The 576,716-nt window shown below is 41.2% G+C and overlaps 5 protein-coding genes and 1 long non-coding RNA gene across 14 annotated transcripts; 5 read left to right on the top strand and 1 right to left on the bottom strand.

Moving 5' to 3' along the window:
• Nucleotides 1-79,222: 79,222 nt before the first annotated feature.
• Nucleotides 79,223-80,032, bottom strand: LOC134297674 (uncharacterized). 2 transcript variants are annotated; one of them, XR_010004500.1, is made up of 2 exons: nt 79,764-80,032; nt 79,223-79,430 (listed from the first exon to the last, which is right to left on the bottom strand). It is a non-coding gene; the product is annotated as an uncharacterized LOC134297674 (long non-coding RNA). The 2 variants fall into 2 exon arrangements; XR_010004501.1 differs by lacking the exon at nt 79,764-80,032 and adding an exon at nt 79,540-79,745.
• Nucleotides 80,033-100,853: 20,821 nt separating this feature from the next.
• On the top strand, nt 100,854-107,138 carry LOC103279637 (homeobox protein Hox-D3). The gene is made up of 2 exons (XM_062975857.1): nt 100,854-104,439; nt 106,092-107,138. Exons 1-2 carry the CDS (start codon nt 104,347-104,349, stop codon nt 106,917-106,919), a joined length of 921 nt encoding a protein of 306 aa, XP_062831927.1. The 5' UTR covers nt 100,854-104,346; the 3' UTR covers nt 106,920-107,138.
• A 9,616-nt stretch (nt 107,139-116,754) lies between these two features.
• Nucleotides 116,755-124,642, top strand: LOC103281653 (transmembrane protein 254-like). 3 transcript variants are annotated; one of them, XR_010004499.1, is made up of 5 exons: nt 116,755-117,205; nt 122,157-122,260; nt 123,272-123,331; nt 123,810-123,969; nt 124,053-124,186. XR_010004499.1 is itself a non-coding variant. In XM_008123663.3 (4 exons), the coding sequence occupies exons 1-4, from the start codon at nt 117,095-117,097 to the stop codon at nt 124,168-124,170; spliced, it is 393 nt and encodes a 130-aa protein (XP_008121870.1). In that variant the 5' UTR covers nt 116,768-117,094; the 3' UTR covers nt 124,171-124,642. The 3 variants fall into 3 exon arrangements, 1 of the variants encoding a protein (XP_008121870.1); XR_010004498.1 differs by having other exon boundaries at nt 123,807-123,969; XM_008123663.3 differs by lacking the exon at nt 123,810-123,969 and having other exon boundaries at nt 116,768-117,205; nt 124,053-124,642.
• Nucleotides 124,643-132,858: 8,216 nt separating this feature from the next.
• LOC103281652 (transmembrane protein 254) lies at nt 132,859-145,802 on the top strand. Of its 2 annotated transcripts, none has more exons than XM_062975855.1 (4): nt 132,859-132,997; nt 139,052-139,155; nt 141,734-141,793; nt 144,177-145,802. In XM_062975855.1, exons 1-4 carry the CDS (start codon nt 132,899-132,901, stop codon nt 144,316-144,318), a joined length of 405 nt encoding a protein of 134 aa, XP_062831925.1. In that variant the 5' UTR covers nt 132,859-132,898; the 3' UTR covers nt 144,319-145,802. The 2 variants fall into 2 exon arrangements, with proteins under 2 accessions (XP_062831925.1, XP_062831926.1); XM_062975856.1 differs by having other exon boundaries at nt 141,734-141,768; nt 144,177-144,305.
• An 11,144-nt stretch (nt 145,803-156,946) lies between these two features.
• On the top strand, nt 156,947-196,149 carry bms1 (BMS1 ribosome biogenesis factor). Its single transcript, XM_062975854.1, has 23 exons — nt 156,947-157,050; nt 159,553-159,779; nt 160,903-161,093; nt 162,702-162,781; nt 170,475-170,663; nt 171,213-171,355; nt 173,679-173,800; nt 174,639-174,835; nt 176,426-176,565; nt 177,504-178,279; nt 178,398-178,499; nt 179,507-179,658; nt 181,360-181,441; nt 182,254-182,330; nt 182,989-183,174; nt 184,720-184,908; nt 185,664-185,844; nt 187,069-187,127; nt 189,276-189,398; nt 190,605-190,752; nt 193,593-193,768; nt 194,802-194,963; nt 195,570-196,149. Exons 2-23 carry the CDS (start codon nt 159,604-159,606, stop codon nt 195,798-195,800), a joined length of 3,882 nt encoding a protein of 1,293 aa, XP_062831924.1. The 5' UTR covers nt 156,947-157,050; nt 159,553-159,603; the 3' UTR covers nt 195,801-196,149.
• A 61,724-nt stretch (nt 196,150-257,873) lies between these two features.
• On the top strand, nt 257,874-515,887 carry LOC103279643 (heparan-alpha-glucosaminide N-acetyltransferase). 5 transcript variants are annotated; one of them, XM_062975851.1, is made up of 17 exons: nt 257,874-257,990; nt 270,510-270,579; nt 272,449-272,500; nt 274,860-274,916; nt 292,839-292,921; nt 365,527-365,602; nt 372,967-373,043; nt 375,233-375,263; nt 381,665-381,825; nt 404,681-404,793; nt 410,213-410,337; nt 430,548-430,674; nt 442,270-442,356; nt 469,539-469,616; nt 504,795-504,865; nt 508,279-508,391; nt 511,354-515,887. In XM_062975851.1, the coding sequence occupies exons 7-17, from the start codon at nt 372,983-372,985 to the stop codon at nt 511,533-511,535; spliced, it is 1,149 nt and encodes a 382-aa protein (XP_062831921.1). In that variant the 5' UTR covers nt 257,874-257,990; nt 270,510-270,579; nt 272,449-272,500; nt 274,860-274,916; nt 292,839-292,921; nt 365,527-365,602; nt 372,967-372,982; the 3' UTR covers nt 511,536-515,887. The 5 variants fall into 5 exon arrangements, with proteins under 5 accessions (XP_062831921.1, XP_062831922.1, XP_062831923.1 ...); XM_062975852.1 differs by lacking the exon at nt 365,527-365,602 and adding an exon at nt 294,269-294,333; XM_062975853.1 differs by lacking the exons at nt 274,860-274,916; nt 365,527-365,602 and adding an exon at nt 294,269-294,333.
• The last annotated feature ends 60,829 nt before the right edge of the window (nt 515,888-576,716 follow it).

The following is a 576,716-nucleotide window of genomic DNA, read 5'->3' as shown; positions in this document are numbered from 1 at the left end:
TGCATTTGATCCTACGAGATTTCTGGTGGCCCAAGATCCGTAAGGATGTGGAGAAATATGTCAATACCTGCCCGGTATGCCAGCGTTCCAAGACAAGAAGGGAGAAGCCCACAGGGCTACTGCATCCCCTTCCCACTCCATCTCGCCCATGGGAGATAATTTCTGCGGATTTTATCACTGACCTACCACCCTCCCTTGGATTCACCACGATCCTAGTGGTGGTGGACCTTTTTACCAAGTTGGCCCATTTCATTCCCTGCGATGGCCTCCCCACGGCCAAAGAAACTGCAGATTTATTTCTTCAGCATGTTTTCAGACTACATGGATTGCCCAAGAGTTTAGTCACAGACCATGGATCTCAATTCACCTCTCGTTTCTGGAAGGCACTACAAAAACTATTGGGCATAGACTCTTGTTTATCTTCAGCTCACCATCCCCAAACGGATGGGCAAACTGAGCGCACCAATGCCACTTTGGAACAATACCTTCGCTGTTATGTAAACTACCAGCAGGACAACTGGGCTTCCCTGTTACCTCTGTCAGAGTTTGCCTACAACAACGGTGTCCAGGCTTCAACCAAAGAAACCCTGTTCTTTGCAAACTACGGATTCCATCCACATTTCTTTCCTTCTGTCACTGAAACCTCAGAAGTCCCCACAGCGGAGGACTGGCTGCAAGAACTCACAGCGGTGCAACAACTATTGCTCCAGCAACTGGACCAAGCCAAGGAGGACTATAAACGCCACGCTGACCACCATCGCCAGCCGGGCCCCGAAATCAAGGTAGGAGATCGGGTTCTTCTGTCCACTCGCTTTTTGCCCTCCCACCGTCCCTGCCGGAAGCTAGATGCCCGTTTTATTGGTCCCTACCCAGTGGTGGCGCAACTTAACCCCGTGACTTTCAAACTCCAACTTCCGTGCTCTATGCGCATTCATCCAGTGTTTCATCGCTCCTTGCTCCTTCCGGCGGATGGTGTGCGCCCTGATGCAGACCGGCCGGCCCCCACTCCTGTTTTGGTGGATGGGGAGGAGGAATTCGAGGTTCAGGACATTTTGGATTCGCGCTTCCACCGCCGCCGCCTTCAGTATCTCATTGACTGGGTGGGTTTTGGCCCCGAAGAACGCTCGTGGGTAGACGCTTCCACAGTCCATGCCCCCGACTTAGTCCGCCGCTTCCATCAGGCCTACCTGGCCAAGCCGCGACCCCGCGACTTGGGGAGAGCGGCCATGTTTGAGGGGGGCCTTGAGGGCGGGGATAGTGTGATGTCTCATGGGCCATGTAGTCCTGTTCCTAGTATTATTGTGACAGATGAAGAGGAAAACTTGGGTTTCCCACCGTTTCAGCCAGAATTGGAGCCCTTGCACCTGCAGGATATTTGCCCTCCAGAAGTCAGCCAAACAAGCCTTGAGCAGAAATCTCCCCCATTTTCTCACCGAGATTATTATAAACAACAAAGAGGCGCTCAATAGGCGACTCGCCGGAGCGCTAGGATAGCTGCCAAGCAATTAGCTGATTAAGTCTGTTTCCCTTGGGAAACTTTAGGGAGTCATGCAGCTGGACACAGAATGGCTTTCGGTTCTGGTTCCCCAGAGAAGTGTTCTTTGGCGGGAAAACGAGATCCTATTTAGGTGTTTGCCCTCGTAGGAACCTTGCGGAGTCAATTCGTCAGCTCGTGGAGCGAGATCGTGTGTGGACTTCGTACTCCAGTTCCCAGCTCCTGAATCAAGTTCCCAGCCCTGCCTTGTTCCACGGATTTCTATGGACTCATTTCTTGTTCCTCGTTTGCCTTGTTTCAAGTTGGACCTTGTTAAGTCTCAAGTCTTGCCTTGCCTTGCGCTTTAAACCACGGACCTTGCCTTTCGGATTCAAGCCTTGTTTTCTATTCCTTCGGATTTACCTTAAGCCTCAAAGTCTATGGACAGTTCCCCACACTATTGCTTGCCAAATAGTGTGTGTTTCGGTGAAGTGGATTATAACTTTGGACCTTAATATCTTATATTGGACATTGTTTTCCTGGACTATATTTGACCTTTCCTGAAAGGTCTATTTCTGAACTATATTCTACACTTGTTTTTATTGACTTTATATATTCCCTTAATAAAGATATTAGATAGATTCTGGCCTCTGCGCGTGGTTATTGGTGCTCTGCAGCCTGGGTCCTGACAGGATCAGACGTCAATATTCTCTTCCCTATTTTCCATATCAGAATGGCATTGCAGAAAGAACAGAAGTTTGATTAAAATGGCAAAATCCATGATTTATCATGCAGGATTACCACGTAGAATGTGGGGAGAGGCCATAAATATGGCTTGCTACTTGCAAAACAGAATGCCCAATGCAAAAAGGCATGTAACCCCATATGAACTGTGGTTTGGTCATTCCCCTAGTGTAAAGCATCTGTGAGTGTTTGGATCTAAGGCTTTTGTGTACATCCCAAGCGAAGTGGAAAGTTTGATTGCAGTTCTAAAGAATGTATACGGATGGGTTATTCAGACGAACAAAAAGCTTACCAGAAAATAATATAGTTTTTGTAGGAAAGACGGTTTACATAGATGAAAGAGTTGGGAAAAATCTACATCCTACATTGTAGCATTCTGTTGATAAGCCTTTGTTAAGAAATGACTCTGGTGACTTAACATGAGGTCTGTAGAGTGGAGATGAGCCAATTGCGCCATCTGCTGGAAAAGTCCTGCTATTGCTGGTCAGAAGGTCGGATCAAAGAAATGAGCCAATGCCACCTAGTGGAGAGACCCCGACATCTGAGGTTGAAGGACCTGATGAAAGGTTCGACCCACATAGCGGCATGGCAGAGGAACATCAATGGCACCCTCAAGGACCAGATGAAAGTGCAGAGACACCCGATAGACAAAATGAGCAGTTACCACACAGATCTCAAAGGACAAATCGTGGGGTCCCTCCCCAGAGATTTGTTTATCTAACCAGTGAAATTGAACTAAAGAAACCATCATTCTGGAATCAGATGCTGAAGCTTCCAGAGGATGAAAAAGAAAAATGGCTTATTGCTGCATCAGATGAAATAGAGTCATTACATAAAAACAAGACATGGACACTTGTACCACCACCAGAAATAGGAATATAGTTGGCTGTAAATGGATTTTCAAACTGAAACGTGATGAAAATGAACAGATACAGCGATACAAAGCCAAACTTGTAGCTAATGGCTACTCACAACAATATGGAGAGGATTATGATGAAGTTTTTGATCAAAGGCTTCTCTTGCTCGCCCGGTGTAAGTAACTGTTGCATTTGAAAGCTTTGCTTTTGCTACTCTGCTGATTTTGGTGGAATCTCCCCCAGAGAGGGTTAAATTGAGTCTAACTGCTCAGAGATTACCACAACAGAAATGACTCAGGAGGACTATGGTTCAAATCCTCATAATGCTTGTAAAACAATCAATGGAATTGTTTCTGATCTTTCTGATCATATTAATGCTCTATAATTCGAAGTTTGACTTCCCTGCTCATCTGGCCAATGTACATTAATGAGTAGAGACATGTGGTCGCAGAAATTACTGCTTCAGTGGCATTGCCTGCAAAGTGGAATATCTTATATTGATCTTTAGTGTGCTGATTCTTAAAAAACCTTTGCCTGTATTGTTGGGAATCTAGGAGCAGTTAAGCTCAAATGGCCCTCTTTGTGAGGTAAATTCCCAGGAAAATAGCAGAGTGTCACGCTTACTTCAAACGACCAGCATGAACACAGACCAAAGGTAGCTGCTATCAAAACCAATCTTTATTGAAGAACACACGACTTGGAAAAGTCGAGAATGACATAATGTTTACATACAATCATTTTTATTACCTTTGCTACAACGTCACACCACACGTAAATATCATCACCCAAACCCCACCCCAGGTATCATATGACTATCACTACAACACAAACTACTCATTTAAATTGTTTTGATTCTCACTCCAGAATTTCCCATGCTTGGCTGCCAGGTGTCCGTAGGAGCTATCGAGGAGTGCGTATTGTTATGGCTCCGATTCAAGAGCTTGCAGACTCAGCTCTTGGAATCGGCCCCATGACATGGTGCTTCCCCTGTCGCCGATCTCTTCTTCTGTACCTCGATCGCCATGACTCTGAAACAGAACAAACATGAACACTATGCATCCATTTTATCCAAAGTACCCATATACTTTTTTAACAAGCTGCGATGGAACACAGGATGTATTTTCCCTAGACTTTTTGGCAAGTGTAATTGGAAAGTCACTTCGTTTATGATTTCCTGTATCCTGAAGGGTCCGATGAATTTGGGGCTTAACTTTTTTGAGGGCAGACCTAGTTTTATGTTTTTTGTGCTTAGCCATACTAAGTCCCCCTTTTCCAACTTATCGCCCTCAATTCTTTTTCGATCTGCGAAGGTTTTATACTTTTTGTGCGCTTCCTTTAAGGATGCAGTCACTTGGCTCCAACATTCTTGCATCTGAGTTTTCCATTTCCCCACCCCTGTTTCTCCATTCTCTGGCCACTTTGGCAATTGGGGTAAAGGCTGGATTTCATGCCCATAAATTATTTCAAATGGAGTTTTATTAGTTGCGGAATGGATTGTAGAATTAAAGGCTAGTTCAGCAAATGCTAGCCACCTAGACCAATCGTTTTGTCTCTTATTCGAGTAGATGCGAAGGAACTGCCCAAGTGTCTGTTGGATACGTTCTACTGCACCGTTTGTCATTGGGTGGAAAGCGGAACTCATGCTCCTTTCTGCCCCTAATATTTCTAAGAATTTCCCCCAAAATTTTGCCGTGAATTGGACACCCCTGTCACTGACCACCCTGCTAGGACATCCGTGCAGCTTGTAAATATGATTTATGTATAAGTCGGCCAGTTTCTCTGCTGATGGTAGCTTTGCAAGCGCTATAAAGTGAGCTTGTTTGGAAAACAAGTCTAATACAGTCCATATATAACGATGCCCCTTGCTGACAGGTAATTCCCCCACAAAGTCCATAGCCACACATTCCCAAGGTCTGGTAGGTTCTGCCACAGGCTGCAATAGTCCCATTGGTCTCCCTCCCCGCGATTTATTCATGGCACAATCGTCACATTGGGTAACATAATTTTTTATGTCCTTTCTCATCCCTGGCCACCAACAATGTCTTGCTACGGATTTCGTCGTTTTTGTAATTCCCATGTGTCCTGCGCTCTGGTTATCATGGAAACGATGCAAAATTTTAGCCCTCAACATTGCAGGAATGTACAATTTCCTTTTCACAAACCATAGTCCCCCCTTTTGTTCCCCTTTTTCTGCGTTGGATAAAATCCATTGGTCCCCTCCGTATGATTGCGCCAGTTCCTTTTCCCAAATGCCTCCTTCGTTAATTTTGACCGCTGCTGAGTTCTCTCTTTCTGTCTGTGCCCTCGTGCTGACTGCTAACCCCCATTGTTTTTCGGAAAATACAGTTCCTTCCTTTGCTGCGGCTATATTCTCATGTTGAGGCATGCGTGAAAGGGCATCGGCCAGAATGTTTTGTTTCCCTTGGAAAAACTTCAATTGGAAATTAAACCTGCTGAAGTACTGTGCCCATCTAATTTGTTTGGGGGATAATTTTCGTGGGGACTTTAAGTACTGGAGATTTCTATGATCAGACCAGACATCAAATGGGATTTTGCTTCCTTCAAGGAAGTGCCGCCAGCATTCCAATGCCTTCAGTATAGCTAACGCTTCTTTTTCCCATATGGGCCAACATTTTTCAGTTTCGCTAAACTTCCGTGATAAATATCCACATGGTTTCAAATTCCCATTTTGATCCTTTTGCAATAATACTGCCCCATATGCACAGTCCGAAGCATCACAATGTATTATGAAAGGACTCTGCATGTCTGGGTGCTTTAGGACGGGCTCTTCCGTAAAGCGTCCTTTTAGAGTCTCAAAAGCTTTTTGGCATTCTGGCGTCCAACTCAGCTTGGCGCCAGGGGCTTTCACTTTTGCCGTCTCCCCTTTCCCCTTCGTTTTCAAAAGTTCTGTAAGGGGTGCAGCCAGTTGAGCAAAGCCCTTTATGAACGACCTATAGAAATTTGCGAATCCTAGGAACGATTGCAATTGTCTCCTTGTTTGAGGGACTCCCCATTCCCTTACGTCCGATACTTTGGATGGGTCCATAGCTAATCCATCCGAAGATATCCGATACCCCAAAAAGTCAATTTGTGTCTTGTTGAATTCACATTTGGAAAATTTTGCATACAGTTTTGCTTCCCTTAGCTTTTGCAAAACTTCCCGGACCAATTCAATGTGCTGCTTTCTGTCCTCGCTCACGATAAGGATATCATCTAAAAATACAAATACTCCTCGGTATAACAGTGGGCGTAAGATCTCGTTTATGAGCTGCATGAAGCAGGAGCCGCCGTTTTTTAATCCGAAAGGCAAAACTAAATATTCAAAAAGTCCGAAAGCGCAGGAAAATGCAGTTTTCCAAGTATCCTCGGGTTTGATTCTTAACTTATGATAAGCTTCGATCAAATCAAGCTTGGTAAATATGCTCCCTTTCTTCAACACAGTAATCAGGTCCTTTACTAAGGGCATAGGGTATTTGTTATCCTTCGTAATTGCATTCAAATTTCGATAGTCAATGCACAGTCTTAAAGAATTGTCTTTCTTTCTCCTAAATAACACGGGGGCTCCCAAAGGGGAGCTGGAGGGCTTAATGAACCCCCGCGCCAGATTTTTATCAATATATTTCCTCAATTCCTCTTTTTCCTGAACAGACATGGGGTAAACTTTAGGTTTTGGTAAGTTTGCCCCTGGGGTTATTTCGATTCCCACTTCTAGATTCCTTTTGGGAGGTAATTTGCTTGCTTCCTTCTGATTGAACACATCCACAAAGTCCCTGTATTCCGGGGGCAATAGTTCTTGGCTTATTTCTTCCGACTCATCTCCCTCACTCTCTTCCTCTGCTATCTTGCCTATCTCCCATTCCGTTTGTTGTTCTTTAAAAGACATGCTCTTTCCCCTCCAATCTACCTCGGGGTTTACCTGCTCCAGCCACGGGATCCCTAGTATGACATTATACGTGGCGATAGGGGCTATTACAAAGGATATTCTTCCCTCCCATTTGCCTATTTTACATGGGATCCCCTGTATTTCTTTCGTGGATACTTCCCCAGCAGCAACCGATCCGTCCAATTGCGAGAACGCAATCGGAACTTTAAGTGCAGTTTGCTGGCATTTTAGCGCCTCCGCTAATTCTGGAGTTACAATGTTCCTAGAGCAACCGCAATCCACGAATGCTCTACAGGTGGCTCGATTCTCTAGTCCCGATAAGCAGATTGGCACTACCATCATGCGTTTGTCTTGACTCACCAGCTGCTCCGGAGGCTCTGGGGCTTGCACCTCCTCCTCCGCTCGTCTCCCGGCTGCTGGCATGGGTTTTGTGGCTTTGGGCGGTTCTCCCTTCCGGGCCCAACATTCTGCCGCCCGATGGCCCGTCTTCCCACACACAAAGCATCCTGGCTTGGGTCTGTTGTCGTCTCCTTTGGAGGGGATCCCGGGCCGCCCTCCGGGTCGCTCTTGCTTCCTCGTTTCTCCACGACCCCTCGCTGCCGGTCGCTGCTGGGCACCGCCGCTCTGGAAGCACTTTACTTGGGACAGGGTAGATTCGACGCGCCCTGCTAGTTGAATCCAACCCTGTAACGTCTCTGGATCATCCCTGTGCGCCGCCCAGCTGAATATCTCAGGGCGCAGTCCTTCTTTAAATATTTCTACTTTGGTCACTTCGGACCACTCTGGTACCCTTTCCGCGAGATGGAGGAATTCTTCTGCATACTCGGGTACTGTCTTGTCCCTTTGTTTTATGACTTTTAATTGATCGCGAGCTCTTAATTGCTCCAGCGGGTCTCTAAAATGGTTCTCCAGTGCGGCCAGGAATTGGGGCACTGATCTCAAGCACGGGTCGTGCCTGGCGTGTAATTGTACATACCAGCTGGCTGCCCCCCTTTTTAGGGTATTTCCGATGGCCCGAACCATGCTTCCTTCGGAGGGGAATGTATGCGCATTATCCTCCATGTACCCTCTGATGCCAATGAGGAAAAAGTTTAATTCGGAGGATTCCCCTCCGTATTCCAGTTTAAGCTCCTCTCTCCTAGGCATCCATTCTGCGGTACGTTGCCTTTGAATGGGTGGCCTGGGGAGGGGTTGCATGAGGTTCCCCTGAACCGACCCTTTGACCACGCCGCGCCCCAGCCCGGCGGTCGCCCCCTGTGGTCCTCGGAATTCCGCCGCTGCCGTCGGCCCTTCCATCCACCTAAACGTAGGTCTCGCTGTAGCCCCTTCGTCCCGTCGTCCGTCGTCGGATGGCGCATCTCCTCCGTCCCCGTGGATCTCCGGTTCCTCTCCGCCCTCCTCCACCAACCCACTAGACCCGATCCCGGGTCCTAGCGGTATTTCGACCCCGATACCAATTCGGGGGGTTGGGATCCTGGTTGGGGTTGGCGGCCTCAGAGTTCCCAAGGTTCGCTGGCGATCCACCTCCCGAGCCATCCTCTCTCGGAACTCCAGCTCCTGCCAATACTCCTCGTCTCCCTCACCGCCTGCTGCCGTTGGGCTCTGCGTTGACGCGCGCTGGCCCCTCTGGCTCCAGGCTTCATCCTTGCCCGGTCCTCTTTCGGTGCCGTACTGGGTGGGCTCCCTCTGGAGATTCTCTTCCAACAACGGCACCAATCTTCCCACGGTTTCCGACAGCCGTGACAAGTTGGTCTCCAAGATGGACAACCGTAGCGCCACGGTCTCCGGCATGCTCCCCCCGGATCCCCAACTGGTCTCCGCAGCCGCCGAGACTCTTCTCCCTCCTCTGGGGATCCTCTGGGTCACTCCATTCAGCCTAGGGTAGCCGGTGGAGGAAGCGATGGCCTGTAGCGTTTCCTCTCCCAGCGGCCGGACATCTGGTAAGGGGCCCTCTGCCCCCCTCGGGCTCCGATCGCCCCCTCCACTCATTTTCACTTCACTGCGGCTCCGCAGGAGGGTGAGAACGGGATTCTCGACTTAATGTCACGCTTACTTCAAACGACCAGCATGAACACAGACCAAAGGTAGCTGCTATCAAAACCAATCTTTATTGAAGAACACACGACTTGGAAAAGTCGAGAATGACATAATGTTTACATACAATCATTTTTATTACCTTTGCTACAACGTCACACCACACGTAAATATCATCACCCAAACCCCACCCCAGGTATCATATGACTATCACTACAACACAAACTACTCATTAAAATTGTTTTGATTCTCACTCCAGAATTTCCCATGCTTGGCTGCCAGGTGTCCGTAGGAGCTATCGAGGAGTATTGTTATGGCTCCGATTCAAGAGCTTGCAGACTCAGCTCTTGGAATCGGCCCCATGACAGCAGAGTGTGTGGAAGTATCACTTCCAAAACAGCAGCTGAGTGAGTTTAGGAAAGCCTTTGTCTTCTGGATGGCAAAGGATCACAAAGTCAGCTTAAAAGTTTAAAAGCATTTATTGAGGTAAAAGAAATCCATTGATTGATAGAAAACGTTTGGAGCTAACTAGCTTACCTAATCTGGTCTAAGACAGGTTGCTGCTGCTGCTCAGTCATTTAGTCATCTCCGACTCTTCGTGACCTCATGGACCAGTCCACGCCAGAGCTCCCTGTCAGCTGTCACTGCCCCCAGTTCCTTCAAGGTCAAGCCAGTCACTTCAAGGATACCATCTTGCCCTTGGTCGGCCTCTCTTCCTTTTTCCTTCCATTTTCCCCAGCATCGTGATCTTTTCCAAGCTTTCCTGTCTCCTCATGATGTGGCCAAAATACTCCAGCTTTGCCTCTAATATCCTTCCCTCCAGTGAACAGTCGGGCATTATTTCCTGGACTATGGACTGGTTGGATCTTCTTGCGGTCCAAGGCATTCTCAGGATTTTCCTCCAGCCCCAGATTTCAAAAGCGTCTATCTTCCTTCGCTCAGCCTTCCTTACGGTCCAGCTCTCGAATCCATAGGTTACTTTGGGGAATACCATTGCTTTGACTATGCGGACCTTCGTTGCCAGTGTGATGTCTCTGCTCTTTACTATTTTTTCAAGGTCGGCCATTGCTCTCCTCCCAAGAAGTAAACGTCTTCTGATTTAGGCGGATGAAAATAATAAAAAAATCTAGACAGCTACATTTTGCCTGCGAGAATAGGCAAAATGCATCCTCTCGGTGAAACAAAAGGAGGAAGGATTCTTCAAAATGGCGACCACCGCATGGGATGTGCCTTTTTTCTCTAGGGCCATAAAAATTCCGAACTGAATTGAGGAAGTTACATCAATCCCTAGGAGAGATCACATTTCTAAGTCAACAAGTGAATGGGTGGGTCTAAACAGAACAGGAAGAAGGAAATAACAGTAAAGCCTATTTGGCATGCATGGGACTATAGGGAGGTGTCCCTCACTCTGTTCTAGGCTTGCTATCTAATGATAGAGACTTGAGCAGTATAGGATGACATCTCTAACATGTACAAATTGTGGGCATGTAGAGCAATGGTGGCACGGAAAATTACCCATTAAATTGGGTTTAATAGTGTGTTACTTGGAACCTATATCTGAATGTATCAACCTATTTCTAATGTTTTGTGTTCTCCTGTGAGGGCCCTTCCAGACAGGCCCCACATCCCAGGATCTGATCCCAGGTTTTCTGTTTATGCCAGATTATAATCCAGTTTATAGCAGAAAACCTGGGATCAGATCCTGGTATATAAGGCTTGTCTGGAAGCGCCCTGCGTGATGGGAGTGGGATTCTCACATCCAGGTATGTCACTCACCAAGTTCTAGTATTTTTTCACTGTTTTTATTGTATGTTTGGACAAGTTAGTTCATGTCAAGGGCCACACCAATCTATTATCCTTGGGTTTAATCCTGTTCTCCAATAAAGTGATTCTGGATATTTTGGATACTTTGGCCCTGGCCTTGTGAATCAAATGTTTCAGATAACCCTTATTTCTAAATTTGTTTCTTCACTATTTTCATGTTATGTTCAAAAGCTTGTGGTAGGGTGCAGTTGAGTTTCATTCTTAGCAACTGTGCATAAGGTAAGTTGTTTTCTAAGGGTAAACTGTGATAGCTGCTGTAATGTACAAATGCATTTCTATCTGTGGATTTGAAGGCACCTAGCAGCCCAAAGTGGGGATATGAGAGAAGCCTCCCTCAAGGATGGTAAAAACTGTTGTGGTAATCTCTGAGCGGTTAGACTCAATTTAACCCTCTCTGGGGGAGATTCCACCAAAATCAGCAGAGTAGCAAAAGCAAAGGTTTTAAATGCAACAGTTACTTACACGGGGTGAGCAAGAGAAGCCTTTGATCATTTAGGATTGCAAAAGGACTGCAGAGTCTCAATAAAAGTTCAAAAAGTATTTATTCAGGTAAAAAGAACTCCATTGTAGATAGAAAGGCTTGAGAGCTGTCTAGTCTACTCTAGACTGGTTTCTAAGGAAAAATAAGAAAGGAAAAATAACAAACATCTAAATAGTTACATCTTGCCAGGAGAGACAGCAAGATGCTTTTTGTTAGCTAGAAGGACAAAGGGAGAAGAAGGCTTAGAGAGGGGTGATTGACCACATGGTCGTGCCTTTTATTGGGGCAATAAACATTCCAATGGATAGGAAGTTAGTATCCCTAAAGAGTCACATTTCTACTAACTTCAAAGTAAGGGATGTGACGTAAACAGGATATAGTGAAACACAGTAAAGCCTGTCTAGGCATGCTTTGGAAACAGGGAAAGGATTCCCTCAATCTGACTATCATCTATCTAACTACTAGGCTTGATCGATCCACGAAAAATTTGATTCTAAACTGGTTTCAAAACTAGAGGGGGGCAGCTTTTCGTTTCTGATGGTATTTCCGAATTTGGCCCCCCAAAAAATTCGAAATTAACGAAAATTTGTTATTTTCTAAATTAATTCGTTAATGGTGCACGCGCATGCGCAATTCCCAAAAACAGCACAGAGGGAGAGGACTTTACAGGACTCTCCCACCCTCATTTTTTGAGTGATCTTCTTCCAACTTGGTACAGTGGTAGAACACATTTAACACTGATAGCTCACCAAAATTTGGAACGTTTCCCTTATCCTCTGATTTTTGGCGAATTTTCATAGCTTTTATAATAAACCATTTTTTAATAATTGCAGAAATCTGTTCCTGGTTTGAAAGTCTTATTTCCTGTTAAATTGGGTTGTCTTTACTGTGAAAGTCATTGTTCTACTTCAGAAACTTTGTTTTTGTGGCTGAAACTTTGTTAAATTGGTGTGTGTGTGATATATACTGTGTATATAGTCCCTGCATAATGTGTGTGTGTGTGTGTGTGTGTGTGTGTGTGTGTATATAGGTAAAGGTAAAGGTATCCCTTGACGTTAAGTTCAGTCATGTCTGACTCTGGGGGTTGGTGCTCATCTCCATTTCTAAGCCCAAGAGCCAGTGTTGTCCATAGACACCTCCAAGGTCATGTGGCCGGCATGACTACATGGAGTGCCATTACCTTCCCGACAGAGCGGTACCTATTGATCTACTCACATTGGCATGTTTTCAAGCTGCTAGGTTGGCAGAAGCTGGAGCTAACAGCGGGCACTCACTCTGCTCCCGGGATTTGAACCTGGGACCTTTTGGTCTGCAAGTTCAGCAGCTCAGTGCTTTAACACACTTCGCCATCGGGGCTCATGTATATATAATATACATACACATACACACAATGTGGAGAATATGTGGAAAGGTAGATAGATAAGTTGGGAGCCACAGCGAAGGCACCTTCCTGGGAGCAAGGTCTAATAATAATAATAATAATAATAATAATAATAATAATAATAATAATAATAATAATAAAAAAATCCCTTACAATATCCAAGATGGCTCACTGCTACAGAATCTTGGGAGGTTTAGTTTGATATGGTACCATTATTGGCAGAGAAAGCTAAGCTGTAGGAGTTGAAATCCAATCATTTATCCTCCCTATAGAATCAATTTTATATGCATTTTTAGCTACAGAAAAGCTAAAATCAGGACAGTAAAAGAACAACACCCAGAAAATGGGAATTCCAGACAGGAAACAATCAGGGCCAGCTAATACCTCCCAACAAAGGATTCCCCCAGGTAGGAAGCAGCCAGGCTTTGAAGCTGCAAGGCTATTCAATGCTAATCAAGGTGACCAATTGCAACATTCACACTTGCCTCCCACAGACAAGAGTTCTTTCTCCCACCCTGGACCTTCCACAGATATATAAACCCCACTTGCCTAGCTTCGCACAGACGTCAAAACCTCACCGCCGGGCCCCTCTCTGTCTCTCTCGGTCTCTCCATTCCCGGCTCCATCCGCCGCCTTCCCGCCTCACAGAGAGACACCAGGCCTGAGCTGAGGCGAGGCGGCGGCGGCGGCCATTTCCCCCCTCCGTCTTCCTCCTCCTCCTCGGCCTCCTTCCCCCTCGCCCCCTCCCATTGGCTGAGCCCGTGACGCCCCTTTTGCTGAGGGGCAAAAGGAAAGGGCCTGAATGGTGGGAGTTTGGGTGATTTGCAAAAGCTTTTTTTTCCTAACGAAAAAAACGACGACATAACGAAAAACGGCCTCTCGCGATTCGAAACCGCGATATCCAGACGTGTGGACAACCAATGCTTCAAAATTGCTTCAAAACAAACGAAAATAACGAATTAATAACGGTTAACGGGGAAAACGAATTATTTGAGCAAGCCTACTAACTACATTTAGACTTGAGTAGTCCAGGATGATTCCCAACAATCCCCTTCTTCAGCCTGGGCTGCTCATGTCTATCAGGTTCAACATCTTCTTCAGCTTCTCATGAGCATGTCTAGGCAGGGGTTTTTGTCAGGATGTCGGCAATCATGTCTTCAGATCTGCAAAACTCCAACCTCATACATCCTTCTTCATGTGCATTCTTCACGATGTGGTACTGATCTTCTCTGTTTGAGTATACTTCAGACAACCTTGATTGTCTTCAAAAAGTTGTATTGGTGTTGGCTCGGCGATCCCAAAATCAAATAACATCATATGTAGCCATTTCAATTGTTTCCATGCTTCTGATGCGGAAACATGTTCTGCTTCTGTCAAAGATGAAGATACTACTTTTTGTTTCTGTGTTATCCAGTCTATCAGTGCATCTTCGTAGAAGAAAAGATAGCCGCTGGTAGACTTGCGATCTGTAATATCATTGGCCCAGTCAGCATCCACATATCCTGTCAGTGTAGGGTTGCTGGTGGCTTGTAGTCTCAACTTGAAGTTCAGTGTGCCTTTTAAGTATCTAGCAACTCTTTTGATTGCAATTAAGTCATATTTGGTTGGTTTACTAGTCTTCCTGCATAGCATGCCAACCGCTGCTGAAATATCTGGTCTTGTGATTCGAGAGATGTACAACATTTTCCTAATTGCCTCTCGATACAAGGTGTTGTCACTCAATGGTTCACTTTCCGAAGTGTTTTTCCAGTAGTTCACTTCCATGGGTGTAGTGACTGGATTTGCATCTAAGAGTCCAAGATGTTTTAGCAAGTCAAGAATCTTTTGTCTCTGATTCAGGAGAAAGCTCCCCTCTTCTCTTTCAACTTGTATTCCCAAATAATGACTCAAATTCCCAAGTTGTTTGATTTCAACGGTACGGCTCAAATGTTGTACAAGTTCATCAAAGTCAGATTTCTGTTGAAAGCAACACACTATGTCATCTACATAGGCTAGAACATATGTCCATCTGTTGTTCTTGACTCTAGAATAGAGGCAAGGGTCGGCTTTCCCTTGTGCAAACCCCTTCTCAATTAACATTTGATTTAATTTCTGATTACAGCATTTTGCGGCTTGACGCAAACCATAAAGAGAACGTTGCAATTTGCATACATATCTTTTGTGTGCCTTGTCTTCAAATCCAGGTGGTTGATGCATAAAAATTTCTTCTTCCAATTCGCTATGAAGAAAAGCTGTAGCAACATCAAGGTGTTCAACATTCATTTTTCTAGAAGCTGCAATTGCTAGCAATGTCCTCAAGGTGGTGTGTTTTACAACAGGTGGAAAAACTTCATCATAATCCTCTCCATACTGTTGTGAGTAGCCCTTAGCTAGAAGTCTGGCTTTGTATCCCTGTATCTGTCCATTTTCATCACGTTTCAATTTGAAAATGTATTTACATCCAACTATATTCCTATTTCTGGTGGTGGTACAAGTGTCCATGTCTTGTTTTTATGTAATGACTCTATTTCATCTGATGCAGCAGTAAGCCATTTTTCTTTTTCATCCTCTGGAAGCTTCAGCATCTGATTCCAGGATGATGGTTCCTTTAGTTCAATTTCACTGGTAAGATAAGCAAATCTCTGGGGAGGGACCCCACGATTTGTCCTTTGAGATCTGTGTGGTAACTGCTCATATTGTCCATCAGGTGTCTCCGCACTTTCATCTGGTCCTTGAGGGTGCCATTGATGTTCCTCTGCCATGCCACTATGTGGGTCGAACCTTTCATCAGGTCCTTCGACCTCAGATGTCGGGGTCTCTCCACTAGGTGGCGGTGGCTCATTTTTTTTTATCCGACCTTCTGACCAGCAATAGCAGGACTTTTCCAGCAGATGGCGCAATTGGCTCATCTCCACTCTGCAGACCCCATGTTAAGTCATCAGAATCATTTCTTAACAAAGGCTTATCAACAGAATGCTACAATGTTGGACGTAGATTTTTCCCAACTCTTTCATCTATGTAAACCGTCTTTCCTACAAAAACTATATTATTTTCTGGATCATAAAGGTGGTAAGCTTTGTGTTCGTCTGAATAACCCACCCGTATACATTCTTTAGAACTGCAATCAAACTTTCCACTTCGCTTGGGATGTACACAAAAGCCATAGATCCATACACTCGCAGATGCTTTACACCTGGGGAATGACCAAACCACAGTTCATATGGGGTTACATGCCTTTTTGCATTGGGCATTCTGTTTTGCAAGCAGCAAGCCGTATTTATGGCCTCTCCCCACATTCTACGTGGTAATCCTGCATGATAAATCATGGATTTTGCCATTTTAATCAAACTTCTGTTCTTCCTTTCTGCAATGCCATTCTGATGTGGAAAATAGGGAAGAGAATATTGACGTCTGATCCCATATTTTCTCAACAGGTCATCCACAGCTCTATTGTGAAATTCTCCTCCATTATATGTCCTCAGAATTTCTGGCATCCTTTGAAATTGATTCTCAACCATGGCCAAATATTCCATTAATTTGCCACAAAGTTCATTTTTGTGCTTCATGAGATAAATTTTTAATATATCCAGAATATGAATCTTTGAAAACCACAAAGTACAAAGATCCTCCCAATGATGTTGGCCACATACATCGCTGGATATGATCTGCAGGGGGCATTGCGCTTCAAACTCTTTGTCTTTTGGGACATTCGGAGCACATGCCTTTGCCTTTATACAGGTTTCGCATACCTCTCTACAACATGAATTTACTTCCATATCTCTACACACTTATTTTGCATTCCAGACATATTTCTCATTGGCATGACCAAATCTCTCATGCCATAGACAGCTACAATTTCATTTTTCACATTCTGGTAAGGCTAATCCTGAAAACTTTGGCTCAGAATTATCTTTGAATATTCCATGATATTCCTCAGCCTTTAAAACAAGTCTCCCATCCTTCAGCACTTTACATTGTCCATCCTCAAAAACAATTTTACATCCATGATGCATCAGCTTTGCCACAGAAATCAAATTAGTTCCCATGTCTTTACTGTAGTAAACATTACTGAGAGTAAGATTGATCCCAGAGCCTACACAGGCAAGATTCACTTTCCCAAGTCCTGTACAATTAACTTTATGAGTACCAATTCCATTAACCATGGACTTTTCTTTGTCAATTTCAATAAAATAATTCAGGTAGCAGAAATAATGATCCGTGACACCACTATCAAGTAAGATATCTTTTTCATTAACAAGTCTATTGGTCACATGTAATGCTAGGTTTTCAAAATAATCATTAATCTGTTCTGATCCAGTAGACTGGCTAGGTATTGCCAAATTTGCATGCCTTGCAGAGGTGTGCTGACGTAATCTCTCATTTGTATTTTCACTGCCAGAGGACTGGATTTGTCTCCTGGGCTGGGTATTGAAAGCTCTGGGCTTTGATCCTTGACTCCTGCTGTGAGAAGCTGTAGAACCAGCTCCACCGTCTTTAGAAAATCAGCAGTCTCTTTGTAAATGTCCTGGTTTTCGGCAGAGATTACAAATCACTTTATTTTTGAATTGGAATCTGTGCCCAGCTTTCAGAGCCATGCTTTTTGGCTGAGATTCAGACTGCATCTGATTTTTGGGTCCAGATCCGTTCCTCTCCAAAAATTCAGCTTTCCACTCAGCTGTTACTGATTTAAGGGTCAGGGTTTCATTTTCAAGTCTGTGTGTATTCCTTAAAATTTTAATAATACTTTTATAAGATGGATGGATCCCACATGCAACTAATCCTATGCACATTCTCTCAATAATAGGTTCTCCACTAGATCTCAATTGATCTACTAGAGATCTTATCTGTTGCAGATAATCATTCAAATCTTCTTCTGAATGCATTTTTGAATTAAAAAGTTTTTGATATGCAAAATATACTATCTGCCTCCGACCCTTTACTGTAATTAGTCTGCAGATAGTCCATTAACTCTTTTGCATTAGAAGCATCTCTCACAAATTGAAATACTCTCTCCGATAGGGAATTTGTTATTATGCATCTCACCGTACGGTCATCTTCCCGCCACATCTGGATAGCCTGCTCCCCGGCTCCCTCCGGCGGCATGCCTTCCTGCAGTACCTTTAGTTGTGCTGGCTTGAGCGAGATTTCCAGCCTTCGCTTCCAGTTCAAAAAATTCTCTCCGTTATCCTGCAGCTTGGGTAGGCTCCAAGAAGTGTTTTTGTTTTGGTCCATTCTTTCAGCTTTCAAAAAGTTTAAAAATCTCCAAAATCAAAATATTTGGAATAATCTAGAAAAAATAAAATCTTGAAAAATAAGTCTCAAATCTTTTTGAGAATTTTCCTCTGCTCCTTATTTCAATCCAATCCTTTTTTAAAAAACAGGCTATTTCCCTTTTCCTCAGCTCACACGTGTCTGGGCCCGTAAACCCTTTGTTGTGGTAATCTCTGAGCGGTTAGACTCAATTTAACCCTCTCTGGGGGAGAAAATAATAATAATAACTTTATTTTTATACCCCGCCCCATCTCCCCGAAGGGACTCGGGGCGGCTTACATGGGGCCTGGCCCGATAAAACAGTAACAAAGCAATAAAACAATTATCCTAGTAAAAAACATCAACATCAATAAAAACAATCATTAAAATCAACAAGCAGGATACAGTATTAAAAACAGGAGATTCCCTCAAAATCAGCAGAGTAGAAAAAGCAAAGCTTTCAAATGCAACAGTTACTTACACGGGGTGAGCAAGAGAAGCCTTTGATCATTTAGGATTGCAATGGACTGCAGAGTTTCAATAAAAGCTCAAAAGTATTTATTCAGGTATAAAGAACTCCATTGTAGATAGAAAGGCTTGGGAGCTGTCTAGTCTACTCTAGACTGGTTTCTAAGGAAAAATAAGAAAGGAAAAATAATTAACATCTAAATAGTTACATCTTGCTAGGAGAGATGGCGAGATGTTTCTTGTTAGTTAGAAGAACAAAGGGAGAAAAAGACTTAGAGAGGGGCGACTGACTGCATGGTTGTGCCTTTTATCGGGGCAGTAAATATTCCAATGGATAGGAAGTTAGTATCCCTAAAGAGGCACATTTCTACTAACTTTAAAGTAAGGGATGTGACATAAACAGGATAGAGTGAAACACAGTAAAGCCTGTCTAGGCATGCTTTGGAAACAGGAAAAGGATTCCGTCAATATAACTCTATCATCTATCTAACTACATCTAGACTTGAGTAGTCCAGGATGATTCCCAACAAAACTATCAAAACATCCGGGTGTCCCCTGGGCAACGTCCTTGCAGACAGCCAATTCCCTCACATCAGAAGCAGCTTGCAGTTTCTCAAGTTGCTCCTGACATGGAAAAAAAGTAGCCCAGAGCACCCTGAGAAGATGTGAAACCAAGCCTCCAGCTTGCTTCCTGCCTGTGTCCCCAGGCCCTTTCTAGGCCTGGGCAGGAGCTCCCCCATCCTCCTTCAAAGGGGCCCCAGAAGGAGATGCCAAGGAAAATGAAACCTCTCCCCCCATTTATCCCCATAGGAACTAATAGGCAAATGCTCTCAGGCAATCTAAGAGGGAATCTTGAATAGGTATTTCTGAGTCTTCTTTTAAAAGCATTGAAAAAATGTCCATCTGGTTTGGTGAGGTCTTTCTAAGGAAGATTCTGGTGCCTGGAAAACAGGGAAAGAAGTCGGAAAACGGGGAAAGAAAGGAAAAGGGAAAACGGAAAGAAAGAAAGAGGGAAACAGGAAAAGAGAGGTGGAAAGAGATGAGGCCAAAACTCCTGCTCCAACTCACCAGTTTAAAAGCTTAATAACAACCGCAAAAAACAACCAACTTGGGTAGTATTGCATCTTGTATGTAGTATTACATGTTCAGATTTGGGATAAGAAAAGCCTGTCTCTATTTTTGAGGCCAAGAGTTCTTAAAGTTCAATGTTTGGGTGCTACAACTCACGCGTTCAATGGTAAGTTTTCGTCTGTTTTAACCAAGTATTATATATAATACTAGCTGTGCCCGGCCACGCATTGCTGTGGCGAAGTATGGTGGTATGGGAAATAAAGTATTGAGGAATTGGTGGTAGTTAAAGTAAAGGGTAAAGGTTTTCCTCTGACTCTGGGGGATGGTGCTCATCTCCATTTCTAAGCCGAAGAGCTGGCGTTGTCTGTAGACTCCTCCAAGGTCATGTGGGATGACTGCATGGAGCAGCGTTACCTTCCCACCGGAGCAGTACCTATTGATGCACTCACATTTGTATGTTTTTGAACTTCTGGGTTGGCAGAAGCTGGGGCTAACAGTGGGGGCTCTCTCTGCTCCCCCAATTCAAACCTGCAGCCTTTCAGTCCAGAAGTTCAGCAGCTCAGCGCTTTAGCACACTGCGCCATCAGGGGATATTATTTCTGAAAGGTTGTGAATATACAATATTTCTGATTGGTTTTCTTTGTCTGTTGGAGGCAAGTATGAATGCTGCAATTAGGAAAAATGATTAGGATGTAATGGCCTTGCAGCTTTAAAGCCTGGCTGTTTCCTCCCTGAGTGAAGTTTTTGTTGGAAGGTGTTAGCTGGCCCTGATTGTTTCCTGTCTGGAATTCCCTTGTTTTCAGAGTGGTGTTCTTTGCGATATTTTATGTGCTTCTACTGTCTGTGGCCCTGAGAAAACAGAGGATTTGCCAGACTTTGATGATGGGAATACTTTGTTGGGAGGCGTTAGCTGGCCCTAATTGTTTCCTGTGTGGAATTCCCCTATTTTCAGAGTGTTGTTCTTTATTTAGTGTTCTGATTTTAGAGATTGTATTGTTCTGTTTTATTATACCACATTAATTTTTATATATTCTGATTTTAGTGTTTTTGAATACTTGGAGCCAGATTGTATTCATTTTCACGGTTGACTGCAACACAACAACAACAATAATAATGATGATAATAATAGCAATGATAGTAATAATAATGACTTTGGTAATACACAGTGCTTCACTCCCTTCTCAGCTTCCTTTCTGGAAGAATCCTTTCTTGGGAGGTGTTAGCTGGCCCTGATTGTTTCCTTTGTGGAATTTCCAATTTCCCTGCTTTCAGACTGTTGTTCTTTATGTACTGTCCTGGTTTTAGAGATTATATTGTTCTGCATTATTCTATCCCAGTAATTATTTCATATTAAAGTAGAATCTCACTTATCCAACATTTGCTTATACAATGTTCTGGATTATCCAACGCAGTCTGCCTTTTCATAATCAATGTTTTTGTAGTCAGTGTTTTAAATTCATTGTGATATTTTAGTGGTAAATTTGTAAATACAATACAGTAGAGTCTCACTTATCCAATATAAACAGACAATATAACATTATAAATATACAGTACACTCTCACTTATCCAACATAAACAGGCCGGCAGAACGTTGGATAAGTGAATATGTTGGATAATAAGGAGGCATTAAGGAAAAGCCTATTAAACATCAAATTAGGTTATGATTTTACAAATGAAGCACCAAAACATCATGTTAGACAACAAATTTGACAGAAAAAATAGTTCAATACGCAGTAATGCTATGTAGTAATTACTGTATTTATGAATTTAGCACCAAAATATCATGATATATTGAAAACATTGTCTACAAAAATGTGTTGGATAATCCAGAACGTTGGATAAGTGAGACTCTACTGTAATTACTACATAGCATTACTGCGCATGGAACTCCTTTTTCTGTCAAATTTGTTGTATAATATGATGTTTTGGTGCTTAATTTGTATGATCATTACCTAATTTGATGTTTAATCGGCTTTTCCTGAATCCCTTCTTATTATCCAACATATTCACATATCCTGCCGGCCTGTTTATGCTGGATAAGTGAGACTCTACTGTATATTTATAATCTTATATTATCTGCTTAGAACTGGATTATATGAGGCCCCTTCTTCACAGCTGTATAAAATGCACACTGAAGTGGATTATATGGTAGTGTGGAGTCAAGATAATCCAGTGCAAAGCAGATAATATAAGATTATAAATGGGTTATATAGCTGTGTGGAAGGGCCTTGAGTCTACACTGCCATATAATCCAGTGCAAATTAGATAATCTGTGGAAGAAGCCTAAGTGAGGCCTAAATCTGCCTGTCCCCTAGCTGAACCCTGGCTGTCCCTTGGCTGAGTTGGTTGCTAGGAGACGAAGTGGGCAGAGATTAGCCCTCTAAACTGGCAGCAATTGGATAAAAACAATTATTGCTCTCCCTCTAATTAGGACTTTATTTTTCTTTGCTTTTTGTTGTATCAACCTAGAGGCATGGATGATGGGTTGTGTTGTCAAATTTCGAGGTTGGGGGGCCTGTAGTTTTGTTGTTTTGTCTGGTGCCCTGATTCCATCACTCTTTTATATATATAGAATAGATATCTTATAATTTGTATCATATCTTAAAGCAGTTAACTATCTTTAAACCTACTTTGACTGACATATCAAGGCATACACTGTATAATCTATGAATGTGAATATAAATTCTGTGATAGGTTGGTCTTCTGTGCCATAAGCCCGAAACGAATTAAAGGCAATGAACAACAACAGTGTATATACTTTAACAACCACCGTGTCAGACTACACAGAGAAGACACTGAAATCCAAATGCATGAGGACAATTTTAACAGAAAAGAGGAAACCATGAACAAAATCTGACTTCAAGCATTAAAATACTCTAAAATCCGGTCAGTAAATAAAGAGCAACACTCAAAAACACGGGAATTCCAGACAGGAAACAACCAGGGCCAGCTAACACCTCCCCACAAAGGATTCCTCCAGGCAGGAAGCAGCCAGGAAGCTGCAAGGCCATTCAATGCTAATCAAGGTGGCCAACTGCAACATTCTCACTTGCCTCCCACAGACAAGAGTTCTTTCTCCCACCCTGGACATTATTCCACAATCCGCTTCTCGGATTCGAACCTGCAACCGTTTTGGTCCACAAGTTCAGTAGCTCAGCGCTTTAACTTACTGTGTCACCGAAGGGCCCATGTACACACACACACACACACTTATACATGTATCTGTCTATCTGTCTGTCTGTCTACCTACGTACTGGTATAGTGGTATAGTGGCTTCAGTGTTGGACCATGACGCTAAAATCCCTGTTCAATCGGAGAAACCCAGTGGGTGCCACTCTCACAGCCTCAGAGGAAGGCAAAGGCGAATCCCCCCTGAACAAATCTTGTCCGAAGTCAGAAACCACCCCAAGGGACATGGCAACAGCATTTCCAAATATATTGGCAGGAGGCAACTTCGTCACTTTTCCGAGGCAAAGTCAGGAGGGTTTTCTTGGCTAAGCTCGTAGAGGGGGAGGGGTGCCCCCGCTTTCCCAAGGAACTCACTTCTGCCAGACCCTCCGCCCCAAAACGGGTCAGGAAGTCGGTTTGTTTTCCCGTGAAAAGGAAAGGAAAGGGAAGGCGGGCTGCTCTCCGGAGTCCTGAAAGGGGGGGGGGGGCTTTCCCTGTGTGGCCTCCCTCCCATCTAGTTCTGTTTCTCCCCTCCAGCATTCCTTAGTTATTTTCCTTCCTCTTCCTGCATTTGTGTTACAAACACTCTCACCCAGACCCCAGAAGAAGCAGCTTTGATTTTTAAGGAGTGACAGGGAGGGAGCAGAAGGTCCTGGTTTCTACAGAAGTTAGAAATAGACATGTTTCTAGGGGTCGTGCTGCCTGAGAGACCTTGTTTTCAAGGAGTGTGTGGGGACCCAGGTAGAGGACAGAAGTGGATAATCTTTCTTGGTCATTCATTTATAATTTCATATGTTCCTGATTAATGACTTTTTCAGACCAAACTCAAGTCAAGAGGAAGAGGAAGAAGGGTCAGAAAGGGAAAACGGGTGGAAGACATCAGAAAGGAAGGGATCCAGCAGCACCTTTTTGAGACTAACCAGTTCATTCGTGTGGGCAGAAATCCAGCACTGCAAATAAGAGTTAGAGGCTGTAATCAAACACCCCCGTTGAAGGAGAAGAGGTGTCAGGTTCAAATCCCGGGAGCGGAGTGAGCGCCCGCGGTTGCTCCAGCTTCTGCCAACCTAGCAGTTCGAAAACATGCCAATGTGAGTAGATCAATAGGTACCGCTCCGGCGGGAAGGTAACGGCGCTCCATGCAGTCATGCCGGCCACATGACCTTGGAGGAGTCTACGGACAACGCCAGCTCCTTGGCTTAGAAATGGAGATGAGCACCAACCCCCAGAGTCAGCCATGACTGGACTTAACGTCAGGGGAAACCTTTACCTTTACCTTTACCATATATATATATATTAGGCTTGCTCAAATAATTCGATTTCCCCGTTACCCGTTATTAATTCGTTATTTTCGTTTGTTTTGAAGCAATTTACGACCTTGATTGTCCACACGTCTGGATATTGCGGTTTCGAATCGCGAGAGGCCGTTTTTCATTATGTCGTCGTTTTTTTCGTTAGGAAAAAACAGCTTTTGCAAATCACCCAAACTCCCACCATTCAGGCCCTTTCCTTTTGCCCCTCAGCAAAAGGGGCGTCACGGGCTCAGCCAATGGGAGGGGGCGAGGGGGAAGGAGGCCGAGGAGGAGGAGGAAGACGGAGGGGGGAAATGGCCGCCGCCGCCGCCGCCGCCTCGCCTCAGCTCAGGCCTGGTGTCTCTCTGTGAGGCGGGAAGGCGGCGGATGGAGCCGGGAATGGAGAGACCAAGAGAGACAGAGAGGGGCCCGGCGGTGAGGTTTTGACGTCTGTGCGAAGCTAGGCAAGTGGGGTTTATATATCTGTGGAAGGTCCAGGGTGGGAGAAAGAACTCTTGTCTGTGGGAGGCAAGTGTGAATGTTGCAATTGGTCACCTTAATTAGCATTGAATAGCCTTGCAGCTTCAAAGCCTGGCTGCTTCCTACCTGGGGGAATCCTTTGTTGGGAGGTATTAGCTGGCCCTGTTTGTTTCCTGTCTGGAATTCCCATTTTCTGGGTGTTGTTCTTTTACTGTCCTGATTTTAGCTTTTCTGTAGCTAAAAATGCATATAAAATTGATTCTATAGGGAGGATAAATGATTGGATTTCAACTTCTACAGCTTGGCTTTCTCTGCCAATAATGGTACCCATCTTGGATATTGTAAGGGATTTATTATTATTATTATTATTATTATTATTATTATTATTATTAGACCTTGCTCCCAGGAAGGTGCCTTCGCTGTGGCTCCCAACTTATCTATCTATCTACCTTTCCACATATTCTCCACATTGTGTTTATGTGTATGTATATTATATATACATGAGCCCCGATGGCGAAGTGTGTTAAAGCACTGAGCTGCTGAACTTGCAGACCGAAAGGTCCCAGGTTCAAATCCCGGGAGCAGAGTGAGTGCCCGCTGTTAGCTCCAGCTTCTGCCAACCTAGCAGCTTGAAAACATGCCAATGTGAGTAGATCAATAGGTACCGCTCTGTCGGGAAGGTAATGGCACTCCATGTAGTCATGCCGGCCACATGACCTTGGAGGTGTCTATGGACAACACTGGCTCTTGGGCTTAGAAATGGAGATGAGCACCAACCCCCAGAGTCAGACATGACTGAACTTAACGTCAAGGGATACCTTTACCTTTACCTATACACACACACACACACACACACACACACACACATATGCAGGGACTATATATATATATATATATATATATATATATATATACAGTATATATCACACACACACCAATTTAACAAAGTTTCAGCCACAAAAACAAAGTTTCTGAAGTAGAACAATGACTTTCACAGTAAAGACAACCCAATTTAACAGGAAATAAGACTTTCAAACCAGGAACAGATTTCTGCAATTATTAAAAAATGGTTTATTATAAAAGCTATGAAAATTCGCCAAAAATCAGAGGATAAGGGAAACGTTCCAAATTTTGGTGAGCTATCAGTGTTAAATGTGTTCTACCACTGTACCAAGTTGGAAGAAGATCACTCAAAAATGAGGGTGGGAGAGTCCTGTAAAGTCCTCTCCCTCTGTGCTGTTTTTGGGAATTGCGCATGCGCGTCCGCCATTAACGAATTAATTTAGAAAATAACGAATTTTCGTTAATTTCGAAATTTTTTGGGGGCAAAATTTGGAAATACCTTCAAAAACGAAACGCTGCCCCCCTCTACTTTTGCAACGAGTTTAGAATCAAATTTTTCGTGGATCGATCAAGCCTAATATATATATATATACACACACACACACACACACACACATACACACAAGTGTGTGTGTGTGTGTGTGCAAATAAAATCTTAGAAAGGAAGAGAATAGTCTGAATCCTCATGTGATCCTGATAAAATAACCTCACTGCTTTGCTGTACAAGAACCTAATCATGTAGAAACAGGCATTAATAATAATTATTATTTAATAATAATTTTGGAGACTATAATAATAATAATAATAATAGTTTATATCTCACCGTCTTTATAATTATCCAAAAAACAAACAATTCATAAGGTTAAAACATTTAACTTTATTAAAATATGATATGGAACATAAACAAAAAACACAGGCTGCCCTCTTAGTATTTAATTCTTGTATGGAAAGTTTGACAGGAACGCCTTGTCTTGTCTTGTGGTGGTATTTTGAGGGGGTGGGCTTACTTTTGCAATAGATCAGGCACCATGCTTTCCCTCTCTGTTTCTGTCCAGCACTTAATCATTTTGCTCCATTTTCTGGCTTGTTTTATCAGGGGGTTAACTTGTTCGGGGGGGGGGGGGGGTGAGCCAGAGCCTCCAAGATCTCAGCAGTGGGATTTTATTTTCCTGGCAGGTCTTGTGTGAATGGGATCCTCCAGATGGGAAGAATTCTGGGCAAGTACAGAGTGCCTCCAACTCCTCACTATTGGACTTAAAGGTCCCACAGAGCCCTGTTATTTTAAACAATTTATTGGATCCCCCTTGTACCCTTCCTCCTTCAAATGGGATTATTTTCCAGAAAGGAACGGGATCCTGGGCTGAGGGGCCACCACAGATCTAGAGAGTATATTGGGGGGGAGGGGGCCATAGTGAAAGGCAACCTCCCTGGCTCACTTGGGCATTTACAAATGCTTCCAATCTACAAACAATAAAATGTGTTAATCCACCTGAAGCAAGCCCTCCTGAGTTTTTTCACTCTTAACCTATTGTCTGGGGGAACATATTTTGCATTTGAAAAGAGTCTGAGTTTACAATCCATTGCCAGCTAATTTCTTCTTCCCAACCTGCAATCAACACTGGGAGTCATTGTTGCAAGAGCCAAGAAGGAAGAGCCATCCATGCAAAGCTAGCAGGCTGCTTTTGGATCCTGATGCCCATCTTCCTGTTTACATAAAACAACACAAGCTAATTAATCCCGGCAAATAAGGAATTTTTTTGGGGGGGGGGGAGGTTGTTCCTGAACCCCAAATCTATTTTTAAATATCCCAGATGGCATGTTGCTGCAAACTTTCAATTTAAGATAAAAAAAATTCTACCCTTTGAAAATCTGTGTGTGGACCCCAACTGACAAGGATAGGTCAAGGGGTGCCTTCTGCACCCCCAAATAAAACACAATCCACCTGGATTCATGTACTTCTCTATCCAGAAGAAGGGTCTCTGTGACACTCTCTGGCCTCTGCATTCGAAAAATTAAAAGACCTTTTCCCCTGAGCCAGGTCACATAGAAGGTGAGCAAAAGAAAGGAAGTCAGTCACTCTCAGTCTACAAGTTACCAAGTTGCCACTTTTCATTAGTGACTTGTCTTAGAATTCACCCTTTATTTCCATTCATTGGTCTCTTTTCAACTCAATTTTCAGCTTTGGCAGCTGTATCCAAAGTCCCAGAATAATTACAAATACATTCCTGCCAATACCCAAATATTTGTGGTTCCATTTAAGTTGTGATAAAGGCTCAGTGAGTGGTTTGTGCAAATGTTTCATGGTCCCTTCAATGTTTAGTTGCCTTGAAAATGATACTGGAAAAAGCAGACATTCTCACAACTTTATTTTTTGAAACTGTAAAGCAGATTGTTGGAAATTGAGACCGCGAAATGTGTTCCAAAATGGATTTTGAAATATGTTGATGAAAACTAAACAAATGTTCCCTTTGCTTCACCCCCCCCCCCTCTGCTGACCAACCTCACAGGGTTGTTGCTGAAAGAAAGGCCAAGTGGAGAAAGTTGCAGACATTGCCTTGACTTCAACAGAGGGAAGCTAGGATAAAAACATAAATAAGGCACTCCATGTTCTCTTTGAGAAAATAATAGGTGGGACCCCTAAATATACTGGTGACACCATATGAAGAATATTGATAAGGGCAACTCTAGGTCAGAGCACTGAAAAGGCAGGAGGGTATTGGGCTACAACTCCCAGAATCCAGCCAGTGATCATGTTAGTTCAGCCCAGGACAAAGTCCCAGACATATTGCAAAGGATCCCGTTAGGTTTCCATTGGAACAAGGGCAGTTTGGGGGACAGCTCTAAAGAATTTTGCTGGGGGAACTTCTGTTTTGAAAACAGAATAGGAAGAATGTGATCAGATGATAAGAGAGGGTGGCAGGGTACACAGGTTTTAAATCTTGTGCTGTATTTTAAAAATCTATGCCATCTTGGTTGTTTTTATCGTTTACACCTTGGACTTTGACTTTACTCCTTCCAGGACACCTGGAGCAGTTGAAGGACTCCTCCAGGATCCACAAAGACCCTTGAGGACTGAGACTGACTTGGAAATGTTGGTGTTTGGGGGAGAGGGCAGGGCTTTCTGTGCTGAGGAGGGCCTGCAACTGGGGATCTAGGCTGATCCCAAAATGGATGTCAACAGAAAGGGGAAGATCACAGGAGTCTAAAAATAACAGCAGTGGTTTGCTGTTTGCTATGGAACCATGTATTGCGGTTGCCACTTGAATGCAAATAAAAGACATTCCAAAAATACAATGTGGCCCCTGAAACCTATATTTTGACTATACTTGGGCCAGAACTATAGAGTGACATTGGAGGACCTAGAGAAGGTGTGTATTTTGGAGTGTGTGTTAGTGAAAACATGGATAATGAATCTGTAGATGGAGGGGTCATACTGTATACATGTTTTAACTGATATCTTACCATCAGCTGAATGTTAAACCACTAGAACAGATTGGATTCTTGTTGTAAGGAAAGTGCAGATATAACATGTTATGTAGTCCCCTTCATCTTATAGCTCTATTACTTTGATTTGGTAAGAACTAATTCTGTCTGAATTTTGTCAGTCTGTGAGGCCAGAGAGATACTGGGAAGACTCAGATCCCACACAATTGAATGAGTGGCTTTAGGCCAGGACATTTCTCACATCCTGACCCTCTTCTCATTCCATCGTTCTTATCAAACAGGTGATAGAGACCTGTGTCTGCCACCATGAACTCCTTGAGGAAAGAAGGGATATAAATGCACTAGTTCATACTTGTACATTGTGGTGTCATGCAGCCAGATCCCAGGGCTGAATTTCCAAGCCCTGAATCTGACTTCATAACATAAACATGCGAGCACCTGGCGGGAGAAGATAAAATGAGCCTGGGAACTCAGGGGTGAAAGTATAAACAATTATAATTGCTGTAGTGTGGGGGGGATAGAAACCTTGGTGGAAATGTGATCCAGAAGGTGGGGTTTGATGATGATATTTGCGTGTGATGTTACGTTGCATCAGAAGTGATAAAATTAGATGTATGTAAACATTAGGTCATTCTCGACTTTTCCAAAGTCATGTATTCTTCAATAAAGATTGTGTTTGAGAGCAGCTGTCTTTGATCTGCGTTCAGACTGGTCCTTTGAAGTAAGCCTGACATTAAAGTCGAGAATGACCTAATGTTTACATACATCTAATTTTATCACTTCTGATGCAACGTAACATCACACGCAAATATCATCATCAAACCCCACCTTCTGGATCACATTTCCACCAAGGTTTCTATCCCCCCCACACTACAGCAATGGAACTACAACGCACACACGTTTCCCTCCGAAGCAAGCAGGGTTCGAGCCATCGGCAACACACTAAAGCGAGGAGCAGCCAGCTGGTATGTGCAATTACATGCCAGACGCGACCCATGCCTGAGGTCAGTGCCCCGCTTCCTCGCCGCACTGGAGAACCGGTTCAGAGACCGGCTAGAGCAATTGAGGGCTCGAGACCAGCTGAAAGGAATAAAACAGAGAGACAAAACGGTGCCCGAGTACGCAGAGGAATTCCTCCACCTCGCGGAAAGGGTACCGGAGTGGTCTGAAGTAACCAAAGTGGAACTATTTATAGAGGGACTACGCCCCGAGATTTTCAGCTGGGCAGCGCACAGAGACGACCCCGAGACGCTCCAGGGATGGATTCAACTAGCGGGGCGCGTCGAATCCACCCTGGCACAAGTAAAGCGCTTCAGGAGCAGCAGCGGCCAGCAAAGACCGGTGGCGAGAGGTCGAGGAGAAACGAGGAAGCAAGAAAGACCCGGAGGGAGGCCGGGGATTCCCTCCAGAGGAGACGACAACAAACCTAAACCGGGATGCTTTGTATGTGGGAAGACGGGCCACCGAGCAGCGGAATGCTGGGCCCGGAAGGGGGAGCCGCCAAAAGCCCCAAAGCCCAAGCCAGCAACCGGGAGGCGTGCGGAGGAGGAGGTGCAGGCCCCAGAATCTTCGGAAAGATTGGTGAGTCGGGACAAACGCATGATAGTAGTACCAATTTGCCTCTCGGGGCTAGAAAATCGGGCCACCTGCAAGGCGTTTGTAGACTGCGGGTGTTCTAGGAACATTATAACCCCAGAATTAGCAGAAGCGCTGAAATGCCAGCAGATGGCACTTGACTCCCCAATTGCATTTTCGCAGCTAGATGGATCAGTCGCTGCTGGGGAAGTATCTACAAAGGAATTACGGGGAGTTCCATGCAAAATAGGCAAATGGGGAGGAAGAATATCCTTTGTGATAGCCCCTATTGCCACATACCATGTAATATTGGGGATACCATGGCTCGAACAAGCAAATCCTGAAGTAGATTGGAGAGGAAAAAGCTTAGCATTTAAAGAACAGCAGATGCAATGGGAGATAAGCAAAATTGCAGAAGAGGAGGACGAGGAAGACGAAGCAGGGGAAATAGACCCACAGCTATTGCCACCTGAATACAGAGACTTTGCGGATGTTTTCAATCAGAAAGAGGCCAGTAAATTGCCTCCCAAAAGAAATATAGAAGTAGGGATTGAAATAACCCCAGGAGCAGACTTACCAAAACCAAAAGTGTATCCCATGTCTGTGCAAGAGAAGGAGGAATTGAGAAAATACATTGATAAAAACCTGGCTCGAGGCTTCATTAAGCCATCTAATTCTCCTCTCGGGGCTCCAGTGTTATTTAGGAGAAAGAAAGACAATTCCCTAAGATTGTGCATTGATTATCGAAATTTAAACGCAATTACCAAGGACAATAAATACCCTATGCCCTTAGTCAAGGATTTAATTACCGTATTGAAGAAAGGGAGCATATTTACTAAACTAGATTTAATTGAAGCGTATCATAAATTAAGGATCAAACCGGAGGATACTTGGAAAACCGCATTTTCCTGCGCATTCGGCCATTTTGAATACGAAATTTTGCCTTTCGGGTTAAAAAATGGAAGCGGCTGCTTTATGCAGCTTATAAATGAAATACTACACCCGTTATTGTACAGAGGGGTGTTCATATTCCTTGATGATATCTTGATCATTTCTGAAGATAAGGAAAAGCACGTAAAATTGGTCCGGGAAGTTTTGCAGAGACTAAGAGAAGCAAAGCTGTACGCAAAACTGTCCAAATGTGAATTTAATAAAACTCAAATTGACTTTCTGGGATATCGGATGTCTCCAGAAGGGTTAGCTATGGATCCAGCTAAAGTAGCAGATGTGAAAGAATGGGGAGTGCCTCAAACAAGGAGGCAATTACAATCATTTCTGGGGTTTGCAAATTTTTACAGACCCTTCATAAAAGGCTTTGCACAAATAACCGCACCCCTTACAGAACTTTTAAAAACAAAAGGGAAAGGGGAGACAGCAAAAGTGAAAGCTCCCGGCGCCAAACTGAGTTGGACGCCAGAATGCCAAAAGGCATTCGAGACCTTAAAAGAATGCTTCACTGAAGGACCCATCCTAAAACACCCTGATATCAGGAGCCCTTTCATAATCCATTGCGATGCCTCAGACTGTGCGTACGGGGCAGTGCTATTGCAAAAGGATCAAAATGGGAACTTAAAACCCTGTGGATATTTGTCACGGAAGTTCAGCGAAACTGAAAAAAGTTGGCCAATATGGGAAAAAGAGGCATTAGCCATATTAAAAGCCTTAGAATGCTGGCGACACTTCCTCGAAGGAAGCGGAATCCCATTCGAAATTTGGTCTGACCATAAGAATCTCCAGTATTTAAAGTCTCCTAGAAAATTGTCCCCCAAACAAATCAGATGGGCGCAATACTTCAGCAGATTCGATTTCCAATTAAAGTTTTTTCAAGGGAAACAGAATGTCTTGGCAGATGCTCTTTCACGCATGCCTCAACACGAAGGCCTAACCACAGCAAAGGAGGGGACAATATTCTCTGACAAACAATGGGGCTTAGCTGTCAGGACAAGAGCACAAACCCAAAAGGAGGACACGGCTTTTGTCGAACTCGGCGGGGAAGATAACTGGGGAAATGAACTAAAACAGTCTTATGAAGGAGATCAATGGATCGCGTCCAACGCAGAAAAGGGGGACCAGAAGGGGGGATTTTGGTTTGTAAACAAGAAACTGTATATCCCAGCAATATTAAGGATTAAGATTCTGCATCGTTTTCACAACAACCAGAGCGCTGGTCATACAGGAATTACCAAAACAACAAAGGCAATAGCAAAACATTGTTGGTGGCCAGGAATGAGGAAGGACATAAAGAATCATGTTGTCCAATGTGATGATTGTGCCAGAAATAAATCGGGAGGAGGGAAGCCTATGGGATTGTTACAGACAGTAGCGGAACCTACCAGGCCTTGGGAATGTGTAGCTATGGACTTTGTGGGAGAACTGCCAGTCAGCAAAGGACATCGTTATATTTGGACAGTATTAGACCTGTTTTCTAAACAGGCCCACTTTATAGCACTGACGAAGCTACCATCGGCTGAGAAACTAGCTGAATTGTACATAAACCATATTTACAAATTACATGGATGTCCAAGTAGAGTAGTCAGTGACAGAGGAGTACAATTCACAGCAAAATTTTGGGAAAAATTCTTGGAAATGCTAGGAGCAGAAAGGAGTTTAAGTTCTGCTTTTCACCCCATGACAAACGGGGCGGTAGAACGTACTCAGCAAACGCTTGGGCAGTTCCTTCGAATGTACTCTAACATGAGACAAAATGACTGGTCTAGGTGGTTGGCGTTTGCGGAACTAGCCTTTAATTCAACTATACATTCAGCAACAAACAAAACCCCCTTTGAAGTAGTTTACGGGTATGAAATACAACCTTTACCCCAATTGCCGAGGTGGACAGAAAATGAAGGAACAGAGGCAGGGAAATGGAAAACGCAAATGATGGAATGTTGGAATCAAGTGACTGCTTCGTTAAAAGAAGCACACAAAAAGTATAAAACGTTCGCAGACAGAAAGAGGGTGGAAGGCGATAAATTAGATAAAGGAGATCTAGTGTGGTTAAGTACCCAAAACATCAAATTGGGGTTACCTTCAAGAAAACTGGGCCCCAAATATATTGGACCATTCAGAATACAGGGTGTTATCAATGAAGTGACTTTCCAATTGGCATTGCCAAAAAGTTTAGGGAAAATACACCCAGTCTTCCATCGCAGCTTGCTGAAAAAATATATGGGGACTTTAGACAAAATGGACCCATAGAGTTATTGTTTGATTTGTTTCAGGACTATGGTGAAAGAAGAACCGAAGAGGAGGACGAAGAAAACGGGGGCGCCATGTCATGCAGCCAGATCCCAGGGCTGAATTTCCAAGCCCTGAATCTGACTTCATAACATAAACATGCGAGCACCTGGCGGGAGAAGATAAAATGAGCCTGGGAACTCAGGGGTGAAAGTATAAACAATTATAATTGCTGTAGTGTGGGGGGGATAGAAACCTTGGTGGAAATGTGATCCAGAAGGTGGGGTTTGATGATGATATTTGCGTGTGATGTTACGTTGCATCAGAAGTGATAAAATTAGATGTATGTAAACATTAGGTCATTCTCGACTTTTCCAAAGTCATGTATTCTTCAATAAAGATTGTGTTTGAGAGCAGCTGTCTTTGATCTGCGTTCAGACTGGTCCTTTGAAGTAAGCCTGACATTGTGGTAGTGTGCTTTTAAGCCATTTCTGAGTTATGGGGATCCTAAGATGAATCATTCATGGGGTTTACATGGTAAGATTTCATCTGAAGGTGGTTGCCTTTCTAATTCTCTGGGGATGAGAGAATGTGACTTCCCATGGTGACCCAGTGTGATTCCTTGACTGAGCAGAGATCCAGACCCTGGTCTCCTTGAGTCCTAGCCCAAAGCACAGGCCACTACACCATGGATCAGGGGTACTGGAAGAGGAAGCCCTTTGGATGATGTTTGATGAGGACCTCCTCACTGCCACCAAATAGGAAGAGTACAAAATGAGGAGTAAGAAAGTTGCCTGAATTCTCCAGAGGAGAGGCACAGAAGATGTACATGTAACCAAGAGATGGCTCTAAGCCCCAAGTTTTCCTATCCTTATGACTGAAATGTTCCTTTACTGCTTCCCATAAATGTATTGCTATAGTTCATTAAGAATGGTTCTATCTGAATTCTGAAGCTTGGGCTCAAGTTCCACTTCCCTTCACAGGCAAGACAAAAATTGGCTGAGATCGGGCCTCTTCGTAATCTGCTTGACCTTCCTCATGGATTTGGTGCAAGGATAAAGTGGAGGAGAGAAGAGCTAAGAACTATTTACACCACTTGGAGCACATGGGAAGAAAGGGGCACCTTATGCCTTCTCGAATTTAAGAAAGGAAGAAAAGGGAAAACTCCATTTCTTGTCAGTTGTTCAAACTGCTATTTTTTTAAAGACTAAAAATCAAACATTACTTCTTTAATCTAAATCCTGGCTCACATTTATTCTCTCACCTGCCTTCTATTTTAGAGTAAGGTCCCTTCACCCCAACTGTAAACCTTAGTAATAAATGAGCTTGCAACTGTCCGCTTGAACTCCAAAGGAAAGTTTGAACACTCAACTTTCATACACAAAGACTCAGAGGAAAGAGACATTCTCAGTCAGCGCTTAATGCGGTGGTTCTCAACCTGTGGTTCCCCAGGTGTTTTGGCCTACAACTCCCAGAAATCCCAGTCAGTTTGCCAGCTGTTAGGATTTCTGAGAGTTGAAGCCCAAAATTTCTGGGGACCCACAGTTTGAGAACCACGGCCTTAATGAATCCTTTCCACCATCCCAAGGGTTGGAGACACCACCTTTGTCCAATGAGATATAAGGTTTTCACCTATAATTCAAATGGCTCTCCATACTTTAATACCTTTTGAGTGATTTTCTGACCTAGGTTGCACTTGAAAACGTGCTTGAACATAGTTTCCAATGGGCCACATGGGACTTGGGAGTGGGAGGGTGAAATACCCCATTCTCCTAAAAGGGTCCAGTGTCTATATAAAGTCTTCCAACTAACAAGTGGGTAGGAGATAATTGGAGTCCTGGATTTTCAGGGGTCCTGGGTCAATCTTTCTCTCTCTTTCATATAGCAACAACAACAAATCAAACTTTATGCACCTGGGCAACACTTCTCACCCAAGGAATCTAAGGTCAACTGTCAGAATCCTCTCAGCTACATAGTTGCCAGGCAACCTTATAAAAACAATGAAGGAAACTGTCATCCTTACATCAGGGATACATGTCCTTGTCCCCCACTTTGAATGGGTGATTTCCTCCGGAGCCATTTTTCTGGCTGCTTGCTCTAGGATCAAAGGGAGAGAAAGTGAGAAGGTAAGGATTGCTGTACATCTTCTGATAAAGGGCTTCCTGGGAAATGTCTCCACCTGACCTCAAATGTACAATCCCGGCCAATATGTATGTAACTATGTATGTAAGTAAGCATGCATGTGTTACCTTTATACCCCACCATTCCCCCATGAGCTAAAGTTGTACACAGTTCTGCCTTCTCCCTACTACAACTATATGAGACATATCACCTTAGTTTGAGGGAATGTTCTAAATTACTCATCTAGCTTCTTGGGTCAGTGGACATTGTTCTCAGATTTCACTAAACTATATCTCTAGCTCTGTAATGACTACATCACTTTGCCCTGGATTGACAACAGTTGTACACCACCCCAACACTAAATATAATAATATAGGCTATTAACGAGAACCAATATGTGTTGGATTGTGACTCTGGAGATTACGATTCAAATTCCTGCTTAGCCATGAAAACCCAATGGGTGACCCTGGGCTAATAACACACCCAGAAAACCCTGTGATAGGGTCATCATATGTTGGCACACAGCAACAAATGCTATTAATAATTACCTGATTTGAATTATTGATATTACTGTAATCATAGGAGGAATGTATGGCACAATCAGCCAGAGATTATCTCAAACACAACACAATCGTACCCATCTTTGAGCCTTCTGATGTCATCCTAGTCAGCAAATTAAATAAAATTGCATCATCCATCCAAGGGGTTGCTTTGTTGACAGAGAGCTTGGAATCACTGTCCAAACTACTGCATTTGAATAGGTAAGCCTTGCTAGCACTGATAGAGGATGTCTAACAGCTGTCCCTTTGAAATGGAATTTACATTAACTGCCCAAAGACTCTGATCCAACCCTGACATAGATTGCAACACCTACTTATTTATTTGCTTCACAAAAGGAATAGTAAACAGAAAGACAACTCTGTCCTCAACATAACTGTAATGGAGAAAACTGGTGGGAGAAGGGAGCTTGATTAGGATTTTTGTGCAGAAGAATGGGAAGCCTATTCCATTCTGGAACACAAATTTCGAAACAGAGAATATGCACACCTTTGTGAAGCCTCACATGGATCTATTGCAGAAAGACTTTTGCTTTGTGCCTTGTTTTTCTTGGTTGAAGAAAGACATTGTCACAGGATCTGCTTTGCCTTGTGCCAAGTGCTTGCAGGAACATGTCTCAGAGATACTCCGGACTTTGCTGGCATTCCTGGGCCAGATGGGCACATGATTTACCGGGAGAAGTCCTCCTTCCTGTCAGTTGTTGCTTAAACCCCACTGTAATATCACTAATTAAGATAGAAAGTGGTTATCAGACACCTTGGCCCTCTGTTTTCGCCTGGGGCCTGGAAAAATGCCTTCCAGCCTCCTGTGACTTGGATGCCAACCACCTCAAGGCCTTTCTTTATCAAGAAGCAAAGCAAGTCAGGAGATGGCCTCAGACTCCCCCCCCACCCCCACCCCCAAGCCTCTGCTTTCCTTCTCTCTTTCAAGTCAGGTTAAAGGTTAACAGCACAGTTCTATTGTCTTACCATGCCTTTTTCCCTACTGGCTCTACATGCCCATGTTACAGCATCCTGAGATATGTAGTTTGTTTACACACCAGAACTCTATGTCGTGGAGGCTAAAGACCTTATAATACTATACTCTCATGAATCCATAGTATTGAACCTTGGCAATTAAAGTGGTATCAAACTGCATTCATTCTACACAATGCATACATTTACCCTCCATGTGTTCAATACAGCTTGCACTGAGCAAAGTGCATCTATGGCATAGATGGCAGACACTTGTTATTACACTTGAATAGCAATAGGCATAACCACGTAACACACTTCTAACTGACAATGCCCAGAGAGCTAAAGCCTGAACAACAACAGAGAAGTGTCTTGGTGGTCCAAGTTTTCCAAATCATTTTGGGAAGACGCAGCCCTAGTCCCGCATTGTTGATTTTGCTCTTCTTTCTCCTTTGATGTTTAGAAGCCTTCTTGGGTTGAAAATGACTTCAGTATCTTGTAAGGCAAGTTCTCAATCTCCACTGCACAAAGATCTGAATCCTACATTCTGCTGTTGAAGGCTTTCATGGCAGGAATCACAGAGTTGTTGTGTGTCTTCTGGGCTGTATGGCCATGTTCCAGAAACATTCTCTCCTGACATTTCACCCACGTCTATGGTAGGCATCCTCAGAGGTTGTGAGATATATATTGACCTCACAACCTCTGAGGATGCCTGCCATAGATGTGGGTGAAATATCAGGAGAGAATGCTTCTGTAACATGGCCATACAGCCCAGAAAACACATAACAACCCTGCTGTTTCAGAAGCCCAGTTCACCATTTCCTCCCTCTCCTCTGTACCCCTCCACCCCTTTCTAGCATATCCACCAAAAACTGCCATCCCTCCAGGTATATAAGGTGGCAGTTTGAAAAACCACAGCCTACATCCATATTCTATCCATTTCTAGATGCCAACTCCTAACCCCAGGGTCAGGATTTCAGGAGCTACTGAAAGAAAGGGCAAACTGGAAATTCTATTCTATTATTATGAACCATGAGCTATTCCTAGAAAGGGAATTAACTTCAAAGCCAAATATTCCCCCCCCCCCAATACTCATTGACTTTATTTACCTTCTAGTGGTTTGTAAATTTTGGACCTTCAGGTGTTTTGGACTTCAGCTCCCAGATTGTTGGCCAATCTGGTTGGGGTGTTTGACATCCCAAACACCTGGAGGACCACAGGTTGGCCACCACTTTAAGAAGAAAACAGTAGCAATTGTGTGTAACACCTTTTTCTTCGGAATTAACTATTGATAATGAAAAAAAAATAGTTATTTAAAGTAATCCTACTCTTAATCTGAGCCTCCGGTGGCTCAGTGTGTTAAAGCACTGAGCTGCTGAACTTGCAGACCGAAAGATCCTAGGTTCAAATCTGGGGAGCGGAGTGAGCGCCCGCTGTTAGCTCCAGCTTCTGCCAACCTAGCAGTTCGAAAACATGCAAATGTGAGTAGATCAATAGGTACCGCTCCAGAGAGAAGGTAACGGCGTTCGGCGTTACGTGCAGTCATGCCGGCCACATGACCTTGGAAGTGTCTACGGATAACGCTGGCTCTTTGGCTTAGAAATGGAGATGGGCACCAACCCCCAGAGTCGGACACGACTGGACTTAACATCAGGGGAAACCTTTACCTTTACTTTACTCTTAATCTATTTCACTTTGAAATCAGTGCCATCGAAATAAATAATATTTCTACTGATGTTTTGATTGAAATGTTTAGGAGGGAAAATCAACAACAAACACTGATTTGCTTGAAGAAAGTTTCATTTCTTTACTTTTTCTGACTTGCAGTTGGCCTAATTATGTTTCAGAAGCAAGCCATTAAGTTAATGACTTTCCCTGTTAGTAGTCATTCACAGTTTAACTGCCCAAATTGGCCCTGTAATGGACCTATTCTTCATTAATTATTCCAAAGTCTTCCCTTTTAAAGTTATCAAAGATGGTTCCCAACACCCCCTCTTGTGATGATGAATGCCATAAATCAATTCAGCAGATAGAGAATGCCTCATTTTCCCTGTTCTGCATCTACAGGCCTTCAGTCCATCTAGAGCCCACTGGTTGGCCCTAAGTGTAAATATTGCAGGATAGAAGGATTTTCTTCCCCATTCTTGTAAGTAATGCTTATAAATTTCAGGCATAGCTCTTTTTCTGTTTTAATTGCAAACATTGCTTTACACTTGGAAGGTGCTCAAACTTCTTATTCATTTCACACTGCAATCTTATCCATGTTTATCAACTAAGATCCATTGAAGACTCCACCCCTTTCAGATATGTTTTCAAAACTCATGAGTCAGATACCTGCAATCTCCTAAACAAGACAAGCAGAAGATAAAGGGACTCTTCCAGAACTAAGAAAGAGAGATCAATGAGTAAGACAGCAGTTTAATCTCAGTTGTTTGTCTATTGACAGAGAGAAGTTGAGATCTCCATCATTCAGTACACCATTCAGGGCTTTATTGGCCATCTCAGCAAAACCACTCAAGAGCCAAGAGATAGTTTGAAAAGAGCCCCTTGGAGACAAGGGGCTCTTTTCCCCAGGAAATCCCAGCTTTAGTCCAGAAGTTTGATTTGGGAGATGCCAGTAATTTCTCAAATATTTAAGAAGAGCAATGTGGTGGATATGATACCATTTACTAGAATGCTCTCATTGAAAGGTACTTCTCTGATCAAGACTATCTTGACAGTTGAAGAAACCCTAAACCCCATCCTCAGCACTCAGTCAGGATAATAGCTGGTTGCTTCCCTGCAACTCTGCTTCTTCAAGTGGTCATCTGTGAACTCACAGATATGGTGTTTCTGTGCCAGGAGAGTCCAGCTTTGGAAACACCCAGAAACAAATAGTCTTTTGGCAAAAGGTATGCTCTCCTTGATTCCTCCTGAAATCTCAGTTCATGTTCACCCAGTCTGAACTGGCCCATGATCTATGTTCAAGAAAAAGGAAATTCACTTTGTGTGGGGGAAGGTTGTCACATCCACCACATACTTTATTAATATGCATGGGGCTGTGGATAGCCAAATGGGAGGACAAAAAACCCAACATGAGATGTGTTCCAGTATGAAGAAACATCACATCTGTCTGATTGAAATGTAGAGATACACATCCTCTAAGTCATTAATTTATTTATATTCCATTTTTCTCCCTGAATGACTTAAAGTATCCAAAGTGTTGGCTTAGAATTGGGTGAAGATCTCCATCACATTTGCGGGGTGGGATTGTCAGAAAACCTACTTACGCATAATTGCTCCTTTATCCAAGCTGAAGGGGTTGGTTGAAAGGGAAGATATAGAAGGTAATGATATGACCTCTAGCAGTATTCTCAAGCATCAAACAATCCATTGTTATGTTGCCCTGTTGGTGGGAAAAACAGGACATGATGGTTCCCAAAGGGTTGTGGTGGGTTATGGTGATAATGGGTCTGACAATTAGAAGTTTGCTTTCGCTTGTAGGAATACTGGAATTTACAGGATACTTGGGATCACTTTGAAGTAGAGGGACCTTGAGAGGGCCTCTTCTGAGATCTGGAGCATTAGCATCATGACTCACCCAAGTATGCATGTGCTTCTGCTGATAAGGATGGCTTTTGTAGTCCATACCTATTTGAGTGGTATCTTCTGGGTGTGCTACAGCTTGACTTCTATTTGTTATTAAAGCGGTCCTCTTCATGAAAGGAGAAGTTCTCAAGAACAAGCTTTGCTTTGAGACTGATAAATTACTTCAGGCATAACATCTAGTTTCATTGAGACTTATGTGATACACTGCTCCAGGCTCTTCTCTTGTGGTACAGTTTTGTTGCAGAGATCAAGGAGAACATTTATGATTGCTCAGTGGAAGGTGCAGTTACCAATCAGGCTTTTTAAATGGCATTGCCAAAATTGCCCCTTGTCTCAAAACAAGAAGTGAGCAAACCTTCATGTGTTCTAGCAGGAAATTACCTAGTTGCTATGATTCCATTTAAGCAGTGTTTCTGAAACTCTGTTCCTCTGTGTGCTTTGGACTTCAGCACTCAGAAAACTCAGCCAGTTTATCAGCTGTTAGGAATTGTGGGAGCTGAAGTCCAAAACATTTGGAGGAGCAGATTTTTGAGAAACACTACATTAGAGGTCTTCGAGGATAATTCTGAATGGTGGGCCCTTCTGCTAGCAAAACTATGATATTTTACCATGTAAACTTTACAGACATTTTCCAGAGGCATGGAACCAATTTATAAGAAAAGAGCAATAAAGGCATTCAGAATTGTCAACCAATTCATTTATTGGATATTAGCCGTACCAGTGCATCTACATGGGAGAATTAATGATGTTTGATACCACTTTAATTTCATAGAATTATGGGAGTTGTAGTTTGGTGAGGTGCCAGCACTTTTGGGCAAAGAAGGCTAAAGATCTTGCAAAACCATGGCTTAGGACAAACCACACAAAACTAAAAAATGATTACTTAAAAAAAAACTTCTAAGCATGGTCTCCCTAAGCTTTAGATGAACAATAGAAGAATAGTGGCAGGGCTAAACTATTTCAAGGTTATGAACTGCTGAAACACTTCCAACAGATTTTTATTTTTTTTAAAAAACATAGCTGAAGTTTAAAACAAATGTGGGGCAGAATATTGTTTCAATCTTGATTGTTTTCCATTGGTGTCATCTGCTGAACTTAAACCATGTAAGAGCACAGTATTTACAAATGCTTCTCCTTACTGCATTTAGAGAACTACATTCCCATACTTTCTGTTTGGCTGATATAGAAATATTCTGAGAAATTTAAAGTTCTGGGTATGTGTCATGAGAGAAGTAGAGGACATTTCACATTATTTCCTCTGTTGTCAATACAGTATTATCAAAACCCAGATAAGATATTCTTGAGAGAGTTTCTTGCTTTCTGGCTGCTAATAGATTGTATGTTGTCCATTTGTTGCTAAGGCTGCTAAAAGTATCAATGTTCTTTATTAGAAGGTTATTGCTGGAGACTGTGCAGAGGATTCATTAATCAGATGGGTTGTACTTCTGCTGGATTTGTGCCTCCTGATGTGAATGCTCTAAATGGGTAAGATAACATCTCTCCAGTGCTGACCAACTAAACCATTGAGGGGGATACTGGCTCTCCGTGAAGGCAGAGGGAATAAGTAGATCCTTATTCAGGGGCAGAGAAGGCTCTTTGGCCTCTCTGCCCTCCTCAAGGTTCTTTCTCCTTGCATTTCAGGAACCTTGGCCTGTTATGTTTACTTCATCTTCCCTTTCTGTGTATGTGCCTAAAGGTTGCTTACCAATTTAGGGAGACCCTATGGATTCCATGCGGTTTTCTTAAGCAAGGAATCCTCAATGGGTAGTTTGGTGAGATCCTTCCTTTAAAGCAGTGCGAGGGGCTGCAGGTCATGTGACCATTTAGAATGTGTTCAGTTTTCAAAAGATGACAGAAATGTCAGTTGAGCCTTGAGCCTGTTAGAAGTCAGTTGAGCCTTGAGTGAGCTTGAGTATAGAGATTCTGTTAGAGTGCAGAAAGCAGTATTAAGAGATGGTAAACTGTTGAGGCTTGTGTTCTTTAGAAGAAGACTGTTATTACAGAAAGCTGTATAGATCAATATAGTTTAAGAAGAAACTGTTAAAGCTTATAAGTTTAAGATACAAACTCTCTAAACGTTTTGAAGTGTAACTTCAAATGAAATGTTCCTTGTTATTTAGTAACGGAATCTCAAGGCAACCAAATGAAAATAACTGACTGGACTATGCTTAAAGAATATATGACAAAGAATCAAATCAATCTGATAATGTTGAGCAGTATTTCTCAACCTGTGGGTCCCCTGGTGTTTTGGCCTACAACTCCCAGAAATCCCAGCCAGTCTACCAGCTGTTTGGATTTCTGGGAGTTGAAGGCCAGAACATCTGGGGACCCACAGGTTGAGAACCACTGGTTTAGAGGAAAACTGAATGACTTCAAGAAGAAATAAGGAGGAGGGCCAAAGTAGAATAAATATTTTTAAAGGACATTGATAAACCACAATGAAGATGATTGAAGAACAATACTTTTTTTCACAACCCCCTCTTCCCCAACCCACTTCCTTTATCCCAGACCTTTTCCACTCCCCCCTCCCTTTTATCCTTCCTTCTTTTATACTTCCCAATTATTACCTTAATAAAAATTATAAAATAATTATTACAAAAATTATTACAAAAAAGAAGAAACATGCCTGTATCTTTAAATTCATGAAGTTATCAGTAAACAAACGTGTTATCTCTAAAAGAAGGGTTTCATCCCTGGACTGCACAAGTCTCTTGTGTCCTCAGGTTTTTAGACCTCAATGAGTCATTGGGGTCAGGCTGTGGCGCAGGCTGGTGAGCAGCCAACTGCAATGAATCACTCTGACCAAGAGGTCATGAGTTCGAGGCCAGCCTGTGACGGGGTGAGCACCCCACAATAAAAAATAAAAAATAGCCCCTGCTTGTTGCTGACCTAGCAACCCGAAAGATAGTTGCATCTATCAAGTAGGAAATGAAGGTATCACTTATAAAGTGGGGAGGCTAATTTAACTAATTTACAACTCCATAAAAATCACCCAGCCGCCGTTGGAATGAGGAAGTGCTGTCGCAGTGGATGATGAAGCAGCTGCTCTCCCTGTGGCCAGAATCGAACATCCCCTCAGGAGAAGGTTAAATTGCCTCTGCGTCTGTCTCTGTCTTTGTTCCATGTGATCCGCCCTGAGTCCGCTTTGGGGTGAGAAGGGCAGAATATAAATATTGTAAATAAATAATAACAGTCTAGAGATAGGATTAGGCAGAGGGATTCCTCCCCCACATTCCTATGCCTGTTTTCCCAGAAAGGGCTTTGTCTCCCCTTCCTCCTACCAGCCACTGTCTCCTCCCCTTTGTTGTTGGAGCAATGGAATTCTGTGAGGGAACTTCCTTTTTAAATTTTATTGCCCTGGGCTGGCCATGTAGTCATTCCCCATTTTCTAGTCTCTTTTATCTTTTTTTCCCCTTTCAAGTAAGGATGCATTTTGCCTCTCTCTAGGCAAAATATAGTTGCACGGACCTTTTCTGACTGTTTAGCTTTTACCTTTCTTAGAAGATGAGTTTTAGTACGCTAGTTAGCTCCAAGACCTTTTATATCAAGAATGTATTTCTTTTACTTCAATAAATACCTTTGAACCTAAAGTTTTGACTCTGCAGTCCTGTGTCATCCTATGGAGTAAAAGCTTATCCTAGTTCACCACACATAGTTTCTGCTGGTTATGAAGTTTACTTCTGCTATATTATGGTGGAATCATCCCAATTTAGGGTTATTTTGAGCCTAACAGCTCAGATTCCCCAACAAGTAGTCTGCTTGCATGTTGTCTGCTGAAAACATCAAACTGAAACAAAATATCTACCTGCCAAGGGATCATCCATTACCAAATAAACTTTGCTACCCCATTAGGTAGTGATCCTAACAGGTCATAATCCACCCAATTCTCAATACTGGCAGTTGTGAGCAGTCTCCATCCAACCAGGGTCTGAGTGGCTCTCAAGGCAAGACATCCAAAGGCGCTATTGCAAAGCTGAATGGTCTGGGATCTTTGAGGGCCGCTCAGCTTCATTTGATGGACATAAAACAATCTTCCCTCTGTCATCAAACATCCAATCTCTGCCCCTCCCCAGCCATGATCGTTTTGTGGGTCTCCCTGGAGCAGCATTTCTCAACTTGGGGGTTGGGATTCTTGGCCGGGGGGAAGGGGGGGGTTGCAAGGGAGTGTCAGAGAGGTCACCAAAGACCATCAGGAAACACATATTAATTCACAGTGCTTTTTTGGAGGTAGGTGAACTAGGTCTCCCCTAAATCGCTGTCAGTTCCTCCCAGATCCCTCCAATATTTTCTGTTGTTCATGGGGGTTCTGTATGGGAAGTGTGGTCCAATTCTATCATGGTGGAGTTCAAGGGGTTCTTTGATTATAGGTAAACTATAAATCCCAGCAAGTACAACTCCCAAATGTCAAGCTCTATTTCCCCTAAACTCCACCAGTATTCACTTTTGGTCATATTGAGTATTTGTGCCAACTTTGGTCACAGTCCATCAGTGTTTGAGTCCACAGTGCTCTCTGGATGTAGGTGAACTACATCTCCAAAATTCAAGATTAATGCTCACCAAATCCTTCCAGTATTTTCTGTTGGTAATTGGGAGTTCTGTGGTTCAATTCCATTGTTGATAGAGTTCAGAATGCTCTTTAATTGTAGGTTAACTATAGATCCCAGAAACTACAACTCCCAAATGACAAAATCAAACCTACCAGTATTCAAATTTGGGCATATGAGGTATTTGTGCCAAATTTGGCAAAAGAATGAAAATACATCCTGCATATCAGATATTTACATTATGATTCATAACAATAACAAAATGACAGTTATGAAGTAGCAACAAAATAATTTTCTGGTTAAGAGTCACCACTACCTGAGGAACTGTATTAAGGGGTCTGGGCATTAGGAAGGTTGAAAACCACTACCCTGGAGCCAAGGAGGTGGGGAGCGGGATTGGGCTCAATGGGGGCAGGAGAAGGCGACGTCAGGGGATTTTTCCTCAATCACAGAAACAGAGAGCAGCTTGGTTGGGTCTGGCCCCCCACCTGTTTAGTCTTGCATCCGCGAAATCCCTCTTAGGAAACACAAAAGAGGGGGGCTGCTTTGAGTTACTCTTTTTAGAGCGAAAATTTGGGGCATTATTATTATTATTATTATTATTATTATTATTAATTTTACAACTTCCAACAAAAGCCCCAGGACTGTATGACCATCTTCCAGAAGCATTATCTCCCGACGTTTCACCCACATCTATGGCAGGCATCCTCAGAGGTTGGGAGGTCTGTTGGAAAACTGGGCAAGTGGGGTTTATATATCTGTGGAATAATGTCCAGGGTGGGAGAAAGACCTCTTGTCTGTTTGAGGCAAGTGGGAATGTTGCCATTGTCCAGCTTGATTACCATGGCATAGCCTTGGAGCTTCAAAGCCTGGCTGCTTCCTGTCTGGGGGATCCATTGTTGGGAGGTGATTGTTTTCTGTCTGGAATTCCCCTGTTTCTGAATGTTGTTCTTTGTTTAATGTCCTGGTTTTAGAATTTTTTAATACCAGTATTAAATTAATGATTGTGAACATTTTCATGGTTTCCTCCTTTCTGTCAAAATTGTCCTCCTGCTTCTTGTGGATTTCAGTGGCTTCTCTGTGTAGTCTGACATGGTGGGTGTTAGAGTGATCCAGCATTTCTGTGTTAGCAGGCCCTGATTGATTCATGTCTGGAATTCCCCTGTCTTCAGGGTGTTTTACTTTATTTACTGTCCTGATTTTAGAGTTTTTAAATACTGGCAGCCAGATTGTGTTCATTTTCATGGTTTCCTCCTTTCTGTTGAAATTGTCCACATGCTTCTTGTGGATTTCAATGGCTTCTCTATGTAGTCTGACATGGTGGGTGTTAGAGTGGTCCAGCATTTCTGTGTTCTCAAATACTGGCTGTTAGGAATTGTGGAAGTGGAAATCCAAAACACCTGGAGGGCCAAAGTTTGCCCATGTCTGATTTAGATCAATTTCAAAAAAGCGTATATTCACCAAGCCCTTTGGGCACGGCGTTGGAAATATCTGGCTTTAGTGCAAAATGTTCTCAAGTATTGGGTTTTGAAAGTTGTACAAGATGGCTTTAAAGCAATTTCTGTCCCCTCAGCCAAAACATATACTGTACTACCAAATTCAGTAAGCTGGAAATAATGTCTTAATCATGTATCCAGCTCAATAGCAGATTGTGATGGGAAAGATCTGGAAAGTGCAGTATAGAACAGGCATGGGCAAACGTCAGCCCCCCAGGTATTTTATAACAAAAACAACTACAACTACTACAACAATTTATTTCTAACCCACCCTCTCTCCCTGAAAGGTCTCAGGGCGGCTTCCAAATGCAAAGACAAATATTCCATGCCATATACAATCATAAAAACACAACGCAATAAAATAACAAATAAATTATAGTTAAGAGTGTGTATAAATAGACTCTATGGGGAGGATAAATGATTGAATTTCAACTCCTACAATTTAGCTTTCTTTGCCAAAGAATGATGGTACCATACCAAATTCCAGCTCCCAAGATTCTGTAGCAGTGAGACACCTTGGATATTGGAGGGATACATTACAAAATCTTGGATATTGCAATAGATACATTAAGAAGGCCATTTTGGATAATAGGAAAGGGCAGCTGTCTTGGATATTGCGAGAGGAAAGGAGGAGTGGGAGAGCATCTTGAAAGACATTCTTTTTGAAGTCTCTTTTTTTATCCTGTTATAAATGGATCCCAATATTTCTAAAGTTATTGTTGATACCATGCTGTTTTTGTTGACCCTTTTTTTCTCCTTACAGACCTAGTTTGCTGTTTTTCTTTGAAATACGGCAAATTTTCAAAAACATTTAAACTACAGATGCCTCAATTAATGTAATTTTATTGGTATCTACTTTTATTTTGAAATTACCAGTAGCTGCTACATTTCCCACTCTCGGCTTATACTGGAGTCAACAAGTTTTCCCTTTTTTTGTTGTAAAATTAGATGCCTCGGCTTATATTCAGGTCAGTTTATACTTGAGTATATACGGTAGTAATAATTATAATAATAATATCTTTATTTATATCCTGCTTTTCTCCCACGAAGGGACACATAGCGGCTTCCAGCATGTTAAAAATACAATACAAAATCAGCAGAATCAAACCACAAATATAGAACATTATAAGCAATCACTAAAACATAAACATAATATTACAGTGTCTTGTCAAATAGAATCTAATTGCACTTTATACTACCCAAGGGATATTAACTAAAAAGAGGCATCTAAGATTTCAACCGAAATGGTTCAGCAGATTTCTCTGTTTAGCCTACTTATTTTATGTACAAGGTGCACTCTGTAAGTATGGTGTGTGTCCTGATATAATCTGTCATCATGATAAAGCCTTTGACCATATTTAGATTCCTTGTGAACATAATATGAGGACCTTCAGATTCTTTATCAAGCACATTACTAGACTGAGATCCATCACTGTTGTTTTTACCTGCAGCAATTTTATTGTTTTTCATCAGGGAGCACTGTGAAGTTGTGATGTTTTTGTTGACTGCTTATTATATTATGTCATTGTTTTTCAATTTTTTGTATTTTGCATATTGCACATTGAGTGCTTTGTAAGTTGCTGGGAGTCCCTCTGGGAGGTGGTGGCAGGGTATAAATAAAGATTATTATTATTATTATTATTATTATTATTATTATTATTATTATTATTATTATTATGAAAATAAGAAGAAAGCAGAGGAAAACACAAAAAAAACCTTCTGCCAGTTGTGGAAACTATTGTCCTCTGTGGTGGACAAGAACTGACTTAAGGAGGGAGCAGTGATTCAGGACCTATTACCTGTGAAGAACCTTTTGCATAAGCTGGGCTGGTCTCCACTCACACTGGGGGATTGGGGGAGAAAGTCTTTTGTAAAGGTAATTGTTATTCAACAAAAAACACTCAAACCTGTGAGCACCCTGTAACCACCCTGCTAGACAAAGATGACCTTGATAAACCAGATGCTTACCCATTGACATCAGCATTAGCCTTTTATTACAGGGGGTGGGGATATGAACCATGATATGAAGTTGCCTGGTTGGATTTTAACCAATTGAGCCTGACAATGATTGAGTGACACCCCTGACCATGTCTCTTTTAAGAGATGGGAGCAACAAACCTACAAACAACCCAAATTTAAAGAAATCATCACAGACCCATTCCACTTACAGCAGTAACCACGCTTCTTCCTTATCTATTGCACCCCAGTTGGGAACCCTGCCAGAGCTGGGCAGTCCCTTTCATTGCTATGCCTGTCCCTACACCTTGCCACAGCAATTAATAATACTGTCTCTCAATGAACCCCTTAATCTGGTATCAGCTCTCGCACATCCCAGGGCCCTTCCACACAGCCATATCACCCAGAATATCAAGGCAGAAAATCCCACAATGTCTGCTTTGAACTGGGTTATCTGAGTCCACACTGCCATATATTTCGGTTCAAAACAGAAAATATGGAATTTTATTCAACTGTGGATTTTATTCAACTGCCCCACTTATTTTTCATTTCTCTAGTGGTGGGGTTTGGTTTCTTCATCTCAAACAGACTTAATTACTATATATAGCCACTAGCTATGCCCGGCCACGCGTTGCTGTGGCGAAGTATGGTGGTATGGGAAAGAAAGTATTGAGGAATTGGTGGTAGTTAAGGTAAAGGGTAAAGGTTTTCCCCTGACATTAAGTTCAGTCATGTCTGACTTTGGGGGTTGGTGGTCATGTCCATTTCTAACCCGAAGAGCTGGTGTTGTCCGTAGACTCCTCCAGGGTCATGTGGCATGACTGCATGGAGCGCCATTACCTTCCCAACGGAGCAGTACCTATTCATATACTCTCATTTGCATGTTTTTGAAGTATAGGGTTGGCAGAAGCTGGGGCTAACAGTGGGGGCTCTCTCCACTCCTCCAATTCAAACCTGCGACCTTTCAGCAGCTCAGCGCTTTAACACGCTGTGCCATCAGGGGATATTATTTCCTAAAGGTTGTGAATATACAATATTTTTGATTTTTTTTGTCTGTTGGAGGCAAGTATGAATGCTGCAATTAGGGGAAATGATTAGCATGTAATGGCCTAGCAGCTTTAAATCCTGGCTGTTTCCTCCCTGAGTGAATTTTTTGTTGGGAAGTGTTAGCTGGCCCTGATTGTTTCCTGTCTGGAATTGCCTTTTTTTCAGAGTGGTGTTGTTTGTGATATTTTATGTGCTTCTACTGTCTGTGGCCTTCAGAAAACAGAGGATTTGCCAGACTTTGGTGATGGGAATACTTTGTTGGGAGGTGTTAGCTGGCCCTGATTGTTTCCTGTGTGGAATTCCCCTGTTTTCAGAGTGTTGTTCTTTATTTAGTGTTCTGATTTTAGAGATTGTATTGTTCTGTTTTATTATACCACAGTAATTTGTATATATTCTGTTTTTAGTTTTTTTGAATACTTGGAGCCAGATTGTATTCATTTTCACGGTTCACAGCAAAATAATAATAATAATAATAATAATAATAATAATAATAATAATGATAGTAACAATAATGACTTTGGTAATACACACTGCTTCACTCCCTTCTCAGCTTCCTTTCTGGAAGAATCCTTTCTTGGGAGGTGTTAGCTGGCCCTGATTGTTTCCTTTGTGGAATTCCCAATTTCCCTGCTTTCAGACTGTTGCTCTTTATTTACTGTCCTGGTTTTAGAGATTATATTGTTCTGTTTTATTCTACCACCGTAATTATTTCATATTACAGTAGAATCTCACTTATCGAACATTCGCTTATCCAATGTTCTGGATTATCCAACGCACTATGCCCTTTAGTAGTCAGTGTTTTTGTAGTCAGTGTTTTAAATTCATTGTGATATTTTGGTGGTAAATTTGTAAATATAGTAATTACTACATAGCATTACTGCACATGGAACTACTTTTTCTGTCAAATTTGTTGTATAACATGATGTTTTGGTGCTTAATTTGTATAATGATTACCTAATTTGATGTTTAATCGGCTTTTCCTGAATCCCTTCTTATTATCCAACATATTCACTTATCCAACATTCTGCCGGCCTGTTTATGTTGGATAAGTGAGACTCTACTGTATTTTTTATAATGTTATATTGTCTGCTTAGAACTGGATTATATGAGGCCCCTTCTACACAGCTGGATAACATGCACACTGAAGTGGATTATATGGCAGTGTGGAGTCAAGAAAATTCAGTTCAAAGTAGATAATATAAGATTATAAATGGGTTATATAGCTGTGTGGAAGGGCCTTGAGTCTACACTGCCATATAATTAAGTTCAAATCTGATAATCTGTATTTTATAGGCAGTGTGTAAGAGGCCTAAGTGAGGCCTAACTCTGCCTGTCCCCTGGGCTGAATGGGTTGCTAGGAGACCAAGTGGGTGGAGCTTAGCCTTCTAACTGGCAGCAATTGGATAAAAACAATTATTCCTCTCCCTCTAATTAGGACTTTATTTTTCTTTTCTTTTTGTTGTATCAACCTAGAGGCATAGATGAGGGGTTGTACTGTCAATTTTCGAGGTTGTGGGGTGTTTAGTTTTGTTGTTTTGTCCGCTGCCATGATTCCATCACTCTTTTATATATAAATAAATAATGTGTGTGTGTGTGTGTGTGTGTGTGTGTGTGTGTATAAGATAAGAAGTATAGACATTTTAGTAAAAAAAAATGAATTCTAAACCCATGGGTTGACTTATCTAAGGAAAAAAATCTGTATTGTATAGTGATCCATTTTGGTCAGGAAGTAAAGGAGATTGGGGTATGTTTTATCCTGCTATTTAAAAGCAATTAGTATTGCCTTAATGAGAGCAAAAGCAAAGTTCACTAATATTTTGAGATGCAGGGAGCAGAGCTCAGAAATGTTCCTTTGAAAAATAGTTAACTACAGATAAAGTTTATGGCCCCTTCCACACAGCTGAATAAAATCCCACATTTTCTGCTTTGAACCTGAATATATGTCAGTGTGTACTCAGATAACCCAGTACAAAACAAATATTGTGGGATTTTCTGCCTTGATATTCTGGGTTAAATGGCTGTGTGGAAGGGCCCCAAAAGTCAAAGTAAGTGCTATACCTTATCCCCTTCTCTGAGGGCCCTTCTAGAAAGGTCCTATATCCCAGGATCTGATCCCAGGCAGAAAATCCCACAATATCTGCTTTGGTTATCTGAGTACACACTGCCATATATTCCAGTTCAAAGCAGAAAATGTGGGATTTTATTTTGCTGTGTGGAAGGGGCCTCAAATTAAGGCAGAAAACACCCAGGCTTTGAAGCTGCAAAGCTTTTCAATGCTAATCAACATGACCAATTGCAACATTCACACTTGCCTCAAACAGACAAAGTTTTTTCTCCTACCCTGGACATTATTCCAGAGATATATAAACCCCATTTGTCTAGTTTCCAACAGATCTCACAACCTCTGAGGATGCCTGCCATAGATGTGGCTAAAGGTCAGGAGAGAATGCTTCTGGAACATGGCCATACAGCTGGGCAAACTCACAGCAACCCAGTGATTCCAGCCATGAAACTCTTCGACAATGCACCTCAAATTAAGTTAGGAGATACTACAGAAGAGATCTGGGGCCAAAAGAAGATGCCAAATCAAATCTCCTCAATAAGAGTTGGAATATAGGAGGAGACACACAGAAGAGACCACAAGGCCTTTCAAGTAGAATGAGCTAGATTATATTCTTGAATGCTTAGCACAGGACTTTGTCAAAGCGGGTATTCAAGAAAAGAGAATTCCAACAGCACTAACTTACTAACAAACACATGTGACTAACAATTTGCTAAGATTAGTTTGGTAGTAAACATGACTAAACAATAGCTTTTTTAAAAAAGGAACAAGTTAGCTGGAACAACCAAGAAGAACTTTTAGGAAAAGAAGAAAAGACAAGCAACTTGAAACAAGATCAAATATAAAGAAAATGATTAAGGAAGACAGGACTATTAAGTTTAAAAATAATGGACAATAAGACCCCTCTTTTATATAGAAAATACATCAACTTTTGGGGGGAATTAAACATTTTAGTAGTTTAAGCAACTAATGTTAGGGTAACCGATTAAAAACTGGATGTGATACATGCCACTATCCTCTCTCTTGACGATTTATTACACATTTGTTAAAATTTACTAACACTGATCTCAACATTCCTACCCCTCCCTGCATCCCTACCATACCCTTTGGAAAAATAGTAATGAAAAGAAATCTTCCCAAAAAAGAAATGTCGGGCATGCTGTGTGGGAACCAGATCTGGAGGTGTGGGTGTCTGATATTGAGTTGCAATACTGGTTTCTTTGTTTTTTGAGACTACATATTGCTACTCTGGAGGTTTTTATGATCAATTCAGGAGGTGCTGTGGTTTTAAACTTTGAAAACGTTTTGATGGTTTTTAACTGTGAATTTTTAAAGTCTAATTAAAGTTTAATGTTCTCATATTTGTATATTTTAAATTGTATGCTAATGCTTTTATGTTAAGGTGCTCTGAGGGCCCTTCCAGACAGGCCCTCTATCCCAGGATCTCATCCCAGGTTTTCTGTTTGTCCCAGATTATCTAGCAGTGCGGACTCATATAATCCAGTTTAAAGCAGAAAACCTGGCATCTGTTCCTGGAATATAGGGCCTGTCTGGAAGGGATCTGAGTCTCCTTCAGGAGAGATAAAGGGGGAATAATAATAATAATAATAATAATAATAATAATAATAATAATAATAATAGTGCTAATTGGCAGCTTGATAGTGCCCTGCATGTCCAAACACCTTGTTCTGTGTGGCATCTGACAGAGACCATTCCTTTGAATGGAAATGTGTGTGTTTCCAGGTGGATTGTGGCTTATTTGGGGACACAGAAGGCACCCCCTTGACCTATCCTTGTCAGTTGGGATCTTCACACATCCCTCAATGTTTCCAAAAAGGCTGTATGTTGGAAGCATCTGTTCTGAAAGGTTTTTTTTAAATCTTCAGAGTGAGAGTTTGCAGACTATGGCAACATGCCATCTGCGGTATTTCACACCTGTATTTGGGGTTCAGGAACAACCCCCCTCCCCCAAGTCCTTATTCACAGGGGAATAATTCGCTTTGTGAGGTTTTCTGTAAATAGAGATTTGGGAGTCAGGAACCAAACCCGGCCTGCCAGAAGCGAGCAAACCCGGCGCGACGCCTCTTGCAACACGTGACTCCCAGAGTTGATTCCAGATTGAGGAACAGCACCAACTGGCAATGGATTGCGAACTCAAACTCTATTCAAATGCAAAACATCAGATTAAGGGCGAAGGAACTCGGGAGCGCTTCACGTGTTTGTTGTTTGTAGATTGTAAGCATGTTCCTCCATTTTGTAAATGCCTACGTGCCCCAGAGGGGTTGCATTCCCTATGTCCCCCTCCCCCCCAATAGACTCTCTAGATCTATGATGGTCCATCCGCCAAAGGGAACATTATCTTCATGTTCAATGTGTTGTCGAAGGCTTTCGTGGCCGGAATCACTGGATTGCTGTGTAGTACATATACAGTAGAGTCTCACTTATGCAACATAAACGGCCGGCAGAACGTTGGATAAGTGAATATGTTGGATAATAAAGTGGGATTAAGGAAAAGCCTATTAAACATCAAATTAGGTTATGATTTTGCAAATTAAGCACCAAAACATCATGTTATACAACAAATTTGACAGAAAAAGTAGTTCAATACGCAGTAATGCTATGTAGTAATTACTGTATGGGAGCCCCGGTGGCAAAGTGTGTTAAAGCACTGAGCTGCTGAACTTGCAGACCAAAAGGTCCCAGGTTCAAATCCCAGGAGCGGAGTGAGCACCCGCTGTTAGCTCCAGCTTCTGCCAACTTAGTAGTTTGAAAACATGCAAATGTGAGTAGATCAATAGGTACCGCTCCAGTGGGAAGGTAACGATGGCCACATGACCTTGGAGGTGTCTACGGACAACGGCGGCTCTTCGCCTTAGAAATGGAGATGAGCACCAACCCCCAGAGTCAGACATGACTGGACTTAACGTCAGGGGAAACCTTTACCTTTACTAATTACTGTATTTACGAATTTAGCACCAAAATATCATGACGTTTTGAAAACATTAACTACAAAAATGCGTTGGATAATCCAGAACGTTGGATAAGTGAGTCATGGCCAGAATCACTGGGTTGCTGTGGACACAAGCGGAACTGGACAACTTGGACAGAAAAACAAGAAAACTCATGACCATTCATCATTCACTGCACCCTCGCAGTGATGTTGACCGGTTATATCTGCCTACAAGATCAGGGGGCAGAGGACTCTTACAAGTAAAACAAGCAGTCAAAGAAGAAGAAGAACATGCCCTGGCAGAATATGTAAAGCAAAGTGAAGAACCTGCTTTGATTGAAGTCAAAAATCAGAAACTCCTCTAATAATAATAAGATCTCAGCTGGCATTTGGAAACAATAGACATTGACAAAATTACGATCTGCCAACTGCAAAAGGCCACCCTACTGGGATCTGCGGGCATCATCCGAAAATACATCACACAGTCCTAGACACTTGGGAAGTGTTCGACTTGTGATTTTGTGATATGAAATCCAGCATATCTATCTTGTTTGCTGTGTCATAAAATAATAATGATGATGATGATGATAATTGTCTTTTGGATAACAGTATTAAGATGCTGGGATATAATAAACTATTATTATTAATAATAATAATATTTCTAAATAATTTCCTCCCTGATTCGGTTCTTACAGCAAAGCAGTGAGGCCATTTTATCAGACTCACAGGAGGATTCAGGGTGCTCTTTTTCTTTCTACGATTTTGTTTGCGTATAGATTATGAAGATTTGTAAGTAATTTTCAATATTGTTTTCTCCTTAATCTCCTTACATTCATCTGCCCTGCTGGATTTCTGCCCACACACATGAACCGGTCAGTCTTCAAAAGGTGCTGCTGGATCCCTTCCTTTCTGGTGTCTAAGTTCTACCCGTTTTTCCTTTCCGACCCCTCTTTCCATTTGACTTAAGTTTGGTCTGGATAATATCTTAGTATCTGAAAAACGTTATTAATCAGAAACATATGAAATAATAAATGAATGACCAAGAAAGATGATCTCCTTCTGTCCACTACCTCGAAACCACTCTAGTTACCCCCATTTTCACATTCCTTTCTAAAAGGAGCCACAACAGCTCTTTCCACAACAAGCAGGTAGTGGACAGAAGGAGATCATCTTTCTTGGTCATTCATTTATTATATATATATATATATATATATATATATATATATATATATATATATATATATAGTAAAGGTAAAGGTTTCCCCTGACGTTAAGTCCAGTCATGTCTGACTCTGGGGGTTTAAACAGTCAAATGTCATTAAAAACGTAAAGATATCTAACATTTTATAGGAAAAACTGAAAACCAAAGGGGAAGCGCAAAATAAAGAAGGAAAGATCTCTGAGGCATAGACTTTTCTTGAAGGAATGAAGGTGAGGAGAGAGAAGAGAGTCACCCATAGAAAGATCCCCAGCCAGACTGGCCACTCTCCGTTGAGTTCTTGTATTTCTTCCAGTTCATGCAGAACTGGAGTTTGAAAAAGAAATATAATAATCAGAGGGAATTTGGTCTTAGATTTAATTTTTATGTTGACGTGATCAATGTCTTCCTTTTCATTTCTTTTTGAAAAACGTTTCTATCCCTTTTGGAAAAGTTGTCCCCCCCCCCCCGCCCCCGCACTACACACTTCAGATTGTTAAATAAAACGTAATACAACAGCCAAGAAGATTTCAAACAGTATAGGAAACATCTCGAAAAACACACAAAACAAGAGGGGAAAGACCAGTACAGATTTATTATTATATATTTATTTACAGTATTTATATTCCGCCCTTCTCACTCCGAAGGGGACTCAGGGAGGATCACAATGTACACATACATGGCAAACATTCAATGCCATATGAAGAGATACAAAGACAGAGACAGATTGCAGTATATAGATCTCAGTGTGTCTACATTGTTGTTGTTCTTTACCCTGAAGTCGTTTTTGGCTTTTGGGGGCCGGAAGGCAAACCTATCGCGGGGTTTATATCCATGTGCATATATTATATAGTAAATGTTCTGATATAAGTCAGTCAAAGTGAAGTTTATAGCTAGTTAACTACTGAAAATGTGATACAAACCATACGGTATATGTACTATACTTGGTTCAATTACAGGGAAATAAAAGTTCCTTTTGAAAACCCGCCTCTGAACATGCCGGTTGTAGCACCAGACACCTAATTTGAAGGACTCTTGGCCTCAACAACTGAGGCAGGCTATTCTTACCCCTGAAGAGTAATGCTGTTGTTGTTGTTATTTTATTATGCCACAGCAAACAAGATAGATATGCTGGATTTCGTATCACAAAATCAGGTCGAATGGTGGTGGTGTGTGTGGCGGGGGGGGGGGGGGGAGGCTTAACCATTCCAAGGAGGCTGAGAGCTATGCTGGCAGTAGTGTAACTACTGGCAGATCCAACCAAGCCAGAGAGGTCTTAGCTGAGGAATGGAATCAAGAGCACCCAACCCATTAGCATTATGGAGAATCAAACCAGTTGGCTCGGTTGTCCTCACCCAGGATAAAAAGGACCACGGTGGATGCTGCTGATTCTGGACATCCATCGACATGTGGGCTACGGAATCAAAATACAAATGAGGCAGAAATATACAAGGCCAGAAAACCGCACAGTTGTTGTTATTATTATTATTTTTGTTGTTACTATGGTTTTAAACTTGTGAGTTGGAGCAGGCGTTTTTGGTCTTGGTCTTCCCACCTCTCATTCCCTGTTTTCTTTCTTTCTTTCTTTCTTTCTTTCTTTCTTTCTTTCTTTCTCTTTCTTTCTTTCTTTCTTTCTTTCTTTCTTTCTTTCTTTCTTTCTTTCTTTCTTTCCTTCCTTCCTTCCTTCCTTCCTTCCTTCCTTCCTTCCTTCCTTCCTTCTTTCCTCCCTTCCTTTCTCTCTCTCTTTCTCTCTTTCCTTGTCTTCCAGCTGCCTTCCTAGATTCCCTTCTGCCCAGTTCTGCCCAGGCCAGTTGCCAACAGGACTCTTTATTAGAAAGCCCTCACCAAACCATTCTTTCAATTGTTTTAAAAGAAGACTCATAATGATCTATTCAGGATTCCCTCTTAGGTCGCCTGTTTGTTCCTATGGGGATAAATAGGGGGAGAGGGGGTTTCCTTTTCCTTGGCACCTCCTTCTGGGGCCCCTTTGGAGGAGGACGAGGGAAGAGGGGCACAGGCAGGACCAGGAACCAAACCGGAGGCGCCCCGTTTCTCCTCTTCTGGGGGTGCTTTTGCCTGCTGGGTGCCCTCAAATCTTCCCCGAGCGATAGCGACCTGAAGTGACACCCATCCCGGGAATTCCTGGCTGGGATATGTTTCCCTTTGCCTCCCTCTGAGGCTGAGAGAGTGAGACCAGCCCAAGGTTAACCCAGGACCAACGCAAGGTTAACCCAGCAGGGCGACTTACCAAACGACCAAAGCAACAAAACACACATTCCCAAGTTTTGGTTCTGTGTGGCCTTGTATGGTAGTAATTTTTATGATGAAGGCGATGCCACCAAGAAGAGAAAAGCAAGAACTGCAGACAGACCTCCAAAGAGAGGGAGGGCCCTTTCCTTGTTCCAGGACCCTCTTCCTCAGGGAAGCCCCCCTCCCTGCTTGCCTTCCCAGGGTTCCCTCCAGTGCAGAATGGATGCGGCTTGGCACCGCTTTGCCTGCAATGGTTCGATGCCTAGGGCTCCCGGGAGAGGTAGCTTTCCAAGGCCTTGAGCCTTTCCTGCCCCAAAGCACTTATCCCTCGCCATGCTGCGAATCTCACGTTTCCTTAAAGTTGAGCCATTGCAGTCAAACTGGTGTCAAACGGCATTAATTCTACAACAGCAAAGCACCAGGGGCGCCTTCTTTCGGGAACTGAGGCCGGTTCCACACTGAGCCTGTGATGCGGTGTAGAACCAGCCTCTATCCGCACCTGAAATTGATCTGCTCTCCTTCTCGCGTCCCCCCCCTTCATTTTTAAAATAATTCTTTTATTAAAGTTTTCCAATAGAATATAGTAAAAGGAAAAAAGAGGGAGAAAGGAAAAAAGGGGGAAATAGGGGAAAGGGTGAGGGTATTGCTTGGGTGTAGGAAGGGGTGGATGGATAACATTAAAAGAAGCCAGACAGAGGGGTGGTCGAAGGGTAAGGATGGGGATGAGAAATGGGGGGATTTCTTGACTTCCAATCTCTTTCCTCGAGGTTAACTGTCTTTATTTGTAGTCTAGTCTTCTTTATCTCCCAACGCCCATTCCTTTTTATTTTCCTATAGATGAATTATTATTTTCCTTTTTTCTTGTTTCGTGTATTCTTTGACTAATGTCCAATCTGTTGTTTTTCTTGGGACCCCTTGGTTATTTTTAAGTTATGTTAAATTGTCCATATTCATCACGTCTAATATTTTTAGTAGCCAATCTTCCACTGATGGAGTTTCTTTCCATTTCCAATTTTTGCATACACTGATTTTGCTGCTGTTGTCAGGTAGTTAAACAATTTGTCTTTATTTAGATCTAATTCAAAGTCGATCATTCCTAAAAGGAAGTACTCCGGTTTCATTCGCATTTTTATTTTCAGTATTTCCTTGATATTTTCGTGATTTTTTCCAAATAATTATTTGCTTTCTTTTTTAAAATATATTTTTATTGAGGATAAAAAGAGGAAAAAGGGGGGGAGGGGAAAAGAAAAAGAAAAGGGGAAAGGGGGAAGGGTTTGGTTTTTTTTCTATTACAAGTAAAGTGTGAGAACAATAAAATAACAGAATACTAGGAAGCCTATAAATAAGAGTAAAGAGAAGAGAGAAAACGATTTGTGCAAAAGAAAAGAAAAAACAAAAACAAAAAAGGCTGGTTGTGACTTCCATCTAGTCTTGCGGCTTTGTGTTTTGTCTCTCCATAAATGTTCTTTGTTGATGGTAAAGTTTCTTAGCCTAAGCGAAAAATAAATCGGCTCTTCTTGTCTCTCGATTGATTAAAAAAGATGAAAAAATTACATCCTTTAATATGTCATTTATTTTGCCATTCTTTCATCTTGGACCAGTCTGTATATTTAATTGCGTTTCCAGAATTTTTCTTTAATAAAAAGGATAGTTTGTCCATATCTTTAATTTCTTTCACTTTCTGTATCCATTCCTCTATATTTGGTGTTTCCTTTTGCTTCGCATAACCAATACTAGTGGCTGTGATCAGACATGTAAGCAAAATATTATCATTAGAATCTAAGTGTCTGTTATACCTGATAAAATACTCTGGTTTCATGGGGAACTTAATCTTAAGAATATGTTGGCATGCTGCATGTATTTTCTTCCAGAATTTTCTTACTTCTTTACAAGTCCACCACATATGAAAAAGCTACCCTCTTAATCCCTACATTTCCAACAATTTTTGGTGTATTTTTGTACATTAGGCTTAGTTTCCTCGGTGTAATGTACCAGCGGTGGAACATCTTTAACCAGTTCTCCTTCAAGTCCATAGCATATGTGTATTTTATTTTATTTTATTCCAAATTGATTCCCATTCTGAGAGGGCTATTGTTCTTCTCAAATTTTCTGCCCATTTAATCGTGCAGACTTTCACTGTTTCCCCAATTATTTGCTTTCTTACATGACCACATGTGGAAAAATGAACCCTCCTGGGTCTCACATTCCCAACATTTTTCCTCTAAATTTTTATAACATCTAGCCCATTTTGAGGGGTGATATACCATGAGTACCTCATTTTGTACCAGTTCTCTTTTATGTCATATGCATATATTTCAGTCTTTTATTCCAACTGCTTTCCCAATCTTCCCTTTTAATTGAGTGACCTATGGCAGAGGCCCATCTTGTCATGCAGTTTATATATCTTGGTAATTATTTTCTTTCCTAATTGGATAATTGTATGCCACATTGATTCTTTTCCCATAAACCCCGTTGCCTTATCCTTCTTGGAATATTCTTTAAGTTGTATGTATTGAAATCAAGACACATCTTTACAAGTTTTATTTATTTCTTCTTGGGTTTGTAGAAGGCAGCCTCCATTTTGTTTCCTTGGAATTTCTTTCTATATTTTATATTTTTCTCCTTCGTTTTGTACAGCTCTTGTTAAGATCCTGGTCAATTTTGAGAGAACGCGAAAAAAGATCCACAAGAAAACACATTTCCCCCCCAATTCCCAGACAAAGAAACAAACCAATAAATAAATACAAACACGAACCACCCTGGATCCCACTTTTTTTCAATCCCTGAAGCTCTTTACTAAAGCCAACCAACGGTCAAAATCCTTCCCTTAAAGCAGGGGTCCTCAAACTTTTTAAGCCGAGGGCCGGTCCACAATCCTTCAGACTGTTGAGAGGCCGGATTATCATTTGAAAAAAAAATACAAATTCCGATGCACACTGAATATGTCTTATTTGTAGTGCAAAAACAACAACAACAAGAACAAGAACAATTAAAGAACAATACAATATTTAAAAATAAAAACAATTTTAACCAACATACATTTATCAGGATTTCAATGGGAAGTGTGGTCCTGCTTCTGGCCAATGAGATAGTCAAGTTAATTAGGGTTGTTGTTGTTGTTGTGTGCCTTCAAGTCATTTCAGACTTTGGGTGAGCCTAAGTCTAAAATTTATTTATTTATTTATTATTTTCTGCATTTATTTACTACATTTATTTCCCACCCTTCTCACCCCAAAGGGGACTCAGAGTGGCTTACAAATTATATGTACACACAATATATTATATTATTAACATAGCACAATATTAGCATTATATATTACTATATTGAACTATACCACTATACTGTAATATTGTTAGTAATATTATATGTAATATAGAATATATAATTAATATTATTATATGGTATTATTATTAGTGTTATATTGTATTACATTATAATATTATCAATATTATATGTATATACAATATATTATATTAGAAAACTGAGGGCGGGGGCCAGGTAAATGACCTCGGAGGGCCGCATCCGGCCCCCGGCCTTAGTTTGGGGACCCCTGCCTTAAAGGAACTTGTTTTGAATGCCCCCTCCCCCACAATGGCAATGGGCTGGACTCTGGAGGCAACGAGGTGCCAAGCGGACCGTTGGGTTGAGCTCCAATGGGGGAAATGGGAGGAAGAGGAAGAGGAAGGCCAAGGGAGGGGGCAGGGCTATAAAGGCCGGGGTCCTGCCAGGGTCCCCCACAGTCCTGATCCCAGAGACCCCAGAGCAGCACTTTCTCCAGAATGAACAACTACGACAGAGAGTTCCAGGAAGGAGGCCGCCCAGGTGAGACGGGAATGGGAGCGGCTCCTCAGGACAGCGTCCTCAGGATTAACGCTCAATTGAAAGAACATATTGGGTTTATCTATGTGTGTGTAGAGATACCCGAAGCCTTGGCTGGGGCGCCCCTTGGGTTGCTCTCTATCTAAGGCGCGGGTCCTCCTTCCATTTCCAGCCCTGAAAGAGAGGCGTCCAAGGCGTGGGGGGTGGGGGGGTGGGGTGGGGGGGTGGGGGGGGGGGTCCCTTCGTGGGCCTCTCTGAAGAAGGCGGGGCGGGAGGGAGAGCCAAGCGCCGGCTGCGAGGGTGACCCTTCTCCTTTCTCCCTCCCTCCCTCGGCCCGTTTCCCTTTGGCAGGAAGCGCCGTGGCTTCAGGCGGCGAAAAGCCGAGGGGCGTTAAGCGGCGGCGGGAGCGGACCCAGTTCAGTGTTGAGCAGGTGAAGGCCTTGGAGGCCTCCTTCAACCTGCAACGCTACCCGGACTACGAGCGGCGCAAGAAACTCGGCGAGGACATCCACGTTGACGAGGGACGCGTCGCGGTAAGAGAGGGAGAGAGGAAGACTCGGAGAGAGGCGGGGAGGGGGTCTGTCGGGCAGGCGTGAAGAAAACTAGCAAGGCAGGCATCAAATGCAGGAGCTGCTCTGAATCCCCTTCGGGGTGAGAACAGCGGGATATAAATGTAGCAAATAAAGGAATCAATAAATTTTCTTCCTCAAGAGGGGAAATGAGCACAGAAAGATGCTTTCATGTCTGCAATCGCTGGGTTGCTGTGAATTTTCCGGGCTGTATGGACTTGTTCCAGAAGCATTCTCTCCTGACTTTTTGCCCACATCTATGGCAGGCATCCTCAGAGAGTTTGAGATCTGTTGGAAACTTGTCAAGTAGGTTTATATATCTGTGTATATATCCAGAGTGGGAAAAAGGGGGTAGATTTCAATGGCTTCTCCATGCAGCTGTGGACAAGTCTACATAGAGACCACCAAACACAGCATTGCCCAAACATGCATTAAGGAGCATGAAAAGCAATGCAGACTAATGCATCCAGAGGAGTCAGCCATAGCAATGCTCTTGATGAACCAACATGGACACAGCATATTATTTGAGAACACAAATGCTGGACAACTCTAACAACCACTATGTCAGACTACATAGAGAAGCCATTGAAATCCACAAGCATGTGGACAATTTCAACAGAAAGGAAGAAACCATGAAAATGAACAAATTCTGGCTACCAGTACAGTAGAGTCTCACTTATCCAAAACTCGCTTATCCAACATTCTGGATTATCCAACACATTTTTGTAGTCAATGTTTTCAATATATCGTGATATTTTGGTGCTAAATTCATAAATACAGTAATTACTACATAGCATTACTGCATATTGAACTACTTTTTCTGCCAATTTTTTGTCTAACATGATGTTTTGGTGCTTCATTTGTAAAATCATAACCTAATTTGATGTTTAATAGGCTTTTCCTTAATGCCTCCTTATTATCCAACATTTTCGCTTATCCAACGTTCTGCTGGCCTGTTTACATTGGATAAGTGAGACTCTACTGTATTGAAAAAACTCTAAAATCAGGATAGTAAATAAAGAGCAACACTCAGAAAACAGTGGGATTCCAGACAAGAATCAACCAGGGCCAGCTAACACCTCCGAAGAAAGGATCCCCCCAGTCAAGAAATAACCAGGCTTTGAAGCTATAAGGCCATTAAATGCTAAGCAAGGTGGCCAATTACAACATTCACTTGTGCATCAAGCACACATCACTGACCTAGTTCCCAACAGACCCCATCAAACTCTGAGGATGTCTGTCATAGATAGGGGCAAAATGTTAGGAGAGAATGCTTCTAGAACATGGCCAGACAGCCTGGAAAACTCACAGCAACACAGGGAGGATGCAATGGAAACTAGATCCCATGTCATGCCAGCTACATTACACATTCACCCTCCAAAAGTAGTTTTCACAGAGGAAAAGGTAAGAGGAGAAATTAGTAATCCTAAAAACTAGGTAGGCTCTCTCCTGGGCTCCAGTGCTCCTGAGAGGCAAGTCTTTGATGTGATTCTGTGCCAAGAAGTATGTATTCACTTTCTGGAAATAATAAAGAACCGATTATCCTCTTTTAGGTCTGGTTTCAGAACAGAAGAGCCAGGCACTTAAATACTGGGAAAGAAGATTCGGAGAAGAAGGCAAAGCAAACCCGGCATGCCAAGAGGGTGGCCCCCCAGAGCCAGGCAGGGGCCCTCCCTCCCCCCACACGAGCGGCAACAGAGAGGTCGGCAAGTCATCCCATCTGGACTGGACACCTGGGGCCTCATCCTCAGTTAGTACAGACCTGGACAAGCCAGAATCATCTCTGCACACAAGGATATGAGTGTGGGAGCAGCCAGTTTGGGAGACAACAGGCCACTGCTTTCAGCCCCGGTTTTCATTGGAGCCCCAGTGTCCAAAATTTCCCTTTTTATTTTGGCACTGGGGTTCAAAATTGCTCCCAGCAGAGCCAGCCAGACTATGCTCCTTGGAACTCAGGTGGTCTTTCAGGTTCCTGCATTGACAGCCAAGTTTATCCATTTAAAACCCAACAGCAGGGAGGGCAGGCTTCAATTGTCCAGGACTCTATCAGAAATACAGAGAAAAATAGACAAATAATGAACATTATCAAGTTTTTAAAAGAGGATGATGGCTGTGCAGTGCCCTCTACACCTGGGAGCAGCCCAGCCCTCCCTGGAGATATGGCCTGCGTGGAGCAAGAACACAATCGCTTGGGCACTTCCTGCACTCACCAGCCACGTTTCCCATCCACTGCACAGTGGCCTCCGTATGTGCAGTGGGGGGCCTTGCCAGGGCAGGACAATCCTTCTCATTGACAAAGCTACCAGGGTCCCTTCCAAATGGCACTTGGCAACATCAACTACACACAGCAAAATAATTTCCTTTAACAGTTATAAGTTTGTAGTATTTTATTAACTAATTCTGATTGAAATTTGTCATATTATTTTACAATAAAGTTATTGCTTAAAGTTGGACTGTCTCTGATTTTTCTGTAATTTTCATCCAGCCCTTTGCTTCTTTCCTGGGCTGAAGAGTAGAATAGGCTGCAATTGTCATCAAGGGTTGAGTAGTATTCTCCTCAGTTTAAGGGCCCTTCCAGACAGGCCCTATATCCCAGGATCTAATCCCAGGTTTCCCTTTATCCCAAATTATCTGTTAGTGCACATTGCAAGGCAATAATGTGTCATTCTCCAGTTTGCAGAAACACTTAAGTAATGAAGGGTAAGGGGTCAGTAAATGAAGACCTGGGAAGTTAAAGTTAAGCACATGCTTATCAGTCTTCCAAATGAATCAGCAGGAGGTAAAAGTGAACACAGACAGGCACTAATAAAAAGATTACTGGCTAATTCTGTAATCATTTCTGATGTTGAAACGGTCTGTGGCTGCCACAATCTTTTTGCTTGTAATCACTTCTTCTCTTACAACCATTATTATTATTACATTATTATTATTATTATTATTATTATTATTGTTATTATTATTATTATTATTAACATTGAGGCTGGATGGCCATATGTCAGGGATGCTTTGCTTGTGCTTTTGGTACACAGAGGCAGATGGGGGTTGGACTAAATGGACCAAGGGGTCTCTTCCAACCCTCTTTATTATTATTTTATTATGACACAGCAAACAAAATAGATATGCTGGATTTCATATCACAAAATCACAAGTCGAACACTTCCTAAGTGTCTAGGACTGTGTGATGTATTTTCAGATGATGCAAGCAGATCCCAGTAGGGTGGCCTTTTGCAGTTGGCAAATCGTAATTTTGTCAATGCCTATTGTTTCCAAATGCCGGCTGAGATCTTTTGGCACTGCACCCAGTGTGCCCATCACCACAGGGACCACCTGCACTGGTTTCTGCCAGAGTCTTTGAAGTTCAATCTTATTATTATTATTATTATTATTATTATTACTACTACTACTACTACTACTATTAACATTGAGGTTGCATCAGGGGTGCTTTGCTTGTGCTTTCGGTGCACAAAGGCAGAAGGGGATTCGACTCAATGGCCCAAAGGGTCTCTTCCAAACCTCTTTTTTATTATTATTGTTATTGTTATTATTATTATTTATTGCTCAGTGGCCAACTATAGTCTGGCCCTCCAACAGTCCGAAGGATCGTGAACTGGCCCTCTGTTTAAAAAGTTTGGGGACCCCTGGTCTAGGCCTATTTTCACTGTCTCTCATAATTAGACAAAGGCCACATTGAATCAACTGCACTAGCATAGTTATTGAATTACTACGTCTCAACTATTTTACCAAGTCAGTTGTAGTTGAGGTTTTTCATCTAGAACAGGGAAGGAAATTATGCAGTAATATGTGATTCGTAGACATCTAAAGGACAGCACAATTCCCACTTCTGGTTTAGTGTTAAAACCAGTGTAGAGAACCAGAAGCTATTTGCCTGGCTTTTATTTATTTATCTATTTAATATTTTCCTATTGTCCCAGGACTGGCCCTGAGTTAGCCCACAACAAGAATTTAAATGTACTTACTTACTTACTTACTTAGGCGATCCCTCGTAGTTCGAGGATGATGGTCCTCTGTTTCTGTTGACTTGGGGATGGATCCGTGGATGGCTGAAGAGACCTATTCTCGATCTGCATGTTTTCCCGCAGTTAGGACATCGGTTTCCAGGTGGAAGGCGGTCCTGGTCAGGGTTGGCTTGATGGGCCTTCCTCTTGGAACTTTTCTGCCTTAAGCCCTCCATTTGTGCCTCTTTGAACTCCGCAGCACTGCTGGACACAGCTGACCTCCAATTAGAGCGCTCAAGGGGCAGGGCTTCCCAGTTCTCAGGATCTATGCCACAGTTTTTAAGGTTGGCGTTAAGCCCATCTTTAAATCTCTTTTCCTGCCCACCAACATTACGTTTCCCGTTCTTGAATTGGGAATAGAGTAGCTGCTTTGGGAGACAGTGATCGGGCATTTGGACAACGTGGCCAGTCCAGTGGAGTTGATGGCGTAGGAGCATCGCTTCAATGCTGGTGGTCTTTGCTTCCTCGAGCACGCTGACATTTGTCCACCTGTGTTCCCAAGAAATTTGCAGGATTTTTCTGAGACAGCGCTGATGGAAACGCTTTAAATGTAAAGCACATACAGTTAAAATGCATTTTAAAAAGCTTTTAAAAACCCTCAAACATATCAGACAGTCTCACTGGAATTTTGTTACAGCCATAATGCTCACCAAATATGTTTATTGCAAGGTCTCTTACTGTTGTTGAAAAACAGTTCTTTGTGAATGTTGCTCTGCTCATGTCAGGTGAGATTTCTGTGTAAGGAAACACTCTCCCTGGTTTGCTGAACTGAACAACTGTCAAATTACCTGAAAATTGTGTGCTTTTCAAGATTTTGGTAAACTTTAATATTTCCTCAATAAAAGCAGAGGCATTTGAATCTAACTGCTTTTCTCTCTCTTGAAAAGCAAAAAGATTAAAATACTCAGACTAATGCTTCACACTGTCTCTCCTGCCCATTAACTATGCTATGGGATCAAGTCCATTCATTTCAAGTGTCAGTGGGCAACCTGTGGCCATTCAGATGTTGCTGGATTTGAACTGTCATCTTCACTCACCATTGGCTCTGGTCATTCATAGATCTTCAAACAGAGATTGAATGTCTAGTTGTTGGGCAAGGAGATGGGATAGGTCATGCTTGGGGAAACTTTGGCCCTCCAGGTGTTTTGGACTACAAATCCCATGGTTGTTAGGAAAAGTCTGTCAATACCACAAAGGTGGTTGGCCCTTTGTGATGTCACTAGATTGGCTGTTGCCTTCTGTGATGTCATTGAGAAAAAAAGGATACAGGGTTTTTTTTTAACTACTTAACGTAGCTTTGTTTTGTGTAGTTTTGAACTCAGCACAATGAGATACATAAAAATAAACACAGACAAGTGTAAACAAAACAGGCAGCTTTGTGTTGTAGGGATGGGATAGTCATTCTTTGGCTAAGCCACCAAATCATCTCCCCACCCCAATCTCCTTTACCAGTCTCCCTGCCTCAAGAAAGATTTCACTTACACAATAACACACACACACAAAAGATTAGGTCATTGGATATCCAGCCAGGTTACTCAGGAAGGAAAGTGCAGATAAAATTGCTCCTGTGACTGCAGTTTAGCAAGCAACTAAATGTCTCATAGAGGCCTTGACTCCTCTATCTTATCAGTGTCACTTGGACTTGATAGAAATGTGGCATGGGGTGCAGAAAAAAAAAACAGTAGCATGTCCCCACCACCATAGGGAGAATACTAATGTAATGTGGGTAACTTGGGGCCCATCAGAAATCCTAGGCTCATAGAATTTCAAGGACCATCTATCCCAGGCATGGGTAAACTCTCCCCTCCAGGTATTTTGGACGTCAACTCCCATTATTATATATGTAAATTGCTGGATTTCTTCAGGCCCTCTTTCTGATTGATTTCAGTTACATTCTAGTAATTCTCAACCTGTGATCCTAAAGGTTTTTGGACTTCAGCTCCCAGAATTCCAATATCCTAAAGAAGAGACAAGCAGAAGAAAATAAAGGGACTCCTATAGAACTAAGCAAGAGACATCCATGAGTAAGATAGCAGTTTAATCTCAGTAAGTTTGTTCATTGTGTGAGAGAAATTGGGATCTCCATCATCCAGTACTACATTTGGGTTTTTTTTTTTTGGCCATCTCAGCCGAACTACTCAAGAGCCAAGAGATGGTCAGTATGAAAAGAGCCCCTTGGAACCAGGTCTCTTCTCCACATGGAAATTTCAGCTATAGTGTGAATCTTCAGGTCACAGATAACTGAATTTATTCGGCCTATTGCCCCTGTTCAGTAAAAAAAAAAAAAGAAATCTATTTTCTTAAAGAAAACAAACAGAAAGATCCAGTGACAAATTTGCATTCTTTTATGTATCTATATTACTGCCTACATTCTTCAACAAGATAAAAAGATGTTGTTGTAAATAAGACACCTTGTATTTTGAAATTATTTATTAAAACCAATCATAGTCAAATTTGCACTGCACACAGAACATTAAGGCAACAAGGGATATTAAAATAAACATTTCAAAGAACATTAAAACACTGCTATCAATTTGTTAATGTTCAGTTGTATTTTTGTCAGTAACATAAATGTAAGGTTTTAAACACTTGTGATACTTGCACTATTATTAACTGCTTGTCACACAATTCAGAAATAATCAAAATGAGATTTTACACATTTCATGTATTTATAGTATTGTATAAAAGTCATTACAGGCATATATTCCTGCAAATGCAAGCTGGACTTCCCGACAATGCACAAAGAACTCTCCCTCTAGCTTGTTAAGATCTGTCATCGTGAAATCACTAATTATTACAATTTTAAATCTATGCTACACAACAGATGAAACATGGATGAAATTTTCTCTGCTTCTTTCTCTATGTTTCCACTGCCCTCTTATTTGTATCCAGTCTCCCTGGCTACAGCTTCTAGAGCCAAGTGGTCTTTTGGCAATAGCTCTCCCCTTCCCACTGCCCATGCTCTGCTTGATTCCTACTCAAATCTCAGTTCCCATTCAACTTATCTGAACTGGCCAATTGTCTAGGTGCAGGAGGATAAAAAGACTTCCACAAATGTCATGTACTTTGCAAATATATATATGGGGTTGTAGAGAGGCCAAATCAGAGGATGCAATCCAGTATGAGATGTGTTCTAATCCACAGCATGTGGACAATTTCAACAGAAAGGAGGAAACTATGAAAATGAACAAAATCTGGCTACCAGTACAGTAGAGTCTCGCTTATCCAACGTAAACGGGACGGCAGAACGTTGGATAAGCAAATATGTTGGATAATAAGGAGGGATTAAGGAAAACCCTATTAAACATCAAATTAGGTTATGATTTTACAAATTAAGCACCAAAACATGTTAGACAACAAATTTGACAGAAAATGTAGTTCAGTACACAGTAATGCTACATAGTAATTACTGTATTTACAAATTTAGCACCAAAATATCACGATGTATTGAAAACATTGACTACAAAAATGCGATGGATAATCCAGAACGTTGGATAAGCGAGTGTTGGATAAGTGAGACTCTACTGTACTTAAAAAAAACTCTAAAATCAGGATAAAGAGCAACACTCAGAAAACAGTGGAATTCCAGACAAGAATCAATCAGGGCCAGCTAACACCTCCGAAGAAAGGATTTCCCCAGTCAGGAAACAGCCAGGCTTTGAAGCTGTAAGGCCATTAAATGCTAAGCAAGGTGGCCAATTACAACATTCACTTGTGCATCAAGCACACATCACTGACCTAGTTCCCAACAGACCCCATCAAACTCTGAGGATGCCTGTCATTGATATTGGCAAAACATTAGGAGAGAATGCTTCTGGAACATGACCAGACAGCCTGGAAAACTCACAGCAACACAGGAAGGATGCAATGGAAACTAGTTCCCATGTCATGCCAGCTACACTACACATTCACCCTCCAAAAGTAGTTTTCACAGAGGAAAAGGTAAGAGGAGAAATTAGTAATCCTAAAAACTAGGTAGGCTCTCTCCTGGGCTCCAGTGCTCCTGAGAGGCAAGTCTTTGATGTGATTCTTTGACAAGAAGTATGTATTCACTTTCTGGAAATAATAAACAACCAATTCTCCTCTTTGAGGTCTGGTTCAAGAACAGAAGAACCAGGCACTTAAATACTGGGGAAGGAGATCCAGGGAAGAAGGCAAAGCCCCCCAGAGCTAGGCAGGGGCCCTCCCTCCCCGCACAGGAGTGGCAACAGAGAGGTCATCAAGTCATCCCAGCTAGACTGGACACCTGGGGCCTCATCCTCAGCTAGTACAGACCTGGACAAGCCAGAATCATCTCTGCACACAAGGATATGAGTGTGGGAGCAGCCAGTTTGGGAGATGACAGGCCACTGCTTTCAGCCCCGGTTTTCATTGGAGCCCCAGTGTCCAAAATTTTCCCTTTTATTTTGGCACTGGGGTTCAAAATTGCTCCCAGCAGAGGCAGCCGGACTATGCTCCTTGGGACTCAGGTTGTCTTTCAGGTTCCTACATTGACAACAGCCAAGTTTATTCATTTAAAACCCAACAGCAGGGAGGGCAGGCTTCAATTGTCCAGGACTCTATCAGAAATACAGAGAAAAATAGACAAATAACGAACATTATCAAGTTTTTAAAAGAGGATGATGGCTGTGAAGTGCCCTCTACACCTGGGAGCAGCCCAGCCCTCCCTGGAGATATGGCCTGCGTGGAGCAAGAGCACAATCGCTTGGGCACTTCCTGCACTCACCAGCCATGTCTCCCATCCGCTGCACAGTGGCCTCTGTATGCACAATGGGGGGCCTTGCCAGGGCAGAACAACCCTTCCCATTGGCAAAGCTACCAGGGTCCCTTCCAAATGGCACTTGGTAACATCACCCACACTTCCAGCACTAACCATCCATATTTACCATCAGCTGCACAGTGGTTTCCATATCCACAGTGGGGGGCCTTGCCAGGGTAGAACAACCCTTCCCATTGGCAAAGCTACCAGGGTCCCTTCCAAATGGCACTTGGTAACATCACCCACACTTCCAGCACTAACCATCCATATTTACCATCAGCTGCACAGTGGTCTCCATATCCACAGTGGGGGGCCTTGCCAGGGCAGAACAACCCTTCCCATTGGCAAAGCTACCAGGGTCCCTTCCAAATGGCACTTGGTAACATCACCCACACTTCCAGCACTAACCATCCATATTTACCATCAGCTGCACAGTGGTCTCCATATCCACAGTGGGGGCCCTTGCCAGGGCAGAACAACCCTTCCCATTGGCAAAGCTACCAGGGTCCCTTCCAAATGGCACTTGGTAATATCACCCACACTTCCAGCACTAACCATCCATATTTACCATCAGCTGCAGAGTGGTCTCCATATCCACAGTGGGGGGCCTTGCCAGGGCAGAATAACCCTTCAAATTGGCAAAGTTAGTACAGACCTGGACAAGCCAGAATCATCTCTGCACACAAGGATATGAGTGTGGGAGCAGCCAGTTTGGGAAATGACAGGCCTTCTTTCAGCCCCGGTTTTCATTGGAGCCCCAGTGTCCAAAATTTTCCCTTTTATTTTGGCACTGGGATTCAAAATTGCTCCCAGCAGAGGCAGCCGGACTATGCTCCTTGGGACTCAGGTTGTCTTTCAGGTTCCTACATTGACAACAGCCAAGTTTATTAATTTAAAACCCAACAGCAGGGAGGGCAGGCTTCAATTGTCCAGGACTCTATCAGAAATACAGAGAAAAATAGACAAATAACGAACATTATCAAGTTTTTAAAAGAGGATGATGGCTGTGCAGTGCCCTCTACACCTGGGAGCAGCCCAGCCCTCCCTGGAGATATGGCCTGCGTGGAGCAAGAGCACAATCGCTTGGGCACTTCCTGCACTCACCAGCCATGTCTCCCATCTGCTGCACAGTGGCCTCTGTATGCACAATGGGGGGCCTTGCCAGGGCAGAACAACCCTTCCCATTGGCAAAGCTACCAGGGTCCCTTCCAAATGGCACTTGGTAACATCACCCACACTTCCAGCACTAACCATCCATATTTACCATCAGCTGCACAGTGGTCTCCATATCCACAGTGGGGGGCCTTGCCAGGGTAGAACAACCCTTCCCATTGGCAAAGCTACCAGGGTCCCTTCCAAATGGCACTTGGTAACATCACCCACACTTCCAGCACTAACCATCCATATTTACCATCAGCTGCACAGTGGTTTCCATATCCACAGTGGGGGGCCTTGCCAGGGCAGAACAACCCTTCCCATTGGCAAAGCTACCAGGGTCCCTTCCAAATGGCACTTGGTAACATCACCCACACTTCCAGCACTAACCATCCATATTTACCATCAGCTGCACAGTGGTCTCCATATCCACAGTGGGGGGCCTTGCCAGGGCAATACAACCCTTCCCATTGGCAAAGCTACCAGGGTCCCTTCCAAATGGCACTTGGTAACATCACCCACACTTCCAGCACTAACCATCCATATTTACCATCCGCTGCACAGCAGCCACCATATCCACAGTGGGGGGCCTTGCCAGGGCAGAACAACCCTTCCCATTGGCAAAGCTACCAGGGTCCCTTCCAAATGGCACTTGGTAACATCACCCACACTTCCAGCACTAACCAGCCATATTTATAATCAGCTGCACAGTGGTCTCCATATCCACAGTGGGGGGCCTTGCCAGGGCAGAACAACCCTTCCCAGTGCTCCTGAGAGGCAAGTCTTTGATGTGATTGTTTGACAAGTAGTATGTATTCACTTTCTGGAAATAATAAAACAACCAATTCTCCTCTTTGAGGTCTGGTTCAAGAACAGAAGAACCAGGCACTTAAATACTGGGGAAGGAGATCCAGGGAAGAAGGCAAAGCCCCCCAGAGCCAGGCAGGGGCCCTCCCTCCCCGCACAGGAGCGGCAACAGAGAGGTCAGCAAGTCATCCCAGCTGGACTGGACACCTGGGGCCTCATCCTCAGTTAGTACAGACCTGGACAAGCCAGAATCATCTCTGCACACAAGGATATGAGTGTGGGAGCAGCCAGTTTGGGAGATGACAGGCCTTCTTTCAGCCCCGGTTTTCATTGGAGCCCCAGTGTCCAAAATTTTCCCTTTTATTTTGGCACTGGGATTCAAAATTGCTCCCAGCAGAGGCAGCCGGACTATGCTCCTTGGGACTCAGGTTGTCTTTCAGGTTCCTACATTGACAACAGCCAAGTTTATTCATTTAAAACCCAACAGCAGGGAGGGCAGGCTTCAATTGTCCAGGACTCTATCAGAAATACAGAGAAAAATAGACAAATAACGAACATTATCAAGTTTTTAAAAGAGGATGATGGCTGTGCAGTGCCCTCTACACCTGGGAGCAGCCCAGCCCTCCCTGGAGATATGGCCTGCGTGGAGCAAGAGCACAATCGCTTGGGCACTTCCTGCACTCACCAGCCATGTCTCCCATCTGCTGCACAGTGGCCTCTGTTTGCACAATGGGGGGCCTTGCCAGGGCAGAACAACCCTTCCCATTGGCAAAGCTACCAAGGTCCCTTCCAAATGGCACTTGGTAACATCACCCACACTTCCAGCACTAACCATCCATATTTACCATCAGCTGCACAGTGGTCTCCATATCCACAGTGGGGGGCCTTGCCAGGGTAGAACAACCCTTCCCATTGGCAAAGCTACCAGGGTCCCTTCCAAATGGCACTTGGTAACATCACCCACACTTCCAGCACTAACCATCCATATTTACCATCAGCTGCACAGTGGTTTCCATATCCACAGTGGGGGGCCTTGCCAGGGCAGAACAACCCTTCCCATTGGCAAAGCTACCAGGGTCCCTTCCAAATGGCACTTGGTAACATCACCCACACTTCCAGCACTAACCATCCATATTTACCATCAGCTGCACAGTGGTCTCCATATCCACAGTGGGGGGCCTTGCCAGGGCAATACAACCCTTCCCATTGGCAAAGCTACCAGGGTCCCTTCCAAATGGCACTTGGTAACATCACCCACACTTCCAGCACTAACCATCCATATTTACCATCCGCTGCACAGCAGCCACCATATCCACAGTGGGGGGCCTTGCCAGAGCAGGACACTCCTTTTCACTAGCAAAGCTATCAGGCTTCCTTGCAATAAGCACTTGGCAACATCACCCACAGACTGCATAAAAATCATCTTAGCTGGTGAAAACTACATCTGTAATACCAACATGTTTTTATTGTTGGCTTCTGGCCGCCCTGCTGTTCATGGAGTCAACACAACCTGGGCTGTGGCGCAGGCGGGAGAGCAAGCCAGCTGCAATTAACTGCAATGAATCACTCTGACCAGGAGGTCATGAGTTTGAGGCCCGCTCGGAGCCTATGTTTGTTTGTCTTTGTTCTATGTTAAAAGGCATTGAATGTTTGCCTATATGTGTAATGTGATCCGCCCTGAGTCCCCTTCGGGGTGAGAAGGGCAGAATATAAATGCTGTAAATAAATAAATAAATAAATAATAGTTGGGTGGCATGGCTTGCTGGGTCTAACTGCTAGTCTTGCTCATATATAAGTTTCTGAAATAATTAAGAGTTTGCAGTAATTCATGGAATTTTTTTTACTGAATTTTGTCATAACATTTTTGTAATAAAGATTTCTCTTGAGGTTGTATTGTCTGTGATTTTCATCCAGCCCTTTATTTCTTTCTCCCATAACTTCCAGAGAAAATCATGACAGTCACTGGATTACCTCTGTGCCATCCATTAGCTAAAGAAAGAGCTTCGACATCATGCTGGAATACAGTCATTGAAGGTAAGGGCTTAATTTTCCCTGTCATTTAAATTTAAAAATTGAGTCATTTACATTAACATAGTTACTGAATCTGAAAAGATTCAAGAAGTCAGTAGTGGTTGTGACTTTTTTCATTTAGATCAGGGATGTGAATTATACAGCGAGTTGTGATCCAGAAATGTGTAAAGCCAGAAAAATAAAGAACCGAAAGTTACCAAGTCCATGGTAGGCAGAAAGCAGAAAGCAAAGAATGGGGCCAAACAAGACAGATACACAGTAAAGCAGTATCACAATTGCTGGTGCCTCAGTTAGGCTCACCAAACAGAAAGCTGTTCTCTGCCAGAAAGTGCAGCACTGTGGACAGCAGCAGCAGGCACAGCAACCTCAGCACCAAGGCCAGATGTTATGAATGAAAGGCAGACTGCACTAGAGGCTACAACAACTACTCAGCAATATGAGCTCCAGCAACACCATCGTCAGGAGCAGATGCAGCCAGATACCAGCAACACCAGGCACACTACTAACAGGATCAGCCCCTGCAGAGCAGTGCCAGGTGGAACTGCAAATCCCAGTTGTATCAACCACAGAAACAGCAATGCCCTCACCCACACGGCAGCCACGATGCCCCCCAGGTTTCCTTTCTTATAACCCAAACAGGCAGCAGAACAAGCCCTTTCCCTGGATAGTGCAGTACTCAGACTCCTTCCAGAAGAGCTCATAGGGAGGGTCTGCTGACATTCTCCCATAAGACCAGCTCCCATAAGACCTGTTCTTAACATTATATCATTTATTGACAACAAGGATCAGGGTCAACAAGCATTAAGAGTCAAACCACCTGGCTAGCATTGAGCAATCTACAGCCAGGGTGGAGTAGCTGTTAATGTACAAAAGAAGCACAAGCTTCTCTGGTGATATGGGTGTTGTTGGCGATGTTGTTGCTGTGTGCTGTTGGAGATGAAGATGCAAAGAAACTGAAGGACTGGTGAAGGAAATCAGAGAGCCTTTTACCAAGAAGAATGTCTCAACTGAATGTATCAGGACGAAGGGCTGGAGAAGAGACAAGATCTTCTGCTATATAGATGTAAATATTTCAGTATAAAGTTTTCTACTGACAAGCCAAGTTGTATTTGTCTGCTCCTTAATCGGAGGGGGAGTGCTTCCACTATAGAAGGGGATTGTTTTGTTGCTACACACAGAAACCCCAAATTTTTGCTGCAACAGGTCATGCCCAGGACGTGCAAAAGCAAACTTGCTCTGACAGCTTCCAAAAGGCTACAGAAAATGGAAAATCAACTAAGACCTATTTGAAGTTCAGTTGCACTGAGACAAATGGCTGTGGAAAATGGCTGTTGAGGAGACACACACTAACTTTATTCCAACATCTATATGGTCTTTTATTCCTATCTCCATTTTTATGTTTTTCCTTTTCCTTGTGAGCTGACAAAAGGAGTGTGGATTTCTATTTGTTTGATAACTACCAGTGGAAACAAGACAGAAGGACTAAGTGGACCAACTGGATTTTCAACTACATTGAAAGATGTACAGACACTGAAGATGTGAATTATACCACAGACCTTTAAGTGAAAAATAATGAAATAGTCCTTTGTAGACTAAGGTTGGATGAAGCTGTAATTGCTTTCTGTTGTTTAGAGGCCAATAATTTTAAAATAAAGAAGGAAGCTTGACAACAAACCATATTCATAGTGATGACTTGGAGTGCTTACAAACATTTGGCCTTACCCCACAGTCTGCATGGCAGACAATTTCTGAGCAAAGTACAAAGTGTTGCTTGTAACCGCTAAAGCCCTACATGCTTTGAGTCCAGGTTACCCACAGGATTGCCTTCTCCTGTGTAATCCTCCCCATACATTTAAGTCCTCTGAATGATGCTTACTTCAGCCTGCCAGAACCCGACTGGCAACTGTTACCCTGAAGGGATTTCATCAGAGGCCCTAGGACTGTGGTGTGACCCAACCGTTCATGATGTATCAGAATCTAAAACACAATTAAGGACCAGTCACTTTCCAACCTTGCCTCTGACATAAACTCATCAGGAAGAGATAGATATAATAGTGATGTTGGTGGGGTTGCATGATTGCAAAGCACAACACTTCACATTCCTCTTTCCTCCACTCATTAACATTGTCATTCTCGACATTCATTTGTCCATTCCCAATATCAGAGCATATAAAACCACAAAACATTTTTCAATCTCAATTAAAAAACAAGTACACTAAGTATGCATGGCTTCCCATTTCAAACACTCTTAAGTATCTCACTTTCCTAGCTAGAGAACTGGAAAGGTTTTCACTTCCATGCCAAAACGTATACCCAGTACTCTGGGAATCAGGACCCCTTTGTTTCTAATAGAAAATGACAGCACAGTGCAAATGTTAGAATAATAAAATGAATACCTGTCCTTACGTGGATACCCAGGAAAGCATCCAGAGAACAAAAGGGGTTTTTGGAAATAAGTGGAAAATAAGGTTAAAGAATCAGAGCAGACTCCACCTTTCAGTCCCTGGTGGCAAGGACTCATTGCTGTCTTCTGAACACAGTTCAACAATGGTCCCTTTGTACTGCTGCATTATCTGTATTGGCCTATTAGGTCTTTATAGGTAAAGGTAAAGGTTTCCCTTGACGTTAAGTCCAGTCTGACTCTGGGGGTTGGTGCTCATCACCATTTCTAAGCCGAAGAGCTGGCATTGTCCGTAGATTCCTCCAAGGTCACGTGGCCGGCGTGTCAGCATGGAGCGCCATTACCTTCTCGCCAGAGCAGTGCCTATTGATCTACTCACATTTGCATGTTTTCGAATTGCTAGGTTGGCAGAAGCTGGAGCTAACAGCAGGCGCTCACTCCGCTCCCTGGATTTGAAACTGTGACCTTTCGATCTGCAAGTTCAGCAGCTCAGTGCTTTAACACACTTTGCCACCGGGGCTCTTAGGTCTTGATAGGAGACAACATTGGCTTCGATCATCAGGAAAGACTATTCTAATGGAAGTCTGGTCCTTGTTGGTTCTTCTGGATTTCTTGTCAGGCTTGCATGCCATCAACTATGCCATCTGTTTTTGTGATAAGGCTTGTTTGTTTGTGTGTGACTTTGGTAGTTCTTGGAGTTCCAAAGGTGGTGATAGGGAATCGCTCACCTGGAGGCTCCCAAGAATATCCTCTTGTCCAGTCATGCTGCTTAAGAGAAACCCATTTCAACGCAAAGAAAAGGTTTCAATTCTAACCCAAAGAATTGAAATCCTGGAAAATGACAAACAAACAAAAATTCCAAATAAAAAAGATGCTTGTGATCACATAAAACCAAAACAAGTTGCAGATGGGTTACTGAAGACAGTTCTGAATTCAACACTGAAACACTGAAAGACATCAACCCAGTTTCAGTGAACTTACAGATAGATTTCTAGGAAGGTCTCACCTGGCTATGCCATTGTCCTATCATGCTTGGAGTTCTGTAATGCACAATGTGGAGCTGTATTCACAAAGGATTGAAAAGCTTTAGCTTGTCCAAATGGCACAGCTAGATTAGGGCCATTTCCAGAGAAAAAATAATTGTATTATTTCAAGTCCATTGGCTTCCAACAAAATAATGTTCAACTCTGAATCGCGAATTCATCTTAAAAAGAAGGCAAACACACAATAATGCAACTTATTATGGAAAGAAAGCCAGCATTTGATGAGAAAGGTTCTTTCAGAGGCGGCAGAGGAAAAAAAATTGTGTCCAACAACAGCGCCGGTGGAGTATGCCAAACCTACAGCCTGGGGAAGGAGCTGGAGAAAGAATCCCCAAACATAGGGCAGGAGCTGAAGAGTGAAGATGCATCCCCGGCGACTTCCTGTTGGCTGCCTCTGCCTTTGAAAAAAAGTGAAAGGAGGCAGAGGAAACAAATGTGTGTCCAACAAGGTTGTGATCTAGAGAGATGATGGTGGAGTAATTTAGTGGTGGAGTAATTTATTTCCAGTTCCTCCAAGTGGATGGCCCAAAGCACTTCTTTCCAGTCCACAAATTTTGACCACACCTTTTCTCAAGGCTAACAAGGAAACTACGACTGTAGAACATTCTGGAATGGGACATTCAAACTCCAAAACAGGTACATGAAATTGAGAATGCCGTAGAAAAAAAAATTCCTCAGTTGAGCCTGAAACAAAGCATCACATTTGATTAAAACTACTAAATGCTCTCCTTATCTTTGAAAAACAGCATACACAAAACAAGGCTAACAGAGTAATAACACTAACATATCTTACCAGCTCTTTCAAACACGTCTTCCCAGTCCCACAGACAGACTTCTGTAGTCACAGTGTAACAATCCTGAGCATTATCCCTATATATATACAAAGCAGCTGCTCCAGCTTTAAAGGCACATTGCACTATAATTTACTCACCACACAAATCACTTTTCTCACCAGAACCTATGGGCATAAAAGAATGCAAAGTAAGAACCCAACAGCAATTTTAAAGTTAAAATCACCTGTAGGTGTTGCTTCTTTTACATGGAAGCATCCTGGACTCTTCAGTGATTATTACAATTGGGAACATGTTCCACTTCATAGACTCATCCTTCTTGGAGATGTTTAAACCATTGCGGAAAAATCTGCTTCTGCTTTTTCTGACCACACAGAGTATCCCCTACAAGCGGACAATTGAGATGTAAGAAAAGTAGAGCATATACAGCTTGGTGCAGTAGTTATTTACGCATGTAAGTGTCTCATTCCTCACTTTGGTTATTTTTTAATGAAATATTTTCCACTGTCTTTTTCTATCAGGAGAATAGGATGAAGCCATGGCTTCTGATCAGACCTCACTGCACACCATTTTAGTTGTAAATTATTGCAAAACCATCTCTTACATAGATAAATTGAACATCCCTTTGAATAAGGTTATGGGCAACTTCACTCGTGGCCTTAGTAGTTCTTGCATACAATTCAAAGAGAAAATGTATACATGTGAAAGATAGATGTTTTAGATTGCAACATATATCAAATTGTAACAGCATTATGTCAGTTGTAGTCATGGTGTTCCTGTTATTTGTTGTCAGGAGTAAAACCATTCCACCTTTGAAGAATGATAGGAGAAGCCCTTTAGATGTTCTCCATAATTCTTTTAGAATTTTTTTTTCATGTCAGGAGCAACTTGAGTCGCTTCTGGAGTGAGAATTGGCCATCTGCAAGGACGCTGCCCAGGGGACGCCCAGATGTTTTGATGTTTTTACCATCCTTGTGGGAGGCTTCTCTCATTTCCCCGCATGGAGCTGGAGCTGATAGAGGGAGCTCATCCGCGCTCTCCCTGGGTGGGATTTGAACCTGGCAGCCTTCAGGTCAGCAACCCAACTTTCAAGTCACAAGGCTTTAGTCTATTACGCCACCAAGGGCTCCTTCTTTTAGAATTGTGATTAAGGATGGGATCAATGGTCCCTAAAATGTGATCCCCCAGGTAATTTAAACTGGCTTTCAGAGTTGCCAACTGTTGGCTAACCTGGTCCTAAATATCTAAAAGACCAAAGTCAGGGAACCACTGAATTGGTGTAGATTTGTATGCTATGTGTTTTATATTGTAATGTGTCTTTAAAATCGCAGCTGCTGTTCTGTGTCTATGGACTTAATGTGTTTGCTTGCTTGCTATTATATAGCAGCTGAGTTGTGTTTGTGGAAGGAGTAAAGACAGTTGGGGTGATTATCATCTTCTGTAAACTTGGTCTTGGAAGGAGGGTTTGTCTGCTTTAATTAAATCTGGTATTCTATTACAGGTGATGTTGGGAAGAAATTATTCCCTGGTACTGTCAGTGGTATGACTACTTGCATTGGAGTTTACTAGAGCCAGCTCACACTGTAGCACATTTCTGTCTCTGCCTTTGTCCTTCTCAGGATATTCTGAAAACTGATTTCTATTCTTTGTGAGATTGGGGAAAGATGTTGCTTGGCTAAAAAGTATGATGGGATAATAGGTATCAAGTGATGGGATTTGTGAATTTCTCTATAGTCCCTTCATGTTTACTCCTTTCCCATTTGGATATCATTTTCGGAAAACATGTGGATGCACTGCTACAGCTAATATCCAATAAATGAATTGGTCAATAATTCTGAGTGTTTTTATTGCTATTTTCTTATGAATTGGTTCCATGCCTCTGGAAAATGTATGTGGAGTTTATATGGTAAGATATCATAGTTTTGCTAGCAGAAAAGTCCACCATTCAGAATTGTTCTTGAAGACCTCTAATGCAGTGTTTCTCAAACTCTGCTCCTCCAGATATTTTGGAGTTCAGTTCCCATAATTCCTAACAGCTGGCAAACTGTCTGGGTTTTGTGAGAGCTGAAGTCCAAAATACCTGGAGGAGCAGAGTTCGAGAATCACTGTTTTAATGGAATCAGAGCAGCTACGTAATTTGCTGCTACAACACATGTAAGTTTGCTCACCCTTCTTCTTGAACATAGACCATGGGCCAGTTCAGACTGGATGAACAGGAAGTGAAATTTGAGGAGAAATGAAGGAGAGTATAGACAGTGGGAAGAGGAAAGCTATTGCAAAACAACTATTTTTCTCTAGATGTTTCCAAAGATGGAGTCTCCTGGCACAGAAAAACCGTATCTCTGAGTTCACAGATGGCCACTTGAAGAAGCAGAGTCACAGAGAAGCAACCAGCTATTGTCCTGACTGAGTGCTGAGGATGGGATTCAGGGGTTCCTTCAGCTATCAAGACAGTCTTGATCAGAGAAGTACCTTTCAATGAGAGCATTCTAATAAATGGTATCCCACCAACCACATTGCTCTTCTTCAACATTTGAGAAATTACTGGCAACTCCCAAATCAGACTTTGTGACCTTTTTAGGGACCAAAGCTGGATTTTCCCTGGGGAAAAAGAGCCCCTTGACTCCAAGGGGCTCTTTTTAAACTATCTCTTGGCTCTTGAGTGGTTTTGTTGAGATGGTCAATAAATCCCCAAATGTTGTACTGAATGATGGAGATCTCAACTTCTCTCAGTCAATAGACAAACAACTGAGATTAAATTGCTGTCTTACTCATGGATCTCTCTTGCTTAGTTCTGAGAAGTCCCTTTGTCTTCTGTCTCCAGTTTAGGAGATTGCAGATATATTGCTCATGAGTTAAAAGGGGTGGCGTGTTCAGTGGGTCTTAGTGGATAAACATGGATGAGATTAGAGTGTGAAATGAATAAGAAGTTTGAGCACCTTCCAAGAGTAAAATGGTGTTTGCAATCACAACAGAAAAAGAACTATGACTGAATTTATAAGCATTATTTATAAGATTGGGGAAGGAAATCCTCTCCTACAATATTTACACTTAGGGCCAATCAGTGGGCTCTAGATGGACTCTGAAGGCCTGTAGATGCAGAACAGGGAAAATGAGGCATTCTCTTTCTGCTTAATTGGAGGGGGTGTTTGATAGCTTTAAAAGGAAAGGTTTTGGAATAATTAACGAAGAATAGGTTCATTACACGGCCAATTTGGGCAGTTTAACTGTGACTGACTGTAGCAAGGAAAGTGAATGAATGGCTTGCTGCTGAGGCAACTTGCAGTAAAAAAAAAACAAAACCTGATACTTTCTTCAAGCAAATCAGTTTTGGAAAAGGATTTTCCTTCCTAAACATCTCAATCAAAACATTAGTAGAAATATTATGTATTTCAATGGCAATGATTTCAAAGTAATATAGATTATAGGAGTAGGATCACTTCAAATACCTGCTTTTACATTATCACTAGTTAATTTCAAAGAACAAGGTGCTACAATTGCCACTCTTTCCTTCTTATAGTGGTGGCCAACCTTTGGTCCTCCAGTTGTTTGGGACTAAATCCCCAGATTGGCCAACTGTCAGGAATTCTGGGAGCTGAAGTCCAAAATACCTGGAGGCCCAAAGGTTGGGCACCATAAAAAAGTGAAATCAAGTAATAAAAGGCATGGGGAAATCTGATAATGCACAAGAAACAGATAGCTTTTCAATGATAATTCCAATCCTATGCCTGTCACAGGTGAGGCCACCAAACAGGGAAATTAAAGAGAAATTAAAGTTGCTGTCATTCTACTGGCTAAAATCTCATGGGATTTTAAGTAATTTATGTTTTTAAAGAAAGGACTTTTCACAGGGTGCAATACTGTCTATACTAATTGTATGGTTTTAAAATTGCTTTTTGTGATTATTAAATAATATATTTTTAAATGGTGTTGTTTACATTTTAATGTTAGTTATTGGTATGTTTTAACTCTGTTTTATTGGTTTTAATTTGTATGCTACTCTGAGTCCCAGTTTTCTGGGGGAAAGGGGCATTCAAAGCAACATAAAAATTACATCCCATGTTAATATATCTCAGCAGGTTTCAGAGTTCCTGACCCCAATATTCAGAAGCCAAAATTATAAAAAGTGAGAATTTAAAAAATCCCATGAAACATGAAACTGTAGAATATATTTAATCTGAAAGAACTGGCAGCTAGTTGACTTTCAGTCTGAATTCAAGATGCTGGTGATAAAATTCAGCACCTTAAATGTCTTGAGACCTTGAGGCTTTAAGGAACCCTCTCCATTCCCAAGGGTTGCCCGAGATCTGCTGTCCCATCACTGCAGGGAGGATATGGGGCAGAGACATCTCCCTTGGGGAATGCCCTCCCCTTGGGAAAGCCCAACAGTGGTACATATGTTGTCATTTCTCTGGCACCAAGTCAAAATGTTATTTTTATTGAATACATTGCAACCTTACATTAACATGGTTTTAACTGTGAACGGAGGGTTGGTGACATATCAACCAAGTACAACTTTCCAGTTTTCCTTACAAACAAAATCTTATCAAAATGGATAATTGTCCTTCCTGGTTAAATATATCTGCTGCAGATGCCTATAAATGGCTGAAAAATAGATTTCTGAAAAATGTTTAAAGCAGTCCACCAAGTAGTAAATGTGCAGGTACTGATCCTGCAAACACAGAGAAGCATGCTTTTAAGGAAAGATTCTGTATCTTTGTGTTCCCATATTATATTGTACCAATATGCTGAGATAAATACTGAGGTCATTTAAATATCTGATCGGCTCTCTTTTGATCAGTATCTTTTAAAAAGGCTTTATTTCCATCTAATGTACACATGTTAAATCAGTTAGGGATACATTATGTAATGGCTGCAATGACTTCTGCTAAAATCAAGAAAGGTTAGGAAGAAGCAGGAGCTGTTATAGAAGCAGAAGATTTTGGCTTCCAACTTTGGTTATTATTGTGGTGTGTCTTTAGGTTTTTTCTGACTTATGGAAATCCTAAGGTGAACCTGTCATGGAGGATTCTTGGCAACGTTTGTTGTGTGTGTGTGTGTGGGGGGGGGGGGGGGGTTACCTCCCTTTTTAGGATGAGAGTGTGTGACTTGCCAAAAGTCGTCAGGGGGCCTCTATGGCCAAGTAGGTTCAGATGCTGGTCCCTCTTCGAGTCCTACTCCAAAACTCAAACCATTATCCTACGCTGGCTCCCTCCAGTTCCGGCACTGAAAGCACATTCTCAGGGTGAACAAGGGTTGAGGGGGTTCTGCATCTATGTGCCTTTCCCTTTTACTTAGGTGGCTCTATTAGGAAAGAAAGTATAATTTAAAAGTTTACTAACAGCTGAAGAAATAAATTGTTGACTGATTGGATTTATTTATTAGTTGCCTTTATTTACTTAATTTATATCCTGCTCTTCTTCCATGAATGAGACTCAATGTATCCGATTGGAAGGAAACTCACAATGAGAATCTTTTGAAAATACCTCTCCAAGCAGTGCACCTCCTCCCCTTTCCAACTCAGGATAAGTTATCATTGGTTTCCAGACAGTAAGTCTGGAGTTTCTCTCACTTCAGGTGTGTTGTTCTCTCTGCTAAAATGGGAGAAGTTAATACAAGTCTCTGTTTGCCTCCAGCATGAGTCAGGAGAAAAATCAACATTGCCCCTGTTACGAAATTGATTTGAAAGATACAGTTGGCCCTCCTTATGGACAAATTCTGTATCTATGGATGCCACCATCCACAACTGATTTTTTTAAAATCCAAAAATTAAAGATTGATTTTGCAGTTTATATAAGGGATGCCATTTTATTTCAACACTGTATGCAGCTAGACATCGGTATCCAGGAGGGACACGCAACCAAACCACAGAGAATGGATGCCAAGGAAAAATGAAACAAAATACTGATTAAAATACTACAAAAATTTGAAATGTATAATTTTAATGTTTTGAAGTTGAGAAGAAATATCACTAACTCTGAAATGAGATCCAAATTAGAAAAAAATATCATGGCTTTCTTAAAACTTTTGAAGGAGAAAAAGTCCCTTTTTTCCTGAAAAAAGTGCAAATGAGTTGACCAGGACTTTAAAATAAAACAGCTATTTTTCCAGGCAGAAGGTGCTATTGCATCATTACTTGGGTGACTACAATGCTTGGGACACACGGTGGGAGAAGGGCACTTTCACATTACACTGTTATATCATTGTACAATATTCAGCTTTAACTATCATGGCAATATTCTCTGGAATCCTGGAATTTGCAGTTTGAGGAGGGAATTTGCAAATCTCATTCACAAACATCTTTTAGTGTTACTAAACGACATTTGTGTTTTTAACTGAATGTTGTGTATGGCTAGAGTTGTATAGATAGTCTAAGATTATATCAATCTTAGCTTTCTGTATGTTTTTAGGTTTTTTATTGGTATCCCTTTAGAGTCTGTAAATTGTTATGGGCACGATTTGGAGAAAAGTCAAGGTATAAAGTGATTGATATAAAGTTTATAGCTGAGGCAGAGACCCCAGGACATGTTTCCATTTACAAATAGAGTACATTCAGAGAATTTGTGCACATTTAACATGCTATTTACCCAGCTGATGATCCTTGCACTCTTAATGTCTGAAGCATTTGCAAGAAGCCTGTTAGATCTATTAACATATAGATAACATGTGGAGATATTTCCCAAAAGTCAATCAAATCTGGAGAGAGGAGTCCCAAACTGGGGGGAAATGTGGGTCTGTTTTACAAAATGACAACAATTTCTACAACACAGAAGTAAATATTTGGCATTTGGTGAAAAAAAATCACATTCTCTCTCGCTTGGGACTTAGCCTCTAGCCCACAAAATATTTAAGTGTTTCTAAAGAAACTTATCAAATGAATATCTTCAAATATCTTTTACCTTACAGCTGGGGGACATATAATATATTAACATTTAAGTTACTGTTAATAAACATTATGTGATATGTTCCTTTGTTTACATTGTACTTTGTGTAAGTACAAAGCTGCCTCTCAAGAACAACATAGGCTACACAAAGCATTCTTCATTCTTCTTAACAATCAACAGGCAATATATAATAGCAAGGGCACACAACTTACAACTGGGGGCCATACCTGACCCATGAATGTAAGTTGTGTGTCCACATGACTAGCATCTTCTCAGGCCTGACGTCTCCTAGTGCCTCCTCCATGCTTCTAACAACAATACAAAATAGTAATAATAATGCCAGTCCAGATAGATAAAAGCAGAAAGTGTGTACAGAGTCAATTTCAGATCCTTGCTCCTGTGATGGATCTGTATTTTGATGAAAGATCTTTCTAGAATGGTAATCTTCAGGTAGCCCACTCTGCTGTCACACCCAAGCTGCTGTTAAGGTAACTTTGTCTATACTTTCTGTCAGTTGGGGGATGCTGGATGCCTTCTTTAAGAATAAGGCACCTCAAAGAATTAATGTCCACGCTGTTGCTTTTAAGGAAACGATAACGATGTATTAACAGGACTTGGGTTTAACTCCACCCAGACACTAACTTGGTTTCCCCACAACAAAGTTCATATTCAAAACTTGAAAGATAACTCAATGATTCTGAAGCTGCCAGACGTGGATGATTCTGAGGAGACTGGATGACTGTTTCCCTGAGGAGAAAAGATGACAGTTTTCCTTGCTCTCAGACTCTGGTATAGATAGGGGCTTCTAAAACGCCCTATGCCCAAGGCGTTAATCAGTTGCTGTTTAACTGTTGGTTGATGAAAGGTAGTATTGACTAGTTGCAAATAGACTGGTTGAAACAACTGGTTGAAGTAACTAGACTGGTGGTATACTGGTTGTTAAGTAACTGGTCATCAGTAGCTAGTTGAAATAGTGGTTAGGCAGACTGCTTATAAAGTAGTTATAGTACTACTTTAACCAGTAAAAGTACTAGTTAAAGTAGTAAACTGGTGTAGAGAAACTAGTTGAGGTATTGACTTGAGATGACTTGTCAAAGCCTGGAATTCTGGGATTGACTGAAGACATGTCCTGCCTCTAGAATTCCCTGGTGGTCTATGATCTGCGCCGACTCTTTCACCTCAGGAAAAAGGGAGCGTGGCCCACTAACTGACACAAAATGGCTTCCCTTTCCTCAGACAAAAGAGCAAACATAATGGCTGACACAAAACAAAAGGGGTTCCCTAAACCCCACCCTGACATAAAAGTAACTGCTCTAAAACTATGGGCAAGGAAATCCAACAAAGGGAAATTGGTACTCATGCCATTTCAGCACACATACCAATAACTAACATTAAAATGTAAACAATACAATTTTAAAATAATTATTTCATAGTCACAAAAAGCAATTTTCAAACCATACAATTGGTATAGACAATGTTGTACCCTGTGAAAAACCCTTTCATTAAATACATAAATTACTTCAAATCCCATGAGAGTTTTTAAAAAGCATTTCATAGCCAGACAGTCACTTTATTTTCTTTCTAAAAGGGAAAGGCCATGGGTGGCCTCACCCATGACAGGCACAGGACTGGGAGAATTATTATTAAAAGCTATCTGTTTCTTGTCCATTATCAGATTTCTCCATGTCCTTTTGCTGGTTAACTTCACTTACCTTTTAGTGGTTCCCAAGCTTCCTTTGCCTCAGGCAGAAGGGGACGTGGCCAGCTAAGCGGCACAAAATGGCTCCCTTTTCCTCAGACAAAAGGGCAAACAAAATGGCCGACACAAAACAAGAAGGGTTTTCCTAAACTCCACCCTTATAAACTAACATAAAAGTAACTGCTTTAAAACTATGGACAAGGAAGCCAAACAAAGGGAAACTGCAACCCATGTGGTTCCAGCACACCCACTTGGCAGTTTGCAAAAGACATTTTGTGTGGCTTTCTCTAGTGGCCAAACCACCCTGTGCTGCCCAGTGATAAAGATAGTTTCATCACATTTCAGGATAACAGCTGTGCAGTAAAATTGCAGGTAGAGAGAAACTTGAAAAAATGATACCTATATGAATTGCAACGGTTGGATCTTTGCAGACAGCAAGTGGAATCAAGTTATGCATCACATTGTATATATTATACCTCAACAATAAAATAACATTATCCTTCTCTTTGACTCATATATATTTCAGTGGTGTTGAGGACAGATTTGTTTTTCTGTTTAATATTGCTTTTGTGAAGCAAATAAACAAATAGGTGTTGCAATGTATGTCAGGGTTCGATCAGAGACCAGTTAATGTAAACTCCATTTCAAAGGGACAGCTGTTAGACATCCCCTATCAGTGCTAACAAGGCTTACCTATTCAAATGCAGTTTGGACAGTGTCAACAAAGCAACCCCTTGGATGGATGACGCAATGTTATTTAATTTGCTAACTAGGATGACATCAGAAGGCTAAAAGATGTGCATAATTTTGTTGTGTTTCATATAATATCTGACTCATTGTGCTTTACATTCTTCTATTGATTACAGTAATAATTCAAATCTCATAGTTATTAATAGCATTGTTGTGTGCCAACATATGGTGACCCTATCACAGGGTTTTCTGGGTCTGACGTTCTGTTCTTGGCCCAGTGTCACCCATTGGGTTTTTATGGCCAAGCAGGGATTTGAACCCTGGTTTCCAGAGTCACAACCCAACACTCAAACACACATTGGCTCTCACTAATAGCCTACTGTAGTAAAATATAGTTGTTCCTATATTGTTGTGGTGGGTGGTGTGCAACTGTTGTGACTCCAGGGCAGTGTTATGTAGTAGTTACAGGGCTAGAGATATAGTTTAGAAACCTGATAACAAATTCCACTGACCCAAGAAGTTGTCTGAGTAATTTTGAACAGTCCTTCAAACTAAGGTGATGTGTCTCACAGAGTTGTAGTAGGGAGAAGGCAGAACTGTGTATGGCTTTAGCTCATGGGGTAATAGTAAAGGTAAAGGTTTTCCCTGACGTTAAGTCCAGTCATGTCTGACTCTGGGGGTTGGTGCTCATCTCCATTTCTAAGCCAAAGAGCCGGCGTTGTCTGTAGACACCTCCAAGGTCATGTGGCCAGCATGACTGCATGGAGCGCCATTACCTTCCCGCTGGAGGGGTACCTATTGATCTACTCACATTGGCATGTTTTCGAACTGCTAATAATAGGGTAATCGAGGGGTATAAATGTAACACATACATGCTACTTACATACATATTTACATACATATTGGCCAAGGTTGTACATTTCAGGGCAGGTTGGTGACATTTCCCAGGAAATCCTATATCAGAATATGTACCTATATCAGTCCTTACCTTCTCGCTTCCTCTCCCTTTGATCCTGGAGCAAGCAGCCAGAAAAATGGCTCTGAAGGAAATCATTCATTCAAAGTGGGGGACACAGACATGTATCCCTGATGTAGGAATGGCAGTTTCCCTCTTTGTTTTTATAAGGTTGCCTGGCAACTGTGGAGCTGGGAGGATTCTGACAGTTGACTTTAGATTCCTCAGGTGAGAAGTGTTGCCCAGGGGCATAAAGCTTGATTTGGTGTAGTTGTTGTGTGTATGAGAGAGAAAGATTGAAAAACCAGAATCCCAATCAGCCCACCCCCCTTCACTTTTCTACTCACTTGTTAGTTGGAGGACTTGAATACTGGACCATTTTAGGGGAATGGGGCATTTCACTCTCCCACTCCCAGGTCTCATGCGGCCCATTGGGAAATGTGTTCAAGAACGTGTACAAACGCAACGTGTCAGAAAATCACTCAAAAAGGCATTAAAGTGTGGGGCCCATTTGAATTATTGGTGAACACCTTTTATCTCATTGGACAAAGGAGGTTGTCTCCAATCCTTGGGATGGTGGAAAGGACTAATTTAGGGCTGACTCAGAATATCCCTTTCCTCTGAATCTTTGTGGATGAAGGCTAAGTGTTCAAACCTTCCTTTGGGATTCAAGCGGGCAGTTATACGCTCATTAATTACTAAGGCCTTCAGTTGGGGTGAAGGGACCTCACCCTAGAAACGGAGGCAAGTGAGCGAATAAGTGTGAGTCAGGATTTAGATTAAAGAAATAATGTTTGATTTTAGACTTTTAAAAATACTGATTTGAACAACTGACAAGAAATAGAGTTGTCCCTTTCTTTTTTAAAATTCAAGATGGCATAAGGTACCCATTTCTTCCCATGTGCTCCAAGTGGTGTAAATAGCTCTTAGCTCTTCTCTGTTCCATGTTATCCTTGCACCAAATCCATGACAAAGGGCAAGCAGATTGTGAAGAGGCCCGACCTCAACTAGTTTGTGTCTTGCCCATGAAGGGAGGAGGAACATGAGCTCAAGCTTCTGAATTCAGATAGAACTACTTAATGAACTATAGCCATTATTTATTTATTTATTTATTTACAGTATTTATATTCCGCCCTTCAATGCCCATACATTTATGGGAAGCAGTGGAGGAACATTTCAGTCATTAGGATAGGAAAACTGGGGGCTTAGAGCAATCTCTTGGTTACATGTATATCTTGCACTCCTCTCCTCTGGAGAGTTCAGAAAACTTTCTTACTCCCCATTTTGTACTCTCCCTTTTTGGTGGAGATGTTGGCATCTCATCAAATATCATCCAAAAAGCTTCGTCTTCCAATACCCATGATCCATGATGTAGAACTGGGACTCAAGGAGACCAGGGTCTGGATCTCTGTTCAGTCAAGGAATCACACTGGGTCACCGTGGGAGAGTCACACTCTCTCAGCCCCAGAGAACTAGAAAGGCAACCACCCTCTGACAAAATCTTACCAATAAAACTCCATGATTGATTCTTCTTAAGGCCCTCCTGCTTTTTCATTGCTCTGACCTGGAGTTGCCCACATCAATACACTACATATGGTGTCACCAGTGTATTTAGGGGTTCTGCTTATTATTCTCTCAAAGAGGACAGGGAGTGCTTTATTTATGTTTTTGCCCTATATTTCCTCTGAAGTCAAGGCAATGCCTGCAGCTCTCTCAGTCTGCTCTTTAAGGCAGAAAGAGGGGGAACAAAGCAAATCCATCCTCTGAATTTCATGGCTCTGCCCAATTTTTTCCTGAATCTTCCAAGTTTTATTCTAACCTTCTAACTATGTGGTTAGTTTTTATCGAATACACGTCTTTCAAAATCCACTTTGGAACACATTTAGGGGTCTCCATTCCCAACAATCTGCTTTACAGTTTCACAAATCATATTGTGAGAATGTCTGTTTTCTCATTATCATTTTCAAGGCAACTTAACATTGAACGGATCATTAAACCTCTGAACAAATCATTCACTGGGCCTTTATCACAACTTCAATGTGACCGCCAATGTTTGGGTATTGGTAGGACTGTAATTGTAATGATTCTGGAACTTTGGGTACAGCTGGCAAAGCAAGAGGCCTTAAGTTGAAAAGAGACCAATGATTGGAAGTAAAGGGTGAATTCTTAGACAAGTTGCTAATGAAAAGTGGAGTGAGAGTGACTGTGGAGTAACTTGTGAAGTGAGAGTGACTGGCTTCCTTTCTTTAGCTCACCTTATATGTGATCTGGCTCAGGGGAAAATGTCTTTTAATTTCTCAAAAGCAGTTGCAAGGAGGAGCCAGTCCTGCCTTCTCTCTGCTCTGCATTTCTGCAAGTCCATTGTGGAGTGGTCAGATGGGAAGGGTCTTTCGATGTCCTTCCTAGAAGAAGAGCCCAGGCACAGGTGTCTTCTCCTCCACTCACCTCTTGTTGGTGAGCAAGACATCAGTCAGATGAAATGTTGAGGTGAAATGGCTGGCTGCCCAGACGGGGGTCCCTGTGTGTGAAGGACTGGGAACAGCATTTGTGGCTGCTCAGAGGGAAAATGTACCTCTGGAGGAGGGCAGGGGGCACAAAACCTAAATTTAAATGCTAGCCATGCTGTGGGAACCCAATCTGGAGGTGTTGGCTGTATGATATATGCTTATTTTTTTTTACTAGTTTGGGTACCCGGCGATGCCCGGGTTATTTGAAAAAGTCAGTGTTTTAATTGTACAAAATGCATGAAGTTGTGGATGAACTACAACTGACATCATGCCAGGATAACCCCGAAAAAATCTATCAGTGCTTCAAGTTTATTATGTGGGCAATTTTGCTGTAGATGCATCATTGGTGGGGTTCATTGGTAGGATAAACTACAACTCCCACTATGGTGAGACAGTCCCCTCAAACCCCTGGAGTAGGTTAAGTTAGTCATGGGGGTTCTGTGTGCCAAGTTTGATCCAAGTCCATCATCGGTGGAGGTCACAGTTTCCCTGGTTGTGAGTGAACTAAAACTCCCAGAAAGGAAGGTCAGTTCCCCGTAAACCCCTCCAGTAATGACATTTTGGAATATTTGTACCAAGTTTGGTCCAGATCCATCAGTGTTTGAGTTCACAGTGCTCTCTAGATGTAGGTGAACTCCAAATCCCCCAATCAAGATGAAATTTCCCCAATGATCTCCAGTATTTTTTGCTGGTCATGGCTCTGCATGCCAGATTTGGTCCAATTCCATCGTTGGTGGAATTCAGAATGCTCATTGATTGCAGGTGAACTTTAATTTCCAGTACCTACAACTCCAAAACGCCCATGCCAATTCCGCTCAAAACCCACCAGTATTCAAAGTTGGGCATATTAGCTGTGCATACGAAGTTTGGTCCAGATCCATCATTGTTCGGGTTCATAATGCACTCTGGATGTAGGTGAACTACAACTCCTCTAAATTCTTCTAAAGTCCTCCAAGTATTTTTTTTGTTGGTCATGGGGGATCTGTGTGCCAAGTTAGTTCCAGGTCCATCGTTGGTGGAGTTCAGAGTGCTCTTAGATTGCAGGTGAACTATACATTCCAGTACATGCAACTCCTATAAAACATGGTGAATTCACCACAAACCTCTCTAGTATGTTCAGTTGCTGATCAATTCCTCTGTTTGCTGTGTGCCATGGAAAAGAATAGGAAAGGGTTATGGGGGAGGCAGTGGGAGTGGTCATGCAAATTCCACACCAAAGGAGAGAGTAAGAAACATTGGGATGTCTGTGGTAGATGAGAAACAGAAAATTTAGGATGAAATTGTCATGGTATGAAAGATTTCACTGGGTGGTATGGTGTTTGTGGAGGACATTGGCAGGGCTCTTGGACATGTTCACAGCGGTGCTCACTATAATCTGCAATGTCATTGGAGGAAGGGTCATTGGGGTCTCCTGAGTAGTGGGAGCTATAGCTGTTTTTGGAGACAGGAGGTTGTCTGTGTAAGTGGACATCCCAGCCACATGCACACATGCACATTTTCCCTTTTATTTGGCGTATTAGATTAGATTACTGTCGATGACCAGCACCAAAATGGCTGTATGATGTGAGGGGATATTCTGGGGGATGGGGCAAAGCTTGTTTCCTTGTTTTCAACTCTGGATAGTGCTATTTGGCAGCGTGACAGTGTCCTGCACGTCCAAACACCCTGATCTGCAGCATCTCACAGGGGCCCTTCTTTTGGATAGAAAACTGCATGAATCCAGATGGATTGTGTCTTATTTGGGGGTGCAGAAGGCACCCCTTGACCTATCCTTGTCAGTTGGGGTCCACACACAGATTTTCAAAAGGTGGAATTCATTTATCTTGAAAGGAAAGTTTGCAGACTATAGCAACATGCCATCTGGAGTATTTAAAAACTGGGTTTTGGGTTCAGGAACGACCCCCCCCCCCCCCAAAGTCGTTACTCACTGGAATAATTAGCTTTTCTGGCGTTTTATGTAAACGGGAAGATGGGCATCAGGACCCAAAGGCAGCCTGCTAGCTTTGCATGAATGGCTGTTTTTCTTTGGCTCTTGCAACGCTGATTCCCAGTGTTGATTGCAGGTTGGGAGAAGAAATAAACCGACAATGGATTGTAAACTCAGACTCTTTTCAAATGCAAAACATGTTCCCCAGACAATAGGTGAAGAGTGAAAAAACTCAGGAGCGCTTGCTTCAGGTGAATTAACACATTTTTATTGTTTGTAGGTTGGAAGCATTTGTAAATGTAAGAGTGAATGTTAATTTGTAAGTGATCCTGGGCGGTTGCCTTTCACTATGGCCCCCTGCCCCCCAAATACTCTCTAGATCAGGAATCCCCAAACTAAGGCCCGGGGGCCGGATGTGGCCCTCCAAGGTCATTTACCTGGCCCCTGCCCTCAGTTTTATAATATACTATTTTAGTTTTAATAATATAATATATTGTATATACATATACAGTAGAGTCTCACTTATCCAACATTCTGGATTATCCAACGTATTTTTGTAGTAAATGTTTTAAATGCATTGTGATATTTTGGAGCTAAATTCATTAATACAGTAATTACTACATAGCATTAATGTGTAATGAAGTACTTTTTCTGTCAAATTTGTTGTATAACATGATGTTTTGGTGCTTAATTTGTAAAATCATAACCTATTTTGATGTTTAATAGGCTTTTTCTTAATCTCTCCTTATTATCCAACATATTTGCTTATCCAAGGTTCTGCCGGCCAGTTTATGTTGGATAAGTCAGACTCTACTGTAATATTGATAATAGTATTATCATGTTATACAATATAATACTAATAATACCATATAATAATATTAAATATATGTTATATATTACATATAATATTACAGTATAGTGGTATAGTTCAATATGATGATATATAATGCTAATATTGTGCTATGCTAATAATATAATATATTGTATGTACATACAGCTGCTCCCCTTCGGGGTGAGAAGGGTGGGATATAAATGTAGTAAATGAATAAATAAATAATTTTTGACTTAGGCTCGCCCAAAGTCTGATATGACTTGAAGGCACACAACAACAACAACAACAATCCTAATTAACTTGACTATCTCATTGGCTAGAAGCAGGCCCACACTTCCCATTGAAATCCTGATAGGCTTATGTTGGTTAAAATTGTTTTCATTTTTAAATATGGTATTGTTCTTTCATTGTTGTTGTTGTTGTTTTGCATTACAAATAAGACATGTGCAGTGTGCATAGGAATTTGTTGGATTTTTAAAAAAATGATAATTCGGCCCCTCAACAGTCTGAAGGATTGTGGACCGGCCCTCTGCTTTAAACGTTTGAGGACCCCTGCTCTAGATCTGTGTTTGTCCCTCAGCCCATAATCCCCCTGATCAGGGTTGTTGTATGAGGATGCCTGCCATAGATGTGGGTGAAATGTCAGGAGAGAATACTTCTGGAACATGGCCATACAGCCCGGAATACATACAACAACCCTGTGATCCCGGCCATGACAACACATCCCCCTGATCCTTTCTGGAAAAGGATCCCATTTGTAGGAGGAAGGGTACAAGAGGGATCCAAGAAACGGTTTCAAATAGTAGGGCTCTGTGAGACCTTCAAGTCCAATAGTGAGGAGTTGGAGGTACTCTGTACATGCCCAGAATTCTTCCCATCCCATTCACACAAGACCTGGCAGGAAAATCAAATCCCACCCTGGGATCTTGGGGGTTCTGGTTCACACCCCGAACAAGACAACCCCCTGATAAAACAAGCCAGAAAATGGAGAAGGAAAGCATGGTGCCTGATCCATTGCAAATCTAAGCCCCCTCCCCTTTCAAAATACAGTAGAGTCTCACTTATCCAACACTCGCTTATCCAACGTTCTGGATTATCCAACGCATTTTTTATGTCAATGTTTTCAATATATCGTGATATTTTGGTGCTAAATTCATAAATACAGTAATTACTACATAACATTAATGCGTATTGAACTACTTTTTCTGCTGTCTAACATGATGTTTTGGTGCTTAATTCGTAAAATCATAACCTAATTTGATGTTTAATAGGCTTTTTCTTAATGCCTCCTTATTATCCAACATATTTGCTTATCCAACATTCCGCCGGCCCGTTTATGTTGGATAAGTGAGACTCTACTGTACCACCACTAGAGAAGACAAGCTGTTGCTGTCAACCTTTCCATACAAGGATGAAACACTCATAGGGCAGGCTGTGTTTCATAGAATCTTAGAACAGTAGAGTTGGAAGAGACCTCATGGGCCATCCAGTCCAACCTCCTGCCAAGAAGCAGGAAATCGCATTCAAAGGACGTTTTTTGTTTGCTTGTTTTATGTTCCATACCATAATATAATACAGTTGAATGTTTTAACCTTATGAATTGTTTGGCTTTTTTTGGATAACAGTATAAGGATGCTGGGATATAAACTATTATTAATTATTAGTAGTAATTATTATTAATAATAGTTTATTGCCTCCAAAATTATTATTATATTATCAGTCATTATTATAATTAATGCCTGTTTCTACTTGATTAGGTTTTTGTGCAGCAAAGCAGTGACAGTATTTTATCAGGAGAGGAAGGAAAGTAAGTAACGAATGCTGTGGGCACCCCTCCCCCTCCACGAGCTTAGCCAAGAAAACCCTCCTGACTTTGCCCTCCTGGCAGCCGATTGGACTCCTCTGAGGCTGAGAGAGAGTGACGACTCGCCTCACTTCTCCCCTGGGTTCCTCCAGCTGGGATCCCCCCTCGCCTTCCCTCCCGAGGCTGAAGGAAAGGGGGGTCTTCTTCCCACAGAAACACTCCCGGGTTGAGGGGCCCCCAAGTCTCCATTTCCTCACACTTTAGCTGGGAAGAAACGTCACCCTTTCGCCAAAATACCGCATTGATCCAACCTGGAGATCTGTGAGGAAACTGCCCAGCTCCCTCCTTCCCCTTCCTTCCAGATTCGGCGCCTTCAGAGGAATCACCGCCAGGAAAGAAACGCATTTTTTCCTCTTCATCTCTCTTTGGAAACTTTTGTGCCGCCTTTCAGAAACATTTCCCCAAGGCACTGCACGCTGTGGAAACTATTTAAACATTCATATTTAAACTGGTGGTGGCGCAGTGTGTTAAAGCGCTGAGCTGCTGAACTTGCAGACCGAAAGGTCCCAGATTCAAATCCCAGGAGCGGAGTGAGCGCCCGCTGTTAGCTCCAGCTCTTGCCAACCTAGCAGTTCGAAAACATGCAAATGTGAGTGGATCAATAGGTACCGCTCCGGCGGGAAGGTAACGGCGCTTCATGCAGTCATGCCGGCCACATGACCTTGGAGGTGTCTACGGACAACGGCGGCTGTTCGGCTTAGAAATGGAGATGAGCACCAACCCCCAGTGTCGGTCAAGACTGGACTTAACGTCAGGGGAAAACCTTTACCTTTACTTTTATGTCATTAAAAATATAAAGGCATCGAACATTTCATAGGAAACACGCTGAAAACTGAAGGGGAGGCAAAAAAAAAAAAAAAACAGAGAGGGAAAGATCCCTGCAGCATTGAAGGAATGAATGTGAGAGAAGAGAAGAGAATCATTCACAGAACGAGACTCAGCCCGACTGCACATGGAGATAGTCCTTAATAAATGTCTGTTTGATTCATATATTTCTTCCAGATCATACAGAACAGGGTTAAAAAAGGATGAGAAGAGAATTAGGTTTTAGACTTAATGTTTAAGTTGACATCTTTCTTTCTCGTTAGAAACGAACTTTATATCTTCTTTGGAAAGGATGTACTCACACATAACACACTAAATATTTGTAAATAAAATGCAGTACGACAGCCAATGAGATCTAAAACAGGATTGGAAACCCCTTGAAAGAGGGGCCGCCTCAAACCCGGGGGAAAGAGCCCTGTGCCTGCGGGAGAGAGAAATGGGGCAGAAGGGCCTCCAGGGAAGGACTCGAGGGTTTCTTCCCTCCTGAGTCCTGTTTTTCAATCCTGAAGGATTTTGCAGGATGGAAAAATCCATGTGTGACACTGTAAACAAGGCAATGCTTCATTTCAAATATTTCAGAGTTTTTAAAGGCAATTGAGGAGCGAATGGTGAATCTAGATACTGTTTTAACGGGCAGTTGATGCAATGGGAGAACTGGTTGTGGTTCCCGTATGAATGCGGTATTTCCTTGGTTCCATCCCTCCACTTTTGGGGACACCTCCAGGTTGAAATAGCAGGTCATTGAAAAGGAGCCCCGGATGGCGCAGCGGATTAAACCGCTGAGCTGCTGAACATGCTGACCCGAAAAGTTGGCGGTTGGGATCCGTGGAGCAGAGTGAGCTCCCGCTGTTAGCCCCAGCTTCTGCCAACCTAGAAGTTCGAAAACATACAAATATGAGTAGATCAATAGGTACCACTTCTGCGGGAAGGTAACGGGGCTCCATGCAGTCTTGCTGGCCACATGGCCTCGAAGGCGTCTAGGGACAACTCGGCTTAGAAATGGAGATGAGCACCAACCCCCGGAGTCAGACAAGACTAGACTTAATGTCAGGGGGAAACCTTTACCTTTTACCTTAAAAAGCAAAGGAGAGCTTCCATTCTACTAAACGAATAATAGCAGAGAAAGGAAAATGACACAGAACTGGGAGAAAAAATGTGACACAGAAGCACAGAACAACAGTCCTTGTCTAAAATTATCTGATTTGTGAACGTGGGGGAAATTCCCTGTATACACGGTGTTTGAAAAAGAACTCACTAGTTTTAATGTGATTTACATTAAAACTAGGGAGTTCTTTTTCAGACACCCTGTATATTATCCAATATACATTCCACGGTTGTGTTGTGTATACATTACACTGTGCCACGCAGTCTCTGTGCGTATGCATATATTTAACATTGTGTCTGTATTGTTGTGTAGTACATATATTACGGCATATACATTGGGTTACTGTGAGTTTTCCAGAAGCATTCTCTCCTCACGTTTCACCCACATCTATGCCAAGCATCAGAGGTTGTGAGATCTGTTGGAAACTTGAAAGTGGGTTTTATACATCTGTGGAATAATATCCAGGGTGGGAGAAAGAATTCTTGTCTGATTGAGGCAAGTGTGAATGTTGCAATTGGCCACCTTGATTAGCATTGAATGGCCTTGCAGCTTTAAAGCCTGGTTGCTTCCTGCCTGGAGGAATCCTTTGTTGGGAGATGTTAGCTGGCGCTGTTTCCTGTCTGGAATTCCCCTGTTTTTGAGTGTTACTGTCTGGATTTTAGAGTGTTTTAATACTGGCAGCCAGATTTCATGGTTTCCTCCTTTCCGTTGAAATTGTCCACGTGTTTGTGGATTTGGGTGGCTTCCCTGTGTAGTCTGACCTGGTGGTTGTTAGAGTATATACATTGTTGTTGTTATTTGCCTTTAATTCGTTTCGGGCTTACTGCGACCCCGAAGACCAACCTTTCACGGGTTTATGTCCACATTCATATATTATATAGTGTATGCCTTGATATGTCAGTCAAAGGGAAATGTAAAGGTAGTTAACTGTTTTAAAATGTGATAGAAAGCATACGATACACATACAATACTGGGTTCAAGTATTGGTTCAAGCACAAGTGTCCTTTTTGAAACCTACCATTGAACGTGGGAGTTGTAGCACCTAAACATTGAACTTTAAGAACTCTTGGCCTCAAAAATAGTGGCAGGCTTTTCTTACCCCAAATCTGAAGATGTAATACTACCCAAGATGGTTGTTGTTGCTATTGTTATTAAGCCTTTAAACTGGTGAGTTTCATGTGGCGTTTTGCTCTTGTCTCTTTCCACCTCTCTTTCTCTGTTTTCCCTCTTTCTTCCTTTCTTTCCCTGTTTTCCAACTGTCTTTGTAAATTCCCTCTGCCCAGTTCTGCCCCAGGCCAGTTGCCAACAAGGATTTTTATTAGAAAGACCTCACCAAACCAGAGGGACATTCTTTCAATGCTTTTAAAAGATCTATTCGGGATTGCCTCCTGGATCGCCTGAGTGCATTTGCCTATTAGTTCCTATGGGGATAAATGGGCGGAGGGGGCAGAGGTTTCCTTTTCCTTGGCACCTCTTTCTGGGGCCCCTTTCAAGGAGGATGAGGGAGCTCCTGCCCAGGCCTGAAAGAAGGGCCCTGGGGCCACAGGCAGGAAACAAGCTTTTCACATGTTCTCAGGGTGCTTTGGGCTGCTGGGTGCCTTCAAATCCACAGATAGAAATGCATTTTTACATTACAGCAGCTATCAGAGTTTACCATTAGAAAACAACTCACCTTATGCACAGGTGCTAAGAATTAACTGTAACTACACCCTACCACAAGACTTTGAACATAACATGAAAATAGTGAAAAAAGGGCTATCAGGAACATTTGATTCACAAGGCCAGGGCCAAAGTATCTAATGTCTCTAGAATCACTTTATTGGAGGACAGGATGAAACCCAGGGATAATAGATTGGTGTGGCCCCTGGCATTAACTAGTTTATCCAAACATGTAATAATAGCAGTGAAAAAATACTGGAACTTGGTGAGTGACATACTTGGATGTGGGAATCCCCCTTCTCATCCCTCAGGACCCTTCCAGACAAGCCTTATATCCCAGGATCTGATCCCAGGTTTTCTGCTTTAAACTGGATTATATGAAAACCTGGGATCAGATCCTGGGATATAAGGCTTGTCTGGAAGGGCCCTCACAGGAGAACACAACACATGAGAGTTAGGTTGATACAGTCAGATATAGATTCCAAGTAACACACTATTAAACCCAATTTAATGGGTTATTTGGAATGCTACCATTGCTCTACATGCTCACAATTTGTACATGAAAGTTTTTTTAAGAACCAGCACACTAAAGTTTAATCTAAGATATACTACTTTGCTAGCTGTGCCACTGAAGGAGCAATTTGTGCAATCACATGTCCCTGCTCATTCACGTACATTGGCCAGACCAGCAAGGAAGTCAAATTTTGAATTATAGAGCATAAAAATAAGATCAGAAATCATTCTATTGATTCTATTTTTTACAAGTATTTTGAGGATTTGAACCATAGTCCTGAGTCATTTCGAGTCCAGATTTTAGAAGTCCTCATACCTCCTTAAGGGCATTGATTTCCAGACTAAACTCTTCCTAAGTGAAACATTTTGGATTTTCACTCTCCAGAGAGAATATCTGAAAGAGTTGAACAATATAACTCATATGATTGCTTTTGTAAATCTTTGGAAGTAGCCCTTTAAATGCTATCCATCAATAATAGTTACATAGTTACATAGCAACACCTGGTCGTTTTAGGCTTGCTATATGAACATTCCTGTCAATCAATCGATTTTATACTCACAGTGGAATACAACTTTGAGCAGAGTATCACAGATGAGGATATAGAACTGTTTGTGAGTACATTTCTCATATTATCTTTGTATACTGCATGTTCGTTATTGATGTTCTATTCAATTGATGTTCAGTTTAAATCCATGGAGCTACTTTTAGTTACTACATGTCTTCCCTCCAGGTTCCACACTACTCTAGAAAAACAACAAAGATGATTACATTCCTCAATTACTGAACTTAACATTAAGAACCCAACCACCAGACAAAGACTCAGTTGTGGAGTCCAAATCTGTTATGGATTGCGGATTATGAGTCCCTGCATCTTTAACAAGAATTAAGAACATTCTTTATTTGTGAACATAACAGCCCGATGTGAAAAGGAGTCCATGTTGGGCGAGTGGGCTTATTAACAAAATACCTATAGCAGAGTAACTCATTAGCCAGCGTGAAGGACCACAAGGTTTCCACAACACAATAGCTGTACACACAGCAGCCTTCTCACTGGAGCTTTACACACACACACACACACAAGAGGCCTTCTCACAGAGGCTTCTCTAGGGTGAGGCTAGATTATTTAATCCTTTCAGGGCTCGACTCACATTATTGTAATTAAAAATACCTAGTGAATTTTTAATATTTAAAGAGTCCATTCATCTTTAAAGAGAGAAAGGAGAAAAATAATTGTACTGTGAATGCGACAGTCTTCTGTTTTACTGCATATACAATAAGTTTGATTATGTAACTAGTTTTTGAATTCACAATTATCCATTAAAACCATTCTGTTTATTCCCATTCACAACTTCGTTATAGTGGACGAGATATGTTTCCCTTTGCCTCCCTCTGACCTGACCAAGGTTATCCCTCGAGATTCAGCGGGTCGACTTACTAAACAAGCAAACCAACAAAACACACGTTCTGAAATGCTGGTTCTGTGTGGTCTTGCATGGTAGTATTTTTGTATTATGAAAGCGAGAAAAGCCCTTTCCTTGCTCCAGGGACCCTCTTCCTGTGGGATGCCTGCCTGCCCCGGGTTCCCCTCCCCTGCACAAGAGAGGCAGCTTGGCACCGCTTTGCCTGCAATGGCTCCATGCTAAAGGATCCTGGGAGAGGGCGTTTTCCAGGGCCACGAGCCTCCCCTGCCCCAATGTACTGATTCCTTGCCGTGCTACGAATCCCACAATTGCATAAAATTGGGCCATCGTGTTTAAACGGATTTAATTCCACAACAGACGGAGCCTTCATAGCCCCGCAAAGCATCACTTGTGTCTTTTTTCGGGAACCGAGGCCGGTTCTCCACTGACCCGATGATGCAGAGTAGGACCAGCCTCAGTCCCCGCTTGGAATTGATCTGCTCTCCTTCCCGGGTTTTTTCCCTTCTTCTTCTTCCTCGTGTCCAGCTCTTTTTAAGGTTCTGCTCAATTGGACAGAAAAAGAAAAAGAACGACAGGAAAACACATTTCCCCCCAATTCCCAGACAAACAAACAAACTCACGCACCACCCTGGACCCCCCTCCTTTCTTTTTTGAAAATGCAAAAACAATTCCCGAAGCCCTGCACTAAAGCCAACCAACGGCCAAAATCTTTCCCTCAAGGGAAGGCCCCTCCCCCTCCCCCACAATGGCAATGGGCCGGAATGGCCGCCCTGCTTATCTCCCTGGAGGCAACGAGGTGCCAAGCGAGCCTTTGGGTTGAGCTCAAATGGGGGAAGTGGGGGTGGAGCCAAGGGCTATAAAGGCGGGGGTCCTGCCAGGGTCCCCTCAGTCTTGTGCCCAGAGACCCCAAAGCAGCAGCAGCACCTTTTCCAGCATGAGCACCCCCAACGGAGACTTGAGGGAAGGAGGCCGCCCAGGTGAGGCCGGGAGCCAGGCCGGGGGGGGGGGGGGAGGTTGAGAGATCTCTGCGGGTGTCCCTTCCTTTCCCTTCCCTGGGTCTGCACTGCCAAGCAATGCATGAACGGAGGCCAGTCCCGTTGGGTTCAAGGGGTCTTCTGCCCAGGCTCGAAGGCTCACCCTGGCTTCCTTTCCCGGGAACAAGCGAGACGGGACCGGGCCTGGACTTGGGATCTCTAGTTCTCCTCCGGCAGCGAAGAAGGGGCCCGAACGGAGCTCAAGGGGTCCGAGAGGAGAAGAGGGCAGGAGAGGCTGGAGCCAGATTGGCATATAATGCAGTTTGACGGGGTCGCTGTGGATCCACATCAGGCAGCCCAGTCCCGTTCAAACCGCATTACAGGAGTCTCCTCGGACCATATCATGCATTTCATTTGGCAGTGTGGATTCAGCTTTAGGCCCCATCTACATTGTCCTATAACCAATTTCAGGATGCAGATTAATCGCATTGAGCTGTATTATGTCATTTGCCGCCGGTATAGATTCTTATATTCCAGTTTGATGTAGGTTCTCAACCTGTGGGTCCCCAGATGTTTTGGCCTCCCAACTCCCAGAAATTCTAACAGCTGGTAAACTGGCTGGGAGTTGTAGGCCAAAACACCCGGGGACCCACAGGCTGAGAAGCACTGGTGTAGTTCACCTGCCTTCTGAACCTGCATTCTAGGGCAGTGGGGATGGGTCCCCTCTCCTTCACTGGGGAAACAGCGGGTCCAGGAATCTGGGGGTCTCTGAAGAAGGCGGGGCGGGAGGAGGCCAAGCTCCAGCTGCGAGGGTGACCCTTCTCCTTTCTTTCTCCCTTCTGACTTGGCCTATTCCTACGGCAGGAAGCGCCGCGGCTTCAGGCGGCGAAGGACCGGAGGCCCCTAAGCGGCGTCGGCAGCGGACCCAGTTCAGTCAGACCCAGGTGGATAACATGAAGGCCTCCTTCCAACTGGACGCCTATCCGGACCACCCGCGGCGGGAGAAACTCGCGGAGAAGATCGGCGTCGAGGAAGGACGCGTTGCCGTAAGAGAGGGAGGGAGGCGGGGATGTGGGTCTGCTGGGCAGGAGCCTTGTCCCTCTTCTGCCTGCCCGCCCAAGGCCATTGGGGCCTCTGCTGGGAACCGACGGTCAGGCTACTTCTTTTTCAGTAGGTGCTGCCTCTGCAAGGGCCGCTTCTTCTGCCCTTCTTTGCAGGGACATTTGCAACCTGCTCCCGTTTTTTTGAGCCACTTGCAGACTTGAAGGTCTCCGAAGGAGCTGCAGGCCTTAAGCCTCGCCCTGGTTTGTTCTCCCTTCTCTAAAGGAAAGGGAGAGCTGAGTCCACAGTGGAAGGCTTGCCATTCTTCGGCTTTACTTTTGATAATATCCTTTCCTTACCGTGAGAAGTTTGGGCTGTGGAACTAGAAGCATATGTTACAAGTAAATCCTTGTGTAGGTCTTTCCTTTTGTGGTTTGCTTTGCATTTTTCGGGTGGTGGTTTTGAGGCAGGAAGGAGGCTGCTCACTGGACTCACTCAAGTGCTCTCTGTTTCCCTGCTGGCTTTGCTGGTTATTTCTCCAGAGGCTGAACAAGCCTCATGTTTTTAAAACTTAATCGATGCTGAAATCTCGGCTGCTGTGAGTTTTCCGGGCTGTATTGCCATGTTCCGGAAGCATTTTCTCCTGAAGTTTCACCCACATCTATGGCAGGCATCCTCGGAGGTTGTGAGGTCTCTTGAAAATTAGGCAAGGGAAGTTTATATATCTGGAATAATGTCCAGGGTGGGAGAAAGAACTCCTGCCTGATTGAGGCAAGTGTGAATCTTGCAATTGGTCACCTTGATTAGCATTGAATGGCCTTGCAGCTTCAAAGCCTGGCTGCTTCCTGCCTGGGGGAATCCTTTGTTGGGAGGTGTTAGCTAAACCTGATTGTCACCTGTAAGGAATTCCCCTGTTATTTCCGTGTTCCTCTTTGTTGTCCTGATTGTCCTGAAAAAGCAGGAGAGTTGTTTTGTTTTGCTGGCCTGCAGCGCCCTCTGCTGGCCCTCCTTTGGCTGGAGAGGAGGCTGGAAAGAGGAAGAAGGCCTTGGGACAGGGGATGTTTTAAATACATTATAAATCTGCCCTCAATTTGCATCTGACACGATAAATAAACAAACCTAAGCCCTAATAGAGGCCCCTTCTACACTGCCCTATATCCCAGGATCTGATTCCAGAGTATCTGCTTATCCCTCATTATCTGGTAGTGGAGACTCCTATATTCCAGTTCAAAGCAGATAACCTGGGATCAAACCCTGGGATAGAAGAACAGTGTAGAAGGGGCCTGTGTATCAGCAAACTATAGGAGGGACAAGTAATGGGCGAGAGGGGGTGGCCACACTGAAAAGTCACACAGGGAAGTGTGGAGAAAACAAGCAAGGCAGGCATCAGACCTAGTACCATGCAAATGTCCTCCAGGAGAGAGGCAATGAACACAGAAAGGAATGAAAACTAGCCCCATGTCATGCCAGCTACACTGCACATTCACCCTCCAAAATTAGTTTTCACAGAGGGAAAGGGAGGAAAGAGTAATCCTAAAAACTAGGTAGGATCTTTCTCCTGGGTTCCAGTGCTCCTGAGAGGCTTTGATGTGTTTCTGTGCCAAGAAGTATGTATTCATTGTCTGGAAATAATAATCAACAGATTCTCCTGTTTTAGGTCTGGTTCCAGAACAGAAGAGCCAGGTACTTAAAGGATGAGAAAGGAAAGGGGAAGAAAGCGAAGCAAACCCGGAGTGCCAGGAGGGTTGCCCCCCAGAGTCGGGCAAGAGCCCTCCCATCTCCCATAGAAGTAGCAACAGAGAGGGCGGCAAGTCAGTCCAGCTGGGCTGGACACCTGGGGACTCATCCTCAGTTGGGACAAACCTGGCCAAGGCCGAACTATCTCTTCCCACAAAACTATGCGTGTGGAAACAGCCAGTTTGGTAGAGGACAGGCCACAGCCTTCAGCCACAGTTCCCACAGGAGCCCCTGTGTCCAGAATTCTCCCTGTTGCTTTGGTGCTGGTGCTCAAGATGCCTCCTGGAGACCGCAACAGCAGAGCCAGCCGGACTATGCCGCTTGGGACACAGGTTTTCATTTAGGGCCCTTCTGTGACCAAGGCCAAGGTTTTCCTGTTGAAGCCCAGCAGCTGGGAGAACAGCTTTCGGTTGTCCAGGATTCTACAATGAATATAGGACACTTCATGGACAATATCAGGCCTTTCGAAGAGGATGGCGGCTGTGTAGTGCCTTCTACCCCTGGGAGCAGCCCGGCCCTCCCTGGAGATGTGGCCTCCATGAGGCAAGAGCTCAGTCCCTTAGGCTCTTCAAGCTCTAACCAGCCTCCATATCCAGTGCCTCCATATCCACAGTGGGGGGCTTTGCCAGAACAGGAGATTCATTCCCATTGGCAAAGCTATGAAGGGCCCTTCCAAATGACATTTGGCAGCATCAACACAATGGACTTAGGTGGGTGGGATGGCTTGATGGGATTTCCGAATCAGTAAACTGTTAGTCTTGCTTATCAATAATTTTCTATAATAATTAAGAATGTGTGGTAATTATTGAATATTGATGAATGAAATGTGTCACTAACATTTTGTAATAAAGTTTTTTCTTGAAATTTGACTGTATGATTTTCCTGAAATTTTCATCCAGCCCTTTCCTTCTTTCCTGGGCCAAAAAAGGAGAAATCGGCTGCAGGGATGAGTTTTCTTCCCAGTACATAAGGCAATAAAAGCTTTAATGCATCTAGGGTAGTTTTTCCTCTCCTTTTAAAAAAGAATGGGCTCTGCCTCCATGAGGCAACAACCCTGAGTTAATTAGGATAAATGTAAAGATGCACATATTAGAAGGCAATAATGTGTCCTTTTCAAGTTTGCAAAAACACTTAGGGAATGAAAGGTAAGGGGTCAGTAGAATGAAGACCTGGGAAGTTAAAGTTAAGCACATGCTTATCGCCTTCAGTGGGTGGTAAAAGCTTTGCCTTGCCTTTGGTCTTCCCTATATCTCAGTCTACAAACACAGACAGGTACTAATAAAAAGATTATGGGCTAATTCTGTAATCGTAGCTGATGTTGAAAGATCTGTGGCTGTCACAACCTTTTAACTGTTAATTTCAAGTTCAAATCTAGATCTATCTCTGACCAAAATGTTCAGAATGTAACTAGGGAGGCTACCAAAGCCAGACAAAAGTACTTTAGGGACCTGGAATTCCTTCCACATATCAAGTCCCACAATGCAGTTTTCGGATGTCTAAAATGGTATGTTTGTATGTATGTATATCCCTCATTTAATCTGGCCCATAGTCTTAATGCAGCCCTCTACAAAATACCTAAACACAATAAATAAATACCATATGCTCCAACATTTTACTACAAGAAACATCAGAGAGTCCTTTAAAATGGCAAAAGTGATCAGTGACACATCTGATGTCTTTTCTCTCACTGCCTTTTCAGTTCTGGCTGCAGTCACAGGAGCACTCTTACCTGCACTTTCCTTCCTGAGTAATCTGGCTAGAGATCCAAGGAGATGATCTTTGCTTTTGTGCTATTGTTTAAGTGAAATCTTGGAGACAAGGAGACATAAAAGAAAGGGGTGGGTGAGCCTTAGCTTCCCTGTTTCTCAGAGGTGAGCCTTAGCTTAGCAGCCTAACAGAAGGACTGTGTATCCCATCCCTAGAACACAATGCTGCCAGTTGGTTTGGATGAAGTAGGCTAAACAATACGGGATGCCCTTGCAACCTCCTTTAAATTATGAACTTGAAATTATGAAGATTCTTAGTAGGCGGGAGTTCGCCTCTCTTTTTCTGTCCAGAGTGGGGCTGTCCAGTGAACAGCTGTAGAATGCAACAAAAATGGAATCATTATTGACTCTAAATAGGACTTTTGCATACAATGAAATTTTCCATCTGTCCCAAATTTCTACCATCGCAGTACCAGACCTGTAGCATGATGTGGTTCCTCGGAGACACAGGTCTACTGCCTCACCTGCTGCTTGTGAGGTCTGGCCTCGGAAACCACACTCAACCTCTTTTACAAGACATTCTGATCTATCTGTCTCTATCATATACACTTATATATAAAACATGCCAGCATTATCATAGACATTGGATATTAAACATATTAATACACTTAAATTCATTCTTTGTTTTCTCCTGGCCACCAGAGTTTTGGGGAAATATCCAGACTCGGTGACAATTTTTTGAACAGTATGATTTTTTTTTGCATAATTTGTTGTTTTGCTGTTTTTTTTTTTTTAAAAAAATTATATATTTTGTATATTTCTTAGGGAACTTCTTTGCTATTTACTCCTTTTTAGTAACATGCCTAGACACCATATAGGATCTTGTCTGATTTTGCATGGTAAACAGCTTCACCCTGGTTAGTACTCGAATGGGAGACCACCACGGTATACTGTGCTGTAAACTATGGTGGCACAGCAGGTTAAACCACTGAACTGCTGGACTTGCTGACTGAAAAGATGGTGGTTAGAATCCGGGAAGCAGGGTGAGCTCCTGCTGTTAGCCCCAGCTTCTGCCAACCAAGCAGTTCAAAAACATGCAAATGTTTATACATGCAAATGTTTAATGTCTATACTATTAAATGTTTAACTCAACTGATTTAAAAGACAATAAACTTCCTCTTAGCCTTAAGTTTCAGAATGAAAAGACATTTTTCAAATTGGGAAAATCAAATTAGCCTACTTCATCCAAACCAACTGGCAGCATTGTGTTGTAGGGATGCTCTTCTAACATTGGACTTTCCATTATCAATGACTCTTTGGCCTTCTATACCATCTAATCATTTGATATTGTTAATATTGTGCGGTTAAATGAAAAAAAGTTCCTCTTTGGTACTTATGGGATAAAATTTATTTCAAAATAAGATAGGTTTCTACAGATGATGTTGGAAAGCGATTACCTCATACTGTATGGGTGCTCTTTTTTCCAGAAAAAGTGGGGGAAAAGACTGAAAAATCACTGCAAGTCGAGGGAATTGGGGTAGTGGGGGCACAGGAGGTAGGAGCAGAGTTTGTGAACTCTGTTCATTATTTCCTTTGCATGCTTTTATAGTTTAAATGTGTGTGCAGTATATAGCTATACTGTTGTTGTTTGTCTCTCAAATCATAGCAACACTAGAACAAACTTTTTACACAGTTTTCTTGGCAAGATTTGTTTAGTCCTGGGGTGCCTTTGCCTTCTTTTGGGGCTGAGAGAGTGTGACATGCCTGAGGTAACCCCGTAGATTTCCATGGATGGGGAGAAATTTGAATCCCTGGTCTCCACTATACCACACTGGCTCATACAAACACACACACACATATATAGACTTAAATGAGCAACGTGAAGCAAGTAGTGAAGAGGCTGAGGTGTTGAATTACAACTCTGGAAAACCAGAATTTGAATTCTTGCTCAATCATGAAAACCCACTGGGTGACTGTGGCTGAAAAGTCTCTTATCCAAACACAGGGGCAATGGCAAGCCTACTCTGAAGAAATCTTGTCAAGAATAGGTTTGCCTCTAACTTGCTGAAGTTGCAGAGGAGAAATAATATATAGTGTACAGTACTTTACTGTGTGTGTTCTGCTGTACAATGCCACAAAGAAGCAATTTGCACTCTCTCAGGCCAACCAGCTGCTGGATAGAAAGCCTGGATCACCAGTGGACTGCCTGAAACAATTTATTCATTTCATTCCTTAATTTTTATGTATCTGCTCTATACATAAAAAAGTGGGGAAGAGTGGGAGCTTTCTGCAGATATATGCTCTACACAGAGCATATATCTGCAGAAAGCTCTCACTCTTCCCCACCAATATATGAAACTTTTCCAAGGCACCAACCACTTTAACCATCTTAGGGATATATACCAGCATCACACTTAACTCACACACATACAAGTATCTCTCTTTGGCTTAGAAATGTAGATGAGCACCAACTCCTAGAGTTGGACACAACTAGACTTAATGACAGGGGAAAACCTTTCCCTTTCCAAACAGCATGGGAGTTAGTCTCACATTACTCTGGGATTCATCTACACTGTAAAGTTAATGCAGTTTTAAACTATGTTTACTGACTTGGTTCCATGCTATGGATTCATGGGAGTTTTAGTTTTGCAAGTGCTGGTGCCCCACCAAATTGCAAACCCCAGGATTCCAGAGCATTGGGCCATGGCAGTTACAGTGGGGTCAAACTACATTAATTCTCCAGTCAGCCTGAGAATACGTTTGCTAGAACCAAACCGTGCCATTAATCTTTAACTTGTCTTAAGGGAGATAATGAAACAAGGATTGCCTAAGGCCACCTCTCAAGTTCTTTGACTACTAGATAAAGGGAAGCCCTGAGGCCATTGGCACCCAAATCACAGGCAGCTGGAGAGCAAAAACAGAGGGCAGAAGCATTTGGCAACCATTTCTATCTTAATCTGTGATATGATGGTGAACAGTTGTCTGATAGAAGCCAACATCTAATAAGATCGGAAGGACGGCTTCTGGCCCAGGTTCTGACCAGCAAAGCCTGGAGCATCTCTAAAGCAGATGATTAGAAGCATAAGCTTGTCATAAGACAAAGCCTATATTGTGGAAATAGTATCTTTCTCTAGGCAGGCAAAACAAGACACAAAACAAAATGAAACACCAGATCTCTTGTTCCAAACAATAGCACTGCCAAACATTCAGTCCTGTCATGACAATGCAAGAGCTTTGTCAGGCTCTCATAAAGGTGTGCATAGCCTAAATGTAGGAATTTGTGCACCAGAATAGAATAGGATTCACCTTCCTTCTTTGCACAAATTCAAACCCAGCCACCCTCATTTACCAGTTTCCCCCATTTCAGTTGCATTAGGACAAGAGTTATTTGTTATTCTACTTACTATTGCTCTTGTGAAGCAAACAAATACATAGGTGTTGCAATCTATGTCAAGATTGGCTTGAAATCTTTGGGCAGTTAATGTAAACTCCATTTCAAAGATACTCTTAGGTATCCTTATCAGTTTTAACACGGGTTTAACTATTCAAATTGTCAGTGATTTCAAGTGCTCTGTCAACACAGCAACCATTTGGATGGATGACACAATACTTGCTGGCTTGGATGACACCAGAAAGCTAAAATACATACACAATAAGGTTGTGTTTTAGATAACCTCTGACTGATTATGCTTTACTTTCTTCCTACGATTACAGTAATAACACTAATTCAAGTCTGGCAGTTATTAATAGTATAGTTGCTGTGGGACTTGAGTCATTCCAACCTATGGCAACTCTATCACAGGTTTTTCTGGGGATGGCAGTGTGTGACCTGTCCAGGGTGGCCCAGTGGATTTGGATGGCCAAGCAGAGATTCAAACTCTAGTCTCCAGAATCATAGTCCTACACTCAAACTACTATGCTGCATGGGCTCTTATTTATGGCATACTGTGGTGAAATATGGGTTCAAGCAATCATATTCATGGAGATTTCTCACCTAACTGCTAGATTTTGACATCATTTTAGCAATATACTTAGAACACAGATATCTATAATGGAGATACAAGAGATAGTATGTTGTTGTTATATTTGAAACATCCAATATGTTATCATGCAACTGTTTTTTTTTTTACTTATATACACAACATAAAGGTACAAATCATATCTCTAACATAAATAAATGTCAGTATCCCATCTGAAATGTATGTGAATACTGACACTTATTTACAATAGAGATAAGATTTGTACCTTTATGCTGTGTATATAAGTAAAAAAAAGGTTGCATGCTAACATATTGGATGTTTCAAATATAACAACAACATACAATCTCTTGTATATTATTTTAACAATGTCATTGTATTTATTGTGAAATTATTAGAGTTATTAAATAATTTGCTATTATATTGGGGTTCTGAGGGTTGTGTATAACCTTAGTGACTTCATGACAGTGTGATGTGGTGCTTGAGTCTCCTTGTGGAGAGAAAAATTAGGGTATTATTATTATTATTATTAATATTAATAATAATAATACAGTATTGGAGGCATCATAGTTTAGGCAAATCCAAGTACAATTTCCATTGAGATGTGAGAATAACTGAATAATTTAGGAAGTCAACCTCCATCAGTCCAAAGTGACCTAGCTCATAGGACAGGCATGGGCAAATTTCAGCCTTCCAGTTTAAACCCTTCAGCTTAAGTGGCCAAGGGGGAAAAGGAAAGTGCCTGAGGCTGTTAGGAATTGTGGGAGTTGAAGTCCAAAACACCTGGATGGCCAAAGTTTGCCCATGCCTGTCATAGGGTGTTGGTGGGGGGGGGGGGAGGGAGAACTGGGTATCACTTTAGCTCCCTAAAATGCTAAAATCTGTGCACAATTGTCTTGTGTTTTAGATAACCTCTGACTGATTGGGCTTCACATTTTTCTTTTGATTACAACAATAGCACAGATTAAAATCAGATAATTATTAACTACATAGTGTAGTAAACATGGAATCAAGCAATCATATTTATAATGGAAACCTCTCACCAAAGTGCCATATTTTCAAAATTGTAATTATATTAATTGCATATTCAATAGAAAGAGCTTTAAAAAGGAATTGTTACTTTTTGGGGATGGTTGGAAGATTGGGTTACAAGCTTTGAGACTCCAGAGCAGTGTGATGTGATGGAGACAGAGTTTGGAGAAATCCAAATTCACAACCCATTTAACAAGGATTTATAACAATCCTTGTCTTCTGGCTTCCTCTCTGATTCTTGAGCAAGAAGCCAGAAAAATGGCTCAGGAGGAAATCATTCATTCAAAGCAGGGGACAAAGATATGAGCCCTTGATGTAAGAATGACAGTTTCCAGCATTGTTTTCATGAGGTTGCCTGGCAACCAGGTAGCTGAGAGGATGATGACAGTTGAGCTTCCTCAGGTGAGAAATGTTGCCCAGGTGAGTAAAGTGTGATCTGGTGTTGTGTGGGTGTGTAAGGCTGGATCTAGACTGCCCTTTATATGAGGAAACTGCCCAAGTCAGTTCAGTTCATATGTTTCTTCCAGTTCATCCCAGCTCACAAAGAACTGGAGTCTTCAAAGAAATAATCACCAAGAAAGAAATTTGTTATATCATTATTATTTATTAATATTATTAATAAACTATCTTGGGTACCTGGAGTTGCCCAGGTTATTTGAAAAAGTCTATTTTAAAATTTTATTTTTTTATTGTATTATGATATTTTTATTGTATTATGATATACTGGTAGTGATCCTGCCAGTTGTGTAAGCCGCTCTGAGTCCCCTCGGGGAGAAGGGTGGGGTAGAAATATCGGAAATAAATAAATAAATAATAAAACATTGTACAAAATGCATAATGTTGTGAATTAACTACAACTGATATCATGCCAGGTGAACCCCAAAAAACTCCACCAGTACTTAAAGTTTGTTATGTTGGGCAAATTTGCTCTGGATGTATCTTTGGTGGGGTTCAGTGTGCTCTCTGGCTGTAGGTTAAACTACACATGACACCATGATGAGTCAGACCCCTCAAACCCTTCCAGGAAGTTGAGTTAGTGGTGGGGGTTCTGTGTGTCAAGTTTGGTCCAGGTCCATCATCAGTGGAGGTCACAGTTTCCCTGGTTGTGGGTGAACCACAACTCCCAGAAAGGAAGGTCAACCCCCCCCCCCCCCCCCCAGTAATCAAATTTTGACACATCAAGTATGTGTGCCAAGTTTATTCAAGATCCATCGGTGTTTCGGTTCACAGTGCTCTCTGGATGTAGGTGAACTACAGCTCCCCTAAATCAAGGTGAATTTCCCTCAAAGACCGCCAGTGTATTTTTGCTGGTCATGGAGGTTCTGTGAGCCAAGTTTGGTCCAATTCCAACTTTGATGGAGTTCAGAGTGCTCACTGATTGCAGTTGAACTATACATCCCAGGACCTACAACTCCAAAATGTCAAGGCCAATTCCCCTCAAAACCCACCAGTATTCAAATTTGGGCATATCAGGAATTTGCATGACCCCACCCACTGCCTCTTCCCATTACCCTTTCCTATTCTTTTCTATGGCACACAGCAAACAGAGGAGTTGATCAGCAACTGAACATACTTGAGAGGCCTGGGGAAAATTAACCATAATTTATAGGAGTTGCAGGTACTGGTATGTATAGTTCACTTGCAGTCTAAGAGCACTCTGGACTCCACCAACAATGGATCTGCAACTAACTTGCAGGCCTTTGAAGGGATTTATAGGAGTTGTAGTCCAGAGTGCGCTATGAACTCAAACAATGATGGATCTAGCGCACTCTGGACTACAACTCCTATAAATCCCTTCAAAGGCCTGCAAGTTAGTTGCAGATCCATTGTTGGTGGAGTCCAGAGTGGAGGAAACACATAAAATCTAGGAGAAAATTGTCCCCACATGAAAACCTTCACTTGCGTGGTAGGCAGTGTGGTTTTTTGGAAGACACTAGCAGGGATCTTAGACATATTCACAGCATTCACTATAATCTGCAATGTCATTGGAGGGAAGGCCATTGGTGTCTCTTAAGTACAGTAGTGGGAGCTCTAGATATCTGTGGAAGTGAGAACCTGTGTGTGGAAGAGGACACTCCAGCCACACACACACACACATCTTTTATTTTTATTATGTGTATAGATAAATATCTTGCCGTTTAAAAGAGACTCAGAGTGGCCAACAATATTAAAAATAAAATCAAAATGTACAATTTAAAGCCAAAAACTTATCAACATTAAAGTATAATTTAGCATAAGAGTATTACAATGCCCCTTCCACACAGCTGAATAAAATCCCACATTATCTGCTTTGAACTGGAATAGATGGAAGTGTGGACTCAGATAGATAAAGATTGCTGGAAACTACATTTACCTACATTGCAGGTTTTCTTAGGCCCCTTTCACACAGCTGTATAAAATCCACATTGAACTGGATTATATGGCCATGTGGACTCAGACAATTCAGTTCAAAGCAGATATTGTGGGATTCTCTGCCTTGACATTCTGGGTTATATGGCTGTGTAGAAGGGCCCTAATTCTACACTGCTAGATAATCTGGGATACACAGATAACAACAACAACAACAACAACAACAACTTTATTTATATCCCGCCACCATCTTCCAGAGGGACTCAGGGCAGCTCACAGAACACTCAAGGTGTGACATACAAAATACAACAAAAACATTAAAATACAGCAATTGCTGTCGATAAAACAGCAACATTCGATCTCAGAATTGTAAAGTGCAAATAAAGAATTGAAAGGTCCTCATATGAGGTCAGATCCTCGGATATAGGGCAGTGTAGATCCAGCCTAAATATGCAAGGTGGAGTCATAGAATCATAGAATCATAAAATAGTAGAGTTGGAAGAGACCTCATGGGCCATCCAGTCCAACCCCCTGCTAAGAAGCAGGAAATCGCATTCAAAGCACCCCCGACAGATGGCCATCCAGCCTCTGCTTAAAAGCCTCCAAAGAAGGAGCCTCCACCACGGCCTGGGGGAGAGAGTTCCACTGCCGAACAGCCCTCACAGTGAGGAAGTTCTTCCTAATGTTCAGGTGGAACCTCCTTTCCTGTAGTTTGAAGCCATTGTTCCGTGTCCTAGTCTGCAGGGCAGCAGAAAATAAGCTTGCTCCCTCCTCCCTATGACTTCCCTTCACGTATTTGTACATGGCTATCATGCCTCCTCTCAGCCTTCTCTTCTCCAGGCTAAACATGCCCAGCTCTTTAAGCCGCTCCTCATAGGGCTTGTTCACCAGACCCTTAATCATTTTAGTCGCCCTCCTCTGGACGCTTTCCAGCTTGTCAACATCTCCCTTCAACTGCGGTGCCCAAAATTGGACACAGTATTCCAGGTGTGGTCTGACCAAGGCAGAATAGAGGGGGAGCATGACTTCCCTGGATCTAGACGCTATTCCCCTATTGATGCAGGCCAGAATCCCATTGGCTTTTTTAGCAGCCACATCACATTGTTGGCTCATGTTTGTATTGAAAAGATGACTTTTCATTTAGCCAGGGGGACACCTGCCTCGACAGCAGTACCTGTGGAAAAGATCTTGGAGTCCTGGTGGACAACAAGTTAAACATGAGCCAACAATGTCATGCGGTGGCTAAAAAAGCCAATGGGATTTTGGCCTGCATTAATAGGAGTCTAGTGACTAAATCCAGGGACGTTATAGTACCCCTCTATTCTACCTTGGTCAGACTACACCTGGAATTACACAGTGTCCAATTCTGGGCACCACAATTGAAGGGAGATGTTGACAAGCTGAAAGGTGTCCACAGGAGGGCGACTATGAGGAGTGGTTTAAAGAACTGAGCATGTTTAGCACGCAGAAGAGAAGGCTGAGAGGAGACACGATGAGGGCCATGTATAAATAATGTGAGGGGAAATCATAGGGAGAAGGGAGCAAGTTTGCTGTTAGGAATTGTGGGAGCTGAAATCCAAAACACCTGGAGGGCACAAGTTTGCCCATGCCTGTCCTACAGCATTGAGGCCCGACTGTTAGTGTGTGAGCTCTCCTTCTATGGAGAGGAGGAGGAGGTCTTCCCCGGTGGAAGGCGCGCAGGCGTGCCCCATTCCTTCCCTCTCCCCGAAAGGAGAAGCACCTCCAGGGGCAAACACCCCGGAAAGGCCACGGGTGACTCCCCTCGCGTGGGCGGCCGGGGATAAGAGCAGGATGTGCCGAAAGAAGACGCAGGAAGAAGGGAGACGCCACGGTGAAGGATGGCTCCGGTTCCCGCAGCGCGACAGGGGACCCCCAACCCCGCCACGTACTTCAGGCGAACCCCGCTCATCCTGATGCTGATGATCGGGGGCACCAATGCCTTCCACGCCGTGAGTGAACCTTTGCGGGAGAAGGGAGTCCCACCGAAGGGAGAAACAGAGCCATTGAGGGATGCAATGCATGGCAAAGCGACCTCGGAGTTCACAGAGATGAGGCGAGAGAGGCAATGTGGCAGGTTTCCGAGACTGAGGATGCATCTACACCTGTGATCCCCAACCCCGAGCCTCCCAGACGGTTTGGACTTCAGTTCCCAGAAGCCTCGGGTGCTCTGGCCAATGAGCAGGGAGTTTGGGAAGTGAAGTCCAAACCCCCCGGAAGAGCAAAGTCTGGCAAAGAGTGCTCTGCAGTGTGGAATTAATGCAGTTGGACACCCTGGCAGTGGATACTATGAATCCTGGGAGTTGTCTGCAAGACATTAGCCTTTTCTGCCAAAGAGTGCTGGTGCCTCGCCAAACTACAAGTCCCAAGAATCCATAGCATTGAACCAGGGTGGTTAAAGTGGGGTCAAACTGTATTGATTCTGTTGTTTCATGACTGGCATCACTGGGCTGCTGTGAGTTCTCCAGGCTGTATGGCCATGTTCCAGAAGCATTCTCTCCTGACGTTTCGCACACATCTATAGCAGGCATCCTCAGAGGTTTTGAGGTCTGTTGGAAACCAGGCAAGTGGGGTTTATATATCTGTGGAAGGTCCAGGGTGGGAGAAAGAACTCTTGTCTGTTTGAGGCAAATGTGAATGTTGAAATTGGCTACTTTGATTAGCATTGAATGGCCTTGCAGCTTCAAAGCCTGGCTGCTTCCTGCCTGGAATAGAAACACACCCTACAAACTATCTACACACCCACTAAGAAAATTCAATCGATGCTGCACTCAGCAAAGGACAAGAGGAAGTCTCTCACCTCTGCAGGAGTCTGCAGCTGTGGACAGGTCTACCAAACACAGCATTGCCCAGACATGAATCAACCCAAAAAATCAACCCAGACACAGCAACTCAAAAAAAGTTCCCTTATAAAAACAAACAAATATATAATTAGTTATTTTATAGCAGCAATGTTGGAGCTCCCGGTGGTGCAGTGGGTTAAACCTCTGAGTCAATGAACTTGCTGACCAAAAGGTTGATGGTTCGAATCTGGGGAGTGGGGTGAGCTACCGCTGTTAGCCCCAGCTTCTGCCAATCTAGCAGTTTGAAAACATACAAATGTAACAGCACTCTATGCAGTCATTCCGGTCACATGGCCTTGGAGGTGCCTCTGGACAACACCGGCTCTGTGGCTTAGAAATGGAGATGAGCACCATGTTTGAAAACATGCAATATGAGTAGATCAATAGGTACTGCTTCGGCAGGAAGGTAATGGCGCTCAATGCAGTCATGCTGGCCACATGACTTTGGAGGTGTCTCTGGACAACACCGGTTCTTTGGCTTAGAAATGGAGATGAGCACCAACCCTCAGAATCGGACACAACTAGACTTAATGTCCGGGGAAAACCTTTACCTTTACTAGCAGAAGTATTGGGAATTGTAGTTTGGTGAGACACCAAAGATCATGTAAAACTACGGTTCACATGATTCCATAGCATTGAGTCATAGCAGTTAAAGTGTCAAACTGCATTGATTATACAGTGTAGGTCCGTTATGGGAAAACTTTTTTGCCTTGGGTCCACATTGTAGGCCCAGATGGGAGAGCGGGGCCAGGAGGGAGGGGGGCAGGGAACAAGACATCTTGTCCTCCCAGCGTAAGGACGGGCTGCTCTCTCATCCCATCCTTATGCTGGGAGGAAGGCAGAATTTGCAGTGACTGCCTTAGTCCTCTTTCCCATCCTCCTCCCCACAATCCTCTAGCTGTCCTTTTGGTAGAATGCTGGGAGGAGGGTAAGACAAGACAGTGGCTGAGTGCGCTTTGGGGGGCTCTCAGTCGCAGCATGCCTTCCTCGAGCTGTCCTCCCAGCATAAGGATGGGATCGCCCTCACCATCCTTATGCCAAGAGGAGGGTGAAACACATAGTGGCTGAAAGTGCTCCAGGGGGCTCGGCGAACCACTGTGTCCTTATGCCAAGAGTACAGGGAAAATGAGGACCTGAGATAAGCGCCCAGAGGGCAGCAACCAGTCCCTGGGCCTTAGTGGTGTAGATGAACTCTGAGGCATTCATTCTCAGTTTGTGAATGGGAGGGATACAGTAGGATAAGTACTGAACTTAGCTCTTCCATAGGCAGGTGGAGATGGAAAACAGGGCTTCCTTATGGAGTCTTCCTCCAAATTGACTTACCAACCTGGTGTGTGAGTGAGCTGCTTCTTGGTAGGGGGTTGGACTGAATGGCCCATGAGATCTCTTCCAACTCTATTATTCTGTGTAACTGTGTTCCATCTAAAAACAGGTCTCTCCCTCGGTGGGAAGGAAGCATCATCTTTCATTGCAGACAAGTGCCTATGACTATACATAGGATAGGGATGATGAAATCTAAAGCCTTTCCACATAGCCATATAATCCACAATATCTGCTTGGAACTGGGTTATTTGAGTCTGCACTGCCTTATTATCCAGGTCAATATGACTTTTATACAGCTGTGTGAAAGGGACCCCAGTAGTGCTTCAGAGACATACCTATACCTTCCCTTTGTCTGTTCTCTCTCCTCCCAAATGTTTTTAATTACACCCTGAGGATGGCAAATTAGTTGTGTGGGAGCTATTCTTGTTCTTGGAGCAAACTGCAATTATCCTAAAGGAGTAAGGCCGTTCTCTGTTGGGAGAGATTTTTATGTTTAGTGTTGCTGTTTCGCTCAATACAAGCTGATCCATGTCTGCTTACTCACATAAAAGGTGCTGATTGTCTGCATTGACTGACTCAACATACTCATAATAACAACAACCCAGGATGCCCTTTAAGAATAATATGCATCCTCAATTTGGTGTGTTTTTATTACAAGTGGCATAACATTAGCAGAGGGCTGGACAACCTCAGTACCATCATGCCAATATATTTTGCAACCACAAGCAGGAAGCTTGAGCATGTATATTTGATATTCCATATATCACACCAGAGCTGTAATCAAATGAGTGAGACACTGGCTGTGTAGGCCTGTTTAGCAGGTTTCTGGTTTAATTCTGTTCCTTCAGACTTGTGTGTAGGTGGTGTGTAGAGAAACACTTCATTCCTCTCAGCTGCATTTGGTTGTAGAGATTTACATGATAAATGGTCTCTCCAGATTTTACCCTGGCATCAGTTCTTAGAGAGTCCTTGTTTGTTTGTTTATCATGTCAGAAGTGAATTGAGGGTACAGTTATAATGTATTTAAAAGAACACAAAGTTAAAAACTTGGCATTATACTATTTCCTCTGACCAGAGGTTGTCCACTTGGAGTGCCTCTGATGTTGCTGTGACAAAGTCCTCCGTTGTGCATGTGGCAAGGCTCGGACTGCATTGTAATACGTGGTCTGTGGTTTGCTCTCTCCACACCCTCATGTCGTGGACTCCACTTTGTAGCCTCATGATACTATTGTAGGGACATGAGAGAAGCCTCCCTGCATGATAGTAACGCATCCAGGCGTCCCCTGGCCAACATCTTTGTAGATGACTGATTCTCTCACACCAGAAGCGACTTGCAGCATGCAAACAACCAAACAAACCAACGGACCTTTTCAGAACCAACTATGGCAATAATCTCAGTCAACACAGAAAACAACCATATTGTATTTAACAATGAGCAGATCCAAACTGGGACAATGCGAGGAAAATTTGATCTAGCTGTCTGACTGTTTTGGACTACAAGATCCTTCATCCCTTACCATTAGCCATGCTGCTTTAGATGTCTTAGGAGTAAGAGACAAAAACACTTAAAGAGCCAACATTTCTACAAGCCTCGTCCTACTGTTTCCCTTAACTATAAAAGCTACAACACTAATAACTGGGATCATTTTAGAATCATGGGTTAAGATTATAGAATTTATTAATCTTCAAATGTTTATCTTGCTATTTCATTCACCCTCCTGGTTGGGACCCAAGTGCAAGGTTATAGTAAGTGACATATTTTGAATCCTAAAGGATCCAGATTCAGTTCTTGACATCTCCACATAAATCACATAAGGCTTTGGCATCCTAAAGCCCAGCAGGTCAGATTGCAGGGTTAAGAGATCTACATATTGAATCCCACAATGCTCCAACTAGTGCTTGGGACTAAAAAAAATCTAGCTTTAACAACAACAGCAGCAGCAACAAACTTTATTTGTAACTCACCCTCTCTCCCCAAGAGAACTTGAAAAAGGTCAGAAAGAACTCCCAATTCTACCACACAAGATTTTGCTGATCTTCTGTAAATTTTCCAGAGATCAAGTTTTTGATCCTCATTTGCCTTCTGTCTACTCGTTAGTAGCTCTACAGAGTTTTTTCTCTCTCCTCTTAAAAACTATACAAAAGTACTCTTATCTAGAGCTTGGAAAAGTTATTTTCCAGACAACCAACTCCAGGCTTTGAAGGTAGTCAGTCAACATCACATTTTTGGGAGATTCACAGGGGGATCTTGAACTATACATTTGAACAGTAAAGAGAAAGCACGGGAAGACTAAAAACGAAAGACACAATTTAATCCTCAACTTCATTAAACAAGGCATGCTGAGATCATAGCATAATTGTCTACAAATGTTGAGTCACTGCACAAAAGAAAATGAAGAACAACTTCCCCCACCTTAATATTTCACATGGAAATGTCTTTGGACAGGATGATAGGAAATCATAGAGTTGGAAGAAACCATGAGCCCCAACCCCTTTCCATTCAGGAATAAGCGATTAAGACACTCTCGACCGATGACCATCTAGCCTCTGTTTCTAAACCTCCAGAGAAGGAGACTCTACCACACTCCAAGGCAACATATTTCACTGTTTCTTTTATCAGGTGGAATCTCTTTTCCTATTGTGTGATGTGAATTCGGCAGGTAATGTACTGTGATATAGTGTACTACAATAATGCACAATTAATAAAATGTGTGCCTTTTTCCTCTTCTCACCACAGTGGACATTCTTCGCACCTCAAACCATCCCCTATGACAAGCTGGGACCACTGGGCACTTTAACCAAGTATCTTCTGGAACATTATAACACTCCTTTGAGAATATGGTAAGCTACAGTCAGGAACCAAGAATGTTTTCCTTGTTCTGCGTTGCATTTGTGTGTAACTCTTGAATTTTGGGCTGGGAAAATCAAATGCTTTGAAATCAGCGATATAAAAGCAAATTGTATAGTCCAATAAATGATAAATGTAGTCATGAGGAGGGATTTCGGTAACAATAGGAGTAAGCCACTGTGATCAGATCAATATAGAGAAGTTTTTTAAGGCATGACAAACACCAAGTTGCCAAATAAGATTCCTTTCTATAAGGTTGAGTACTGTCAACAAGCTGTCTGTGGGGATTTTACATTCTGATTACTTCCTCCACAACAAATGCATATAAAGTTAGATGTATGCATTACACACTAACCCTGAATAATCATTACTCTATGAAGCATTTGAGTGTTGGTCTTCCTCCTTGACCTCAGATACAAGGTATTGTGGTCTGAGGGTCCTTCCACACAGCCCTATATCCCAGAATATCAAGGCAGAAAATCCCACAATATCTGCTTTGAACTGAGTTATCTGAATACATTGCCATATAACCCATTTCAAAGCAGATGCCAGATTTTATTCAGCTGTGTGGAAAGGGCCAGAGAGTTGGGTTACGTTTCTGGGAAGCTAGGGTTCAAATGCCCACTGAAGCATTGCAACCCACTGGTTGACCTTAAGTCACACCTCTTGGTTTACCATGCTAAGACCTCTTCTACACTGCCATATAATGCAGATTATCAAAGCAGATAATTCACATTATCTGCTTTAACTGGATTATATGAGTCTACACTGCCACATAATCCAGTTTAAAGTAGATAATCTGGATTTTATATGTCAATGTAAAAGGGGCCTAAGGAAAGGCGAGTTGATTTAAACCACGTAGCACTTGTGTCCCACGGAAAGGAGCATGTCTATAGACTGATAAGGTGTTAGGGGTTATGCCATTGGTCTCTTTTTCAGGCCTCAATGTTATTGTGTACGATCTGAACTAGTATTTCATTATTGCCTTCTTTTTTTACTCACAGGTTTGTGACAATCTGGATACTTCATACTCTGTTCGCATTTATTGTTCTCAAGCTTTGCAAGTAAGCTATTTCAATTTATTCCTCTTTGGTTTTTGGTCTCTTTTTACTTCTTGCAGTTCTCATAAACTTGGCTGAAATACTTCCTTCTTTATACAGTAGAGCCTCACTTATCCAACATAAACGGGCCGGCAGAATGTTGGATAAGTGAAAATGTTGGATAATAAGGAGGGATTATGGAAAAGCCTATTAAACGTCAAATAACGTTATGATTTTACAAATTAAGCACAAAAATATCACGTTTTTCAACATAAAAAGCAGTTCAATACATGATAATGTTATGTAACAATTACTGTATGAATTTAGCACCCAAACTTCTCAATGTATTGAAAATTGACTACTAAAAGGCAAACTGTGTCGGATAATACAGAACATTGGATAAGCGAAGGTTGGATAAGCGAGACTCTACAAATATTTTATATGTGCTTTCATGGGGGAGATGATTCCTCATGCAATCTAAAATTGTTTTTCTAAAAAGCAGGTTAGTAGCTGTAGCCAATTTGTCTGTGGAAAGAAAGTGGTGAGCGCTGTTAATCCCAAGGAAAAGTATACCAGGGAAATGACTTGAAAGCACAGAACAACAACAACAATGTTGATATGAGCAGAAAGAAGCAAGTGTGATTGGCCTACTTGGGAGGAAGGTAGAGAGTCCCAAAGATCTTTCTCACCTAGATTTTCATTCTGTAACTCACCAGTGTCACATTTGTCTCTTTCTTCTCTGCAGGGAGAAAGGCATCACTGATCGCATGACCCAGGTTCGATGGTTTGCTCAAACTGTTACATATGGATTAAATTCTCTGTTCTTCTTGTGGATTTACAAACCACCAATGAAAAGCAAATGAAGGATTCAAGCAGAAGACAACATAGAAACACATAGTCGGGCATTTTGGTTGTGTTCTCAGCTTGAAAATAGCTGGGTCCCTCAATAATCAATACATTAAAGGTATAGGGGTTGTTAAAAAAACTACACTAAAGTCTACTCTAGAACTTTAAATGGTCCTTAAAATGATCCCTTATAGCCTGATAGCAGGCATTGTCTCACTTCTCTACTAGAGCAAAAGGCCTGGTCACAAGCTGTGCCACACAGACTGAAAGTGTGGTGACACAGTGAGATTATGCTCAGCCACCTGGCCCTAGACACACTTAAAGGGTAAAGGTAAAGGTTTTTTCCCTGACATTAAGTCCAGTTGTGTCTGACTCTGGGGGTTGGTGCTCATCTCAATTTCTAAGCCGAAGAGCCAGCATTGACCATAGACACCTCCAAGGTGATGTGGCCGGCATGACTGCATGGAGCACTGTTACCTTCCTGCCAGAGCAGTACCTGTTGATCTACTCACATTTGCAATTTTTTGAACTGCTAGGTTGGCAGAAACTGGGGCTAACAGCGGGCGCTCACTCATGATGTGGCCAAAATACTTCAACTTTGCCTCCAATATCCTTCCCTCCAGTGATCAGTTGGGCATTATTTCCTGGACTATGGACTGGTTGGGGGGAGAGTTCCACTGCCGAATAGCTCTCACAGTCAGGAAGTTCTTCCTGATGTTCAAGTGGAATCTCCTTTCCTGTAGTTTGAAGCCATTTTTCTGCGTCCTAGTCTGCAGGGCAGCAGAAAACAAGCTTGCTCCCTCCTCCCTATGACTTCCCCTCACATATTTGTATATGGCTATCATGTCTCCTCTTAGCCTTCTCTTCTGCAGGCTAAACATGCCCAGTTCTTTAAGCCTCTCCTCGTAGGGCTTGTTCTCCAGACCTTTTATCATTTTAGTTGCCCTCCTTTGAATGCGATTTCCTGCTTCTTGGCAGGGGGTTGGACTGGATGGCCCATGAGGTCTCTTCCAACTCTACTATTCTATGATTCTATGATTCTATGGACGCTTTCCAGCTTGTCAACATCTCCCTTCAACTGCGGTGCCCAGAATTGGACACAGTATTCCAGTTGTGGTCTGACCAAGGCAGAATAGAGGGATAGCATGACTTCCCTGGATCTAGACGCTATACCCCTATTGATGCAGGCCAAAATCCCGTTGGCTTTCTTAGCAGCCGCATCACATTGCTGGCTCATGTTTAACTTGTTGTCCACTAGGACTCCAAGATCTTTTTCATGCATACTGCTGTCGAGCCAGGTGCCCCCCATTCTGTATCTTTGCATTCAATTTTTTCTGCCGAAGTGAAGTATCTTGCATTTGTCCCTGTTGAACTTCATTTTGTTAGTTTCAGCCCATCTCTCTAGTCTGTCAAGATCGTTTTGAATTCTGCTCCTGTCTTCTGGAGTGTTGGCTATCCCTCCCAGTTTGGTGTCATCTGCAAAGTTGATATCGTGCCTTCTAAACCTTCATCTAAGTCATTAATAAAGATGTTAAACAGAATCGGGCCCAGGACGGAAGCCTGCGGCACTCCACTCGTGACTTTTTTCCAAGATGAAGACGACGCATTGGTAAGAACCCTTTGGGTTCGTTCGCTTAGCCAATTACAGATCCACCTAACTGTAGTTTTGTCTAGCCCACATTTTACTAGTTTGTTTGCCAGAAGGTCGTGGGGGACTTTGTCAAAGGCTTTACTGAAATCTAGGTACGCTACATCCACGGCATTCCCTGTATCGACCCAACTCGTAACTCTATCGAAAAAAGAGATCAGATTAGTCTGGCATGACTTGTTTTTGGTAAATCCGTGTTGACTATTAGCAATAACTGCATCTGTTTCTAAGTGTTCGCAGACCACTTCCTTAATGATCTTTTCCAGAATTTTGCCTGGTATTGATGTGAGGCTGACCGGACGGTAATTGTTTGGGTCGTTCTTTTTTCCCTTCTTGAAGATAGGGACCACATTCGCCCTCCTCCAATCTTCTGGGACTTCTCCTGTTCTCCAAGAACTCTCGAAGATAATTGTCAGTGGCTCTGAAATAACCTCAGCTAGTTCCTTCAATACTCTTGGATGTAGCTGATCTGGCCCTGGGGCTTGAATTCGTTTAGAGCGGCCAGGTGTTCCTGGACAACTTGTCTCCCTATTTGGGGTTGGATTTCCCCAAATCCTTCGTCCATTTCATGTTGCTGAGGTTGAAGATGGCTTTCTTTTTGTGAGAAGACCGAGGCAAAGAAGGCATTAAGCAGTTCTGCCTTTTCCCTGTCCCCTGTCGCCATCACCCCATCTTCTCCTCGCAGTGGCCCTATCGCCTCCTCCTTTTTCTACCAACTTAAGCAAAAAAGCCTTTTTTGTTGTTTTTAATGTCCCTGGCAAGCCTGAGCTCATTTTGCGCTTTAGCCTTGCGAACATTTTCCCTACAGGAGTTGGCTATACGTTTGAATTTTTCTTTGGTGATTTCTCCCCTTTTCCACTTCTTGTGCATGTCTCTTTTGAGTCTTAGCCCGGTTAGAAGTTCTTTGGACATCCATTCTGGCTTCTTTGCACTTGTCATATTTTTTTCTTTGTTGGCACTGTTTGCATTTGCGCCTTGAGTATTTCACTTTTTAAAAACTCCCATCCATCCTTAAGTTCCTTGTCTTTTAATATTGGCGTCCATAGAATGCCGCTCAGTATTTCCTTCATTTTTTGGAAGTCAGCTCTCTTAAAGTCAATAGATGTAGTTGCCATGATCTTGGTTTTCTTGATGTTTAACTGCAACCCAGCTTTTGCACTTTCTTCTTTCACCTTGGTGATAAGGCTCCTCAGCTCTTCCTCACTTTCAGCCATCAGAGTGGTATCATCTGCACACCTATTGTTTTTAATGTTTCTTCCAGCAATTTTAACTCCGGCCTTGGAATTGCCAAGCCCCGCATGTCGCATGATGTGTTCTGCATACAAGTTGAATAGGGAGGGTGAAAGTATGCAGTCCTGCCGTACTCCTTTCCCAATCTGGAACCACTCTGTTGTTCCATGATCTGTTCTTGCTGTGGCTACTTGGTCTTTATACAGATTTCTCAGGAGAAAGACAAGATGACTTGGTATCCCCATACCACCAAGAACATGCCATAGTTTATTATGATAATCAAAGGCTTTAGAATAGTCAATAAAGCAGAAGTAGATGTTTTTCTGAAACTCCCTGGCTTCCTCCATTATCCAGCGGATATTAGCAATTTGGTCTCTTGTTCCTCTGCCTTTTCTGAACCCAGCTTGGACATCTGGCAACTCTCGCTCCATGTATTGCTGGAGTCTGCCTTGCAGGATCTTGAGCATTACCTTACTGGCAAGGGAAATATGTGCCACTGTACGGAAGTTTGAGCATTCTTTAGCGTTTCCCTTTTTTGGTATGGGGATATAAATTGATTTTTTCCAATCTGATGGCCAATCTTGTGTTTTCCATATTTTCTGGCATATGGCATGCATCACCTTGACAGCATCACCTTCCAAAATTTTAAACAACTCAGCTGGGATCCCGTCGTCTCCTGCTGCCTTGTTATTAGCAATGCTTCTTAAGGCCCATTCAACCTCACTCCTCAGGATGTCTGGTTTTAATTCATTCACCACACTGTCAAAGCTATTCTCTATATTATTATCCTTCCTATACAGATCTTCTGTATATTCTCGCCACCTTTTCTTGATCTCTTCAGCTTCTGTTAGGTCCCTGCCATCTTTGTTTTTGATCATGCCCATTTTTGCCTGAAATTTGCACCTGATGTTTCTGATTTTCTGGAAGAGGTCTCTTGTCCTTCCTATCCTATTGTCTTCTACTTCCATGCATTGCTTGTTCAAAAATAGTTCCTTGTCTCTATCGCTGTTTCCTTTTGCCTTCCTTCTTTCTTGGGCTACTTCCAGTGTCTCAGCAGACAACCATCTTGCCTTCTTGGTTTTCTTTTTCTTTGGGGCGTACTTTGTTGCTGCCTCCTGAACAATGTTGTGAACTTCTGTCCATAGTTCTTCTGGGACTCTATTTATTAAATCTAGTCTCTGAAATCTATTCTTCACCTCCACTGCATATTCACTAGGAATATTTGTGAGATCATATCTAATTGGTCTGTGTATTTCCCCCATTCTCTTTAGTTTGATTCTAAATTTTGCAATAAGAAGTTCGTGATCTGAACTACAGTCAGCTCCAGGTCTTGTTTTCACCGACTGGATGGATGTCCGCCACCTTTGGCTGCAAAGGATGTATTCAATCTGATTTCGGTGTTGACCATCTGGTGAAGTCCATGTGTAAAGCCGTCTTTTAGGTTGTTGGAAGAGAGTGTTTGTTATGCACAGTGAGTTTTCCTGGCAAAATTATATCAGCCTACGTCCTGCTTCATTTTGTTGTCCCAGACCATGCTTGCATGTGATCCCGGTTATCATTTGACTGCCCACCTTAGCATTCCAATCTCCTGTAAAGAGAATAATGTCTTTTTTTGGTGTGTTATCCAGTAAGTGCTGCAGATCCTCGTAGAACTTACCTAATTCTGCTTCTTCAGCAGCTGTGGTTGGGGCATATATTTGGATCACTGTGATGTTAAATGGCTTGCCTTGAACTCGAATTGAGATCATTCTATCATTTTTTGGGTTGTATCCAATCATTGCTTTTGCAACTTTATTATTAACTATGAAGGCTATAATAAGAAAACAAGCAGTTAAAAACAGATTTAAAACAATACAAAATACTTGAGCCATTCATCCACAGAACCTTGTACATAAACCTTAGTCCAAACCAAGGCAAAGCCAACAAAACTTATTCTTTGCTCGCATAGTCAGGTCTTCACTTTCTTTCAAAAACTGAAAAGGGATGGAGCCTGCTGGATGTCATCACAGTCATTATAGTAGGTAGGTTTGCTCTTCTCTACACTCTCATGTTGTGGACTCCACTTTGTAGCCCCATTTCTTAAGATTGGCTCTGCATCTCATGGTCCAAGAGCGCAGTCTGTTCAGTGCCTTCCAATTCACCCAATATTTGTGTGAATTGATAAAAAGGATACTTTAATTATTATTATTATTATTATTATTTTTATTATTATTAATAATAATAATAATAACAACAACAACAACTTTATTTTTGTATCCTGCCTCCATCTCCCCGAAGGGACTCAGGGCGGCACACATGGGGACATGCCTGGTCAAACATGGGTTAAAAACACAATCAACAATTTAAAACATCATATCAACATAAAATAAATATAAAACAACATAACCAACAACAGCAGCAATTTAGAGCCTGGGTAATAATTATTACTGGACATTCAGAGGGTTAGAGTTGTGCATAAAACTCTGGGTAGGGCTAATTGATGGTGTCAGACAGTCATACGTGCGGTGTAGAGCCATGTCAGTAATAACACTAAAAACCTATGGAACAGGGACTATAATAAAGTGCAGTGGCTGAAGGTGGAGTATGGTTGGGCCGAACATCTTGTGGGACCACTTACTCAAGGGCACACTGGAACATCCACGTTTTTAGGTCCTTACGAAAGGTGGACAGAGTGGCTGCCAGTCTAATCTCCGTGGGAAGGGAGTTCCAGAGCCGAGGGAGCGAGAGGAGGGCCTCCCCAGCAGATCTTAGAGCCCGTGTAGGTACGTAGGGGAGAATGCTATCGTGGAGTATATATAATACTCCATAATAGGTCTGTGAAGTGGGTTTGGGCTAAACAAGGAAAGTTTGCAATTACATGTATCTAAGGGCGAACATGGTGGTGTATTTGGATTGTGGAACAACAACAACAAAACTTTATTTATATCTCGCCCCCTCTCTCCAAGGGGACTCAAATTCTGAGAGACCAGACCTAGTCATGACTGAGTCATGAAAACCCACTGAGTGACCTAAAGTAAATCACATTCTCTCAGACTAAAAGGGCAAGAGTGAATCAATTTTGAATACATCTTGCCAACAAAACTGTAGGACAGGGTCACCATATGTCCGAATCGACATGAAGACACATACTGTCAAATCTAAAACAAAGAAAAACTGGGGGGTGCTGAATATGTAAGGGGTGTTCCATGTAATAGATTCCACCGCACTAAGTCTCCAGCTCTGAATGACTGCTGAATGGGTAGTATGGGAGTACTACCAAGTTGATCTCCAGATGTCTGAAAAAGTAGATGGTTTATAGGGAAATGTGAATTTCTAAGGCAACCACACCCTAAATTGCTCACATCAAAATCTTAAATTTGGTCCAGTAGCAACAAGCAGCAATGCTGTTATTGCTGATTGTAGTCTACTTCATTCAGAAACCTACCTGAAGCAGCTGTAGTTCTCAGAACTGTCTTAAGAGCGGCTCTACATATGGCATAATGTGACAGTCAAGCCTTTAGGTTATAACTACTTGAATCACTACAGACAGCCTATACCTGTCCAAGTAATGGGTTGCAGCTGTCATGGCAGCCTAAGGCCCCTTCCACACTGCCCCTATATCCCAAGATCTAATCCCATATTATCTACTTATCCCAGATTATTTGGCAGTGGAGACTTGAGGGCCCTTCCACACAGTCATATATAAAGGCAGATAATCCACAGTACGTATTTGCATTGATATGGGTTATCTGAGTCCACACTGCCATATAATCCAATTCAATGTGGATTTTATACAGCTATGTGCAAGGAGCCTCAGGCCCCTTCTACAATGCCATATAATCCAGATTATCAAATCAGATAATCTGGATTTTATATGGTAGTGTAGAAGGGCCTCAATCCAGTTTAGAGCAGATAATCTAGAATCAGATCCTGGGGTATAGGGAGCAATGTAGGAGGGGCCCAAATTGATAAAAGCCATTCCAAGCCATTACAGTCAGTGGGATCATCATTGCCAAAAATCATGGAATATCCTCAGGTTGCCAAGCTGATCCACAGAGGGCAACTCCAACTTATTAAAACTTTTTTTTTTGTGTAAGAAGCAACTAATTAAAACTAGTAGCCTGTATACTATAGGAACAAATATGCCTGTTTGTCATCTTGTCAGGATCCAGCATCTGTTTATTGGCTTTCATGCTGCCCGTAGCTGCATTGAGCCACTGATCCAGAATTTGCACAGCCATACCCAAAATGCCTTGAAAGTGCAATCTCCCACTTTTCCCCAAGTTGTCTGGGTGCCTTTGCTGATGTTAATGAAGACACCTGGTGATGGCCACAAGCTCTCTGTGGCCAGCTGCCCTGGCAGCAACCAACAGTAAAGATAAGTTCCATCACCTTTTATCTGCTTCATAGAGCAGAAGGAAAAGGGGATGATGGCACTGGCCCTGGCCCATGTGGAGAACTGGTCCAGCTGTCCACAGCAACCTTGAGGTGGGGGGCTGCAGTTTCAGTTTTACCATCCCCAACTTCTGCTATACATTAAGCATCTACTCTGCTCCAGTTTGGGGTTTCTAGTTAGTGTTGGGGAGCCCCCTGTGGCGCAGCGTGTTAAAGCACTGAGCTGCTGAACTTGCAGACTGAAAGGTCACAGGTTCGAATCTGGAAGCGGAGTGAGTGCCCGCTGTTAGCCCCAGCTTCTGCTAACCTAGCAGTTCAAAAACATGCAAATATGAGTAGATCAATAGGTACCACTCCGGCGGGAAGGTAACGGCGCTCCATGCAGTCATTCCGGCCACATGACCTTGGAGGTGTCTACTCTTGTCCTTTGCTGAATGTAGCATTTGTTGGATTTTCTTATTCGGTCTGTAGATTGTATGTTGTGCTTCTTCATCGCCTTCCCTATGCAGGCAGTGGTTCCCTTGATGTTTTTTTCTCTGGGTGGATCTTTGTCTTTCCTTTCATGACTTGTTCTTGGCCTTGCAGCTCTTCTGATGTCTGTGGTGGCCTGTACAGCCCAGTTTAGGTGGTTCAGTTCCCCTTGGAGGAGGTGAGCTTCACAGATTCTTTGTGCACAGTCTGTCAGTGCTTTTATTGTGCTTCATTTTTTGACTTGGGTGATGGTTGGAGTTTTTATGACAGTATCTATTTGTGTGTTGTTTTTCTGTAAACTGTGACCTAATCATTGATTGGGTTTGCAGATGAATAAGACATCTAGAAATGGCAGTTTTCCTTCATTTTCTTTTTACATGGTGAATTGGATATTTGGGTGGATGCTGTTGAGGTGGTCCAGGAACTTTTTTTGTTCTTCTTCTCCATGGCTCCAAATGTTGAAGGTGTTAGAAAAGTGGGATAAAAGTGCTGTAAATAAACAAATAAACAATAGCAACATTCACACTGGCCTCCAACAGACAAGAGTTCTTTCTCCCACCCTTGACCTTCCACAGATATATAAACCCTCCTTGCTTAGTTTTTCCAATATACGTCACAACCTCTGAGGATGCCTGCCACAGATGTAGGCAAAACGTCAAGAGAGAATACTTCTGGAACACACCTCTCCACAATTCCCAAACATTGCCGGAGGAAAGAAAAGTCAGAAGGCAACATTCACCTCTTTTTCTCGCTTCCTTTCAAAGCAGCTTCGGGGAAGAGAAAGGGATGGGAGGGGGGAAATAAGGCTCAGGTTGCGAGTGCGCATGCTCAGAACTCCCCCTTATTCTTCCGCCTCAGGACACCTTTACCGTTTCAGCGGTTTGCGAGTCAAACAATACATAGAACGCCGGATAGCTCCTCCCCTCCCCAACGCCATGCGCTTCCTGATTGGCGGAGATCGCGAGAGCGGACGCGTATAAAAGCGGGAGAGTGCTACCGAGGACAGCAGTTGAGCTTGGACGATGACACTGACATTGACATCGCGGGACCCCAGCACATACTTCCGGCGCCCTAAAGGCTACGTGATGCTCCTGATCGCAGCCGTCATGAGCTGCTACAGCGTAAGTTCGCCCCAAAGAGGAATCTCAGATCTTGCTGTCAGTGTGAATGTGCCCTTTCTCCATCAGAAGGTGCATTTGCACTGGACACGATTGGTCCTTTCCATCCCTTTTGAGTGCCATGGCCCATCTTCATCAGGGCTGGGATGTAGTCAGTTAATTTGGTGACAGACCTGGAACTTTGCTGGAGAGCTGTAGTAGCCCTCCCTCTCAGTGATACAGCTCCAAATATCCTTGGTATGCCTTCTGCATCAGAGAGAAACTGATTTCACCCTCACTTCTGTTCATTTATTACAGTTAGCATCTTGCCAGACAAGATTCTTGCCCTTGGGTCTTCTAGAAATTCAGTTGCAGAATGAGAGATATGGAGCAGATCTAGCTTAACTGTGGCAGATCAAGAATAATAATTCAGGACAGTTCATCTTCTATATTGTTATATTAATATGATTACTATTAATGTAATTTATTGTTTTTATTTATGCTCATGTTTTTGACTGTTGTACCCTGCCTCGAGCCATTGGGAGAAGTGGGTAATAAATACTATAAATATATAAAAGTTAAGGTTTTCCCCTGACATTAAGTCTAGTCATGTCTGACTCTGGGGGTTGGTGCCCATTTCCATTTCTAAGCCAAAGAGCCGGCGTTGCCCATAGACACCTCCTAGGTCACAGCGCCAGCATGACTGCATGGAGTGCCATTACCTTCCTGCAGAAGCTGTACCTATTGATTTACTAACATTTGTATGTTTTCCAACTGTTAGCTTGGCAGAAGCTGCAACTACTAATAGCGGGAGTTCACCCTGCTCCCTGGATTCAAACCTCCGACCTTTCAGTCAGAAAGTTCAGCAGCTCAGCAGTTTAACCCGCTGCGCCAGCAGGAGCAGCAGGTTAAAATTACATACATATACATACATATACATATATACATACATACACACACACACACACACAATACTGCATTTATATCCTGCCCTTCTCACCCCAAAGGGGACAGAGTGGCTCACGACAAAGGCACAATTCAATGCCTTGGATACATAAATAAAATAAAACAACATATACTTAAAATCACATAATAAAAACATGTCAAACTTACAACAATTACTTAAAATCACACCATCCAGAAGCATATTCAAGGGGCCATTCCGATTGTCTCAAACAGTGCTCCGTGGAGCCTTTGGGAGATAGTGAAGTTCGCATCTGATCTAAATGACAGCTTCCATTTATATTTCTCTCATCCACCCTGCTTTCTTGCCAGACCTTATAGGTATGAATGGGCAGGTGTTGTTTGAACAGCAACAGAACTACATAACATGAGTTTTGTACGATGTGGCAAGTTCCTTTTTAATAGTCTTTTCCCTCCATCACCATACAAGTTTTGGCACTTCACATACATCTGATGAAATAGACTTATGCTCACAAAAGCTTACGCTAACCATGTATTTCTCTCCATGTCAAAAGTGCTACAAGACCCAGACTAACATGGCTAGGTCTTTGAATTCTACCATAATGCACAGGTAGAAGCACAGTTCATATAATAGATGAATCAAGTAATTTAGCAGTATTCAACCATCAAAACAGTAAAAAAAAATTAAAATCAGCTCTCTGTCCTCCAAATTTATGAATGACTATAACCTTTGCAAAAGACCAGCTGTGTTTCTTTACACTGCCATAACCAGGCTATTGATATAGGGATAGGGATATATATATATATATAAATAAGTATAAAGAGACAGGTAGAAGAGACAAAGATAGATGGTTAGGAAGATAGATAGACAGATAGGAAGACAGATAAATAGGTTGATAGATGAACAGACAGGAAGGTAGATAGATAGATAGATAGATAGATAGATAGATAGATAGATAGATAGACAGATAGATGAAAGAATTGTGATAGTGGATAGAGATGAGGGAAATAGGATAGATAGGAAGATAGATAGATAGATAGATAGATAGATAGATAGATAGATAGATAGATAGTGTATTCAGGGTGAAAGTAATAGACAGTTATTGTAGATATCATAGAATCATAGAATCATAGAATCATAGAATAGTAGAGTTGGAAGAGACCACATGGGCCATCCAGTCCAACCCCCTGCTAAGAAGCAGGAAATCGCATTCAAAGCACCCCCGACAGATGGCCATCCAGCCTCTGCTTAAAAGCCTCCAAAGAAGGAGCCTCCACCACGGCCCCGGGGAGAGAGTTCCACTGTCGAACAGCCCTCACAGTGAGGAAGTTCTTCCTGATGTTCAGGTGGAATCTCCTTTCCTGTAGTTTGAAGCCATTGTTCCGTGTCCTAGTCTGCAGGGCAGCAGAAAACAAGCTTGCTCCCTCCTCCCTATGACTTCCCTTCACGTATTTGTACATGGCTATCATGTCTCCTCTCAGCCTTCTCTTCTGCAGGCTAAACATGCCCAGCTCTTTAAGCCGCTCCTCATAGGGCTTGTTCTCCAGACCCTTAATCATTTTAGTCGCCCTCCTCTGGACGTTTTCCAGCTTGTCAACATCTCCCTTCAACTGTGGTGCCCAAAATTGGACACAGTATTCCAGGTGTGGTCTGACCAAGGCAGAATAGAGGGGTACCATGACTTCCCTGGATCTAGACGCTATTCCCCTATTGATGCAGGCCAGAATCCCATTGGCTTTTTTAGCAGCCGCATCACATTGTTGGCTCATGTTTAACTTGTTGTCCACAAGGACTCCAAGGTCTTTTTCGCACACATTGCTGTCAAGCCAGGTGTCCCCCATTCTGTATCTTTGATTTCCATTTTTTCTGCCGAAGTGAAGTATCTTGCATTTGTCCCTGTTGAACTTCATTTTGTTAGTTTCGGCCCATCTCTCTAGTCTGTCAAGATCGTTTTGAATTCTGCTCCTGTCTTCTGGAGTGTTAGCTATCCCTCCCAGTTTTGTGTCGTCTGCAAACTTGATGATCGTGCCTTCTAACCCTTCGTCTAAGTCGTTAATAAAGATGTTGAACAGAACCGGGCCCAGGACAGAGCCCTGCGGCACTCCACTTGTCACTTCTTTCCATGATGAAGACGACGCATTGGTGAGCACCCTTTGGGTTCGTTCGCTTAGCCAATTACAGATCCACCTAACCGTAGTTTTGTCTAGCCCACATTTTACTAGTTTATTTGCCAGAAGGTCGTGGGGGACTTTGTCGAAGGCCTTACTGAAATCCAGGTACGCTACATCCACAGCATTCCCTGTATCGACCCAACTCGTAACTCTATCGAAAAAAGAGATCAGATTAGTCTGGCATGACTTGTTTTTGGTAAATCCGTGTTGACTATTAGCAATGACCGCATTTGTTTCTAAGTGTTCGCAGACCACTTCCTTAATGATCTTTTCCAGAATTTTGCCTGGTATTGATGTGAGGCTGACCGGACGGTAATTGTTTGGGTCGTTCTTTTTTCCCTTCTTGAAGATAGGGACCACATTCGCCCTCCTCCAATCTGCTGGGACTTCTCCCGTTCTCCAAGAACTCTCGAAGATAATTGCCAGTGGTTCTGACTACACCACTGACTATATCACTACACCAACAATTGTACTGCTCTAGTTCTTTTGTTAATATTTTCTTGGTCAGAATAAGAAGCAGCAGGATAAAGCATTGATGGACTTTTTGATCATAGCCACCAGGATAGAAATGGCAAAAAAAAACAGGAGAAGCCTGCTAGAAGCCTGGTGGCACATGGTCTGAGATGCCTTACTAATTGAAAAAATTAGTAGATTATTCATGAGCCTCATGCCAGCCTCTTGAACAAAACCCCATTATTGAAAAATACATTAATGGGAGCACTCAGCATGTTCCACCCACCACTTAAACCTCTGGTAATACATTGCATCTGATTCCTCTTTATTGTATGTTTTAGGCTTGTGCAATGTTTTAATACTCATTATGAATACTCATTCATACTCATTAATGCTCATTATAAAATTAAGAGCTGGGGGAGAAATTGTTTCTAAAGTGTTTCCGAAATTGGATGAGGTCCGTATCGTGATTATAATGAGTTAACTAATTTTTTTGTTACTTTTTGTTACTTACTTACTTAGGCAATCCCTCGTAGTTCGAGGATGATTGTCTTCCATCTTGGGGATGTGTCTGTAGATGGCTGAAGAGACCTATTCTTGATTTGCATGTTCTCCCGCAGTGAGGACATCGGTTTCCAGGTGGAAGGCGGTCCCGGTCAGGGTTGGCTTGACGCTCCTTCCTTTTGGCACGTTTCTCCCTTAAGTCCTCCATTCGTGCCTCTTCGAACTCTGCAGCACTGCTGGTCACAGCTGACCTCCAATTAGAGCGCTCAACGGCCAGGGCTTCCCAGTTCTCAGTGTCTATGCCACAGTTTTTAAGGTTGGCTTTAAGCCTATCTTTAAATCTCTTTTCCTGCCCACCAACATTACGTTTCCCGTTCCTCCCAACCCTACGCCTGCGAAACGTGGACGGTTTACAGACGTCACACTCAACTCCTGGAGCGTTTCCATCAGCGTTGTCTCAGAAAAATCCTGCAAATCTCTTGGGAAGACAGGCGGACAAATGTCAGCATGCTTGAGGAAGCCAAGACCACCAGCATTGAAGCAATGCTCCTACACCATAAACTCTGCTGGACTGGCCACGTTGTCCGAATGCCCTATCACCGTCTCCCAAAGCAGTTGCTCTACTTTTCGTTAAGTAATTGTGCCAATGGGGAAACGTCAGGGTCCCTTTCTCCCTCATTGTTAGGGCTATTGGCATGAAAGTTGCTAGGATTATATAACACATTTACCACGGTTAGCCCATTAAGTTTCAGAATGTTTCATGCCTTCACGGATTTTTGGGAAATTTTTCAAATATTTTACAAACAACCTTTTAAAAAAAACCTACAAGAGCTATCTTCTTTATTTTCTATATAATGACACAAAATTATGGGGGATCATACCCCCCAAGTTTCAAAAATATTCATACATCTACTAATTTTTGGGATTTTTTTAAAGTTTTGACAAAAACTTTTTTAAAGCTACAAAAACTATCTTTTTGAATATCTTTAACCAATAGAATGTCAATGTGTGGTTTTCTTCCCTTCCCAGCACAGACTGAAGTATCAGTCAGTCCTCTTTGCAGAATTGTAAACTGTGAGTCTGGCTGGCTGTTGCTATGGAGGGAAAATAGCTCTTCCCTATCTCATTGGGGTTTTCTGATGCTGAGGAGAATTCTGGGAAACGTAGTTTAGGGCAAGGCCTTTTGAATTCTCTGGCATAGAGCTCCTCACCTTCCCAAACTATATTTCCCAGAATTCTGTGCTCTCTCCGTCTCTTTCCCAGCTCACACAGCTCGTCCCGACCTGCTGCTTTCCTATCCAGCTGCTTTCCTCCCTCTCATAGGGTGAGTTTTGATTCTTAAGTTTTTGTGTGGGCACTCCCACCTCACTTACAAATTAAGTTACAACTTATGATTTAAAAATGAAGATTTGCACACCCCTAGTATGTTTGCTAAATATTTCTTACAACTGCTTTCTATTATCTTCATTACTCTAATATTCATATTAGTTTTGATTTTGTTTGTATTGTATTTTATAAAACCAAGGAAAAAACCAAGAAAATAATTCACAATGTCTTTCATCACCATTGTCTGCTGCAATTCTGTCAGGAATAAACAAGTTAAAGGACACTAGCCAACAGTTTTGAATCTTACTAGCAACTCTGGGAAAATAGTAAATTTGTTTCCATGATAGTTTCTAAAATAATTCAGTACATGAAGCAGTTTCTTTGTATTAAATGTGTTATCTGCAATAGTTGAAAAACTGGAAAACAAAATTCGGGGTTGGGTATGACTATACCTCCATGTTTTGCATATATAAACCTGGTGTGTTGGGGAAGTCTGAATTTCTTTCCATTAAATATAAGAGAATTAGTCATGGCTAATGTTTAAATGTGAGACAGGTGACGCTAATGACAGTACTCAGTATAAGAAGAATAATTTCGGTGTTGTGAACTTGTAAGCTTGGAAGACAATGTATTGTGTTGATAGGTCTAATGCCTACTTAACAACATGTATTTCTTCTGTGTTTCTCTCATTTCTTACAGTGGGCTGTCTTTGCACCTGCATCAATCCCCCACGACAGTCTGGGACCCCTAGGCATTTTCACAAAATTTCTGGTGGAAAAGAACAATGTTCTTTTAAAAATAGGGTAAGCAGAACGTAGAAACCTTCTTTGTTCTTCACACCCTGCGTGTGCACGTACACATGCAGTCATGCACATGTGAGGAAATAGGTATGGGTGAATGAGTGTAACAGTCAAATGTTTCAAAATTGATGTTATTTACAGTCATGCGTCCTATAAATGATGATGAGCATTAGGGGAGGACTGAAGGAGCAGGGTTGTTGTATGCAGAACAGTGCAATGATGTTTCTCATGGCATGAAAACTAACCTTAGGCGTTAAAATCATTGCCTTCAAAATCATGTGGAATGACAGAACATTGCTGCTTTGTGCAACTTCACAATGGTGGTGATGGCTTTGCCAGAATTACCATGGGGCTATCAGGAGCCCAGTTACAATGGATATATGAATGGTGGAAAACCCTCTTTTAAAAAACTTTTTAAAGTCTCATTAATTTAGAAAGCAGCAGGAAAAGGTAGTGCAAGGTTTGACTATAAAGTCAGTTGTGTGTATTACACAGAGGCGGTCCACCGGCGAGGCCAATTAGGCGCTCACCTGTGGTGCATTATTACAGGGGGCGCCATCGAGGCGCCCTCGCGTGCGCATGGAATCCCAGCCCGCCTAGGCTGCTCTGCGCGGCGCCAGGCCGAAGCAATCGCTCTGCGCGGCGCCAGGCAATCGACCGTGCGGGCAAGTGGGCCTTCCGTGTCCGTGCGGTCGATTGGAAGACCTGCGCATGTGCACAGACCCATCGACCATGCTTTTTGGGCGATGGGCCTGTGCGCGTGTGCAGGCCTTCCAAGCGATTACTTCCTTCTCGGCAGGAAGGCGTTTCTCGGTGCTTTGCAGACCAGAGAAGCTGCGCCCGCTTCTTTGGTCTGCAAAGTACCGAGGAACACCTTCCTTCTTGTTCCTCGGCGCTTTACAGACCCCTCCCCTCCCTGCTGCTCAGCCCCCCCCCCACCGGTTTGGGGCGCGCCAAAATTTGGGGGGGGGGCAAAATTCAGATTGCCTACTATAAAAAAATTACCTAAGGACAGCACTGGTATTACACAATATGCTAAAATTCCAATTCTCCTGAGAAACACTTCAGTTTGACCCTTGTGATCTGCTTCTAAAATGGCCATGAGGTCACTGTAGGTTAATCTCTTTCATCACCTAGCAAACTTCTTGTGGCTTCATTCAAAGGCTGTACAGTTTATAAGATAGGTTTGAAGCCTATGTGTATAGCTTTTGGGGGAAAGGGGGAAGGACTGCATATATGGCTGAGTTCTGTGGTAGTGTAGAGAAAAGAGTATGGGGAATGGTTCTGGAAACAGAATGTGGGTTTCATTTCTTCTGTTTTTAGCTGAAAATCATATTTCTAGTCTTTATGGCTGTGAAGGTATGATTGACATTATTTGAGTAATAGATAAAGGTAAAGGTTTTCCCCTGGTGTTAAGTCCAGTTGTAACCAACTCTGAGGGTTGGTGCTCATCTCCATTTCTAAGCCGAAGAGTCAGCGTTGTCCGTAGACACCACCAAGGTCATGTGGCTGGCATGACTGCATGGAGTGCCGTTACCTTCCTGCCGGAGCGGTACCTATTGATCTACTCACCTTTGCATGTTTTCGAACTGCTAGGTTGGCAGGAGCTGGGGCTAACACTGTAGTGTAAATATTCTAAAGGCACCAGATCCTGGCCTGATCCTCAAGGTAAGAAATGTCAGATCTGGGTAGTACTTGGATGGGAGTTCATCTATGAATACCAGGTGCTGTAATAGGCTGTATTTCAGATGAAGGAACTATCAAACCAACTTTGAATTATCCTTTCCTATTAAAACCTTATGGAAATTAATGGGGTAGCCATAAGTTGATAGATGATTTGAAGCCGTGAACACACACTTGAGAAATATATGCTCAGATCTTTGCGACGAAAGTGGGAAATGAAAAATAATAGTTCCAGAGTTCCATGTAATGTCTACTTAGTGGAGTGGCTCTGCAAATGTTGGACTGCAGTTCCCAGCATCTGTAACTAGGAAAGCAAACGGGATGGGAATAACAGTCCAACAACATCTAGATGGGCATACTTGCCTATCTCAGTGATTAAGCATGTAGCTTAATGTCACCCCCTCTGTGCAAAATTATGGAATTTTGGGTAGTTATATCTTAAAAGCACCAGCTCTTGTTCGATCCTGGAAGGTATGCAGGGTCAGTTCTGGATAGTACTTGCATTGGAGACAGCCGGTGAATACCAGGTGCTGTCGCTGAACTGAGCAAATGATTTAGAAGTGCAAACATATACAATGAACGCAAGTTTGTATTGGTAATCTGCTCCTTTTCAGGCAGAAATCATATGATTATCTGTAGTCTCAACATCTAAAAGGCTGCATGGTCTTTTATAAAGGTACAGAGGACAACATTTCTGTATGTGATGTACTCAGGTCTACGGTATTAATCAAAACCATGGAGCAACTGTGCCCCATTAAAATGAACCAGTTGCATACAAGAAAATATTAGGTGTTTCTGGAAGATAACTGATTTGAGTCTTTCCCTCTGGCCCCAACAATATTCTCCCTGGCTTCAAAAAATGTCACTTAATTAACCACTCATTTTTTTTAATTTACAGGTATTTCATCCACTGGACAATTCACCTTGGGGAAGGTATTTATGCTTTGAAGCTATGCACGTAAGCTATTTTAATTTCTTTTCCTTTTTCATCTTTTATCTGGTCTCACTCTTCTCAGTTCTTAGTTCGCATGTGCTGGAGCAGGCCTATGTTAGGCTAAAATACTGTTTCGTTTGAATACAGATGTGTGCATTTATGAGAAAACAATCAGTTCCATAGTGTAAAGTGATACAGTAATGCCAAAGCCTGGAAAAATAATTTGTTGGACTATATTTCCAGCATTACCCCAGCCAGCATTGCAATTAAGCTCTGGAAACAACACTCAGATTTATCATTTCATCTGTTAGTGAAAATTAAGCTTGAATGAAGTTCTTTTAAAGATCCACTTTGATGCTGACATTGGGCTTGGTGTTTTCCAGAGTTGAGATAGAGAACTACATAAATTCCAAATACAGTAGAGTCTCGCTTATCCAACATAAATGGGCAGGCAGAATGTTGGATAAGCGAATATGTTGGATAATAAGGAGAGGTTAAGGAAAAGCCTATTAAACATCAAATTAGGTTATGATTTTACAAATTAAACACCAAAACATCATGTTATACAACAAATTTGACAGATAAAGTAGTTCAATACACATTAATGCTATGTAGTAATTACTGTATGCATGAATTTAGCACCAAAATATCACGATATTGAAAACATTGACTACAAAAATGCGTTGGATAATCCAGAACGTTGGGTAAGCGAGTGTTGGATAAGTGAGACTCTACTGTACATCCTATAGACAAAAGGCATGTGGATGTGTGTTTGAAAGAGAGAATTTGCCTGGGAAGGTGGGATTCTACATATCTGGAAACTGTCTGAAAGCACAGGATCTCGTCTCATAACTGTCACTCACCTGCATGACTTTTCTTTCCTCTGTTAAAAAATAATTCACTCTTCAAATGCCTTGTTTGTGATTTATTTTGGTTAGAAATCACCAGTCAAGCACAAGTGGAGTAATACATGGTTATCTCCATAGGTTGGTCAGTGATTTAATAGGAGAGTGTGGAGATTTCACCATGCGTATATCCTGTCACTGGGAATAACTGTATGTAGGGTTTCCACCCTTTATGTAGAACTTCCATCCTTTGTCCCACTGCTACCTACACCATATGTGGGGCTTTCCACTCAGTCATTCTATAGTTTTTCAATGAATATCTCATAGAGTCCCAATCAATTCAGCATAATTTGTGGCAGCCACAAAAACAAAGTTTCTGGAGTAAAACAACCACTCTCAAAGTAAGTATCGTACAATTAAACAGGAAACAACATTTTCAAACCAGAAACATATTTGAAGATAAAACATTTAATAAAAAACCTCCAATATTCACCAACTCCCCCTCCATATCTCCTCAAACATTTCACCAACCAGCATCCACTTCAACACTACGCTTTCTCCCCCCTCCCAACAGCTCCTGACTTCATGCTCGCACAATAAATCAAGCCATATAAATCTACATGCATATGTATACGAACACAAACATACACACACACACACACACACACACACACATATATATACACACATATACACACACATATGCACATAAATGACACAGGGCACCACAGAGAGGATTTGTAATCTTAATGTTTTGATAGTCCCTGGACCTATTCAGAGTGTTTTTATGCAACACTGAATCACTACATCCTTTCTGCCTTTGCACTTCCAATTCCAAAATTAGGTCTGCGGTGGCAGAGTACAGGCTTGTCATGCAGGGCTCCATGATCCCAAAGTCTGTCTGTGGCAACTTCAGTTACAATGATCAGATATGTAACAAGCACATGCTTTGCTCAGCTCATCTTATTGTAATTGTATAATTAAAATGGGAGTGGAGGAAACCATTATTTCTTGCATGCCCTACTAACCTATGAGCCTAGCCAGGGGGATTTTACATAGCATGACCTTTTCTGTAATCAGTCTAAATCCCCTTTTCTCCTTGTGGAATCTCCTTGCAAAGGAAATCAGATTGGTTCTTATGCCTTCTATATTTCTAACAGGCACCTGTGCTCTTTTAAATAAAATGTTTGAGTGGGGGTTTTATTCATGTATTTAATGTTTTAATTGTTATTAGGACCTTTTATCTGTTTGTTGGTGGCACTAGTGGCCCAGAGTCCTTACTGATCTCCCTCTGAGCTGCTTTTTAGAAGGTTGCAATGGAGAGGGATGTCAAAAGAGAGGAACACTTCCTTTCCTTGCGGTTCCTTCAAATAACTTAAATACCAAGCTGATTCAAGCAATTTCCAGTTTATTTTTATATCTGCTGAGGCATGAATGTGAGTGACTGTTTTGAGATTTCTATCTTTTGCCAAGATGTTAAAGAGGCACATTCGTCTCTTAGTCTTGTTTTTGGTTCTATTTTGTGTCAATGTCAGCTCCATTTGTCTCTTTCTTCTCCCTAGGAACAAAGGCATCACAGACAGCATAACTCAGCTTTTGTGGTTTGTTCAGACAGTTGCATTTGGAATATTTTCTCTTAACCATTTGACGACTTACAAACCTCGAAGGAAAGCCAGTGACGGATACAAACAGAAGACAAAGTAGAAACTGTAGTCTGGCACTTTGGCATCGTTTTGAAATTGAAGATGATGGAAAACCTAAATGTTTAATGTGTTCAAAATATATTATGTTTTAACAGGAAAAGCATGTGTATGCTTTACTCCATCTACTATGGATTTTGCAGATGTGGGGGAAGTGAAGGAATTCACTATTAATTTTTTTCTTGAATTCGATAATAGGGGAGAAAGCCTGGACAACTGGATCAGGGAAAGCTAGTTTTAACTAATTGAGACAAAAAACAAAAACAAAACCCTACCAGTAATGTTTGACATCTAGAACAAGGAGTCAGTTTTAGCCTGAAATGTGCACATTGTAGGCGTAGGTCTCTGTCCCAATCAAAGGATTTTTGAGAATTTGGAGGAGCATGTGGCTGACATTCGAGTGAACAAATGATTTCCAAGGAGCTTGAAGAAGAGGGAGAAATGTGGGTCAACATGTTCAAGAGTATTGTTTCTAGAAAAATTGCTTACACACACACCCCAGTATTGTTCATTGAATGAAACGTTCCTGCTTTGTTCAAATGAAGAGATTTGGTAAAATGTCAAGCACTAAAATTAAATAGGATAGAAAGAGATTAAGAATGAACTACATGATCTTTATCAAGGGATTTATTTTTAACCTAGTATAAAAGCACAGATCACACCTGATGTTCAGAGCTCTGGAAATGTTTCAGAATAACAAGAATCCACTGAGCAGAATGACAACCAAAAGCCAGCTTTAAACAGCCAGGGGGGTAATTATTAGCTGGGTGTTTTCCCATCAGGAAAGTGAACAGTAAGGCTTGAAAACTCCTCTTCAGTGCCAATCAGGTAGCATTTGTGTCCTGGTGATTGATACTACATCAAATATCAGTTTCTTGATCACTGGGTGTTAAGATTTTGCAAGAGTTCAGTGTTGTAAGGCTGCAGCTTGATGATACTTGTTACAGAAACCTGACTTAATTATATGGAATTAGACTTCTGCTGGAACAATCTGTTTGTTCTTAAAAGAACTTAGAAGTCCTGTCATGAGAAAAAAAAACATAATTATGACTGAAAGCCAGAGAGAGAGTTTTGAGAAGCAATTAAAATTTACTGGACATTAATGTTTACATGTTCAGGATTGCCAACCAGAATGGGCTAATGCTGAAGAAATCTTTCTTTCAATATGTAAGGAGAGAACTATCAGAATGTCTGACTGATGTACTGTATTGGGATATAAGGCATGTTCCTTCAAGTGTGAAATGTTTCCTATTCGAAAAAAATTCAACTAGGCCTTTTAACTCAGGAAAATCAAAAGAGTCTTGCTAGGTTTTACCAAAGGCCTATTTAGTCCAGCACCCTTTCTTCCTTTCACCCTTTCTCCCCCAACATCAGCCAACCAAGGTGCCAATGAGAAAAAAATGGGAGACGATGGCACAGTAACAGTTGGAACATCCCAGAATGAGAGTTGCTGTATTATATGAGATAATTAAATCTAAGTTGGGTTCAGATGATTTTTCTTCATTAATGATGGTGGTTGTCATTTTATTTATATTATACCATTAAGATATGTTTCTCATATGAGAGCACACAAACCAATATTTATGGTAACTTAAGAAATAATGGAAGGAAATGAAGACACAATCACCATAATGCAAAATAATAATAATAGTAATAATAATAATAATAATAATAATAATAATAATAATAAGTAACTACCGGCAGGTCCAACCAAGCCAGAGAGGCCTCAGCTGAGGAGCAGAACCAAGAGCACCTAACCCATTAGCATTATGGAGAATCAAACCCAAACGAAGTCTATACTGGCTCGGTCGTCGCCCAGGATAAAAAGGACCGCGGTGGATGCTGCTGATTCTGGACATCCATCGACAAGTGGGCTACGGAATCATCAAAACCCAAATGAACAGTCACAGAAGCGGCAGAAATGCACAATGCCAGAAAACCGCACAATTGTGAAATGCTACTACAAATCTGAACCTCAAAGGCATGGCTACCAAAAAAGGATGCATCAACTGTGGAAACAAGAGTACCCTGACTCACAGATAACAGAACCCCGACTGGCTGATCAACGAAGATTCATAATCAGAAACAAAGTGTTCAGTGAAGTTGAACTCGAAGAAATCCAGAAAATTTGCAAAGTAAATTACCATCAGACCACAGCACAGACAGCAGCAGAGACTCCAGCAACACTTGGAATGGTGGAACAGATTGAACCAGAAGAAAGAGTGGAGCTTTTGCAAGAATTTGAAAACCAGCACTTGAAACATCTGCTGAACCACCAGGAACCTTGACAGCAAGACAACAAGAGCTCAAGGATAAGATCATGGCTCATGCTGCAGCAAATGCAATAAGAAAGCGGCTCCCAACTCTAAAAACAGTGCCCAAGAGACACCTCTCATGAAAGATGTGAATACAGTACTCTCCACTGTCCAAATAACATCAATTGAACAAACAAACCAGTATGCCTACAGTGCAGCAGTGATAGTAACAGAAGAGCTTGGGCTCCTACAACCAAGGCAGCCCCAAAGAAAATCAACTGAAAAACCAAAGTGGAAGGTCAGGTTAGAGTTGAAAATCAAAAAGCTTAGATCAGATGCAAGTAACCTGAAAAATATGAAAGAGAAGAAACTGAAGAATGACAAAATCAAGCAATACCTGATCTGAAAGTACTGGCTGAACACCAGAAAAATTGAAGAAGCTTTGGAAATCGTGAAAGAACAAATTACAGCAACAGCCAGAAAAATTGAAAGGTATGAAGCCAGAATCATCCAGTACAGACAAAATCAACTGTTTCAATCAGACCAAAGACGGTTCTACCAGAGTCTGAACCAAACAACAGACACAATAACCATAAAGCCAGAGAAAACTGCAACAACGAAGTTCTGGAAAGAACTTTGGGAAAATAATAAAAACTACAACAAAAACGCTGGGTGGATAAAGGAGTTCGAAGGAAAATTCTCACAGAACAAAATGGAGCAGATGGAAATAACAACTGAAATGATCAGCAAACGAGTGCAAAAAGTCAAGAACTGGACATCGCCTGGTAGTGATCAACTTCATGGATTTTGGCTCAAACATCTGATTAGTTTACATGGAAAAATGGCCCAACAATTCAATGAGATGCTGCAGAAAGGAAGTATCAGTGAATGGCTAACAACTGGAAGAACATACCTCATACAAAAGGATCCAGCAAAAGGAGCAGCACCAGGAAACTACAGGCCAATAACGTGTCTGCCCACTATGTTTAAACTACTGACTGGCATCATAGTTGACAGAATTCAAGACTATCTTGAAGAAAAAAACATCTTGCCAGATGAACAGAAAGGCAACAAACGGAAAAGCCGGGGCACAAAAGACCAGTTATTGATTGACAAAATGATTCTGGAGAACTGTAAGAGAAGAAAAGCTAATCTTCACATGACGTGGATTGACTACAAAAAGGCCTTTGACTCACCCCACACAGCTGGATCATCAAGTGCCTGGACGCCATCGGGATTAGTAAAAACGTTGGCACCTTCATTGAAAACATGATGGAGCACTGGAAAACTGAACTGTTTGTTGGAAATGAAAGCTATGGACTTGTCAACATCAGAAGAGGAATTTTCCAGGGAGATTCATTGTCCCCTCTGCTTTTCATTATTGCCATGATCCCTCTGTCAACAATCTTACAAAAAACAAATCTCGGCTACCAAACATCTAAGAATTCTCACAAAATTTCACATTTGATGTACATGGATGACCTGAAGCTATATGGGAAAACGGAAACTGAAATCCAATCTCTGACCAACACTGTCCGAATTTTTAGCACTGATATCAACATGGAGTTTGGTTTGGACAAATGTTCGACAGTGGCATTGAAGAAGGGTAAAATCATTGAAAGTGAGGGCATCAATATGCCCAATGGCCAAACAATAAGGTGTCACCAGCCAGAGGCCTATAAATATCTGGGCATATTACAGCTGGACAACATCAAGCATGAACATGTGAAAACTGTGGTCAGCAAAGAATACACACAAAGGGTCAGAAAAATTCTCAAAAGCAAGCTCAATGGAGGCAACACCATCAAGGCCATAAACACCTGGGCCATACCTGTCATAAGATATACTGCTGGCATTATAAATTGGACACAGGCGGAACTGGACAATTTGGACAGAAAAACAAGAAAACTCATGACCATTCATTATTCACTGTACCCTCGCAGTGATGTTGACCGGCTATATCTGCCTAGAAGATCAGGGGGCAGAGGACTCCTACAAGTAAAACAAGCAGTCAAAGAAGAAGAACATGCCCTGGTAGAATATGTAAAGCAAAGTGAAGAACCTGCTTTGATTGAAGTCAAAAATCAGAAACTCCTCAAAGCGCAGCAGACAAAAAACCAGTACAAGAAAACCGCACAACAAACTAGAGCTGACAGCTGGCACAACAAAACACTGCATGGAAAGTTCCTTGACAAAATTGAAGGAAAAGCTGACAAGGAGAAGACCTGGCTCTGGCTCACAAATGGGACCCTGAAAGGAGACAGAAGGCCTGATCCTTGCAGCCCAGGAGCAAGCCATCAGAACAAATGCAATCAAGGCCAAGATCGAAAAATCAGCCGATGACCCAAAATGCAGACTGTGCAAGGAAACCGATGAAACCATTGATCATATCCTCAGCTGCTGTAAGAAAATTGCACAGACAGACTACAAACAGAGGCACAACTATGTGGCCCAAATGATTCATTGGAACTTATGCCTCAAGTACCACCTCCCTGCAGTAAAGAACTGGTGGGATCACAAACCTGCAAAGGTTGTGGAAAATGAACACGCAAAGATACTGTGGGACTTCCGAATCCAGACTGACAAAGTTCTGGAACACAACACACCAGACATCACAGTTGTGGAAAAGAACAAGGTTTGGATCATTGATGTTGCCATCCCAGGTGACAGTGGCTTTGATGAAAAACAACAGGAAAAAATCAGCCGCTATCAGGACCTCAAGATTGAACTTCAAAGACTCTGGCAGAAACCAGTGCAGGTGGTCCCGGTGGTAATGGGCACACTGGGTGCCGTGCCAAAAGAGCTCAGCCGGCATTTGGAAACAATAGACATTGACAAAATTACGATCTGCCAACTGCAAAAGGCCACCTTACTGGGATCTGCACACATCATCCAAAAATACATCACACAGTCCTAGACACTTGGGAAGTGTTCGACTTGTGATTTTGTGAAACGAAATCCAGCATACCTATCTTGTTTGCTGTGTCATACAACGTCGTTGTGTCAATAATAATAATAATAATAATAATAATAATAATAATAATAATAATAATAGTTTCGTTGGTTTCCTTGCAGAGTCTGCATTTTGGATTATCAGCTGATTTTCGATCTTGGCCTTAATTGCATTTGGCCTGATGGCTTGCTCCTGGGCTGCAAGGATCAGGCCTTCTGTCTCCTTCTTCAGGGTCCCATTCATGAGCCATAGCCAGGTCTTTTCCTTATCAGCTTTTCCTTCAATTTTGTCAAGGAACCTTCCATGCAATGTTTTGTTGTGCCAGCTGTCAGCTCTAGTTTGTAGTGTGGTTTTCTTGTAGTTTTTTTTTCTGCTGTGCTTTGAGGGGTTTCTGATTTTTGACTTCAATCAAAGCAGGTTCTTCACTTTGCTTTACATATTCTGCCAGGGCATGTTTTATTTGTAAGAGTCCTCTTCCCCCTGATCTTCTAGGCAGATATAGCCGGTCAATATTACTGCGGGGATGCAGTGAATGATGAATGGTCATGAGTTTTCTTGTTTTTCTATCCAAATTGTCCAGTTCCATCTGTGTCCAGTTTATAATGCCAGCAGTATATCTTATGACAGGTATGGCCCAGGTGTTTATGGCCTTGATGGTGTTGCCTCCATTGAGTTTGCTTTTGAGAATTTTTCTGACCCTGTGTGTGTATTCTTTACTGACCACAGTCTTCACATGTTCATGCTTGATGCTGTCTAGCTGTAATATGCCCAGATATTTATAGGCCTCTGGCTGGTGACACTTTATTGTTTGGCCATTAGGCATATTTATGCCCTCACTTTCAATGATTTTTCCCTTCTTCAATGCCACTGTCGAACATTTGTCCACGCCAAACTCCATGCTGATATCAGTGCTAAAAATTCGGGCAGTGTTAGTCAGAGACTGGATTTCAGTTTCCCTTTTCCCATACAGCTTCAGGTCATCCATGTACATCAGATGCGAAATTTTGTGAGATTTTTTAGATGTTTGATAGCCGAGATTTGTTTTTTGTAAGATTGTTGACAGAGGGATCATGGCAATAATGAAAAGCAGAGGGGACAATGAGTCTCCCTGGAAAATTCCTCTTCTGATGTTGACAAGTCCATAGCTTTCATTTCCAACAAACAGTTCAGTTTTCCAGTGCTCCATCATGTTTTCAATAAAGGTGCCAACATTTTTACCAATCCCGATGGCGTCCAGGCACTTGATGATCCAGCTATGTGGGAGTGAGTCAAAGGCCTTTTTGTAGTCAATCCACGGCATGTGAAGATTAGCTTTTCGGCTTTTATAGTTATTTATTTATTTATTTATTTATTTACATCACTTTTACCCTGCCTTTCTCTCCGAGGATACTCAAAGCGGCTTACAGTAAACAGGCAAAAATTCAATGCCTAAAAACAATGTAAAAACAACAATTCATATAAAACAATCTACAAAACACAGTTCATATAAAACAAGTACCATTACAAAATAAAATCACATTACATAAAATTTTAAGAATGTCCAAGATTAAAATCCATTCATCCAGAATCCTCAAGTCTTCGTACAGGTCATGTAAAGTCCATGTTCTTATTCATTAAAAGCTTGTGTGCACAGCCATGTCTTTAAGGCTTTCCTGAAGCCTAGGAGAGTTGGTATCTGCCGTATGTTGCTGGGGAGGGTGTTCCACAGCCGAGGAGCCACCACCGAGAAGGCCCTGTCCCTCGTTCCCACCAGCCTTACTTGCGAGGCTGGTGGGACCAAGAGCAGGGCCTCCCCCGATGATCTAAGAGTTCTAGAAGGCTCATAGGGGGAAATACGTTCGGACAGGTAAGATGGGCCAGAACCATTTAGGGCTTTGTAGGTCAAAACCAGCACTTTGAATTGGGCTCGGTAGCATATCGGCAGCCAGTGGAGCTGGCTCAGCATGGGAGTAGTATGCTCCCTGTAAGCCGCTCTTGTTATTCGTCTGGCTGCCGCCCGTTGTACTAGTTGGAGCTTCCGAGCCGTCTTCAAAGGCAGCCCCACGTAGAGCGCGTTGCAGTAGTCCAAACGAGCTGTAACCAGAGCGTGGACCACCGTGGCCAAGTCAGACCTCCCAAGGAACGGGCGCAGCTGGCGCACAAGGCGGAGTTGTGCAAAGGCTCCCCTGGCCACCGCCGAGACCTGGGGCTCCAGGCTCAGCGATGAGTCCAGGAGAACCCCCAGACTGCGAACCTGTGTCTTCAAGGGGAGTGCGACCCCATCCAACACAGGCTGTAACCCTATTCCCTGTTCAGCCCTGCGACTGACCAGGAGGACCTCTGTCTTGTCTGGATTAAGTTTCAATTTGTTCGCCCTCATCCAGTCCGACACAGCGGCCAGACACCGGTTCAGGACCTGAACAGCCTCCTTAGTGACAGGTGGGAAGGAGTGACAGAGCTGGACATCATCTGCATACAGATGACACCTCACCCCGAAACTCCGGATGATCTCTCCCAGCGGCTTTATGTATATGTTAAACAACATGGGGGACAGTATTGACCCCTGCGGGACCCCACAAGTCAATGGTTGTGGGGCCGAGCAGGTGTCCCCCAATGACACCATCTGGGAACGACCCTCCAGGAAGGACCGGAGCCACTGAAGAACAGTACCCCCGAGACCCATCCCGGCAAGGCGCCCCAGAAGGATACCGTGATCGACGGTATCGAAGGCCGCTGAGAGGTCCAGCAGAACCAGCAGGGACACACTCCCCCTGTCCAGTTCCCGGCGTAGATCATCGACTAAGGCGACCAAGGCTGTCTCGGTACCATGTCCCGGCCTGAAGCCAGACTGCGCTGGATCCAGAAAATCAGTATCTACCAAGAATGCCTGGAGTTGTGCAGCCACCACACGTTCCACGACCTTGCCCAAAAAGGGGAGATTGGAAATAGGCCGATAGTTCTCCAACTGAGTGGGGTCCAGTGATGGCTTCTTCAACAGCGGTTTGATCACAGCCAATTTAAGGCTCGCTGGAACAATGCCTTCCCGAAGGGAGGCATTCACCACCACCTTCACCCACTCGGCCAATCCCCCTCTGGCTTCTCTCACCAGCCAGGATGGGCAGGGGTCTAGGATGCATGTGGTTGCCCTCAACTCTCCAAGCACCTTGTCCACGTCCTCAGGCTGAACCAATAGAAACAAATCCATCAAAATAGGACAAGCAGGTGCACTTGTTACATCCTCGGAGACTGCCGTTAATATGGTGTCAAATCCAGAGCGGATCAAAGCGACTTTGTCCGCAAAGAACTGAGCAAATGCTTCACAGCGGGCTGCTGAGTTGTCAGGAATCCCCTCTTGAGGGACGGGATATAACAAACCTTTGACAACTCGGAACAGCTCCGCCGGACGGTTCTGTGCGGACGCAATATTAGCTGCAAAGAAAGAGTTCTTTGTAGCGTCTATTGCCGCAGCATAAGCCTTAAGATAAGAGCCCAGCCGTGTTCGGTTTGACTTGTTCGGATTTGAACGCCACACGCGCTCTAGTCCCCTCTTCTTTCGCTTCATCGCTGCCAACTCCTCAGTAAACCAAGGAGATGGTTTAGCTCGGGTACTCGAGAGGGGACGTTCCGGAGCGATTGTGTCTATTGCCCTAGTCATCTCCCGATTCCAGAGAGCGACAAGGGCATCGACAGAATCACCAGCCGAGGTGGCGGGAAACTCCCCAAGAGCCATCAGGAAACCGTCCATGAGCCTCCTGGGGCGGACCATTTTAATGGGTCCTCCACCCCTGCGGAGGTTAGGGGGCGCAGCAAGTCTAAACCTGATCAGGTGATGGTCGGTCCATGGCAACGGAGCGATGGTAAGCTCCTCCATACCTCCATTTTCCTCCCATTCCTGACATAAAACCAAGTCAAGCGTGTGCCCAGCTCTGTGGGTGGGACCAGATACTCGTTGGGACAGCCCCATGGTTGCCATGGAGGCCATGAAGTCCTGAGCCACGCCTGAAAGGTTGGTCTCGGCATGGACATTGAAGTCCTCCAGCACAATGAGCTGTTGAGACTCCAATGCCAGGCCAGAGACCACCCCTGCTAGCTCAGGCAGGGAGACTGTAGAGACGGTGGTCGGTACACTAGCAGAATCCCCAGTCTGTCCCGGTCACCTACCCTCAGGTGGACACATTCGAACAAGGTTGACTGTGGGATGGGGCACCTGGTCGGGGGATGGACTCCTTATAGATTACTGCGACAACACCTTCCCTCCCTCCAGATCTTGGTTGGTGCTGCACGGTGTAACCTGGTGGACAAAGCTGGGTGAGGTTGACACCTCCAGCCTCATCCAGCCAGGTCTCCATTATGCACGCCAGGTCTGCCTGTTCATCCAGGATAAGATCCTGGATGATAGCAGTTTTTCCATTGACAGACCTGGCGTTCAACAGCACCACCTTTAACCTGGAGAGAACCTAGTTCTCCAGAATCATTTTGTCAATTAATAACTGGTCTTTTGTGCCCCTGCTTTTCCGTTTGTTGCCTTTCTGTTCATCTGGCAAGATGTTTTTTTCTTCAAGATAGATGAAATCATTGATCATATCCTCAGCTACTGTAAGAAAATCGCACAGACAGACTACAAACAGAGGCACAACTATGTGGCCCAAATGATTCATTGGAACTTATGCCTCAAGTACCACCTCCCAGCAACAAAGAACTGGTGGGTTCACAAACCTGCAAAAGTATTGGAAAATGAACATGCAAAGATACTGTGGGACTTTCAAATCCAGACTGACAAAGTTCTGGAACACAACACACCAGACATCACAGTTGTGGAAAAGAAAAAGGTTTGGATCATTGATGTCGCCATCCCAGGTGACAGTCGCATTGACGAAAACCAACAGGAAAAACTGCTGAGCTCTGGTTTGAATACCTGGAGCAGGGTGAGCTCCCACTGTTAGCCCCAGCTTTTGCCAACCTAGCTGTTCAAATACATACAAATGTGGGTAGATCAATAGGTACTGCTCCGGCAGAAAGGTAACCGTACTCCATGCTGCAGCCATGCTGGCCACATGAGCTAGGAGGCGTCTACAGACAACGCCGGCTCTTTGGGTTAGAAATGGAGATGAGTACAAACCCCCAGAGTCAGACATTACTAGACTTAATGTCAAAGGGAAACCTTTAGCTTTTAGCAGCCTTAAAAAATTCCACTGAACATTTAGAAATCCAGTCTAGGCATTCAAAGAAAAAGGGACAGGCATCCAAAGAAAGGTTTTCAGGGGAATGTGATACAGCGTTTGAGGAAGCAATGATTTTTTCACTCTTCAGTGCTATGAATTTGAAGAGTGATGGGAAATTTCATTGGGAGGGCAAAATTCTTGTGAAGGGCAATGCTCTCATTTTGCCATATCCCACAACTAAAGCTGTGTTTCACATGCCTGTAAGGCTACATCTCACTCTAACTGCCGACTGGAAATCTCTTTTATCAGGAGACAAACCAGTTCTAAGTGTTTACCTTCTGTTTTCTCCTCAGCACACCTCTAATCCAGGCAGAATCATTTATGTACACATGTATGCAAAAATATAAAATGCTGCACCCTTCTGGAGGCTTTTCTGACAGTCTCCTCCTTCCAATGATGCTGAAATTTTATCTATTGTATTGCTTCGCAGGCTAATTGATTGGGGGGGGGGGGTGCAATTGTTGCCTTCTTCTGTGCCAGGGAATGTCAGCAAATGAGTGCCTACATGGTACCATGGTTAATTCCCCGGGAACTTGCCTTGGAAGGGCAGCTAGTGATGCAGGGATCAGAACCACTGCTTTGAGTATCTCCGTGCTACGCCTGCTGGACTTTGTGCTTTTGTAGTTGCTTTAAATTTTCGAACCTAGCAGTTCGAAAATATGCAAATGTGATTAGATTGATAGATACCGTTCTGGCGGGAAGTTAACCGTGCTCCTTGCAGTCATGCTGGCCACGTGACCTTGCCGGCCACATGAGCTTGGAGTTGTCTACGGACAACGCCTGCTCTTCGTCTTAGAAATGGAGATAAGCACCAACCCTCAGTCAGACATGATTAGGTTTAATGTCAAGGGGAAACCTAATAGAAATATATATCCATAACCTGTCAAGATTATGATACCAATATGGTTAGATACTGCAGAGCAGTAAAAATGCAGAAGACTAGGGGTTTATGTGAGCAGAAGTAAAAAGGAAATAAACAATAAGACAAAATAGCCAGCCTCCCTTTTCCTTTAAAAAGTCATGCACATAAAATAAACATCAGAGACAGCAAAATAAAATAGCAAAATATGTTTACTCACAATCTTGTATGATGATGGTCATACAGGTAAAAACATCTTAGTTCCAAAAGAAAAAACAGTTCAGGATACTACATATCTCTTAACAAACAGGAACATCAGCATGGCATGGCATGGTCAGGCAGGAGTGAAGAGAAAGAGACAGGAAGAGGCATAGGTACATCACTTCCTGTGTGTCCCCAGAAAGGATACTCCTATTTCCCACATCAAATGCAAAAACCTTAAATGGTGCCATCAACTCTGGAATGCAGGTTACTAAGCAACAAACATAACTAACTACATAAACCATCCCACATTGAAAATGCATGCATGATTGCTTAGATAACCCAACAAAACCTTTACTTTACTTTAAGCTATGTTTCATATGAAGGAACTGGCTAAACCATGTCTAAGTATTTCTTGCCTTAAGGAAACCCTATGAAATTAATGGGATTACCAAAACTCAGGGCCCCTTCAACACTGCCATATAATATCCAGATTATCTGCTTTGAACTGAATTATATGGCAGAATAGATTTATATAATCCAGTTCAAAGCAGATATTGTGGGATTTTCTGCTTTGATATTCTGGGCTATATGCCCGTGTGGAAGGGCCCTGGGTTATCTGAGTCCACACTGTCATATATTCCAGTTCAAAGGAGAAAATGTGGGATTTTATTTATCTCTGTGGAAGGGGACCGAGGGCTCTTCCACACAGACCTATATCCCATAATATCAAGGCAGAAAATCCCACAATATCTGAGTGTAGACTCAGATAACCCAATTCAAAACAGATATTGTGGGATTTTCTACCTTGATATTCTGGGATATAGGGCTGTGTGGAAGGGCCCCGAGTTTCCCGTTTCCCTTCCGCCTTTCCTCCTCAGAACAAATCATCCCAGGCTGTTTCTTTCCGGGGGAAAGAAGCTGCAAACAGACCGCACCTTGCCTTACAGTTTCCCTTGGGTGCCCTACATGCAGTATTCTCTGCTCTGGCTACGAAACAAAGATAAACATTCGGTTGCCATGGTTCCCCCTCAGCGCCCAAGTAGCGTCTTTCTTCTTCTCCGGAAGGAAGCGGGTGGATAAAAAGCTTAGCGCCCGGTTGCTATGGTTTCTTTTCGGTGTAGCAAGCATTGCCTTCCCCCGCAGGCGGAACAAAATGTTTCGAGTTTCTGTTTCCGGGAGGGCGGAAGTGGAAGGCCGGACGCCCAGACACGCTGCTTGCCTGGTCTGTCTCTGCCGATGGAGGCGAAGGGCTCGGCGAGGACAGGTATGTTCAGGGAGGCCGAGCGTTCAGGGAATGCGGAGCGAGGCTGGTGGGGTATGACGAGGACCAGGATCTGTCGCAGGGCTCCTCCAGGCAGGCCCTGTAGCCCAGGATTTGATCCCAGGTTTTCTGCTTTGAACTGGATTATATTAGTCTCCACTACAATATAATTTGGAATAAGAAAATAATCTGGGATCAGATCCTGGGCTATAAGGACAGTGTAGAAGGGACCTTAAGCCCCTCTCTATACTGCCATATAAAATACAGATTGTCTGCTTTACAATGGATTATTTGGCAGTGTAGACTCATTTAATCCAGTTCAAAGCAGATCATGTGGATTATTGCCTTATAACCTGGATTACAGTATATGGTAGGGTAGAAGGGGCCCGATGCCCCTTCCACACAGATATATAAATGCCACATTGAAGTGGATTATATGGCAGTACAGACTCAGGGCCCTTCCACACAGCCATAGAACCCAGCATATCAAGGTAGAATTACCCACAATGTCATCTTTGAACTGGGATATCTGAGTCCACAATGCCATATATCTCAGCTCAAAGCAGATAATGTGGGATTTTATTCAGCTGTGTGGAAGGGGCCTCAGATAACCCAGGACCCTTCCAGACAGACCTCATATCCCAGGATCTGGTCCCAGGATCTGATCCCAGATTTTCTGCTTTAAACTGGATTATATGAGTTCCCACTGCCAGATAATCTGGGATAAACAGAAAACCCGGGATCAGAGCCTGAGATATAGGACCTGTCTGGAAGGGCCCTCAGTTCAAAGCAGATATTTTATTATTTGTCTTGATATTCTGGGTTAAATGGCCATGTTTCTTTTCTCTTTCCAGTCATTGCGGTTCTAGGCCCCCAGACCATCTACCTGGGATTAAGCATTTCTTCTTTTTAGTCGGTGATAAGGTATCATCCCCTCATTTCACCTCAATCTGGAAACAGATCCTTTAAGGCCCTTCCACACAGCCATATAATCCTGATTATCAAGGCAGCTAATCCACATTATCTGCTTTGAACTGGATTATGTAAGTCTACACTGCCATATTATCAAATTCAAAGCAGATAATCTGGATTTTATATGGCAGTGTAGAAGGGGCCCCAGAATATCAAGGCAGATGATCCACAATATCTGGATTATCTGAGTCCACCCTGCCATATAATCAAGTTCTATGTGGATTTTATACAGCTGTGTGGAAGGGCCTTAGTTAAGATTTAGGGTTTAATTTCCACAATAGAAAATATGTTTATTCTCCTCCCACTTCGCTTGAATGATAAATTGGGAGCTGATTCAATTGCCACCTAATGATGTCACAAGGGGGCATCTCTAGATTTTGGCCCATAAACATCTTGACCAGTGATGATCTTGAATTGGGAATCCTAGTTGGTAACCTGCCCATGTTTGTGTGCCAAGATCTAGACTACACCATGTTTCCCATCTCTGATCTAGTCCGTTGTAAAAATATTTGTACAGGTGTATGTATCTATGTGTGTGTGTGTATAAGTGACATACAGAATGCAAAAGAAAACAGAAAATAAATAAAATATATGTAATACAAATACAGTAGAGTCTCACTTATCCAACATAAACGGGCCGGCAGAACGTTGGATAAGCGAATATGTTGGATAATAAGGAGAGATTAAGAAAAAGCCTATTAATCATCAAAATAGGTTATGATTTTACAAATTAAGCACCAAAACATCACGTTATACAACAAATTTGACAGAAAAAGTAGTTCAATATGCAGTAATGCTATGCAGTAATTACTGTATTTACGAATTTAGCACCAAAATATCACAATGCATTGAAAACATTGACTACAAAAATGCGTTGGATAATCCAGAACGTTGGATAAGTGAGTGTTGGATAAGTGAGACTCTACTGTATGTCATTCCAGTAACCCCCTCACCCTTGAACCACCACTCATGACTTCTGACACCACTCAGTGTGAAACTAATATGTCATAAAAACCTACTCTTATAATTGTATTAATTAATTCCTTTTGCGTCTACTTTAAAGTCTACTTTTGTCTTCCTTTCTAAATATTTAAATGCAAGCTTCCAGTTCCTAGCGAAATCTTTGTTGTTTCCTCCCAGAATACCATATTCTCACACAGTATTCAGCATGTGCACACTATAAACACGCACACAAAAATTGTTAATTTGTACATTTTTGTTTGCATGCCAATGATTACACTTGTATTCATCAAGAATTTCTAAGTGATAGCTTCCGCCCTGACTACAGAACAGAAATGACATGAAATGACCAGTAGTTTCCTGCTAGGTTGCTTCTCGAATAGGGAAACTAGTGTCCAACACCAAGTACTCAGGGCTAACATAGAACAAAGTGTTGGTAGTGACCATAAGGGCCAATCAGTGCAACCTCCTGAATATGTTGGTGTTAATAGTTGTGAATAGGGTTTGACTTCTCACCCATGTGAAAATAACAGGCTATATAAAATACATTTTTGTTTATTTGGTATTGGGAAGGACATTGATTTTACTGTTGCCTGTGGAGATACCTGACCACTGAGAAGAAGCATGGAGGAAAATAACAAGAAACAGCATCGCAAGAGGCACAGTGGACCAAAGGCTGGGAAGAAACAGAAGCGTCACTTGAAAGACTTAGGACTTGAAGATGAGGAAGATGCCCGGAAAAGAAACCCAAAGGCTTTTGCAGTCCAATCTGCAGTGCGCATGGCCAGAACATTCCATAGGTATATTGCAACTGGATTTTGTTATGCTCACAGTAATCCTACCACTGTTCTGGTAACATTTCGGAAAATTGGACACTTAATAATTGCACATATGGCATTCAGAGCTTCAGGAATTCTTCTGCAGTTGGAATGACTAACTGTAAAATATTTAAACAGTTGAGCTTTCTATACACATATTTCTAAAGAGCATTATTCTCTTTCTGTTATGGTTCATGCACACATTTTAATTATATTTTAATCCTACTCTTTAGGGAGATCAGAGCATTATTTAGCCTTGTAGTAATCTTGTGTGAACTTCATACTGAATGACTAGTTGAAAGTCATGCAGAGAGTTGGGTCCCATCATCCAAGTTGGCAGTATAGTCATTGTGACACAGTGCTTCTTATAGTGCTTTGTAGGATTCCCGTGTAATTTCTGTGTAATATATGATTTGATGAAGAGCTGAATGTAACTGATATTCAGTTAGAATTTGGGCTCTTATGGCATTTTTAGGTTATATGAAACATAAATGAATTTGTGTTTAGACTTGGTTTCTATCTCCAAGATATTTCATTATGAAAATGCTAGTATTTCAAAATCAGAAAAAAAACTGAAATTAGGAAAAATTCTCAGCCCAAGTCTTTCTGATAAGAGATACTCAATCTGTATTATTTTATGGACAACTAAAATGTAGAAGCAGAATTTAATGCCTAAGTTTGAAGCAGGGATGAGTAGCTTAAGGCTTTCAAGATGTTGCCAGACTGCAGCTCTTCGCAATACCCAACACCAGATTTGCTGTGAACTGTGATTCAACATCTGGGGGGAACCAGGTTTATAAGGTGTATATAAAAATGCTTTATAAAAGGAATGTCATGTTTTGACTTGGGTCCTATTTCAAGATATCGCATATTGTACGTGTATGCAAATACAAGTATTCCAAAATTTGAAACAAATCCAAAATACTTCTGTTTTCAAGTTTTTCAGAGAAAGAATGCTTAATTTGAATTTCACTTCTATAACACAGCTGCAATGCCATTTAGTCTTTCCTGCAAACCAAATTTAAAATACTGGCTTTGACTTTAAAAACTCTTAAGTGACTTATTAATAGCAGCTATTTTAAAAAAATCCTTTTTTAAAAAACAGGACCCAGGATTTGAAGACAAAAAAGCACCATATCCCTGTGGTTGATCGTGCTCCACTAGAACCTCCCCCAGTGGTGGTGGTGGTGGTTGGCCCTCCAAAGGTTGGAAAGAGTACCCTGATCAAATGTCTCATTAGGAATTTCACAAGGCAGAAGTTAGTTGAAATTCGGGGTCCTGTAACAATTGTCTCAGGTAAGAATAGACGTTCACATACAAGTTTGCATTTTGCATTTATTGTTGACTTCTATTGCACAAAAGCATACGTAATACTAACTGGAGTTTGTAAGCTTAATCATCATTATTTAAACTTCTGAATGTACAACAGTCAAGCAGGGTTTCTGACCGATTGTTTGCTTTTCTTTTGTAAGTTTATTCTTGTCTCTGTAGTCCTATTGCTTCAGGAGCTCAAATTAGTTGTAGCTTGTTTTGTCCTCTCAGAGATCACACTGAGGTGTAATTAGTACAAACTGTAAATTGCAAATTCATTTACAAACTATGCCTCCTGATTCTATCTTACTGGCTTAATTACAGTAGAGTCTCACTTATCCAAGCTAAACGGGCCAGCAGAAGCTTGGATAAGCGAATATCTTGGATAATAAGGAGGGATTAAGGAAAAGCCTATTGAACATCAAATTAGATTATGATTTTACAAATTAAGCACCAAAACATCATGTTAGACAACAAATTTGACAGAAAAAGCAGTAATGTTATGTTGTAATTACTGTATTTACGAATTTAGCACCAAAATATCACGATATATTGAAAACATTGACTACAAAAATGGCTTGGATAATCCAGAGGCTTGGATAAGCGAGGCTTGGATAAGTGAGACTCTACTGTATATGGTTTGTCAACCATCATGATAAACCATAATTCAGCTTTCTTAATAATAATTTGGTGTAATTTATTAATTGGGCCATTGTAAATAGCTATTACTCCCACCAATGTAAGCTGGGAGGCTCCATCCACTGAGATGCTATTTTATTAAGAGTTGTGGAAGCTAGAGTTCATTCTAACCTTATGGAATCAAAGAGGGAAATAAACAATATTAGAAGTGAAAGAAAGGTGCCCATAATAAACGAAAATAAGAGAATATATTGCATTTTCCAAACTAATATTATTCAGCCCAACAAAAATAAACTCTTGGCATTTTGGTTTTTAAGGCCTGTTTCTAGTGTTATTTGATGCACTGATTCAGAAAATTGCATTGGATAGATCACACCAGCTCTAGTTTCTTAGATATTATTATCATGTTTCTTTATGGGAGAACAGATGGAGACTGGTATGTTACATTTATTCTGTATCTCAAAAACTACAGTTGACAGAGGAAAACTAGTGCTGTTTTTGTAATCAGCAAGTCAAATAAACCTAGAAACAGATCAAATATTTGAGGTAACAAAATATGTGTTTGCCAGAGTAGACTCATTGAATCAATGGGATTTACAGAAGATTTTGATTACTTCATCCAACAATGTGTGTACTATCGTTTAATTTCCCAATAGGGCTATAGGCAAAATCCAACCAATATAGTTGTCTTCTCATTGAGTGTGGATGCTATACATAACCATATGAACTATACAATAATAAAATAAGCCAGATCTATTTGGTTTTCTTTCTGATAATTAGAGTTTAACAGGAAACGGTTATTTCATGTCCATATGGTTTTACTGCTTTGAAAAATGTCAGTGACAGCCTTAAATATAGGGCTATTATCTCTATATTTTGACCACTGGAAAGGGTCTTTATTCTATATATAGTATTAGACGATACCATTTTGTGCTCATTCCCTTTTCTTTACAGGTAAAAAACGTAGGCTAACCATAATTGAATGTGGATGCGATATTAATACAATGATTGACCTAGCTAAAATCGCTGATCTGGTAAGTTAGTACATTTTTGGATGAACAGGTTTCTACTTCACTTCACTTTATTTCTTAATTAGTCGCTCTCCACCAGAGTGCTCCGAGCGACTTATAATTTAAAATATCATTCCACAATATAAAAACATTCAACCTAAAAACATTCAACAGTGACTATTTGGCAAATTAGATCTGATTTACTTAAATGCACAACCAAAGAGCCAAGTCTTGAGCGCTTTTATAAAAGGTCGCAACTCCGACATTGTTCTAACATATGGAGGCAATGAGTTCCACTGAATTGGAACATAGGTCGAAAAGGCTCTACACCTTGTAGCTTCCAGGTGTACCTCCCTAGGGCCCAGTATGTATAGGAGATTTTCCTGGGAGGATCGAGGTGACCGCTGATGGAAAAAAGGAATGAGGCGGTCCCTAAGATATAATGGTCCTTGGCCATTTCAAGCTCTAAATGTCAGGATCAGTATCTTGTAAGAGATCCGATGTTCTATTGGTAGCCAATGCAGTTGTTTCAGAATCGGTGTAATATGGGATCTTATAGATGATCCAGCTAGCAGCCTGGCCGCCGCATTTTGGATCATTCGGATCTTCTTTTTGTCTTTGGAAGGCCGGCGTATAAGGCGTTACAATAATCCAACCTTGTGGTGACTATTGCATGGATTACCATTGCCAATGCTTCTGTCGAAAAGTAGGATGCCAATTTCCTTGCCTGGTGAAGATGAAAAAAGGCCTGCTTACTTATGGCAGTGATCTGGGCCTCCATCATCAGCGATGAGTCCAACACAACCCCAAGGCTTTTAACAGTAGCAGACAGAACCAGAACTTCCCCATCAAGATCAGGCAGTGACTGGATTAACTCTGGTGGCTGGCCGGGCCAGAGTATCTCAGTTTTTGCAGGATTCACTTTTAGTCTACTCGCTCGCAGCCAATTCATCACTGCTTCCAAACACAGCTTAAAGTTCTTAGGAATCGTGGTTGTCCCAGGTTTGAGACGCAAGAGTAGCTGGGTATCATCTGCATACTGGTAGCACTCTATGCCAAAGCTCTGCACTAGTCCAGCAAGTGGTCGGACATATATGTTAAATAACAGGGGCGAAAGGATAGCACCCTTGGGAACTCCACAGCAAAGGCAGGAGCTCTCAGAGCTTTGGCCTAACCACTCCACTGTCAGGCTCACTTCAAAGGATCAGTCTGAACGCAGATCAAAGATAGCTGCTCTCAAATTCAATCTTTATTGAAGAATACATGACTTTGGAAAAGTCGAGAATGACCTAATGTTTACATACATCTAATTTTATCACTTCTGATGCAACGTAATATCACACGCAAATATCATCATCAAGCCCCACCTTCTGGATTACATTTCTACCATGATTTCTATTCCCACACACTACAGCAATTATAATTGTTTATACTTTCAACTCTGAGTTCCCAGGCTCATTTTATCTTCTCCCGCCAGGTGCTTGCAGGGTTGTTTTATGTTATGAAGTCAGATTCAGGGCTTGGAAATTCAGCCCTGGGATCTGGCTCCATGACATGGCGCCCTCGTTCTCTTCGTCCTCCTCTTCGGTTCTCCTTTCATCATAGTTCTGAAACAAATCAAACAATAACTCTATGTATCCATTTTGTCCAAAGTCCCCATATACTTTTTCAGTAAGCTGCGATGGAATACTGGGTGTATTTTCCCTAAACTTTTTGGCAATGCCAACTGGAAAGTCACTTCATTGATAACACCCTGTATTCTGAATGGTCCAATATATTTGGGGCCCAGTTTTCTTGAAGGTAGCCCCAATTTGATGTTTTGGGTACTTAACCACACTAGATCTCCTTTATTTAATTTATCGCCTTCCACCCTCTTTCTGTCTGCGAACGCTTTATACTTTTTGTGTGCTTCCTTTAAGGATGCAGTCACTTGACTCCAGCATTCTAGCATTTGCGTTTTCCACTTCCCTGCCTCTGTTTCCTCATTTTCTGTCCACCTTGGCAACTGGGGCAAAGGCTGTATTTCATATCCGTAAACTACTTCAAAGGGGGTTTTATTTGTTGCTGAATGTATAGTTGAATTAAAGGCTAGTTCCGCAAAAGCCAACCACCTAGACCAGTCATTTTGTCTCAAGTTAGAGTACATTCGAAGGAACTGCCCAAGCGTTTGCTGAGTACGTTCTACCGCCCCGTTTGTCATGGGGTGAAAAGCAGAACTTAGACTCCTTTCTGCTCCTAGCATTTCCAAGAATTTTTCCCAAAATTTTGCTGTGAACTGTACTCCTCTGTCACTGACTACTCTACTGGGACATCCATGTAGTTTGTAAATATGATTTATGTACAATTCAGCTAGTTTCTCAGCCGATGGTAGTTTCGTCAGCGCTATAAAGTGAGCCTGTTTAGAAAACAGGTCTAATACTGTCCAAATATAACGATGTCCTTTGCTCACCGGCAGTTCTCCCACAAAGTCCATAGCTACACATTCCCAAGGTCTGGTAGGTTCCGCTACTGTTTGTAACAATCCCATAGGCTTCCCTCCTCCCGATTTATTTCTGGCACAATCATCACATTGAACAACATGATTCTTTATGTCCTTCCTCATTCCTGGCCACCAACAATGTTTTACTATTGCCTTTGTTGTTTTTGTAATTCCTGTATGACCAGCGCTCTGGTTGTTGTGAAAACGATGCAGAATCTTAATCCTTAATATTGCTGGGATATACAGTTTCTTGTTTACAAACCAAAATCCCCCCTTCTGTTCCCCCTTTTCTGCGTTGGACGCGATCCATTGATCTCCTTCATAAGACTGTTTAAGTTCATTTCCCCAGTTTCCTTCCCCGCCGAGTTCAACAAAAGCCATGTCCTCCTTTTGGGTTTGTGCTCTTGTCCTGACAGCTAAGCCCCATTGTTTGTCAGAGAATATTGTCCCCTCTTTTGCTGTGGTTATGCCTTCGTGTTGAGGCATGCGTGAAAGAGCATCTGCCAAGACGTTCTGCTTCCCTTGAAAAAACTTTAATTGGAAATCGAACCTGCTGAAGTATTGCGCCCATCTAATTTGTTTGGGGGACAATTTTCTAGGAGACTTTAAATACTGTAGGTTCTTATGGTCAGACCAAATTTCAAATGGGATTCCGCTTCCTTCGAGGAAGTGTCGCCAGCATTCTAAGGCTTTTAATATGGCTAATGCCTCCTTTTCCCATATTGGCCAACTTTTTTCAGTTTCGCTGAACTTCCGTGACAAATATCCACAGGGTTTTAAGTTCCCATTTTGATCTTTTTGCAATAGTACTGCCCCATACGCACAGTCTGAGGCATCGCAATGGATTATGAAAGGGCTCCTGATATCGGGGTGTTTTAGGATGGGTCCTTCAGTGAAGCATTCTTTTAAGGTTTCGAATGCCTTTTGGCATTCTGGCGTCCAACTCAGTTTGGCGCCAGGAGCTTTCACTTTTGCTGTCTCCCCTTTCCCTTTTGTTTTTAAAAGTTCTGTAAGGGGTGCGGTTATTTGCGCGAAACCTTTTATGAAGGGTCTGTAAAAATTTGCAAACCCCAGAAATGATTGTAATTGCCTCCTTGTTTGAGGCACTCCCCATTCTTTCACATCTGCTACTTTAGCTGGATCCATAGCTAACCCTTCTGGAGATATCCGATACCCCAGAAAGTCAATTTGAGTTTTATTGAATTCACATTTGGACAGTTTTGCGTACAGCTTTGCTTCTCTTAGTCTCTGCAAAACTTCCCGGACCAATTTTACGTGCTTTTCCTTATCTTCAGTTACAATCAAGATATCATCAAGGAATATGAATACCCCTCTGTACAATAACGGGTGTAGTATTTCATTTATAAGCTGCATAAAGCATCCGCCTCCGTTTTTTAACCCGAAAGGCAAAATTTCGTATTCAAAATGGCCGAATGCGCAGGAAAATGCAGTTTTCCAAGTATCCTCCGGTTTGATCCTTAATTTATGATACGCTTCAATTAAATCCAGTTTAGTAAATATGCTCCCTTTCTTCAATACGGTAATTAAATCCTTGACTAAGGGCATAGGGTATTTATTGTCCTTAGTAATTGCGTTTAAATTTCGATAATCAATGCACAATCTTAGGGAGTTGTCTTTCTTTCTCCTAAATAACACTGGGGCCCCGAGAGGAGAATTGGATGGCTTAATGAAGCCTCGCGCCAGGTTTTTATCAATGTATTTCCTTAATTCCTCCTTCTCCTGCACAGACATGGGATACACTTTTGGTTTGGGTAAGTTTGCTCCTGGGGTTATTTCAATTTCTACTTCTATATTCCTTTTGGGAGGCAATTTACTGGCCTCTTTCTGATTGAAAACATCCACAAAGTCCCTGTATTCAGGTGGCAATAGCTGTGGGTCTATTTCCCCTGCTTCATCTTCCTCGTCCTCCTCTTCTGCAATTTTGCTTATCTCCCATTGCATCTGCTGTTCTTTGAATGCTAGGCTTTTTCCTCTCCAATCTACTTCAGGATTTGCCTGTTCGAGCCATGGTATCCCTAATATTACGTGGTATGTGGCAATAGGGGCTATCACAAAGGATATTCTTCCTTCCCATTTGCCTATTTTACATGGGATTCCTCGTATTTCCTTTGTAGATACTTCCCCAGCAGCGACTGATCCATCTAGCTGCGAAAATGCAATTGGGGAGTCAAGCGCCATCTGCTGGCATTTCAGCGCTCCTGCTAACTCCGGGGTTATAATATTTCTAGAACACCCACAATCCACAAATGCCTTGCAGGTGGCCCGATTTTCTAGCCCTGAGAGGCAGATGGGCACTACTATCATGCGGTTGTCCCGACTCACCAGTTTTTCTGAAGATTCTGGGGCCTGCACCTCCTCTTCCGCGCGCCTCCCGGTTGCTGGCTTGGGCTTTGGGGCTTTTGGCGGTTCCCCCTTCCGGGCCCAGCATTCTGCTGCTCGATGGCCCGTCTTCCCACATACAAAGCATCCCGGTTTAGGTTTGTTGTCGTCTCCTCTGGAGGGAATCCCCGGCCTCCCTCCGGGTCTTTCCTGCTTCCTCGTTTCTCCTCGACCCCTCGCCACCGGTCTTTGCTGGCCGCTGCCGCTCCTGAAGCGCTTTACTTGGGCCAGGGTGGATTCGACGCGCCCCGCTAGTTGAATCCATCCCTGGAGCGTTTCGGGGTCGTCTCTGTGCGCTGCCCAGCTGAAAATCTCGGGGCGCAGTCCCTCTTTAAATAACTCCACTTTGGTCACTTCAGACCATTCTGGTACCCTTTCCGCGAGGTGAAGGAATTCCTCTGCGTACTCGGGCACTGTTTTGTCCCTCTGCTTTATTCCTTTCAGCTGGTCTCGAGCCCTCAATTGCTCTAGCCGGTCTCTGAACCGGTTTTCCAGTGCGGCGAGGAAGCGGGGCACTGACCTCAGGCATGGGTCGCGTCTGGCATGAAGCTGCACATACCAGCTGGCTGCTCCTCGCTTTAGTGTGTTGCCGATGGCTCGAACCCTGCTTGCCTCGGAGGGGAATGTGTGTGCATTGTCTTCCATGTATCCTCTGATGCTAATTAGAAAAAAGTTCAGTTCATCTGATTCCCCTCCGTATTCTAGTTTGAGATCTTCCCTTCTAGGCATCCATTCTGCAGCCCGTTGATGCTGTCTGGGAGGCATGGGGAAGGGTTGCATCAGGTTTCCTCGGGCGGCTCCTTGGAACACGCCGCGCCCCACTCCGGTGGTCATTCTGCGCGGTTCCCGAAAGTCTGCCGCCGCTGTCGGCTCTTCCGCCCATCCGCATACTGGCCTTGCTGTAGCCCCCTCATCTCGCCTTTCCTCGTCGTACGGCACATCCTCCTCCTCTTCCTGGATCCCCCGCTCCTCTCCGCCTTCGTCTGCCAATCCACTGGACCCGATCCCTGGCCCCAGTGGCCTTTCCACCCCGACGCCCATTCGGGGGGTTGGGAGCTCTGTTGGAGATGGCGGCCTCAGAGTTCCCAGGGCTCGCTGACGCTCCACTTCTCGCGCCATTCTGTCCCGGAACTCCAGCTCCCGCCAGTATTCCTCATCTCCCTCGTCCCTCGCCGCCACGGGACTCTGCGTTGACGCTCGCTGGCCCCTCTGGCTCCAATCTCCTTCTTTACTTGGTTCTCTCTCGGCGCCATATCGGCTGGGCTCCTTTTGGAGATTCTCTTCCAATAATGGCACCAATCTCCCCACGGTTTCCGACAGCCTGGATAAATTAGTTTCCAGGATGGATAACCGCAGGGCCACGGTCTCCGGCATACTTCCTCCAGATCCCCAACTGGTTTCTGCAGCCGCAGAGACGCCTCTTCCTCCCCTGGGAATTCTCTGGGTCACGCCGTTCGGCCTGGGGTATCCCGTAGAGGAAGCTATGGCTTGCAGCGTTTCTTCTCTCCTCGGCCGGGCCCCTTGCAAAGGCCTCTCTGCCCCATTTGGGCTTTGATCTCCTTCTTCACTCATTATCACTTCACTGCGAATTCCGCAGGAGGGTGAGAAATGGTTTCTCGACTTTAATGTCAGGCTCACTTCAAAGGATCAGTCTGAACGCAGATCAAAGATAGCTGCTCTCAAATTCAATCTTTATTGAAGAATACATGACTTTGGAAAAGTCGAGAATGACCTAATGTTTACATACATCTAATTTTATCACTTCTGATGCAACGTAATATCACACGCAAATATCATCATCAAGCCCCACCTTCTGGATTACATTTCTACCATGATTTCTATTCCCACACACTACAGCAATTATAATTGTTTATACTTTCAACTCTGAGTTCCCAGGCTCATTTTATCTTCTCCCGCCAGGTGCTTGCAGGGTTGTTTTATGTTATGAAGTCAGATTCAGGGCTTGGAAATTCAGCCCTGGGATCTGGCTCCATGACACTCCACCCTCTGTCTCCAGTCCCGAAGAAACAAATTGAACCATTTAAGAGCTAAACCTCGTACACCAGACATAGCCAATCGATGGATCAGCAAGTCATGGTCCACGGTGTCGAATGCAGCTGTAAGGTCCAAGAGTACCAATAGCGCTGATCCGCCTTGGTCTAGCTGACGACGAATTTCGTCAGTAATAGCTACCAAGACAGTCTCTGTCCCATGACCTGAACAAAGCCTGATTGAAAGGGGTCTAAGCCCGCAATCTCATCTAAGAATTGCTGTAGCTGTCCCGCCACTGTCCGTTTTCTTGCTGTAAACTGCATTGGGAAAAAAGTATGCTAATACCTAGATGTGTGTGATTGCAGTTCACATTGTAGTGTTGGTCTCTGTCCATAAGAGCTATGTTGTGTGGTCTCAAACAATTACTCAGAAGGAAGTCTTATTAACTTAATTGGACTTGCTTTGTGTAACACAGCAAATTGCTTCATTGCATGCATTTCATGGGTTATAAGCTTTTGAAAACTGCAGGTCATGCAAGGAGTTGTAAACTTATTAAAGAAATGATTGGAGAGGGGATTATAATAAGTGCAGGAAAAAGGAACTGAAATGTGTGAATGTGGAGAACTGACTATATGTTTTATTTGAAAAGAAAGAAAGGGCTATTGGTTATATTTTTATTTGATTTACTTGTTTCCTTTTATTTAAATAATTATATAATTTTTCCCTTCATAATTTTCTGCAAAATCCTACTTTCTGAAAACCCAGTTGGGAATTAGTTCCTTACACTGAGAATTTGTTACAGGCCATTTGTTTTTTGGTTGATTTTTTTTGCCATTTCTCTCTCAGGTTTTGATGCTGATTGATGCTAGTTTTGGATTTGAAATGGAAACATTTGAATTTCTGAACATTTGCCAGGTACATGGCTTTCCCAAAATAATGGGCATTCTTACACACTTGGATACCTTTAAAAATAACAAGCAACTTAAGAAGACGAAAAAGAGACTAAAGCACAGATTCTGGACTGAAGTGTATCAGGTATGATATTACAGGAGTATTGTATATGCAAATGGAATCAAAAGAGAAGGAGAAGAACAACGTCCCACATTATTTGAATGAGCTTTGGAGTTGCCTTTAGAATTATAGATCACAATGCTAATAGAGATTAATTCCTTTAGGTAAATTAAAATTTTCTTGAGATAGGTTGTATTCCACAACAAGCCAAGGAACTGGAGGAAGCATGACTTTTTATGTTATAAGCATTATGCTGCTTCATGCTGCCTTCTCGTAGCAGGTGACAAAATAAATATGCGATGTGGCTGTATTGCTAAATATGACAGTTGAGAATCAGGACTTGACATGGGGATGCTGGGTTTTGGTAGCAATGCTTTTGTGATCTGTTCTTCTCCCTGTACTTTTCAGGGAAACTCAGTTCCATATGCAATATCATAATTTGTGCTACTATTATTCTGGCATAAAATTAAAGCATACACATGACCAGCTTTGAAAATCCCAGCTTTGCTGGAAAAACAACTGAGCAATGCATTTCTGCAATGGTATTGAGATTTTTTTTATTTGTGAATTTAGGGTGCCAAATTATTCTATCTCTCTGGAATGGTACATGGAGAGTATCAAAAACAGGAAATCCACAATCTGGGACGCTTTATCTCAGTTATGAAATTTCGTCCCCTTACATGGCAGACATCTCATCCATATGTTTTAGCAGACAGGTAATTTCTATTTGCAATATTTCTGATTGTGTGCATCCAATGTGAAATTGCTTTGGATTTTTTTATCATTATAGAGGCAGCCAAGTTTGTTTTGAGACTTTAAAAATGAATCATGTTGGCCAAGTAACTAGTGCAGAAATTTCAGATCTCTGGGTCAGCCTAAATGTTGTGTTGCATAAAGTTTTTGCATGTATGTGAGCTGTCTAAAGAACTATATTGCCTGTAAGCTGGGAAGATGTGAATTTTAACTGCCAATAGCTATTATCTCAAGAGCTGTAAAAGTAACCCTACAGATGATAAAAGGTTGAGCTGCATAAATTACACTGTGTAACACAATTTTTAAAATTTTCTGTTCCTGGTTTGAGTGTTATTTCCTGTTTAACTGTGCGGTACTTACTTTGAAAGTAGTTGTTATACTTCAGAAACTTTGGCTTTGTGGCTGCCACAAACTGTGTTGAATTGGTTGAGACTCTGAGATATTCATTGAAAAACTATAGCAAAATGTGTTGTCGAAGGCTTTCATGGCCAGAATCACAGGGTTGTTGTATGTCTTTCGGGCTGTGTGGCCATGTTCCAGAAGCATTCTCTCCTGACGTTTCGCCCACATCTATGGCAGGCATCCTCAGAGGTTGTGAGGTATCCTCACAACCTCTGAGGATGCCTGCCATAGATGTGGGCGAAACGTCAGGAGAGAATGCTTCTGGAACATGGCCACACAGCCCGAAAGACATACAACAACCCTATAGCAAAATGAACTGCAGGATGTACCTCAAAAACAAAGTTTTTCCAGCTTAATAAATCTTTTATATGTTTTTATAATAGAACCAATTAGGAAATGACATTTATAACCCAGGAACAAAAATCGTGTTACATGGTGTTAACAGCTCACATGCTACTATGGAGAAAGATCTGAACATAACCTGCTTGATATAATGAGTTTGAATAAGTAGTGGGAATCATGTTATTCTCCAGATGTTGTTGAATGGCAACCCTCATAATTTTTAATCAGCATCCAGTGGTGAGGAAGCCTAGAAGCTGAAGTCTAACATGTGAAGGGCTACAGGATTCTCATATTTGGCCATAGTTTAAAGTCATACTAATGTCAATAATAATAATAATAATAAAACTTTATTTACACCCCGCCACCATCTCCCTGCGGGGACTCGGGGCGGCTTACAATGTTACAAAAGAACAACACACATACATTAACACAATATGCATAGGTTAAAACACAATGTGGTAATAAAATCAAAAGTTAAAATAAAAGTTAATACAACAGTAATAGTATCAAACAACCACCAATACAATTCAGTCAAATTCATAGGTTGGGGGACTGTAGCAGCAATATAAATATAAAAATAGAATCATTAGATTAAAATACCCAAATAAGAGGGACCTAGTAGAATTCAGAATAGAATTATAGTGAGGCTGGTCATCCAATGGCTGTCTCTCCAAAAGCCAACCTAAACATCCAAGCTTTTAGTTCAGGATGGTAGGGAGGGCGCCAACCTAATCTCCCTAGGGAGGGAGTTCCAGAGCCGGGGGGCCACGGTTGAGAAGGCCTTCTCTCTCGTCCCCAAGAGGAGAGCCTCCCCGGAAGATCTCAGAGATCACGTAGGTTCATAAGGGACGATGCGGTCACGAAGATAGGCAGGTCCCGAATTGTTTAGAGCTTTATAGGTAATAACCTATAAAGGCCAAACCAATGATTAGATGATTAGTTTCCATCATTGATGTTTTAATTACAATTATTTAAATGTTTAAGAGGAGGGCCGAGAAATGGAAAACACAGTGAAACAGAGGGTACCATAGTATATCAGATCTTTTGTAATATGAGATAAAATAAGATAAAAATGACATAATTCCCCATCTCTTTGTAAAATCTGAAAGAGCATCAAATCCAATGCTGCAGGAGAGAGTTTACTGTGATTTCTTTGTTTTAATATGCAGAAAAATAATGTGGAAGATAACTTCCCTGGTAATTATCTATCTCTTGCCATCTGTTGCCCCAGTGCCTAAAACCGTGGAATCCCCAGATGTTTTTGGCCTACAACTCCCACAAATCCCAGCCAGTTTAGGTTTTCTGGGAGTTGAAGGCCAAAAACATCTGGGGACCCCAGGTTGAGAATCACTGTGCTTAAAATTACATTTCATGTGCCAAAATTTAGATTCATGCTGTAGATAAGACACTATTGTAAATTAGGAGCTATTGGAAGTGAGGGTTATCTGTGGTATTAGATTATAGGATGCCAAATTTTTCCTACTTTGTTCTTTCTGAAAAACTAAGAAGTTCAGCACTAAATTATATTCTTCTATCCCATAGAATGGAAGATCTGACAAACCCAGAAAATATCAGAGTTAATCCAAAATGTGACAGAAAGATTTCACTTTATGGCTACTTGAGAGGAGCCCACTTGAAAAACAGAAGCCAAATACACATGCCAGGTTGGATATAATAATTTTATCATATTTTACTGTGTTTTATTATTCTCAAAAGACATTCTAGGCTGTATGGCCATGTAGCCCAGAAAGTGAAGAAAAACAATAGGAGAAAACAAAAAAAAAATCTCCATGGGCCAGGTCCTAACAACACCAGCCTACTGTAAGAAGTACAGTGTTCCTTCGCTAATCTGCGGTTTGGTTTCTGCGGATTCGCTGTATCGCGGATTTTTCCGTCTGGCCCGCCCTCCCTTTGCAGGCACAAAGGGGCCCAGTTTGAGTCATGTGACCCGGACCACGCTTCCTCCTCAGCCGCCTGCAGGCACCGCCAGTAGGCCCTGCCTGCACCTCATTGTCCCAGGAACAACAAGGAAAACAGAACAGTATGTTTAAAGAGGAAAAGAGGGAGGGAGGCTATATTTATTGAAATAAATATAGTGCCGCTATTTCGCGGTTTTCCACTTTTCGCGGGCAGGCCTGGAACCTAACCCCTGCGAAAAGTGAGGGGACACTGTACAGAGTAGTTTTAGTCATCCTCAAAAGTCTATTGATATCTAATTAATTATGTTCATTTAAATCAAGAAGAGCCCTTTTAACCCACTATAACTTTGTATCTCAAAATAATGTTTTCTTTCCCAACTGGCAAATTGCACTCCCAGAAGCCTTTTCAGTACAGTATATGCAATCTGACATTCAAATGTAGTTTTGATCATCAGGCTTGGATAAGGCCAGAAAATCTAGTCAATATCATGCTTCACTGGTGTGAAATTACTGCTGTAGTAATTTTGATACATAAATGGTTACTTTTAATAGCAATTTTTCACTTGCATATTTTTCTTATCAGGTGTAGGGGATTTCAGTATAAGTGACGTCAGTTTTTTGCCAGATCCTTGTGCGCTTCCTGAGCACCAAAAGAAACGTTCCTTAAATGAGAAGGAAAAACTGATCTATGCCCCTCTGTCAGGCGTTGGAGGCTTAGTATATGACAAAGATGCCATCTATATTGACCTTGGAGGAAGTCATGCTCATCAAGTGGAGGAGGTAAAGATTTTAGACTTTTGACTTAATTCATTATCTGGTAATCCAGTATTCTTAAAGAAATCAGTTCTAACCACTCTTGGGGTTTAAACTATTTTAGTCAGGGGTTCTTTTTGCATGTAACTAATTGTTTTGGAGAAAGTCTCCCATATTCTATAATATTTTGCACCGAGAATGAATGAAGCTATACTCATCAGCAAGCCTTTGATTATACTGGGGCAAAGCCATTGCCTAGAAAGAAGATTTTCAAATACGAAGACTCTCTGGATGTGTGTCCCAGTCGAGCTAAATTCCACAGTGAAATCACTTTAAAATCATCCAAATAAACCACTATATATTTTATGAATTTAACATGTGGCTTTTTATATACTACAGCATTTTATTAACAGCTGCATGTCATGACCCTTTTTGAAGTGGACTGTGGCATGACATTCTGCAATACTTGCTGAATTGAACACTATTTGTGTCTTAATATTTGCACTAAAATGTGCGATGCAAGGCCAGAAAGTTATTTTTGTTCTTTACAATATGTTCTGTCTACTTGATCTTTATGAAACAAATAGATTGACAGAAGGAATATTCTTTGGATAAACTGGAATGGTGGAAATGGTTTTAGCTTGTCAAGTGTTAAAAGGAGTGACCTGAAACTGTTTCTCAAACTGTCTGACCGGCATTTTTCCTCCCAAAATGCCAGGCACCCTATAGTTGTTTTAGAGGTCTGAAACACATGGCCCATGAGGAGCAGCTTAAAGAGCTGGGCATGTTTAACTTGCAGAAGAGAAGGTTGAGAGGAGACATGATTGCCATGTATAAATATTTGAAAGGTTATAGGGAAGAGGAAGCAGGCTTATTTTCTGATGCCCTGGAAACTAGGACTCGGAACAGTGGGTTCAAATTATAGGAAAGGAGATTCCACCTGAACATTAGGAAGAACTTCCTGACTGTGAGAAGAGCTGTTCAGCAGTTGAATTCTCTGCCTTAGAATGTGGTGGAAGCTCCTTCCTTGGAGGCTTTTAAACAGAGGTTGGATGGCCATCTGTCAGGGGTGCTTTGATTGTGCTTTTCCTACCTGGAAGGGGATTGGACTGGATGGCCCTTGTCGTCTCTTCCAACTCTATTATTCTGTGATTCTGGAAGTTCTTCAGGAACTCGCACAGATTGCTGTGGAACCAGCACAGGTCCATAGACCACCCTTTTTGTGTAGTACTTAGCTAGAGTACGTTCTGAAGATTAATCTTTCTCTGTGTGGAGTGTAATACTTCTCTAATCACTCTCTCAGGAAAAACAAGGCAGAACATTGTCCTATTGAGGTGGTTTTGCGCTCCATGCTTTAAAAAAACCTGGGAATATCATAATTAGAAGCAGTACATTACATTTTACGCTTTTACTATTTATAATTGTAAGTGGAATCAATCATAGTTTGAAAAGGACTGCAATTTTTTAAAAAACATTCAAATGCATTTTAAAAAATTGTCTGAAGGACAAATAACCTCTTTCCTTCCACCCAGCTTTTTTGTATCTAGGGTAATGTAATTAAATTACTGTTAATCAGATCATTAGAAAATAGTTTTTGAAACAATTTTGTATTTTCAGGATGATGTAAAACCGAATCATGAATTAGTCCAGAGCCTCATTTCTACCCACTCAACCATTGATGCCAAAATGGCCTCAAGCAAAGTATCTCTCTTTATGGATTCCACACCATTAGAGGCTGGAGATATTGAAAACCAAGAGTAAGTTACAGGCTCCTGATCAATTGAAGGCAATATTTCTTGATTACAGGCAGAAGCATTTCAACTTACTATTTTTAAAAATATTTAATCCTTCCAGAAAATGCAGTCTTAAAGCAGCTGGGTGCAACCATGTCAGAACTGCAGTTCTGTGGGGCAACACCAGAACATCAGAACTTTGAAAATTCCAGTATTATCTTTAATAGGGGCACACACCCCTCATATTAGAAAGCCAACAATATTTAGTGGGTTGACAAGGACCCTGGGAATCCAGGGTTTGAATACCCATTAAGCTGTGGAAAGCAATGGGGTGATCTTGGGCAAGTCTCTCAGCCTCAAAAGAAGGCAGTCCTTCCTGAAAAAAATTGTGCCAAGGCTATCTTATTATAGAATTGCCAGGAGCGCCCGTGGTGCAGTGGGTTAAACCTTTGTGCTGGCAGGACTGCTGACCGAAAGGTCAGAGGTTTGAATCTGGGGAGAGTGGGTGAGCTCCCTCTGTCAGCTCCAGCTCCCCATGCAGGGGCATGAGAGAAGCCTCCCACAAGGATAGTAAAACATCAAGCATCCATGCATTCCCTGGGCAGCGCCCTTGCAGACAGTCAATTCTTTCACAGAAGCGGCTTGCAATTTCTCAAGTTGCTCCTGACATGAAAAAAAATAGAATTGCCATGCTTGACTCGAAGGCACATAACAACAATAAAGTCTGTAAAGTATAAAGAGGGTTTTGGAGTGGATTTGACTGAAAGGTAATACATTAGTTCACATATACAATCTTCATTATTTCAGTGGTAGGACTGGTTTATTTTTCTAAACCTGTAGATAGATTAAAAAGCTACTTATGTAATGTCACTCCAGTGAAGTAAACTTTTAACATCTTCATTAATGAATAGTTTGTGAAACCTGACTTGTCGTTTGTTTCTGCTTGTTTCTGCTTATTTTAGAAGGATTTTTCCAATGCCTGAAGAAGAAAAAAAACTTGACCCACATTCTGGGAGGGTGCGGAGGAGAGCTATGTTCAAAGATGAAAAAAATGAGGATGAGGGGAGTGATGAGGACGATGAAGAAATGTCTGAGGATGAGGATGAGAATGAAGATGGGAGTGACGGAGACAATGACAATGAGGGAGGAGAACATAATGATGAAGATTTGTCAGATCAACATTTGATTTTGTCATCTGCCAGACATCTTAAAGAAGAAACCAAAGAAGCAACTCTAACAGAATTGCCAGCCTTTGCTGATAGTGATGACAATCTTGAGATGAGTTCAAGTGAAGAGGAAGGAGGAAAGGAGGAGGGCCTTGCTGGTGAGAGAGGAGAAACAGATGGAAGAGAACCAGAATGTGTCAAAGAGGAGATGATGGATTTTGAAACTGCATCCAGAAATACATATTTACTTAATAAACCAATGCGTTGCAACAAAAAAGACAGAGAATTAAAAAATAATAAAACCCTTGGTAAAACAGTAGCTTCTACTACTGATTCTGGAAATGAGACTACTGAAGAAGCATCAGCATCTGAATCGGAAGATTCTTCCTTGGAAGAGGAAGAAGAATCAATGGGCGATTCTGACAACGAGGAATCTGATAGTGGTGACTTCCAAACTGAAAGTGCTGAAGGACTTGAATCTGGGGCTGTAAATTATAATGATGATGTTGAAGAGCTCTTGAAAGAGGATGAGGAATACAAAGAAGCACTTGACCTTTCTGCAGACACAGATGGTACATACCCATGTCTTCATTTGTATGTCTGATACTGTATTTACATGTAGTTGCCTGCTTTCCTTAATTATTTAATAATTCTAATACAGATAAGGAAAAAAATATTTTCTTCTTCCAGGCGCCCTTAAATGGAAAGAAGACCTTACTCGAAAGGCTGCTGAAGCTTTTCTGAGGCAGCAACAGACAACTCCCAATCTCCGTAAACTTGTTTATGGCACAGGTAAAAGTACTCTTCTTTATATTTGCCAGAGAAGACAAATGAGCTAACAGGATGGTCTGGGAAAGAAGAGAGAAAAAGAGCAGGCAAAATTCTGAGCTTACTACTAATGCTTTTGCTAGTCAGAATGCTATTCTGTTCAACCCCTTGCCAAGAAGCAGGGAAATCACATTCAAAGCACTCCCGATAGATGGCCATCCACCTGTCCATTTAAATGCTAGTTCGTATATGGACAACTTGAAAGAAAAGAGAACAATTTGTTTACAGCATAGGAAAGTTGCTCTGACTGATCCCATGGATTCTTATTGTCACAGTTAAAAATGCTGATGGCTACTACATACAAAATAGGCTTGTCTCCTGAAAGGCACCCTTTCTAGCCTCTTATACAAGACTTGGAAAAGTTACTTTTGGGACTGCAGCTCCTAGACTCTCTTGTGTGATGGCCATGATGGCTGGATAATCTTTTCAGCTCTAGTACTAGTTTTGTGGATGATTTTGTGGATCATGGTTTCTTATGCATAGTAAGGTAAAGGTAAAGGTTTCCCCTAACGTTAAGTCCAGTCATGTCTGATTCTGGGAGTTGGTGCTCATCTCCATTTCTAAGCCAAAGAGCCAGCATTGTCCGTAGACACCTCCAAGGTCATGACTGCATGGAGCACCGTTACCTTCCTGCCGGAGTAGTACCTATTGATCTACTCACACTGGCATGTTTTCGAACTGCTAGGTTGGCAGGAACTGGAGCTAACAGCGGGTGCTCACTCCACTCCCGGGATTTGAACCTGGGACCTTTCGGTCTGGTAGTTCAGCAGCTCAGTGCTTTAACACACTTTGCCACCGGGGCTCCGCATACACCTATTATAGCTTTAGGTGTTTCAGGCATGGGATTTATTTATTTCATGTCAAAAGCATTGCATAAGGCTTGGGATAACAGACAGCAATGTGTAACTGTCTCAGAAAAAACTTAAGCACATAAAACTTTATATGAACCAAAATATCTTATTCTTATTCAGTGGCTGAAGATGAGGGGAAGGAAGAAGAAAATGAAGAACTTGGAGGATTGTTCCATGTTAGCCGCCCCAACACAGAATCAAAGCGAAAAGCAGATGCCCTCGACTGCTCCAAATTTCATGTTGAAGCTCCACAAGATTGGGACTTAGATGAGGTGCTTCACTAAAAATATTGTTTACTGTGCTCCTAGAATGATGAACTATAGGGGTAGTCCTCTTGTGAGCCAACTGAGTTTAAGCAAATAAATAAAGGGATATTTACATCAAGCTGTTCCAGGATGTAAGTGCTCTGGGATTGCTATTCAAACGTCAAACTGTGACGTTCCTGGAAGCAGTGAAGGCTGGGAACAGAGGGATGGTTACAGACAACAAATGTATTAATTTCTGATCTCCAGGAATTATTGAATTTGCTGGTGGAGAGTCATGGTTGGGGTTTGGAAAGGGAAGAGAAGTAACGGATGGTACATCAGAATTAGAGGGGATATTTATTTATTTATTTACAGTATTTATATTCCACCCTTCTCACCTTGAAGGGGACTCAGGGCGGATCACATTGTATACATATAAGGCAAACATTCAGTGCCATACACATAGAACAAAGACAGAGACAGACGCAGAAGCAATTTAATCTCCTGAGGGGATGTTCGATTCTGGCCACAGGGGGAGCAGCTGCTTCATCATCCACTGCGCTGGCACTTCCTCATTCCAACGGCGGCTGGATGATTTTTATGGAGTCGTAAATTAGTTAAATTAGCCTTCCCACTTTATACCTGGTGATGCTTATCAAGGAAAAAGTGCAGGTGATTGGGCATATTGTAAGAGAAGAGCAGTTGTAATGAACTATACTCAGGTAGGTTGGAGGCATTTCAGACAAAGATTGCCTTTTTGTAAAGAAATAATAATAATAATAATAATAATAATAATAATATTTATTTGTATTTTGCCCTATCCCCCTAAGGGGATTCAGGGCGGATTCCAGCATACACAAACACAAACACAGACATTCAATGCCTAGAAACAATGAAACAGATAAAGGTTAAGGCTTCCCCTTCCAACTCGTAGGGGTAATGCTCATCTCCATTTCTAAGCCAATACCACATTGAGAAAAGAAGACAATACCACATTGAGGCACGAGATGATACGTTAATAAAGCCCTCACTTAGGTGTTGAGCTAAGCCAATCTTACCAAACCTGTAAACCCTTCGTCATTGGAAAAAAAATAAGCTGCAGCTAAATTTTTGTTTTTGCTTCTTTCAAAAAGTTATAAATTGGCTGCAGCACATGATTTTGGAAGTACAGGAGAGTCTCGCTTATCCAATATAAATGGGCCCGCAGAACATTGGATAAGCGAAAATGTTGGATAATTAGGAGGGGTTAAGGAAAAGCCCATTAAACATCAAATTACATTATGATTTTACAAATTAAGCACCAAAACATCATGTTTTACAACAAGTCTGCCACTTGTTTGGGAGCGTGGCTGCACTTGTGTTGTTGGGCGTGTCATCCAGCTGCATGTTGATGTCTAGAGAAACAGCTGTGGATCCAGGCGGGAGGCAGACTGTGTTGGATAATACAGAATGTTGGATGAGTGAAGGTTGGATAGTGAGGCTCTACTGTAGTTGGGATGTGTAGTGTGGGTCAGCTGAGATTTTTGTAACTTGCCACCTCTAGTATGAATCTACACCATGCATAATGTATGTATAGGTTCACACACAATATAATATATTAATATGTATGTTTATATATAAAATATGCATTTTATACTTTAAAATATAATTCAATTTGTTTTAGAGGTGCCCCCCACCACTCTCTTTTTTTCTTTTTATCTAAAAAGTTGATACTCTATCCTTTGGCAGGTTATGAACAGTATCAGAGACTGTTTTGTGACTGGAAATTGGGAAGCTGATAAAGATGCAGCAAAACTACTGAAAGAAGATGGTAAATTATACATTTTTTGTTGCTGGTTTGCTGGTTTGCTCTGATAGCTGCAGTTAAAGTTCTTGTTTTGTAATATTGTAACTGAGTCTTTATTTAGCTGCAAAGCTGCTTTGAAGAAAAGAACAGAAATACAGTGAGCTGGAAACAGCCAATGAATTTTATGTAGAAAGGAGAAACAGTGTTTTAGGATGTATAAAAGAAGATTGAAAATCCTGAAATTGCTTTGAGTATATCATAAATGAAGTAAAGGCTCATGGAAATATAAGTTAAGAAAAAAGGAAGAGATCCATTCTTCATTTAGAAACAGTTGCGGGAGTGATAGGGGTGATTTGTTCAAGGCTGCCTTTTTGGGAGAGAAGCAGTAGGTAGGAAAAGAGTTTTGATAAAACTTGTTTCTAGTTAAGAAGGTATAGGTTCTTGGGTAACTGATTCTTTTGCTGGCAGATTTGAGTGACAATGTATTCCTCTCCTTGTTTTTATGAGGGATGGGGATTTAGAGATGTTTGGGGAAAAGGTTTCATGTAACCTCTGTTCAGTAATGGGCAATAGACAATTTTTAATGGTGTTGTTTCTAATTTTTATAATACCATAACCCACTCTTAGCCTAAACATACTGCTTTCTAATAGGGTTTCCTTCCTTATGAAGAGATCCAAAATAGAGACACATAGGGAAGATCGGCGTTAAGGCTCAAAAGAGAATGCACTAATAAGCATGCATGATTCAGAGCTTTTGTGGTGATATATCAGATGACTTTATAAGGAAGGCTTAAGTTGAAAAATATTGATGATGTTCCTTTTTCTACTTTTTACAGAAGAGTTATATGGTGATTTTGAAGATCTTGAAACTGGAACGATACACAAAGGAAAACCAGCAAATCAAGGAGATGAGGTCTGTGGAAAATACACATATGATTGTCAGGGCTTGATCTTTTGACAAAGATTTAAAGATGCACGTATGGAATATGATGTAATTTATATGTGCTTTTTTTCAATACAGTAGAGTCTCGCTTATCCAAGCCTCTGGATAATCCAAGCCATTTTTGTTGTCAATGTTTTCAATATATTGTGATATTTTGGTGTTAAAGTCATAAATACAGTAATTACAACATAACATTACTGCGTATTGAACTACTTTTTCTGTCAAATTTGTTGTATAACATGATGTTTTGGTGCATAACCTAATTTGATGTTTAATAGGGTTTTCCTTAATCCTTATTATCCAAGATATTCGCTTATCCAAGCTTCTACTGGCCCGTTTAGCTTGGATAAGTGAGACTCTACTGTACCTTCAATTCATTCTCTGTTTCTAAACATACAACTTCATTTCTGTCTATGCCTATCCCCTTTTGGGGGAACTGCCTTTCATTGGATAAAGACATTACAGAAATTTCACCAACACCATGCAGAACCATCACACAAACCATAGTTTGTCATTTCTTAACTTATAAAATCCTCACTTTCAGGGTATGTTCTTACATTAACTACTAAGTACTTGAACCATTTTAGACAGAAAGTCAGAGATAAGAAAACTCTTCTCCTTCCCTCAGGAAGAAAATGCAGAAGAAAAAGAAGACAATGCCAAAGACGATGCCCAAACTGTTGAGGAAGAAGAGGAAAAGAAAAAGCGCATGGATAAGAAACGTAAACTGAAAGCAATGTTTGATGCTGAATATGATGATGGGGATGCCACCTACTTCGATGATCTGAAAGGGGAGATGCAGAAACAGGCTCAGGTATAAACATCAAATTTGATAGAGTACTATTGAATCTCTAGTTTGAATATCATTTTTCTTCCTTTTTTATTAAAGGCTAACTACTGTGTCTCATCCTCAACAGCCATTATATCGTGGTTTGAAATCTCTTTGAGAGAAGAATGTGAACTTTTCCTTCTTGTGATTTAATATGTCTTAGGAGAAACATAAAGCAAGTGTACATTATTTTCACAACATTTTGAAATGCTTGTGGAGGATAAATAATGGTGGGACTTTGCTGGGGAAAAATCTGGGTAGGTGATAGTGAAAACCAAAGAAAACCAAAGTGACATTGTGGTGATGCAGCAGTAAAGACACAATGTTGGGTTTCTTTCTTGGATTTTACGTACTGTAGCACAGCTGGCTAGTAACCAGCTGCAAAAATCACTACTGACCGAGAGGTCATGAGTTCGAAGCTTGGGTCGGGTTAAGCCCCCGACCATTAAATAGCCCGGCTTGCTGTTTACCTAAGAAGCCCGAAAGACAGTTGCATCTGTCAATTAGGAAATTTAGATATGCTTTATGCGAGAGGCTAATTTAACTAATTTACAACACCATAAAACTGCCAGCAGCACGTGGAAAGGAATGAGGAAATACAGCACTCGGTGTCACTCGTGGATGATAGAGCAACAGCTCCCCCTGTGGCCGGAATCTAACATAACCTCATGAAGCTGGAAATGTTAAAATTGTCTCTGTGTGTCTATACTGTATGTTGTTTGTCTGATGGCGTTGAATGTTTGCCATATATCAAATGATGTCAGCTCACTATAACTGCTCCCAAATGAAGACACGAGACTCGTTCTGTGATCACTGGAAACTTTTACTACAGGAAACATTGACATGTAAAAAGCCAAGAGTGCCAGGCGTCGGTTCGCGCTCCCTTATATACCCTCCCCCTTATTCAAAGACACAATTCCCACCAGATAAAACCCCCGCGAACCCCTCCCCCCCCCACCAAATTCTGTAGCTGTTTCCTTTCAGGGTCAGGCGTAACAGGTGTCTTATCAGTTTGGAATGTCAGCAACCCGGATTTCTGGTGCCATAATACAGGCCCTGAAGACTGGGTTCTGACATATGTTCATTGTAATCCGCCCTGAATCCCTTTCGGGGTGAGAAGGGCGGAATATAAATACTGCAAATAAATAAATAAATACTTTGTGCATGTTGAAGAGAGATCCAATGAGTATAAGGCTTGTCCTCCCACCATTAAATCAAAAAGTTGAAGGAAATCTGAAGCTTCTTGTTAGCAGTTCTTCTACTATGTTGTGTTTGCTTGACTATGAATATGGAATTACTGCTTGGCCAGATGCTGCAAAAATTATCTAGGCGCTAAGCTCTGTTGGCATGTCGAATGAACTTCTTTTAATATGACATATGTCCAGGATCATTGGCAAAAGGGAGAGGAGTCCCATTATTCTTGCCATTACCTTGATCTCTGCAACATGACTGGGGGACAATTGGTTCACCTCTTTGTTCTTAACCCCCCGCCCCTCTTGTCTGTCTGTCTGAACAATTTCTGTCATCCAGCTTAATAGGGCTGAATTTGAAGATCAAGATGATGAAACCAGAGTTCAGTATGAGGGCTTTCGGCCAGGGATGTATATCCGGATAGAACTTGAAAATGTCCCTTGTGAACTGGTCCTGAATTTTGACCCACATTATCCACTTATCCTGGGGGGCTTGGGAAATACGGAAGGAAATGTGGGGTATGTTCAGGTATGTAGACCTTGCTGTTTGTAAAAAATATGGCATAAGTTTTCCTGTGCATAACTTTTCCACATGTGCAAATTCCCTGTCCTTACTGTGTAATTGATTTTGAAGTCCTCAAATGAATTATATGTGACTTCCCTTGACTAAATATGATCCGTACAAACGTTCGGTGGAATATACCTATTAAAGTATCATTCAAATACTTAGCTCATTCTTATGTGAGATTTTGCACAACAGTAGGCTGGATATCATTACTAGTACCTACTAAACTAGATCCATTGATTTAGTGGAATTTATTCAAGCATTGATTGATTCTTCAGTAGTTGAATCAATTGATTTATTCTAATCAGGTTTAAATAGATTCACACCTATTGGGAGCTGTTCTTTTCACTTACTGCTGTGGGAGGGGGCAACGCTTTGAGCATCTGTTTGGGATGAACACTGTTTAACATTTTCTGTATTTCTTTGATCCCTGAGACTTATTATTATTATTATTATTATTATTATTATTATTATTATTATTTTATTCATTACCTGCTTCTTCTTTTAGCTTGACTCAACCTATTTCCAATTTCCTGTTTAGCGGTTCATAGTAATATTGCAAGTTACATTATTAATTTTGAGCCAGTGGCTAGCTAACCTCCAATATTTCATGGATACATTTATATCCTGCAAGTATAAGGATTGCTATACTGACTGTTGTTAATTGTGAGGTTTACTTTTGCTGGGATAAAGACACACGGATTCTTGGTTTTCCTCAGATGCGCCTGAAGAAGCATCGTTGGCATAAGAAAATACTCAAGACTCGTGATCCCCTGATATTCTCATTAGGCTGGAGGCGATTTCAGACCATCCCTATGTATTACATAGAAGACCATAATGGCCGTCACAGACTACTTAAGTATACACCACAACATATGCATTGTGGGACCATCTTTTGGGGTAAGAGCAAATGCCTGCCATTTTATTGCTTCAAGAAAAGCATCAGGAATCTCTTGTGAAATTATCCGTAAGCAGGACTGGAGAACCCTTTTCCTCAGTTATTTTGAATTTCAACTTACATAACTTCCAGCCATAGCCTATAGTGAAGGATTATGGAAGTTCCAGTCCAGTCCAGTCTAGAGCTTTTAATCTATGTTAATTTTATCAATATTTGTATGTATATATTTTTATCCTTTACAATTTTATCTTGTAAATCGCCTAGAACATCTTGGATGGAGGGCGATCAATAAGTAATTAAATGAGGATGATGATGATGATGATGATAATATGTGAAAATTAAGAGGTCCTCATTCCCATCATTGAATAGTCATGGGAGTACTATGTAAAATGTATAGGTCTTGGTACAAATTCCAGGACTGGGAAATATCTGAAAGCTGGCAAGATTCTTCTGTCACCAAGCATTTATTGACAGGCTGGTTTATATTATTGATTTGTTATCTTCGGGCTGCTACAATGCAACAAACATTTTTTGTGTTCAAGATGAAAGTTAGATTGCTTGCTGGTAAGTGTTTAGAGCAAGACAATAACAATCAGAGCTGCTGCACTGCCCCCCCCCCCCCCCATGATAATTCTATGATACTGAATAAAAATACAGTACTGGCACATATTTTTAAAAAGAGGTGCCATGCAAACTATATACATATGAGATCTCCTCTTCCCTTTAAGTTATATAATGGATACAGCATGAGGTTTTTTGGACGAACGGATCTGATCAAATGTTTTAAATTTATATATTGTAATTTTATATTGTATTTAATAGTCTTAATTGATTTTATGTATTGTTTGATATTGTTTTTATGTGGGCATTGAATTGTTGCATTTGTTGTAAGCCACCCTGAGTCCCTTCAGGTGAGAAAGGCGGGATACAAAGGTTGGAAATAAATAAATTAATAAATAAAGGCACCCCCTCCCCATTTCACAACAAGGACCAACATTAATTTTAGGAAAAGAGTTGCCTGAGCTTGTAATATGTTGACAGTCTCATTGAAGAAGATTGTGTATTTTTACACCTTGAATTATATCCCCTTTGATGCTTATTTATGCAACTATTTGATAAATGCTTTATATTGGATTTAAAAGGAGAATGCTATACTTTCTACATTCTTTTCAACAAACTGTAAGCTATATCCTGATGACTTTAACCAACCTTTTGCTCTTTTGCAGGACCTATTACCCCACAAGGAACAGGATGTTTGGCAATCCAGTCAGTGAGTGGTACAACAGTAAGTATTTTACTGTAGACAGTTTTCCTCAACCTGATGTCTTTCAGGTATTTTAAATACTGGCCCCCATCACTTTATTCAGAGAAGAAGAAATGGGGAGGGATTTCTGACTATGTTTCTTAGTGTTCAACCAGTAAAAACACTGAAAAATATTCTCAACTTCTGCATACTAAAAGTTGTCTTTGAAAAAGGACTGGAAACTTCAGTTTATCTAAAACATAGCAGCTACACCCCTGACTACATCTAAAACCTGCGCATGCAGATTCAATTCCAGGGCAAAGGATACATGTACCTTGTAAGTTTGAGGTTTCAAGGGGAGCGTAATCACATAGACCACAGGTGGAATTCCTGTTCCCAGATCTGCCTTGCAATTGACCAAGATCACTTTTGTCTTTTCTAGATTAAAGTTTCAATTTTCAGTTTATCCTCATCCAATCAATTAGAGTATAGAAGGAGAGATACAACTGGGTGTCCTCAGTGTACCGATGACAGTCCTAAAACTCTGTTTGATATAAACATTAATCATTATGAGGGACAAAATCAGACCTGAGAGACATCACATTCCACTGACCAAAGTGTCGAAACCGGCTTCTCTTGGCACCACCTTCTGATTTCACCCCTCCAATAAGAATAGAAATCTAGAACCCCAAATCCCATCCCAGAGAGGTAGTCCAGCAGGATACCATGGTACTGAAAGCTGCTGAGAAATAATAATAATAATAATAATAATAATAATAATAATAATAATAATAATAATAATAATATCATCACACAGTCCTAAATGCTTGGGAAGTGTTCGACTTGTGATTTTGTGATACAAAATCCAGCATATCTATCTTGTTTGCTGTGTCATAAAATGGATAATAATAATAATAAACTTTATTTATTTATTTATTTATTTCCAGAATTTATACCCCGCCCTTCTCACCCGGGGGGACTCAGGGCGGCTTACACAGTTGGCAACATTCAATGCCAAGAACACAACAATAAAACAAAAACAGTACACACAATTAAAACTATAAAAATACATCATTAAAATACATTATAAAAATTAAAACATATGTAAATTTTTCACTTTTTCTCTGTGGGTATATGAGGAGGCTAACAATCCACACTTAAGTTTCAAAAGCACAGTACAGAAGTTAAAAAACAATTAAATGGTAACTGTGTGGTAAAAACAGACTAAAATACAATAAATACATTTAAAATGGTTTTTAAAATTCACAGCCACCCCACTTCCCAATCCCACTCACACATTTCCAAAACCTACCCCTTATCCTTCCTCAGCAGATCCATTAGGGATACACTCCCCCTTTCTAATTTCAATTGTCTGCAAAGGAACCCAAAGCTGTCTCTGACCCATAGTCAGGTTTAAAGGTAGATTGAAATTGATCTGGATTATCCATTTCACTCAGGACCCCTGAATCTAGGAGACCACCACACAGTAGAACCTTGTTACTGAAAAGGGTTTTGGAGACTGGCTGATAGCGTCCCAGTATGGCTGAATCCAGGGAGGATTGTCAAATAATGGCAGCCTCTTTTAGGCAAAATGGAACTCTGCCATGAATGGTTCACTTCCTTTGGCAGTTCTTCAGAGCCAAGGAGAGATGGGTTCAGGACGCGGTGGCTCTTACATCTCCACCACTATGCATGTGGCAGCTCTCACGTCTTTTCATTCTTTGCAACCCATTTTATTTTGATATTATAGTCTGCTGCCTTTAGTCATCATTTTATTTTACTGTTGTGATTTATATTTTAGCATTTTGTACTCTGCACAGAAAACTGTGGTTGGGGTATAATTTATAAGTGGACCAATAGACTAAAGAAAAAGCTGGTATCCAACTTTTTAGCTCCTTGATGTCCTTACCAATATGGCCAGTAGTAAGAGGTTGTAAGAGTTGCATTACAACAACTTCTGTGGACCCACAGGTTGAAAACCGTTTCTTTAAAGCACAGTATGAATCCCTGCCCAAGTACACACAAAGCCAAAACTTGTAAACTCCTGACCCTAGCCTGACTCAGCTGAAAGTAAAAGATACACTTTATATGTAAGATTTTCAGATTTTGCATAGTTTCAAATAGTTTGTATAATATTTATATATATATGTACACGCTCACACAGTAAACTTGTACTTTTATGTATTTCAGTCTGATTTTCGAATAGCTGCCACTGGAGTTGTGCTTGACTTAGATAAATCTATTAAAGTTGTGAAGAAATTAAAGTTAACAGGCTTCCCATTCAAAATTTACAAGAATACAGCATTTATCAAGGTTTGTGTTTGAGAAGTAATGTTTGTGTAGATGCATGGTTTGTAATCTGTGTGATTATTTCATTTTGGGGGGAAATACTTCTTAGATGTTACAGTTCTTAGTGAGATATTGGCAATATGCCACAATGTTTGTGAAAGGCTTTGAAATTAGCATATCTGTTCAAAGTATTCAGCATTTAGCTGCTGTTCTTTCTCATTGAACTTCAAATTTTCTGGGTTTGGTACTGAGGATTTTGCAAAAGTTCATATATTTGAATGCCTAGGTTAATGTGTCAAGGAATCTCTACCAAAGTTTATAATTCTGTAGAACCATAAATTTAACCATGCTTAGTATGGGAATAATAATCTTGGCCTGCTTTACAAAGCTATTGTAAGGTATATTATTCCATAGAACATTAAAACAAAGTGAGCTGATAATTATTCCAGCACCCCATGTTCAAGAAGTGAAACAAAATATTATATGTTTGTGGAAAGTAAAACAAAAAAAAGTATTGATAGTTTCAGTTTGGTTGTTGACTTGACTTGTATAACCAAAATGTGAATCCATAATTCACTATTGACTTGGATTATTTTATGTATTTTTTGTTTGTTTGACTGAAACTGCCAAACCTTTTCACTAATTGTATTGACACCCATTCATTATTATCAATGAATTTTAGGAGTGTGTGTGTATGTAAATAAATGAAAAATCTTATACATAGTGATTTTAACTTATAGTTATGTTATTGTTTGATATTATGATTTGGTTTTCACATGTACTGTATGTTTGGCATTGAATTTTGCCATTAATATGTTGTAAACCTCTTTGAGTCCCCTAGGAATGAGAAAAGCGGTATATAAATACAGTAAATGAAAATAAATAAATAAAATATAAGCAGTGGATGGCTGGCCACATCACTGCTGTCCAGTGTTTGATGAGCAAGTATTCACAAATGCATTCAAATTCTATTCAGACAGGAAAGTCTTGGGTGTATGTTTCTTTAAACAGACATGTCTCTGAAACAGATAAAATTTGACTGACTATGACTCTGCAAATCTAAGATTGTTCCTTGGATCTTGACCAGCATCTATAGTGCTAGGAATTTTTGAAGACTTCATGGTGATCGTTATCTGTATTTTGATAAACCAATTTAGAAATAGGTTATGAAGATATATGAGAAATGAAAATTCCTTAATTGTTCCTTTGTTTTTGTTGTGTAATACACAGGGGATGTTTAACTCTGTACTGGAAGTGGCAAAGTTTGAAGGAGCAGCAATTCGTACTGTGAGTGGTATCCGAGGGCAGATTAAAAAGGCTGTGCGGACACCAGAGGGTGCATTCAGAGCGACATTTGAAGATAAGCTGCTAATGAGTGGTAAGTTGCATCTACTGCTTGTGCATAGCATAGTTAATGGATTATTGATTCATGTGACTTCTTTCAGGCCGATTTGTACTCTTGGAACAGTATTAATTGGATTGATATCTCACTGTTTTCTGAGAGAAGCTGTAGTTCATATAGAGCAGAGCTTTCCAAACTCTTGTGTCGTGACACATTAGTGTGTCAGCTGCAGTGCGTAGATGTGTCACGCGGATGTAATGAGAAATGACAAATATCTTGAAAGTGTATGTTACTAACTTTTAAATCATATTTTAAATATACATGTATAAAATAAAAGTTTTTATGAGATATGTTGTGATTCCATACATTTTTATTACCATTTATGGATGTGTCCATATCTTTTATATAAAGTTGGCTTAACCTCTGGTTTGCTAGTAAAAATGAATTACTGTGTCACAGAATGATGCATGTCTGAAAAGTGTGTCAATGTTTGTAAAGCTCTGATGATGAGATGTAAACTGTCCTCTTGTGGAAATCAGTGATGACTAACATGGATGATAGCTAGTTTTTATCCAAAAGTTAGAATGTCAAAAGTCAGACGCCAATTAGAGAGCAAAATACAGTTTATTAAAGCAGCAGTCCAAAAAATAGCTCAACAAACTAAAAAGACTTAAAACACTTAACTTTCAGTGTTATTAAGTAGAACAAGCAGGTAAAACTCCAAAAAACAAGAACTGGCAAATAATCCAGATTAGCCAGAGATATAATCCGGGTTAAACTTAAAGTTCTAGAACTTGACCCAAAAGTTCACAATGGGCTGAAAAACGGAGGCATGAACTAAAGCAAGTAGTATTGAAGCCCACAAACCTTTCCCAAAACTCAAAAGTACAAATAGGAGTTCAAAACAAACGCCCAAATTGAGCTAGGGAACTCCCAGTTGAGAGCAGCAAAGCCAGCGAAAGAGCGAGATGCTGGTGAGTTCGCAGCAACCGCTGCTGGAACATACACCAAACCAAGAGTTAAAGGAGCAGAGCGGGAAAGCGTTGTCAAGCCGGTCTGAAGTTGGGATAAACCAGCAGCGCCAAGCTGCTGCAGAAGCAAACGCCAAGCCAGGAGTTAAAGGAGCAGAGCGGGAGAACGTCGTCAAGCCGGTCCGAAGTCAGGATAAGCAGACAGCGTCGGTATCAGGAGTGAAGGTAGTAGTCAGCAACAGCAGACAGCCATGGAATAGAGAATGATGCCAAGCCACGGATTGAGAGCGAAGAGCAAAGCCGAGTCAAGTTCCAAGTCCAGGGTCCAAGGTCAGAGAGGTTGAAGTCATCCAAGAAGGTCACAATACGAAATGGCACAGAGAGCCAAAGCAACGAGAGCGAACAGCAGCTAATACAAAATAGTAATAACAGTGCAGTCCAGGAAAACCCACACAATTCCAGCCTTCCGTTACAGAATAACCCAGATTAAATTTACATCCGTTGCAAAGTCCCAGTCCAGTTTTCAGTAACACACACAGGAAACCCAATGGCGCCCAGCACCACCTTGCCACACGCAAGGTATAATGGCCAAACAACCCCAATATATCCAGGTCTCCCTGGGCTTCCAAACTACCCACGCCCAAAGAGCAGGTGTCTCAACTTCTTAATCTGAATCAGAACTCCACACAGCCAATGCCCTTGGGTCAGGTTTTCCGAATTCCTCATCAGAGTCCCAATCCTCCTGCCCATGCCCATACCTGTGGACCCCCTCTCACTCCTCCAAGCAGACCAAGTGGGATCTGCTTCTGAAGACACCCAAACTTCCCCAGCATCAGCAGTATCCATGGGCCCCGATTTGTCCCCAAGCATCTCCGGTGCCCATGCCCAGTCCGTGCCCAATTCCTCCGTTAACACCTGTTCCCCAGCATCCATTTCCACCTCAGGATCCCCACATGAATCCTCCTCAGAAGACTCCCCATCAGTCTCCCTGACCCTTTTCCTAAACAAATCCTCCAACGAGCCCTCCTCGTGAGGGTTTTTCCTTCCTCTCCTGATCCCACCACTATCATTCACAGTCTCTGAAGGCGCATTCACAACACAGAAAGGGATTCATGTTGTGATTTCAGTATATATTTCTTTCTAGGCAGCAGCGAATTGCGGAGGTAGTTGAAATATGCAGCATATGTATAAGGCTACAGTAGTGTTGATGAATTTATTATATACTTTGTGAGAGCTAGGCCTGTTAATCTGTTACATTTATAACCCACCATTTATTCATTGACTTCAAGGCAGCTCTCCTGGTTCCCCACCTTATCCTCACATCAATTCACGGAGGTAGGTCAGGCTGAGGGAGAGGACCTGACTCAAAGTTACACCATAAACTTAATGGTGCAACAGATATTTCATTCTGGATCCCTCAAATTTCAGTTTTACCACTTCAAGATGAAGGTTTTGTTTGCTTTTTAATTTCTATAGCTAAGCCATTCCAGGATTCTACCAACTCATTCTGTACAAGTGTAGTTACAGTCTAGAAGGAAGATTTTAAGAGGGCACAAAATTCACACATACGGATTGTAGTTCTCATATTAAGCTATTTAGTCTCTTAAATTTTACCTTTTGTATTTCTGTGTGCTTTTTCTAGTCAATACCTGCTCAAAGCCATTCATATAACAAAATACAGTGATATTTTGACTTATGAGATTAATTCATTTTGTGACCAAGCTCTTAATTCAATTTGCTCTTATGTCAAATCAAATCTCCCCATCGAAATTAATTCAAATGCTATTAATCCATTCTAGTCCCCGAAAAACATTTTTGTTATGTGTTTTTAAATAAGAAAAATGTACTTTACAAATAAAAAAAGTCTTTAAAAATTTCCAGTCTAACTTTTCCTTCTCTTTTCAGATATTGTCTTCCTGAGAACCTGGTACCCTGTATCCACTCCAGCATTCTATAATCCAGTGACTTCTTTACTAAAACCTGTGGGGGAAAAAGACTCTTGGTCAGGAATGAAGACCACAGGCCAGTTAAGGCATGAGAAGGGCATCAGACTGAAACAAAGCAAGGACTCCCTGTATAAGGTATGCTTGTCTGTGGGGATCCGAGTCCTGTTTTTGTGTTAAGGTTGTGTAACATTGATATTTAGCTCAGCAGCACTCAACATCAGCAAAAGAGGGAATGTCAACATTGATTTTGTTGTGAAGTGGTAGCTAATAGAACATTTCATTTTATAAAGAATTTTTTAGGTAACATAATATTTAAAACAACCCACATTGCCCACCTAGATTGTTTGGAAAACAATTGTTTCACACTCTTCTATCTAGCCACTTTTTCTAATATCCTGTTTTCCATAGTAAGGAAATGCAAATGCCAAGCAATGCTAATGGTTTTGCAGGAGTGGGGAATCTTTGACTCTGCAGATGATATTGAACTACAAATTACATTATTCCAAGGATTTGACCATGTTGTTTGGGGCTCATGAGGGTTGTAGTCCTGGAAGGATACAGGTGATCCACTCCTACTCTATTATGTATAATAATCTTCCTCCATACTTACTCTGAGAGTTGGCTGCATATTTGAATAGTGAGTGTTTTAACTAAACTGGTAAAGAGCCTTGCATGAGTTTATGCAATGGGGGGTGAGACAACAGGAAGTGCCCCTAGGAAGGAAAATTCACTCGGAAAAGAGCTATCATGGGGGGAAAAGGATCTCCACTGAAGCTTTATCACCAATTCTTGTTTCCACAAAAAGCAATTTTTTTCAAAATCCCAACTATCACAGGATAGAAAGTGAGGTGAAACCTTCTGAACAGGGGTATAGACAACCAAACAAACACCACAGGCGCGTTTATCCTTCCCTGTGCTATTTAAAGCTTGCATATATATATATATATATATATCTCGATCGTGTGTGTGTATGTGTGTGTGTGTATCATGTGTGTGTGTGTATATAACACACACACACACACACACAATGTACCTGTTCCCACTTACATAAAAATTCAACTTAAGAACAAACTTACAGAACTTGTCTTGTTTGTAGTTTGGGGACTGCCTGTGTTTGTGTGGAAAGCAAAAGAAAAATGGCTGTTCAATTTCCATTCTTTTTTTCTAGCATATTGTGCGGGAGAAGAAACATTTCAATAAGCTGCATATCCCCAAAGCTCTTCAAAAGGCCTTGCCATTTAAGAGCAAACCTAAGATGCAAGAAGGAAAAAGAAAAGTTACAAGGGACAAGTGGAGACCAGCTATTATCAGGGAACCTCATGAGAAGAAGGTAAGGTGTTTTCTATATGCTATGTCCTATTAAAACAACACTTATGAGTTCATTCCTGACACTATTCAATTGCATTTTTGCATGTTAGCTTGTAGTTTAGCATTTACTATATATTTCTTTTAAACATCAGTTGAACTGAAATGATTTTAAGGATTGTGATTCACTGAAATGTTGATTATATCACACACTGGTACATTTCTGTTACACCTACATATTTTAGTCTCGGTATTAAAGACTGAGTAATTGGTGCTTTAGTAATACTTTTTTTGTTCTCTGTGTGTTTATAATCTCAATTGTGTCCTAATGTTGGTATAGCAAGCATCACATAAAACCAAGATTGGAAAGATAGCTTTATGGATTCCAACTCCTAAACTCCTGGCCATTCTGGCTGGAGAATTCTGCAAATTGTAGGCCAAATTATTATTTATTTTTTTCATTCTCTGTATACCCCATTCTAGTGGTATATGTTGAAGCCATGTATAACAGTTTAGATTGATTCAACTTGCATTGAAGTACCTAATTCCTAGATCCTGACCATTTTATTATATTTGTCAGTTTTATCACTTTGTAGGTATATCACTCTCACACAACATTTTTTTTGTTTAGATTGCAGCACTTCTGTCTGCATTGAGTACAGTACACAATGACAAGTTGAAAAAAGCCAAGCTAAAACACCGACAGGATCTTAATGAACGCCTGAAAGTGAAACAGAAAGAGGAGGAGGAGAAGATTAAGAGGCAGAAGGAAGCAAAGAAGAAACTGTTTCGCATAATTGGACAGAAGGATAGGAAGAGGCAAAAGTCAAGTCTGAAGGGGAATGCGGAACAAGAGAAGTGAGCGTCTTCCTACCGTCCTCAAGAAATGGGAAACCTTTATTTTGTGACGTATTTCTTGAGAAGTTCCTGCCACCAAAAATACTGCAACGAAGTTCTGAACTCCATAGAACTTGCCTTAGACGAAATGGAAGGAATAATAATAATAACAATAACTTTATTCTTATACCCCACCCCATCTCCCCCAAGGGACTCGGGCCGGCTTACATGGGGGAAGCCAAGATGACATTTCAAAACAAATATGAGATGTACATTATTATTTGCAGTGTTCACCACAATATACGGAGAGGAATTCAAGTTCAAACATTGGGCACAGCACAGTGTTTGATTATTCATTAAAGTATTTTACATTATATTGTCAAATGGGATTTATTTATGCTTTAGTGTTGGAACAAATTTACTAGCCAGCACTGAACAAGAAATATATTTGTATATGTTGCGTGTATGTGGCTTTAATGCTGACATATGAATGACTCAGTCCCTTGAAAGCTTCAAGAATATTTCCTGGATTAAATTGAGTTTATTCTTCCTTTATATAATATGGTGTGAGGGTGCTCTTCTTATTGCTGATTGTACTCCATAATAATTAGAGAGGACCACAGAGCTTACTTCTGATATAGTTCAACCAGCTCAGTTTCTTTGTGTCGTTATTCGGTTACTTTCTTGTCCCCAGCAATAGCGGCTAGTTGTAGAAGAGATTAAAGAGTCTGGCCTTTAGTTCTTACAAAATACGATTCTATCCTTAGTACTGGTTTCCTTAGCTAAGAGGAGTGACAAGTTAACAGCTGAGATCTAAAGTCCAAGTTCCTGATTGTTTATCTCATATAAAAAGAAAAAAAAACTAATTGTATATGACCTTTGATCATTAACGTACTGAAATCTATAGAGGTTTACTGGTAACAGTCTTCAGAAGGAAATGGAACTAAAAGCAAATGTTGTCTTTTTGCTCCTCATGGGAATGAATTTTGTGCAAAGCAACAGAGCAGGTAAGAGAACATATGCAGTTTCTGGAACTCGGTATATAGGCAAGAGTGGAACCAAACTCAGGGCAGCCACACCACTAGGGCACAACAGTCTTGGCACGTCCCTCATACTTGGTAGATAGCATAGCACATTTTAATATATGGTATGGGGCTTTCTCTGTAACAGCACCCTGACTGGAATTCCCTATCTAAGAAGGCTAGTCTAACCCCATCTCCCATCTGATGGGCAGTCAGGATACTGCTTTCCTGCATGTCATTCAATGTTCAAAAATGCTTGATTCTAACTGTTTTGATTTTTTACTTTTTAAAAATAGATTTTGATGTGTTTTTCAGAACTGCTTTTAAATCTGCATTGATGAGAGGTGGTAGAGAAATATATATTTTACTCCATCCTCATGGACGATATTGCTTAAATTTACTAAAATTGAGAAGAGAATTACACAGTTTGAATATGAGACGTTTCTTGTTATCATCTAACACTTGTTACAAATACCTGGAAAGTTAACTATTTTGTGAAAGCAAAATATAAAACAAAATAAAAAATTGATAAGCTTTTCTCACCCTGAAGGAGCCCCCAGTGATGCAGAAAGTTAAACTGCTGACCTGTTGAACTTGCTGACCAAAAGGTCAGTGGTTCAAATCTGGAGAGCAGGGTGAGCTCCTGCTTTTAGCCTCAGCTTTTGCCAACCTAGCAGTTTGAAAACATGCAAATATGAGTAGATCAGTAGGTACTGCTCTGATGGGAAAGTAACAGTGCTCCATGCAGTCATGCCGGCCACATGACCTTGGAGGTGTCTTCGGCTTAGAAATGGAGATGAGCACCAACCCCCAGAGTCAGACACAACTAGACTTAATGTCAGGGGAAAACTTTTACCTTTACCTTCTCACCCTGATCTTGAGCAAATATACATCCTACTAGGTGAATGGAGGGCAGGGCTGTTGTATGTGCAATGATTAAGAGAGCCTGACAAAGAAAGATGTAGCATGAAGTCATGTCTGGTGTAACTATGCAGCATCTCCCTCACTCCCCAAACCCACCTTTCAGCTAATGCATACCTTACCCTCAATAAGGCTGTGCGGGGCTGACAAGAAGCCTCCAGTTGTATTCCTGAAGCTGGATGTGCAGTACTTATGGCCTCTCTCAGTGATGTGTGTCCAACTATGGGAACATAGCTGGATACTTCTCTATCCCTATCCTCCCATTCTCCACTGACCAATAAATGGATGTGTTGAGGATGAGGCAGCACCTGAAAGGTGAGTTGAGAGTGTGAGGGAGGAGAGGTTGCAGGACTTTCCTTTGCCATAATATATTTATTATTGGACTTGTATTCAGCCTGGCAGTCATAGTGATGCCAGTAATAGCTGCATCTCCCAAACACCCAGTTTATGGGTATATGTGAGAGTGGGTTTTGTTTACATGGTAAAATATTAGTGAACCCTAGTGCAACTTGTCTCTATCTTGAAACAGAGGATCCAGAAAGGCTTGTGTGAGAGAATATGATGACGTGGCAGTAACAGGCAACTGAGATTCATTTATTGGATATACTTGTGTGCTGCCTTCCTTCCAACAAGCTCAAACCAGGCTGTATAGTTTTTCTCCTGTGCACATGATCTCAGAACAACCCTCTCTATAGGCAGGTTAGATTGAGTGTCCCCAAGTAATCTATTGAGTTTCATGACCAAGTGTACAGCAGAAGCTGGATCTTCCAAATATCAGTCAAATTTATTAGTCCTCATATGATATTGTGGATCTATCACTAGAAATGAAAAGTTGAAGGATAGAGATATTAAGAATGTAACAAGCATTATGTCTGATGGCCTACATGAGATGAGATATTGTTTCAGACAGAGTGTTGTTTGATTTAGGATATCTTCTGCTTCATCAGGGTGCTGTGGAGGTCTAATAATAATAATAATAATAATAATAATAATAATAATAATAATAATAATAATAATAATAATAAACTAGAGCTGACAGCTGGCACAACAAAACACTGCATGGAAAGTTCCTTGACAAAATTGAAGGAAAAGCTGATAAGGAGAAGACCTGGCTCTGGCTCACGAATGGGACCCTGAAGAAGGAGACAGAAGGCCTGATCCTTGCAGCCCAGGAGCAAGCCATCAGAACAAATGCAATTAAGGCCAAGATTGAAAAATCAGCTGATGACCCAAAATGCAGACTGTGCAAGGAAACCGACGAAACCATTGATCATATCCTCAGCTGCTGTAAGAAAATCGCAAGACAGACTACAAACAGAGGCACAACTATGTGGCCCAAATGATTCATTGGAACTTATGCCTCAAGTACCACCTCCCAGCAGCAAAGAACTGGTGGGATCACAAACCTGCAAAAGTATTGGAAAATGAACATGCAAAGATACTGTGGGACTTCCGAATCCAGACTGACAAAGTTCTGGAACACAACACACCAGACATCACAGTTGTGGAAAAGAACAAGGTTTGGATCATTGATGTTGCCATCCCAGGTGACAGTCGCATAGATGAAAAACAACAGGAAAAACTCAGCCGCTATCAGGACCTCAAGATTGAACTTCAAAGACTCTGGCAGAAACCAGTACAGGTGGTCCCGGTGGTGATGGGCACACTGGGTGCTGTGCCAAAAGATCTCAGCCGGCATTTGGAAACAATAGACATTGACAAAATCACCATCTGCCAACTGCAAAAGGCCACCCTACTGGGATCTGCACACATCATCAGAAAATACATCACACAGTCCTAGACACTTGGGAAGTGTTCGACTTGTGGTTTTGCGAAACGAAATCCAGCATATCTATCTTGTTTGCTGTGCCATACAACGTCGTTGTGTTGATAATAATAATAATAATAATAATAATGAGATCTGTGCACACCATCCGAAAATACATCACACAGTCCTAGACTTGTGATTTTGTGATACGAAATCCAGCAGATCTATCTTGTTTGCTGTGTCATAAAATATAATAATAATAATAATAATAATAATAATAATAATAATAATAATAATAACTTTACAACATTGTTAAAATACACAATCAAATCACATCATCATTTAAAATACTCTGTAAAATACACATATTAAAACATTTACATACTCATTCAAAGGGGTTGGCATAAGTGGAAGCCAACTTAACAGCAATTGATCATAATATATATGACTATCCTCCCTCAAGGTAGAGACTCAATCTTCTGCTCTGAGACTCTCATTGGCTGTCCAATCACACTGGTCATCACTTGAGTTTTAGTAAGTGTCTAGCTAAGATGTGACAAAGAGGGACACAATTGAATTTCTAGAAATACCCCATTTGCCACAAAGGGAATCCAAATTCAAAATCAAGTTCTTAAAGGGCTCTCTTTGTGAGTATAGCAAATGATTAAAAGAATTGCCACCCAACAATATATGGAGGTTACCCTTTTGACTCTTCTAGTTGCTTTCACTATGGATTTGTTTTCATGTGCCTTCAAGTCATCTGTGCCCAATCGTAGAGTTTTCCTGGCATGATTTATTTTATTTGGGGGGCGGGAGGGGCTTGGCATCACTTTCCTGTAAGGTTGAGCGAGTACCTCCTAGTAAACAAGTGATGTCCAGTAGGCTTCCATGTTTAAGTGGGGATTCAAACCAAATAGAACCTCCCAGAGTTCTATTCCAACACTTTCAACTGCTCTTCCATGATGGTGCCCTCACTACAAATTATATTTCTACACTTCTGTTCTTCTATTGACTCTCCTCCTTACTTTGTCATTGGAATAAAATATGAGGTAAGCCCAACAAAGAGTAGCCCAAGATCACCCATAAATTTCAAGATTCAATTAGGACTTAAACCTGGTCTTTCATGTCCCAGGCCACCAATGCAATCCTTGCAATACACAGGCTCTGTCGGTTGTCTTGAAGAAGGAACTGGTTAGCAGTAGGGATAATGTGTCAAAAATAAATGTTTGTAAATGCTTTCTTTTCCTTTTGTGCAATTAGAAAATGAATTGAAGCTTGACCAAGCCCTGCTTACTGTCAGCAATTATCTTCCTGAAAGAATTGTTGCTTTCTCTGAATCTGATGGCTGTTACCGAGTAAGTAAGCTGGATTTCACTCTGTTTCAAAAGTAACCAATGTGCTTTTTGTAATGTGTGAAAAAATCCCTGCCTTTGGACAAATTGAGAACTGAGGGCTATGTGAATTTGGTGTGGGTTTAGGGAGCTGAATTGTGCTTCTGTGTCTACAGCAGTGGTTCTCAAAGTGTGCTCCGGGGAGCCCTTGGGGCCCCACGAAGCATACTGAGGGGCTCCACGCTTCCTTCTTTCCTCCTCCTTCTCCAAGCTTTCCCTCCTCCTTCCTGCTCCTCCCGCTCCCTCTCTTCCCTTGCCCCCAAAAGTATTTTTTCCTTGCCTTCCTTACCGCTCAGATCCTTTCCTCCTCGCCTTCTTTGCTTCCAAAATCCTATTTCCCTCCCACCACTCAGGGGATGCTTTGATTATGTTTTTACTGCATAGCAGAAGGGGGTTGGACTGGATGGCTCCTTAGGTTTCTGCTATTATTATTATTATTATTATTATTATTATTATTATTATTATTATTATTATTATTGGTGGATGGTCATCTGTTGGGAGTGCTTTCCTGCATGGCAGAAGGGGATTGCATGGGATGGCCCCTGGGGTCTTCCACTGAAATACTGTTAAGTTTATTTGGTCTAAACGTTTGTTCATGCATGATATATGTATATCTCAAACTTTTATTAGAGCTCCACGAGAAAAAAAATCTTCAAAAAGTCCTGTATGGCTGAAAAAGTTTGAGAACCTCTGATCTAAAGCAATAACAATCACTGCAGATTTGTTGAAGATCTGAGAAATAAAATGCAAAATATACCAAGGGAGCATCTAGTTCAGAATATGGAAAAGTTAATTTTGTGGACTAGTAAGTACCTGAATCAAGGAACTTTTTTCCAGTTGTTTTCTAAAATACACATATATTTTCCCAAGTACTCCAACACGATATTTCCAGTAATGACCAACCAACTATTTCCTCGAAGCCTACTCTTGGGGCATTACAACTACATGCATCTTCATAATTTGTCCCCAGTTTGAAGTATTTTATTTTGTCAGCTGACTCTTCTCACTGATTGGCCTCACATATGAGGCAAAGAAGAACACACACTTTTTCTGCCTGTCATTTCTCACTGTTCCCCATCTCATCTCATCTCATCTCATCTCATCTTCCTCTCTCTAGATTTATCTTTCTCATAGACCTATGGTCTGGTCTATCATTTTGCATGTCTTGAATGCAGGATGTTGAAGGAGCTCTAGAAAAACAGATTTTTGTACTGGGTTGCAGTAATGCATCTGCTATAAACCATGCAATAAATGTTAAATTGTGAAAGAATGAGATTCTCCTCTACGTGATATTACTGTATCTGGGACCCCTTCTACACTGCCGTATAATCCAGATTATCAAAGCAGACAATCCACATTATCTGCTTTCAACTCGATTATATGAGTCTACATATATATAATCCAGTCCAAAGTAGATAATCTGGATTTTATATGGCACTGTAGAAGGTTCCTAGGTTTATTTGCCTACAACAGGCAAGTTAAACAGCAGCCGCACTTTACTGATCATATGTAATGAGCAAAACAGAATGAAAAGGTTAGAGAAGATTAGCTTTTGTGACTAGCTCTACCTCTGGCATGTTAAAGAAGCACAGATCAAAACTGTAATCATAGGAAAAATGGAGGCTGGTGAAATAAAGAAAATATCCTGGCTGTATTCTGGAATAAGCTCTTTAGAAAGTTCAAAATGTTTTCATTTATGTATATAAGGTTTATCTGATTTTTTAAAAGTTTCATTACACTTCTACTTAACTATACCTGTATTTATTTCTTATACCCCCCGGTTCTTTGCCTTTTCTGATTTCTGGCTCTTGTTTTCTAGATCCATCTTCCTACACCTCTTTAAAAGCATCTCTACCCACCTTAACTAACTAACACTAACACTAGCTACAGACTATTAGGGTCAAAATGGTTGAGTTACTTGTGGTCAGATACACCTTTCTGCCTGCTAGTAAAGGTAAAGGTTCCCCCTTGACATTAAGTCTAGTCAAGTTTGACTCTGTGGAGTGGTGCTAATCTCAATTTCTAAGCTGAAGAGCCAGTGTAGTTTGCAGACGCTTCCTAGGTCATGTGGCCAGCATGACTGCATGGAATGCCATTACCTTCCTGCCAAAGTTGTACCTATTGATCTACTCGTATTTGCATGTTTTCTAACTGCTAAATTAGCAGAAGCTGGGGTTAATAGCGAGAGCTCACCCCGTTCTGCAGATTCAAAGCACCAACTTTACGGTCAGCAAGTTCTGCTGCTTAGCGGTTTAACCTGCTGCACCACTGCGGCCCCTTTCTGCCTGCTAAAACCTCCAAAACAGAGCAAAATCATTGAAGAGAGGGAGAAAGAGCGAGAGAGTAATAAAGAGATATAAAAATAATATTAGCCCAGTTTTCCACTAGCTGATAGAACTGCTGTAAATTCATAACTTCCTAATTTAACTATGCTGCCTTATTACTATTATGATGGAATAAAACAAGCATTTTGTCTGTGGTCTGAAAAGATTAAGTGCAATGCTGTAGTTCTCAAGCAATGAAACTTTGGCTCAATATCTTGCTTTCTTTGCAAAGTCTTCTAGGGGTTAATGAACATTTATCACCTTAGAAGATGTCTCCCATTTTTTCAGTTTGAACCTACTGAATATTGATCCAATGTCCACATCTCTTCCACCTAATGGAATTTCTGGGCAAAGTAATTGTTTTCTTTCCTTTCATCTCACTAAATCAGGTCAATAGCAAGGACAGAAACAAGGGAGCTTTAAGTGTTCTTGGCATTGAAGCTGGCAACACAGTTGGATTTTGAAAGCACAAAACTGTTTTTTATAAACTACAGGAAGGCTTTCCAAGAATTCTAAATATCATTGAAACAGTTGCATATAAAACATTAGGGTTGGAGGATGCCGACTATGGTTTGGTCACACTTTTTTAGGAATTAAGAGAAAGAACGGTGGGCTTTTAATTTATTTTCTGCTTTTTAAAAATCTCTCACCGCCTTCAGATGAAAATTATCAAACTCAAGTCTGCCAGGGCTTATGGAATATTAGATCTTTTGTATTTTTAGCACAGTGGGGAAACATTCAAGGGAAAGGAAAGCAACCTTTTGTACACTACTTCTCTTTACAAGTCAGAAAGAGATCTCTAAGGCCCTTCCACACGACTATATAAAATCCACATAGAATTGGATTTCATATGCAGTTTGGACTCGGATAACCCAGTTCAAAGCAGATATTGTGGATTATCTGCCTTGATATTCTGGGTTATATATATGGCTGTGTGGAAAGTCCCTAGGATAACTGCAGCCATGATGAGAAACATTTCTTTTAGATCTGATGACTCACCATGCCATTTTTGTTATTCGGATCACGAAATTGTTCTTAAGATCCAGCTCCTCTGATCCATATTGTCTCTATTTCACAGTGTAAACTATTGTTTTCTTTCCACCCTTAGTGTTTGCCACAGCCTCTCCTTGTGGTCCCACCAGCATCCACCAGAGTGCCTTCTAACATCAGTGTGGCTGTTAGCTCTCACTTTGATCTCACAATCAAAGTATTTACGGCAGCGAATGCCATTGACCCAGTTTGCAGGTACTGTACATGGTGTTCAAAATGTTGAAAATGTTTTCAAAGCAGAACTGGTGTGGTGAAGGAGATCCAAGTGGGCTAGTCTCTTGAACAGTTTGTGCATTGAGAAAACAAACATACCATATGAAAGAAAGATTGCAGTGGGTCATAGAATTACTATCATGCCAGTTGCTAAATTTAGGGTGATGGAATGGAAATATCTGAGGCATTGGTGGTCTGGTCAGCCTCCTTTGTTGGCTGATCCAGTATTAAGTCACAAAATGTCTGAGACCAGTTCTGAATGTAATTCAGATGAATGTATAAACTGGATAAGGGAAAGGTTTTCCCCTGATAGTAAGTCTAGTCATGTTTGACTCTGGGTGTTGGTGCTCATTTCCATTTCTAAGCTGAAGAGCCAAACCCGCAGCCAGGATTTTGATTCTTTGGGGGGGGGGGGGGGGTGAGTCGGAGTGAGAGAAGATCTAGCCTAGCAAACCTTTGGTATCATTATCCCAATACCCCCATGCATATGGGATATATTGAGCATGGTGATCAGATCATGATACGAATAAACATAGCAGTTTAAATAATAAATGTAAGGCCTACTCGCGGATCACCCTGAGAATTTCCGGGGGGGGGGGGGGGGGGGGTTAAGCCCCTGAAGCCCCCCCCCCCCCCCCGGCTACATGCCTGTGAAGAGCCAGTGTTATCTGTAGACACCTCCAAGGTCATGTGGCTGACATGACTGCATGGAGCACCGTTACCTTCCCGCCAGAGCAGTATCTATGGATCTACTCACATTTGCATGTTTTCGAACTGCTAGGTTGGCAGAAGCTGGGCCTAACAGCGGGACCTCACTCCACTCCCCAGATTCAAACCGCCAACCTTTCGGTCAGCAAGTTCAGCAGCTCAGCAGTTTAATCCACTGCGTCACCGGGGCTCCTTCTATAAACTGGATGTAGCATAAGAATTTTAAGCCTTTATTTCAGGGTAGCTCCCTGGAAGACCTTGGGGAGTGACCACCCCCTCCAATGCAAACACTTTTTGTTCACAGATAACCTTTTTTGCCCCCAAATGGCTTCTAAGGGTAAAATTTTAGTCCCAAGAGAGGTCCTTTTTAACCATAGGAAGTGTGCAGAAGTCACTTTAGCCCTATTAGAGGGCATTTGAGTGCAATTCATACTTAAGAGGGGTCTTCTTATGTTTTAGACCAGTGGCTCCCAACCTGTGGGTTCCCAGGCGTTTTGGCCTACAACTCCCAGAAATCTCAGCCAGTTTACCAGCAGTTAGGATTTCTGGAAGTTGAAGACCAAAGCATCTGGGGACCCACAGGTTGAGAACCACTGCTTGGGCCCCCTCCCTCCCACAAGTTGCACAGAGAACTTTGCTGACATCATCAAAGGCGCCTGGCAACGGAGGTCCAGAGGAGCTCTCTGGAGTTCCATAACTATTGCTACAGTGATAAACAACAGAAAAGATGAAGACTGTTGAGCAGGGCTGAGCTGATGTGGCTTTTATGGTTCTTAGCCTACTGTCCATGAAAGCTTCTGCTACCAACTTCATTTTCTCAGTTGATCGCCTTGGTGCTACAAGATCCCTTTGTATACTGTTTCTCCGTACTAAGACAGCAATGTCTTTGAACTTTACTGTCAGAACAGGTTAGTATGAAGGACCTGAGCTAGAAGGAGGAGTGAGTTTGGCTTCACTTGACATTGTCAAAAGGAGACAGATTGGTGTTGGGCCATGGCTCTGCTCTTTAGTGAGAAGGTTTGGAGAAGAAGGCTGAGAGGACAATTGTGTAAAATGGTCAGAGGTTAGCAGACATGAAAAATGGATGTCATACACCTTCTGGTGAATGCATCGGTCACTACATTTCTGTGGGAGCCCAAAATCTCACTGGGGCTTAAGGTGCTTATTATTAAAAAGCTTTCTCCATCCTTCACGGTGATCACTGCCTTTTTCAAATTCAGATAGGAACCTTTCCTGTCTGTTAGCTTATGGTGTAACAGAGATAGGATATCTTAGAGGTCCTATACCTGTTCTTGCTAGTTCTTGGCAGGTTCTGATCCACTTCTCTGGGTAAGGAAGACTGAGAGCTTGCTGTCCATATGAGAGGCTCCAGGTTATGATAAAGGGAGCTCCTCGCTCTTGTCCCTTTTATGGTTGTGTAGAAGGAATTTCAGGTAGTTTTGCTTGTGTTACTTTCTTTCATCACAACTCATGCTAAAATTCCCTCCTCTGCACAACCATTTATCTAACAGGAGCCCTCTCTATCACACTGCCTACTTGGAGGAGCGTGTTTATTTGCTAAGTGTTGTGATCCACTGTGAAGTCATTGCAAAGATGGAGAACAGCAGCAACTGGCACAGAGTGTTTTTACACATCATCTGGTGAATACTCCACAGGCAGCTGGGCTCTGCGAGTTATGTTGAGGAATCTGATTGTGTTTTAAAAGCACAACTGTGAAGAAAATGAGCCAAACAATTACAGTTTTGAGGCAGAAGATATAGATGGCTGTATATCTCCAAAAAAAAAAAAAAAAGGAATACAACAAAGTAAACTATTTGAGAAATATGGACTGAAAAAAAACAGTTCATATTTTGTGGGGGGAAATAGGTTAGAAATACATAAGAAAGGGAAAGGCTTGTAGAAATCTAGATATGTGAATGCATTTCATAGGTTGGACCTACATTGCCCTATATCCCAGGATCTGATCCCAGATTATCTGTTTATCCTAGATTATCTGGCAGTGTAAATTTATACAATCCGGTTCAAAGCAGATAATCTGGGATCAGATCCTGGGGTGTAGGGCAGGTAGATCCGGTCTCATTTATAAAGAAGTCTGTACTGTGTTCATTCTCTTTCTAATTTGTTTTTGCACACTTTCCTTTAGATGGAGAGCAATTTATGGAGAACAAGGTCGGTTTTTGCTATCTGTTGAACCTGATTCCGCTGGAACAAATACAACAAATGTCTCTTGCACTTTAAGTGTGGAGAAGGACCCTGTAAATGGTTATATTCGTAAGTACTTACATTGCTAAATCATTACATGAAGGGAAGGAATTGATATCTCAGAAAGATATTGACCAAACTGAGTTTGTTTGAATGTGGATTTCAATGAAAAATTTCACAAATGGGTTTTATTTATTTAAGCCTACATCCAGCTGTTAGTCCTCAAACAGGTGAACTGCATTCATCATTAAATGTTAAAACATTGCTATTTAGGATTGGCAATTTGATTTAGGATTTCAATTTTTAATTCTAAACATTTTTATATCCTGCTTGAATATTTGTGGTTTAGAATTTGACATGAAAATAACAAAAGCAGTATCAACTCTTTTTCATCAGGTATTTATTGGATTTAAATGTTGGTTATTTATTGGCATGTTGATTGGTTTGTGAGTAGACTATATTAACTAGTCTGTAGTATTATTTTATAGTAGTGGGTTGCTGTGAGTTTTTCTGGATGTATGGCCATGTTCCAATAGATTTCTCTCCTGACATTTCCCCTGCCTCTGTGGCTGGCATCTTCAGAGGTTCTGTTTCCAATGAAATATAGTATGCTATTAAGAGAATAGTTAGATCTCTAATTCCTGAACTTTCTTGGTGGTCATGGAGGTGAATAAAGCCTGTGTTGTGACTGCGCCTTCGGGGATTATGGTTGATGGTGATGGAATTCGAAGAGGAAGAAAAAACCCTCGTGATGAGGGTTCACTGGAGGAGTTGCGCAGGAAGCAACTTAGAGAGCTATATGGGGGATCTTCTGAGGAAGATTCAGATGGGGAGATGGATGCTGAGGAACAGGTGGTGGCTGGGGAAGCGGGCACTGAATGGGCACAGCCACCGGAGATGTCTGGGGATTTGGGGCTTATGGATACTTCTACTATGGATTGCTAGGTACTCCAGATCCACGAGCTCTAGCTGTGTGGAGTTCAGACTCTGAGTAGATTTGGGACACCTGGTGTTTGGGTGTGAGTGTTTGGTCACCCAGGAGAAAGGGGAATAAAATGGGAATGTTTGGCCACTGCACTTTGTGTGTGGCAAGGTGTTGCTGAGGCGCCATTGGGATCTCTGTGTTTCCATGAAGACTGGACTTGGACTATGATTTGAATCTGCTGATATCATCTAGCTTGGCTCTCGCTGTGTCTTATCGTGGACCTGTTTTGGATGACTGCACCCTCTTCGGACTTTGGATTGAATTTGACCTGGCTTCTGTCTACGCCGTCTGACTGACGGCTACTCCCGGCTTCTGACTATTGGTTTGTCTTTCGGAATTTCTGCTGCCTCCTGACCTGACCTTGGATTCTTCTGACGACGGCTATTCCTTTGAGGCTCTCGGCTTATCTGCACCGTGGAAGCAGCTTTACTGCTTTTCTAGTTTGTTTATTTTCCAGCAATTAACTCTATTTGTTTTCCAAAGCTGAATTGAAGCGTTATTTAGTTTTTTATTGAATGCCAGCATGGGAAATTAGCGTGGCTCGTTTTTGAGTTATTATTGTCCAATCTACTCTCGAAACACTGAAAAGTGAAGTGTTTCAAGGATATTTCCTGTGTTTATGTTATTTTTTGGCTTATCTTCGGAATAAACTCTGTTTTGTATGTTAACTGGCGTCTGACTCTTGACAGCATGACAGATCAAACTGTCTTTAAACTTGTTTAGATCTATAATCCAGACAAGGTCATATCATATTTGTATATATATATAAAATGTTATACCTATAAACCCATTAATGTCACTTGGTAAGGTAAAGTTTTCCCCCTGACATTAAGTCCAGTTGTGTCCGACTCTGGTGCTCATCTTCATTTCTAAGCCAAAGAGCCGGCATTGTCTGTAGATACCTCCATGGTCATGTGGCCGGCATGACTGCATGGAGCGCCATTACTTTCCTGGCGGAGCGGTACCTATTGATCTACTCACATTTGCATGTTTTCGAACTGCTAGGTTGGCAGAAGCTGGGGCTAACAGTGGGTGCTCACTCCACTCTCCGGATTCAAATCTGCGACCTTTCAGTCAGCAAGTTCAGCAACTCAGGACTTTAACATGCTGCACCATTGGGGGCCCTATGTCACTTATGTGGTATCAAATACAGAAGAGAAGTTTCTATAATTTCTATTTTACTTCTCCATTATAGGCTATAATGTAAAACTTGCGTAAAAACACTCCTAGAATAAAACAATCTTTCGCTGACCTTGGGTTCCCAGATACTGTTGGACTCTAGCTCCATTTGTCCCCAGTTAACATGATCAGTGGTCAGGCTGGGTAAATGTGAATTTGCTTTGTTGGCAAGTTTAATCCTGCCAAATCTAGAAAGCTGGAAAGTTCTATTATAGAGGCCAGAAGGGTAATAATGCAGGATTCAGGAGTAATACATAGAAATAGCTGAGTGTTCATTATATCTGATTTCTCCTCCATCTAGTGAGTTATATATACAGGTTGTTTTCACATTAGTGCCATTTGGTGCTGCTGAGGCATTGTTTTTCTACAATCACTTGGAAACAGAATTGCAACAGAGCACATTAACGGGCTGTTGTCTGCCAAAACCCATCCTTAAGGCTAAGAGTCTTGTGTAATGGTCACTTAGAAGAAGTCTCCCACATTGTTAACTTTCTTGTAGATGCTGCCTTCATTTGCTCTCTGTTCAGTGTGAAAATGGCATTGCTGATCAACTTTTTTATTCCTATCTAATTTATTCCTATATTTTTTTTAGATTAAAAAAAACTAGTCAGTGTGTTGTCAAAGGCTTTCGTGGGTGGAATCACTGGATTGCTGTGAGTTTTCCGGGCTATATGGCCATGTTCCAGAAGCATTCCCTCCTGACCTTTCGCCTGCATCTATGGCAGGCATCCTCAGAGGTTGTGAGGTCTGTTGGAAACTAGGCAAGTGGGGTTTATATATGTATGGAATGTCCAGGGTGAGAGAAAGAACCCTAGTCTGTTTGAAGCAAGTGTGAATGTTGCAATTGGCCAGCTTGATTGACATTGAACAGCATTGCAATTTCAAGGCCTGAGTGCTTCCTGCCTGGGGGAATCCTTTGTTGGGAGATGTTAGCTGGCCCTGATTGTTTCCTGTCTGGAATTTCCCTATCTTCTGAGCGTCGTTCTTTATTTACTTTCCCAAATTTCAAGATTTTTAAATACTGGTAGCCAGATTTTGTTCATTTTTATAGTTTCCTCCTTTTTGTTGAAATTGTCCACATGCTTGTGGATTTCAATGGCTTCTCTGTGTCGTCTGACATGGTGGTTCTTAGAGTGGTCCAGCATTTCTGTATTCTCAAATAATATGCTGTGTCCAGGTTGGTTCATCACATGCTCTACTATGGCTGACTTCTCTGGTTGAATTAGTCTGCAGTGCCTTCCATGTTCCTTGATGCGTGTTCGGGCAATGCTGCATTTGGGTCAACACCCCTGTGACATTTGTTATGCTGTCTGTGCTCCATTCAGAAGATTTCATCTCACTTTCTGTCCCTGTGACAATTGGATTTTGAAAATGTTGGATTGTTGTGGAAACAAGGATTGATGATACACTTCAGTGGAGACATCTTTTCCCCATGCAAACTCTTCCAAGTGTGATTTTCCCTTCTTAGGGATAGATTTCGCTCACTTCCTGCTGTCTCACCTCTGTTCCTAACAGTGAGTCATTTGTAAGTCAATGTTTGTAACTTGGGACTGTCTGTCCACGGCAAGAAAACAGGGTTGTTGTTTTTTTAGTTTAAAGTGTTTATTATTAATAATAATACAGCAAAACCCACTGGCTATCACCAGCCTTCCCACCATTACCTTTTCCCATCCTCATTGATGTATATTGTGTTATTGCTTTCTAGAGATGCCAACTTTTACACAAAGTTGTGACTTGAGGTGGTTAAAGAGTGTATATACATCCCTTATGTTTGGAGGGAGGTACATAATGTCATTGTAACTAGTATTGACTCTACAACATATAATTCAGACACACATGCGAGTGTCATAAACAAACAACATAAATATACAATGTCCGAAAGACAGGGAAAGGAAAAACAGAAGAGAGGATGAGAAACAGAGAAGGTGACTTCCAGTTCACATTTTTGTACACAGATTTAGGATCCATCAGCCAAATCTCAAAGGGGAAGATGTGTTTTTGTTTTCAAAATGAAGAATCGTAATGCCATTCACTGCTTTCAGCAAGCCTAGGGGCCATTCAATCTGAGAGCCTACAGACCCTTCCTTCCATTACATCCAACATGCAGACTATACCATTTACATGCCTGCTTTTTATGACCTCTTGCCTGAAAAAAAGAATTTTGAGATCTTGAAAGATCGCCCTGGTTGCGAAGTGTGTTAAAGCACTGAGCTGCTGAACTTGCAGACCGAAAGGTCGCAGGTTCGAGTCCTGGGAGCGGAGCGCCCGCTGTTAGCTCCAGCTTCTGCCAATCTAGCAGTTCAAAAACATGCCAATGTGAGTAGATCAATAGGTACCGCTCTGGTGGGAAGGTAACGGTGCTCCATTCAGTCATGCCGGCCACATGACCTTGGAGGTGTCTACGGACAACGCCGGCTCTTCGACTTAGAAATAGATATAAGCACCAACCCCCAGAGTCAGACATGACTGGACTTAACATCAGGGGAAACCTTTACCTTTACTAATACAGATTTTGTTACTTTTAGGTTGGTCTAGTAAAGGTATTACCATGATATGGATTTAGGAACATGCAGTTAAACTATCTGCCACATGAGGGAGGTACACACAAATCCAGCAGCTCTTAGCCATATAGGCTAAACTGAGAAGTCAGTGGACCCAAATCACCAGGAGTGAGAAAGGCATCATTTACACACATTCACAAAAGTATTTTTAAACCCCCTAGTCTTTGCTTCTCATGCAGATCAGAAACATCCATATGCATGCCAAGCACAAATGGTGGAATTAATAGAACATTAGAAATAGGGCAGTGTGTCACATTTCTTTTTGTTTTTGTAATAAGGAGGTTTGTTTCCTCAGCCTCTTCATCATCTTTTGAAACAGAACTGTTCCCTTCCTTTAAAAAAAGAAAAGAAAAAGAAAGTTCAGAAGCTGGAGGATCCCACAGTGGAAAACTGAAAATGTGCATGAATTGCACACAGCATTTTATTCATTTATTCATTTTTGCTTATGTGTGTGAGTTGCAGCCAAAAAGTGGTTTTGGAAACTCCACTTTCCTGTTGCTTCTCAGTCCAAATAATGCTGCTTCCACATTTTGAAGTAACTTTTAATTCCATATTCTGATCACATGGATTTCCACAGAGACAGAAAGGAGAGATCATAATCAGGCCAATCCTAAGAAACAGCAAAAAGGAGAAGGAAGTAGTTGGCTAGAAATTGACAAATGACCCACACTTCCAGAAGTAATAGAAGGCAGACAAAATCATGCAGAACTGGGATGGAGATGGGGGAAAAGAAGAAGCATTTATCTTCTGTTCTTAATCTCATGATACTTTTCATCTGAAAAAGTCAACAACACACATCTCCATATCACATCTTTGTTACTGTTGTTGTTGTGTGTCTTCAGGTTGGTTCTGACTCACGTTGGCCCTAAGGGGATCCTATTGTGGGATTTCCTGGGACCATGTGTCTTGCCTAAAGTGACACAGTGGGTTTTTCAAGTCGGGAATTGAGCCCTAGTCTCCAGAGTCTACACCATGCTGGTTCTGATCTCATGTCCAGTTTGTGCTAATTAAACAAAGGCAGTTCCCTGGGTAGTATCTTTCTTTCTCCCAAACACATGTGCAGTGTATCAGACACATCCTCTGTAGGAACCAGAATCTCTGAAACTAAATGGATGGTGGGAGACATAGGGATATCTCAAGTGGATGCTGCCATCCCTCCAGTTCAGTGCCAAGCATGAGATTTTTTTATCGTGACAGAAGCGAATTGAGAGTATACTGCAAGTTGCTTCTAGTGTGAGAGAATTGGCCATCAACAAAGACGTTACCCAGGGGATGCCAGGATGTGTTACCATCCTGTGGGAGGCTTCTCTCATGTTTCTGCCCTTTTGTGCATGCCAGAGGGCTCAGTGGTTGATCTTAGTGCCCAGCAGAGAGACCTGCTTCTTTCAGATGTAACAATTCATAAAGAAAGCATGGAGTGAAGGGTCTGCCTTACATCTAACAAGTGCATTTTAAAAATTCTGTGGTAGTAGCTGTCCAAATGATGATGGAGTATGATATATCTCCTGTGAGCCCCATATGGTCTAATCAGATATCAGATATGATGGGTTTTTTAGGCCCACCACATTTGGAAGGTCACAACAAGTTCCCCATGTGCCATCGCGCCTGGGGCTATAATTCTTAGCAAAAGAGGCATGGATGTGATATCTTTCCCCCAGGGGATTGCTTCTTGTCCTCCTTTAGGAAAGCTGGAACTCCCAAGGATCAAAACACTGTAGATAACTCAAAACTGGTTTTATTGTTTACAAAGGGTTATCCCTTCAAGGCAATAAGCTGGCAGTTTCAAAGGGGTAAAGGAAAATATACAGTCTCTGGTTGTCTTGGGTCCAAGGAGGTTTGCAGCTGAGAAGCTTTTCCAGGTCCCTCTTTCTCAATGGCTGTGAATGCCGAAGCAATCCTCAACCTCAGTCCAAATGGCCTATGTTTGAAGACACAGAGCGTTCCTCTGGTGCCAAAGAACTGATTTGAAGGCGCTTGAGATTTCTCAACGTTGTCCAGGTTGGTCTGAACATGAAGCATAAGTCTCAAGGGTAAGAACCTCAGAATTGGTGCTGAGAGGTAACTTAATCAAGGGCTTTTAGAGCCAAGTCTCTTTCTCTCTTTTCGCAAGGCTAAAGCACAAAATGAGCTCAGGCTTGCCAGGGACATAAAAAACAACAAAAAAGGCTTTTTTGCTTACGTTGGTAGAAAGAGGAAGAACAAGGAGGCGATAGGGCCTCTGCGAGGAGAAGATGGGGTGATGGTAACAAGGGACAGGGAAAAGGCAGAACTACTTAATGCCTTCTTTGCCTTGTCTTCTCACAAAAAGAAAGCCATCTTCAACCTCAGCAACATGGAATGGACGAAGGAGTAGGGGAAATCCAACCCCAAATAGGGAAATAAGTTGTCCAGGAACACCTGGCCTCTCTAAACGAATTCAAGTCCCTAGGGCCAGATCAGCTACATCCAAGAGTATTGAAGGAACTAGCGAAAGTTATTTCAGAACCGCTGGCAATTATCTTCGAGAGTTCTTGGAGAACGGGAGAAGTCCCAGCAGATTGGAGGAGGGTGAATGTGGTCCCTATCTTCAAGAAGGGAAAAAAGAACGACCCAAACAATTACCATCCGGTAACCAGCCTCACGTTGATACCAGGCAGGATTCTGGAAAAGATCACTAAGGAAGTGGTCTGCGAACACTTTGAAACAAATGCGGTCATTGCTAATAGTCAACACGGATTTACCAAAAACAAATCATGCCAGACTAATCGGATCTCTTTTTTCGATAGAGTTACAAGTTGGGTCGATAAAGGGAATGCTGTGGATGTAGCGTACCTGGATTTCATTAAGGCCTTCGACAAAGTCCCCCACGACCTTCTGGCAAACAAACTAGTAAAATGTGGGCTAGACAAAACTACGGTTAGCTGGATCTGTAATTGGCTAAGCGAACGAACCCAAAGCGTGCTCACCAATGCGTCTTCTTCATCTTGGAAAGAAGTCATGAGTGGAGTGCCGCAGGGTTCTGCCCTTGGCCCGGTTTTGTTCAACATCTTTATTAACGACTTAGATGAAGGGTTAGAAGGCACGATCATCAAGTTTGCAGATGACACCAAATTGGGAGGGATAGCTAACTCTCCAGAAGACAGGAGCAGAATTCAAAATTATCTTGGCAGACTAGAGAAATGGGCCGAAACTAACAAATGAAGTTCAACAGGGACAAATGCAAGATATTTCACTTCGGCAGAAAAAATGGAATGCAAAGATACAGAATGGGGGACGCCTGGCTCGACAGCAGTACGCGTGAAAAAGACCTTGGAATCCTCGTGGACAACAAGTTAAACATGAGCCTACAATGTGATGCAGCTGCCTGGCCTGCATAAATAGGGGTATAGCATCTAGATCCAGGGAAGTCATGCCACCCCTCTATTCTGCCTTGGTCAGACCACACCTGGAATACTGTGTCCAATTCTAGGCACCTCAATTGAAGGGAGATGTTGACAAGCTGGAAAGCGTCCAGAGGAGGGCAACTAAAATGATCAAAGGTCTGGAGAACAAGCCCTATGAGGAGTGGCTTAAAGATCTGGGCATGTTTAGCCTGCAGAAGAGAAGGCTGAGAGGAGACATGATAGCCATGTACAAATATGTGAGGGGAAGTCATAGGCAGGAGGGATCAAGCTTGTTTTCTGCTGCCCTGCAGACTAGGACGCAGAACAATGGCTTCAAACTACAGGAAAGGAGATTTCACCTGAACTTCCTGTGAGAGCTGTTCGGCAGTGGAACTCTCTGCCCCGGACTGTGGTGGAGGCTCCTTCTTTGGAGGCTTTTAAGCAGAGGCTGAATGGCAATCTGTCGGGGGTGCTTTGAACGCGATTTCCCGCTACTTGGCAGGGGATTGGACTGGATGGCCCATGGGGTCTCTTCCAACTCTACTATTCTGTGATTCTGTGATTCTATGATTCACGTCCATCTGATAGAAAGCTTGATGGAGGAATGAAAAAGGAAACACAGTCCTAATCCAGGAAGAGGTGGAGCCAAACAATTGAGCTGAGGGAGCAGTATAACTGCTGCAAACAACATTGATTGACCGCTATAAATAACCAATCAATCCAACTACATTTACAGGGTAAAAAGGCAAAATCAGGCATGATACAATAATTCAAATCTTGCAACTTACAGTTCCACCTATAGATGGCGCCACTCGCACCGTCACACCCGTTTTCATGTGTGGTGGTAACACTGGCCTAACTGTACGTTAAAGTGCTGTTGGGAGGATTGCTGCTACATGCAGAGAGCTTTCAGTCTTTTAAAAGACTATATCACTGTCACATAATACCGTAGGAACACAAAGAAACATGAATGTGAAGTGGGTTGAGACAAATGCAGATCATGTGGCAGCAACAATCAGAATTAAGTGCAAGTTGTTTCTCCTTTGTTGTGATCGAGGAGGGTGCCATTGTCTTTGTAAGCTGAATGTTCTTTAACATTTTGGGGAAGAGACTCATTTCCACTTTAATCTAAATAAGTAGACACCATTGCTGCTATCTATGCATTCAAATTGCCTGTCGACGTATGGCGACCTCTTTAATTGTATAGGGTTTTCTTTGGCAAGGAATATGCAGGGGTAGTTTTGACAGTTCCTTCTTTCAAAATAGACATGTAAAAACAACACTTGTGAAAAATCTGATGTGTTTTGTATATGGAGATTTGCATTATGTTTGGAAATGACGGAATACATATTTTCATCTTTGTGGGAATGTAAACATATCATAAAGACATGAAGAACCTTTCTACTCTGACAACCATAACAGGCAGGGGGATCTCAGGCCATTTTCTTTGTGAGCAAGATTACATGTCATAAAGCTGTCATGAGCTAGCCCTAATTTGACAGTCTGTTGGCTCTAGAGGCCACAAGATGATATATATGTTAGAGGTGGGAATATTTCAGGCACTGACAAAGGCCAAGTGAATTTTATGGGCAACTGAAATTGTCTTCATGAAGAAAAAAAAAGTAATTTTCAGTGCTGTGTGGAAAGATATCACCCAGTACACTGTGTATCTTGGTGTATTCTTGATTTTGCATTGCCTGTAATCTGTACTTGTGCACATTAGACCTGTTCATGTAGCTAGCGTACGCACTTTACCATTTTGCAAATGGTAACATGAATACTCTCATGTAAAAAACACAGCTTGCAATTTTCCCAATATAGTTGATGTCTCTTCCCTAGCCCCTGAGAATCTAGCTTCCTGAGATGAGATAAATTTATCATTGTGCCTTCAAGTTGCCTGTCAATTTTTGATGATTACATTAATCTCATTGTGTTTTCTTAGACAATGAATACTGAGAGGTGGTTTTGCAAGTACTTTCCTCTGAAATATAGAATACAATGCCTAGTATTGGCAATCTCCCATTGAAAAACTAATGAGATCTGACCTTGCTTAGCTTCCAAGATTAGACTGGATCTCTTGCCTTTAGGGTAGGTAGGTAAACGAGATTTGGAATTAGCTTTTGCAGAATACTTTGTGCTGAGCAGCTGGGAGATGTGAAGGGTCTCTGTTTGGATTGGGGCTGCTACCACCAACAAAAATCACTTCTAGCTACTAAGGAAAAAGGTAGCAGTTTCAAGTGGAAGAAGAAAGGAATTCACATCAGGGAAATAGTACAGAAGCAAGTGTTAGCCCACGTCTCCCCAAGTTTTGCAGTTTCAGTACAAATCATTAGGTATGTGGTTGCTTTAAGTTGTCTGAAGACCAGACCAGAAACTTTATACATCACATGTAGTTTGCACTGACATTGGGTGCATTGGTTAACTATCTATAACAGTTTCCTATGTTATTTTATTTTCATAGCTCAGTCACAAGATTTTATTATGATTCATATCCTGCTCTTTCTCACAGGGCCAAAAGTAATTTATAGTAGTTTTAAAATGGCACAGCATTAAGCAAGATCGGTATTGTTTGGAAGAAAAATGAAATTTTAAGCAAAATATTAATTTTTATTGCCAAATTCTTCCAACTAGAAAAGACCACAGCTTACTTCGTCTTTGAAGATGTTATTTTTATATTAGTCTGTTTTCATAATTATTTTGAATTTTTATTGGACAGTGTTAATCCAAAATATTTAACTTTAATCTCAATTTGGAAACCAGATATCTCCACTAATTTTATTTTATCCTCTTTTAAAAAAAATTCTGTCAACATCTTTGTCTTTTGTTCGTCAATTTTCAATCCTGCAACCTTTCCGTATTGCCTTAATTTTTTTTACTAATGGTCACATACTTTTCAAAGGTTTGCCCAACATTATCATGAATTCATTGACATATATCTATCTTTCCCTTTCCCTTTCTCTCCCTCTCTCTCTCTCCCCCCCCCCCCCTCCCTGTCTTTCAGGATGTTAACAAAGAGACAGTTCTAGCACTTTGTTAATATTATTGTTAAAATATGATTTTAAAAACTAGCTTTGGTACCCAGCGTTGCCCGGGTTATTTGAAAAAGTCAATTTTAATTGTACAAAATCAACTACAACTGGCATCATGCCAGGCTAACCTTGAGAAACTCCATCAGTACTTAAAGTTTGTTATGTTGGGCAAGTTTGCTCTAGATCAGGCATGGGCAAACTAAGGCCCAGGGGCCAGATGCGGCCCCCTGGGAACCTATCTCAGGTCCTTTTAGCATAAGGATGCCTGCCACATCCTTATGCAGAAAGGATGGGGAAGGAAGGCACACAGCAGCTGAGAGACCTTTGGAGTGCTTTGAGCCACTGCATGTCTTGCCCTCTTTCTGGCATAAGGGCTTATGCCGGGAGGACGGCTCAAGAAATGCACGCAGCAGTTGAGAGCTCTCTGGAGTGCTCTTGGATGTTGCCTGTCTCTCCCTTCACCCAGCATAATGCCAAAGATTGAGGGAGGAGTATTGAGGAGGGGGATTGGGGCAATTGCTGCATAAGGATGGGGGGAGGCATCCCTGTCCTTATGCCAAGAGGACAACCAGAAGATGACCTGGGCCCTGCCCAACCCCCTCTTAGTCCCACTTTCTCCCAGGTCTTTCCCCCAAAGATCTCCAGTATTTTTGGTGCTCATGGGGGGGGGGGGGGCTGTGTGCCAAGACTGGTCCAATTCCATCTTTGGTGGGTTCAGCATGTTCATTGATTGCAGGTGGACTATACATCCCAGTACTTACAACTCTAAAATGTCTAAGCCAATTCTCCTCAAACCCCACCGGTATTCAAATTTGGGCATATCAGGTATTCATGCCAAGTTTGGTCCAAATCCATCATTCTTTGGGTTCATAGTGTGCTCTGGATGTAGGTGAATTATAACTCCTATAAATCCTTCCAAAGACCAGTATTTTTGTTGGTTATTTGTGTGCCAAATTAGTTCTGGGTCCATCATTGGTGGAGTTCAGAGTGCTCTTAGATTGCAGATGAACTATACATCCCAGTACCTACAACTCCTATAAATAATGGTGAATTCTCTCCAAACCTTTCTAGTATGTTCAGTTGCTGATCAGTTCCTCTGTTTGCTAAGTCACATACCATAGAAAAGAATAGGAAAGGGTTCTGAGAGTCGCAGTGGGCAGGGTCATGCAAATTCCACACCAATGAAGTGCTCTCTGTAACCTGCAATGTCATTGAGTGGTAGTAGAAACTATAACAATTTGTGGAAGTGGGTGCTTGTCTGTGTAAGTGGACACCCAAGCCACACACATACATACATATTTTCACTTTTATTATGTATATGGATAATATTATTTTAACAATAATATTATTATTCTTTTAACAATAATATTATTTTTAACCATGTGCTAGAATTGTCTCTTTGTTAGTATCTTGTTTGTTAGCTTCTCATATTTACTAGTTAACTTAGCTGTCCTCTCTTTTCTAAGAACATTGTAACCCTTTTCTATGTAGGTTAACACAGGCATCTATAGGGGGAGTGTACTCATTTATTTAATTATACTTAATCCATGTGATGCTACTGGGGTAGAGCAAGTTCATGGCCTTTCATTGTATGGGAGTTCATTTTGTTCTCACAACAAGTTTATACTATTAAACTGGCACATCCGGTCAATATCTAATTTAGCACAGCAGGCAAAGCTCACTGACAACCCTGATGACAAATGCGTTCCTTGCAGGCAAGTAGCAAAAGAGGCAAACAGAGACAAAAGGCAACAGGATTGCCAAAGGATTAACTGTTGCTCTCACCTATTTGTTCAGCTGGTTGAACTGAAAGAGAAGTCAATGTTAAGATCATCCCTTGATGATCAAAATATTTGATCTCCACCTGTTACTATGAGTTTGACTTATCCAGTGACATCTTTACAATCTAAATTGATAACAAGGAAGCAAAATGCCTTACTTAAAGATCTCTCCATAAAAATCAGCCAACGCCAAATGGCAGTCCTGGCCAGACAGACAGGGTGCTTCCCACAAAGCAGCATAAAATTCCACCAAAAATATAGAATTGTTATCCCAGCTGACTTCAGCCTGAAGACATAGTAATACACAGATATTCTCTTTTCAGACTAATGCTTTATGAAAATTGTCACTTTTCATCATAATGTATTTCACGCAGAGCTCAAATGGTAAATTGTTAAAGAACCAAAATTAATTTGCCAATTTTAACCAAAATTAAATTAAAAATCAATTAGTTAAAATATTATATATAAAAATATTTTAAATTCCAAAAAAATCTCAGACAGCCACATTACCTTAAAAAGAGAAAGTAATCACAAATGGTATTACAATGCTAGTAAAATATTGTTAATATTTTAACAATGTTAAAGTAGCATTTTGAAATAAATTTCATGTTAACAAATTAATTCCACGACAAGGACATGGGTGGGGGGAATAACAGGAAAATAGGGGGAAATGGTTTTCCTCCTTCAACCCACCCTCCACCCACATAAATGGGAAAATCCTTCTCTCTCTAGATCCCTCGGTGGCCTCTGCCAGGATAATAGAATAGTACCTTCGTTTATTGAATTATGCTAGGTTCTGTTTTTAAACATACATATTTAGAGGGAATGGCTAACTAGCATAATGCAGGAGTGGAAATCATAGGGCCGTGGTGGCATAGTGGGTTAAACTGCTAAGCTGCAGAACATGCTGACTGGAAGATCAGCGGTTTGAATCCATGGACGGGTGAGCTTCCACTGTTAGCCCCAGCTTCTACCAACCTAGCAATTCAAAAACATGCAAATGTGAGTAGATCAATAGGTACCGCTCCCACGGGAATGTAATGGTGCTCCACGCAGTCATGCGGCCACATGACCTTGGAAGTGTCTATGGACAACGGCGGTTCTTCGGCTTAGAAATTGAGATGAGCACCCCCCCCCCCCAAGTCGGACTCCACTAGACTTAATGTCAAGGGGGAACCTTTACCTTTAGGAGTGGAAAATCTGAACCAAAGAAGTTCTCCATTTACAATCCCACTCTGAAGAAACTGTGGGATTTAGGAAAGTGCTTTAATGATAAAGCACACTTTGGTTTTTGGTTTGATAAGAAACTTGCTACTTCTCAAATATTTGGCATAAAATAATTTGGAATGTGAATCTTTGATATCTGTTATGAGTCCTAGACTTCTGTATAGTGGATGAAACTTGTCAACCTTATCTTTTGAAAATGTGAGCTGCTGCTCACACAGAAGCCTACCAAAGTCTGTAAGTTAACTTTTATCTAAAAAACTACAATCTTAAGTCATGGTTTCTTGGTGCATGGGAAATAGCTATGAGTAAGCCTTTCTACTACCATGACTTTCCACAATCCTTATACAAACACAAAATGACTAAGCTTTTGCTTAGCACCTTTTGAGCCATTTATCGGATCTCCATTTATTCGGGCATATTGCCTTGATATAATTTGTTTTTGTTTTGTGAACCGGGTTTTGGGAAGGCAAGATTGTGTGACTCATTCAAGGTCATCCAATGGGTTTCAATGGCTGATCAGGAAATCAAACCTTGGTCTCCAGGATCATAGCCCAACACTGATATTACTACATCATAATGACTCTTTTTGATATAATACAGGGCACTACAGACATCTGTTGCTTTTGAATTGCTGTGCTATCATATTCCACATTACTGTATAGCTGTGCTTCCCAGGTCTCAAAGCCTACACCACCTTTTCTGGTTTTCAGGATGAGAGTGAAGAATTTCAGGTTAAGAATGCTGCCTTGAACAATTTAGGTAGACACATATCTCATCTGGTTGACTCAGGGCACATCTACACTGACACTAGACTGCAGTGTCAAAATGATTTGAAACTTCAGTGGCCACATAACACACACCACCAGTGTCCACTGCATTGAAGATTTAAGAATATACAGCACACTAAAGAACGTAGCAAGAAAGTCCGAATTAAGACCTTTAATGCACTGCAGCAGATCTCAGTATATCCCAGATCTCAGGATGAAATTGGTTCTGTACAATCCAGAGCACATTTTAGACACTTGCCTTTGCTGAAATGTTTGTAGGATTTAGATTGAGAGGGTGAGGGGCTACCAAAATGCCCAAGTGCACGACTGGTTAGTAGCAGGCTGATTGACCCCTTGGGAAAGGTAACTGATTGCCTCAACTCCTAACTATCACTTTCCCTCTCCCTGCCCCCCACCTCCTATGCTTCATGAGCACTGATGTGTACCTCTCCTGGAAATGGAAAAAAAATCACTGGATTTGGGGCCACTTTCCATGGCTAACATAACCACCAGTTCAAGATCTATCTAATCACTCATGCAATGAAACCAGTGTCTCCCAAACCAGTTCCAAGATGAATTATAGTGTCAGGGTAGGTGGGGGCCTTGGTGTGTTTAATCTGAATGACAAATTCTGTTGAATTGTGGAACACATCATCAGGGGCTCCCCCATAGTGTTACAAGGCCCACTCATTTGACATCAAAATGGGTCATCTCTAGGCCTCTTGTGTTAGTTATAAAATCTCTGGACTTGGAACAATCCAGACCTAGCAACTCTACTGACAGTACAGTTGTTATTTTTTTAAAAAAATATTACATAGTACCTGCATGGGAGGAAAGAGTAGATTAGGAAGTGGGAAAAGTATTGATCCCTTCCTATCAGCTGTAGTCCCAATGACTCCCTTCTCACCAGTTGGTGCCCTAGGAAGCTACTCTCCCAGATATTGATACCTCAAAGCATCTATCTATCCCAGGGCTAAGAATGGCTGGATGGGTATTGCTGTGAGATGGAGGAGGGTTTTAAAACTGGTATGGGAAAAGCAAATGAAGATGGATTCCATGCAATATAGTTTCACTCTCTAGCTGTTGGTTCCTGACCCTGAAGCTTTTAGCACCACTTGAACTTTATTCTCAGAATTGAAGCTGACAATACTTGAATTTAATTTTTTTGAAAAAAGGCACAAACTGCTCTTTTTTTGCTTAAATTTTAATAAAGCCATACACACAATAGATAAGTGGTTCTCAACTTGTGGGTCCCCAGATGTTTTGGCCTTCAACTCCCAGAAATCCTAATAGCTGGTAAACTGGCTGAGATTTCTGGGAGTTGTAGTGTGGTCGAACCAAGGCAACCACCTGCGTTTAGCCTGATTTGACCTGCAGCCGTGAGTTCCGCAGGTTTAGAAGGAACCATGCTGAAATTAATCCGGCCGTACACACATGCCCCAACAGCAGTTTAAAAATGTATCTTCTGCTCTCCCTTTCTCTCTCCGTGTGTCTTTCTAAGCTCCAGACCTTGTAATCGATTCAAAAAAGTAACTTTGTATCCTCTATTGCAGGGGTCCCCAAACTTTTTAAGCAGAGGGCCGGTCCACAATCCTTCAGACTGTTGAGGGGCCGAATTATCATTTGGAAAAAAAATACAAACAAATTCCTATGCACACTGCACATGTCTTATTTGTAGTGCAACAACAACAACAATGAAAGAATACAATATTTAAAAATGAAAACAATTTTAACCAACATAAATCTATTAGGATTTCAATGAAAAGTGTGGGTCTGCTTCTGGCCAATGAGATAGTCAAGTTAATTAGGATTGTTGTTGTTGTTTTGTGCCTTCAAGTCATGTCAGACTTTGGCCGAGCCTAAGTCTAAAATTAATTATTTATTTACTGCATTTATTTACTAAATCTATATCCCACCCTTCTCACCCCGAAGGGGACTCAGAGCAGCTGTATGTACATACAATATATTATATTATTAGCATAGCACAATATTAGCATTATATATTACTATATTGAACTATACCACTATACTATTATATAATATGTAATATATACCATATAATTAATTATATGGTATTACTATTAGTATTATATTGCAAGATAATAATAAGATTATTATCAATATTATATGTATATACAATATATTATATTATTAAAACTGATATAAAATATTATATTATAAAACTGAGAGCAGGGGCCAGGTAAATGACCTTGGAGGGCCGCATCCGGCCCCCGGGCCTTAGTTTGGGGACCCCTGCTCTATTGCATGAAAGCCTGGATTCCCCCTCGCAGCTCAGCCCTCCCTTCTTTTTCCTCCCTCGCTGGGTGAGCCGCAGAGCAACCGGCTATCCCCAGCCCCCATTTCTGTCCGTATCTCCTCTGTTCTGGCCCCCAGCATGCCCATTTTTCATATCTCTGCCTGAAAACGCCTCATTGTCAAAAGGAGACCACCCGCTCCAAAATTGATAGAGTTTTCGGAACCGGATCAGCTGATTGTCAGAGCTGTCAAAAATGTCAAAAACGGAGCTCCCTTGCATTGCAAAGCGATTTTCTCTGCAGGGACAGGCTTGCTGAGGTTCGGACTACATGCTGGGGCTACCCAGAGCCCCTGCCCCCATCCATGAACTACCCTCCCGCTGACCTTTTGACCTAGTGATGTTGCTTCACCCAGAGAGCCACAGATTCGACTCCTGTGGACTTTTATAATATTTCATGAATTCCACACCATAAAAGGCTTGGGAAATGAAGGGAAAATATTGTTCCTATGTATGAATTATGTACCCTACCTGTTCCTTTTTCTTATTCTTGTGAAAAATGTCTTATATTAAAGAATGACCGAGACCTGACCTAGGAATTAAATGGACAAGTTGCAACACACCCCAGAGGGAGATAATTCCTCACACCAGGAAACTGTCAGATTCCCCTTGCATGGACAATAGATTAGTTTTTTTTCCCATTAAGACATCGGAGCAGGGCCATCTTTTGGGAAATCAGCCGTCCGGATTCCGGGACAATCCACAATCACCTCGGCTGTCAACATGGACATGACACCTTTCAAAAACAAATGCAGCCCATCTGGCTCACCATGGTCTGGCAGAGGCTGCCAGACAAAAATGTATATTTACACCCCAAGAAGCAGTCTAGAAACCCCTTCTGGACATTTACTCAATGACTCAATCATAATTCCTCGTTAATCCCCCGTAAGTTCATTGTTCCTAGATAAGCCCGCCTCCTCATCCCTGATTGGTGGGGGACCCCGAGGCGTAGGGAGCCCTCTGATTGGACGAGGGTTCCCGCCGCCATTTTAAGGACCAATCGGCACATAAGAAGGCGGGGAAAGGTGTAGCGCGAAATTCAATCCGCGCCTCCCATATTTTTGTTATAAAAGTGGTTGATCTGTAAATGTATGTCATGACTCTTGACGAACGATTGTAGATGTCATCCTTTTTCAGCTGAAACTGAATAAAACAATTCCGTCTTCTTTCTTCTCGTCTGAACAGTGAGATATTTCTGGCTAAACCTTGATTTATAGTGGCTCCCCCCGCTTGCCAGGATCTTCAGACCTGTGGGACAAGAAAGGAGCAAGGATTTCCCCTTAAAAGGAAATCCCTAATCGAAATCTAGCTCGATATCAGTAGGCCAAAAACATCTGGGGACTCACAGGTTGAGAACCACTGCAATAGACCTCCTTGTTATCTGTCTTATTTTGATTATCTGGATTTTAAGCTAGAATTTAGGCTATAACAATCAGAGCAGTTTTGGGGACATAATCCTTAAAATGTTATATCCGCAGTCTGTAATAATTGCTGATTATGAAATACAAACCTGCTTTTAAAGATAGAATCATCAAAGCCTTAAAAATTAAGGCAAATAAAGTTTATTAAACTTGCTTCAGGACATTCTTGTCAAACATGTCTGTTTGTGAACAAATTGGAAGATCTCACAGCAATAAAACAACAAATGCATGCAACCGCAGTGGCGCAGAGGGTTAAACCATTGAACTGTTGAATCTGCTGACCTAATGGTTGACTGTTCGAAGCCTTGGATCTGAGTGAGCTCCCACTATCAGCCCTAACTCCTGCCAACTTAGCAGTTTTAAAACATGCAAATCTAAGTAGATCAATAGGTACCACTTTAGTGAGAAGGTAATAAAAGCACCCATGCAGCCATGTTGGCAACACAACCAGGAGGTGTCTACAGATAACAGGTCTCTCAGCTTGAAAATGGAACAAGAGCACCTCCTCATGGCCAGAGTTGAGCATTACCTCCAGAAAGTTGGAGGTGAAAAGGGAAGCCTTTACTTTGTTCTATGTATTTGTATGTCATTGTTATTCCACTGTATTAAGGCACTGATTGTATGAGTCCCCTCGAGGAGAGAGAGTGGAATATGAATAAAATGTGTTGTTGTTGTTGTTGTTGTTGTTGTTGTTGCCCTCAGACTTTACTGTTTTCCTATGTTGCAGCACCTTCTTCTTCTTTACTTGTTCAGTCGTTTTCGACTCTTCGTGACCTCATGAACCAGTCTATGCCAGAGCTCCCTGTCGGCTGTCGCTGCCCCCAGTTCCTTCAAGGTCAGGCCAGTCACTTCATGGATACTGTCCATCTATCTCGCCCTTGGTCGGCCTCACTTCCCTTTTCCTTCCATTTTCCCCAGCATCATGATCATGATCATGACCATGTTGCAGCAACATGCAGCTCCAAATCACAGAGTAAACATGTTTCATCCTGACAGCTGAACACATGGAGAAACATAGCTTTGAAATGTTCCTAGAAAAAAATGCTTTATTGTGTGATACCAAGAATATTCTAATGGAACTAATCCAGTGGGCAATGACAGTGGTTTTGAAGCAGGGAAAGGGTAACATTTTGGAAAAGACACCACATTAGATGGAGAGCATCTTTTTTTTCTAGGATTTTAGGTGATGTGTCTGGAATCATTCCAAATGGCAAAAAAGTCCAACACTCTTTTTAATGAAAGAGATACCATCATAAATCAGTTCAAGGAGACAGTTTTTAAAAACAACTTTCTGTCATCTGTCACAAAAGGCACCCAGAATAATTTGGAGTCACCTTCTTCTAAATTCGTATCAACAGTACAAATATACATTGTCTCTATAGGTGTTGATGCTATTTTGAGCATTTATTTATCGTGTCAGAAGCGAATCAAGGGTACAAGTTGTACTGTATTTGTGAACACAAAGTTTTTTTTTAAAAAACTTGGCATTATACAACAACAACTCTTTATTGATTAGTCAATTTTGACCATATCAAAACATGTGAAACATACAAAACGTACACACTTACCCATACATACAGTAAAACCATGTACAAAGTATCCTGGCCTACAGGCCTACCAACCCACTCCTAGGTAGTTGTGCAAATACAGAATAAAAAGATTAAAATTCATTATTCCCTTAAGGTAAGGTTTGAGCAGGGGCAAGGGTAAGTGAAACTAGTGGCTTGTCCATAGTAAATTTTAAATTTGGATTTTGTTAATGGCATTAATGTCTCAGCTCTCAGCTTCCATCTTCTCGCGGATGATCAGCGCTTTTTGAGTAAAAAGGGTCAGTTTTAAAATAGAGTTTTTATCTGAACCCTGTAGAAGGATGTGCAATTTCTCCTTATTCTCTAAATGAGGATGGTTCTCCAGCAGAGGCTCTAAATAGAAATATCGAATCCTGTTGTAATAGGGGCATTTTAAGAAAAAGTGTTCTGAGTCCTCCACTTCTGCATCTATCTCATGGCGCCCACAGGTTCTCTTCGTATAGGGGATATTCTGATGTCTACCTAGCTTAGACTTAATGTCGAGTTGCTCAAATCTGGCCCAGGTAAAAAGTTTTCTAATATATAGTGGAAGTGTAAAAAAGAGATAGGTTTCCATGCCCACGTTGCATTTATATTTAGCCAGGTATGGAGTGGCTCTAGCTTGCGCTATGATCATAAGATCATTTTGTGCAGCAATGTCAAGGGCTCTTTGGTAAACAATTGAGCACACTTTAGCCCCAAAATTTATTAGCTCAAGAGGGGCAAAACCTAAATTACTGACAGTGTGACCGAGTCTGCTTGGCCATGATGACCATTCTTTGTGGTTTTCTTGCTCTAATAGGCATATGGCTAGGAGTCTATGTGGTTGCATTTGTCTTATTTTGTACCACCAATTGATCTGCCTCTTCAGGATTGCTGTGGAAATTGGCGGTACTCCCATCTCTGCTCTCACTGCAGCTGACAGGGATGATCTCTCCACACCTAAGCCAATTTTCAAGTGGCTTGGCATTATACTTGCCCTTAGACCAGTAGTTGGCAACTTGGAGTGCCTCTGGTGTTGCTATAAGAAGGCCATCCATTGTGCATATGGTAGGGCTCATACTGCATTGTAGTAGGTGGTCTGTGGTTTGTTGAGGTGTTTCTGTGAGTATTTCTGTAGATCTTAGAGAACTATTTCTTGATTTAAGGCATTGGCGTAGTGGCTGATATCCAAACAGGGGATGGGCCAGAGATGTCAATGTCTTGGTCTTTTCATTGCTGGCTGCTACGTCTTGGAGGATGTCAGGTGGTGCAATGTTGGCGAAACAGTATAATTTCTCCAGTGGTGTGAGGTGTAGACATCCTGTGATTATGCGGCATGTCTCATTAAGAGCCACATTGACTCTTTTAATGTGGTGAGATGTATTCCACACTGGGGATGCATATTCAGCAGCAGAATAGCAAAGCGCAAGGGCAGATGTCTTCATTGTGTCTGGTTGTGATCCCCAGATTGTGCCAGGTGACTTTCGTATGATGTTATTTCTAGCAACCACTTTTTGCTTGATAGTCAAGCTGTGCTTCTTTTAAGCATGGTCCAGGGTAATTCCCAAGTATTTTGGTGTGCTGCAATGCTCCAGTGGGATTCCTTCCCAGATAATCCTCAGAGCTCGATATGCTTGTCTGTTCTTAAAGTGAAAAGCACACACCTGCATTTTAGATGGATTAGGGATCAACTGGTTTTCCATGTAATAGACAGGAGGAGCACCTAAAGCTTCTGAGAGCTTCTGTTCAACCATTTCAAAGCTCCCTGCTTGGGTGGTGATGGCACAATTGTCAGCATAGATGAAACTCTCTTCTGGTTGTGGCTGATCATTTGTGTAAATGTTAAACAATGATGGAGCATGCACGCTCCTCTGAAGCAGGCCGTTCTTCAGTTTTCACCATCTGCTTCTCTGGCCCTGGAATTCAATACAAAAGCTTCTGTTTTGTAGCAGATTTTCTATGAAGCAGATGAGGTGGTAGTCCTTTGTGATATTATAAGTTTTTCTCAGGAGAAGGCGATGATTTACAGTGTCATAAGTTGTCTTATAGACATAACATGTCTATGAAGACATGTCTATGAAGACAGCTCCTGCAATCTGCTGCCATATATGATTCCACAGTCATAAAGAGAGGCTGACCAAGGGCAAGATGGATGGATGATATCCTTGAAGTGATTGGCTTGAACTTGAAGGAACTGGGAGTGGTGACGGCTGACAAGGAGCTCTGGCGTGGGCTGGTCCATGAGGTCATGAAGACTCGGAAGCGACTGAACAAATAAACAACAACAAAATGATTCCACAGCAAGTTGGTTACAGAAAAAGCAAAAGCTGCACATCACAAGTGTTGAATTTGACACAGCACATAGAAGATGAGTTTAAAGGCTATTTTGAGTGAAACTGGGGAAACAAACCATCATATGATCTTGTGACTATATATACAAGTATGGTACTTGTTATTTAGAATTGAGCAAATGCACCCATTCTTCTTGGGTTTCCTGGATATAAGAACATGCTTTATATGGTATAAGACAATGGCCCACTTACCTAGTACAATTTATGTTGATCAGACATGAATCGATAGTGCACTGTTGATGCTAGATCTGAGTGCACTGAAAGAAATAAGTCACATAGGCTGTCCTAATCTGGCTGATCTTTTTCCCCATATGTTAGTAAGCTCATTTCTCTCCCTGATCCCATTCCACTCTTGCTGTTTTACTCTTCCTTTTTCCATGAGCTTACAAGGTGCTTGGAAGGTTGGTTGTTCCTTCTCTTCCTCCGCACCTTTGATGCTTTGGCTGCTCTGTTATTGCTCCTTAAACTGCATAAACTTAGTGTTGCAAGGGGAAATAAATTACTTATTGCTTGCTTGCTTGCTTGCTTGCTTGCTTGCTTGCTTGCTTGCTTGCTTGCTTGCTTGCTTGCCTGCCTGCCTGCCTGCCTGCCTGCCTGCCTGCCTGCCTGCCTGCCTGCCTGCCTGCCTGCCTGCCTGCCTTCCTTCCTTCCTTCCTTCCTTCTTTCTTTCTTTCTTTCTTTCTTTCTTTCTTTCTTTCTTTCTTTCTTTCTTTCTTTCTTTCTTTCTTTCTTTCTTTCTTTCTTTCTTTCTTTCTTTCTTTAACTTGCCTCACACCCCACAGCAGACTGTTAACTGGTCAGGGGGTCCATCTTCCTTTCCCTGGAATATGTCAGGATATAGGCACTTGTGTGAGAGAGTCATGTGGGGATATAGGTGTGAGGCAGCCAGGTTAAGCTTCTCACTATTCTCTTGTGTCATCTAGCAATTAAGTAAGTGACCCAGGGCCTGACAATACCTCGCACTTTAAATCTACAGATTTCTGGTCATGATCTGCAAGGTTTCCAGGAGAGAATGAAGGTTGTCTCATGAACCTTTAAAGGTTTGAGTCATCCAGGTTCAGGATGTTCTTTTTCTTGTGTTATTAATCCCCTTTTCCGTTTACATGTGTTTCTGTTTACTTTTACAGAGGTGCTTTACGTATTTTGAAGGACAGCTTCCTATATCTTACACAAAACACATTGCAGTCTTTTCTGTGACCTTTTCCAAAGGCATATGAAAAGCAGAATCTTTCTACTTAAGAGCAGGGCAAATCTGCATGCTCTGTGATGTGGTTGAGATAAATGATTCCATTTAATGGAAAGTACTGCTCAGAGCTGTTAATTTAGCTTTTGGCAGAGTTGCATACAATGATCCTATGCTGCAGTAGATATTAAACTGAAAAAGTACTTCATGTGGCATGACTATGGTGCATAAGCAGGGTAAATCTTGGCAGCTGATTGCAAGACCACTATTGTATGAAAGTCTGGGCAGTTTGTGCAATTATTGAACTGCTGTAAGTTAGATGTACCTGTTGAATCCTTAATGCCAAATGACACAACTCTTCCCATTTCTGCAAGCATCTATCTTTATGGGTTTGTTCAACACATGCAAATTGTTTTTAAGTCTTAAGTGTTTGGAATCAGAAATTTTATTTATCCTGTCAGAAGCGAACCAAGGGTTCAGTTGTAACATATTTGAAAACACGAAGTTAAAAACTTGGCATTATACTAAATGTCCTTTGACCAGTAACTGGCTACTTGGAGTGTCTCTGGTGTTGCTATAAGAAGGTCCTCCATAGTGCATGTGGCAGGGCTCAGACTACATTGTAGTAGGTAGTCTGTGGTTTGCGCTTCTCCACACTGGCATGTGGTGGACTCCACTTTGTAGCCCGATTTCTTAAAGTTAGCTCTGCATTTCGTGGTGCCAGAGCGCAGTCTGTTCAGGGCCTTCCAAGTCGCTCAGTAGTCTGTGTGCCCAGGAGGATTCAGCAATGGACTGTCTTCAGTGACCAGAAGAAAGTTCATTAGAGAAATACATATTAAGCAGATGGGGGCAGGGGGAAATGAGGTCTGTTACCACTTGTTACGTGGCTTAAAATAGGAAGAGGTGTAAAAGCATATGTGAAACCACACCTGAGAACTTTAGTTTGTAAAGTGGGAAGCCATGCAATTGGCAGGACAAAGGAGGTCCTTTAGGGAACCCAGTTAGTAGTCTCTACCTTTGTTGTATCTAGTTGGCACATGACTATTTGTGTAAGTTTGTTTGTGCATATCTCTACTCCCATCATTGCAGGGCAGTTTTTGAAAGGCTCTGTGATTTCTTGGTATAATTGAGGTTCATTCCTCTAGTCATATTTAAACAACACACACACACACGCACACACAAAAGCTAGGAATTGTCCTCCTACACACCGTTCCAAGATCTTACAATTTTGTGATTTTTGTAAAATATTCATCTTTTCAATTTGAATCACTGCACTCTACTCATAACTTTTTGAATAATTTATGCAGGTATCATTTCTTTGTTTTCGTTGAAAGAAAGAGGAATTATTGAACAGATAAAATGGACAAATCATAAAAAGGAGGAAGGGAGGGGAAAGGGGGAAAGGGATAAATGTAGTAGTACCTTTAAGGCTAAATTGTTTTTTATTTTTAACACAGTCTTTTGTGGATACAAACTCACTTCTTCAGATGCAGTACCAGGTGATATCCAGGCTTCCAGATATAAAGCGTATTTACATAATTGTGGCAGTGGGGTGGAATGTAATAAGACAGAATGTAATAAATCATGATAATTAAAAAAATAAATTCTTTAAGACAGTGTTTTTCAAACTGTGCTCCTCCAGATATTTTGGACTTCAGCTCCTAGAAATCCCAGCCAGCTTACCAGCTGTTGGGAACTGTGGGAGCTGAAGCCTAAAACATCTGGAGGAGCACAGTTTAAGAAACACTGCTTTAAAGTATTGATACATCCCTTCTTTTTCCTTGCCTCCTCCTTCCTTCATCCTTTTTTATGCTGCAAAAGATTAAGGTAGCTACTTATTTGAAAACTGGACATATCATATTGTCTTATACGGGCAGTTACAAACATCTAACTTACCAACGACTTACAGTTAAGAACAGGGGTGAGAGTAATTTACCCATAGGAAGGGAAATTTACTCCTGAAAATAATCATGGGGAAAAGGTGTCTCCAGTGAATGATGATGATGATAATGATGATAATTACCTTTGTTTGTATCCCACCCCATCTTCCTGAGGGGACTTGGAGTGCATGGATTTATAGTGCTGGAATATGGCAACCCTAATTGGAATATGCTGAGGGGTTCTGGATAAACAGGGTTCATGTAAATTATAGAGGGACCTATGTGAACCCATTTTTTCAGTAACTTTGCATGCAAGCTGTCACTCTATAGAAAATAATAAGCCGTTTAGGTACTTAGTTTTCAAGATAATTAGAGATTTAGTTCCAAAACTCCATTCTAAATTCATTGCGAGTTGGTAGCCAAAAACAAACCACATCGATCTCTTGAAGAGTATGAGGCTATTTTAAATGGGGATTTTCTCCTTGTGCTAAGTACATGCAGGAAAGTACAATTACAGTGGAATACATATGACAAATGTGTGCATTGTTGCCAATTAGAATAATAGAATCATAGAATCGCAGAGTTGGAAGAGACCTCACGGGCCATCCAGTCCAACCCCCTGCAAGAAGCAGGAAAATCTCATTCAAAGCACCCCCGACAGATGGCCATCCAGCCTCTGCTTAAAAGCCTCCAAAGAAGGAGCCTCCACCACACTCCGGGGCATAGAGTTACACTGCCGAAGAGGTCTCACAGTGAGGAAGTTCTTCCTGATGTTCAGGTGGAATCTCCTTTCCTGTAGTTTGAAGCCATTGTTCCGCGTCCTAGTCTCCAGGGCAGCAGAAAACAAGCTTGCTCCCTCCTCCCTATGACTTCCCCTCATATATTTGTATATGGCTATCATGTCTCCTCTCAGCCTGCTCTTCTGCAGGCTAAACATACCCAGCTCTTTAAGCCGCTCCTCATAGGGTTTGTTCTCCAGACCCTTGATCATTTTAGTCGCCCTCCTCTGGACACTTTCCAGCTTGTCAACATCTCCCTTCAATTGAGGTGCCCAGAATTGGACACAGAATTGGACACAGTATTCCAGGCAGAATAGAGGGGTAGCATGACTTCCCTGGATCTAGATGCTATACCCCTATTGATGCAGACCAGAATCCCGTTGGCTTTTTTCACTGCCGCATCACATTGTAGGCTCATGTTTAACTTGTTGTCCACGAGGACTCCAAGATCTTTTTCACACGTACTGCTATTGAGCCGGGTGTCCCCCATTCTGTATCTTTGCATTCCATTTTTTCTGCCAAAGTGAAGTATCTTGCATTTGTCCCTGTTGAACTTCATTTTGTATGTTTCGGCCCATCTCTCTAATCTGTTAAGATGGTTTTGAATTCTGCTTCTGTCTTCTGGAGTGTTAGCTATCCCTCCCAGTTTGGTGTCATCTGCAAACTTGATGATCGTGCCTTCTAACCCTTCGTCTAAGTCGTTAATAAAGATGTTGAACAGAACCGGGCCCAGGATGGAGCCCTGCAGCACTCCACTCGTGACTTCTTTCCAAGATGAAGAAGACGAATTGGTGAGAACCTTTTGGGTTCATTCGCTTAACCAATTACAGATCCACCTAACCGTAGTTTTGCCTAGCCCACATTTGACTAATTTGTTTGCGAGAAGGTCATGGGGACCTTGTCGAAGGCCTTACTGAAATCCAGATACGCTACATCCACGGCATTCCCCGCAGCTTGTAACTTTATCAAAAAAAGAGATCATATTAGTCTGGCATGATTTGTTTTTGGTAAATCCGTGTTGACTATTAGCAATGACCGTATTTGTTTCTAAGTGTTTGCAGACCACTTCCTTAATTATCTTTTCCAGAATTTTGCCTGGTATCAACGAGAGGCTAACCGGACGGTAATTGCTTGGGTCATCCTTTTTTCCCTTCTTGAAGATAGGGCCCACATTCGCCCTCCTCCAATCTGCTGGGACTTCTCCCGTTCTCCAAGAACTCTCAAAAATGATTGCTAGTGGTTCCGAAATAACTTCCGCTAGTTCCTTCAATACTCTTGGATGTAGCTGATCTGGCCCTGGGGACTTGAATTCGTTTAGAGTGGCCAGGTGTTCCTGGACAACTTGTTTCCCTATTTGGGGTTGGATTTCCCCCAATCCTTCGTCCATTCCATGTTGCTGAGGTTGAAGATGGCTTTCTTTTTGTGAGAAGACAAGGCAAAGAAGGCATTAAGTAGTTCTGCCTTTTCCCTGTCCCTTGTTACCATCACCCCATCTTCTCCTCGCAGAGGCCCTATCGCCTCCTTGTTCTTCCTTTTCCTACTGACGTAAGCAAAGAAGCCATTTTTTTTGTTTTTAATGTCTCTGTCCTGAGCTCGTTTTGCGCTTTAGCCTTGTGAACCTTTTCCCTACAGGAGTTGGCTATACGTTTGAATTCTTCTTTGGTGATTTCTCCCTTTTTACACTTCTTGTGCATGTCTTTTTTGAGTCTTAGACCAGTTAGAAGTTCTTTGGACATCCATTCTGTCTTCTTTGCACTTGTTTTTATTCTTTGTTGGCAGTGTTTTCATTTGCGCCTTGAGTATTTCACTTTTGAAAAACTCCCATCCCCTTGTCTTTTAGTATTGGCGTCCAAGGAATGCTGCTCAATATTTTCTTCATTTTTTGGAAGTCAGCTCTCCTAAAGTCCAGAATGCAGGTTTGACTTTTTTTCGTTTCGGCCTTCCTTTGTATTGCAAACTGCAGGAGCACATGGTCGCTTGCCCTTAAGGATCCGACCACTTCAACTGTCTTGATCAGGTCCTCCGTGTTTGTGAGGATGAGGTCAAGAGTAGCTGATCCCCTTGTTGCTTGAGATCATCTCACATCAAGATACACTCACACTGCATGCTCTCTTGCAGGAAAAATATCTGATTCTAACACCTGTATCTGTTGACATCTGATGTGCTTGTCCAGATTGTTGTGGTATGACTGTCCCAAGCTTCTTTTGGATATTGCTAGGACAATTAACTATCTCTTTCAGACCTTTAAAAAGGTATAGTCAACCCTTAACATTTGCAGTTTTAACTTTTGCGGATTTGATTACAGCAGTGTTTCTCAAGTTGGGGGTTGGGACCCTGGGGGGGGGGATCACGGTGGGGAGGGGGAGTCAGAGGGGTCACCAAAGATCAAGGCTGACTATCTCTTCACTTGTCCTTCTCTTCCTTTTTGTAAACAGATGGCAAATCCTCCCACCAAAAGCACAATTTGCCCAATTCTAGAAGTGGTGGGTTTCAAGGGACTCTTTGATTGCAGGTGAACTATTAATCCCAACAACTGCAACTCCCAAATGTCAAGGTCTGTTTTCCACCAGTGTTCACATTTGGGCATATTGAGTATTTGTGCCAAGTTTGGTCCCAATACATAATTGTTTGTGTCCACAGTGCTCTCTGGATGTAGGTGAACTACAACTCCAAAACTCAAGGTCAATGCTCACCAAACCCTTCCAGTATTTTCTATTGGTCATGGGAGTTCTGTGTGCCATGTTTGGTTCAATTCCATCGTTGGTGGAGTTCAGAATGCTCTTTGATTGTAAGTTAACTATAAATCCTGGCAACTACAACTCCCAAATGACAAAATCAATCCTCCCAACCCCATCGGTATTCAAATTTGGGTGTATTGGGTATTTGTGCCAAATTTGGTCGAGTGTCATTACATTTCGATTCATAACAGTAGCAAAATTACAGTTATGAAGTAGCAACAATGATTTTATGGTTGGGGGTCACCACAACATGAGGAACTGTATTAAGGGGTTAATGCATTAGGAAGGTTGAGAACAGTATGTAACAAACTTTACAGTATTAAAGTATACAGTATTAAAGGTTGATTACAGTATGTAACAAACTGAAAAAAATCTGTTCCTGGTTTGGAAGTGTTATTTCCTGTTTAATTGTGCAATACTTAATTTGAAAGTACTTGTTATACTCCAGAAACTTTGTTTTGGGGCTATGTTGAATTGGTTGAGATTCTATGAGAAATTCATTGAAAAACTATAGCAAAATATGCAGCAGTATGTCCCACAAAAACAACCTTTCCCATGTTTTTATGGTAAAACCAATCAAGAAATGACATTTATAATCCTTGAACAAAAATCGTGTTACATAATGTTATTCATGGATTTGATTAAAATATTCCCTCTAAAGTGTTGTCTCCACATTTCATGGAGATGACTAGATTGGCAGTCAAATTGCATTTCAGGCAATGGGACATCTAGCAGAAGCAGTTTGACCATTAAGGAGAGTGAAATGTCTCCCTCAGGCAGTAATTTTGAGTGATCTAAAAACAGTTGCTCTGAGCCAGTTGTTATAATAGTTATTACAATTATTGGGGTATAGCCCTGGAGACAAGGATTCAAATCTCTGCTCAGTCATGGAAACCTGCTGGGTAACCTTGGGCAAGCCATACTATCTCAGACTCAAAGGAAGACAAAGAAAAAAACAACCTTTGAACAAATTTTGCCAAGAAAATCCTAGGACCCCTTTTCCACTGCCATACAATCCAGATTATCAAAGGAGATAATCCACACTATCTACTTTGAACTGGATTATATGAGTCAACACTGCCATATAATCCAGTTCAAAACAGATAATCTGGATTTTATATGGCAGTGTAGAAGGGGTGTAGAATGGATTCAAGCTCCAGGAATCTGCTTCTTGGCGCAAATAGATTGGTCCTAAGAAGGAAATGAAAGGTAAAACATAACATAAAATATGATGATAGAACATTGAGCAAGCCTTCTGTTCAATTTCAAGCAGTCTTCTTTGTGAGTCAGTGCTTTCAGGGTACATTAATTCTCAACATAATTGAATCCTATCATCTTTATGCCATTCCACTGGATGAGCCTAGTCTGAAAATGGGAGAGTGCTTAGTTTATAGACTTGGAGAGAAAGGGCACTTGCTTTTTATTACAGTCAAAACTAACAATCCTTCTTTTCAACAAATATGAGCAAGTCAATGGAGAATAGATGAAATATTTTTATTTTATGTGCTGCTCACTAGATTCTCCTGCAATGGGAAGAAGCTAGTTAACTCTGAACTGTTTCATACTGGAGTCAACCATTTTAATATGCTGAAAGAGATGTTCATTTTTCCTGAAAGCCACTGGCAGATGGTGGCTGTCATGCTAGTGGGGCAATAAAAACCCTATAGGTTTAAATCAGAATTTTAATGGCGCTATCCCAAATGCTGAACCTATGTTGAGACAGGGTTCAACATTTCAACCAAAAACAGATTCAAAACCAAAAACAACAAGGCTGACACCAGGGCATGCCATCAGAGAAGAAAAAAACAGAACTGGCAGGACTGGATCTCTCAAAAATTTGTAAGTTGAGCTAACAAGGCAGGTCTTACACAATACATTATACTATAACAAATTGTCCAAATTGCCTTTTGCATGCCTTGCTGCAAAGTGTGTAGTTTTCAAAAGCACTGGGATTTCGGACTTTGAAGTCAATTATTTTGAGGATCCTTTATTGAACCCCTGCCAATAGGACATGCATAATTATATTCTTCTGAAGTGTTCTTCTGGTCACATCTACTCTACAGATTGAATATAGTTTATTATTATTTTCCTCTCCGGTCAGAAATGTACATAATTAGTGCTGTATGTAGGAATGGGCCAAGACTTACATGCTTTCCTCTCCCAGTTGGTTTTATAGTTTTCCAATACATTTAGATGATCCTTTATTTATCCAGATAAAGAACAGATGACCTCTCCTGAAAGGTTTTGGCAATTCACATTTCAAATCGGTTGTAATCCCACTCATCCCATGAACTATGCAATATCTATATCTATATCTATATCTATATATTCAAAACCACAAGCACACATTTAGCTTTTTGAAAGGTGGAGGCTATGGTTTAGTGTTTTGACTGCTAGATGGCAACTTTGGGAGATTAGAATTCACATTCCCAATCAGCCTAGGAAACCCAAAATAGGTGGGTACCATTGAACAAGTCACATTCTCTCAGCCTCAAAGGAAAGCCACGGCAAACCTGCTCTAAATCCCCTTGATATTTTCACCTCAGTGTCATCATAATCCCTTGAAGTGTTGTTGAGAATAGGAAACTGACGGGAAAGAAACAGGATTACACATCTCTCTATGTTAATTGAAGGCACCCCCAGCCCACAGAGAGACTCTATAGAGTTATTTTGAGATTCAGTGTAGTTAAATAGAGAGCTCTAGGAGTAAGGGTAGGAAATTCATTACTTGGAAAAAGCTAACTGAAAGATTCTGGAAACGGTGGTGTAAAATGTTTTCAAATCTCTAGACAAAACAATATTTTGAGACTTGAAATCCCTAAAACAGAATTCTCAGCACTTTCAAGGAGCTATATTTTCCCCAAATCACTGGGAGACAGTTTTAGTAGTGCCAGTAGTGGAAGTATGAGCAATATAACTCCTCTGAAGCCCCTCTTATACTGTCCTTATATCCCAAGATCTGATCCCAGATTATCTGCTTATCCTAGATTATATGGCAGTGGGGACTCATATAATCCAGTTCAAAGCAGATAACCTGGGATCAGATCCTGAGATATAAGGACAGTGTAGAAGGGGCCTAAAGGCATGCTCTGGAGTTAACATTTTCCAGCTTACCATGTGAAAAACTTGTGAAGTATGGACTGATTTTTTTCTAGTCAAAAATGTACAGTTATCTGAAGGCCCTTTTGCAATAGCAAAAACAAAAGCCCAGTTGTTCATTAACTAGAACAATTAAAATATTTATAATTGTGATTAACTTTACCCTGTATTGACAACTAAGAATTTTTGTTTTGGCAGATGAATAGGTTCAGAAATCTACCTAGGCCAATGTTGGTCTCGGTGTTGGTTAAGCATTTTAGTACTTTGGAAGTGTAACATGTCCCCCCTCCCAAATATTGGCTAGGCTCCTGTGCTATTCCAACACACTATAAATAAATACAGTATATGTCAGCATAGTGATGCTATATTTTGCAGGCAGTGCAGCCAATGGCTCAGTGAGATTCGCAGCCTTTTCAACAAGGTTAAAGACATTAATTTAATTATCATGGCAGTTATTTGCTGTTTTCTGAGAATTACAGTTCAGTATTTTCAGTACATATCTCACCTATCTACTGTGATCCAGGCTACAGTCATCTCAAGACTGGACTACTGTAATTCCCTCTACATTGGCCTTCCTTTGTCGGTGATCTGAAAGCTCAAGTTGGTACAAAATGCAGCTGCTCGACTTTTTACGGGAGTCCCGATGACATGTCATATAACTCCAATCTTACTGCAGCTGCACTGGTTACCAATTGAGCACCGGATCACTTTCAAAGTGATGGTGCTTACCTTTAAGGCCTTACATGGTCGAGCTTTTACAGCAGTGGCGCCATCACTCTGGAACACTCTGCCACCCGAAGTTCGTGCCTTCCGCAGGGCATGTAAGACACACCTGTTTCAGTAGGCTTTTGATCTCCATTATTGCTGTTTTTAAATTGCTTAGATTTTAGCTTGTTTTGTAAGCCACCCCGAGCCCTGGGGGAGTGTTTTAAAGATGTTTTTAAAGATGTTTTAAAGATGTTTTTAAATTGTTAGATTTTAGCCTGCTCTTGTAAGTCGCCCCGAGCCCTAGGGGAGTGGCGGCATATAAGCCTGAATAATAAATAAATAAATAAATAAATAAATAACTCTCCACAAGATCAGGGTCTAAGAACCTTTTTGCATCTAAACCACTGCTCTTATTTGCTTCTCCATTATTTTGTGGAAATTACTGGTTATGTAACTTCATAGGCATCGACCAGAATATCATGACTATTCCATGGCCTTCAACGCACCCGTCACCAATCCTAAATGACTATTCCTTTCCTAGAATTTCTTTTTTAATGTCAGGAGGGACTTGAGAAACTGCAAGTAGCTTCTGGTGTGAGAGAATTGGCCATCTGCAAGGATGTTGCCTAGGGGACACCCAGATGTTTTTGATGTTTTTACCATCTTTGTGGGAGGCTTCTGTCATGTCCCCACATGGAGCTGGAGCTGATAGAGGGAGCTCATCCACACTCTTCCCCGGTTGGATTTGAACTGGCATCCTTCAGGTCAGCAACCCAGCCTTCAAGCCACCAGTCCTGCTGGCACAAGAGTTTAACCCACTGAGTCACTGGGGCTCTGCCTTTCTTAGATGTGTTTCCCACAAATCCTGAGAATTTAATCAACTAGAATTGAATCTCGGTCTTGATTGATATTTATGAGTGTGCAGTGCTATTAAATATCTTACATTTGTGCACACATACACACATACATTTAAAGCATTAAATCTGTTCTAAAAATCACAAAGCAAACATTTTTGCAAGAAAAACATGAATTGGGAATGCTGGATGACAGTTATATGTTCAGAAATTCCTGTATTCTCATGGTAATCCTAAGAATTAACTTGCTTAGCGACTGCAGCCATATTTTCTAATTGCTTGCACTGCTTAATTTTGCAAAGTGGGAAATTTCAACAGGTTATAATTAAAACAACCCTCAGGATCAGCCAGGACATTTTTATAGCATAGCCTGTGTACTGCTACTCTTTGTGGTAACCTTCTTAGGCTTGTAGAACAGAGGGAAGAAGGACAGTTTTTCTCCCCAGAGAAAGCTTGGCTTAGAACTTGAAAAAAGTTACATTTTTGGACTATAGATTCCAAAACTTCCCACCAACATAGCTACCCATGGGATTATGGGTTAAAAAAAGTAATTTTTTCCAAACTCAGACATGTAATCCCATTTGCCCTTCCTTCATGGACGTATCCCTTGCATGCTGATTTTAGCAGCACGCCTACTGCTTTGTAAAATAGATCCAAGCCCTGAAAGCACTTGGAACATAGTCAAATTTGATTTCTTTTGAAGATCTAATCAAGATTAAATAATGCATGGCACATAAAATTTACTAGCTTGTTTAAGGCAGTACAAGTTAATTAAGCTAACAACAATCTAAGAGCAGCCAAGATGCAGTGCAATGAGTAATGTAATTTAAATATATATATATATACACACACACACACACATACATGTATTCTCCCATTGGTGGTATTTTGAGTGTACCGGCTGATTTACAGACCTTTACATATTTGTCATAATTTGTCCTTGGGTGGGTGTTGCTTTGGTGTTTCAGAACTGAATGCATGCAAAGAAATTGGATACTTTGGGGACCGGGAAATACTATAAAAGTGGAATCAGGTGGGAGTGATCTCTGTTGATAGAATTATGCTTTCTCTGTGTTTACGATGGATGAAGGTCAGTCTCTGAGTCACACTTCTACATCCTGCCAAATAGATTGGGGTCATTCCCAGTTCATGTTCAAAGTCATACACACCTATGATCGCCCTCAATCTAACACCTTCACCTGACATCTTTTATGTACCGTGTTATGCATGTAGAATTCTAGTGTTCAGTCTTAAACAAATACAATCTGTATAATCATAATTATTCCATATAAGAAGATTACTTAAGCAAACAATTAACCAAATTGTTCATTAGAACAAGAAGGGCATAACTAAAGTTCACTCAAGTGTTGCTGACACTCTCCCCAGAAATGCATCATTCTGATTTAGTAGGGTTTGCACAGGATTGAAGGTTTCTAGCTGCCAATTTGAGTACATGATGGGATCTGTGCACTCTAGAGCTTTTCCTAGTTATTGCTTTTTAGTCATGCATTCTAACACTCTCAGCAAACATCCTGTTAAGACCACGGTAATTTGGAAACAACATGAAGGCACATGACAATAAAACTATGTTATCTTTCTTCCTGTGCTATCTTTGCTCTTTCAAATGTTTACTAGGTACAATACAAAATTAGCTCCCTAAGGGCCCTTCTACACAGCCATATAACCAGGGCCGTAGCCAGAAAAAAAATTCGGTGTGTGTGTGTGTGTGTGTGTGTGTGTGTGTGAACATTTCGGGGGGGGGGGGGGTTAACCCCTAGCACACACCCTTCCCCGCTACAAACCCGTCAATATCTGCTTGAGATAGTGCCTGGAGGGGCTCTTAATGTTTTGTGTCTCATAGACTTAGCATGGGAATTTGGCTAACCAGTTAAAATTCATGAGTAAACCAGGGTTTTTTTATAACCTGAAAAATTTCGGGGGGGGGGGGTTGAACCCCTAAAACCGCCCCCTTGCTACAGGCCTGCATATAACCCAGAATATCAAGACAGAATAACCCACAATAGCTGCTTTGAACTGGAATATCTGACTCCACACTGCCATATATCCCAGTTCAAAGCAGATAATGTGGGATTTTATTCAGCTGTTTGGAAGGGGAATCCCTTCTCTGTATTGGAAGGGGCCCAAGTCAGTTTATTTTAACCCAGCATAAAACTCAGAAAATCTGAGATTTTGCACAATTTCATACCAAGAGCTTGCTCCTTCTTCCTTATGACATCCTTTGACATATTTATACATGGCTATCATGTCTCCTCCCAATCTTCTCTTCTGTAGACTAAACATACCCAGCTCTTTAAGTCACTCCTCATAGTGTATGGTCTCCAGACTTCTGATCATTTTAGTTGCCCTCCTCTGGACACCAGCTTGTCAATATCTCCCTTGAATTGTGGTGCCCAGAATTGGACACAGTGTTCCAGGTTAAGTCTGACCAAAGCAGAATAGACAGACAGCATTACTCTCCTTGATCTAGACACTATACTGATTTTGATGCAGCCCAATATCCCACTGGCTTTTTTAGCTGCTGCATCACATTGTTGGCCCATGTTTAACATATTGTCCACTAAGACTCCAAGATCTTTTTCACATGTACTATTGCCGAGCCAGGCATCACCTATCCTGTATCTTTGCATTTCATTTTTTTTTCTGCCTAAGTGTAGTGTCTTATATTTGTCCTTGTTGAGATTGATTTTGTTAGTTTTGGCCCATCTCTATAATCTGTTAAGGTTGTTTTGAATTCTGATCTTGTCCTCAGAAGTATTAGCTAGCCCTCCTAATTTGGTGTCATCTGCAAACTTGATTAGCATGCCCTCCTTCATCCAAGTCATTAAAAAGTTGTTGAACAGAATTGGACCCAAGACCAAACTCAGTGGCACTCCACTAGTCACTTCAGGATGAAGAGGAACCATTGGTGAGCGCCCTTTGGGTTCAGTTGCTCCACCAATTACAAATCCACCTAACAGTAGTATTGTCTAGCCTACATTTTGGTAGTTTGTTTGAAAGAAGATCATGGGAAAGCTTGTTGAAGGTTAAACAAGTTAAACATGAGCCAACAATGTGATGCGGCTGCTAAGAAAGCCAATGGGATTCTGGCCTGCATAAGTAGGGGTATAGCATCTAGATCCAGGGAAGTCATGCTCCCCCTCTATTCTGCCTTGGTCAGACCACACCTGGAATACTGTGTCCAATTCTGGGCACCGCAGTTGAAGGGAGATGTTGACAAGCTGGAATGTGTCCAGAGGAGGGCAACTAAAATGATAAAAGGTCTGGAGAACAAACCCTATGAGGAGAGGCTTAAAGAACTGGGCATGTTTAGCCTGCAGAAGAGAAGGCTAAGAGGAGACATGATAGCCATGTACAAATATGTGAGGGGAAGTCATAGGGAGGAGGGAGCAAGCTTGTTTTCTGCTGCCCTGCGGACTAGGACGCGGAACAATGGCTCCAAACTACAGGAAAGGAGATTCCACCTGAACATCAGGAAGAACTTCCTCACAGTGAGGGCTGTTCGGCAGTGGAACTCTCTGCCCCAGACTGTGGTGGAGGCTCCTTCTTTGGAAGCTTTTAAGCAGAGGCTGGATGGCCATCTGTCGGGGGTGCTTTGAATGCGATTTCCTGCTTCTTGGCAGGGGGTTGGACTGGATGGCCCATGAGGTCTCTTCCAACTCTACTATTCTATGATTCTATGAAGGTCTTACTGAAATCCTGATATGCTATATCCACAACATTTCCTGCATCTACCAAGCCTGTAACTCTATTGAAAAAAGAGATAAGATTATTCTGACATGGCTTGTTTTGGAGAAATCCATGTTGACTTTTAGTAATCACAGCACTCCTTTCTAAATGATTACATACTACCTCCTTAATGATTTGCTCTGGGGGACATAGAAAGAGCCTCCTTGAAGACTGAGTGAATCCAGTCAGGCATCCCCCGGGCAACGTTTCTTCTAAACGGCTAATCTTTCCAACTCAAAAGGATTGCATTTAATATTTTAAATGCGTTTTACCTCTCCACAAATGGATGAATACCAAAGGTATATCAAGACCGTTGCTAACAATTATATCTATCAATATAGAAGGTTTGTCACTTGCTAAGGAAGAGCTACTAGCCAAAATGTCTGAGGACATTTTGTGTGACATCTTATGTATACAGGAAACACACAGAGACATCACAATGAGAAGACCAAAAATTCTTGGAATGCAACTGGCAGTGGAATGACCTCACAGACAAATTTTGTACGATCTGGTGTAGCAATCTCTGCAACTTTCCTCACAGAAGTGAACAACATTGAAATCTTATCTGTGGAATTTGATAGTTGCATCGTATCATCACTATAAACCACCTGGGTCTGATTTCTATTTTACGCCCCCAACCAATCACTACAATCATGAAGCCCATTTTATTGTGGGAGATTTCAATAGCCATAGCTGTGTCTGGGGCTATGACGAAGATGATAGAAATGGAGAAGCAGTTCTAACGTGGGCCGATAATAGTAGAATGTGCCTCCTTCATGACAGTAAATTACCACCATAATTTAATAGCAGCTGATGGAAGCGTGGTTATAACCCTGATCTGATTTTTGTAAATGAAAGCATAATCCACCAATGCATCAAAAGGGTATTAAACCTGATACCTAACACACAACACAGCATATGCAGCTGTCAGACCAAAAAGTGTCCCATTCCACAGAAGATATAATTTTAATAAAGCTAACTGGACAAAGTTTACAGAGACCTTGGAAGCTGCTATTTCTGAAATAGAACCTTCTATAAAAAATTATGACCTGTTTGCAGAAGCTGTGAAAAGATCCTCAAGGCTCTTAATCCCTAGAGACTGTTGCACAAGCTACCTACCAGGCCTAAATGAAGAATCGCTAAATCAGCTACAAGAATATCTCAGACTATTTCAAGAGAATCCATACAGTGATGGGACTATAGCAGCAGGCCAAAAATTATCTACAGCCTTAGCTAATGCTAAGAAAGACCGCTGGATAGAGCTGTTTGAGAATCTTGATATGTCCAAGAGCAGCCGAAGAGACTGGCAATTGCTGAGACGCCTGGATAGTGACCCTCTGGTCAACCATGGACATGCAAATGTAACACCAGACTTAGCTCACCAGCTAATTCAGAATGGGAAAACCAACTGCAGTAGAGTAAAGCTGAAATTCAACAGGGTGCAAGAACTTGAAACCCACCAGTTGTCTTCTCCTCTAAAACTGAAAGAACTCAGAGAAGCCATCAAGCGATGTAAAACTGGTAAAGCACCTGGCCTAGATGACTTAATAATCAAACAATTGGGGCCCAAAGCTGAAAACTGGCTTTTGAAATTCTACAATCAATGCTTGACACAGAAACAGATTCCCAGAGTATGGAGGAAAACTGAGATCATTATCATTTTAAAACCCGGCAAAGATGCCTCCAATGCCAGGAACTACTGACCAATCTCTCTCTTATGTCATCTATATAAAGTATATGAGAGGATGCTATTAAATCGATTAGGACTTGTTATTGAACCCAAGCTTATTCCACAACAAGCAGGTTTCAGACCAGGGAAAAACTGTACAGGCCAAATTCTTCATCTGACTGAGCATATCGAGGAAGGTTATGAGAAAGGCTGCATTGCGGGAACAGTTTTTGTGGATCTTACAGCAGCCTATGACACGATGCAACATAGAAAAATGCTGCATAAAGTCTACCATATCACCCGGGACTTTGACTTTACAAAAACTGTCCAGACCCTGCTGGAAAACCGCAGCTTCTATGTGGAGTTTCAGGGCCAGAAAAGTAGATGGAGGAGGCAAAAGAATGGTTTACCCCAAGGCAGCGTTCTTGCACCGACCTTATTTAACATCTCCACGAACGATCAGCCACAACCACCACTCACAAAGAGTGATGCTGATGACCTTGGCCTAACAACACAAGCAAAAGATTTTGAAACAGTTGAAAAGCAACTCACTAATGCCTTGAAAGATCTCTCCAGCTACTACAAAGAGAACCACCTGAAGCCTAACCCTGCCAAGACACAAGTGTGTGCTTTCCACCTACGTAACCGCGAAGCCAACAGGAAACTGAAAGTTACTTGGGAAGGCCAAGAGCTCGAACACTGTTTCCATCCTAAATACCTTGGTGTCAGCTTAGACCGAACACTAACATATAGGAAACACTGCATGAACACCAAGCACAAAGTAGCTGCACGCAACAACATCCTGCGGAAACTGACTGGCAGCGCATGGGGAGCAGACCCACAAGTAATAAGAACATCAGCCCTGGCCTTGTCTTTCTCAACTGCAGAGTATGCCTGTCCTGTTTGGCACAAGTCTGCCCATGCAAAGCAGGTGGACATAGCACTGAATGAAACATGCAGAATCATCACGGGATGCCTTAAACCTACACCTGTTGATAAACTCTACAAGTTAGCTGGCATTGCCCCTCCTGACGTGCGACGGGAAGTTGCTGCTAACGGTGAGAGAAATAAGGTTGAACATTGTGAAAGCCACCCACTGCATGACTATCAGCCTCCTCCCACCAGACTCAAATCAAGGAAGGGCTTCATGAGAACCACCACTCCTCTTGATGTTCCTCCAGCAACAGCAAGAGTATCCCTTTGGGCAGCTAAACCAGGCAATTCTAACTGGATGGCCCCCCATGAGGGTCTTCCTCCAGGAGCAAAGCAAGAATGGGCAACTTGGAAGTCCCTAAACAGACTCAGAAGCGGAATGGGCAGATCAAAAGACAACCTGGCGAGGTGGCACTACCTGGAGGAACCCTTCACCTTGTGTGACTGTGAAGCAGAACAAACAACTCTGCATATGTATGCTTGCCCACAATGTCCTGCCTCATGTACGGAGGAGGAGTTGTTTAAAGCTAGGGACAATGCGGTCGCTGTTGTCCGCTTTTGGTCTAAAACTATTTAGCTGCTTGTGATTTCCTTTATTTCCTCACTTTTTAAATTTATTTATTATGCAATGCTTTTGACACGAAATAAATAAATAAATAAATAAATAAATAAATAGCTCTAAAATCTTTCCTGGTATTGATGTCAGGCTGACTGGATGGCAATTGTTTGGGTCCTTTTTTTTGCTTCTTGAAGATACGGACAACATTTGCCCTCTTCCAGTCTGCTGGGACTTCTCCTGTTCTTCAAGAATTCACAAAGATTATTGCCAGTGGTTCTGAAATTACTTCTGCTAGTTCCTTCAATATTCTTGGATGTAATTCATCTAGCTATGGAGACTTAAATTCATTTAGAGCAGCCAGGTAGTCCTTAGCTACTTTTAAAACCTATTTTGGATGGGTTTTTGCCCCAGGGAGACAGCATCCTTCTCAATACATCTTATTACATTTGCAAATCACCGTTTCTGTTCCCCTCAGGAGGGAGTTCCTTACAGGTTCACTTTTTTGTAAGGTGCTTTGTAGGTCTCCTGAGACCTGATCCTGTTGTTCTTGTTCCTCTTCATTTTCAACTAGTTTATGTTGCTCTAAACTACCCCAGAATAGTTTAGACTACCTCCTTAGAGACATCCTCCCTGCATTAATCAAGAATAATTCAGTCAGATATGTCCAAGACCCACCCATCTTCCCCAGCGTGTTCTTGTTCTGCATCATCTATGATTGGGGAAAGAGCCTCTACTTCATTCTGTAACTCTCAATTCTGTATTTATAAACTGTCCTCCTCCCCAGAGACACCCTATATATATTCATCAAGGGCAGCTCACTTAGTTGTATCTAAGGTCCCTTCCACACTATCATATAATCCAGATTATCAAATCAGATAATTCACATCTGTTTTGAACTGAATCTACACTGACATATAATCCAGTTCAAAGCAGATAATCTGGATTTTATATGTCAGTGTAGATGGGGCCCAAGAAGCTCTCCTTCCTCACAATGTGTTCTACTTCTTCTTCATCTGTTTCTGGGTAGAGAATCAATTGTGTAACTCGAGACTCACAAAACGATTCCGGGTCCTCCTACTCTTTCTAAGTATGACATTCCTCCAAGTATCAGCATTCTCCACATTTGAAGTGACCTCCTCATAACCAAACCCTGCATGTTCATTCAATGTGCATTGTGCATGTAGTACGGTCTGCTAGGCTGCGTCCAAGAAGGTCTCTAATGTCCTTGAATGTAGCAAATCAGGCCTGATTATCTGGATTATATGGCAGTTGCTGGATCTTCTCTTCCATTGAAGTAACCTGTTTGTACTTGCTCCAGATGTAGCTCACTAGGTGTTCTGCAAAAGAAGATGAACATCCCACAGCCCTTGCATGTGAGTGCATCATCTTCTGCTTGCTCCATATCCTGGTGACTAAGGCCCCTTCTACACTGCCATATAATCCAGATGATCAAATCAGATAGTCCACATTATCTGTTTTGGACCGGATTATATGAATCTATACTGCCATATAATTCAATTCAAAGCAGATAATCTGGATTTATATGTCGGTGTAGAAGGGGCCTTAGTTATCAAGCAGAACTTTGGTCTCTCTTCTCAAAACAGTAGGTGTACCTACTGTCAGAGACAGAACGCCAGCAAGTAAAACAAAACTCAGTTTATTGAGGTTACAGAACTAAAAATGCCCGTAGGAAACAAAGAACAGGGCAAACACTTGACTTCAGTGTGATAAGTAACAAAAAACAGCTCAGTTTGAGCTTAAATAGTTCAAATGGATAAACCGGGTTAAACAGAAGTATAATCCGGATTAAATCAAAAGTGCTTACTTCAGCCTGGCAAACAAAGCAAACAAAAGAGAATCAGCAGGAGTGAGAATGTAAACAACAGACTGGTGGCAGATTCCTCTCTGCTATTCAGAAACAGCAGGGGAATAAACCAGGCTTGTTTATTCCTTCCTGCAGCGAACGAAAAGCGTGGTCGTAGTCAGGGTAACGGCAGTCAGCAGGGTCCCAATCCGGTCCAGAGGTCTTTAGCCAAGCGTAGTCGTCAAGGAATCCAAAGGTCTCACCGATAGCCAGCAGAAGGGATAATCCAGAATCGAAGTCAGTCAGTCCAGCGTCAATCCAGTGTGAGTAGGTATTGCCCGTCAAAAAGACGACGGAGGTCCAAGCTATCGAGATTAAACACAAGTTGCACAGAGAAAAACCCCGCACAGTTCCTCCTGCCGTCGATGCCCAGTGTCCTTGGTAAACTTATGTATCCAGTAACGAAGCACACCCGTCTTCAGGAAGTTCCCCAACAAAAGCCCAAGCGTCCGTCCAGATTACCTTGCCCAACGCAATTAAACATTGATCCCAAACCCCATTTTATCCCAGTTCAAGCTCATCATCACTGTCAGCTGCCATCCCAATTCCAGGCGCCCCAACATCATCATCCTCATCAGAGCTTAAGCACCTTTGACTACGCCCCACAGCATCCCCAGCTGTGGATCCCGCTCCATCCCTCCAGCCAGTCCATGGATCTGATCCTGCAACCCGCCAATCACCTCCCATGTTTTCATTGCCTGTTTCCCCAACACCCAAATCCTCCCTCACACGAGTCCATTCCATGTCGTCCTCCTCCGAGCTGGCCATCTCTTCCACCAAACCCTCAGAAAAACCCTCAAATGAGTCCTCATCTGTCGGTTCTGCAAACAAATCCCGGAGCCGCTTTCTTTCACGCTCCTCGAAGGAGTCTGACTCTCGAGGAGTCTTACGACCCCTTCTTCTATTACCGGAGCCCGAAGGCTCAACCATAACACCTACAGTGTGAATACATGTTCTGTGTCATATCTGAACAACACAGTGTATGCATTGAATGAAATGTGTCATCCCTTGATGTTTGGGCTCAGTATATTTGGATTAAGATCATGCTGGTAGATGGAAAGTTAGACACTATGTAACACAGTAATTAAAGTACTATACAATATCATGAGCATCAGTCTGTTTTCCAAATCAATAAAGGCATCAGACAGCCAAATAGCTGGAAGTTACAATTCCCCAAACTCTTGTGCAGTGCTGTTATGCGAAACCTTTATAATTAATCAGTTGCCTATCATCTGTGGAATGACTCCATGGTAAGACATGGAGAGTACATCCCTCTTCTTCCTGGGAAAAACTCAATTTGGCGATAATAAAAAAATCCCATTATCTTGGTAGATGCATGGAAAGGACAAACTGAAGGTGAGATTGATATTTACCAAATGGAATGTCTCATGTTCTCCACCTCCCAACCAATCAATGAAGCTGAGCCATCTATTTCATTACTGGAAATGACCCAAGTCCTCATGCTGTATGCACCTTTGTCTATTATTTTTATACATTTAAAATTAATGGCCAAATACAAGTACACTCGAAGAAAGAAATGGAATTCATTCTTTGGCTTCAACTATTTGATGGGGATTTCTGAAATAAGGTCCCTTCTGCACTGTCATATAAAATCCGGATTATCTACTTTGACAGATAATGTGGATTATCTGATTTGATAATCTGAATTATATGTAGTTAAGGGGCGTGGGGCAAGATGAATTGACCCTACCACTAAGCAGAGCGAGACAGCTGATGCTAAAAGCTATGTGAAACAGCAGTGACAATCTCCCTATCTTTTTTCATAATTAACTCCACAATCATTCTTCTGTGTTGAAGGACAGAAATCTGTATCATGCAAACTGACCTTATTACCCAGTATGCTCTCAGAACATTCATTTACACAGAACTCTCGATTTTTATTGGACAATATACACAATAAAATACACACTATACGAAATGGGGCCATGATAGTGCAGCAAGTTAAACCGCTAAGCTACAGAACCTGCCAATTGGAAGATTGGCAGTTTGAATCCGTGGACAGGTGAGCTCCCATTGTTAGCCCCAGCTTCTGCCAACTAGCAGTTCGAAAACATGCAAATGTGAGTAGATCAATAGGTACTGCTTCGGTGGGAAGGTAACAGCGCTGCATGCAGTTATGCCAGCCACATGACCTAGAAGATATCTACACTGGCTCTTCAGCTTTGAAATGGAGATGAACACCATCCCCGAGAGCAAATATGCCTAGACTTAATGTTAAGGGGAAACCTTTACTATACACAATAGTAGCATTGGAAATAGCAAATTACTTAATTAATTGCAAAATATTGGAAAGGAGAAATGAAAATACAAATTAATGAATGGTATAAAGAAGTTTGGCGAATGGCACTGAATGACAAGCTAACATCAAATTTAAAAGTAAAGAAGGGATTATGGAAAAAAAATGATTTTGAAAGTATTTGGAGAAAATTTCTAGAAAAATTATTGGAAAAAGAAGATGGGAATTTACCTCCAAATGAAGAATTGAACTTTTGGTGGGACTACAGAAGAAGAGATGGCTCTGGGGAAGGGGAGCACAGGGGTGAATGTAAATAAAAGAGGGGGAAATGTATAGAATATGTTTATATAATTGTAACTTTTTCTCAATAATAACAATAAAAAATATTTTTAAAAAAAGGATATAGCAAATTACACAAATTACAAAATAGCACGCAAAATAGTAAACTTGCAATTTGTGTGGGTTTCGAATTAAAAGCAGTTTGAAGCTATAGAAGTTGCCAAGAGAAAGGAATGAAGTAAAAAGGTTTAAAAGTAAGGATGATATAATATTTTTTCATAATTCATGCATGCATGCACACACACAGATACAGATACACACATAGAAAGAGGGCACAATTTAAGGGAGCTGCGATGTGTGTACTAGAAAACTATTGCCCAAAAGATAGATTTAAGAAATGAGAAACTTCTTCTCCTTGGTGTCGTTGTGACTAGGAAGAAGCTAGGGTGCTTTTGGGTTCAGGAAAGGAAGAGGCATTAAGGATCAAATTGCCAACAACTGTTAGATAATGGAATTTCAAAAGAAAACCAGCCTTGGCCAGAGAGTCTAAAAGTGGTTCAACTTTTGAGCATACAACCTAAAGAAAGCATTTGAGCATTTCAACTAGCATCTAGGTTGCTTCAGTCAATACATTCATCCCTTATTTCTTTTCCTGTTTATCTTGAGTAATCAGCTATAACAATCTGGAATTTTATTTCATTGCTACTTAGATCTATTTGCAATTTTATAGTTAATAGCAATATTGACTGTTTTTAATGCATACAAAAATGGGGGAAAGGAACAAAAATCATACAGGAAAAGGAAGCAAATCAAAAGTGTAAGACTCTATCTGAAGTTACAGACCCCCTCCCATGTGAGGTGCACCTGACCACTTCTCTGTTCTTCTTCTTCTACTGGCAGACAAAAATATTTTTTAAGGACTTTGGCTCTATAAAATTCTATCGGATTTTATGGATGAAGTGATATCTGAATTATCACCTTTTAGTTTTAGCAATACCGTAATATCAATAATTTTAAAGTTTATTTTATAGGTTTATCTTTGTAGGTTCCTCATTGCAGTATGGTGGATTGGAATTATAATGCCATTTGTGTGGGTTGTGAAGATTTTTGGAATTCTGCCAGTTTCCTCCTTTAGTTTTTGTCCTATGCTTTACCACCACAACTTTTTGAAATGTGGTCATCTATCTTCCAAAATCAAGTTTGTCTATTTAAAATTGGGGGAAAACTCATATTTATGTGAGAGGTTATTTCAATTTCATTTCTTCTTCTGTCAGTAGTAGATCAGTTGTGAATTTCCAATTATAGTTGGAGCTTGTTGATTTACCTTGGGCTGAGAGAACTCAAATAATGCAGTATGAACTCAGCGACAAGAGGCAGGTACAATAAAAATCAGTTCAGAAAGAGTAGAGAAGTTGAGATCATAGTTAGACTCAGGTATACATTTATTTCACGTCAGATAAACCTGTCACACTACCTTCTGCTGATGTGCTGGAGACTAAACCTCTCTACTTTCTAGACAGTCTGTGTATATCTTACATAAGAGAACTATCTTAGATTTTTCAGGGTTCTTTGTTTGTTTACATCTTGACCAACAAATGTGTTAGCATATATGGAAGCTGAAGTTTGGAATCATCAGCCAAAGATCGACCTTAGTGAAGGAAAAAACGTTCATTAGAGAACTGGCTACATGGCCAAAAAAGAAAAGGCAGTGGCATCATGGAGTGGGGAGAGTGGACCACACGTGTGGCACCATCAGAGAGTGAGATACTGAAGTAATTGTCTATGAAATCTTTGTGTAATGTTTTTGCCTAGACTGTGGTATAGTCTGGTATAGGATGAGGTCCATGAGGGGTGGGTGATGCCAGGATACCCCACTGGGTGACAGCTCTAGTGCAGAAGAGGCAAAGTCAAGCCAAGTATTAGTTTATAAGTGGTGATGCAACACAGGAGACAAGACAAGACAAATTGCTCACATATTAGACAAACATAACTACATCTTTCTACTTCTGTTGCTACATTTCCACTTGTCCAAGTGCAGCTGCATATTTCTCCTCTTTCCAACAAAATGCAGTACCCTATTCACACATTACTTTTCTTATTTTTACAGCTATAATGTTCAGTGTGAATTTTCAAACAGTGTTTTGAAAACGAATGTCATATAGGTATACTCAGGGTAGTAGGTTTTTCTGTAGCATTTCAACAAAATCACGGTCCATTTCACATTTTTGTGTGTGTGTGTCAGGAGCAACTTGGAAACTGCAAGTCGCTTCTGGTGTGAGAGAATTGGCGGTCTGCAAGGATGTTGCCCAGGGGACGCCCGGATGTTTTTGATGTTTTTATCATCCTTGTGGGAGGCTTCTCTCATGTCCCCGCATGGAGCTGGAGCTGACAGAGAGAGCTCATCCACGCTGTCCCGGAGTGGGATTCGAACCTGGCAGCTTTCAGATCAGCAACCCAACCTTCAAGTCACAAGGCTTTAATTCACTACGCCATCGGGGGCTCCTATTTCACGAATGAATGTGGCTGATTTCAAAAAGGAGCAAAACTAAACCTGTATCAAGACTGCAGGATTGGTAAAGGGCCCTCTTTTCTAACAGCAGAGGGAGTCACCCTAAGTCTGAAATGATTTGAAGGCACACAACAACAACAACAACAACAACAACAACAACAACAACAACCCTAATTAACTTGACTATCCCATTAGCCAAAAGCAGGCCCACACTTCCCATTGAAATACTGGTAAGTTCATATTGGTTAAAATCGTTCTTCATTTTAAATATTGCATTGTTCTACCATTTTTGCACTACAAATAAGATATGTGCAGTGTGCATAGGAACTTCTTGTTCATACATACAAAGGTTTCTATGAACAGCAAATTGGAGGTAGGTTATGGAAACAAAGTTCTATGGAACCAGCCAATTAATCAGTTGAAGAGCACATATGCCATTTGGAGAACTGGGGTTCAAATATTTTCATTGGCATTAAGTAAAAACTTTTTTTCACATGGATTTGAATTGCTAGATGTAGTGGAAGGTATTACTTCATCTGCTTTGTGAAAACAAATGCATATCAAGCCACAATGGAATTTGTCCTTCAAAAGTTTTTGCTCTGCTTTTAAAAAGTGCTTATCAGCAGGATTATGGAGAGTACATTGTATGACAGAAAATTACATGAGAAATAAACCTGGTAGTACACTCTTTCCAGTGTATGGACTCAGCAAATGTTAATGTTTCAGCATTGAGATTGTGTGCAAGGGCAATTGATATGAAAATAGCTTGTGAAGCCTTAATTCAATTAGTTTTTGGACACTTCATGCATGTGTGTGGCTGCAGTGGTTATTCAAGGTCAACTCAGCAGCATTGAGGCAAAAGTAAGTCTGTCCAAGGCAATATTTATGAATGGGCTTCCATCTCACGATAATTAAAATTAGCACTGACTCATCCTTTTTCCAGTAACTTTGCAAGGAGACAAATTTAACTTGACAGAGGGACAAAAGGTCTGAACTCAAGCTCTCCAAAAGAGAGAACAAAATGTGGCCAAGATCGTAAATTACACCCTGAAATTATAATGCTTATGCTAATTGGTATCAAGTTCCTATACTACTATGAGGAAAAAAAGGGTATCTTAGTATTTTGTTGGAGAAAGACAAAGCTCAAAGCTGAATGAGAGATCTTCTGTGAGGCTATCATTGGTTTAGAAGCTTTTGAAGCATTGTGTGCCTATTCTCCATCTTTTTCATGATGAACAGGTTAGCCATGATATCTTAATGACACCTCTGTTTTTAGAGGCAGCATACCTTTGAATATCACACTATCCTGAACACACCTGTTTTGGAAGGTTGGACTTGGAGGCCACCAGGGAAATACTAGGTAGAGTTTGAAAATAATCCTAGAAAGCTTCTCTCATGGCTGATTAGAACTCAAAATTTGGGGTCACTCTAAGATACCTTTCTATATTCATATGAGTCCTGGAAATAAATAACAGAAATAAGGCCATTGTCTTCATACCTTGCCAGAGATTTGAAAGGTTATGGTTTGAATAACGGCTATCAGAATTGTGATTCATTTTTTTCTAATCTGTGTACCTTAATAGCAAACTTCTCAGAGACATCTGACATTGGCTGAAAATAGAATGCAGTATGAAATGGAACTTTGGAATGATCCCTCCTCCTCCTCCTCTTCCTTTTGTTAGTTGAAAGTTGAATTGTCAGTATTTTCTCCTAGAGGCCCAGTATGTAATAGCCCTCTGACCACTTGGAACAGCTCAGCTGGGCAGTTTCTTGCAGAATGCAGATGCAATGATGGCAGAAATAAACAATTTCTCTGTTGCCGCCATTTCCATGGAGTAGGCTTTCAAATACTAGCTTCAAGTTTTCTGCCAATGTTGCTCTAGTTTCCATTTCACTTGCTTCATCACCACTAGCTCCTTGGGGCTGGTTTCGCTCTGCTTTCTGAGAGGGGATGTTCAGGAGCAATTGTGTCCACTGCCCTGGCCATTTTCCCATTCCAGAGGTCAGCCAGAGCTTCAACAGAATTGCCTGCCAATTCTGATGGGAAAATCCCCAAGAGCTGTGAGCAATCTATTTGGATCTATAAGCCTCCATCTTAATCAGTCCCCCACCCCTGTAGAGTCCCAGTGAGTCTAAAGCTGACCAGGTACTGTGTCAATGGAGCTGTGACAAGTTCCTCCATACCACAATCACCATCATCTCACCTGGCACAAAAAAATAAGGTACAAAGTGTGGCCAGCAGCGTGGGTAGGATCAGACACGACTACCCAAGGTAGTCATGGAGGCCATGAAGTCCTGAGCCACTTCTGATAGGCAGTCATGGATGTTGAAGTCTCCCACCCTAGTAGCCACTGAGACTCCAATGCCAACCTTGAGATCATTCCAGTTAGCTCAGGAAGAGAGACTGTCAAGCAACGAGGTGGGTGGTACACCAAGAGAATCTGTATTCTGTCCTGGCTATCCACTTTTCGGTAAACAAACTTGAAAGCTGGTGACTGTGGGATGAGTAAATTAGTCAGGGGGATGGAATCACAATAGACCACTGCAACTCCCTCTAAACTCTAGACTTAGGGTCACGCTAAGTTGAAACGACTTGAAGGCACGCAATAATAACTGACTAATTAAGCTAACTATCCAACCAGCCAAATGCAGGCTTACACTTCCTACAGAAATACTGGTAAGTTTACATTGGTTTAAACTGTTCTTCATTATAAATATTGTATTGTTATTTCATGTGGGAGTTGCACTATAAATAAAATATGAGCAGTGAGCATAGGAATTTGTGTTTTTTTCAAACTATAGTATGGTCCCACAACAGTCTGAGGGACCATGAACAAGCTCTTGGCTTAAAAAGTTTGAGGTCCCCTGGTATAGAGGGAGGGCAATGTGTATTCCAGCCTACATGTAACCAAGCAATTGACTCTACGTGTGGCTAAGGAATGTGTCACAATAGCCACCCTCAGGACTTAACACAGTGGGCATGCCAGCATTAGTCAGTCCATCTATACAGCCATCATGTGACAGCCTCTAGGTAAGTTTTGTTTCTTCAATATCCAAAATAGTTGGTGGATCAGGCCCAAAATCTCATTACAAACAGCTTTTGATTTGATCTCAATCTTCAGTACATTGGCATTGGTGATTCTGATCCAGCATGTGGGTTTGTATAGCATTACAGATAGGCAGATGATTCAAATTATAGTAAATGTATTTATGTTTTTTGAAATTAGCTTGAACTGACAGGACTGTTATCAAATGCTGTATCAGCAAGTCAGGAGCAAACTAGTAACAGTAAAAAGTAATTACTCACCCATTGCCAAATTGCCATCTTGTTTCCAGATTTAAAATGACATAACAGCAGTTTCAAGGGCTCTCGTGGTGGGCCAATCTGTTACTGATTTTGTTATACCTGTGGAAGTATTCCCTGGTCTTTCTTTGGTTTCCTGTTGTGAAATGGCTTCCGCATGACTTCAGAGACCAGCCTGATGTCTGGGAGCTCTACCAACAATCCCATCAACAGTGATACATAACAGACACACTACACTAACTTCATCCGCACTTTGACCATTGACTTGTTCAACTCATTGTTTTCTGAGCAGCAAAACATAAGTTAACCATGGACCATGAAGTTTAGCATCCTAAGTGAGCCATGACAAAGTGAGACTATGGCCTTGCCAAAACTGTTGAACAATTGCTCTCATGTGGTGAGAAACTGCCTGTTCTAACAGGCTTTGCTCCAAAAGCAATGTACTCCAAACATGCTTTGGAAACTGATTGGTTTCAAGGGGATTATTATGGACTACTGAGCTAAGAATTCCAACTTAAACTATGGCAAACTGAGAGGTAAGCATCACATTGGAATCTATTCTTATCAGGCAAAATCATTTCAAGATGTTCAGTTGTGGAAAAATTATTAATTGCACTCCCCTCTCCTCAAAAAAGGAATAAGCAAAAGATAGCTGATTATTCTAGCAGTTGGGCAATTCTTTAATTCTGTAGCCATTTATTAAAAAATAAACTCTCTTAGTCCAGACATATTGCTGAAATGTTGAAATTTAAGCATGTTCAACCACTTCATTTATGGCCTAAGAAAAACAGAGCGAACAGTCCTCAAATCCCTGAGTCAAATTAAACTGCTCAATTTTCTCTGTTAGATGTACAGTTTCCATCTCACTAAAAAGCCATTTGGAAGTATTGAATACAGTATGATCCTTTTATCTGTCAGACAGCCAACATTTACTTACTCATGCTCCAAAATATATTATTTCCCTTTCCCAAGTGTTTGAGTCATCTAGGTCATCCAGTGCTATTTTTTCATATGTTTTGAACTACATATCATCAAAATATAAGTTCACCCTTCTCCGTTGTTTTAGGAATGCATAAGTGTGGTGTCTTGGAACATATCCCCCATGGACACTGGGGTTATGGTGTGGTTGGTGTAGCGAAGATGAGTGTGGAAAACCTAAGGAAGTGCCCTACACCTTGAAGTTAGATAAGGCTTTAGCTGTGGTCCATAGTATAATTCATGGCTATTTCATTAAGGACTCATTGAGATAATTTTGCTTTATTGTTCATCAGCAACTAACAAGACCATATTGTCCTCTAGAAAACTAAAGCTACCTTTCACTTCAGGCAGTTACCATGGTGGCATTCTCTACCACTTTGGTTTGATGGGGTCGCACTCCCCCTGAAGGCGCAGGTCCGCAGGTTGGGGGTCCTCCTGGACTCATCACTGACACTTGAAGCTCAGGTGTCGGCGGTGGCCGGGAGGGCCTTTGCACAATTAAAACTTGTGCGCCAGCTGCGACCATACGTCATGAAGTCTGACTTGGCCACGGTGGTCCACGTCTTAGTTACCTCTAGATTGGACTATTGCAATGCGCTCTACATGGGGCTGCCTTTGAAGACGGCCCGGAAACTTCAATTAGTCCAACTCTTGGCAGCCTTGGTTCTGATTGGAGCCCAATACAGGGAGCGGTCAACCCTCCTGTTTAAGGAGCTCCACTGGCTGCCGTTCATTTTCCGGACCCAATTCAAAGTGCAGGTGATTACCTATAAAGCCCTGAACAGTTTGGGACCCATCTACCTTTGGAATCATCTCTCCCCCTATGAAGCGTGGTTGGTGGGGACGAGGGAGAGGGCCTTCTCTATAGTGGCCCCCCGGCCCTGGAACTCGCTGCCTAGGGAGATCAGGCAAGCCCCCACCTTGATGGTGTTTCGGAAGAGCCTGAAAACTTGGCTTTTCACCCAGGCCTTTGGTTAAGATCGCCCATCTCCATCATAATTACAATTATACTCCTTGACCTTTTGTATTGGTCTCACTTCTCCTGATTATTTGACATTAATTCAGGGCTCCTCCCAACCCAATGTGACCTTAAATGAATCTGTTGCACTTTATCTATTTCTGAATTTGCAACTCATAATGTGCACTTTGCTTATCCACTATTGCAACCTCATTGTTTTTAATTCGATGTTTTAATACTGTGTTTCTGTTTTTTCGGTTATTGTGTATATATTATTATCGGTTTTTGTTATTGTATTTTGATATTTCATATTTTGTTATTGTTTTGTATCTGATTTTGCTGTAAGCCACCCTGAGTCCCCTTCAGGGGAGATGGAGGTGGGATATTAATAAACTTCTTCTCCTTCTCCTTCTCCTTCTCCTTCTCCTTCTTCAAGGGGAACATAGGTTCTGAGAGTAGGTTTGCATTTTTAATGCTTGTCTTTGAAAATACCAATGCTGTTATCATTTTTTTCTTTTTTCTTTTTTGTGTGGATCTAATGATGTGATCCATAACAATGTGGCTAGAAGGAAGGCAGTGGGGTGCAAAACCGTAGGCCCTGTGTACATTACGACCAGGGCATGGTGGGCAGAGTGAGGAGATGAATGAACTCTTTTCAATACCCAGTCTAACAACCTCATCACATGGAGGTCCAGAAGTTGGGGGAGAGCAGGGGAAACCATGGGGCAGCATTCCACTTCATCCCCTTACTGTTGTGGGCTGCCATCCCATGATGTTTCCCTGCTGTCCCCGGCTACCTTCCCTGCTGTCCCTACTTTCTTCTATGAGGAATTGGGTAGTCATCCAACTCCTTGGGGTTCCGGCACACTGCTGCCTTGCTGCCGGCACACTGCTAGCACGAAAACCTGCCAGAAGTAATCCTGCGTCATTTGATGGGCTCTGGCAGATTCAGTCCCAGCAGAGTGCCAGCAGCGCACAGAGATGGGAAAAACCACCCATCTGAAGAGGCCTAAATACATCTAGGTATTTGTCTTGGATACTTTGACTGTAACTATTTAGAAACTGGATGGAAACGATACTGCTATCACCAGGGTTTTAGGAAATATTTGACTCAATATATGTTAGGTAAAGGTAAGGGTTTTCTCTGACATTAAGTCTAGTCATGTCCAACTCTGGAGGTTGATGCTCATCTCCATTTCTAAGCCAAAGAGCCAGTGTTGTCCAGAGACACCTCCAAAGTCATGTGGCCAGCATGACTGCATTGAGCGCAGTTACCTTCCTGCCGAAGCAGTACCTATTGATCTACTCATATTGCATGTTTTCAAACTGCTAGGTTGGCAGAAGCTGGGTCTAACAGCGGGAGCTCACCCCGCTCCCTGGATTCAAACCGCTGACCTAACGGTCAGCAAGTTCAGCAATATCTGTTAAGGCCAGGATTCATAAGTCCTTGTTACTCTGCTGGGCGAAATTCTGAGGGATCATGTAGCAGGTGGATTTGTATCCCTCTTAACACAAGTTCACTAATATTGAAGAAAGGAGAAACCTCCAAGCATATGCTTGGTCATAGTAATCTGGTATCTCAATTCCAGTCTCTTTATTATAATTTTAATTTTGACTTTCTCTTTCTCTGTATATATTGTATGATGCATAAGAGATAGACAATAATGTATTTTCACCACTTGGAGGTGCTACTTCATAAAAATATAAAATGAAATGGAATTGACAGTGGTATCAATTCCTAGGAAATTTTTCGAGCCATTTAAGTCTGTCTTGTTTAACTTTCTCACTACCTTCTCTTGCAACTGCTGTCATTTGTTTTGTTTCTTGTTTTTGTTTCATCCAAAATGCAAAATTTTAAATCTAATTTTAATATACTCAGGCTGAAGTCTTATGTACTCTTGTGCAGAAATAAAGCTCATTAAAATTGTTGGGATGTGCTAGTGGAAGAATATGCCTATAGAGCTGTGCTAATGGTGTAGGGTGTGCATTACACCATATTTGGCATTTGTGAACATTGAGAGGCCTTGTTTCACAATATGAAAAAAATGACTTGGTGAGCCATATGATGCGTGCAGTCATAGACAATTATAACACTACAATCTGCTTTACTTGCCACGGTTCCATTGTGTGGGATCCTGGGGTTTGTCATTTAGGAAGATGTTAGAGCTCTCAGGCTGAGAATTCTTAATATTTCTTCCTAAAGTGGCCTAAATACCCTAACGGCACCATATCTCATCTGATCTTGGAAGTTATGCAGGGTCTGCTTAATACATGAATGGGAGACCACAAACAAAAACAGATGTTTTAGGTTATATTTCAGAGGAAGGAACTGGCAAGGAAGGAACCACCTTTGAGTAGTTCTTGTCTAAGAAATTCCTATTAAATTCATGGGGCCACCATAGGTTGACAGGTGACCTACAGATTTCCATCACATAATGGAAGTACAGTAGAGTCTCACTTATCCAAGCCTCGCTTATCCAAGCCTCTGGATTATCCAAGCCATTTTTGTAGTCAATGTTTTCAATATATCGTGATATTTTGGTGCTAAGTTCATAAATACAGCAATTACAACATAACATTACTGCGCATTGAACTACTTTTTCTGTCAAATTTGTTGTATAACATGATGTTTTGGTGCTTAATTTGTAAAATCACAACCTAATTTGATGTTTAATAGGCTTTTCCTTAATCCCTCCTTATTATCCAAGATATTCGCTTATCCAAGCTTCTGCCGGCCCGTTTAGCTTGGATAAGTGAGACTCTACTGTACTATAATTTTGTAGTGTGACAGAGCCCAAAGAATACTCATGCCCCCCAATGGCGTAGTGGACTAAGTGACTTTAAGGTTGGATTGCTGACCTGAAAGCTGCCAGGTTCAAATCCCACCCGGGAGAGTGCGGATGAGCTCCCTCTATCAGCTCCAGCTCCATGCGGGGACATGAGAGAAGCCTCCCACAAGGATGGTAAAAACATCAAAACATCCGGGCGTCCCCTGGGCAACGTCCTTGCAGACGGCCAATTCTCTCACTCCAGAAACAACTCCGGTTGCTCCTGACATGAAAAAAAAAACTCATGCTAGTTAATTTACAGCAAAAAGCAATAGTCCTCTGGCACCTTAAAGACTAACAAATTTACTTGGATATAATGTAGACTGCTTGACTAAATACAGAGACAATTAGTGTACATTCTGTTTTATATTTTATTGTTAGGGGGCCATTTGCATGTCTTGTGACTTCTTTATTTGAGGCTGTATGAATGGAATCTCAAAGGAAAATAGTTGCACCTCTACATGTCAAATAATGTCAAAATTAACTTCTTTTATGGTTTGCTGCATTTTTAGTAGTGGTGTGTAAAAGAAGTCGTGGTCTTAGGGTCTTGAAAGCTCCAGCCCAGTCAACCTGAATCTCAAGATTCCCATCAGGAGGCCAAATCTGTAGTTTAAGTTGCCATATTTTCAGTATTTCCAGCTTTTACCCAGATTCTAGGCATGCCACCCAATGCTAATGGGGACCATCATCTGGTCTAAATTCAAAAATTTCATTTAAAAAAATGTAAGTCTCTCAGTGTTCTAGGAGCCAAGTTTTGAAGTAAAATGTGGAGGCAGTCTTCTGTGAAATTATTTTGCTTCAAAACAAAACATTTTGCTCCATTGCCTTGCAGGTATGAGAAAAGAGAGAGTAAGCAGTGAGAATGACATTTAATAAGGAAATAGGAAGAAAGGCAAACTGTCCTAGTCCAGCCTGTGATTGTGTCTGATGTGTCTGATGTCAATGAGGTTTTTGGGAATGTGTCTGATTGCAATGGGGATTATGGTAGTGACAGGCTTGCCTTAGAGTCAGAGGTTTCTTCAGAACAGAGGCTGGAGGCTCAAGGCCACAGTCCTGCAAGGGGCCAGTTTTCTGAGAAGGATTTGTCAGATGCAGATGCAGATGGAGAGGTTAATGATACTCAGAATACTCAGAATAAGATACACTCACAACCAAATTAAAGAAATTGATTTGATAAAAAAGGGTTAGGAAAAAGCAACAACTGTTTACATCTAGAACCTACTTAGTGAAATATAATAAAACAGGCAAAAACAATAAAGGTATAGCTAAGCTAACTATGTGTACCAAGGCGAATTCTTTACATAAGATCGAGCACCACAGAAACAATGCACATGTTGACAGTACAGCATGATCCCTATATCCTTGGATGATATTCTCCAAGATCTCCGTGAATACCTCAAACTGTGGATAAAAACAATCCCTATATTTTTACTATACTTGCACACTTGAAGATCTAGAAAGCTCACATACACTTCTAGGGAAAAATATTTATTGGAGCATGTGTTTGTAAAACCATAGGTATAGAATCCATGGATAATAAAAAATATCTATTTTTTGTTATTCCTGGCATATAAAATCAGCTACAACATTTAACTCCCATCTAAGTTTTTTTAATGCCGAGGTTCATCAGTAAAAAAAAGTTTCCTTTTCATTTCTCCTTTTCTATTATTGTTAGTGTTGTTGTTGTTGTTGTTGTTGTTGTTGTTGTTGTAAGTTTTAGTATTATAGGATGAAGTATCTTAGTGAAATTGTACATTTGCACTATCACGTATAGCTCTTAGGATTTTCTTTTAAAACTTAGGGCCGCTCCACACCCACCATATAACCCAGAATATCCAGGCAGCTAGTCCACAATATCTGCTTTGAACTGGATTATCTAAGTCCACATTGCCAGATAGTCCAGTTCAATGTGGATTTTATACAACTGTGTGGAAGGGGCCTAAGACAAGAATATTTGCTCTGCAAACACTAGCACCACCTTTTAAAAACCATGCCCTGGGTTTTTTTTTTTTAAAAAAAATTAAACCCAATAAAATTTATGGAATACTTGAATGCATCTAGAAATCACTTCACACACACGCATACACACACACACACACAATGAGAACAATGGCTAAACCTGATGGGTTATTGTGAGAACTTGTGTTTCTTTAACCCAGTCTAGAAGAGGCCAAAATTGTGTTACAAAACGGAAATTGATAAGTATGAGGTGAGAGATACTTCTATATATGCAGCCCACAACAATCTCAAACCTATGGTTCCAATTAATCAGCTAGAAGGCTAGAAAACCAGAATTTTCTAGTTCTTTAAGATTATATGTTAGTGCCCATGGGAAGCCTTCTTTGAAGAAATGTTCCCAGTTGGTGAATCTGATTATGACCCTGATTCAACCAAAACAAGGCTTTGCAGGTGTGGATGATAATGAGGCCTGAACCTTCAGGCTGGGAACTGAAGGCTGTTAAACAATATGCAGAAAATGATGTTTCCATCACAATGTGTTTCAGCTCTAAACAGAATCGTTGTTGATTTAGCAAACCTTAAAAACATTGAGAACTTTCTCTCACACTCCTAAACCTCTGCAAATCCCAGAAATTATGCCTTTAAACACTCAGAAACATCCACATACTCTTGGGGAAATTTGACGATGATTATTGGATCTGAACACTGAGTTGTATCTATTTTAAAACATGACTAATTTGATGAATTTGTTGTCTCTCAAAATATTTTATCAAGCAGAACAGACTCTGATGCCGGGTGGGCCATCTGCCCAAGAAAAGGCATTCAGATGGGGAACTTGGCTTCTAGAAGACTGTTGCTGCTGTAATGATACTAGCAGAAAGGAAGAAGGTTCAGAGAGTTGCCAGAGAAAGGCTGCACTGCCTGGTAGTATCCTCTAAGCCTAATTGGGTGATTTGCTCATTTGTTGTCTGTCTTCAAGTCATTTCTGACTTATGGTGACATGAGGTTTTCTTGGGAAGGCCTTCAGAGGGGATTTGTCATTACGTTCCGTAGAGGCTGACTTCCTCAAGGGTTTGCTCAAATGCCTAGTGATTGGATTAGATAGCACCCAAATCCATTCTTCCTTTTTGTTCTGCCACTCATTAACCTACATAGATTTTCCTTAATATTACCAACCACCTAGCCATGCTGTATGTAAGCTAACTGAATCCTATGGTGCTCTTGAGCTAGAACAGTGGTTCTCAACCTGTGGGTCCCTTGGTGTTTTGACCTACAACTCCCAGAAATCCCAGAAATCCCAGCCAATTTTCAATTTCTGGGAGTTGAAGGCCAAAACATCTGAGGACCCACAGGTTGAGAACCACTGGGCTAGAAGTCCTTTTTTAAATAGGGTTCACTGTTTTCACTGGTTTTACACTAGACTACACCAGAGCATTAAATGATCACAGTGCAACTTGGTTGGCATGCATGTTTAAGATTTTTTTGTTGGAAGACTAAGCATGAACTTCATCAATGTTCCTAATGTTAACAGAAAGAAAAAGCAAAATACAACACCCTGAAAAAAATCAGAATTGAAATGTAGAGTCTAATGCATGGGATGAGAAGTGGACACTTTTTGAGGTGGCTTATTGAGGCTTTTTCCTGTCTGATGGGGTAGAGGGAAGCCGGGACAGTGTGGGGCACAGGATGACAGGTCCTCATGCCCCCTGGGCGCGCTTATGGTCCCAGAGGTTACTCTAAATGTGAAAGAGCCATCTCCCTGATTCTGCTCACTGCCTTGCAAAAACACACCACTTGCAAATAAAGGCATTAGAAACTAGGAATGGCAGCTGACCTTCCAATGCCTATGCATATGAATGCTTGGCTGCTTCTGTTTGGAGAAGCATGGATCCGACTTGCACTTCCTTTGGGTGTCACTGTCTGAAGGCGGTGGGGGTCCAGAGCATAGCACGTGATACAGGGGAGACCCCTCCCCTCAGTTGGGAGCCTCAAACAAAGCAGGGGCAAGCCATTCACTGCAAATCACATTATTGGGTTCATGTCTACTGCAAATGAAGCTCCTTAGAAATTGCTTCTGATGTAATAAATGTCTTTACTTTTGGTAAGCACTGTTATGTCATCTTCCTGGGTAAAAGGTTGACCTATCAATGACCAATCAAGAAATTTCATAGTCATATGACAACCTGTAAAAAATGTTCAATGGTATGTACAGAATAAAGAATATTGCCCCCATCCATTTCTGGGGTTCTGGCCTGCCTGTTATATGCATGCCTCCCCCCAGAAATGGAGGTGGCAATATTATTTGCTGTCCAACAACAGAAATAACAACATCATACAAAGATATGGAATGAAATAATGGCAACTATATTAATTGTTTTTTCGTGATGAGCAAAAGCTCATCACGAAAAAACAATTAATATAGTTGCCATTATTTCATTCCATATCTTTGTATGATGTTGTTATTTCTGTTGTTGGACAGCAAATAATATTGCCACCTCCATTTCTGGGGTTCAGGCCTGCCTATTTGTATAAGATATTCATATACTGTAGTTGCTCATATGTAAAGGATCCTTTCCTGATGTCCACACTCTGAGGGTGGGAATGGGTCAGCAGCCAGACTTTCTCCTTGTTCTTGTTCTATATATAGATAATCTTCGCTCATGTTGGAGCCTCCGGTGGCGTAGTGGACTAAAGCCTCGTGACTTGAAGGTTGGGTTGCTGACCTGAAAGCTGCCAGGTTTGAATCCCACCCGGGGAGAGTGCGGATGAGATTCCTCTATCAGCTCCAGCTCCATGCGGGGACATGAGAAGCCTACCACAAGGATGGTAAAAACATCAAAACATCCGAGCGTCCCCTGGGCAACGTCCTTGCAGACGGCCAATTCTCTCACTCCAGAAGTGACTCAAGTTGCTCCTGACATGAAAAAAAAATCTTCACTCATGTAATGTATGGAAGGAACTATTGAGTGCCCGAGAACAAGTGGTGTTGGTAGCATTAACACTGAACACAATATAAATGAGTTAGGAGTTTACAAATATACAAGAGAAAATCCCAAAGAACTGGAGCATTGTATAAAGGGCATCTGTAAAATCCAATTTAATTAATCCACTACATGCTGTATTGTTCTTGTCTAATAATGCAAATCAGGCAATCAGAAAGTAAACAAAAAACAAACAAAAAGAAAAGGAAAAAGGTAAAAGGAAATAAAGATGCTAAAGAAGGGACCATAGTGTGAATATAATACCAGGTAGTTGCATTAGGATGCAAGATGCAAACAAATAAATGTATTTCAGTACCACACTATTTTAAGAATGTTCATTATGTATGAAAATGCATTATAGTTGTTGGATGAATGAATATTTAAGAATCTAAATCTATGGAAAGTAATTCTGGAATGAGGCATCTTATCCTTAGACATTCCGGCTAACAAAACGTACGATTTGTATTATTAACTCTGCTGGAAATAGTCCAGTAGCATTATATTTGATTGGACTTGTATCCTCCATTGTACGCTTGAGGAATAGATATTGCTTGCTGGCAGAATTATAAATATAGTCAGACTTGTCATCAGTTATCAGATAACAGGACAGTTACACACGATTTTAAAGAACAAGGGGGAAATAGGATCTTCTACGTTTTTTTAAAAAATAAATGCCAATGGTAGGGCTTTCTCATCTTAGATAAACTGCTTGTCATGTACTTAAACTGCTTCGAGACTGTATCACTTTGCTAGAGGCATGGAGGTAAAGACCACTCAACTTTGACACACAGGATAGGCTTATCCTTTGCCAAAAATCTTAGTTTTCTATGTGTGGTTCTATATGGATTCTGTTTCATGACTGAATCCAATTATTTCCCCTATGTGTAGCCTGAAATGGTGCAATGTGGTAACAATTTAATATTATCTATGTGCAGAGCCAGCCCTAGGTATTTTTCAAGTGTAGGTGAACAGAATTTTGGCGCCCCCTCCCCCAAACCAATCACTGAAAAATAAAAGCGTTGGATAAGCGAAAATGTTGGATAATAAGGAGGGATTAAGGAAAAGCCTATTAAACATCAAATTACATTAAGATTTTACAAATTAAGCACCAAAACATCATGTTTTACAAGAAATCAACAGAAAAAGTAGTCTCGACTGCGCCCCCCGTATATTTTGCGCCCGAAGCGACCGTTTAATTTGCCTCATTGTTGGACCGGCCCTGTCTACATGCCAAAATGGGGCCTAAAACCCATTCCAGATATACATGTGGTGTGTAGGAGTCACAACCGGGCATTGTAAGGCTCAAGAGAAGATTTTACATGCTAACATTTAAAATCACAAGGGATTTTGGTAGGGTTCAGTCCACTAAAAACAACTTCTAGCTTATCTTTCTTGCGATTGTTATATTGACTTTGCAAAGCGCACCTACACATGCCTGCTTGGTTGCCCTTTGAGTGATCCTAGCCATTAGGTATTACATACTCAAAAGATATTATGGTACTGTGCACCCCATCAAGTTTACTATGTCATTCTGTCCTTTTGTGAGTGATAGACTGTCCTGGCCAATAGATAAAAATATCACATGTGCATAAAAGAGTCCAGATCAAACCCTAATCATCATCATCATCATCATCATCATTAGACATCCCATGAGAAAGGTGAAGTAGAAACTTAACAAACAAACAAAAAACTTTAGTTTGGGCTCCAAAGATACATGCTCACATGCTTCCAGTATGTACTGTAGTTTTGATCATTTCTTCTTCTAGTGTTTACTCTTTGCATTACATTAAATGGTGCTATACTGGAGGATTTCTGATATTTGGCTATAGGTTTTCAGGGCCATGGAATGATACAGGATGAAGGCAGGAGCAGGGAACAGCAGTTCTAGGATATGTGTGGAATATTTATTAATTCTTTTCAAGTTTACTCTTCTGCTATATTTCCAATAAGTCCATGGTAGTTTCTTGAACTATCTATAGAGTGCTGTTTTAAGTAAAAGTGTGATTGTTTAGCAGTAATTCCCAAACTCTGGTCCTCCAGGTGTTTTGGACTTCAGCTTCCAGAAGCCTTGGCTAATGTTCAGGGATTCTGGGAGTTGAAGTCCAAAACACCTGGAACACTAGAGTTTGGGAAACATACGGAAGTTGATTCAGAAGGGATAACAACCATCAGATAGAGAGTGGAAACTTTGCGGGTTTTTATAGTTGTTTGTTGTAATAAATAGTATTGTAATTGTTTTGGTAGTTTTATAGACCCAAAATGTATTTTCTGTGTGTTTTATTTTGTGATGATTTTGAATAAAAACACTTTAAAAAGAAAGAATTATTATAGTCTTTTTCTTTTCTTTTTAAGAACAACACAAGGTTGACCATATTTTTGCCATTTTTCCATGTCTTCAATTGGCTATGTGGAATCATTTCCAGAATAAAATTGAACCTTTCTTGAAGAGTACACTTTACAAGGTTTTTTTTACTTGTGTAGGTTGTTGTGGAGCAAGGACCAGGATCTTGAACGACAAGTAACTGCTGTGTTTTCTCCTCAGCTTTGCTGGTTGGTTTTGCCATCTTGACTTCTGCAGCCCTTCTGGGTTATCTTGTACCCTATTTATCCAAGTAAGTGTGTGCATCTTTTAACCTCATTACATGGGTTTTTCCCCCATCCTAAGGACACTGTCAAGACACAGTCAGGACGGAGCCTGCTAGAGCCCACATGACGCAGGGCTACTTCTAATGGGGCTCTGCCCTGGCTGCATCTTGGTAGTGTGTTCAGAGGCTGCCCTGAGAATATGTGTGACAACCCGTTTAATCATTGACTAAGCTGGGGATAGCATGGAACAAAGCCAGGGACAGATGGAAAAAGCCATGTGATGGTAAGGAGGCAATGCAGGGCACTGTCCAACAGTTTTCCTCACTCTCCCAAGGATTCCTCCACTGCTTATGAAACTGTTTGATGAGGTCCTTGCTTTAAATAACTCATCTCTCATATTGCTTTGTTAAGTTATTTTTTTCTCCTGTTAGAAATTACTTGAAAAACTGTAAGTTGCTTCTGGTGTGAGAGAATTGGCCATCTGCAAGGATGTGGTCCAGGGAATGCCCGAATGTTTGATGTTTTACCATCCTGTGGGAGGCTTCTCTCATGTCCCCACATGGGGAAGTAGAGCTGACAGATAGGAACTCAACCCACTCCCTGAATTCGAACTGCCAAATTTCTGGTCAGCAGTCCTGCTGGCACAAAGTTTAACCCACTGTGTTAAGTGATCTTAAGTGAATGTTGGAATTGTGCTTCCCAGTAATCTTGGAAACAAGAATGCAAACAATTGAAAAACAAAACCCAGCCATTAAAATTATTACAGAGTTAGTAGATTACATTAAAGAAATTCTGCAATGAGATGGGGAATCTTTGCAAAATTGGTTTCAGTTTTATAAATTTGGCCAAAATAAACATCTTTAGTGTTTCCTCTAAATACGAATATATGGAGTGTTAGAATTGGGGACAGAAGAGTCATTTATAAATTCCAGATGAGGTATTTACCTGTGCAGGCACCTTGCTCCTGAATGGTATTTTAACTTTATGTGTATATCTGTCTCAATGCCATTGACTTCTATTTGTAACCCTCTCACGTTTTTCCATTGCTTATTCTACCTTTTTTTAAACCACAAAATCCATTAAGAAGGGAATAACTTCATGATGCCTTTGATAGACCTACAGCCTGTCCTTGAGGAAGTATACTAAGTACATATGGTTATATGGAAGAAGACAGTGGAAGGACAGATTTATTGAAATCTGATCTTTGTTTATTTGCTTGAAAAGAGGCACATATTCACAATGCAATCTGTGCATTTCATCTGATATTTATTAATAGGATCCTATTATTTGAATATTTATCTTTAGTTGTTAATCTCTGTTCTTGCATTCCTATATTCCGGTTTCTCCACGTTTATAATGATGGCCCTTTAACAGAGTTTGTGTAGCTAGGATTGCTGTTGTCAAGCAAGATCATGCACGGCAGCATCATTTCACATACTAATTCAAATACATATATGAATATTCATTACAGTTTGCATCGCAGTGCTCTTTTTAACCAGTTCACTTAAATGTCAAAGGTATTTAAAAACTAGGGCCTTGAGTTGTTTAGCAGTAAGAATGCCTATGATTACACTGGAGTTGACCACTTGAGTAACTGAAAGATTAGTTATATGCTTCTTCAGAATCTATTGTGTGACAAATCTTCACATTTTTGGTAAGACTTTCACTGCAATCAGTGGAGGAAACTACCAGGATACAATTTGGTTTTCACTAAATCCACTAGCACAACAACATTGCTAACAATTCTTGTATGTAAACTTTGACTTGTTTCTTTAACTGAGTAAGAATCCACAGCATAACCTTAAAGAAACTTTTGGCAATACATGTTTTCTAACTACTTTTTCCCTACTTTAGTAAAACTGAGAAGAGTAATGGTACCCTTTTCATTCTTGCAGTCTTCACTGTACACGAGAATACTGCAATTGGCTTCAGAAATCTGTCTCGTTGGTATGTATTTGCGAATGTCTACATATTTAAACATTTAATTTTGAAGTATTTGTGTTCAGAATAGTAAGTAAACTTTTATTATGGTCAATGACCAGCTCATAACTGTTCAGTATGCATACAGTTGGCTCTCCAAATCCATGGATTATGTATCCACAGATTCAACCATCCATGGCCTGAAAATATCCTCCTCTCCCCATTCTCTATATATACTGTATATGAGTGTGTTTACGTGGGTATTCATACCAAAGAGCAAACCTGAATTTTGTCATTTTATATAAGGGACATCATTTTACTATGCCACTGTATATAATGGGACTTGAGCATTCATGGATTTGGGTATCCACAGGAGTCCTGGAAGCAACTACAGAGAAGAACCTGCTATTCCCCCACCCCAGCCCCAAATAAACAGTTTCCTTGGGAAGCTCAGGGCCTAGGCAAGCTCATATGGGGAGTAGGGCTGTGAAAAACTTTATTTATAATTTGTTTGTCGGTATCTATTGTGTAAGATTCATACATACAAAGTGATATTAAAAATGGGAAAGGTGACCACACAAAGAACTTAATATTCAAAACACTGACCTATGACTTTTGGAAGAATTACGTAAGTCTCATAAATGGCTCTAGGTCTCCATCATGGGTGCCAGTTCTCCCCCAAAAGGACTGGGTTTGGTTCCCCCAAAGGGCCCTGAGGAGGATGGTGAGGCTGTAGTGGAGGGAGAAGCCCTGCATTTCTTCCAAAGGAGTGGTGGTGGGGGGGGGGGCAGGGCAAGTGGGAGGGGTGGCTGGCTGGCTGGATAGCTGGGCAAGGAAGAAATCTCTCTGGCACATGGCTAACCCAGAGAGAGACAGGCAGAGACCACACTTACATTGAGGCTTTAATGCAGGAAGTGAGCAGAATTCTGGGAAGCATAGTTTAGGATGGGGCCTTTTGAATTCTCTGACACAGGGGTCTTCGCCTTCCAAAACTACATTTCCCAGAATTCTGCTTACCACCTTGTGCCTCCTCCTCCTCCTCCTTGAACGTTTTGGTGGGAGAAAACCCATGTTCATCCTCTAAAGGGATCTCAAGATAAAAGGGGATTGTTGGGAGTTGAATCAACCCCCATGAGGTAGGAAAAGTTGAGAGGCAGTAACTTAAAAGTTTACGTAGTAGGCTTCTTCTTCTTCTTCTTCTTCTTCTTCTTCTTCTTCTTCTTCTTCTTCTTCTTTTAAAGGCTGGGTGGGCATCTGTTGGGGTGTTTTGACTATGCTTTTCCTACTTGGAAGAAGGGGGTAGGACTGGATGGTCTTTTAGTGAAATAGTACTGTTAAGGTTATGTCGATTAAAATTCCCTAAAAATCAGTGGATGTGCAAATCATTCTGAAACTTGGGGGAATGATGCCCTGTTTATGTTGTATCATTGAAAATAGAAATTCAAAGAGATATCTGTTGTAGTTTTTTTAAACGCTGTCCATAAAAACTTTTTAAAATTCCCAAAAATCAGTGGATGTGTGAAACGTTCTGAAACTTGGAAGGGGGAGAGGTAACAGTGGTAAATGTGTTCTACCAGTGTTTTATCCCAATAGCTCTAAAAATGAGAGAGAAAGGAGCCCTGGAATCTCCCTCCCTTGTGCAATTACATAACGAAAAAGTAACCAAAAATTGTTATATCATTATAGTTACAATATGGACCCCTTATAATATTTTAGAAACACTTTAGAAATGATTCACACCCTCCCCCCAGTTTAGTAATAAGTATTGAAACTTTTTTTCATTGATCACACAGGTCTAATGGGGAGATATGGTGTTTCAGGTAGCTTGAGCTTAAACTGTATAGTGTTTTATTGACCATAACTAGCACTTTGAATTGTACTAGATAAGGACTAGCAATCAGTGAACTATTGCAAGTTGCAAGCTCCCAGCAACCAGCCCTAGTTAATAATCTGGCTGTAGCTCTTTGTACCAGTTGCTATTCAAAGGGATCCCTATGTAGAGTGCATATAGTTATCTAAACAATGCAAACCCATTAGTTTGGACTCCTTAACAGCAGATATGTTCCTAGTTGTTATTTCAAAAGGCGTCTTTCCCAATCAGAATGTAACTCAAGAGTCTGAAGGTGAAAGCCTTTCACACCTTCATACAAGAATCAGTGACATTCATTTTGTGATGTAACAGATCTTAGGTTTCATAAGTTGCCTGAAGGAGATGTTCCTTCCTTCTTCTGAAGACTGTCTGTTCCATTAAAGTTTAGTTACCGGATGACAGCAATCATATAATTTCACTGAATGCTGTGGGGATCTTATTTGTGTTCTTGTCTTTCTCAATAGCATAAGCTGTCAGATAAGATGGAGGTTGATTTTCTTTTTTGTTTTGTGGCAGGTAGCTTGACAGTAATGAGAGAATGTCACTTCTGGGATAGATCTGAGGTGTGTCAAGGTCAGCAGAGTAGATGATAGCTTTTAAAAATATATGTAGCAGGTTAGTAGAAAAGCTTGAGATGTTATTATTCTACAAAAAAATCTCAAGCTGTGTGTGTGTACATGGATATATGTCCACCTAAGCTCAACTTCAAGTATTGTATTATGATCAGGATTATCTGTTCAGAGAAGGCCAAATATATGACCTCATCAGATGGGCCGCTGGACTCACCATGTATCATGGCAAATCTGGTGGTGACCAGCATGGGGCATGGGGAACCTGTTCCCCAACTCATCCCACCAGGGGAAATAAGTGCTGCCTGGCTTCCCCTCATTGATTCAAATGTAGCACGGGAAGCCTCCAGTGTGGCCGCAGGTTTATGATGGAGCCTCGCCTGACGTAGTTCAATGTTGTGAGGTGGGAGCCAGTGGGCTCCATTGTAAAACTATAGAAGATCTGTTGAAAGTAACCCCATTTGATGAGGTCCTTAGACATTAATGGGAATGTGTACTATGAATACATATATGATTAAACTGTTCTCCAATAGCAGGATTTGTTCAGTGACACATGTCACAGCACTCACAGATTAAGGCCATGTTTACTTTTCAATGACTTGATCAGATTTGCCCCTGGACTTGATGGAATACAGTGGGCCCTGTATTCCATCATGTCCACTGAGGTTTGGTTCCCGGACCACCTATGGACACCAATCTCCATGGAAGCTCAAGACACATTATATGCAATGATGTAGTAAAATGGCAAAAGCAAGGTTTACTTTTTGGAAATATCTTGGGAAATAATTTCAAGCCAAATATGGCTGATGGCATGAATACCAAATGAGTGGCAAACTGAAAAAGTTGGTGGACAGAGAATAAATAGGAACTATGTTCTGTATTTTTGCTAAAATATTCCTAGAGGACCTGTTACTGTTAGCATCAACACCTCTTTTCCTCTAAACTTACTATATTCCTCTGTATCCATTGCACCGAGATGTTAACAGAACATTAGGCACTTACCTTTTTGGAACACAACCACCAGGATGGCAACTGGAGAATCCTAGGCGCTATATTACAAAAAATATCTCTTAAGTCCTGGCTTTATTAAGCCCCTTTGCTATCAAGCCCCTTCACAGATTGAAGAAACATACAGCAATACAATAAAATGTACAGATTATGTTTTCTGATTTCTGGGCTCCTGATTTCTTGCCTCCTAGCATTAGCCATGAATTTGCATACTACAGATGAATTTGAGCATGTTGGAACGCTCTGATAAATCATATAAAATACAGCCTTGAAAGTAAGAGAATAAAAAGGGAAATGAGATCCAGTGTGGAAAATTACTTCCCTCATTTTTCAGGTGGTACAATCTCTGCTTAGTTCATAAAGTGTGTCTTTCACAAAAAATTAATGGTGATTATTAGTTGGTTTGAAATAGGCACCAGTTGGTTAGCTGGTGCAATGATATAAAATGAAAATAAAGAAGGGAATATCATTTATCAAGGGGAAAACACAATGAATTTGAAGAGAAACCACCTGCCTTCGAGCTCGGGTCTCTCATCTTGAAGGGTATTTTTAAGATGCTGTGATTGTTAATGATTATTAGGACATCAACATTTTAAAAGTTGATGCAACTGGCAAGGCAGACAGAAAGATGCAGTTACTGTATTAGATGCTCAGATTTTCACTAAGTTAAGCATCCTTAAGGAGCATGTGCTTAAAAGGGGGATATGCACATTTATCAATTGGCCCTCCCATTATAAAAAAACATGGATTTTAAAAATAATTAAATTAAAAATAAAGATAAAATAAAATATTTAATAAGCAATAAAACTGAGGCCTCTATTAAGAACCATCTCACATCAGATGAAATACTTTTTGGAGTAGGAGAACATCTGCTCGAGGTCTTTGCTGTGGGTCTTTTTTTCTACTGTGGATTCCTTCAGATGGGGCAAGTGCATTAGGAAATGGTAGTATTTATTGCTGTTGTTCTTCTAACCAGTCCTTGTGCTGGACTGTTTGCTAGGAATTCCTGGGCACCATCTGTAACATTTTTGTCCTGCTGGCAAGTGTGTATTTCTTTTTCATTCTGAGACATATGGGAAGTGCTTTCAAGCATATTCATGGATTTTCTCAATTGGAACGTTTTGCAATGAGAGAGAGACTGCTTGTTCTTTCTCCCTGTATTTGTTCATTTTCTTCTTCACTTTGGTGATGGCTTCTTCATTCACATTAAATGCCTCGCCACCAGTCAGAAGCTGCCAGGAAAAGGTGAATTGTTCTCTACCCTTAATTTCCTTAATGGAAAGCAGCTGTTGCCAGAATTAGGTATATATTCATCATGGTGTGGATTGAGCAATATTGGCAATGCCTGGAAGATCTCACAATGTCACACTGTACAACAAGGTGGTCATAATGTGACCCACAGGACAGTCCCTGGACCCTACATTAAACCCTTTAAAGCCCCCACTGTTTCTCCCCGGGACTCCTCCTGACATAATTTTCTAGAAATTTTTGCTTCCAGATTAGAGACCTTGTCACACACCGCTGGAATCCTGATAGCACCCACCCAGGGGGCACGGGGACCTGTCGCCCTATGTTCCGCAATGTCCCAGCTTCTGCCCTTACCTCATCACATGGGGGGAAACTTCCTAAAGCAGGCTCGACCCATCTCTCCTAATGGAAAGACAGGGAGCCTCCCGTCATCCGCTATTGATTATTTTAGGAAGTGGCAGGGTTTTTTCTCTAGTTCAGCCAAGGAGTCACCCTAGAGGTAGTTTTACTGGGTGTGATGGGAGCGGTCGGGCTGCGTGACCTAACTTACAAAACCCTGTCTCCACTGTCAAAAAGAAGTCCATGTGAAGAGATCCTAGAAAGACCCCATTTATATATGTGTGAAAACATATAAATACTCTCATTACCCTCAAATACACTATTCCACAATAGCCACACCATCATTGATAGTGGATACATATTTGCAGGCCTGTAGCCGGGGGGGTGGGGAGGGGTTGGGGGTTCAATCCCCCCCCCCAAAATTTTCAAGTTAAAAAAAAACTGGTTTACTCATGAATTTTAACTGATTAACCAAATCCCCATGCTAAGTCTATGAGACGCAAAAAATTAAAGTCCCTCCAGGCACTATCTCAAGCAGATATTGACAGGTCTGAACCTGGGGGGCGGGTGAGTCAGGGATTCAACCCCCCCCCCCAAATTTTCAAAACCCCTCCAGAAATTTTTTCTGGCTACGGCCCTGCATATTTGGTTGAATACCTTCAAAACCTTGAATGATTGAATACATGGCCTATGAAATATGGAATTGTTTATGGAAATGGCTTTTAGTGTGCTTTTTATTAATGTTTTTAAAATGTATTTTATAGGATGGTTGTTATTATTGCTTTTATAACTATTTGTTTTATACTATTAAAATTGTATTTTATTTAAATTGTATTACTTATTTATTACTTTTTGAATATTTGCCTTTTTATGTCTGTGAGCTGCCCTGAGTCCCTATGGGTAGATGGAGCAGGATATAAATAAAGTTTTATGTGTTGTCGAAGGCTTTCATGGCCGGGATCACAGGGTTGTTGTATGTCTTTCGGGCTGTGTGGCCATGTTCCAGAAGCATTCTCTCCTGACGTTTCGCCCACATCTATGGCAGGCATCCTCAGAGGTTGTGAGGTATGGAGAAAACTAAGCAAAGAGGTTAATATATATCTGTGGAAAGTCTAGGGTGAGAGAGGTCAGTGTGAATGTTGTGTAGTTAATCACTTTAATTAGCATTGAAAAGCTTATCTGCTGTCTTCTTCCTGCCTCTGGGGCATCCTTTGTTTAGAGTCGTTAACTGCCCTTGGTTGATTCATGTCTGGAAATCCTCTGTTTTCAGAGTATTGCTTTTTATTTACTGTTCTGATTTTTGAGTTTTTTAATACTGGTAGCCAGATTTTGTTCATTTTCATGGTTTCTTCCTTTCTGTTGAAGTTGTCCACATGCTTGTGGATTTCAATGGCTTCTCTGTGTAGTCTGACATGATAGTTGTTAGAATGGTCCAGCATTTTTGTGTTCTCAAATAGTATTCTGTGTCCAGGCTGGTTCATCAAATGCTCTGCTATGGCTGATTTCTCTGGTTGAATTAGTCTGCAGTGCCTTTCATGTTCTTTGACTCTTGTTTGGGCGCTGCGTTTGGTGGTCCCTATGTATACTTGTCCACAGCTGCATGGTATCCGGTAGACTCCTGCAGAAGAGAGAGGATCCCTCTTGTCCTTCGCTGACCGTAGCATTTGTTGGATTTTCTTTGTGGGTCTGTAGATAGTTTGTAGGTTGTGCTTCTTCATCAGCTTCCCTATGCGGTCAGTAGTTCCCTTGATGTATGGTAAGAACACCTTTCCTCTGGGTGGATCTTTGTCTTGACTCTCATGGCTTGTTCTTGGCCTTGCAGCTCTTCTGATGTCTGTGGTGGAGTATCCATTGGCCTGTAGAGCCCAGTTTAGGTGGTTGAGTTCACCTTGGAGGAGGTGAGGTTCGCAGATTCTTTGTGCACGGTCTGTCAGGGCTTTGATTGTGCTCCTTTTTTGACTTGGGTGATGGTTGGAGTTTTTATGAAGGTATCTATCTGTGTGTGTAGGTTTTCTGTAAACTGTGTGGCCCAATTGTTGATTGGGTTTGCGGATGACCAGAACAGCTAGAAATGGCAGTTTTCCTTCCTTTTCTTTTTCCATGGTGAATTGGATGTTTGGGTGGATGCTGTTGAGATGGTCCAGGAACTTGCTGAGTTCTTCCTCTCCATGGCTCCAAATTGTGAAGGTGTCATCTACGTATCTGAACCAAACAGTTGGCTTTTTTGGTGCTGTTTCTAGGGCCTGTTTTTCAAAGTATTCCATATAGAAATTTGCTACTACTGGGCTGAGAGGGCTCCCCATGGCCACTCCATCCTTCTGTTCATAGAATCCAGTGTCCCACTGAAAGTAGCTAGTGGTGAGGCAATGGTGAAACAGGGCTGTGATGTCTTCTGGGAAGTTTTGTTTGATTAGTGTGAGGGTGTCAGCTACTGGGACTTTGGTAAAAAGGGACACCACATCAAAGCTGATCAGGATGTCCTTGGTGCTTAGATTGAGGTTGCTGATCTTTTCTATAAAGTGTGTAGAGTCCTTGATATAATGTGCAGTGAGCCCAATGTGGGTTTGTAGCTGTGTAGCCAGAAATTTTGCCAGGTTGTAAGTCGGCGATCCAATGGCAGTTACAATGGGTCTGAGTGGGATGGAGTCCTTGTGGATTTTGGGGAGTCCGTAAAGCCTGGGTGGGAGGGCTTCTGATTTGCACAGCTGTTGGCGTATGTCAAAGTTAATGGAGGAGTTCTTGATTAGAGTGTTCGTTTTTCTGGTGATTTTGTTAGTGGGGTCTTGTTTCAGTTTCTTGTAAATTGTGGGATCTAGAAGTTGTCTGATTTTTTCTTTGTATTGTTTTGTTTCCATGATTACTGTGGCATTCCCCTTGTCAGCTGGAAGAATGATGATTTCAGGATCTGAGTTGAGATCTTTGATGGCCTGTCTTTCTTTTCTCGTTATGTTGCTGGGGGGGAGTTTTGCATTTCTCAGGATCCTTGCTGTTTCCTTTCTTACCTCCTCTGCTTCTTCCTCAGGGAGCTGGTAAATTGCTGATTCAACATTGGCAATGATGTTTTCTACTGGGATCCTGGTAGTGGTGACTGTGTGGTCTGCTGTTTCTACAGATCCAAACACAGCTATGAGGCCAGGAGCTTAGATCAAAATACTGTCCAGACAGGAGGGCAAAAATGTTCAGTAGCTTCCAGTTATTGTTCACAAATTCCGAAGGCTGGATGAAGGAGCAATTTACTTAAGGAACCATTTCCATTATCTGTGAATCATCTCTCTTTATTAGATGAGAAAGGCAGGAATGCCAAGTCTTCAGGCACAAACCCATGAATCAAAATGTCTAAGAGGGATCTGTATTTTTCCACCATTGTACTTGACTCTTTCTGTTAAATACACTTCTTCTACCCTTTGCGTCCATTTATTTGTCTAGATTTTCAATCTGATCCATTCCAAGGGCTCGAGATGAGCAGCAGTACTGTATTTTCTCAATTCTAAGACACACTCCCCTCACCACAAACATTTCTAAAATGGGGTGCATCTTAGAACTGTGAGTGCTTTTATACATAATTAAATACAGCTTTTCTGTTGTTAGTACTGAAATTAATGTCTGTGCTGCAATTAATTGTGTCTTAGAACTGGGAAAATACATTTTTTTTAAAAAAAGAAACACACCATTTAATATTTTTTAAACATGGACTGCACTGAGTCTAGAGTACCACTCTGGGTAATAGAGACACTGGATCCCATTGACTAGGGTGTTTGGTACAGAAAAAAGATATATTCACATTTTAATAGCAATGATGATAATGGTAGGGCATTGTTTTCTTGCTATGTGATGTAAAGAAATAAATGAAAATCTCAGTTTGGTTCACCTCACAGTGTAATTAAAACATAACATGAGACAACAACTCCCATATGTTCTGCTCTGAACCCCTTAAAGAACTATTAGGAGATAAATGTGATAATCAGTCAGTCCTTTTTGGGACCTTGGTCTTCGGCTCCATCCTAGGATGCTTCTTGGATGAAGCCAAAACGGAGCTTGTTGGAGCCCATCACATGATGCAGGGCTACTTCCAGTGGGGTTGAATTCTGGCTCTGTCTTTTAAACATCCTAAGACCCTAACCCTGAGGACATGGGAGGCTTCCCATATTCACATTCAGTAAGCCGGAGAAAGTGCAGTGCAATGCTTTCCCCCGTAGGATTGGGAAGGGGGGGAAGTGGGGCAATGGTTTTCCCTGCTACCTGCTAGATTTGCCCCGTTGCCCCTTGGATGCCCCCACTATTCCCCAGCTTGAGGACCTCAATGTGATAAGGTCCTTGATTAAAAGTTTGAGAGATTGTTAAATCCCAAGGGAAGGAAAAAAACAAAAACACTGATCCAACAAAATACTGCATATCACTTGAAAAATCTTGTTCATCATGCAGTCTTCAGTGTCTGCATAACTTTCTCTTTTTACTTCCATTCAAGATAAACTTCACTGATTAAACAATATCTGGCTTGACTCCATAGTATCTAATCCTTTGTTTAGGTGTACGGTAATTTCAACTTCTTCTGTTTGGATGTCAGAAGCATTTGGCAGTTGATGCTCAGGAATCTAGGAATCTTCCAAGTATAATAATAATTCTTGCTCTATGTAGGAGAGTACTGGCTCCAATTTAATTTTTTTGAGAAATGCTGATTTGATTGTTGACTTGCTTTGCATCTTTGTCTTAGACTTATTAGAAAACTGGGGGAAGTTCAAAACTTCTCTAATGCAATTTTCCAATCGGTGTCTTTTAGGAATATGTCTACATACATTTACATTAATTTGAGTTTTGTGCCTCACTACTCCAGAATAAAAATGTTCGTTTTTCTCATTCTAATCTTTCCACCCAGAATGTCAATTTCAGTCCCTCCCAATCATACTTACAGGTATACTGTTCTCTAAAAAAGGGGAAACTTCAAAATGGGATTGGCAATTGTCCGGTGTAGCTTCACTTCTTAAAAAACGAACAGGAAAAAAAATCCAAAACATAGAATAATTGAATCATAAAGTTGGACTAGACTTTAAAGTTCATGCAATCCAGCCCTCTGAAATGGAGGAACAGCCAATCAAAGCACCCCCAACAGATGGCCATCTAGCCTTTGTAAGACCTTCAGAGAAGAAGACTACATGCCAAGGCAGCGTTTTCCAATACTGAACAGCTCTTACCATTAGGAAGTTCTTCCTAATGTTTACAGTCTATGAGTGGAATAATACAACTTTTTTGTATTACCTTTCTATTCTGAGTTCAAAAAATAGTTTCATAATTTCAAACTTTAATGTTTCTAATTTACAGCTTTCTTTACTATATTTTACGAAAAAGATAGAAACATTGATACATATATCTTTCTGTTTAATTGCTATTAAAAAATTTTTTTTAAATTCCAGGGGGCGCTGAGTAATATTTTTTCTGGAAAGGGGGTGGTAGGCCAAATAAGTTTGGGAACCACTGGGTTAGTGTAATGTCTTGAACCTTGGGGGGCTGACAGTGGAAAATGTGTGGTACAAGTTATAGCAAGTTTCATCACGATAACTCTAAAAATGAGGGAGCAATGAGCCCCTGAAGTTTCCCCACTTACTCAATTACTTAACGAAAAAAGTAACAACATTTGTTACTCTCATAATAGTAATGAAATGTATACTAACAATACTTTAACAACATTTTTTTATCAGTCGCACAGCCCTAATGTTTAGCTTGGAGAAAGAAAAGTCTGAAAAGCCATGTTTAAATATTTGAAAGGATGTCACATTGAGGAGGGAGCAAGCTTGTTTACTGCTGGTCCAAAGAGTCGGATGTGAAACAGTGGATTCAAATTACAAGAAAAGAGATTCCACCTAAACATTAGGAAGAACTTCCAGATGGATAAGGGCTGTTCAACAGTGGAATATGCTGCCTTGGAGGGTGGTGGAGTCTCTTTCTCTGGAGATTTTAAAGCAGAGGATGGATGGCTATCTGTCAGAAGTGCTCTGACTGGGTGTTCCTGCATGGCAGGGGGTTGGACTGGAGGGCTCTCATGGGCTCTTCCAAATCTAGGATTCTATCATTCTAGGAATAGCCATCACAAGATATTTACAACCTGTAAGAAATGTTCCTTTAAATGCAAAGATGAGGAAACAAAATATGGCTAAGTTCTCAGTATATTGCCTTTATAAATACTTTTGAAAGGTGAAAGCATAGAAACTCAACAATCTAAACCTTAAGGTGCTTTGACATAACCCTTGAAATGAAAATAATTCCATAGTGAAAATTTTCTTCATTTGTTTCCCCTGCTCTAACCATCTATGCACAACAGAAATTAGCATTTATGAGCCTTCCACTCAAGGCCTTTTTGGATGAATGATTTTTCTTTTTCTTGGCTTGTGGTCCTTTGCAGTCAACGTAATGAATAACTTCTCTAACAATAGGAGCTGAGTCTTTATAAAATATGAACCATAAAGACAATGCTCTAGACACTTAGGTCTTCTTGAATAGTAATACCAAATAAAATAGTGTTGCAGTTACGAGAATCATGAGCAGGGGTGGGAATCGCATGGCCCTTTGCTGTAGTGGAACACCTAGCATCCTCACCTTATGTGGGCCAGGTCTTCTGGAACTGAGCAGTAATATTTGATGTAGGTATTTTGGAAGATTTAGAAATAAGCGTATTCCACAAGTCTTCCTTCCTATATCACTCTAAAGCAGGTAGGAATCAAGCTGCCAAAGCTGCTTTTAGAGTTCTTAGACCCTCTCAGGGTGTTTCCCAGTATTTTTATCCATAAAAATATGGGTTTCTTTTTCCTGCTTTGGAAGATCTCCAAGAATTGTGTGTTTTGCATGGAATGAATGTTACAGGCCCCCAAACCCTTTCTTCGAAATGAAAAATCAAAAGTGAATGGTTTCTCCTTCCACTCATATTTTTAAGTATTTCTGAGCTTGCAGCAGTGTGGGGCACATGTGGGGAGCACAGCACTGCCAGAGTGGCCCACCGTGGCTCTAAGTAAGTAGATATCCAGATATCACACAGAAGGAAATACCCACACTTATAAGAATGCAATCCAAAACCATACAAATTGTCCACAGATACAGGCAAAACATCAGGAGAGAATGCTGCTGGAACAGGGCTATACAGCCCGAAAAACTCACAGCAATCCATTGATTCCAGCCATGAAACCCTTCGACAACACATTGTCCACATAAAAATTTCTATTACTGTACAACTATATGTCTAAACACCCTTTTCAGTAAGACAAAATAGAAATAACACATATTTAGCTTTCATGGTTCCTGCAACCACTTTGAACTACTGATATTAATTATTTGAAGAACAATTTAACTGAACTTTTGCTCATCAGGAGAATTAATGACCTGGCAACTTCTTTAGTGTTGTATCTCAGGCTGTGACCTTCTGATGAAGGTTTGATGACCTTACTTTGCTGCCAGAAGAGCTGGATTAACTAAAAATAGATTAGACTTGAATGAAGCTCTCTCTTAAGATCACTTCTCCCAGACTGAAGGCCTAAGAGCATTTTCAAGTGACCCAGAGTAAGACACTAAAAAGGTCATGGATCCATTAATATCTTCAGTGAGACAGACTCATAATTTGCAAGAGGGGGAACAGCTAATTTCCCACATCTAAAGGTGAAAAATTGAATTTGAGCAGCAAGTTCTAGAAGAACATTTGGTACCTAAGGATTTTTTTATAAAAACTGATCACGTATCTGTATGCTGCTGTTTGGAAGGATTCATATAAGATTATCCCTGTTTATTTTTCTCATGTATAGAACCCTCATTACTCGGGGAAAATATGAGTCACAGGTATATTATTCAACCATTTTACATAGGAAATTATTGCAGGAAATTATAGTATCTACATATACCACCCATTTTTAATTTTTTTTTAAAAAAATTTTTGTGTGCGTCTCAGGTCAGAATAAATTGGCATCATCATTTTTTCGACCTAACATCTTGGTAAGGTCGGTCAAGCCAAGAAAGAGTGACCAGGCAAATGTGACTATGATGTTGTCTACTCCAGAAAAATAATCCTGCTGCAGTTTAGAATATTCTGCCCCAAAACTGTCCCAGATTGACGCCATCAGCGCTACATCTACTTGTCATATGCCACACTGAAATTGCATTGATAGCTGCACATTTGCCCAAATTCAGAGTGACACCAATTTGTGCTCAGCAATCACCAAGACCACTCTGCCAGCCCTTATTATTAGATCTATTTTCATTTATAACTATTGCAACCAGAACAAACCAGATGCACATCTGGGGGCAAAGGAATAAAGAAAAGGTGGTGGAGGCTGGGCTTAGCACAACAGGCTAACCTACTGTGTTGTAGAAAATCCTGCCTCTTGAAAGATCATCAGTTTGAGCCTGGGCTGGAGCAAGCATCTGCCGTCAGCCCCAGCTCACCTGCCCACCTAGCAGATCGAAAGTAGAAATGCGAGTAATTAGGCACCGCTTTTAGCAGGAAGGTAATAAAATGCATTCTTGACATTAATCAGGAGGATGTCTAAGGACAACAACAAGCTCATTGGCAAGGAAGAAGGGGTGATAGCACCCCCCTCCCTCACCCCCGTGGCTGGAATTGAGCACAGCCTCCAAGATGCTGGAAATGAGATGGGAAATGCCTTTACCTCTCTTTGTGTATTGTCTGTCCTTGTTAATTGTATAACAGCATTGAATGCTTGCTATATGTATGTTCTGTAAGACACACTGAGTCCCCTTCAAGGTGAGAAGGGCAAGGTACAAATACTGTAAATAAGTAAATAAATAAGGAGGAAGAGCATGAAAAAAGAAGAGAAGTGCGGATCTCTTCTTGAACTCTTTGGCTCTAGGAAAAGCAACTTCTCGACTCCCCCTCCCTGCTACCAATTCCCAGGAAGAAGAAAACCAGCCTTTGCTAGGCAGCCAGCTTTTGCCCCTGTATTGTGCCCCCCCCCCTCCATATTTATCCTCTTGTTGCTTCCTGGCCAAGCATCTCCTTCACACTGCTATGCTGTAAAAGTTGCTTGCTCTGAGATCAAGTACCCAGCCATAAGATCAATAGTGAGATGGTAGCCTGATCGACTTCTCTTACCATTGATCTCACAGCTCATTCTGACCTCAAAGCAAGCAGCTTTGCCTGTGGGACCATGCTGGCGAGCCAAACTGATGATCTGCCTTGGAATAAGACCTGGGAAGTAAGGTGGGATATAAAACAGAAAAACAAACTGGAAGGATATCAACAACTGGAAATCTTCAGGTTCCCTAAAAGAAGGGGAGAAGCAGGGTCTGCTTGTCAGGCAAGCTTCTCATCAAGTTGTAAGCAACTTGAAGTGGAACTTGCTAAACACAGTCCTGGCATAAGTCAATGTATTTATATTGAGAATTATTCATGTTCTATTTAAGGACTGATCTCTCTCCTTCTCAGTCTCTGGGTCTCATGTTATAGATAATGACTTGGAATGTAAAAGGTCAATTCTTTTCTTTTCTTTCTTTTTTTCTCTTGGGAGTGTAAAAGGTCAAGTTAGTGGCTTCCATACTGTGAGGCTCATCATAATGGCAGGTCCTCATTTGTAATCTTTCCATGTTCAATCTCTCCATATTAAATTGCGCACAGTCTAACTGGACTGTAGCAGATTTTAACACCAGTGGTTTTTCTCCCCTAGCTAATCTGTTTATTTCCTTCATTCCAGAAATATATCTTGTTGTGTGTTCCCTCTTTCTGGTTCCAATCAAAGTTAATTTGTTTCATACTGAAGAATTATGTTCCTAATCTTTCTGCAAAGATTCAGGTGATATCCAGGGCCTGAAGAGCCAAAGAGGAGCCCATGAATTTCTGATGCCCCCCCCCAAAAAAAAAACAACAACAACCTCACAGCATCCTTCCATTGCATGATTGGGCCACACCATGGGATCAAAAACAATCTTGTTCCACTTTCTCTCAGAGGCTATGTTGTAGCTCACCAGGTTTCTGCTTCAGTTGTCAATCAGTAACGCCAGCCAACACACATTTTGGTGTCTCCAATGTTACCCTTGTTTCTGCATATATTTGACCTGCTGATTCCAAAAATTGTTCCAGTTTCCCCTATCAGCTCTAGTTTTTGAGATACAGAACATATACCACATAGCAGTATTCACCTGCTTGTCCATAGAAAACCATGATAACCATATCCAAGAAACAAAAGCTAGACTGGATTATTGCAATGCGCTCTACGTGGGGCAGCCTTTGAAGACGGCCCGGAAATTGCAATTAGTTCAGCGTTCGGCAGCCTGGCTTCTAACAGGAGCAAACTACAGGGCACGTTCTACGCCTCTGTTTAAGGAGCTCCATTGGCTGCCGTTTATTTTCCGGGCCCAATTCAAGGTGCAGGTTATCACCTACAAAGCCCTAAACGGTTTGGGACCCACCTACCTTAGAGACCACATCTCCCCCTATGAACCTGCACGATCTCTTCGCTCTTCGGGGGAGGCTCTCCTCTCGCTCCCACCACCTTCGCAGTTGCGGCTGGTGGGGACGAGAGAGAGGGCCTTCTCCGCTGTGGCCCCCCGCCTCTTGAACTCACTCCTGAGGGAGATTAGACAGGCCCCCACCCTCCTTGCCTTTCGAAAAAGCCTTAAAACCTGGCTTTTCCAGAGGGCCTTCGACGACTAATTTTTGGGGGTTGATTTGTCTGCCCATTTAATTTAATTAGAGAGTGTTGTGCCATGATTATTGATACCTTGCTGAGTACTTCTGCCACGAAGCTACAGAAGCCCTCTATTTCGGCCTAGAACTGTTTTATCTCCTTGTTTTTAACATGTGATGTATGTATTGATTGTATGACTGCTTTTCATGTTTGATTTTACAATGTGTAATTTGTCACTGTTTTATTATTGTTGTGAGCCGCTCCGAGTCCCCTCGGGGAGATGGGGCAGGATATAAGAATAAATTTATTATTATTATTATTATTATTATTATTATTATTATTATGCGGTCTATCCAATGCAATTTTCTAATCAGCGCCCCTAAATAATCCCAGGAACAGGCCTAAAAACCAAGGCACCAAGAATTTTTTTATTTGGCTGTGAATCTATTCAGATATTTAAAATCAAACTGTCTTGCATGTGTCTTTCAGATCACAGCCAATAATAATAATAATAATAATAATAATAATAATAATAATAATAATAATAATAATAATGGTGTGTGTTGGATGTGGCCCAGGAGATCTGGATCTTTGGCTGTGGTGGATAGTCTGTAGCAGACCTCAAATCATGTTTTGTCAGAGGCACTAGTCAAAGAACGGATTCTGCAATGATTGTTCGGTTATATTATCTTGGAGGACTTTAAAAATTAGATCTGTTTCTAGCCATAGAGCATCTGCAGGTGTACAGTGTCTTGACCATGGAGTCCTGAAAGCTGTTGCTGCTGCTCTAACATGCCTGGTTTAGCAATTTCTCAAAGCAACTTGACAATGAATGAGTTGCCTTCGCTTAGGAATGGAGTGGGGGGGGGGGGGAACAAACTGCAGCACATACTTTATAGCAAGCTGGCAGTCTCTGTGCATATGCTAGCTTGGCATTAGCTCTTTTTCCCGATAGCCTAGAGCTCTAAAGCACCATTCTCTGCCAGGGAGAAGGCGTCTATCTCCAATCTGGCATCTGAAAATGACAAAGCGATCTATCAAACAGAATTAGGCAGGCAGATCCTTCCTGTTCTGTTTAGCATTGTAATTCAATATGGGCCAAACCAGAGGCCTGACCAGGAGAGAATCACTCCTTCAAATCTAATGAAGCACGGCTCGCCTTTCCTATCCCACAAGCATTAGCATGTAAGCTTCCTCTATTTTTAAATGATGAAGAGCATACTGTACATGTCAAGCAAAATTTATCAAGGTATTTGGGCTTTTGGAGGTGTTGGTGCTATTACGTTGCAGTCTAGTGAGCACAATGTGCTTCACAATCTCAATTGTTGACTTGCGAATATTTTTGAAATAACATTTTGACATTGTGTATACATGCTTCGGTTTGTATGTGTTGTGCCATATTGACTCCATGCCTTAAAATATGGAAAAGAAAAACTACATAAGGCAAGATTATAGAAATTGTTTAAAATTCCCAGGTTTTTCCCCTTCTTGTCGTGAGCCTTTTGTATTCTACAGATGTAATTGTTGTTGTTGTTTATTCGTTCAGTCACTTCTGACTCTTCATAACCTCATGGACAAGTCCACACCAGAGCTTCCTGTCAGCTGTCGCTGCCCCCAGCTCCTTCAAGGTCAAGCCAGTCACTTCAAGGATACCATCCATCCATCTTGCTCTTGGTCGGCCCCTCTTCCTTTTTCCTTCCTTTCCCCCCAGCATCATGATCTTCTCCAAGCTTTCCTTTCTTCTCATTATGTGGCCAAAGTACTTCATCTTTCCCTCTACTATCCTTCCCTCCAGTGAGCAGCCGGGCATTATTTCCTGTGTGGACTGTTTGGATCTTCTTGTGGTCCAAGGCACGCTCAGAATTTTCCTCCAACACCATAGTTCAAAAGCATCTATCTTCCTTTGCTCAGCTTTCCTTATGGTCCAGCTCTCGCATCCATAGGTTACGATGGGGAATACCATTGCTTTAACTATGCAGACCATTGCCAGTGTGGTGTGTCTACTCTTCACTATTTTACTGAGGTTGGTCATCACTCTCCTCCCAAGAAGTAAACGTCTTCTGATTTCCTGGCTGCAGTCTGCGTCTGCAGTAATCTTTGTGCCTAGAATTATAAAGTCTGCCACTGCCTCCACGTTTTCTCCCTCTGTTTGCCAGTTATCAATCAGTCTGGTTCAGTACAACAGATGTAGACCTGAGTGTAAAATTTGACTTTCTAAAAGTAAATATCTGGACAAAGATAGTATTGAAAATGTGCATAGAATAAAAAAAGTGCAGAACTCCATTACAGGCTGCCCCCAATTTACAAACAAGATAGGTTATGTAGATTTGTTCTGCATATAAGTCAGAATAGGTCCATTTTTAAGTGTCTGCAAGGATGTTGCCCAGGGGATGCTCGGATGTTTTTGATGTTTTTACCATGCTTGTGGGAGGCTTCTCTCATGTCCCCACATGGAGCTGGAGCTGATAGAGGGAGCTCATCCACGCTCTCCCTGGGTGGGATTCGAACCTGGCAGCTTTCAGGTCAGCAACCCAACCTTCAAGTCATGAGGCTTTTGTCCACTACACCACCAGGGGCTCCTTCCTCATGATAACTCCATTAGGATAACTCAAGAATGGAAAATGGAATGTTGGTAGACAGAAAAAGAGATTTAAAGATGGGCTTAAAGCCAACCTTAAAAACTCTGGCATAGACACCAAGAACTGGGAAGCCCTGGCCCTTGAGCACTCTAACTGGAGGTCAGCTGTGACCAGCAGTGCTGCGGAATTCGAAGAGGCACAAATGGAAAGCGAAAGAGAGAAACGTGCCAAGAGGAAGGCACATCAAGCCAACCCTGACCGGGACCACCTTCCACCTGGAAACCAATGCCCTCACTGTGGAAGAACATGTGGGTCAAGAATAGGGCTCCACAGTCACTATGTACCCACCGCCAAGACACAACACTTGGAAGGCCATCATACTCAGAGAGTGAGGGATCGCCTAAGTAATCTATCCGAGAAATAGATTTCTCTCACTTCAAGATATTGCACTCCTTTTATTAACTATGAGTCATTTGTAAGTCAGATGTTTGTAACACAGGGACTGCCTGTACATGGGTCCACAAAAGCCACAGGTGTTTTATGCCTAATGGCCTTGCTAGCTGGGGGAGTCTGGGAGCTAGAGTCATTTTTTCAATCTGGTTTGCTTTGGCACATAATGCTTGAATTATTTTAAAGTAGTGGATGCCAACAAAGCATTTTGTTTAAATGTCTTTTATACTTTAAGATGCTCATCTTGACTTCTCATCATATAAAGTACGTGCACTTTCCAGAATGACTTTAGCTCTCAGTGCAGATGGGGAAATTCTTGTACAAATTTCCATGTTCTGTAGTCTGATTTTCTTTCTTTTAGCTGGGTTTTGGAAAAAAGTGTTGCTCACCTGAAATTTCACATTACCTCACATTTGCAAGTTCACAGGATAACAGAGGTGCTTCCTGTTTACTTTGATGGGTCTTTTGGTAGATATGAACAACTAGAAGAACAATGCGATCAGAATAATGGTAGTATTCAAAGAGCAGTAGACCAGCTTGCAATGCTATTTTAAAATCTCAAATGTCTTCTTTTGTAACGAAATGCTAAGTTAATTACTTTAAAAAGTTCAGCTAGGAAACCAAAGCCATTTAAACGTTGCCCTACATGCTATGGAAGTTCCAGATTTTAGGTTTCCAAATTTTGATACAAACATTTATTTCCCAGAAGAGCCACAGTGTTCTGATTATATATACAGAAGACACTATTGCTAGCATGACTTGTTGCTGTACCATGACAGTGGGGAAAATATTTGTTTGTGTCCAGTATTTTCTAGCATGTTCAGGAAACCTCTAGGGTTTCCTGGACCAACAGAATTCATCTGCTTCGGATTCCTCTAATCTGCTTCCAAAAAGTAGAATTTAACCTTACTAAAATGGATTTCAAATAACTATTTGAAAGTTAGGTGATCCAGAAAATGTTGAATTTGATCCTCCAGTCTATCTGGAGAGTTAAAAGTGCTGCTACAACTTGAGATATTCTTCTCATTTGGGGCTGTGGTGGCACAACGGGTTAAAATGCTGAGCTGCTGAACTTGCTGACTAGATGGTTGGCAGTTTGAATCCACGGGACGGGGTGAGTTCCCGCAGTAAGCCCAGCTTCTGCCAACCTAGCAGTTCAAAAACATGTTAATGTGAGTAGATCAATAGGTATCGCCTCGGCAGGAAGATAATGGCACTCCATCCAGTAATGCCGGCCACATGACCTAGGGATGTGTCTACAGACAACGCAGGCTCTTCAGCTTAGAAATGGAGATGAACGCCAACCCCCAGAGCCAGAGATGAGCACCACCCCTCAGAGCCGGAAGGGGAAGCCTTTACCTTTATCTGTGTTATATGTGTTATGGTTGTTTATGGGCATTGAATCTTTGCCTTCCTGTTTGTCTATGCTGGAATCCCCCCTCAGTCCCCACGGGGAGATAGGGCGGAATACAAATAAACTATTATATTATTAAAAAGTATTATTTGCCATTCTGTATTTTAGCATTGACTGCCTTGTAAAGGGTATTTTTAAGAAAAATACTAAAGCTACACAATAAATCCATCTCTGGTACGTCTGGACCTCTTGGGAGTTGGATTTGACTTCTAAAATAGCAGCCTTCCTTCAAATAGTTTTGTTGTTCTTGTTTCTTTCGCTTTTCTCATTAGGAGTCTGGCCCTGCAGATGACATAAGACCAAATACCGAAAAGCCTAAACATCAAAGACTTCTTTCCCTGGACACATTCAGAGGGTAAAGTAAACCAACACTATTTGCTTACTGGTAGAGACATTATTCTATGGTTCATCATGTGAACTCAGATAAGACTTTTCTCACTCTGGGAGTGGACAAGGACTTAGAAATAACATATACACCATCTTCCAACAACTGCAAGTCCTACTGAGTGGAGCTGTAACATATACCCAGCCCTGGTTGTTAGATTTCAGGCATGAAACGAAGGTGTACATTCTCTAGTTGTGGTGGGCTTAGCTCTGGGCAAAAAATAAAGCACTGTGTGTAAATTTCCAGCTCAGCTACTAGAGCAGCAACTTCCATGGAAACTAATTTTTAGCAGCAACTTGCAAAGACTCTCTGGAGGGTCTATGTATTTATTTAATTGGCTTATTTCTCTGCCCCCCCCCCCTTTCCTCCTCTCAGTCATCGTGGTGCCAGGACACATCTTGTGTTCTGCATTCACCTTCTCAATACAAATAAGTAGAATGAATTAAATATTCCTTATTCCATCTCCCTAGGTAAGAAAGAAGGAAGAATCCCTTCATCTCACCTTGATCTGGGAACAGTCTCTTTGCTGAATTTTAATTTCCAAACAGGGAGTTGTGCTCTGTGTGTTTGTTTTTGAGCAACCACGACAATCATGAATTGGCAACCCTATACGTAACCCCTAGTTTGAGATTGGGATGTTTTTAGCCCCTAGTTTGAGATCGGGATGTTTTTCATATAATGGCTTGTTTTGATTATATTCACAAAAGTAGATGAACAAAACAGTTTTTCCAAACAATACCCTAGATGCCACTATAATATAAATAGTAAGTGTAGCAGTAATGTTATTATCATTTTGGGAGAACTTCTGCATTACCTATGTTCATAATGTCAACAAAGATAAGCAGTTTACCAGCTCATTTTCCATTATCCATGTGTCTCTGCAGCTCTTTCCCGTTAGCTATTGCAATCCCATGGAGTGCAAGGCGTTTACCTTGCTGAAGTAGTTTTCTCTGCAGTCTCCTGCCTCATGTGCTTTTGTAGTTATGCTCTTCTGGTCTGCATTAATACTTTAACATTACTAAAACTAGAATCAAAGCATTGTCAATTTGAGAACTGATATTTCAAAATGGCACTCACAGCTTACTGGGAGAGATATAATTGCGCCTGCAATGTTGTTCTCCACCTTTGAGCCATTGCCTTTCCGGTTTTGTTTTCTCCTTGGTTTTTCTCCTTACTAACATTCTTGCCCTATAAGTTTGTCAGAGAGGGGCAAACATGATCAGTTAGTTAGGCAGGATAGAAAAAATGGTTGGAGAAGGGGGCAGGGACTTAATGGCTCAACTGAAAAAGAATCTTGGATCCTGCCATTCTGTTTAGAACGCAAGGGGTTAAACCAGCCATAGTGGATTGAGCCTCCTATCCTCTGAGAATGAACCTTCATGGTAAGTCCAATTACTTGTTTCCCAACATTAAAAGTACTAGAGACTGAACAAAGAAATTTCTAAAGACTTAAAGATTACTTGTGCACTATTGTACTAATTCTTATATCATCATGGGCAATGACTTGTAGAATCTTGGCAGTGGGTCCATAAGTAACTGTGGATTCACATGGTCTTTCACAATGAGGGCGTCAATTTCCAAATGGGAGGTGGTCTCAAGATGGGTTTGCTTGACGTGCCTTCCTCTAGGCACATTTCTCCCTTTCACCTTCTATTTGTGCCTCTTTGAATTCCACAGCATTGATGGTAACAGTTGACCTCCAGTTAGAGCACTCGAGTGCCAAGGCTTTCCAGTTCTTGGTATTATTTATGCCACATCTTTGTATCCCTACAAATGTCCTAATCCTCAAACACTTTCTGCTTCATGCAAAAATAATAATAATAATAATGCTGCATGTACAGAACTCAGACAGTGTTATATTTTGGCATCAATGTCAACTATTGTGGAGAGGTAGCTGCCAAGGTAGCGGAAATCGACAGTTTCTAGCATTACATCATTAAGCGTTATTTCTGGCATTGCAGAGGGATTGTTTGTGCCTGCTGGTAGAGCACTTTGGGTTTTTTTCGATTTCCAATGAAAGACTGAACTTTTCGTATGCTTCTGCGAAGGTGTTTAAAGTGGCTTGTAGATCTTCCTCTGAATGAGCACAGACTACATTATTGTCAGCATATCAGTTCTTATATGCTGCCATTTTAAAAGGACAGAGTTACTATCTAATGATTAGCAGAGGGTGAGCACCATAATTTATTAGCTGGTTGTATTCTCTGTGAACCAAAAGCAGATCACATAAGTGTTTGTTGTGAAGGTTAACCTATACATTGTAATAGATGTTCAGGTGCTACTAAAACAGACTTACTGTGTGGTCTTCTTGCCTATCTCCAGATAGGTATGTCATTTCATTTATCATTGCCTTGATGTCGTCATGTGCATTTCCATGCCTCCCTCTAGGATATTGATGATGGTGGAGATGGGGACATAACAATGTGCTAGTGACAGGTTTACCATGACATATGTCTTGGCCATAATAATGCTGGTTTAGACGGTCTTACCTCCATGTGAGGTAAGTAGCAACTTCACCAGGAGATTTTGAGTGAGACATGCACTCTGAAAATTAGGTAATTCTATGTTCAAGGAAATGTAGGATCACTCAGTGCATAGGTTGCTTCTGACTTAAACAAATGGAGTGTAATGAGGAAAGGCATGATTTGTGAGCTGTTCCACCAGGCATAAAGTAGTTAGGCAACTGCACATAATTTGGATGTTACCATAGGAATTTGATTGCTAATAGAGTTTTTTTTGTGTTTTAGAAATCTTCCTTTTAACCAATATAGTTCTCTGGGATCATTGGTAGTTGAGATAGGTCATTTGCCAAAGCAGTTGCATTTCTCGGGGGGGGGGGGGGGAGTACAATTTTAGTTAAGCTGAAATGAAAAATTTAAATTTTGTTTGCAAAAGTTGGAATCCTGGCTTCTCAACATTTATGTGGGAAACTAGATTTATTTTTTAAACATCAGAAATAAACAACTTCAAAATGAAGGCTTTAGATGGGCTATAAAATAATTCCAACAAATGCTCTAGGAGCAAATATTTCATCATCCCTGGTGTGTATTATTATGCACTGGGGTTTTAGAGCTGCTCTGCTCTACTTGACTTAATATAAAGCAATATGTGTGCTCTGTACTGAAAAAATGTTAGGGATCATTACTTTATTTGTCTATTTAATTTATTATCCCTCTTCAGTTAGAGCTTATTTTTCTTCCAAAGAGCATATTTGCTTGCTTTCTTATAGCCTACCTTTCTTTTAAATAAGCAAAGATGCAATGTATGATTTCCCTGTTGCCTTCATACTAACCTCATGTCAATCTTTGAGGAAAATTATGCTGAGAAATGGTGACTGATCTAAGATCATCAGGTGAACTTCATGCTTGATGACCAATTAGAATACAGGTTATCTACATATCAGTCTAAAACTCTAGCATTGTTATTTAGAATAGAGTAACTTTATTGTCATTGTACATTGTGCAACAAAATTAAATGCTTTCCCCAGCACATATCACAAAAACAACACGCCCACACTCCAACCACCACCATATTTTCAAATAGCTTCTTATATAATATGTTGTTAACTACTACAATGATCTTTCAGGTTGGCCAGTCTTCATCTCTACTAATATTGTGAATGAATTTCATGTGTCTGTGGAAGGAAAATTTGAACCAAGAACTTCTGAGCCACCACATCATCCCAGCTAATTGGTAGCAGAGATGTGAATATGACATGATAGTTTTGCCTTGGCTTAGTTGGGTTACAAAGAAGCAAACATGCAGCTTCTTGGCATGTGGTTTTCTCTTAAGTAGCTACTGATAGGAGACCTGTGTAATGAAAAGATTCAGAGGTCATGAACCAGTCAGGAGGCAATTTAGTCCACTCTCTGCATGCCTGCTGGGTCAATGAAGACATCAGCCTGCTTTGGAAACTAACAATGAGCTCCTTGTTATACATTCTGAACGAAAAGCAAACTGACTGAATCCAGTCAGGCTGTCAGAGGGACACATAATTGCATTTCATGGCATTTGATGCTGCATGTTCTTCCAGGGAGGAAATGGACCAAGTTTATTTTGTCACCGCAGCATATTATAAGGTGAGAGATAATGTCATGATATGACATTTGGAAAACAATATTTACCCCAACATTAATTCAAGCAAAAAGCAAGACTTTGAGAAATGCCTTCCTGAAAATAAAAATAAAAGGAAATACAGAGATATGTGAGTGTATGTGAAGCCAAGGAAGTTCTATTGCCCTTGATACAAAGTAAAGGTTTCACTGGACAATGAGGGGAATGTGTTTTTCTTATAATGAATTTATTTGCATCTCTCACAGACCTCCTCACATTGATAAGGTGCCCTGGGGCAATTCGCTAGCCTCCGTGGCAAATCAACGGAGCAATGGTGCAAGCCTGGTGTCCCGCCCGCAGCGACGCTTCCACATCACATGTAGTTTGCAATGGAACACGGGAAGCTTCTCATGTTTCCAGCACAACGTTGTAGGATGCTTGCACCCCAGTTGAGCCATGAAGCCCTTCCAGAAGTAAACCTATATTGTCTGATGGACAGTGTGGGGCTCCATGGCTGAACTGGGATGAAAGCATCCTCTGACGCTGAAAATGACTCATCTGATGAGGTTGACAGTGGGATTTCCTCAGGGATATATACTTCAGCATTCAGATATTCAAATTAAGCCTTTCCCCTGACCAATCATAAAACAAAGTATCCCAAAAGTAAAATATGACGATGAAGGAATGTATGTTGGTTTGACTATAGATGTCTTTCATCATTTGAAGAAGCACCAAGTTGTCTAGTGTGAAAGTGAAGCAGATTGTTTTCAGCAATAGTTCCCCATTGCAGTGGTTTTGGATTTCAGTGGGTTTTTGTGTGAAATATCTGCATATAATCATGAATGTGGTATGGGGAAAAGGTTACACGTCCAGCCCCCACTGAGCTTTGTTCAAGGAGCTGTTGCTCTACCAGAGTCAGATATTTGATGGAGGGGAGGCAAGTGGAGAGGACTCAGGGTTCTATTCATAGGCTAACACGAACCCCCATGTAAAATATTTTCAGTTGCCTTGGGCTTAGAGAATGTGTGCAAAACTGGCTGCTTGGCCAACCTACATAATATTTGTGACCTATTTCTAGGGTGTCTGCCCTGGCCCAAACTCACAATTGGCCTGGTGGATGGAAAATATGATGTGGATTAACCAGGCAGACAGAGCTTTGTGAAATTAACTGAGCCCATGGCAGCTAGCTGCAATTGGACTTTTTTCTCTCCTGTTTTTTACAGGGGATTTCTGTAAATCTAGCAGCAGAACCCAGAGTCTTCCATTCCCTTTCTCATAAAATTGCAGACTGTGGTAGAACAAGAGCGCCTTAAGAAGAACTCACCAGGGAGGAAAGGTTAACTACCCCACTTTCCTCAAAGTTTAAGTTTTTGGAGACATTTTGATTTCTGGAAAAAATACTCAATTATACCTTGTCACACAGGCAAAATTGCCCATCCTATAAGAGTTTCGCCTTAGTTCAGGGATTGAGCCCAGTGGATCCGATCAGACAACATAGATCTACTTCTGGCGCTACTCCATCCCTGAATTGTCATAAGAGGGAGCGGTGAGAAGAATGAGAAGAATGGGAGGAAGCCAGATGTTGATATAAGGTGATGTAGGTGATATGGAGAATGGGGCAATGGATTGCTCATATTCCACGCCAGATTCACCGATCCATTGTGAATCCCCCCACTGTTGCCAGCAATTTTGACCTCAATGTGATGAGGTCCTTAGTTATACATAGTGGAAAAATCTTCCCCTTTTCCTGCTTTTCTCCAATTTACCAAACATCACCATCTGTTCTAGAAAGTAATGTTTCTCGTCATACAGCCTGCTTCTTGTCAGGGGGTTCCTGCTTTTTGGCAGGGGGTTGGACTGGATGGCCCATGAGGTCTCTTCCAATTCTATGATTCTATGATTCTAAAGTATGACAGTCTTCATGTAATCATATTGACTTCTAGGGATCTTCCATCTCTTCTTGGTATAAGGCAGCTAGAAAAGTATGCAGAAAACCCATTCTTCCAGAATAACTAAAATACCAGAATATTTAGATAACCTTTCTTTATGACAGGGATGGGCAAGTTGTAGTCTTCCAGATGTGATTGAACTACAACTCTCATCATCCCTAGCCAGCATAGGTGAGGGATAATGGGCATTACAGTCCAACAACATCTACTAGTCTCCACCCTGATTACTCCTGCTGTAGGGTACTACTTAGACATGAGTGTAGCTGCATTAAAATAAATATTATTGCCCCAGAAATAGTACTGAGTGAATGTGAAATAATTCAGGTGTTACTAGACTGAAAGATACATAATTCAATTTAACTTCAAGTTGAATAAATGCCTTCGATTAGTGGACAACCTTACAAACCCTCCAAGAATATGAATTGCATTTTACTAGTCTGCTTTCTGCTTTCTAATACTTACAGCAATATTTATAACATTATTTAAATTTGGACCATGATAATCTTCTGGAGACAAGTTATTTAATTTGTAGTTAACTGTCTCATTTCTGCAACTATGGGCTGCATTGTTATCCATCAGTTGGGAGTCTCTTATACCACCGTATTAATTATATTGATGAGGCAGTCGCATCACTAGCAAGGTATAGCTATCACTTGGTTAACTGAAATCAGTTTTCTACATTGTCATTGTCTGTGAATAAATATATCTATCATTTTGAACAAGTTCCAGCTTTGTGCTATATAAGGCAGTGATGTGGAACCTTCATGATTGGTAATGTTAAATATGAGTGATGTGTTAATATTCCGTTTCACCAAATAATTGAATCTTTCTTCTCCTGCTGCTCTCCCCACCCACACTTTCCCAGCTTCCTTGTTTCAGATACCTTTCTTTTCCTCAACAAATAATTTCTCTTTGCTTCCCCCACCCCCAAGTATGTGCCACTGCTATCAGGTAACTTTGCTAAAATGCCAGTGGCACCTTCTGTATGGTTGTGGTGGTTGTGACCATCTTACCAAGCAATGGCCAGCAAAGATGTGCATACTGCCTAATTTTTGTGCCTTGGGGAGTTGAGGAGAATGGTCAAAACTACCATGCTGCCGACTTCTATGATCATGAATCTGAGGCAGAGATAGGGCCACTTCAAACATTAGTATCTCTGGGATTTTCTGTCTTTAAGTGACAAAATTACTTTGCTGTGTGAGTTAGGGGCACTGTTAGCTACCCTGCTTCAGGCAGCAAATGTTTTGTGTCTGTCCTAAGTGGAAGTTCCCACTGAAGAATTACTGTGACCTCCAAATAAATCTGCACAGGTTGGCAGTAGGAAGCAGTGGCTAGTGACCACTGGGGATCACTCGGCAAATATGAAGATGAAGCCAAAGTCAACAGTAAGTGGAGTTCTGGCTTTGTCTCTTTGTAATGACACACTGTTAGCTACCCTGCTTCAGGCAGCAAATGTTTTGTGTCTGTCCTAAGTGGAAGTTCCCACTGAAGAATTACTGTGACCTCCAAATAAATCTGCACAGGTTGGCAGTAGGAAGCAGTGGCTAGTGACCACTGGGGATCACTCGGCAAATATGAAGATGAAGCCAAAGTCAACAGTAAGTGGAGTTCTGGCTTTGTCTCTTTGTAATGACACAGCAAGAGGAGCTTGTAGCAAACAATATCCAACTGAATTTAAGAGCTGAAGAATAGACCCTTGTTAGTTCACACAATGTCTCTGCTATCATAGCCTTCAGCAGAAAGTGGTGGTGGTAGTGGAGTATACCAGTGCAGCACAGCCTTTATTTTCACCTTATTTCACCTTTCGCCTTAGGCCAGGCTGTGGCGCAGGCTGGAAAGCAAGCCAGCTGCAACAAATCACTCTGACCAAGAGGTCATGAGTTCGAGGCCAACCCGTGCCTGCGTCTTGTCTCTGTCTCTGTTCTATGTTATGGCATTGAATGTTTGCCTTTATGTGTGCAATGTGATCCACCCTGAGTCCCCTTCGGGGTGAGAAGGGCGGAATATAAATGCTGTAAATAAATAAATTATTTGGAGGGTGGTTTTTTTATATCCAATTTTGATCTATGTATTGTTAATGCTTAGCCATGACGGGGGTTAGGGGGATACCCCTTAAATGGGTGTCCTCCTTCCTCCAGAATCGGGGACAGCGGGTGGTGAAGGGAGGGATGGTTTCCGAGTGGTCTCCGCTAACTTGTGGGGTCCCACAGGGAGCTATTCTCTCTCCTCTATTATTTCACATCTATATGCGACCGCTTGCCCGACTGGTGTGGAGCTTTGGGCTCGAGTGCCACCAGTAAGCTGATGATACACAGCTCATTCTGAGGATGGAGGGCTGGCCGGACTCCGTTTCGATAGTTTCCATCAGTGCCGTGAGGCCGTTACTGGATGGTTGCGTGCCAACAGGTTGAGGGTGAATCCAGCGAAGACGGAGATCCTTTGGCTGGGCCATCCGGGTGGGAGGGAGATCCAGCTGCGTACCCTGGATGGCGAGACACTACGTCCATCATCTTCTGTAAAAAGTCTTGGTGTCTTATTGGACCCTCTGCTCACAATGGAGGCCCAGGTCTCTGCTGTGAGCAGATCTGCGTTTTTCCATCTATGTCAGGCTAGGCGACTGGCTCCCTACCTATCTAGGAACTACCTGGCTACGGTGATCCAGGCGACGGTCATCTTGAGCCTCGACTACTGTAACGCCCTCCACATTAGCATTCCTCTGTCAGTGATCCGGAAACTGAAGCTGGTGCAAAATGCGGCGGCTCGTCTTCTCGCCGGGGTGCCGGCGAGGTGGCGTATCACCTCAATTCTACAACATCTGCACTGGCTACCAATTGAGTACTGGATTACTTTCAAGATACTGGTACTAACCTTTAAGGCCTTACATGATTTGGGGCCGGCGTACCTGAGGGCCCGCTTATCCCCAGAGATTACTTCGGTCTGAAGACCAAAATTTGCTTGAAGTCCCTAACATACCGACTTATCATTTGTCTTCTACTAGGCAGAGAGCCTTCTCGATTTTAGCCCCTCAATTATGGAATGCCTTGCCAGTTGAAACTCGAACTATCTGAGACCTACTTGCCTTTCGGAAAGCCTGCAAAACCTTGCTCTTCCGACAAGCTTTCGATGGGTGAAAAACTCGGAGCTATGTCTGTTTTTATTGTTGTTTTTAATGTTGTTTTTATTGTTGTTTTTATTGTTGTTTTTATTGTTTTTATTGTTATTTTAAAGCTAAGTGTATTGTTTTAATCTATTTCTGTAAACCGCTCCGAGCCAAACTGGGAGTAGCGGTATACAAGTCTAATAAATAAATAAATAAATAAATGTAAATAAATAAATGTTAAGCTGTGACAGAAGTGCAGTGTGATGTCTCAGGGACCTTTGGCCCATGACCCCCGCAGCCATCATAGATCAAACTGAAGAGGATTTGGGCTTTTTCCCACCTCAGCAAGTTTCTGTTCCATTCCAGATGTCCCCTGTTGACATTTTCGTGCCAGAGCCAATTAGAGACGCCCTTGAAACAGAGCCTGGTTCCCCGGAAAGTGTTGTGTTTGATAGGAAGGCCTTTCTCAAAACACATTGCTCCCATAAGCAGTTTCTAAGATGAAGCGCGAGATTAGCGGAGAGAGACGATTGTAATTAATCTGTTTCCCTTGGGAAGTTTCGGGGAGGCAGGCATGTTGAAACAGCTTCGTTCTCTGGGAAGATTTGGGGAGTTAAACACCAGTTGGGGGAAGCTCTTGAACTTTCATAAAAGTTCTGCACTGAGCTTTCCCTATTCAAAGAAGAACATCGACTCTTGTTTCCGAGCTTCTAAGTGGCCCTCCGGTGCGCTTACTCACGAGTAGACCGGGAGTTGCGTTTCCACTCCTGATCAAGTTTGGACTGCATTTCAGATCCACCACAAATAACCTTGCCTAGCCTCGAATCCTTGTCTGGACTTTACTTCAAGAATCTCCCTGTGAATCCTTGCTCTTTCCCCACTCAAACTTCCAAAGAGTTTGAGTGTGTTTCGGTTATTGGATTGTAGACTTTGGACTCTAATACTGGACATATAACTTCATTTATTTGGACTATTTTTGATCTTTCCTAAAAGGACAATTGCTTGACTATATACTCTGCATACTTTTGTTTTATTCTTTTATTGCATTAATAAAGATTGTTTATTGGCCTCCCTGTTGGTTTCCAGTGTTCACACAGCCTAGGGGTGTTACATGCAGGTTTCACCTTCTCCTAATGATGTTCTTGTGTGGACCCCTTCATTTTCTTCCCTGTATGAGGTTGGTTGCCTTTCTTTCTTGTGGCAAAAGCTCAAAATCTTAAAAGTGAGAATGCCAATATTAGGCTCTAGCCATAACACATGTATACAAATACAAATAAAATATACCACAAAGTTGAACAGAATTATAAATATAATTTAGTTAACAATACAAAGTCACCAATAGGATAAAGGACAAATAAAAAGTTTCATAGCAGAAGAATATTGTATGTATGTATGTATATATATATGTATATATATATATATACATATACACACACACACAAATGCATGCTTCTGTAATAGACAGGGCTGTAGCCAAGGGGGGGGGGGTAAGGGTTCAACTCCCCCTCCGAAAATGTTCAAGTTTTTTAAAAAAGAAAGAAAAGAAAAAAGAAAAGGTTTTCTCATGAATTTTAACTGGTTAACCAAATCCCCATGAGCAGGCCCGTAGTCAGGATTTTGTTTCGGGAGGGGCTGGGATTTTGGTTCGGGGGGGGGGGGGGGGCTGAGTCTGAGCGAGAGAGGGTCTACCCTAGCAAACCTTTTGTATCGTTATCCCAAATGCATATGGGATATATTGAGCATGGTGATCAGATAATAAACTGAATAAACATAACAGTTTAAATAATAAATGTAAGGCTTTCTCGCGGACCACCCTGAGAATTTCAGGGGGGGTCTGAAGCCCCTCAAGCCCCCCCCCCCCGGCTACATGCCTGCCCATGAGTGTCCACTGAAGTTTATCTGTCTTGAGTGTCCACTGATGGTTATCAATGGAGCCTGATTTCTCTTCATGATTCACTAAAAAAAGTTTCAACTCCCCCCCCCCCCATTTTTTCTGGCTATAGTCCTGGTAGTAGAATATCAAACATAATCATTTACATTTCCTTATCAACAAGAAGAAAATGAGACACCCTCTGACCATGAAAATATTAGTAGCAGAGAGACAGAATTAGCTCTCAGACTCAAAAGAGTTGCAATCACAATTTTAGTTAATTCCGGGATGGACAACTGCACCTTGAGGCCATTTTTGGTCCTTTATTCAACCCCAATCACTGCTTTTGCAGCTTTATTATTAACTATGAAGGCTACTCCATTTCTTCGGTGTTCCTCTTGTCTGCAGTAGTAGATCTGGTGGTCATCTTTTGTGAAGTGGCCCATTCCAGTCCATTTCAGTTCACTGACTCCCAGAATGTCTATCTTTAATCTTGACATCTCACCGATAACCACGTCGAGTTTGCCCTGGCTCATAGATCTTACATTCCAGGTTCCTATAGCGTGTTGATCTTTAGAACATCGGATTTGTCGTTCATCTCCAGCACCGTCAGCCGTTAGCCTTCCTTTCGGCTTTGAGCTAACTGCGTCATCATATCTGGGGCTAGTTGGACTAGTCCTCTGCTCCTCCCCAGTAGCATTTTGACTATCTTCCAACTTGGGAGTCCTATCTTCCGATGGTATACCGACATTTCTCTGGTTGTACTGATCCACTTAGTTTTCATGGCAAGAATACTGGGGTAGTTTGCCATTGTCTTCCCAAAAAATGATAGAATGATCTCATTTCGAGTTCAAGGCAAGCCGTTTAACATCACAGTGATTCAAATATATGCCTCAACCACAGCTGCTGAAGAAGCAGAATTAGATCAGTTCTATGAGGATCTGCACCAAAAAGAGTGATTATTTTCATTACAGAAGATTGGAATGCTAAAGTGGGCAGCCAAATGACAACCAGGATCACAGGCAAGCATGGTCTGAGACAACAAAATGAAGCAGGACACAGGCTGATAGAATTTTGCCAGGAAAACTCACTGTGCATAACAAACACTCTCTTCCAACAACCTAAAAGACGGCTTTACACATGGACTTCACGAGATGGTCAACACCAAAATCAGATTGACTACATCCTCTGCAGCCAAAGGTGGCGGACATCCATCCAGTCAGTGAAAACAAGACCTGGAGCTGACTGTAGTTCAGATCATGAACTTCTTATTGCAAAATTCAGAATCAAACTAAAGAGAATGGGGAAAATACACAGACCAATTAGATATGACCTAACAAACATTCCTAGTGATTATGCAGTGGAGGTGAAGAATAGATTTCAGGGACTAGATTTAATAAATAGAGTCCCAGAAGAACTATGGACAGAAGTTCACAACATTGTTCAGGAGGTGGCAACAAAGTACATCCCAAAGAAAAAGAAAACCAAGAAGGCAAGATGGTTGTCTGCTGAGACACTGGAAGTAGCCCAAGAAAGAAGGAAGGCGAAAGGAACCAGCGAGAGGGGGAGATACACCCAATTAAATGCACAATTCCAGAGGCTAGCCAGAAGAGACAAGGAACTATTTTTAAACAAGCAATGCATGGAAGTGGAAGAAGACAACAGAATAGGAAGGACAAGAGACCTCTTCCAGTAAATCAGAAACATTGGAGGCAAATTTCAGGCAAAAATGGGCATGACCAAAAACAACGATGGCAAGGACCTAACAGAAGCTGAAGAGATCAAGAATAAGTGGCGAGAATATACAAAAAATCTGTATATCTGTGTGGTGAATGAATTAGAACCAGACATCCTGAGGAGTGAGGTTGAATGGGCCTTAAGAAGCATTGCTAATAACAAGGCAGCAGGAGACGACAGGATCCCAGCTGAGTTGCTTAAAATCTTGGAAGATGATGCTGTCAAGGTGATACATGCCATATGCCAGCAAATATGGAAAACACACGATTGGCCATCAGATTGGAAAAAATCAATTTATATCCCCATACCCAAAAAGGGAAATGCTAAAGAATGCTCAGACTTCCATACAGTGGCACTTATTTCCCATGCCAGTAAGGTAATGCTCAAGATCCTGCAAGGCAGACTCCTGCAATACATGGAGCAAGAGTTGCTAGATGTCCAAGCTGGATTCAGAAAAGGCAGAGGAACGAGAGACCAAATTGCCAATATCTGCTGGATAATGGAGGAAGCCAGGGAGTTCCAGAAAAACATCTACTTCTGCTTTATTGACTATTCCAAAGCCTTCAACTGCGTGGATCATAATAAATTGTGGCATGTTCTTGGTGGTATGGGGATACTAAGTCACCTTGTCTGTCTCCTGAGAAATCTGTATAAAGACCAAGTAACCACAGTAAGAACAGATCACGGAACAACAGACTGGTTCAAGATTGGGAAAGGAGTATGGCAGGGCTGCATACTTTCACCCAACCTATTCAACTTGTATGCAGAACACATCATGCAACATGCAGGGCTTGACGATTCCAAGGCCGGAGTTAAAATTGCTGGAAGAAACATTAACAGCCTTAGGTATGCAGATGATACCACTCTGATGGCCGAAAGCAAGGAAGAGCTGAGGAGCCTTATCACCAAGGTGAAAGAAGAAAGCGCAAAAGCTGGGTTACAATTAAACATCAAGAAAACCAAGATCATGGCAACCACACCTATTGATAACTGGCAAATAGAAGGAGAAAACATGGATGCAGATGCAGACTTCAGCCAAGAAATCAGAAGACGTTTACTTCTTGGGAGGAGAGCAATGGCCAATCTTGATAAAATAGTGAAGAGCAGAGATATCACACTGGCAACGAAGGTCCGCATAGTCAAAGCAATGATATTCCCCATAGTAACCTATGGTTGTGAGAGCTGGACCATAAGGAAGGCTGAGTGAAGGAAGATAGACACTTTTGAACTGTGGTGTTGGAGGAAAATCCTGAGAGTGCCTTGGACCGCAAGAAGATCCAACAAGTCCATAGTCCAGGAAATAATGCCCGGCTGCTCACTGGAGGGAAGGATATTAGAGGCAAAGTTGAAGTATTTTGGCCACATCATGAGGAGACAGGAAAGCTTGGAAAAGATCATGATGCTGGGGAAAATGGAAAGAAAAAGGAAGAGAGGCCGACCAAGGGCAAGATGGATGGACGGTATCCTTGAAGTGACTGGCTTGACCTTGAAGGAACTGGGGGAGGTGACGGCCGACAGGGAGCTCTGGCGTGGACTAGTCCATGAGGTCACGAAGAGTCGGAAACGACTATGCGACTGAGCAGCAGCAGCATTCAACCCCATCTAATGGCAGTGCAAGAAGGGAACAGGTTGTGATAAGGATTGTCTTGTCTATATGCTATGTAAGTTTTCCAGTACATGAATCTTGAGTTGTTGATCTGTCATGTGGCTTGTATGCCACAATTCATTAATATTTTTACTTTTTCAGGGTGGGTTGCACTTAGAAATGTGCAGCTGAACGAGTTGCATTAATCCTTCTTTGTAAGCCAGGTGTCATCTGTTTTTGGCAGGTAATGACTTGTGCTAATGCTCCTTCATAGAGCAAAAAGCAGCACAGCTTCAATGTGTGAGCAAAGGTGGTATTCTCCCTTGTGCAAGTATTCTGGCTGCCCTAAATTCTAATACTCTCCTCCTTCTGCGTCATCTAAATAAGATTAGGTCATCTCATTTAATCAACATCTCAGTTTTCCTATAGGGGCAGCAGGGTATGCTTTGATCTCTTTTGATCTTGATCTGCATCTAAATAATTGAGACTTTGGAAGAAACCTTTATAAATGAGCTAATCATTGTACATTAAAACCTATTAGGGTAAATCTGCTTTATTCCCATCGGAGACCTAGCACAGGAGGAGGTATGGAAGCATTTGTTGTTGTGTCAAAATTGTCAGCCACAAAAGCCTGTGCTTAGGGAAACCCTTTTACGTTCCTGGAATTCCATTTTGAAAACTGCTACTCAGTAGCCCTGCTAAAACTAAAGACTGACAGCCATACTATGTTTACATTCTTTTTATTTCCCTATTGACATTATGGAAAGAAGCATAAGTAATCTTTAAACCATCTCCTCTAACTATTAGATACTTCGCCCTCCAATTGTAAGAAATTTCAGTGTCAAGAAAAATAAAAACAGTGGCCACCAGGATCCTAATGAGCCAAACTGTGCATACAAGAGACTATCTTGACATGTTTGCCACTCATGCTGTAAGGCATTCCATACTTCGCACCTTTCAGACTAAGTATGGGCCCTTCCACACAGCCATATTGCCCAGAATATCAAGGCAGAAAATCCCACAATATCTGCTTTGAACTAGGTTATCTGAGCCCACACTGCCATATATTCCAGTACAAAGCAGAGAATTCAGCTGTGTGGAATGTGCCTTTAGTAGACTTCATTAGATGCCTCAATACAGGAAAGCTTATGCTACATTTCTTTTTCTCAGTCTCAAATGTGCTGTGATATATGTTTGCATACTACTCCTGTTAGCTGAATAAATGTAACGAACACATGTGTTTTTGTTATGCAAGTAGTATAATAAGCAGCCAAGGTGAAACACAACTCTCAAGCAGTCTTAGAACTGTGGTTTCAACCAAAAACCCTACTCTGTACCCAGAATTGACAATTCAAGGAAGATTTCCACTGGTGGTCATAAAGTTTGTCTCTCAGGTTAGGACTGCATGGAGTTTGCTGCGTCTTTGTTAATCTAAGGGTCCTTCCAAACAGCTACATAACCCAGAATATCAAGGCAGAAAATCCCACAATATCTTCTTTGAACTGGGTTATCTTCACTTCACTTCACTTCACTTCTTCACTTTATTTCTTAATTAGTCGCTCTCCACCAGAGTGCTCCGAGCAACTTACAATTTAAAATATCATTCTACAATATAAAAACATTCAGCAGCGACTATTTGGCAAATTAGATCTGATTTACTTAAATGCACAACCAAACAGCCAAGTCTTGAGCTCTTTTACAAAAGGTCACAACTCTAACATATGGAGGCAATGAGTTCCACAGAATTGGAGCATAGGTCGAAAAGGCTCTATGCCTTATAGTTTCCAGGCATACCTCCTTAGGGCCCAGTACATATAGGAGATTTTCCTGGGAGAATCGAGGTGACCACTGATGGAAAAAAGGAATGAGGCAGTCCCTAAGATATAATGGTCCTTGGCCATTTTGAACTCTAAATGTCAGGATCAGTATCTTGTAAGAGATCCAATGTAGTTGTTTCAGAATCAGTGTAATATGGGATCTTATAGATGATCCCGCTAGCAGCCTGGCCACTGCATTTTGGACCATTTGGATCTTCTGGGTTTTTATCTTCGGAAAGCCGGCATATAAAGCGTTACAATAATCCAACCTAGTGGTGACTGTTGCATGGATTACCGTTGCCATTGCTTCTGTTGAAAGGTAGGATGCCAATTTCCTTACCTAGCAAAGATGAAAAAAGGCCTGCTTACTTATGGCAGTGATATGGGCCTCCATCGTTAGCTGGGTATCATCTGCATACTGGTAGCACTCTATACCAAAGCTCCACACTAGTCCAGCAAGTGGTCGGACATAGATGTTAAATAACAGGAGCGAAAGGATAGCACTCTGGGGAACTCCACAGCAAAGACAGGAGCGCTCAGAACTTTGGCCTAACCACTCCACCCTCTGTCTCCGGTCCCGAAGAAACGAATTGAACCACTTAAGAGCTAAACCTCAGACATAGCCAATCAATGGATCAGCAAGTCATGGTCCACGGTGTTGAATGCAGCTGTAAGGTCCAAGAGTACCAATAGCGCTGATCCGCCTCGGTCTAACTGACGACGAATTTCGTTAGTAATAGCTACCAAGACAGTCTCTGTCCCATGACCTGAACGAAAGCCTGGTTGAAAGAGGTCTAAGCCCGCAGTCTCATCTAAGAATTGCTGTAGCTGTTCCGCCATTGTCCGTTCAATCACCTTGCTCAAAAACGGAAGGTTTGAAACTGGGCGATAGTTACTAGGCATGGCGGCGTCTAGACTTGGTTTTTTCAGAAGAGGGTGAACCACTGCTTCTTTAAGACACTCTGGGAAAATTCCTTGTTCCAAGGAGCTGTTAATGATGTTCCTTAAGGGATCTCGTAGTCCCTCCCAGCACTCCTTAACCAACCGGGAGGGGCAAGGGTCGAGGGAGCAGGTAGTTGGTCTTGCTGCAGCTATAGTCTTTTCTAGATCTTCCATTTCTGCCACAAAAAGTTCTAGGAGTTTGTCACTAGATGGCCAGAAAGCCTCTAGTTCCCTCGATGTGTCCTCTGTGGGAGGTAGCCCTTCGCGAAGCAGATTGATCTTATTTATGAAGTAGCTCTGAAAGGTCTCTGCTGTGATATCTTGACTGGCCATATCTTTGGCTGGATGGGTTGGATTTATGATGTTACGAACAATTTTAAATATTTGAGCAGGTCGAGATCTGGCAGAAACTATCAGTGAGGAATTATATTCTTTTTTGGCCATTCTGGTGGCTGCTTCTTAGATTTTCTGGTGTGTTTTGAGAGCCGACTTCGATGTTTCATCAGGTTTCTTGCACCATTTACATTCTAATCTCTTCCGCTCAAGTTTCATCTGACGTAATGCATCCGTGAACCACAGAGATCTTATTCCGGCGAGGGCGAAAAGCCTGTTTAGGGGCAACTATATCTAAGGCAGTTGATAGATTTTTATTCCAATTTTCCACTCGCTCATGTAGAGAATCAGCAGTGTAATCCAGTTCTTTAAGGACACTCAAAAGTCTAATAGGATCCATCAGCTTCTTCGGCCGCACGAAAATTTGTTCAGTCTCCGGATGCTGTGGTGGTGAACTCTTTATTTGAGTGTTCAGGATGTAATGGTCAGACCAAGGAATCTCTAAAACTGAAGATAAAGTCACTTGTATTCCGATACTAAAAATCAAGTCCAGCTCGATGAGTAGGACAGGTCACCATTAATGAGAAACCTATTGCTTCCATAGATTGTACTAGGTCTCTTGCTATCGAAGAAGACAGCAACCTTTCTGCATGTACATTAAAGTCTCACTAAAGATGAGACTTGTGAACTTCAAGGCCCAGTCCACCACAAGGTCTAATAACTTGGGTGTGTTCTCGTTTGGGGCCCCAGGGGCCCGATAGACTAAGAGGATACTCACACTTTCCCTAATAGACAGTGTCAAACCTATACATTCAATACCCATAATATCACGGGTAGGAATAGTTCTAATGGAGAAATGATCACGAGCCACTATTCCCACCCACCCCTCCTCAACCTCCCTTTTGAGATCTTTGAAACATCTGGAAACCTGATGGTGTTAGTTCATGCAAGGGAATATTATCTCCTTCTCGTATCCAGGTTTCTGTAATGCATACCACATCTGTATTCTGATCAAGAATAAAGTCTCAAAGGGTCGCCGTTTTGTTCACCACTGACCTGGCGTTGATCAATTGCAAGGTCAAAGGGGATGAAGGAGAGGGGTTCTCGTTATCATACTTGGGAATATCACGTAGGACAGATGGAGACCGAATCTCTTGCTGCCTTTGTCTCTTTTTAGAGACCAGCATGCTATCATTCTCATATATCCCTCTCCCGATGATTACTGGGATCGTCCTCCCAGTTCTGGGTTTGTCTGTAGTATCAGTTAGGTACCCGATGTTTGAACCACTTCCAGAAAAGGGAATACGCAAGGCCCGAGGGGGTATGATTTTGGGCACCAACCTGTGGACACAGCGGAGTTGGCGTAAATGCTAAGTCTCCTAAACGTCGTTTAGGACGTGCAGGTTATGTGAGTCCACTCTGCCATATATTCCAGTTCAAAGCAGAAAATGTGGGATTTTATTCTGCTGTGTGGAAAGGGCCTAAACTACAACCTGTGGCCCTCCAGATATTTTGGACTTCAGCTCCCAGAATCTATGCCTATTGGACAAGCTGGTTAAGGCTTCTTGGAGTTGGCATCCCAAACATCTGGAGGGCCACAGGTTGTGAAGGCCTGACCTAAATGGTGGTGAAGAACAGATAGAACAACTCTTCATTGTTCCATTTGTGTTTTTTTTTAAAGAACATTTTCCATTGCAGATCAAACTGCTGGATACAGCTGTGCATGTTGGAGAGTTAAAGGTATTAAAATAACAGAAAGTCAGTGAGATCTGGGAAAGGGAAAGTTCTGAGGTAGCTTTTTCAAATCCCAAAATTGTAATGTCTGCTTCTTGCATGTGACATATTCCCTAATGTGTCTTGAGTGTAACTGTGTGAGACACTTTCTAACCATATGGTTGTCTCATTTAAAGTGTCTATGCAGGTGTTTTTAGGTATACACGTGTATAATTAGATGTGCATATATTTTTTAAAATGTGGTGAATAGACCTGAGGCAACCACCTCAGTCTGGTGTAGTCCAACAACATCACCTAATTCTTGCCTAGGCAGCTGCTTTGGTTCATGTCCAAAAAGGCGCCCACTGGGATTGCATCATGGATAACAACCAGTTAGCTTGCCTGATGCATAAAACCTGTTTAACAGAGGGGAAGAACTGCAGGGGGTGAGGGAGTGACTTAAAATAATCAATTTTTATGACTAGCATGCAAGTTGAGTATTGTGTTTGTGTCACTGTGTGAAATACGCTTTTTGTGTGAGCTGAGACATGCTCCTGCTGCGAGACAATAAGGTCCTGACCTTTGAAAGCAATTAACTGTATCTCTGTGTTTAAAGTTTTAAGTCCAGTGGGATTCCTCAGATATTGAAAGTTAAGTATGTGCTTAGATCAAAGGCCAACATTCTCATATGTTATATTTGAGCACCAGTTAGTGATCTTGGGCACCTGCCTCCAAGCCATCTACTATCTGAAGATTAGGTCCTTACAAAGTGAGCATAAAAATTAACCAAGTGACATTATTGTGAATGATTTTCAAAATAGAGATGATTTGCCCTATGGACAAATTGGCATATTTTTGTGGGTAGAATCTTTGTAGTACTGTAATGAATGCTGCCAGGAAGAAATGTGACTATTTGTTTTGCTTTGACTAATTTAAGATACATTTCCTTTCCCCATGGAATCTTTGTAGTTTTTGTGAGGAGAGCTATAGACTCCAGTAATAACACAGGCCTGTAATAAAAATTTCTTTTTTTCGGTATTGTAGTTGTTTTTAATGTCCCCAAAGTTGCCATAGAGAAAATGGGAAATTATAGCTAAATGTACCTTTATTTACAGCATACATAGGCATTCACTCTTCTTTTGATAGCAACATTTTTTTTAGGATATATAAGTATAAAAATATGAAAAATGCACAAATATTAAAATATATACTATAATTGAAAATATGAGTTAGTTGAGTTTTCCTGTGTATGGAGACTTTTGGGACAGAATTTGGAAAACGCAGTAAAAATGTTGTACCTTTCAAAAAAATTCATTGCTAATTCCAGTACTAATGTGATTCGGTCACATATTTCCATATTAAAATGTCAAAGCAAGTTGTGAAAAAACTATAGATGATGCAGCAGGTCATTTCTGGACCTAGAATGTGACATTTCTATGCAACTTTTCAAAAGCAAAAAAGGTTTTAATGTTTTTATGCCATTTGCTGGCAGGCTACAAGATTCTAATGCTGATGCCCACTATGAGGGGAGACAGGGATTACCGTGTTTCCCCGAAAATAAGACAGTGTCTTATATTAATTTTTGCTCCCAAAGATGCTCTAGGTCTTATTTTCAGGGGATGTCTTATTCTTCCATGAAGAAGAATTCACATTTATTGTTGAACAAAAAAATGAACATTTATTATATACTGTACAGTAGTTGTCATCACAAACCAGCATAACCAGACAAACTGTGAATCCTATCAAGAATTTCTTATTACTACCATTATTTCCATGTATATGGTACATACATTTATTGATCCTGCATGCTCTGGTGTTCTGTTTGATGGGCATGCTTCCAAACAGAAACTTTGCTAGGTCTTACTTTCAGGGGAGGCCTTATATTTAGCAATTCAACAAAACCTCTACTAGGTCTTATTTTCTGGGGATGTCTTATTTTAGGGGAAACAGGGTAGGTTCCTTTTCTGAGGGAAATGGCAAGGTGGAGCTACAGGGTTTTTTTCTTCCATTTGTAGGTTTGTGTGTGGCGGCTGAGTGGCTACCACAGGAAGCACCATCAGTAGCCGAGTGCAGCATTCCTGCTAACAACCTGACCCGTGTTCCTTAATTTTATTCGTGAGCCACCTTGGATACCATTTTGGGAGAAAGGCAGCATATAAAATGCAAACATATACAGGCAGTCCCCAAGTTACGAACAAGATAGGTTCTGTAGGTTTGTTTTCAGTTGAATATATATACCTGTGACATTTGTTTTGCTGTCTGTGCCCTGTTCAGAGGATTTCATCTCACTTTCTGTCCCTGTGATAATTGGATTTTGGGGGAAATGGCTTATTGTGGAAACAAGGATTGGTGAGTAACCTTTACTCTATGATAACTCTTTCAGGACTGAATTTCCCTTCTCGGGGAGATTTCTTTCACTTCCTGTTGTCTCACCCCTGTTCTTAATAAGAATCATGTGTAAGTCAGATGCTTGTAACTCAGGGACTGCCTGTATATGTTATGTATAAATACATAAAATACATATAAACATATGCTGCTGAAGTAATCTTTGCATCCATGTAGTGGTTAGCTAGGACCATGGTTAGAGAGTCTGTGCCAGGCAAGCGTATGCTAAACCAAATAGGTCAGGACAGAGAAACCAACTCACCAGGTTGAAGACAAGCCACAGAGGTCTATTATGATTTGGCCAAAAAGGATGCAAGTACAGCAGTTTGCTTCAAAACGTACAAGCATAACATACAGAGGAAAGCAAGACATCTTTTACAGCTTAACAGCTATTCAAACTTCCCACTCCCATCCCTGATTGGCTGGGAGCTCCACTGATTTCACTGCCTCCAGGTGGAGACTCCCTTTGGTGGGGAAATGACAGCTGAGGATGGACTGGACTAAGGACCAATCAACTGATGTGACATTCCCCTAGAAGGGGGCATAATCTGGAGAGACAATGTTAATGAAATGTTAATGAGATTTTGATTAGCACAACTGCCTAGTTCCATGTTGAACAAAATGGGAGCTTCAGGAAACAAAGATGTGAGACTCCAGGGAAAAGGTGATAATTTTGGGCAATCAAGGACTTGGCTGTCAATAAAAGAGTTAACAAAGGCACTTACTCTAAGCTCCTGTTTCCGTGAGTAGCAGTCTCTCAGCCTCAGGTGAAACATATTGCTGTACAATCTTGGGCTTATCTGGGCTGGCACGGGAAATCACCCAATTCTGCATACATATGACCAATGGTCTAACTTGGGAAACAGCCAAAGGAGTTTTGCCAGCCTTCCTGTTTTCAAGGGATTATCTCAGTGAGGTTATGGAGTATCTGGGGTGTATCTTGCTAGATTTTATACTTTTTATATATACGAAATAGGTACATTACACAATTGGAAGATACAAGTTAGCCAGAAAGTCATGAAAAATAGATACAATTTTAAAGGGATATAAATGATAGAGTCTTTCTGGGGGTTAAGCTGCTGTTGTTCTGCTCCCGGTCTCCCGATGCCTCAAACCAGGACAGTTTGAGAGTGTGTTGCTTTTGGGGAAAGAGGTAATCCAGGGATACTGTATCTATGATCTTAGATACAGTATCACACTACTGTTGTATAGCACTGTCATTCCACTCTAACTGCCATGGCAACATCCACTGGAATCCTGAGATTGGTAGGGATATGCATTTAAAAATTCTCAACAAAGGAGCTTTAGTGCTTCACTAAACTACAAACCCAGTAGAAGAACTGTGCTGCAGCCATCCTAAACTCTTTCAGTCCCATGTGTGATGAAGTCATTAGACTAGAAGAGGATGCTGACTTATTGGACTCCCACTATTGACCAGAAGAGGTCAGACCTGGACAAGAAAAAGCAGCAGAACAAGTATTCCTGTCAACAAGGATGGTTGGTTGGGATGCAGTGGTGGGAAAAGAGGAGATACAATAATCCTAGGTTTGTGATATGTGCCTTTACTTGCTGGAGATTGCGTTTTTATTCTTTCTCCAAGGTTAGGAAGCTCACACCTCTGTGCTTTCCTAGTTTCTTGGCTTTAGGGACTTTGTTTCTTTCCTTGCTTGGGCACCTGCTGAAAGCTTTCCCTTCTGCCCATCAGATTCCCTCTGCTTCTTCCACTGTGGAATAAATGTCTCTTCCTGCCTTCCATATATTTTGGCTGGATTTACCACATCATTTCTGTTCTAGCTTCAGTGGAGACACCTGTCCTAGCCATAATTTGCTTTCTTCACTAATGAGAATACTGACTCAGCGAGGGGCAAATTTGGGCAAGGTTAGTGCTAAAATGTGTTTTATTTATGGTTCTTGTTTTGATACTTGGAAACCACCCAGAGGGCATTGGCAGGTAGCCTCCATTCAAACTGAAAATAATAACATGTGACTACTGGTAACAAGCTGGCTCCTATTTCTTACCCAGCTCCCACCATGCAAGAGAGTTGCCCTTTTCAGATGGGAGGCTGCACTGTCAAACTGGGCAGACATTGGAAGCAGTAGGAAATACAGTTGTGGTCCATCACAATCCTACAGACAGTTAATGCACCCAAGAAGAGTGTCTTAATGAGACCTATCACACAGAAAAGAATGTTTTTTTTCTTCTTTTTTCAAATCTGATTTTGGTGGAAATTATGAAGAAATATTGTGATGGAATTTTTTAAAGAATATGAAATATAAGATTTTTACATATTTACTCCACAAACATTATTTCTAAAAGTCATGTAGCAGGCAAAGGTTTTATGAAGATTATGCACAGTACCTTACACCATTGCAGTTCCTTGTCTTCATTGTCTTTCTCTTAGTGTCTTTTAAAGAAAAGAATGCAACACATCTGCTAGGCACTGTAGAACACAAGAGGAGATAAAATAATTTCCTCTGTCTCACTAATGTTGGTGGTTTGTTCTTTTTCATTTTTATTCGCTAGCATACATTGGCAAAAGCATACGGGATGCTTAACGTTTAGGGATTCTGAGAAATTTAGAGAAAAGCATGAGAAATGGCAGGTGTTGAAGCTGCAGGATAGATTAAAAGAAACTGGCTCCACAGACCAATTCTTTATGAAATGAAACGTCTAGGGGCAGTTCTATACAAAAATACATTACATCTAGCATGGACATTTCAGAAGCATAAATGCATGTAGCTCAATTTGATTTGATGAGTAGAGAATGCAGACCTTCGGAACAATTCCATACAAGGGAAAACATGCCTAACAAAACATTTTTTTCTATTTCCAAAAATTACTTCCAGAAGTACCTCTTTGGGCCATTCCACACAGCTGAATAAAATTCCACATTTTCTGCTTTGAATATATGGCAGTGTGGACTCAGATAACCCAGTTCAAAGCTAATATTGTGGGATGTTCCACCTGGATATTCTGGGTTATATGGCTGTGTGGAAGGCCCCTTAGTTTTTCAGCCAATCGGGGAGGATCACATAAAATCCATCAATCGCAGATTAGGACTATTTTCTATTGGTATCATTTCTATGTTCTTTGGGTTCAGTTTCAGTTGTTTCTTTAACAATTTGATTACAGCTTCCCATAGTGATGGAAAGATTATACTCTTATTATTTATTTTGTAGTTGATAAAATGGGTTTCCCAACAGCTGGGAAATTTTATTGGGAAGACTAAAAGAGCAGCAAGACTTTCATGCAATATTCTCCTCCTATTTAAGCATTTCAAAGTGTTTTGGAGGATTTTTCTGCTCAGAAAGACACATTTGCTCAGCAGAAATGTATTTCCTACATAGAAAGTATTTTTGTCCAAAATTCCCATCTGTCTCTCCATTAAGAAAAAAAAATATTTCGGACAAATACAAGGAAAACACTACAAAGAAATATTCATTTCGCCCTGCAGCAGAGGGCAAACTACAGCTATTATTTGTCCTTGCATACAAGGATGAAATTGTCAGAGCTTTAGATCCCTAGTTTCCAAACACTTGTTCATTACTAAGATGGGTGCCTATGTTTCTGTGCTATATAACATCTTATTGGTGACCCCCAACCTGTGAATAAAACTGTTTGCTGCTGCTAGCAATATCTTATAGATGCTCTTAAATACCACTAGGGATGATAGTTGCTTTGTGGAAGCTCACACCTCTCCAATGATTGCTCTACAATCTGTAAAAAAAAAAAAAGGAAAGAAAAGAAAAGAATAAAGAAAGAAAAAGGAAAAAATGAGCCCTTCAGAATGCTTTGTCTGAGATTCCAGCCAGATGTTCTGAGTGAGCTAGTCCAGTAATCTTCCACGGTATACAAGGTTGTTGAAAGGTCTGACAGAATTAAGACAGATTTTTTTTCTGTAAATCATAGGATTTAGATGTGATGACAGACTAAAGTGGGTCAAGAGTGTAAGACTTAGGAAAGTTAATTTTTAGACTACAGTTCCCAGAGTCACTTGGGACTCTCTGACTTTTAATCCAAAACAGTATGCTGAATTCTAGTCAAAACTCATGAAGTCTTGTTTTGGAAGAGCTGCATGTGTTGTGGTCTGTTCCCTGTATGCCAGTGGTTTTAATTTGCTTCTTTACCATGATTATTGTGGCACTGCATTTTACCTTCATAAATATAGAGGAAAAAGCTACCCAAATGTGGTTTTAATTCGGATTAGCTTGAGGATATCTCTTTTCCCCACAACATCTCCTACACTTGGGTTTTTGTGACTTCTCCATCTCCTTTTATTTGTAAAAATTTAAATCTGTATCATATGTAGTCCCCCCCCCCCCCAATAGTTTCTTGTTGCCTGGGCTGAATGAGCATGAACATAGGGGCATCAAGAGGATATATAAGTCACAACAATAAGTTATGTGGTGTATTTTATATGGATAAAATAAATATTTCAATACCGTTCCTTTATCTGGAGGTCACTAGAGAGAGAAGGATAGTCCATTTTATGGGGGCGTGGAGTTGGAGGAAAACCATTTCCCCCATTTTCTCTAGTTATGCCCCCTCCCCACTTCCCTTATCATAAAGAAGCATTTTTTTCACAACTGAGACATGGGTGGGGGGAATAACAGGAAAACAGGGGGAAATGTATTTCCTCCTTCAACCCACACTCCACCCCCATAAAATGGACTATCCTTCTCTCTTCAGCGTCTCCTAGTGGCCTCCGCACGGATAATGGAACTGTACCAATATTTCAAAGACAAGTAAGGTCTTTACTGAGTTCTTGTTGAAATTGTGGGGTGGGGCACCTTGTAACATAATTCTACATCAATATTAAAGGGCTGGAGGAAAATGAAGGAGTCTCACAGGAGCCACAAAAAACAGATTGTCATGATAACTGTGAAGCTTTGAAGTATGCAGGATGATTTATTTTGCATTTCCTGCTCCTAACTATCAGTGTTTGTACTGCTGACTGCTACTATCTATCTCTGTTCTTTTTTCCCTGTGCGGTCTGGCTTTTAAGTGTATGCAATGTGAGTGTATGTTATGAAATCCAGAGAGCAGCTGCTACAATCAACCAGCATGTGTAAGTCAACAGGGTTGCTATTCTCTTTAATTAATTTTATTATCTTTAAAAGCCTTATTCAAATGTGGAAGTGAAAAGCCCACCTTCCACCCAGACATTTACCTTTGCTCCTCCACTCCAAGATGCTTGATGGTATCTTGATCTCTTTCCATTTACATTGCTTGTTGACTTTTTATACATGGAACTTTCTCCCAGAATACCAATGTCATCCTGGCTCTGCCTTCTTTCAGAATTGATCACCTCCAGAAAGTATCTCTTTGTTCAAACTCACTCCTTATTTCTTTCTTTTTTTGCCTCCCCATTTGCCCCAATTTAGAATATAAGCTGCTTAAGGAAAAGACCTGCCTTTTGTTAGTAAAGTTCTGTGTATATTGATGGTATTCTATAAATATAATTTCCTTCCACTTAACACTGTTTACAGAATGATGTAATATTGTCTTTTATTAACCAGCAGTTTAGCAAAGCTTGTGACATATATCAGATGCCTTATGGACTGTGTTTGGCAAGCTGCCAAGTACTTGGATACAACTAGTAATTGTTCTGAGGGCAGGCAAGCCAGATTAATATCTTAAGATCTTGTCACATGGCCATCAAGAACATATTGCATTAATGGGGGTGGGCATGGGGAACCCAGCACCCCATACTCTGCATCGCCCAGCTCCAGCTGAGGATGATCAAATGGGGGAAGCATGGAGTGTACAGCTTCCCCCCATGGATTGCAGTGGCAACAAGGGAAATGTCCCGTGTTCTTGTGGTGGTGGCATGAGCCGGCTCTGCCCTCCTTCACCTATGGAGCCATACTGGCATCATTTGATGGCAGCCAGTGGGCTCTATGGGTGACCTGGGCTAAACCGGCACGTGCTAGCGATTTTAGCCCTATGTAAAGAGGTCCTGAGTCCCATTAAGACCACTTGAGGCACTAGAGCCGTGATGGTGAACCTATGATATGTGTGTCAGCACTGACACAAGTAGCCATTTTCGATGACACGCGGCCGCATGTGGCCACATACAGAGAAGTATGGAACCACATGCTGAGAAGGACGTTTCATCCTCGGCTCCTGCACGGCCAGGTGCAGGAGCTGAGGATGAAACATTGGCTGTAGTCTAGTGTAGACACTCTGTGCCAGAGGTCTGTAGGCCAAAACAACAAAACTTTGGCACAGAGCGTCTAGTTCTGGGACTTCCAGTTAGGCCTTTATGGGATCCTTGACCTCACTTCCGGCGGGGGATGCATGTCTGGGGGCCTTGTGATTGCCGTTATCAGCAACCACATAACCACAGCAATCACAATTCAATTCAGCAACAAAAAAGTCACTAATAGGCAGGTTAGTTAAAGAATTCCCCCTCCCTCTCACTTATCTTATTTCACGACACCCCACACAAGTTAAATAATATCAAGATCAACAAAAGAAACTGACTGACGGATGGACAAAGAAGTCACTAATAAGGAAAGTTAAATAATTAGTTTTTGGTTTATTAAATATAGTTATATATTACAATTATACACTTTTTGTTATTTAAACTATAAATATTGCGAAATTATGTATTTTTCTTGAAGTGACACACCACCCAAGTTATTCTTGGTTTTTTGGTGAATTTTGACACAGCATGCTCAAAAGGTTGCCCATCACTGCACTAGAGCTAACTGGCTGGGAATTTGAAATACAAGCAGCCCACGCGTTACAAACATCCAGTTTACAAAGTGAGACAACAAGAAGTGAGGGAAATCCACCCCTAGGAAGAAAAATTCACTCCTGGAAGAGTTATCATGGGAACAAGTTGTCTCCATGGAAGCTTTATCACCAATCCTTTTTTCCAACAACAAGCCACATTTTCCAAAATCCAATTCTCACAAGGAAAGAAAGTGAGGTGAAATCCTCTGAATAGGGGCACAGATATCAAAACAAATACCACAAGGCTGTTACCCCTTCCCTAAAGCTGAAACAAAAATATTTTAAGCCAGAATTACACTTAAAAATGTACCTGTTCCAACTTGCATACAAATTCAACTTAAGAACAAACCTACAGAACCTATTTGTTTGTACATTGGGGACTGCCCGTACCCTTGTCTAAACTGCAAACCTCAATTTTTCACAGGATATTGCCATGACGGTTAAAGTAGAGTTAGTGATAGAGTTGTGCAATGTTGTAGGGCCTCTGGCTGTGGAACTCTCTTCCAAAAGAGACTAGAATGGTGTCCCTTGATATTCTAACATTTGTAGAGAGACTTATTTGAAGAATTCTAGTGGCCTTGTTCAATAGTTCTAAGAAAATAGTTTTCATTGTGTTTTTTTTTGTTTTCCTAAAACCCTGCACGTGCGTGCGCGCGCACACACACACACTAAACTGATCATTTGAATAGTTTTATTAGTTTGCATGGGTGTGCCTTTAAGTCACCTGTCAACATATGGTGGCCCCATGAATGTCATTGGTTTTTTGCAGGCAAGTAATAAATACTCGGAGGTTGTTTCCCATTGCCTTCCTCTGAAATGTAGCCTACAGCCCCTGGTATTATTAATAGTTTAATTATAGTTCACAGATAATGTTTTCTGTATTATTATCTATATTCAATTTTCTCCTCTCAGTTTTTGTGGGGGGTGATGATGGTGGTGGTGGTGGAATGAACAATAAATAAATATATAACTAGACCTACGGGATATTGAAAGCATTTTGTTCACTTCATTCTGCTGAGGTTAAAGCATCTGCAGAATCATGCCTCATTGTATTCCCTCTGCTGGGTTCCTGCATCTGATACGCCAGTGCCTTCCTTATGTGAGTTTTAATCTTCCTTGGATGAAAGAAACCCCAGGTGTCTTGGTAATTATGATGCATGTTGCACCATCTGTCGAGATCAAAACTTGCTTAAATGTTTTCATCCAGACTTTGGGAATGTTTGGTCTTCTCTGACACTTCTACATTGTTTTGTTTTGTTTTGTTTTGTCTTTGAGAGAGAGAGGGAGAGAGATAAAAAAAGAAAGAGAGCTGCTGATGAAAGCATGCTTGACAGATCTCTTACCATTATCTAGGCTAATGTCTCTGATCTTTGTAAAAGAAAGAGGAAGAATTTCTGTCCAGGAAATGAATCTTGGGATTAATGTAGTCCCATTGCGGAGGATATGATTTCTATAATTCAGCAACAGAATCTTCATTCTGTAATTCCGGTAGACAAGATGGATGGAGAGATGCAATGCCTTCCTCCCCAAAATGGCCAAGGTGGGAATCTTGGAAATTTAGAAAATGGGACCACTGTTAAGAATGTCAGAATCAAACACTTTGGTTTATTAAATGGATTATTCTACAATGATTGGTTTTAATAAAACAAACATCTAAGACAATAAATAGACTGAAATATAGACAGACTATGCAGTCTATATTAAAGGGCATACGAATTGTCAAGGAACTAATATAAAATGAGGTTCTGCCACCACTCATTATATCTACTAGCTATCTCCTGATTAAATAAAAGCACGTTTTAGATACAGTAACTTTGGTCTGGGTATTTGTGGCATCATCGTGCATGTAATGGTTTTAATAAATTTCATTTCCAGAGCCAAAGAGGCACTCACTGACAGAATGAGTGATAGCTGGAGTGTGTTAACTCTTTGGGAGCTTATTCCCCATTGCTGTTTCCAAAACAAGAAAGAGATAGAGGAGCATCTCACACAGTTGTAAAAAGGTGTTTAGAAAATATTGTTTGTTTGTACGTTCTATGCAACAGCTGGGATGGGGTAGCAGGATGCTAATCAAAAAGCTCCAAACTTCAACAACATATTGGCATGGGTTTTTTTTTCTTGACTGATCCTAGCCACTAAAAGACAATTTCAATGAAAATGTATAAACTTACTTCTGGAAGTCATCGACTTAGTCATCAGCGCATCCAGGGTTGGGGGGAGGAATTCCAGAGCTCAAGGATGGCCACCAAGGTCACATCTCTTCACACCCTTGTAGCTTTGACAGATAGTTCATCATCTGTCTTGATCAATATTAATTGTCATGCTAGAACAGGACAGTGGAGCTGATTTTTTAGTCTCAAACTGGACTTTATCTATTCAGACTTTTTACAGAACAACACTAATGACTTCAGTTTTAGTGAAAAGACAATAGGCAGACGAGAGCTAATTAGTGCACAATCTCATTTGTACATTCAGTGTCTCCTACCTTAATAAAGTGCTTTAAGTCTCCTCCGTTCCAATTATATTTTATGACTTCACTAACTGAAAAGAAACATGTGCTGGCCTACACTAGTCAGGAACAAACAGGCTAAATGATTCTAAGATGCCTGTGAAGTAGGGTTGACAAAGAAACAGTTATCGCAACATAGAAGCTGACGGGATGCAGTTGTCTGAACCTAGTAAGTGTCCCCACGATTATGCTATTTACTGTATACGGCAAGAAAAAAGACTCTTGTGGAATATATTGATCCCATTGAACTTTATCTCACTGTAAGTGCCATGATATGATCTGATGGACTCCTGGAAGTTGCACTTATTATTTATTATTTTATTCATTTGTATCCTGACTTTTCCCAAATACTGGAACTCAAAATAGTGTACCAGTTATTTGAACCTGTACTTTTTTTAAAAAAAACATTTTTTATTGTAAATAGTGCTACGAGAAATTATACAAACGTTCAGAACAATTTCCATTGGTAACACTTGTTTGCATTCTTCCTCCTTTTTCTCCCTCCTTCCCTCCCCTCCCCTCCCCAGGAACAGTTTACAATTTTTCTATATTTATTACAATTGTTCGATCATGAGGATAATCTTGTTTAATTCTTTATATTTGTCTTTCCACTTAAGTCTTTCCACTTTGCCTCCCATGTCTTTCTGATTTCTGATTTGGCCTTTATTATAGTAACTTTTCCTTTCATTAATGTAGTCTTGGAGGAGATAGTCTGCTAAATATTTATACCATGTTTTAATATCCCATTTCTTTTGGTCCTTCCAGCCTAAGGCGACTGAGGCTTTAATTGCATCTAACATATAATTTATTAATCGTTTCCATTTTTTAGTTCCCCCTTCAACTTCAATTTTCTGGAGGAAAAATTGTCTCTTGTTCCAATCTATTTTTATTCCTAATAGCTCCTCCATTTCTTTCTTAATTATTTTGTGGAACTTTTGTAATTTTTTGCAATCTCACCACATGTGGGTGTATGTTCCGGTTTTCCCGCAGTTGTGTCAACATTGTTTTGGGGAGGTTCTGGTTATATGGGCTAGTTGCACAGGCGTTCTATACCATTTTGTCTGGATTTTGCGTTGCATTTCTGTTATCTTTAAATGTTTTATTTTATTAATTGAATTTATCCAATTTTCTTTTTCTCTCTCATTACAACTTAGTTCCTCCTTCCAGATTTCTGTCAAGGTATTTTTTATATTGTATAGTTTTCCTGTTATTATTTTGTAAATGTATCCCATGGTTCCTTTATCTTTATCTACTTTCCATTTTATTATTTTATCAAGATCTGTCTCTGGGATTTCCTTGCTCTTCCATTCTGTTAACTTTTTAGATAACCCTCTCCATAATAACCAATTTCCATGACCGCACTTATCTTTTAGCTCCTCCCATTGCATTAATGTTCAGTCGGGATTCAGTATGTCAGGATCTTTGTTATGCCACGTTGTTCCTATTTCTTTAACATGTTCCGGTATAACTGGGGATTTCTATTCTCTATGGAACCTATTGGGAGTTTGTCTATTTTATTTATTGGAAGTTTGTTTTGCCACTTTCCCCAACATTCCATTGTTGAGGTCAATGGGCCCCCTTTTATATTTTCTAGGTCTTTTTTCCCCAATTTTCCCTATCAAACATGATCTGTGTTCCCATCCATTTATTAGTTTCTCTAATCTGACCCATCTTTTGGGCTCACCAATATCCAATTCAAGTAACCTGGCCAATTGGCAGGCTTCAAAATAGTTTTGTAGGCAAGGAGCTCCCCAGCTTTCATTTTCTTGTCGAGTAAAATATACTGCGTTAACAATTCTATTCTTACTGGCACCTACTATCCATTTTTTAATTGAATTGTCCCATTTTTTAATTATTTTAGGTGGAATGCTAAATGGGAGGGTCTGAAATAAGTATACAAATTTGGGTAATATCATTTTGTATGCTTTCAACCTTGTTGTAATGTCCCAATTCCATTTTTTCCAATCATTAATTCATTTACTTACTTTTTTCCATAATGGATTATAATTTATCTGAATTATATTGTTTAGATTTTTAGGTATGTAAATGCCAAGGTATTTTAACTTCTTTCCCCCCAGTTTCACCCCTAGAATAGATTGGACTTCTTTTAACTCCTTCCAGTTCAGGTTTTTATGTAAAACTTCTGATTTTTAAATATTAATAGTTAGGCCTGAGATCTTTTCAAATTTTTTTATTACTTTTGTTACTGCCTTTACCGAGTCTTCCATAGTGCCTATTAGGATTATGCGTATAAATTAATTTTTTTCTTCTCTATTTATCTTGTACCCTTTTATACTTTTATCTGATCTAATTAGGTTGGCTAGAGGTTCTATTGCTAGGGCGAATAGTAGTGGGGAGAGAGGGCAACCTTGTTTGGTTCCACTTTTTATTTCAATAGTTCTTGAGTTTGTTCCATTTATTATTACTTCAGTTTGATTTTCTTTGTATAATTCTCTAATTACTCCACACATTTTTTTCCTAAATTGCACTCCTCACATAATTTGGCCAAGTAATTGTGATTTATTGTATCAAATGCTTTGTAGACGTCTAGTTTTATTAAGAGTAATTTTGTTTTCTCTCTTGTTGCGCGGTCAATTACATTTACAATGTTTCTGATTGGGTCGGCAATCATTCTTTTTTTGATAAACCCATACTGATCTTCCCCAATTAAAGTGGGCATTATCTCTTTCAATCTATTTGCTATAATTTTTGTTATAGAATATTTTATAGTCCACATTACTTAACGTGATAGGCCTATATGAATTGGGGTCAGTTTCCTCCTTATTTGGTTTTAAAATTGTTATAATTCCTGATTTTTTCCATGTCTCTGGAATTATTTTATTTTCCATAATTTTATTATATAAGATTTCTAAATTAGGGATAACTTCCTTTTGAAAAATTTTATAGAAATTTGTAGTGAGCCCGTCGGGTCCTGGTGATGAGTTAATTTTTACAGTTTTAATTACATCCTCTATTTCGTTGCTAGTTATATTTGAATCCAATGCTGCTTGTGAAAGAGGGTCTAATTTTTTTGTTATGTAGTCCTTCCGAACTCACTGTGTCCTTGTTCATATAAAGTTTTTCATAATAATTTGCCATTATTTCCTTGAGGTCTTCCTCCCTTGTTTTTATTTGCCCATTTTTGTCTTTCAGTTTGATTATCTTTGCTTTCCCTTGTTTCTTTTTTAGAAGACTTGCTAACTTCTTTGTGTTATTTACTGAATTTATTTGAAAGTCATTCTTGACCCAAATATATTTCTTTGTGACTTCAATTTCCTCAAAGTTTTCTAGTTGTTTTTTTTTTTTTTTGGTCTCTATCCATTTCTCTTTCCCCCCCTCTGTTTGGTCTTTTTGAAATGCTTGGAATACTTCTTCTTCTTCTTCAAAGTCTCAATTTTCTGAATCTTTCTTTTTCTCTTTTATTTATGCCCTTCTCAATTGTTATACATTTACCTCTAATTACTGCCTTGAAGACGTCCCTAACTATACTTTCTTTCATTCCAGGGGTTCTGTTTAGGTTAAAGTATTGAATAATTTTGTGTTTTATCGCTTTTCTATCTGTCTCTTTATAGGCAACGTTTGGATTAAATCGCCATTTTTTCACTGTGTTTTTGATATAATTTCCCAATTTTAAATAAAGAGGTGCATGGTCTCCTGGCCATTGTTTACCCACCGTTATTTCTTTTATTGGCATTACATTATTAATTCCTACTAGAAAGTAATCTATAGTGGTGAATGTTGAATGTGTATGTGACTTCCTAAAGTTTATTTTGCAATTTGCTCCTGAATTCCCTATTCCTTTGCTTTCTTTGTACAATTGTAAATTCAGATCCCCTCCTACTATTATACCTCCTAATGCTTGTTTCTTTATTTTTGTGCAGATTTTGTTTATGAATTTGACCTGTCTCTGATTTGGAGCATACACACTTGCTATGGTTACTTGGGTGTTGTTTATTTTGCCTATTATCATTATAAATCTACCTTCAGTATCTTTAATTACCTTTTCTAACTCGAAATTTATATTATCCTTTATAAGTATGACCACCCCTCTTGATTTATTTGTACCCCTCGATTCGAACTGTAGTTCCCAGTTTCTATCATTTATCAATTTTGATTTATCCTTTTTTGTGTGTGTTTCCTGTAATAACACTAAATGTACTTGACTTTCTTTTAACAATTTGGATAATTTGTGTCTCTTAAACGGTGTTGAAAGCCCATTTGTATTTACTGACATAACATTTAGTTCATCCATCATATTCGGTTTGTTCTTTTAGCAGTCTCCTCGTGATTTTGCTAACCAATGTTCCTTCTCTATTCTTAACTGTTCCCTCCCTCTCCTCCCAGCTCTCCCTTCCCTCCTGTTTAACCCATACCCCCCATACCTCCCATCCCCCCCTTCCCCATCTGGCTTCTGATTTCCACCCCTGTACTAAGGGAGGGATGGCTGGGTAAATTCTACTCGCCTTCATCCAGATGACTCCCTGGGGATGAGCTCCCTGTCCTCCATTTAACCCCCCCCCCCCAGAATCAAAGTAAATTTAATAGATTACATCAATAGACATTCTGCCATTAATTGTCAATCAGTTATCCAATAATCCTAATGTAAACTCCCATAAGCCACAAATGAGGCCTTCCCTTGCCAAAATCACTGGCTTTAGTATCAAAGTTCCTTCCCATCTGATAGGAGGGTATTCATATTCTACTAACACCACTGGCTGACTTCATAATTTGAGGTATATCTAGTTAATCTAATTATCTACACAGTTTGTGGTTCATTGTTTAGACTGTATTTTATACAATTGTCTTTGTAAAAATAGTCCAGTCTTTCTAATTGTTTATATAGATTACAGTTTATATATGCTGTCTTTAGACAGTGAGTAAGATGTTTGTAATCTCCACTGTCTTATTTATCTCTACTTCTAGTTCCTATTCTATTTGGGTCTATTTGTTTTTCCTTATTCCCTGTTTTTTTCTTTTCCTTTTCTCAATATCTTCTTCTGGGGGATCGTCTTGTTTTTCCACTTCCTCTGGAACTGGTCTGTTGTCATCCTTCCCTGCAGTGTTGATTAGATCCTTTATCATATGCTCTCCTTCTTCTTGGGTTGCTGCTGTAAATTTTTTACTGTCCTTGAACACGATGACTGTGGCAGGAAAGCTCCAAGTGAATCTCAGTCCAGCTGCAGCCAATCTTCTTGTTATGTGATGAAGGGACTCCCTTGCCATTATTGTTTGTCTGGAGAGATCTGGTTAAACAAAATTTTTGTTGCCTTTATACTCTAGCTTCCTTATTTTCCTTAGACTCCAGAAAACAAAAGTCTTTGGTTTTCTCAATTGTAAAGGCCATAATTATCTGTTTTGATTTTGCTTTTTCACTCTTAGAGCCACTCTGAGGGAAGACTATGTGAGCTCTTTCAATGTCCTGTTCTGTCAGAGGAATTCCAAGGTCACTGAGCCAAGATGATAAGATTTTATTTAATCCACCATTTTTGGCTTGTTCGGGCCTCAAGTTTCGACATCTAGATCTATTCTCTAGATCAACTATTTTGACTTTAAGGAATTTAACCTCCTGTTCCAATTCATCAATTCTTTTTTGCTGTTTGTCAGATGTCAATTTAATTTGTGACACCTGAGCCTGTGATTCCCTTACAGCAGTAAATAATTCACGGAGGGAAGATTCCATTCCCTGCATAATGTCCATTAATAAATCTAACTTCTGTTCGAAGTTATCCCCTTTAGGATTCTGCGGTACCTTATCTGCTGCAGATGTCGCCATGGTTATCAGTGGATGTTGAACTCAGGCAGCTGATTGACTCCTCTTTGTTTTCCCAGCTTGTTGCTCGTAGCTTTAAGATTTATCTGCGTCCAGGACACTTCTCATTATTTTAATGAGCTCTTTGTTTTGCCAGTCCCTAGCAGATAATCTAACACTAAAATAATAGTGTAAATAATAAAATAATATTATAAATCCCTCTTTCTACTTCCTTCCTAAAGAGAAGCCGAAGGAAGGAAGGAAGGAAGGAAGGAAGGAAGGAAGGAAGGAAGGAGAAGCCGAAGGGAGAGAAAAGGAGGCTGACGCAGCTTTGTTTTCGCCTCACAAGGCATGCACATGCTTGAGAGGTGAGGAGGGGAAAGAGACACTACTTGCCAGTGAGATTGTAAACAACACAAATAAAGCGTCCCTACTTCACAGATTTTCACTTTTTGCGGGTGGTCCTGGAACGTAACCTCCGCGAAAAGTGAGGGAAAGTAGTGGAAGAAAGACAAGAACTTCTTAAGAACTTATAGTTCAGGAATTATGATCTTCAAGACCTAATCCTTAGCTTTGCGAAGTGTTCAAAATTCTGCAATAATAAACTAAAATTACAAATCCCAGGGTTCTGAAAAATGTTTCCATGGAAATGAAATGGTATTAAAGATTGCAGAAAATAAAGTACACCAAAATGTTTTATGTTATCCCTATTAACTTGTTATTGTCTTTCAAAATATTTGTGACAAACGTCATGCTTTTCCTAAGCATTGGTCATGTTGGCCCTGAGATAAGATGAAAGACACTGTGATGGAGTGATATCAGCTACTACATGGAATTATTTTGGTATTGTAAGTAGTCTCATCCAACCTGATTAGGCTTCTTTTTCTAAAACACAACCACTGGAGTTTACATAGTGAGAAATGTCGATTTTTTAAAAAGGATAAAATGCTCAGTTTGCAGGAGCTTCGTTATTTTTTACCTAGTAATTTTTCAGCAGCTGAAGATTTGGCCAGTGACTTGCTAGCACTAGCTAACTATCTCCTTTTCAAGAATTAATATTTTCACAGCTCTGGGGAAAGACAATTGACCTCTGGTTGGCTACCTTGCTTTATGCAGCTGCTTTATTTTGAGACAAGAATCAAAGCTACTTCTGGAATTTTGTGCTGTAGTTTTGAAAGACCCTCATTTTGGAATAATTGCAGTGCGTTTATAGCTAAATCCCAAGAGATGTGCTGTTGAAAAAGAAAGGAGGAAATGAGTATTCTTATGTTGAAGAAACTGAGAAAAATCTGCAGGCTATCTGCTCACATCCATGCCTTGTATCTCTCCACACCAAGCCCTTGTAATCATCCGGTGCATGTCCATACACTAATAGCATTGTACAAATAATAAATGCAAATCATACAAAACAGTAATATTCCTGCAATGTATCATTCCCATAATTGCAGATCAATTAATCAATTCCACTTTTCCGAAGCTGCTTGTACTAGTCTAAATACAGAAATTGAGACATCCCTTACCTGCTTTTGGTCCACGGCCATCTTACTTTTGGCTCCAGGTATTATGGCCTTGGTGGATCATAAAACCAGCATTTTCAGTAGTTTAGCTGACATATAGTTGAAAGGTTTCCCCAAAACAATTTTTAATGGTCATAGCACTTGCAAGTTTACAGTCTGCAGGAGGTTCTAACTGGACCATAGGCAAAGCTTTCAGTAAGGCTTATTTATTTACAGTATTTCTATTGTGCCCTTCTCCCTCCGAAGGGGACTCAGGGCTGATCACAGCATATACATATACGGAAAACATTCAATGTTGTTTTTATACACAGACAACTGTACGTAGAAAGAGAGAGAGATATATATATAAGTTTTTCCCCTATCTTCGGCATCTCAGAGACTTATGCTCGGTTTTGGCCATGGGAAAGGGTGCTGTCGCTCCATCTTCCTGCCGAAAAGCTGTTTGTAACCTTCTTCCTTTTTTGGGTGAATCGTTGGCATTTTTCCTTATCGGTACCTTTAAAATACCTCCCCTGCTTTTTAAGAGGTACCTATTCATTCACATTTTTTTTTACATTCGAACTGCTAGGTTGGCAGAAGCTGGGCTAAAGGCCAGGAGCTCACCTTGAGCCAGACTTTGAACTGTCAACCTTGGATTGACAAGATTTAGTGCAGCTGGTGGTTAACCTACTGTGCTACAACTTTTTGAAAAACCTATGCTTTCTTCTTTCTTAAATGTAACTAAAATAAGTAACAAAAAGAATAAAATAAAAGTAAAATACATGCCACTGGCTCATAATACAACCCAAGCCTTATCCAGCTTCTTATTGTCTCAAAATCCACAGTGAGAACACATACCATGTAATATCTCTCCTTCACCATTCAGTGTGGCCATACTGTCATTAATTATCAAAATGTGAAAATTACACTTACATTGCAAGCGAATGATATTATCCTTTGTTAGTGTTATATTTATAATGTGATATAATTACATCTTTGGAAAATTATGTGGGAACTATAGTATTATAAATATCCAGTTCAGTGATTGTTAAGCTCTGGTCCACAGAGCCCTGGAGGCCTACCTTGACCTCACAGGTATCCACAAAGGCTTGAAGAAATAGTATGAGTGTTTACTGTTAAAAAAAGAATGAATTTATGGAAGAAAAAAGCAGATATAGTAACAGTTATATATTATCTCAAATAATATATAACTGGGCAGATGGGCAGATAGAGTAACAGTTATGTATTATCTCAAATACTATTTTGCCACTGACATACATTGTTAGTACAAAGTTTCATTACAATATCACAAACCGTTCAAAAATTATGAAAATAATAGTTTTGTATTTACAGTAGAGTCTCACTTATCCAATACTCCAACATTCTGGATTATCCAACGCATTTTTGTAGTCAATGTTTTCAATATATTGTGATATTTTGGTGCTAAATTCATAAATACAGTAATTACTACATAGCATTACTACGTCTAGAACTACTTTTTCTGCCAAATTTGTTGTCTAACATGATGTTCTGGTGCTTCATTTGTAAAATCATAACCTAATTTGATGTTTAATAGGCTTTTCCTTAATGCCTCCTTATTATCCAACATATTTGCTTATCCAACATTCTGCCGGCCCGTTTATGTTGGATAAGTGAGACTCTACTGTATTCAAACTATGTACTCAATACCTGCAACTTCTGCATGTGGTGAGAACATATAAGTAAATGACGGTGAGTGTCTAGAGGAAAATATAGGACATCTCTTACTGCCATGAATATGACAGGAGCAGTCTTTGTAGCTGCACTAAACTCCATGTAATCCCCATTGTGTCATCACAATCTCAGAATGCCTGTTGTTTCCCAGAATTCTGTAGCTGTGTCGAGAATGTTCTCGAAGAAATTCATGTATAAAAGGAAGATCCTATTAGCAGGAAGAAAGAGTCAGAGTCAGTCAGTGTGAGTGAGCATTTGGACTTCACAATGATAACTGTGGATTATTGAAAATGATCATGTTTCCTTTTCAGTTTCTGCATTTGGTTCTTGTTGGAGAAAGTGGCTTTTGGATGTTATTGCAGTGAATTTTGTAACAATATATTTTGGCTGGGACTCAGATCGTTGGCTGGAAACCCCATTGGGTGACCTTGGGCAAGTTGTACTCTCTCAACCTCAGCAAAAGGCAATGGCAAACCTCATCTGAATAAATCTTTGCCAAGAAAACCCCATGATAGGGTCACCATAAGTCCAAATCAACTTCGACGCACATAACAACTAATTCATTGTAATTAGTTACTTCCATTCTCTGGTGATTTGAAATTAATACTTCCTCTCCCAAGCACAAGCAGACCTCATAAAATTCCAGATCTTACTGTTTCCAGATCTTACTCTTACTGTTTATAGCTTGTTTTCTACTCTTTCAGTTTATCACAGCTCCTATATAATCCTAGGCTATTTTCTTTCCAAACCATCTGTGCTTCTTTGGCCCCCTTTCAATATATACATGTATAAATCTGCCTTATGCTGGCTCAAACTCATAGTCTGCCTGTCCCACTATGGTCTCATCTGACTGGCAGAAGCTTTCCAGAGTCTCAGTTGCATGACTTTCTAGCTTTGCTGTCTAGGATTCTGTTACTAGAGCTCTTAAGGACTGAAATGAAGACCTTGCATAAACCAACCTATGTGCTCTAAAGAATTCCAAACTTTTCCCAAGATTCTCCCTTGGCAGTATGTGTAAAAATGAATCCATATGATATTTTGGATAGGAATTCAACTTGGTTTTACATGAATTGCAGAACTGCAGTTCTAAATAGAGCGAAACCAGTATTGTAATCAGAATCATGCACATGCATAACAAGGAGAAAATTTGTAATAACCCAAAAAAGGGGGAAGACAAGGCAAGAGAGCCAATAAGATGTCTGTATCAAATTACTGTGAATTTTCATAGCAGGATGTGAACTAAGGTGGAGGGCATGTTCCCTGACCTTTTCAGCTGTTTTGAAATGGACTTCAATACTGACAGGGAAGGACTGGAAAAATTAGTTGTGGCAAAGAAGCGCACTTTGCCCGTGGGCAGGGGTTAATAGGCCAGTAAAGTCAGCCAACTGCCTGTCAGAGTAGATCACATCTCAAACTGTGGCTTGTGGCTTCTATTTATTTCTTTTCAACCACCATAAACTATGCATTTAAAGGGTGCATTTCCTTTGTATAATGGTATTACTGTCTATAAAATATTTTTGCATATGATTGTCTTTGAACTTTTCAGATTGATTGGTTGGCTTGGGAAGGGGACAGTCATGGCAAGGTGAACACACACCAGCTTAAGTTGATCTTGTGGCTGGGGCTAGGTTGTGAAAAATTAATATAGCATACATGCACAACCAGCGACACATGCAACCTCCTCTCTAAATCAGAGCTTGGGGCTATTGACCTGGAAACCTTGTGCTCGGATTGGTGGTGGCCTACACAGGCTGTACAACTTGTAGTTAACCAAGCTAAAACCAGGTCACCATTCTTATACTTATCTTGATTTTGCTACTTGCAAGTAATTTTACATGCTGTATGCTGCTTTGAGTCCCATCGTGGGAGAACAGCGGGATAGAAATAAATAAATAATAATAAATAAATAATAATAAATGGAGTTGTTAAACATCTATGGGACGATGTTATGTGATGCAATAAATGACAATTAGAGTTATTACCCGTATTTAGATTTGGTTGTATTCCCAGAAAAAAACATTCCCCAGTGCAGCTTTTGAGTCAGAATGTGAAATTAGTATGTATAAATATAAGTATGTATATCTGTGTCTTTATTTGTGAGGACAAGCTATCCAATAGGCCCGTGGAGCTCTGCCTGAAAGTCTTGCTCCTCATTTCAAGTCTCTAAGTTTTTATCTGTAGTTCATCTCCCAAGACAGTATGATCCCTCTGGACTTATTGTGGTTTACAAAAATTACAAATAATATTGAACCCTTTTGAATGAACAACTTCTGGTGGAAGCATACTATAATCATGTTGAAGGTTATAAGAAATGCCTAGAGATGACATGTTTTTGTCAGATGTGGGTCAATGAAACCATTGGCACCAGTCCCTTTGAACCAGAAGTGATGCTGTAGTTTCAGTTATGAACTCGCGCTTCTTTTTGGTATGCACCAGGGCCGGCCGGAGATAAATTTTAATGTTAAGCGGGGGTGCTGAAAAGCGCCCCCCCCACCGGCGCCGCCTCCTGCGCCCTGGCCCCGCCTCCCACGCTGCGTGGGAGGCGGGGCCAGAGTTGGCCCTGCCCCCCCCGCCCAGCGTGCCCTGGCCCCGCCTCCCACGCAGCATGGGAGGCGGGGCCAGGGAGGCGGGGCAGCGTGGAGGGACCTCCGCTGCAGTCTGGCCAGCTAGAAAAGGCCAGACGGGCGAGGGCGAATAGCGCGGGAGGCGGGGCCAACTCTGGCCCCGCCTCCCGCGCTATTCGCCCTGGCCTCGCCTCCCACGCAGCGTGGGAGGCGGGGCCAGGGCACGCTGGGCAGGGGGGGCGGGGCACTGCCCTGACGGTGCCCCGCCTTGCGCCCAGTGAGCCCTGGCCTTGTGGCAGCTGGCCGGGCAAGCCTTGTGGCCTGGCTGGCCTTACCCAGCCGGCAGCCAGCCGGGCAAGGCCAGCCAGGCCAGGGCACACTGGGCGGGAGGTGGGGCACCGTCAGGGCGGTGCCCCGCCTCCCGCCCTGCCTGACGGCGCCCCCCTGGACCTGCGCCCGAGGCGGCGGCCTCACGGGCCTCCATGGTGGGGCCGGCCCTGGTATGCACACATCTGTATCTAAAAACAATCAGCATGCATTTGTCTACAAAGGGTATAAGTTGGTGCTTGAAAAGATTTGTGATTATTATATGAGCACCATGTGCTGTATCATCCACAAAAGAAAACTGCTTTTTCAATCAGCTACACTGGGGCCAGAGCCTGTCTTCAGACAATTGCCTCAGGTACCAGGTAGGAGTAGCAGTGGCAGCTTTCCTGCATGCTGTATGCTGCTTTTTCTTATTAACACCTTGGTTGTTTCTTCTGTGGAGGACAGAGGTTTCTGCACCTGTTAAGGGGGTCTGCTTGTTAGGGTTCCCAAGTCACAGGGCCTGGGCCTGAATTTTTGGTTATCAGGGTAAAGAATCTCAGGGTGAGAACATTATGTTGACATAATGTGACAAACTTCTCTGGGTTCTTGGTCCCACGCTGCTGCAGGGTTGGTGGTATGTATGTAGTCAATTATAAGTCAATTTCACAGATAAGTTGAGGACAGATTTTGGACCCAAAATTATGAAATTTGCTATGCCCCATGGAGAAGTCAATGGTAAAACCTTAGGGCATGTAACTAAGGGTGCAAAGCAAAGGTAGCCCTCCAAGTTGCTTGGGACTCCAATTCCCAAAAGCCCTAGCCAGCTTGTCCAATGGCCAAGAATTCTGGGAGCTAAAGTCAAAAATACCCAAAGGGCCACCCCTAAAGTAAAGGATGAAGCAAAGGAAAATGTTGCCAAAGAATTTTCATAATTCTGGAAGTTGTAACTTCTTGGATGGATGAAAGATTTTAAAAAGCTTAAAAAGACACCAAGTCTAGCTCAGGAAGGGAGGGAGGGAGGGAGGGAGGGAGAGAGCCAAGCTTGCCAATAAGGCCCTAGTGCCAGCCTTTGCCCCCTGAGGGAATCAAAGAACACTCCCCAAAAAGATCGTGCCCAGAAAGTAAGTAGTTCTACTCCCTGAAAGAAGGGGATAATGAAGCACAGACTAAAATGGGTCTTGAGCACATGTAGTCAATAATTATATTCTCCAAAAGCAGTGCAACATCTGAATGAGCAGAGTTATTGATTTCAAGGAGTACCAGTCTCTATTTCGATAGCGCTTGGTGATCCTCCACTTTTGGGTAGCAGAGGCAGGCTTTAGGACCTTTTTGGTAAACTGATTTTCCCCCTTTCTCTTCCTCATAGCTGGGCAGGCTCCTATGGAAATAGCACTGACCTTTGGATAAGTTGACCCAAGTTTTCAAGGATAATTTTTAATTACAATTTCTCATGATTTAATACATATAGTGCTTTAAACCATTTTCTGTTCAAATCAGAGCATGAAAAAATGTCTTTGGTTTACCCATCTGTTCTTAAAAGCAGTGATTGCAAAGGCATTAAAAACAAAGCTGGGGAAAGCATGCTTAATTTCTAACCAAGTTAAGTCGTAATTTCCAACTAGAGTAGTATTGTCTCAGTGGCTGAACTTGATACTTATTTTTGAACTGCATTGTTGCACCCCAAGGCAGCGTGAGCACTGGAAACCAAATAGAGTCCATTAATCATGTAATATCTTTATTAAAACAATAATAAATTCAGGAAAGAATAAGTGGAAAGGGTGAGTGAGCAATAGTTCTTTAAGAAATGGTATGAATTAGTCCCAAGAGTTGAAGAGATATGTCCAATATTATTGTCCAAAGTCCAGAAACTGAAACACGCTCAAAACTGTTGGGAAGTTCTTGAGTGGGGAAACAACAAGAAAGCAGGAGTGAATAAAAAGGTCCAAAGTCACTACCCTGTTTCCCCGAAAATAAGACAGGGTCTTATATTAATTTTTGCTCCCAAAGATGCACTAGGTCTTATTTTCAGGGGATGTCTTATTTTTCCATGAAGAAGAGCTCACATTTATTGTTGAACAACAAAATGAACATTTATTATATACTGTAAAGTAGTTGTCATCACAAACCAGCATAACCAGACAAACTATGAATCCTATCAAGAATTTCTTGTTACTACCATTATTTACATGTACAACAATCTATGGTACCTCTTGCAATTTAGGTTTCACAAGGTTTCCACGCTGATTTCTCTCTATTCTAGTTTCAATGTAGTCATGAATGATGAATAATATAATATACTATAATAATAATATGATAATATAATAATAATAATATAATTATATACAATATATTAATGAGATAATATAATATAGGATATAATAATAACAGAAAATGATAATAATATGGTATTAATAGGATAATATAATAATGGGATATAATAACAGAATAGCATAATAATATAATAATAATAGGATAATATAATAGAATAATAGAATGGAATAGAATGATATAAAATATATTAATAGGATAATATAAAATGGAATATAATAATAATAACAGAATATGCTAATAATAAAATAATAATAATAGGATAATATAATAGAACAATAGTATAGAATATAATGATATAAAATATATTAATAGGGTAATATAAAATGGAAATTAATAATAACAGAATAATAATATAATAATATGAAAATATAATAGAATAATAATAGAATAATAATAGAATGATATAATAATAATAATAGAAAAATATAATATAATGATTTAAAATATATTAATAGGATAATATAATAATGGGATATAATAATAGTAATAGAATATGATGATAATAATATGGCAATAGAATAATAGTATAAAATAATCAGTTTCATGGCATAGGATAGGAAGATGAGAGGAGAATCCCAATGCGTCCTGTACCTTTAAGGAGCAAACGCAGCAGGACGAAAGCCCTCTTCCTTCCTTCCCTCCCTCCCACCCTCCCTTGCCCTGGCTCCAGGAGCCAATCAGAAGCCTCTGGGAAGCAAGGCAGCATGGCCAGGAGGGAGACGGAAGGAAGGAAGAAACGGCAGCGCAGCAGCAGCCACGGAAGGTTCTTCAAGCCTCGGCTGGGGGACAGGCAAGGCAAGGCAGGCAGGGAGGGAGGCACAGAAAGCAAGCACTTTCCCTCCCTCCTTCCCTCCGGTGTGTGTATGAGTGCTGGTTCTGCCCTGCAGCCATGCTTCCCAATGGAACTCTGCTGCAGCCTTAGTTGCTAGGTCTTACTTTCAGGGGAGGCCTTATATTTGGCAATCCCCCCAAACCCCTGCTAGGTCTTATTCTTTGGGGAGGTCTTATTTTCGGGGAAACACGGTAGGAAGTCTTGGATATCAAGGCAGGCAGAAGACAAAGCCAAAAGCAATCTGGATTCAGGAACAAGGCAAGGATGTGAATTTATTCCGGTTTAAATTGGGAGTCGCGGCTCGGCTTGGCCGCCAGGAACAGGAGACTTGGCTTGGTGAAATCAAGGAACTAGAAACGGTGAAGTGTTCTCAGAAGTCACTATGTTGACACCACGAATTGTTCACAGTGCAAGACACTTTTATGGAACGTAGATCTAATCACAGCGAAGGGAAACCAACTCCCCAAAAGTTCCCAAGGAAATCTCCTATCCATTATCCCTTCTAGATGCCAAACGTTTACTCCTTCGAAGCTCCTGTTTCTCTGGCGATGCAAAAACTCCCTTCTGTTACATTCCCTGGGGAACTCGGGACATCTGGTTCTACCACGGGAGTAAAGTTTTCAGTATCTCTCCCAATTAAGGAAGCATCGGAGCCATTCACAGTTGGGGTCTGTAATTGGAAGGAGCTCGGAGAACTGGGTAAAAAGTCAGAATAAGTTTCATCCTGGTCAAAGTTCATTTCTGAACCAGGTTCAGAACCCAAAGGTGGCTGGGGTATGACACTTATGCTGTGAGCACATGTCATTGCTGTTTTACATTAAGTTTTTGGTCCTGCAATCTTGGTTCCTGGGATGCTCTGCACATGGGTGCCCTACTTGCTACCTTCTGGTGTGGTGGAAGACACTATATCATTGCCATTATTGAAAGATTCAGCTGCTAGTTGTTGTTGTTGTTGTTGTTGTTGTTGTTATTATCTTCATTTCTATCCCACTCTTCTCACCCCGCAGGGGACCCAGAGCGGCTTACAACATACATTTAGGCAAAAATTCAATGCCTCATTATACAAAGCAAATAAAACATAACATAAAATCAATAGAAACAATCAACATATAAATACAATTTAAAACCACTAACATTAAGATATTAAAACATAAAACAGGATCTAGATACACCCTACTAGCCCCCCCCCCCCCCCCGGTCATGATCTTAAAGTCTTCTTTGGCTCCCTTGGATGGTGCTGGGTCAAGTTCTGTACAGGCAGTCCAGAAGTTACAAACAACATGGGGTCTGTAGGTGCACCTGTTCAGAAGATTTCACATCACTTTCTGTCTCTGTCATGATTGAATTTTGAAACATTTGGCTTGTTGTGGAAACAAGGATTGAGTATCAAGCTTATGTTGAGACACCTTTTTCCCATGATAACCTTTTCAGGAGTGAATTTCCCTTCCTAGGGATAGAGTTCTCTCACTTCCTATTGTCTCACCCCAGTTCTCGTTTGTAAGTCGGATGTTTGTAACTCGGTATCTGCCTTTACATGGACAGGTATGGGTACCATCTAGTCCTTTGGCTCAGTCAACAAAATGTCAAGGGCCAATCCTGATGTTGCTTAATTGTGTGCTTTCAAAAATGATAATGGCCATCTTTTACTACTTGGCAAGTAATGTGATTTTGTTTTTTGCTTTTATGAGGAAGTACACAATTGGTTGCCAATGCTACTGTATTATATATGTTTTAAACTTCATTGGTACAGATGCCATGAATAAAATGACATTTATGGAAATGTCTGCTCTGAGACCATGCACTGGTAGTCTCTTGAACCAAATACTTCCTTCTGTCTTAAGATTCAGGGACTGGTGTATGAAAAAAAATACAATGAGCTTTATGAAGAGGGTGTCAGATACATATCAGATTTGGGAGCCAGGTACACATCAGATTATTCAGAGAACTTATTTTTTGTGCTTTTTGTGTCACATTGGAATAAGAACTTTCACATTTTTTCCCAAGACGACTGAGGATTCCTTTAAATAGTTCAGATGTGTCGAGAGGTTATGTGCTGTGATTCTTGAGGTTTTAAACCAGGATTCAAATAAGGTTTCTACAGAAGTTCATTTCAGGGGTTTTTCAAGGGTTTTGCTCAATTTCAAACGTTTATTTCCAAAATGGGGTAGAACTTGAGATTTAAAATATGGGAATGTGGGAAGAAAGTGAAAGTAATAGGTTTCTTCATATTATTATTATTATTATTATTATTATTATTATTATTATTATTATTATTATATTTTATTATGACACAGCAAACAAGATTGATATGCTGGATTTCATATCACAAAATCACAAGTCGAACACTTCCCAAGTGTCTAGGACTGTGTGATGTATTTTCGGATGATGCGTGCAGATCCCAGCAGTTAGCAGATCGTGATTTTGTCAATGTCTATTGTTTCCAAATGCCGGCTGAGATCTTTTGGCACGGCACCCAGTGTGCCGATCACCTGCACTGGTTTCTGCCAGAGTCTTTGAAGTTCAATCTTGAGATCCTGATAGCGGCTGAGTTTTTCCTGTTGTTTTTTGTCAATGCGACTGTCACCTGGGATGGCAACATCAATGATCCAAATCTTTTTCTTTTCTACAACTGTGATGTCTGGTGTGTTGTGTTCCAGAACTTTGTCAGTCTGGATTCGGAAGTCCCACAGTATCTTTGCATGTCCATTTTCCAATACTTTTGCAGGTTTGTGATCCCACCAGTTCTTTGCTGCTGGGAGGTGGTATTTGAGGCATAAGTTCCAATGAATCATTTGGGCCACATAGTTGTGCCTCTGTTTGTAGTCTGTCTGTGCAATTTTCTTACAGCAGCTGAGGATATGATCAACGGTTTCGTCAATTTCCTTTCACAGTCTGCATTTTGGGTCATCAGCTGATTTTTCGATCTTGGCCTTAATTGCATTTGTTCTGATGGCTTGCTCCTGGGCTGCAAGGATCAAGCCTTCTGTCTCCTTCTTCAGGATCTCATTCGTGAGCCAGAGCCAGGTCTTCTCCTTATCAACTTTTCCTTCAATTTTGTCAAGGAACTTTCCATGCAATGTTTTGTTGTGCCAGCTGTCAGCTCTAGTTTGTAGTAGAATTTTCTCGTACTGGTTTTTTGTCTGCTGTGCTATGAGGAGTTTCTGATTTTTGACTTCAATCAAAGCAGGTTCTTCACTTTGCTTTACATATTTTGCCAGGGCATGTTCTTCTTCTTTGACTGCTTGTTTTACTTGTAAGAGTCCTCTGCCCCCTGATCTTCTAGGCAGATATAGCCGGTATATATATTATTAATAATATTAATAATATTAATATAATATATAATAATATATTAATTTATTATTATTATTATTATTATTATTATTATTATTATTATTATTATTTACATGTACATTACAACACAGCACACATACACATTAGGCCCAAGTGTCTGGGATTATTATTATTATTTCTATTTGTTACCTGCCTCTTCACATGGTTCAAGATGGGGTACAACATAGTTAAAACACTATCATCTTATTCTGTACAGTGTATAGAGCTAGATCTGCATTTTTATTTGCTCCATAAAGCCATTTATGTGTTGCTTTAGCACATTTGTGAGCAGCTGCCCAAATGCTAACACAAAGGATTTTCTCTTATAAACTAAAACTGTATTGTCGTTAAATTCCATTTGTTGAGAGAGTGAAATAACTAGGCCCATTAAATTAATGAACCCCCTGTGGTGTAACGAGCACAGCCATCATTTATAACAATCAGGAAATGGGTTATCATGCAATTAGTGACATATATAACCAAGAGATGAACAGTCTTATAAATGAAGCAAAACTAGCTACTTTCAGTCCTGAACTACTAAGCTCTTTGTTTGGCCAATTTTTACGTAACTGCTATACCATTTAATGATATGGAATTGCCTATTGTTAATTTAGGAAAACATGTAATTTCTGTTAAATGACTGAAGAATAAAATGATGAACATCTCCTCTTTTTCTTTTATGACTTTAATAACAGATCTAGGAATGCTTCCCCCTTATGATTTTGTGGACTGCTCACTGTTGCCTGAACTGATAAATACTGATCCAAATGAAAAACAGGGAGGCTCCCGTGCAGGCAGTGTAACCTCCTATCATGCTGCTATCCCAGTTAAGCAATGGAAGTGAGGCTATGTCATGTGATGGGTGGCATGGGGCTGCCTCACTCAACTGGGGCAGCAGTGTCCTAGGACTCTAAAAATGTGTCATGTGATGAGGTCGTATGTATTCATTGCTGCAAGGACAAAACAACCTAAGTGTCCAAAGATTATAGTGCTGTGTCTCACAAACCTTGCCCTTTTCCTCTTGATATTATTGAGTTCTCTCAAGCTATTCTTTCAGATATTCCATCTGTGCACCAGGAAGCCTTTATGTAGACCATTTCACAACATTGAACTATTCTACATCAATTACCATGGCCGCATCTTTTGAAATCCTGGGTTTTGTAGATACTAGAGCTTCTGAGCAGAGAATTCTAAAAACCCCTATCAAAACTGCAAATTCCATGATTCCCTAGTATGTTGTAATGGTAGTTAATGTTGGAATTATAGTGCTGTAATTGTATAGTAGGGGCCCCTGGTGGCACAGTGCGTTAAAGCACTGAGCTGCTGAACTTGTGGACCAAAAGGTGCCAGGTTCAAATCCTGGGAGCAGAATGAGCGCCCGCTGTTAGCCCCAGCTCCTGCCAACCTAGCAGTTCGTAAACATGCAAATGTGATTAGATCAATAGGTACCGCTCCGGCGGGAAGGTAATGGTGCTCCATGCAGTCATGCCGGCCACATGACCTTGGAGATGTCTACGGACAATGCCGGCTCTTTGGCTTAGAAATGGAGATGAGCACCAACCCCCAGAGTCGGTCATGACTGGACTTAACGTCAGGGGGAAACCTTTACCTTTTAAATTGTATAGTAAGATATTTAAGCTACATCTATTCCTGAAAGGTATATTTACACAACAAATTTGCTCACTTACATCCCATCACATTCTTTCCAGTAGTTACAATTCCGATGTCATTCATATTTGTTGAGTTCTATTAAATGTATGTAAGTATGTATTTAATATTCTGCTTTTCTCTCAAAATGGATTTGAGGCAGCTCAAAGCATAGATTTGCAGCTAAAAGAAAATCAAAACAAGCAAACAAAAAGAAAAAGGTTGAAAACTATTATATAAACTATTCCATCAAACAGAACATATCTAAGGCATTTAAAAATAATGTGGGTAAATATACAGCATGCACCATCAGTAAAGGAGCCTTCTGCAGCAACAGTTAATAGCCAAAACGTATCTAAATGAAAAGCTCTTTGCATGCCAGTTAAAGGAGATCAGAGAAGGGGCCAGCCTAGCCCCCTGTGATGTGCTTATAGACATATAAGTCCTCTGGTGTGTCAAATGAGATTATCACACCAATCTGCAAGTCATGTTGGAGGCTCCCTAGACACAAATAAAAACTCTATTTACAGCACGACGTCATCCTAATCTCATCTCAAACCAAGCTTCAAGTTGTTTCAAACTTATACAGGTTCCTTCCATCTTTTGGCATCTGAATCTGCTTTACAAATCACATTTTATTGTGCTGCAAGATAAATCTATGCAGAATGGCTGTTGGGACACCCACATCTGGTTCTGCATAGGAAGAGCCTGAAGCCTTATTTTAACCTGGGATGCAGTCTCATTCAGTGGCTTTCCCCAGGTTAATATGGATAAGTCTGCATTTTGTCGCCCCCCACATTGAAATATTTACTAGAATTTCCTGCAACACCCAAGATTAAATCAAATCCCAACTTGAGTGAACCCACTGAAATCAATTGGGTTTAATAAATTATGATTTACCAAATTGCATTCATAGAATTGTAGAATCATAGAATTACAGAGGTGGAAGAGCCTACATGGGCCATTTAGTAGAACCCACTGTCATGAAGGAAAAGCACAATCAAAGCATCCCGACAGATGGCCATCCAGCTTCTGTTTAAAAGCATCCAAGGAAGGAGCTTCTACCACAATCTTAGGCAGAGAGTTCCACTGCTAAATAGTTCTTACAGTCAGGAAGTTCTTCCTAATGTTCAAGTGAAATCTTTTTTCCTGTAATTCGAACCTACTGCTCCGAGTCCTAGTCTCCAGGGCAGCAGAAAACAAGCCTACTCCCTCTTCTTTATTCATTGCAGTGATCGACCATAGGTGAGGCAGAATTTGATCCCTAAAAATTCTGTAAATGTGGGGTAAATGCCCCCAAAAAGAGAATATTTGAAAGCCACAGAACTATAATTTGCTTTTTAAAAAAGGTGAATGAGATATAGCTTTAGATTTTTGAAGGTTTTAAAATATTTCCATGAAATATATGCTTTATCCGATTCAATATATATATATATATATATATATATATATATATATATAGGGATAAAAAAAATTCAGCCTAGGACAAAACAACAAAACTACACATCCCAGAAACACTAAACTTGGCAACACAACCCCTCATCCATGCCTCTACGTTCATACAACAAAAAGAAAAGAAAAATAAAGTCCTAATTAGAGGGAAAGGAATAATTGTTTTTTATCCAATTGCTGCCAGTTAGAACTCTGCCTACTTGGTCTCCTAGCAACCTACTCAGCCCAGGGGACAGGCACAGTTAGGCCTCAGGCCTCTTCCCCACTGCCTATAAAATACAGATTATCTGATTTTCACTGGATTATATGGCAGTGTAGACTCAAGGCCCTTCCACACAGCTATATTACCCATTTATAATCTTATATTATCTGCTTTGAACTGGATTATCTTGAGTCCACACTGCCAGATAATTCATTTCAGTGTGCATTTTATACAGCTGTGTAGAAGGGGCCTCATATAATCCAGTTCTAAGCAGATAATATAAGATTATAAATATACAGTAGAGTCTCACTTATCCAACATAAACAGGCTGGCAGAACGTTGCATAAGTTGGATAGTAAGCAGGGATTCAGGAAAAGCCGATTAAACATCAAATTAGGTAATGATTATACAAATTAAGCACCAAAACATCATGTTATACATCAAATTTGACAGAAAAAGTAGTTCATTACACATTAATGTTATGTAGTAATTACTGTATTTATGAATTTAGCACCAAAATATCATGATATATTGAAAACATTTACTACAAAAATGCGTTGGATAATCCAGAACGTTGGATAAGTGAGTGTTGGATAAATGAGACTCTACTGTATTATTATTGAGAGGCTGGGTGGCCATCTGTTGGGCGTTCTTGGATTGTGCTCTCCATGGCAGAATTGGGTTGGACTGGATTACCATAGTAATTATTTCATATTACAGTAGAATCTCACTTATCCAACATTCGCTTATCCAGTGTTCTGGTTTATCCAATGCAGTCTGCCTTTTAGTAGTCAACGTTTTTGTAGTCAATGTTTTAAATTCATGTTGTAAAATTTTGATGTTTAGTAGGCTTTTTCTTAATCTCTCCTTATTAGCCAACATATTCACTTATCCAACATTCTGCCGGCCCGTTTATGTTGGATAAGTGAGACTCTACTGTAATAATAATAATAATAATAATAATAATAATAATAATAAGAAGAAGAACATCATACAATCATAAGGTTAGGAGACACCCTTAAGGATCATCCTGTTCCTTCTACCATGCAGGATGACACAAACCAAGCACTCCTGACAGATGGCCATCCAAGATCTGCACACATACAAATCGAATCATAGAATCAGACAGTTAGGAGAGACCCCTAAAGGGCATCCAGTCCAACCCAACTCTGCCATTGGATGATACAATCCAAGCACTCCCAACAGATGGCCAGCCAGCCTCTCAATAATAATAAGAATAAGAATATCATACAATCCTAAGGTTTGGAGTGACCCCTAAGGATCATCCAGCTCAATTTCCTTCTACCATGCAGGAGGACACAATCCAATCACTCCTGACAGATGGCCATCCAGCCTCTACATGATGATGATGATGATAGAAGCATAGAATCCAAGAGTTTGGAGAGACCCCTAAGGGCCATCCAGCCCAGCCCTTTCTACTATGTAGCAGGACACAATCCAAGCATTCACAACACATGAACAACGTACAAATACTATACAATACTACACTAGGCCTTACTGTGAAAGTGGTGAGGGTAGAGGGGGTCTGTGTCCCTACACAGACCCCCTCTACCCTCACCACTTTCACAGTACACAAACAACCACATGCATACTAAACATAAAGACAACCATACAACAGACATTCAATACCACCACTACCTCAACAAGTTCTCACCAACACCACCAGACAATGCCACAGCAACGCGTGGCCGGGCACAGCTAGTATTAAATAAAAAAAATAAAATAAAGAGACATGGGTCTATTCATGAAATGCCAGTTTGATATTTGAACAAGAGTAGTTGATGTCTTATATAATTTATTATTCTTTAATCACAACTTGGTCAGCAGATATCATGGCAGCTTCGATCATGATGAAGACCATTTGCAACAAAAAGACGCTGATGTGAATGAGTTAAAAGACAGCATGAAATAAGGAGAGGTTATTATTTTGAAGGGATCATGGCTCTTTCTGAATTTATTTCCTCGTCAGTATTTTAGCACACCATTTCTACATGCAGTGAAACATGTCTGGCCTAGTGTTAATTGTTCTGTCTAAATTAATATGGCTATGTTATTTATGAGCAATCAAACCCAGCTGTTGAGAGTAGCATGGGGTGGCCCATTTCAATTAACAGGCTAGTCCTCCCCAAGGAGCCATTGGGTGAAATGAGCAGGAGATGTACAATCAAAACAGGAGAATGCCTGGCTTTTGCTCTGACTGCCTTTGGGTGAACTGCTATTGTGATTTTGTGTGGGAGAAGAATATAATTTGCTTGACAACTAAAGAGACTGAGAGAATGTTTGATTAATGTTTTATTTTTCCATCTGGGTTTAAAAATGCTTATCTTTTGTTCAATTGTGCTGTCTGGTTTCTTTCTTAAGGACCACTTTTCTCCAATTCTCTGCTGCTTTACAAATCTACTTACATCCTCATTCCAGTTTGGCCAATGCCAGATTTTTATAGCTGTAGTTTTGTGAGCTCTACGTTGGGTGGTGCTATGTTTGAGGCCTGGTTGGCAGACTGATTTAGCGCCTTAAATGGTGTCACTGGACTGATTTAGCAGCAGTTGAGTAAGACACAGTTCAATTTTTAGAACACCTCATTTGTCTTCAGAAAATGTCTACAGTCCATTAGAAGTGCTCTTGATTCACTCCATTTTAGCTTTTTGTTTGACTTTGACCCACTGGTAGCACAACATTCCCAAGGGAGCTAGTAATCCTTCCACTATTGAAATGTTGGTACACATGGCATCATCCTCCTGCCTTTATAGAACGCATACTTCATATTCTTAATCTCATGGCAACACACGTTTTTATCATTAGGTGTGCCATTTGAGATAGTTTCATAGGCATTCTCGTGTGTGTGTGTGTGTGTGTATCTAAACAAGCTTCCCAAAAAATCATGAGCCATCAAAAATGAACTATGATTAAATTATATCTAATCTGATGCTTCCTTAAAACCTCAGAAACAATAGTTGCCAATCTAGTGGGAGGTGGTTTAGTTGCTCTGCAAAGATATTGGAGTAGTGGAAGCCACTATTTTCTTTCCATTGGGAATTATTATTTGTCTCAGAAGGTTGTTCACTTTATACAGGCTTCCAAATAGCCAGCCTATCAGCGTCACTGCCTTTCTCACTGTGTTTGAACTTGGTTTCATACACCAATGTTGCTTTGGAGGTGTGTTTGAACTGTTATGATAGCAATGAAGCTTTGATTAGGCCTGCAGCATTCAATTCATGGTTGCTTACCTGGTCCAGGACTTTACATGACCTGTACGAAGACTTGAGGATTCTGGATGAATGGATTTTAATCTTGGACATTCTTAAAATTTTATATACAGTAGAGTCTCACTTATCCAAGCTAAACGGGCCGGCAGAAGCTTGGATAAGCGAATAACTTGGATAATAAGGAGGGATTAAGGAAAAGCCTATTAAACATCAAATTAGGTTATGATTTTACAAATTAAGCACCAAAACTTCATGTTATACAACAAATTTGACAGAAAAAGGAGTTCAATACGCAGTAATGTTATGTTGTAATTACTGTATTTATGAATTTAGCACCAAAATATCATGATATATTGAAAACATTGACTACAAAAATGGCTTGGATTATCCAGAGGCTTGGATAAGCGAGGCTTGGATTAGTGAGACTCTACTGTAATGTGATTTTATTTTGTAATGGTATCTGTTTTATATGAACTGTTGTTTTGTAGATTGTTTTATATAAATTGTTGTTTTTACATTGTTTTTAGGCATTGAATTTTTGCCATTTACTGTAAGCCGCTTTGAGTCTCCTCGGAGAGAAAGGCGGGGTAAAAGTGATGTAAATAAATAAATAAATTCACTATTATGACTTTGGGCAAGGTCAATTTCCCCATCTGAAAAAATAAAAGTAATACTAAAAAAATTCTCTTGTTAACTAGAATAGTTACCAACCTCTAAATCCTTCTGACCAAAGGTCCCAAACACAACCTTATCATCACTAACACACCCTTTTGCCAGAAACATGAGTTTAAGACATAATGGAAGCATCCCCAGTCAAAGCATTGGCACCTCCTAGACCAGGAATGGGCAAACCCAAGTGCGGGAACCGTATGCGGCCCCTTGAGTTCTTTAGTCAGCCCCCCCCCCCCCCCCATTGTCCTATCAGTATGAGGATGCGGTGGCCTGCTGCATCCTCATGCTGAAAGAAGGGCTGGGGCAGTCACACATGGACTCAGCACCAGCCCTGGGCAGAGCCTCTTTCTGGCCATCCTGGCCTGCACCTTGGCCTGCACCATCATTGCACTCAGCTGTTCTTTGCCAGCATGCTCCCTATCTTCCAGGCCTCCACCCCTGGTGATGAGGAGAGCGGCTCCTCCTCCACCTCCTCTTTCGCCGTTGCCTCAGAAAAAAGAAGAGCAGGAAGCAAGGAGGCCCCTAGGCCTGCATGGTGCCTACATGGTGTGTCAAATCCTCCTCTTGACAGGCGACTGCCTAGGGCGCTCCTTCCCTTCCCTTCCTACTCCTGCGCTTCTTCTTTCTGAGGGGGAACTTGCCCTTGAGGAAGGCACCAGATCCCATCTGATCCTGGATACTAAGAAGGATCAACTTTGTTTGGTACTTGGATGGGAGATGGCCAATAAATCTCAGGTGCTATAGGACAATTTCAGAGGAAGGAAGAGCTGCTGAGACTGCACATCTCATGCGTGGACCAGGTAAGCAACCATAAGTGAAACCCTCCTCTCACACCAACCCTCCTGCTCAGCTTCCCTGCCCTCAGCCTCCTCCCTGCCCCTCCCCTCCAGGCCCAGCCTGTCCACCCTGGCCTACCACATGGCCCCCAAGTAAAAAAGTTTGCTCTTGTCTGTCTTAGACTATATATGTGCTAGAGGCTGCCACCATGTACTTCTCACAAGAGCCATGACAAGCTCTTATGACTGCTGGACAGACCATGAATTGATTCAGTCCCCAATGGCCATCAAGATCGCTCCCAAATGTAGACTCCAAGAAAGAAAAGGCATAAACTGAACACCTAAGCTCTTCAAGAGCACTCTAAATGAGCCTTTCTCCAAACAATACTCAAGGATGTTGAAGAACACTGGAATAAAATGAAGATCTTTGCAGCCTGTGAACAAACTATTGGATACCAAACTAAGAAACATCAAGGTTGCTTTGATGAGAATGATAAAGAGATCCAACATATAATCACTAAGAAAAGGAAAGCTTTCTAAATATGGCCAAGAGACAACTGTGCCACTAGGAAAAATATGTACACTAGTGCATATCTTCCTTAGCCACAGTTCCAATGTGGCTGAAGAGGTTTTATCACAAATCCCGTAACAAGAAAGTTTGGATGAGCTCGCATCACTGCCTAGTTTGGAGGAATTCTGCAAAGCCATCAACCAACTAAAAGATAACGACGCAAGTGAACCTGATGGGATCCCTGTTGAAATCTTTAAAGAAAATGTGTCTTGAGTTGATACAACTCTACAAGCTTACTGAAAAACTGTGGATGACTGAGAAGACCCTAGTGGATTACAGAGATGTTATTATCATCACCCTCCACAAACAGGGAGAAAGAACAGACTGTGGAAACTATCAAGGTGTCTCCCTGTCAAGCTCCACTGGAAAAATCCTCACAAGAATCCTCAAAAACCACCTTCTATAATAATCATCATCATCATCATCATCATTATCTTTATTTCTACCCCTCCGCCATCTCCCGAAAGGGACTTGGGGCAGCTTACAAAGCGCTTGTAATGTAACAATACATACAGTGCAATAAAATACAAATACATCAATATCAAATGAAAACATAATTCACATCATCAGTACATAAAACAATACCACAGTAAAATCAATCAACCCTAAAATACACATCAATAAAATGTTATGGTAATTATAGACATAAAATGAATAACAACCAACCAGTCATATCATGCTTTCAGTGAAAAAACCAATGGGTCTACAATTTGAACCTTTTGGGCTCTCTATCTATTGGAAAGCTTGGTTAAAGAGCCAAGGTTTACGTTGGACCAAAAACATTGGAGGGTGGGGCTAGCCTAATTTCCCTTGGGAGGGCGTTCCAGAGCTGGGGGACCACCACTGAGAAGGTCCTCTCTCTCATCCCCACCAACCGTACTTGTGAAGGCGGTGGGACTGAGAGGAGGGCCTCCCCGGTGGACCTCAAAGTCCATGCCAGTTCATAAAAAGAGATGCAGTCGCGAAGATAGGCTGGACTCAAACCATATAGGGCTTTGTAGATAATAACCTGCACTTTGAATTGGGCCCGGAAACTTGTCAGCAGCCAGTGGAACTGCTTCAATAGAGGCATTGTATGCTCCCATTCTACCCATTTCAGAAGACATCTTCAAATGTCTCTCTTGACTTCTGCAAAGATTCCACTGGTGTAGTCTTCAAAATTTTTTTGCAAATCTCTTGGGAAGACAGGTGAACAAATGTCAGCGTTCTGGAAGAAGTGAAGACCACCAGCACTGAATCCATGATTCTCCGCCATCAACTTCGCTGGATCAGCCAGATTGTCCAAATGCCTGATCTCCATCTCACAAGGCAGTTACTTTATTCATCTCAAGAACAGAAAAAGGAATGTTGGAGGACAGCAAAAGAGATTCAAAGATTGGCTTAAATCAGTGGTTCTCAACCTGTGGGTCCCCAGATGTTTTGGCCTTCAACTCCCAGAAATCTCAACAGCTGGTAAACTGGCTGGGATTTCTGGGAGTTGTAGGCCAAAACACCTAGGAACCTACAGGTTGGGAACCACTGGCATAAAGCTAACCTTAAAAAATGTAGAAGCAGCACCGTAAACTGGGAAGTCCTGGCACTTGAGTATTCTGACTAGAGGGCAGCTGTTACCAACAGTATGGTGAATTTTGAGGAGGTATGAATACAAGGTTAGAGGGAGAAAGGTAACAAGAGGAAGAAGATGCCTCAAGCAAATCCTTGTCATAACTACCTTTCATCTTGGAAATTCATGCTCTTAATGTGAAAGACCTTGTGGATCCAGAATAGGTCTTCACAGTCACTTCCATTCGGGACTCTTCTTCTGAAAGACAATCATACTTGGCCACGTGCGATTGCCTGTGGTGATGAGTATGGGTCCATATACCGTGTTTCCCCGAAAATAAGACAGTGTCTTATATTAATTTTTGCTCCCAAAGATGCTCTAGGTCTTATTTTCAGGGGATGTCTTATTTTTCCATGAAGAAGAATTCACATTTATTGTTGAACAAAAAATGAACATTTATTATATACTGTACAGTAGTTGTCATCATTAACCAGCATAACCAGACAAACTCTGAATCCTATCAAGAATTTCTTGTTACTACCAATATTTCCATGTACATTGGAAATGTACATTTACCGATCCTGCATGCTCTGGTGTTCTGTTTGGCTGGCATGCTTCCAAACAAAAACTTTGCTAGGTCTTACTTTCAGGGGAGGCCTTATATTTAGCAATTCAGCAAAACCTCTACTAGGTCTTATTTTCTGGGGATGTCTTATTTTAGGGAAAACAGGGTATGCCTTAAGCAGTGATTAATATATTGATTCATTCCAGTTCTTAAAAGCCTTGGGTGGCAAAGCCAATGTCAAGGAATGATAGGAATTGCAGTCCAGCAACATCTGGAGGAGCAGATGAGTACTAACCGTAGACTAACTAAGCACGCCTGTATAATTTGGCCTTCCTTACAACAATTGAGCCTTAAAAGGAGATTTTAGTTCACCTGGGAATAAAGCACTTAAGGAAAGATGATCCAGGGCAGGTTCAGCTTTCCCATCCTGCTTATATAGCTGACATACTGTAATTTGTTTTTAAAAATTGTAAAGTAAGTTTGTTCATAAATTTGAAACAGCAGGAACCAATCTGATCATGTTTCTTAGCATTATAAATATGAATATTTCTTTTTTAAAAAAATATTTGGTTCAACATTGATAGAATTCAAAATGGAGATAATTCAGACAAGCATATAATTAGGGTCAAAAGTGGCATAGTTAATACTGTTTTTATTAATGGAGTTGGTGATTCCCTCCTGTTTGCATCTCTCTGCAAATTCCACATATTCAAATGATGTGCATACATTACTGATGTGTCCCTAAATTGGGATTCAGAAAACCTTTACATTTCCTCCTAGATTTTCCCCTCTCCCTTGTTCATAATTTCTAGCTTATATCACTGACATATTATGACACTTTTGCTTAGAGTGTTCTTATGATTATTTTGTGCAATTAGAACAGGTAAAAGCACTTCTCTTTGATATTTTAATCATACCCTAATGTATCCAAATTCTTCTGCATTACCTTTTTGTCTGCGACTTTATTGCATAGTGTTTTAAATATTATCAGAATAGTACAGAATAGCACACAAAACCAAAACCAAGCTTTTCTGTGTCTGGTGCAGAAAAATGGCAATGTCCCTGCTCCATTATGAACAAAAATAAGGAGATTTTGTCTATTGGTAATCTGACTGTAAAGCATCAGTTCCTGCTTCTGATCAGGACTGGGAGTCTAGAGGGGAAATATGTGTCAATCTGAGGGCTAATAACATAAAATTCCAAGATTTTTGCCATTCTCATTATATTTGCATGGCATACCTACACAATGAGACTGACACACAAATGCAGAGCTTTCCAAACATTTCACATTAGTGACATAGCTTTTAGATACACATATTGTAACACAGTTTTACCAGCAAACCATAGGTTAAGCCTACCCCCTATAAGAGATACAGGTACATACATAACATTGTAATAATGAAATGTATGGGGACACAAAATATCTCATGAAAACCTTTCTTTTATATATATTTAAAGTATATGCTTTACTGCTTGTTTCACATAGATTCAAAGGTTTCTCATAAGCCTACACACTACATCCAACATGCTCCAACACACAGTGTGGAAGGTTTGATGCAGAGGGAGACAAAGAAATAGGCTGGAAATTAGAGTTGTGCATGGAACCCACTTTCCTTTGTTTCATCCATTCTTTCATACTTTTGTTACCTTTGGGAGCATGTAATGGGAAGCCCCCCCCCCCCCTACAAAAATTAGCTTGACACAAAAGCAAGCAGGAGCCGATCATCAGCTCCCCCTATACCTTCATGAGCATGTGGCGCTCCATGTCTCCTTGCTTTGGAAAGAGAAAGTGTGTGTGGCATGCAGGCCCAGCATAAGCGACTGCCTACCACCGAGCACCTCTTCTAGAGTAAGTAAGAAAGAACTTGCACTCTTACCTTGAGAGAGTATGCGTGTGGCTGGCACGCCCAGCGCCCATGCATGCTTGGAGCCGAGCACCTCCTCTAGAGTAGAAACAGGTAAGAAGCCTCCTTAAAGCACAGTCCGCCTGCAACCAGAGTGCCTCTCCTCTAGAGTAAAACATCTTAAATGCCTAAAATGATGGGAAGGGGCACCTGGGAAGCCCCCCCATAATGGGCCGATAGAAAACGGATCTTTCGGCACCCCAGAACAAAAACAGATATCTGCCTTCCCGATTTCAGGAGGCTCCCAAAAAATGGATAGGGGCCCCCACTGAAAACCGGAACATGAAATAGGTCAAGGTTTACCCCAAAAGCACAACCCTACTTGAAATAGTGAAGGGAGAAAAGCAGGGTTGCAAACTAATGCGGGCTGCTTATAATGTGCCCCATGGTATCTGGGCATTAAGCAAAATCTCATGTGCTCTTCTACACACATGGCTTGCTTGGAGCTTTTGAAAAATAACCGGGTGACATAATTTGTCAATTATTCCTAAATCCTCATTGTAAAAGCATAGTAGAGCTTGAAGGAAGAGGCAAACACTGAGATTGTGGAGTGGACTCGACCTCCATATCTGGTGATCTTTGCTTAGTAGCTATTGCCTCCAGACATTTTAAGGGAAATTTTCTAAACTGACAAATAGTCTTTTCAGACATGCTGGAAAACAAATACATGCAAAGTAGTAACTGTTATATGGCTCAGTAGAATTTGTAGGTTTACTACTGTGTCCCAATTAAACAGCACCACCACTGATAAGAAAAACTGTAATCTGGAAAATGCAGCAGACAGAAAATGTAGTGTAATCGTGTTATTAAGCTATTATGCAATACTTGGGAGCTCACCCCTTTCAAAAGTGTGTGTCTTTAGGTAGGAGGGATTACTCTACTGATATATTAATGCAAAAGAAGAATCAAATTACAGGGACTGCAGTTGTGATGTGAGATAAAGGTTGAATGTAGGAGGTGAAGGTAGGATGGGGAAAACCATATGTGACCTTTTCAACTGGTACATTTTCTGTCTGGCTCTTATATAGAGCCACATGTATTCATAGCAAGAAAATCTCAGCTCTGGGACACAAGCAGTTCTTTTCCAGCAGGTGGGCACTGGATTTTCTTTGCATACACTAAACTGCATAATCATTGAACTTCATTAATAAGCCACTGTCAAATGATAATATGAGGCCATGTTTGGCAGGACATAACTATGTGTGAATGCCTTTGTTTTTGCCTCTTTCATGAAAATATCATCCCCACCCCCTATATAGTTAACAGAATCATGGAGTCAAAAGGGTCCTGGCATTCACTGATGACCTCCCATCCAAGTGCAAATCAGGGATAAAATAATAATAATAATAATAATAATAATAATAATAATAATAATAATAATAATACTTTATTTATATTCCACCATGTCTCCCTAGAGTGGCTCAGGGAGGGGCCAGGCTGTGGCGCAGGCTGGTAAACAGCTACTGCAATAAATCACTCTGACCATGAGGTCATGAGTTCGAGGCCAGCCCATGGTGAGGTGAGCACCCGTCAATTAAAAATAAAATATAGCCCCTGCTCGTTGCTGACCTAGCAACCCGAAAGATAGTTGCATCTATCAAGTAGGAAATAAGGTACCACTTATAAAAAGTGGGGAGGCAAGTTTACAATTTACAACGTTGGAATGAGGAAGTGAGGAAGTGCCCTCAGAGTGGATGATGAAGCAGCTGCTTCCCCCTGTGGCCAGAATCGAACATCCCCTCAGGGGAAGGTTAAATTGCCTCTGCGTCTGTTTGTCTGTTGTCTCTGTCTCGGTTCGATGTGTTTATGGGCATTGAATGTTTGCCCTATATGTACATAATGTGATCCGCCCTGAGTCCCCTTTGGGGTGGGAAGGGCGGAATATAAATACTGTAAATAAATAAATTCCAGACATAAAAGGCAAACATTCAGTGCCCGAACACAACAAAAGTACACCCATGATAACAAAAATTGACAACCCAACATATAAAAAGAAATTATGATTTAACAACTAAAATTAAATTAAAAACGCAACCTGTTATATCAGACAAAAAGCAAAACATCAAAACATCAAACAGAAGCCTTAAGACTAATCATTGCTCAAGATGTCTATTGAGCTGGTGGGCCGAACAGGGCACAGATACAGATGATAGCTATCAATCCAAGGAATAATGGTAGTAATACCATCTATTCCTCCTCCTCCTGATAAGCCAGCGAGCAAAGGTTTGTCTTCTGCTGTTTCTTGAAGGCAGGGAGGGAGGGGGCCATCTTTAATTCTTTAGGAAGGGAATTCCAAAGGTGGGGGGGGGCAGCCATGGAGAAGTCCTTTTCTCTCATTCCCACCAGCTGTGCTTGGGATTGGGGTGGGACCAAGAGCAGGGCTTCCTCCAATGATCACAGTGTCTGAGTTGGTCTATACTGGGAGATGCCTGACTGCTGATCTCTGGACCATTTGAAGCTTCTGAACTATCTTCAAAGGTAGCCCCACATAGTTGCATTAGTCCAAATGGGATGTGACTAAGGTGTGAACTAGCATAGTCTCAAGGTACAGGCGCAGCTGGCTCACAAGTTTTAACTGTGCAAAGGTGCTCCTGGCTACTGCTGACACCTGGGGTTCCAGGTGCACCCCCAGACTGCGAACCTGTGTCTTCAGGAGAGTGCGACCCCATCCAACACAGCCTGTAAAACAGGCAGGAATAAAAAACAACAGACATTATCTAATGCAGTGATTCCCAAAGTGGGCACTACCACGCCCTGGTGGGCGCTGCAGCAATCCGGGGGGCAGTGATGGCACCTATTAGGACACGGGGGCGTGGCCAGGGGAGGGATGGGGCCTCTTCCCAAGTGCCGCAGACAGGGCTGAGCACTTGAGGCATCTGTTAGGATACAGAGGGTGGAGCTAGAGGAGTAGGTGCGGCTTCTTCCCAAGAGTCCGAGACAGGGCTGAGAATCTATACCTCTCCTGAGGTGCTTGTTGGGACACAGAGGGCGGAGCTAGGGAAGAGCATGGGGCCTCCTTCCAAGAGCCCAAGAAAGGGCTGAGCCTCTATACTTCTCCTGAGAGGCCTTTTAGGACTAAAGGGCGGGCTAGGGGTGGGGGCGGGGCCTCTTCCCAAGAGCGCAAGACAGGGCTGAGCCTCTGTATACCTCCCCTGAGGTGCTTGTTAGAACATGGGGGCAGGGTATAGAGGTTCAGCTCCATCAGGCACTTGGGAAGAGGCCCCACCCCCTCCTCTAGCCCCGTCCCCTGTGTCCTGGAAGGCACCCCAGGACAGGGATAGAAGCTCAGCCTTGCCTCAGAGCTCGTAACTCTGCCCATCCCAGTCCTGGCCGCCCATTTGTGGCCCCACCCACCTCCCCTCCCCCTCTCAGCCCTGCATCTTGGACTAGAGGAGAGGCTCAGCTCCGCCCTTTTGAGCAGGAGCCACATCCACCCCTCTAAGCCGCGCCCCCCTTTCCAGGGGGCACTGAGTAATATTTTTTCTGGAAAGGGGGCGGTAGGCCAAATAAGTTTGGGAACCACTGATCTAAAGTATTCTAAAACCTTTTTAAATTTTCAAACATAAAAATGCTGCATATCTTTGTAGCTGATATTCCATTGTTTTCGAAATAAACATGCACTAAAATCCCAGTATCAAACTACAAACTGGTTTCAACTGAAATCTTCCTTGTCATGGAGATACAATTCATTAAAGTGGCAGTAATTGAGACCCTGACAATAAAATGCATTCTATAATGAAGAGACTTGCTTACTGACCTTATTGTGAAATGACTCTGTTGTTTTCTATCAGTGTTGAAAAACTTTTAGTTCAGGGTGCATGCTATTTGAAAATTTTCTTGTTCCCTCTGCTGTTTTCAGTAGTAACCATCCAGTAATTAAGCTACAATTGCCTTATCTGAAGATAGGTCCCATTTAAAAACTGTAAAATGCATCAGGTTCACTTGTTAGCTGAACGGAAAAGCAGGGTATTTTTGTTAAAAGGCCAGCAATAATTTGGTATAATACCATAATTTGGGATGGGCCTCTTCTAGCAAATGGCTTAACCTCAGCCTCTGTTGCTAGGGAAACTAATGGACATAATTGCAAGAATCTATGTTAAAGAGACAGAGGGTATGAATGTGTAGACTGCCAGAAGAAATTTTGAAAGGTTGTAGCATAATGATAAAATTAAGAAGCTGAAATGTTATCTGAATATGTTGTACTTCCCAATTGCCACAAATTGTAATACCCATATTTCAGGATTTTTTTCTTGCAGATTGTTCATTCTCCATTCAGAGTGTTTCAGTATTTTATGAACAGCTCCTACAAAAACATATGTTGCTCTAATGCATCAACATGTAAGGTTTAATAATCCGTAATATAACCTTAAAATTGCATCACATTCTCCTGGGAATAAAAATAATGTATCTAATGGCATTTTCACATGGATTCGTATTGACCCACAAAAGAGTTAAGGATTAGATCATACCATATAAATCTACTCAATTTTTAGACAAGAATTCACAAAAAGCATGATGGCTTTGACACACTTCATTATATTTCAAGCTATTTAAGTGTCTACACCATCAGTAGGGTGGTATAGATTTCCTACAAAGAGAAGAAGGAATCTGGAGCAAGGTTTGTTAACTTAGCAAGTCTAGGATTGTTGTGTGATGGTTCATAATTGCTATTTTTCTTTGCGCACACATGTGTGTGAATTTCAGGCATGACATTTAGTGTGGGGTTAAGACTAGAGCTGTTGTGGTGAGGTGGATTGAAAGGTCAGAGTTTGAATTTCCATTTAGCCATGGAAACCCACTGGGTAACTTAGGGCAACTCACATTTTCTCAGCCTCAGAGACAAAAACAGCCCCCCCTCCAAGAAAACCCAGTGATACACTATAAATGAGAAACAAATAAAAGGCACAACAATGACAGCTTAATTTGTGAAACCCAGGTTTGCTGGGCAAACCGTATGAGATGTGCCCTATTTTGTTCTAAATTTCTGTCTGATAGCAGAAATATATTATTATTATTAAAATTTTCAGTACAGTTCCATTATCTGGGCAGAGGCCACTAGCGGCTGCTATAGAGATATAGTCCATTTTACAGGGAGGGAATCGAAGGACGAAAACCATTTCCCTATTTTTGCCAGTTATTCCTCCTCCCCGCTTCCTGTATCATAAATAAGGGTTGTTTCCATGACAAGGACATGGGTGGGGGGAATAACAGGAAAATAGGGGAAATGGTTTTCCTCCTTCAGTCCACCCCCATAAAATGAACTATCTTTCTCTCCTAACAGAGTGGTTCTCAACCTGTGGGTCCCCAGATGTTTTGGCTTTCAACTCCCAGAAATCCTAATAACTGGTAAAGTGGCTGGGTTTTCTGGGAGTTGTAGAGCTAAACACCCGGGGGCCCACCGATTATGAACCACTGCTCTAGCACCTCCTTGTGGCCTCCGCCCGGATAATTGAACAGTACTAAAATTTCTAATCTAAGGTGGCTAATACATGAAGGAATAAAGGTTCAACTATCTGGAAATAAAGAATGATGGCAGAAAAATTTGAAAGCAGTAAAGTGGTATGTAGACATACATACATACACTATAATTATGACCTAATTTATCTATACATATATGTATGTATAGATGAATTAGGTCATTATTATAGTGTGCTTGTTTACACTAGTACAGGTTGAACATTGTTTATCTGCAAATTTGAAACACTCAAAAATCCAAAATTGCACACATGGGAGACTGAGAAACAGACACCTTTGCTTTCTGATGGTCCAGTGTGCACAAACTTCATTTAATGTACAAAGTTATGGCGCATATTGTATAGAAAATTACCTTCAGGTGATGTTTATAAGGTATACATGAAACATCAATGAATGTCATGTTTGGGTCCCATTTCCAAGATATCCCGTTAGGTTTATAGTATGTAAATACATGCATTCTAAAATAAAATAAACTGCAACAACCCAGCATCCAAAAAATGTCTGGTTCCAAGGGATACTCAATATGTACTCATATGAACTGTGATTCTTTTGGCACTATATCTTACAATAATCAGGTTGTAGCAGTGACAGACGGTGCCTGATAGCTGAAGTAAATGAGTTGTAAAATGTGTTAGAGGCTACAAAGGACCTTCTTGTTTGTTTTATATGGTCATATACCGCAATACAATATTCACTTATTTAGTCTTCACTTTGAAATATGAAGTATGTCTGCAGGAATGTGAATTAATGCTCCTCTTACTTACCTGCTTAGTGTTTTTATCCTTTGGTCTTAATTTGTTGAAAGAAACACTCCAAATTTTGCGAAAATACAGCTTTCTTGTGAAAAGTAGAAGTCCAAAACACCAAGGCAGGCTTCTATTTTTTGAAGTACACAACATGAGGGAGCAATGTAACTATGTGGAATTAAAGCATATATTTTGCTTCACAAACTATGTTGTTTGAAAACAAATCCCGGCCATTCCATTTCTGGCATTCTTACAGCTTATCTGTATTTTTTATCTTTATTTACTTATTATACTGTAAGTAAATAAAATAGTACACAGATCAAAATATTTATAAACCATAAAAAAGTATCTACTTGGCATAAACTGAGAATTGGCTTAATTCCAGCTATTGCTGCTTCAGTATTTGCTGTTTAAATCTTTCAAAGCTTAATGGGACCAGACTATCAGGAAAATGGTTCTTGAAGTTCAATAATATTGCTACTTCACTCCGTAGTAGACCTCACAACCAATGAAAGGTGAAATCCTACCCAAATTGAAAAAATGCATTGAATCCATGCTACAGTATGCATTTGCAGTGTGTATGTAGCTGCTGCAGTACTTTCAAGTTATTTTGAAGCTGCATTAAATGGTCACTTTAGATGGGACCTTACCGAATGAAAGATGTGTTTTTTACTTTAAAAATCTGATCTGATCAACTACTTTTGATTATTTCTTCATCACTGGATTTTAGTAGTTATTTTAAATACATTGGAAGATTCTTTTTCCTGTAAGGCACCATCACAAGGAACTGGCCTTTTGTTCATGTTTGTATATCTGTATTTATTGTTTGTCATTTTTTATTATTATTGTATACTTGACAGCTCAACTGAGATGTGGCAAGATTAAAAAAATAAATAAAATTATATAAGCATGCACAATGTGTTAAGATATGTGTGGTTGGAGGCTCCTTCTTTGGAGGCTTTTAAACAGAGGCTGGATGGCCATCTGTTGGGGTTGCTTTGAATATGATTTTCCTGATTCTTGGTAGGGGGTTGGACTGGATGGCCGTGAGGTCTCCTCCAACTCTATGATTCTATGATTCTAAGGTCTTTAGCTTCTCTGTAAAAGAATGCTAGCTCCTCAATGAACTATAAATCCCAGGATTCCATAGCATTTAGCCACAGCATTTACAGTGATGTCAAACTGCATTAATTCTACAGTATAAATGCACCCTGACTCAGAACATTGTTCCAACGAAGCTAGTATTTTCTCCGACTGCCAAAATTAAAAATAAATTCCCAATGTATCCAATACTAAACATAACTGCTAGATATTTTGGTAAAATCCTTATACCAATCTTTTTAATTTTGTATAAAAATAAAAATATTATTTGAGATCACCTTGCTTTATATATTTCACATATTATACAGAAAAATTCGAGAATCATAATTGTTCAATAATCTCATTTTCTTTCTCCACTTGGGGTAGCGGAAACAGGCGCTTCCTCATTCTGCATAGCTGTAAGAGTATTTTTTTTGTGTGTGGAGAAAGTGAGAGAATTAATTAATACAATCTATCCTATTGCTTCTGACCCTAGGATGTCATATTCCATCTACCCATTCATTCTACTCCATTTCCTGCCTAAGCTATTAAGTAAAATAAAATCTGTAATAGTTGTACTGCTGAACTGCCAGTGCATTACTGTGGGGGTCACGTGGAAAACTTCTGTGTGTATCGACAACTGCATAGATGAAATGATGGTTTTAGTAATAATAAAAACTCCAAAAAGACAGTATAGCAATGCAGTCAGCCATCCACATTTACTGGAGCTAGGGACACAAGACCTCTGTGAAAGTGAAGAACTACAAATAAAGACATCACTTTTTTTTTTTACTTGAAAGAACACAATTCTAGAATTTTTAGGTCTTTCAACATGACTCTACAGTCAACCTTCATTGGAGGCTGACTACAGAATTGTGTTGGGGGACCTAGAGATTCCTAGACAAGTGTTTCCTCTAGAAATCTCATCCTCCAGCATAACTGGAGAAAGTTGGCCATAGTCACAATGAAGGGCCAAGGAGAGAATATTTTAATCAAAATCTGTGAAAAAATCTGCTCAAGTCAAAACTGCAAATGTAGAGAGACAACTGTACATATCTTCAAGACTTCTATTTCCATTGTCTGGTTCTGTTTTGTTAACTGGGCGGAGGCCACAAGGGGACACTAGAGAGAGAAGAATAATCGGGCTGTGGTGCAGGCTGGAGAGCAGCTGCATTGAATCACTGCAATGAATCACTCTGACCAGGAGGTCATGAGTTCGAGGCCCGCTCGGAGCCATGTTTGTCTTGTCTTTGTTCTATGTTAAAAGGCATTGAATGTTTGCCTATATTTGTAATGTGATCCGCCCTGAGTCCCCTTCGGGTTGAGAAGGGAGGAATATAAATGCTGTAAATAAATAAATAAATAATCCATTTTACAGGGGTGGAGGGTGGGTTGAAGGAGTTAAACCACTTTCCCCTGTTTTCCTCTTATTCTCCCTACCCATGTCATTGTCATCGAAACAACCAATTGCTTATGATATGGGAGGCGGGGGGGAGGACCAGCAAAAATGAGAAAAATGGCTTTCTTCCTTCAACTCCCCTTTCAATAAAATAAACTATTATTCTCTGCCTAAGCTCCCTTTTGGAGTCCGCCCGGATAATGGAACAATACCCACCGTCCAAAACAAAACATCAAAGAGTAAACCCTACCAGCACTCCCTTTTTTTTTTGTTAAAATACCCTCCCTAGTTAACACCTAAGTGCATTATCCCCCCAAGGGCAAGCATGAAAGCTGCTCATTAAACTAAAACTAATTAGATTCTTCTGTTTCTTTTTTTTTAAAGTCTGTTGCCAAAAGCAATATATTTTTGTACTTTAAGGAAGATTAAAGCAGCGGCCTGTGATGTCTCCTTACTAAACAGAATGAACAAAATTATCAATTTCCGTAACTGTCCTTATCTGGAGCCCAGCAAGCTGCTGCTCATTATAACCTGAATGGTTTCTTTATACAAATATTTTTCAACAGAGGCTCTTACTTGTTTGGGAGCCTTGATCTTCAGATGCTGTAGGAACATGAAGCTGGTGGTGTAACTTGATACATCGGAAACTAAAAACAGTTGTTTCTTTTCATGAAAGTGCAGGTTGAGTGATGTGTTTTGGATTTCTTTGTGTTTTTGGATTTGTTTTGGAATAGCTGGATTTGCATATGCATATGTAAGGACATATCTTACTGATAAAATCCAAGTCTAAACAGTAAACACACGTTTCATTTATGCTTTACATACACCTTAGACACATTGCCTATTTTTAAATAAGGTTGTGCATGAACAGTTTGTGTACATTGAACCATCAGAAAGAAAGATGTCACTATCTCAGCCATCCAGGAAGGCAATTTTAGATTTTGGAGTTTTTTGGATTTTGGATTTCTGGATAAGGGAGGCCCAACCTCTAGCGAGTGTAGCATGGATATGGGTCTTCAGTAAATAACAAGCTGTCTCTGACTGGATGTGACAGTGATTCCATGGAAAACTAGCTATTATTTGGGTTGCTGTGAGTTTCCCAAACTGTATGGCCATGTTCCGGAACATGGCCGTACAGCCCTGAGAAAAGAACGCAGCAAAACCAGAACGAAATTGCAGCTTTAAGATATAAAGTGGCTGAGCTATCAGATAGACAAAGAAGAAAAAACTTGAGACTGTCTGGTTTCCCAGAAGAAATTTCTGCAGAGAATTTACAAGTGGAAATAATATTATGGCTTCAAGGTTTAAACATGGAAATAGTGCAAACTCAAATTGAAAGAGTTCACAGAACCTTTCACCATGCAAAAAGGGGAGGCGTAAGAGATATCATAATGGCCTTCACCACAGAAAGTAAACGAGATGAAGTGTTTAAACTCCTTAAAGCAAACAGAGACTTAACATATAAAGGGAAAAAAATAATTCCAAAACATGACCTGTCTCCGGAATCTCTGAAGATAAAAGCTCTTTTAAAAACGTATGCAGACAGACTGACTGCTCATGGGATAAAGTTTTCCTGGGTGTTACCAATGGCTATTCTGGTTTACAAAGACTAGGAAAAATATACTGCAAGAACACCAGAACAAGCTCACTCAGTGCTGGATAAATTGGGCCTTCCGCTGACATCAGAAACAAAAGACTCTACAGAGAAAAAAGGAGAAGAAAGTGAGTCAGAGGAAGGTGACGAAGATGAAGATTAGTGGATTAACAAGACCATTAAAATGAACAAGGACTACAACATCATAATAAGTAGGGACTCTACCTTAGAATCTCTGTGGAAGATGGATGCAGGATTGAATGGACATTATGTTTAAGCTTATGTACAACAAAACTAATATGTATGGCGGGTAGAGGGTTGAAAGCAGGCATATAATGGGCAAAAACAGTGAAGTAACTGTATGGCCTGGAATAGTAATAACAAAGAACGAATAGGAGAGGGAACAGGGGGCGCAGTGCCGCAAGAAATCTCAAATGAAAGGAAAGATTCATTTCCTTAAAATAACATTTGAGAAGGGGGAAGGGGTAACCACAGTAATAAGGGAAGGGAACATTGCAGATGAGGAGCCACAAATATACATAGATAATGGGTGACAAGTTAAAAATGTGTTTTTTAAATACAAACGGGTTGGCTTCAGATCTCAAGCGGTCAAGAATAATACAACTAGCAAAGAAATCGTATTGCAATGTGCTTTGTTTACAGGAAACCCACAAACATCAGAAAGATATCAAACAATTAATAAATATTCCAGGTTGGAGCGTGATAGCTGAAGCGAGAGGTACGAATAAAGCTAGAGGGGTAGCGATTATAATGGAAAACTCATTGAAACTGGAAATATTAGAAACAATAATAGATAAGGAAGGGAGGTACATAGTACTAATATGCAAAATAAATGGCAAGAAATATACAATAGGAAATGTATATGGCCCAAATAAAGGACAAAAGAAATATTTTAGAAAGTGGTTTAGTAAAGTACAGGAAATTTATCAAGGGGAGCTAATAATTGGAGGGGATTTTAATATGGACCTTAGAAAAAACAAAGACCTTGTAAAAAAAATGGAAAATGGAGGACATATTTGAAGCAAATCTCATAAACCAAAAGCCAACATACTTCTCACAAAGTCATAAATCTTTTTCGTGGATAGATTATATATTAATAAAAAATACTAATAGGTCTAGAATTTTAAATATGGAAACACAACCGATCTGGATTTCAGATCATGCACCTATTATAGTGGAGTTAAGGATAGAGGAGCCTGATGAAACGGAGGCAATAAAAACTTGGAGATATAAAAATTTTATAATTAAGACAGAAAAACTTAAGAATGAACTATCAGAAGAAATAAAAAATTACTTCAAAGAGAATAGGGGTTCAGCAAGTACAGAAACAGTCTGGGACACAGCAAAAGCAGTAATTAGGGGTTACTGTATAGCAAAAGAATGGAGAATTTGACGAAAAAATACAGAAAATAATAGATAGAGAAGACAATAGGAAACTAGGAACAGAAATATCGTATCAAGAAATAGAACAGGTTATCGACACACTGAAAAATAGAAAATCTCCAGGAGGGGATGGATACACTGCAGAATTTTACAAAGAAATGAAAGAAATAATAATTCCAGAATTGAAGATTCTATTTAATAACATAATGAAGGGAGGGAAAATCCCTGACACATGGAGAGAATCAGAGATAATAACAGTAAGAAAAAGTGGGAAAGATTCAGAAGATCCCAATTCATACAGACCCATTAGCCTCCTAAATCAGGATTATAAAATATTCACGAAAATATTAGTAAATAGAATAGAAGAGATTATATCCAAAATAGTAAAGGAAGATCAATATGGTTTTATAAAAGGCAGGAATGTTGCGCACCCTATAAGAAATGTATTAAATATCCTTAATCATAACAAAAAAAGAAAGTTTGCACTATTAAAGTTAGACATTTATAAAGCCTTTATTCACTAAACCACAAATATCTGTTACAACTAATGGGTAATTACGGATTTGACATTTCATTTATTAAAATAATAAAAGAGTTATATAGTAATTCAAGAGCAAGAATAAGAGTAAATGAAGGCTTAACAAAATATTTCAAAACAGAAAGAGGTGTAAAACAAGGTTGTCCTCTGTCTCCGCTCCTATTTGCATTAGCAATGGAACCTCTAGCAGATAGAATAAGAAACAACGGCAGGATAAAGGGATATCAAATTAGGAACGAAGAGGTGAAGATAAATCTTTATGCGGATGATATTTTACTAATAATGGAAAACCCAGCAGAAGCTATTCATGAAATACAAATAATATTAAAAGATTTTGAAAGGTATTCAGGATTGAAAGTGAATATGAGCAAATCAGAAATGATGATATACAATATGGGGAAAAAGGAGCAGAAGGAGCTGCAGACAAAAATGGGAGACATAAAAATAATAAGAAATAAAATAAAATATTTAGGTATAACCATTACAAAAGAAATAACTAAGTTAAAAGCAGCCAATTATGGGGCAATATGGAAAAAAATCCAGGAAAAATTAAAAGCCTGGGGAGATAAACAATTAAGTATCCCACGAAAAATATTAGCACTAAAAATGTGCATAATACCCAAATTACTTTACCTGTTCCAAACCCTATCAATAAAAATAGACTATAGACAAATAAAAGAATGGGATAATACCTTGAGAGAATGGATATATGGAAAAAAGAGAAACAGAATAATGAAAAAGATTCAATATACCCCAAGAAGATTACTTGGATGGGGATTTCCAAACCTACAAAACTATTATGAGGCCTTCCAACTAAGATCTTTATTAGAAATAAGTTTAAAGGGAGAAGATAAATGGATAAAAGTAGAGAACGAAATAAATGAAGGGCGGGGAAAATATGGGCTATATACTAGAGATATTAAAGAAATAAAGGAAAAACTAACAGGTCCAAGAAAGATTGAGTTTGAATGTTGGCAAAAACGGCAAAAACTATGGGCAAATAAAATTTCTGGAAAGACCCCAATTAAGAGCATGGGACTCCCTGAAAGGTTGGTAAATACCTTAGAAGAAAAAGGATTAAGGAGGGTAAAAGATATGTGGAAACAAGATGGAGGGATAATTAACTGGCTAGACCTTTTGGAAAAAGGGGGGAAAGAATATTGGTTAAAATTAAGAGGGATCTGGGAAAAAGTAAAAAAAGAGGGTGCACAGCCCACTGAAGAACTGAAGGTAGATAAATTGCTAAATGCAAGAGAAAAAACAAGTAAAGGAACAGTGGCAAAAATATACAATTTAATGGTAGAAGATAAGGAATTTATGATCCGAGCAATACGTAACAAATGGAATGGGGTTAAAATATTAAGCACACAAGAAGTAGACGAAATAATTAGGAACATAAATAAAATAAAAACAGAAAAATATAATGAATTAGAAAAAAAGATGGTTTTAAGATGGTATAGAACTCCTGAACAACTGTCTTATATGATAAAAGGGAAGAATTCAAAGTGCTGGCATTGTAATAAAGAAAAGGGCACTTATTCACATATGTGGTGGGAGTGTTCTGAATTAAAAAAAATTTGGCTAATGATACAAGGGAAAATCCAGGACTTATTACAGATAACAATACAAATTAATAATGATTTGTTACTTTGGGGAGTGCTGGATCATCCAAGTATAAAAACTGAGTGCCAAGAGTTATTGAAAGTAACAATAAGAGCAGCACATGCTGTGATTGCTAGAGGATGGAGAGACAAATCGAAATGGACGTTAAATAATTGGAATGATTATTTGTATGATCAAGTGTTGTTAGATATTACAGGAATTATGACTAACCAAGTAACAAGAATGAATAAACAAAAGGACATTACAAACAGATGGAAAGACTACTTCAACTGGGTGAAAAATGGAGGAGCCAACGATTACATTAAAGAAAAAATACAAAGACTTTACCTGTGGCTGGATCTGCAAGATTAATATAAACATACTGTGGTTGAGGAGGGAGGGTGTGGGTGGTAGGGAGGGAAAAAAATATTGGAAAAAAGGGAAGTAGTGTTGTTATGAATTATGAATTATGAATGTAAAACCCAATAAAAATGTTTTTTTTTAAAAAAAAAACATGGCCGTACAGCCCGGAAAACTCACAGCAACCAATGCTTCCGGCCACGAAAGCCTTTGACAAGACAGATATTCTTTCTCTAACCAAGAGTGTTTCACCAACTTAGAACTACACAGTTGTAATTAATCCCTTGCCCCAATAATAGAAGTATGACATTATACTGGCTTCATTTTACTGGCTAAGGTCAGCATCCCAGTACCTGAGGCTTTGGGGTCAAAATCAGAGACTATGCAATATGACTGGGGGGGGGAGGGGGGTCTTGTGATATCACAAAAATGGAACAGAATTGCTTCAGGAAAGTGTTTAAATTCAACCGACCTGGCAATGTGTTTAAATTCAACTGACCTGGTAATGTGGTAACCCGAAGTCAATGGGAAAGGATCAAAGTATAGCTCAGTAAGGTTGAAGTTCAGGATTGTCTTACAACCCAATGTTTTCCAGTCCAAAACCTGAGACCTATGTTATGCATTAAGTACCAACCATAGATTCTCCCAGCTTTTTTGTTCAAACAAATACATGTTCCATACAGAAAGAATGTGTTCCTGTTTGGAAATAAAGACCAAAATCTTAACTAAAGAGGCTGTTCTCAGATCAAGTTGAAAGGAGAGGATTATTCCTTCTCAATTAGCAAGATGGGATATGGATTATTTAATCTAGCCTACTTGCTTTTAGACATCAGGAGGGAGAAGGGTAGTGTGGAAGGTAAACCCTAGCACCTTGATGAATGGGAGGAAAGTAGGAAACTAATTAAGTATACACATCTCTGCAGGTTCTATCATCAAAACAAAGTTGGTGCTGTTAATTGCCATAAGACGTGAGAGGGATCTAGGGCTCTTAGTAGGACAAGCAAGCTTGTTTTCTGCTGCTACAGAGAGTAGGTCATAGATTCAAACAATAGTAAACGGGATTCCACCTAAACATTAGGAAGAACTTCCTAATGGCAAGAATTGTTTGAGGGTAGAATATGTGGCCTCAGGACCTAATCCCACTCATTCTGGGCTCTGTTTACATGCGCTTTGGAGTCCCTAGGAGACCATCACAGGATGTAAGGGCACTTCCGCAGCACATGGTGACAGAGCCCAGAATGTGTTTTGAGGAGTTGGGTGCTACCCGACTCCAAATGGGGCAAAGTGGGGAAGAGATTGAAGTTGACTAGGAAAGGACATGGGCCCAGAAGATGGATCCTGAATGGGGTAAGAGGGTTCCCTCTAATTCCCCCTACTCCGCCCCAGCCCCACTCATAGGATGTGGGTGGTGAAGCCCTTCTCTGGAGGTCTTTAAACAGATACTGAGGGGCCATCTGTCAGGGCTGCTTTGTTAAGTTATTCTTGAATGGCAGAATGGTTTAGAATGAACGGCCGTTGTGATCTCTTCGAATTTTATTATTGTGTTATACTAAGTTGGTTTCAGTTTATGGTGACCCTACAAATAAGAGTCATCTTAGATGGTCCTTTATCAGCAACAAATCAGTGAAGCCTTGCAAATTATAGCTGAGGTGGAGATCTGCACACAACCCTTTCCTCTTGCCTGAAGCTGAGCCCACCAAGATGGGAGAATTTGCCTTTTCATCTCCTTCCTAGAGATGACTCATGAAAACTAAAGATTTAGCACCAGGCCCTGAAATGCAGTACAGTAGAGTCTCACTTATCCAACATAAACGGGCCAGCAGAATGTTGGATAAGTGAATATGTTGGATAATAAGGAGGTATTAAGGAAAAGCCTATTAAACATCAAGTTAGATTATGATTTTACAAATGAAGCACCAAAACATCATGTTAGACAACAAATTTGACAGAAAAAGTAGTTCAATAAGCATTAATGCTATGTAGTAATTACTGTATTTATTAATTTAGCACCAAAATATCACGATGTATTGAAAACATTGACTAGAAAAATGCGTTGGATAATCCAGAACGTTGGATAAGTGAATGTTGGATAAGTGAGACCCTACTGTAGTTCTATTTTTTAGTGTTCGGGCAGGTGAAAAGTAGAGCTGTGAAAAGATTCATTTTTCAAAACATGCTTCGGCCGTTTCAGCCAGCCGTAATGGAACAGGCTCTGCCACCATTTTTTTTCTGGCTGCAAAAGACTACATGGCTGCCGAAAATGACTGTTTTCTGTTTCTTTTGGCTACACGCGGAGCGCAGAGAGGCAGCCACGTGCTCATATGAGCCCTGCCTGTTCAGCCAATCAGAACAGAAGAAAGTCATTATGTATCTTTTAGCTAAGCTGGGCTTTCATTTTTCTGTTGCGAGCAGGCTTCTGAGAGAGACAGATTGGTGATTTAAATTCTCAGTGCCGCTCACAGCTCTGCATGGCTTGGCTTGCTTTTTGACTTGAATAGCAATAAAAAGCAGTTTTCTTTCTGCACACTTAAGAAACTGCCATCGATGGTGTTCTTCACATGAGGCAAGCTTCAAATGTGGGGTATCTTACCATTTCTAAAGTCACCATAACATGAAGAGGTTATATCTTTTTAAAAGAATGGCTATTAGCTAATGCTCCTTCAGGTGGTGTGGCTCCCACTGAAATAAGTGTTTAAAAAGGGTGCCTCCCTTAACTCAGCTTCATTGAAAGGATGTTGAGGGCAAATGATCCCAGAAAGAGTGGTTTCTTAAGTCTGGTGCCTTTAACCCAGGCCTTATTGAAGGATACAAGGAGAAAGAATCCCAGAAAGGATGGGAGGCTTCCCGTCTTTCCATAAGGAAAGATGTGTTGAGTTGGCTTAAAGAGGCTTCCACCCATGTCATGTGATGCGGGGGAAGCCAGGACTGTGCCGCCTCTGGCAATGTGAGACCCAAATTGAGGAAAAAAGGAAGAGTGGAGGAAGGGAAAAATAACCAAGTCTCCCTTAAAACAGGGTTGTTGTATGTATTCCGGGCTGTATGGCCATGTTCTAGAAGTGTATGGCCATGTTCACTTCTAGAACATGGCCATACAGCCCGGAATACATACAACAACCCTGTGATCCCGGCCATGAAAGCCTTCAACAACACATCTCCCTTAAAATCTGAACCCAGTTGGCTTGAGGCTTGATGCAGCTTAGGAAAGAAGGGTGAGTGAAGGAAAAATAGCCAGGCCTTCCTTTTCAAAGCCTGAACCCAGCCAGCCTACTGAGGCTTAGGCTTCCCTCAGTGTAATGAAGGGGATGAGGGAGAAGCCTGGATGGTGGCGGGATGTGGGGCGAGCATCACCAGCGGCAAGTATGAAGAGGTCCAAAGAGAAAGGATCCCAGAAAGGATGGTTTATCAAATATAATGCCTTTAATCCAGGTCTGTTACATGTGTAACAAACCCACAAATTCTTTTGTATTAAGCCAGTATGTTTTTGCCCCCAACTTGGAATTTGTGAGATAGGAATGCAATTCCTCACGGATCAAGATGAATACTTAGGGTAGTTTTCTCCCTACAGCATAAAAAAATGAATATTTGTTCACAAGAATATTTCTTCCCACTGTGCACTATTTTGAGTGTGGAGATGAGGCTGAGGTGAATGGAAAGATAGTATGCTTCTGTCATAGAATGGGCGTGTGTCAAATTTAATACCTCTTAGATTGTATTTTGGCTACATTTGGCTACCAGGAAAACACAGAGAGGTATTCTAAAATGTATGAATCATTATAATTAGCTAATTGGATGAGGGCTTGGGACTATACCTAAGAAATAACTATTACAAAGTTATTATCTAAGTTTTGACTAAGGATGCATCTACTTGGGAGTTGTAGTTTTACAAGATCTTTAGTCTGCTCTGCTAGTGCCTCACCAAATTACAACCCCCATAATTTCATAGCATTGAGCCATGGCAGTTAAAGTGGTGTCAAACTGCATTAAATCTACAGTCGAGATACATGCTGAGATACCATTGATAATGGTATCAATTTTATATACTACAGTTCAGTTCATCGAATGTATGAAAGCTCATGCCCTGACAAACACATTAGTCATTAAAATGCCACAAAGTTTCTTGCCTTTTTTCACAGTAAACTAAACATGGCTACTTCTTTAGAAATTATTCTACTTATTTACAGTTTGTTTTCTTCCCTCAGATTTTCTCTTACCCTAATGGTTTTTGTGAACTGTGGAGGCGGTGGTTACTGGTTTTTCGAGCATGCTTCATGGAATGGTATGACACAATTTCCTTTTGCTATGCCTCACCCCAAGAATTTTACACCAATCAGCAATCTCATTATTGATCTCCAAAAGAAAAAGGAATTGAGATGGACTACCATATCCTCTCTAGGTAAAGAGTATTTAACAATGAACTCTGCTTAAACTTCATAAAAGCCTCTTCAGCAAATCAGCAGAAAAAATATTGATCTTAAAATAAGCATGTGAATGCTAATTGTGTTTTGCCTTTCCACTGGAGGACCATTACTTTATTTAGCTAGAGTTCATTCTTTAATTTTATTGTCTCAGTGCATTGTCTATGAGGCCATTTTCTTTAGGTTTAAGCAAGGTCTATAACAGCTCCGTTTTGCTGACCCTTTCTTTTCACAAGAAGTATATTGACTTCTGAGAGCTAGAGAAGCTTTTAAGATCATGTTACAGTCGCCCAAATCCAAGTTACATATTGTGTAACAATGGTTTCCTGTTATTGGGCTCTCAGTTAAATGGATTAGCATGATGCCAAGTACAATAATTGCCTCGCTCTGTATTTTAGCTCAGAAATCAATTGGCGGTTCTTCTGAGCTGCCATCTTCATAACACAGGCTTTAATTACATGCACAGTTTAATCTGAGAAAACCACATGTATTTTCCAGTCCAGCATCACTCATGAGAGTATTGGTTTGGTGGATCTCCTCTTACAACTTGTCAACGCTCAACAAATGTTTTTTGAAATGCTCCTCTTTCCCTGCCAATTGGCATAAGGCCACCAAAACGGTGGAACAAAGTTAGATAAATCTTTCTAACGTTTGTTTAGCATAGTTCCTGAACACAAAAAGGAGTTATGATAATATGCAAGGGTGATTCCCCTTTATGTTGTGTCCTTTCCATTTTCTGACATGTGTATCAGGACAATATTGTACTTGCATGACCATTTGCTTGAGCTCAAGCCCACTGGTGAACTATTAGATCAAACACTGTCCACCAAGCATTCATAATAGCCTTCCAAGTAGTTATGACTTGCCTGTTTTTTGAAAAGCAGGCAAACAACAACATATGTAATTTTATAGAACTTCTGATAAACTCCTACACGTTGCTAGCAGCAGGCAGTGTTTGGCTTGGTAGTCCATAAGCAAGGCAGCACAGCTATGGTATGGGCCACAATGCTGTAACAGGTCACATGGAGTTGGGCTCTTAAAAAAATGAATCTTCATGTTATGTAATACTTCATAATAACACTTGGATTGATTCATGGAAGATGTGCCTAGCAGTGCTGATTTGCTGCTGAGCTTTAAAAAGTTAATTTTGGTGAACAAAAAATCTTTCAAATAATTGAGCTACTATGGCATCTAACTCTAATGGGTTATGATGGTTAAACTGAACTCCCATTGAATAAAGGCAGTATGTCTTTAGTGATCAAACACTGGGCACAAATGTGGGATGATAGTCACCTTTGTGTCCAGGGTGTGAACTTTCAAAGCTATTAAATTCAAATCCATTAGAAATGAAATTATGGATAAATTTATTTTTACAAAGTTAAACTAGAAGTAGATTTTAGTCAATGGTTGCACAACAGATTTTGCTGCCTGAAAGAAAACCCTATAATCAAAATAACTTAAATATAACCATGATGCAATACGTGCTATCCTAATCAAACATAAAGCATGAATCAAATATCACCTGTAAAATTTTCAAAACTTGCTTCCAAAACTTCTCCCTAGTATTTTGCTTTGACAATACAATACATAACTGAATATCCTTCTCCCAGTTGGCAGATATTGAGCTGTAGGCAGGCCTGTAGCCAGGATTTTGATTCGGGTGGGGGGTGGCTGGGATTTTGGCTCGGGGGGGGGGGGGGGGGGGGGGGCTGAGTCTGAGTGAGAGAGGATCTACCCTAGCAAACCTTTTGTATTTTTATCCCAATATCCCCATGCATATGGGATATATTGAGCATGGCGATCAGATCATGATACGAATAAACATAACAGTTTAAATAATAAATGTAAGGCATTCTTGCAGACAATCCTGAGAATTTGGGGGGGGGGGTGCTGAAGCCCCTCAAGCGCCCCGCCCCCCCTCTCCTGGCTACATGCCTGGCTGTAGGTTTCTTGAAATTGGCTTATATCTTAGTTTAGCCACTACATTCATTTGTAAACTGTATTTGGGAATGATGAACACTTTAAACCTTTCAATATTTTTTAATTGTAGGACTGACAGTTGCAGATCTGGTCATGCCATGGTAAGCTATCAAAAGTTCACTAAAATTATTTCCTTTTGATTCTTAGATACTTGATCTTATTAGTTCTTAGAAAAAGTTCATACATTCATGTACTTCCATTAATTATCACATACAGTTAACACATATACTTGCTGATCTGTAACTGAGCATAGAGATTGTCAGACAAGTATTGTAATTTTTAAAAATGTTAGATAACGTGAAAGAGGTAATCATTCACACATGCAAGTCCTCACTTGAAGATGTACTTGCATGCTTATTTGAACCTGCCCCAAAACGTCAGTAGTCTTCTACACACCATCAAACTATCACTATAGTCAACACACACTAAGGTACATCCAATAAACAAAGTAACAATTAGCCAGCATGGTGTAGTGGTTTGAGCATTGAACTACAACTCTGGAGACAAAGATTTGAATTCCCACTTGACCATGAAACCAACTGGATGATCTTAAGCTAATCATTCCCTCAACCTCAGAGAAAGGCAATGGCAGACTTCTTGTGAACAAAACTTACCAAGAACATTTTGTGATAGGTTTGTCTCAAGTGCGGCTGGTGGGGACGAGGGAACGAGCCTTCTCGGCAGTGGCCCCCCGGCTCTGGAATGTGCTGCCAAAAGAGATCAGGCAATCCCCTACATTATCCAATTTCCGAAAGGAACTGAAGACCTGGTGGTGTTGGCAGGTTTTTGAGTAATTACATTGGAATACCGCTGATTTTTAGGCCTGAATATGTTGCACAAGATTTCTCTAGCCTAAAATGATATATTTTAATATATTGGGTTTATGGTTCCTGTCCCCTTGATCAGGTCATGGAAGTGTTATTTATTGCTATAATTGTATTATTTTACATTGCTTAATAATGTGTTATTATGTTGCTATGTAATGTTTGTGTTGTTTTTATAATTGGAAAACTGCCCTGAGTCCCATCCGGGAGATAGGGCGGTATATAAATAAAGTTTTTTTATTATTATTATTATAAGCCAGAAATAGAGCACATAGCATCCACAAAACCTGTTGGTCAAGACTTCTTTGTTGAGGGAAGCCAAACAGACTTTGATAGAGATGAAATTGCTTGATTCACTCCACTGAGTTGCTATGCTGCTGCTGCTCAGTCATTTAGTCGTTTCCGACTCTTCGTGACCTCATGGACCAGTCCACGCCAGAGCTTACTGTCGGCCGTCACCGCCCCCAGTTCCTTCAAGGTCAACCCAGTCACTTCAAGGATCCCTTCCATCCATCTTGCCCTTGGTCAGCCTCTCTTCCTTTTTCCTTCCATTTTCCCCAGCATCGTGATATTTTTCAAGCTTTCCTGTCTCCTCATGATGTGCCCAAAATACTTCAACTTTGCCTCTAATATCCTTCCCTCCAGTCAGCAGCCAGGCATTATTTCCTGGACTATGGACTGGTTGGATCTTCTTGCGGTCCAAGGCACTCTCAGGATTTTCCTCCAGCACCAGAGTTCAAAAGCGTCTATCTTGCTTCGCTAAAGGGACCCTAGAATGTTTGCCAATGCCATTGCCATGGAATAGAAGACGAGCTCATAGTAGATTCCGAAGCAGTTGCCTGTCAGATGAGGGATGCAGCCTATGTGCCAGCCCCAAGGACTGGATTGTTCTAACTTTTGGTATTTAAATATATATTTTAAGAATCTTATAGAGTGCCCAGTTAACAACATCTTTAATTCTATATTCCCCCATAGCTTTCACCATTATTTTCCATATCAGAAAAAGTGGTAAAAGCTCAAAGGCCAACATAGCTGTCTGACTTCTTTTGCTGCCTGTTTTAGAAGCCTTGCATCCAGAAGCACCTTTGGTCTAGATCAGAACTTCTTAAACTTTTTCCACTTGGGACCTCTTTTGTCCTGATAAAAATTTGCGTTCCCCTGGTATATCTAAAATAGGTATAAGAACCTATTTACTGGTAACAAACCAGCATTTGCAAGGCTTGCTAAACAGGCTAACTTTCTTTTTAATGAAGTTCAGCTGAAGCATCATCTGCAGAGTCTGCTGTGAACACTGCACAATAGATCCATGCAATAGGTGATGTTCAGAAAAAAAATCAGGATTACAGCATTGAGCTAAGGGGACCCTATCTGGGGTTAGAACCAACAGTTTAAGAAGCCCTGGTCTGGACCACTTGGCTCATTCAATTGATGGGTCATATTGTAAAACAGCAGTTCCTTTTCAAAACTGCTTTTTACTTGTTGAAATAATAATGATAAAATCAGTGTGAATTTCACCATCAGTGCTGTATGATTTACAAATGATTCCTGGTCCTGAAATTTATTATTAAAATCACATATTTTGTTAGACTTTGCTATATTAGCAGTTATATTGGTAATAAATTTCACGTTCAAGCATCATGGTTTAGTGATTTGGGTGTAGGATTAGGACTTTGAAAGAAGAGGGTTCAAATCTCAGCTCAGGCATGTAATCTTGGGTCAGTTACACTCTCTCAGTCTCAAAGGATGGCAATAGAAAACTTCTCTTAATAAATCTTTCCAAGAAAACCCCATTATAGGTTTGTCGTAGGGTTGTCATAAGTCTGAAATGACTTGAAGGCACACAGCAACAAAATACCTTTCAAGGCACAACAAATGCAACCAAAGAGTCCAATTTTGATGACTTCCAAAGTTGCCTGATAATTGCCTTAAAAGGGTTTAGGAACCAAGCTCTGTTTCAAAATTGTTCCTATTTAGGTTCTCATTCTTAAGATCTAGTAACCTTCAAGATGTTTGAATTTCCTTGGTACCATATTCTTCCATCTCTATTAGTCTGTCAAACCTAAGGTACAAGCTATAAATCTAAATAGTCTCTTGGTTTTATATTCGCCCCAATATCTGTCTATGACTGTCAAATCCTCGAACTCAGCAACTCATCAGCATCATATCCCCTTCTGCATTTTGGCCCAGTCATCAAGGGGGGTATTCATTTTTGCTTCTGCAATAAAACCCCACAAATAATGGAGTTTATTTAGACCCCTTGCTTTAAGTAAGCAAGTTTTTAATCTAGCATGTGTGCATTCCTGTAATGTAGGTTTGATGTTAATGGGTTGTAAAGTGGGTAATAATTTTCTTACTGGCCCCTTCAATCAGATTAGATCATGTTATTGACCATGCTGTTCGTTTTATAACCACAATCATATTGTGGAGGAAGATCTTTGGCAAGTTGCACATTTGTAAGTGCCCATTAAGGCAAAGAATGACAGATCTGCACATTTGGCATTTTCTTTTTTAAAAAATGTCTTTCCCCCTATGGACTGTTTTCCTGGCCACATCCTATATTAGCAAGTTTGCAATTGTCTTGGGTCTTCATGCTATGTTGCTGGACAATACTTGATTTTTCAGAACATTCTTTTTATAAGACATTTCTTTAAAGTACCATCATTTAGTTGAATTGTTTCTTGATTTTAACAGTGATTAAAATATGCAGCAAAATCTGGCCAAGGGACACATACAGCCCTTTGGGAACCCCAAGTATGCCCTCTAAAACCCTCTAGAAAGGCATGGGCAAACGTTTTTGTCTTGGGGCTGCATTGTGAGCCTGGCTGAGAGAACCGGGTCGGGAGAGAGGGCGGCCAGGTACATGTTGGGTGGGATGGGCATGGGAGGGGGCAGGGCCGAGAGAGACTGAGGCAGGGCAGGGCCCATGCCATCTTCAAATTGTCCTCCTCGCATAAGGATGGGGATGCTCAGCCCATCCTTGTGCTGGGAGGAAAATGAGACATGCGACGACTGCCCAATCCTGCTCCTACAATCTTTGAGCTGTCCTCTTGGCATTATGTTGGTAGAAGGGCGAGACAGGTGTCAACCGAAAGCATTCTGGAGGGCTCTTAGTCATTTTGTGCCTTTCTCAGGCCATCCTCTTAGCATAAGGACAGAGCCACTCACACAGTCCTTATGTCAGGAGGAGGACGAGACATGTGATGGCTGAGAGTGCTCCAGATAGCTCTCAGCTGCTGTGTGCCTTCCTCCCCCATCCTTTTTTCATAAGGATGTGGAGGACTATCATGTCCATATGCTGAGAAAACAGAAACTATGGAGGGCCTGAGGTAAGCACCCAGGGCCTTAGTTTGCCCATACTTGCTCTAGAACATCCCAAAGCCTTTCGACACCAACACAATTCTAATTGGAGGATGTTAATGTTCAGGACATTTTTTTTGCTTAAAAATAGTCCCTAAAATAAAAAAAAAACTTTAGACCCCGCCCTATCTTTCAAACAGGGACTTGGAGCGGCTTACAGCCAAAGCTGGCAAAACCACCCCAAAATAAAATAACTTGCCTCCCTAACCTGCCCAAGCACCCCGACATCCCCCTAATAAGAAAAGAGGGCAAAATTCAATAACATGGCAATATTCAATCATTTCAGACATATCAAAATCAGTGTGGCCCACAGAGTGAGTTGGGAGGTTGAAATAGCCCTGCTCCCCCTGTGCAGTTGTCAATGTTAATTAAAATCTCCTAAGATCCTATTGTTTATATCTTAAATAATATAGAAATCCATGTCTTTAATATTAACCTTTTCATCTGTCTATCATGTTTAAGGCTAGCCTTACCATTCAACAAAGTGAGGCAGCAAAAGACAATTAGCTATCTGACTTTTTGTCAGGAAGGGTGAGAGAGATTTGTCGAATTTTATGCCACCGGCAGCAAACTAATTGGATTGGCTTTGGGGATTACATGAATTGACTTTGGGGAGGGGCACCATTTGCCCCCCGAGCCCTGATTACATTTTCACTTTGAATTAATAGAATATTCAATTGTCATTACATATTACCCAATTTATCATGGAAATCCCCACTTCTTAATGGTAGGAATAAAGCCAAAAACTATTTTTGTTTGGCTTAATGTATTATAGGAACCCAAATATTATGATTTGTCATACATTATTTATTTATTAAAATATTTATGTCTTCTCTACCAAAGGATCTCAGGGATGCACATATTAAAATACCTTTCATAGAAAGGAAGTAATAAAAGTGTGCTCTGCAACATTCAGAATAATTAATGCAAGGGGAAACCACTCTTTAGACTTGGGTTCCCTTTGGAAATCAAAACATTCTCAGTCTCTTCTGTAATTAATTTTGTGTATATGGAGGCTAAAGCCAACTGCTCTGCCACTCCCATGTCTATTTCATCTATCATTCATGATTGCATTTTTAAAAAATCCTGCTCACACTTAAAACTTCCCATTGGAATTGGCATGCCCCAAGGAGAAGTAGGGGGTTCACTACCCCAAGGTAGTTGGGGAAGCTACAGTATTTTACTTCTGCTCTTCACTCTGCAACATACAAGGTTGCATCTCCACTGTAATCCTTCAAGGGCATCTTTGATTTATGGTGGCCCTATCACAGAGGTTCTTGGTAAGATTTAATCAGAGGAGGTTTATCATTGTTTTCAGAGTATGACTTGTCCAAAGCCACCCAGGAGGATTCAGTGATTGAGCCAAGATTCATACTGTTTCATAGTTCTAGTCCAACACTTAAACCACTGAACCATACTGGCTGATAAATGCAGAAAAGGGATGATGCCACCATGCCATTGTTATTGAGTTGGTTGGCCCTAACAAGCATAGCTGGTTGTGAGGAACACTGGCAACTGTGATTCAATAAAATTATATCCACAACCACTACCATCTTTTTAGATACATGAGGTGAAATTCTCTCACATAATGCATTTTTGGAGCCCCTGGTGGCGCAGCGGATTAAACCACTGAGCTGTTGTACTTGCTGACAGAAAGGTTGACAGTACAAATCCAGGGAGCAGAGTGAGCACCCACTGTCAGCTCCAACTTCTGCCAACCTAGCAGTTTGAAAGCAAGCAAATGTGGGTAGATCAATAGGTACTACTCCAGCAGGAAAGTAACAGCACTCCATGCAGTCATGCCGGCCACATGACCTTGGAGGTGTCTAGTGTCTACGGACAATGGCAACTCTTCGGTTTAGAAATGGAGATGAGTACCAATCCCCAGAGTCAGACATTTACTAATGGATTCTTATCTATTTGTCAAGGGGAAATTTTGTTATTGTTTTGCCTTCAAGTTGTTTCTGACTTCTGGCAACCCTAAGGTGAAGCTCTCATAGGGTTTTCTTGGCAAGATATGTTCAGAGTGTGTCTGCCTTCCTCTGAGGCCAAGAAAGTGTGACTTCTGCAAGGTCACTCAGTGGGTTTTCATGGCTAAATGGGATTCAAACCCTATTCTCAAGAATCATAGCCCAATGCTCAAACCATTACATCACAATGGCTCTTTTCCTGGAGAGAAATGTACTTCCTTACAAGCATGGCATTCAGAGCATTAAACATTTTACTGCATGTGGTCTTCCATGGATTTGAATCAAAAACTTAAAAGGAAAGTTAATGAGCATTCTATCTGAGCCAGGTTTTTAAATCTCTTTGATGCTTAGGTTTGTTTTCATCATCGGCACATCAGTAGCACTGGCTTTCTATGCAATGATGAAAAGAGGAGTGAGTCGTATCCAACTCTTTCGTAAACTGACTTGGAGGACCATGATCTTACTAGTGATAGGGTTCTGCTTCCTTAACTACGGACCAGCAGATGGTCCATGTAAGTATAATTTATTTTCTGCTATTAATTGTTTAATAGTGTTTGTTGTTTAACCATTAAGAGCACTAGCACTTCCTTTGCAATGGAGAAAAGTGAAACTGCATTACAGTATATCTCCCCTGCCTAGAGTTTTGAAAAAGTTATTTGAACTATGTGTCCCTAAATACCCAACAGCATGGCCTCTGGGAGTTGTAGTCCATAGTATAACTTTTCTACACACAGGCCCTATGTTTTTAAAACTAAATGTGATTTTGAGAGAGGATAGTCAATTATCTGTCCCATAGCTGTCAGGGGAGAAAACACAATTTAGGATCTTATCACATTGTGTTATACTCCATTTATGAGACCCTTTGCCTGCAATTCCAAATGGGTCCTCTCACATGATGTGTGTCCCATTCCGTCAGCAATCTATTGGAATCAAACAGTCTCAGAAATGGAGTAACTGTGTATGGATCCTAATCATGTTTTTTGATTTAATATGATTATGAGGTGCTGTTTTTACATGTGATTGTAAAATCAGTATGCACCCCGTCAGATATGCTGTGACCTCTCTATTGCGGGCATGTCTGGGGGGCAGATTCTGCTGATCCCAGGAGTCTTCATGAGAGATACAGACGCCATTTCTCTTTTGGTGATTGCTGTGGAAAGACTTGTGGTATTATCAAAACAGGAATTACTGGTTTACCTTTCTTCTTTATTTTCACTGAAATCTGAGCAATTTCTTCCCTCCACTGGATCTGTAAAAAAGACACCAGGACTTGCCCATTTGCACCAAAGGGTAGCGATCAAGGAAATCTATTTCTGTGCAGACGCAAGATCTTCTAAAATCTTGCAAGAACGGTTGTTTAAAACTTCCAGGCTATGTCACCGCGCAATCTTAGAAACCTTTTTTTAAAAGGCCACAATGATGTAGAGAGGCATTCAAATGGATTGGGGAAAGTGTGATGGGTTTAATTTCAAAACGTAAGAAAAATGTGTGACAGGGTTTGTATGCATCCCTTGTGAATACAGTATATACATCCAATCCTAAAAAAACTACAAGATGTATACCAATTTAGCATTAGAAATTGTTTATGTGATAAGGTCCCCAGTTATACTGGCCAAACTAGATACAACTACATCTGGGTTTTAAATGAACTAAATGCAAATTGAACCCTCCCCCCCCCCCCCCAAGTTTTCACTGAACTGCAGCACATATATTAGGGAGATTTAAGCCCTCCTTTAAGGACACAATTCTAATGAAAAGTATCTATTTACCACCATATTTATTTAGGTAGAATAAAAGCCTCACTAAGGGAATACTCCAATACAGGAGTAAGAAGGACAACAAGGCCATCTTAAAGGTCCTTATAGTTCTAAAGGACCTTTTCAAATACACAACAACGCTGCTGTGATTCACTTTAATAGCTATGGCTCCATCTGTAATAGAAGTTTAAGGAGATGCTTAAAATTCTTGGCCAGAGAACTTTAGCATCTTTGACCAAATTACTTCGACCAACTTGGACCCTCCAAGACCATTTATCACTTGAGATGAGCTAAGAAGTTTCATCCATTACATTATATGAAGCAGAAAGGACAGTAGGAACCAACAGCAAGAGGGATGAGGCATGGGAGTTTCTCAGTCTGAACCACCATTTCTTTTTCCAACAGGAAATGAAATAATCTCAGCTGATAGAGAACTGGGCTGGGCTGTGGTGCAGCTGGTTAGTAGCCACCTGCAATAAATCACTATGACCAAGAGGTCATGAGTTCGAAGCCAGCCCATGTTGGAGTGAACATCCGACTATTAAAAAATAGCCCTCCTCGTTGTTGACCTAAGCAACCCGAAAGATAGTTGCATCTATCAAGTAGGAAATTTGGGTACCGCTTATGCGGGGAGTTTAATTTAACTAATTTACGACATCATAAAAACATCCAGCAGTGTTTGGAATGAGGAAGTATCCATCAAGGACTCAGTGTCACAGTGGATGATGAAGCAGCTGCTCCCCCTGTGGCCGGAATAGAGCAAACCCTCAGTGAGCTGAAGCTGGAGAATGTTAAATTGCCTCTGTGTCTCTGTCTCTTAGTTCACATGGCATTGAATGTTTGCCATGTATGCAGGGCCGGCCCGAGATAATTATAATTATTAAGCGGGGGGAAAAATTGCGCCCCCGTGCTGTGGGAGGCGTGGCCATGCACCGCGGGAGGCGGGGCATGGCCAGACCTGGCCCTGCTTCCCACGCCGTGGCCCCGCCTACCGCGCTGCTTGCCCTGACCCTGCCTCTCACGCAGCATGGGAGGCGGGGTCAGGGCACGTGGGATGGGAGGCGGGGCTCCGCCCAGACGAGGGCCCCTCTCCCGCCCCACGCACCCTGGTCCAGGCCAGCTGATCAGGAAGCAGCGGGAAAGTCCCTACAGGCCACGGCGACCGCAGCCTGGAGGGACTCCCGCTGCAGCCTGGCCTGCTGGGCCAGGCTGACTGAGCGAGGGTGAGCGGCACGGGAGGCAGGGCCAACCCTGGCCCCGCTTCGCGCGCTGCTCGCCCTGACCCCGCTTCTCACACAGCATGGGAGGCGGGGCCAGGGTGCGCGAGGCAGGAGGTGGGGCACCGCATAGATGGGGCCCCGCCTCCCGCCCCACGCGCCCTGGCCCGGCTGGCTTTGCCCAGGTGGCCAGGCTGCAGCAGCAGAGCTCACTCGCCACCGAACAGGCCTTCCTGTTCGGCAGCGAGTGAGCCCATGGTTCCCGCCGGGGGAGGGGGGAACCTCCACGGTGCCCCCGGGGACCATGCACCCGAAGCGGCTGCCTCAGTGGCCTCCTCTTTGGACCAGCCCTGCATGTATGTGTACATTGTAATCTGCCCTGAGTTCTCTTCGTAGTGAGAAGGATGGAATATAAATACTGTAAATAAATAAATAAATACAAGCCGCAGGATGTAGACATGGCAATTATAATTGAGTATACCATTATAAATGTGTAGTCAGAAAGGACCCTGAGTCAAGAGCACAGTACCTTCTAAACTCCTCATAACCTCAACTTGGACAGAAGGACAGGGTTTTGGCAATCCTTAGGCCTCCATAGGTAATGACCTAAATACCCTAAGGCACTGATTCTGAACCTGTGGCTCCCCAGGCGTTCTGGCCTACAACTTCCAGAAATCCCAGCCAGTTAACCAGCTGTTAGGATTTTTGGGAGTTGAAGGTCAAAACATCTGGGGACTCATGGATTGAGAACCACTGCCCTAAAGGCACTAGATCCAGACTGCTATTGGAAGCTAAGCAAGGTCAGCTCTGGTTAGTACTTGGGAGATCACCAAGGAATTGTTGGTGCTTTAAGTTGTATTCCAGAGGAGGTAAAGGTAAAGGTTTCCCCTGACATTAAGTCCAGTCATGTCTGACTCTGGGGGTTGGTGCTCATCTCCATTTCTAAGCTGAAGAGCCGGCATTGTCCGTAGACACCTCCAAGGTCATGTGGCTGGCATGACTGCATGGAGCACCGTTACCTTCCCGCTGAAGCGGTACCTATTGATCTACTCACATTGGCATGTTTTCGAACTGCCAGGTTGGCAGAAGCTGGAGCTAATAGCGGGCACTCACTCCGCTCCCGGGATTTGAACCTGGGACCTTTCGGTCTGCAAGTTCAGCAGCTCAGAGCTTTAACACACTTCGCCACCGGGGCTCCTTATTCCAGAGGAAGAAACTAGCAAAAACGTCTTTGAGTATTCCTTGCATAAGAAAAACCCTATGAAATTCCTTGCATAAGAAAAACCCTATGCCATAAGTCTACAGGCAACTTGAAGGCATATATACACAGAGAGACTGTGTTAGTACCCATTTGTTATCTACAGAGCTTCTCATGTCATGTCTGTAGCATTTTCTGAGTGGCTTCATGTTCTTAGCTACCCACAGGAGAAAGTGTCCCATTACCCTTATAGTATTCTATGCATGTAGTTTGATCTTCCATCCCCAAAAAATTAGTTGGACAAACTGATGGCCGTTAAACTGGTAGAGCATTTCATTTACATTGACTATCTGCAGTAGCTGAGGATGGGAATATGAATCAAAATGTACATGGCATTGATAGTTATACAGTGCTGACAGACATCCAAGCTCAGATGTGCATTCCAGTGCCAACTCAATCTCTGCTTTTCCTTTTTTGTCTAGCTTATGCTGGAGTTAGTACATCTGGCTATTGATGTCCTGTATCCCACTCCATGGAAAATAGACCCAATAGAGTGGTATAGACAGAAGGTTGCTTTTTTTTTTTTTTTTTTTGCTTCAATAAAACAGCAATATGTGCTTTTGCTGTCAGACTTAGTAAAATAATCCAGGAAACCTGGTTGGTTAAAGATAGTTTTTTTAAAATTACTTCTTTGGTGTATTGTGCTGTAGTTAGTACTGAACTTGAGTAACTCCACGCCCCCCCCCCCTTTATTTTTGGTGTATCAGTCCTGAGAATTACCTTCTTATAGGTAGTTCTACAAGAAGGGATCACAGTTCTATGAGTCAGAAAAGCTAATATAGCCACTGATTGTTGTTATGCGCATTCAAAGTGGCTCTGACCTATGGTGGTCTTAACACTGAGTTTTTATGGCAAGAGATATTCAAAGCAGATTTGTTATTGTCTTTCTCTATTCTACACTGCAGAATTAATTCAGTTTGACACTACTTTAACTGCTGTAGCCCAATGCTATGGAATCAATGGAGATTCATTTATACAGCCTTCCTGTCAAAGAGTGATGGTGTCTCACTAAACTACAGTCCCCTGTCATTCAAGAAGAGTAACCAGGACTGGCCTTGCTTAACTTTGAAGATCAAATGGGATCTGGTGCCTTTGGCCTTCAACTGCCAGAAATCTTAACAGCTGGTAAACTGGCCGGGATTTCTGGGAGTTGTAGGCCAAAATACCTGGGGACCCACAGGTTGAGAACCACTGCTTTAGGGTATTTGAGCCTACAATTCTGTTAATAAACCAAATAGAGTTTCAATAAAAACTGAACTGAATGCCCCCTGTGCTCCTGAAGACAAAGGTAATTCAATTCCATTCTGCTCGAGATCTTGTTCCAACTACAGTAGAGTCTCACTTATCCAACACTCTCTTATCCAACGTTCCGGATTATCCAACGCATTTTTGTAGTCAACGTTTTCAATACATCGTGATATTTTGGTGCTAAATTCGTAAATAAAGTAATTACTATATAGCATTACTGCGTATTGAACTACTTTTTCTGTCAAATTTGCATGATATTTTGGTGCTTAATTAGTATAATCATAACCTAATTTGATGTTTAATAGGCTTTTCCTTAATCCCTCCTTATTATCCAATATATTCGCTTATCCAATATTCTGCCGGCCCGTTTATGTTGGATAAGTGAGACTACTGTATATTCTTATTTCCAATATAGAAGGAGTGAGGAGGAGACAAGAAGATGAGAAATGGCAGAGGAGTTTCTTTAAAAATGGCAGAGAGGTTTCTAAGAACAATTTGTAATGTGGCAGAAATAGCAGTATAGTCAGTTACACAAATCTTTCTATCTGTTCTCCTCTGAATATGTATAATCTAAGGTTCAACGTCAGAATCAGCACAACTGTTAAGTTTACTGTGCAGACAGTTGCTGTCTTGGGAACAGAACTCTTTCCTTTTAATAATGGTTTCAAATACAGTACTTGAGAGGTCAAAATATTAGATAGACACAAAAGCCTCACCTGCAAATTTCTGAAAAGCAAAAGTTTGTTAAAGGGACAGATCAGATGAGGTGGTGGAGTTTTGATTTTGGCCGCCTTAAGTGCTCTTATACTGTTCTTTCTTCCACCAGGAAGTAAATAATTGCAGCATACAGTAAAGTCAATGCAGCTCAGTGAGAAAAATTGCCTGAGAGGCCTCCAAGTTCCTATCCAGGCATCTTATTAATGATGGATTGTTTTTTTTTAAAAAAAAATTGTGCAATCTATTTGCAAGAAATAGCATTCATGGCAGGGATGGGCAACTACATCCAAAAACTCCAGAAGTTTTTGGAGGCAGCTCCCACCAACATCACCAGCAGGGAAGGATTATGAGAGCTGAAGTCAAACAACTGCTTCCACAAGAAACTTCGCAGACAGAGCAGACAGAGCAGAGGAATGCTTGTATGTACACATCACATTTTGATTGTTCCCATCCATGGTTTTCTGCATTGGAAACAATAGTGACATTTCTGTTTGTTTTGCTAAAAGCTTTGCCTTCCCAATTACAGCTTTGCTTTTACCAGCAAAACTGCTAGCAATTGTCTATTAAAACCTGAGCAGCTTGGACTGCTTGCATCATAACACCCAGCAGTTAGCACTTTTCTGCTTCCATCTGAAATGGCTCGCTAATTTAGTTTGGCAAAACAGTGAGGTACTTCTAGTGGTAATAATCAAATCTGGGGACTTTAGAAACAATCATTACCAGACCGGAGGTGTCTCATTTCTACTCCAACCAATGGCAAATGGCTGTAAGCGTTGAAAATATTCGGAAAGGCCAACAGCAGTTGTAGAGACATAAACCATCATCACCCCTCTCCAGCCACGATCATTTATTTATCAAAATGCTTTCTTCTCTGTTTTTGGCTGTTACGTGAAGCATCCATTTTCTAGCAGAAACCAATGACAACTCTTTTTATGGAGCCCAAGGGAAGGAAGAGAAATGAGCGCAAACGAAGAACTTTGCACTTAGATTGGATGTTTTGTGATTCTGTTTCCCCCCGCCTCAATCTCTGCATTTCAAAACTGCAAGATAGCCTCTTCGAAATGCTGGGAACCATGAAGCAGTTTTGATATTAGCTTTCAAATCCGAATTTCTTTTTAATGCATTACGTTCTTGACTATTGCCCTCCTGACTCCACAGTTCATTGCTGTTGTGGTTAGGCAGACATAAGTGAAAATACAAGTTTCAGTTTTCTTTAAATCAAGACTCTTATGAATTTAGTAATGGGGGCTTTAAGAAAGATCTGTATTGTAAGCCTTGATAGCCATAACGCTGCAGTGGGGCACATTCCTCCCCCTCTCCTTGTTAATGCTGAGTGATGTAAAACACATGATGTGAGGAGGGATGCTTTCTCATTGCATTTAAAGTTTCCATACTCATTCACTTACATTTTACAAGGCTTCCCCACAATGATGTCCTCCAATCATCAGTGTTTTTTCTGTGGCGCTCCTTCAAACTGCAGAAAGTCTGATATTTTCTGAAGAATGGAAGACAGGCATAGTCTACACAGGATTTCTACTTTGCTGTCTTTCTTATTTTTAAGGAAAAATTTGTTAACTTAAAACATGTGTATCATAGCCTTGATGTGGATGCCATTTTAGGTCCCATTTTTAAAAGAATAGTTCTTTAATTGGAGCTAAACACTTTTCCAGCTGTTTTAAGGGATTCTGCACCTTGGATTCAGCATTTTCTTTAAGGTTTGGAATAAAGCCTGGAAGTCATTATTCCAATAACACAATCATCACTTCTTGCTACTCAGTAGTATTCACTATGTTTTGCAAATGATGTTGGAAATATCTTTCTGTTCTGACTGACAGTTGGTCTCCCAAATCATTCATGCTTGTCTTTCCTAGCCTTTTATGTCAAAAGTCAGACGCCAGTAAGAGAGCAAAACAGAGTTTATTAAAGCAAATGTCCAAAAATAGCTCAACAAACACAAAAAGGCTTAAAACATTTAACTTTCAATGTTATTAAGCAGATTGAGCGAGAAAAAACCCCAAAAACAAAGACTGGCAAATAATCCGGATTAACCAGAGATATAATCCGGATTAAATTTAGAGTCCTAGAACTTGACTCAAGAGTTCACAATGGGCCGAAAAACAAGGGCAAAAACTAAGACAAGCAGTATTGAAGCCCACAAACCCTCCCCAAAACTTAAATGTTCAAAAGGAGTTCAAAACCATACAAACGCCCAAACTGGGCTAAAGGACTCTCAGTTAAGAGCAAACAAGCCAGCGGAACAGCGAGATGCCGGCAAGCCCGCAGCAACCGCTTCAGGAACACACGCCAAACCAGGAATTAAAGGAGCGGAGCAGGAAAGCGTCGTCGAGCCGGTCCGGAGTCAGGATAAGCCAGCAGCACCAAGCTATTGTAGAAGCAAACGCCAAGCCAGGAGTTAAAGGAGCAGAGCGAGAAAGCGTCGTCAAGCCGGTCCGGAGTTGGGATGAGCAGTCAGGCAGCCACCAAATAGAGGATGATGCCAAACCACAATTTGATAGCAAAGAGCAAAGCCGAGTCAAGTTCCAAGTCCAGGGTCCAAGGTCCGAGAGGCTGAAGTCATCCAAGAAGGTCACAACACAGAATGCCACAGAGAGCCAAAGCAACGAGGGTGAACAGCAGCTAATACAAAATAGTAATAACAGTGCAGTCCAGGAAAACCCACACAAATCCAGCCCTCCATTGCAGAATAACCCAGATTAAACTTACATCCGTTGCAAAGTCCCAGTCCACTCTTCAGTAACACACACAGGAAACCCAATGGCGCCCAGCAACACCTTGCCACATGAAAGGTATAATGGCCAAACAACCCCAATATATCCAGGTCTCCCTGAGCTTCCAAACTATCCACGCCCAAAGAGCAGGTGTCTCAACTTCTTAATCTGAATCAGAACTCCACACAGCCAATGCCCTTGGGTCAGGTGTTCCGAATTCCTCATCAGAGTCCAAATCATCCTGCCCATGCCCAACTCTATCCACACCTGTGGACCCCCTCTCACTCCTCCAAGCAGACCAAATGGGATCGGCTTCTGAAGACACCCAAACTTCCCCAGCATCAGCAGCATCCATGGGCCCCGATTCTTCCCCAAGCATCTCCGGTGCCCGTGCCCAGTCCGTGCCCAGTTCCTCCGTTAATACCTGTTCCCCAGCATCCATTTCCTCTTCCAGATCCCCATCCTGCTTCTTAGCAGGGGGTTGGACTGGATGGCCCATGAGGTCTCTTCCAACTCTACTATTCTATGATTCTATGATTCTATGAATCCACCTCAGAAGACTCCCCATCAGTCTCCCTGACCCTCTTCCTAAACAAATCCTCCAACAAGCCCTCCTCGCGAGGGTTTTTCCTTCCTCTCCTGATCCCACCACTGTCATCCACAGTCTCCGAAGGGGCATTCACAACATTTTATCTTATGATCCTGCCACTGAATGTCCCAGAGATCAAATCTGTGGACTCATGCATACATGTGCTTCCCTAATATGTATCTTAAACACTCATTCAAACTCCCTTGAGCAAGACAGAATGAACTAACCTATCCAAGATGACCAAACTCAAACTCATCATACCAATGTTGGCAGACTTCACATAAGTTTTGAACTCTTCTTCCCAGAAGTGCTGATACAGTTATTTGAAGCATTAGCACGCCAGAGTCAAATCTCTCTGTGATCAGTTGCAGCTCCATCTCTTGGGGGTGTTTTGAATGTGATTTTCCTGCTTCTTGGCAGGGGGTTGGACTGGATGGCCCACGAGGTCTCTTCTAACTCTATCATTCTTGACTCTTTTCAAGAAATATGGTAGTTGTGATACAGTAGAGTCATGAAAATGCCATTAGATTTGAGAGATTGCAGTTACCTTGGAACTCCCACTCCTATCAATGCAATTCAAAGCAGTTCATGTCCAGGTTGATAATCATCCTTTAGGGCACTGCTGTTCAAATTTGCTATTGTTAGGATTCCCATTACATACTGTTTTTGGGGAAACATACATTTTTTCCCAAAAATTTGTTTATTTATTTAATATGCATTTACCATCTCTCTCTCTCTCTCTCTCTCTCTCTCTCTCATATATATATATATATACACACACACACACACACACACACCTTGAAAACTTGGGGCATTTTGCTGAAGGTGCTAAAGGAAAATATTCAGGTTAGAAGGGAAACTCACCAGGTTTATGCAGGTAGTGCCCCACCATTGTCCCAGATGAAGTAAAAACACATCTTGGAATATGTACAACACTTTCCTGTGTTTCAGGCATGAGGCAAGATGTCTTTTAGGGGAGTGAATCTGCTATTATTGAAATTGTTCAAGGTCTTATAAATTGACAAGGGTATCCCCAACTTTCTGGAGCACCATGTGAAAACCATTTCTTAAGGAATATATTGAAATCATTAACAATAATCTTTCAGCATAATAATCAGCCCATTGGCACTTGCTTCAAAAATGAAAGTTTTAATCAACATATATATGAATAGAAAAGAGGAGAGGAAAAATCTGACAGGACAAACTATTTTGAAAATCAAATTTGAAATCTTTTCTAAAAATAAAATTATTACAAAATACCTGTTGACAGTCCCCAGTCTTAAAAACAACTCCATTAACAGTAATGTTTGTGAATGAGAAAGATAACTGCCTGAGAAAATTTCATCTGCTCGCTTTAAAAATAACAGAACTGTAATGATTCGTTGCAGCATTTAAAATGTTATTTGAATAAGTGATGGGGTTTGGTTTTAATAACCCTTGTGGATACCAGAGTCTATGAATGCTCAAGTCCTATTGTATACAATCGCACAGTAAACATTTATCCCTTAAACAAGTTTGCTTTTGTGATTATTTAAAAATCAAGCTGTGGACGGTGGAATGATGATGAAGATGATGATGATAACTTTATATTTCACCCTATCTCTCCAAGGGAACTCAGGGCGGATTACAACACACTAAAAACCACATAGAGGCAAACATTCAATGCCGCACTTCCAAAGCAGAAAAGGATACAACTAACAACCCACCCAATCCCAACACCAATCGACATCAAACAACCAATCATAAATAAAATCTAAAATTGCACGAACAGTTACATAATAAAATTATATGTAACCATAAAATCATAAAAATTATTTCAACCTTAAAAACATGAACCTCAGTTTAACAAGCTCCTGAAGGTTCACAAAAAATTAAAAAATATTTAAAAATTCAAGGTTGGCAATTGCTGTAATATCTGACAGTGCCAGGCCGACCCACCAAGGCTAGAGGACAATCGAAATATCTGATCAAAGGTGAAGAAGCTGACTGTCATTCCCTAGTCCTCCTCCTCTCTGTATGCTAAAGTGCACAAGTAGGTTTTAAATTGTTTTTTGAAGGAGATGGGGGAAGGAGCCATTTGGAATCTATGGCTATGGCCCACTGACTATAGAGCTGATTCTGCTTAGCTTCCAAGACTAGACAGTATCTGGTGCCTTTAGGGTATTTCAACAGCCAAATAAAGATAGAGGAAGTACACTCTAATAATTAAACTGGATCTGAAGTACTATCACCATTGCACTGGATTCAGTTGCCTTGCTTGGGGTATATAATTTTAATTCTCTTTAGATGTACAGTGGGCCTCTGATATCTTCTGGGGTTTGCTTTCAGGAACACCCATGGATACCATAATCCATGAACGTTCAAGACTCATTATATACAATGCAAAAGCAAATTGGTATCCTTTTTATAAAATGGCAAAATCAAGGTTTATGTTTTGGAATCTCTTTTAAATATTATCAAGCTGTAGATAGTTGAATCCATGAGGACGAGAATTTGTGGATATGGAGAGTAATTTGTAATGGCAAATTAAACCCCATCAAATATTTTAAAACTCATTACTGTATGTAATGATGTCCCTGATCCACCCAACTCTTCCACTTGTGTGTGTTGTATTGGGACTGGAGACGAAAGCCAAGGAATAACTAAAATAAACATATGGCTAAAAGTGTTTCATGCATATATCTGAAGAAAAGCATGATACAAATCTTACCATACTTAACTTCAATGGGGTTATGAATGTAATACAGGCAGTCGCCAAACTGCAAACATTTAACTTACAAACAACTCATAGTTTAAACAGGTGAGACAATGGGAAGTGAGAGAAATCTACCCCTCGGAAGGGGAATTCACACCTGAAAGGTGTCCCCACTGAAGCCTTATCACCACTCCTTTTTCCCACAACAAGCTACATTTTTCAAAATCCAGTTATCACAGGGACAAAACGTCAAGTGAAATCTTTTAAACGGGCACAGACAGCAAAACAAAGAGCACAAGGGTGTTAACCTTTCTCTAGGTTATCCAAAGCTTTTATATACACACACACACACACACACACACACACACACACACACATACACACACACACACACACACACACACATCTATATCTGGAGTTACACTTTAAAAATATACCTGTTGAGACTTACATACAAGTTCAGCTTAAGAACAAACTTACAGAACCTGTTTTGTTTGTAACTTGGGGACTGCCTGTAATAGAAAAATCATGAATGAATATGATTATAATAGTAAAATAATTAATAAATATAATGATGCTAAAATAAATTATGAAATTTGAGGATGTATTTGGGGATTTATGACTTACTTTTCCAGCACCTGCTCCCTGCCTGTGCAGGCTCCCAAGGGCAATGAGAAGGGCCTCTGTAATGTATCATATGATCAAAAAACCTAATACTAACCCAATCACATCCCAGTGTAATCTAACAATTTTTTGTAATGTGATGGAAAACTGGTAATATTATACTACACTTTTCCTTTTATCTCAATCAGAATGGATTTTTCTCACCAAGTTAACCAGTTCTAAAACATTTGACTGCCCGGTGTTGGTAGCATGAAAGAATACTATTACCTTTGTGATATTCCCATAGACCTTATAGCATACAATTTGACATTATATTACTGTTCTTTTATCCCTGAGTGGCCAAGTTCCTCTTCCATGAGAGTGAATGAGGAAGCCGAGACCTCCTCCAAAGCTCCCTCCCTTTCTGTCTTTGTCCCCATTCTGCTTGCGCAACAAAAGAACAGCACATTAAGAATAAATGGCAGTAATGGACTGGTGGGAATACTTCCTCTTTTAAGTGGACAACACAGGCTGGATGGAGCCCAGAGCTTTAAAAGTATGAAACCTGCTGATTAATCCTTAGATACAGTATCGTAAATGTAAGCACTTTAAAAATGCTGGGTGGCAGTGTGGAACTGGCCTAATACCTAAAGACTTTGCGTTCAGGTGGTCAGAGACAACAAGCAGGAGATAGAAAGATATTGAGTCCAGGCTTTGACTGTAAAAATTCCCTGGCTCATGTGCAGAATTGTAGACCTAAATGCCCTGAAGGCAACATATTCCTTCTGACCTTGGAAGCTAAGCAAGATCAGTCCTGATTTGTACTTGGATGGGAGATTGCCAATGAATAACAAGCACTATAGAGAAAAAAAACTGGCAAAACCACCTCTGAGCCTTCCTTGCCTAAGACAACCCTGTGAAATTCATGGATTTGTGTTGTCGAAGGCTTTCATGGCCGGGATCACAGGGTTGTTGTATGTCTTTTGGGCTGTGTGGCCATGTTCCAGAAGTATTCTCTCCTCACAGTTTACAGAAAACCTACACACACAGATAGATACCTTCATAAAAACTCCAACCATCACCCAAGTCAAAAAAAGGAGCACAATCAAAGCCCTGACAGACCGTGCACAAAGAATCTGCGAACCTCACCTCCTCCAAGGTGAACTCAACCACCTAAACTTGGCTCTACAGGCCAATGGATACTCCACCACAGACATCAGAAGAGCTGCAAGAACAAGCCATGAGAGTCAAGACAAAGATCCACCCAGAGGAAAGGTGTTCTTACCATACATCAAGGGAACCACTGACCACATAGGCAAACTGATGAAGAAGCACAACCTACAAACTATCTACAGACCCACAAAGAAAATCCAACAAATGCTACGGTCAGCGAAGGACAAGAGGGTTCCTCTCTCTTCTGCAGGAGTCTACTGGATACCTTGCAGCTGTGGACAAGTATACATAGGGACCACCAAACGCAGCGCCCAAACAAGAGTCAAAGAACATGAAAGGCACTGCAGACTAATTCAGCCAGAGAAATCAGCCATAGCAGAGCATTTGATGAACCAGCCTGGACACAGGATATTATTTGAGAACACAAAAATGCTGGACCATTCCAACAACTATCATGTCAGACTACACAGAGAAGCCATTGAAATCCACAAGCATGTGGACAACTTCAACAGAAAGGAAGAAACCATGAAAATAAACAAAATCTGGCTACCAGTATTACAAAACTCCAAAATCAAAACAGTAGATGGGAACCAAAACTCTGAGGGCTTGACTGAACAAAGGATGCCCCCAGGCAAGAGACAAAACATTTCCAATGCTAATTAGGGTGATTAACTGAAACATTAATGCTGGCTCCCAGTGACAAAGGACTCTTGCCACACCCTGGACTCTACACAGATATATATTCTTTCCTTTCCTTACTTAGTTTATCCATACCTCACAACCTCTGAGGATGCCTGCCATAGATGTGGGCGAAACGTCAGGAGAGAATACTTCTGGAACATGGCCACACAGCCCGAAAGACATACAACAACCCTATTCATGGAATTGCTGGAAGTTGTCAGGTATCTTGAAGGCACATGCACACAGAGATACACACAATTTGGAAAGGACATTTTTTAAAAGAAGAGATGGCCTCATCAGGCAATATTCGAGACATATTCAAGGATGAGAACAATGGGCAACATATCCAGATGGCAGTGATGGCTATGGACCAAGCCAGGAAGGAGCACATCCTGAAGTGCGGGAGGATTACTCCATTTGCTTTGAACCGAAGCCACCAATTCCAATATGCAATCAGAAGTGCACTAGCTAATTTTCAGCTCCCAGAAAAGGGGGTAAGTGTTTTCTTTACAGGCTTTGTCAGGATGAAGCCTTTGTTGTGGGTAGTCATTCCAAATTGAGACTGGAAGTGATGAGATTTCCAGCCAACATTCTGTGTTGCCCTTGCTGAAGGTAGAGCTGGGACCTTGAGCTGATACTTTTGGGACATGTGAGAGATACTAGGATCTGTAAGGCAGAATAATCAATTGGTAATGGCAAGACACAGAGGCCTTAAAGAGCCACACACACTATTTAGTCCAACAAAAGGTTTATTGCAAAAAAAAAAAAACAAATAAAAGCTATGGCCAAAACTCAAAGAATTTACCCAAACTGGGCTCCAAAAGGCAAACGGAAAATAATTCGGGTTAAACAGAAGGAAAAACCGGATTAAAAAGCAGTCAAAGTAACTAGCAAACAAGCAGCACTGTACACAAGAGTTCCAACAGACAGCGCTGCCCCCAAAGAGTTAACTGCAAGAAGGAGTTGCCAAAGCCAGCTGTAGTCCAAGAGTCGTCACCGAAGAAAGCCAAAGGATACGTCGTTTCCAAGTCCATCAAACAAAGTCGTCGTCAAGTCAGTCCACAATCCAGGGAGGGAGAAAGCCACACTCACGAGAAGTCACTCCAAGTCGAAGATTCTCAGGTAACACGAACTCCAGGCTGCAGAACCCGTACCCAAAACCCAATACGAGAACAGGCAGCAACAAATACACACGATACGTAACCAACACTTTGCCTTCTGCAAAGATTTCCCATTTCAGAGCCTACTTTTAACTTACACATCATTATCCGATGATGAGCTGGCCTCCACCCCATCATCATCTCTTACAGCTGTCCTTGTCTTCACACATGAACCCCTGTTTCCAGGGCTGTAGCCAGAAAAAAAATTCGGGAGGGGTTTTGAAAATTTCGGGGGGGGGGGGTTGAACCCCTAGCACACACCCCTCCCCGCTACAAACCTGTCAATATCTGCTTGAGATAGTGCCTGGAGGGACTCTTAATGCTTTGCATCTCATAGACTTAGCATGGGGATTTGGTTAACCAATTAAAATTCATGAGTAAACCAGGTTTTTTTTATAACCTGAAAAATTTCGGGGGGGGGGGGTTGAACCCCTAAAACTGCCCCCTCGCTACAGGCCTGCCTGTTTCCATCCCTCCAGTTCCTCCATCTCTTCCCCATGATTCCGATGTATCTCCCCTTTGCCAATCCTCATGTCCTGAAAACCCCACAAACATGTCACTAGAGGTTGGCTCTGCACATATATCCCTTATCTCTTGTACCTTAGTCTAATCCATTGTGTTCTCCCCATCCTCATCAATCCCAGACCCATCATTCCCAGAGAAACCTATAAACGACTCATCATTTGTGGGAGCAGTAAGTATATCCCGGATCTTCTTCCTCTCCCGTTCTTCATCTGATTCCTGCTCCCGAGTAACCCTCTTTGTGCCTCTATTCCCATCCACCACATCTCCTTCCTCACTCATTGACTCCCCACCACTTGAAAACTCTTCGAATGTGTCTTCATCAGTAGGTGCCATAAGTATATCCGGGATCCTTTTCCTTTGCTGTTCTTCATCTGACACCTGCCCTTTTCCCCCTTCTGATACTCATATTACTGCTTGCAACATTACTTACTGGCTCTACTACAACAGGTAAGGCAGATGTTGAACAACATCCAGTCTCATATCTACCTGGAAAGAAAAAAATCTAGCTGGAGAGAAGAAGTATGTTTAGCTTTCTTAATAAGATATATAAAAGTAAAGTAGAGCCCTGCTAATCCAAGCCCCACTAATCCGAGCATCCGTATTATCCGAGGCAAATGTCCTCCCCCCCTCACTATCTCTCTCACTCACCCTGACGGGTCCCGGTGCTGCTGGAACCCAGCAGGGTGAGTGAGTGGGGGATGGAGGGCGGGCGAGTGAAGGAGGGCGTCAAAGGCTCCAGGGCCTCCCTGAATAGGGCGCTGGGTGGAGGAAAGAGTGCCTCTTCCCTTGGCCCAGCGGCCATTTGTGTGTGTTGCTAGGCAGCAAGCACGCACCACAGCCTCCCTGAATGGGGCGCTGAGCAGAGGAAAGAGTTCTTCTTTAATGACCTCACCACAAAGGTGAATTTGCCCATCCTATGACACTTTCACCTCAGTTCAGGGACGGAGCCCACCAAATCCCATCATATGACATGCAACTACTTCCAGCAGGGCTCAATCCCTGAACTGAGGTGAAAGTGTCATAAGAGGGAAAACGAGAACATACGAGATTTTCTGTGTTCTCATTGAGAAGAATGGGGGAGCTGGATGGTGACACTTCCCCTCGTGGGATAAGCAAGAGGCAATGCAGGGCATGGGGTGATGGGTTCCCCACTCTGCCTGCCAGTTTGTCATGATGCCTTGTGAATTCACCTGCTATCACCCACCAAGTGGACCTCAATGTGATTAAGTTCTTAATCTGATCCCACTCAGTTCCTGGAATCTCTCCAGACTTCTAGTCTACAGTTTCCCAGTTCTAATCCCAGTGTTTGGAAATTTTTACTATTTTTGACTAAATCTTTTTGAACTGCCCAGACATGTGACTGAAGAATTCCAGGAATTGTATTGTTCCAAAAGTAATGTTTATTTACTTATTCAAAGCTGCTCACAAATGTGAAATCAAATCAGCTGAAAATGTTTCCTGGCTCGAATCTCAGAATGCCTAATGCTGATTAATTTGATCACATTTATAAATTATGTCAAGGTAGTGTGGTTATGCAGGTTGGCATGAAGCACATATGTCAAAAGTAAGGTCTGTGGGCCAAATCTGGCCTGTTACGTCATTTTATGTGGCCCACAAGGCTTTCAATGCCAGGGCAACATAGTTACATTTATACAGTCTTACAATTACAACTGGTCCTTTGAAAGCAACCTTACTGCTGATGCAGCTCTTGGTGAAAATGGGTTTGACACTCCTGGTAAAAAGTGTCAGTTAAAGGAAGGCTAATCATGATTGACACAGTGATGTTCTGGAATAATAATAATAACAATGATTTATTTATTTATTTATTTATTTATTTATTTGACGACTCATATGACCATTTCAAAGTACAACAAAAATAAAAAGGCAGAAAGGATGGGAGGACAGCAGATGACCTTCTGTTTGCCGTCAAAATCTTATTTTCCTGATTCTTCTTTCAGGAAATGTGCTCTTTTCTTGATAGCTTTCAGGATAAAAAAGCTGATTGTGGTGGATCTTTCTCGTCCTTGCAAAAGGAATGTCAGAAGATCATTTCTGTTGAGGGACCTAAAATTAGATAGTAATGGATGTAAATATCTGTATCGAAGTTCAGTATATGCTGGGCAGTCAATCAAAAGATGTTCGATATCTCCCACTATTTGTTCTCCCCAAACACAAAATCTCTCATTTCTTGGGATGTTACAGTAGCAACCAGTTTGCATCATAATACCGAGTTATGATTAGGTTATTAGGTTATGATTTTACAAATTAAGCACCAAAACTTATACAACAAATTTGACAGAAAAAGTAGTTCAATATGCAGTAATGTTATGTTGTAATTACTGTATTTATGAACTTAGCACCAAAATATCACGATATATTGAAAACATTGACTACAAAAATGGCTTGGATTATCCAGAGGTTTGGATAAGCGAGGCTTGGATAAGTGAGACTCTACTGTATGTGGAATAATGTCCAGGTGGGAGAAAGAACTTTTGTCTGCTTGAGGCAAGTATGAATGTTGCAATTAATCACCTTGATTAGTATTGAAAAGCCTTGCAGCTTCAAGGCCTGGCTGCTTCCTGCCTGGGGGAACAAATATGGAACCAGACATTGAACATCTCATTAGCCAAAAGCAGGCTCATAAGATAAGTGCAATGTGCCTAGGAATTTGTTCATAGTTTTTTTTAACTATAGTCGGCCCTCCAATGGTCTGAGAGACACTGAACTGGCCCCCGGTTTAAAAAGTTTGGGGACCTCTGGTTTAGACTCATATCATCCACTTCAAAGCAGATAATCTGGATTAAGAAACCTGGATTTTGTGACAGTTTAGACTCATATCATCCACTTCAAAACAGATAATCTGAATTCAGAAACCTGTTTCCTAGGACAGTTTAGACTCATCATCCATTTCAAAGCACATATATGGTTATGCTGTTTTGTGATGACAACTCTGTACAGTGTATAATAAATGTTCTCTTTTTTTGTCCAACAATAAATGTGAATTCTTCTTCATGAAAAAATAAGACATCTCCTGAAAATAAGACCTAGCACATCTTTGGGAGCAAAAATTAATATAAGACACTGCCTTATTTTAGGGGAAACAGGGTAGGTCCTAGATTGTTCAGAAATTGTAAAGGAAGGCCAATTTTAGCCATCTCATTGTTTAGAGCCACTACCCATGATGACTTGCTCCTCTAGACATAGGAAAGGAAGTCTGCTGGAATTCATCCGATTTATTTTTGACCAGTAATTGAATTGTCTCATTAAAATTTGAGCTTTTACTGGGAGCATTCCTCACTCCGCCCTTACTACAGCCATCAGTGTTGTTCTGGACAGGCCCAGGAGGATGCGAAGCTGCTAAACTTGGAAAGCTTCGATCTTGGCCAAATTGATGTGCCCCCAAATTTCAGCCCCAAATATAAGTGTTGGTATTATTTTTGTCTTGAAAACTTCCAGGACAGGTCTGATTGTGCCTGTGTATCTATGATGGTACAGCTTATAAATGGAACCTGCAGCTTCCGTTGCTCTGTGTATACTATGAGTAATGTGGTTAGCACAAGCACCAGATGATCATCATCATTTCATCATCATCATCATTTAATTACTTATTAATCGCCTTCCATCCAAGATGCTCTAGGCGATTTACAAGCTAAATTGTAAAGGATAAAAATACATACATACAAATATTTATAAAATTAACATAGATCAAAAGCTCTAGTAAAGAGCCGGGTCTTGAGTGCTAGGGTAAAAGGCCCTAATTCATGCATGGCTCTCATATAGGGCGACAAGGCATTCCATAAGGCAGGGGCAGAAATAGAAAAAGCTCTGCGTCTGGTCCTTTCCAAGTGCACTTCTCTAGGACCTGGTACATAAAGTAAGTTGCATTGGGATGGTCGTTGTGACCTCCAATGATGGGAGAAGGAGAGACGATCCCTAGGGTACGATGGGCCCTGGCCGTAAAGAATTTTGAAGGTCAGAACTAGCATCTTATATAAACCACGGTAATCAGTTGGAAGCCAATGCAGATGCTGCAGGACTGGTGTTATGTGGCATTTCATGGATGTTCTTGTGAGTAGCCTGGCTGCCGCATTCTGAACAATACGGAGCTTTCGGGTCGTAGACATCAGAAAGCCAACATACAGGGCATTGCAATAGTCCAGCCTAGACGTGACTGTGGCATGGATAACTGTTGCCAGAGCCTCATCAGATAGATAGGGTGCCAATTGCCTCGCTTGACGTAGATGGAAAAAGGCCTGTTTGCTGGCAGCAGCGACCTGAGCTTCCATTGTCAGCTGCGAATCCAAGACAACACCCAAGCTCTTAACGGTAGGCGAAGGAGATAGGGCAGCACCACCGAAGGTGGGTAGCAAATGGGTCAAACCAGTCGAGTGGCCATGCCAGAGAATCTCAGTCTTCGCCGGGTTCACCTTCAGTCTACTAGCACGTAGCCAGTTTGACAGAGCCTCCAGGCATAGGGTGAAATTGTCTGGTATTGACGTTGCTCCAGGCTCCAAGTGCAGAAGGAGTTGGGTGTCATCCGCATATAGATAGCAGTCTAGGCCGAAACTCTGAGCAAAACTAGCAAGGGTCTAACATAGATGTTGAAGAGAAGAGGGGAGAGAATTGCACCTTGGGGTACCCCACATAGGAGGGGAGATCTTTCAGAGACTTGATCCATATACTCCACGCATTGGCTCCGGTTTCGGAGAAATGAGCTGAACCAATTGAGGGCCTGACCGTGACATGGCAAGACAGTGAATCATTAGATCGTAGTCAACGGTGTCAAACGCTGCGGTAAGGCCGAGAAGTATCAGTAGTGCTGATCTGCCGCTATCAGACTGGCGACGAAGTTCATCTGTAATGGCAACCAGGACTGTCTCCGTCCGATAGCCAGCGCGGAAACCCGACTGGAAAGGGTCCAGGCTGGCTGTATCATCCAAAAATTGTTGCAATTGTCCCAGTACAGCCCGCTCTATCATCTTACCTAAGAATGGAAGGTTAGAGACAGGACGATAATTAGCAAGGGTCATGGGATCCAAGCTAGGCTTCTTTAGCAAGGGATGAACCCTTGCCTCTTTTAGGTTGTCTTGGAAGACCCCCTGTTCAAGAGAGCCACTGATTATATTACTCAATGGATCAAGTAGACCTTCCAGGCAGCTCTTCACCAACCAAGAGGGGCACGGATCAAGGGAACAGGTGGTTGGTTTTGCAACAGCCAGGAATCTAGCGACATCTTACCTGTCAAGCGGAGTAAATCAGTCAAAGATAGGCCCACTAAGTGGCCACAAAGTCTCAAGCTCTCTCAAGGTATCAACTGTAGGGGGCAGTTCCTGAAAACATAATACATAATACATGAAAACATAATGCCTAGATATTTGTAGCTATTAATTTGTTCCAGGTATGCACCATTCAGAGTCCAAGTGACCCTTTTCCTGTTTTTTCTAAAGACCATGATTTTGGATTTGTCCTTGTTTATAGTGAGCGAATTTAGCTCCCAATACAAATTGAATTTTGTCAAAGATCTTCTCAGTCCCACTGGAGACATTGCCATGATCACCATATCATCAGTGTAAAGCAAGATATTGATAGTTCTGGTCAGAACTTTAGGGCCATGTAGACTGTCAGAGGATAATGTTTTCACAATGTCATTTATATAGAAGTTAAAGAGAAAGGGGGCTAATATGCACCCTTGTCTCACACCATTTGACGTTTTGATTTCATTGCTCAAGGCTCCACTAGGTCCAAGTCTGACTTTCAGTACCATATCAGAGTACAACATAATGATTAAAGTAAGTAATCTGCTGTCAATGTTTGAGGCAGCCAGCTTTTCCCATGTGTTGTGGCAAATTATGTCAGATGCTGAAGACAAGTCTATAAATACTGTATACAGACTCATTCCCCTTGAATTTTACTTTTGGATTATATGCTGCAGAACAATGCAATTATCTATGGTTGAACGTCCCTGTCGGAAGCCTGATTGTTTTTCATAAAGAATATTATTTGCATTGGACCATTGCTCGATTTTAATCAAAAGATATTTTGCATAATTTTTTCCTGTGATATCAATCAGGCTTATAGGTCGATAGTTCTTTGGGTTGGTTTCCACCAGCCTCTAGGTATACTGTATGAATTGTTAATGTGAGAGAACAGCCCTGCTAAAAGTTGGGCCCACCAATCACTGTTGTTCTTAAATAGTTCAGCCGGCAAGAAATTTTCCCCTGGCACTTTATTATTTTGAAGTGTGTTGATGATGGCTATTACTTCATGTGGCTCTACTTGTGGCCAGGCCGGGAGGGTGTCAAGATTATAATACATAGTTATGTGTTTTACATTGTTTGAATTGCCTGCCTTATTAAAAAGGTCACCATAGAATGTTTCCCAATGAGATGCAGGAATTGGGGAGTCTATTGAGAATCTGACTTGTCTCAATTCTGAAGAAACTAGTTTCCAGAAGACCACCGAGTTCTTTAAATTTTGGAATAAGTTAGCCTTTCACCTCATGCTACAGTCCCAATGAAAATCACCTTCCAAATCTGTTCTATATCAGAGGATAAGGTTTATACACATTTATAAGAGAGACTGGTCATACACTCAGGACCATGGAAAAGGTTAACCCATGTCCCTTCATGCAAAACGACTGTGCCAGATTATCTTTGCAGGATAATTATTTAACAACAGAAAAAAGAATAGCAATCAAATGACATGAAACCAAACATTTCATGCAGTGTATAATCTGGCCCAGATCTGGTCCTACCAGAGAATTGCTTGTTGAATATTGACAGACTTAACTAGCCCCATACAGTTTCAGTCTTTGAGACCAGGGATTCAGTCAAGCCTGCATTAGGGAGAACCCTACTTTGAAGAGGTCTTGAGTAAGCATTTGTATCTCTCCCATAGCAATTAAATTTCAATATAGTACAATTGTCATTTCTAATTTGAGAATTGAATACTGAAAGCAAAAGTGGATTTTGGAATTGTGGGCCTTTATATGAGACATGCACCTTTGTTCCCACAGTATCATGGAGCTGGGCAAGAATTCCAGGAGTTCTGCAGCGTCTTGGGTTTACTTACTTCATTGTGGCATCGATGCAGACTTGCTTTAGTATAAAGGATATTGATGGATATCAGGTAAGATGCAATAATGGAGCCGATTTTACATTACTCTTTTTATCCATAGTGTTTGTATTATTACTTCACTTGCTTGGTCATTATATGTTTTATTGTATGCCATGTTTTTATTGATTATTTTATTTGATTGTTGTATCTTTGTTTTTAGTTTATTGATATGTGTTTTAAACTGTTATACTTTGTTTCTGTTTGGGCTGCACCCCATGTTAGCTGCCCTGAATCCCTTCAGGGAGATGGTAGCGGGATAGAAAAATAAAGTATTATTATTATCATCATTATCATCATCATCATCATCATCCTATTACATATATGATTACATTCCATGTGCTGAAAGAGGTTTTGTCTATTCATTATGGTGGTATGTCTATGGCATGTCTATAGGTTAAAACAGCAGTTCTCAAAGTGTGCTCAGGGAGCCCTTGGGCCTCTGCGAAGCATACTGAGGGGCTCCGCAGTTTCCTCCTCCTCCTTCTCCACCTCCAAGCTTCCCCTCCTTTTCCTTGCTCCTCCCCCACCTCGCTTGCCCTCAAAAGCATTTTTCCCTCACCTTGTTTGCTTCCAGAACCCTATTTCCCTCCCACCATTCAGGGGCTTCTAAGATTGTGCTTTTCGTGCATGGCAAAAGGGGGTTGGACTGGATGGCCCCTGTGGTCTTCCAGTGAAATATTAAATATTTGTTGACAATTTTCTTCATTTTAAATAGTGTATTGTTCTCTCCACCTCCACTTTTAAGAACCCCTGGGTTAGAAAAACATGATGATTAGAAAACAAAAAGCTATAGGTTTATAAAACTTTGCAATGGATTAATAGACCACCAGCCATTTGCTATTCCTGTTGCTGATAGTATGAGAAATTGGCTACTACTGCAGCTCAGAGTTTGGTAAGGTTGCATGTTTGGGTTAAATATACAACTTTGATTTTTAGGCACACTGTGTCTAATACTAGTGAAAATAATACTGCTAACAAAATGAACCCATGGAAATAATCTCCAGCCACCCGCCCCATACATTAATACTGGAACTCAGGGTCATCATATGAACATGAATGAAAGTGGTAGCAGGGAAATGGTAACCTAGTGTTCACTGGACAATTATTTAAATCTAGGCAGTACTCCTATCCCAGGAGGAAAGGGGAGAGGAGCAGAGGAAAGTGGGGAAAGCTTCTTATAGAGTGGGGACCTGACTTAGTCCAGCACGATCCATTTCCCCATCCTCTTCTGGCTTTCCTGCATTTCCTGCCACCGTGTGTTGGCACGGCAGTGCCAGGGGATTTGAGCCTTTTCCTGCACTTTGTAAGGTAGCTTCTCTCAGATTGCAATTATAGGGCTTACAACTTGGCAATCATCGACAGGAATTTTGACCCGCCCCTTTTCCCAGGGTTTTGGGTGGAAAGAGGGGATTTTGCCCAGTCTCACTGTTGGAAGCCTAATAGCAGGACGTGTGGGATTCTCTTTCCCACTTACGAAAAGCTTCACTTCTTACAGCTTTGCTGGGGGAGAAAAAGAACAGTTCCACAGCTTTGCTGGGGAAACACAGCCAGCCCTTGCTGGGACATCAGCACAGTTTCCACAGCCTTCGTGGAGTAAATCAAAAGGACACCTTCCAGTTTGACAGAATCAGCAGCAACCTTGCCTGGTAAGGGACCACTCAGGCTATCCATAACGCAGCTTGGAGCCGGGAGTAGGGGCCTGATGCCAACAAGGTAGAGAAACATTGCCAGGGAGGGGTCAGAAGATTTCCCAAAGGTAAAGGGAAACAGTTTACCAACAGTTGCCTGCCCCTGATAGCAGATTGAGAAAGCTACCAATTTTCCAAGGTTTTAAAGCATTTGTTTGAAGATTTAAGCCCAAATAAAGAACTTTGTTGAACTTATTTTGAGCCTCTATAGAACTTTGTGTTGGGAAATCTAAGGGACCCTTCAGCTGAGGCACCCCAGCGTCCCATTGGGCATACAGAAGGCACGTCCTGTAAACAGTCATTCTTACAGGCCCAGCGTGCAACAGCACACACTGTCTGTAATCAGGAGTCGAGGAATGAGGTCTTTTGACTGCCTTTGCATGCTCGCAAGACGGATGTGTTATGAGATAGCCTTTGTCAGGCCCGTAGCCAGGATTTTGTTTCAGGAGGGGCTGGGATTTTGGTTCGGGGGGGGGGGGGGGGCTGAGTCTGAGCGGGAAAGCGTCTATCCTAGCAAACCTTTTGTATCGTTATCCCAATACCCCCATGCATACGGGAAATATTGAGCATGGTGATCAGATCATGATATGAATAAACATAACAGTTTAAATAATAAATGTAAGGCCTTCTCATGGACCACCCTGAGAATTTCGGGGGGGGGGGGGAGGCTGAAGCCTCTCAACCCCCGCGCTCCCCCCGGCTACATGCCTGGCCTTTGTGGAACTCTGTTGTGTCAGTGTACAGAGATGAAAAGGAAACAAATAAATGTAGGGTGGGATAAGGTCATAAATTGCATCTCTAACCAAAACGAGTGCCGCATAAGGAACCACCTATAAGCTGTTGGATGGCTTGGGTCAATACAATGGGCCCTTGGTATTCACTGGATTCTGGTTCTAGAATCCAACCTACCTGTATATACAAAAATGTGTGGATGTTCAAGTCCTACTATATATAATGGCATAGTAAAACAGTGCCTCGTATATAAAATGGCAAAATCAAAGTTTGCTTTTAGGTTTAAAAAATATTTTCAAGCCATGGATGATTGAATCTGTGGATGCAGAATCTTTGGTTATGGAGGGCAATTGTATACATCCAACCCTGATTTCCTGTGGATGGGTGCCAATTTGATCATGTCACTAGTCCAAAATAAATGAACAGAGATCTGATTACAGTTACTGCTTAAAAAACAGTCAAGTGACTGTGCAACAGAACAGTTTTACATATTTAAGAATAATATAGTTCAAGATAATTTAAGAAATGTTGTGAGGGAACACCTACAGTGCCATGATGGAATTACCTGCCTTACTGATAGATATAGAAACATGTTTGTTTTTCCAAGCCCAGGCTCAGAATATAACAGAGAAAATGCTCTTGGATGTGTGCTTTATCTAGATATGTGATGCAGAGTGAAAGAGACACAGATACACATCTACTGATTCCTTCTTCCTAGTCTCCTTACCAAAGCTGGGGGTTTTTTGTAGCAAATGCAGCCCTCCAGGTTTCATTACACATAGTTTATAGCAAAAAGATCTGGATTTCCCAGATTCAAGACAGAAATAATATAAGAACAGTGAGACCTATCTGAAAGCACTCTCATTATGTTCAATATCTCTGAGGCACCTTTCGTTTCTCAGGGAGTTCTCTGAAAAATTGTTTCTGCAGTTTTCAATGCAGTTCACTTTATAGAACTGGGAAACAGCTTTGGAGGAATGTAGGAATGTATTGGCAACACCTTGCAGTCAGCAACATGTATTTACTATTTATCACTTTCAGAGTTGTTTGCATCTGTTTTAGCCATTGTTTTCAAACACCTGAAGGATGAATTTATAAACATTGAAATATATACATATTTTAAAATGCTTTTATAAATGAGCGGCTCCATGGGATGCGCAAGTCAGCTGAAACTAGTTTTTGACTTACTGATGTGTACATAAGTAAGACAAGTAACAGAGCCAGTGCAGGGAGCAGCAGTTTTCAGGAAGAGTTAAGGGGTAGAAGGAACAGCCTGCAAAACCACTGGAAAATATGTTTTAAATGGGCTCTACATTTGTTAACTTCATTTTCTTAAACTTTTAGAATATAAAACTGGATTAATAAAGAGGTCATTTATTCTTCAGGGTGAACAAGAACCTTGTTAACTTCCTGAATCTATTTAACAAGAGAAAATGAAGGAAGAGAAGAGAAATACATCTTGAATACCTAAAATCCAAGCAAGCCTTATAAGAATTTCTGCTTATTTATTGAAGGAGAAACTAACTCTATTTAATGCTATATCAACAAACTTTTCTTATGGTGACAAAGTAGCTTGAGAAGGAACTCAGGATGTAAGATAAAGCTTTGGCAGGTATAATCTAACTGCTGCAGAAGTGTTTATGGCAGGCCTGCAGATCTTAGTGGTAGTAAGGTGTTGGAATTTACCACCTCAACACAAAGGGCAATTTTCGGCAGAATGAACCAGTTGTGCCTTACATCACCCACAGACCCCGCCTGCTCCCATCAAATGACACCGGCGTGGCTCCGTGGGTGATGTAGAGCAGAGCCAATGCATGCCACCACCGCAGCAATATGGGAGACTTCCTGTGTTGCCATAAGAAGAAATGGGCAGGAACTGTGCAGTCAACTCTTCCCCCCCATGGGATCAACCAAATCTGGAGCCAAGCAGTGCAACCTGGAGTGCCAGGTTCCACATGCTCTTTAACAATGTGAGGTGATTCCAGCGGCCATGTGACAAGATCGTAAAATAGTCAAAACCTCTTTAGACCACAAATTGATTTTTAGCACCCCACTTTCAAGTGCTTCCTCACCACTTCAGCAATCAATGTGGCAGGGCCAAGGCAGCGTTGTCTGATGGTTCTCAGCAGGCGCCGTCCCTGAAGAGGAGAAAGGGGTCAAATGCCCCAAGTGTAATAAGGTGGCAAGGTTGTATCATGTAATAATCATAAAATTATAACAATTGCCATGAATATTTCTAAAAATTATCATAAGATAATGCATACATGGACAACGCAGAATAGATAAGCTAGTTATTAACAAATTGTTGTCTTGAGTGATTCACACTCTCTCAGCCTTGAGTCGCACACTCAGAGAAAGTTGCAGATAAACTTTTATTTTGGCAGTACTATTGGCTGGCACTGAGCAATAAAATCGTTTCAAATAAATTGTCTTTTATTCATATTTCAATTGGCCATTGCTTCTCTACCACAAAATATTTAAAGAATTTGCAAAGGTTCTTATTGACATTGCAACACAGTAGACATTATGTGCATCGCCTTTCCTTCAGTTAGCATGTTGTAGTTGAGGATGCTTTTTCAGGTTTATGCACATTTCTTACCACCTCATCACAAGGGCAGATTTCAGCGGCATACCCCAGCTACCCAAGGTATCAGCTGGAACAGGAGCCGGGTTCCCCACGCCATCAAGAATGCGGGTCAATTCTGGCAGCCATGTGACAAGGTTGTTGGTGGTACTATTGCGATCCAATGTTTTGAGCAACTTCTAGTAGAATTTCTCTTCATAATTTTTATGAGCAGAAAACATGCTTGCCAATACTCCTTGGATGTGATGACAAAACCTGAAGAAACTTAAGTAATATTTGCTTTCTTTGCTATTTTTTTTTTGCCTGCAAACTCCAAGATTCCATAGGTTGCAGCCACAGTAGTTAAAGTTGAATCATAACACCCTAATTGTGTAATGTGAAAAGGTCCCAGAATTATTTTATTGGCTGCTTTTCCTTCTTTTTGCAGTTTGATACCTGGTGGGCTTCAGTCAGAGATATTGTTCTCTACTGGCCAGAGTGGATCATTGTGGTGATTCTGGAGCTTTTGTGGCTGTGCCTAACATTTCTGCTGCCAGTGCCTGGATGTCCTAGGTAAGTGGAAGTGATTGTGAATAAAGTACAGGGATTGTGGCGAAAGGACTATGCACAGATATATTGGATGGCCCCTGTGACCTCTGCCTATGTGCCAATGTCTTTATATTTATATGTCTATAAAGCCCTAAATGGTTCTGGTCCAACTTACCTGTCCGGGCAGATCTCCTCCTATGAGCCATCAAGAACCCTGAGATCGTCTGGGGAGGCCCTGCTCTTGGTCCCACCTGCCTCGCAAGCACAGCTGGTGGGGACAAGGGACAGGGCCTTCTCAGTGGTGACCCCTCGGCTGTGGAACGCCCTCCCTAGTAACATTCAGCAGGCCCCGACACTTATGAGTTTTAGGAAAAACGTAAAGACTATGTGTGCAAGCATTTAATGAATAAGCACATGGTCTGAACTAAGGTTTATGTGCAAGGTATCTGGATGAATGGACTTAAGTATTTATATATTTTTAAGCTTTGTATAATGTTTTTATTAAGTATTTAACAAAATTCAATAAAAACATACCACACTTAAATCAGTTTTTACTGAATTTTGTTTTGAGCATTGAATTTTGCCAATTTTTGTAAGCCACCTTTAGTCTCTTCAGGTGAGAAAGGTGGAGTAAAAATGTTGTAAATAAATAAATAAATATTTATTAACAGTAGAGTCTCACTTATCCAAGCCTCGCTTATCTAAGCTTCTGGATTATCCAAGCCATTTCTGTAGTCAATGTTTTCAATATATTATGATATTTTGGTGCTAAATTCATAAATACAGTAATTACATAACATTACTGCGTATTGAACTACTTTTTCTGTCAAATTTGTTGTTAAACATGATGTTTTGGTGCTTAATTTGTAAAATCATAACCTAATTTGATGTTTAATAGGCTTTTCCTTAATCCTTCCTTATTATCCAATATATTCGCTTATCCAAGCTTCTGCCGGCCCGTTTAGCTTGGAAAAGTGAGACTCTACTGTATTTGCAATTTTTATTAGTGAAAATATTTAATTATTAGTTCATTAAAAGAATTAAAGGGTGGTGGTGATGATGTTATATATAAGCACCAGTTTAAAAAATGGAATTTTTATTTATTTATTTATTATATAACTGCTTTTCTCACCCCTGGGGAGAGTCAACATAATCCATGGCAAAATTCAATGCCTTACATGTATAAAACATCACGTATCAAATTAACCACATATAACAATAGATTAAAACCATTAAAACTATAAAACTATAAATAACAATCACAAACACAACATACAACATTTAAGTCTTGCATCAATCCTAAGGTTATTTTAACTATTTCCATGTTTCAATACTTCTGTCATTGAAATTTGTATTTTAAAACATTGCCCTTTAGACTACAAAAGAAGAGGCAAGATGTTAACTTACTGAGGCTGACACAAACAGAGGAATATAAACTGCTGGATGTTTTTGGCAATGTTTCTCAAGCTCTTTCATACACCCCAGGACATGCATCTTTCAAAAAGGCACTTGCAAGGCAATGCTGTCATATATTACATGCCCTGCTGTTTTATCATTTAAAATAATGATCTAGCCATCAGCAGACACAGCTTGAGGTACCTACAAGGGATTGAGGAAGAGCAATGTGAGATCGATGTTATCTCTCTTAATTTTAATATGCAAGCATTTGCACATTTTTGTGAATAAGGCGAAATTATATTGCTACTTTAGATAAATACGAATACTCCCATTCGGCATGTTCTGACCTAAAAGGTAGCAATGTAATTTTGCCCTTCACAAATAAATGTAATGGTTTCCTTAAAACAGTAAAAGTAAAACGAATTCTTTCTTACATAAAATGTGAAGAGAGAGAATAACAAGGCGTAGTTTTATTTCTGCAAAATAAAAACAAAAACAATTGGCTTATTCAGCCTCCAACCTCTCCCTTATTTTATGACACACGTTCTAATCTGGCATCAGTTGCTTAATTCTAACAAGTCTGATAGCGTGCTGAATAGGAAAAGGTTTATTGGCTTTGTTTTCCATATATGAGCCAGTGGGGTGGTAAATTTAACTAGAAAATGTTAGAGGCAAGTTCAGCTGCTGTTAATTTCAACCTAGAGGGAAACGTTAAAAAGGTAATTATCATGTGCAAATTAACCAATTGAAAATTGGCCCATGCTGTTTAGGATATTTTAAATCTACTACAGTACTCACCCTTGTGCTTAGTAAAGGATTGGGAAGAACTAAAAAAAAATATAAGTAATTTAATAACTGTACTCAAATATAATGCTCACCGTTGTTGACTAAATTACCTTCCCAAAATGAGGGTATGCATTAGATTCACACCATACAGGAATCTTAGTGATGAAATAAAGCTAAATGGGAAGCTACTTCAGGAGCTGCACCTGGAACTCCTATTTGAGGGGCCTCACCTCTAATTTAATTGCCATGGAGCAATGCTATGCAATGCTGGGATTTGTACTTTAGTGAGGCATCAGCATTCTTTGGCAGCCCCCATGATCTCAAACTACAGCCTCCGTGCCCCCACAGCAATGAGCCTCAGCAATAAGTGGCTTCATTCTACAGCATAACTGCGCCCCAAGGTTTTCTTTTCCATTGCTGAAAGCTATGGTGTTCAAACACTTTTGTTTTTAAAGAAGGAATTATAAGCATACTACTTAAAAGTGTACTTTTTGCCGCTGCACATTACATTTGCCAGCAAATGCTTTTTTTCAGAGTTTTGAATATTGAAGTGCACATTAGATTTGAGTAAATATGAGTATTTCAATAGATATGGTCTTCTGACACATGCATTTGACATTCTTCTCAGTACTGAGAAAGTCATTTATCCCTATATTAGGTATAATTGCTGATATATAATCTGAATCTACACATCAGCCAGACGTTAAGGTCCTCAGATCAAACACCCTGACCCAGTGTTATAGGGCCTACTGCCTTCCCCCCTGGCCTCACAGCATGCAGCGGAATCTCAGTGCTGATAAATGTGTGCTTCCAGCCTTGTTGCTGTAAGCTCCTTCAAAGCAGTTACTAAAGGTTCTCCAGGAATCTTTTGGCTACTTCCTCTCTTGATCCCTCTCACTGTCAAAGTTTCTCACATCTTGTTCATGTTTTGATTCTTGCTTCCCTGGATTTATGCTCATGTTATGACTCTACGTGGTCCTTGACAGCCATCCTATGATCCCCAGACTCAAGTTTCCTGGGGACATGGGATGGAAGTCCCCTTCCCTGTCCCCTCCCTTGACATCGTTCAGGGTTCCTGAAGAGTAAAATTGGTGGGGTGTTGTGCCTGATAACAGCTATGATATGTGGGGAAGGGTGACCTTTAGGGTGGCTGGGTAATGGGGACTACATACCACCGCTGAGTCAGTGAGCTCGACCTAGCAATCACTTTTTTGGTCAGCGTAGAACTGTCCTTGGTGTTTTGTATTTAGCTGACCCCCTCTAAACAATTGCTGGTAATAATGGTATTATGCTTAATGCCATTACCAAAGTCTTCCCCCGTGACATTAACAAGTGTGGTTTCTACCTCTCAAGTTTTCACCTTGAAATCTCAAAACCTGGATTCCTTCTGATCTAGTAGAGCTATGGGCTGAAATGGCTACATGTTTTGTGGTGACAGTGTTAAAGTCTCTAGCTTTGTGAACAGCAACACAATACTTGCAAATTGCACAAAATCCCACTTTTTCCTACCTTTCTTTTCACTCTACATTTCTATCTTCTGGTGGACAGCCCACCACAAAACTATGAGTGGGCATAGCTGAGTCAGATGAAATTGAAAGCAAGTCTTTTCTGCCAAAATATTACAGTGTGCTCTTCCATAAACTTTCCATTCTGTGTGCTGTTTTCCCCGTCTGAGAAGAAATATTAGTTAATGTTAATAATGTATCCAAAGAGCATAACAGAGACTTGTAACTGTTAGGCTATAACCCTAGATTTCAGTTATTGGAAGGAAATTATATGTCAGAAAAATGCAATAGATGGGGGGAAATGTTCTCAATCATGTAAAAAAATTGGATGTATTTTGTTCCTCTAACTCATATTGTTCAAGAAAAGGCATGATTGTTTAATATATTTCTACACAGAAGCTAATATGAAGCCATAAATCAACTCATATAAGCTTTGCAAGGAATGAAATCCCCTTTTCCCTGAGGAATATTGAGCTAGGACACTGAACTATAAGGAAAGAGAAATGTAGGGTCATACATGGAGGCTGAAATTGGGACAATTAGCTGACGTTATTTTGGGCAATCTCTAAATTGATCCGTATTGTGCTTTGACTGTTTGCTGAGATAGCAGTTATGGTATCTTCTTATGTCTTAGATTAGACAATGACTTTTAAATACATACAGTTATATTGGTGGGATCATCTCAGGGTAAGAAAATAATAACTATGACATATCAGATCAAAAGTTCATGTTGGGGGAAAGAACTCTTGTCTGCTGGAGGCCAGTGTGAAGAGTTCTTTTCCCCATCCTGAACCAATAGACAAGAGTTCATTAAGAAACTAAAAACAGTTTAGGGTGCTCACCAATGCGTCGTCTTCATCATGGAAAGAAGTCATGAGTGGAGTGCCGCAGGGCTCCGTCCTGGGCCCGGTTCTGTTCAACATCTTTATTAACGACTTAGACGAAGGGTTAGAAGGCACGATCATCAAGTTTGCAGACGACACAAAACTGGGAGGGATAGCTAACACTCCAGAAGACAGGAGCAGAATTCAAAACGATCTTGACAGACTAGAGAGATGGGCCAAAACTAACAAAATGAAGTTCAACAGGGACAAATGCAAGATACTTCACTTCGGCAGAAAAAATGGAAATCAGAGATACAGAATGGGGGACGCCTGGCTTGACAGCAGTGTGTGCGAAAAAGACCTTGGAGTCGTTGTGGACAACAAGTTAAACATGAGCCAACAATGTGATGCGGCAGCTAAAAAAGCCAACGGGATTCTGGCCTGCATCAATAGGGGTATAGCGTCTAGATCCAGGGAAGTCATGATCCCCCTCTTACCCTTGGGACTTACACTTCATGTTCAGGGCCAACTTGAACAACGTTGAGGAGTTTCAAGCGCCTTCATATCAGTCCTTTGGCAACAGAGGAAGACCGTGTCTTCAGACATAGGTCATTGGACTGAGGCTGAGTTTGCTCCGGCATTCACAGCCAGAGAAAGAGGAAACTGGAAAAGCTCCAAAGACTGTAATGTATATTTTCTTTTACCCCCTTTGTGAACAATAAACCCAGTTTTTGAGTTATCTACAGTGTTTTGGTCCTTGGGAGTTCCAGTTTCCCTAAAGGAGGGCAAGAAGCAATCCCCTGGGGAAAGATGTCACGTCCATGCCTCTTTCACTAAGAGTTACAGCCCCAGGCGCGACGGCACACAAGTCCCTGGCTCTGCAAGACCTGAGCAGAGTGAAAGAGTGGCTTGGAGGCCTCCCATTCATGGGACTGCCAGAACTAAAGACCCACTAAAGTTGACTTGAAGGCAGACAACAACAACAAAACCGTTGTGGACAGTAGCCACATTTGGGGGATGGGGACGGACCTCATCACAGTGAGGCCCAATTTGCAGGCGACAGTGGGGGGATTCGCCTTGCATCATGCGAATCCAGCAGGCAGAGTAGGAATCTGTTTCCCTACATCCCACACCATCCACTTACCTATCCCACAGGGGGAATTTTCCCCATGCTATGAGAAGCTCCAACATTCTAGCACGCATGCAACATACTGGAATGATGGAGCCATGCCAGAAATAGCTGTTTGTCGGCTGATGGCATCCCGCAGGCTCTATCCTCCCAGCAGGGCCGTAGCCAGAAAAAAATTTCGGGGGGGGGGGGTGAAACTTTTTTTAGCAAATCATGAAGAGCAGTTCGATAACACAACAACATTTTTATTGCAGTCCAAAGACCCTTATTTGTCAGAACCCTGCTACTAGAGCCTGTATGTGGCTCTGAGTTTCAGGGTCACTGACATTGATAAGACACCTGCGTCACAGGACTCGGAGAAGAAACGGCTGCTGGACTTGGCGGGGAATTTGCGCGGGGTTTTACTGAGCGGGAAGAGACTTTTCAAATGAGGGGGAGGGTATATAAAGGATGGTTGGCCGGAGTCTCCCATTCTTGGCTTTTCTGATGTTTATGTTTCCTGCAGTAAAGTTTCTGGTGATATCACAGAGAGTCTCGTGTGTTCATTCAGGAGCGGCTGTGGTGAGCTGACACTTATTGCTCTGTAAAAGATATAAGATAGAAGGTATGCAAAGTTAGTAAGGACAAAAAAAAGCCAAAACTGATTAAAACACACAATGTGGGTGGAATTAACAGCAGATAAAACTGATAAAACCAGGATTAAAACTTATAACCAGCATTTAAGATAGCAATGACCCAGGTAAAAGACTACAAAGGGTAACAGGCATGTTTCATCATGCCATAACTTAAAATACTTTATTATGGTTTCAAGTATATTTTATATAAACTTCATTAAATCAAATTTCTATTTTAGTTAAAGTTTCAAGTCTTAAAATAACTGAAAATGATTGCTAATTGATAATTTATAGTTACAAAAGAATACCACAACGTTTGTTAGAAATACTTGAAAACTGTGTCAATACACTTTGACAGAAATCAGGCTCTATTGATAAACTTTGGTGGACACTCAAGAGTGCAAGTCCAGTCAGTCTTTCTTGCTTCATTGTGCTTCTTGTGTATGTTTTCAAACGTTTAAGGGTTGAAAATGACCTTTCATTTGTAGCTGTTGACACTGGCAATGTTGCAGAAATCTGAAGAAGTTTCTTGACATTCGGAAAAAACTGTCCATCACAAACAAGATATGCTTCCAGTGCATTTGATGGTTTTTCTGCAGGTGCAATCTTTTTCCATTTTCTATACCACATGCCATATTCTTCCATCAGTGTGACAGAATCTTGAAGGAATTCATTGTAAAGTTTTGTACACTTGTTCAAGTTGGGTTTTAAATGCCCACAATTGATAGGGAGGAACACTTGCAGTTCCTGAACTACTTCCCTGTGCCTTGTAAACCTTTCTTGAAGCTGGTGTTAGTGAAGTTGCCTGAATGTTGCTTTGACAGGTCTGCCTTGAACAGATGCGAGGAATCCTCACTTCTCCACCCATAGACTCCACCACTGATCTTGCTGTGTCAAAGAGCTCCTGAAATTCCTTCACAGAATCTGTGCGCATCTCCCTGGCTTTTTCTAAGAGACTGTCAAGATATTGCAGGCTACCAAAAATGTCCACATCTACTCTTTGTAATGTTTTGCTAAGCTGAAGGGATGATGATAGAAGCTTTCTTAGGATGTGTATGGTTACTACAAATCCAGCATTAAGAACAGTAAAAAGAAGTTGTTCAGCTTGGGAAGAAGTCTTGCTGTTGTATAGAAGGCTCTCTTTCAGTTCTTCAAGTGTTCTTACCACCACACTGTACAGTTCAACAAAACGTAAAACTGCATCATGTCGTTCAACCCAACGGGTTTCACAAAATGGCAACAGGCTCTTTGCTCTTGATTCAGGAAAAGAGTTCTTTATATTTTTCTTCAACAGTTCCAGTCTGATGGATGATGCTCTAAAGAAATTGCACACAGATGGTATTGTTCCTTGGCAGTTTCTGACAGCTGAATGCTCCAAGCCTTTGCTAAAGCTAGATTTAGTGAGTGAGCACTGCAGTGGATGTAGACAGCCTTTGGATACTTTTCTGATATAATTGCCTGTGCTCCACTAATATGACCACTCATATTAGCAGCTCCATCATAACCCTGTCCACACAAATATTGCAAGTTCAACCCATTTTTTTCCAGTGTTTTCAAAATTATGTCTGCAAGTCCTCCACCTGTCATATCATGTATCTTCACAAAGCCTATAAAGTCTTCTCTTATTCCTCCAATTTCAACATCAATGTACCCTACTGAGAGTGATAACTGTTCGGAGGTACTCACATCCAAAGTTTCATCTGCCAAAATAGAGAAACACTGTGATGCACTGCATCTGTCAACAATTGTTTGGACTAGCTTCTCACCACAAATGTTTATTAGTTCATTTTGTATTTGAGGACTAGTATATTGGGCATTCATAGCTGCAGTTTTGAGACGAATTTTCAGGTCAGTGTCCCCTGATCTAGCATGAGATCTCAACAAGGTCCTGAAATTACCATCATTGTGCAAAGGTTCTTCAAGGGTAATAGGTCCTGAGTCTTGGCTCCCTCTTAAAGCCAGTTCTTGTCAGCCACAAAGGACAATAGTTTCCACAATTGGCAGAAGTTTCTTTCTGTTTTCTTCTACTTTCTTCTTATTTCCTTTATCATGATGATGGGTTACATCAGGATGTTTTCCACTATGAATTAGCAAGAAGTTTTCAGCCAAGCACAAGTTGTTCTGATGGTACTGTTTTTTGGTGCCTATTGAAGATTTCTATTGCATTTTTCCATTGCAAAAATGGTTTAGCAACCAATGCACCAAGTTTCTGATGACCACCTTTACCCCCAACTTCTCCTCCAAATACCACACAGTACTTACTGAGTGCACCTTGTGCATGAAATGAGTAGGCTAACCAGGGAAATCTGCTGAACCATTTGTGTTGAAAACTTAGATGTCTCTTCTTATCCACAGGAAATACATACCCCAGCAATGGAGTCTGTGGATTCTGCACTAATTGAGCTTTCAACTGGTCATCAGAAATAGTCTTGTTTATATAAAGTCCAAGGTCTAACAATGACACAGCTTCTTGCCTTTCCTCCTGTTCTATGGTTTCTTTGGCACAACCTGGATTAGATGAACCAGTGGTAGACACTGCTGTTTCCACTGTTTCCTCAGTTTTCACCTGCAGTTCAGCTGTACATGTTCTGGGATCTTCATCAGTACCATATGCTGCAGTGGTTCTCAAGCTGCTGTCTTGGTTTTCATTGTTTGGCTTTTTCTTTTTTCCATGAACTCAAAAATGTTCTGTTGCTTTGATAGATGTTTAGGCATCTTCCTGATTCAGGTGGATGACAGGAAACACTAATAGCAGCTAACAGGGCTTTAAGTTTCAGAACAGCAACTCAAGTTCCCAGACAAATTGCATAGTAAGGAATAATCCACAGCTGCTTTGAAGAAGGTAGAATAAAGCTCTGAAAGGGGAAATAGCAAGAGAGCATTGATGTGACTGTTTCATGTGTTTTTATAATACAGTAGAGTCTCACTTATCCAAGCTAAATGGGCCAGCAGAAGCTTGGATAAGTGAATATTTTGGATAATAAGGCGGGATTAAGGAAAAGTGTTGTGACTGCGTCTTCGGGGATTATGGTTGATGGTGATGGAATTCGAAGAGGAAGAAAAAACCCTCGTGATGAGGGTTCACTGGAGGAGTTGTGCAGGAAGCGACTTAGAGAGCTATATGGGGGATCTTCTGAGGAAGATTCAGATGGGGAGATGGATGCTGAGGAACAGGTGGTGGCTGGGGAAGCGGGCACTGAATGGGCACAGCCACCGGAGATGTCTGGGGATTTGGGGTCTATGGATACTTCTGAACCTGGGGTTTCTGCAGGAGCTGATCCCAATTGGGATGCTTGGAGAAGGGAGGATGGTTCTTTAAGTGTTCATGGGGCTAAGTGTGGGCAGGATGATTGGGACTCCGACGAATTGCTAGGTACTCCAGATCCACGAGCTCTAGCTGTGTGGAGTTCAGACTCTGAGTAGATTTGGGACACCTGGTGTTTGGGTGTGAGTGTTTGGTCACCCAGGAGGAAGGGGAATAAAATGGGAATGTTTGGCCACTGCACTTTGCGTGTGGCAAGGTGTTGCTGAGGCGCCATTGGGATCTCTGTGCTTTCGTGAAGACTGGACTTGGACTGTGATTCGGATCTGCTGATACCATCTTTGTGCCTTTTCGTGGACCTGGTTTGGATGACTGCACCCTCTTCGGACTCTGGATTGGTATTTGACCTGGCTTCTGTCTTCGCCCTCTGACTGACTACTTCTCCCGGCTTCTGACTACTGGTTTGTCTTTCGGAATTTCTGCTGCCTCCTGACCTGACCTTGGATTCTTCTGACGACGGCTATTCATCATCCCTTTGAGGCTCTCGGCTTAGCTGCACCGTGGAAGCAGTTTTACTGCTTTTCTAGTTTGTTTATTTTCCAGCAATTAACTCTATTTGTTTTCCAAAGCTGAATTGAAGCGTTATTTAGTTTTTTATTGACTGCCAGCATGGGAAATTAGCGTGGCTCGTTTTTGAGTTACTATTGTCCAATCTACTCTCGAAACACTGATAAGTGAAGTGTTTCAAGGATATTTCCTGTGTTTATGTTATTTTTTGGCTTATCTTCAGAATAAACTGTTTTGTAACTGGCGTCTGACTCTTGACAAAAAGCCTATTAAACATCAAATTAGGAGCTAATTATCTAATCTAATCTGATCTAATACACTTAGACGGATCAAAATAACAAAGGTTTAGATAGCTACATCTTGAAAAATAGGAGCGGACAGGGTACGTCCTCTCTCTGGAACAAAGCAAGAAGATGGAATGGTGACCAAACCTCGTGGGTCGCTTCTTCTCTAGGGCCATAAACGTTCCAAAGGCCAAATTGGGAAGTTACGTCAACCCTAGGAGAGATCACATTTCTAAAGCATCAAAGGGTGGGTTGACCTAAATAGGACAGGAAGGAGGAAACAATAGTAAAGCCTAATCAGAACATGCATGGAACTGGGGAAGGTGTCCCTAACTCTTTTCAAGGCTTCCTATCTAACTATAGAGACTTAAGCAGTGCAGGATGACATTTTTCCAACAGTTATATAATGAAGATTTATATTTAATCTGAGTGTATGTATTTTACTCTATGGCTGAGAGTGTGTGACTGGTTAACTTTTGTGCCTTTCAGGGGGTGAAATTATGAGCCTGAGCAAGCAAAGCCTGGTAACCCCTCTCAAACACTGTAGAAAATTGCACCCCCTGAGCCACCAAAGCAAACAACCTCTTTCAGGAAGGGCACTCGAACATGAGGTGAAAATACAGGCCTGAAGGCCACAGCCAGCATACCCAGTACCCACCCAAACCAGGGAATTGGCCACATAATGAAGATGTATGCTTCCAATGGTGTGTCTGTGCCTTGCTTTGAAGCCAAGAGAATATGACTACATGGCTTCCAGAACAGACCAGATCTGATGCTGCCTTCTAGTTTGTTAGGCCATGAGCCTGACCAGGCAGAACCTGGAGGGCCTCTCTCTCAGATGCAGAAGAACACGTGACGTAGCCCCCTTCAGAAGGGCCCCAGCCTAAGGCAGGCACCAACAGCCCAAAGGCATGAGGACTGAAATAAAATGGAGACCTCCAAATGAAGGCTTCCTAATATACTGGCAAAGGCTAGAAAGCTGAATGCGAGGCCTAGAACAAGATGGAGCCTCCCAATATTTGCCATTATATTTAAAGCCTAACGTGAGGCTTGAAACAATAGAGAGGCCCCCTCAAATATAATTGCAAGAGCTTAAAAACATGAGGCTAAAGCTTAACTCCTTGTCTTTTTGTGGAGAGGATAATCATTTTCCAAGTACAGTAGAGTCTCACTAATCCAAGCTAAACGGGCCAGCAGAAGCTTGGATAAGCGAATATCTTGGATTATAAGGACTGATCAAGGAAAAGCCTATTAAACATCAAATTAGGTTATGATTTTACAAATTAAGCACCAAAACATCATGTTAGACAACAAATTTGACAGAAAAAGTAGTTCAATATGCAGTAATGCTATGTTGTAATTACTGTATTTACGAATTTAGCACCAAAATATCACGATATATTGGAAACATTGACTACAAAAATGGCTTGGATTATCCAGAGGCTTGGATAAGCGAGGCTTGGATTAGTGAGACTCTACTGTATTGACGATTCATATTAGTGGATTACCGTGGGAAGGCTTGTCCCTTTTCACAATAACAGCACATTCTGTACCTTGTGAAATCTTCCTAGAACAGTGAACAAAATATGTAGCTTTTGCAAACAAAGACTGGGGGTGGGGGGTTCCCCGCTAATGTTAATTTGTGCCTCACCAGGAGTTAGAGACTATTTGGAATACTGGCTGGTTTATATTTTCTGAAGAATGAGTTCATATTGTTTTTCTATCCTATCATACCCTGGTAAACAAGGTCTAGTCTTGTTACTCCAACATAACATTTTCCCTTTTCTCTGTCATCCTATTTTAAAGCCTTTTCCCTTTCCAGATGAGGATGATGATGATGATTATATTATGAATAATATCTTTGTAGACCTACTGCATAAAAAGCATTTTGTCAAAGCAGTAACATTGAATAAAATAACCTGATTACATTTAAATGAAGTTGATCATTCAGAAAACACATGTTTGCAAGAGCCTTTGGCATGATTGTATTACTATTTCTTTATATCTTGCCCTTTTACTGATTTGAGATTCAAGGTGGCTCTTAAAAAAACTGTTTAAAAGACATAGCTATTTCGATAAAACGCTTTTATTCCTCGGGGGTTGGGGGGGACAATATAATCTTGTCATCTAACATTTCTGAGAATTTAAACCAATCCGCTTTTCTGAAGTTGAATCTTCATTTAATTCGGACTTCCTGGGCCCTTATAGTTGGAAACGATTCGCATATTATCAGCTGATGCTGTATGTTTGGTATAGGTGGTCCCACTGATTTAGTGCATTGTTGCACGATACTGTTGCTCACAAACAGAAGGTCTGGGTTATATCCTCAGTGGCATCTCCCACTGTTGTAGGATGGTGGGAGCTTGCTATCATAGTTTATGCAATTCAGCCCAGGAAAAGACAGCCTCTCCATTTTTATCCTCCTGAGCATAGCCCCATACGTGGCTGTGGCTGTTAAAGTCACCAATTACTACTGCCCTTTGGTGCCTATCAAAGTTCTCAGGAGAGGAGAAACAAAACTCTTCATTTGGAGGTTTGTACATAGAGGTAATTGTGATGTTACCAAGCTCTACTGTTATAACTTCTATGTTGTTTTCTTCATTGTTATGGCCACTGCTGACTTGGAGGCCTGGTTTTACAAAGATAGAACTTCCATACTGAGCATGTGGTTTTTCCGCCATTAAGATCATTCCTGGAACTTTTGGTTGTTTCTGTTTATCCCTGTGTGTTTCTTGGTCACACAGCAGGTCACATTTCTTATCTCAACACAGTTCATAAAGCAGCTGTTTTTTTTGGCAGTTGACATGTCTTCGATGTTAATTGAGATTGTCATGGTTAGTCCTGAAAAGGTCCATTTGTTTGTTTGGTTGGTTGGTTGCATACTACAAGTCACATCTGGTGTGAGAGAATCAGCCATCTACAAAGCCGTTGCCCAAGGGATGCCCAGATGTGTTACTATCCTGCAGGGAGCCTTCTCTCATGTCCCCCAAGACAGAACTAAAAACTGTTTTTAAAGGCATAGTTAAAATATACAAAATATGAAAGTTTAAAAATATCATTAAACTATCCTTAAAATCAAAACCATTTTAAAAAAAGAAATAACTATTAAAATGACAACCAAACAGCACAAGCCCATCCCTTTCAATCAGTCAGTCTTCAAAGGCTTATTAAAGTAACAAAGTCTAATCTTGCTTTTGAAAAGACAGACAAGCCTTTCATTTTGCCCAACAACATGATTTTCTCTCCCCTCCGATTGCCATTGGTATTGTTGTAGTAGAGTCTGTGAGTAACGTTACAAACAGTAGTATGGGTGCCAGAAGGGAAAAAAGGGTTACTCGGGAGCAGGAATCTGATGAAGAGCAGCAGAGAAAGAGGATCCGGGACATACTTACAGCACCTACAGATGAGGAGTCGTTTGAGGCATTCTCTGGGGATGATAATGTTGGAGACAGTAGTATGGGTGTCAGAAGGGGAAAAAGGGTTACTTGGGAGCAGGAATCTGATGATGAACAGCAGAGAAAGAGAATTTGGGACATACTTACAGCACCTACAGATGAAGAAACATTTGAGGGATTCTCTGGGGATGAGCCCGTGCCCAGTCCATGCCAACCTCTTCCACCACCATCGGGTCTTCAACAGTCATTCCCACCTCAGGATCCCCTTCCAGATCCCCGAATGAATCCTCGTCTGAGGATTCCTCAAGTATTTCCCTGATCCTTTTCCTGTGTAAATCTTCCAATGAACCTTCCTCGCGAGGCGTCTTTCTTCCCCTCCTGATCCCACCATTAGTACTAACAGCCTCAAAAGACTCATTCACAACATGTCTACCTTCCTGGACATTCATGCAGCAGTTCTTGAGCAAGCAAAGAAATTAAAGAGAAAAAGCTGAATTAGAATATATCCACATGTCAGGCTTACTTCAAAGGACTAGTCTGAACGCAGATCAAAGACAGCTGCTCTCAAACACAATCTTTATTGAAGAATACATGACTTTGGAAAAGTCGAGAATGACCTAATGTTTACATACATCTAATTTTATCACTTCTGATGCAACGTAATATCACACGCAAATATCATCATCAAACCCCACCTTCTGGATCACATTTCCACCAAGGTTTCTATCCCCCCCACACTACAGCAATTATAATTGTTTATACTTTCACCCCTGAGTTCCCAGGCTCATTTTATCTTCTCCCGCCAGGTGCTCGCATGTTTATGTTATGAAGTCAGATTCAGGGCTTGGAAATTCAGCCCTGGGATCTGGCTGCATGACATGGCGCCCCCGTTTTCTTCGTCCTCCTCTTCGGTTCTTCTTTCACCATAGTCCTGAAACAAATCAAACAATAACTCTATGGGTCCATTTTGTCTAAAGTCCCCATATATTTTTTCAGCAAGCTGCGATGGAAGACTGGGTGTATTTTCCCTAAACTTTTTGGCAATGCCAATTGGAAAGTCACTTCATTGATAACACCCTGTATTCTGAATGGTCCAATATATTTGGGGCCCAGTTTTCTTGAAGGTAACCCCAATTTGATGTTTTGGGTACTTAACCACACTAGATCTCCTTTATCTAATTTATCGCCTTCCACCCTCTTTCTGTCTGCGAACGTTTTATACTTTTTGTGTGCTTCTTTTAACGAAGCAGTCACTTGATTCCAACATTCCATCATTTGCGTTTTCCATTTCCCTGCCTCTGTTCCTTCATTTTCTGTCCACCTCGGCAATTGGGGTAAAGGTTGTATTTCATACCCGTAAACTACTTCAAAGGGGGTTTTGTTTGTTGCTGAATGTATAGTTGAATTAAAGGCGAGTTCCGCAAACGCCAACCACCTAGACCAGTCATTTTGTCTCATGTTAGAGTACATTCGAAGGAACTGCCCAAGCGTTTGCTGAGTACGTTCTACCGCCCCGTTTGTCATGGGGTGAAAAGCAGAACTTAAACTCCTTTCTGCTCCTAGCATTTCCAAGAATTTTTCCCAAAATTTTGCTGTGAATTGTACTCCTCTGTCACTGACTACTCTACTTGGACATCCATGTAATTTGTAAATATGGTTTATGTACAATTCAGCTAGTTTCTCAGCCGATGGTAGCTTCGTCAGTGCTATAAAGTGGGCCTGTTTAGAAAACAGGTCTAATACTGTCCAAATATAACGATGTCCTTTGCTGACTGGCAGTTCTCCCACAAAGTCCATAGCTACACATTCCCAAGGCCTGGTAGGTTCCGCCACTGTCTGTAACAATCCCATAGGCTTCCCTCCTCCCGATTTATTTCTGGCACAATCATCACATTGGACAACATGATTCTTTATGTCCTTCCTCATTCCTGGCCACCAACAATGTTTTGCTATTGCCTTTGTTGTTTTGGTAATTCCTGTATGACCAGCGCTCTGGTTGTTGTGAAAACGATGCAGAATCTTAATCCTTAATATTGCTGGGATATACAGTTTCTTGTTTACAAACCAAAATCCCCCCTTCTGGTCCCCCTTTTCTGCGTTGGATGCGATCCATTGATCTCCTTTATAAGACTGTTTTACACAATACAGTAGAGTCTCACTTATCCCACATAAACAGGCTGGCAGAATGTTGGATAAGCGAATATGTTGGATAATGAGAGATTAAGAAAAAGCCTATTACACATCAAAATAGGTTATGATTTTACAAATTGAGCACCAAAACATCATGTTATACAACAAATGTGACAGAAAAAGTAGTTCAATACACATTAATGCTATGTAGTAATTACTGTATTTATGAATTTAGCACCAAAATATCACAATGCATTGAAAACATTGACTACAAAAATGTGTTGGATAATCCAGAACATTGGATAAGTGGTTTCCAGCATAGCCTCAGACAAAGTATTTCTCCTCATGCCTCCACAAAAATGTATGTGAGAAATTTTTTCCCCAGTAAGTCCGGATTCCTTTATGTCTTTTAATGCTAAAATAGAGGAGCCCCCGGTGGTAGAGCAGATTAAACCGCTGAGCTGCTGAACTTGCTGACTGAAAAGTCAGTGGTTCGAATCCAGGGAGCAGGATGAGATCCCACTGTTAGCCCCAGCTTCTGCCAACCTAGCAGTTTGAAAACATGCAAATGTGAGTAGATCAATAGGTACCGCTCCGGTGGGAAGGTAACGAGGCTCCATGCAGTCATAATGGCCACATGATCTTGAGGTGTCTTTGCACAACGCCAGCTCTTCGGCTTAGAAATGGAGATGAGCACCAACCCTCAGAGTCAGACACAACTAGTGTTAATATCAAGGGAAAACCTTTACCTTTACCTATGCCAAAATGGAGCCCCCAGTGGCATAGTGGGTTAAACTACTGAGGTACTGAACTTGCTGACCAAAAGGCCAGCAGTTCGAATCCGGGAGCAGGGCAAGCTCCCACTGTGAGCCCCAGCTTCTGCCAACCTAGCAGTTCAAAATTAGGCAAATGTGAGTAGATCAATAGGTATTGGTCCAGCAGGAAGGTAACGGTGCTCCATGCAATCATGCTGGCCACATGACCTTGGAGGTGTCATTGGACAATGCTGGATCTTCGGCTTAGAAATGGAGATGAGCACCAACTCCCATAGTCGGATATGACTAGACAATGTCAGGGGAAAACCTTTACCTTTATGTTAAAATAGACTGCCAGGACTATCTCTTTGAATACTGATAAACTGCAAGGCAGAGACTGAAACGACTAAACTCCAGTTTATGTCCCAACATTCATTTCTCATTCATCCAATTTCTATGAGGACACAGCCATGACATTTTAAGAGGCTGATGATCTGTCAAGAGTCAGGCGCCAATTTGAGAGCAAAACAGAGTTTATTCAAGAGATAGCCCAAAAAATAGGCACAAACACAAAAGATGGCTTTAAACACTTAACTTTCAGTGTTTAAAGGCAGTCCAAACAAAAATATATCAAAAAGTATGCTTTAGCAACCAAACCAGATTTAACCAAGCAAATAGTTCAGATAAAACAAAAGGTGCTTCAATTCAGCTCTAAACAAACTAAGTTGGCTTGGAAACTCCCCAAAAAACTCCCAAGAGTCACAAGCACAAGGCTCTAAAAAGAAACTAAAACCGGGCTTGCAAACAAAATCAGAACCAGTGCAAAAGGGAAAGGATGATTCCAAACCCTTTCTGTTGCAAGCAAGCAGGCTTTGGGGATTTAAAGGGACAGTGCACAAAAGACGTCGTCAAACCAGTCCGGAGTCGGAAAAGCAGGAACAGCAGCAAACTCCTTCAGGAGTGCAGGTAATGCCAGAAGCTCAAAGGATAAGGCGAAGAGATGTCGTCAGATTGATCCAGGGTCAGGGCAGGAGACAGCAGCAGGGTCCGGAAGCAAGCCAGAAGTCAAGAGCCGTGGGTAGACTAATCAGAGGGCGAAGGCAGAAACAGGGTTGAATTCCAGTTTAGGGTCAGAGGCTGTAGTCATCAATCCAAGGTCCACGAATTGGCACAAAGAGCCAAGACAACAAAGGCAACTGCAGCTAAAAATAGTAATAACAGTGCAGTCCAGGAAAACCCACACAGTTCCAGCCCTCCGTTGCAGAGCAACCCAGGTAAACTTACATCTGAAGCAAAGTCTCAGTCCAGTCTTCTTAACACGTACAGGAATCCCAATGGTGCCCAGCAACACCTTGCCACACGAAAAGTGAAGTGACCAAACACTCCCAATTTATCCCAATTCTCCCTGGGTGTCCAAACACCAACACCCAAAGAGCAGGTGTCCCAAATCCTTAATCAGAGTCAGAACTACACACAGCTAAGGCTCGTGGATCAGGCGTGCCTAATTCATCAGAATTCCAATCATCCTGCCCACACCCAACACCATGCACACCTGAGGATCCCTCCTCCAAGCAGACCAAGTGGGATCTGCTTCTGAAGATACCCAAGGTTCAGCAGTATCCATGGGCCCCAATTCCCCAGGCATCTCCGGTGCCCGTGCCCAGTCAGTGCCCACTTCCTCAGCCACCACCTGTTCACCAGCATCCATTTCTTCCACAAACTCCCCATCTGAATCTTCCTCAGAAGACTCCCCATTGAGTTCCCTAATTCTCTTCCTGTACAAATCCTCCAACGAGCCCTCCTCGCGAGGGTTTTTCCTTCCTCTCCTGATCCCACCACCATCATCCACAGTCCCCGAAGGCGCAGTCACAACATGATCTGTTTGAATGCTCTTTCATGGTACAGTAGAGTCTCACTTATCCAAGCCTCGCTTATCCAAGCCTCTGGATTATCCAAGCCATTTTTGTAGTCAATGTTTTCAATATATCGTGATATTTTGGTGCTAAATTCATAAATACAGTAATTACAACATTACTGCGTATTGAATTACTTTTTCTGTCAAATTTGTTGTATAACATGATGTTTTGGTGCTTAATTTGTAAAATCATAACCTAATTTGATGTTTAATAGGCTTTTCCTTAATCCCTCCTTATTATCCAAGATATTTGCTTATTCAAGCTTCTGCCGGCCCGTTTAGCTTGGATAAGTGAGACTCTACTGTACTTTCCGTTTTGATGATTCTATGACTACAGTTGAAATCTGCACAACCAAAGAACTGATTAAACAGTTGAACCTCCTGCCAAATAGTTACAGTTTTATTAGGTAATGCAGTGGCCATATGCTTTCCCTTTTATTAAGATTATTTGTAACAAAGCCAGAGATGACTCCTAGTAAGAGATGTGTCTTTATCTTATTTTCTTGGAAGATGAGGTCAGCATGATATGTGGCTATGAAGATGAAACACTTTGTGGGAAAATACACAGGCAGAATCAATGGGATGAGTTTGATATTTGTAACAGCATTTGGAAGGCTGTGCCCTAGAAATCTGATGAATGAGCAGTGAACTTTGAACCTCAATTTATGTTCAAGCTGCTTCTAAATAAATTCAAATGTTACTCAATGATAGTGAGGTTCCTGCAGTAACCCTATTTGAAGGACACAACCCGAGTAATCACTAGAAATCCCTCAAATGTATGGGAATTGTTGGGAAACTGAAGTTTACTTAACTGTATTTGAATGTCAGCTGAACCCTGCTGGATGAAACTAAAGCCAAAAATCTCTTCCAGTACTGGCTAGCCAGTTGCCCATGGGAAGGCCTTTGGGGGCAGTTGTAGTCCTGCCAACATGAAAATAAAAATTATCAACTTGGTAGGGAGTGTATGAAATTTCAGGTTTACAATTTGAATATATAGTTTTCAACAGACCTCACAACCTGTGAGGATACCTGCCATAGATGTGAGTGAAATGTCAGGAGAGAATGCTTCTGGAGCATGGCCATACAGCCCAAAAAACTCACAACAACCCAGTCATTCCGGCCATGAAAGCCTTCAACAACACATTGCGTATATACTGTCAGAAAAGGCTAACACATGTACCAGCATTTATTGTCGCAGCTAAATCTGAGCGATAAATATCGACACAATAGAACTACTTTTATAGTCTAATCATGATACCATATTCAATTGTTTTTCAAAGATAGGGAAAGCAAAGGAACATCAAACATTCAAATTAGCTGAGACGCAGTCTGTAGATATTTTGCAGCAGATGGTTTGTCTCATTTAGAGAATCCTGTTTTCAGAATGCCTTATTCTAATACATTTTAAAAAATGTATTCCACTTCAAGGAAAGATCAGAGGAACAAAACAAAACAAATAGAACCCCAGTGGTTGCCAAGTTGGGGGGTCTTCTGAGATCAAAAAGATAATTTTACTTAATAGTGCATATGTAGCCAGTGCTATTTGGGGACTGAAAATCAACTCACAAATTATTTTCAGATCAGTCTGCTCTCTTATAACAAAACAGAGAGCCAGTTGCAATGCTTGGAAAATTGACAGATGCAGTTAATATTGTGTGCTCTCTCTGCAGAGGTTACCTGGGCCCTGGGGGAATAGGAGATGATGGAAAATACCCTAACTGCACTGGCGGTGCAGCCGGGTACATTGATAAGTGGCTGCTTGGAGAAGACCACATGTACCACCATCCTACATGTAAGGTAATCAATTATCTCAGCAGCTGCCTTGGTTGAAATCTTAGAAAGTTGTTGCTTTGTTTTGCCTTTGGCCTTTATATGAGAACATCAGTAATCTAATAGCCCAGTCATTCAGTGTCTGAAGGTGTATTTTGTGTCACACATTAATTTACTGTATATGCAACTTCTTGGACTAAAGTTGGCATCAACTAGCAATCAAGGTTTTGCTGGTGCACACACAGGGTTAAATATGTTTTCATGTGACATTAAAAATCCCTAATGGAAGTGTAAACAGGGTTGTTGTATGTCTTTTGGGCTGGTATCCGGTAGACTCCTGCAGAGGAGAGAGGATCCCTCTTGTCTTTCGCTGACTGTAGCATTTGTTGAATTACCAGATACCATGCAGCTGTGGACAAGTATATGTAGCAGTGCCCAAACAAGAGTCAAAGAACATGAAAGGCACTGCAGACTAATTCAACCAGAGAAATCAGCCATAGCAGAGCACTTGATGAACCAGCCTGGACACAATATATTATTTGAGAACACAGAAAAGCTGGACCACTCTAACAACTATCATGTCAGACTACACAGAGAAGCCATTGAAATCCACAAGCATGTGGACAACTTCAACAGAAAGGAGGAAACCATGAAAATGAACAAAATCTGGCTACCAGTATTAAAAAACTCTAAAATCAAAACAGTAGATGGGAAGCTACACTCTGAGGACAGAGGAGCCCCAAGGACGGCTAATGACTGAACAAAGGATGCCCCTCAGGCAAGAGACAAACCTTTCCAATGCTAATTAGGGTGATTAACTGAAACATTAATGCTAGCTTCCAACTGACAAAAGACTCTTGTCACACCCTGGACTCTCCACAAATATATATTTTTTCCTTTCCTTGCCTAGTTTATCCAGGCCTCACAACCTCTTAGGATGCCTGCCATAGATGTGGGCGAAACGTAAGGAGAGAAAATTTCTTCTGGAACATGGCCACACAGCCCGAAAGACATACAACAACCCTGTGATCCCAGCCATGAAAGCCTTCGACAACACACAGAAGTGTAAACTTTAAAGAGTGGGAAAGTTATCTGAGAGCTTCCTTTCCTTTAAAAAACACAATAGACAAGATTTTCACTATGACATGATTTAAATTTGGTTGTGTTGTCTGGAGCTTGTTGAAATAAGTTTGACAGCTAGTTGCTGCTGAGTGGACCAGTCATGCATTGATTAGAAGTCAGAAATAAATTATGGTGTCTAACTCTGCTAATATTGTACTAGCATTTAGTTTTATAGTGATGTGATGCCTTGATTATAAAAAAAAATCCCTCACTGGTGATAACATGCCTTCCTTCTCTTATGGTGAGGCTCTCCCATTCACTGGACATACTAATCTTGTTTTCCATTTGTGTGTGCATGTGTGCTTGAAAATAATAATAATAATAATAATAATAACAACAACAACAACAACAAGAACAACAACAATAGTAATAATAATATACATGTATGCATATGTGAAAACATAGGCATGCAAATTTAATGTTAAAATTGTAATTGGGACAGCATGCAGCTAGAACGTAAAATGTTGCAGTAGCTTACTTTTTCTGTTACATGGATTCATTACAAATTATACTTGCAGTGTTTTAAAAATGTCTTTAATTCTTAATTATGTTGATGAATGTATACAGTACTCTGTCAGACTAGTAAACCATGAAGTCCAGAAATACTCATCCTGAGCAGCAGTAAATCTCCAATCTAATTGTCAAAAACAGTTACGTTGCAGAAGAAATGCAAGACTGTAATCCGGGAAACCAGCTTGAAAGCATCTGGATAAGAATCAAGGGAACCGGGACTCAAAAAGATCTTGTCGTGGGTGTCTACTACAGACCTCCGAGTCAGGATGAAGGACTTGATGAAGCCTTCTGTCAACAGCTGACCAAACAGGCACAAAGAAGAGATATAGTAGTCATGGGCGATTTCAATTATCCCGATATCTGCTGGAAAACAAACTCAGCCAAGAGTACAAAGTCCAACAAATTCCTCACTTGCCTTGCAGATAATTTTATGGTCCAGAAGGTAGAAGAGGCAACAAGGGGATCAGCAACTCTTGATCTAATCTTAACAAATGTGGAAGACCTGATCAATACAGTTGAAGTGGTTGGATCCTTAGGGGCAAGTGACCATGTGCTCCTGCAGTTTGCAATACAAAGGAATGCTGAAACTAAGACAAGTCAAACACGCATTCTGGACTTTAAGAGAGCTGACTTCCAAAAAATGAAGGAATTACTGAGCGGCATTCCATGGACGCCGATATTAAAAAACAAGGGAGTTAACGATGGATGGGAGTTTTTCAAAAGTGAAATACTCAAGGCGCAAATACAAACAGTGCCAACAAAGAAGAAAAATAAGACAAGTGCAAAGAAGCCAGAGTGGATGTCCAAAGAACTTCTAACTGAGCTAAAGCTCAAAAGTGACATGCACAAGAAGTGGAAAAGGGGAGAAATCACCAAAGAAGAATTCAAACGTATAGCCAACACCTGTAGGGAAAAGGTTCGCAAGGCTAAAGCGCAAAATGAGCTCAGGCTTGCCAGGGACATAAAAAACAACAAAAAAGGCTTTTTTGCTTACGTTGGTAGAAAAAGGAAGAAAAAGGAGGCAATAGGGCCATTGCAAGGAGAAGATGGGGTGATGGCGACAGGGGACAGGGAAAAGGCAGAACTACTTAATGCCTTCTTTGCCTCGGTCTTCTCAGAAAAAGAAAGCCATCTTCAACCTCAGCAACACGGAATGGACGAAGGATTGGGGGAAATCCAACCCCAAATAGGGAAACAAGTTGTCCAGGAACACTTGGCCTCTCTAAACGAATTCAAGTCCCCAGGGCCAGATCAGCTACACCCAAGAGTACTGAAGGAACTAGCGGAAGTTATTTCAGAACCACTGGCAATTATCTTCGAGAGTTCTTGGAGAACGGGAGAAGTCCCAGCAGATTGGAGGAGGGCGAATGTGGTCCCTATCTTCAAGAAGGGAAAAAAGAACGACCCAAACAATTACCGTCCGGTCAGCCTCACATCAATACCAGGCAAAATTCTGGAAAAGATCATTAAGGAAGTGGTCTGCGAACACTTAGAAACAAATGCGGTCATTGCTAATAGTCAACACGGATTTACCAAAAACAAGTCATGCCAGACTAATCTGATCTCTTTTTTCGATAGAGTTACGAGTTGGGTCGATACAGGGAATGCTGTGGATGTAGCGTACCTGGATTTCAGTAAGGCCTTCGACAAAGTCCCCCACGACCTTCTGGCAAACAAACTAGTAAAATGTGGGCTAGACAAAACGACGGTTAGGTGGATCTGTAATTGGCTAAGCGAACGAACCCAAAGGGTGCTCACCAATGCGTCGTCTTCATCATGGAAAGAAGTGTCAAGTGGAGTGCCGCAGGGCTCCGTCCTGGGCCCGGTTCTGTTCAACATCTTTATTAACGACTTAGACGAAGGGTTAGAAGGCACGATCATCAAGTTTGCAGACGACACAAAACTGGGAGGGATAGCTAACACTCCAGAAGACAGGAGCAGAATTCAAAACGATCTTGACAGACTAGAGAGATGGGCCGAAACTAACAAAATGAAGTTCAACAGGGACAAATGCAAGATACTTCACTTCGGCAGAAAAAATGGAAATCAAAGATACAGAATGGGGGACGCCTGGCTTGACAGCAGTGTGTGCGAAAAAGACCTTGGAGTCCTCGTGGACAACAAGTTAAACATGAGCCAACAATGTGATGCGGCTGCTAAAAAAGCCAATGGGATTCTGGCCTGCATCAATAGGGGAATAGCGTCTAGATCCAGGGAAGTTATGCTCCCCCTCTATTCTGCCTTGGTCAGACCACACCTGGAATACTGTGTCCAATTTTGGGCACCACAGTTGAAGGGAGATGTTGACAAGCTGGAAAGCGTCCAGAGGAGGGCGACTAAAATGATTAAGGGTCTGGAGAACAAGCCCTATGAGGAGCGGCTTAAAGAGCTGGGCATGTTTAGCCTGCAGAAGAGAAGGCTGAGAGGAGACATGATAGCCATGTACAAATACGTGAAGGGAAGTCATAGGGAAGAGGGAGCAAGCTTGTTTTCTGCTGCCCTGCAGACTAGGACACGGAACAATGGCTTCAAACTACAGGAAAGGAGATTCCACCTGAACATCAGGAAGAACTTCCTCACTGTGAGAGCTGTTCGACAGTGGAACTCTCTCCCCGGGGCCGTGGTGGAGGCTCCTTCCTTGGAGGCTTTTAAGCAGAGGCTGGATGGCCATCTGTCGGGGGTGCTTTGAATGCGATTTCCTGCTTCTTAGCAGGGGGTTGGACTAGATGGCCCATGTGGTCTCTTCCAACTCTACTATTCTATGATTCTATGATTCTAATTCTTCAAGCTGGTATATTACATATTTCTCTGAGAACCTCATGCACACTTGTAAGGGCTCTTTGCTCCAACTGTGTTGCTATGGGTTTAGTCTTCTCTTGAAAGAATACGCCAAGACACACGGGCTGAAGATGTCATACTTTTTACTGTTCGGAATACAAGAGTCATGAGTTATCATGACAACACTATTGAAAAACTGATTGAGAAAGAGATTTGGCATTTTATCATTTCTAGTTTCTATAACTTCCTTTTCCATGCTGTTTAAAACTAGAATATAATAAAATCATAACTGAATAGGAACCAAAACTAAGTAGTATTATAAATGAATCAGAAAAAGTATTGAAATCCATTGAAGGGTTACTAGAACAGCAGTATTTTTATAATCATAAGGGATGACCTCATTTGGGGTGCTGCTTCAGAAAGGGCCACATCTTTGATACTCGCACGCCTAACCTTTCCTGCAGATTAGATGTACATCGGGGCCTCTGATGGAGATCACACATTATGGGCAAACTCATAGAGAAGGAGTCTTTCAGATATCCTGGAGCCGAGCCAGGTGCATTAGCCAGCTGCACTACAACCAACAACTTCTATAGTATTCTGAGGAAATGTCAGGTTATGTTGCCAGATGCTCTGTTTCTCTGAGTATCTGCACACCATCTGCTCACCAAACAGGGACTACAGCCAAACTGGAAGATGGTAATATGTACACTACCACTCCTTTTTGCTGGTTTACCACCTTTTCCATATTATGAGCTTGGTTCCCTGTGAATAGTTATGTTATAACCAGATCCCTCCTACAATATATAATTGCACATGAGACCATCTTAAAGGGGGAAAGAGGATTTAATGCAAACGCTTTTGCATCACAAACCATTTGTTATAGCAAGTTCTTTTTTTGGGTAAGTATATATTTAGGCATATATAGCACATTGCATGCCATGGGTTCCTGTTTTGATTTGATATTGGCTATATATTTTTATGGAGCCCCTGGTGGTGTAGTGTGTTAAAGCATTGAGCTTCTGAACTTGCAGACCAAAAGGTCGCAGGTTCGAATCCGGGGAGCAGGATGAGATCCCACTGTTAGCTCCAGCTTCTGCCAACCTAGCAGTTCGAAAAAAATGCAAAGGTGAGTAGATCAATAGGTACCGCTCTGGTGGGAAGGTAACAGCGCTTCATGCAGTCATGCCAGCCACATGACCTTGGAGGTGTCTACGGATAATGCTGGCTCTTTGGCTTAGAAATGGAGATGAGCACCAACCCCAGAGTTGGACACGACTGGACCTAATGTTAGGAGAACCCTTTACCTTTACCTTTACTATATATTTTTACTGGGTTTTAGTTCAAATTGTAAAGACTGGAGGACTTGGAAGGACCTGTTCTCTACATCCTATCTACTAAATGTAATCAATTAATTTCAGCCAATGCTTCTTTCCCCCTCTACTAAGAATCTTAATATTCTCAGATAAGTTAGAAAAATACTCTTTTTAGTGAAATCTATACATTAAAAGGGCCAGCAAAGTGCAGTGCTTTGAGCATTGGATTACGACTCTAGAGAATTGAATCACTCTTTGGCTATGGAAGCTCTTTTAGTAACCTTGGACAAGTCACTCTCTTTCAAAGGGAAACAAAGATAATTCCCCTCCAAACAAATCTTGCCAATAAAGAAACCTTTCGTAGGTTCTCTTTAGAATCACAACAGTCTGGAAATAACCTGGAGACACAGTAATATGAATAAAATAAATATGCTCTCAGCACTTCTAGCAGCAAGCCATTTGTAGTCATCATCTGCAGCGAAGTAAGATAAGGAGGTATAGCAAACTAAATTTTGTCATGTCCCACAAATGAGATTTTAATATGGGTGTATGTTGTAATATTCATTCACTGTGTGATTGGATATTCCAGATGTTCTTAAATGGCTGCCACCCTTTTCCCCAAAGTATGAAAACAGCTATTTTGAGACAACTGGTCCCCAGTATCTAGCTCATACCTTATAAGTAGTCTGGCTTTGCTATGGACACAGTACTGGGGCATCTGTGGCCAGTAACCTTTATGACATCAGCAAGTGCTCAACCAGTCATTTATCTTTACCCCCCAACATTCCAGACACATGAGTTATTGGCAAACGGATTTTTTAAACTGTCAAAGTGGAAGGTATAGTCAAGAAACCAGAAAGGGAGGATAGCTATAAGGGAACTAGGTAAGATCTTTAAGTGTAAAGATATACCTTTGGATGTCAAAGTCAGGATCATTCATGCTGCAGTATTTCTGAATTCAATGTATAGATGAGAAAGATTTGAAATTTGAAATACGGTATTGGAGGAAAGTGGTGTCGCAAATAACAATGGATCAACAAAAGCCAGATAATTGGCTCCTAAAGCAAATTAGGTCAGAACCCTTACTAAACTGTGAAACAACTAAACGGAGGCTATCATACTTTGGATTTATCATGTGACACGTTGGACAATACAATAAAACTGGGATGCTTTTGCCTAATAATAGTATGGTTGTCTACATCCAAAGTGTTTCTTGCTTATGTTTTAATAATACTGATTTTTATTTGGTTTTTAACTATGCAAGAGCTAATTCATGTAGTATTTTATTTAGTTTTGTAAGGGTGTATCTCGCAATTGATTTATGTAGCTTGTTAATGGTTTATGTAGTATTTTAATGTTGTATTTCATATTGTATTTAATAATCTGGTTTTTATGTATTTGTTTGTCCTGAATGTGGAAAGCCTATAATCAAAGCATTAAATAAACAACAACTACTACTAGATTTTTTTGGCCAAGATTTGAGTCACCATAAATTGAAGCAGATTTGATAGCATGCTGTATATCAACTGCAAATCACACACTTGCTTGTTGAAGAAAGACACAGAACTATTTTCTATATGTTTGACCAAGGTATCAATGTGGTGTAGAGGTTTATGGGTTGGACTATGACCTTGGAAACCATGGCTTGAATCTCCACTCAGCCATGAAACCAACTGAGCCTTCGGCAAGTGGCACTATTTCAGCCTCAGAGAAAGGCAATGGAAAATCTGAACAGATCTTGCAAAGAAAACCTGTGTAATAGGTTTACCTTGGGATCTCCATAGGTAGGAAACAACTTGAAAAGACACAAAACAGCAAAAAAGAAACAGAAAAGATAATATGCAGATGTACATATGTGCACATACTCACACACATGCAAACTATATTCAGTGGTTAAAAGAAGTTCACATCTATTTGTTGTCTTTTCATTAGGGGTTTAAGAGTTTATTTTATTTTAGGTATTTATTTATTTATTTACTGTATTTATACCCCACCTTTCTTCTCGTGAGGACTCAGGGTGGCTAACAATCATGCACAATTTAAAAGAAAGTGAATAAAATAATAATAATAATACTGTGTGGATTTAGGTTAAAATATAAATAATATAATATATACACTTAAAATAGCATGTAAAAATTCACCCTTAAAATGAAGATTACCCAAATGAATGTTTTTATTTAGAATGCTACTTGTAGAAATTTCAGATCAAGAAATAAAAAATTGGCAAAGCATGTTAAATTTATATTGTAATGGGAATAAAAAAGCTAGAATAAATAAAAGCTTATGGTATAGACCACAGAAAGGAGGAGGCCTTGGACTTCCAAATCTTAAGCTGTATTATCACTCCAATCAAATAAGATACATAGTAGACTGCCTAGCAAAACAAAAAAGCTTGGAGTGGTTAGAAGAAGATGATAAAAATTAGAATTGAAATTAGAATATATGTTTTACAGGAATAATAGAGGAAAGGATAAAAAGAAATGGTATAGTAATTTAAACAACCCCCTTTTAAAAAAATATTCTGGAGATTTGGGGAAGATACAAAAATAACCTAATGCCAGGTATTTCTCCTATCATGCCAATTCTAATGACAGAAAACTTTCCAGTAAATTTGAAAAAGTAACTTGAAGCAGAATTTAATGGAAGAGGTATAATGAAAGTAAAAGATTGGGACCTGAAAATGATGAATATGGAAAGGATAGAAGATGAATTAAGAGGAAGAGACTTCGAGTGGTACAAGTATTTACAATTGGGAAAATGATCAGTTGACTTAAGGAAAAAGTATAATGGGGGTAGGGAATATACAAAATTAGATAAGATGATAATTCAAAGGGAGACTAAAGAAGAGAATGTAACATTAAAAGGTACAGTAAACAATATCTATAAACTACTACTAACGGACGAAGAGGAACAAGTTCATTTGAAGGAAATATGGGAAGTAGATGTGGGGGAAACATTGAATAATCAAGAATGGGTAAGGATATGGAGTATGAGATTATTAAGAAATACGTCCATAAGAATTAAAGAAAATTATTACAAAATGGTATGGAGGTGGTACCTAACTCCCATAGATTAAATCAGATAGATAAAAAAAATACACAAATCAGTGCTGGAAAGGCTGTCAGGAAATAGGGTCATATCTTCAAATGTGGTGGTCATGTAAAAGTAAACAAAATTTTGGGAAATGATATTTAAAGAAATAAGAGCAATAATAAAAATAGAGATAGAGAGTACACCTAAATCAGCATTATGACTTATGCATGGCAATATTCTCTCACAAGAGGAGAAAGAACTGGTTTCTAATTTAATAACTGCAGCAAAATTGCTAATAGCAAAAAATTGGAAAGAAAAAAGGAAATCCAATTAGAAGAATGGTATAGGGAAATTTGGAACATAGCTATTAATAAGCTGACTTGTAATATTAAAATTAAAAAGGGAATATCGAAACAAACAGATTTTTGGAAAATATGGGGAAAATGTATTGAGTATATTTTTAATGAGGGAAAGGGGTGCAAGCCAGCAACAGAGGCAATGATATTTTGGACTTGTGAAACAATATGAGTTGGTTGGTCTTGGTGAAGGGGGGCACAAAGTAAGGGGAGGGAGGGAAGATATAATAATAATAATAACAATAAAAAATAAAACATGTATAAGTAGATAAAAAAGTGTGTAGTAGAGAGATATGTAGTAAAGTTGTAATGGAAAAGTCCAAAACTGATAAGAAATATGCTTAAAAATGTTTTTGGATTTGATTTTTCTTTATTATCGGATTGTATACAATATGATATGTTTAAGGTACTGTAAAATGAGAAGTATATATACTAATACTTTTTGATTGATAAATTAATAATAATAATAATAATATTAATTATAAAACATGTATAAGTTGATAAAAAAGTATGTAGTAGAGAAATATGTAGTAAAGTTTTAATGGAAAAGTTAAAAACTGATAAGAAATAAGCTTAAAGATGTTCTTTTAATTTTTTTAACTGTCGAATTGTAAACAATATAATATGTTTAAGATATTGTAAAATGAGGAATGTAAACTTATACATTTTGACTTTTTTTTCCTTCGTGTCAGGAGCGACTTGAGAAACTGCAAGTCGCTTCTGAAGTGAGAGAATTGGACGTCTGCAAGGACGTTGCCCAGGGAATGCCCGGATGTTTTGATGTTTTACCATCCTTGTGGGAGGCTTCTCTCATGTCCCTGCCTGGAGCTGGAGCTGAAAGAGGGAGTTCATCTGCGCTCTCCCCGGGTGGGATTCGAACCTGACAGCTTGCAGATCAGCAGCCCAACCTTCAAGTCACAAGGCTTTAACCCACTACTCCACCGGGGGCTCCATTTTGACTGATAAATTAATTTTAAAAAACCTAAAAAAAAATCACACACACCCCCACCCAAATTCCCCCTACACTTCCCCAGCAGCATTCCCCTTCTCCAAATGCCTGCTGAAAGAAAAAGGTTGCCTGTGGAATGCAAGCAGGGATGGGACCATCTTGGTCTCTCTTGGGAGGGAGTCTGGGAGCAGCCACCAAAAAGGCCCTCTATTGTGTTCCCAGCAAACACATTTGAACAGGTGGTGAGACAGAGAGAGCACCCCCCCCCCCCGGTTGATCATAGATGTCTAACAGGTTTGCATAAAGATATACGATTTTTCAGATAACCTGCATCAAAGCCAAGATGGGAAAATTGTTTACTACTCTTGAATTTGCCATGTATTTAAGAGATGACAAGGTCCTGTGATTACTGTTCTCCATTCCTGCAAGTTAGAAAATGCTCAAGTTCCTGTGTTTCTGCTAGGTGGACCGTGGGGGCCTTACTTTGAAGCTCAGGAGTCCCAGCAACTAAGGCCACTCCAAATTGAACATCAAACAAGATTTTTATTTTCTCAAAGTTCTTGACAGGCTTGGCACAAGTTGTTGAGGTTACAAATACAAACAGTCAATTTATGAATCATGCAGATGTTTCCCCCTTTTTTTTACCTTTCCCCTTAGCTGCTGGGTTAACTTCTTCCAAAGGTGGAGAGATCCTGGGATGCTCTTTACCCTAATCCTGAGTTGCTATATCATAAAGAGCAGGTCTTTCCCTATCTAAACTCAAAGCTAGCTTGGAGAGGAAGTAGTTAGAGCTTCTTCCAATGGCAGAGAAATCCTGAGATATTCTCTGCCCTAGTGCTGAGTTGCTATTTTAGAAAGAGCAGGTCTTTCCCTATCTAAACTCAGAACTAGTTTTAAAGGCAAGAGGTTAGTACTTACGATGGCTTGTCTGAGCTGGCCTGGCTTGACCACACAAGTACATCTGAGTTCTTTTCTCTATTTTGTAGAAGACAAAAAAAAAAGCTTTTCAAAATGGAGATTTTATCCCCAGGAAAAAGGGGTGGCCCTCAAGATCAAAAAGATACTTTTGCAAGCCGACAACAGCAAAGGCTTTGCAGGCTGGCTACAAACCTCTGTTGATAGTTAACTATCAGGAGGTTGCTGAGTCTGTAGCAACCCTGGAAGAAACACAAAAAGGGTGCTATTTCCTACAACTATGGGACAATGCAAGTCCCTGGGAGACAGAACACTAATTATATACTTTGACGTTTCTGTGATAGCTACTGAGAAAATACTTGTATGCCCTTGATACGGAACTGAGAATTTTGTTAGAAAACATATTGTAGGTTTTTTGGCACAGAGTAAATAAACAAATGAACTGACTGGCTCTGAGGTTCTTGTGCTAATGACTTTATTTGGTACAGGACAACACAGATGCGTATCTGTAAGACAGCGACACAATCTGAATGTATGCCACATGATCTTACGTGGCCCACATTTATTCTGTGACCCACTCTTGGGAGGTTGTATGTTGCTTTAGATCTGTAATTTTAGCAATGTGTTCTTTTCTTATCAGGAGATGTACAAAACGACTCAGCCCTTTGATCCTGAAGGCACGTTGGGTACAATTAACTCCATTGTGTTGGCCTTTTTTGGACTTCAGGTAATTATAACAGCACATCAAAAGTGAGCAAAGATCTCCTGTTTCTTAAAGTGCTTGATGTGTTAAAGCTGTTGTGGTTAATATTTCATACACATTCTGTTCTTTTGGAGTCCAATGGACATTTCATACATTGATAGCTATGGGCAGTGGGGCTGTTATTGTGGGTATGGAAAGGTTAGATGACAGTACTGGGGCACGCCAGGCAGGGAAAAGCTATCCAACGCCACTATCATGAAGAAATACTACAACAGAATTTAGCAATATATATTCTTATGAGTGGGTTCAGGAACAAAATATTGCACCGTGGGTTTCTGTTTAGGAATGCAGTCCTTTCCCATTCTTCTAAGTTTCTGAAGGTAAGCATTGCAATTACTGAAAATGAGACAATGCCTCAGGGAATAGATTTTGGCTGACATGAAAGGGCAGAAAACTGGTATTTATTTAATGTATTAGTGTTGTATTTTTCTGCCAGGCAGATGCAGTTACAGATGCTCTGTGTCAGATACTCCTTCAAAAGCAAAACATAAAGCAACAATAACAATGGATACTTCGATATGCCATAGATGTGGGCGAAACGTCAGGAGAGAATGCTTCTGGAACATGGCCACACAGCCTGGAAAATACACAACAACCTTGTGATTCTGGCCATGAAAGCCTTCGACAACACAATAACACATTATACTGCAATGTTACTAGCAAAAGTATTTGTAATATATAATATACATATTATTATTATTATTACATGCATTTATACCCCGTTGCCCAGGGGACGCCCGGATGTTTTTGATGTTTTTACCATCCATGTGGGAGGCTTTTCTCATGTTCCCGCATGGAGCTGGAGCTGATAAAGGAACTCATCCACACTCTACCTGGGTTGGATTCAAACCGGCAACCTTCAGGTCAGCAACCCAGCTTTGAAGTCATAAATTCTGCTGACACAAGGGTTTGATCCACTGCGCCATCAAGGGCTCCCAGGGCACCATAAGAAGGGCAAATAATGCCAGTGGTCTCATCGTTATACAACAAATTTGACAGAAAAAGTAGTTCAATACGCAGTAACGCTATGTAGTAATTACTGTATTTACGAATTTAGCACCAAAATATCATGATGTATTGAAAACATTGACTACAAAAATGCGTTGGATAATCCAGAACGTTGGATAAGCGAGTGTTGGATAAGTGAGACTCTACTGTATATAAACCCACAACGCATGCATAGACATGTGTTTTTTATGGATAGAAAGAAACCCTGATCATTTTCTTTTTGTTTTCCCACATTTTAAAACATTAATTTGTTTAACAGATGCTGTACATCATGAGAATGAAAAGAAAACAAGCAAAAAGCAACAACCTCTTTTGCCTGAAATGTTTAAGAAAACAGGCATTCTGTAAATATATAGAAAATCTGTTTTTTAAGGAACCTTTTATGACTCCCTTGGTCTGAGGCTAGTAACCCACAGAATTTCGAAATCCAATTCTTGGATTGTTACAGCTTTTATGGGACTCTGGTTCCATAATTTTACTACCACAGTTAATTCTCCAGTTTCTATGAGGTGTCAGGTCTGTCAGCTGGAAAAGACTGAGAGAGGATTACAAAATGAGTCTGAGAGACTTGTTCCCTGTAGCGTTCCTCATTTGCCATCAGGGTCCTGTCAGCAAAGGACTCCTTCAGGACAGCTGCTGCCTGACATCATGGTGTAGGCTAGAATTCCCTACAGATGTTGGTTGTGTAATTTGCTGAGAAAGGGTTTTGAATCCAGCAAGGTGTTGAGACTTTGGACTTAACCAATTCCTGATTTTAGAAGAGGAGAACCCTTCCAAGTCATCACTGTGGTCCCATGATGGAAAAAAAAACATAGCAAAATCAGTATTATTGTAGAATAGGAACACGGGAAGCTGCCTTGCACCAAGTCAAACCTTTGGTCCATCTACTGCAATAATCTCTTAACTGGCAACGGCTCACCAATGGAGAACTTCCACCTCACTTGCTTCTAAAAATGCAGCATCTAGGGTTGTTTACACCAAAGTTTCCTGTGCTCCTGCTTCAATGTAGTAATGTGAAAACCACTAAGTGTGAGAAGGGTGGAAGACATCTGGAAAACAAGATTTAACTTCCTGTTGAAGAGGTTTTGCTCCAATAGTGCTATTTTCTTAGTGTGACTTGCACCACCTCTGAAAAATATACGATGCTTGACAATCACCCCTCTACATTTGCTGGAGTTGCTGGGGTTACTGGGACAAGGCCCCTGTAAAACTTTTAAAAACACAAATTGAAAAAACATAATTTTTAAAAAAATCTGAGAGAACATTTCTCTAAGGATTCATCACAAAAGCCCATGGATTTGCCATACATCATGGTGAATCCATAGGCTCCCATCCCTGGGGTGAGGGGGGGGGGAGCGTTGCTGCCCATCTTCCTCCTACTGCTGGTAAAGCAACATGGGAAGGCCACACAGTGGTGGCATACACTGCTTGCTCTCCCTTTTTTGGATGGAGCCTTACCAAAAGTACATGTATGTTGTGTAATGGGCTCTGTACTGAAAGGGGAGAACAAGTGACGTATGACAGGCCAAGTAGCCAATCTGACGAAGTAGTAAGAATCTCTACATTCTCCAGCACACCTATATGGTCAACTTCCAGATGAATTATGGAAAACTTGTAAATGCCTAGAGAAGTGTGCTCTCTAGGAATTTCTAGATCATCCAGCACGAGTGTGTAGTTAACTTCTGCTGGAAGTTGACCTTAGAGTTGCACTGGAGTATCTAGAGATTCCCACAAAATTGAAACCCACAAATGTGGACAGCCAAGTGTACCTTTCAGAGTGGACAATAATGCAGTACCATGTTGCCACCACCAGTGAGAAATTAAACGATTTGTCAGTTTCTGGGGTGGATTTTTTTTTATCCAATAAGGAAGGAAACATTCTGCCCGCAGGCCTTCAAGGCTCTGTTATCCAAACAGGACTCTGGTAGCAATTTGCAGCAATGACGGAAACCTTTGTGACAGCATTGGTGTGACCTCTAATGGGTTGGGGAGATGATCCATCAGTTTTTGGCCCAAGATTGTTACAATTAATTACAATATATCTAATTACAACAATTAATTACAATATATTCTCCTTTCTTGGGTTGCACCTACGTTCTTGTCGCTTGATGTAGGCTGGCTTGTAGATTTTAAGTGAGCATAAACATTTGGAGTCACATTTTAACTCTGTTCTGAAGTACTTGAAGACATTTATGGCCCATGAAGACCACATATGTGGAATTGTGTTGACTCAATGTGGAGGTCTGAGATCGACAAACAAGTATCCAGAACTTATGCACATTTGTCCAGAGTTCTTGCACCATAGACCTTAGATAATAGTGAATAGCAGAGATCACTTATAAATTGCATTGCCCTATTACAGCCACTCAAATACTGACATATTTTGCAAATTATTGTAATTATTCACAATACGCATTATGATTATTCAAATTCTATACATAAATAATTGGTAGTTTTTTGTGTGCCAACTATGCTTCATTCCTTATAGTAACTACTCTTCTGAGTAGAATAATGGTGGAATAGTGCTGGATTGAACATAAGTTCAAATTCTTCTCTAGTCATGGATTAACTTGATTTTCTTGGATGTAATGGGATGGTATTTTTGGAGGGATGAGAGACGGGACAAGCTGCAGTAGAAAGAGTGGCTGGTGCCATTGAATTCAATGGCAAAAGGTTTAAAAGCTGGATAATAATAATAATAATAATTATTATTATTATTATTATTATTATTATTATCAGCTACTGTAAGAAAATCGCACAGACTGACTACAAACAGAGGTACAACTATGTGCCCCAAATGATTCATTGGAATTTATGCCTCAAGTACCACCTGCCAGCAGTAAAGAACTGGTGGGATCACAAACCTGCAAAACTATTGTAAAATGAGCAAGCAAAGATACTGTAGGACTTCCGAATCCAGACTGACAAAGTTCTAGAACACAACACACCAGACATCACAGTTGTGGAAAAGAAAAAGGTTTGGATCATTGATGTTGCCATCCCAGATGACAGTCGCATTGATGAAAAACCACAGGAAAAACTCAGCCGCTATCAGGACCTCAAGATTGAACTTCAAAGACTCTGGCAGAAACCAGTGCAGGTGGTCCCGGTGGCTCAAAAGTAGGGAAACCTCATATGGGCATGTGGCTTCCTCGCCACATTCCACGTGAAGCCAAAAGAGACAGAAAGCAGTCATTTTTGGTAGCCACGTGTTCTGTTGCAGAGGGGGGGAAATGGTGGTGGAGCCGTTATGGCTCGCTGAAAGGGCCAAAACAGCACCACCCTAATGGGAAGCTTTTTCTGAAATGCATTCAAAGATTTCTTTTTCAGCAGCCTTCATTTTTGTCATGATTTCCATTTTGGTAGATAAACGTATAATTATGTGCTTTTTAAAAAGCATTCTGGGCATAACTGATGAGGCAGGCTTCTCTGCTCTGCCCCTTTTTCTCTGTTTTGCTGTCTATGCATATTCAGTAATGTAGCTGTTATTTGCCTAGCTTGTTGTAGGTAAGCACAAGTAACTGCAGTAAGATTAGCTAGATTAGAATCCTATTCAGTCCCTGCTCGGCTTTATTACTTTATTACCGGCACTGAAAGTCTACATTTCTCCAGCCCCTTTTAATCATCCTCCCAATCCCGATGTTATTTTTTTAATAACACAGCAGACAAGGAATTAGGAAGAAGCTATATAGGCATAAGAAAAATTTGTGGAGTGAAATTTCTTTGTCAGCAGTTTTGTTAACATAGCAATATATTATATTACTATGTAATATATCTTTAAATACTTTTTCTAGGCTTCAGTGTTTTAAACTTACTGTGATAGCGTGACTCCTAGAGGGTTTTGTTTCTGCTACCCTACCTTTCACCTTGTCTGTTCAATTTAAAGAATATCTGTTTTAAATATGAAGTTTTAGCTCCTGCTGGAAACAGCCAAGTAAATAGAACTTCAGTGTGATTTTTAAAAATCATCTTCTTTCTAAAGAACAGCTGCACAGCTGGTGGTCCTCTCTGACCTATTATGACAGCAAAGCTTCAAGTTAATAGCAGAGACCACCTCTTGAGGGGATCCATTATTAGATGTTGCAGTATTGCTTGATATATATATATTCAGAAGCCAGGTCTTGTTTTGTGCTGGCTTACAAGTAACATTGGGACCCTCTTAATGGTGTCTTTGCACTGGCAGCATTGAGACAAAAGATGTCAGTTTTGTGTGTCTTGAAGTGTTGTTCTGGACCTATTATGCCTTTTTAAAAAAAAAAACAGCAAGCACAAGAAAAGCATCAGTTTCCTTAAAAGCATCCAGATTTTGGTTATTGTGACTGTTGATTTGCATTCATTTGGATTGTTATCATCAAAACAGGTACACACGTGTTGTCCTTTTGGCTATGAAGTGGGACAGTAATGGATGGGTTTACTTTTTATACTGAATAAGGCATGACAGGGAAGAAGACTGAAACCTGTTCCTATCTCCCCATTATTTCTTTGTTGTTTTTATTTCAACAGTCATCCTTTTAGCTATTTGCTGGTTCTGTTTCATTATATTTGTACAGTTTTTGAATATTGCATGAACTTGTTTTAATGTGTTGTCGAAGGCTTTCATGGCCGGAATCACTGAGTTGCTGTCAGGCCATGTTCCAGAAGCATTCTCTCCTGATGTTTTGCCCACATCTATTGCAGGCATCCTCAGAGGTTGTAAGGTCTGTTGCAAACGAAGCAACTGGGGTTTATATATCTGTGGAATGTCCAGGGTGGAAGAAAGAACTCTTGTCTGTTTGAAGAAAGTGTGAGTGTTGTAGTTGGCCACCTTGATTAGCACTGAATCACTTTGCAGTATTAATATAATATTAATATAATATTAATATAATAGCTAACAGTATTAAAAAACTCTAAAATCAAAACAATAAATAAAGAGCAACACTAAGAAAACAGGGGAATTCCAGATGGAACAATCAGGGCCAGCTAACACCTCCCAACAAAGAATTATCCCCGGCAGTAAGCCGCCAGACTTTGAAGCTACAAGGCTATTCAATGCTAATCAAGATGGCCAATTGCAGTATTCACATTTGCCTCAGGCAGACAAGAATTATTTCTCCCACTCTGGACATTCCACAGATATATAAATCCCACTTGCCTAGTTTCCAACAGACCTCACAACCTCTGAGGATGTCTGCCATAGATGCAGGCGAAACATCAGGAGAGAATGCTCCTGGAACATGGCCATACAGCCTGGAAAACTCACTGCAACACTATAATTAGGACTGCCAGCATTTGGCAAGATCAAGATGTGCCTTTTGGATTTCAAGAAAATAAATCAAGCCATGAAAAGTTGAATCATTGGATACCGAATCCATATGGATAGCCAACTGTAAATAAATAGTAATAATATATCTCCTCCATGTTTTAGTCTCCACTTTAAAGGTGCCAAACCTATCCATTGGCATGGACACTATAATCCATCACAGAGCAAAAGCAGACTGTCTTGTCTTATCATCAGATGAAGAATCCACTTTTAAATAAATCTTTACATGACTGGTTTGGCTTTTGTACTAGCAAACTTCAGAAATCATGTTCTGTTCTAAAAGTCTTTTTTATCTATCTGACTAGTTGGGAAGACAGTAATAGTTGTAGTAATGTACAATGATCAGGTTAGATGACTCTAAGCTAGCTAATTCATTATTAGTATGGTACATTGTTACTTGCTGGGGGAAAACCTTTTCCCCTAAATCTTCTATCTTCAATCATTTGCTGTCAAAGAAGTCATACTGAGGTCAACAGACATTACCCAAAATAATGTATTGAGCCTGCAGCTTTGATTAACTTGTTTCTATAGAAAATCTGTTTTAAATATACTATCCTCAGTTGCAGTGAAACAGCATTTGTGTTGTCAGTATTATCATGATAGTGATGCACTATATAGTTATAAAAGCAAAAGTCTCAAGCATAGATAATTGCTATTATTACATATGGAAAATTAGTTTGGGAAGGGAGAGTTTTTCTCACATTTAATAACAGCTCACATTACTGTATGACAATGCACATTTTGCAAGTCCCAATTGCAACCGATTTCAATTCTTTCTGTTTGCAAGAAAGGAACCTTTTTGCATCCCTAAAACTAGCCATTTTGCTTTCATTTTTGCATGAGCTTTGGTGGGTTAAATTCGACTTCCTCATAAGCACTTTTGGATATTTATTGGATTAGTTTAAAGTAAATGTTTTAAGAGGGATAACCTTTGTGTTATATAATCTGAAATAGTAAATGAATAAAATTCAATGAAGCCACAGGCTCTGACAGGCAGAGTGGATGTGGAGTGGGAACACTTTGAAATGATTGTTTGGCAATAGGTTTTCAAGGTACCTTTTTTTAAAAGGTTTTTATCTTGATTTCATGTACTGAAATCTTTAAAACTACTGCACTGTAAACCAAGGCTATTTTTAAAAGCTCTTTGTATTTATTGAATGGCAGCAGCTAACAACATCAGTTCTTTTCCTTTTACAGAACAATAAAAAAATACATTTCCTAAAGTGAGATAAAGCCATGATGAGTTGAGAAGTGGAAATGATAAGCATGTTTCGTGTGGTGTCTTTAATTGTATTCATTCTACATTTTCATGAGCAGGAAATTGCATCAGCCACTCACTCCTTTTACAACAGAACTATAGCTGATAGAGGAGAGGGGAAAATGTGGCGGCCCCCTTTGAAAGCAATGTTATCATTTTTTCAAATGCATTTCTACATTTTGTCTAAAAGACAGGCTTGTAATTTTGTGAAAGAAATTTAGGCAGCTGTGAGCTAAATGCTTCTCCTTGGAAAACCAGACCTTCTTGGTTGTATATTGAAATTGTTCTTCCCAGAGTGAAAGAAGTATGGCATTGCCTGGAGGATTTTTTTGCTGGGGGGGGGGGGGGGGGGGAAGGTTAGCTCAATGAATGCAACTACCAGGTATAGAATCATAGAATCATAGAATAGTAGAGTTGGAAGAGACCTCATGGGCCATCCAGTCCAACCCCCTGCCAAGAAGCAGGAAATCGCATTCATAGCACCCCAACAGATGGCCATCCAGCCTCTGATTAAAAGCCTCCAAAGAAGGAGCCTCCACCACAGTCCGGGGAAGAGAGTTCCACTGCCGAACAGCCCTCACTGTGAGGAAGTTCTTCCTAATGTTCAGGTGGAATCTCCTTTCCTGTAGTTTGAAGCCATTGTTCCGTGTCCTAGTCTGCAGGGCAGCAGAAAATAAGCTTGCTCCCTCCTCCCTATGACTTCCCCTCACATATTTGTACATGGCTATCATGGCTCCTCTCAGCCTTCTCTGCTGCAGGCTAAACATGCCCAGTTCTTTAAGCCTCTCCTCATAGGGCTTGTTCTCCAGACCCTTGATCATTTTAGTTGCCCTCCTCTGGACGCTTTCGAGCTTGTCAACATCTCCCTTCAACTGTGGTGCCCAGAATTGGACGCAGTATTCCAGGTGTGGTCTGACCAAGGCAGAATAGAGTGGTAGCATGACTTCCCTGGATCTAGATGCTATACCCCTATTGATGCAGGCCAGAATCCCGTTGGCTTTCTTAGCAGCCGCATCACATTGCTGGCTCATGTTTAACTTGTTGTCCACAAGGACTCCAAGATCTTTTTCACATGTACTGCTGTCTAGCCAGGTGTCCCCCATTCTGTATCTTTGCATTCCATTTTTTCTGCCGAAGTGAAGTATCTTGCATTTGTCCCTGTTGAACTTCATTTTGTTAGTTTCGGCCCATCTCTCTAGTCTGTCAAGATGGTTTTGAATTCTGCTCCTTTCTTCTGCAGTGTTGGCTATCCCTGCCAGTTTGGTGTCGTCTGCAAACTTGATGATCGTGCCTTCTAACCCTTCGTCTAAGTCTTTAATAAAGATGTTGAACAGAACCGGGCCCAGGACAGAACCCTGCGGCACTCCACTCGTGACTTCTTTCCAAGATGAAGATGACGCATTGGTGAACACCCTTTGGGTTCGTTCGCTTAGCCAATTACAGATCCACCTAACTGTAGTTTTGTCTAGCCCACATTTTACTAGTTTGTTTGCCAGAAGGTTGTGAGGGACTTTGTCGAAGGCCTTACTGAAATCCAGGTACGCTACATCCACGGCATTCCCTGTATCGACCCAACTCGTAACTCTGTCGAAAAAAGAGATCAGATTAGTCTGGCATGACTTGTTTTTGGTAAATCCGTGTTGACTATTAGCAATGACTGCAACACGGATTTACCAAAAACAAGTCATGCCAGACTAATCTGATCTCTTTTTTCGACAGAGTTACGAGTTGGGTTGATACAGGGAATGCCATCACCCCATCTTCTCCTTGCAGAGGCCCTATCGCCTCCTTTTTCTTCTTTTTTCTACCAACGTAAGCAAAAAAGCCTTTTTTGTTGTTTTTAATGTCCCTGGCAAGCCTAAGCTCATTTTGCGCTTTAGCCTTGTGAACCTTTTCCCTACAGGAGTTGGCTATACGTTTGAATTCTTCTTTGGTGATTTCTCCCCTTTTCCACTTCTTGTGCATGTCTCTTTTGAATCTTAGCCCGGTTAGAAGTTCTTTGGACATCCATTCTGGCTTCTTCGCACGTGCCATATTTTTTTTCTTTGTTGGCACTGTTTGCATTTGCGCCTTGAGTATTTCGCTTTTAAAAAACTCCCATCCATCGTTAACTCCCTTGTCTTTTAATATTGGCGTCCATGGAATGCTGCTCAGTATTTCCTTCATTTTTTGGAAGTCAGCTCTCTTAAAGTCCAGAATGCGTGTTTGACTTGTCTTAGTTTCAGCCTTCCATTGTATCACAAACTGCAGGAGCACATGGTCACTTGCCCCTAAGGATCCGACGACTTCTACTGTATTGATCAGGTCTTCCACATTTGTTTAGATTAGATCAAGAGTTGCTGATCCCCTTGTTACCTCCTCTACCTTCTGGACCATAAAATTGTCTGCAAGGCAAGTGAGGAATTTGTTGGACTTTGTGCTCTTAGCCGAGTTTGTTTTCCAGCAGATATCAGGATAGTTGAAGTCGCTCATGACTATTACATCTCTTCTTTGTGCCTGTTTGGTCAGCTGTTGACAAAAGGCTTCATCAAGTTCTATATCCTGGTTCGGAGGTCTGTAGTAGACACCCACGACGAGATCTTTTTGAGTCCCGGTTCCCTTTATTCTTATCCAGATGCTTTCAAGCTGGTTTCCCAGATTACAGTCTTGCATTTCTTTTGCAACGTAACTGTTTTTGACATATAAAGCTACTCCCCCTCCTCTCCCCTTTGTTCTATTTCTGTGAAAGAGGTTATAGCCCTCAATGGCTACATTCCAGTGATGGGAGTCATCCCACCAGGTTTCAGTGATGCCTATGACGTCGTACGTGTGGTGCTGTGCTAAAAGTTGGAGTTCGTCTTGCTTATTTCCCATGCTCTGTGCATTAGTGTAAAGACATGTAAGCCCCTGTGACCTCCCCTTGAGCTGTTTATTTGGGATTATTGTGCTCTCGGTAATTGGTCCTTGCTTTGTTTGTGTATACTAGTTCTTATTGGGATGACTAATGCAGGCAAGTCAATATATCTCTTCTAGTGGACTGAGGCCCATTGGACATGCAGACAAAATTTGAGACGACCAATCTGGAAGGAAAAATTGATAAACATCAGGCAGTGGGTGGCAGTAGTGAATAGCTGGTATTAGCAAACAATGCACTTAGACAGCAAGTTGCAAAAGAAAGGTGACTAAGTGGCCATGTTCTGCAGGACCAAGGACAGCTCCACAGTGGCAAGCCCATGATGAAGGCCAAGTAAAGTCTTCATGTCTTCAGACAAGTCCCAGGCCCAAATATGGATTAAAATATTACTTTGTTCATTTGTGTGTGTGTGTGGGGGGGGGGGGGGAGAGAACGTGTTACAGTTTGATGATGCATGCAGACTAGCTGAAGATTAGCCCTTTGTATATGCAAAAATGAACAACACAAATAGAAGAAAAACAACTCAATTTTTACTCTTGTGCAGCAGAGTTCATGAAAAACAGCAACTTCAACGTAAGCTTTCTAGTCATAGTACAGTCATGGTTCCTTTGCTGTATTAATCTCACTATAGTCCTTGCATTTCATTCATGCAATGCTTTCCATCAGAAAATGCATCTTCTTCCAATCTTCATTTCTGGTTCACGGAGACAAGCACGGAAGACAAACTTACCAGCATCAAATAGGCTGCAAGCCAGGAGTTTACACCAAGTAAGCCCAGGAGCAAACATTCAGTAAGCCCAAAATCATACAACAGTTATACCCCTTCGGGAGTGGCCCAAACTTGTTGACCTTCATTACTCCAATTCATCAGCCTGTGGGTTGTAATTAACCAGGGTGAGTCTTTTTCTCTTAACATACACCTAGTAGTGATCTCACAAGAACTTATCCATGCACCTTAATAGAACATTCCAAAAGAGACATGTTTCCTCATCAGTTTAACAAAAGGATATGAGATAAAGTCAGATAGGAAATGGGAGAATGCAAAACAGGGTGAAACATCTAGAGAGATGATTAGGTCTGCTGGCTCTTTTATCCAACTGGTTCCTTTAGCCACTACATGGCAGGAAGTTACAACATGAAACCCTATAGCAATTTATATTGAATTAGCTGTGCCCGGCCACATGTTACTGTGGTGTGGTCCTAAGTGGGTTTTTGTTTGTGGAGGCAAGTATGAATGTTGTAATTAGTCACCTTGATTAGCATTGAATGGGCTTGCATGGGTTGTTGAATGGATTGTTTCCTCCCTGGGGGAATCCTTTGTTGGGAGGTGTTAGCTGGCTCTGGTTGTTTCCTGTCTGAAATACCCTTATTTTCAGAGTGTTGTTCTTTATTTACTGTCCAGATTGTAGAGTTTTTTAATGCTGCCAGCCAGGTTTTGTTCATTTTGATGGTTCCCAGGATGATGATGATAATGATGATAATAATAATAACTCAGAGGGAGAATCCTTTGTTGGGAGGTGTTCGCTGGCTCTGGTTGTTTCCTGTCTGGAATATGTCTAGCTCTGCTTGGCCACGTGATGGTGTGGTGTAGTCTGTTGCTATGGAAAATAATGTAATGGGAAGCAGCCTGTGTTTGAAGCTGCAAGGCTGTTCAGTGCTATTCAGGGTGGGCAATGGAGAATCCCCGTAAGTAGGAAGGAGCCATGCAAGTGCAGTTTATGTATCTGTAGAATAATGTCCAAGGTGGGAGAAAGAACTCTTGCCTGCCTGAGTTGTGCAAATGTGAATGTTGCAATTGGCCAGCTTGATCAACATGTAATAGCCTTGTAGTTTCAAGGCCTTGTTGCTTCCTCCCTGGGGATATCCTTTGGTGTCCTGGTTGTAGAGATTTGTAATGCTGGGAGCCTGGTTTTGTTCGTTTGCATGGTTCACAGCAACACAATAATAATAGTAATAATAATATTAATAATGATGATGATGATGTCTCTGAGGTGGGAGGTGTCCAGAGAAAGAGGGCAACTAATAGGATGAATAGTCCCTCTGAGGAGCATCTTAAAGTGTTGGGTCTGTTTAGTGTTGGGTCTATCCAAATAGAAGTGTTGGGTCTATCCAAATAGAAGGATAAAAGAAGACATGACAGCCATGTATAAATACCGTCCACTGTTCTCCAGGATGAGGGGAGGTTGTTGAGCCTGCGTGGTTCCGGGTTGGGTGTGGGTTGTTTGTGGAGCTGTTTGGCTCCATTCCCCCCCCCCTTTCCCACCTCAAGTTTTGGGGGAAGCTGGCTGGACTCCATTCTCCCCTCTGGCTCCCGTCTTATGCCTCCCCGGGTGGGGAGAGGTCCTTTAAGCCGTCAAGTTGTGCGTGGTGTGTCTCAGAGCCATTTGGGATTCCATTCCCCTCGTTCACCAGCCATCTACCACCTTCCTGAGCTGGGGAGGCCTTCCAAGGCCTCTGGCTCTCTTCCTCTCACCATGGGCACTCTCTCCTGAAGGGCACAGGGGGTGGGGAAAGGGAAGGAAACCTCGCTGTTGGTGTGCGGTGGCCATTGAAGCCATGCCACCCTGGCTGATGCCACCAAGTTTCCCAGGGGGCCTTTGTGCATACGTGGTTTGTAATTTTTGGTTTTGGGGGGTTTTCTGTAATTTGGACCTAATTTTTTATGGAAAAACATAGATTGGATGACTATGTCTTTTGTTGCCAAATTTGGTGTGATTTGGTCCAGTGGATTTGTTGTTTTCTCCATGGGAATTACACACATTACATTTTTATATCTGTAGACTAGACTAGGACATTGAACTGATTTTTAAAGGTTATATTTGATTAGGAGTTTGAAACTTTTAAGGTTGTTTTTGTCTATTTAGCAGAAAGAATACAAGAATAGAAAACATTTGAACATGGGCCAAAGCAAAACTGACAGATTTGTGCATCTCTGGCACAGTATGGGAAAGTTTGGTTATTTATATAGGCTATGGTTCTCAGAATCCTCCAATGGCCATGCTGACTGAGAGAATTTGTGAGTTGCTGTCTGCATGATGAAATGTCTGCATTGTGTATCTGCATGGGTAGGTCCTTTTGCTGTGAGTGAACAGCAAATAAGAAGGAAGGAAGGAGGGAAGGGGAAGGGAAGGGGAAGGGGAACGAGAAGGAAAGTAGTAGAGCCTGGAAGAGTACTACTGGCAGGAAGGTTTAAAAGCCTCAGATGAGCTCAGAATTTATTGAAGCAAAGTATATCACTGGAGATCCTCTCAGTACTGTACCAACTATCCAGTTTTGCTTCCTCGGTTTCAATTCTTTGTTTTTATTTAAAGCCAGCATTATGGACTTGTTTTTTTTATACAGTTATAGTAGCTGTATAACTATATGGAATTGCACATTTCTGTTACTTTGTCATAGAAAACAATGGTAGATGTTGTGCCTTTTGGCAGTTGTGCTGGTACAGCTGTACCAGAACCTTCTACTTTACTTTCTTGCTGCAAATGTTTGCATTCATAGGACAGGCCACCTGTCAAATACCATTAAGTTTGGTTACACCCCTTGTTAAGGGCTCTGGGAGGGAAGGAGCCATTTTTAAGTTAGTCTTACTTATGAAGCTCAGCTATAGGATGTAGACCAGCTCGTCCCGTAAAAAGCTTCATATTCCAAGACCACCGGGGATAAAGAATACCAGGAATAAAGACCACCGGGGATAAAGAGCACCAGGGTTAAAGAACACCAGGGATATTGACCGTCCCAGGATACAGAACAACAGCACAGAAACATCTGAAAGGCTTGGCTGGTAGGTCCACTCGACAACCAGATGCACTTGGAGTCGGTAGTGGGTCCCAGACCAGCTAGGCCTAGATAATAGATAGCCTGGGAGGGGTTATAAGAGGGTTTTCACAGTTATTCAAAGCCTATCGCCTGTCCTGTGGGACAAGACTCCTTGAAGATTTATTATTTGTTCGTCAATAAAGACTTTGTTATTTCTTTAAAGACTTCAAGACCATCTTTTCAGGAAAATTCCTCAACGACCCTTCTTTAGGCACCCTGGCTTCCCGCTGGGCGTAAAACGTACGTCCTATATAATAGTCAGTCACAGGCCCAGCGCGTGACAGAACAGCAGTTATTTGGTGAAGTGAAGGTAGGAAGATGCTTGGAGTGGCCATCAATAATAATCCCAAGGTCCTTAGCACATATGGTACTGCTGAACCATTCTCTATCCCATACCTGTAAATCTGTTTTGTGTATTGTGTACTTTCAAGGATTTTAAGATTCCCCAGGTGATCCTATTTATCTAAAATTCAAAATTCAAAATAAAAGCACTTAATTTGAGTAAAAAGGAAAAAGATGATGATGATGATGATGATGATGATGATTTTGGAAAATGGCATTCACAACCATTTGGAGATTATAAGTTTTTGGAAAAGTTTGATCTTTTAGAGAAGAGCCAAAAACATAAATCTTCTTATATAGCATACAACCAAATGCAATGCAAGGCAAATGACTTCAGTTGTTAGACTGAACCTATTGTCCCTGATCTGTTAGGAAGACAGAGAATATTCCAATGCACCAAATAGCAGTGCTTCAGAAGTGTTTTTCAGTTCCCAAAAATATATCTACTCTCCCATAAAACAACCTGTTTTATATCATGTGCTCAAGAGACAAAATGAAGTAGGCTTTGATAAACTAACATCTGGTTTACTCACAACCTTCATGTGTTCAGCATAACACAGATATATAGCTTATCAGTCCAGTTCCAAATATGTTTGAGATAGTTTCTCTGTGCAGATGGCACAGGGCATATTTCTTACAAACCTCAAGCAAGTATTTGCTTTTAGAAGTCCAAAGTCTAAGAAGAATCTAAAATGGAGTCTGAGGTCTGAGCAGTCTCAGATCAGATCATGTGGTCTGCAGCCTCTCCTACAACCTTTCAGGAAACGTAGAGCAAAAGAATCTGCATACCAGAATATATATACAAAACAGTAAGCAAACAGAATCATACATTAACAAATTACTAGAGGAGGCTTGAAGAAGGTTGTAATTTCCAACATCCGGGGATATAGAACATCTGGGGATATAGAACATCTGAGGAAACAGAAATTCCGGGGGGAAAGTCCCAAAAGCTCTGGCTGAGAGCTTACAGCCTCACAGCTCCTGAGGGAAACAGCCCTAAGTTTCTAAAGACTCAAAGAGAGAACAGCATCACAGATCCACGGAACCCCAGTTGAAACATCTGCAAGGCTTGGCTGGTAGGTCCACTCGATACTCAGACGCATTTGGAGTCAGCAGTGGGTCCCACATCAGCTAAGCCCATATTGATAGACAGCCTGGGAGAGGTTATGAGAGGGTTTTCACAGTTATTCGAAACCAATGGCCTGTCCCTTGGAGACAAGACTCAAAGGGCCAACAGTTTATTAAGGAAACCTTGAAGTGTTATTTGACTCCTTGAAGATTTATTATTTGTTCATCAATAAAGACTTTGTTATATCATTAAAGACTCAAAAGGCCATCCTTTCAGGGAAATCCTCAACAACCTTTCTTTAGGTGCCCTGGCTTCCCACTAGGCATAAAGTATACGTCCTATACAAAAGACAATCAGTTACAGGCCCAGCGCATGACAGAACATTGATTTCCAATCATCATCATCATAATCATAAAATTTATTTGTTACCCACCTCTGCTCACAGCAAGGCAAGGTACCACATAGTTAATACACATAGATAAAACAAATAAAGCAAAGGATGATAAGAATACATATATTAAAAACATAGAACAAATATTGAAACAGCAGTTCCCAATGGATTTCAGTATATAAGGATGCCAACTAGATTTTCTACCAGGCAGTTTAATAGCTTGGGACATCAAAATTTGGTAAATTAAGTCTTTATATAAAAGGCATTCATTTCTCATGTTGCCAACATTCAGTCAATGATCCAGTCCGTATACAAGTATTCTGCTTGGTGGATTATGAGGGGATATTTCAGCTGAATGTGAGAACTGAAAGGTATGAAAAATAATTGTGTTTTGAGCTGATATTTGGTATAAAAATTTGGCATATTGTGATTGAAAGAAGTGACTTGATCTAGTAGTCAGTGAGAAGCATGTGTTGGGGTAGTGGTCCTCATAATCTGAAGAATACAATCCAAAACATATGTGATGTTCAGTTTCACATAATTTAATAAGATGTCCTGAGACTTCCAGTCCCTCGGGGAAATGTCTAGGCAAAAGATAGACTGTCCATCTTTTGCTTTAAGTTCTGAAATTAGAAAAATCCAAAACAAAATGTTTGTGGCTTAATTCTGTTCTAAATTTAAGATAATCTGAAATGAATGTTAGAAAGATCAGGTGGACACAGTATTTCACAATACTTGTTTATTTGAGAAACTAAACATTTAGAGTAGTAATTTATTTAAATTAATATATTTAATTACTTGACATCTCCCATGTCTTAACCTCTTGCTGTGTCCTAGTTAAGCCTCCAACAGCCACCTATTCCTTTTCCTTGCAGGTGCTCCATTTCTCTGCTAATAGAATTTTATGTTACGATCTCTCCGGAAAGAAAAATGTAAGAAGTTCAGAAAATAAATGATCCACATTATGGAAAAATATATGGTTGGTTCACATAGGAATGTGCTGTCAGTGCCCTGCATACATTGGAGCACATGCATATATGTTTGAGAGGATGAATATTCAACCTCCCCACTAACATGCCTTCCCAAATAATATGCATAATTTAAAAACGGAGTTAAAGCAGCCTGGCACAAAAATATTTTTATAAGCATTACCCGTTATGTTTGAGTTTGAGTGGGAGGGGAGGGTACCATGAACTGGATGTTGCCAAAGGCTTTGCAAAATAGCCACTCAGTACTGCATCTAAGGAAGTGGGCTTATATCCATGAAAGTTCATGCAAACATAAAAATGAATTAGTCTTAAAAGGTGCTGCCATATCCCCCCCCCCCTTTTTCTCCTTCCTTGGTGTTATGCTACAAGAGGCTAATACAGCAACTCCTTTGAGAACAGGCTTTGAATTGGCTGTTCAATGCCCCTTTTTTATTTGTTGCAAAACTTCTGGGACTTGTTTAATTGCTGCCCTTAGTTTTGTGAAGTGCCCAAGTACTAAATGTTATTCCCATTGGGGACAATTATTCACACACCACTGTGATTTTTTTTCCTGATGTCAATCATGGGCATCACCTACCAGATGTTGCTTGAATGTTCATAAAAAGGGCAAGCGGCTTTTTAAAAAATGTCTCTCCACACCTCTGCATTAACAAGCTAGCTCACAATGACTCATGGCTGCTTCAGTTTCCTATTGATGCCTACACACAGTTTCCACAAATAGCTAAGAGTTAACAAAACAAAGAAATGAAAGGGCAGCAGAATAGAGCAGGAAGCTGACCTTTACAAGCATTGGAGAGACTAGTAGTAGGAGTTGATGATACCTTCACCTGTCCTGTGGAAGTGTTATTGTGAAGCAAAGCAAGCATGAATTTAACCTGACATTATCACCATCATTCATTGTGGGTATATTGGTGAGAGATGATGGTGGTCAGTTTGCCCATTCGTCCAGACAAACTGAATACCGTTTGAAAAGGACCTTCCCATGTACAGTTGGTCAGCTACTGTATTGGCAGTGCATTTGGCTGACTAGGTCTTTAATATGATTTTATCTCAGAAATTCTTATGGTCTAAAATCCATTCATACTCATAAAATCATATGTGAAAAAATACATTTTAGAAATACACTAGCTGTGCCCGGCCACGCGTTGCTGTGGTGAAGTGTAGTGGTATGGAAAATAAAGTATTGAGAAACTGGTGGTAGGTAGTATATGTTATTTCCCAAATCTTGTGAATATACAATATTTCTGGTTGTTCCTTTTTTTTTGTCTATTGGAGGGAAGTATGAATGCTGCAATTAGCCAGAATGATTAGCATCTAATGGCCTTTCAGCTTCAAAGCCTGGCTGTTTCTTCCCTGGGGGGATCCTTTATAGGGAAGTGTTAGCTGGCCCTGATTGTTTCCTGTCTGGAATTCCTCTGCTTTCAGAGTGTTGTTCTTTATTTACTGTCCTGATTTTAGAGATTATATTGTTCTGTTTTGTTATACCACAGACATTTTTAGAGATTTTAGAGATTATATTGTTCTGTTTTGTTATACCACAGACATTTTTATATATTTATAATCTTATATTATTTGCTTTGAACTGGATTATATGAGGCCTCTTCTGTATAAAATCCACACTGAACTGGATTATATGGCAGTGTGAACTCAAGATAATCCAGGTCAAAGCAGATACTGTGGATTATCTGCTTTGGCATTCTGGGTTATATAGCTGTGTGGAAGGGCCTTGAGTCTACACTGCCATATAATGCAGTTCAAATCAGATAATTTGTATTTTCTAGGCAGTGTGGACGAGGCCTAAGTGAATCCTGCCTGTCCCCCAGGCACCATTGTGGCTGAGGGGGTTGCTATGACACAAAAAGAGTGGGGCCTAAAGGGAGCAGGGCCTACCCTTCTGACTGGCAGCCAGGGGGAAGAAAGACATAGATTGGTTGACTATATATTTTGTGGCCCAATTTGGTGTGATTTGGTTCAATAATTTTATTGTTTACTCCATGGAAACAACGTACATTTATACACACACACACACATACAATTTAATATGCTTATTTGTAGTGTTTTTACAATGTTTATGTGTTTTAATTATTCTGTAATCCACCTCAAGCCATAAGGAAAGGCAGGTAAGAAATAAAAATATATTATTATTATTGAAGAGCTATAGTTTTTGTGAAACAATGAAAGTTAAAAAGAGTGCAAGGTCCTTTCTGCAATTTTCCTTAGGATACAGATTTACAACCTCATCAGATGGGCTACTTTCAGCATGGAGCCCATTACATGATGCACATGTACTTCGGGTCAGGCTCCATGCCAAAATGGGAGAGCAGGTGGTGTACGCTGCCACACAGCAAGATGGGAGACTTCCTTCAGAATAATGGGGGGAAGCCGGGTGCCGGAAGTCAGGTGATGTGGGGCATGGGGCAACGAGTTCCCCACTCTCCCTGACAGGACCCCATAGATTTGCCACGATGCGTGGTGAATCCATTAGGCAATGTGATAAGGTCCTATCACCCCAATTTATACTCTTTTGCTCATCTCTGTCCTGAATGGACAGTTTATTTATTAAAACATTTACATCCCACCTTATGTTATGTGATCTCAGGACATGATAAAAAAATAAACCCAATTTAAGCAGTTTAAAATGCTTTAAAACTATGACAGTATTTTAAAAATAAACTTGGGGGAATTGTGTTATTATTAGAACAAGATTCACAACTAAGTTCTTCACCTAATGTGTTTCAGTGGACAAATGTGGTGTCAGTGGTAGGCAGCAGCATTTGCAGTCAGCACTAGGTGGCTTGCATATGGGGAGTCTCCATGTTAAATTCCTAGTGCCCCAGAGAGATGTTACATTGGGAACAACTGAAATGGCATTTTCTGATTACTTAAAATGGAGGGGAAGCCCCCAGTGGCGCAATAGGTTAAACCCTTGTGCTGGCAGGACTGCTGACTGAAAGGTTGGCGGATGAACTCTGGGGAGCGAGGTGAGCTCCCATCTGTCAGCTCCAGCTTCACATAAGGGGATGTGAGAGAAACCTCCCACAGGATGGTAAAACATCTGGGCGTTCCCTGGTCAGCATCCTTGCAGAAGGCCAATTCTCTCACAACAGAAGTGACTTGCAGTTTTTCAAGTCGCTCCTGAAACACACAAAAAAAGAATGGAGGGCTCAGGGAAGGTATCAATGAAATTGTGGGGTTGCTAGTGGCCCAATGTTGGCCTGCTATTCAGGCAATGCTATTATTCCCATCTTCCTGCAGAGAGTAGAGGGGGGTCATGATTTAGTTAAAGGTACTTCTTTTCTAAGGGAAAGTTTGAACTGGGATTCTAGGGGAGAGGTGAGTTAGGACAGAAATTGTGGACATGCATATCTTTCAAGATTTCACAAATCAAAATAGGACTTGTGTGGCCAAGCAGCTTCAGAGTGTGGTCAAGACAGCAGTTTATTATTGAGAAAGGATACATAGATTAGGAGAGGCTGTAGTGGTTTGCTTTTGCTTGAGCCTATTGGAAAGGGCTAGATTCTACTTTCCTCTCCTCTCCTCCCTGATTAATTAACTAAAAGTAGACTATTCAGTTTGTAGTAATTGAAATAAACTGGGGCCAAAAGGAGGAAAGTGATAGGACCATTGTCATGTGGGGTCCCGCAGGGGTCGGTATTGTCCCCCATGTTGTTTAACATATACATGAAGCCGCTGGGAAAGATCATCCGGAGTTTCGGGGTTCGGTGTCATCTGTATGCAGATTATGTCCAGCTCTGTCACTCCTTTCCACCTGTTACTAAGGAGGCTGTCCAGGTCCTGTCCACTGTGTCAGACTGGATAAGGGCGAACAAATTGAAACTCAATCCAGACAAGACTGAGGTCCTCCTGGTCAGTTGTAAGGCTGAACAGAGTACAGGGTTGCAACCTGTGTTGGATGGAGTCACACTCCCCCTGAAAACACAGGTTCACAGTCTAGGGGTTCTCCTGGACCCATCACTGAGCCTGAAACCCCAGGTTTCGGCGGTGGCCAGGGGAGCCTTCGCACAACTTAGACTTGTGCGCCAGCTGTGCCCGTACCTTGAGAAGCCGGACTTGGCCATGGTGGTCTACACTCTGGTTACATCCCGCTTGGACTACTGCAATGCTCTCTACATGGGGTTGCCTTTGAAGACAGCCTAGAAGCTTCAACTAGTACAACGAGCGGCAGCCAGATTAATAACTGGAGCAGCTTACAGGGAGTGTACCATCCCCCTGCTAAGCCAGCTCCACTGGCTGTTAATATGCTACCGAGTCCAATTCAAAGTGCTGGCTTTGACCTATAAAGCCCTAAACAGTTCTGGCCCAAACTACTTGTCCGAACATATCTCCTCCTGTTGTTGTCGACCGCGTTTTAGGGGATCGGGCCCTTAAGGAGAGACCCGACCCGGTCCAGAGGGAACGGACCTTGGCGAAGCCAAAAGGAGAATATAAGCCGAGATACCACCTGAAGCCGAAATGAAGAAGGTCCGCCAAAGATGAAGGAAAATCCGCCAAGGAGTCTTTATTTAGCGATTCAGCTGAAAAGGACACTAGTACCGATCATTCAGTCTACTAGCGTAACATATGTTTCAAATAAAGCCATATTTATACAATGTTTCGGTCTGACAGCCCTTTGAATTTCCCGCCCCGCTCCCCCGCCCATCTGATCGCGGATAGGCTGGGAGGTTGAACGAGGCGGGCTTTCGTTTCCCGCCTTGCTCTGCTGGCCCAATGGGGAGCCGCTTTTTGTCCCCACTCGGGCCAATCAGAGAGGAGGAGGCGGGAGCTATTGAAACAATGAAGTGACAGGACAGGAAATATCAGATTAATCCTGGCCCAGCCGATTTCTAAAGGAATTAATGGCACCCATCAAGGATGTCCGGGGTCCTGTCACGTTCACAGATTTTAGATATGCCTTGGGGTGTCAGGGGGAAGTAAAGAAGGGTGGTGATGAGCCGTCATTGACGGGCCCCACAGGGGTGCCTTCCTGAGGCGTCCTGGCCTGGGATATGACAATGTTTGCCTTGGGGGCGAGTCACCTTTAGGAATTTGGTGACTCAAGCCCTATATTGTCCATGCGATCGGAATGAGATTGGATTAAACTGTGGCAGATTATCCTTTTGTTTTTGGGAAGGGAGGTCTGGGTCATAGGGCTAGGGTTCACGTTGGGGTCATAATATTTCCCATTTGATTTCATGATTTTACAATTATATGGGATAGAATGAAAATTAAAATAAAGTTGGAACATAAACCCTGCTGGGAAGAATACATATTTTCCGGGGATCCCAAAGAGTACAAATACATATAGGCAGATAGATAGATTTCAAGGAAATAAAGGAGAATCCATAAAGGTGGTTGACATTGCATAAAGGGGAATCATGAATGATATAAACAATAGAAAACATTTGATAAGAACGAAGTTTACAACATCTGGGGAACCCAATATAGAAGTGGAGTTCTAGCAGCATGATTTCACAATTCATGAAGTTAGCCCAACGATTAGATGTTCATACAACAGTGAGTCATGAGAGTGTCCAAGTACATAGAATATGAAAATTCACAAATACATGAGGAAAAAGAGTTCATAAGGAATTCATAGAGATGGCATGGGGAAGGGGCACATGTGGGTTGTAGTCTTTGGAAGTATAAGATTTCATAAGTCCAGGGATAGGTCTGGGGAAGAGTGTTCTTCTCCTTCATAAAATTATGAAAGTATGAATGAAACGTGGAGGGCACCCGTCCGGGCAACCCCTGGCAGCTGTAGAGAGGGTAAGGGTTCTTGGAGAACTATGTTTCCCCAGTGAGAGAGCGATCCCCCCATCCTCAGTTCACAGAAAGGGGCTAGGGATCTCTTAAAACCTTTCCGCGGGCCGCAGGGAGAGGAAAGTCCGGGATAAGGCAGCAGTTTGACTTGAAAGGAGCAGTCGGTCCCGTTTGACAGTCAGCTGTTGAGGTGCCGAAAACTGGACCGATTCCGGTTCCGCTGGTTGTCTTCGAGTCAGGAGCCTTAGAAAGGGTTAGGACTAAAAGAGGAGCGTTCTAGGGGTAATTTTGATAGAGATATGAGCCGATTTGTATCGTCCGCCATATTAATCTATGGCGGAGAAACCTCAGCCGGAGTTAAAGGGACGGGAGAGAGAGAGAAATTGCATGCAAAGGAAGGAGTCAGAGAAAGATACAAAATAACCAGATAGAGAGTGCTACTGTTAAAATAAATGCTACTTTTATTGGGGGGATTTGTTACATAGTTCAGGGAAGGGGAAAGTGAAAGAAAAAAAGGATCTTTTAATAATAGTCTGCTGCGGTCCCGTTCCGTTCCTTTGGTGAGCGATCTGCGGAACTCTCCGCTGCGTTTTCAAATTAATTTGAAAGCCGGGGTGACGGTCATCACTGTGAACCAACTAGGGTGTTAAGATCATCTGGAGAGGCCCTGCTCTCGGTCCCACCTGCCTCGCAGGCGCAGCTGATGGGAACGAGGGACAGGGCCTTCTCGGTGGTGGCTCCCCGGCTGTGGAATGCCCTCCCCAGTAGCATTCATCAAGCTCCGACTCTCTTAAGTTTCAGGAAAGCTGTGAAGACATGGCTATGTACTCAAGCATTTGAGGAGTAACATCTGAGGTCGATACGACGTGAATCAAGGCGTATGCGAAGGTGTTAGTGGACGAATTTAACTATATATGCATTTTAAATTTTATAATTCATGGTTTAATAGAGTTTAATTAGAGTTTTAATTAACGTGGTACTGTTTTATTGTTTATGGATTCTGTTATTGTTTTATTGAATGTATTTTGGGCAATATAATTGCCGACTGTTGTAAGCCGCCCTGAGTCCTTCCGGGTGAGAAGGGCGAGATAAAAGTGATGTAAATAAATAAATAAATAGGAGAAGGAAACAGAGACTTTTTAAAAGCAGTTGAAAAAGTGGAACAAGAGAGGATTCATTGGCACTGCCCCTGTCATATCCGGATACTTGAAGAATACAAACAGGTAATTAAACAAATATTGTTGGACTGCAGTTTCCATCAAACCTAGCCAGCAGAGCCAATGGTGAAGTCCACAGGACATCATCTGTAGAAGCAGAATTTCTCCACATTGGATCTAATCTTCATGCAAACCTCCTTATTACTCCACAGAGAGGGTATTTTACCCCCATTTGCCCTCCTTTTTAACCTGACATTTGTTGCAGAACAGAATGGGAATGTCTGAAATTATATTTCAGAGCCCTGACATTTACTTTTGAATTTGTTCTCCACTGATTCTTCCTCTTCACCCGAGAAGTGGTATATAAAATGGGAAGGGAGCACACAAAAAAGCAGAGACTTTGTGACATAAATCCAGTTATTAATCACCATGACAGTAGCATTTGTCACATTTTCTTTCATACTGAACGCTGCTTCCAAATACCAAGGCAAGATATTAACCTGAGCAAAAGAAAACTAGATATTGACTAAAGGCCTTTTTCTTATTTCCGAAAATATTGGATTGATGGGTCCTAGGAAATCAATACTATAGTTTTGTTGATTTTTTCTCATTAAAGAGTCTGGCAGGTATGTTGCTCCAGAGCTACAAAGAGCATGTTTCAGCACAGGGGGAAATCTAGTTGCTGGAACTGATGTTTTAATGACTTTAAAAGTCTAAATGAAATGTTTAGACTGATTCTGAAGTTCCATTGGTTTTTCAGAAGGTTCAGTGGGAGATGAAATGAGCCTGAGTTTTTTTGTTGTTGTACGCCTTCAAATTTTTTCCAGCCTATTGTGACCTTTAGGTGTCTATGACATCACACTTCAACAGACTACCCTTCTCTCTTTGTTCTAATCTATATGTTTACAGATCTTGACTTTAGAACAATAGCAACTTAGTCTTTCATTATTTTGAGTTACATCAAGTCGAACCAGTTCACATATACCTAATCATTTGCTCTGATAGTGTGTCTTGTTGTGCCTGTGATGTCAATTTCAACTTCAATCAATTTGGACCATATCCATGGAGGGTATCACATGAGCTGTTCACTGGGAAGGGATAATGATCTCATTCTTACATTTATTCTCACAGGCTTTTAGGAATTGATTACAATGTGGTTTTAATGGTATACTATCTTGTTGATGTTTATCTTCTGTCTATTTATGGACTCTATACATTTTTAATTTTATAGATTGTTTACTTGCATTTTAAAATAGCTTTTGCATACTTTTACTGATTTTGGTATGTATTTAAATCTTTATTGTTTTAATATTTTTGGAAAAAGCTGAGATACAGGTGAACTAAATTTTGTTGTTGATGGTATAAACAGTGCGCCCTTGGTATCTGCTGGGGTTTGTTTCCAAGATACTTCCTTTCCCCCTAGACCCCAGATACCAAAATCTGTAGATAGTCAGGTGTTTTGGGGAAAAATCACGCTGTAGATGACTGAATCAGTGGATGCAGAATCCATGGATAGAAAGGGTAAATTGTATAGGTCATTTCCCCAAATTTTGAACATGCCATATGGACAGAATGGGTTTGTAATTCAATTGATTCCAACCATAGTCCCCAAACAATTCTAGAGAAGAATGTTTGCAAAGCTCTCTCCATTTAAAAAAAACGTAATTTTTGAGGTGATAGGTGAAGTGAAAATCTTGTGGCAATTGCTCTTTGGTGTTGTAGTCTGGCAAGCATCAGAGGATTTTTTTGAATGTTCAGAGGATGAGTCGGCCAGGGATGATGGGTTTCAAAGTGAAGAGTCTTTGAATGTTCAGAGGAAATTGCGAGCAGGAGAGGCTGATGTTTTTGATTCTTCAGCTCATTCCCAGGCAATAGGGGAAAATGAAAGTACCAGTTTCCTTGAGATACGGCCTTGGGGAAGATGGAGTTTTCAAGGGAGAATAGATTAGACCTGAGAACGCAGGGTGTGAAAAGTCGCCAAACTAGATTTTCTCAGAGGCTTCAAGATAAGGCCCAGAGATCCAGATGTGTGAGGCATGATGTCATGGATGGCTTGGAGGGCTTAAGTGGTTTGCTTTCAGACCTTTCAGAGGAGACAATGTTGCTAAAGGAGATTGGTCTCCTGTTTATGATTCCAAATCCTTGGTTTAGGTATTGTCAAGATTTCTGTTTCATGTTCCTGTTTATGCCTGTATTCCTTTGGAGAATTTACCTTGGGGAAGTTCCTGTTTTCATGTTCATGGATATACCTTTGGAATAATACAGTGGTTTTGATTCCTTGGCTTTTTATTCTCTGGCATTTTTGGAGTACTGCTATTGAAATCTTTTGAGATTTCTTCTTTTGAGAATTTCATTTTCTATTTTACTGACCCCTTTCCCCTTTTTATATACTTTTCTTAATAAACATTCTTTTATTGGACTACTGAACTCTGATGTGGGTTGGGTGAAAGGGTGTTCCAGTGCTAGAGTGCAACATTTGATGGTTCAGACACATGAATGTAGATTTGTGTACCAGCATGTAATATATGTATAAGCAGATGTTTAACCGTTTTACTGTCTTTTTATCTGCACACTGAGCAACTGGGTAATAACCAGACCAATGGAATTCCTTTCATACATCTTTGATATTTTAAAATATAAAACCTTTCCCGCTCTTACCAGAAACCTTATAGCTCTCACTGGCAGGTGCACGGGTGGCTTTGCAGGTATAAAAATAGTAGCTGCAAAAATATTTGCTCATGTAATAGTCACACTCCCTTTTTTTCAAAATGGGAAGAATGCAACTATTATGTGACGAAATACAGTAGGATTTTGTAGTGCAAAAATAATTTTGCCAAGCCATGCCATCTAGTTTTCTCCCTTTTATGCCACACCTAATTCAGTTCAGAGTTCATCTCTAAACTGAAACTTAAAATTAGTATCAAACAGCCATATCCATGTCCACAGACTCAGAGGACTAGACCGTTCTTTCATGCTCTAAGTTGTTTCCTCCCTGCCTGCTTTTGCCTGTGACAAAGGACAGGAGAATGTCTTGAACCTGTGCTTTGCTACCACTTTAGCCAGTAGCCTACAAGGTATCATTTAGAAAACATGGTGAAAGAATGATGTGATATATATATATATATATTTGTTTGTATAATTTTTTTTTACTTCTTTCTGATTTTCAGGCAGGGAAGATTATCCTCATGTACCGCCAGCAGCCACTGAGCATTTTAAAGAGATTTCTCATCTGGGCTGTTTTGTTGGTGAGTTGTTAAATCCTGATGCTAGATAATAGAATTGGGAGTGCTGCCAAGCCCTGTTTTGAAAATTAAAGTAGTTATTTACAAACTGGAAATAATCTAACAAGAAGAGAAATGATCCAGGACCCCATAACTATTAAAGCACAAACTGGAGACTGACAAGTAAACCTTCAGTCCTGCTGTTCCTTCCTTAACAGTGTGTATGTGTGTGTATGTGTAACACAATGTGGATAGACTGATTAGTGGCAATGTCTCCACAAGTCCAAACTGCTTTGATGGAAGACATCAAACTGGCTTTAAAGAAAGATGCCATTTTGCCTCTTGCCGTTTTCATGTTGATTATGTTAGTTATTGTTTTGTAATATTCCATTTATTTTTGCTTGTCTCCTATCCCCACAAGTCTACAATTATCCTCTGAAAGGCAAAATTCAAAATCCAGTACCCATTGTTTTTCAATTTTCCTCTGTTCATCACAAATCGAATTGTTATTACTAGCCTATTTATCATCATTCTGCTAGCTGGCTTCATCTGAATCAATATTAATTACTGTACATCATGTGTAGTCTGAAAACAAAATATAGTAGTGCTTGAGTTCCATGTGGCTTTCAAAGAGCAAGATAAGCTGCTTTGAGAAGATGTGTGCATTTTCAGAGGAGGCATCAAGAAAGCTAGAATATTAATAATTGAAACTAGCCAAGGAAGAAGCTGTGGGAAAGGGAGGTGGTACGATGTACCTTGAATAAAACTAGTGGATGACAACCAGTAGCAGCAATAGGGGCAAAATCAGATGCCTAATCTGTTCAATGGATGGATTCAAAAGACAATTACTACATTTGCCTGACAAACTGGGGTGCATCTACTGTAGAATTAATGCAGTTTAACATCACTTGCGCTGCCATGGCTCAATGCTATGGAATTCTAGCACTTGTAGTTTGGTGAGGAACCAGCTTTTTTGGCAGAGTTTGAGAAGCAAATAAATGTTGAATGCATGAACCATCCCCCCTTTCATTCTACCATAGAAGCTAGGAAATACATGTCAGATACCTTTTCAGGAAATGAAGCAGAGGCTCCAGATCAGAGATTGGAAGAGTAAATTTTTGAATTACAAGACTCCCCACACTCAGCATGACTGCTATTCCAAAAAACTTCCCACTGAAAAGTTTTTTGGAACTGGTCATTCTGGTTGGGGATTTTGACAGCTGTAACAATTGTAGTCCAAAAAAGTAACCATTTCAAGATGTGGTTTGAATTTAGGACTCACCAAAGCAAAGGCTGACTGATAGAATTGTGGATCTGCTTTCAAATTTTTATGTATCCATTTCAGAACTGTGATTGTGGGATTTTTTTTCTTTTCTCCAAAATATTGGGTTTTTTAGAGGTCAAGTATGATTATTCTTTTAGATACAATGTATTCATTCACTTAATTAGAGAAAACAAAACTTTGTTGTCTGTATTCAAAAGCAGAACTGAAGTATCAATCCAGCAAGAATAAAGAACAGACAGTGCTTCTCCTGTTCCTTCCCTTTCTATTTGTGGATGTACATACATAATCTGGTCTGGCCTAGAGCCCACCATGCATTTTATTTCTTTTTTTAAAAAAAAATCCAATTCCCACCATATTTTATTAAAGCACTTAGCTAGACTGCTCAAAATTTCCCCTTCATGTCTTTTTCCTTCGCTTCACCTTGTGGAAGTTATGCACATCATTTCTTCAGTCTGGTCCAGCTCCAGAGAAATGCCAAGACAAAGATTGGTGCAATCTACAGAACAGCTGTAGGCATGCCAACTGCATAACATCATCGGCCATGAAACATAGAAACGCCCTTGTAACGAGCTTGTGCAAGGAAGTGATCTGCTTTATGGCTTGTTGTTTAAATGGCAGATATTCTAAATAAGAAACAGTGTCTATGGGTTTGTTTTGTGAAATGGAAGGAAAGACAGGAAGCAACACAATTTTTGAGAACATGAAAACTGAGTCATAGATTTTAACAAACATAATGATATAATCGATAAGGAATTACCAATAACGAATCATCAAGCTGTAGATAGGGAATTGTTCTCCAGATTCTTTAGCTGGTGCGTTGAAAGATACTTTAGAGACGTCCAAATTAGTAAACTGTTTGACCAATTCCCCCAATCTCAATGATTAGTCTACCTGACCAAAACTCAATGCTCATGTTTCTTTATTGGTACATCCTTACATTTCCACTACAGAAAGTTCCAGTTGTCACCCTTCTTCCCACTCCACTGTGAAAGTTCTTGATTATCCTATTGCATACATATGAGTTAAGTGGATTTCAAAGTTCAGCAGAACAAGTTGAAACCTATTTCAGTTAGAATGATTCTTCTCCATCAGAGAGGATTTTCAAGTTGCCATATAACAACTTACTCCAGCCATGCCTGCACGTTGCATTCATGGCCCAAATGGTGAGCAGTGATGAATTATCTTTTTAGCAATGAATAATCTGTACTCCTACATACATACATATTATTATTATGGTCAATAACCAGCACAAAAACTGTATCCCTACAAGCAATGCTCCCAGGAACAATTTTATATACTGTGGATATCCCTGTTTACCATAAAGATTATTGTGAGTTCATATAACTTTCCCAGATTGTTCTTACCCAAATGCAAGATCAGGATTGGAACTGATGTTTCCAGTGACCTAAATTCCAGTAGCCATGTTAGGGGAGCTCTCCATTGCATTCCACATCTTCTCAACATCTGTTTCCAGAAAATAGGTAGCCCTATGTCTATACATCTAGTGATTTCTCTGAAAAGCAAAGAAGAGTTACTTTGGGAAAGAGGAGATTTGAGCTTAAGTGAAGTGGTCTATTAGGAGGTCAAAAACTAATTGGTCTCAAGGCATCATCTGATCTGATCTTTGTAAATGCTAAACCCCTGTCCAGTCCTCTTAATTTTTTTGGACATCATGATTGCCATAGTAGCAGCTCCAAAACAAACGGACAAGGCATACATTTTCATGGGGTGTACCCCTATTAGAATCTGAGTGAGCTTGACTTGGATCATTTGTTGGTCATCTTGTGTATAATGAATGGACTCTCTGTTAAAGGCCTGACAGTCATAGCCAAAGGTGGAGGCCACAGAAGATAGTCATAAGGCAAATTTATCCACAGCTGGCTGGTTGAAGAGAAATGCCCAGGCCCCTGTCTTTCCAATTAGTTTAGGTAAGGTAAAGGTTTCCCCTGATGTTAAGTCCAGTCATGTCTGACTCTGGGGGTTGGTGCTCATCTCCATTTCTAAGCCGAAGAGCCGGCGTTGTCCGTAGACACCTCCATGACTGCATGGAGCGCCTTTACCTTCCCACCCAAGCAGTACCTATTGATCTACTCACATTGGCATGTTTTCGAACTGCTAGGTTGGCAGAAGCTGGAGCTAACAGCGGGCGCTCCTTCTGCTCCCGGGATTTGAACCTGGGACCTTTCGGTCTGCAAGTTCAGCAGCTCAGTGCTTTAACACACTCCACCGGGGCTCCCCTCCGATTAGTTTAGAACCACCTAATTGAAAAGGTGACACCAGAACTGACACCAGAACTACCACTGATGACAAAAATGTGAGATTTTCCAAGGACCCACAGATATCAAGGGAAGCCTGGTGAGCTTCATGAACTGCAAATATTCTGAGTCAGGAATCAGGAATCTCACCAGGTTGAAGGCAAACGACAGAAGTTTTATTCAATCTGCAGAAGGGACACTTGTACAGCAAGCTGGGTGTTATGGAGTTGTGGGGATTTGCTCCTGGTCCAGGGATGTTTGAGGGAGACTAACAGGATGGTGGCCATTGCAATTCATCCTGACCCTCCGTCCTTGGGAAACTATGACTCCCTCAGTGTCAGAACTATGTCTCCCTTTTTATTAGGGGTGGGGGTGGTCATATTCGATAACACCATTTGGATACAACCTTCGTGATTCTTAATGTAACAAAATAGCCTGTAGCAAAGGCAGCTTGGAAATAGCTGTTCTCATAGGGACAAAAGCTAGGTGTCCTCAGAAGGTGGGAAAATACCTCAGGTAGAAATGTGATCTTGGTGAAAGGAAATTTTCCTAAACCATCCTTCCGGTGCTCTATTTATTAAGATGCTACAAAGGAGTAACTGAGACCACTGACCTTGGCATGGAATGGCAAAACAGCAAGCCTCCTTCTATCGTTTTAGAAGAGAGACCATTAAATAAAAAGAAAATATTTCTTATTGCTTCAGTTGTCCACTGCTCCTTCTTGAATTTTCAGAATAGCCACAAGCTGGGTGCTTAAGATTTCCAAATTGATGAAAATAATATACTCGCTTAACCTGTGAACCAGATTTCATGTTCCAAATTTTTACTTTGGGCTTTGTTGTAAGAACTTTTTTTCATGTTAGGAATGACTTGAGAAACTACAAGTCATTTCTGGTGTGAGAGAATTGGCCATCTGCAAGGACATTGCCCAGGGGATGCCCGGATGTTGATGTTTTACCATTTTTGTGGAAGGCTTCTTTCATGTCCCTGTAAGACATATGTGATTATACAGCAACAACAATCTTTAGTACAGTCCAAAGACTCAACTTGCTCAGCAGAAAAAGTGCACAGCAGATTCATAAACGAGTGTGATTTCAGATGCATACAAACATGGGTAAAAACACTGGAAATATATACGTACAAGGCAAGTTTCAACCTGTGTCTAATACAGGAAGTTGTCTTATCCTGACTACTCTGAGAGAAACTCGGCAACAGCTATGTTATTATGTTCTGTGTTCCAGGTATACTATGAACAAGAAATAATATGTTAATTGAAGATTTACAGATAATATGTTAACTGAAGATTTTAAAATACACCAACAAGTATATACAGTAAAAGAAAACTAAAAGAGAAAAGCAAGAAAATGATAGAAAAAAAGAAAGGAAAGAACAGAAGAGAGAGAAAATATGCAGAAAGATACAAAAATAACTTTCCATGTTCTTTTTAGCGATTATTTAAATGTATAATCAGTTTAAAGCTCTCATTTAATAGCTACTGCCCTCCTTTACCTACTAATAATGATCAAAATTATAAATTCTGGAAATAAATAAATAATAAATAAATAAATCAAAGCTTACGAAAACATTTAGCTTTTTTCTACAAAAGGTCAATATAGGGTTAGTAATTTTTTCAGCTCACACTTAGTCTTAATCTTTATTAGCTAACATATTCAATTAAAGACTTACCTGAATCCATTTTACAGAAAATAAGAAATGTAATGAAGCATCCCTCCATCTTTAGCTAACCTAAATAATACTACTACTCATAATTTACTGCTCTGACCTTGATACAACCCACATTTATATATGAATACCATTAATTTCTTTTCCTATATATATTGATCTTATAGCCGACATGCACACACATGCATTTATCTTATCACCTTTCTCAAACCATCTTCCAAATGTTAATATAAGAAACATCCCTATATCAATATTTTGTGTGATAAATAAACACTCCAGATGACAAAGTAACATATATGTTGTCTTCATCCCCCAAAAAAGTTATTGTAGGCCTATGACTCTAGCATTGCTATTTTTCCCCTTTTCTTGTATATTTTTTTCACCTTTGTCTGATGAATCAGCTAGTGGAGCTTTAAAAACATGCATGATGTATTTTATTAATTTTTGGTTGGACCAATAAGAATATTGCTGTTTTGTGGATTTTGGATGTATTAGTTCAACCAAACAGCACCTTTTCAGGATCATAGCTACATGCTAAACAGCCATCCTACCTGTTACTAAGGCTGGATGTACACTGCCCTATATCCCAGGATCGGATCCCTGATTATCTACTTATCCCAGATTATCTGGCAGTGTAGACTCATATAATCCAAATCAGATAATCTGGGATATTGTCCCTCTACCCCACACAACTCATTTTAAAGTCTGCCTGATCAGGTTTGCAAGTCTCTCAGTAAAAACATTTCTTCCAACTTCTGTGAGGTACAATCTATCCCATGCCAGAAGCCCATCTTCCTGGAAAAGCAGACCATGATCCAGGAAGCCAAATTAGTCTTCAAGACACCATTTGTGGAGCCAGTTGTTTACCTCTTACTATTTTTCTCACCCTTCTTGGGTCATGCCGTGCAACTGGGAGAAGAGATGAAACGAAAGCCTGTGCATTATGATCTTTTAGTTTTCTTCCCTGAACTTCAAAATCCCTTCTGATCTTTTGTACACTATGACTTGCATCATAATTGATTCCCACATGAACCAACAGGAGAGTGTGTGATCAGTGGGCTTGATGAGTCTCATCAGCTAGTCAGTTACATGGTGGATTATTGCCTGTCATGATTCCCCATGTCATGTCATCTCCAAACACAGAGCAAGCGCTGACAAAGAACAGATGGCCAGCCATAAAACCAGCCAGCCATAAAACCTCAATTACCTTTTGGTATGTGCGGGCCCCTATATAAATGGGCTACAGAGAAGATTCTGATATTCCGTACAATAAACCTGTTTAAATCTGCCCAGCATGTGTCTTGGTGCTTTCTTCTGGGGAAGACTTAACCCACAGCACAACTGGAAGAAGAAAACCTCACATTGCCCCAGGAAGACTGCATACTTCTCAAGACATCCTGTCATGTTTGCAAATCACCACTTCTGTTCCTCTCTGGAAGGAGTCCCCTACTGCCAACACACAACCTCTCTGGGGAGTGACCAGATCGCTTTCCTGTATTGAATCTGGTAAGATGCCATGCAGATCTCCTGAGAACTGACCTGATTGCTCTTGTTCTTCTTCATTTTCAATTGAATCCTATAGCTCTAAACTCTTCTACAGATAAATCTCTCCTACTTTCATCAAGGACAATCCACTCCAATAACTGCTCATCCTCCTCAGAGTATTCTTGTTCTGCATCATTTATGAAAGCGGAAGGAGATTCTAATTGATTCTCCAACTCTAGATTCTGTGTTTATGAACTGGCCCCCTCCTCCTCAGAGACATTCAGCATGCATTCATCAAGGACAGTCCACTCAGTTGTATCCAAGAACCTCTCATCTTCACCAACATGTTCTAATCTCTCATCATCTGTGACCAGGTAGAAAACTTCAAAGTGATTCTGTAGTTCCAGATCCCCAAAACAATGCTTGATCTTCCTCCTCCTCCTTCTATGTGTTACATTCCTCCAAACATTGACCACCTCCACATTTGAAGTGACCTCCTGGAAACCATTCTCTGTCAGTTCATTTGATGTGCATTGTAGATCTAGGATGGTGTGCTGGACTGTGTCCAAGTAAAATTCAAGCCCCCTGATGTCCTTAAGTGTAGAGATTCAGGCCTCCAGTTGCTGGATCTTCTCTTCCAACAAAGCATTTGCATTTGTTGCAGATGTAACTTGGTATGTGTTCTGGCAAAAAGACAAGCATTCCTCAGGTCCTGCAGGTGACTGCTGCTCCTTCTTTGTGCTCCATAATTGAATGATTTAGTTTAAAAGAAAGAACTTTTCCAAATGGTCCTTCCCTTTCTTCAAAACATCTCACTGCTTTTCTCCTTTACTTAATTCAGAGATGATTGCTACTGAAACCGAGCCACTGCTACTGGCTCCACCCCCAGAAAGGTCAGATGACATAGTCGAAGCTCCGTCTTTTGAGCACACGACCAAGGATCCACCCACCGCAAGCACAAGGTGTCAAACACTAGGCTCCCAGCAGAAGCATCAGCACACTAGCCACCAAAACAACCACAAAGCCTTAAAAACAAACACACCACCTTACAAACAAGCATCCAGCCTTTAAACAAACAAAAATGCTACTGTTCCTTTATCTCGGTGGAGGCCAGAAGGGGTCCATATTATGGGAGGGACTTAAAGAAGGAAAACCATTTTCCCCATTTTTGCTGGTTATTCCCTCTCCTCACTTCCCATTTCACAAATGAGGGTTGTTTGCATGTAGGTGACATGGGTGGGGGGGGGGGATAACAGGAAAACAGGGGGAAATGGTTTTATGCCTTCAAACCCCCCTCCCCTTGTAAAATTGACTATTTTTCTCTGTATAGTTATTTATTTATTTATTTACAGTATTTATATTCCACCCTTCTCACCCCAAAGGGGTGGATCACAATGCACATATACATGGCAAATATTTAATGCCATTAGACATATGACACATATAGACAGACACAGAGGCAATTTAACATTTCAGCTTCTGGCTTCATGAGAGTATGCTTGATTCTGGCCACAGGGGGAGCTGCCGCTTCATGTCCACTTGTGACACTGAGTCCTTGATGGAGTACTTCCTCATTCTTCCAAACGCTGCTGGAAGGTTTTATGGTATCGTAAATAAGTCAAATTAGCCTCCCTGCATAAATTGGCACCTAAATTTCCTACTCGACAGATACAACTGTATTTCGGGCTGCGTAGGTCAAAAACAATCTAGACTATTAATGATCGGGAGCTCATTTCGGGCTGGCTTTGAACTCATGACTTCTCGGTCAGTAGTAAATTATTGCAGCTGGCTACTAACCAGCTGTGCCATAGCTCAGTCCACCCCCTTTTGGCCTCCACCTTGATAATAAAACAGTAACCAAGCAACAAACACTCAGCTCTAACACACTCCAAAAGTTAAGGAGTTCCTCAAGCACAGCTCACCTCCTGCTTCCTCTTGAGCCTCTGGGCCTCTGCTACTGGATCCACCCGCTGCATTACTGGCTCCGCCCCCAAGGACAAGCTGTCCTTGAAATTCAAGTAATCTTCTGCAGCTATAGAGAAAGATATCACATTGTTCTCTCCAGAACTCATCTGATCTGCTGGATTCAGGGCTGCATTAATTCTGTTTCCTTGGTCTGATACTCCCAAGTTTATCTCAAACAATTGCTTCAGCATGCTGACATCTGTAATACCCCTTGTCCTTTCCTTTGAACTGGTGGCTCTCTAACTTGGCTTTAAGTATCTTTGAAATTTTTGAATCTAATTAAACCACATTCACCACATCCCAGGCACTGCTGTACAACTGGCAGTAATCTTCCTGTTGCAGCTGCCCTTTGTTCATTTGTTCCACTTATTCAAATTTGTTCACTTCCCAAAGAACAGTGATAAAGATCTCTGCCTTGTTTCCTAATCTGATCTCATAGTTTATCTGAACTGGGTGGTGGTTCAGATCTGTCAAAACTGATTAGGCCAATCTGCCAGATCCCCAATCTTGGCTCTGAGGTGGGAAGAGGGTATCTCCCTGCTCACTTACTTGAATGAGGATCTAAATGATTGATGCATCAAATTAAGGAAATCAATGGAATGTTCATTTACAAAAAAATTAATCAGCATAGTTCTAAATGCAATCTTGTTTGTCTCAACAGAAAAGGCAAATGGCTGATTAATACTGACAGCAAATGAGCTAGGAAATGCACATGCTCAGATATGCTAGATTCCCTTCCCTCCCTACACACACTGTAGCATTTTCATTTTCTTAAAAATGTGATTTGCCATTTACTTAGGAAAATTGTCTATATACTTAATATCTAGAGGATATTAAGTTTGAACTCCTTATTTTCCAACTCCTGGGCTACCACAGGAGATTGATAAGATTTACGAAGCATTGATGGTCTGATTTGCCAAACTGCGTAGATGAGACAATATCTGGAAATTAGTTATGGCATGACCTGAACTCTCAAAGGAAGAACATATCTTCTGATCACATCCTTGGAGAAAGTAACTGCACCTGTGTAGCAACATTAAAGGAAACATTTTCTGAATGTGTGAGAATTACAATATTTTTGGAACTCAAAATTTGCTTCATGTGCTATAGAAAGCTGAGAATATCTATCTATTTCAACTCATTTATTGGAAAGCACACATAACATTAAGATTGGATAGTTCTGAGAAGATACATTGCAATCTATCATTTATTTACTGGTTTACATTTCTTACCTGGAGCCCCTGGTGGTGCAGTGGGTTAAACCCTTGTGCCTGCAGACTACTGACTTGGAGGTTGGATTGCTGACCTGAAGGTTGCTGGTTCATAATCCAACCCGGGAAGAACGCAAATGAGCTTCCTTTGTCAGCTCCAGCTCCATTCAGGGACATGATAGAAGCCTCTCACAGGGATGGTGAAACATCAAACATTTGGGCGTTCCCTGGGCAATGTCCTTGCAGACGGCTAATTCTCTCACACCAAAAGTGACTTGCAGTTTCTCTAGTTGCCCCTGACATGAAAAAGAATCTTACCTGCATTTTCTCCAGCAAGCTCAAGGCGGTGTCCATTGTTTTCCTCTTCCTCACTTTAACCTTACAATGTTCCTATGAGTGTTCTGTCTATCTTCCTCAAACACCCATCAATTCATATCTATACCCATACAAATGCTCAGACAGCTTCTAGCAACTCAAATCAAAAGGCATTGCACAGCTCTTCTATCTTTTTCTCCTAAATAGATTTTCTGTGATAAGAAAAAAGATGATAGAAGTAATAGGGAAACATTTGGTGGGGGGATTTTTTCCAAATTGAAGATGGTATTGCCTGCTTTCCCCCTGCCCATAAAATTCTGTGAATGAGGCAGGGTGTTAATAAAGACACCTGCTGGCATTCTGTATTGTAGTTATGAATTCATAACCTATCATAACAAATCTATAACTGTTGCTGCACAATCCTGATTGTCACAGCCTTGCTAGCTGAAGGGAGGGGAATGGAAACAACCTCCTACACCCTGACTGACTGCTAGCTGAAGAGACCTCAATCTCTGTGTGGCTGCTGCCTGGTAAGGTCAGTTTGAAGGGTACAGGACAGGAGAGGTTATTTACCATAGTTATATGCTCATAACTAAGTGGGTGATGTAAAACATGGGACCTTGTTTGGAAGCTGCATCTAGATGGCCTTTAGGCTTTTTTTTTTACCAATTATGTGGGAGATAGTTTTCAGTGAGCAACTCATCTGTAGTGAAAAGGTAGAGTTCATTTGTCTTAATCATGTAAGTGAGGCTCTTCAAGATACAAAAAGGCACTTTGATTCTTATCACATTAAGTAAAGGATTTGGTATGTATCGTGGCAAATCTGTGGGGTCCCAGCAAGGGGCATGGACTATACCCCGTATTGCCTGTCTTACCCCATCCCACGGGAGAAGCATCTGCTGCCTGGCTTCCCCTCACTGCAGCAAAAGCAACACAGGAAGTCAGAAGTGTTGCTGCCACAGTGGCATACACCACTTCCTCTCCTCTTTCACCACAAAACCGGCTGGAAGTAGGTATGCATCTTGTAATAGGCTCTGTGGCGTAAGGGGCAAGGAAGCGGGGTATGACCGGCAAATCAGCCCTCCAGCCAGCAAGGCTGTGACAATCAGGATTGAGCAGCATTAATGAATACAGAACAGTTATAGATTTGTTATGATAGGTTATGAATTCATAACTGCAATACAAAATGCCAGCCGGTGTCTTTATTAACATCCTGCCTCATTCACAGATGAGGTCGAAAAGAAATCCTTTGCACTTTGTGTCTATTGATTGGGAAAGATTTTGCAGAGCTACTCTTTCAGAAGGAACTGCCCAGAATTCTCCAGCTGGCACAACCAGCAGCCCTTCTAGCAGTAGGATTTTGGGAATTGTCATCCAAAAAACATAACTTTCCCCAGCTATGAGATTCTGTTGTATGGATTCATTTGGCCCAGGCTTGTGCTGCCAACTCTGATCAGAAGAGGCCACATGCTCTGGCCTTCATGCTCTAGGCCAGCCTTTTTATCTGTCACTTTTAAACTGGAAATGCTGTGTCAACAATGTTTTTAGTAAAAGCTACATGTTATGGAAATCTGGGAAGAATGGTTGATCATCCCTGTTAGCTTAATTGTGCACCTTTTTTCTCTCAGAGTCAGTATGAAATACTAGGGAACAGAAAGAGAGCATTGTAGGTGACAAGATGGAAATTATGTGATTGCTCAACCATGATCTAAGAAGCCTGGAAGGCACAATTGACTGCAGCAAGCAAAAATGTTTCCAAGCCATTGATCCAGGCTCTGCACACCATGCAGGCAAGCCAAACCATAGCTTGTCAGAGTCACTTAGTAATGGCTTTTTAAAAGCTGCTTTGCTGAGCAACTCCTTCCAAAGTTCGCTCAGTAGGAACCTCTGTTCTTTCTTCTTTTCATGTGTGGAAGCAGCTTTAGAGTCAACTGTTCTTCAAAATCTGTAGTTTCACACTTCTCTCACAGATTGAATAACTCACTGGCAGTCCTTTACAATAGGAGTGGGGAAATCATGCTTTCTCAGATACAGCTTGGATTTCAGTTCTTGCAAGCATTGTCCTGGCAGATAGGGCTAATAAGAGGTAAGTCCAAAGACTGGAGGACCACAGGTTCCTTACCCCTACCTTTGAAGGTTCCTTTCTTACAGAAGTATGATTGTAATTTTCTTTCTTCCAAATATGTAAGATAAGCATGGAAAACCAAGTAGGCAGATACACAGATAAGCAGTCTGAGATTCTTAGTAGCACAAGTTACAAAAATACTCCTAGCTTTTTTCTTGCTTGCTAGTTCCCAAACCTCATACAGTAGAGTCTCACTTATCCAACATAAACGGGCCGGCAGAATGTTGGATAAGCGAATATGTTGGATAATAAGGAGGCATTAAGGAAAAGCCTATTAAACATCAAATTAGGTTATGATTTTACAAATGAAGCACCAAAACATCATGTTAGACAACAAATTTGGCAGAAAAAGTAGTTCTATACGCAGTAATGCTATTTAGTAATTACTGTATTTATGAATTTAGCACCAAAATATCATGATATATTGAAAACATTGACTACAAAAATGCGTTGGATAATCCAGAATGTTGGATAAGTGAGACTCTACTGTACTTCTTTCTCACTAGCAACAAGTCAGTGCATAATTTTTATGATATCCACATAATCTTAATTATATGCCACCCCATTCAGGGGATCTTTTAAAATAATTGAGCAGGACTTCTAGATAAACTGTTCACAATTGTAATGTGAATTGTGAAGAATACTCCAGTATTTGTGGATGTAACATGCCATTTGGTTATGGCCTACAAAGCTTGTGCTTGAGAATCATGCAGTCAAATTACAAAAAAAATCATCAACATTTCTCAAATATTTGAAGTCAATTTATGATTTTCCTAACTGTTCTGGGCTGTGGGTTGGACTAGCCTGGTTTAGACTTGTGCCGTCCGCCGGACAATAAAAAACTATAAAACTGAAACGTGCTGTCCTTTATCCGGGCGAACTGCAAATCCCTATAAGCTGTCCTATAGATATTGAACGACTGAGTCTGGATAACTTCAAAAAAGGATGTTTATTCATACAAGGTTGTAAACCTGGCACAGATCTTAAAGTTGCAGAAAATGAAACAAATTTCTATAGGTTTTTGGGTACAGAATTATCCCTGGTTCCAGAAAGCAAAGGTGATTATAAAACCACTATACCCTAATCACGCTGCCTATATTAGAAGGAGAAACTCTTTCCTTCCCTATCTTTACAGCAAAGATTAGTTCTAGAAGCGACAGAATAACCCTGCTCCTCTAACTAGATTTCCTATTCCAGATCAATATAATTCAATACTTATCTAATTTGGATAGGCTTAGATTGGCCTGGTTTTGAGGATGATTTGTCCCAGTTAGCCTTGCACAGCTCCAGCACGTTGGAAGACTATAGCCAGAATGAAGCTCCAAAATGGAGACTAGACCCTGGTAAAAAGGGCGGTCCTAAGATGTTGCATTCTTTGACCAATCACTGCAAAGAAAACTGCAGCCAGCTCTTGCAGATTCCAAGCCACTTTTCCTAGGCTTTTGCAGCCAGAGGCTCAAACAAAATGTAAAGGAGGGAAAACAAACAAACAACCAATAGGTAAGGCAAACCATCGTCCTGGGGAACGGAACACTCCCCGCTAAATTCCCAGGATGTGGGAATTTACCAATCAAAAACATACAAACACCTTTGTATACACAACAATACAAACACTAGAACTTTAAACATCTCCAATAAGCAACACGAGGTCACTAATTGGTCTGTCCAAAATGGACACTTTGCCTCTGTTGCAAGTCTTTAATTGAACTTTCCTGACCTTACCGTCCGGGCAAGGAAAGGTCTTTAATACAATGCCCATGGGCCACGCATGGCGGGGCAAGTCTTTGTCCTTTAACAACACAACGTTGTTAACCTCAATGTTGTCCTGTGGGCTTTGCCAGATTCTTCTAGCTTGAAGCTGGCTTAAGTACTCAGCTTTCCACCTTTTCCAAAAGTGGTTGGCCAAGGACTGCACCTGTTTCCACAGGGCACGGTGAGTTCCGTCCGGAACTGGCAACATGATGTCCTTCCATCCTGGCACCTTTTGTGTCAAAATAAGTGCAGGAGTCAGTGGTTGTAAGTTCTCAGGGTCACTGGTAAGGGGAACCAGCGGCCGGTTGTTGATAATTGCGGTAACTTCCGCCATAAGTGTCACCAAAACATCATGCGTCAATGACCTATGACTCAAAAGCATGGCATTAAGGATTTTGCGACTAATACCAATCATCCTCTCCCAAACACCACCCATATGGGAGGCGTGAGGAACATTGAAAGTCCACATAATTTGTTCAGTATTCGTAAAGTTCTGAACCTTTGGGTCTCTCCCAAACCTAGACACACAATTGAGTTCTTTGGTCGCACCTACAAAATTGGTGCCACAGTCCGACCGAATTGACTTAATTGGCCCTCTGAGGGCTATGAACCTTTTTAATGCGTTTAAAAATGATGAAGTGTCCATCCCTTCTATGACTTCTATATGGACAGCTCGTATTACTAAACAAGTAAACAAAACTGCCCACCTCTTGTTATTTACAACACCACCCCTGGTTTTCCTAGTGACAACCTCCCAAGGACCAAACACATCGATTCCCACAAGGGAAAAGGGTGGGTCTGTCAAAGTCCTATCCTGAGGTAGTTCTGCCATCAACTGACTTTGACAGTTTCGCCTAAGGCGCCTGCATTTAACACATTTGAAAATACAACTGTTGACCAACCTTTTGGCATTAACTACCCACAGACCTTCATTTCTAAGGGCTGCCTCAGTTAGAGTTCTACCCTGATGATGGATCCTTTCATGGTGATGCCGAACGAGCAGCAATGCAGTGTGACTATTAGGGGGTATGATGATGGGGTTTTTTATGCACGCCTTGAGTTTAGCTTTGGCTAACCTTCCTCCAACTCTCAAAATACCCTCCTTGTCTAGAAATGGGTTTAACTCATTTAGAAGACTTTGATTAGGGATGTTGAGCCCTTGCTCTAGCCTAGCTATTTCCTGCTTGAAAGCAGATCTCTGTACTGACTTGAATATGACGCTCTTAGCCTTTATCATATCCTGGACCTGTAAAGGCTCACTATCTTTGCAAGCTAAACGATGTATAAGCCTAGCAACTGCTCTAAGAAGACTGTGCCACTCCGAAAAACATTCAAAACGGTGTGGTTCCAGGCAAGATCTTTGGCCCATCTTGATTTCTGTGGTCATCTTGCAAACTTTCACCTCTGGAACGGACTCGGGCAATTCTGTATTATCGGTGGGAGAAAAGGCTGATGGAAAATTGACTTCGGTCAAGCATCTGGGGCCTGTCAGCCAACTTGAACTTAACACTCGTTGAGTTGAAGCTCCTCTGGAAGCGATGTCAGCTGGGTTGTTGCTGGTGGCGACGTGGTGCCACTGGCTAGGCGTAGAACTGGATAGAATGTTGTTGATTCTATTAGCCACATACACCTTGAATCTTTTGGTTGTGTTGTTGATGTAACCAAGCACAACTGTACTGTCCGTGTGGAAATGGACATCTTGAAACAAGTCTCCTATCTCTTGCTGGATGATGCGCCAGAGCTGGACAGCAAGAACTGCTGCACACAATTCCAGCCGGGGTATTGAAGTTCCCATAGGAGCTATTTTAGCCTTTGCCATGATGAATCCTGCGTGACAAAAATCTCTGTCCTTTTGTCGCATGTATGCCACAGCTGCTATAGCTCGCTCAGATGCGTCACAGAAGATGTGAAGTTCTGTGGTGGGTTCTATCATCGCCTTGCAGGGAACAAATTGTCTGGGAACTGTGATGGTTTCCAGTCCTTCAGCTTGAGAAGTCCAATTTGCCCAAGCTGCTTTCACCGATGGGGTCAGCTCTTGATCCCATCCTATCTTCTTCAGTGACCAGAGTCTTTTTTCTGTCACATGCCTGTTGTTTGGCAAAGTGGGTTTTTCTACTTTAAAAGGCAGAGGGGCTATCCAATTTCCCTCTGGACTCCGGGAAACTTGAGAGTTCATGATCTCTAAAAACCTCTGTTCATCTTTGGAAAGCGCTGTAGTTTCATCCCTTTCGGAGACTTCAAAGATGGAAGAATACTCTGGTGTTATCCCCTGACAATAGACCGAGATATGACTCAAACAGCTATGCATTAGTGTGGGGCGACTACCTTGAAGCACATGCGCTTGACGAGTGCCCACCGACGATGGAGGGTGCATCCTATTTATGCACACTGGGCCTGTAACTGTCCAGCCTAGTGGTAGCAGCTGAGCAATGGGCGCCCCTGGAGGTCCCTTAACTTGGTCGTTCACATAGAACAAGTTCGGACAGTCCGCACCAAGCAGAAGGGCAATGTCCACATCTGGACGGAAAGCAGGTAAGGCGTTCTTCAGCCTTCGCAAGTGTGGATGAGCCTCCACAACTTCTCTAGTTACAATCTGTTTTTTGTTCCGAGGGAATAGAGGAACACTCAATGAGGTCTGGTAACTCGAACAGTCTCTTCTGGTCACAAGAGGAGACAACAAAGCCGGATGCTATGCGACCCTGCAACTTCTTCTTCCCTACACAGGTGGACATGGTGTAGTCGACCGTCTGGGTTTTTATGTCAAACAGTTGGAAAAACTCTGGAGTCGCCAGGGAGGCGTCGCTTTGTGAATCCAAAGCCACGTAAAGTCTCTTTTTAAGCCAAGGTCTTCTGGCTGGATATACATCTGCTAGGCAGATGGGATGGCAGACTCTGAACTGGTGCACGTCAGAGCATAGTTCAGTACAGGCGACCGATGGAGCATCCTCCTGCATCCGTGACGCGGTCTGCATGTTGGTGGCTTCAGTAGATGACCCTTCTTTGGAAGACGTGTCCCCTTTGGCGCGGGAGACAGCGTCAGAGTTGTGCATCGCGGTGCAATGCTTAAGGCTGTTACACCTTGCGCATTTGACGTCCTCTTTGCAGTTGGATGCAAAGTGAGGAGTTGCTCCACAGCACCTAAAACATATGCCCAGCTTCTGTACAATCTGTTGTCTTTCTTTATAAGGCTTCTTGCCAAATTCCCGGCAGTTGGCCAAACTGTGAGGCTTTTGGTGAATGGGGCAGAGCACCTCCTTCACCTCTGACTTGGATTCGTTGGCCCTGTGCTGAGTTTCAACAGCCTTAACACTAACCGGTCTTTTGGCCTCTCTGGATGGTTTTTTCTCCACTTTAGGTGCCTTCTCTGGCTGGGTCCCTTGGTATAAGGTGGGGAGGCCCGTCTGCGGATCATTCCTTTCTCTGGCCGCCCTGGTGATGAACTGGACCAAATGAGAAAATGGAGGGTATGCCTGGGAGTGGGCCTCCTTGTAGTTGAAGACCTCCTGTCCCCAGCATTCTTGCAAAGTGAAGGGCAGCTTGGTCAAGATCTGCCTCTGGGACAGGTGCTGATCGAGGCACTTCAAACCGGGCAGTTCTGGATTCTCCTTGGCCGACTCTAATTCCGTAAGGAGATCGCTGAGGTCCCACAAGAGTTTGAAGTCTTTGAGTTTCAAAGCTGGGAACCTTTGGAGCTTGTCCATAAGAGATGCTTCAATCTCTGTGCTGGCCCCATACCTCTGCTGCAACCTGGCCCAGGCCTTTTCCAGGGCTTTGTCGGGATCGGCTACGTGGGCTGCGTGGATCTTCTTAACTTGTGAGGATGAGGCTGGGCCCAACCATGCAGCCAGAAGAGTCAGTTCTTCCTCAGGCAATAACTTTAAGTCTCTGATTGCTCTCTGGAAGGTGGCCTTCCAGAGAAGAAATTCCTCAGGCTTGTCCGAAAACTTTTCGACACCCTTGTCCTTAAGATCTCTTCTGGGGCTTCTGATGATGGAGACAAGCTGGGACTCTGGCGTCGAAGGGAACAATTGAGGAGTTTGCTGTTGTGGAGTGGACTCCCACCGTGCACCTTGCGTCAACCTTTGGCCTCTTGGAGGGATGACATCGACCACTGACGAATCGGTGGCTCCCTGTGCAGCTGTCTGTAAGGGCCAACTAGCACTTGGCCTTGAGGCCCTGATTGACTGACCTAGGGATTTAGCAGGAGGCACAGGTAGCTCGGGCAAGGGTGAGCTCCCCGCTATGACGCTCTGCTCTGCAGGAAACTCAAAAGTGACTTTGGGGCCCTGCTCTGGGTAAGGAGAGAAGTCTTCCTGTTCCTCATCCGAAAACTGGCTGTTTAAGCTATTAAGATGCACAAGCACCTTGGAAGAAGGGTCCTGCTTCGGCAACTGACTTACATTTTCTTCTGTGAGTGGCTCAATTAGGGCCTTGGCCAAAGTGTCAGCCCTTACCCTTTTGGCTGCGGCATCCATCTTTATTCTAAGCATTTCTATTTCACATTGCCTTTGGGCCTGTTCTATTTGCATTTTGCTTTGCAGTCGTTGCTCTTCTTCTTTAAAGGGAAGGGTGAGATCAGCTGCCTTAGCATCAGCCTCCGCCCCCGCTACCTTGCTCTTTAGCTCCAGACGTGCAGCCTCCTTAATGTGCAAGGCAGCTAGGGAAGAGATGGCACTCCCAGCAGCAGAAGACTTGCTAGAGTGGCTATGTTGAGATGATGCACACTCCCTTAGTTTAGATACCTGGCTAGAGCGGTTGGACTTAAGACTAAGTGCCACAGCAGGTGATTTTAAAAGATTGGTCTCATGGCTGCATAAGGAAGACTGATTTCCTTTTGGCTCAGACCTTAGATTAACAGGTGGAGAACTAAATTCCAAGGCATCTAGAATTGCCCTCACCTTATTTTCTTTCTCATTAGTGTCAGCTAAGACACTCACTATTTCTAACTCTGAATCCTTGGCGTTAATGCGCTCGAGGACCTGGACTATCTTAGACACCAAACCCCTCCAGAGACCGAAGGTCTCTTCAAGGTCGGTCTGTAATATGGATGGCACCCTTGTAATACCCAAGCTCTCAATTCTGTCCATCAATGTTACAATTCGCTCCCATGCCGAACCTAACCTCACATGGAGGAGCTCCTTTTCATCTATTAGATGGGCTAGCATCTTGGCTGAAGGGTGCTTTATCCTTTGGGGCCTTTCATTCCTACTTTCAGCCTCAGAAGGAGGTATACCATCTGTATCATCTTGAAATTGCATAGACATTATGTATTCTTAATAGCAAGTAAATTTACAACAAAAGCAAATACAACATACCAGCAAGTAAATTTACAATAAAAGCAAATGCAATATATAATACAATGCACAACACTTAACCATAGCAATATATATCACTAAGTAACTATACTTTACAAAGATTGTGACCTTTGGCGCCAAACTTTGGTAGGCAAGCTGCAAAATGCCAACTGACAGCAACTTGCCACTTGATACCTCCCTTGCCCGAGTGACGTAAACTGCCAAAATGGCGACTTCGCCAAATTTTCAAGCACCTTGTGCTCCGCGGCTCGAGGCCTGCCGCCGAAGGAGCACCGAGGCTGGCTTTGGAAAGGAGGAGAGAAGAGACGCCTCCTCCCCGCTGTGAAGGGAGGTCACCACCGCAGGACGATGAGACAGGTCACCACCGCAGGTCAATGAGGCAGGTCACCACCGCAGGATGATGAGACAGGTCACCACCGCAGGACAATGAGGCAGGTCACCACCGCCAGGCGACCGTCCCGGCCGAGCGCTTCTGGACTCACCACCTCCGTGTAAGCCCAGGACCTACTGCTGGAGCTCCGCGGCTCGATGCCTGCCACCGAAGGAGCTCGGGGTAGATTGCTGGGTTTTGCACAGCCGTGCAATTGCAGAAACAGCCGCAGGGCTACGCGCACACACGCAAGCTGAAGAGCAGGATACTGCAGAGGCTGAAGAAATGGAGCCCCACTCTCTCACTTGCCTTTCGGCCTGGCAGCAAGCTTTCACTGCAACAGACCACAAAATCAAAGTCTCTATGGCCGTGCAAGCTAGCTGAAGCGGAAAAACCGCTGATCGTCCTCAAAACTGTGCCGTCCGCCGGACAATAAAAAACTATAAAACTGAAACGTGCTGTCCTTTATCCGGGCGAACTGCAAATCCCTATAAGCTGTCCTATAGATATTGAACGACTGAGTCTGGATAACTTCAAAAAAGGATGTTTATTCATACAAGGTTGTAAACCTGGCACAGATCTTAAAGTTGCAGAAAATGAAACAAATTTCTATAGGTTTTTGGGTACAGAATTATCCCTGGTTCCAGAAAGCAAAGGTGATTATAAAACCACTATACCCTAATCACGCTGCCTATATTAGAAGGAGAAACTCTTTCCTTCCCTATCTTTACAGCAAAGATTAGTTCTAGAAGCGACAGAATAACCCTGCTCCTCTAACTAGATTTCCTATTCCAGATCAATATAATTCAATACTTATCTAATTTGGATAGGCTTAGATTGGCCTGGTTTTGAGGATGATTTGTCCCAGTTAGCCTTGCACAGCTCCAGCACGTTGGAAGACTATAGCCAGAATGAAGCTCCAAAATGGAGACTAGACCCTGGTAAAAAAGGCGGTCCTAAGATGTTGCATTCTTTGACCAATCACTGCAAAGAAAACTGCAGCCAGCTCTTGCAGATTCCAAGCCACTTTTCCTAGGCTTTTGCAGCCAGAGGCTCAAACAAAATGTAAAGGAGGGAAAACAAACAAACGACCAATAGGTAAGGCAAACCATCGTCCTGGGGGACGGAACAAGACTCTTGTCTTTCCACTGAAGAGCAGAAGACAGTTAACAACCAATGAACTAATAGTTGGGCTCCAAATCTTATTAGTTGTCCGTACAGGAGTAGACTCAGTGAACCAAAAAAAATTCACATATTTGTAAACTTATTGTTTCAGTGGATTTACTTTAGCACGGAGTCAATTATTCAGATTTAAAAGTCACTGGAAACATGACACTGAAACAACAGAGATAATAAAAAAGAGCAAAAGTGTTCCCACCCACCCCGCACAAAAAAAATTAAAAAGTCTATTTTTATTTTTTTTTCTTTGTCCACCCTCATCCATGTATCCCTGCACGCTTGGACTCAATATTCAGAAAACAGCATGAGACAGCAGCATAATAATAGCACTTGAGCTATGTGATATTCTTCTACCATCACTCCCTCATAACTAGAAAAGAAATTAAAAGCTGTAGTTACATCACAAAAAGTTCTGTTATCCTTAACTGTGTTACATTCAGCATGCCAAGTAGATACCCTCCTCTCCTTTCGGAGGAGCCTGAAAACTTGGCTCTTCCAAAAGGCCTTTGATGACTGATCCCAGTAGGATTGACCTGTTTGCCTATTCAGTATCAGACCCTCAGGTATGCCTTCCCCAGTATTATAATTGCACTTTAATTGACTATGACAGCTGGGTAATCACCCCTCCCTGATGACTTTGACATATTTTGCACCTTGGCCCAGATCCTTGGGATTTTAAGATTTTATTATTGTATGTGACTTTTTATGACTGTTTTTATCATTGTTGATGTTTTATTGCTGATTAATCTGTTTTATTGTTTTACTTTTGCTTTTATATTGTTGTGTCCGGGCTTGGCCCCATGTAAGCCACCCCGAGTCCCTTCGAGGAGATGGGGCGGGGTATAAGAATAAAGTTGTTGTTATTATTATTATTATTATTATTATTATTATTATTATTATTACTAATTATGAAACAAGTAATGTTCAAGTTCTGGTTTCTTGTCACATTGAGGTCCTCAATGCAGGAGACCGGAGGGGGGGGGGGCGTAAGGCAGCAGTGCAAATCGTGGGCAGCAGGGCAAATCTGTCACCCAGCACGCTACATTGGCCGCATCACCTGCTTGCCCATAATACGTATGCGTTGTTCCCATGATTTCTTACCTGAACATGGGCAGTCTCCCATGATCAGGTTTCCCCCTCCTACCACGCTTTCTTGACGCATATAGTATGGAGCCGGAGGCAGATGTACATCATGGTATGAGATCTGGCGGGTTCTGTGCTAGCTGGGTGGAGGAAGTGTTCTAAGATGGGGAATTTAGGTAATGTGATGAGCTTGTTAGACTTTATATCTGGTACTCATCACCTATGAGAATCATACTCACTGGATGTGCTTTTCCAGGATTTTCTGGTTGTCCTGGCTATTCTAGTCTCTCATATTTTGCAACTACATCTGCCAGGCATCCATGCATGAGGCAAAACATCTGAAGGAAACAGCATTCACACGCATATGCACATGGCTAGGGCAGAAGGTCAGTCAGGCCTTTATAACCAGAGCAAACTCCCAGTATTCTATATAGAGGACACGGTTAAATTCTGCATCACATCTGTTGGGTCCATTCATGTGGTGATCAGAGAAAGCATTCCTCTTCCTCACACACTCACAGTTTGCCATTTCAATGAATGATGGGGTTGCCATCAACTATCTGATCTTTTCCTTCCAGACTAGATAGCAGTAATGAATATTGCCATGACATAAAATCAAACCTAATTTCATTTTGTTAGGGACAGCTGTGACTTTTGTTGTAAATATGATCCTATTGTGAGAACTGTTCTTTTGGTCTTGTTTTTGTGTGTGCTGTGATGATGGAAAGTCATATATAGTGTGTGTAAGTTTTACCATCCCTTGCCAGTATATGCATTTGAGTAAACATCAGAACATCCTACTTTTTAAGTATTTGTAAAAAGTCTGTCATATTTTTAAGTCGTAAGGCAAAAAGAAACATTTTGTTGTGGTAATATCCTGATGTTATGGGCCTAAAATACAAGCACACTCCACTACATTATTCTATGTACAGCTAAAAAAGCTGAACTAAAAATGTGTTGAAAAAATAATGGGATTGTATAGCACTGTTGAGACCAATCAAGAATAATGACATTTCTAGCCTGAACTTTCGTGGACCTGAGGAGGGGAGATTTGAATTGTCATAAAAATGCAAAACATATGGGTATGGTAATGGGGTGGGAAGCTTAGTCACAATGATGGTCATGAAGAATTACTAAAGGGAAAAAGGTGGGAGATAGGTTTTATATTCATGTCAAATTGCGTAGGTAACCTAGGAATAGAGGAGGCAGTTCTTGATATACCTGTAAGTTAACCAGCAAAATATTAATCTAGAATGCTTTCAAGATAGCTTTCAAAAATAATTCACACTAAGCCTACAGTTTGATGGCATAAATTGTAATCCACTGTAACAGCAGGATGTCAGGTCAAGCTGATTAAATATCAAAATAGGTCATCATTATACAAATTAAGCACCAAAACCTCATGTTATACAACAAATTTGACAGAAAAAGTAGTTCCATGCGCAGTAATGCTATGTAGTAATTACTGTATTTACAAATTTACCGCCAAAATTTAAAACACTGACTACAAAAACATTGACTACCAAAAGGCAGACTGCGTTGGATAATCCAGAACATTGGATAAGCGAATGCTGGATAAGTGAGATTCTACTGTAATATTACTGTGATAGAATAATACAGAACAATATAATCTCTAAAACCACTGCCATATAATCCAGTGCAAATTAGATAATCTGTGGAAGAGGCCTAAGTGAAACCTAACTGTGCCTGTCCCCTGGGCTGGGTCGGTTGCTAGGAGACCAAGTGGGTGGAACTTAGCCTTCTAACTGGCAGCAATTGGATAAAAACAATTATTCATCTCCCTCTAATTAGGACTTTATTTTTCTTTTCTTTTTGTTGTATCAACCTAGAGCTGTGGATGATGGGTTGTGTTGTCAAGTTTCGAGGTTGGGGGGCCTGTAGTTTTGTTGTTTTGTCCGCTTCCCTGATGCCATCACTCTTTTATTTAGAGAGAGATAATTTTCTGGTGTATAGAACTACTTTTTAACCCAGGCAAATCTTCTCAAAAGTTAGGGGGTCCTCTTATATGCCAAATATTGTCTTATAGGGCAGGTGCTGAAAATTCTGCATCTGCCCATATATGGTGGGGGGAACTCAAAAACAGCTGAGGCCACATCCCCGCCATATGTGGCGACCATATGAAATCAGCAAAGGTGGTGCTGTACAAGTATGGTAGAAGAAAATCCACTCGGGTATGGAAAAAAGAGACAGAGCTGCTCTGTGCCCAGAAAAACATGCCACTTTCATCCATCTGGCCTACCTTTGTATCTATTACCGTGCCTCCTTCTCTGCCTCTCAGATCTCACTCCTGAGGACTGCAGTGAATTGGCGCAGATGTGCATGTGTGAGATCTGAGAAGCAGAGAAGGTGGTACAGTAATAGGATACAAGGGCGGACCAGACGGGTGAAAAAGGCATATTTGCGCTACCGCTCTGATAGTCTTTAGGTGTGCGTTGGAAGAGGGGTAGTCTTATACGGCAAGTATGTCCCAAACTCTATATTTTAACTGGAAAATTTGGGGGCCGTGTTACACAACCAGTCATCTTATAAGCGGAAAATAAGGCATACACACACACACACACACATATCAGGCATGGACAAACTTTTTGACACATTTGTGTTTTAAAATTTGACATATGGCAGGGCCAGTGGCAGATGGATGGATGGTGTTTGTGTGAACTAATTGGAAAAAAAATGAACAAATTCCTATGCACGCTGCACATATATTGTTTGTAATGCAAGAAAAAAAAACAGAAAAGAAAGAAGAATACAAAAGTTTGCTGTGAATCTTTTGGGCTATATGGACATGTTCCAGAAGCTTTCTCTCCTGACATTTTGCCTACATCTATGGCAGGCATTCTCAGAGGTTGTGAGGTACAATACAATATCTAAAATGAAGAACGATTTTAATCAAACTTAACAATATTTCATTGGAAGACCCCCAGGGGCCATCATGTCCAACCCCCTTCTGCCATGCTGTAAAAGCAAAATCAAGGCACTCTCAACTGATGGCCACCCAGACTTTGTAATTATAATAATAGTAATAATAATAGTAGTTGTAATAGGAACAACCCCAGGACCATCCAGTTCAACTCCCTTCTGCCATGCAGAAAAAGCACAATCAAGCACCCCTTGAGCAGTGGAAGGGAAATAGGGTTTTGGAAGCAAAGAAAGTGAGGGGAAAGGGTCTGGGCAGCAAAAGAGGCAGGGGGAGTCTTTTGGCGGTGAGGGCAGCAGGGAAAAGGCTTTTGGGGCGAGATAGGCAGGGGAGGGGGAGGAGCAGAAAGAGGAGGAAAAACATGGGAGCAGGAGGAAACCATGGAGCCCCCTCAGTATACTTCGCAGAGGTCCAAAGGCTCCATGGAGCACACTTTGAGAACCACTGGGCTACCGCTATGCCCTCTTGGATGACTCCTCCTTTTCCTTTTTCTCACCACATTTTCTTACACTGAGGACCAAAGTGCTCCATGTCTCAGGATCTGCCAGTTCACCTCCTGCCCCCTTCCCTGATGCTGTTAGGTTGTTTAATTGTTGTTTTATGAATGCACAGACATGATCCCATCAGTATGTGTTACATATATTTCAATACTGTATTATTGTATTTCCTTTGTGTGTGTGTATGTGTGTGGGCCAGTAATTCAGATAGCCACTGTTATGCTTATATGTATATCAGCAGTGATATAAGGACATTTGAGAAGCCTCCCACAAGGATGGTAAAACAGCGATATAAGTCCGGGTGTCCCCTCGGCAACGTCCTTGCAGACAACCAATTCTCTCGCATCAGAAGCAACTTGCAGTTTCTCAGGTCGTTCCTAACACAGAGAAAAAAACAGTGATATACATAGAGTATTAACTAAGTAAACAGTGCTCTCTTTTCTGCTACCTATTCTGTTATTGGAATCCAAGGCCGGAGTCAAAATTGCTGGAAGAAACATTAACAACCTTAGGTATGCAGATGATATCACTCTGATGGCCGAAAGTGAGGAAGAGCTGAGGAGCCTTATCACCAAGGTGAAAGAAGAAAGTGCAAAAGCTGGGTTGCAGTTAAACATCAAGAAAACCAAGATCATGGCAGCTATGCCTATTGATAACTGGCAAATCGAGGGAGAAAATGTGGAGGCAGTGACAGACTTTATATTTCTAAGCGCGAAGATCACTGCAGATGCAGACTGCAGCCAGGAAATCAGAAGACGTTTACTTCTTGGGAGGAGAGCAATGGCCAACCTTGATAAAATAGTGAAGAGCAGAGACATCACACTGGCAACGAAGGTCCACATAGTCAAAGCAATGGTATTCCCCATAGTAACCTATGGATGCGAGAGCTGGACCATAAGGAAGGCTGAGCGAAGGAAGATAGACGCTTTTGAACTTTGGTGCTGGAGGAAAATCCTGAGAGTGCCTTGGACCACAAGAAGATCCAACCTGTCCATCCTCCAGGAAATAATGCCTGGCTGCTCACTGGAGGGAAGGATATTAGAGGCAAAGCTGAAGTATTTTGGCCACATCATGAGGAGACAGGAGAGCTTGGAAAAGATCACGATGCTGGGGAAAACAGAAGGAAAAAGGAAGAGAGGCCATCCAAGGGCAAGATGGATGGATGGTATCCTTGAAGTGACTGACTTGACCTTGAAGGAACTGGGGGCGGTGACGGCCGACAGGGAGTTCTGGCGTGGACTGGTCCATGAGGTCACGAAGAGTCAGAGACGACTAAACGACTGAGCAGCAGCAGCAGCAACATCCTGTTATTCATAGAATCATAGAATAGTAAAGTTGGAAGAGACCTCATGGGCCATCCAGTCCAACCCCCCGCTAAGAAGCAGGAAATTGCATTCAACGCACCCCCAACAGATGGCCATCCAGCCTCTGCTTAAAAGCCTCCAAAGAAGGAGCCTCCACCACAGTCCAGAGAAGAGAGTTCCACTGTCGAACAGCTCTCACAGTGAGGAAGTTCTTCCTGATGTTCAGGTGGAATCTCCTTTCCTGTAGTTTGAAGCCATTGTTCCGTGTCCTAGTCTGCAGGGCAGCAGAAAACAAGTTTGCTCCCTCTTCCCTATGACGTCCCCTCACATTTTTGTACATGGCTATCATGTCTCCTCTCAGCCTTCTCTTTTGCAGGCTAAACATGCCCAGTTCTTTAAGCCGCTCCTCATAGGGCTTGTTCTCCAGACCCTTAATCATTTTAGTCGCCCTCCTCTGGATGCTTTCCAGCATGTCAACATCTCCCTTCAACTGCGGTGCCCAAAATTGGACACAGTATTCCAGGTGTGGTCTGATCAAGGCAGAATAGAGGGGGAGCATGACTTCCCTGGATCTAGACGCTATACCCCTATTTATGCAGGCCAGAATCCCGTTGGATTTTTTAGCTGCCACATCACATTGTTGCACACTAGGCTGAACTAAGGCTAAACAGTATGTATGTAAGAGCAGAAACGAAAGTTTAATTTCCACAGTACAGGCAGTCCCCAAGTTGCAAACAAAATAGGTTCTGTAGGTTTGTTCTTAAGTTGAATGTGTATGTAAGTCAGAACAGTGTAACTCCAGCCAAAAATAGTTGTTTGTAAGTGGGATGTTTGTAATTCGGGGACTGCCTGTACTGGGAGATTGTTTAGTAGACTCCTTTTTCCTGACCCAATATGTGCCAGAGAAGTGCGCTTCCCAACTAGTCCACTTTTTGTCCACAGACTAACATATTTAAGACATAACATATACATGTAGACTGTCCAGTTTTTAATGTTATTTATTTGAGAAATTAAACAAATAGTGATCAATGCAGCCATATATTAGTACTGTATATCTTGGTTTTAGATGTATTTTCCTCCATATGACTGTAAACAACATCAAGAGCTACACAGACTGAAAAGCAGCTCAGGAGTAAATAATTTTTGTGTGGTTTTAAATAACATTTCCATGAAAAGACAGATTAAGTGAAATATGTGATGGCAGATTTATAATCCAAACTTGAATAAGTTACTTTTTTTTCTTTTGGAATACAACTTCTAGAATCCTAGCTCCCGGAAACTGAGGCCCCTCTGAAGTAATTTTTCTAAGCTCCAACCATTCATACAAGAACAAACTTGCAAATCAGGCCAGAGATGTTGGTATAAATATGAAGGCCAAGTCACCCCCTCAAAACTCCCTGGATCTCAAGAATACTTCAGAATACGTTAATCTTATTTTAAAACATTATCTACATTTACAACATAAACACATTTACGATACATAATTGTTCTGCATGTTATGTTGGTTTTTTCATTTAAACAGTATATTATTTGCATACTATTCTTTTCATTAAATTGGAGCTTTCTGTTTTGCTGATTAAATACTGGAAAGGGAACAAATTTTGATTCTAGTGATCATAAATAAATCTGTTTTAAATGAGTTTGGGTGGGGTTTGGTATATCAAATCCTGTGGTTGTTTTGAGCTTTATTACAGGAATCCTCAGTCAGATCATCAAGGATAGTAGCCCAGTGCCAATCCACATACTTGACTTCTGAATGCTTGTAAAATGCAATTTCAGTGGAAAATACAGTTGCCTTGCCACCATTAATTAATGACCAGGGAAGGGTGAAGTCTGGGGATGAGTGAGAGTATTTTTCAAGACCATACCAGAAAATGCAAGGGGTGGTGTGTGGGGAACCCGTGCTAGAAGATATTTGTGCTGAAGAGGGAAGGATAGAACTGGTTAAAATTTCCAAAGGGCTGCAAAGGCTGCAAAATCAGTTTTGGTAGTTGTAGTAAAGAGGTGTGGCAGGCAGAAAGTAGTCCCATGTGAAATTATGTCTAGCCCTACCTCATGCTTGAGCTAATGACAGCATGTTTGTCATTAAGGCTAATTGTGATCCATTTTTATTAATAAAGCAAGCTTCCAACTGGTTGTCTGATTTATCCATTTTGATATTAAAAGCTTAGTGTCATTTTGACACTAAACTTCTTATCACACTATACCGTTATAGTGATATATTGTACTTTGAATGCCATCACAACATTGTATGGAATTCTGGGATTTGCACTTTAGAGAAGGCATTCAACTACTGGCCCTAGAATTCCACAGTGTTGTCATGACAATTACAGTGGAATAGTAGCACTATAGCCATGTTGTGTGATAAAGGATTAAGAATACTTATTATTAACACTGGTATAAACACATTTTTGGCCTGCTTATTTCTCCATTGAGCAAAGAGTTGAAGAATTCATGAATTAAAGAAGGAAAACCGAGGTGGTCTGTAAGCCTACAGTCCATAGCCAAATCCAAAAGCACAGCAAGGGGATAAAAGAATGCTACATCTGCATCACGCCTTTGTTCAGGAATAAAAATAAAATAGCTCATTTCCATTTTTGATTAGAGCTATGTATGAAAGCCAACCATTTCCCAATGGCTTTTCCAATAGCTCATTACTAGCTGAAATAGTGGACAGCTATCAAAAGCAGTTGTGTATGATCAGTTTCTAATTATAGTACATGCCTTTTTCCCGCCGTCATCCATCACCCCCAACCTAATCTTTGATTTCAGAAATTCTTCATTCTTCTATGGAACATGAATCCATAAGCATTCATTAAGACATCTCAAAGCTAATTTAACCACAGATCTGTAATATTTTAGGCAGTTAATATGTTTGTTTGTTTTTTGAAAGAGGTGAATTTTTGAGTCAGCCATAGATTAAAAGTTTGGAACTGCTTTCATTAAGATGTTGGCTTAATACTAAGAAAATCTGATTGGCAAATACTCACTAGATGGATTATTTGCTGTCTCTCAGAGGTAAACAGCAAGAGAAGAAAATTCATTGTCTCTGCCCGAATAAGTTACTTAGGACTTCATCAGACGGGCGTTTTCCCTCATCTTTTGGGATAGCCAGCCATCCCATGTCCTTTCACCATCTTTTCTTTGCTTTCCCCCACTTTCTCAGATTTGGAGCTGTGTAACACCCAACTCCTGAAGACAGACTTCTGGACCCATTTTCATGCACTGCAGAAACAGAACTTCACTGAGACCCACTGTAAGTGCCCTTGCACCATGTGATGGCCTCTGTGGGACTCCTGTGAGTTTCCATTTCCAAAGTGCATTGAAATGGAGCCAGAAATCCATCTGAGGAGATCCTTAAACTGTAGCAATATCATTGTATAGGAAAGTTATTTTTTTACAAAGATAAATTGCTTTGCAGGGTCAGAATTAGGCCAGTTTGGGGAGGACAAGAGTCATAGTTTGCCAGCCAATCATGGCTGTCTTCCCTCCTGCCCCATCCCTGCAAAAGAAGGAGCAAGAAAGGAGAATGAGGAATATGGTAGCAGTACCAACTATTGTTCAGAAAGTCTGTGGAAAGGGGAGCCAGAAAAATCACCTGTGCCTTGCCTGAATTGTGTGTACTCAATTCAGTGTGTGTATATATATGCCTATGCATTTGGGAGGAACTTGGTGACTAGTGTGAGTAGGGGATGCTATGTGGATATTTCTTTTAATTGTTCTTAAACCACTAGTCCATTAACATTGTGGTTATTGATTAGCATCTGGAATGGCACAGTGTATGACTAGGGAGCTATGTTTGGATGGTGGGTCACAAACTGTGTAGGTTTACTCTGGTTAAATGGCTGTAGTCTTTTCAAGTCAAATGTGAATTTCACCAGAATATTCAACACATATGCTTTCAAAAAGGAAGACCCTAAATGTGTCTAAAATCCTACCACATGTTTGTGTAGTTGGAGGGATTTTATCCCACCTGTTTTTCCAGTGGGAGACCCAAAGCACCTTGTTAATAATCGAATTGTGGTGTGGAAATAAGATGGAACGAACTTTGAAGGGCAGAACTGAGAATCAGTGTGAAATTGAATTTGAGAGAGTCACCCATCCCTAGCCTCAGATGGAAACTCCCTCTTTATTGCCAAATATTAGAATCTGAACCAGAGGTATTACACTGTTTTGCACTTCCTCTGCTTTTTTAATGTTCCCATTTGTAGTGTGTGTGTCACTGTAAAGAGGAGACTCCCATATGGATGCATTTCCTTTCTCCTCCAAGCAAACAACCATAGAAACAAATCATTTCTTTCTCCCCAGACCATCTCTGATTTGCAGCTCATACAGCTTGTGCTAAATTATGGCACACTGTCACGTTTATAGGGTGATTTCATCAATTGATTTATTTAATTAATTTAGCGTTTTAACACTGTGCAGAGGGTGTGTGGCATTAACGGTTTCCTGCAGCCGTAGATTTATTTGAATTTCTTCAGCCAAGATTTATTTGGAATACCTCAAGCAGCTCTTTAGTCTTGCTAGTCCTCCTGGTACGAAAGCCAAAAGCATGGTGCTGAAAAGAGGACAACTATGCCAAATGCTGTTGAGGACCCTGCTGGGGATATTTAGATTTCTTCCTCCCATTTTCCTCTAAATACAGGGCTATAGGGACTCCTTGGCATAGAAATATTCAGTTCTCTACTTCCCATAAAGGGAAATGCAAAGGATTATATGAAGCAGGATTATTTGTAAATATGTGTTTCTACAAGAGGTGAGAGTGGGAGATAATAATATTGAGGAGGTACGGGAGAATCAAGGATAGAATAATGAATATGTTTTTACCGTGTTAAACTAGTGAACTTTTTAAAAGTGTAGGGGGTCTATTTTAGACATGGCTTATGTGTTTTCCATTCTATAGTCCCAGTCTGAGTAAGTAAAACGTCCAGACTATCAAGATAATAATAATAATAATAATAATAATAATAATAATAATAATTATTATTATTATTATTATTATTATTATTATTATTATTATTATATTTCTTACTGCCTCTCTTCACGGCTCGAGGCAGTTACAACATTACTAAAACATATAAAACACACAATCATTTAAAGACACTCAATAGAATACAATATTAAAACATATTTCCTTAAAATACATATTAAAATACACAAAACCAAAGTTAGATATAAAATGGAATTTTAAAATTTGTCATTAAAACTGTCTAAGCAAGGGATCTGCTTGAGCCTCACTTCACACTTGGAATTTCTTTCTCAGAACTGCATTTCAAACTACCCTAACCATGGAATGAAGAAATAGTAGTAGTAGTAGTAGTAGTAGTTCCCCGCCTCCCTCATGGCTCATACACTATTTCCACAACGTGTGAGAACGCATACTGCCAGGTTTACATCAACAGTACTGGGTTCCAGATTATTTCCAGCTGCAGCTACTCCTTATCTATGAGCAGCTAAACAGTTTAGGGTAAGGATATCAAGACTTATATAACACTACCCATTGTTTCAAGATCTGATTCGGGGACCATGCTGTATGGTCCACCACCAAGAGTTAAGGTGGCCGAGAACAAGATCTTTTTCTTTTGTGGCACCCAGACTAAAATACTGGTTTCACTTCTGTTTAGCTTCAGGCATTCTGTTAAATCATTTGGTTCTACACAGAATTTAGATAATTTTAAATATCTATATTATAAATATTTGTAAATGTGTTTCTTATTTTGTATCATGTAGTCCTAATCACACTAAACTGTTAATAGTACTGCTTTTCCACTTAGATTGCCAGGACAACATTCTCTGGAATTCTGGGATTTATAGTTTAGGGAGGAGCATTTAGAATTCTCTGACAGACAGTTCTTGGACCTCACTAAACTCCAAATTAAAGGATTGCATGGAATGTAGCCATGGCAGTTAAAGTGGAATAATGAGACTAAAATAGTGTGGTGTGTTTTTTTATTAAGTTGGGACAATGTTTTAAAGTTAGCTTTTAAATAAAAAATAGTAAACTTATTTAAAATTGTAAGTTGGAGGCTTGTGAGAAGGTTTTATAAACCTCCATGAACTTCATTTGAGAGAAGAACAATTGGTGGAGGAAAACCACACTCTTTGAGGAACTCAAAGTTGATTGCCAAAATGATGTCTTACAAAATGGTGGCACACAGAACAAAAAGGAATTACTAGATGTGAAGCCAGGCCTCCACATTTGCGGGTTGGACCTTTGTGGATTTGATTATTTGCAGATCTGATTAAAATATCCTCTCCAGGTCCCCCATTGCAACTCTAGGGCCACCTTCTTATGGGCATTATGCTAGAGCAGTGGTTCCCAATCTGTGGGTCCCCAGGTGTTTTGGCCTACAACTCCCAGAATCCCAGTTAGTTTACCAGCTATTAGAATTTCTGGGAGTTGAAGGCCAAAACATCTGGGGACCCACAAGTTGAGAACTACTGATCTAGAGATTCCCAGAGAATTCACTCAAATATAAATTAGCAATTTTTGTAATTGCACTTTTTCACTTTTGTGGGGTCCCATGCACCTAACTCCAATGAATGTAGAGGGATGACTATATACTGTAACAATTTGTGGCAGATTCCATTTCACTTAATATATATTAGCTAATGTTAATGTTTTGTCTAGTCTTGAAGCGGAAATTCAGCTACCCATTAAGGAGTGAGTGGAGGACCCGCTACAATGCCAGCCAGATAAAGACATGCAAATTTTGTTGAAGGCAACAGGAGCAGAGGTTTATTACTTTCCGGCCTGAAATAATTTCTGTCTCTGCTCAAAATGATCAGACAACAGCTAAGCAATACTGTGCAAGACATTTTATCCCATTTGAAAGCCATTCAGAGTCCCAGTGCCCTCCTCTGATTGGTCATAAATTGCCTCGGCTTCATTCTCTTTGGCTGGGAAATCCTCATGACATCAGAGGTGAATGGAGTCTCCTCCATGGTGAAAAAAATAAAATAAACAACTCATTGGTAGGCTTTGAACTGGAGTCGTTTGAAAAGGCCTGCCTGGAGAAGGGATGGGCAAGAAGCATATAGTGAATCAGTATGTAAAACAGTAAAACATGATGGGATTATTGACCAAGAGGCATAGAACACAATAGGGCTGTTATGCAGATAAATTAATTCAATCAAAAACATACAGATTTTATCTGTATATTGTTGGAGTCTGGCAACATCACATCTCCGAATTCCCTCAGGAGATTAAAGTTTTTGTTGACAGCATTTGGGTTTTTTGACCAGCATTGTCTTTCCTTGATGGGCTCACTACATAGTAGGTGGGCAAATGGCAAAGCCCCCTGGACATATGTACACAAACAGAATATTTTGTTTAAGACTTTTTTAAATGCGCTGGACTGTATCTATACAAATATGCGTCCCTACTCCAACACAGTTTAGTTACTTTTAATATAAAACATATATGTATGTGTCTCAAGAAGGTTATAGCCATGTGCATATTATAAATGATATTTTAACCAAATATATAAATTTTTGAAGCATGAAGTGAAATTCCTTTTGTTAGGAGATTTTGGGTTAGGCTCATTATTCTGGGTTTGTGGGCATGCATTTCCTTTTCAGTTCCTCCCAGGGATTACTTTGTTATGAGGTTAACTAATCCCACTCAGAATGTGTTGTTTCTGGCTGGACTGCTGGAAATGAATATTGTGGACCATCAGGAAGGTGCTGCTTTTACATATAATTCATATTTTATATAGAATTCATATTTTGGCTTTAAAGCTTGTATTTAGTTCCTCTTTTTTTGGGGGGGGTTCCTGACAACAGTCTCTCCATAAAATGTTCACTGAGACATCCTTAAAAAACCCTTTTGAAACCTGATTTAGCCTAGGGAACAACTTACTACTGTACTAAAGATATACAATAAGAATCCAACAAGATTCATGTCTCCTCCATGATGGTGTCATGAATCCCTATGGGGAGAAAGGTGGGATAAAAATAGAGCAAATAATTATCATAACCATTAAAATTATAGAAAACAATATTGACATTACTGTCTACCAGTCTGTATTTTGCAAAAACGTGAGAAAAGGTTTGGGTTGTTTAGGGAGAAATACAGCTCCAGAAATACTAGGGACTCATCCTTTTTGCTAAACCAGGAAAATTAATGCCAGAAGTGGGTTTCATTTCTCTTGCAACACTGAGGTTCATGAATCTAGGCTAATCCAATTTTTGGAAAAGGCTTTTCTTGAGTAAATGAAATAAAATAAAACAATCATTGCTCAGATCAGAATCTTGGATACAGTTGAGATTCTCCGCTTGCTCTGTAAGGCATATTTTGATTAATTAATCAATGGAAACACTTAAAACTTGGCAGAGAATCTGTTCCTTCCTCTCCTCTCTTTCCCTGTGATTTTTGAGTTAGATAGATTTGAGTTACTTGTTATTGACCTGTTATCTGTTTTTTTCCCTTCATCTTAAGGGGTTTATCTCTGCCATTCTAACCAAATGTACACAAAATGAAGGATTCATCCCCATCAATAAAAATCTCTGGTAAGTGCTTTCACATCCCTCTGGATAAATTCAACTGATGCAAGTCACAACCGAATTTGCTCAAAACCTGCAACTAGACACAACTCAATAGATCCTATTTGATTCTAACATACTCGTGCCAGTTTGTTGCTTGGCATTCCCCTATACTCATTATTTTTTTGTTTTGTTTTTACTTCCCTGAATTGTTTTATCCATGCTCATTACTCGATCTCCCATTATCGGATGATGACTCTCATCTTGAACGTGATGACTGACTCAGTGGAACAGCATTGTGTAGTGAGATGATGTGCAAGTTTTAGCTGAGTTGGTAATGAATCATGTAAGCATGGGATCCCTCTTTGTACCGTAAACAAGTGATGTCTTTTCCATAGGCCTAAATACATATTACATGCACGTGCGGAGAGATAAGAAAAGTTATTTATTTGGCCTACAACCCATAATTACCCAACCACTGTAACAAATAATATTTCCAAGCCATCCAAAATGTAACAAATGCTTTGCGGAAACAGTGTCGGGGGCTGATTTCTATGCACATGGGGTACATGGGATTGTGCATGACCATTCCATATCCTTGTTACTTTTCCACTTCCAAAATGGAAAGCATTGATTAGGCTTTTGTTAAGATACAGGCTTGCTCTCAGTTACTGATTATGTATTTGCTGCTAAATTTATAATCTATCCTTTCCTCCAGCGAGATCAAGGTGATGTGCATGACTTTTCTCAGTGAGTCACTCAAGGTTGCACAGTTGTGATTGGACCTGCATCTCACATTTCCTCCTCTAATGCTCTGACCACTGCACCACAATGGCAATTTCATGCAGTGATAGCAACATGGCTGTGGACTCCCATGTTGATAGTTGTAATTGATTAGTGTGGATTAAATTATTTCCCAGGGGGCGGATCACTAATATGGCACATAATCATGTGATCACATGTAATCATTCGGGACTATGTCACATTCCTTTCCAGAAGCAACCATACAGCTGCCTGCAACACTGTGATCCTGATAGCTGGATCTGAGCACAAGGCATTCGTTTTTTCCAGAATAATAGGTTGACATTATTGTACAAATGTGCTCTTCTAATGGACATATGCATAATAATGTTGATATGAAACCCTGTATTTTATTGTGAATCAATGGCATTGCTCTCAAATGCCTTGGATTTTGCTTCTATTTTTAAAACAAAGCACAAGGGAAGGGTACCAAAGACGGAGCATCTCTTTCATGTTCTCAAGAAATCCTAAGAAATTCAATGGCTCTTAATGGAAAGTTAACTAGTTTTGAACACCTAGAGAGCTTCCAATGAGCCTGTCCATTATCTCCTGCCCTTTTTTATGGTGCTTATCAAAGAGGATGAAACACTTGGATGAAGCACTTGATGGTTTTCAAGGAAAAGTGAAAAATCAATAGCTACTTACTTACAGTCCTCGTAGTATGCAAATGAACTGTCTGGTTGGTTGGGTCTTAAGGAAGGGCAGGAAAATTTTGGAAAAGACAATGGCTGTTTGAGCTGAAGGGAAATGGCTTCTTATGAAATGAAGGTGCCTCAGCCATTTGCTACGTTTAACTATATATACAAACAAAGCATTCAGTGCATTAGAAGACATGTAGCTTAGCTATACAATAACTTGAACCTTTTCTGCCAAAAGAAAAAAAAATAGAAAACTTAGAGGACTATTTTTGTTTGAAGCTACACTGTGGCTCGGTGTCCATATTTCTCCTTCTAGGCTGGTCCATCTATCCCATTGAGTAACTGCAGAGGAAGATGGGCACATTTTTGCACACACCTTAGCAAGTCTCACCAGTTTATGTGACCACATCATTTCTGATTTCAGGATTTTTTTTTTACTGATTTTAGAGATTTTTTGCTTTTTAAAAATGTTACAAGGTTCTGATGGAGGGCTTGTGAGGCAATGCATTGTATATGGGGACAACTGGAGGGATTGAAAGCACAGGCCTCATGTAGTTCACATGTTTTTCACCCACTCTTACCATAGAGCCTAGGAATAACACTCCTTTCCTATTCTGCCTTTTGAAGAGAAAGAGGATAGGAGAGCTATTGAGTTTCGCCTTGGGGTCATGGTTCGGTTCACATAGAGACAGTGATCAAGAGGCAAAACAGGTGCTTTACATTCAATCAATTCATCAAGAGTTCCAGAATTAGCTCTTTATTCAGACTCCCATTTCAATCTTTGTTTTTCTATGCAGAGAAGGGCCTTAGAAGAAAACTGTAAGATCTATGTTCCTCTCGCAATGAGAAAAAAAGTATCATAATGGGTTATTTCCCCATCATAACAGTAAGCAATGAAAATAAGCTGCCTTTCAAACATAATAGCAGGTAAAAGGAATGGGTTACCTTCTAAAAGTAAGCTTCCAAGTTCTCTTCCATAGTCCTTTCCTGAGATTATGATGATATTATTATTGTTGTTTTTTGTTATTATTATACCCTACTTTCTTTTCTTAAATGTTACTCAAAGGATCTCATCAGACGGAGCTGGGGAAAGTGGGATAAACCATCTTCTTGCATGTAGAATTGTCTTCTTTGCGTAAGATTCCATTGTTAAAGAAGACAGAGAATTTACTTACCCCTATCACACAGGACTGCTTCCTCTTGCCTCAAACATCCTCATTCTTGAAACAACATTTTACTTTCCCTCTCAAATTCCTTACTCTAGAAAATACCCAAGGCTTCATTCTTCAGACAGACACTATTTCTGGGATATTTTACTTTCACTCTGAATCCCCTTACTCTAGAGGAGACCCAAGGCACAGTTCTAACTTCCTATAACTGGTAAAAAGAGGAACCAAAAAATTTAAAAGTTAGCAATAGCGCAATTTCAAAAGCCTAGTTTACTATGATGGAGAAAATGCAGTGAAAGCAAAGTGGTGATATCTTACAATTGCATTATTCCTTAGGATTACTTTATTTAAAAAGATACTGTTTCAGGCTCATGCAGGATTTAGTAAAAGAAGTGGAGCATAGGGGAATGCCCATAGAAATGCCTAATCCTCCAGGATACAACACAGGCAAATCTGACAGATCTCATCCTACATGCTTTTAAGCATTTTCTCCCATTTCCAGGCACATCAGGAGCTTAGAAGATGATTTCTTCCAGCTTCAGTTCCCCCCGTTTCTCCACAGTTCATTGACAAAACACCATGGATGATACGCGGAAGTCTGTTTGAGTCATATGACGGGCTCCATGTTATTTCGTCTATGAACTGTTGAAGAAATGTGTCAAAATAGGGGAGGGGAGGGGATGACTTGCGTATGATGAAGTCCAAAGTGACATTGAAACTTGTTGCTTACAAACTCTGTGGTTATATAGGTGGAACATTGATCTACTTGGTTCTCCAACTCTCACCCAACACTAAGCTTGTCTCATCACTCTTTGTTTCCTGTCTTTGCCAGGTCTCTATCTTTTGTCACTACACTGAGCTGCTTTTCCTTTGTCTTGTTGGGAATCATGTTTTATGTTATTGATGTGAAAAAATGGTGGGGAGGCCAGCCTTTCATTTTTCCAGGTAAGAGTGGAACCATCTCTCATTGTGGTCCTTGATTGGCACAATGAACAACAATGCAGTGTTCCAATCATAGCTCTGTGCTGATATTTAAGGCCCAATTATGCAGGGCCTGGGGGCATGTCTCAAAATGCAGTATCCTCTGGGGGAAAATAGAACCGAGAATTCACAGGTTTTAATAATCTCATCTTCCCTACATATATACAGTTATTTGCAAGTAAAACAACTGCACCCAGCAACTGAAAACAGTTAAGCTATTTTAATTCAACAGTGGCTGCCAAAATTACATTTTATTTTCTTCCCCGCTTGGCTTCTGCCAGCAGGTGAAATATTTCTATTTTCAGAGCCTGGTCTTGCTGTGGCTTTTGATTATGATCATTGTGTTATTTTTAATGATTTATTAACGATGCATTTTATAGGCTAACAGTCTTTTTAAAAAAGTTGCTTGTTGTCCTTTTCTGCAGAAGGGCAGAAAAAACTAATATATGGATTAATAATTATGATATTTTGGGTTTATATCATCTAATCACTTGGGTAAGAATTACAGGACATCAGTTCCAAACACACGGAAAGGCTGCTTGGTAATTAATTCAAGTAACTATAGCCATTAACAAGTGATGCTACTTTCAAAGTGGAGTATACCTGGTAGAAGTCGAGTAAATCATTCTGTATTTTGCACAGTCTTACAACTTCCTCTGCAGCCACCTGTCCATCTCTACTTAATTATGTGTTTGTTCAGGGATACAGTCTTGTAATTTATGAAGCTGCAGTGGCAAATGGCTTATGCCTATAATAGGTCATAATTCAGGTATCCAAGTAGCTAGGCTTTTGCCCTCATCAGTCCCCGTAAAGCTGCTTCAAAGTATGCATGGCTGATCATTTGCTGAACACTGTATATTATATTCAGGCTCTCTAAATCAATTGCCTGTCATCCACAGCCTCACTAGAGAATATCTTCCAGTTGCCTAGGATTAGTGGAGACAGTCCTGATTCTTTGATACGTGTTCTCTGTGGAACATCTGTCCCTTTGTTATACCTTTTCCCCCTTTGGAGGGAAACCTATGGAGGATTGAATGCTTCTTGACATTTAGTGCTCATGGATATAAACTTGAGTGCACAGACAAAAAGCACTAGTATACTGCCTCCCTTCATCTTTTGACCCTATCAATAATTATCTATTGAGATATAAAGGTTTGATTAGTTTGCAGAATTTTGCAAACTGTTCTGTTTGACTATTGCATTGCAACCAGCATTATTGACTTCAGAATCAATCAACTTCAAACCCTGCCCTGTGCCCAATTTTGCTCATCAGATTGGAATCTGTTTCTGTTATGACCCCTGGGATCCCAAGCTTTGGCTTTGCCCTTGGCTCCATGAAAAGACCATTATTTTTTGACAGCGAACACAGCTCTGGCTCCCACCTTTCATTGGACACTTGGGTGGGAGGTGATAGTTTGTGGATTCACTATTTCCTGGATTGGGTCAAGCTTACCTCCTTTCCATTGTGACCTGGAGACTTTTTGCTTTTAAGCAGACTTTATGCCCAAATAATATTTTTATGAGTACTGAGTTATGCTGTGGCTTGTTTTTTCTAGACCTACCAAATCAAAAGATATTGTAATTATTTTAATTTGAAAGCTTACTAGAGTCACAAGAGGTAGACCCCTCAAAGGTCTTTCACCTTTACTGGGCTTGTACCATGCTGCACTTTCCTGGTCTTGAAACCATTGCATAGGCTGACACCGAGTTCCTAACACTTTCTTTCCCTGTCTAGAGAATAATCTCTGAACCTCAGTATACTGCAGGTGTAGTGTTTGCTGTATCAAAATAGTGCTTCCATTATACTTTTCCCAACATAGTATGTACATTCAACATTGCTTTATGCCACACAAGTATATCTTGTTGTCAACAGTGGGTATAGTCATAACTACCATATTGAATTTTAATATTGTTTTTATAATGTCTATATTAGCTGCTTTTCTAATCATTATTGACTGTGATTTTAATTGTTTGTTTGTTGCAAACTCTCTGGAGAGCCGAGCGAGATTGAAAGACTAATTAGTCATTTTAAGACACATTAAATAATATTCACTCTGACCTCCATGGAAAGTAGCAGCAGAAAGATGTGCTTGCAGGGAAAGATCATGTTTTCTGTTCCTGAAATGCAATTTTAGAAAAAAAAAGGAGAAGGAAAGAAGCAGAACAGATAAATGAATTCAAATGGAACTTACAAAGAAGATTTCAGGCCCAAAATTCCACAGCCATCATGGTCAAAGATGATATCAATTGGTGTATCCTTATCAATGTAGAAAATGTAACATTCCCAAGGCCTGAATCAGTCTAATTGTATTTTGTGTGACTCCCAGGAACTTGCCTTCATTCAGGCCTAATTTTTACTAAAGTGGTAAAGTGGTAAATATGTGAGGGAAGTCATAAGGAGGAGGGAGCAAGCATGTTTTCTGCTGACCTGGAGACTAGGATGTGGAACAATGGCTTTAAACTACAGGAAAGGAGATTCCACTTGAACATTAGGAAGAACTTCCTCACTGTGAGAGCTGTTCAGCAGTGGAACTCTCTGCCCTATAGACTGTGGTGGAGGCTCCATCTTTGGAGGCTTTTAAGCAGAGGCTGGATGGCCATCTGTCGGGGGTGCTTTGAATGCGATTTCCTGCTTCTTGGCAGGGGGTTGGATGGCCCATGAGGTCTCTTCTATTATTCTATGATTCTATGATTCTATGCCTATATTCTACCATTTCAGGTTGTTTGGTGATTGTACTTGTGACTCCTTCATACAAAAGTTGCTTCCACAAAAATGCCAGGGGGTGGTTCCTAATTTACCACATAAGGAAATGTGTGGGAAGTATAATAGTTTAGGCTTAAAATATACAGAATGTCACCGGAAGATTATGTGAACTTCTCCACATGAGTACATCCTAATTGTTTTGTTTTGCCCACAAATATATAGGCATGAATTCAATCCTCATCTACGTTGCAAGCTCCCTGCTGGGGACTTATTTCCCTTTCAGGTGGGAAATGAAGTATGCGACCTCTCACGCCGAACCACTCTTTCAGCATCTGCTGGCCACTTCACTCTGGGTATTAATTGCCTATCTGTTCTACAAGAAGAAGTTCTTTTTAAAAATTTGACAGTGAGATTCAAGAATGTGTTTTTTCTCTTAACTCATGTGATCCAAACAAGATCATTTTCATTCAGAAGATGTCTCAAAATTTTGCATACTACACATGACTTTGGGGGTGTCTACGGATAATGCCGGCTCCTTGGCTTAGAAATGGAGATAAGCATCAACCTCCAGAGTCAGACACAGCTAGACTTAATATCAGAGAAAAACTTTTAATTAATTTTAATTGCCTTTTAGCTTCAAAGCCTGGCTTCTCTCGTTAGGAGATAATGCTTCTGGAACATGGCCATACAGCCCAGAATACTCACAGCAACCCAATGATTCTGGCCACAAAGGTCTTTGACAACAAACTTCCATATTTCTTATAACATCTAGTTTGGTCTCAAACAATCATAGAAACCAGCAATATTATGAAGCATTCTGCCAAAATTGTTTCACAATAGTACACACCATTGGAATTATTTCAGGAGCATTCCATAGATACAAAATATTATATTGGAACTATTCCCAAATATTTGTTGACTGCCGAAAGCTAAGTAAATGTCCATTATGAACAAAACATATTGTGTTGAATCTTGACTTGTTTCACATATTTATTCTATATGACTTTATTTTCTTTATTTTGTATTCTTATGTTGCTTATTTAAGAATACAAAATGAATACATGAGTAACTTGGATAATTGGTTTGTGTTCCGTCTCCCAGGAGTTTGACTTGCATTGTCCTATAGTTGTAGGAAATAGCACCCTTTTTTGTTTTTTGCATTTCTTCCAGGGTTGTTACAGGCTCAGCAGCACCCTGATAGTTAATTATTAACAGAGGTTTGCAACCAGCCTGCTAAGCCTTTGCTACTTTCGGCTTGCAAAGTATCCTTTTGTTCTTGAGACTGCCCCTTTTTCCTGGGGATGAAATCTCCATTTTGAGAAGCCTTTTTTGCCTTTTTACTGAAGAGAAAAACTCAGATGTGCATGTGTAGTCAAGCCAGGCCAGCTCAGACAAGCCATCATAAGTACTAACCTCTTGCCTTTAAAACCGGTTCTGAGTTCAGATAGAGAAAGACCTGCTCTTTCTAAAAATAGTAACTCAGCACTGGGGCAGAAAGTATCCCAGGATTCCCATTGGAAGAAGCTCTAACCTCTTTGTCTCCAAACTAATTTTGAGTTTAGATAGGGAAAGACCAGCTCTTTCTGATATAGCAACTCAGGGTTAGGGTAAACAGCATCCCAGGATCTCTTCACCTTTGGAGGAAGTTAACCCAGCAGCTAAAAGGAAAAACAAAAAGGAACATCTGCATGATTTTATAAGTTGACTGTTTGTATTTGTAACCTCAACACCTTGTGCCAAGCCTGTTAAGAACTTTCAGGAAGTAAAAGTTTTGTTTGATGTTCGATTTGGAGTGGCCTTAGTTGCTGGGACTCCTGAGTTTCAAAGTAAGGCCCCTGCAGTTCACCCAGCAAAGAAAAGAGCACATCTTAATTTATCACAGGTGTCCGGGTGTGACGGCATAGTTTGCTATCTCCCCCATTGCTTATAGATATATTTTGAAGCAAAAGACTGCCTAGAAGACTCAATTTTTCACCCTCAAAAATAATGGAAATTTGGATGGTTGCCTCCCCTCCCAATTTTACCATAAAACTGCCGTACCTGGTGCAAGGAGTATAAATAGTATTTTTGATGGCCTTTTTTGGAATGGGAAGAGGCCCATAGAAATAGCCATGAGAAGCCTCATTCAGCCTACTGGATCCAGTTTGCCCACTCTGGCTATAAGAAAAGTTGTACAATATTAGCAAAGCAAAGGCTCTTTCGGTATAGATTGCACTCTTAACCAGAATAAGCAGGTGTTCAAGATCAGCCTATCTAAATTTCAGAACATTGTGCCAACTATATTTGATATAATTTGGAGATCTTGTATTTCCTCATAAACATTCTGTTTGCTAGAATTCATAGCCCTGAAAATATATGAAACCATTGTGTCCAGCACTGTTCTTCAAAGTGCAGTTTTATGCACCCTATCCCTATGGCAATATCCCACTATACTGGTTTGAAAGTCAAAAAGTCAGGTGCCTGTTTCTCCCTAAAATAATTTCCCCTACTCAGTAGTGATTAGTTTCCTATACTTCATGACCACTTTTTCTGCCATCATCTTTTCGCCATGTTCTGTCTCTGCTTCTCAGTTAATTATTGGTCGTTTCACAATTCTGCCTTCGTCCACAGGGTCTTACCAAGTCCTCGTACAGGACAAGGTTATGCACTCTGTGGGATTAATTTAATTTTGCAATTGTCATTCTATATTTAAACCAAAGTAATGAGTCTCTTTGTTTTAACATGGGATCTCCAGGATATCATACTAACGAAGACCACTGGGCAATGGTATGTCTTAAGTTTCAGAATGTGGCCTGCCAAGTTAACTTTTGTATTAGCAGACTAAATTTCTCTAATTTAGCAATCTGTTTTATGTCACCCTTACCATAATGCTACTGTTGTCTTTGAGTGGAAATTAATAGAATTCACTAACAAAGACATTCATTTGCTTATGCCATTGCTTTCAAACTCTCTGGGGTATTAGTCATATGATTTTTTTTCTATTCAGGAATCCCAGTTCATCTGCCATGTAGCTATGGTATTTTGCAGAGAATGCTAGAACATGCTCTTGGAGAGATGTTTAGACAACCCCTTTGAATTTCTCACAGGCTAATAAGAGGTTTTCTCTGTGGCTCCTTCTGCACTGCTATATAAAATCCAGATTATCTGATTTGAACTGAATTATATGGCAGTGTAAACTCATATTATCCAGTTCAAAGCAGACAATGTGGATTATCTGGATTATGTGGTAGTGTAAAAGGGGTCTTAGTGAAAAAAGAGTGGTTCCTAGAATGAGAATTGTTAGAAGTTACTGTTTTGGAGTACAGCTCCCCAAATATTCTAACCAGCATGACTTTTTCAAGTTGTTTCTTAAACAAACCAATCTTTGCTACATATGATAGAGGAAGATTGGTATAGTATTGACAAGTAAATTGTGCTTTAAGAATCAGTATCTATTGTTACTTACCTTCTGCTTAGAGAACCCCAGTAAGGAAGGGTTCCCTGTTGTTACCTTTGGAAAACCTCCACCTTATTGCCTGCAGAGAACATAAATAATGATTATATAAATTCTCTCTCTCATACTTTTATCATGAGAGAGAGAGAAGAACATGAAGTCCTCAGATGATGCTGTGATTATTACTTTAATCTTCCATGGTACCACCTGCCATATGTTATTTACTGGAGAATGTCCTGGGAAAACAGCGTCTGCACTTACGAGGGCTGCCATTTAGGTTTGGGTCATGGATGCAGCTGCATTTGCATTGTGTGTGTGCAGTCAAGCTGAAAACCACAGAAGATGAATCTTTATGATTGACCTGCCAATTTGGCTGCTTGAGCAGGATCCTAAGGAAAACCTCATACGTCAAAAATTATGCTTCAATTCATGGAGGACTCCATATAGTTTTCTGAATGAATCTTTTGCCTTTTGTGTACAAAATTTTACTCAATTTGTGTTTGTTTTGTTTTTAACATAAAATCCCAGGGCTCAGTTCAGATCCAGTTTTAACAGCTGCAGCAGTTTTCCATTAGTATTGTAAAACTCTATGAATGCATACTGTCTACCCAGCCTAAAAGAGACAAGAGTTGAAAATGTGACAATTGGACCATATGTACTTGAGCAAAAGAGGCCATCAGATATGTAAGATGACATTTAATGAGATGTCACCAAAGCTTTACTTACATTAGGGATGTGACGTTATAGTCGGTATCAGAAACCAAGCTTCTTAGAATGCCTGTTGCTGGGAAATGGAAGAGTGAGAAGCTCTTGCATCCATGTTTTTCTTGTGAGCTTCCCATAAGCATCTGGTTGGTCATTGTAGTAGCAGAATGCAGGATTAGATAAGATTGAAAATTGGGCATGAAAAAAATATTTGTAAAAATCTAAAATATTTTCTGTGCATTGTGAGATGGAGGGGTGATAGTATTTGGATGTTGCATGAAAACAAGTTCTGAGTTATGTCAAGTTTCACCTTAGCCACTCCCCAAATGCTTCTGAGAATGCAAAACCAAATTGACGAAGAGGTATCTATATATTGCAAATGTATATTGATTCTATACTAGTTGTGGCTGTTTATTGCTTCCCCTATTATAATATCCTGCCTCCATCTCCCCGAAGGGACTCAGGGCAGCTTACATGAGGACATGCCCGATCCAACAAAGATTAAAACTAAATACAGATTAAAACATATCTCAATAAAATCAACAACATTACAACATGACAATAACATAAAAACAGCATCATCAACAGCCAATACTCTGAGCAGTAATGGGTACTGAAATTCGGGGGGGGGGGGGGGGGGAGGGAATTGTGCAATAGAATTTCAGAACGGGGCTGGTGGACAAAATTGCAAGGACCAATAATAAATTGGAAGTAAAAGAGCAATGTCAGTTTAAAATGCTAAACCTATATAGGAGGAAGGACAGGGATAAAGTGTGGGAACTGCTGGTAGATATAGTTGAAGGCCAAATATCTTGTGAACTGTTTAATCGAAAGCACAACAGAACATCCACGTTTTTAGCTCTTTACAGAATGTAGACAGTGTGGGTGTCAATCACCTGATGTTCATCTGATGACTATATTCATTCTCTTTCTCCCTTTCTAATTTTTCCACTCATTAAATAAACATTAAAATGGTTAGTTCCCTGGTATGACTCACCTTTGGTTAACCTGTGACCAGCTTGTGAAAGGCCAGGGGGCTAGTATACAAATTTGTCATTGAGTATGTCACCTTTCCTGAGGGTATATTTGCATGCATTATTAGTTAAGCATTTTAATCTATTTTGATTTTCATGGAAGGTGCTTCTGCTTAGAGAACCCCAGTAAGGAAGGGTTCCCTGTTGTTACCTTTGGAAAACCTCCACCTTATTGCCTGCAGAGAACATATTGCCTGCAGGTAAGACTGGTGGGAACAAGGGACAGGGCCTTCTCGGTGGTGGCTCCTCGGCTGTGGAACACCCTCCCTAGCAACATACGGCAGATACCAACTCTCCAAGGCTTCAGGAAAGCCTTAAAGACATGGCTGTGCACACAAGCTTTTAATGAATAAGAACATGGACTTTACATGACCTGTACAAAGACTTGAGGATTCTGGATGAATGGATTTTAATCTTGGACATTCTTAAAATTTTATATAATGTGATTTTATTTTGTAATGGTACCTGTTTTATATGAACTGTTGTTTTGTAGATTGTTTTATATAAATTGTTGTTTTTACATTGTCTTTAGGCATTGAATTTTTGCCTATTTACTGTAAGCCGCTTTGAGTCTCCTCGAAGAGAAAGGTGGGGTAAAAGTGATGTAAATAAATAAATAAATAAATATTAAGGACAGAAAAGGGTTAATAAATCATAACAGGAGACCGATCATTAGCATTTTTTGCATGTTCTGCTATTAGCTTGCAGTAGTGGTCTGCTATTAGCAACCATTGGTATATAAATGGCCATTGAGTTGTTCAGTTCCTGTACTTTATTAGCTGGACATTCATTAATAAAAAGGGCTTTGAATTTTTTTCAGACCAATCAATCATGGGACAAAGAGTGAAGACAGTTATTAAAATTCAAACTGCAGTTCAACTTCCTGTAGAATTTTATTATTATTAGTTAATTGTGTAAGCAGCATAGATGCAAACTTGCTGCCAGTTGACATAAAATTTTGCTTTATGATTTATGATGTCTTGCTACTGTGTTATTGTCTTTTTCTAAATAGTGGACCAGTCTCTGGGCCAGGATGTTAAAAGTCCTTTTATTTCCCTTCATTGTTTCTTGAAATGAAGATTAAAATAAATTAAAATCCATTGATTAGATTTTTCAAAGTATCAGAACAGATATGATATTTGGCAAACACAATATTTTTTAAATTGTACTATGTTGAGGGGAACTAATGTGCACTTGTATAAGCACTGTATTTGCTTCAGTCTAAGGTCAGGAAAGCTATCTTATCTTGTTACATTTAGTGTCATAAATCAGATAATTGTTGTGTTGAATAAAAGTCCATAATTGTATCTTCTGATGTCTGCTTTTTCCTAGATCCACCATTTAGAGTGACGCAGAGCTGAAATTTTCCATCCCCTTGTACAGCTCATAATGAACCCAGTTATACAGCAACACAAATGTGTAATAAATACACTGTAGGTGTTGGATTAGTACAGAATGCAAATTCTGAGAGGATATACTATTTAATTGTCCCATGTTTAGAGTGAAATGGTTTCTTACTTTACAGTTGTTTATTTCTAAAGGTCACAATTTAGAGGCAAGAGAATATTGCTCCCCCCTTTTCACATATTAAGACAAAGTACAGAAACATAGTAAACAAACATACAGGTCACAGAGATGCCAATACACCTTTTGTTATCACGGAGCCAAGTAGATAATCAAATGGGAAGAACTTCTTATTTCTTTTTTCTTCAAGTCCCAACTGTCAACAGTTCTAACTGCTCCCTCCCTCCAAGTAACTGACTCTTTGCAGAATCCAATTGTCCAATCACATCTCAGGAATGAAGTTCTAATGAAGGTCTACGATCATCACAGCCAATCAAACTGTATTGTTTGCCTCCCTTCTTTCATAATTACCAACATATCAGTATGCATATATTGGTAGATATATAGAAATATACATTGTTAAAGCCAGACATTATCACACTCCATCTTTAACATGTTGGGCATATTACAGAACACCTTAGTTGTGTGGATCGCTTTAAGAAATTAGGATTATACATGCCCACAAACATGGTTCATTCCCACTTTTCAAAATTAATTTTTTTTTTGTTTCCTCATGTATTATCTGCTATACTAGTGCTTTTCAGGCAACAGCGGGGATGCTTGGTCAAGGAGAATGCCCCGTAAAACAGGGGTACCATTGGTGTCCCCAGTTCTAATCTAGCACATTCTGATGTAAGACAGTTTGGAAGACTGTGGAGAGGATGTATATTAAATGTCATCTGGGCAGTACTTGGATCTTAAATCTGATCATCCAGACCCTTTCCCCTTTGCTTTCATTGCTTCCAAAATCCTATTTCCCTCCCATCGCTCAGAAGGTACTTTGGTTGTGCTTTTTCTGCATTGCAGAAGGGATTTGAACTGGATGGCCTCTGGGGTTTCTGCTAATATTATTATTACTATTATTATTATTATTATTATTATTATTATTATTATTATTATTATTGTATGACACAGCAAACAAGATAGATATGCTGGATTTCGTTTCAAAAAAATCACAAATCGAACACTTCCCAAGTGTCTAGGACTGTGTGATGCATTTTCTGATGATGCGTGCAGATCCCAGTAGGGTGGCCTTTTGCAGCTGACAGATCATAATTTTGTCAATGTCTATTGTTTCCAAATGCTGGCTGAGATCTTTTGGCATGGCACCCATTGTGCCCATCACCACCAGGACCACCTCTTTGAAGTTCAATCTTGAGGTCCTGATAGCGGCTGAGTTTTTCCTGTGGTTTTTCATCAATGCGACTGTCACCTGGGATGGCAACATCAATGATCCAAACCTTTTTCTTTTCCACAACTGTGATGTCTGGTGTGTTGTGTTCCAGAACTTTGTCAGTCTGGATTCGGAAGTCCCACAGTATCTTTGCGTGCTCATTTTCCAATACTTTTGCAGGTTTGTGATCCCACCAGTTCTTTGCTGCTGGCAGGTGGTACTTGAGGCATAAGTTCCAATGAATCAATTGGGCCATATAGCTGCGCCTCTGTTTATAGTCTGTCTGTGCAATTTTCTTACAGCAGCTGAGGATATGATCAATGGTTTCATTAGTTTCCTTGCAGAGTCTGCATTTTGGGTTATCAGCTGATTTTTCAATCTTGGCCTTAATTGCATTTGTCCTGATGGCTTGCTCCTGGGCTGCAAGGGAACTTAACCCATTAACATTATGGAGAATCAAACCAAAACGAAGTCTATACTGGCTCGGTCGTCGCCCAGGATAAAAAGGACCACGGTGGATGCTGCTGATTCTGGACATCCATCGACAAGTAGGCTACGGAATCAAAATACAAATGAACAGTCACAGAGGCAGCAGAAATATACAATGCCAGAAAACTGTACTATTATTATTATTATTATTATTATTATTATTATTATTATTATTATTATTATTATTAGGCTAGATGGCCATCTTTTGGGGATACTTTGATTGTGCTTTTCATACATGGCAGAAAGGGGTTGAACTGGAAGACCCCTGAGGTTTTCCATTGAAATACTCTTTTAAGTTTTTTTTGTTTTGTTTTGTTTTTTTCCATGTCAGGAGCGATTTGAGAAACTGCAAGTCGCTTCTGGAGTGAGAGAATTGGCCGTCTGCAAGGACGTTGCCCAAGGGACGCCTGGATGTTTTTTGATGTTTTACCGTCCTTGTGGGAGGTTTCTCTCATGACCCCGCATGGAGCTGGAGCTGATAGAGGGAGCTCATCCGCAGCTCTCCCCGGATGGAATTCGAACCTGGCAGCTTGCAGATCAGCAGCCCAACTTTCAGGTCACAAGGCTTTAACCCACTTCTCCACCAGGGGCTCCCTCTTAAGTTTATGTTGGTTGAAATTGTTCTTCATTTTAAATATTGCATTGTTCTTTCTTTTCTTTTTCTTTTTTGCACTACAAATGAGATATGTACAGTGTGTAAAGGGTCTTGTTTATGTTTTTTTCAGTTGATTCATAAAAACCCTCTCCATCCATCTGCCAATGGCCCAGCCCGTCTGTCAAATGTTAAAACACAATGTGGCTCCTGTGTCAAATGGTTTGCCCATGCCTGATCTACACCAACCATATAATACAATTCAAATTGCATTATTTGGCAGTTTGGGAGAAGGGATGCTAGACTATCTCCTTTCCTGTTGCCCTTCCACCAGTAGTTGAGGGGTTGGGCTTTTAATGCTGTGCAATGCTGGTACTTTCTTAACATTGTATATGGTCTCTGGATGAATGTTAATACTTTTATTGTTTAGTGTTTAAACTTTATCAATTATATAATTGTTTTAAAGCATACATTTATATTTTTATGAATGCTTTTGTATTGCCTTTAATTTGTATTGTTTTTAAAATGCTGTTAGCCACATTGAGAGTTATTATTGGGAGAAGAGTAGGATATAAAGGAAATACAGTAGAGTCTCACTTATCCAAGCCTCGCTTATCCAAGCCTCTGGATAATCCAACGCATTTTTGTAGTCAATGTTTCCAATATATCGTGATGTTTTGGTGCTAAATTCGTAAATACAGTAATTACAACATAACATTACTGCATATTGAACTACTTTTTCTGTCAAATTTGTTGTATAACATGAAGTTTTGGTGCTTAATTTGTAAAATCATAACCTAATTTGATGTTTAATAGGCTTTTCCTTGATCAGTCCTTATAATCCAAGATATTCGCTTATCCAAGCTTCTGCCGGCCCGTTTAGCTTGGATTAGTGAGACTCTACTGTACATATATACATATATTCTATTTAATTGTCTGCCTTTGAGTTCAAATAATATTAAAACATTTGTTGAAAGGGAAATTCCCATGTATGCTTTTCTTGTTCTTTTATATACAAGTGCAAATATTAAAGCATGAATTTTTAAAAGGCCATGTTTGGTTGAATAAACCGGATGCAGCTCATAGGCAGAAAGGAGAAAGCCAAGCGCTTGTGCCTCTTGGTCTGGATGTCCATATGATCTTGCTGACCACCCATTTAGAGCAAACCCAAAGTTAAGTCTGTCCTGCTAAATTGTTTAGTTTCTCCCTTTCATGACACACTATGTTGAAATAATGAATGCAAGATATCTCATATCTTATAAAGAAGTGGGGATAGATCACAAAATGACCTGAGGCTCTGTCACATATAACAATTTCACAAGTCTGTAACGAAAAAAATTACATATTTTTTTCAATTTTGTAGCTGTTTTCAATGCATTTTGGGTGTTGAATTTGAAAAACATCATAAAATGTTGCACTACACGCAGCTCTTTCACAAGTTTGGTATGTTTAATTGTGTTGTTTCTCAGTTTTGATTCAGCATAGATGCTGATGTTGCAGTGTGTTTATTTAGATGCTTTTGAATGGATACTTGTGCATCAAATCAATAATAATAATAATAATAACAACAACAACAACAACAACAACAACTCTATTTATATTCTGCCCTATCTCCCCAAGGGGACTAAGGGCTGATCACAGTACACATACACGGCAAACATTCAATGCCGTTTGGAGACAGGACAGAATAGAATAAGACAAAGAGAAGGAGGTATGTAGTCTTGAAGTCCAGGTTTTTTGATGCCTTGGAGGTTGAGATTGCACTCAGAATCAGTTACAGGGGGTGCTGTTGCTTCATTCTCTATGATGAAGAGCCATCAGGACTTCGTCCTTCCACCTTCATTTCAGTCACTGCGTTTCTGGTCTTGTTATTTATGGTGTCATAAAATACCTCCCCCACAATTTGCGGTACCTAATTTCTCTACTTACAGTTTATAAGCTGTTTTCGAACTGCTTAAGTAAGCAGTGAGCTGGGCTTGAGGTCAGGCTTTGAACTGGCCACCTTTCGGTTAGTAGATCTTATTACTGCTGATGATTTATCAGCTATGGTACAGCCCATTAAAGTGTTTTGAAAGTCTATGTGAATTACGTTCCAAAGAAATCTTAATCCATATTAAAAATAAAAATGTCATAGCAAGTTGTGGGGAAAAAACATGCATATGATGGAATAAATGTTGATTGTCTTGGTGAAGATGTATTTGGGAATCAGGCAAAGTGGTCCTGAATGTCACATTTAACCTTGTATATGGGGAGGCGTTTCTTATGTATGGTGCATATAGATTGGATGAAGCAAAGAGTAGAAGGCAGAATGTGGGCAAGCAATAGATAGAGCTGAGTGTCCACAAATTATCAGTGTCAAAGGAGAGCAGTGTCTGGATTGAGAGTCCACACATTCCATGTAACTCAGTGAAAGTGTTTGAGTCTAAGTCTAAGGAAAGAAAATGGGTTCAGGCCAGCAGGAACAGAAACTGTGAAGGTACCACAGATGCTTTCAAAGACATCTTTCTCCCTAGTTCCTATAGTGTTTCTTTATCTAGGACCCATTTCACACTGCTCCTATATCCCAGGATCTGATCCCAGATTATCTGACAGTGTAGACTCATATAATCCAAAGTTCAAAGCAAATAATCTGGGATCAGATCTTGAGATATAGGGCAATGTAGATCCACCCTTAGATATGCTGTGTGAATGAGGGGGTGGGAAAGAGGGTGTTATATTAAGGTGCAAATTATATTTCTGGAGAACAGTCATACTTCCATCTTTGGTTTGAAACATTCACTGCTCCATGCTTCAGCCTATGGGAACAACAGATCTACCTGCACTACTTTTCTCTACTTTTTAAGGTAAGCCATAACTTGCGCCCAATGCTCAGAAATACCAATGACAGGATGGCAAAGTCTCTGGGCTTGAGAAGAGAGCTGTGTATAAGTGTGACTAGAATATTGAAGAAAGAAATTGATTTTTCCCTATATTGTGTCATGTTAAAATGTCAGCCCATCTGTGCTCAGCAGCCCTTACACAGGAATAATACATAGATGATACAAAACTGATGGTCCTTGATGAAAAAGCTATTCTTTTCTGCCTTGGATTTCTTTCTCATTCTTTTCTAGTGTGAAATTATCACCCTTGGAACATTTTTGTATTGTCAGTATATATCTTGTCCTCTGTAAGCTGCTGTCTCTTTTGTAATGGATGATTTTGTTCCGGCATTGCTTCATTCAGATGAAGGGCAAGTCAAGCTGCCAGAAAGCTCTGAGAATAAACCAAGACTGAGTCACCAAATAAGAAGTACTTTAGACCTTCCAACCATAGCTACTCATACATACTTGTAATTTTATTATTAGTTCAAAGAACTAAGGCTGTAGTGGGGTCCCCTTATAACCCTATTGCCGCATGTAGCCTTCAGTCTAATTTCAAAAATCCTCTCTTCAGCTGATTAGTTAAGTCTCTATCACAGCAGTTCTCTATTTTTTGTACTCCAGATGTTTTGAACATCTGCTCCCAGCATGTTCAACTTTGGCCATGGTGGCCAAGGATCCTGGTAATGGATGTCCAAAACATCTGGAACACCAAAAAGTTAAGAAACACTGCTTTCATGAGAATGTCCTTCCCTTCATTGTTTGCTGGGATGGTGGTGCTGAAGGGTCGCAGAAAGAAAACGAGTGCCCTGCCCACTTTGTTTCTGGCTACTTTGGTACCACCAGAATGTGGATCCAAGGATATTATCTTGAAGGAAATATCCCTATCCTTCTTTTGAATTGATAAATTCAAGCTAGGAAGAATTTTTATCAGGTGAGGCACTGACAGTACTAAAAAGGCAATTTTAGTACTGTTACGCTGAATTGACTAGAGAATTTTATAGTGAACAGAATGAAGGGAATCTAAATCACTGTGGATGTTGTTTTATGTTGTTTTATGTGGCTATAATGTTATAATTTTATTGATCAATGTTTTAATCTATGTTGTTTGGGCTTGTCCCCATGTGAGCTGCCCCAAGTCCCTTCAGGGAGATGGAGGCGGGATACAAAAATAAAGTTGTTGTTGTTGTTGTTGCTGTTGTTGTTGCTGTTGTTGTTGTTGTTGTTGTTGTTGTTATTATTATTATTATGTTTTGTTTAATATATGGATGTCCTTTCCTATAGCAGAAAGTGACAGCTTAGTTATCCCATATTTCCTGCAAAAGGATTGTATTTACTACTAAATCAGACACACCACTTGAAAATAGCTATATTTGGTAGGCTTGTGCATTTCGGCTGAACCTCGATTTGTTTCTGCTGGCTGGATACCAGTAGATCCCCCTATATCCATTTTTACACACCTCCCATAAACGGGTGCATAGCTGGATAGCTGTTTTCGGACTACAGCTGAAAAATACAGCTAGATCTGGCCCATTGGAGGCAATGAGGAGAGCTTCTCAGGCTCCCCTTCCCATCATTTTTTGGGTGAGGGTTAGGGTTAGGGTTAAGGTTAGTTTTAGTGTGGATAGGTAGTAGTTTTGTGAGAATGAGGGTTTTCTTTGTGTTTTCTGGGATTATTATTATTATTATTATTATTATTATTATTATTATTATTATTAAAGTATTTTCTGAAGGAGATGAGGGGAGACAATATATTCCGGCCAAGTTTCTCCACAAATTGAAGCCCAACTAAGTGTTGTAGTTGTTCTTTGTACTACTGGCAGGCAAGTAGCAACAGTCAGCCAGAATTTTATTATTATTATTTTATTTTTACTAGAAAATTCAGAAGCCAGAGACAAGCGGCACAGAGATATATATAAAGTGAGATCTAGTTTGCAAAGGAAGGTGGTAGGTAACTAGGTAGTTGCTTTCTGAGAATGAGGGTTTTCTTTTTGTATTATTATCATCATCATCATCATCATCATCTTTTTGGAGTATTTTCTGAAGCAGAGGAAGAGAAGGAAAAAAGAAGTCAAATGGTGACTCAAGGCTCTCAGAGTTACCCAAACATTTCTAAAGAAAAGCACACTACAAGGGCAAAGGGAGAGATGCTCTTTCTTTCTCCCAAGTCCCCAAATGTGTGTGCACCACACACCTGTCTTGCACATTCCCAACTCCCAGTCACTAGTCCCACTAAATGAAAATAATCAAGAAAATAAAGGAAAATCAAAAAGATTCTAGAGAGAGGCCAAGCCAAGCCAAAAAAAAATCAAGTTGAGCAGAGGCAAGGCAATGCAATCAGACTAAAGCATGAGGATGCAACTGAGAGCAATGGAGACGGTCACCCAATTGACACAGCTTACATAAGACACATCACTGCATTCTTCTACACCAATTGACCGAACAAGCAGGGCTCACAGGAAAACCCTGTACAAGGAGGAGCACACAGCAGCAGGTTCTTTATGCACCATGTGCTTCTGAAAAGGGAAGGAGGAGCCGTGATTAGCTGCCAGGTGTTCCCGTTACAGACAGGAAACCATGACGGCTGAGCCCTTGACATTACAGCCATCCAACCAAGCCGAAGAAGCCAGATTGGCCAAAGGAAAATGTCTAAAATGGATTTGCGCATAAGCCTAATTGTTAGTCCTTCACATTTGTGGGTTTAATTTTCGTAGATTTCATTGTTCATGGATTTGATTAATATGATCTCTCTAGGAAGGTCTAGGTTCTCCAGCATAATTCCATAGTAAACTTCTCATGAAAGTTAACCATGGAGTTTCCCTAGAGGGCGTAAATGTCTGAAGAGGTGTTCTCTCTGGTAAAAAAAATTAGCAATTTTATTTGCCTTTCTTCCACTTTTGTGAGGGTTCTTGTGCTCCTATCTGCAAAAGTGAGGGCCTACTGAACCAACATTTCCCCTTTAAAAAAAGGGTTGGTAAAATATTCCATACTTAAAGTTAGAGCAATTACAAGAAAGAGTAAATCAAATTGTCAATGTAGGGAAAATAAAATGTAAACAACAACAACAACAATAACAAGAAGGAATGAAACTTAAATGTGGTGGAAATCTAGCAATATCTATCAGTGAGACAACCTACCCATTTGTGATCTCTGAGTTGTTTTCATACAAGGTGAGACCTCTCTCAGTGCCTAAAACTGACCTCTCCAAAGCTTGAATACATATAACTTTTTACAAATGAAAACCAGGACATACATGCCCAAGTAACATTAGAATATGCTTAAGATGGTAGAAGTTACTAATGAGGTATAACACATAAGCTAGGTGAGGCAGCAGCAGTATGTGTCTGCTTGAGCCTACAGCAAAAAGGATGGTTCTGCACTCCTTACTACTTAGATTAATTGAGTACAAACGATTTTTGGACTTTGAATGCCATCTGCAGCAATTGGAATCAACAGAAGATGAATGCGGGAGGTGGAAGTAGGTGGAGAGAGAAAATGGGACAACAACGGCTGAAAAAGTGGGACAACAGAGGATGAATTGGGATCATCTCCACCAAACCAGGACAATTAAAATGTATGAAACCCCAAGGTTGATCATCTTTCCCACTATCTGCATCACCAGTTGTTTCTGGTCCCTCTCTATCTTCAATCACTCCTTTAATCCATTTACCTAGGTAGCTGGGAATGTTTTAAGGCTCTTCTGCATCATGATCTTTGGGACCTTCCTTTTACAATGTTTTCTCTGCAATGAGTTCTTGCCCACAGAAGCTTATTCCACACTAAAAAGCTTATTCCACAATAAATAGGCTAGCCTTTCATGTGCCAGAAGACTACATGTTTTGCTCTGTTTGCAGAAACAAACTCACAAGGCCACCTTTCTGGAACATATCCTAAAAACAATAAGGGCATATTGCACAATGTGGTTGTTTCCATGGCCCATCCACACAAACTGAGGATCTTCTGATATAGTAAAATCCATAGCTTTCTTTGCACAAGAAATTTAGACCATTTTATGTTAATGTCATCTTACTGATCCTCTTCAGATTTTTCCTATTGCAGTCCCTCTCCCTTCATTCCACAATCGTACTAGATTTAGTTTCAAGCTTTAGAAAAATTGAATTATTATAGAGCCACTTTTATTTAACATCAGATATAGTTCAGAAATTGCCTTCTCAACACTTCCCTGAAAGCCCTTCAGAACAACCACAATATTTTGTGGTTGCCCCAACAACAGTTGGGCCTATAACTCTAGTTTTTCAAACCAAACCGAACAGGGTAGGTAGTAAAATCATATATTACTAGCCTCACAAATCAAACATTTCCCAAAGTGTCTGAAGACATTAACTATTTTATTAAATTAATTAGTGGTAAAGTAGTTTAATCATTTAATTATAATGACTGGTTTCACAAGTCTGCTTACAGACAATATTCTGAAAATGGGGGGAGGCCTTGGAGCACAATTCATATTGCGATGGCATGGCTACTTATTAGATCCCTGTTTACACCACATCGGTGTAGGATGTCCCATTTAGTGTGTATCCAATCAAATCGTTCTCAAGATTTGTTTTGTTATTGCCTGCCTACAAAGTGATCATATTTCCAGGACCACCCTCAATAAGTGAAAATCTGTGAAGTGAGGGCACTATATTTATTTTAATATTTACACATTATATTAATAGTTAGGTGGCCTTTCTCCCCTTCGCAAGACTTCTTCCTGCACTTCTTCTTGGCGGCCTCCTCTCCGGCACCTGCCAGTTTCCCTTTTGCGCTTGTGCCTCCCTCTCGTCAGCATCCAGAGTGGCCCTCCGGACGCCGACAAGAGGGAGGGTGCATGCGCAAAAGGGAAACGGGCACCTTTTGCGCATGCTCCACCGCTCAGAAAAATACCGCCAAGCAGTAAGGGAATGAAAACTGAACTGCAGAGTAGGGAGGGAACACTGTAATCAGTTGCCCCCCACACTCCTTGTAATATTAAATTTAGGCTGCTTAAATACACTAATGTAAAATTTACATTTGAACATTTTAACATGATGCTTTCCAAATGCAAATCTGAAATGTGTGAATTCACTTCAGTGCTTCAAGTCCTTTTGAGTGTCAGAAGTTGCATATTGGAGAGTGGATACAGTAATCCACTGAGATAATCTGGAATCCTTTTTAAAGGCCCCTTCCACTAGCACTGACCAATGATCCTCCAGTACTGCTTTTAGTGATGCAAAGAAGTTTCCTTGACTTTTATAGATAATGTCATGTTGACACATTGGATCAAATCCCTCAAAGGTAGTTTTCTGTGATATGGTATACTGACATTACTAATGTTTCCTTCACTGAGGGGACCATGTGAGTGTGGAATAGGTTGCAGACCATGTAATCTTCTGAGCAAACAGCCTGCTCCTTCGGCAGATTAATCTCATTTTTTCAAAAGCCACACAAATGTCAACACACAGGAACAAACTACACGTTGAAGGGAAAAGGCACAATATCTGAGTTTTATTAACTTCTGCTTAGCAAACTTTCATTTCATTTACAAACTGTACATAGTTACAATTATGTACATTATATATATTCAATTAGAGAGCCAGTGTGTAATGGTTTGACTGCTGTTGACCAGGGTTTGAATAGAGGTGTGGAATTTGGCCAAATGGCATCCCATTTGAGGGTGCATTGTCGGCTGCCCCCTCATTCTGTTTATCAGGAAGTTACTCGAAAGGGGAGGGCTGATGCCATTTTCATTCGGCAAAGATCCAGCTCATTGGCTACAATGGAAAATTTTAAAGGCTGAATCCTCAACCATTTTAAGGCCTGTCTGCATGAAACTTACCTCAGTTTTAGACCCCATTTACAATTCACCAATCTCCTGATTTTTTTTGAATTATTTTACCCATAGCATTCTTTTTAAAATAAGACAAACCACAAGAGAGGGTTCTGGGAATTGTAGTTGTCTCAGGTACAGTGCAGACTTAACTCTATTTTCTCCAGTAACCAATAAAATCTAGCTCTATTAATCCATTTTGCCGGGCTTTTTGGCTCCCTCCTCTCCATTCTATTTTTAGAGATTAAATAAAACAGCCCATCGAAAATTACAAATCATTTTCATTCAAACCGATTCGGGCCCAAGTCTAAACCACTCAGCTATAAAACCGACTGGGTGACCTTGGGCAAGTCAGGCTCTCACTGGAAGGCAATGACAAACCTCTTCAGAACAAATCTTGTCAAGAAAACCCTGTGGTAGGGTAGCCATAGATTGGAAATTACTTGAAGGCACACAACACAAAAATATTATGATTCTAGTCGCACTGTACTAGCTTCATATCTATTGTAGGCATATCATTTTCCTGTAGAGCTTCAAATCCCAAGTGTAACTTGTGAAAAATGTGAAAAAGGAAGGAAGGAGAAAAGAAAAATGGGTATCCTGCATTAGGCTATCCCTTCCTTCAAAATTCATCAGGAAAGGGATAGGAATGCACATCAAATCTGTTTCCCCCTTCTTCCCCATAGACTAGCTTCCATTTTGATAATTTTTAAAAGTGCAAGAGGTCACTGCCATTGCCATTATCAGAAACATAGCATTAGGTCAGTCAGGCATGAGAAGATGTTCATGTGAGATGTATACACCAACCCCTTCCTTTCCTTATGCTTTCAAGCTGGTTCAGCCTTCTTTCATTAAAAAAACAAACAGCCCCTGTAGTTAATAATATCCCACATATATTACTTGGGCCAGTCTTTGTCCATAGTCAAGGTTGGGACATGGCACGGCAAGGAGCATAAGAAAGTCCTTCAGGTCAAAGTATTTTGAGCCAGGTACTAGAAGAGAATAGGGCAGGTATTTCCTGGAAAGCCTGGAATGAAGAGTTTGCTGTTTCTTCTTCCCTTAGATAGGTATGATGGGAAATTGTCTTCAGTATTGAAGGAGTCTGCCCTTGGTGCATGACTCAGGAAGGAATCTGCCTTTGGTGTATGGTTCAGGATCTGTCTCTCATGCTGGAACTTCACATAATGGTTCATATTCCCTCAGCTCAGTCAACTATCTATCTATGTATCTATGTATCTATATAGCACTTTGGGCAGCATAGAAAAGGGTTGACACCCCTGTGCTGTTTGTTTTGCTGTCTGTGACCTTGTTCAGAAGATTTCACTTCACTTTCTATCCCTGTAATAACTCTTTCAGGAGTGAATTTCCCTTCCAAGGGGGTAGATTTCTCTCACTTTCTGTTGTCTTACTCTTGTTTGTAACGATGAGTCATTTGTAAGTCAGGGACTGCCTGTAATACCAAATCTTTTTTTCGAGTGCTCTCTCTGTCTCTCTCTCACAAGAGCACACTATGATAGATGGATGACTAGAAATGTAAACAGAACTCCAAAGGTCAAAATGAAATTTTGCAAAAAGATTCTTTGAAAAAAATGCCCTAGATGCCCAAGATGCCCCCCAAACATGTCTCATATCCTCTAGATGGTATTTGGGAAGAAATTTTAAGGTTTTTGTATTTACATAGATCTTCAGGCCTGTCCACACTACCCAACTATAGAGCTCTGTGTCTGCTTTAACCACTGTGATAACAACCTATGGCATTCATGGGCTTGCAGGGTTTTTTTGGGAGGAAAAATTCTCAATGAGATTTCTCGAATTCTTCTCAATCATGAACCCTATAGGATACCACCTTAGCAGTTAATCATAGCGCTACAATTCTATAATGTGAAAGGATCACTTTTACCAATGGAGTGCTTTCTTATTTTTGTACCTGCCTGGAGATTGAGATCTAGCATAAATGCTCTCTTCAGGAATTTGTTGTGCAGCAACCACAGAAAGAGTGTGTTTTCCACATACAGAGATTTAAATATGGTTTGCACAGCAAATAAACTGTGGCCTTTTTTTTAAAACTGAATGGAACAGTTACCACCAATCTGGATGACATACAGACAACTTGACTGTAAACTTCTTCTTTCTCCCTGATATGGTGATGGCAGGTGGGATAACCTTTCTTTATCAACTAAACTTACTTGTTTATTTATTTATTTGTTTATTTATTTTCCAAACTTATATGCCGCCACTCCCCTAGGGCTCGGAGCGGCTTACAAGAACCGGCTAAAATCAACAATTTAAAAAACATCTTAAAAACATCTTTTAAAAAAACATCTTAAAAACATCCTAAAAGCACTTTTAAAACATCAACAACAGAACTCAAAAGCCTGTATTTGTTTAGCCAGACTTTAGGCTGTATTTGTTGTGCCATTTTTGATAGTGTATGAGGTCACTCCTGTTTTAATCAAGCTGTTTATATTGCTGATATTGCTTTGAATGCCATTTTATTGGCAGAAAGGCAAAGTACAAATCCACCAATGCACCAGCAAATTGTATTTACCTTTTTATTGGTACTTGATTATTCTATAATGGGAAAAAAACAGGTAAATATGCAAGTCGTAATATGCAGTCCTTATAACCAGCACCCACTGATATCCATATCTTCCATGAATTGGTCTGATCCCAAGTAAAAACCATCCAGATTGGTGGTGATTGTTCCATTCAATGGTAAAAAAAGGCCACAGTTTATTTGCTGTGCAAACCATATTTAAATCTCTGTAATGTTGATCCCAATGTGCTCATCCACCCCCACTCCCTGGTTCTGAGGAAGTCTTGCCTGAAAAGCTAACTTGCACATCAAGCGATCTATTATGGCCTTAATTACTTAAAGTCAGGGCATGTGAGAGGAAGGTGTCGTCATTTTAAGACTTGCCGTGTCTAAGTGCTCTGCCAGGAAGAGAAGAAGAAGATGAAGAAGAACAAAAAAGCTGCAATGACGATTTATATGTCTTGGCTTATACTCAAGTTTTTAAAACTTTTTTCTTTTTCTTTTTTTAAACTATCACATTGATATCGAGTTTTCATTCACAGAAATTTTCTTGTTTCTAATTCAGGTCTGGCTGCATTACGTACCTGCCTGGTATAAATAGACAAGATGTCATGGTTTTTACCGTCTAGTGCTTATTCTGCATAACTTTTCTGTAAAAAGAACAGGCAAGTTTGCATACTACATGATTATCCTACTAAATATTTCAAACAACAGTCTGCAGATAGAAGAAACAATTGCATCTTACTATGTTCAATTTGCAATGCTGATTTGGACCATTACAGCTCTGAAACACTAACCTCTTGACATTTTTGCTGGTTTTTAATAAATATTTCTATAATAATCTACTTTGGTTGACATATATGAGTAGATGTAATATGCAATTTTCACAATATTTACTGAATGGAGTAAAAAGAAAATTGTCAGGGATTGGGAGACAAAGCACTTTATGAATCAGGAAGTACTTCAAATAAAGTTAGCATTAGCTATAACAGTCTCTGATACTCCAAAACAATTCCTATATATACAGTAGAGTCTAGCTTATTCAACATAAACGGGTTGGCAGAAAGTTGGATATGCAAAACTGTTGGATAATGATATTAAATATCAAATTACATTATGATTTTCATGTTTTGCAACTAATCGACAGAAAAAGCAGTTCAATACACGGTGACGTATGTAGTAATTACTGTATTTATAAATTTAGCACCAAAACATCGCAATGTATTGAAAAGTTTGACTACTAAAAAAATTGACTACAAATAAAGATAGAATTGCATAAAATGAACTTAGAGTAACAACATTCTTGGAAGTTAAATCTGTAAAAAGTTCAGTCCTGTGAAGATTTTTAAAAATCTGTGATCCTTGCCTGCCTAGAGAAACAGCTGTGGATCTGGGTGGGAGACAGACTGCATTGGATAATACAGAATGTTGGATGAGCGAAGGTTGGATAAGTGAGAATTACTGTATGTGTGTGTGTGTGTGTCAAAAATATGTCTGTTTGTCTGTCTGTCTGCTTGTCCATCTGTAATACAGAGGCTGCTGCTATGTGACGATCCAGTGACCCTTTGTGATGTCACTGGATTGGCTGTTTCTAGCTGAAGCAATGGCTATTACTAGGCAAATTGGTCCTCTGTGATGCAACTGAGAAAGAAAGGTGACATGTATATAAGGGGATGTGAAGAAGGAAGAAAAGTGCCATATATACAACCCCTCTATTACATCAGCTTCACTGGCTGCCAGCCTGCTACTGAGCATAATTCAAAGTGCTTTCTTTAGCCTATAAAGCCCTAAATGGTTCCAGCCCAGCTTACCTGTCCGAACGTATCTCCCTCTATGAGCCACCTGGGAGACTACGATAGTTGGGGGAGACCCTGCTCTTGATCCCACCTCCTTCTCAGGTGAGCTTGGTGGGGAAAAGACACAGGGCCTTCTCAGTGGTTGCCCCTCGGCTATGGAACTCCCTCCCCAGTGAGATTAGATCAGCCCCCTCCCCCTGACCTTCAGGAAAAATTTAAAAACATGGCTTTGGGATCAAACAGTGCAATTAGAAATTGAATTAACACAATGGTGAATGGAATGACCTTGGACTATGACTTGGATTGCATGATTTTAACTGATGTTTTAATGTTGATATTTTTAATTGTTTGGTTTTTTGGCTAAATTAATCAGTTTATCTACTGATATGTATATGGATATGTGTGGGATCAAATTGTTGCCTTTTTAAGGCTGCTCTGTGTCCCCTTCGGGGTGAGAAGGGCAGTGTACAAGTGTGGTAAATAAATAAATAAGGCCATATTGCCATGGATATCTTGTGAGGCTTTCTCAGAGCTAAGAAGGGAGAAAGGGAAGGAGAAAAAAAAGAAGGAAAGAAAGAAAAAGGGAAAGGAAGAGAGGGAGGGAGGGAGGGAGGGAGGGAAAGGAATGGGGGGGAAGGTATGAGCAGAAGGAAAGAAAGAAGAGATGAAGGCAAGGGGCAGCGACCCCTCCAATCCCTGGGCAATGCTGGTATGTTGTCCTAAACATGTAATGTATTTTCTCTGTAGACATTAATCCACAGAAAAAGATATTTCAGACTTTTGGGCTCTACGCATGGACAATACAGCTTACCACAGGGTATAGAACAACAACTGCCATCCGTCAGTTAGTAGCAAGATTTATTTTCAACCAATGGTAGAGGAGTTACTGGTTGTAGAACAAAATAAAATACCAGGTTTTTTTTTGTCTTTTCACATATGACAAGCCAAGCTATTGTAGACTGAATGAATGCTGGTCTTCAGGAATTCAGAAATCAGGGATGGGTAAAGGGAGCCTTCTAGCTATATTTGGACTAGCGTTTCAGTCATTTCTGACCACTGCTGGATGCATATGATGGAGTTCAGCAACACAAGAGAACCACAGGTCTCCACCCCTAATGTGAGGGGAGGTAGTGGGTGAAAGCCCAGCTATGATCTTATGTCATGATAGACAGAAAAATGTCCCCATTTTTATATTAGGAAATGTGATACAGTTATATATAGAAATATTTTGACATGGTGGTTCTCCTGTTTGGAGTATTTTGGGGGCATATTTACTGTAGCACTCTAACAGATCTCTGTATGGGCAATGTGGAATGTTTTTCAGTTGTTTGGTCCTTTGTTTTGTTGAAAATTTCAGATATGCCTACTATATCACTGAACCAGAAGTCCCCTATGCTTTCCATGCTGGTTCATGGAGATATGACTGGAGATGCAAAATATTCTGCTGGGCACATGTAAAAGAGCTCAGCAGTGCTCCCTTGCGATCAATCAATAGTTTTAATTACTTACATGATTGAATAATAAAAAAAATCCTCACTGCCGAATTGATTTCTCGATTTGGCTAATGCCTGCTTTATGATGAGGACATTTTTCATAGAAGCTAAAATACTGCGTGATCAAAATTTCCATGTGAGGATTTTGAAAATAAGGGAAATCAGATATAGGAGCTTCACCATCATCAAATGACATGAAATTAAGCCAAAGTGGAAGGCAGTAAACAAATGTGTGTAAGGGAAACAGGATTTGGCCCCTCATTTCCTTGTATCCAAGGTCCCATTTGCACAGGGGTAGTGTCGGCTCACTACAGCCGCTCCTAAATGACGACATGAGACTTGCTGTGTTATCACAAGAAACTTTACTGTAGGAAACATTGACATGAAAAAGCCAAGAATGGGAGGCACCGGTCAACATTTCTTTATATACTCCCCCCCCCCCCATTCAAAGATATATTTCCTGCCCGACAAAACCCCGTGAAGTTTCCCCGCCAAGTCCAGCAGCCGTTTCTTCTCAGGGTTACAAGTTGCAGGTGTCTTATCAGTTCATAATGTCAGTAACCTTGATTTCTGGCACCATCTAGGCTCAGGAAGCAGGGTTCTGACATGGCGTCCTCTTCCTCCTTGTCCTAAAAGAAAATTACTAAGTACAGATATTGTTCTCTGCTGTCCAATATTCCTTTGTACTTTTTCAACAGGCTGAAGTGAAACACTGGGTACACTTTACCTAAATCCTTGGGTAACCTAAGCTGATATGTCACTTCGTTAATCTTTTTTGAGATTCTAAATGGCCCTATGTAGCGTGGTGCCAATTTCTTCGAGGGAAATCCCAACTTTAGATTCTTTGTACTTAGCCACACTAGATGTCCCTCTCCCAATTCATCCCCTTCTTGGCACCTGCAGTCAGCAAATAGTTTATACTTTCTTTGCGTTTCTCGCAGTGCCTTCACTACATCTGCCACCCTTGCCTGACTTTAGCCGGCCACTCATTGTCATTTTGGTCCTCCCCTCCCTTCCACACTGGTAGTTTTGGGAACGGTGCTACATCCTGCCCGTATACTATTTCAAAAGGGGAATGACCTGTTGCTGAATGCACAGCTCCATTGAAGGCCATTTCGGCAAAAGGCAACAGCTCTGACCAGTCATCTTGCCTATAGTTAGAGCATATTCTCAAAAACTGACTCAGTGTTTGTTGAGTCCGCTCAACACCCCCGTTTGTCATAGGATGGCATGCCAAGCTCAGATTCCTCTCTGTTCCTAAAAGCTGTAGGAATTTTCCCCAGAATTTTGCAGTGAATTGAACCCCCCGGTCACTAATTATTTTGTCAGGACATCCATGTAGGCAAATAGACATGTTTAACATATAGCTCAGCAAGCTTTTCTGCCAAAGGGAGCTTTGGTAGGGCTACAAAATGAGCTTGCTTAGAGAACAGATCTAATATCGTCCAAATGTATCTGTGACCCCTGCTGGGGGGTAGCTCGCCTATAAAGTCCATCACCATGCATTCCCATGGCCTCGTGGGTTCCACCACCTTTTGCAAGAGCCCCTGGGGTTTTCCAGGCGGCGTCTTGCTCTCCGCACACAGTTCACATTGAGTGACATACAATTTAGTGTCCTTCCTCATTCCGGGCCACCAGCATTGTTTAGCTAACAGTTTAATTGTCTTGGCAGGTCGCAGGTGATCTGCACCCTTGTTATCGTGGCACTGCCTCAGCATTTCTCGCCTCAAACTTTCGGGAATATATAATTTCTTATTTACAAATACCAAATCCCCACACAGTTCTCCCCGTTCCTTGTTTGTTTGCAACCAGACATCCTCCCCATATGCTTGTTTCAACTCTCTTTCCCACACTTCCCCCCAATCATAATTGTGTGTGTTTGTTTTCTCTTGCTGTCTGCGCTCGAGTTAGCACTGCCAGGCCCCACTGCTTGTCTGAGAAAATGCTTCCCTCGTATTCCTGAGATCCTCCCCCATGCTGGGGCTTCCTGGATAGAGCATCAGCCAGCACATTGTGTTTCCCTTGGAAGAATTTCAGTTTGAAATCAAAGCAGCTGAAGTATTGCGCCCACCTTATCTGCTTCGCTGACAGTTTGCGAGGGGATCTTAAGTATTGCAAATTTTGTGATCTGACCATACCTCAAATGGAATCCCACTCCCTTCCAGAAAGTGCCTCCAACATTCTGATGCCTTCAAAATTGCTAATGCCTCCCTCTCCCAAATTGGCCAGTTTCTCTCCATTTCACTAAATTTCTTTGACAGGTAACTGCATGGTTTAAGATCTCCCCCTTGGTCCTTCTGCAGCAAAATCGCCCCATACGCACAGTCCGATGCATCGCAGTGTATAACGAATGCTTTTGATATGTCAGGGTGTTGTAGGATGTGCTCCTCTGTAAACCGTCTCTTAAGAGCCTCGAACGCTTCATGCAGTGGTGGATTCAAGGAGAGAAAGATTGGCTCCCAAAATTACTTGCCTTGCTCTTTAACACAGTTTCCTCAATTGGGCTGGGGTGAGGATCAGCAGCCTATTAGGAAAGTAAAAAAACAAAAAACAAAAAAAAAAAACAGTAGTAGTATTTATTTAAGACTAAGGGGAAAGGTGGGGCAGCAAACAAACATTCAAATTGCTATATGATTTAAACTAAACAATGAAATGGAAAATGGAGTCAAATAATTGTCTGGTCCACAAACAGAATGGATGCAAGTCTTCTCTCCCCCCCCCCCCTCTCTTTTGAAGCCATCCAATATCAGGAGGATTTTCCACTCCATGCTTGATGTCAGGGCAGAGAACTATAAGGCAGTGGATGAAGGATCCTGATGTTGCCCATTCATATTACCACCTGGATGGCATACTGAGCAAATACACAGTTCATCTCTCTGCAGTCTTGCACTTTCAGGTGAGATATATTGTTAGTCTGCTTACATTATAAAAATAATTTCTCATTTTGCATCTTCCCATATAAATTATACCATGTAGTGTAATGCAAATTGAGGTCCTCTTTTGCCCTCTTTCATTTTTGGTGATGCCTTTCCTCTTCTTGGAGATGCATAAGTGGTCACCCCATCTTCCAATGTGTGGGGTTATTTCTTAAGACCTATTTCTGGCAGGACTCATTAGTATGTCTATGATCTAGCCTTTGGCATGGACAGAATGAATTGGGATATATAAGTATACAAAAGGTACAATGATAGAAATTGCTCTTTTGTGACTCTACAATAGAAAAGTGGTGATTCAGAAGCACAATGGATCATTATCCATTTGAAAGTAATGGTAGAATATAGTCCCAATGTGAGATAGGAGTGCAAAGACTAAGAGGTATACCTTACAGTATACAAGCATAAAAGCCTATCTCGCAGAAAGCAACTGAGGCTGAAAAACATCAAGAATCTGTTGAGCTGCATCACCACAGAATTTGTTAAGATGCATTATGACATCATGTAACTGATATTACTGGCTATTTCAGAAAAAGTCATGTTGGTCTTACGATTATTATTTCTTGGGAGGAGTAACCATATCACCATTCATGGTGCTCACTTGGCCAACAACAAGTATCAGATGGGATAACTAATGGAGCTTCCATAGAGAGATTGTATAGATTCTGAGTTAGATTGAATTATTAAACTAGGGAAAGTAATGTTTTCATGTTTGGCAACTGTAGGATGGTTAATAGTTTGATCTAGCAAGACAATGTGTGCTTCTCTTTTTCAAGGAAATGGTATTGATGCCAGTTTGATTCCAGATGCTTAACACAATTTTAATCATTTGCAAAACCCAGAATAGTAAAAGAAATACATCTATCCGATGTTTTAAGAACAAGATGTAACCAGGTTACAGACAAGTATTTTAGCTATATTTAACTATAAGAGCACAGTATATTTAAAAGGTGCCTTTTAGTGTGACTCTAGCTGTTTTAAGGTAATCCAGTCTCATATTTCCTAACCTTTTATTGATTAAGCTTTTGAAACATATGGTGCAGAATGTAAATCTGCTTCAAAAAGCAATTTAACCCAATGTGTGTTAACTTGCAGGTGAGTCCTCAGTCTGATATTTTTATACTAATTCCTATATTATCCAAATTAATTTTAATTCCATGAGATGTTATCTTTTCTTTATGAACTTTATATTCATGAACATCAGGACTATTAATGATAATTAGTTTGCTAGTTCTTTGTTCACATTTCAGCCAGCAATTAGAGCCTGAAACCTGAATTTCTATTTCTACCATATCTGAAAGCAAAAAGAATTGCTGTTTCACACTGGATTCCTATGTTCTTGTTTGTTGTATGCTTTGGCTACAGTTCAACCTAGAATTAAATGGCTTAAAATCATTTGAAATGAATAGGATTAGCAATGAATTGTATTGAATTGTATTGCTTCTTAGTGCTGAACTCTTAATCATGTGAATTAACATGACTAAGGCCCCTTCCACACAGCTGAATAAAATCCCACATTTTCTGATTTGAACTGGAATATATGGCAGTGTGGACTCAAATAACCTAGTTCAGATATTGGGAGATTTTCTGCCTTGATATTCTGGGTTATATGGCTGTCTGGAAGGATCCTAAGAAGCACTGGATTTAAAGTAGGGATGAAGGATCATTCTACTATAAAGATCTGATGATCCACCGCAAAAGTCTATGGAAATGTGTACACAATAGTAAGTAGCAATAGCACCAAAAGTGGATGGAATTAGAACAAAGAGCCTTGAAGTAGGAGCTGGCAACTCTGACCTTCAGATGTTGCTCTTTCTTGTCCTAAAGTGATGTATGTGTGTATGTGCATGTCAGACATGAGATAATGAGTGTTTATTATTTCTGTTAATATATTCCAGCCTATGAAATATTATGCAATATTTTTGTTTATTTTTCATCATGATAGTTCAATGAGCTAAGCAAGGCTGAGGAATAGTGGTATCCCCCAATCTACCATAATCATGGCTAAAATGGATTTGAATGCTGTTCTTTGACCACTGAACCATGCTGGGGCATTGGATACAGGAACAGATAATAGTGTGAAGAAGTCACATGAGGAGAAATCATTGAAACTGTTGATCCCCAGTTAAATAGAATTGGATAGTTGGGGATACAAGATACCTATCTGTGAGATTCAGGAGAGCTGCTGCCAGATAAAGCAGTCAGCACTGGATCAAATAGACAAAATAGTCTGATCTTGTAATAGAAGGTCATTTCATATCTAAAGGTAAAGGTAAAGGTTTTACGAAGTACAATGTGTGAAGAGTAGTGTAAGGGCCTTACTTCAGAGAATGTATTATATACTTACCGCAAAGCTGTGAAAACATCCTCATAAGTGATAAACTATGATCAAGATGTATATATTCCAGGGTTTCCCCATTATACTTATGAAACTTCAGAATAGTTCTAAAAATATTGTGTAGCTCTTGGAAATACAGTAAAAAAAGCCTAGAGACAAGACCAAATATATAATATCATAGCTTCAGGGGAAATATTTGCCTATTATCTAACATTTTGCCTTTATTTTATACTTGCAGTGAGGATGCGACTTCAAAAATGACCACTTCCTATGGTAAGATGTCAGTGCCCTGCCTGTAAAATTTGTAAATACTTATCACATAACTCATGCTATAACAGTGGTTCTCAACCTGTGGGTCCCCAGATTTTTTGGCTTTCAACTCCCTGAAGTCCTAACAGCTGGTAACCTGGCTGGGATTTCTGAGAGTTGTAGGCCAAAACACTTGGGGACCCACAGGTTGAGAACCACTGCTTTATAGGGTAGCGATGTGTCAAGAGTCACTCCACCCGTAGTTTCTGGTAAGATGGGTGAGACTACTGGCTATGGGAAAAGCCATTTTGTAATACACCCCTGTAGCAAACCACAATGTGTACAATTTGGAATAAAATGAAGGCTCCTGATCTGTAAAAGTCATTATCCCCTTCTAACACTGAAACTGCATAGCTGATGCATCACACAGAAATCTCATGTTAACATGATCCATGTGTTTTATCTCTTCTGTGACTTGAAAAATTCAATCACCAACATTGGCACCATAAGGTATATAACATCCCACCCAAAAAACAAAAGTCAGAGTGGAAATGCAGTGGGAAAAAAGCTCTAGCCCTGCTACAGGGAGTATTGTATTGGAATGTTATATACTACAGCCTGAAATCCCCACAAGAAACATTATATTTTGTTAGCTGGTTTAATTTATGACCTGATGACAACAATATATTTCTTCAACCGGCTGCACCAAGACTACTGGAAAAAATCCACCACCAAGTTATACAAGGAAAGTAACTTCACACTGGTTTGTTTCAAAGCCGTGGATCAAGCATTAAGGTGTCAAAGTCTGAGAGAAGTGCTCACCCCTGAGACTTAAGAGAGAGATGGGTGCTTTCACGTAAAGGATGCTTCATGTATCTTGAAGGGAGTGACTATCAATTAAACTGAAAACTCAGAACTGACTGGGGGCTTTTGTTAGGAACTTGGCCCTCTATCTTCCATTTGTTGGGCAAACCATCTGTTCCATACCCATGGCAAACAGACTGCTTTTACTCTATACATCTTTCAAATACTTTATAAGGGCTGACAACATCCATCTATCCTCTTTGACATAAATTGATTTGTGTGTTGGATTCTTTGATTATTTTACTGATTCAGTATGATTCAGTGGGGTTTGTTTTTTTTCTTCAAAACCTGACACCCCTGGACCATACAGGCAATAATGGGTTTTGGATGACTATTACATATACATACATACCAAAACAGTTTTTGCTATAAGGAGCTGAATGGCCAGTTTCTAAGATCACACTGTTACTTCTCACATGTTTCAATAACCACAAGGCAGCAGAGATACATGCCAAAGTATTCCTTGAAGGAAAAGTGTTCTCTAGTCACAATTTATTTGGGGAGAGGAAAACTTCCTATTAGACGCAATTCTTCTGATCAGTGATTGAGGTTCATCCCACCAGGTTTCAGTGAAGTCTTTTAAATTATATTTGCCATCCTGTGTTCATTATATTTGCCATCCTGTCTTCAAGTTCATTTTATTTTTTTCCCCTATGCTCTGTACATTAGTGTTGAAACATTTAAGATTACAGGTCATTCTCGCCAACCGATTCTTTGTTTGTCTGCCCATTCTAATATTGGCCCACTTGTGTCACTGAGGCAATTATCTTCAGTACCTGGTGACCCTGTGCTACCTGGTATAATGTCTCCCTCCCCCATGTAGCTCAATTGAAAGCTCTTCTGACCAAGCTTGGAAGACATCTAGCCAATTCCATCTTTCCAGTAACTAGCCAGCCAGATCAGCCGAGTCAACCCTGGTGATCAATGGGGTGACAGATGTCACAGCTAGATCGCCCTGTGAGGCATAGCCCATTTCTTGCCAAAGGTCCTTCTTCATGGAAGTGCAAACCATGATCCCAGAAGGCAAAATGTTCTTGATGGTACCATCTGCAGAAGCTGTTTGTTGGCTTACAGTATTCTTCTTCCTCTTTCTGCACTACATCCTTCACCAGGAAAGAGCAATGAAATAACAACCTGTGTTTGAACTGATTTTGCTTCCTCATCAGAGCACTGAATTGACACAAGCCCTTTCTTCCATAGAAACTTCTAAGATTGCCTCTATGATTTTAGAGGTGAAAAGACTTTCCTTATAATTCACCACTTAAGGGGGGAGTTTTTCCAAGCATGAAACATGGTTCATTATAACTCTGCTTCTGTCACACTGATTTGGGGATTTTTATGTAGCTTAGTAGCCAAATTGTTTCCTGTAAAATTAATCTTTAGAAGTGAACTCTGCTGAAGAGAGTAGTCATTTACTTTGCTGCATCTAGGTGATTTTTCATTGATACGGTAATACGCAGTAGCGACCAGAACACAATATTGAGACTATAATTTTGCAAAATGCTTCAAGTCAGTTTTTTTCTGCAGGTCTGGTGTACACATATATGCCCATCACTTGATATATACATGTGTGAATGAATGACCAAATAGCAAGCTCCATAATGAGGATTATTTTCAGCTGTACCTCAAAGGAATTGTACTTTTCCCATAGCAAGCTGGATGCCATCAAATATTGAACAAAGTCACAAAAACTCAATGCCCATATGTGGACCAGTTGTACCAGCACAAATGTGTCCTTAAAAGAGTCTGACACTCATCATCTTGTAAATATAACTTTTCATCCAATATACATTATTTTCTTTCTGGATTCCTCAGTGAAGAGTCAAGATACACTGTGATAAAAGATCAATGAAACTAATATTTTAATGAGCCACGCTAAAAGCTCATAAAGGAAAATGACTGGAATCAGATGAGCTTGTAGAAATTTCTCTTGGATATGTATTTAAGGCAAATCTGGCCACATGAAGGCAACATAAGAAAATTCCTCAAAGTGTTGCACTGCAACTGGCACAATACCATGCCAAAGTTTGTGAGCAAAATTAGCAAACTCCCATTAACAGTTTCAGAATCCAAAACAGAATATCAGCCAGGGTCATCTCTGTGTGCTTTTCACAAAAACAATACAGTGATTTAATCGGTCTACAATTTTAAATGGCTGAACCAAGACAATGCAAAAATAATGAGTAGTACAATTATTTATTGAGCCAGTGCGGCCTTGCAAATCCCAATTTATCCATAAAACCCACTGGCTGACCTTGGGCCAGCTGCTATCTTGTGGCCTTACTTACATCACAGGGTTTTCATGAAGATAAAGTGGGGAGAAACCCATGTCTGCTACCAGAATTCCTTGGAGAGAGGGCGAGATACACTTGCGATAATAAACTAGAGTTGAGATATCAGCCTGTGGGGAAATATCAGATTCTCTCCTACTTTGTCTTTTGCAAAATGATGTTGCTTTACAGTTAAGGCTGGTTTTGTTCTTTCATATGCGATAAAGGAGAGCTAGTATTTTACAATTTTACACTGCTGATTTTTAATATGTGTTCTTCACATCCCTGCATTTCAAAGGAAATTGCATTTTTGTCTATTAAGAAGTAAATTATTAATCACAATGAATGGACGACTGAAAGCAACAGAGGGTGTCTTTCTAGTAGATTGCAGTTGACATCACAGTCTTCCCTCACCATCCTACCCCACTATGGTATTCTCAGGTGCCTTCTATGCTGTCATATAAAATCCAGATTATCTGATTTAAACTGGATTATATGGCAGTGTAGACTTATATAATCTACTTCAAAACAGATAATGTGGATTATCTGCTTTGATAATCTGAATTATATGATAGTGTAGAAGGGGCCCAAGAGGCTACTTATATGATTTGCCTCTTTCAGAAAATTCCCAAGCTTACTTTAACTCCTCAGTTTTGTCTTCACATTCAAAGTAACTCCCTCAACTGGTTTATGCTATCAATTGTTGCAGAATGTGGATTGTTGACAATCTTACCCTAGAAACAAGATATAAACCTTCTTATTACCTAAGTTCCTGGGGCAACCAAAGCATACACCTACCACCATAGGGATTTTATTTTTCAAAAAAACACCAGTGTTATTGTTAATCAAATCAATAATGGTATCTAACTTGCCTCTCTTACATTAAAATATAGAAATCATAAATGTATGACATAATGGACCCAAAGGCCCCTTCTACACTGCCATATAATCCAGATTATCAAATCAGATTATCTGCATTTTATATAGCAGTGTAGAAGGGGCCTTAGAGTGCTAGAGTGGATTTCACTGTAACTGCCACAACCACATGTGGACTCCTGGGGTTGATAGTTTTGGTGAGGCTCAAGAGTTTCCCAACTGACAGATATAAATACTAAGCATGTCCAATTGATGAAAAAAATGTTTCAATTCTCGCTTCTAAAGTAGGGGGCGCCGGCGCTTCGTTATAGAAACTATTTCCGATTTTTTTCCTCAAATATTTCAGATATTTATGAAAATTCGTAATGTTTCTAAATGTTTCTAAAATGGCGGACGCGCATGCGCAATCGCCAAAAAAAAACAGCACCTGGGGGAACTTTTACGGGCTCTCCCACCCGCATTTCTTGAGCTATCCTGTTGGTACAGTGGGAGAACACATTCAACCCTCCTAGCTCACCAAATTGCAGAACGTTTCCTGTATCCTCTGATTTTTGGCGAATTTTCATTCCGTTTATAATACACTTTTTAATAATTGAAGAAACCTGTTCCTGGTTTGAAAGTCCTATTTCCTGTTCAATTGTGTTTTTTCCCTGTGAAAGTCCTTCTTCTATTTGTGTAACTTTGTTTCTGTGGCCGGAAATCCGTGAAAATGGTGGACATTGGTGGACACAGGACACCCCCCACCTAAGCAGGGAGGGGTGGTGATATTTCAGCTTCCAAAGACATGGGGGCACATGTCCCACTCCTCTGGGGGGCTGGCCACCGTTGGCCAACCCCACAGCACACACCCCACCCCTATCTAATAATAAGCGGGGGGGGGGTGGATACTTTTTGGCTGCAAGAAAAAGGAGAGGCTCATGTCCCACTCTTTTGGGGGGCCAGCCACCATTGGCTGGCCCCACATTACAACCTCCACCCCAATCTAATAATAAGTGGGGCGGTGGGTTTTTTTATTTTTGGCTGCTACAGACATGGGGGCTCGGGTCCCGCTCCTCTGGGGAGCCGGCCAACGTTGGCCGTCACCCAGCACCGCCCCTTTCTGCCAAGAAGCAGGAATTTGTTTCTTGATTGTCCCATACTACCGTGTTTGTTGCACCCACAAAAGCCCACTCCCGGCTGGGCAATGATGGCTGGCCTCAGCTGCAGCCCCCCCAGCCGAGCACAAACAAGATACCAGCCCGCAGGGTGGCCGTGCGCCACCCTCACATCAAATGATGAAAAACTGGAGAAAATCCCCAGGGTGGGTCCCATTCCACCGTGTTTCTTGCAGCCACAAAGGCCCACCCCCTGCCGGCCATCGGCGCCCACCTTGAGCATGGCGACGGCGAGCTCCGTGGACACGCTTCCCAACCCGTTCTGGAGAAAGGAGGAAAAGTGGAAGGACAAGGGGGAGAGGGAGATGAGCGAGAACCAGAAAAGGTACTGGGAAGACTCTTTGGACTCTTGCCCATATTTCACAACCTTGACTGCGTGAATGGGGATTATAGTTTGGCCCGTGACGCTGGCAGCGAAAATGATTGCAAGAGGTCGGCAGGCTTCTACCCACAGATAACCAAAAGAGCCACTTCTAGAGCAGTAATCCGGCGAAAATCTGCCGTGGGAACGCAAGACCCAAACCCCCAACCCCCGCCAGCCACCGCCCCCCAGGGATACCCGGGCAAGCATCGCCATAAGAAAAGGAACCAGGATGTAAGTAGTATTTCAGGAAAAATAGCTCACATTATGAAAATAATGAAAGCTGGGTCAAATTAAAATCACCCCTTCTCATCATAAGCAAGAGATGTCTGAAACCTGGTGGGAAATCAGAAGCACGTAGGTTTGGCTGACTCGAGCTACATGGCTGTCCTAAGAACATGGAAGCAGTTTTCTTTGCTTCTCGATAAACTAATGTTTGCTTGAATGAAGGATATCTTAAATCAGAAATGTCTGACATTGCAGCAACCATCGAAACCAGTTCTCCAGAAATGGGATGTGGGACAATAGATGTTCCTGGACCAGGCCTTTAGTTTAGTTTTTTCTTTGCCTTCGCTCACAATGGTATTACATGATGTTTTGGTTCCGGCTCACTACAGCCGCTCTTGAATGAATACATGAGACCCGCTGTGTTGTCACCAGAAACTTTACTGCAGGAAACATTGACATGAAAAAGCCAAGAATGGGAGGCGTCTGCCAGCATTTCTTTATATACCCTTCCCCCTCATTTGAAGATACATCTCCCGCCCAACAAAACCCCGCGAAGTTTCCCCGCCAAGTTCAGCAGCCGTTTCTTCTCAGGATCCCGGGATGCAGGTGTCTTATCAGTTCACAATGTCAGTGACCCTGAAACTCAGCCATATCCAGGCTCTAGTAGCAGGGTTCTGACATTTTGGTGCTTAATTTGTAAAGGCATAACCTAATTTGATGTTTAATAGGCTTTCCCCCCATTCCCCTCATGTTATCCATCTTATTCCCTTATCCAATGTTATGTCAGCCAGTTTATGTCGGTTAAGTGAGACTCTACTGCATACACAGTAGCTGTTAGTATAAAGAAGAGCATTGTGCTACTTATTTGGATGGGGATAGTGTGCTGTGGTATTACGCTGACTGACAGACTGTATTCGAGTGTTTTGAACTGCTTTTTGGTCCATTACCTCGAAAAACTTAAAGTCATCATATATCCCTGGGGCATTTTATAGATCTATAGCTTGTCTATGGTACTTGGGATTGCTCTCATCCCACTGTTGACACAGGAGCCAAAGATGCGACCCTCAGACCGACATCGCGAACAAGGCATCAAGACCAGAATGACACATTAGATAGAATTATGAAGTTCAACCTTTTCTTATTAAGAAAAACATGGTATCATATAAAACAATGTAAAATGCAAGAATTGTTGTCTTTGCCAACTTTGCCTTTCTAAATGTATAGTAACAGTTTTGGGTTCGTTTAATTCAGCGAACATCATACAGCAACTTAACTTTGTCTTTTCACAAAACTGCTGTCATTGGAGAAAGGGGATCCCCCTAGAAGGACACCAGGATAGAGGAGTTCATTGTCCCTGCCCATCAGTGATAAATTGAGGAAACAACGTCCCGAAAAAAGGTCCATCAGAAACGCGGGAAAAAAAGACTTGTCGTTAGCAAGATAAAACCTCTGGACTTTGGAGAGGGTGCCTCACTTGAAAGGAATTTCTGGATATTTCAAAACTTCCTTGAGGAAGACCAATTTTTCAACAGAAAGGGGATCCAGCAAGCTGTGGTGAGGGGTCACAACATCTCCAGCAATGCTGAAGACCCTCTCGCTCTGTATGCTGGTTGGAGGGCAGCTGAGGAACTTGCGAGCGACGTTAGCAAGATGCGGCTGGTCACACGTGTTCTCGGGAAGACCAGTAGGCCAACGGATCGCAGGATATATTCTCCGGTGGTTCCTCAAATTAACGGTTGACCGAACACTCGGCAGAATCAAGCTTTCGTACTTTGGCCCACTGAGACGACCCTGATTGTGCCAGTATGGTGACCAGTTTTCCAAATAAGTCTTCCCCCATCGCTGCTGCTGCCCATGCTGCTGCCTTGATGTCAGCAACCTATCACACGGCACTTCCGGGCTGTCGGACTCGGCACAGGCGCTACTGCTAGGGGTGACAGGCATCTGTGGCTCGGAGGCAATGTGCTCTGCTCTGCCCTCACGGCGATTCTCTCTTCCTCATGCACAAGGTTAACAAGATGTGCCTTCCATTCCTGATAGTCTTTGGAACAGACGGTGTCCTTTAACCTAGGATCACACATGGCTGCCAGCATGTGGACCTGGCTGCATAGCACCGACTCTAGCCATTTACAGACGGCAAGGGTCAGCTTTCTCACCTCCTGGACCTGCGGTGTTAGATTGACGGCCAGGGAGTCGAGTGTTCAACCGCCTCCCAGCATATTGAGGTGCCTCTTTAGGGCCAAGACCAGAGGCACTCCCTGGCTGAGAAGGGCCCCCTGTGCCGAAAGGGTCTCTGTTGCTTCTTTAAATGGTCTCAGAACGTCAACCAGCTGGGAGATGGTGTCCTACTCTTGTTTGCTCGGCACCAGCTTGCCACTGGACACAACCAAGGTAAGGGAGATGCCGTGGACGGCCTTCTACTGCTTGACCATTCGTGCTAGCATCTTGTAGGTGGAGTTCCACCGAGTGGTTACGTCCTGTAGCAGCTTGTGCTGCGGTAGCCCTTTCAATTTCTGCCTGTCCCACAGCTCTTGGGCTGCCTTCACACTGCGATGGAAAAACCCGGCGATCTTGCGGCAGCGTTCAATAAGCAGACCGATGTGTGTGCCTGTGTTGGAGGCATGGTGCTGATCCTCTGTGCTCTTGAAAGCATCCTTGACAGTGTTGTGGAGCAAGTGTGCCATACATGTAACGTTGGTGAAGCACTTTCCACCGCTCTAATCATATTTTTCCCCATATCAGTGACCATGAACCCCGTCCTCATGGTCTCCGGACGCCTTGGTGTCCAGGCCGCCATCATGTTGTCAAGGATCTGGCAGATTGTTTCCACCTTGTGGTCCCTATCTATGGCCTCCATGGCGAGGAGGGCCCAGCGCTGGCCTGTCCCCACGCTTTTGCCTTTCTCCCACCAATGCACCATCAGAGAGAGGTAGGAATGGCCTCCTCCAATGCTGGTCCAAATGTCAGAAGTGTAATGGATGTGCCATCCAACGGCACTCCACAATATCTCCTCAACGTGTACCTTGCAGGCTTCATACAGCCCAGGTATCACGGTTCTGGAAAAGGTTTGTCGCAAGGGGATTTTGTATTGGGGACACAGCAGTTCCATCAATCACATGAAGCCTTCTTGCTCCACCATTTTGAAGGGATGGTGGTCAAAAGCCAGCATCTCTCCCACTCACTGAGTGATCTGTTCAACGGTGGGTGCCGTTCCCCCCGTTCTCTTCCTGCGAGTGGAATGGCCCCAGTCATCTAAGGTTGCTTGAGTCTGTCTCCCACCCGGCCCTAACAGAGATGTTGGAGAGCTCAGGGTACTGCTTGCGGGGCTAAGGGATTCTCCCCCCAAGAGAATTGATGGATGATGCCTCTTCATGTGGACCCTTAAGCCAGTGGTGGACAAATGCCTCGGGTCTTTACCTGTGCTAATGTTTGACCCGCAGTGACTGCACACAGCCAAAGATGCACGTTGGGAATGGACCGTGAAATGGTCCCAGAGGAAAGACTTCGGCCTTCCCAATGGTGGTGCCCCCTATGGCTTTTGTGGGGTGCTCACAGGACGGGGGGGGAGTGGTTTGCAACAGAACGTCCTCAGGGCGAACGGCACTACTGGCATTGTTATCTTCCTCCCCATCATCCGACGATGAAAGAGTTAGAGGTAGCTTATCAATTTCTTTCTTAACCAGTATGACTGGCGCAAGGACAATGACACGACCGAGTTCAGAGACATCAGTGGCAGCCTCTGCCACGGTTGACTGGGTTTGATTTTGGAGGGGACACATTTCCGCTGGCGAGCCACCCGGACCCCAACCTTCCACAATTTCACTTTGCACAGCACTGCCCTCGGGAGCCCCCCTTTGTTTCCTGCCAGTGCCACCCCTTGTTCCTCTGCCCGAGGCAATGGCTTGCCCTGAAGTCTTACGAGACGACCCACTTCCCCACGAACGCTTCATTGCTATGGGGTCGCAGTTGTGCTATCTGAAATCCCTTGGTTTATGCAAAGTAACTTTGGAAACTAGATTTTCCTTTTGTAATAGTTTTGTAAAAAGGACACTAGAATTAAATGTGCTATGCGCTCCCAGAAGGCCAAAACCCAATGCCTTCATTAGGAAATGGACCAGTGACCAAGGCAGGCAATGCTCAAGCACTGTGTGCAAAGTAACTTTGGAAACTCGAGATTCCCTTTGTAATATTTTTTAGGAAAAAGGACACTGGAATTCAATGGTATTTCTTGCTATGCCCTCCCAGAAGGCAAAAACCCAATGCCTTGTTTTGGAAATGGACGAGTGTTTCAGCAAGGCTATGCTCAAGCAAGCACTATGCAAAATAAAATGGAAAGCTAGATATTCCTTTAATATTTTGGTAAAAATAACCCTGGAATTCAATGGTATTTCTTACTGAGCGCTCCACAGAATGCCCACACTCACTCCAAACAGCGAGCAACTAGACCCTCAAGCCTGCTCCCTCTTCTCCAGCACCCAAGCCCCGTCACCCAGTTCCTCTGCTCTTCTATTGACTCCTGGCTGGCTTGCCCTTGCTCTCCCTTCTCCACTTCAGAGTCCACCACCCTCTTGCGCGCTTCTCCAACCCCCGAATGGCTCAGGCTGGCTACAAACCGGTCTTTTATGCTATACTGCTGCATGGACGCAGAGGACGTTAGCCCCCATCTTTGCGTCCACCGTGGACTCCTCTGATTGGACAGGGAGGAGCAGCCATGTTAGGCTGCACTGCGCTCCCATTCAAGGTAAGTTGCACTAACAAAAAAAATATATTAAAAAATTTTTTGGAAAAAAAACGATACATATTAAGAGACATTTCGAGAATGGGCCAATGCAGGTTGCACCATGATACCACGTGTCGGATAGTGTTTCAAAAAGCGAGAACAAAATGAAATAAATCCGATTTAATAGTCAAATCGAGAATTTGGACATGCTTAATAAATACTTCTCCCCAAACTACAAACTCCAGATTCCATAGGACATTTATTTGCTAATGTATGGATAGTAATGTCTGAAAAAGCCTCAGGGCCTCTTTGGTCACGTGTCTTTTATCATTACTTGGGAGAGTATGTGATTGGGAGTATGGTGTAATGGTTTGAGTGTTGGATCCCCTTGGTTGTGGAGACTTACCAAGTGATGTTGGGCAGGACACATTCTCTTTGTCTCAGAGGAAGCCAGAATTGCTTCTGAACAAAACTTGGCAAGACAACCCTGTGATAAGCCTCTTTTAAGGTTGCCAAAAGTTGAAAATGGCTTGAAAGCACAAAACCACAAAGCATTGTATATAAAGAAGAGCAGATAAAGCTGCAACCCAGAAAATAAACAAGCATGTTTAAATGCCTAGATAATCTAAAGCAGTGGTTCTCAACCTGTGGGTCCCCAGGTGTTTTGGCTTACAACTCCCAGAAATCCCAGCCAGTTTACCAGCTGTTAGGATTTCTGAGAGTTGAAGGCCAAAATATCTGGGGACCCACAGCTTGAGAACCATTGATCTAAGGCCTACAGTTTGGGAAAACACAATGAACAGAGAAACAAATGGAAACACCCAAGGTGTAACTATTTTAGATTTTCAACCAGATCAAAAAGTAGGACATCAGTGTTGTAAAACTTTCCAAAGTAACACGAACTCACATCGCCTTCCCATTCTCACATTTGACAATGTAACTGTGCACATTTAAAAGGGGGAATGCCTGCTATTGACAAATGTTTGAACTGCGTAACTAAGAAACAGAAGTTTGTGAAGAAGTAGGACTTTACCATGCAATTGCAAAAAGTTGTCTGCATCCCCTCAAAAGATATACCGTATTTTTTGATTCTTAGATGCCATTGCTTGCAAGATGCACACACTTATTTCAGTATCACAGTAGAATGTAACATTATATGCACCCTTGATTCTAAGACACACCCTATTTTTAGAGATGCAGTCTTCCCAGATTTTCAGATCTGGAATTATTTCTATACATATAGTTAACATTCCCTGACAGTAAGAAAGACATCAAAATGCTCAGTTAGCCCAATCTATCAGTGTGCCTTTCATGCTAATGGGTTAGCAAATCTGTTCCTGGTTTTCACCTGCATTTGAAAACCCAGGATAACTAATTTATTTTGGATACTGAATTGAAGTGAATACCTTCTCTAGATTTCAGACTAAAGCTACCAGTGGACTGAATGCTTCACTTCATATGAAAGTCACAGCTTATGCTCCCCTTGGGGAGATAGGGCGAAATACAAATACAAGTTTATTTATTATTATTATTATTATTATTATTATTATTATTATTATTATTTTGAATATTTTTTTAAAAAAAATTCTAAATTTAAAAATAACTATTCTCACTAGAATTTCTCTGCCAAACAATATATTTCCTTTCCTTTTTGTAAAAAGGGGGTTCCAGGGGAAAAGAAACTGTTCTATCTCTTCTGTTACTGTCATCCCATCTTTTCTTAGCAAGATATAATTTATCACAAAATGTATTACAGTGTGACAAGTTTGTCAAAAGGCAATGAAGTGACCAGATCGATAGTGCAGCCTTCATATTTCATTGTAGGAAATAACTTCTTGCAAGGGGCAAATAAACACTTCCATATAAACTGTAGTGGCTGCTGCTTCCAATGCTATTGGGGCAGTGAATCTGCTTTGTGTTTTAGTCTGAACTTTAAAAGAGCTGGCCAAAGTGCTAAATCCTAATTCCAAGCTTAGCCCCTTAAAGTTCACACTAAAACACAGAGTGGATTCATTACACCATGGACATTAAAATTAATAGCCAGCACAATTTTAATGTAAACATTTTTAAAACCCCAATGTAGATTCTCAAAGCATTTTACAGGGCCATTTCTGTTACGAGTCAGACAATATAAACAACTCAGTTTATTGCAAAAACAACACAAAGGAGCCTAAGAAACAACCAAAAGGAGGCTCAAAATGCTTTCTCTTCAGTGTGAGGTAACAATGTCCAAAAAGAACTCAAAAGACCCAAACTTGGGATATAATCTGGATTATCCTGGGAAATAATCCAGATTAAAACAAACTTAGTTGAAAAGGCTGGAAACTCGCTCCACCTGCTGGTTGGAGCTAAATAAACAAATGAAAGCTACCAGCAGTAACCCACAGTGACCAACAGCCACACAATGCCCCAAAACGTTGCTAAAGCAAAACCACATTGTACAGGAGAAGTCACAGCTGCCACGTCCAGTCTGCGTCGTTAGGGAGAAGTCACAGGCGTCGAGTTCCAGTCCAAGTTGTCAGGAAGAAGTCACAGTCACCAAATTCCAGTCCAGGTTGTCAGGAAGAAGTCACAGTCACCGAATTCCAGTCCAAGGTAAACACAAAGAGCCAAAGCGACGGAGGCAAGCCGGCAGCTAATGCATAAAACAAACACAGGACAATCCAGCGCAAACCCACACAATGCCAGCCCCCGTTGCCACTAAAAACCCGGGTTAACACTTACATCCCAAAGCAGTCTTCCAAACACGTCTTCTGAAACGTCTTCCTGAAAAGCACCCAACAAAACACCTTGCCGATTGCAAAGTTACATTAGCAACAAACTTACTTTTATCTACAAGTCTTCCTCCGAACTTGAGCCAGCCAACGCCCCATCCACAGCTGGTTGCTGCAAATCCTCATCAGAGCCGGAGTCACCCAATGCCCCACCTCCAGCTGCAGCCCTTCTACGGTCTCTCCAGCCAGACCACCTTCTATCCAAACCCATAACTCCCCAGGATCCATCGGTATTTTCTCTGTGCCATCCCTCAAATGTACCACTGCTTGTGGGCTCCTCAAGAATCTCCCAGATCTCCTGAAACTTAGTCCAATCTATCACCTCACTCCCAGAGTCTGACATCCCATCCTCCTGACTCCCAGTCCCACAATCCCCTTCAAAACCCTCAAAGGTATCATCATCAGAGGGCTCCATAAGTATTTCCTGGATTCTCTTCCTTTGTTGCTCCTCATTAGAGTCTTGCTCACAAGCAGTCTTCCTGCCTCTTCTAATACAACTAGTAGTATCTCTACTCAAAGACTCCATCACAACAATTTCACAGCGACTACACAGACCAATACATACATAGTCCAATGATCCCACTTGGACTGCTATTTTTTGCATCCTATAAAATTCTGATGAGCCCCAGGTGGCATAGCGGGTTAAATCACTGAGCTGCTGAACTTGCTCACTGAAAGGTCAGGAGTTCGATTCCAGGGAGCGGAGTGAGCTCCCATTGTAAGCCCAGCTTCTGCCAACCTAGCAGTTCAAAAACATGCAAATGTGAGTAGATCAATAGGTACCGCTCCTGCAGGAAGGTAATGGCGCTCCATGCAGTCATGCTGGCCACATGATCTTGGAAGTGTCCATGGACAATGCTGGCTCTTCGGCTTAGAAATGGAGATGAACACCAACCCCCAGAGTCGGACACAACTAGACTTAATGTCAGGGGAAAAATATATCTTTTTAAAAATAAAATTGTGGAATTTGCAGTTTAGGGAGGAGTACTTAGAATTTTCTGCAAAATAGCATTAGTGTCTCACCAAGCTACGAATCCCAAGATTCCATAAGATGTTGTCATGGCAACTGAAGTGGAATCTGAGTGTAATAATTGTATAATGTGAAAGTGCCCACTGAGTCTTTCAAGTTAATAATTCTCTTTATGTATTCTACTTTGCTCATTTTCAGATACATCAACTAGATCTTAAATGCTAAGTTTCTGAAGAATTGCTGTATAATAATACTTGTTTTAAATGAAATTCTGAAGTGCAACTAATAGGGAAATAATATCAAAACTTTAAAAGAAATCTGCTTGGAGACTAGTTTGGGGAAAAGGTGTTGGAAGAGATCTTGGATGTAAAAAGGTAAAGGTAACATCATTACTTTTTTCAGTGCTATTATTTTAAAACATTTTCAAAGGAACAATATTTTTTGAAACATTTGGGGTTTGCCTTGGGATTGCCTGGTGTCCCATGCTTTAAGGGATCTTCCTTATAGTTAGGTCAGTCGTTTCATCTTATTGTGGCCTTTAAACTATAATGCTAGCTACTACTGACTTTGCAAAATAACTTTCCAAGTTTTAACTTGTAACCTTTGAGACTTGCACAATTTTATAACCCTGTTAAAGTTTTTAATGGTCTTATACTTCAAGCTAAAACACTTTTAGGGTTCAATATTTTTGCGCTATTAAAATGCTAGTGAAATATTGCTTAAAGGAAAAGATATTTATTATATCTTTAATTTTAAACATGAGGTGGAAAATCTTTTTCCAGTGACTATCAGTTTAGCAGCCTTTCTCCTCCTAACAAATAATTGTTAGTCTTAGTCCTCATTCATGCCAATCAGCTGATTTCAGAGACATAAATACACTAAAGGCCTAAATACACTAAAGGTACCAGATCTCATCTGGTCTTGGAAGATAAGCAGAGTCAGTCTGCTTAGTACTTGGATAGGAACCCACCAAAAATGCCAGGCTACTTTCAGAGGAAGAGATGGGAAAAATGAGTTCTGAGTATTCCTTGCCTAAGAAAGCTTTACGAAATTCATGTGATCACCATAAATTGACAGGCAACTTGAAGGCATATACACACACTTTACATCCGTGTGCCCTATCTTTGGTCTTAGACTTCAGCTCCCAGAATTCCTGACCATTGGACAAACTAACTAGGGTTTCTGAGAATTGGAGTCCCAAACATCTGAGGGACCCAAGGTTAGGCACCACTGCACTTCATGATAGTTAACAGGTTTATTCTAAGTCCTAAGAGTCTCTTTCACCCATCTTGTCATCAACATGCTGATGACACTCAGCTCTCTTTATCCTTGTCATTGAAGTCTGCTGGGACATTGCAGGGGCTGGACCAGCGCCTGGATGCTGTCATGCACTGGATGATGGCCAATAAACTGTAACTGAATCCCAATTAGATGGAAACTCTGTAGATTCTGTAGTTCTTGGCTCACGAAATTGGGCAAACTGACTGCTCTGGATGGGGTTATAGTGCATGCAATTCCATCACTGGAGAAAGGAAGTTCCATTGGATGGAACTTCCTTTCTATTGAATGGGAAAAATAAATTGCCTACTCATAACTGATACGATTTTTGTTATTCATGTGGTCATTTGTATCATAGTGAGCGTCAACAAAATTTTAGAAACATTTTCTATGTTTGATATTCCCCTCATCAGCATGTTTGCCATATCAGCTATGGTCTCCTAGACCACAAGCTTGAGAAGTTTCTTGTCATTCAGTTTCTTCAATGTCTCCATGACCTTTTCCTAGACCTTTTCCATGACAGACCTTTTCCTAGACCTTTTCTCCTGCATTTTGACTGCTCCCCGGCTTCCTCTTCAGTCACAATTACTATGTTCGTTATCTCAGCAATTCCAGTGCCCTCTCTAGAAAAAAAATTACCTCTTTCTTTATGCCCATCTTGTATCAGTCAGTATTGATATAGGTACCAGCACTCTAACACTGATATATTTGCTACTTTCAGTAACAGCTACAACTAGACATGGGCAAACTTTGGCCCTCCTGGTGTTTTGGTCTTCAGCTCCCAGAAATCCCAGCATTTTACTTACTGGCTGTTAGGAATTGTGGGAGCTGAAGTCCAAAACACTGGAGGGCCAAGGTTTGCCCATGCTGAGCTATAATTATCCTTCAGATGAGACTTCATAGTCTCCTATACAATAATCTTGGTACAGGCTACTCAAAATCATCAGATATTCAGTTTATTATGGGGAAGCAGCAATAATGTTTGTTAGAACATGTTTCCAATTTTGGGTCTATCCATCATTCACTTTGATGCAATTCTTATCATTGTCCCCAGATGCCCTCTTGGAAAAACACTACCTTGCCCTTACAGCCATTGTGATCTGTTGATACAGCTGACCAAAGCTTTCCGATCAAATATAAATAGGACTTGCCTCCTGTAGATGATCCAGTATCTTCCATGGTACACCCAATGGCAAAAGTTCCTGTTGTTTTGCTCTTGTTACCCTCTTTGGTGGTCTCAGCAAATTATATCATCTACATCTAGTGACTACAGAGCAAAATACATAGCCAAAGCCCTCTACTCTCCACCGGTCAATGGTGTGCTTCTGTAAGGGAAGTGAACAATTTGTATATATTTCTTTGCCTATATTAGCTTTCCTATAGGATTAAAATATTGATGTTGATGGAGAACCTACTTCAGGGTAAGAAGGATGTTGCCAAATTATTATTTCCTAGGATTAGTATTATCTTAGGAAAACACATACATTCTAAAATGTTACTGGGTGCTGTCATAGAGATATTCATGGCATTGTTTCATAGTTTTTGGACGCAGTCCTTTGGATAATATTGAGGACAAGCCTTTCAAAAATATTAGTTTGTTTAGTACCTGCAGGAAACTGAAATTCTGATTAGGGTAAGAAAATACCCTGCACATCAAAAATTTAAGGGTTTTTTATCTTGGTGGAAGAGGGGTTAAACAGACATGTGCTTCATGCCAGATAAATAACTGGGTTTAATTTATTTGAAGGATTGCTGAGTGGGTTCTTTTCTCCAGTTGGCTACTTAGGTGAATTAAATCTTCTTCTCTGCACACAGCAGTTATGTCATGGACACCGGGGTAGATAGAACACAGCCAGGATGAACATCCAGGGAAAAAATGTAATATCACCTATATTATAGAAAGTCAACTTCTGTTCCATTTGTAACTTACACTGGATGGGCAGTGATTTATTAGATCTGGAAGCAGGTAAAAGAGAAGACAAATGGGAAACAGTGAACCTCAGAAACAGTACTTCTATAACTTACTACTTTCCAACATTTGGAATTTGCAGTCACAAAAGTTGGATAAAAGCCACAAACCTACTCTCTCTCTCTCTCTCTCTCTCTCTCTCTCTCTCTCTCTCTCTCTCTCTCTATATATATATATATATATATATATATATATATATATATATATAATTTAGGAAATATAAGAGACAATGATGAAAGCGAAAAACAAGAAGTAAAATAAAATAGACACATACAAAAAAAGAAAAAAATACAGAAAGATATAAAGGTTTATGCTGTAGTGTACAGCCAGCACTCATTAAACTAATGGATATTCACAGAGTGTCTGTACTGTTGTTATAACTTAACTTATCCTTGTCCCCCTAACCCCTCACCCATGAGCCCAACCCCCTAGACCTCCAATATCCCTCAGTAAGGATCTCGTAACTAACCATCAACTACCCATGTATCTTCTTTTGCTAAATCCATGGCAATCATCAAATCTACCTTTGTCTTTTTTTCCAGATACTAGACATGTCCGATCGATGAAAAAAATGTTTCAACTCTCATTTCTAAAGTAGGGGGTGCTGGCGCTTCGATATAGAAAGTATTTCCGAATTTTTCACCCAAAAATTTAGGATATTTCTGAAAATTCGTAATGTTTCTAAATGTTTCTAAAATGGTGGATGCGCATGTGCAATCGCCCAAAAAAAAGGAACCTGGGGGGACTTTTACAGGGCTCTCCCGCCCTCATTTCTTGAGCTATCCTCATCAAATTTGGTACAGTGGGAGAACACAATCAACACTCTTTGCTCAACAAATTGCAGAACGTTTCCTGTCTCCTATGATTTTTGGTGAATTTTCATAACTTTTTATAATACACTATTTTTTAATATTTGAAGAAACCTGTTCCTGCTTTGAAAGTCTTATTTCCTGTTCAATTGAGTTCTTATCACTGTGAAAGTCCCTCTTCTACTTGTGTATCTTTGTTTCTGTGGCCAGAAATCTGCAAAAATGGTGGACATTTGAAGACACTGGAACCCCCCCCCCCCCCCCCGCTCCTATCTAAAAATAAGCAGGGTGAGGCAGTGATATTTCAGCTTCCTAAGACATGGGAGCTCGTGTCTCACTCCCTTGGTGTATTTGGGGCAGCAAGAAAAAGGGGGCCCCCGAATCCCACTGCCCAGGGGGGCTGGCCACTGTTGGCCAGCCCCATGCCACAACCCCTGCACCCATTTAATAATATGTAGGGCAGGGGGTGTTGCCCTAGTGACGGCTAGAGACATGGGGGCCCAAGTCCCACTGCCCAGGGGGGCCGGCCACCGTTGGCCAGCCCCACGCCGCCACCCCCCCCGCCCCATCTAATAAGCTTGGCGGGGGTGGCTCTTTGGGGGCATCAAGAAAAATGGGGGGCTTGTGTCCCACTCCCTTGGGAGGCCAGCCACCGTTGACCGGCCTCACACCACAATCCCTGCACCCATTTAATAATATGTAGGGTAGGGGGTGCTGCCCTAGTGACAGCTAGAGACATGGGGGCTTGGGTCCCTCTCCTCTTGGGATCCAGCCAATGTTGGTCATCACCCAGCACTGCCCATTTCTGCCAAGAAGCAGGAATTTGCTTCTTGAGTGTCTGTCTCATACTACCGTGTTTGTTGCACTCACAAAGGCCTGTTCCTTGCTGGGCAACAATGGCTGGGCTTGGCCGCATCACCCCGGCCAAGCACAAACAAGATGCCAGCCCACAGGGTGGCCAGGCACCACCCTCACATCAAACAAAAAAAAACTGGTGGAGATCCCCAGGGTGGGTCCCATTCCACCATGTTCCCTCTTCTACAGACAGACACATCTGTATCAACCAGACCTGTGCCCCAATGTCTCTAGCCGCCACAAAGGCACACTCCCTGCTGGCCAACCGTGGCCGGCCGTGGACGCAGCCCTACGGGACGAGCACAAGCAAGCTGCCAGCCCACAGGGTTGCCGTGCACCACCATCACATCAAACAATGAAAAACTGGAGAAGAACCCCAGGGTGTATCCCATTCCACCGTGTTTTTTGCAGCCGCAAAGGCCCACCCCCTGCCGACCATTGGCGTGCACCTTGAGCTCCGCAATGGCGAGCTCCGTGGACATGCAGAGACATCACACAGCCATAGGAGGTCCGCATACTCGCATTGTCATAGCAATGCTATTCCCCATAGTAACCTGTGGATGCGAGAGCAGGACCATAAGGAAGGCTGAGCGAAGGAAGATAGACACTTTTGAACTCTGGTGCTGGAGGAAAATCCCAAGAGTGCCTTGGGCCGCAAGAAGATCCAACCAGTCCATCCTCCAGGAAATAATGCCCGGCTGCTCAATGGAGGGAAGGATATTAGAGGCAAAGCAGCAGAATTTTGGCCACATCATAAGGAGACAGTAAAGCTTTGAAAAGATCACGATGCTGGGGAAAATAGAAGGCAAAAGGAAGAGAGGCCGACCAAGGGCAAGATGGATGGACGGTATCCCTGAAGTGACTGGCATGAACTTGAAGGAAATGGCCGACAGGGAAGTCTGGAGTGGAGTGGTCCATGAGCTCACAAAGACTCAGAGACGACTACATGACTGAGCACTGCGGGGAACACTCCCACTGTTGTTACTCCACCATCTTCCCTCGTCCTCCTTTCAGAGAGGCAGGCAGCGCTTTTGGCAGCAATAGGACCTGCGCCCACATGTCTCTAGCCGCCACAAAGTCACACTCCCTGACGGGCATTAGCGAGGACCGAATAGGTACTGGAAAGGCTCTTTTAACTCTTTACCATATCCCACAAACTCTCCTGCATGAATGGGGAGTATAGCTTCGTCTGTGAAGCAGGCACCTAGCATGATTGCAAGAGGCTGGCCGACTTCTTACCACTGACAACCCACAAGAGTTTTAAATCTGGCAAAAATCCTCTGTGGGAACGCAAGACCCAAACCCCCAACCACCGTCAGCCCCAGTTGGACAGCCAATTTGCCCCAGGGATACCCGTGCAAGCATTCGCCACAATTAATGGAACCTCAGTCAGAAAGTAACAAAAGCCGGTGCCAATAAAAATCTCCCCATCTCTTCCTAAGTGCTGTTTGAAACCTGGTGGGATACCGGATGCACATAGGTTTGGCAAACTCGAGCCGCATTGCCGTTCTTGGCCCATGAAAGCAGTTTTCTTTGCTTCTTGACAAACTACTGTTTATTTGAACAAAGGATATCTTTTATCATAAATGTGTGACAATGCAGAATCCATCAAAACCGTTCTTCCATAAATGAGATGCGGAACAATAGATGTTGTGAATGAGCCTTCTGGGGTCAACGATACTACTGATAGCAGCAGGAAGAGAAGAAAGACTCCTCGGGAGCAAGACTCATTTGAGGAGTTACATAGAAAGGCTTAGAGAGATATTTGAGGAATCAACAGATGAGGATTCATTTGAGAGTTTTGGAGGATGGACTTGAAAATGATGTTGGGGATATGGTACGGGCAGAAGAGGATGGCATGGAATGGACACACGCTCCAGAAGGTTGTGATGGGGAGACTGGGCTCACTGGTAATGGGGACGTTGAGGAAACATGGGGTCCTTCAGGATCAGATCCAAGGTGGTCTAATTGGAGGAGTGGGGATAGTTCCACAGCTGCGGGTAGGTCTGGGCGTCGGCAGGATGGTTCCAGCTTGGATGAGGAATGGGAGCAACTTGTGGGAAGGGCGGTGCCCGGCTCGAGTTCTGAAGACGAGTTGTAAATAAATTGAGGGCATTTGGCCATTGGGCCCTTGCGTGTGGCAAGGTGGTTGTTGGGCACCATTGGGTTTCATGTTCGTGTTCCTGAAGACTGGCTTGAGACTGTGCAACCGACTTCGCCTCCGTCGTTTTGGCTACTTGTGTCAACCCATTGATAAGGACTTTGCTGTGACGACTTCTCATCTTGGACCTTGGACTGGACATCGTTTTGGCATTACTCTTCGCTCCCAATTCCGGCTTGGCTTCGTTCTCAACCCTGTAACTAAGAGTTATCGACCACTGGCTTCGTTCCTGACCCTGAAGTAACGCTCTGCTCCCAATTCCAGTTTGGCTCCTGGTTCTGCAGTTACGCTCCATTACCGAACACTGGCTTCATTCCTGACTCTGCATTTACTCTTCGCTCCCAATTTCAGTTTGGCTCCTGGTTCTGCAGTTACGCTGTGTTACCGACCGCTGACTTCGTTCCTGACTCTGCAATTACTCTTCGCTCCCTATTCTGGTTTGACTCCTGGTTCTGCAATTACGCTCCGTTACTGACCACTGGCTTTGCTTCTCACTCTGCAGTAACTCTTTGCCCTTTGTTACTTTGTTTCCGGCACCGGTTTGTTTGCGCTGCCTCCGGCGGCAAAGTTTGGCCCGGTTTGGGACATTGTTTGTTTTGAGCCTTAAAACTCTGTTTGTAGCCCAGTTGGGATTCTGTTTATTTTGGACCCTTAGGAATTCGGCCCGTAGTTTATTTTGCCTTCTCCAAAGTATCCTGCAATTTTGAGCTGAATCTAAGGAGTTTTGTTTTAATCCGGATTATATCTCTGGATAATCCGGATTATACTCCGGTTTGGTTTTTTGGAGTTTTTTCAGTTTAATTGTCTTTTTAAGTTTTAGAAGCTCCTGTGTTTGTTTTATGAGCTTTTTTGAGTTGTTTATACAATAAACTGTATTTCCATCCATTGGCTGGCATCTGACCTTGACAGTAGATGTCCCTGGACCAGGACTGTAGTGTATTTTTTTTCTCTGCCTTTGCTCTCTATGGTATTACATGATGCTTTGGGTTTTACTTTGTAAAAGCATACCCTAATCTGATGTTTTATAGGCTTTTCCCCATGCCCCTCATGTTATCCATCACATTTCCTAATGCAATGTTGTTCTGGCCCGTTGGGGTAGGTTAAGTGAGACTCTACTGCATTCATAGTATTTCTCATTGTTTGGTTTGTTCTTTTGGGGTACTCTTTCTGGCCCTTTCTTTCTATAGCTGCAATTTCGAAGAAGACCATTGTGCCTCTGGATGGGGACTGCTTTCTGGGCTGTTTCGCTGACTGACTGACTGCATTCTATTATCTTGAAACATTTATTTGGATTTTTACCTCCAAAACATTAAAATCCATCAAATTTCCTTGTGGCATTTTTCAGATCTTTAGCTTTTTAATGGTACACCTGGGATAGCTCTCGTCCCTCTGTTGACAGAGGGGCCTATGATGCGATCCTCTGGTCGACATCGCAGACAAGGCATCAAGACCAGAAAGACATATGTGACATTTGATGGAATTATGAAGTTAAAACTTTTATTTTTATGAAATACATTCCATCATGGCAGCAGGATTTGTTCTCCTTGCCAACTTTGCCTTTCTAAAAGTATAATAACACTATTGGGATTGCTAGATGCAGCGATCTTCAGACCGCAACCAAATTCTTAAAAAAAAAAAAAAAGTACTGTTAGAGAAATGCTTTCCCCCTAGAAGGACACCAGGATAAAGGGGTTCATTCTTCCTGCCCATCATCAATGATTAAATAGAGGAAACAATGTCCCCAGAAAAGGTCCATCAGAGATGCGGGAAAAGACTTGGCGTTAGGATGTTAAAACCTCTGGACTTTGCAGAGGGTGCCTCACTTTGAAGAAAGCTCTGGGAATTTCAAAACAGGGAGGTTGGCCTTGAGGAAGACCAATTTCTCAACAGAAAGGGGATCCAACAAGCTGCAGTGAGGGGTCACAACATTGCCAGTCATGCTGAAGACCCTCTCGCTCTGCATGCTGGTTGGAGGGCAGCTGAGGACCTTGTGAGCGACATTGGCAAGATGCGGCCACACGTGTTCTCAAGAAGTCCAGTAGGCCAACGGATCACAGGATATATTCTCCAGCGGTTCCTCAAAGTAACGGTTCACACAACACTCGGCAGAATCCAGCTTTCATTGCTTGGATGAATGAAAGGCACCCGATTGAGCCAGGATGGTGAACATTTTTCCAAATAGATCTTCCCCCTGCTGCTGCTATTGCCGTTGCTGCTGCCGAAGCTGTTCTCTTGAGGTCGAAAACCTATCGCATGGCACTGTCGGACTCACCACTGGCACTACTGCTAAGGGTGGCGGGCATTTGTGCCAGAGGGCCCATCTGCTCAGTGCGCCCCCCCACCCCCCCCCCCACCCCCCCACCCCCCCACCCCCGCGGCGAGGCATTCCTCCTCGTGCACAAGGTTAATGAGATGTGCCTTCCATTCTGGATAGTCTTTGGAGCAGACGGTGTCCTTCAACCTCGGATCACAAATGGCTGCCATCCTGTGGACCCGTTTACGGACAGCAAGGGTCAGCTTTCTCACGACCTCCTGGACCTGCGGTGTTAGATTGCTGGCCATGGAGTCAAGTGTTCGACCTCCTCCCAGCATATCGAGATGCCTCTTTAGGGCCAAGACCAGAGGCACTCCCTGGCTGAGAAGGGTCCCCTGTGCCGAAAGGGTCTCTGTTGCTTCCTTAAACGGTCTCAGAACTTCCACCAGCTGGGAGATGGTGTCCCACTCTTGGTTGCTCGGCACCAGCTTGCCAAGATAAGGGAGATTCCATGACCACCTTCTGCTGCTCCACCATACGTGCTAGCATCTTGTAGGTGGAGTTCCACCGAGTGGTTACGTCCTGTAGCAGCTTGTGCTGCGGTAGCCCTTCCAATTTCTGCCTGTCCCACAGCTGCCTTCACGCTGTGATGGAAAAATCCAGCGATCTTGCGGCAGCGTTCAATAAGCAGACCGATGTGTGTGCCTGTGTTGGAGGCATGTTGCTGATCCTCTGTGCTCTTGACAGTGTTGTGGAGCAAGTGTGCCTTACATGTAACATTGGTGAAGCCAACTACTCCAATCATGTTTTTCCCCGCGTCAGTGACCATGAACCCCGTCCTCATTGTCTCCGAACGTCTTGGTGTCCAGGCCACCATCATGTCGTCAAGGATCTTGCAGATTGTTTCTGCCTTGTGGTCCCTATCTACGCCCTCCATGGCGAGGAGGGCCCAGAGCTGGCCGGTGTCCATGCTGTTGCCTTTATCCCACCAATGTGCCGTCAAAGAAAGGTAGGAATGGCCACCCCCAATACTTGTCCAAATGTCAAAAGTGTAATGGATGTGCCCTCCAAGGGCGCTCCACAACATTTCCTCTACGCATACCTTGCAGGCTTCATACAGCCCTGGTATCATTGTCCTTGAAAAGGTTTGTCGCAATGGGATTTTGTATTGGGGACACAGCAGTTCCATCAATCGCACAAAGCCTTCTTGCTCCACCATTCTGAAAGGATGATGGTCGAGAGCCAGCATCTCTCCCACTTGCTGAGTGATCTGCTCAACGGTGGATGCCGTTCCCCCTGTTCTCTTCCTTCCTGTGGAATGGCCCCAATTGTCCAAGGTTAATTGAGACCCTCTACCAGCTGGCCCTAACGGAGATGTAGGAGAGCTCAGGCTACTGCTTGTGGGGCTAAGGGATCCCCCTCCCAAGGGAATTGATGGATGATGTCTCTTCATGTGGACCCTTAAGCCAGTGGTGGACAAATGCCTCGAGTCTTTACCCCTGCTAATGTTTGTCCCGCAGTGCCTGCACACAGCCAAAGAGGCCTGCTGAGAATGGACCGTGAAGTGGTCCCAGAGGAAAGACTTCGGCCTTCCCAATGGCGGTGGCCTTTGTGGGGTGCTCACAGGACAGGGGGAGGAAGGAGTGCATTGCAACATGACGTCCTCTGTGGGAGTGCGACCCCATCAAGCACAGGTTGCCACCCAATACCCCGATCAGACATACGACTGACCTGGAGGACCTCTGTCTTGTCAGCTTCAGCTTATTTGCCCTTATCCAGCCCATCACAGCTGCCAAGCACTGGTTCAGTATCTGGGGGGCTTCCTTGGAGTTTGGTGGAAAAGAGTAGTAGAGTTGGGTGTCATCTGCATAGAGATGGCACCGCACTCCAAAACTCTGGATGACCTCTCCCAGCGGTTTCATGTAGATGTTAAAAAGCATGGGGGACAGAATGGAACCTTGCGGGACCCCACAGGTCAATGGCCAGGGGTCCGAACAGGTGTCCCCCAGTACCTTATGTTGCGTTTGAGAAACATGTTGAGTTTGCTTCTTAAAATGTTTGTTAGTGTGTAATATGCATATCCCTTATAGTTGCTTCAGCACTATTCATAGATCTCTAGAATTTAAATTTCTGCATAAGAGGAGAGAGATGCATATTGACAATGGTCTGTCTCCATGCTGTAGATGCCAGTGCACAAAGACTAGTGTTTTATTTATTTCCCACTTATATTTGCAGTTGCCATTTTCCAGATCCCCAAGCCTGGGCAGACCAATTTCAGTTAAGTTGATACTGTTGGCTTATTCCCCAAAAACCATACAGGGAACTGAAAAAAAGTTAATAAAATTCTCTATGTGGATTTTTCTGCAGTTGAGGGAATTTCAGCTTTTTTTTTTTTTTTTTTTTTTTTTTTTGCATTTAGTCACACTACTCTACTTTTACTTACGAAAGCTACAGCAGAGAAGTGGCCATGCAGAGACAAAAATGAGGCTATTGCCTCCCAAATAAGAATCCCCCAATGAATTTGCCAATATTGGGCCGTAAGAAGACGCAGGTAGAAATAAAATAATAATAATAATAATAATAATAATAATAATAATAATAATAATAATAATTATTATTATTATTATTATTATTATTATTATTATTATTATTATTATTGCCTGTGTAACATGGAGAAGAGAAAGGAGGGCGGTGATCCCCCTTTCCTTCTCCTATTTGCTAACAAAGATGCTGAGGGACATCCACAAGCTTTCATGAGCTCTTAAAAATAACTCAGATAAATTCCACCCCCTTTCCCCCATACCATGCTGCATGAGGAAATTGAGATGGCAGCACTGGTCCATGTGAACAGCAAGACTGGTTCCAAAGCAGAACCAGTTCAACTATCCTCACATAAATCCAAGTATGGGACTGCTCTGGTGCTTTGGGGAAGTTCCTATTGTGGGATACAACCACATTAAGCAGCTGTGCCCTGCATAAAGGACAATATGGCTCAAGGCATCATGTAAATACCATGGAGGCTAATTCTCACCTACTTCGGGGTATGGCGTCCACAGGCCAGTATTATTATCACTATCGACCATCTGGACCCACAAATCATGTTGTGTACTTTCAAGTCATTTCTAACTTATGGTGACCATAAAGCACCCCATCATGGGGGAATTCTTGGCAAGATTTTGTCAGGTGTAGGTAGGTGAAATTGTAGGTAACAATGTCACAAATTGCACTCAAAGCTATCACTTTGGGCTGGACACGTATTCATTTACACTCCACAATTCTCATCTTATTGCTCAGTAATAGTCTCTGGAACCATGGTTCTGCTCTTTGAAATGTGGTTGTCATTGTATCTTCATCCTGATTCAGAGTGCTACAACCAGGCTATATTATTCCAGTTTTGTCACCATCATGTGACCATATTTGACAAACACATTCAGCCCAATTAAGAAGAATAAGGCAGGAGAAGTTTTTTTGTTTTTTTTTTCGTGTGAGGAGTGACTTGAGAAACTCCAAGTTGTTTTGAGTTGACCATCTGCAAGAACGTTGCCCAGGAAATGCCCGAATGTTTGATGTTTTACCATCCTATGGGAGGCTTCTCTCATGTCCCCACATGGGAAGCTAGAGCTGACAGACGGGAGCCCACCTCACTCCCCAGATTCGAACCCCCACTCTTTTGGTCAGCAGTCCTGCCAGCACAAGGGTTTAATCCATTGTGCCACTAGGGGCTCCAGGAGAGGGGATGATGGCAGTGGATATCCCCCAAATGATTTACCTGAGCCTGCCATTTAGTTCTGTTTTTCTGGACACTCAAACTACTTTAAAAGAATCAAAACACGCCATACTTTTATTCCTTTAAGCTGTCTTGCTACTCTCAGGTATAATACTTCCATAACCAGAATTTAACTGAGGTTCCACTAGCATGGGGCAATGCCATCTTGTTTTCTGACTCAGGCAATAATATATCTTGGAACAGCCTTGCTCTATGCAGATGATGTATTCTATGTTGCAAAACCACAATGAGTCCCTAAGCAATCCGAGATATATACCAGAAAATTTGATTAATTTAGTTTGCTTGTTCTAGGTAACACTCATATTTTACAAACTTAAATTATATGATCTAGGTTTGACTAGGACTTTGGTTCAGCTGTGTGATCTCATTGTTCAATATAGGTCATTTATATTTCATGCTTCCAAAGTTTAATGTTTCTGCTATTTAGGTAAGTGCTGCAGAATGGACCAATATTTTCTATTAATGGAAATGACTCCTTTTAAAATGTGAAGGAAGCTGAAAAATACTTGATTGATTTGGGCTATTTAGGAGAAGTATTTGGGGAAGGAAAAAGCATTGTCAAGAAGAGCTATTTTGCAGGAGTTTTGGATAAGGGGATTATAGGCAAAACAAAAAAAATGGTTTTTTAAAATATCTATCTATCCACAGTTTGGGTGTCTCTTTTCTGCTGTGGTATGAACGCTGTTCCAAATTATTTTTACACAGTTATAATGGTTTCACTTATTGACTAAGGCTTGAAGAAAGGTTCGGATATTTGCTTAGCCATGGAAACTCAGTGGCTGACCCTGAGCTAATCACACTCTTGTAACCTAAGTGGAAATTTATGGCAAATCTCCTCTGCATTTGTTGTTATTGTGTGCCTTCAAATCATATTATACTTATGGTGACCCTAAGGTGATACTGTCATGGGATTTTCTTGGCATTATTTGTTCAGAGGGGGTTTGCCATGACCCTCCTCTGAGGCTAGGAGTATGTAACTTGCCCAAAGTCACTCACTGGGTTTTCCATGGCTAAGTGACACTCAAACCATTATACCAAGCTGGTTCTTCTGAGTAAATCTGGCCAACAAAATCTTATGATGAAGTTACCATACATTGGAGTTGACTTAAAGGCACACATCAGCAGCAAACAAAGGGACTTGTTATCTTCTTGTATTGTTAAGTAGCAAGTAAAGTATAATATGCTGTCAGAGGCTTTCATGGCTGGAATGATGGGCTTGCTGTGAGTTTTCTGAACTGTATGGTCATGTTCTAGAAACATTCTCTCCTGATGCTTCACCCACATCTGTGGCAGGCATCCACAGAGGTTGTAAAGTCTATGGAAACTAGGTAATGAGGTTTATATATCTGTGGAAGGCCCAGGATGGAGAAAGAACTCTTGTCTATATGAGACAAGAGTGAATGTTGCAATTTGGACACCTTGATTACATTGAATGGCCTTTCAGCTTCAAAGTCTGGCTGCTTCCTGCCCAGGAGGGAGCCTTTGTTGGGAGATGTTAGCTGGCCCTGATTGTTTGTTGTCTGGAATAAATTAAGAGCAACACTAAAAAAACAAACAAACAAAACAGGAATTCCAGACAAGAAACAATCAGGGTCAGGTAACACCTCCCAACAAAGAATCCCCTCAGGCAGGAAGCAGCCAGGCTTTTAAGCTGAAATGCCATTCAATCCTAATCAAGGTGGCCAATTTGCAATATTCACACTTGCCTCAGGCATTCCACAGATATATAAACCTCACTTGCCTAATTTCCAACAGACCTCACAACCTCCGGCAGGGCTGTAGTAAACTGGGTTTACTCATTAATTTTAACTGGTTAACCAAATCCCCATGAATGTCCATTGAAGTTTATCTGTCTTGAGTGCCCACTGAAGTTTATCTATGGAGCCTAATTTATAAATTATTTTGCGTTATGGAACTACGCTTCATGATTTGCTTTAAAAAAGTTTAAACCTCCCCTTCCCCTCCAATTTTTTTTCTGGCTATGGTCCTGCCTCCAGGTATGCCTCTATATGTGGGTGAAATGTCAGGAGATAATGCTTCTCTCCATACAGCCCAGAAAACTCACAGCAACCAAGTAAAGTATAGATTCTGATTCTAGTGCAAGAATGAATATGTGTCCCATTTTTATTTATTTATTTATTTTTGCATTTAAACATCCATTATTTTTTATCACTGACCATGCCAGCAAGGCTCATGGAAAATAACATCAGGAAGGTGACTTTTCTCCCTCTAGTATGGTTGCCAATTTCAGATTTAAAAAATCCTGAACTTTTTTAGGGATGAAGTCCAGGTGGGTCCGCAGTAGGAATGATGAAGTCTGTTAGCATATCTGTAAAGGTAGGACATATTTCAGGGTCGGATTGGAGCCTTACAGAGTGTCAAGTATTTGAGATTAATGCCTCATGATTCTGCAAGCAGGATCAAAACTGAAATCTATTATTTGTCAGGTCAGCACTGGAGTTTAATGCATTTTCAGACTCTGGTATGACTTTCTACCAGACAAATAAATAATGGACAGTTAGCAATTCTGTAGCCACCTGCTACACTGCAGTCAGCAGCAGAATCCAAAGCAGGATGTCCGGTGTTGATTGTAAAGTACAGGAAATGAATATCCAGGAAGGGTCAGTCCTTATTAATTCATGCATCCAGCCATGAGTTGCCTTAAAGAAGCGATCCTGAGCTATACATTGAGCCCTTAGAAATTAATTTTACAATGTTAGTTATAGCACAGTACTACAAAGTCTGTTTGAAATCACCTGTATACAAACCAGTCACTATTTTTGTTCTAGCCTTCCAGTGCCAAACATTATTGGCATATACAGAGTCAAATTGCTTCATTTTTTCCATTTAAAGAATGTTTTGGATCAGTGAGTCTGTGGCTGCAGTTAGAAGCTGAACATTGGATTAGATTGATCTTTGATCTGAACCAGCAAAGCAATTGTAATTACATGATCAACATGGCTAGGAATTGACCCCCCACCCCACCCCAACCTGGACGAAGGTTTGGAGATTTAATTTAATGTTATATAAAATAGTACACAGAGAACACAAGTGTACTTAGTAGAATTCCTCTGTCATTGTTCAGTGTAGAAAATGCGGAAAATCCCCTCTCATCCCAGGCCACCAACATTGCTTCGCCAAGAGTTTTATTGTTTTGGTAGGTCCTAGATGCCCTGCACCCTTGCTGTCGTGGTAACGTTTCAGTATTTCCAGCTGCAGCTTTTCTGGAATATTTATTTATTTATTTATTTATTTACAGCATTTATATTCCGCCCTTCTCACCCCAAAGGGGACTCAGGGCGGATCACATTACACATATAGGCAAACATTCAATGCCTTTTAACATAGAACAAAGACAAGACAAACATAGGCTCCAAGCGGGCCTCGAACTCATGACGTCCTGGTCAGAGTGATTCATTGCAGTTAATTGCAGCTGGCTTGCTCTCCCGCCTGCACCACAGCCCGGGGCAAATCTATAGCTGTAACAGAAAGCAAGACACCTTTCTTTACATCCAATTTGGAAACGGGGTAGCAAAAAATACAAATAAAAATGGGAGAAAGCACAGGCAAGGCAGAACTTTGCCTTTCTGCCTACCCTGTTTCCCCGAAAATAAGACATCCCCAGAAAATAAGACCTAGTAGAGGTTTTTCTGAATTGCTAAATATAAGGCCTCCCCCAAAAGTAAGACCTAACAAAGTTTTTGTTTGGTAGCATGCCTGCCAAACAGAACAAAGCATGCAGGATCGTTAAATGTATGTACTATAGATTGTTGTACATGGAAATAATGGTAGTAACAAGAAATCCTTGATAGGACTTTTTATTTACAAACACCAAACCTTCACTTATTTGCCCTCATTCTTTTTTATTATTATTATTGAAGGGTAAGTGTATAACATACAGAAGCATTTTAAAAACTAGGTTTACGAATAAGGATAACAGTGGTGGTACAAAGGGCAGGTTGGGAGGGGTAAAAGGTTAGGTTTGAGGGATAGACACATAAGGAAAGTCGGGGAAGGTAAGATAAGGGGAAAAGGGTGGGGGGTTATTTGAAACTTCCATTTAAAATACCCTTTCATTACAGTATTTTAAATTTACATTTCTTTTATTTTTATTATTTCATTTTTTTCCATTTATTTATTAATATACATTTCTACTTTTTCCCAATTTGTCTTCTTAATCGGTTTGCCTCTAACTTCTTTCATATACATAGTCAATTTGTCCATGTTCTTTATTTCTTCTAATTTCTCCAACCAGTGGTCAATCTGCGGGATCTGCTCTGTTTTCCATTTTTTTGCTAGAGTTATTCTTGCCGCTGTTGAGATGTATGTAAGAGGTTTGTCATCATTTATGTCCAATTCCAATGTAGTGTCAATAATTCCTAATAGATATAGTTCGGGCTTCATAGAAAAAATTTTATTCAATATTTTTTGTGTTTCTTCATGGATCATTCTCCAAAATATTTGTATTTTTTCACATGTCCACCAAAGGTGGTAAAAGGATCCTTCGTGCGTTTTGCATTTCCAACAACTTTTTTGGTAATTTTTATACATTAAAGCCAATTTTTTTGGAGTCATATACCACCTGTGGAAGATTTTTAACCAGTTCTCTTTTAGGTCCCAAGAATACGTATATTTTAATTTTTTGTTCCAGATTAGTTCCCATTCATCGAATGTTATTGGTCGGCCAATATTCCTTGCCCAGATAACCATGCATTGCTTCACTGACTCAGATTCAGTAGAACATTCCAGCAAATCATTCCTCCCTCTTCACTAAAGCCTTTTTGATTGTCTTTTAAAAATTGTTCCTTAATTTGTGCATATTGAAACCAGGATATGTTTTTAAATTTAGTTTTTAATTCCTCCAAAGTTTTTAGTTTATACATTCAGTTGATTTTCTTTAATACATCTTTATATCTTGGCCACTTTTTCCAACGCAAAATGTGTCTTTGATTGGCCTCCAGTGGCGATACCCACATTGGTGTTTTATTGTACCAACTTCTTTTATATTTTTCCCAAATTTTTATCAATGATGCTCTAATAAAGTGGTTACCGAAATTCTTTTTCAGTAACCTTTTCTCATACCAGAGGTAGGCATGCCAACCTCTGTGTAGATCAAACCCTTCTAGTGTCAGTATATTTTCATCTGTTAAGTTAACCCATTCCTTGACCCATTTTAGGGCACAAGCTTCATAATACATTCTTAAGTTCGGTAGGCCAAATCAACCTCTATTCTTCGAGTCAGTCTATTTAATCCTTGGTTTTTTGTTTTTCCATATAAATTTTGATATTTCTTTGTTCCACTCATTAAAGATTCTTTGATTTCTAATGATCGGTAAGTTTTGAAATAAGTATAATAATTTGGGCAATACATTCATTTTAATCACTGCTATTCGTCCTAATAAGGATATATTCATAAATTTCCATTGCTGTAGATCTTTTTGAATTTCTTTCCATTTTTCTTGGTAATTGTTTTTCAATAATTGGGCATTTTTCGCCGATAGAATGATGCCAAGATATTTAAGTTTGGATGTCACCTTTATACCAGATATTTCTTGGAGTTTTACTTGATTCTTCTTTGTAATATTTTTTGTCAGTATATTCGATTTTTGCTTGTTTATCTTAAATCCTGCTAATTTGCCAAAATCTTCTATTTTTGAAATCCAATTAATTGTTTGTTTTTTTGGTTCCTCAATAATACAAATTATATCATCGGCAAATGCTCGGATTTTATATTCCTGGCCTCTTATTTTAGTTCCTTTTAACTCCTTATAGTTTCAAATGTTTTTAATAAATATTTCCAGGGCAAAAATAAAAATAAGAGGTGAAAGGGGGCATCCCTGTCTCGTTCCTTTTTCTATTGCAAAAGACTTAGTTTGTTGGCCGTTAATCAGTAGTTTAACATCTTGTTTTTTATAGATCGCCTCTATGGCGTTTAAAAAGTGGTAGCCAATATCAACTTCTCTCATTAATAATTTTTAAAAAGTCCAATTCAGATTGTCAAACGCCTTCTCCGCATCAATTGCGAGTAAGGTGACTTCTTTTTCATGATGCAAGTCGTAATATTCAATAATGTCAATAATACATCTTAAATTTTCGTTTATATTTCTTCCGGGTAGAAAACCTTTTTGTTCTGGGCCGATCCAATTTTGTAAAAATTCCTTAAATCTGTTAGCTAGTATTGTTGTGAAATTTTTATAATGTGAATTTAATAACGATATCGGTCTGTAGTTACTCATATCAGTGGGATCTCTATTTTCTTTTTGAATAGTTATTATTTCTGCCTGAGACCAGGAGTCTGGAATCTCTGTATTTGTTAATGCTGCATTCATTATGTTTTGGAGGTGCAATAGAGTTTCGTCTTGTAGTACTTTGTACAAACTAACTGGGAAGCCATCTGGTCCAGGTGTTTTATTTGGTTTCATCGTTTTTAATGCTTTCTTTATTTCTTCTATTGTTATATCTTTATTTAAAAATTGTCTTTGTTGGTCCGTTATTTTTTGAAGCTGAAGTTCACCCAAATATTGGGATATTTTGTCGGGGACTATTTTCTCTTTTTTATATAAATTAGTGTAAAATTCTCTAAAAACTTCCAATATTTCCTCATCTGTTAGGTATGCCTTTCCATCTTTAATTATTTTGATTATTTGTTGTTGTTGCATTTTCTTTCTAATTTTCCTTGCCAGCCAAGGGCCCGGTTTGTTCGCATTTTCGAAATCATATTGCTTTATATATTTCAATTGTTTAGCTGTTTCCTCTAATTCCTTTTGTGTTTTTTTCTTTTTCCACTTTGCCAGTTCTTTTATAGTTTCTGAATCGGATGGATTTATTTTAAGTTTATTTTCCAAAATTTCTATTTCTTTCTTAATTTTGTCTAAGTTTTTGTTTTTCCTCTTGTTTTTCCTCGATTTCTGTTGTATTAAATATCCTTTTGTTACTGCTTTGAAAGCATCCCAAACTGTTTGTTCTTTAATATCAGGTGTCTTATTCATTAAAAAAAAACCCTTTTGCCAATCTTTTGGTTTTTTTGTATGTCTTCCTCAAATTTTAATATATTTTCATCCATTCTCCATTTGAAATTTTGTTTTGTTTTATTTATAATCATGGTAAGAGGGCAATGATCTGATTTATCTTGAGAGTGTATTTTAATCTCTTTTATCTCAGTACTTAATGAATTTGATAACCAGATCATATCAATTCTTGCCCAGGATTTAGGTCTTGCAGAATAAAATGTGTAGTCATGTGTTCCTGGATTATAAAATCGCCACGCGTCCTGGAGGTCGAATTCATCCTTTAGTTTCATAAAGTTATTTGGGAGTAATCTAGAGTTTAGCTATTTCCTACTTTTGGTTTCCTTACTTGTGTCTAATCCAGTGTTTAGCACCCCATTAAAGTCTCCTAAGAGTATTAAATGATCAAAATTAGCATTTGTGATATGTTTTCTCAATTCACTTACAAATTGTTTTTTTGGACCATTCGGGCATAGATATTACAAATGAGGATAGTATGTTGATCTATTTCTATTTTTACTGCTACGTATCTACCTTCCATATCTTTGAACTGGAGTGTAGCTGGGATTTTTTCTTTAACATATATTACCACGCCCCTCTTTTTGGTTGTATCAGATGAACTAAATTCCTTGCCAATCTTTCTATTTATCAAGTATGCTCCATGTTTTGTTGACATATGAGTCTCTTGTAAAGCTGTTATATCATATTTATTCTTTTCCAATTGAGACATTAGACTCCTTCTTTTAATTGGGGAGTTCAAACCATTTATATTGTTTGAATAAATTTTTAATTGTTACAAAAAGTCACTTTTACTCATTATCAGTCACTTGGGGTTCGCCAGTTTCCATCTGTCCTTTGCCTTCGTCTGATTCCTGTTCTTTTTCTGTTACTATTCCTTCTTCTTCTTCCTCTTCTTCTTCTTTTCCTTCTTTGCCTTCCTCTTCCTCATCCGTTCCCTCTCTTTCATCTGTTAAATTCATTGTTTTAGATAGTGTTCCTGCTTTAAACTTTTGGTCACCTGGAGAGTGATGTCTGGCTCTTTTGGGTTTCTTTCTTTTGACTGAGGGTGGGGTAGTTTCAGAAGGTGCTTCACCTTTTCCTTTTATAAACTTTTTATAAAAGTCCTTAGCCTTCTCTTCCGATGTTAACCAATATTTTTCTTCTTTATAAGTTACCATGATACCTTCTTTTTTCTCCCACCTGAATCTTATTCTTAACCTTTTCAATTCATCTGTAAGGAAGAAATACTTCTTCCTTCTGTTTAGTGTTGTCTGGAGGAATTCTTTAAGCACAATTACCTTTTTATCTTTGTGATACATTGGATTCCGACTATTTTGCATGAGAATCTCATCTCTTGTTCTTTTCTTAACGAAGTTAATAATAACGTCTCTGGCTACTTTGTTTCTTCTTGAGAAATTTGTTTGGATTCTGTAAATTTTATCTATTTCATTATCCATACTCTCTTCCGAACGTTTTAGAAGATTGGCAATCAATTTAGTTATCACTTGTCTAATATCCTCCTTGGCTTCCTCCTGCACGTTTCTAAATCGCAATTGAAATTCTCTCTCATTTTGTTCTAACCTTTCCTGTAGCTTTTCTAATTTCTCAATTTTTTCATTTTTATGTTCAATGTCTTCTATCTTCTTCTGTAATTTATTTTGTTGTTTAATTATTTTTGTGTTTTCTGTTTTTAAGATATTAATCTCCTTGTTTGTTTTCATCATTTCTCTTTTCAGTAAACCCATTTCTTCTTTAATTTCTTTTTTCATTTCCAGTAGTTCTTGGCAGATTTCTCTTTGTTGAATACTTTGTTTATCAAGTTTTATCTGAGATTCTTTTTGATATTCATCCTGCTTCTCTGCCAATCTCTGAATTTCTTTCAAAATGTCTTTCAAGTTGACCTCCTCCGCTTGTGATGGTCTTAAGTTCTTACTGTTGTCCAATTTGGGTTTTGCTCCTGCCATCTCTGAAGGTTAATGTGTATATATGCGTACTTTCAATTTTAAGCGTATTTTCTATTTTATGGGTTTAGCTTCTTTCTCTATTTTCCCCTGTTGAGACTCAAATTCTATTTTGTCTCCCTTATTTTGTACTTTACCCAATTGGTTGAGGAATATTGTTACTACTCTACTGCAGTAGCTTTATTGTCCCCTTAGTATTTTATAATTTTATCAGTCAGGTTCCAAAAATGCTTATTTCTTGACCCCCTTTTACACTATATAGTGTACACTCTTCTCTTCCTGATT

This window comes from Anolis carolinensis, chromosome 3 (assembly GCF_035594765.1).
Source record: "Anolis carolinensis isolate JA03-04 chromosome 3, rAnoCar3.1.pri, whole genome shotgun sequence".
NCBI lineage: Eukaryota > Metazoa > Chordata > Lepidosauria > Squamata > Dactyloidae > Anolis > Anolis carolinensis.
The sequence above is the reverse complement of the archived record's forward strand: the minus strand, read 5'-3'. Positions and strand labels throughout refer to the sequence as shown.

Coding starts and splice junctions, on each gene's coding strand:
- LOC103279637 (XM_062975857.1), top strand. CDS start 104,347: ATGAAGGCCTCCTTCCAACTGGACGCCTATCCGGACCACCCGCGGCGG. Junction 104,440..106,091: donor TCGAGGAAGGACGCGTTGCC/GTAAGAGAGGGA, acceptor CTCCTGTTTTAG/GTCTGGTTCCAGAACAGAAG.
- LOC103281653 (XM_008123663.3), top strand. CDS start 117,095: ATGGCTCCGGTTCCCGCAGCGCGACAGGGGACCCCCAACCCCGCCACG. Junction 117,206..122,156: donor GCACCAATGCCTTCCACGCC/GTGAGTGAACCT, acceptor TTCTCACCACAG/TGGACATTCTTCGCACCTCA. Junction 123,332..124,052: donor ATTGTTCTCAAGCTTTGCAA/GTAAGCTATTTC, acceptor TCTTCTCTGCAG/GGAGAAAGGCATCACTGATC.
- LOC103281652 (XM_062975855.1), top strand. CDS start 132,899: ATGACACTGACATTGACATCGCGGGACCCCAGCACATACTTCCGGCGC. Junction 139,156..141,733: donor AATGTTCTTTTAAAAATAGG/GTAAGCAGAACG, acceptor TTTAATTTACAG/GTATTTCATCCACTGGACAA. Junction 141,794..144,176: donor TATGCTTTGAAGCTATGCAC/GTAAGCTATTTT, acceptor TCTTCTCCCTAG/GAACAAAGGCATCACAGACA.
- bms1 (XM_062975854.1), top strand. CDS start 159,604: ATGGAGGAAAATAACAAGAAACAGCATCGCAAGAGGCACAGTGGACCA. Junction 181,442..182,253: donor AAAACTACTGAAAGAAGATG/GTAAATTATACA, acceptor TACTTTTTACAG/AAGAGTTATATGGTGATTTT. Junction 184,909..185,663: donor GAAATGTGGGGTATGTTCAG/GTATGTAGACCT, acceptor GGTTTTCCTCAG/ATGCGCCTGAAGAAGCATCG.
- LOC103279643 (XM_062975849.1), top strand. CDS start 265,715: ATGACTAATTTGATGAATTTGTTGTCTCTCAAAATATTTTATCAAGCA. Junction 265,911..270,509: donor GAGAAAGGCTGCACTGCCTG/GTAGTATCCTCT, acceptor TTTTCTCCTCAG/CTTTGCTGGTTGGTTTTGCC. Junction 442,357..469,538: donor TGGCCTTTTTTGGACTTCAG/GTAATTATAACA, acceptor TCTGATTTTCAG/GCAGGGAAGATTATCCTCAT.